This window comes from Rhea pennata, chromosome 13, assembly GCF_028389875.1.
Source record: "Rhea pennata isolate bPtePen1 chromosome 13, bPtePen1.pri, whole genome shotgun sequence".
Lineage (NCBI taxonomy): Eukaryota > Metazoa > Chordata > Aves > Rheiformes > Rheidae > Rhea > Rhea pennata.
Genome location: NC_084675.1, coordinates 14,631,645 through 15,208,360, shown reverse-complemented (window position 1 = coordinate 15,208,360; position 576,716 = coordinate 14,631,645). Strand labels below are relative to the sequence as shown.

At 38.0% G+C, this 576,716-nt stretch overlaps 1 protein-coding gene and 1 long non-coding RNA gene across 10 annotated transcripts; one reads left to right on the top strand and one right to left on the bottom strand.

Moving 5' to 3' along the window:
- Positions 1-120,463: 120,463 nt before the first annotated feature.
- On the bottom strand, positions 120,464-437,859 carry CDH11 (cadherin 11). 8 transcript variants are annotated; one of them, XM_062586727.1, is made up of 19 exons: positions 437,705-437,859; positions 407,273-407,426; positions 359,140-359,244; positions 230,552-230,620; positions 228,568-228,679; positions 226,511-226,880; positions 201,196-201,346; positions 161,550-161,680; positions 140,720-141,115; positions 139,234-139,528; positions 138,559-138,678; positions 138,210-138,377; positions 135,573-135,760; positions 133,915-134,168; positions 132,769-132,905; positions 132,437-132,558; positions 131,504-131,621; positions 124,356-124,607; positions 120,464-123,326 (listed from the first exon to the last, which is right to left on the bottom strand). In XM_062586727.1, the coding sequence occupies exons 9-19, from the start codon at positions 140,945-140,947 to the stop codon at positions 122,830-122,832; spliced, it is 2,379 nt and encodes a 792-aa protein (XP_062442711.1). In that variant the 5' UTR covers positions 140,948-141,115; positions 161,550-161,680; positions 201,196-201,346; positions 226,511-226,880; positions 228,568-228,679; positions 230,552-230,620; positions 359,140-359,244; positions 407,273-407,426; positions 437,705-437,859; the 3' UTR covers positions 120,464-122,829. The 8 variants fall into 8 exon arrangements, with proteins under 8 accessions (XP_062442711.1, XP_062442717.1, XP_062442713.1 ...); XM_062586733.1 differs by lacking the exon at positions 161,550-161,680; XM_062586729.1 differs by lacking the exons at positions 228,568-228,679; positions 230,552-230,620.
- LOC134146352 (uncharacterized) lies at positions 437,166-443,774 on the top strand. 2 transcript variants are annotated; one of them, XR_009959820.1, is made up of 3 exons: positions 437,166-437,294; positions 437,461-437,588; positions 443,498-443,774. It is a non-coding gene; the product is annotated as an uncharacterized LOC134146352 (long non-coding RNA). The 2 variants fall into 2 exon arrangements; XR_009959819.1 differs by lacking the exon at positions 443,498-443,774 and adding an exon at positions 438,450-439,656.
- The last annotated feature ends 132,942 nt before the right edge of the window (positions 443,775-576,716 follow it).

The following is a 576,716-nucleotide window of genomic DNA, read 5'->3' as shown; positions in this document are numbered from 1 at the left end:
TTCTCTAGATGTTTGAGTAAAATCAGAATACTTTATCAGAAAATTGCTTCTAGATTTAAAGCTTTGTGGCTTAAGCAGAATAGGGAGCTTTATCTAAGATTTTTCAAAGTATTTCAAGATTCTTGGAACTTCAGCTTTGAGACAGAAACTTAGAAGTGCCAAATGCCCACCCAGTAAATATCAGGTTGTATATAAAATCTCTAAATTAAGCACTTCAGAATTAAAGCATCAAAAACTTCTGAATATCTTACTTTTTGTATGTTGCTTCTACCTAATTACTCTGCAGAGTATTCAACTGCATCTACAACCTCTACTTTTTTTAATATGGTTTTCCAGCATACATGAGTAAAACACAGTGCAAGAGTTGCAGATACACTTTTAGCAAAATGTCATGTCTCATTTTTGAAAGTGATGGTCTCACTAAATGAACTAGGCCGATAATTTAAAATCCATTCCCAGAGATCAATATTAAAACTACAGTTTAATTATTCTCTTATACTCTGTTGAGAAAACAGAATTTAGTAGTAAATATTCAATCTCTTCTTTGATAATAGACAATACAAATATTTAAAAATCAGAGTAAAGCTTATTAAAATTATTTAGGATAGGATACATAAGACATTTCTAATCTTCCTATGCGTTCTCTGTACTGGCACACTGGTTAAGATGGGTAAGAGGTATCTGCAGCAGATAAACAGTTGTGGTAGGAAATAGGCTTGAGTCATTCATCCCTTTTGACCTCTGAAATGGGAGCATAATTGGATTCATTTAAACTCAGTTAACGTAAATATTGCATGTTGTTACAATTGCTAAATCAAAAAAAAAAAAAAAGAAAAAAAGAAAAAAAAGAGTCATATTGAAATTGGCCAGCGGAAGCTAGCTATAACTGATTCTCTATTTCAACAAAAGAAGGAAAGGGAGGGAAAGAGATCATTTGGATTATTGAAATCAGTACAGCATATCAGTGTATCAGTTGATACTGAAGACCAGGGTCAATAGAGCATTGCCTTAAACATCTGGATTGTTGAGAATTTTATAGATTAAAAATAAATAATATTAAGCCCTTGAGAAAATTCACAGGCAATTGCATAGATGACTTAAGGCCAGAAAAATAAGAGTTCAGCTGAGGGTGAAATGTCTCCTTTTAATTCTCCTTTTCTTTTTCCTTACTATTGTCAGGTCAAATCTTTTATTATTTAAAAATTGAAATAGGCAGAAACAATAGCTCCAGTAATATTGTCTTTGGCTAAATTTTTATTATATTCTCAAGCTATATATAGTTCTCTGGGTCAGCCTGGTTTTATGAAATCAGTAAGTCTTACAGCATGGTATAAAGTCAGGCTTTCAGTTATTATAAAATGCAAATAATACATTATTCAAAATTCCCAGAATGTATTTATATTACCAGTATATTTTTCTCCATTGTTTCTGTTTAGATTTGACCACAACTAAGCCATGGCAGTAAATTGTTGAGATCTGTTCTGCTACCTCTGCATATCAGCTCTTCGTTTCAATCTACTTAATTTCCCAAATAAACTTCCCAACTGTGACACCTCGGTCACCTTGAGTAATCTCAACCATGGGAAGAAGTATTTGGAGCCTTATCCAGGCTCATATTATTTATTCATCTGAGCTGGAAAAATGTAAGTGTACCACACACTGAAACGTTGGCCTAGACTTGCAACCAAGAGTTGAGATTCTGAGGGAACAATGCAGAGTTAGAACCAAATTGTCTTTAGCACTTGGCGGAATTTTAGTTTTATTGCAGGTGCTCAGAAACTCTGAAAGTTCATGTGCTACACCTGCTCTTAGGACATCTTCTGGTGGTGGGCCCATCCATGGACTTTGCCCGCTAAAGTTGTAGAAGTTGCTGCTTTAAGTCTTTGATTGCAGTTGCCATTGCTGATAAATCACGTCCATCCACACCGCTCTTTCAAGTAAACCTGAGTGTACAGAACCACTTCCGAAGGTAAAACAAGATGTAGACCAGGTGTGCCGGTAAACTGGGGTAGCCAGAGAAGACTGCAGTGCTGGTGTGATTCTGCAGTGGCCAAAGCTGTGAGATTTCAGGCCCCATGGATGCCAATTGCCTCCTCTCACTAACAGGGCACTTGGAAAATAAGTAATTTGGGAAGAAAGAAGAAAGTTGTTGCACCATTTTGCTTTGTAACTGAAGTAAAAGGAAAATGAGAGTAAAAAACAACCCTTTTTCCTATGAAGCAGTGAAATGTCTCAAAAATATGCAAATAGTGAGAGTTTCTCTACACATTGCATTAAGTATTTTTGTGGCAACATCTTTCGTAAAAATCAACAGCAATTCTCTCACTGCCTTTGCTTTCACTTTCTTGCCTGGAAACACAGGCCAAATCTTTCTGTGAGCTCACCATTCAGATACGGCAGGTATCCGTTAAACAGTGTGGTCAGCTGCTCAGGGTTAGGCGCATATGGTAACAGTGTGATTTCACTGAGGGAAGTCAGCTGCCCTGTCTTAGCAGCAGAATTCTTAGTTTGATGCCTGCATGGGGCTTTTCATTAAATTCATTAATCTTCAATAATGTCTCTGCAAAGGAGACAGATAATCCTTAATGAAAAGGTCTTTACTTAGGATCGCTTACTCTAAAGGTATTGAGCTTCTAGTAAAAGAAAGTATCTGTTTTGAATTACTGTTATCTCCTGAGAAAGCTGATTTGATTTCCTTTTTTTGTTTCCCAAGCTAAACCTCACCTTTGCTTTCTCTTTCCTCCAAATATATACAAGATACTAATATAGCTTCTTCTTCTCATACATACCTAATCCCTTCAGCTTGCTAGAATATTCACTTTACCAAGTAGGAATGAAACAAGTAGATAAAAAGAACCAAAATGGAAACCACCTATGCAAAAGCAGGCAAAGGATGCTGGTGTGCTTTTAAAATCAGTACTGGAATCTAAATGCAAGCATTTTAATGCACTTCACATAATTATTCTATCCCATACCTTTTCAGTTTATTCTCCTTGATCAGTAACCTGTTATTCTAAGTATTAGCATCATGTTAATAGTTGTTAATATATGAAAATTAAATACCCTGAAAATTATCAAAAACTGTATCAACAAGCATGAACAAGAGCATTAAAAAATGTTCCTAGTAAGTCAGTTGTGATAGTACTGTACATGATCAGGATGAAAACATAAACAGCAAGTTATTTAGTTAACTAAATTATCATAGCTCATATTTTCTCCTTGCAATGTTAAAAGTTGCAATTGCTTGATGAAATGATGACCAAGGCAATCAATTTCCGTCAGTAAAATTCAACTTGACGTTTACCATGAGAAATCCATTAAAACTACTCTAGATGGTTACCACTGAACATAAGGTTCACAAAATTATTCTTACATTTATTGGCTACAATCCTGTTCTCACTGTAAAGAATGTTAATGCCCTAAGGGTATCAGTAAGATAGAATTTACCCATTTCTGAACCAGATACATCTTTTGATTAGTTGTCACTCTTTCTAAGCTGCTGTTTAATGCAATTTAAGATGAAAAATAAATATATGGGGATGTGACTCCATGAGGTTGGTAGACCTCTGATTGAGTGTTAATACAGTAATTTTCCTATTTTATATTGAATCTTTATGAGTTTTTTGGCTGGATAAACAAATATTGATTCAGCAGTTGCAAAGGAATTTAAGTCCCAGACCTTAGTCACAATATCACCTTTATTTTATATCCATGGATCTATTACTGATAGATAGTGGAGAAGTCAATTCTGTATTTTAATATGGTTAGGATGAAGCTTGGGCTGGAGGGGGAATACCTACTCAGAATTATTTGGAAATTGCCTACTAAAGCAGTTTCATGAAAGGAAAGCCAGTTTGCTGAGGCTGTTTTCTTCAAAATACATTGGAAATCATGAACCTTTACCAAACCATTGCAAATACCCAAAGCAACTCTCTTAAGTTAAAATTATATTACAAAAAAAACACTGTACATATCTTAGCCAGCTGTGCATCTAAGGGTTTGTCTACTTGCTTTAATGACTCATGCCTGTTAAGTTCACTCTCAGCATCCTCTCAGACTCTTCCTCTCGGTATCTCATTGCTGTGCTCGAAGCCTATCCATACTGTTTAAGTTGCATCTCTCTAAACAGGACTAGAAAACTAAGAATTAAGGGAAATGAAGATGCGCCTTACTAAACTTTTTCCAAGTTTTAACAAGTTTCAGTGAGTTAGTTTAAACTATTTTCAGTAGTGGTTTAAATTAACTTTTTTTTTCCCCCCTCCTGAAACGAACTATGACATTTGCAGAGTCAGTAGAGGCTAAACTGGAGACCTCAGCTGCGGGGCAGTACTGATAACGAGAGCTCCCTTTCTGTTTCTGTGCCAAAACAAGCAGGTGATTTTTAACCCATTGCTGCAAGTGGGCTATGCTAACCTTAGAACTTCATCCTGAAAGAGACTGGAAGTGCTCACGTTTCAAGACAAAGTTGTGGAGTTTCACCTACCCAGCCTGAGTGGCAGTTCAAGCTCACAGCCTGGATCTTATCCTGAGACAGGCTAGAAGTGCTCACATAGACAAGTAACAGTTTCATTTGGGACATGGCAATTAGCACTTAAGGACTGTAAATGCATTTCGGCAGATCCTGATCTACTTCTACCATGCTGCTGCTCTTATGCAGGACTGACTTGAAAGTCCTGAGCGTCCATGGAGCTGTTCTCCGACTTCCACTACCTGGTGAGGGAAATTCCTGCTTGGAGGAGTTGCCAGCTTGCTTGTATGCAAAATATTTTGGGCTTGGATTCAAGGTGGATGAAACTATCAATACTTTCAGGGCATACAGATAGAAAATATGAGTGGATCAAAAGCATATTTGGTTACTATCCAAAAGATTTGTTCAACCATATGTTCATTTTAGGAATGTCTTAGCTGTCAGTGAAACTCTGAAATATAGAAATGCAGATTTTGAGAAACTACTAAACAGAGATTCCATAGAAAGACACTCACAGTCTTGCAGCACTACATTAAGTACTGCATTAATTCAGTCCTATCACTTTAATTTCACAGGTAATGCATGTTTCTATTTATTATTGCATTTCTCATCTCTCTACTGTATTTCAGTATGACCTTTAATGTTCACATTATATCCCTGTTGTAGTCGTCTATACAGAATTAAATAAAATTCTTACCATGAGGAAGTAGCCTTGTTTGCTTAGAAGACGGATCAGTTCTTGGCAAACAGCTAGTCCATGGCTAAATTCTGTCCTCAAAATCCTATTTGCTTAAAATTACTCTTTAAATGTAAATGATGGCTTGTAAGGCAGAAATGCCTTACACGTTTGTGTTTCTCTGAAAGCAAATAATATACTGCAGCCTTCTAACAGAAGTGATGTATTTTGTAATATACAAATGTTTCAAATATCGAACAACAGAACCTCCATCTAAAATGAGAAATGAATAGAAATTTTTAAATTTTAGTTACATAGAATGTTTTGTCAACTTCTGGAAGAAATTTAGCAGAAATTCTCATGATTTAAAGAAACAACTTTAAATATAGAATGATTCTAGGTATCTCTGGAAAAGATGACACAAATCATGTCCTTCTTGGTATATAGTCACATAAATCAGTCCCATCAAAAACTGGGGGCACCATAGGAATTGTCATCCTAGACGTTCAAAGTTGAGCAGTTATGAAGAAATTAAAATACAAGGTTTGGGGGATAAATGTTAAAGAATCTTAATACGAGGGTAGCAGCTCTTTGAATTGGACAGTCAGTACTCTTCCATTTCTAACCTGAGAGAGGCGCCAGGGCTGGGGCGAGAGGCTGCCTGGGAGTTCAGGCTCCGATTCAGGAGGCGTCTTTACAGCGGCTTTCCGTGCGCCTTCAGACTGATTATTCGACTGCACGTTTTGCGATGATTTCACTTGCTGGGTCTGATGCGTACCAAGACGGACTGACCTGCTCCGGTGGACAGTTGAACATAAGAAGTCGTTAAACTATAGGAGGTTTCACCTCCCGCCTGTTAATTATCACCTGTGACTATACGAATACTTTCTGGTGTTTCGGCCCATTTGTGGTTTAAACTAACAATCTGACTTTGCACTGGAACAGAGCCCTCACACAGCCAGAAATACCTGAGATGTGTTGTGAGTGTATAAAGCATTTGATTTGGAGGAGGGTTGATACCTGGTTACAAGCAGGTGACAAATTCTGCTAATTTGGGCACAGTAACAGTTAAGAAGCTTGTCAAGGACCAAGCACAGGCCAAGATGCTTTTATTCATATCTATCAAAGGGAAAAGGGAAATATATTCTACTCCTATTCCTTTAAAAGTTTAAAGAAGTTAAAGACATGACATTCTTCTCTGCTGGCTAAAATTTTAATTCTTGTGGAAGATTGTTTTTTTCCAAAAGTCTGTACTATGGATATTAAGTACTGTGGAGTAGTAAAAAAAAAAAAAAAAAAAAAAAAAAAAAAAAAAAAAGTTTTTTACACTCTTTGATTAATAACAGTTCACAGTGATTAGCCTCCTGAAAAAAGCAGTTCAGCATGTACATTTAATACATAAATGAATGTGAAGCAACAGGAGGTGAGCAAATGATTGCTATTCATAAAAAAAAGTATTTTTTTTCCAATAACTATAAAAACTCTCACAAGAATATGTTGAATATGAGCCAGTCAGTAAAAAGATATGCCTAATTTATCTATTGAAGAACATCAGAATAATGATCATGTTAATTTTTTTCTTGCAACATGCCTATTTTTAAAAAATTAAATATTTCTTATGTGAAAACCCTAGTTGATGAAGAGCAACTCTTCCTTGTATTTTCAGTCTTTTAAAATGAGAAGATGACCTGTACTTTTTTGCTGTTTTATAAGAGTAAAAACATGTGATACAAGGTTTTTTAGCATTAATATACTAAAGGGGCCTATACTTTGAGTTATTAACATTCTATTAAATGATCAACAGGGTACATAAATATCTTTACTTAATGTCTCTCTTTTCTTTCAAAACAGGCCTCTTCAGAGAGCAGGCTGTTGTCACATTTTTTTTCATCTTTGTTGAGCTGAAGATAAAATGGGATACTAGAGGTAGGTAAGAAGATACAAAATAGGATGCTGACTTCTCTGTTGCTGTTTTCATAAAGAGTCAGTGAAGTACCTGTGACATAAAAACTGGTTCTACTTCTATGTTTGTGTGTGTTTAACGTGCATATGCAAGTGGAGAAAGTATGAAAAATCTATGATTTCTAAACTTCAGGTTGAAAACTTGAGACTAAAACTCATGTGGATCAGCATGTCTCTTATCTCTAAGGAGATGTTTACCAATTTTCACAATCAAATCAGAAGATGGTGATTATTTTTAATATCATCTCTTGCAATTGTCCTTTGCTGATATTGGCTATTAAAATGTATTGTGTGAACAAGCCAGAGAGAAGAATGGAAGTGTGTGAATTAGAAGAATAGAGAGTGATCAGAGAGAAACTAAAATGAGTTCTGTGGAGCTAAATGAGAGTCATTTACAAGAAGCAGGTACTTATATCTGCAAAATGGGCTCACCATGAATAGTGCTTGTACACAACAGAAAATAGTATGACAGTTCAGACATAGATTCAAATGGAAGTGTCCTTCTTTATAGTATTTTTAACTATGATTTTTTAAGCACTTGCATGTAGCAACTATGTTCTTATGGTGTTAGTAGTGTGAGAAACCAGACAAGATATAAAAAGTGGATGCTACTGTTCAGTATTTATAAGTAGTGTTTTCCCAAGAATGGGAAGTCTGATAAAACTGGTGAGGATAGACATACCCATGTCATTAAGAAACATCTGGAGAAAAGGCATAATAATTCAGTTGCCACTTGTGAGTAAAGTCAGATGCACTCTTTGTTTCACAATCTCCTTCTATTTGCCCGTGAGACTAAGACCATATGCTGGAAAACAACCTCCATTTCAAATAAGTACCCAAGGAAGGAAAATATCTATCAAAATGTCCTGTAACAGTGAGCCGCGTAAAAGTTACGTTTAAGATGATCACATTAGGCTCACAACCATAGAGATGCAGACGTGTGGCTTCTGAATGCATTCAAATCACTTTGTACCATACACCATGCAGAAAACACCTCCCAAGCACATCCCTGAATGTGTATGAGACATTGTCATAAAAATCATTGAAAAGATGTGTTCGATGCAAAACTTTTGACCAACAGCATCTGGACTAGCTGTCAGCTGTATCCCTGTATGCTTTTAACAGCAGAAGAGGTTGCGTATTTTTAAAGCATTTTCCCTTCTCTCAGTGAAGATTAAACTCTACAAAAACTGTTTGCCTTCCATTTGAGGCATACCTCATACAATACCCTGGATGAATTAAACAGGAATTTTTTTGGCTTGCATCACTGTCTTCTGATTTTATTGCTGCTGACAACTTTTCGAATATAAAGAAGGCATGGCGTGAATGGAAGCTCTGTGCATCTAGTGCTTCTAATGCTTTTCCCAATCCGTGAACTAATTTGCTTAATCTATTCCTTGACAGACAGTAAAATAAAACCTTTCCCTTCCTATTGCTAAAGTATTTCAGTGTCTGTCTCTAACGCATCACAAAAATTAGACATCTGCTGGACTATATTCAAAATGTTTTGATTAAAAATTAAAGTTAAAAGACGCAGCTTATTATAGCAGTAAATAAAATTAGTTCTAAAATACTAATTTATTATATCACAGTTGGAGCAGCAGCAAGGAAAGCAGATCATTTTGCAAGGCGAAAAGAAAATATTCATATTTTTATCTATAAGGTGCTATGAAATCTTTGAACGTAAGAGGTTTAAAAAGCCCATAGTGCTCAGTAAGTGGGAATACTAAATCCGATAGTTTTGATTTACCATACATGAAACAAATCAACAAAAGGAAAACTGTTATCAAAAAGTGATAAGTGAACCACATTTTCAGCTAGTTCTAAAAATAGAAATTAATACAGTTGATTCAAATAACTCATTTTCTTCAAGATCATAATATTTAGTTCTGCTGTAAAGGAATGTTTGCATAGCATGATGATGCACCACAATAACAAGTCAAGTGGAGCTGGATGCACGGACAAAAAAGCAGACACATCCCAACGTTCCTTGTGTCTGTCACATTTTTATTCATTGTGCTTACACTGTGAAAAAAATCTTTGAAACTTGGACCCACTTAACAGGTACCTGGGAGGGAATGGTGAATGTGTGGATGAATTAAAATAGATCTTCGGAAAAATGAGATTCCCTAAGCAGCTTATTTTACCCAGCTTCCCTCCTCTGGGTTACCGTCTTCTGTTCTGGACACCCAAAGTTACTATTGCACAAGGGAACAGAGAGATCTGCTGGCACTGCCTGCTGCATGGGCAGGCATGTGGAGGTCCGTGATTCCTGGATTTTCCATTTAGTTTGGAGGAGGGCTGATACCTGGTCCTTGTGTCGGCAACTGCAGCAAGGAGGGTGCCCAGCCGGGCAGCACTGCTGGCAGTGGGGTCATGGGGAGGGGGCGAAGGGGATCGAGGGAGCAGCTCTTAGCGGTGGGAGATGCCTTTGTGAGAGCAGGAGAAGGAGCCTCAACCTGACTTCCCTTCCCGTCACAAGCTTGAAATAATCCCCTCGCCCGCATACCCAGCAGCTGACATGGGCAGCCTTCGCCGTTTAGGTGGTGCCTGTTTGTTGCTCTGTGACCTGAATGCTGCTTTAGGACCCGGTTCGGTAAAGTGTATGGAACCTGTCTAATTATGAACACATTGGCAGTATCACTCATGTGGTTAACATTAAACCCATTCTTAAGTGAATGACTAAATCACAGCCTTTAAAGTGAAAAGCACAAATCATTAATAAAATTTGCATAGATGTGTACTGTGAACAGCAGCATCTGGTCACTTAGTCACTATAGCTGACTTTGACTTTTCATTATCAAGCCTCTGGCTTTTCAGGAAATGAATAAAGAAGTGAGAAAATTGAAAGCTACCTTTAGGTACCTTTTCATTGTTTGCCTCAGGTGTAAATAGAATTTAATCAAGAGATTGTTAAATCACAGAAAACCAGGTTTCTGGGTATGCACACTTCTATAGATGATAATAATGAGCTTACAAATAGGATCTAGGGAGTTAATTACAGGAATGATTAGCAAGTTCAAGTAGCGTGATAAATTATTCGGAGCTAGAAGTGTTTTCACTAACCCAAAGTACAAGAGAAGAACTCCAGAGCTAGTTTTTAAAACTAGCAGGAGAGAGAAAACTCTATTCATTAAACAACGTAGAGTATAGCATCTAAATTTGCTGCATTCATTTGTAAGCATGAGTATAAAAACAGACCTATTATTACCTAAGGAAGATCATATACTGTTCATTGTTTTATGTATTTTTTCCAGCTAAAATAAAATGGTAGCCATAAGAATTTTTATATTGCAACTGTATGAAGCAAATATATGCACTTTTACATGATTTGGATTTTATCTAGTTTCTTTGAACTTTACTTCATCTTCTACCAAGGTACTAGTGATCAATAGTATTATTTGTTTTATAGTGACACCTAAATTCCAAGTCATGAATCAGGATCCTGTCTGTGCTGGATGTGGTAAAGGTAACAAATAAAGAAAGTGTTTTTACACTTTAAAATATTCATACATAAAAACAAGATCTTGTGTGTAGGACATGCTTTTTCTGAAACATTAGTTCATTTCTTTCTTTCAAAAGAACGAGAAATAACAAGACAAATAGATACCTAAAGTTCTCCTTCAAAGGTTAGCTTTTTTCGTACAGTAGTCCAAATTTTCTGGTTCGTTAGTAAGTGCCTTCTCCTGCTGAAGTTTCTTACTACATTAAGAGGCGCGATGTATGGCTTTGCTGGCCAGCTGATGCCATCTACTGGGGTCTGTCTAAAGAGTTGGAGTGACACAGCATATTTTTCCAGGGGAATTACTTGATGTTAGCTGATGTTAAAGCTAGATTTAACTGAGATTTTTTTTTGTCTGGCTCTCAATTTCAAGAATAATTAAGTCATGCATAGCAAGACAATAGTCTTTTTTGTGTTTTTTGGTTCACTGGCTTTGTTTCTTGGTGTTGCATTGCTCATTAGGCAATTTTGAAGTCCCTAAAAATTACATTAATCAACAGCAGGTTCCAAGGTCTTTGAATACAAGTTCTAGCTATTGAAGTTACTAAATACTTCAACTTAAAGAAGCATCACATAACGCATTCAGTGTTAAATATATGGTTTGTATTTGTTTCAGAAAGCACTTAATACATACACAGAAGTTGAGCATCTCCTTAGGTACAACTGACAACAGGGGAAACTCGCCACATGCTTACTTGATTTGCTGGACTTGCTCTAGTTGTTTGTTGAAAGGCTTTGCTGAGTTGAACAAAAGACAGGAGTGCTTAGAGTCTAATGGTTTGGAAGAGAAGAAACTTCATTTAGACTGAAGTGGAGAAGTTGAGGTGGACAGACCTTCTTAATGGACAAGTACAACCCGCTTGGAAACCTCATTGCCCCATGACTCCCCCAAGGACAGGAGATGCCAGAAGAAAATGAGGAGGATAGAGTGGGTCAGAGGAAGAGGCATTTTGAAAGGGAAGTTATGGGTGAGATTCCCATAATGACTGCAACAGACACCTCTTCTCTCGTATGGATATGGTAAGTCTTTTCCTTCTTTCGGTTGTGGTGGTGTCTTTTTTTAAAAGTAGTTAGGCCAATGCTGTAACACAAAAGTTATTGCTTAAGAAACAGAAAATAAGGAAGTGAGGAACGATACAAATTTTCCTTAACAAAGTTGAGCTTTGGATAAAGTAACAGAAACTGAAGAAAAGAAGAAGAGCTTTATATTTGGTAACGTTGATAGTTCTTCATAGTAACGTCTTTTATTAATCACACCACTTGATGAATTAGCACTTTGATTTACCATGTGTATAGAAGAGGAGGGAGAAGTTGTAAAGGTTTCTTTTAAATATATTCACTTATTTAATGAGGGTCTACGTCTGTCAATGAGACATGGAATTACTACAGATGGAGCTAATGTATCATAGAGGTCCAAGAGACAGCACTGCTAATAGCCCACAGTGCAGGCTGAAACAATTCAAATGATAGCTGGTGGACCCAAGGGCTAATACCCTATCCAGGAAGCATGCTGCATGTTTGGGATAGATGGAGAGACTAACAGTCCACTTAAAGAATTAACCTGTTTTTGCTGTTGTTCAAACAAAGATCTGTTCTTTTTAGAAATCTGCACACATGATTTGCCTCATATACTTGACTTAAATAAGCCTTGACTAAGTTTGATGAGGCAATTGGAAACTCGTGATCCCTATCCCAACCTTGTCCTCCTTGATAGCCTGTGCTGATTAAAATTACTTAGATTAGTGCAATTTGTTGAAACATTACCAGAGTGAAATTCCTATAATGACTCCAGCAAGAGACTCTTGCATATGCTGTATTGAAGCCCTATGATTATTATTAGTTCTGTGAAGCCCATCGTGGAAATGGTACATCTGGATTGTCTGTCTGAATTCTATGTAATAAAATAGCTATGTACATTAAATGTCTTAAGCGGAAAGAAGAAACAATCACTGTATGATTAGAACTTTTTTTCAGACATATTATAGTCTTTGTCCTACACCTCCTGGCTAGCAATTAATTCCTAGTACCATTACTATTTGCATCATTCATGGATTGCAGTGAAATGACAAATGCCTCCCATATTACTACAGAAGTACCATTTGTACAACTATGTTTCTGTCAGACTCGAGCTCTGTCATTGACTCTTACTTCAAAGTATATTTTCTTAATGTATGAAGTTTGCTGTTGAGTTTTAAAAAATTTGATTTGAAGATTGAATTGAAAACTGAAACTTAGTCTAGCTCTGATTGCTGTCGTTGCTTTGCCAGGTCTGAGAGAGCAATAGGATTGTGCACATATCTTTTCAAGTATTTCATTAAAATGTCTACTTGGCTATGCTATTTCAGTATTTCAGTAATATTTTTGATGATACTTCATTCCTGTTCTTGATTCTTACACCACTATAGATTTGTCATGCTACTATGTACAACATTATGCTAGTAGAGCATATGGGTATTCCATCTACCGAATTTAGGAAAATACATTCCTTTCATTAATGGAAAATAAGCTGGGATCAGACTTGTAAATGTTTCCGTAAAATTTATTCTCCCTGTCTCAGTTTCTCATCTGCCTTGGTGACTTTTTGAATTGAGATAAAATATAGAGCAAATAATTTTCAGTAGCATAAAAAATTCAGAGTAAATATTTAAATTCAACCATTACTTTTACTTTCAATAAAAAGACAAGCTACCCATGCACAGCCCTAAAAGGATTTCTTCCCTTCCTTCAGTTAATTTGCAGAGATAATGTATCATAGGCACATAACTTTTAGGCTTGAGCATTTCAGTTTTTTTGATGTTCTGAGTGATAATACAGATCTGACTGGGGCACTTCAGGTTTCCTGTATATAGTTAAAGCCTACTTTGGGTCAGGCATATTAAAAATAAAAGTAATGCAAAAATTGAAGTAGTCGAGTTGGAGATTCCTCTTGCAAGAATTAAATATTTTTTAGTCTTTTCTCATTGCAACTGTATAAGCTGGACTTACTAAGTCTGTTACTGTTCTTATTTGTCAGTAATAGATCTTAACTGCTCCACAGGAATATAAATGTTCCAAGAATTTACTGATAAAAGGTTAAAGGACATCATATTGTCATTTTTGCTGTATCTGAGATGCATGGTATAATGTTGTAAAGCAGGGGGATTTAGACTTAATGATAGTACAATAGTTAATTCAAGTTTGCAAGAAATCACAATTAATTAATTACACATTTCTTATAAGAGAAAAAGCATTTTTTTTATTTCTATTTTCAACTAAACAATGGCTGGTGGCATCAGAATGTGAGCACAAAGCAGCCACTAAGAATTTCATACACTAAAGAAATAAGACATTTCTGGTTGTATCTTGGTTCTTTAGGCAGCAAGAGAAGATTTACTGCTGTGCAGCAATAAAAGAAGCAGCAGCTTTGCTTCTGGCCAATAATCTAAGCTTTTTTAAAAAAAAAAGATAAAAAGGAAGCTATGTTTGGATTTATAATAAAATCCTGCTGTAGGAAGGACATAGTAGATTTCAGCATAAGGCTACCAAAAGGGTGAGAATGAACTTATCACTCAGACTTACAATCCAATGACAGATGTCTTAATTGGTAATGCACAAGATGTGCAACTTCAAAGTTTAAGGAACAAGGAAAAATAAATAGTCAAGAGGAAATCATAAATTATATAATGTGAATAAAACAGGTCTAGAATTTAATTAGAGATAAGTTAAATCACTTCATGATGTTTTACCAGCCCACTTCCTCATAGTAACTTATTTCTTTCCTACTGAACTGTGCTTATGATCTTGCTGTTAATGGTTTCACATATCATAACCATTTTATAAATAACTTCTTTTTGTGGGGAGGGGGTTGTCTATTAATGAAAATCTAACCTGTTTCTTTATCCCTGAGGGTAAACTAAAGCTTTGTCTATTACCGCCCAGTAATCAAACGGCTGTAGATGAAATGACCTCTGCTGAACTGCATGGTCAGGGAGAATTGCTAAAATGTGGCATGTATTAAGTCCTTCCTTCATTTAACTCCCTGCTTCTTGCCGTGGTTATGTTGTTGTTCTTATTTTGTGTTAGAACTGTGGTAGTACTGGGGACTCAAATCAGAGACAGAGTCCTACTGTGATAAACGCGTTGCGAACAGGAGCAGGCACGTTTATGGCTCAGGCTCCAAGCAGTGCTCTGAAAGGCGAGTGATGTGGCACAGGGCAGTATCCATCCCATGGCCAGCTTGCATCAAGAATAGGGAGGTGTCAGACTTAGACATAGATGAAAGCGAAGAGTTATTCTCCACCATGTGAGTATCCATGGAATATATCCATCATCATTTCTCCTTGGATTTCTGCGCAGAGGTGAGGTGCTCCTAGCCTACATACTTGTAGACTCTGGTTCTGACTGAAATGGTCAGCTGAATGAAGCCACTCATTGTTCTACACTTTTCACCATCTACTTCACTCTTTAGAGCAGGAGTAGATGTGTAAATAGGCCAACTTATACCTGCATGTCTGTATTTAAAGACCCAAATTAATCCATAGGCTTTTAGGTTACTACCACTGTTAAACATTGTGCTTAACTTTCTCCTTGATCAGTATTCAAAGAATTGGAGTTGGATACTCCCAGAGAGTCATTCAGCCAGAGGTAGTGGAGGAGGTTTAGCAGCTCATTTCATGGGGTAAATCTGGACCAATATTCAGATCTGTTAAATGCAATTTACATAGCTGTGTAGTTTGCTCCACAGTTCACTTGTATTTTAACCATATGCATAACTATATTAATTTCAAATCAATATTTAGAATGATAGTAATCATTTTGATCTTGTTGTAGACTTTGTTCTACAAATGCCGATCCTTTAAAGCTACCAGAAAAGTTACATGTTGCTATAACCGTGAAGCAGCTGAAGTAGAATAACTACAAAGAGCCTGTTGGTCTGGCAGAGCTAGAGCACACCACAGCAGCCCAGAAGAGACCGCACTGTCCTTCCGCACATCCCCATCTCCCAAAGTTGTGCTGCACAGCTTCCCAGGTGTGCAGCAAACCACCCGAGGCCTAAAGGAAAGAAGAAAGAGTAAATAAGAGCAGAGGGGATGGATTTCGAACAGAGCAGCTGGTTTGCATAGGTGATTAGTGAACTTGGCTGACCTTATTTCATAAAAGGACACAGGTTAATAAGATGAAAACAAGCTGTTATAGGCTATACCTAAATCTGCCTGATTTTTAATTTAAAGATTCACATGGTAAAATAAGCACTTAAAAGAGTAATATACTTTAGAATAAGTATCATGCCAAAGGGCATGTTTCTGCGTGACTTCCTTTAATAACCACAGTCTGCAGCCTAATTCCGCCTTCCAGATTTTTGCAGTGTGAGCGCTTTTGTTTTTTATATTCATACAGTATCCTATTTTATTCTTGCTGTAGCAAAAATGTGATTTTTGTTGTTGACTTTGTAAATGGTGAACATATAATTGGAAAGAGGTCAGAGGAATAACATTTAAATTTGTACATTTGAGTTGGAAAAATTCAAATACCTGAAGAACTAAAGCAATTTTAAAACAAAGGGTAGACTTCTGTTGCCTTTTGTTTAGAATACAAATCACTTTACCCTAGTATAAGCAATGAAAAGTTAATGAGATGATTGGAAAACTTTTATAATGTAACTTGAATCTAAAACATCTAATACTAAATAGAAGAATCAAGTGGAGTAAGTTTCAGTTTAAGATGTCATTTTTATTTGAAAATAGTGTTGTTTACCTTATTTACTTTGCATTTTTCTCGTTAAAATGTATTGTACCATGTATTTTTGAGAGGTAAATTTAGTTATTATCATGGAAATATACCTATGCTAAATTATTACTTTAACTTGGTAAGACGCCCTCAAAAGAATGGAAAGTAATATAGACATTGCCAGGAATCTTCAAATAACTGAACTGTGTAGAATTCACCCAGAAGCTTGCAGACTTGGCATGTTTGCATGGTAGGTCATCTGGGAAATATTTTAGGCACTGACCAATGACAAGCTGTGAAGGCTTTTTGCGCTGATGGACTGATATTCATGTATATATGTGGCATGAACCTCAGGCAGACTATTGCATCCCAAATTAATTTAACTTTAATGATTTTTCCCCTTTTTAAAAATAAGTGGCTTCTTTTGAATTCTTTACCTTCTATGAATTTTCATAAAGCTTATTTCTTCGGACAGTTTTTAGATATTTCTTTCTGATTCTGATCTTATAAAAACAACAAAAATTCTCTGTTTTAGTGTCAGCAGTGTATTTACTTCAGAAATTCTTTCATTGGGATATGATGCACTTTGGATATGATATCTGAATGTTAGTAAGCACTCTAATACCCCAGAATGTTTGCCTGAAAACCTGGACTCCAGTGCAGATGAAACAGTGTGTGGAACACTAGTCCAGGCGCTGGAGAGCATTTGCTGACAGGAGTAAACCTCTATTTGATTTTAGTTGGAATAATATGGTGCGAATGGGAACGTCTGATTAAAAGCAGCAACTCTAAACTTGAATGTCTGTCGTCCTTTAGTGCAATAGGTCAATGCTTAAGGGTAAAAAGTCTGCTGAAAAATTTGGAGAAGTCTGTGACCACTTCTGGTGTATATGTGAGGCAGCATTTCCAGTTACTGCTTTCTCAGTAGTCAAGATCTCCAGTACATCAGACTGACTCACATGTTTTGTAGTTCGTATTGGGGCAGCTTGAGTTCACATGGGTCATTTTATGGCAGTATGGAGAATGGGCAAGATTCAGTTACTTTCAACTTAATCTGGGCTGTCATCTCTAAAATATATTACACTGTTCTAGATAAAAATACAAAAATGCACAAATCTTACTGCATGCAGTTTTTACCAGGTGCACGTGAAAAGGGAGAACTCATGTCTTTCCGCCTGCTGGACTAGGTGCATTTATTAACAAAACATGCTAGTTCTGCTAACCGGAGGAGATGGGGTAGTCGAGGAAAGGTAGAAACTGAGGGGCATGGTAAAGAGTCTGTCGTTGGGATTCGGTGGGCATGGACAAGGTTACGTACCATGGAATAAAATTACTACTCTGAGGCTCTGTTCATTGAAGACATGTAAGGCAAAAAACCTGACACATCTGTGTTCAAAGATAGCTAAAAGTGTTTTGCACATGCAGCTAGGATTTAGTTCAAAATGGGACATTTTGAGACACATGGCATGACTCCTATTTACTGTTTCTGGACTTTCAGTGTATCCAAAGTCTTTCTGTGTTGGCATAGTGTCGTTCTCCGATAAGTTAGAAGTAAAACCGCCTGCACTGTATGTTCATTATGCTTCACTAGTTGTTATTCTCCTGTCAGATGTAGCACCAGAAGGGTGGCAGCTGCTGTGATCTCCATCTGAAGCAAGTGCGAGGAAACCGCGATGTGGCTTTCTGACCAAAGCTTTCGTCCTGAACTGCAACATGCCAAGTCATGACCTGAAGCTGTGGTATGCTTTCTACTTACCAGTAACACGCCACCTACTAGCAGAGGGCAGTAACATTAACAGCATTACAATAGAAATTAAATTATTATGTGTGATACATGGTTGATAGTATAAATTTCTATTATTATATACTTATTACTGTTAATACATTGTTGTTATGTAGTCTAACTGCATACTGCTGTACAAGTGAACTAAACTCACCAGAAAAAGGGTATTCTCTGTTGGCTTGGCCGTAGCTCCGTTCGATGAGCTGAGCTGTGTCGCGAGATAACGTATTTCCTCTGTGTTACTGTTCCCACTCACCGCTGGGAATAGCTTAGTGCACCATGAGGAATGTATAATAACCTTAGTTTAGAGGGAGACATCTGAACTGCTGTTTTGACATGCCAAATAAAATTCATATTTTGATTTTTCACAAGAAGGACTAACTTTTCTTTTTCTTTGATTACTTTCCTGTAAAATACCTAGTTGATTCCAAAAGTCAGAGTTCTCAAAAAGACCACTGCTACGAGGTCTACAGCTGACCCAAAATGCTTATTCCTGTTACAAATAAATACAACAAATCATCCTTAATTTTAACCTCTCTTCCTGATTAAAAAAAAAAAAAAAAGAAAAGTCAACTGCAGAATAATTAACATTACTTAAACTATATTTGCACTTCCTGTCTGAAGAATCTGAGTTTGAATTCAGATGATGTGTAAAGTCAATTAGCATGGCATAAAATATATTCGGGCCACTGTAATGATTCCTTTGATTTTTTTGTTTTTATACAGTTTTAAATAGTACCCAAGCCAGAAAAGACTAAACATATAAATGTCAAAGTAAATGGATGAAAATAATTATTAATGTGCTTTTGTTACTTGAACATCTCCATTTGAGTAATTTTTGTAAATGATACGTTTAAAATGCAATGTGTTTCATACTCCTTGTGTGGATAACATTCTGTATGAAATTATTTCTAATATGTTTGTAAGGATTCTAGTAATGATAAATAATTAGGAATTAAAAAATTATTTATTCTGTATTTGTAAGTGAAGTAAGTGTTTTACTAAAAACAGATAAGGCAGGAAAAAAGTGAAATACATGATTATTTCTCAGTTAAGAGTGTATTTCTTAAGGCTCTAGCAGGTCATAAATCAAATTCATTCATCCAGGCATTTTTGTGTGTTTTTCAGAATTAAATAATTCTCAAATCTGTGATTATTAAAGAATTTTTTAAAGTGTCACTCACATCTTCTGTCAAAGTGACAAAGAGTCATTTTCTGACAAATTGCAAGCAGTTCTAGATCTGAGAAAAGTAAAAATACCTTTTGATCTCTGAATTCAAACAGATACATGTCAGCAAAATAGTAGGCAAGTGTATACCTGCAAAACAGTTATTTCATCGGTTTGTTTATTTCCTAGCTCAGCTTCACTGTGATATAAATTCAGTTTGTTATGTGGACTCAGAGTAAGATGGGAAGTAATACTTCAGCTCTGTTTAGCTTTAGTGAGATTAAGCTCACGTAGTGTGTCCAGTTTGGGACATAGCACTTCAGGAAGGAGGTGAACTGTAGACCGTTTGAAGAAAGCCCATAAGACAGCTTTAAGAGACATCAGAACATATCTTATGAACGAAAAATAAATCGACTAAGGCTGTGTAGCCTAAGGAAAGAAAACCAAAACCAAGACAGTTCTAGTTTTTAATTATTCAAAAATTGTCACTGTAAAGGGGTGGGTAACATTATTCCATTATGTCCATCCTAATTGGAATAAGAATAATGGTATTAACAAGGAAGGTATAGGTTTGACATAATGAGGGAAAATAATGTAATGAATGGTAGGCTATCATTAGAACAGGATGCCCTGGGAGGTTACAAAGTCCCCTAATTTGGGAATACTGAAGAGCAAGGTAGACAAATAGCTACTTGGAATGACATGATTGTGGTTTCTTCTTGGGCATAGCACATCTCTTGAGGTCCTTCACAGCTTTTTAAAATTTTATTTTACTCTCTGAATTCAGCTTCTGTGCCCGGTGCTATATGTCTCTCTCGACTGCAGAACACAAAATGCCATTTAGAGGTAGGAGCGATGAAATGGGAACTTAACTATTTATTTTATGTATTTAAGTTATAGCCACCAATATTACTATAGCTTAGTTTTATATCCCTCATTTGTGCAAATAGCGTGTCTGACTTGAACACAGGTTCAGGTTTTTTTTATGCTAACAATTGCATAAATTATTATTATTCCAGAATTAAAGAAAAAAGTAATTGAACAATCCTATTGAAATGAATTTCAAAATCTCTTGGCATTTGTGGGAGCAAGTCCGTACTTAACAAATATCCAGTGTGCTCTTTCAAATACTGTGACTTTTAAAACTGTTTATTGGTTAGCCAAGTTACTTTAAATATATTTTCATTTTTATATTTCATAAATAGGTTCTCAAGAGACATGAGAAAGGCTCACACAGCATGAGGGAATGGAGAGACTGAAATAGCATTGCAGCTGGAATAATGTGGCAGTTCCTTCTTTGGGCAAGAAAGCCTCTACTAGTTCATGATGTAATGAAAAAATAACATATTCTATCATACAAAACACTAAACAAAATCCAGCTGAGAATTTCAGACATTTTTTTCTGTGGTTAAGTGGAGATGTTTTCCTATGACATCACTTTCGCAAATGTCTGCAAGGTGACTATATCACATCTAGTTTAGGCACAGTGGAATCTAGCTCTATTAATGTGTATTAAGCAATGTTTCCTAACAATGTAGCAGTAAATATATATATTAGTGTGCATATTTATATATATACCTTTCTTCATAGACTGAATAAATAGCTTATTTTTCACTATAGTGAAAAATCTTTCTTTCACAAACCTTTCAAGCAATGTAAATTGTTCTAACCATCCTTTCCATGAGACTTTTCTTTTGAGGGCAGCCACATTAATGTTAGCCTTGAACAGTACATGTCCTCAATAAAAAATACGCAAGAAGACAATATTAACATCATAACCTCCCGCCAGATATTCTGTGCAGTCAGAGCAATAAAGAGACTCCACACCCTGGCATAAAGCAGTGTAAACTGTTACATGCTGCTGTACCTGTAGCAAAATTAGAACTGATGGAAAATGCTGTGGAGTTCCTGATGATTTTAGGTTGATTGCACACTTGACAATAGAAGATGCAGATTATGGTTATTTAATGTTTTTAATGTGGTAGTGGGTCATAGACTCTAGGTTTGATTTTATTTTCTATCCTGGAACATTCAGTTGTTCAGTTCTACTGCTCATGTGGGCAGAGAAATCATATCAAATGGCTGCATAATTCACTAATATTTTTAGATTACAGTCCTGTGAGCTGGCAGATTTTTTCAGATTACCAAACTGACAGATTTTTTCATCATTTTATTGGACAAATTGGTTTACATTTAAAAATGTACAATATACTAAACAGACTTAACTATTCAGCCAGGATTCTTACAGTAATTGTGGGTATTCAGGTATTTAATTTAAAATGTCACTGTAGGTAAATCGTTGAAATGGCCATTTGTTTGTTTTTAGTTCACAGAATTGAGGGCGGGGGCTCTTGCCACTTTATATATTCATCTAATAATCTGTATTTCTAGCTGTATATGTGTTTTTATGAACGATCAGGACCTGCTGCCTTTGTAACGCAGAGAAGGAAATATTTGAAGCTTAATGTTACTCATTAAGTATTGGATTTTAATTAATAACTGTGTGGAACAGTAATTCAGATAAGAATACTACTTTTTCAAATGAAATAAATAAATGAAAGTGCATTGTTTGAATTATCACAAAGACTTCCTCCTGGACTATACTAGATAAATATTCATTAAGTAAGATCAACACTTGCAAGCAGAAGATAAGCATTATCAATATGGGAGACTCTCTGGGAGAGAGAAGGTTTGTACTGATGGCTTGATGTGACAACTTAAAGCACAGTCCTACTGAAAGGAATGACACTATAGCAGATTATTTCCCCAGGTGGATTCAGTTCTATTTGCCATCATTTGCCACGAAGCTAAACAATTGAATTTTGCTGTTGTTAATCCTACTGGACCCAGGCAGTGCTGGCAGATTGACCAGACCTTCTCTTCCGACGTATTAATGGAATTGCCACCTGCAGAACGGTTTATGCCCTCCCTTATCCGCTTATCCCTGTCATCAGGAAGGTGGCAGTGACATGACTGACAATGTTTGGGCATGAATGTGGGATTATTGGGAAATAGCTTAAGCAGAATTTGCCAGGGAAGCAGTAAGAAGTAGACCTATTTCTGAGTTATGCGTATGGGGCTAGAGGGGAAGTCTGAATGTGGGTCTGAACAGGCATTATAATTTTTCCCCCCTTCACCTTTACAAAAGGCGCAATAATTATTTATCTATTAAATAATAGGTGTAATATCTAAAAGGAGCAAATGCTTACCCTTCCAAGCTGTTGCCCAAATAATATGGTCAGGCAGCAACAGATGTGGGAGTCAGCAACTGGGACCTTTTAATTTCTCATTTCAGTTGTACACAAAGAGGCAGAATGTGACTCCTGCCTGGGGAACTATAGGAGAGAATGGGCCAGGGATGGACAAGCACTGCGTTCCCACCCTCAGGTAGGTGTCCTAACTCTGAAGAATCCAAAGTGCCCTTTTAGTCGTTAAGTCCTTTTGTGAGTATCACTCATTAGATACAAGGGGAATTAACTATAGTATGAACCATGCAATCCAAAAACTAACCACAAAGACAGTTTCACACTCTTCATTATATAAGGATACCGTGTGTATTTTAGAGAGTAAATTTAGACTTGATCAAAATAAGTTGTTGGTTAAGATATTAATGTCTTTCTACCAGTTCAACTGATATCTTTGACCTCAGCTGAAAGTGGGAAGGAAGGCAGCTGCCTCATATAATATGCAAACTTTCAGGGTTCCTTTACTAATTGCATCATTTCAGGGTAACTACATCTTCTATTATTAAGTCCATTTTTAATCTGAAATTTCTCATAATACCTCTCTAGTGAAGTTAGTCTACATGGTTCCAATTTACAATTGCTAATACATAGTGTGGAAGATGGCTTATATTTCATTTGCCTTAATTTCTTTATCGAGACTGTAAGCTGCTTTATCTCAGTTCTTTCAGTGTTTTACTGAATTATGTAAAATTGTCGTAATGAAGGCACATTATTTATTTTATTATTTGATTTGATATTAATATTTGTGTTTTCAGCCCTGGAGGGCAAGGAAGGCTATGACTTGTGTCTGAACATGCCCAGGGCAGAGAAGGTGCTGAGGAGGGAAGGTTTCGGCAAGGAAGGTGAGAGTGGGCAGCTGGAGTATGGGGCAGGCAGTGCCCTAAAGGGAATGGCGAGAACTTGCTATGGACCAGAAGGGATGAAACGAAATTGCTGCAATGCCTGAAGCTCTTCATTGCAACCAACCCAGGAATCAGTGACCTGCTGGCAGGTGGGAAGAGCTGTACACATGTCCCTCTTGCTCTCTCTTTGCTTTCTGTTTTGAGATTATGTGTTTCTTATTTAACTGAAAATTTGGATTTAAAGGCTTTCTTGTTGCTCTGGAGTGAAGCAGGTCAGGTCAGGTCTCAAATATCTTTCTCAATGCTCTGGTGACTCAGATTCCATCATGATGAGTAAGACCTATATTGTTTTTAACTGTTTGAAACATGTTAATATTGTCAAATTAAAATAGTTATGGCATTATAGTGCATTGCTGTTACTAGAGAGACTTTGATTTCCTGCAGAATGGCTGTTATGAGAGCCAAAGCTGGGGTCTCCATCAAGCACAATTTCAAAATTAGTTTTAAGTGTACTTCTAATTAGTTCACTCATGGCGGGAAGTGTTTACTTTGTGAAGTTTCACACTGCTGGAAAAAGCCAAATGAACAGGTTTTTCATTTAAGTGCCAAAAATTATGTGTATGTGAAACAGGCTTAACCTGAGGCCATGGTTGCATTTACTGTTAGTGCTGCTTCTATATCCAGGTTTATTTAAACCTTTCTTCAATACACAATTTAAGCTTTGTTTCTTGGGTTTTTACTTTGATCTTATACTAAATCATTATTTATTGGGGTTTGGTTACTATTTTTAATTATTTATTCATCTTTCTGAATTTACTCTTCCGCCAAATTCCACAGAAGTAGGAAGTTTTGCATCCCTACAAAGTTAAATTTGGAGGTAATTTCTCACCGTGCAATTAAATGCTCTCAACAGAGCAAGACGAAGAGATTTTGAAGTGACCATACTTCTTCAGAAAATCTGGTCCCATCAAAACATTAACTTTCTGTGAAATTGGGAAAAGTTCATCAGAATTTCACTTTGAACTCCCAATTCTGGCAACAGTGAACATCTTTCATTTCAGATGGTATTTCATTTTTACTACGTTTCAGTAATTCAAAAGATAAAATCAAAATAAAACATCTTCTATTCACCGAAGGCAATTTATTAAAAGCTTTGCTTTGCAGACCCTAATCTATCTCCAGATCTGGATGTACAGTAATCTTTCCAAATGGTTTCTGAAGAAGAGTACTCATGCTATCTAATCCCAGGCTTGGAATTATGGGCTTATATTTTTCATGAGTTGAGGAAACAGAATAATAGAATTATAAATGAAATGATTGATGTAATCCAAAAATTCCGGAAGAGCAAAAAGTTTGCTAAGGCCAAAACCTAAATATTTTCTTTTATTATTGGGTAATTTAATTTATTTATGACTTCGTTAACATATATATGATGAGAAAGTTTTTGTCTATTTTAAATTAACCAAATCTGTCATAACAGTTGTTACTTTTAACTAAAAACATATTTTAAAAGATGCTATATTAAAAGCAAATGAAATAAAGATGCTGGGATCAGGCACAAATAAAGAAATGAGCTTGGTTTTAGATTTTGATTTTTTTTTATTGCATAACTGTCTACATTTTATAATTATGCTTCATTGACTTTGAAAACCATTTCTTTTGAAGGGAAGTGAAGATGGAGTTTCTCAGAAAAGATTACATCTCGTGGTTTAAAAAAAAAATCAGTGCTAAAGGCTAAAAGGGTTTATTGAAATTCTGAGGATGAAATCTGCAAAAGCTTGGTGCTTCGGGCTTGTTATCAGGTACCTGCGTTTGGGCGTCCTCACACTCTATAATTGAAATTCATTGCTCGACCTTTAGTCTATAAAAATGGTATGCTGTCCTTAGCCCTGACTGCTCGCTATATTCTCTTGTCGCTCCTTAGGCCAGCTTAAACCATCTCAGATGAAATAGCCTGCTTCTTGTCAGACCCCAGAGTTTGTCACTGTTAAAGTAGAAGGTGAGCACAGTGTTTAGCAATGCACTGAAGCATAATATATAATATCCCCAGTATAATCGTTCCTCGAATTGCTGGGAAGGGAGTTGCTCTTTCATTTCCCTCCACTCCCCTTTCCTTTCTGATTTTGAAGTGGATTTCATGTTCTCCATTAGGAATCCCGTATCAATATTAAAATTGTTTAAATTAAATTTGAATTTAACCATCTAATGCACCTAGCACTTGAAGTAATTAGTTTTCTCCCCTGACTCCCTCTGCCCCAGCAATGAGAGACGGCAAGTGTGGATTATAGTGCAATCTTGACATCTCGTGTATTACAAGCAGGAGCCAAGATGTCCAATTGCCGTATTCAGGGGCAGATCAGCAGATTGGTCTGATCTGGCGTAAAGGAAATTGGCTTAAGTTTTCCTCCTAAAATTCAGACAGAACTGACACTGTCCTGAGTGCTGTCTGTTCCCCCTCCCTCTCTCACTGTCTCTCTCCTGTTTTCTTTTCCTGGAGAAAGACGACGTTTTCATGGCCCAATACCTTTTAAATGAGATTAAAAAAAAAAGAAACTAATTGTTTACGATAGAACGCATAAGCAGGAAGAGCCCCACTGCATGTAGTTGTAAACTCTTCAGACATAGTGAGATTGTACAAATTTAAAGGAGTAACACAAAAAATTAAAAAATGACTTACTAATTGCATGTATGTACATTTTCATCCTTAAATCTAACTTTCCTTGTGGGTCTGCCTGTGACCCTAAATCTAAGACTGTTTTATGGTCCACTGGCAAAAAGAGAAGTTTGCAGAAATTGGCAGAATTTCACAATACCCAACTTCCCACAAGATTTCTGCCATTCAATTTGGATGATGTATTACAAGATCAACTGCTTTCTAACTTCATTTTTCCATTATTTGCAGCAGAAATGTTATTAGATATGGATTTAAGTAATGTGATTACCAGTGAGTGGTAATTTTGAAGCATCTGTGTGAGAACTGCTTGAAGAATTATTGCACTACTGAAATCAAACTATGATTCAGATTTTAAACTTAATCTTACCCTAAGCTATCCTGAATATTATCTATACACCTTTCCATCCCTTCTCTGAAATAAATGGAGAGGAAAAATACATAAGGGATGGTATTTTTCCTATGTTGTGTCTCCTGACAAACTGAAATGAGAGAATTAAATTTGTATTATTGGAAAAGAAATGAATCAAATTCTCTGCATTTTCAAGAAATACTGTCAAAAAAGGCTAGTGACCAAGGTTCAGGAACTATTCTTGGTGTAGTGGTCAGGTTATGGCTATTATTCCAGACAAGATGTAACAACTGAGGAATGATTGTGGTGAATATATGATCAGCTTTGTGTCTCTCTGTCCAGCTTCTGAGGTGGCAGAGCATCCTATCGGCTTCTGAATGACTGCTCCTCTGAGATGATGGACCAAGTTGGTGGGTTCGGTGATTTTTTCCAAGGTAAACTTTCAAGTTCTCTTTTGATTGCTGTGCTGGTGATTTGTTCCATTTACTGTGCTTTCTAACAGTTGCTAAACAGTATTTTATTTTGAGTTAGATGAGGGATTTATCCAGAAGCTCAGAGACTATTGGTCTGTACTCTGAGAACAGTGAACCCAAAGCAAGACAAGCTCTTGCACACTCCTCAGAGCTCTTGCTGGTAGGCAGCAGAGGACAGTCTCCAAACCAACAATCACTTTGATAACTGTTTTATCTTATGTTCTTCATGTTTGGGATTTGCCTGATTTATTGCCTCTGTTGTTCCTAGAATTTCTACAGCTGCCATCCTCTTTTTGTGTTACCATTAGCATGGATTCACAGTGTTATGTCTTTGGTGAGATTTCTGCCATGTTCAGGAGAGCTGGTGTTCAATTTTCTCATCTGCTTGTGGTCTGGGGCTGTGTCTGAGTCCCTTGACTTCCTCCTTATTGAATCCCTGACCATAAGGACACAGCTGTCATTTTCTACCATGTGCCAGGACTTTGTCTCCCTACAGATCATCCCTTGGTGTGGAGCCAGCCTGGGATAATGGGACTAGGAATAGAACTACACCGTGACATTTAAATATTGATGCTGCGTTTCAGCCCCCCAAGTTAAACAAATGTTGTGTTCACCTTCATTTATCTGTGTTAGCTAATCTCCTATTAGGACAAGAAATAATTCCCAAGGGACTGGAGTTTGCCGTATCAGCAGCTCATGTTCTACAGAATTGCAAACCTCAGCCTGGCAGAAAATGGTCTCCTTTCTTCAGATCTTCCTCAGGCTGCTGTTACTCACTGTGGTCATAAGTGATTGTAAAAGGAGAGGAGGGGAGAGGGACCTTTTTCCTCCCCTTTTAGGGAAGAAGATCTATAATGTGTTTTCATTTCTATGGAAAACTTCCTTAGCTAATGTCAGATTTTTTCTGTATTTTCAAGTGCTGTAATCAGACATTTGATTGACAGTTGCAAACTTCTATAACATCTGCATCAACACAGAAGTGTCTCAAAACTAGTCTTCTTTTGACATTCAGTAGATTTTACTTAAAATATAGAACAAAATGACAGAGCCGAAATTCCTGCAGTCATTTGTTTCTCAACAAAAACTTGAAAATTTTGTGGTAGATTTTTGCAGAAATTAAAATCATATTTAACTTGTTCAGCTGGCAGGTTTTGGAAGACAATGCAGCTGTGGTAATGGTTCAGGAAATACACATATATTTTAGCAGCAGAGTGGATTGCTGGTTAGACTAGCTTCAGAATCACATCTGGACTACTTGAGCACTGCCTGGTGATAAATGTTAGATGGTAACAAAAGCAGATAACTTGGGTTTACTCAGCTGCTGTACAATGTATCTAAAGCTTTTTTAACTACTTAGCAGAATATGAATGAAATCATACATACATTTCAGTCACTTGCCTTGTTTTTTATTCTATAGCTTGAAAAATAGTTTCAAAAGAACACAAAAAAGTGTGTGTGTGTGTGTGTGTGTGTGACATGGGAATTTATTTGCTCTACCTAACAGTCCTAAGAACATTCCAACAGTTTACTTCAAAAGTTTCATCCTGACCTGCAGAGCAATGAAGGGAGAAAAAAATGATTTACACTATTTCAGAAGGATCTGTAAGTTTTTTTGTTAAATATGCCAGTTTGGTTTAAAATACTAGATTCTGATTTCCTACTTGCTGGAATCCCTTGATAAACCTTAAAGGTCCTCGGTAAATGATATTAAGCTTACTGATGAAAAATGATTTGGACTTTGTATGAGATGGGAATAGGTGTGATATTTTGCTTGTGATTCATGAGCTGAGAACACTCGAGTCTGTTCTTGGCTCTGAGATAATTTGGATGGAAGAGATTATTGTTAACTGCCAGCTGGGATGGGAAGAATTGCGGTTCAGGTGACACTCTAGAAGAATCTGCCACAGTCTGTCAAATCCTGAGATGTTCCTGGAAAAAAAATATTCTGAAGTTGGTGTAGTCCTTGCAGGGGTAGGATGAGCAATGCAGTCTTCAAATGTCTGATCCATAGTCTTTCTGTGCTTCAGTCTGATTGCCTGAGTGGGGATAACAGTACTGCCCTTGTGGGGAAGGGTTCTATATCATTTAAAATTGTGTGAAATATAAATATTCTGTTAACATAAGCCATTGAAACACCTGAGCTAGGAGTTCTGACATTACAAAAATGCAAAAATTCTAAAGGATAAGATTTCATGTTTATCCGTATAATGAGGTGAGTGTTAGTCCCAATATGTAAACTTGCATGGGAAGGATATAGTTTATAATGTTGAAGGAAGAGGGATAGGGTGAAAACCTATGGTTAAATAAATAAGTTTAATATCAAATGGCATATTTTTAAATAGTAACTTCTCCTATGTTATCTTGAGCATGCATTTACTCCTATTGGCAGTTAAAGTCCTGAGGGTGAGCTTTTAATTTAATGCTTTACATTAAAGGACTATTCTCGTATAGTGCATTTGCCTTCTAGCCTCTGCAAATAAATAACAAGTGTGCTATACATCAGAGTCAAGTGAGTTCCACTGCCAAATGGATACAACCACCTCGACCATTTTTTGTAGTACTGGAATAGGAAACATTTATTACATCCATTATAGACAGCAAAGTGATTTAAGAGCCAAAGCAGTGTCATTTATATAATGTTACAATTCTTCTTAACTCCGTGAAATAAAATAAGCAAAGATCCAAACAGGCTCCACATATCAAGTGCTTCCCCACAAAACTGAACATTGCTATAAACCCGCATGGTCATCTGGAGCTGAACTGTACAACTAGACATTTCTACACTGTATCTTGCTGCCTGATGTTGATGCCCTCAAACTTTATACTGTTTGAAATATAGCTAAAATTTATTGTCCTACACCTTCCATCCATCAGAAATTAGAAAAATTTTGGCAGTTGCAGAAAACTGTTTATGCTAACACTGCAAATCTGCTTATATCAGCAATGATAGATGCTAATAACTGGCCATGGCTACTGCCGTGAGCACTCATTTTTGTGTTAGGCATGTTGTTGCATCCATGCTCATGCTGGAGTTAGAGAACAGCTCTAATGTATAAGCAAAGGTGTATTACTAATAGCATTTGTTTTTCTGTTCTCATGTGTGATCTGTTCATTGAACTGGACTCTGTAGAGAGAAAGCTACAGATCTTTAACTTTGGAATGAAATAAGTGTTCCAAAAGGTAGAGTGTGTTCTGATAAGCGTTTGAGAGAGTAGTCTTAGTGGAAGACTGGAAAAAAAGAATACATTTAGAAGAGTGGGAAGTAATTGCTAAAGGTGTTGGGTTATTTTCTAATGCACTTGTATGTCATCAAAGTTGTATGAAAATTTTTTGATTTACACTTCTTGCAGATGTCTGGTAGAGACCACCAGGTAACTTGGGAGTATGGCATCTGTTCGTGGCTAAGGATAGCATGCAGAAGCATATTTTTACTTGGTTTCTCAAAGCCAGTTCGAGTGATACCTGCTTCTCCACAACTCATGTTAAAGTCAGAAATCTTGCCAGAAACTGCTTTATGTATTTTAATATTGTTGAGTTTTCACTTTGAATTTCACTGTAGGCTTAGAAAATTACATCCTATTCTTTATGTGCTCTATACAGGGGCCCATTAAGTCCCTGAACACCAGAAACTTGCTGAATTTCCCTGGGGCTGGTGGTCTTATTACCTGCTATTCATTGAATTAATCCTTCTGGGAATCATTTAATTTTTTTAGCCCCTAAAACTTTCAGAGCTTCTTATTATTACAAAACTTTCAACTGAGCTAAAGTTGTTAGGACAGGCCTTAATCTTGCAGATCTTATCTTCACTGCCTTATGAGGTATTTCTTCATTTGGCCCCACCTGTGTTTCCCCTCTAGTGCATAAAGTCTGAATGAGTCGGAAACGTACGCTTGCCAAGACCTCACTTTGTCAAATCGAGAGGAGAAAAAATTCGTAACAGAAGCATGTAAATTGATGTGTCAGAATTTTCCCCCATTGCATTTAACACTTCTCCCTCTTTGCATGCTGCATAACCCCTGCACAGAATGCTTCCAGAGACTGCCAGGCCCTGCAGCAGGACCTCGGCCCACTGAGATGGTTGTGTTCCCCTTCCCAGCAGCAGTCGCCCTGCTCGCTGTCCTGCATCCTGAGCATGATCTCGTTCCTCCTGCGGATGCATTACTGGTGAAGGAGGAGATATTTGTTTCCCATTGCCAGGTGGGGTCTCTCACACACAGCGTGCAGCTCTCCTACTTCATGACGCTATTGAGTCTTTATTGTAGCAGATTAATTGGGTTTAAACATCCTGGCCCTGCCAGGAGGCAGCATGGGACGTGGGGTGGGAATGGACAGTGCTCATAGGACGTTCTTCTATGGTGAGTTACAGTCACTTGAGAGGTGCTTCGCACAAAGCTGGTTTTATGCAGGGAAGAGTCTGGGCTATTTGATGGACTTCATATGTATCAGTAGTAGTGACAAGGCGTAAATGAGATTAAGACAATTGACTTCAGTGGGAGATTTGATAGCATGAGGAATGGAAGCTCAGGCCCTAAATAGAATAATGTGTGTGTGTTTGTATATTCAGATCTTTATCACAGAATGTAGCTACTCTAGCACTGAATTTTACTGCAAGATATATAATGTATCTGTTTGTCACAGCAGAAGTCCATTTCTAGTATTGATTTGGAATGTAGATTAATAGTATATTCAGTATAGATTTCTCTGCATGTATGATTTTATGCATCTCTACATTTTCATTTCTACAATAACAGAAATCTCTCCCCAAAATCCAGCTCTAGGAAGCTGACAGTACTCAGATAAGATAACCTTCTGAGTGCAGCTCTTGCAAAGGATTCCTTGCTTCCAAGAACAACAAAAATGCCAAAGGAATAACTCTTAAAATAAACCTTTCTCTGCTGTTTAAAGTTTTCTGGGATGGCATTTATCATTCAGATGTAATATCTACCAGATTCCTGTCATTACTCTCTAATTATTCAGTGAATTTGCTTGTCCTGCAAATGCTTGTAAGTAATGCTTTAACCTTTGGAAGGCTGTAAGAAATATTCCCAGTCAGGAACATAATGGATCAAATCAGTGATCAGATAGAAATTGTGTTTGATTTTCAAAATATGTAGCTGTTCTGTTAACTTGGCCCATGTGTGCAATCCTGGTTTTTGGTCATAGTTTCAAACTCAAACATCCCTCTTTCAAAAATTGGATCCATGATACCCTAAATGATAAAGTGACGATACTTGTTAGATCATCTGCCTTCCTGTGAATGTAAACTTTTCCTCTGTTGTATCTGTATTGCTGTTTCTTTGGTTTGCTTTAAAATGTGCAAACAACTCTCCTAGAATGATGGCTCATAACTAAGTACTTTGTAAGGTTTTCTCCTTTGTAAGCTTTCCTTCGTTAATACTGAAACCACTGTGTTTGATGTAGAGGCTTCTGGTTAAGGAGGCTCGAGGAAGACCTGAATCGGCCTGAGCAGCTGAAGTCGAAGTCATGGTGCTGCACTTACTTCCCTGGGACCTTTTGTGCAAGTCACACCACTGGGTGCTGTTGGCCCCCCTCATCCATCAGCAATACCTGGAGCCTTTTCAGACTTCTGTTCTCTGAAGTATGTAATATGCCGAGCTGAATTTTAGCATGTGACTACCATGGTAGAGTTAGGATTTCATAACATCATTATATATGTTTATTGCCCACAAGGCTAAATCTGTCTGCTCTTGTATGTTATCTTCAACTTAAAACTCTTTTAAAAAGAGGTTTTTGGCAGCACGGACGTCAATAGCAAATTGGTCATTTTTCATCCATGGTACACCCTTGTACTCCCTTGTGCTGAGGCAGGTAAAGGTTGATTTGGATGGTTACATTCTTGATGTGGGGAACTGGAACAGCTGCTTACTATTCACTAAAGAATGGAATTCAGCCATTCATTTGGATAAAATACTGTTCCCCTGAAATATTCTAAAACTTCTGATATTTCTTTAAATATCACATGGAAAGGTATAAACTATCTAAAATACAGCTTCTGAAGCTTGCTAATGCTCTTTGTCAGTATTTGTCATTGCAGCTGGTACCTCTCTTGAGGACTAAGGTAACCATGTCTGGTCTTTGTTTTTTTTTGATAACACCAGTAGGGAATCTTTTCTCACTTACAGTTTTTATCCTGAAAAATGATTTTTTGGAAGATGATGATTTTTTTCATATTTCTTGCTTGCAAGAACTGGAATCACTCAAGCACTCTAATGGGTTTAAAAGAGATAAAAGGAACTACCTTATCCACAGTGTGCTGTTAAGTTGCTGAATTTATTGTTTCAAGAGACTGTGGAGCCTGAAACTGTAAATGGGTTCCAAAAAGGGTTTAATTAAATCTGTTGGCTGCTGTTAAACCTGATGATCTACAAGCAGACTCCAGCTTAGGGGGCTGTTGTAATTGGAGTTGGGGAATATCATAGAATCATAGAATCAGTAAGGTTGGAAGGGACCTCTGGAGATCATCTCGTCCAACCTCCCTGCTCAGCAAGGTCACCCAGAGCATGTTAGACAGGATTGTGTCCGGCTGGGCCTTGAATATCTCCGGAGAAGGAGACTCCACAACCTCTCTGGGCAACCTCGTCCAGTGCTCTGTCACTCTCACAGTGAAGAAATCCCCCCTCACATTCGGCTGCTCCATCACCTTTCCAGAGATGGAGGTGAGGCTGACTGGTGTATAGTTGCCTGGGCCTTCCTTCTTGCCCTTTTTGAAGACTGGAGTGACATTGGCTTTCTTCCAGTCCTCAGGCACCTTTCCAGGACCTTTCAAAGATGATGGAGAGCGGCCTGGCAACAACATCCGCCAACTCGCTTGGTACCTGTGGGTGCATCGCATCAGGGACCATGAGTTTGTAGATGTCTAGCCTGCCCAGAAGGTCTCTAATCCTATTCTCCTCAACCAAAGGAAGGTCTTCCCTTCTCCAGACTTTTTCCCTCATGTCCAGGTTCTGGGATTCCTGGGGGCTGCCCTTAGCAGTGAAGACTGAAGCAAAGACGGCATTCAGCAATTCAGCCTTTTCCGTATCCCTTGTGACTAGGGCCCCCGCCCCATTCAGTAGTGGGCCCACATTTTCCCGAGTCTTCCTTTTGCTGTTGATGTATTTGAAGAAGCCCTTCCTGTTGTCCTTGACGTCCCTTGTCAGACTCAATTCCAAATGGGCCTTAGCCTTCCTCGCCGCATCTGTACATACTCTGACTGCATTCCTGTAATTCTCCCAAGCTGCCTGTCCCCTCTTCCACATTCTGTGCATTTTCTTCTTTTGTCTGAATTTGGCCAGGAGGTCCTTGCTCACCCATGCAGGTCTTCTGCCCCGTTTGCTGCACTGCTTACTCATAGGCTCTTGAGCTTGGAGGAAGTGATGTTTGAATGCTAGCCAGCTCTCCTGGACCCCCCTTCCCTCTAGGGCCTTAACCCATGAGATTCCTTCAAGTAGGTCTCTGAAGAGCCCAAAGTCCGCTCTCCTGAAGTCCAGGGTTGCAATCCTGCTTGTTGCCTTCCTTCCTTCCTGCAGGATCCCGAACTCCACCATCTCATGATCACTGCAGCCAAGGCTACCCCCAACAATATGCTATGGAAAGATTGGTTTCTGAGGGTGGTAAGTAGTAAATCTTCTTCCTTTATGCAGATACACTTTTCATAAACAGGTCCCTTACAGGAGTAGCAAGAACTGAGAAAATCTCACTATGTCATAGTAGTATGACACAGTAATAAAGCGCCATTCCAAGGTAGCTGCATGAGAAGTGAAACCATTCCATTTTTACCTAGATAGTTTTTCAAATTTTTGTTCTTTATGAGAAATGACAGTAATGCACAGGAATCGTTTCCCAGCTGCTGTTTGTGTACATCCATAACATGAGCTAAAGGTCAAAGGATAAATCCTGTTTGCTATGGCATATTTTTGCAAACTGAATCGATATCTGCCTGATTAGCAGCAATTCTATTCATTGCTGGTCAGCTGGAGAGGGGAGAGTTGTATACAGGAGACCTGAGAAAATGGTGATGTCAATGCTATCTGCTGCCAGTGAAAACCACTGTCTGCATTTAGACTACTTTGAGGGCTACAAATTCTGCCCAAACATGATTTCTGGGTAGAAAAGGTGAAGAAAACCCAGACTTTTGGTAGCCCTAAGAGAAAGGGGTTGGGTAAATCCTGTGATCCATGTTAGGAACCAAGAGAAGCTGTCTCCTGGAAGCTGACACTGTCCCATTCTTCCCATGGCAGTGAGTAAGGATTGTTTGGCCTAAAAATAGCTATGGACCTTGCAAAGGGATAAAAAGAACTCGTAACAAATTTTAATCAAATGGCAAACAGCAGTATCATATTAGCTAATAAATTCACCCAGAATTTAGGGAATTTGATCCATTAATCTTAAATTTCCTCATAGACAGGAAGTCATTGAGATAATGAATCACCTGAGGCAATAGGATTCAGTAGAAATCAAGCAGCTAACTTTTGACTGTGCCTGTGAATATTTCTTTTAGAAATCCTATCTTTCTTTCTCATGAGAGAAGTATTATTAGCACCTCCTGCACCTCCTGCACTCATTTCTTGCCAGACAGCTCAAGGACCCCTGCCTAGGTCTGAGACTGATACCGGCGATTCTGCAGTCATGTAGGCACTTTCTTTGATGGTGGGTAATTAAGGATGTTCATTTGCTAACCCAAACATATATCAAATATATATCAAACATATATCAAATAAACACTGGCCCTGAATTTGGCATTTGTTTTAAAATTTAAAATCCTCAAAGTCTGAGAACTGTTTTAAGCTATAGATCCACAATATTTTTTATTTTAAGCAATAATTTATTCAGAGGATTTTTTGCATTATGTATCCTGACTGGTTCAAGTCCTTTTTTTTTTTTTTTTTTATCTACCTCCATTAATATTTTTCCCACAGGAGTAAATGCCTGATGCTCTCTATCTTTCAATTTAGTCTTCAAAATAACTGCACCAAATCCAGCTTCTTTTCCTCATACCTTGTTTTTTGAATTTTCAGGTGTTCACACAATAGCTTAGAGTCAGATGACTAAAAGAAGGTATATCAGAGAGTGTGCACATGGGTGTGTTGTGGAGGCGTGTGGTGGAATTTGGGTATACCAAAAGGGAAAAATCAATGTTTGTCATGATCTTTTCTCAGTGTGAAATGGCTGAGAAAGGATGTTATGTAGCATGAAATCATGTAGAATGATCTTGAAAGAATTTAAATGGTAATCAGGAAGACTCCATCTGAGCTTTCAGATTTATTATAGCATGAAGATGCCATGAGGTCACCTATTTATACTACAACGCAAATAGAGGAGTCATAATAAACATCTATTTGATAAAGAGCTCAATCCCCGGAGAGTGGTGAGCACCTCACAATTTACATGTAGCAAAACCATGACTGAGATGTAGAAGGTTTTCCTCATGCTTAGAATTTCATATTAAGGGAATTTAGAATGTGTGTTGGTTGTCATGATGCAGGAAATTGTTAAAACCTTGTTAAATCCATAGGATCTTTTTAATTTTCAGCTTATGAGTGTCTGTGTCAAGTGTTTTGAAAGCTTTACATACAAAGGAGACTCAGAAAGGAGTCCTACCATTTCACACTTCCATGCAGTTATATTAGCTGTAAGCAGAGTTTCTAACACAGTATCCAAAATACAGCTTAAAAGTCCAAAAACATTAAATAATTCTTTTCTCTCTCAGATCTCTTTAGCTACTGCTAAGTGATCTAAGTGAAAGATACTGCAGGTACACATAGCTGAAGTTTGATCAGACCACAGGCCTGTACATGATGGTTATGAATTTGGTCTTTGTCCAGGCATAGATGTTCACCACTCTGTTATCCCCTATCTAATCACTTAAAATTCCTACATCTCCTTAAATTCCATCCTACCTCTTGAGAAGATAATATTTCTTAAAGATTCAATGAGAAAATAATGTTCATCATTACTAAATAAACCCAGAGTGAATATGTAGGATCCTCACATGCAGATGAAATTAATTTTGAAAAATATTCTTCTAATAATCTAACTGTGCTCTCACTGATGGTACAGAGCAGTATAGCTACCTTCTGGAATATTTTTCACACTCTTTGAAAAAATGCAAATGACAGATGTTGACTGATGATCTAAGTCATCCGAACATGCTACAGACAAAGTTCTTCCATATTTGAAAGAACTTGAAAATCTATTCCAACTCGTTTCATTATTGCTTGTCCAGGTTCACTTCCCTGTCTCTTGATTTTGTTTGTAGTATTATTAATCAGTGGCAGTCTGATGATTTTCAGCTGTTTTCATGTTCTGATTTGCTTAGGTAGGCTACTCTGCAAATCTTTATTTAATTTTTGATGTGGTTCTTAATGTTCTCTGCTTACCAAAAATCATTTGCTAACTGGACAAATCAGTGTGACAGCTGATGCATTGGTTTCCAATAGTTTGATAAGGCTCATAGAGGGTAATTAACCCACAGCTGTCTTAAGGAATGCTAATCCTTTTATTTAGCATTTTGGTCTGTATCTTCCTAATGGAAAAACTGCTGCAAAATGCATTTCTTTCTCAATATCATTTACTGTTGACTAACACGTACCACAAAATATTATATGAGTTGAAGCAGTTTTGAAGTAGATGATAGTTATTTATTTTCAGCACAACCATGTTAGAAATATTTCATGTATTTAGAAAATCTCTGGATATCTATAGAAATCTCTTTCAAGAAACAAACTTGAAGTATTAAGAAGATCTGATTGCAATGGTAATTCTTAATTGCATTCTTTGTATTTTCTCTGTAGCTGTAATGATACGTATTATACATTTGTGTTAGAGATGACAAAGTGCATTATTTTCTATTAAATTGTTTAAGTATTAGAATAGATGTCAGCATCCAGAACCCTTTCTGGAGGCAGGTGAGAACAGGTGTGATGCACTGGAGAATCTGACATTTTCTGAAATGTCTGGAGTTGTGAAAATTTAGACTTTGTCAGTATATACAATATGAACAAAAGGAGCCAAGAATGAGCTTGCAGTGCCATTGCAATCAGTGGCAAAATGCCACTTAGCTTATGGGGACTAGGGTTTCATCCATACATTATATCTGAATAGAAAAAAATATTCTTCTGAAGCCTCTTGCTTACAATATCAGCCATGGATTTAAAGTTAGTCTTACTGTAGTAAGTTTCATTCCATTCTTCCCACTTGCCAAGATCTAGGCAGCAATTAAAAGCTTAGATTCTGCAAGCTTTCATATAATATAATCTCTCTTCATTTTGACAATTTTCTTACGCACAATAGTAGTACAAAGGGCTATGGATATTTTTTAGCTTTGAACTTTTTTTTTTTACACACTAACAACATTTGAAATTAAATTTTCTTTTTTTTTTTTTTTTTTTTTTTTTTTTTTTTTTTTTTTAACTTAGTGCTTTACCTGCAAAAGCATTGCAGAACAGTGGAAGAATGAAATACCATTCCTTTCCCTTGTCACAGATGAATACCTCTTGGCTGTGCAAGGTTGCAGTAGGAGTAAAAAAAATGTGGCTCACATTTCTTTGTAGGATGACAATCATTTTGGACATTTTTTTTTTGAAGGTGCCACAGATGAGTCACCCAGACCACATGTTCACAGTCATCTACCTTGATATACTTTATCTAAAAATACTTCAGTGAGTAGCAAGAAATGGTAGGGATGAAAATTATTGGACATTTCTGAAAATTTGTGCCTAAACATCCACTCCTATGTCTAAGAAGGTTTATTCACAGCAATATCAGGGAGGAAGAGAGAGGAAGAGAGAGGGAGAGAAAAAGAGGAGGAGAGAGAAAGAAAGCAAGAAAGAGGATGTGTAAATTGCAGGTAACTTAACTGTGTATCCAGTCCAGTCAGAGGTATGAAGTTCTTATCCATAAAGAGTAGCCCCTGAACAAGAACCATGTTTTCAAACCATTGCTTTCCCTGTAACTGGATTTACTGTGGAACCATTAAATGCAAGTATCTCTTCTTTTCTTCTGTGGTGCCACACTGATCCATGCATGAGTCTGGCTCCACGTTTTCTCCTTTTCCATCTGGCTGTTCTGCCGAACAGAATTACAATATTCTCCTTATATTATCCGTCTTCCACAGCCCCATGATTTCAGTTTAAATGATTTAGTTTTATATGTCGTAGATATATAGCACTATGTAGTTTTCATGCAGATAAAATTTGCATTACCCATAAGCATCCTCTCCACTGAAAATTCCTCATGACTTACACATTCAATTAATGTTTCTGATTCCTGATCACAAGAATGTGAGATGCTTTATATTCTGAACTTGTGTAGAATAGCCAACAAGTAATTCTGCTACAGCTCCATTATATTTTTAAAAATTACCTGCCCTCTGTTGTGACACAACTCCCACAGTACAGCAGCATAACAGAAGAAAGACGTATAAATAACTATCTTCTAAACTTTCTATCGATGAATATTGTTTTCTGTCATCACAATTGCACCATGAAATATGAAAGTTCAATTTCCTCTTCATTTCCTTTTAATAAAACTTCTGTTCATTTCATTTTTGAAAAGAGATTGGATCTAAATTACTTTGACTTCTTCTGGCCTAACTTTGGTGAATGTTACAAGAGAGAATCTGAAATCCTTTTAAAATCCACCAAGGAGATTAAGGGCTGTGTTCTGGGGTGGTGGTGGGGGATGTACTTACATTCTCATATCTCTTTCAGTGCAGATCTTTTGCATTTAGAAATGACAGTATTGATTCCAGCACATTGTTACAAGAAGCATAAATATTGCGCCCGCTGCTGTGGTTGCTGTTTAAAAATTAACATTTCCAAACAGCAATTTCTTATTCTAAACAGTAGGCAAGGGAGTGAACTGCAGAAGCAAATTTGCCAAATTATTTTTCAGTAATAGCCTTTGTGCTTTATGGTACTTACGCAGCCTTTCCAAGTTTGTGCAGATAGCATCCAGAGGGATGGGAACTGTATAACCTTTACTGTTGTAGCTACCAGTGGCCTATTAATAACAATGAAGTTAATGGAATTAAACCAATGGAAAAAAGAAACTGACTCAGCGAAATGCAGATTTCACAGGATGGCTCTCAACCTGAGTGGTTTTCCTCCACTTTTCTTTGATGTAACACAGAAATTTCTTTTAAAATTAAGCAGTGATTCAGAGTACACTCAATCTGTACATTAATTGTCTGTGACAGTGGGTCATCAGCTGTGTCTGTCCACTGAAGGCAGGTGTTTCTGGGCTGATGAACGCCTTGCAACACTGCAGGCTGGAAGACCAACCAATCTCATGATGCTGAATTTTTCTTGTTTCATATTGTGTGTTCAGTTAAGTTAATGATAAAGCGCATGATGAACTCTGTGGAATTGGTGGTACTTACGCTTAAATCTCTCTGACAGAAGTACAGTATCTCTGAGTATTTCATCAAATGTATTGTGAATATTGCAGGCATAAATACTAGCAGTTACTTCAGTGTACATAACTTCATGGACATGTGAATCTGTATCAGTGAGGGAAAATATATATATTCAGAAGAGGAATTTTTTTCAGTCTTTATGTTTAAGAAACGGTGGTGCAAGCACTGAATTTCCATGCCAGTTCTAAAAGTGATCTTTCATCAGTTAGGATTATATGGTATGACTGACGATGAATCTCTATTCATAATTACTTTTGGCAATTTTTCTAATTTTTTGTCATGCATAAATCCAGGCAGGAGAAGTGGTCGTGGCTGTATGGAGGCTCAGTACGTGCATAGCCAGCTTTCACGTGTGCATCAAGGAGCACAGTGTCAGTGGAGACCGCAGATTATCTGAATTACTTCAGAACGTAAAGATTAGACTGGTAGTTTTTGCATGAATCTATCTCTGTGTGCCAATGAGACTCTGTCCGTCTGCGTTTTCTTCTTTACTGCAGTCAGTCTCTCTACGTTTACAACGGTATGCTGCATAACATGTTTAAAATTGATAGAATTTAGAATTAGAATTTAGATTGTGGAGATGCGAACACAAGATTGTGACAAATGCCATTTCCTTTTTCCTCCATTAAATTGATAATGAGTTTGAATTCCAAAGAAATCATGTAAGACAACATGTTGGCTCTACATTGATGTCATTATAGCTGTGTTAAACTATTCCAACAACTCTCTTGTGCCCATGAAATCAAACAAGTTTGGAAGAATAGTCTGTCTAATTTCTAGGGTGTAACTGAGAAATGTGCTCTTAATTTTCTTTGTTCTTTGTTGGCAAAATATTACAAAAACCCTTCATCTGACAGGCTTAGTTTGGGTTGGGGGGAGAAGAAAAGAAAAGCAGGACCTCAGACCTCAATTTCACTTATTATAATAAATCAATTTCGTACTCATTTGTGTTTAATCTCCATTGGAAATTTACATTATCCAATCAGAACTGAACAAGTCCCTCAAGGGAGATCAAGTGTCACATAAAAATTCAACAGGAAATTCATGCAATAAATCAGTAAAAGTACGACTCTTATATGGAAATTTTAAACCCATCTAAATTCTATTAAAAACCTCTAAATCCTATTTTAGACAGAACAAGAAGGAAACTTGGGAACTGTAACATCCCTGAGAGGCCCCTCAAAGTGCACAGACTAATATTTAATCATTTAACATCTTTGTATGTCCAAATTAAGTAATTTAACTGATGTGTGTATAGCACTCATACATCTTCTGACAAGGAGTAGTTTATATAGACAACATTATATCACCATAGTCTTCAGATATTTAGCTGGCTAAAAATCATTTTTGTACATTATAGGTGACCATGGAACAGTTTGTAATAATTTAAAAATCCTCACTAAAGAATGAAGAATGAACTAGTTTTTAACCCACTGAATTAAAAATTGCAGTATATATGATGGAAGAAGGGCTTATGTGACTTATATTACACCTAGACATTGTCATGAGATTTGAGCATGCGCATATGTTCTCTTTGAAAAAAAGGGGAAGCAGAAGGAAGGATTAAGAAGAAGGAAGCTGACAGCAATAACAAAGCAAAGGCCACCCCTGTTGGATGAATTAATAAATTTGAATTGATGAACTCTACATTTTCTATCTTGAAATGGGGAGAAAGGATCTGGAGTTATGGTGGATAGTTTTCTGTTCGGCAGTCAAAAAGGAAAATAGAGCATTAGAAATAATTAGAACTGGCAGATATATAAAGCAAGAATTTATGAAGAAGCTGGAAGCAGTCAGATGTTAGTAGTCCTGTCCAGTTCCCATTCATAGAAACAACTGCTCTGAAGTCGTCTACTGCCATGATAGCAGCTTTTTATCCTCTAGACTTCTAGGGAGTTTCTTGCTTGGCAAAAGAAGTCACAATGAAACCAAAGACAGTAGCTCAAAATATTTAATATAAACAAGTAATGCTGGGAAGCTGGAAGGAGAAATAGCTTTTCAGGACATTTGAAATATAGATCCTAGTGTATGATTCCCATTTACAGTCTTGGTCTGAGTTCAAGACAGCTTCCCCTCTTCCCCTCTGCAAAGATAACCAGTATCTTTGCAGTTGGTGTCTATGATAAAGCTGTTCTTTAAAATTCTAGTTACAGTGTAGGAACAAGATAGAATAAACCTGTTAATAAAACTGTTGTGTCAACATGATTGCATACACAGGATCTTGATTTAAAAAATTATTCAAAAAATCAGTTTAAGAGAGAGAGAGAGGTAAAATGTAACAGTACATTAAAAGATTTTTTTTTGTTGTTGTTTAAAACTGTATTTTATGTGAATTGAATGGATTCTGTTTGAAGGACAAGACTGCAAGTACAATTAACCTCCTGGTCTCAGTATTTATATCCTTGAGTTTTAAAAGCAATTTGTGAATGAGTTTCATTTTCACTTTGGAAGAAGTTGTTACAGAGAACACTCATTATAACTGACACATCGCTGTTGCCCGTGTTTCTCTGTTCATTCCTCAAAATGAATCACACACAATCGGAAGAGGCAAAGTATCTTTATTACCTTTAGATTGTCTTAGGGAAAGCAAGACGTGGTATTTGCGTTGTGCAGATATAAAATAAACAGGCTTGCGCCAACAGTCTGTCTTTGGATCTTTTTTTTTGCCATTTTACCAACATAATTCAAAATAATTATAAAGCTCATGCTTAAATCCAAAAGCAGATCAATAGTATGTGCTTGAAATCGATCATCTGGGTAGAGGCTTCCTGAAGTGAATGCCCATATGGATAAACCTGTGCACTTTTAACACAAGATTAAACTTTATCTACTGCATCTTTTTAAAGCCTTATGCATTTAGCACCAGATGAGGCTAACACTTTACTTAAATAAGTAAAGGAAATTTAAGCTTTTGAAAGTTCTGCCCTGAGGAAATGAGAGTTCTCTCTCTCTCATTGATACAATAAACATTTTCCTTTTTTTTTCTTTTTTAATATTCTTATTTTCTCTTGAAATTGTTACGCTTTTCACAAAGAAAACATATATGGCTCATGAATATAGGAAAAAAAGGTGTTGAATCAAAGTTTTTTTTTTTAGGATAAGCTGCTGTTCTTGGCTGATACAGGGTGCTTGTATTAAACAAATCTCTTATACAGAATGTGGGTGTAGAGATATGTAGAAATCAGATCTAAATTCTACTTTATTTTTATGTAAATGAATTGGAGCAAAACAGGAAAATTCGAAAGGAATAAAATTAATATTTCATTTGTTATCATATCATCTCTTTTAAGAAAATGAGCTGACAGACCTGAATAGGATAGTTCTGGTTTATTTAGAGTTTTCTCTCTCTCTCTCTCTTTTTTTTTTTTTTTTTTTTTTAGCGTGGCAATAGAATGGATAGACTAAAGGGAATGAGTTAGTGTAAACTGCAATTTGAAACACTTACAGCTCCTTTTTTCTTATCTCGTGCTGTGAATGAAATTCTGCCAACAGTGATAAAAAAGTTCTGTTCATCTGAATCTGTTGACACGGTGTTTTAAAAAAGTATAGCAGTGGGCATAACAGTCCAGAGAGTTTTGATTCAGTGAAGGTAGTATTTCATAGAAATAAATAATCTGTGATGAAGTTTAAGCACTAATAAAATACTCATCTCCTAATAAAAATACTTTCTAGCTTTACAAAATAAATACATACATATAAATTTGTATAAGGAGAAAATAGAAAATACATTGCTCACTAAAAAAGAATGCTGGTTTAATACCTTTTCAGTGATTGTTGACTTCACACATCCTCCAATAAATTGCAAACTAATTTAATGACACTCCATAGTTGCATACTGCACATAAGCCTCTAGATTCAGACTGTGTCACAGCATGCAGTGATGTTGTGTATCACACTGACCACTGAAACTTCATACTAGCAATAAATTAATGGCCCTAAGGCTGCCAGCCAGTAATAAATAAAGAATGGATGTTTATGACCAAGTGCACATTTTATTAGAACCTGGGAAATGTAATTTGATTCTGGCACAGAAAAGTTAAACGATGACTTTCTTCTTTGACTGGTTGAAATAAATTTGTTTTGTCTTGAAATTTTGCTTTTGTCGCAGAAATCAGCTAATTTGAGATTGACTTTTTTATTCCAGTTGATAAGAACAGTAAAACTAGATGTTCTAAGTCTTGATGCTTCAAGATAATTCTCTTGTGCTAGGAGAATACTATGGAGTGTTATGGTGTATTAGTTGTTTATATGGCTTTAATATCTCAGAGTCCTGGTCTTGTGCCAGGATACCAATGTAGAGTTTATTAACCTGATGCTGTAAGATGGCTAGAGCAAAGATCAAAACTGCTATTTGTTTATTTGCTTGTTTGAATTAGCACGATTGTAGATAAACAGTTTTGTTTTAATTTGCAACAGATGTGCTTACTCTTTAGCACATTAGCAAGCAGTCTGCTGTGAAATACTCGATCAGTCAGGTCTTTTCTATATCTGTTTGTTTTTTCCAGTGTTAACATTTCTATATGGTTTATGTCATTCCTAGAAGATTGCTTATTTTCAGTCATTGGACTGCATACATTTTGACAAATATGTTCCTAAACTTATACTGCTTTAAAAGAATGTGTGAAATGACTTAAGCCCCAAATTCAGTTACACTGTATGATTATTTTTATATATGCAAAAATAGCCACACAGCTTCAAAGTAAATTCCTATATATGGACTCCAATTTTTCTTTTTTGTAAACACAGTCCCTATTTCAGAGCATATATTTAGCATAGGGGAGATAATAAGTCATCGTGTTACATGAATGCAGACCTGTTAACATAAGTTCACTATGGTTTTACACATGTAAAAATGTTTGATCATCCTATATTCCTTTTCATTTTGAAAACTGAGTTCTTTCAGGAGACTCTGTAGATGAGAAAATCTATGAAATAATGAGCTTGCTGTCTTAAAAGCTTCTCTCAAGTAGACTACCAAATTTCTTATTAACGTTGAACTTTTACATTTCCTTAAGGCCAAGGGATATTTTGTAGACTTTGAGTTATTTTTCAAACACCTGAGCTGGGAGCTTAAAGCAAAATAACTTTCTCAGTGAGATGTTACTGTAATATTAGCAATCTTTTCATCTAAGAAAAGAAGGCATAATTCCCTCTTTCCAAGTGTTTTCAAGTTGCTTCTTTCGAAGGACATGTGCTAATTAATTTTAAAAATCTACCATATTTGCTTGGCTGTTAAATCCCAGATATTCTGAAGAGTGTTGGAAAATGCCCACTTACAACTAAAATTAGTCTGCGTTATTCTTTGTTCCATCTGCGTTCTGTTTTACTGCCAGAATGAGGAAAAAGGTTGAGGCAGAAGGTTAGCAGTGAAAGTGCTTGCAAGAAGTGCTAGCTATTACCCGTGGTGGCCTGTCAGCAGGATGTCGAGCTGCAACCAAAAAGGACCAAGTGTCTGGAAAGGACTTTGGTCCTGCTGCCATTGGGGGCTGCCTGTCTGACAGCCTCCTAGCAAAGCTGAGCTGTACCGTTCGCATGTCCGCATGGTGATGATCACTGTGTAGGCACCTCGGCAGGACGGACCCCGTATTCCTTCAAAGATTTATTTAATTGTGTTGCCCTCCAATAACTCCTTTTGTGGACATTTTGCAGGCAGCCTGTCAACTGAAGTGATTTCCGATGGGAGTGAAGGTCATGGCCTCGCTCATCGTTTGTGCTTCTCGGATGTGGCTCTGTGACCTTGAAGGTCCTGCGCGCAGCAGAACGTGCACGCTGGCTGGCACTTGGCAGGTAGCGCGCAAGGCCAGGCTGCTGGCCATGCCTCCAGAATAGCTCTTCCATCCATTCTGAAATGTGGGCTATTTTTCAAGTGTACAGATAATTTATTGGTGCTACAGTATGATTTCCTTTGACCAAAAAAAGAGGAATTAAAGAATGAATTTGTAACTGGTCTTCATCAGTATAGCCTATTGGTTTACCTAGTTGCATGTAAATTAGCATTTGTTTTCTCTTTACACTTTCAGGGCAATGTTGTGTCAGTCTCTTTAACATGTTCCCATTTAAGCTGCCGTTTGCTTTGCAATATATAGGAAAAATATTAGCAGATGGCTGTTCAGTGGTACCCTGTGATATGTTAAAGCACTATTCACGTTAGAGAAACTGAAGGCTTAGACTGCATCGGTCTTACATTGCTGATGTTCTTGCTGAACAGGCTAAGATACAAATATGTTTAGAAAATGCCTTCCAAACCATAGCAAGAGGCTCCAGCTCCCTTCTGTAACATACCTTGAATTCTTTCAAACCATGTAAATTTGGTTGTCTGTAGAGCATTTAGACAAAGCTGTTTACAGGTATACTTAATCGTACTTTTCACAACATTGCGTTCTGTTTCATTTATCAGCAGTAAGAAAAATTGGCTCCAAAACTTTTTGTAGGAGGCAAAGTATTTTAGAACATTGTTCTCCTAGAAATCTAGGTGGTAGATTTTTGTGTCTTTTTTCCCATTTTTCCGCTATTCCCAGGAACAAGTGAAAGATTGCAGGCAGACAGCCAGTGCTGGGAGGAAGTTGGGGGGCCGCCGGTTGGCACCTGCAGCGGGAGCCACGGTCCCAGGAGGTCGCAGGGGAGAAAGTTTTCCTCACACCTGAAAGGTCAGTGGAGCTGGGTTGCCACAGGGCATCTACATGGGTCATCATACATGCACTAAACAGCTGAGGGTTTTGGGGTGGCTTTGAGCTATAAAGTTGCCTAGTTTTCATGGGGTCAGAGAAGGAGAAGGGTAATCACCGTGTTAAAGCTTTTCTTCGGCTTTGTTAAATCCTATACGTACCTGATACCACCATTTATCACAGGAAGTGGCTGCATTTCAGCATTGAGTTTCCACATCTTGACAAATATGTTCGTATTTAAAGTGTTCATTGTATACAGTAGTGGAAGCATTGTTGTGGGTTTTTTATTTTATTTGGGAATAAAGCAGAAAAGCATCCTACTCTGCTTTTCTTGGCTTGGGACCACAAAAATGCTGTAAAAGCTAATTTGAGGATTGCTTATTTTTTTCAATTCACATCAACAAGTATAATTGGAGAAAACAGGTTAAAGATAAATTTAGTGTTCTCAAGGAAATGATTATGTTAAGCCTCTCTAGAAAATGTATTACTTTGCTCTCATTTTAGATGAATCTAAGAGCATATTAAACACATTATTCATATGCATTCTTAGTGCATGTGAAATTTATGTTTCTCCATTACTTTGCATTCTGCTTCATTTTCCCACCCCAGAGTCTCTGCTATAAAGGTGCAGTCAATTTCTAACGCTGGTAATTTCAGTTGGTTGGATAATCTATTACAGTATATCATAAAATCTCTGATCTCTGATGCCTATTAAATATGAACCTGCATGAATGAAGAAAGGCTCTCAGGTGATATCATTATCAAGGCATATACCAGCTGTACTAATACAAAATGTAACATACTCACTGTGGAAAACATCAGCCAAATAACTATGTGCCAGAAAACTTTTCCATGCTGTTTCTGGTATTTGTAAAGAAATCTGACCATGTGCAAGACCAGCACACACAGCTCCGTGGCAATGTTTGAAGGGTTATCGTCCTTTATCACCTTTTTCACAAGTGGTATTTATGACATCGAGCCTATATGATTCTTCCTGCAGCACATTACAACCTGCTAGTTTAAAATACCTACCAAATTACATCCCAAGTGAAATTCAAACAGTGCCATGTGTTTCTTACTTTTACATTAAATGTTCTAGTACCTGAAACTAGAGAGCTTTGCAGATTTAACCTCTTAAAAGAATTATACTCAGCCCTTAGAATATGCTAAAACTATTCATTACTAAACTCTACATTGTAAGAGTTATGTATACCTTAAGTTTATATCTTAAGTGTGCACTTACTTTTTATTTAGTTGTAGATGAAATTGAAGTACTTGGTTTCTTTTTTTCTTGGCTTTTTGTGTGATTTTTCTGCATATATAATTACTAAACTACAATGAACCATCACAATCAGATCTAGCTGATTGATAGAAAAGTAGACTATATACAAGAAAACATCAGGCAGGAACAGGAAGAGTGAATGGAATATTAGAAAGAGCAACATAAACCAAAAAAGTGGGTATATGAAATACTCTGGTATTTCAGGATTTTTTTTTAATTTTTTTTTTTTCCGGTCTGACTGTTCAATGGTCCTCCTAAGGACTGCAACTTCTACCTTGGCCTTGGTATACTATTTTGCAGTATAACAATTCTACTTATAGAAGAATATAAGTCTCCCTGTGAAGGATGAACTTTTACTTTTTTCTAGAAGGAGAAGAGTCAAAATGGAACTTTTCATATTCTAATAAATAGCTCTTCTGAAATTTGTCTTAAAAGAAGCTAGTCGCAACTGTTTTTCTGTCTATAATTATCAGAATACTACTTTAATAAGAATTAGGTATTCCTAGTTAATTCCAGAGGATATTTAAGAAAGCATTTTTAAAAACAATGAAAAAAAACCTCATTCAAAAACAGATTTTTTTTTTCCTAAGTAATACATTTGTTTCCATTTGTAATTCTTTTAGTGTTCATTATGTAAGTATAATTTGTTTCACTGCAACACAAAGAAAAATCGCTTTCATTTTGAAAATAAATCTTAGACAGTAAAAACTGCAGTGATTTTTGTGAAACAATTAAAAACCTTAATAAAATAACAAAAATTTTTTTAATCAACATTGTGATTTAAAAAATATTAAAACTACATCACAACGACATAATGTTCTTAACTAATTCAAACATATCCTAAAATAATATAAAATAATAAAAAAATAATTCCTTTGCTTTTAATCAATATTTGATGGAAAAAAATAGTATCACTGAATTTTCTCCACATTTTTTATTTCCCTGGACATTTACAGAATAGTTGTGCACATGTGAGGGGAAAATGAATTCTTCTTTCATGTGATCAAATCTTCCTACAAAAAGAAAAAATCATATATTAATCAATCTTATTCTTCAGTACTCCATTACTTGTTAATTGTCTATTATTATTGTGATAGTGCTTTTCATTTCATTCAGCATCTTCACTTTATGGGTAGGATAAGTTAGTGGTTGAGGCATTGGACAGTCACCTTAATCTACTGAACTATAATCTGTCATTGGGAAAGTCAGATAAATACAACCCTTACTCTGTAATCATCATCCCTCTTTACAGAAACTGTTGGAAATATAAATCCGTTAATGAGTGTGATGCTGTTGGCAGTATAAATATATATCTAAATAGAAATCCAGCAGTAAATACGTAGTGTACAAACAGGAGGAAATATATGGTGCTTAAACTTATAAACATTTTCATTTAGGGAGCTAGTGTAAGCTGTCAGAGAATTTTGTAAGCCTGCTGTTTGTTCAGCTCTGGGAGAAGTTTGGGACAGCACAATATAGATGAAAGTGCCTACTTTTTATGAGGAAAATACTGGTTCAAGGAATTTTTTGTATGTTAATTATAGTTTAGTAAGACATACTTCAGAATAGAAGAGGAGAACAGGAACCACAGGAATTCATTTGCTAGGCCAGAGCCTGGCCCCCAAATCCACTTCCTTAAGATTGTGCTGTAGGTTCCAGAAAAAGAAGCTGATCTGCAAAAAAACAAGCCCTCATTAAAACAGAAAGGAAGGAGTGGGGAAGAGAAAAACCCTTGAACGCCTTGTGCATGCATATTGGTTCAAATAGCTTTCTTTTGAGCTCATTTTTTTGAGACAGAGGTATGTTGTACAGCTTTTTTCTGATAGATCACATTCATGAAAAGGATGACATCAATTGGATGCCTTCTGTGAAGGTGCTACAAGAGGCCACTTATTTTGAGAACAAAAATATCCTCTCCATTCATACCATAGTTCCTCCAGGACAGCAGTCCAGTAACACTGATGGGCCCTAACTGAGATTGTGGTCTCTCCATGCTGACCAGTGTAAAACCTCACAGGTCCCTAAAGATTTGCCAAGGAGACCCTACAGGCAGGGGCAAGAAGTGCTTTTCCAGAGGTCCTCTGCAAGGGTAGGATGGCTGCAGCAGAATTTCCGTTTCCTTAACCCGGGCTGTCTGGTTGCCTGCTGCAATAAGTTGCCTCTCTAACAGGCCAGTTTTATTCTTAATGGCAATGTAAAAGTGTGTGAGAGCTGTACCCGTATATAGATAGCCAGGATGTATATGGGATTGTGAGGTAGATCTGACCAGTTTGTCTTTTTTTGACTGCAGATTATAGAAACTAAAAATGTCAGGGAGAAAAATCTCAGAGGAGGTGAGTGAAAATAGCAAGAGATCAGAAGGCGAAGCTGTTGGACACGCGAGGTATGGTGGAAGGAAATTGCCACAAGCTGAGGAAATAGCTGTATGGTCAGTCCAGTTTCCAGTGCTCATGAGAGAGTTGAGATAAAATGCCTAAAACAGAAAGGATTTTCATTTTCTGATATCGAAGACTACAGGCAGGGGCAGTCAGACCGGAACGCATCTTTTGTAAGTTAAATTCAATGGAGAGCAAAGATAACTCCAGAGTGTTGGGGGAGAGCCTGTAGAATTCTGTAAGAGTAACAGATTTTTAATAGCTCTTTTGACAGTACCTTTGATGAAGGAATAGGATTGCAACCAAAATCTTTTTAAAAGGTTCTTAGCAAGCCAGGGAAAGAGTCTTAGAAGGCTTAACTCTCCAGTACTTTAGGTGGTAGAGATGGTAAATAAAGGATGAGATCACCAAGCATCTGGCCATACCAACTATATGCTGATAAAATCTATCATGACGCTCAGCCGAATGCAGTTAGGGAGCACTAGAAAGATTACAGAAATGATAGGACAAGGCCATACCTAAGGGTGCATGTCTGCTGAGGGGTGATCTTAATGTTCAGCTGACCAGGGAGAAGGTTGACAATTGTGGTCAAAGGTTGTCCCAAAATGTTTAGACAGATAATTCTACACCCAATTCTGTAAGTCTGAAATACATACAAAATGCAAGAAGAAATGTAACAGCTTATAAAACCTAACACAGAAGGTAAAGATTTTTAAAAGACAGAAGGGAATTCTGAGTGTCTTTGTGTTTGTACCTGAGTCTCTGTGAAAAAGGCTGGATGTCAGAGCTAAAAAGTCTATCTGCTGAGGTCTTTTGAGAGGTCTCAAAATTGGACCTGTAGAAATTAGACTGTATCTTAAGCGATCATGAGTTACATGTGTCCTTATATCCTGTCTTTCTCTTTAACTATTCTTATGTTATATGATGTTGCCACTGCTTGCCAGGTACCAACACAGGGCGATGGCATTTATTTTTCTGTTGTCATAATCAGGATTTATCTGAACTCCAGTCTCCAGAGATATGACTAACAGACTTATATATGGAGTCCTCAGAGAGATTGTTCCTGGAAATTAAGGCAGGTGGTGATAAGCCAAGTATTTTGAAAATACAGGCAAGGGATGTGAGCGATTGGAGGTAAAGGTAGGTAGGCTTTTGTGTGATCAAATGTCACATCTACTATGCCCTGCCCTGAGAGCTTTTTTCTTTTCCTTAAATCATAGAATCATAGAATCAGTAAGGTTGGAAGGGACCTTTGGAGATCATCTAGTCCAACCTCCCTGCTCAAACAGGGTCGCCTAGAGCATGTTAGACAGGGTTGCGTCCAGGCGGGCCTTGAATATCTCCAGAGAAGGAGACTCCACAACCTCTCTGGGCAACCTCGTACAATGCTCCGTCACTCTCACAGGGAAGAAATTCCCCCTCACGTTCAGGCAGAACTTCCTGTGCTTCAATTTCTGCCCACTGCCTCTTGTCCTGTCACACGGGGCAACTGAAAAGAGTCTGGCCCCGTCCCCTTGACACCCTCCCTTCAGGTACTTATACACATTGACGAGATCCCCCCCCCCAAGTCTTCTCTTCCCCAGAAAGGGGGAAAGAGAAGTAAAAGGCAGAACTCAGTTCTGTGTACTGACAGCACATTTGGGTTAACATATTCACATCTTAACTTGTAGCCAGATCTACTGTTTTAAATGATTAAACGTTAAATCTGGTATTTACTCTTGGACTGTGCAAAAGTCAAAGGGAACAATTTGTCAGTTCATTCATATTTTGCTTCTGAAGCCAGTTAACTAATCAGTCTAACGGAAAAAGAAGTAAGATAAATGGAGGCCATTCTGTTATGTAGAAAAGTGTACATGAAGATAAATTTTTCACATTTTGCTTCATTTCATCTGCAGTTATCACTGTGGTAATTGGTTCTGAACACTCAAGGTGCTCTTCATATTGCTTCTATGTTATGAACTGTTCGAGCTATTTTGGTAGACCAGTGGCTTGTAGCGCTGAAATATTGTTTATTTGCTTTTTCTGTAAATATTATTCTATTTAAGTAAAAAAATCCTTTGCCATTTTACCAAATAAGCAATAAAGGATTGAGAGCTGAGTAAACTTCCAGCTTCTGCTGTGAACAGACCTGCATATAAGAAATTCTAGGTCATCTTAAACTTATTTTTTAATAAAATCTTGTTATCATTGCTAGTATGTTTTCCTTAGTCTGCATTGAAAAAGCAGTGATAATCTAGGCTCAAACAACTTGCAATAATTTCTTCCTGACACGGCTTCTATTGATTTAGGGAGTAACAGAGTTGCCCTCTTCAGTTCATCTAAGAGCTACAAGAGGGCTATCATCATTTCCAGTTGGTGGTAGTTCCATGCCTCATCATGATATCATGAATTAAATTATGATGAGAAAAATTCTCAAAACTGTAGACTACAGTAATGTATCATAAATCCATCTCCATTTTTTAAAAAAGGAATAATGAAAAGTCAGTGCAAAATAGGGTCTTGACCATTTTTAAATTGCTGTATTATAGACTATTTCTTTAAGGACTCTTTAAGGACTAAGGAAAATGTCAGGATTTAAAAAAGAATCCTTTTCTCTATTAACACGTGATAGTTTTATGACTGAATTAATTATAATGGCATATTTAGCCACATACGTAGAATTCTCATCAGAGTTTGTAATCTGATTCTTCATTGTGGGATTTTATGATGGATGAGCAACCAAACAAATAAGTAGATCTGAGGCAGCTGTATTAGAGTTGCTGTAAAGGTGTATGAGTTCCTTCTTAGCTAGATTTCTTCTATTGTAGACTTAGAGATTCTTAAATAGACACACTCACTTTGGCACCTTGTGCACTTTACAAAGAATCTCATTATAAAAAACTCAGCTCTGTGCCAAAGTACAGGAATGGAACTGGATTTCTTTCTTTTATGGTTTGTCAGAAATTTAATGTAGTTCTATTGCATTAAATTTTCAACTGCTCCAGCTGCTGTAGGAAATATATAGCTAAACAATAACCTTAGAAAGGTGAATGCATGTATGATGTTCTTAAAATACTAATGCCAAGTGGGCTTAGTTCAGAATTTCCAATCCCACATCATTTTAGATTTTTAAGGCAGTGCAGGCCTTTTTAAAAATCCCTGTGAGTTTAAATCAATGTATTTTACTGGCAGTAGAGTTCATGCTATTAGCCAAAAATGTGTGGGTCATCAAATACTTTTATAGCCACATAATGAATTTCATTAATCATTTATTATAAACTTAAGATTTTTTAAAAATAAAAAAATTTAAATCAATTATCAAGAATTTCCTTCCTCCTTTCATACGGTAACTTTGAGCTTTATCTCAAGTGTTATTTTTTTCCAAAAAGTCCAACTTTTGGAATTTTGTGATTTACTGTTCCTACTCCTGGACAAGCGCAGGTGCTCCACTGCCAGGATGTGGCTGTCTCCACTGATGACAGTCTAACAGAATGTCATAATTGGTGAAGTATTCACATATTTAGGTTTTATTTTTCTTCTGTTCTTTTTTCCACTATTTTTAGCGCAGTATTTTTTGATTGTTTCTGTTTTAAAAAAGTTGGCTATCCCTACTTGTAGTTCATTCTGTAGTGTTGGCCACCTCTTACCAGAGTGTTGCTCCTTTTCCTTGCCTTGACGGCAAACAAGAACTTAATGCTTTTCTGATATTAATTCTAAGATGAATAGCCACTTGTGTGCTTAGACTTATGGAGGCTTGACAAATAATGCATATGTGATAGCAATCAGAAGAATCCTTAGAACTAATGTGACCCTATAAATTATATCAAACTGATCTTGTCTATTTTACATATTAAATATTTATAGTGAATATATGGCATGCTTTCAAAAGCAGCTTGCTTTCTGGACTGATATCTCAGTATTGCAAAAACAAAACCTGATGTTCCTGATGCATTTGGACTCATGTTCCCTTAAGATACAGCTATTTCTGGACACAGAATTTTCAACAACTGGTCTAGTGAACTGCCATTTATTCTCTGAGTGCAATGAAAGTAATAGTTATGAAAGCACAGAAACTGGGCTAATTTTTCAGTGTTCATGCTGTTTTGTCCATGCACGGCACTGTTACAATTAATTATACTGTACACATATATAATACTTCTAAGAAAACTAAAAAAGATTTTTTTTAAGTAGAGGATTTTCCTTTTTCTTTCTTTCTTTTTTTTAAGTTGAGAGACACAGGCAAATAAGGTCTGCTTTTTGTTTCCCAAGAAATATGGTCCTTTTCAAATAAGTTACATTTTCTTTTGTGTCCTTTAGCCTCCCCCAAGTGGCTTGCAGTATTTATCAACTTTAATCAACATGACTGACAGGAAACCTGATAATAGAGAATAGCTGTCTCCACTGGTGGGGCAAAATCTTTTGAAATGTCAGTAGTGAATACACTGTATTTACATTTCTTTGGGACTTCAGCTCTTAAAAGATTTTCATCTTTTACACTGGAGGGATGAAAGTAAAGGTTATTTAACTATACATCAGAAATTGTGAATCTTATGACAGTGTGACAAAATATTCCTGCTTTCAGACGTGCAGAACGCCTGCCTCTCATCTCTGGTGCTGTTTCAATGGTACACCAAGTTCATTGCTATGATTTGTCCTCTAAGATTGGAAGCTATTCATCATCCAATTAATGCCAGTCCCGGATCTTTTTTTTTTCAAAATCCATTTTGATTTCAGCCAGCGTATAGAGATTTGTAATATTTTAAATATGAACAATTTAGATTATTAATAAATTACTCCTAGATGGAAGTGCAAGACACATCTTTTAGGAAGAGAGGTGGCTTTGGCCATAGGCAGGGCTGGATGTGAAGGAGGCAGGGATGCTGCTGGTGCTGAACCACAGGAGAAGGACTCACCCAGATGTGCATTTGAGACTAGAGTATGTTCAGACAGTGCTGATCCCCTTCAGTTTAAGCCATTTCATCTATGAGGTTTGAAAGTTTGGGGAACTTTGGCTCAAGACTATCTGTGGTACCCAGTGATTCATCAAAGCGGTCACCAGTGGAGTCATACAGTTCCCTAGTGGTTCTTGGCTTCCATGTCCTCTCCTCTCAGTGTGGGGTACTAAACTTGGGGCTGATTTGTTTGTTTAAGGGTAATGGTAATAGGAAGTTTTAAAAATGATTTTGGAAAAATTCTGTAAAAACGTTTCAGAAAGTTTCATGAAAAATTATATTTTAATGTTAAAATGCCTTAAAAAAAGAAAAAAAAACTATGAGAAAATTCCACAGTCTTTCTTATAGAGAGAGTTCTTTGGCTTTCTTCTCGCTTCCTACTTTGTCACCGTTTTAAGCAGAAAAAAATCACAATCCACTTAATAAGAGAATGATGAAGCTGCAGACATAAGGCAAACACACTTCTACAAACATGGAGCAGCTAGAGATGCTGCAGCACACCAAAGTGCACCAATAACATTTTTTTTCCTTTTGCTCTGCCCAGTGTATTCATTTTGGATGGATGCCCTGTGCCCAGTGCTGTACCCAGAAGCAAGGTGCCAGGCTGGCACATCTATCTGTGGCCAACACGGTCTTTGTCTGGAGGGCAGGCATGGGGGATGTGGCACATCCATCCTTCATTTGCTGCCGACCTTCCCGCCAACAGTGCTGGAGCAAGCCTGGACAGGCTGAGCAATGGCCATGGGGCTGGAGAGGTCCCAAAGGATGCGAAACGCACTTGCTAGCAGTGGGAAGCTGTACAGAAGAGCTCAAGCTGGAGGGGGAACCAAGGTAGGGAATATACTTTCACCCAAAGCAGATCTCTGGTTTTGCTGTGACAGATGTCTTTTTGCCTCTTAAGCATCAGGATTCTGTCTCTCACTTCCCTATATACTTTAATACCTTCACTTTCTTTATCTCAACTTCATCTAGCCAACCCATCTCAGCATTTGCAGGAAAAAAAACCCCACACATCCACCTTCTTTTCTGCCTTTTAAAATTTACATAACTGCTTCAGGAGTGAAAACAAGCCTTTGAACTGGAAGTAGTGAGAGATGATTCATGAGGGACAGAAAGGGAATGTGGCTTTAGAGCGTGGCTGGAGAAGGCTCTGCGCCCTGAGCGGCTCTGCTTGAAGCCAGTTGGGCTTTTGCAGTGGAGGGGAGTCGGTGCAGTGCTTGTGTGAGGCAGCCGGCAGAAACGTTTAGCATCTCCAGAGTTGCACAGAGTCAGCTGTGTTGCACTTAATCTTCATCAGTGCTTCTGTCTTCCACCTTATCTTCCAAGATAGTCAATAAAAAAAATCCCTGTGTGTAAGCATGTAATTTTCAAGAGGTTTTTTTCTTCTTAAGCAAGCTCTCTACTGATAGCATTTTAAACTGGAGCATTCATGTGTGCTGGGATTATTGTATTTTCATGTGTCACTCACAGCTCTGAAAGCTCCCACTGTCTAAAAGTGCTGGTACTCCCAAGTAAGTGTAGTTGACCTCCACAGAATAAAAGGTGGAAAGGGGTATAACTATAACGACGCAGATTGGAGGCAAGGAAATACTGCTGGAAACAGACCCTTGCTAGTATCTGTCTATATGCACGTGCATCCTGTACTGCTGCTGAATCACATTTAACCGATAACCCAGGGATTAGACACATGAAAATACAGTAAGTACGGAGTGCTGCCAGGTTGCTACAGTGAATTATCTAACTGTGGTCGCAAGTACTTTCTCGTTGAACGGTCAGAACTGCTCATACTTGCAGCCCTGTTTTTTTTCTTTTAATCCTGCACCCTGTATAAGCACACACAGCATGGATTTATATGTAATAGCTTTTAAGATATTCTTTATTTAATTAAAAGAGAATAAGATATCTAGGCTTATTTGCAGAACGAAGATAGCGGACATAGGGAAAACCTGTGTGGTAGGTACTAGAGGGATGAGCCATCCCAGCACATCATGCCAGCACAGGAGTGTTGGGATCATTCTGGATATTACTGGCATAAAAAAAAAAAGGCAGCAACCAGCTGATTTCCTGCTTCCCTGTTGTGCTAGAAAGAAAGTAAATGTTGGCTGTGCTTTTCAGATGCAGGCAATGTCCTTCTGCAGCGCTGCCAGCACATGGTTGGTGACACAGCTGGGTCTGCGTCTTTGTCATCCTCATGTCACACTGCTGCTCTCCAGGAATAACAAATTGGGGGCAATTGGTCTGCTCTTAAGAATGAACTTTGATGGCAAGAATTGTCCTCATGGGAGCGTTCCTTCCATCTTGCTTATCTGACGTGCAGGTGTACAGGAAAGCTCATAAATAAGCTAGTAGCTGTTGACTGATTGAAATTTTCTGTGCCGAAAAAGCTGTGTGGCCTCATATGTGATGATTCATTCTTAAAACAAGGGTGTAGAAATTACACAGAATAGCTAAGGCCTGGATGTTCCAGATTATGAATATTACAGGGATCTTGTACAAGGAGTCTGACCAAAAAAAAAAAAAAAGAAAAGAAAAAGAAAGAAAAAGAAAGGAAGAAAATTGGACTGTGAGGTAATGGAGCACATAAGGACATCAGATGAGAATGAGACAGTGGTAATTGGTGATTGTGACAATCCAGATACTCAGCAAAGTACACTGAATGGAAGGAATAAGGCTAAAAAATTGTTTGTGGAAACAGCACATCTGATCCTTTTATGGGTATCATCTGGCAGAGGAAGAAGAATTGTTGCATTTGGTATTGAGCACCCTGTTAAAAGGTAGAATTAAGAATGTCGTTATAGAGGAGAGGCTGATCTGAACTAAAAATCAAAAATTAGTACTAGTTTAAAACAAGTATTTTGATGTATCTTGAAAATACATCAAAATTCGGATTTGGAAGTGTAGTTACATAATATACTCTGGATACTTGAACATACCGGTTTTAGAAAGGAGAATTTTACAAAGACTGTTCTGAAACATGTCACAACGAGTCAAGTGGCAGCAGCTCTCTACCAGCTCACTACACGTGACCTAGGGGAGAATGTTTATTTAAGGAGCGAGCCAGGAGATGGTGATGATCGAAAAATGAAAATGAGAAAGTACCGAGTAAGCGAGAGGCAGAACAGCGTTAACAAATGCATGTGAAGGATGAAGATGACAGAGAGTGTGATCCTTCATGAATCTTAACCATGCCTACAGCACCATTCATGTGTTTAGCAAAAAATAAGCCTCAAAATGCTGAATTTCTGTCCCAAGCAGAATGTTGGGGAAGGTTAAGTGATGTGCCCAAGTCAAAATGAGACCCGTGTCAGAGTCTGGCTGCGCTCTGTGGCCGCTAGCCTTTGACTTTCTCTTGGAGATATGACAATACGTATTTAAGTGATGAAGAAGAGAGAAATCTGATGCTTATTTTAAAATGTATTTTAGGAGAAATGTTGAATTTCCAAATAAGGCGAGCATTCTCTTACAACATGCATATAAATTCTCAATGAATTATTTTTGATTGACAGAGCAGATATTCAAAAAAAAAAAAAAAAAAAAAAAAAAAAGAAAGAAAAGTCCAGGAATGAGTTAGAAGGAGTGTCAGAAAGCACAGCATTAGGACCATTTTTGTTTACTTTATAATTTACTGACCTAAATTTGCCAATGACATAAAATTGGGGAAGGAGGATAAAGTAAATACAGAGGAATAGAGCAAATAAATTCAAAATGATCTGGATAGATTCAGCTTAGAGGCTGGATAAGGAGCTTATTCAGCTCAGCTGTATAGAAGTGTGAAATAATAAGATTAAGAACTAAAAATAATCAAAGAGGATAGAGCCAAAAAGAAAAATGCAACAAATAATACAGTCCCAGAAGAAGCCTTGGCTAAGTACTTTCCCCTCTTTATGGGGAAAAGATTCAGCTCCCTTTGGGGCACAGCGGAGAGACTTTGCACGTCTCCGGTGCGGGCCCGAGGAGCGGAGCGGGAGCCAGGCCGCGGAGGCGCCGTGTTCCCGTGGGACCTGGCTCACTCCCTGGGGAGCCGCTGTGCTCGGCCAAGGATGAGACGGGCAGGTCACGCACTTAAGGCATTTAATTATTTAATGCCGGTCTGCTGGTGATACCCGTTACGCTCTGGGGCTCAGTGTGCGCAGCACGCACAGCGGTCTTGGCTCTCCTCAACAGAAGCAGCTGTTGTGTGTCGTTGGCTTTTGGTTATCATTTTAGCTCAAATCTGTGGTGCATTTTTTTCCCCTCCACTCACTACTTTGATTCCCAGTGCTCTATGACCAGGGCACCTTTAACCAAAGCTTATGAGATCTCTGTTAGGCAAATTGGTCCATTTTGCCTTAGGAGATTAAAAAAAGAGAAAACTTTCTCACTATTAAAACTGAGACTTGAGGGAGAAAGTACTAAGCAACTTTATTTTTAAGTACAAATTTTATTTTGAAGTACAGACAATGTAAATTTATCCAATGTAGTTAAACGTGAACCAATAGAAAAGTCTGCTGAGGGAGATCTGTTAAATGGTTAGTATTCAAAGGTAACATAGTCTTAGACATCTTTTTTGTAAAACATAAATGATCCTCTACCGAGTAATTAAAGAAACGATTAGCAGCCTTCTCTATTCAAAACCAGGTTCCTACTTTTTCTGTAAGATGCACTTCTAGTGTGTTAGACAAATTATACTGACTATTTTCTGCCTAAAATAGCAAAGTAACTCCATAATTGTATTTGTTCAGAGTAATGATAACAAGATTTAAAACACAGTTTCAGCAGAGGAAAACTTAGTGTAAAAGGACTATTCTGTGTCTTCAGCTGTCAACTAAAAATATATTGAATTTTGCAGAGCAAATTCAAATAAAAGTGTTGAGATTAAAAGTGATAAAGCAGGAACAGAGAGATCAAAATCCCTTCAAAAATTAGATTAAAGCCTCCTCAGGACCATAAAAACCTTATTATCTTGACATGACTAGATCAATCATTGCAAGACAATTATCTTAACAAGTTAAAGTTGCTTTGATACAGGAATTTTAGACTATATTTTTTCTTCTGCTTGGTACGAAAATAGATCATGTATGGGCCAGGCGTTCCTGAGCAGAGAGAGACAGACGCATCTCGGTTCTCATTGTGACAAATAAGCCGTAAAGTCTATCTGTAAACATCAATAAAGTCCTGTAAGCAAGAAAAGTTTACATTATATTGAATTGTGAGATGGAACAAGAGCAGTAACTCTTGTCTTTATATAGTTTATTGACTTACTAGTATGAACTTACTTAATACTGCTTTTATCTCCTTCCTTCTTTAACTCCCAAGTTTTTCTTGTGGCAAAAATACTATGTTACATTTCCACTGTAGCTATTATCCATGCCTTTTCCTGGAAATTAGTGCTCATATCATATTTCTGAAGATGACAAATACTTTTATAAGTACACAACTGAAGAATAATGTGAGAATGATCACAAAGTAAGTCTGCAAAAGCTAAAAAAAAATGGATCTCAAACTCTTTAGCATCACTAATGGGTGCAGTAGATAATACCCTGTTCCACTACAGGACATGAGTGTAGCCGTACTATAAATATTCAAAGAGGGAAATATCCACTGCTGATTGAATTGATTTTCAACCTTATTTTGAACCTATTGGTTCCCACCTTTAATTGGGAGTTTCGTATGCCTTACGTGATTTTATTATTTCTGTTGGAGCATGTGAAGTATATTTAATCCACATTTCATTAATGTCCAATAGTTTTGTGAGCATCTGTTGCCACTTTGAAGTGTCACAGACCTGACTTTGGATTGAAAATTGGCTCGCTGCCTACAGATTTAACTTCAAGGCAAACCAATATGAGCCTGTGTCAAAGAAAGTGTCAAACATGGGCTTTATTTCAGGTTGCACAAGACCCTTGTAATCGTAGAAAGCAAATGCTTAAATTCTTTTCCAAATAAAACCTGTCATTTGTATTTTGCACCTTCTGAAAGCTGTATTAAATAAAGAGTTAAAGTCTTGGGTTTTTTGGCTTAAAAAAACCCTTTTCTATTAAATGCACTTGCAGTGGTGAGATCCTTCTAAAAATTATGGTCTAGTGTGGAACCAGTATGGAAAATGGAAGCAAATTCTTAAAGGAAGAAAATAATAGCTAGTTATGATTCTAAGTGAATAAAGCAATTTCTTTGTACACTAAATCTGTTACCTACAGGTGAGCACTAAGATTAAGAAATTATTCCATTACAGTTACAGCATAATGGAAGTAAAGACCAGGTAGTTTTTAATGAAACAAACTTTTTCTGTCAAGTAAAATATAAAAGTTATACCTACTTTGGTATATTATAGTATATTTTAGGAGATTTTCATCTGAGCAGGTTCCTAATATGAAGTTATACATTCCTTAAAATTGGACTTGAACACATTTGAACTGCTCAGCAAAAGGAATAAATGGTTTCAGAGACCCATGAAGGACAGCTGGTATCAGATAGCCATACATAAACAGTAAGTTTAACATTCCGTACGAGTTTAATTCCCACACGGTTTTTCAAGTTTTATTAACCCAGACAACTCATAATAATTATGATAAACAGACATTGTCATTAAAAATCAGCAGAAATTTGATAAGATTAAGCACAATGCAATACATCTTCCTTGCTTGCAGATTCTGTATAATAAATTACTCCTTGGCTTCAGAATGAGGCATTGTACAATTGAGCAAAACAGATCAATTTTTAAGGATGCTTATTTAAATGCAAAACAGACTTTTTGAGAATGGTAAACTTGATTAAAATCCCTCTTTAAGTGCAAATCACAAACAACAATATCTAATACTCACAGGCCATAACCATCCTATTAATAATACAATTTATTGTTCAGATATAATTGTAAGGTCTTAACGAGATGGCAGCTGTAATCTACTTTAAAAATTAGAAACGATGAACTCCACAGTCTTCTGAATGTGGTTGAAATATATACAACGGCTGACTGCAGCTTGCATTTTATTACTGAGCTATGTAGCATCAGATTAAATAATCAGGCTTTGGGTGTTTGTCACACACAATTTTCCCCATCTTTGGTTGTGTGTTCCATAAGTGATACTATTTCTTTTAGGACATTAGAAGCACATCCAGAGAAGGCTGAATTGGAATTTAGTCATTTCAGACCTGAAAACTTTTAATGCTGGTTTAAACTTCACTGTCAGCAGTGCTTGATATTTGAATGTAAAATCTTTTGGATAGCTAAAGTTGTACCTTTGCACAGCAAAAGCATTGCAGACTTGAGAAGTCTGCACAGTCAACACCTATCCTATATGGTAAACAAATTTGAATGAAAATGTAGTCATTCTTCCTTAACTGTCGGGGTGACTGAATCAAATAGGAATTTTTGGCAATAATGTGCCATAGCCTCTACTTCATATTTTGCTTCCACATTCTTTATTTAAAAGCCCTGAGAGAGGTGATGGTTCCTTCTCCTCTCACTTTGCACTTTCTTCCGTTTTGTGCAGTCACGCGGGGATTAGTACTCACCTTCTAATCATGCGTTCGGGATCCCTTCCAAAGGAAGGAGATGAACCCGTTCTACACCTCCTGGGTACTCTCCCCTTTTGTAAGCATAAACATGTAAATGTGTAAAAGCATAGCGGTGGCTTGTGTTTGTAAGAAGAATAATGTCCTTGTGCTCGCAGCTGCAGCACTTTTCTAACACACACGATGGCTTGGGGAAGACAGAATTTCATGCAGTAGACAGCTGAAACTTGTGGGCACATCTCTCTCAAATTTATTTTTGGGGAGTCCGAGAATAAGGCAACAGAGAAGCAGCTCCCCAAAGAGAAAGAGAAGAAAGTTATTACCTTTTGGTTAGAGATTTGCAATCAATGCCCATTATCTGGTTTCCTTCATCACGTATCAAAAGCCATATAGCACATACTCAGCAAAGAAGCAGAACTGGCCACCAAAATCCCCTACACCCTATGCTGGGATAGGTGTATGGCACCTATATCTCCTTTATTTTTTTCTTTTTAATGCTATATTTATGAGTACTATACTGCTTCTTAGCTGTTCTACAGTTCCATAGTTGACTGCTGAAAGGAAGTGTTTTGAGGGTTTTTTAACATAGTTTACACCCCTGCAGATGTAAAATGAGATTTGCAAGTTGGTGCATTTTTCAGTCTAAATTCACTTAGTTGCTATTGAAAGTCTTGAAAACAGTCGGTTTCTCATTTATAAATAATAGTCTTTGCAGCACAAAATAAGACTCCCTCTATGTTTTAAATGTTCCTGTGGTGTTGAAGGCTTCTTCATTGCAAGTGAAAAAATTTGAAGTAAGAAATCAGACTGAGTCTAATTCAGTTTGTGTTTGACATGCACTCAGGACCAGCCTGTGAGGTCTCCAGGCTTGCTGCAGGCCAGCGGAGCGGCTCTGCGCACGCTGCTCCTCCGTGTCATGGCACAGCAGCGTTCACACAGCTTTATCTAAAACAGAAACTCTGTTGTGCTTGTTGCAAGACAAATGGACTGACAAATTCTGTTTTGTGGGATCTCTGTTAGGGGATTGCTAACCTCTGTTACAGGCTGGGCCACTGTGTGAAGAATAGGTAATGGTTTAGCAAATGTTAACATTGAGATTAGCTGGTTGTGCATTGCTGTGCTTGAGCACACAGGAGCTTTGCTTGTGTTCTGGAAGAATGGCTTTAAATCCCTGTCCTTGCCAGAGACTGTTGTCTCCCTTTGCCACGTGCACTGTTTTGCTCTGCATAGCATCTCATGGCAGTGGCAAAAATCAAAGTCATTTACTGGCTAACCTACATAGAATTAACATGAACACAAATTGTGAATCAAATACTGCTGAAGGAACAAGAGTCTAAATTTTAAAACCCAAGTCATTAAGTTCTCCGTTCATATTTTACCTCCACAGTCTGCAGATTTTCATACATTAAAGTTGATCACTACAATGAAGTACTGGTTAGCTCAGTTATTAATAGATAAACCAATTCAATTTATGTCATGATGTTGCTCCATCACCAGCAATTCTGTTGACTTAGGAATGCGCTTCCCTAAAAATACTCCAAATTGCATGCTGATTCCTATCTTGTGTAAGTGTGAATCAAAGATTGTTACTGCATAATGTCATATAGTAGCAGCATGTGGCCTATACAGTATGTATGTAGCCTGGCAAAAGAGTACCTGATTGTGCTTTTCTAAGTGCAAAATATCTGTGGGTATGCACATGCAGTATGCAATATTTTGTATATTTTTCAGCGTTCTTCCCAGCATGTTTTCATCCTGATGGAAAGGTAGTCATTTGAAAATGCTATAAAAAGTCATCTTGCTGTAAGTGTTTGCTGAATCAATGAATCATTTTGTTTTACAGTAGCACCTAAAATGTGTTTGGCAACATCCAATAAATCCTGATTTTTGCAGTCTAGAAGTAAAAGGAGAGAAGGAGAATAAAATGTCACCTATATTTCAGCATTCTTACATTAGCTGGATTCGAGAGAACCTTAAAGGAACAGCAGTTAGCCGGTTTCAAGCTGCTGACTCAGTGTACCAACAAGTTCCACAAGGGAAAAAAAATGAGGGGAGCTGAAAGTGCTAGCAGCTCTGATTTTGGCATCATCAGAGGCAGAAAATGTAAGTAGCGAGGTGCAAATTTGTGAAGAGAGTTGAGAAAAGAACTTCAATTTTGACTTTGATAAGGTAAAAAGGAGATATTAACATCCAGGGTGATAGAGTCAGATAAAGTGCAATTTAGCAGCCAAGTTTTCTCTATGAGACTAAGATGAATACAAATATGCTAGAAAACCTGGAGAAAAGGAAGTAAAGGAACTCATCATAGGAGGTCCCCACTGGAAGATTTTGGTGAAAATTTCATTATAAATAAATCTGACTTTGTGGTGCTAGGATTGCTTTCTAATTTAGGAAATTATAGCGTTGCATAGTAGAGTTCCTCATCCACTACACTGAGCTGTAAACTATTATCAACGGAACAGATCATTAAAAGAATTAGATTATTATCATACAGAGATCACAGTAGGAAACTTGAAACTAGAACTAGTTCTGTTGATAGTTAAATGAAAGTTTATGCTTCTAGTGTACCTGAGCCTGACTGCAGTTTCCAGTACGGTTGATCTCTCAAAAGTTTCTAGGTAGAAGCCAAAGTAATTAATGTTATCCCTCAATGAATTCAATATACAATAAAAATTTGCACTGGGCCATTAAACCACAAAGAAAAGCAAACCCAGAAAATTCTAAGTCATACATTTGCAGTTAATTTCTAGAGTACATATGTTTTGTGTAATGAATAATTTATACTGAATCTGACTAACTACCATTGTTGCCTGACATACTTCACCTTAATCTAAAGACTTACCAAGGCAGTTTGGCCTTGGCTGACTAAGTTATTACTGTTGGGATTTTAATTCATTTACTCTGAAATGTTCTTCAGCCACACCCTCTCTCCTTAAATGAAAACCAGCACCATTAGAATATAATGTAAGTAAGATTTTTCTTTCACTATTTTACTGAAAAATATTCAGTTGAAAAGCTTGTTCCAAAAATATTGTAAATAAATATATAAGCATTTGCACGTTCTTTCATGAGTGATATTTTAAGGAAATGCGACATCAAAAGCTACATTTAGGCAATGTTGCTCATTAGAGTAACTCTGGAGTAACTTCTTCTAAAAACAGAGACATGAAATTCAAAATTAATGCTGAAAATCCATATAAAGAAAGAATGAGGTGTCAGATTTAATTAGGATTTTTTAGGCAATTCTTTAACTTACAGTTCTAATGTAATAGCTTGCCTATGAATGTTTGGCTTGTATTTCATTCCTTTTGTAATCTTCCATTAAAGTTTGTAATTGATTAAGTTAAAAAATTAAGTTAAAAGGGTCTAAGGGTATTTAGGATTGGCTAAATGTATACTGAGTTTTCTCAGGTTTACAAATTACAACTTTAAATATATGAATTTTAATATATGAGTGATATATATTAGCTGTTATGTTATTATCTGTTGATATATAAGCATAACTCTAAACTGCAAAATATTTTCCTTGTGCATAGCATCGCAAACAGCAGGTTCTGTGAAGTAAATATTTAGATTTACTGATTGGAAGCAGTGCAGTTTCACTCCATATAGTTTTAATTTGAAGGTATTGTTAGGACTGGAAGGATTACGCAGTCTTTTATCAGTGCTTAATAGCTTGGGAATGGTAATTGAAAATAACCATTATGTAAGCAATAGTAAGGGCCCCTCTTTCAGTGATCGAGCCCCAAAACACGTTGGTCCCTGCGTTTGGGCTTTCTCGTTGGTGGCTCCCATCCTCACGTCAGCGGGCTGCCGGAGCCCTTGCCAGGGGCTCAGGAACTCTGCCACTGGATGAGCTTTCTTTAGAGGAATAAAAATGAGAGTGAAAATTGGCCTAGCAGAGAATTTCACATTCTGAAAATTCTTGCTAGGGTTCCCGTCACTGTCTGTAAGCTTTGAGGGTTTCTTGCCAGAGTGTTCACAGCTCTTGGGCCTGCTGTGGGTGACCAAATTTCTGTCACCTAATTTGTTCTTACAGGGAAAAACGTTGTGTTGCCTCGTCAAAGCGTATGGAACACACACAAGGAAGCCTGAGGAGCGCAGGGGAGGCCCCGGCGAGGGCAGGGCGATGCCCACGCACAGAGCCTGCTTACGAGCCGCGAGGCCCCGGCAGTGGCCAGGCTAAGCCACGGCCGGGGAGGGCGGGTGGCCCAGGGCTGTGCTGAAGGAGGGCCCTCGCTGGGTGGCTGTCACCATCCTCCTGCTTCTGCTAGAGCAGCTGTTTCAGTGGTTTCTACCTCATTTTTTGTTTGGAGATGAACATGGTGGGTGCCTTTTCCTTCCCGTTGGAAGGTAGGTGGCTGGGAAGCGCTGGTCCGCTCCCGAAGCCTTGGTGTCTCGGGAGGCTGTCTGCACGGGTGTTTGGAGTGTGCCACGACAGGTGACCCTTGTCTGGTAGTCGTCTGCTCTTGGCAGAAGCTCGAAACGCTGGCGAGAGGCAGCTAAATTAATAACGTAAATACAAAACAAACCGAGACATTAGTGAAGTGGCAAACTACACATTTAGGAGCTTAACTTTCGGCCACCAGGTTAGTGATCTCGGGCAAAACAGAGCAAAGGTGCAGGCTTGTGTCAGAGCTCAAACGGGGGTAAAATTGTAACTTTAGGCTAGACCCTGATTTCGTACCTGCCACATCCTCCGAAGCAGGCGTGGAGGAGAAGGGCTCTGCAGGGTGCGGGGACGCCTCGGAAGCGCTGCCCTGCTTCGCTTCAGAGGTGCGGCTGGCTGTGAGCAGCTCCGCATCGCTGTCACTGCACTTGCTTCTCATTCACTTAGCAAAATAAATGATGATTTCCCCTTGGGCCTCTCTATAGCCCCTCAGCAGAAAGATAAATCTGAATTCTTCATCAGCCTTTCCCTATTATTCAAGTTAAACTCTGCTAAAAAAAAAAATCAAATACATGTTTTTTTCAAATACTCTAAACATTTTTCTTTTACTGGTTTCATAAAAGAGACAGTGATTGATTTCCTTCAGAGTTAAATGGCATTTTAAGTCTAATAAAGCATCAGGTTGGTTTGGAGTAGATTTGTTTCTTGAATCTTGGCAAAGAAACAATTTGCAGAATTATTTAAAGCTTAAGGTTGTGAAATAAGTGTCTACCAGAGTTCCTAGTCCCTGACTGGACCTGCCGTTGACAAGACTCGTGATTCATTGCTTGCTTTCCCAGTTGTCGTGTTACTAGATTTTGCTACCATTATCCATAACTGATCTGTATCTTTTATTGCTCTCTCTCTGTCATAGCTGTTGATGATCATCTTTTTGGAATTCATCGATGGTAGGGCTATAGAAGTGTGAAAAAAAAGTCTTAATCGCAACCACTGCCTATAATTAGCAGTGTATGATCCAATACTAAGGAGATGTCGAAGGTGGAATCAAAGCAAGAAACTGTGTTTTCTATTTTTTTGCTTTCAGTTGGAGTATTACAGCTTTTCTTTCCGGACTTCCCACACATGGCATGTGTTTTATTTGGGTTATGCAAGACCAGGGAGAAGTTCTCGGCAATGTGTAGGTCAGTGGACCAGTGGTGTAGCCAGCAGACTGTAACTGCAAAGCCACAACTTTGCACTGTTTTTATCTGGTCTGCTCCTAGCTACTATTCAAGGTAGAGGCTCAGTCTGGGAAACCGTATGATGAAGTTCTAGCTACTGATAAGACAGCTTGAGATGTAACCAGTAAAAATATTGGAAAAAAAATAGACAAAAATTCTGGATGTGGAGCCATGGGATCTGAAAGTCGGAACATCCTCAGAAGGAGGCTCTCCAAGGACAGAATTTGCTTATTTGGATGTTTCCAAGTTAAAGCTCCAGTACGCCATATGAGGCAGCTGTGGCAATTCTTTATGTCTGTGACTTATCTTTTTCCCTACTTGCAGTCGGGATATACCTTCCCCTGGGGACAGAGGGGCCTGTGCCCACCAGCACTTCAGGAAGGGTCCCCTCTCAAAAGCCTTTGCAGGTTATGTCCCTCCTGCGCAAAGCAGGGAGAACGACGGCACGAGCCGGCACCAGATCGCCTCCACGGCACAGGAGGAGGCAAGGCAGTGTGCTGCCTCCCTCCAGTAGCCCTCGTTGCAGGGCATCCCCACCAGCTGAAACCATTACAGCCTCCATTCTGGCAGTCGCTTCTCACTGATGTTCGTTTTCCTGTGTAATACATGTACAAATGCCACAAAAGTTGAGGAACTATAATAAGTGGAATAAATGGAACAAATTCACTGTTGGCTGAACATGTGAACATCCTCGTTCTTTTGGAATGGATCAATAAGAGATAGTTGCATTGGCCAGCTGTAACATCCTACTGTTGGCTTTCCGTAAAACAGTATTTATTCACTGTCGTATAAAGAATACTGAAAATACCACGGTATTATCTTTATAAATCTGTCACAGTCTGTGCAGCTAGAAGAATGTTCACTCTTACAATGATTATTGTATGGTATGTACGTATGCATGCAGTGGTGAGATGAATGTTACATGTGTATAATACTTTAGGTGATTAATTAGTCTTGATTCTTGTTTTTTGTAGTAAGAGCACACTGCATAATAACAGTGGTAACATAGCACCTGATCCAGCATCTGCTTATTTCAGTATCTTCCAATTTTTGCACTTTGAAAGTGTGAAAATACAAGTTCCAATTAACAAATAGACATCTAATAGTCTTTATATTTATCAGTGTCACAATTTATGAATTCTATGTTATGTACTTTTTGCACAATAATTTTGCAAATCTTGACAGTCATTGAAAATTAAAAATAAATCTGTTAAGGTGCTTCTTTAAAGGGAGTGAGTGGGAAGATGGCTCTTCCTCCTTCATTAGTTGGAACCTACTTTAACATACTCACATGAGTATTTTAGAAACTTACTTCTGTTTCAGTAGTCCTGCATGTCCAAGAGCAAACCACAGCTGATGCCACTTTAGTGAGATCATTTTTCTTGGTTCATATTAACAAAGTTTTGCTAATTTTGGATGGATGGTGTCATAATATTCCTTTGCTTATTTTTAAGGTCAGTGTTGACGATCTTCTTGAAAACTTGTTAGTATTGACATCACAAGATGTTCACTTGCATGTCATATAATTGCTGTTAATTTATTTTGTACTTTAGCTAGTGGCAAAAATATTCTAGATGAAGGGGACTGATAAGAACGTTGGCACCATATTTATTAATTTTCATTTTAATTAGTAATTATTTACTTTTTCAGGTCAGTTTTCTCTTGTATCCTGGAAATGAAGTGGCTATTTCAAACAAGATTTCTGGGTTCATTTTGATAGTTGTAGTCCATGTTTGCCCATTAACCATGTCTTCATCACAATTTTGGAGACATGGGGCTTTAATTGGTTGGTATGATTTTCATAAAAGTCATTAAAACTCAACTTTATACGTGACTGTTTCAAACCACCTTATTTTATAAACAAGGAAGACAAGCCACCAGTAGTAAATCCTAGAATCCCTATAATATATGAGATTTGCCTTCTATTAGATACACAGATGCTCCAAGTATTGTAGAAGAAAATAAAAAGCCACTGATTAATTGTTCAAAAGATAGGACCTTCATCTTTTATGTTTTTATCTTATCTGAATACTAGTGAGTAAACCAAATCAGATTAAAGAAGGAATACTTGTCTTTTATCCCTTAGACTTGGTGAAATCTGGGCTTATCTGCAGAGAGTCAGCTATATTTGTGCTACAAAATCCAAACATCTGTTTTCAGGCAGTGTTTTCTTTTTTTTTATTAACCTCCATCTCAGCCCAGCATCTGTGCAGCAATTCTGTGTTGAATTCTAAATATTTTAATCATACAACATATGACAGGATCAATCTAATAGCAAGGTTATCTGGTCATCTCTGAATATGAAGGGGGAAAACAGGTAAAGCAAGAACAGCGTAGTATAAAACTCAGTTCCTTTCCCTTTTATTTCCCTGCAGGCTCTTTCGTTTCTAGTGGAGATGTGTCTTTCTGACATCTTCCTGAGAAACTGTGGTACCATGGATGTTCAGGTGATTGTCATTGAAAACCAGTAAGTCACAATAATTCAGGTAAACATGAAATGCTAAACAGACTCTTATACTACAGTATCCCACAGGGACGAATGCTAGCAAACTTAGTTTTTGTGATTATGTAATATTTATTTCTGAAATAGAAGACAGATGTCAAAAACATAAACTAATGTAGACAGTGTCATTTACCTGAATTAACTGTCCTTGAAATAAAACCAGCATTGAATCTGGCAGTAACACATAGCATAAATGCTTGCTTTTTTAACTCCTTATTCTTTCATTCAAAATTTTTAGCTAATCATTCTGCAGATTAAGTATCAGTAATTATCAATAATTATACTTTGATCACTTTTAAATGAATTTTTCTCCACATTTCAAGTTAGAATATAGACAGTCATTTATGAGCTCTTTGTTCTTAATTAAAAAAAAAAAGTCTGTTTAAAAGACTGGTGTTATGCAATACTAGCTGTTTTAGCTACTTGTAGAGTTCAGATCCCCTTTGCTTGTGTTTTCCACTAGCTATCCTATGATAACAATTTAATTTTAGTGTTTTGAAGCTGCAGAAATAATGTGTTGAGCAGACTTCACAATATGATACTGGTATTTTCAGAGTGGGGTTACAGTTCAGAGAAAATTTAAGTATCTGTTTATCTTTTCAAGATCTGAGATGCATCACTGAAGTTTATATTTAGTCTATATTTAGACAATTAGTGTAACTGATTCTGTACACTGGTACAGAAAAGCTTAACTTAATTGAAAGAAAACCCTTTCTAGCTGATTTTTTCTATGACTGTGTGTGCTAGGCCAAAAAATCTCAAAATGGTGTCCCTTGGTGATTCACGAACATTTAACTTACTGAATGCTATTGGTCAGTTCTCTTGTTTCAAGGTATTATTTCAAAGTAGGATTGTGGGACATTCAGTCTTTTAAATTGCACGTAAATGAACCAAAAAGACGAGAACTATTTTATACAGCATACCTGCTATTAGCTTGCAAAATTCCATCCATTGTGTTGATGCATTTTGAAATAAGGTAATAAAATAGTATCTACAGTATCTATAAAAAGCTTTATATAAAAATCATAATGTTCTATTACAGGCTAAAGTGATCTTTTTAGCCAGGTTTAGTCCCTTGATACAGTTTCACCAACAGCCTGCAGATTTAATGAAATCAATCCTGATTATCAGTCTTGGTGTTGTTTTCCTGCTGTTTCTTGCAAGCAGGATTTCAAAAGCCTTGTGGTGGGATCAAGGTGCATTTCTAATGCTAAAGTGTTACCTGTTTATTATGCCTAAATCCTTAACTGTTATAAGGATCCCCCTTAGCTCCAGCAGTGCTTGAACAATTCAAGCAGACATGGTACTGTCATCTCTACAAGTCCAGAGAACATTCTACTGCAATTTTCAAAATTACCTAAGTAGCAAATGCTTCATTTCTAATGAACATTGTGTCAGAATATACCTGAATTAAGGCAGTATTTTGGTGCAGTTTGACATGATTTGGCCAAGAGAGCAATTGTGACAAAGAATTTAAGAAACACCAAGAGCTCCAGGAATCAGTCCCTTGCCACAACAGCAGATACGCTGTTTCCACTGATTGTAGAGCTCCAGTCCAAACATGCTCTGATTGCTGCAGGGAATGCAAAGTTTCATATTGCTTTGGTTGGGAGATGGATGTGCCAGTGTTGCTGCTGCTTTTATCACTGATCCTCTTTGGAAGAGGATTTATTATGGTAGTTTTTGCCAATGGGCATGAAAACACTTCACTGTGAAGCAACTGAGGATAATCTCTCCAAAAGAGATGTAACTGCTTATCCAGCAGATACGAACGCCTCCGTGCCAGATTGCCCCAGCTGTGATCCTGGTGGAACAAGGTGCTGGTGGTTGTGCTCAGCCCACCAGAGGCCAGTGCTTTCCTTGGAGGTGAATTACAGTGAAGAACAAGAATAAAATGACATCTGCTTCTTTGGACGTGCATTTTTTCTCTATTTACTTTCATTATGTTGCTCCCATCCTACTGACCACATGTGAGACAGTAAAGTGTGTTACACCTCCCAGTGCTTTAGTACTATTTTAGTACTATTTTAGTAATATTTTTGATCATGTGCATCAGTCACAGTTATAACATGCATCAGCATGTGTGCAAGGCTTTGCTTGAATTCATTCAACCAAAAGTAGTCCACATTATAGCCTTGGCTTCTTTGGCTGGCAAAATTTCCCACAGTAAATGTCCACAAAATAATGCTTCAGTGTGGTGCATCCTGTTGTATTAGCTGAAGAACATAGCTACTGGGTAGGGTTAACTTAATATGTAATTTAAAAAAGTGATAATTTTTTTACTTTCTTTTACGCAGAAAATGCATTTATTTTGAGTGATATTAGAATACAGTTGTGCATTTTTGCTTCTCATGTGTATTTAAAAAATTCATAAAGAAAAGTCAAATATTTGAATTGACATCTGTGAGTGGAAGGTTTCTTGCAATGTTTTCACTTGTTTAGCTCCTTGATGTAATTTCAAAATTATTCCAATAATTTCTGTGGTGTTTAACTGGAGGTGCTTCTGGCAAACTAATACCCATTGCACACAGTACTTCAACCTTCAGGCAGCAGCAAATAGCAGTGTTTTATGGGTAATTTCTTACTTCTACCTGCTGTTATCAAAATGATCCATTTCTCTAAAGCTGAAGTCACATCAGATGGTATTGTATTCACACTCAGTTATTTTGTCGCACTCAGTGACAAGTAAGCCACTGGCTTATGACAGCCACATGTGAAATTTCACATCAGATGATGTCTCTGCTACTGTAGGTGAATACAGCAAGCAGCTCCTAAAAAATACAGCACATTTCCCAAGCTGAAGCAGGTGACAGAGTAATACTATTGCATAACTTTTGCTGCAGAGGAAGTGGTTTCTGACATTTTTATGCCAGATGAGACCTGAGGTCACTGGAACAACTTGCATTGTACGCTAATTCTTGTTATATAAGGTTAGAAGAGTGTTAAACTTAAAGCACGTTTTGCAATCATGACACATAGCAGCAATTGCACACTGTTCCTTGAACCAGGAGAACGTAATTGGGGGACTATATCCTGTGCTACCGGTCTAAACCAGCAGCCAGAGAGCATCACTGTCTAAAGGTGTCCAGTGAACAGGGCACGTACATGAAAGCATCTGGAAAGAGTTTGAGGGACAACATGTTTAATTACAGAGGTCCCAGCCAGAGTTACTATGGCAGCAAATGCGTGGCTGGGGAGTCCCTGGTTACCTACAGAGAGAGTATTTCTGCCGTCCTCTTACAGCAGCGTGATTGCACTGGCATCTAATCTGTATGCTCAGTAAGTGGTATGGAAAATGGTAGCTCAGATACAAGCCTCACTGCATATGTGGACAAATTTGTATTCCTTTTATTTAGGGGATTCTAGTGTTATTGAGAATGTAGATGAATGGCTTGGCTACAAACCACTTGACACCATCTCTGGCAAAGACCTCTGATTCCGTCCTCTGTCCCCTGCCCTCCAAGCAAGCACACAGATGATTGTTTTTTCAGGAACAATTACATGATTTGCAAATTTAAGTCAGATCTCCAAAAGCTTCGGTGCTAGCAAAAACTATTCTAAGGCTATTCAGCAAAAGTACAGTGAAGCGAGATCCAAAACCAGACTGCATATTGGCTAATCTATTGTTCTTTTAGGGTTTTTTTCTTCCCTCTGTCTCTTGTCAGTTCAAATTAATGACAGTATCTACAAAAAGAGAGAAAGATTTGGTCCCCAGCACCATAAAACTTTGATCCACTGCATAAAAGAAACAAAGTGGTATAGAAAATTGGAAATTTCACCAGAAATAATGAAAGGAGGAGTTTTTACATTTTAATATAAATGTCACACGACAGACATTTTCTTCTGCTGAATGTTATCTGCAGTAGCTTTCATTACTACTATTCAGCCTCCAATTTGTAATCTCTAATCAGGCATCTTTATTTTATATTTTTGCACGCTCAAGAATCTTTCAAATTACTCTCACTAGATGAAGAATTTCATGCCCTTTACGACACTTTTCTTATGTGGAGAAGAAGAAGTTCTTGAGCAAGTTTTTCAAAATTGTGAAAGCCTCCTGATAGCAGTAATTTTAAAGAATGACAGTATAGGTGGAATATTCCTGTCTTTTTTCATTTCTTTTTAGTCATGTGTTACATAATGTCTTTTCATTATATTTGAATCTTTCATATTTGAAACTAACTGCACATGAAATCCTAGCCTTCTCAAGCTACTTTTACCATTCGGACTCAAAGCGAAGCAATTTTTACTGCATCATTTCTCCTTTGTTATCTTGTCTTTCCATCAGGTTCTCCATTAGCTCAATTATAGGACTTCTACAATTTTTACTGTTACTATTATGTATGGACTATTAAATCATTTACTATTCTCCAAAACATATTTGTGCATAAAGGTCTAATTCTGAAAGGCTGAAAACTCATCTCAACATTATCGCACTGGTAATCAAAGTAGTAATAAAATAATCCAGAATAAGAGGCACAGTAATTCAGCTTTAGAGATGCAATCCATTTGCAGTTGTAAAAGCTAATATTTGTTTGTATGGTTGATTGTTTTTCTTCGTGTGATTATCTTGAGATATTTAATGTGGAGATAAACAGCACTCATGGCATACTATGAGTAAAATCCTCCTGTAAAATTCACATTACACTAGATATCAGGTAATTTAATTGATGTGTTTTAATAAATTGTGTGTTGGCCAAATGATGAGAGCTGTGCACTGATGGGTTTGATGGAATCTGTCCCTCAATCTGCAAATGATAGCTGTTGCAGAATAGCTGTTCGCCTCAACAGCGAGGACCGGACCCACGGCAGACCCAACAGCCTCGCTGCTTGCCGCAGCACTCACCATTTGCAGATGGGTATAAAGCATCAATGGAGATTCAGATTTCCTCAGCTTAACCTTTTCTCGCCCATCTGCTGCTGCAATTCAGATTATTTGTAGTCATAGTGTTTACTGCTAAGATCTGTCAGGTGTTTCATGCTCTGCAAAAAGCTCTGTGTAAACAACAGGGTATGTTATTATCCTACAAATATTAATTGCTCTGCTGTGGTACAAACAGAATGCTATTGACATTTTGGCTCTTCCAATGAAAGGCATGAAATGGGTAGAATTAACTGTTTGCAAGCAGAAAGCTCCCGATGAAGTCAAAAATTCTTAAAAAATCGAGAACCTACTAAACATGTTAAGTATGTTTGATTAAAACTGATTCAGGGAAAGGATGACTCCAATTATACTCAGTAGTGAAATATGTTAAATTTGAACCTTAGCAACCTTATGCAGCATATGAATCATTGTAAAATTTCGTATAATGTAGTTATAAATTTGCATACTTTAACCAATATTCATTGTAAATAATATGTACTGCTCTTTCATACTGGCTCTTAGTTTACTCTTTTTTAGTTCATAAGTCTTCAATAGAACAGTTACGTGATCAGCTGATGCTCAGGTTTCGTTTCATGCACTTCAGGAGAAAAGGGTTTACCCTGCATGGTCATATTCCTGTGAATTTCTGAGAGCAGCCAAGAGCAAAGGTGCTGTGCAGGAGCTAACACTCCTGTGTTGTAACACTAGGAAAATTAAGGAACAAACTTTAATAGGATGTAAACATTATCCACAATATAGAGTAAGATATAATGTATTGCTTTTTGCCGAGCGCTTAAATATAAGGGCTGTAAGAGGTTGTTTCAACATGTAATGTTGTAAAAAAATAAAACAATTCTTGTCCACCAGTGTTTGTTGGCTTACTGGCTAGTGTAAGTTCTATTAAGGTCATCTTCTGAAATAAAAGCTTAGCTATAATGGTTTTTATAAATGAGGAAGAAAACATTTATTTTTTTTATTTTATAGATTTACAGAGCAAAAAGTGCATTATGTACTCATATACACAAAGTTTCAGAAATAATTGGTCCCTAAATCTGCAAGATACTTGCATTTTTAAGTTAAGTATGTGTAGTTACCTTAAGAAATTCTTCTACATGAAGTGCAGAATTAGATGCTTTGCATTTGTGTTCTTGCATTTATAAAAGGCACAAACAATTTTTTCATATTTAAAGACTGTATTAAATATGGTCAGATTCTACTGTAAGCTATCTATGCACTTACTTTCCATTGGTGAAAATACTGTGGAAGGTGTATAATCATGTGAGTCTCTAGCAAATACACTGACATCGTTTGGGCTCTCTCTGCTCAGTGAGATTACTTGTGTCTAGTCTCACTGTTCTAGTAGAAGCAAGCCAACTATGGAAGTCCTCTCACCACGAGGGTCTGTCTAAAAAGGATGATCAGAAACAGTTATTCAGAAGTTAACGGGTTTGATGCGTGTTTGAATGCAAACATGCTTTGGAAACTTATAAACCTGTAGGTGTTGTGGCCTTGTATTGGATGCTCTTGGATGAACACTTCAGGCTGAAATTCTGTCCTTTTTGTCATTGATTTCAGTGAACTTCTAGTTTCTCCAAAGATCAATGACATTAGAACAAAACAGTGATGTTACACAGTAAAGGGTCATCATTAAGAGGGTTTGCTCTTAAAGGTGTTACAAAAGTATATCAGTTGTCATTGATTAATAGTCTGTGGTGTTCACAGATATTGATTACATTTAGGAGCCTGTGGATAAGAAGCAATTTAAATTATCTTCAAGCAACAGTGCAAGAAATAAGGTTCTCTTTAAAGTAGATGCTAACAAGTTCCATTTTTAGGAAACCACAGTTTGAGGAAGGGGAGGTTTACTCATTTTGTAGAAACTGATTGGCTGAGGAATGAGGAAGAGAACAGCTGCTTATCTGCTTTATTTTGCCTGGAGCACCAGTTACAGCAGTGTGAATACTCAGCAGTATTTTTCTGTATTACCATCTGACTTCAAATCAGAGTGTGGTCCTCAGCTTTTGAGATATGAATGAATGAATAAATACTCATGCTTCAAGTACAGTAGAGAAGAAAATATAGAAAACCCACACCACCCTGTCAGGTGCTTTTTCAAAATCTTTCAGGCAAATGTTCTTGAAGCAAAAAATACTCATTACTCATTTCTGTTTTATTTATGATAATAGATAATTTATTATTCTGCAGTTGATATACAATAATGCTCTACACTCAATAAATTTTGTGTTATTCATTTAATTGTATCAGTTTCAAATGTAAGGGTTTCTTTGTATAAGGATTGCAAATGTTTAGCAAATATTTTACAGCAAAACCGAGTAGCAAGACCGTAGATCTTTGACTGTTTACAGAAGACAAAGCCATGTTGTTAAAATGGTAGTGAAAAAAAGAATTAAAAAATCTCTGCTGGCAATTCTCTGCTAATAAGTATATAACTCGAATAAGAAGTTCTGATTCCCCAGACTTCTGTAGACTTATTTCTAACAGTTATTCCTAGCTGTAAAAAGGGTCATCTGTGTCATCTACTGTATAGTCATATCTAGCATGTCAAGCTTACAACTGTTGTGTTTACCTTGTTAATGGAGATACACATTTTTCAAATGTTTATTTCCATTAAGAATCAATTATTGTCTGTATCATGACAACTTTTGAAAGCAAATGCTAGCTTTCTTTTCTGTAACCTCATGACATTTCATAGCTGGAGTATTGCTGCATTAGTTCCTATAATTAGTAATTATAGGAACTAACTGCATCAGAATACAGTGGCAGAGGAATTGAATTAAGGTTGTGAGTGGTTGAACTGCTCCATCTTTTCTAACGTCAAGCAGTATTAAAAGTGAATTCAGGTAGTGCAACAGCAGAGTCTGAGAGTGGCTTCTGCATAATGTACTGAAAAGGACAGCAGATCTGCCACTGTGGGAGGTGTATAACCAATGCAGGGGAATCTTACATATCTTTTTAATAATAAAATATAATATTTATGCTGGTATATTTGGAGAGGGTTAAGTGCAGAGCTGACATAATTGCGTCTGAATGTTTTCGGAATGTAGATTTTGGATCAGATGCTAGATTTCCAGCTTTTACTCCTGTAAAATTAGGAATATTTATCTGAAAGTTGTAAGAGCCCAGCTCTTACAATTTCTTATTTTATAGATTACCTGTGATACTTTAGAGATATGAACACTTTTACATAGATGCCATTTGTCTGGGATATTTTAAAATATCGCATAGTATTTGGGAAAAGGAAGTCATGTCTTGCATCTTACTACAATAGTGAATTTTCTGTCTCATTTAGAGTTCCTTCATAAACAAAATTTTGCCCTGTAATTTGATATTATAGCTGTAAGTTTAGCACAAAGAGCACTGTGAAAGCTTCTCAGCACTTTGTAGTTTACTCTTCCCAGTAACAGTTGAATTCCTTTCAGATTTGTCAAGTATATCAACCAGTAAATGTCCACACACAAGAAGTCCTCTAATAAAATTCAGGCAGCATAGTTGAGTACAGTTTTGGATTTTACTTGTTTTATAAATGAAATACAAATGTGTCCACACACAAGCTAAACAAAAGCATGTGTGTGCAAGCTGGCCCCATGGAGATGAATATTATTTTTAAAAATGGACAATAGAGCATTTGTCTGAAAACTAGCAGAGAAGATTGTCAGCTTCTGGAAAAGGTTCATGCTAATTACACTGAACAAATGGAAAGTTCAGCCGCATTCTTCCGCCTTCGCAAAAAGTACGGACTCCTGAATTATTTTCTGTTACCTCTCTTACATCTTTCCTGTATCCAGGTGAGAAAGACTATGACTCACAGAGATCATATGAGAAGACATTCAGTTTCTGTTAATTGTAAGAGCTGTTTTGTGTACTTGTCTCATGAATTAAGCATTTTTATTCAGATTCTCATTAGTTGATCCACCTTTCGTGACTAAAGTACAGTCAAATCATCCTCTCTCAAAAACGCAAGTCTGACAAGCATTTAATGTATTTATTGTTTATGCATGTTTTAAACAAAGAAGTAATAAGAATACTGACAAATTTCATGTTTCATTGACAAATTGCTTTAAATTTCAGAAGCTGTGAGTATTTAAATCAACAATTTAATCCAGACTGTTGTGGCATCACAAAGCAAAATTAATCATGTGTAAATGTTAGTAATGTTTCTGATCTGTCAGTTCTACCCTATCTATAGCTCCAATGATTTAAGCTGGGACAGACTGGATTTGCTTTAATTTCTAAGTGGCAGTGGATTGAAGCAATGGATCACATCCACATGTCCTGATATGTATTCACATGCTGTGATCAAAGGTGACCCTTAACAAGTCACATAATGAAGTCTTGCAGTGTTATTTACTTAAGGACACCTTAACATAAAAGGTTTGTTGTGTGTTTTTATACACACACACACACTTATGTATATATTCACTAACAGAAAGGGCTGTAGATGCAGTTTTAATATAGGTCCTAAATCAGATTTTTTTCCCTTGCCATATTTTTGCCTGATATATTTCCTGACCAGGAGATGATGATGATGATTTTCTAATCAAATACAGTGTGTTCATGAAATACTATCCCATATTCACGCTGTGAAAATATGTGTAAATGTCAACAAAATTATGAATGCTTTGATTAATGGAAACCAGATGAATTCCACTGGGAAGGGTTGAAAATGAGGCTTTTTTTTTTTTTTTTTTTTTTTTTTTTTGCACGTAGCCATTTAAGGCAATAATTCAGACGTTTCTCACAAAAGATCACTGAACTTAAAATGCTGCCAGAGGAACCAGAATAGTATAGATTATGCTGAAGGACAATTACATATTTCATACAAGAAAAAAATAATATCGAAAAGTGTAGAATATGGCAGTAGATGGCAAGGCAATTGGAATTTGTCTGACTCACTTAGTACACATGGATAGCTGTTCTGGGATTTTTGAGGTTGCAGAGTTTTGCAATATGCCAGAAGTTATATTGTTTCACCAACAACTGCTAAAGGTTTTAAACTTGAGACATTGATTATATTCAACGTAAAATATGTGACAGTCCAGCAAATGTGATTTTTTCCCTGACAGTGAGTAGTGTTTGAGTGCCGTTGTTTTGGGTGCCATTGTCTAAATAGAGTTGTAGTGAACCTGACTTGGAAAAGCACAAGTGGGAGGGCAAGGAAATGGGAAATGACTGAATACTGAGGAGAAAATATGAATTTGGATAGCTTTGTCCAGACTGCTGATAATAAGGATGGTAGGTCAACTCAGTATTTCAGCTGTGCCTTTACATTGTGTTAGGGAAACTCATTATGAGACGCAAATAATGAGAAACAAAAAATGAGAAACATTTTGGAAAGTTCACAGGGGAAAAAAATATTTTGTTCAAAAGAATTCAACATTTTCCTTTTATTAATTACACATTTCCCCCCACCAGCCCCTGGTCAAATTTACCATAAGAAAATATCTTTTCTATCCATACAATGTTAAGCTTATGCTCCAGACTCAGCTTCTCCAAAGGAAAGAGGAGGTTATTACACAAGATTAGCAGCTACTAATGATTACTAATGAATACTGCACATGGTCATGGATGACGTTTAATGGCAGCTATGTCATGAGCCACTTTTCAGTTCAACAATTCTGATTGTAGTCCACAGATGAAGGCCCCCAACTCTCAAGAGGTGCCACAGGGCTTTTGGAGGATGCTGACAGGGAGTGAGGAGGTTGTTTTAGCTGCATCACATCAATCGTTGAGGTATGTTTTAAAAGAAATCCTTGTGAAACTAAGAAAGTAGAGTTAGCTGACCATAAAGAAATATTTTACATCTCAAAGCACAAATAAAAAAAAATCAGCTCCCAGATAACAACCTCAAACCTCTAAACCTAGTGCAAAAACTGCAGTGATGCAAAGGTGAAGGAGAGGAGATTGAACTTCAGCCTGAGAAACTGTTTTTTTTTTCCTCATGTTATTTGTCGTCTTAGCAGGATTATGAGCTCTGCCTGAAGAGAGCACTTTTGGGAGAAGAGGTCTCCCATCTGCAGATCGATGCTAAGGTATCAGTTCAATGAGTATGTGTGGAAGTGTATCTATGATGTGTTTTTGTTAAATTTAGTATGTCTTTAAACATATTATACTACCCTAATAAGCATAAACTATCATATTAGGATTGTTCAAAATCCAGGGCAATCCAGTTCCAAGTGTTCTTCCAAAACTGTTCGTTCCTTTGCTGTTTTACACTGTCTCTGTTCAGATGGTGTAAAATTTTCCTGATTTCTAGATCCTAATTTTTGTCTCCAGTATCACCTCCTGAATCAAATTCTATTTATTTTAAGCACAAGTGTAACAGTAGCTTTGATGTGCATGATCTAAGTCATGTTGTCTGAAGACAGTTTGCCAGGAATGTTTAAGGATGTCGGTGTTTCATTACATGTCCTTTGAAGCAGCAGTGGTACTACAGAATGGCTGTTATTGAAAATTTTCCTTGATTATTATTTTTACTGCCAGACTTTGAAACCATACAATATCAGCTTTCTTTAGGCTTTGCTTCTTAGTTCCTTTTATGGTAAACCTTAATACAGTGAACATATGGAGCAGCTGAAAGGCTGCCAAATGTTTAAATGACAAGGTTATAAATATAGAGACAGCATGTTATTCCCCCCCCCCTTAATGTATAGTCCTGTTGACTCGAGCCAAAGCAGACAATAAATCAGAATGTATAACTTGTTTTGCCATTAACTTTATAGATTTATAACATGTACAGGGTGCCTCAGTCTAATAAAATGGAAGAGTCATGGAGAGTTTGTGTAAGTGCAAGGGAATGCTAAGCCAGCTTTCATGAAGGAAACCTATTACACCCAAGACAAAGTCAGTGTTTGAATTTTTGTTTTACAAAACGTTCCCTCCAAAATGCACTGGATAGAGGCATCCTGTCTTCCTCCTTCTCTGGTCTTCAGCCACAGGCCACTGACTAGCCTCGCTGCCGCAAGCCCTCGGGTGGTGAGGAGCTGCTGTTGGTTTCGCCCTTTCTCCCGGGAGCATGGAAGATGCTCTGGGTGCCCGACGGCAGAGACTTAACAGAGAGAGACTCAGGGTGCCAGAAGCCAGGTAGCATGTTTGTTCGCTAGGACTTGTATTTGCTTCTCAGCACCTGATCCTTTCTTGCTCGAGTCTGGTCTAGTCTAGTCTACTCTTGCAGCTCTGTTATCTTCTTGTAGCACATGAAGAGACATGACTAACACCTATAACATTGGATGCTCAAGCATTTCATTTTGGTAGGAATTGTATTGCTGTTTGTGTGAGTGTATGCTCTCCTCTGAGCACATTAGAGAAAGCAAGGCAGCGTACTTCACATGTGCGGTGGAAAGGGTGATGTTTATGAAAGTTATTTGTTCTTTATGGGAGTAATCCCAGTATGAGATTTTTTAAACTTTCAGAAAGCAAAAGCTTCTGCCTACAAAGATCCTGCATATGCCATCTGCACCTTTTGCTCTCTTACTGTATACTATGGTATTTTTGTCATCCAGATTTTGTGGTTCTGTTAAAACAGAAACACAAACACTTGTATACTTCTAATGTATATGCAGCTTTGCCAATAAAATACAAAACTTTTACATTCGTAGGTTTATAATTAAAGTTTTGTGTTTCTGTTTTCTACTAGCAACAAATGCTTTCTCTCAGCCATCCACTACTACAAGAGAGCTATCCTACACCAGAAATATAGCTATGACAGAATCAGCACTCCTAAAAATAATAATTTGGATTATTTGCAAACAGATGGCTAGAAACACAAACACTCTATCTTACAATCATCACTTATCTGTTTGGCTGCCAGTACTCCACTGCACATGTCTTTGTTGCTGTATGCTAATAATATCAATTGAAATGACTTGGAATGTCAGCCCGTACCTGCTGCACTCAGCAAGCAAAATGCCAGCTGGACTATTCTAGGAAAAAAGAATAGCTTTTTGTGGCTAAAACATTTGGTTTGGACTCTAGAGACTTGGGTTCAAACCATGGCTCTGCCATAGATTTCCTGTGTGACTTTGAACACTCTTGTCATCTCAGCTGTCCATCTGTTAATACAGGGATGGTAATTTTTGATGGTAATGAATTTAGCTTTGTAACAGTTCTTAAGGTTCATTAGACATGTAGCTCAAACTGTAGCCTTGAAGACAGATTCCATCTGAGAACTGGTAGCGGAAGATGATTCTGTTTCTGTGGTGTGATCCTTTCATTTATACTGAGTGCTAAGTAGTAACAGGAGTATAGTAGCCTTAAGGCCAAGCTCATTTTTTAGAAGTCCCAAACTGAGCATCTCAATTCTGCCTCTTGAAAAGGCCCTTGTACTTCTGCTTCTCTCTAGGGATCCATAGGGGCTTCAGTGGGCTTGTCCCAGCTCGTGTTTTGGAATTCCATTTGCAGAGAGCTCTGTCATCTCCACTCTTTTCTCTGGACTCCACCACTGTCTGGGTGTTTCCTGTATCTACAGCTGTTTGCATCATAACATAATAAAATGCACTTTTGTTAACTATTCATTCATCTACTTTTGTGTGACGTGCAATCTTTGTTACAGCAAGAGCTGTTGTTTTATGGGATCAGGACAACCACGCAAGAGAGGGAAAGACGCTAGGAATTTTTGTTAATGCGTGTATATTCTACACAGCTATAGCAAAATACAATCTGTAAGTGGTTAATCACATTGGTAATTCACAAATCCACTTGTTAATTCACCTGAACTGAACAATCACTGGCAGGATGTCCTCTCTGGTGGGAGAGACAGGCTCTTGACTGCTGGTTCTCTCTCTTCCCAAGGGGGCATGTCTTGTACTGTTTTGATACTGTGCTGTCTCTGTGTTAACTCTCCAACTTCTACCTGCCTGTGGCAGGTGTTACTATGTATAATTGGTTAGACACTGAAACCATCCTACCTTCAATTCACCTCTTTCCAGTTTCCTATGAATGGTTTTCATTATCAAAAGCAGCTTGATGTCAGAAAGCTAATAATGAACCTTCAGTTTCTGTGTATCAGAAAACAGAATATCCAGACTTGCAACTGTCAGCAAAAAAGAGATTTAGAAGTTTATCCTGAAAAGTTGTGAATTATGAGGAAATCTGTTGATCAGCCCATGCTAGGCTGTAGGCCAGCAGGCCTTTAGTGGGGCTTTGGCAGCATTACAGCAGTTTCCACCATGCTCAGAGCTGAGGTATCGTCCTAGAAGGCATGGCTCTGGCAGCCAAGTGCAAGAGGAAGATGGTCATTATGTCCCTTGCCCAAGATGTCTTTAAAATTGAGTCATATTAGAGATTTTTAAGGAGTGGAGCTGGGTGGTGCAGGGGTTATATCATTTTCAGAGGCAGCCTGCAGATGGTACAATAGCTCATAGACACCTCCAAGAAGGTTAGGGGGGACCCTTTCCTTGGACTTACTGTATTGGGCATACATATGCTCTCATTATTCTTTAAATTTGTTTTTGTGTGGCTGGATCCTGTACTTGCATTTTATCTTCCATTTATGTATGTAAGCGAATGAAGAAATGTTCTGAGCTAAGTGTTTGCCTGCAAGATTTTAAATAGACTGGAGTTCAATTGGGTTTTGGTTCACAAGTTAGTTAGCACTTCAGGGGGAAGCTGTCTGCATGTGTTTGCATCTCCTGAGTTCTGCTTAGAGTTTCAAATTCAAACAAAATTGAAAGCTCAAAGGAGAACCCAGCTTGAACTGCCAGCACCGTCTGACTTGGGGTTGGAACTATGCAAAACCTCTATATTTAGTTTGGTTTCAAATAGCTACTATAAATCCTTTTGCAGATCCCAAGAGGTACTTTAAAGTTCACTCAGTACTTATCCCAAGTTCCTTTGAAACATTTGGTAATTTCAAAGTTTTCTATACTTTCTGCCAAGATTTTAGGCTTGTAAGAGAATCTGATATAAGAAAAATTTCCCCTTTTATTTTCTTTTTTTCTTTCCTTTCTTTTTCCTTCTTTTCTCTTTCTTTCTCTTTCTTTCTCTCTCTTTCCCTTCCCTTCTCTCACCCCTTCCCCCTCCCCTTCACCTTGCCTTCCCCTTTCCTTCTTTTATTTTCCCTCTTTCTTGTCTGTCTGTCTCTCTTCCTGTCTTCCTGTATTTGTCTTCTCTCCTCCTTCCCTCCTTCTCCAATCTCTCTCTCTCTGTGTGTTTCTTTCTCTGTCTCTGCCCCCCCTCCCCTTTTCTAGTTAAGTAATACGAAGAGAGCTAGGCTCAGCATGAGTTGCATCTTCTAAGGACAGATGTGGAGTGAAACTCATCTTCTCTCCTCCTATACCCATTCTCACTGATTTCAACAACATTTTCTTAAGCAGTAACTGGCTATGATGTTGGCACTTAGTCCTTGGGAAGCTTTTGTCTGGAGCTCTTTACAGAAAAGTATCACAAAATAGATGGTGATGTGAATAACTGTGGAATGTTTTTCTTGAGCTAGGCTTACCACATACAGAGCTATAGTAAGACACATATATTACTAAAAATAATAGCCTAAAACTATGCCAGTGTCATTTGTTCATTATTAAGTCTATTACCTCTGAAATGAGGCTGCAGTACTCGGTCCTTTCTGTTCTGTGCAGAGCAGTTTATTAATGGTGCCTTTGTTTAAGAGGGATGACGCAGGGAGCTGTGCCGAGCGCTCGAAGCTGCTCAGCAGCTATGAAGCAGCTACTAGGTACTGTTTAATACCTTAAATGACTACTTGCCTATAAATCAGCCAGTTACAAATTATATTTAATGCTGAAAAATAACCACCAACCAAATAGATCTTTAACCTGTAAATGTTAATTCTGTTTGTTAAGGCTCAGCGACTAGAGCAGTGTTCTGAGGCTATGCAAATTATTGTTCGTTTTGGCTCAACTCCAGCCCTTTTCAGGCCTGTCAGAGATCTACCTAAGAATGGAAATGACTGCAAGGTACCCACCATTGAGCAGAAGCGCGGTGGGAAAGGTGCTGTCAGAAATCCAGTTCCTACCTTCCCTGCCCACAATACTGAGCCACAGAAACACTGGACCCATGAGGGACCCATGAGGTAGTTGATATACTTGCAAGGAATATTAGAAGGAGGCTGAATTAGAGCTGATCCTCTGCCTGACATGGTTCCCCATGGGATGAATTTGCAGACATTTAGCTCATGAATACTGCAATACACCCCCTGGGTATTAGAGCTGACTCAGATAACGCTGCACTGCCCCACCATAAGCACCACAGTCCTACCCACAGCACTGCACGTGGCTGGGGTAAAGCACTCGTGGAAAGGGCTGGGAGGGCCCTGCTGCGGAAGCAGAGAGTAGGATGCAGTTTCAGAATGAAAAGAAAGAGTTTCTTCCCTCCCTTGCCGTGTGCATTTGGTCCCATCTGCAATTTAATCCCACGTAAATGTCCCTCCCCCTAGCCTTTGCACAGTATCAAACAATTTGTATCTGCCTACAAAATTTTACCTAGTGATTTTATCTCTCCACAAAAAAAAAAAAAATCTTTATTTTTTTTTCCTTGAGGGTGGTTAATTTTCTGTCACATCAGTGATGTGATTTGACTCACCTGGGGTGGTTGCAAGAGAGGACTCTGGAGTGCAGGAGAGAGATGAGGGATGGGAGGAGCAGGACGTCCTCTTCAGAGACTCCTTCGTTACTGTCAGCCATGTGCAATGTGTGGCTGTAACCTATACTGCTTCAGCCATGCACAAATTCTTCTGCAAAACAAGTCCTACCTATCTGGTGCTCATTTAAATGCTTCATTTTTATCTAAGTCAATGAAAGCTGAAGATTCCAAAACTCCAACCACATGTCATTAGGTGTCTATGAAGTTTTAAAAAACGTATATTTAAATCCTTTATTTTTATCAGTCGCAATACTTTCAACTTCCAGATCTGTCTGTTGAAAACATGTTACCAATACAGCTGTTTTTTACCATGTAAGATAAAGTGACATTGAACAAATATTGGTCTTGATTTAAATGTCTATCCCAGCAGCAAGGACAAGACTTTCTCTTTTCTAAAAATATGCTAGTTCAAAAAATAATGGAGCAGATTGAATAATACAGACACTGGGCAGACAATAAAATATAAGTGGGAAACAAATGTTAACATTCTACTTATCAACCTTTTACATGCATAAGAGAGCATGTAGAATGGTAATTAACACCCACTCATCACATTCTTCTAGAAGATTAAAGAACAGGTCCTAGCCTCACTACTTACCTTTGCAAATATAATCTCATCAATTAATCTAATTCAGAAGAGAACCAGGTTTTTCTTTTAGCTCACTTAGCTAGGTTTTTTTCTCATTAGACTGTTTTTCTCATTTACCATGCAGAAATCTATATCTCACTTAGAGGTGAAAATTCCTTGACCTTTAAATGCGCTCAGTTAAGTCTTTACAAAAATAAATGAGATATCACAGATGTAGGAATTATGAGAACAGGATATATGATGTATGATAAAGCTGAATTTTAGCTCTTGCTGAAATATGTTAGTTGCATATAAAAATCTAACTATGGAAGCAAATTTTCCATTTTGCCTAAGGATATGACAGGTTAACATTGCTAAGAGTAATAATACAGCCCAATAACTGTTTTCCTCGATGGAGATCACAATTTGATCTCTCCCACTTTAAGGAAATGTGTTTCAACATGGTTTTAAACTTGAATCACTCAAAATATGTATTTTTTTTTTTAAATGCATAAGTTAGCTAAATTGGTGTTTATTCTGAAAAATGCAACAGCACAATTGCTTGAATGCTTAACCTATGGGAAGCTACTGAATTCCCCTGCCCTGAACATCTGGCAGATCAGTATAGATAAAAGTGCTATCCATGTATATAAAATGGATGTATTTTAGAGCTTTAAGATTTTAAAAAACAATCCTAATGAATAACCCTTACTAGTTTTAATAGCTCCTTTCTTAGTTTTGTTTCCCAAGTACATTTCATTAATAGACTTCAGGCATCAGGCATGCATGATATTTGCTGTGCTCAGAGACTGTACAACCAACTGATGCGTTAGTTTGGGAATCACGTTCCTCTAATATGCGGCTCTTTTACATCTACAGCACCTATGCATGCAAGCATACTCTCAGTCATGAACCTTTTCTAGGTATTATCATGTGAATAGTTCCATGCAGTGTCTTGCTAAGGATTTAGCACATGCAGATATTGTTGTTCCTTTTTTGAATATTTTATATATGGAGCTGAAATCTGTCTTTCCGGGAAGTCTACTAGCAAAAACATCTTAGTAAATCTGCTTTGAACCAGAATTGTTAGTTCTTGGCCTGCAGGTACTAGATGAGCATTGGTAGATGCAGGTGTAATAAGGCAATGAAGGTGATCATTAATGATATTATGTATGTTTATTGTAGCAAAAAAATGAAAATTTCAATTTCCACACCATTAGGAGCCTGAAAAGCTATAAAAATGCATTTTGCAATCTTCACACAGATAAGTGATTGCTGCTATCAAACCCTTGAGTAGTTTTAACAAATGATTATTGGCTGGATTCCAGTGTTGGACCTCAACTTGAGCAAAACCGTACTTTTTAAATACATAAACACAGATTGTTACTGAAACTGTTCTCTATATCCTTTCACAATTCCTGAAACAGAATGTAGAAAACATTTAGTTGAAATGTGATTGGAAATGGACAGTCATGGAGCTCCTACCAAGGTTCTCTAATCTCTCTGTTCTGCTGAATTTATCGATGTGCTCATGTTGATTTATTATTGAAATTTCTTTTCCTAAAAGCAAGTGTATCGTGGAGCTAGAATGACACATGAAATGTAGTCCAAAGTAAATTAAAGTACTTAAACTCAGTAGTTATCATCTGATTATAACTAAGTACATTAGACAGCTCAGTATCCTTGCAAACACTTAATATATTAAGATGATCAGTCATCAGCACAATTCTGCGAGTCTCACTGCTGTTATGAATCACTTTTATAAGAAAATGAGTTCTTGATTTCAATCTAGGTAGGGAGAGGGGGAAAAAAATGGAATTGTCAGTGAGGTTATACCAAAATCCCCATTGCTTGATTTCTTCACTGAATTAGTGGTTACTGCTATAAATGTTGAATAGTGACAAGTAAATGTGACCTTTGTGAATATAAGTGTGCAATGTAGGTACCTGTAAATAGTAACAGGGAAATAGGGGGTCTCCTATTTGAAAATTAGGTAGCTGCACACACACAAAATATTTTTCTATGTCTGTCAGGCAGAGGGAAAAATATTCAAATAGTAAGATAACAGTATGTATCCTATCTTAAAAGAATAAAATCACCTGCTTTTACCTACTTCCATATCTCCACTGGCTTCACTCTTTGGCACTTGAAGAGCAGACCTTTTTCTTGGTCTACATTTATCTGAGGAACAGCAGAACTATTGTGAATATTTAAAAAGATGTTATAATGAATTGAAAAATAGTAGTGTTGAGATCTGAAGAGCTTAAAATTGAAATTGGCTTCTGAAACAAGTATTTAACATTAAAAATAGTTTAATATTGCAGATCTCTTGGAACTAAAATAAAAATGAAGAAAGTGTCATTAACTGTATAAACAGCCTTTTCAGTTGTATGGTTTGGAATGACAGAGGGATAAGATTCTCACTCCCAGCAAATATAAATTAACAGTGAAACAAGTATAGGCAGTGCCTGCCAAGGAACTGTTCATAACAAAATCCTGTTTCACACAGGTCAGTGCTGAATCATCAGTATTTTTTACCTGAAAATTAGTGCATTGGAAACCACTAACTGCAAACTGCGATGAACTCTATTTTAAAAATATATTCCTTCCTTTGAGCCAGTAGCTCCAGCCTATTCTGAACTCAGTGCTGAAAGCTGATTCATGGTTGCATCATAAAATACAGCATATGTGTGATTTAGATGACTGTGTTTTCAGACCGTGAGTATCTTTTGTCTTTTTTCAGGGCTTAGCTGCAGGCTAAGGGCAAGAGAAAAAAAGGTTTTGCTGTTCTCTATAGCCCATTTTTACAGAGTTACAGTAATTGACTGTATATATAGCTTTCAAGGTTGCTATAGCTGGATGATGATCACAACACTGAGCATGACTGGTACCCCCAAATCCACAAAAACACTTAAGTTTTTACTTAACATTGACAACATGAATAATCCCAACCACATGTGTAAAATACATAAGCATATTGCAGTAGAACCAAAACTAAACTATTGTCTACAATTGAATGTTAAGCTTTGGTGTTGGTTATCCCTTATCAGATATGAATCATCTAGCTACTTTGTCCCCGAATTAAGGTTGTGTTGTGCTGTCATGCAGCAAAAATTTTTCTTTCCTTCTCTGAAATTATGTTTGAATAGCATTCCTGTTTTGGGATGGAAATATAAGGTCCATCTGGTATATGGCATTCTAAAAATGACATATATGAAATCTAAAAATGACACATTTTTGAATTTATTGTTTGCAGATGGTATATCCATCATTACTGTTGATTAATTTAATACTTTAGGTTTAGTGGATTTGTTTTTCCTTTTCTACTTAAGTTGAACAGCAACTAATTTCTCTTTCTATTTTAATAACTATTTTAGAATATGTACAAGAATTGTTGGCGGTGAAGCAAAAAAGATTGTATAGTGTATGTGACGAACAGAATTCCAACTTTATATGCTCTTTTATTTCTTTATTGCTAGTTAATCACAGATAGTAAACCTAACCGGTCTACACATTGATATTACAGAAAAATACATTGTGGTTTTTTTCTGCTTCTGAGAAGAAAAGATTCAATAATGCAGCCATCAGAAAGCCTCAAAAGATTCCTCAGATTCACAAGACACAACAGTGTGTTTACAAGTATGTTATCAATAATTTAAAGTTCAGTTGTCAGAGTAGAAGGATATGTATTTTTTTGTGCAGTTCCTTCTGTATTGCATTTGCTAATCCCCCATCAGTCTGCCAAATAATAGCATGAATTAATATTTCCATTTCTGAAGGAAAGTTGCCTCAAACTTTCAAGGTCCAAAGATCTTTAGACACTATGAATTTGTCGTTGTTAATTTATGCTGAATAGCACACTAATACAGAGACTAAAATGTTCATTATTTTTCAAGGGCTGTGTTAGAATCCTTACAGATTGTTGTTCTACTGGCTGGAAGCCCTTGGGAATAGACAAAATGGGATCTATTGTAGCAAGTGCTCTCTGTTGTGGTGTTCAGTTTGTCCGGCTGCTAGAAAAAGTTCTCTGCAGGCAGCTTTTGAGCTCTGCATCGTTTTTGAGTGAGTTCCAACGAAAGCACTTTGTTAAGGAAATTTTAAGGGAAGTGTTTGGTTGTTCTTTTGCACATAAAAATATATTCCATGAGTCAAAGGTGGTTGATCTGTCTGTCAAATCCAAAGGTGCAGCACACACTACTGAGAAATCAGCAGTTCAGCCAGAAAGGCTGCAGAAGGAGGGAGCAGGGACACTTCAGAAGGTGTGAGTTTAGGCATTATTTGCCGGGTGTGAACAGTGAGTGAATGAAATTCTTGCCCTGTGATGTGTCTTGACATCTGATCCAAAGGGACTTGCAGACCTGGGAATTACCACAACTCTCTCTCTTTCCGCAGTTCCAGTGCTCTTCCCAGCATACCTACTTCTGGTTTTAACTCACTAAAAATTGAGTTTAGCTGCTATTTTTCCTTATGTTTTTACAGTAGAGGGAGATCATCCTGATGAAAATCTCAGTGGATGTTACCTTCTTGACTAGAGAAGATCCCAGGAAGCCACGGTGTCATGGGGACACGATGTGGTTTTGGTGCACCTCCTACTTCTGGTCACTTCTGATTAAGATTTAGTCTGAGGCAAGGAAGGGTAAGAGTATCTAGGTCAAAATTTCACTTCCACTCTGGCGTTTGATTCTGTAACGGTTTTGCAGAAGGAGCTAAGAGGGACTACTGAGCATTAGCTGCACGCGCAGCTGCACAGTCACTCTCAGCTTCTGTCTGTCTAGCTCATCTTCAGTATACCCAGTATATTTTCAGACTGTGGAAACCATTTGTTTTATTATCAATCAGACAATGCATACTGCAAACTCTCTTTAACTTTTTTCTTTATTCGAGATGAGCGGTCTGCATCTGCCTGACAAGGCCCACAAGTGATCCACAGCTGTGATATGCAGCAGTGTCTCAGAAACAGCTCACATTTATTCCCTTGTCCCAGGGGAACGAGGATAAGAAACACAAGATCAGAAAGAGGCTGCCGCCGCGCGTAGATGGCGGTGGCAAGGGCAGAGCGCGGTGCGCGCTCCGTCCCGCAGCCGCTCTTCGCTATGTCGCGGTGCGCGGCCCTGCGTCCTGGGCAGGCAGTGCTCCTGCCGTTACAGATCCCTCTGTCCTAGGGTTGACCCTCTCCTTGACTGCTTGTGAGATGAGCATTAATTGCCCAAATGACTACAAGCTAAGAACACCAGATGAATTTAAGCAGTCAGCCATCCCACAAAGAGATTTTCATCAATATTCACAGTACTTAGAGTGCAGCAGAGCAGATATGTAAAGCGATACTGATCTTACTCTGGCAGAGATGAGCGCGCGCACGCACCCCTAAGGAAGGGAGAGAGGCTGCTTTACACTAGCCGTACTTTCTGTCGCAGAGTAAGGATGCACACGCTGATACACAGCCGAATCTTTATGATGGTGCAAGTAGTTGTTAAATAGCATTTTGTACAAGAAATGGAAAGACCTTAATGCTTTTGCCTACCTTTCTGATTGGACAGAAACAATTCCAAGAAAGAAAAGATTATCTGGTTTAGGCCAGGATACTGGCATTTTCTGTTGGTTATTGTAATTTTGAAGGAATGTCTTTTACATTCCTGACTTTGCTCAGTAAATTAAAAGATCAAAAGAGATGCATAAAAAAAGACCAAAGCTTTACTGTTGCATAATATTGTCTTTATTAATGCTCAGACTATTGAATGTATGTCTTATTTCAATGATGTACTGTCATTAAGTGGAAGATGGTTAAAAAAATATTGAATAGTGATTGGCTTAGCATTGGAAATCAAATGACATGAACAAAAACTATGTATAATGAATCTTCTTATAGCTGCCAAGATCAGCACATCTCCTGTTAAATTTTTGCTGCTTAGAAAGTCAACAGAGAAACAAATCAGAAAATAATAATTGGTAGAGTTTCTTTTTTCTTTTCTTTCTTTTTTTTTTTTTTTTTTTGCCCCAAATTTTAAAATATTGAGATTTCTTTTGCATTTTAATTGTTTTACTTTTGGACCCTGCTGCAGAGATGATACCATTTCTATTAAGAAAGAGGCAAAATTTTCTAGATTGTTTAATGTTCCTTTGGTGGATTGCTCAGATGTAACATAGTTATTGGTGTTCTCAAGTGAACCTTCAGTGGATCCGAACCGTTTAAGGATTCACCCTCGTCTAGTTAAAAAATTAGTGTTTGAATATCTCTCAGCATGCAAAGTATTCATTTGCTACTAGAGTTAGAGCTCCTTATTATACCAGGAAGAATTTGAGTTTTAATTAGCATTTCCTCTGGTGGACTAAACCTACTGAGATTGCTACACTTAGTAAAATTTAATTAACTTGACAAAAGATCCTAATTGTTTTCATGCCACTAGTCCTTAGTGGGACTAAAAATAATACCCTTCAAATTAAGCGTCTGCAACCAGCCTTCCTTTTGGTTGTCCTATATATAAAAAATTGGTTGACCTACATATAATTATAGCTGATAGAAAGTCTTGACCAGCATGGAATCAGGACTGTTTGCTGAAAGATGGAGATTTTTATGGCGATGGATAATGACAGAAGCTTATTAGTCAAAGGACCTTGGCTAACATTAATTCTTCCCACTGTCTTATTATGTTGTGCAAATGGGAGGTTTATTGATTTATGTAGGTGCACAGAATAATCAGCAAGATATAATACTCCTTTAAATCAATATAGTAATATAATGTTGGAGAGAGGAAAAAAGATAAATGTGTCAGTAATGTAACTATGATAAACAGTATATATCAATATCAAGTGTAATATGTTTAAGAGAGTTTTGGTATTAAAAAAAAATTGCTGTCCACAGCTCCTCTTGCATCTTAACTTCTTTCTCAAAAAGAGAAGCTCACATAATGCCAAGGATTGGTTCACTTTGAGAGGCTCATCTCAGAAGAAGTGTGCACGTGGAAAGTGTTAGTGAACAGACAGTTTAAAAATAGTGGAGACAGAGTTCAGCCCAAGAGAATTACTGTGAAAGTTTATGTGCAGAACACAAGTACTTGAATCCAGAGACTCATGTGGCTCTGGAACTGAAAGTGGAGATTACACTGAGAAGAGAGCCAGGGAAAATTACCTAAACTACTCTGCCAAGGTTACGGTTTCATCACAAGCACCCTAGTGTTACTACTTTTCAGGTATGTTTACCTAGTCATTATCTCCAAAATTGAAGGAATGAATCAACTTGATCCTATGAAATCCAATTAATCACTCCTTATTCCAGTACTGAGCTTCCTTGGGGCTGAATGTATCTGATGTGCATAGAAATTTCCTATTCGTAATACAGATACAGTTTTGGCAACATCGTGCATTATGTGGACACCATTTTTTTTTTTTTTTTTTTTGAGAACAGGTATCTTTATTAAGGCTTAAACCCTGTCCCTTTCTGAAAATTACAGAGCTCAGACTGAAGTTTTGCAACTGAGAATGCAAGAGAATATTAACTATATGCATTGTTAAGTCCTAATAACACTGGGAGAAAACAAACCTGTAAATCTGTCTGTGTCAAGAGTCTTCAGCTTCTTTCTCTGCCCAAACATCTGGCTGCTTTATAACATTTGAATACTAAGATGATTATCTTGGCTGATGATCCATCCACACTGCTGTTAAGCACCTCTTCTCTGCTTTTCTTGCCAAGTTCCTCCTTTGTTTCCTTCCCTCTCAATTTAAACCACAAGGTGCTCTTACAAGCCTTAATCTTGCATCAAGATTTATTGATGTAAGCTCAAGGTATCTATCTATTCTAATTAAATTATAAAAATCTTCTGAATATTCATAAGCACAAAATATTTTTAGTTAACAACTCTATAATGTACACATTGCTAGATTTTGGCCTAATAAATAGAATATGTATGATAACCATTTAACTCAAAAACTGTGTGTGTGTGCGTGCGTGCTGTAGAAGCAATGAATGATTTAGACAAATATTTAAAATTAGGCTTCCACGAACGTTCTTCTGCAGGTGTAAAACAGAAAAAAACTAAAGTGTTATCAAAGATTTATTTAATTTTAGTACCTAAAATTCAAAGAAAGCCGAGTATGCAGAGGATAAAATGGAGACTACAGGAACAGTTATCCAGAAAAGCTTTGCTACAAAGGACTTTATGCAATTTGGAGAAACTACCAGATCCTTTTTATAATGCTGTTTCTCAAAAAAAAAAAAAAAAAAAAAAAAAAAAAAAATCATGTATCCTTGTTTTTGTTTGTAGGTGTTGCCGTTTGAGGGAGTTCATACAGAGCATGATTATTCCTAGTTCTGTCCCAGTCACTGTAACCACATTGACAGAATATCAGAAGTGTATTAAGCTGAGCATTACTGTCTACCCAGCATATTTGTTCTAAACATATTAGAGCGCTCTAATTTGTAGCACTGCTGAAAATGGTATCACAAAATACTGCACTGGTTAACAAAGGAAGCCAAAAGAAAAGGTTAAAGCTTTTGATGGTTTTCCAGCTGAGTTAATTTAATATTCCTTAATATTAAGTTAAGGAGTTTGCCAAATTCATTTTTTGAAAGGAAGCTGTCTTCTGATGCTTCGTGTGATGGAGAAGCTGTGCTGGGGGATGGAAGATGGTGGTTTGGGGCTGAGCACAAGGGTTTCTTCAGCTCCCCCTGGATCAGTAGAGTCAACCAGAATTTGATACCCTGAAGACAGCATAAAACCAGCATAGCTGTTTCTTGAGAGTTTGACTTCTGTTTTATGCTTCTCTAAGTTCAGCAGAGAATCAAGCCCTGGCTGAAAGTTGGTTGATGTGAGGAGGTGGTTCAAGGGGGAAAGGAGCTATCTAGTTTTCCTAGCCAAATTCATACTGAAAGGCTTTGGTAATTTTTGGAAGAACAGCTGAAGCGTACTATGTAGTTGTTTCCTAGGTGCCCATCACTAGGCATGGGACAATATTATTTCTGTTGAGAAAAACAGATGTATTTTTCCAGAAAACTTCAGGCAGTCAGCTCAAAAGTCCTTGAAGTGTCATTTGTATTAAACTTTCCTAAAATCTGCCACTGGCTAGTAGAAAGTAAAGCAGTCACAGACACTGTGATAAAGCCTGTGTAAAGCATTTGTTGTGAGCATAGTATCGCATTGTAAATAGAAAATGAGCCTATATTTGGGGTATTGTATTTTACAAATGGGCATTTATTTATTTTCTATGATTTTAAAAAGAGTTCTGTAACACCTTTTTGAACACAGGGTTTTTTACATATTTTTCCATTTTAGATTGAAATATCCTAAGAGGTGCACTTATCAAGTAGGCCTTCAATACAGGAACATAAGTAAAATATACAAGTCAAGATAAAGTCTAATTAATCATCATCGTACTAGTTAATCTGACACAAAGCAACAACAAAGTAAAGCTGTAGTAACACACCTTCTTCTGCCTTCAAATTACATGCCACAGTGTTCTAAAAAAAGTAGATGCATGCTCATATAATACAAACATAACTATTTTTAGTGCCAATGGGTCGTAAGAGTTTTGCTACTTTCAACTGATCAGTTAATTCACATTAAGAATATTGTATCTGCAGTCCTCTATTAGGTATTGAGGCTCTATACACAGTGCGTGGGAAGACTTAGTCTGTCCAAAATGGGATTTATAAAGAGAATATTGGTTACAGGAGTTGCACCTGACATTGCACAACCTGAAGCATTCTCTACAATGTTGTAGATCAAGTTATATCAAATGTAGTATTTCTTCATTAACACTTCCACATGTGAGGCATAGGGCATGGCTGCAACCTCTTTGGGTTAAGGACCGTCCATGGGGTTATGCGCTGTAGGAATTGGGGCGGGGGGGGGGGGGAGCAGTATTTTCATTCCTTCTCTGTTTAATAAACTGGATTTAATTCTTTTTCCTACCTGAAAAATTTCATAAAATCTCCACTTTATTTGGAATTTTGCATACATGTGCACACATGAGCATGCGCGCACACACACACACTGCATATATAGTTGTAATGGATGATGTTTCTCACATCTTTAAACAGGCCTTCCCAAAATGGCAGAAATGTAGTATAGTTATTCATGTTTTAGAAAAATGAAATATTGGCTATCTTTTTGTTCTTGTTGATAATATATTTAGTGCATTAAAATCTAAAGCAAACTCTTGTACCCCCCTTCCCCTTTCTGCCTTTGATTTTTCATTGTATCACTTACTGGAAACATCAGATAAAACACAGGATCTTTACCTCTCTGCTTTAACAGGCTGTGATGTTGGAATAGTCTAGTATTCTCATCATCATTTATTAGAATGCATTGGCTTATAAAAAACACTGTTTTCAGCAGTTTTTCATGACCTGACCTACTATTCACCTCAAGTATTTAGATATTTAACATCATAATGAAATGGAGGCCATTTCATAAAATAATTAATTATGATACAATTTTCTGATCTAGCATTTTCACACACCTTTGGAGTTTTATATTATACCATAACAATTTATGCATTTAGAAAATTAAAGTGTAATTGAAAATTATAATGTGTAAAAGCAGTTCTGATTAACATAATGCACAAGCATGTAATAGAAATGTTAAAGACTCAAAAAGGAGACGTTTCAAACCTCTGAAGTTTTAAGTGTTTCTATCCAGAATTCAAACCAATAATATTGGTAATGGTGGTAACAGTGATTTGTGGGATGCTGAGAGCATTGACAAAAATCTGCTCTTCATTATTTTCTATGGAGAACACAGAACATTTTATTTGGCTTCATTCCTGCTCTATTGTAATAGTCTGACTATAGTAGTAGATTATGTACATACACTTTCAAAAAATTAATGTATTTTTAATATTTTATTTTAAATTACATGTTATTCTTAGGAATTCTAAGGAAAAGTAGAACTTCAAGGTAACTACTCGTTGATTCAGAAAGTTTTTGATAAAAGAAATCATTTGAAAAGAGAACACACGCTAGATTTTAAATGAGTCTGAGTATTCTGAAGTACACTGCAGTTTTTGTTTTTCTATTGCAGATTTAAGGTTTGATTCTGTCTAAATCAAAGAGTAATTTATCATGGAGTATATATATATATGTATATATTGCTGTCAGTAGTTGATGAAGGACATGTCTACTACAAATTCAGTAAATAAATGGTGAACAGAACAGTGCTAGAAAAATCAGAGGTTTGGTTTTGGATTGTTTTTAGGGAGATCAGTTGAAATACTGGCAGGATGAATCTCTCATTTTTGGCCATGAAAGGACTTTTTCTAAGGTAGTTATAACCGGTTTTAAACTTTGGTGTCATGAATATTCATCTTCTGTTGTTTCAAACAAAATCTTTTTAAATAAAAGCCTTAGTAAGAGTTAATAACTAATCACTATTGAAATCAGGGGAGCTATCCTGATTTATATCAGCTAATAGTTAGATATAATATAAACAGATTTTCTTTCAAAAAATTATGATTTTTTGAGTTTTAGGCTTTAAATTACAATGTAATCCTACAGTGATAGCTTTTTCTGTGCATGAAGCAGGGCTGTTCCTTCCTCGCAGCACCACTGTTCTTCCAGTTTTACCAATTATAAGCCTTACCTAAAAGGCTTATCTAAAAAAAAAGGCTTAATATTTTGGTAGGAAAAATCCAAAACTGATGGAAAAATATCTGCTGTGTTTAAAAACTGATGGAAAATATCAGTGCAATAAAAAGAAATAGTGCAGTTAAAACAAAGGGAAATGTAAAAGGAATGTAATTTGTGGAAAATATTTATCAGCTTTGTAAATCTATTGAGGATTGCTTAAGCACCAATCAACCAAAATCCAAGTAAGATTGCAGTATTTGCAAACCGATTGAATGATTTTAAAAGCAGATCTACAAACTCAGCAAAGTTACCATTACCTTATAGCAGTAGTGCTACTGTACTTCCCTTCTTAGATTTTTCAGTAAGTACAACAGAGAGCCTGTATATTTAAGGGAAAAAATGTGCACGTTGTTCTTTTCCAGGAAAGTATCTCACCTTCTTTAAACCTAATAAAGTAGTATTTTGGCCTTACATAATAGCAACAACTGTGAAGGAATTCTATTTTCTGACTGAACTGGCCAAAATTACAGAATTCTTTTCCAAACGTTGTAGAATTCAGTAAGTTCTGCGTACATGCACGTTCTGGTTTTAGTAACAGTGATGTAGGATCAAAGAGCACACATTCCACTTTTGCTTATATTACTTCATATAGCTGTGACACTGTAGACAATGTAATAAAGATTAAAGAGCTTTAATATAAAAATGAATTGAAGAAAATCTGTATAGATATGATTATAAACCCCAAAGTATCTATAAGTAGGTTGGAAATCGAAGGTGGTAGCAGAGAGTTAAGGCTGTTCCAGTTCATCTCTGTCTTCTTTCCTTCCTCTTTCCTTTTCTCGTCATGTGTTCTCTGTCAAAGTTCTGGGGTCAAAGAGGAAAAACTTCCTAAGGGGGTGGAAGTCCTTCAGGCTTTGATCATTCGGTGATATCCTTAGCACAAGTTTGCTCTGCCTCCATGCTGGGTCCGAGGCACACCACTTACATCTCCAGAGCTGCCCAATTTCCGATTTTATGACAGATAGCAAGGATCAAAACTGTCAACCAAACCTTGATATATAGCTAATATGACTGAACAAGTGGACCTAAATCCAGAAAAGCTTAATTCCCGTTGGTTAAATAAAAGTGGCACTGACATATTTTATTAATTCGAGTCACCATACCTAACCAGAATCCTGGCACTGACTGATCCAAGCAGAACTTGAAAATCAGCGGTGGAGGAAAGTGAAATACCTTTCATCTAACCTTTAACTGGGCTTTATAGAAAACCTTCAGCATATAGAAGTCCAGAATGTTCCAATAAACATCATTCAGGGCATCTATCTGAATGTATGAATGCAGTGGTAAATATCTAAATATTTTGATAATGAGAATATTGTGTGAGCAGGAAGTGCTTTATTTGCATATTTCAACCTACCGGGAAAGTTTTAGATGAGGTTTTTCTAAATGAATGTGACATCAGACGTCCTATTCCAACGTTTAATTGCACTAGGTAATCATATTTATTATCAAATCTGATCCAAGAAAGTGCTTAGCTAGCAATGTATTCTTTTATTTCTGAGACTTAATTAGAGTTCAGTGTTAACGACCTACTGCCACAAATCAGAAACTCTCTTATTTGTGCTCATACATTTGTTTTAGTCTAGATTTCAGGAACTCTTCTTCACGGACAGACTGCCACTGAGATCACTTGTATTCTTCTGGGCTTTCTCTGCGAATCGCCACTGGTGAATAAGGTCTTCACTCGTTCTGTTGATATAAGGTAGTACTACAATGCCCTATTGGTGTATAGTCACAAAGCGTAATTGATGAAGAGAGAGAAAAAAATCACTGTTTATAGGAGGAAAGACCAAAAAAGCTTTTGTGCCTGGGAGGGAAATTTTAGCATTTTTCCTCATGATTTATTATGTTTATACAGTGCTTGCAGTGTAGAGACGTTCTGTCAGCATTCTCATTTCCTTGTATCACTGTCTGGTGTCAGATGTGTGCTGGAGTGCTAAGTATCTTGCTGCATTGTCATTCCACACATGAAATTGTCAGAAATTCCTGGTAAACAGCCTGGAGAATATTTTCAACATTATTTTCTTCTGCTCTGTTTTTTCTTCCTCTTTGCAGTTGCATTAAACTGCGACAATGAAACTTTAGAAAGACATCATACTCTAATATGCACCGAATGGGAGCAGGCTGACCACCTGAAGAAAACGTTAGATCAAAAATGCTTAGATAGATAGACCTCAGTGTGTAAACTAACATGATTTGATAAGCAGCAGTGTGATAGATATACACAATTTGAATTAATACTATAATGGAATTAGTGTGCAGAGCTAGAACAGTGGAGCAGGATGTAGGAGCTCAAGTCTTTTTGTCCTCTCCATGTTACTTAATGATGTGGGATATTGTGCAAGTCTCTTTGGAGCTCAGCTTTCCTAACGAAGCCGAAGACCTGCGTCTCCTCTTGTCTCCATTTTGCATTAGTCTTTCCAGCTCTGAAAATCAGTTCCTCTGTGGCTCTGATCCTTCACTAGAGCAGATGCAAGAAGGGCTGTCAGGCTCCTGTGCCTGGGTTTCACCCAGCAGTGTGTCTCCGAGTTCTCTGCTCTCCTAAGGCTCAGGCCCATCAAATGGTAAGATGTGGTAAGAAATTCCAGCATTAAACGCTTTGCTGAAAGACTAAATATGGTGATTAACTGTTAGATTCCCATGAAGACAAAGCTGTGCATGCTCTCCTTGTTATAATGTTGTTACGGTTACTAAGCTGCCTATCTGTAATAAAAACAGGCTTCTCCACTGGAATGCTGAAGTTAAAAAAGTGATCTCCCCAAAGTCAGGAAATACACAGATAATGTTCCAGTTCTCGTGGTTTAAGCTGATTCTACCATTTGCCATTCCTTAAAAGATACAGCTCTCACAAAGAGCTGTTGTTGGTGCCAGATGGGCAGATCTTTCTCCTTAGATAAGCAGGAGCTGGAATGTCTTCTGCCAAAATGCTGTCTGGAGTGCCGGAGAAGGGAAGATGCATGTTAAATGGAAATGAAATTGAGTAGGCTCTGAAACGCCTTAGGAACTGAAGAAATTGCTCAGAACTATAAAAATATTTTTTAGTTGTGCAGAAAGCTAGTTAAAAACTTCTTTTATGAACAGTTCAAACTTTTTGGAGGGAAATGTAGTTTGAATCAAATAGAAAAATTTGTGTTATGTTCAAAGTAATGATGCTCTCAGCTGAGGATGCCTCAGTTCTCAGCTTAGTTCTCTACTTCCTCATGTTCAGAGACTCTGGAAAGCACTGGGATGTCATACAGACCTCGGTGCAGACTCCAGTGTTTTGTTTCCTGGATGTCCGTTTTGAAGTTAGTAGTGGTAGACTAAGGAAGTATGGATATTACTTTTCAGTAATGGTGCCTATGGAAGCAACTAGTTTATACCCTTGATATCGCATGAGTGTCAAACAGAGTAACTTCTAAATTGGTATTGTAGGTGAAGTTAACCTTTCTGAACAGCTGCCCGAAACATTTGCATATTGCCTAGACTTTGTGCTAGCCTGCACAAAGAAAATTTTTGTATTCAGTAGCATTTCTTTGGCTTATGTAGATCATGTAGCCAAATACTTCGTATTTTTAGCTGATGTGAAAAGACCTTCTCAGGACAATGTGGGTTAGAAAAATCAATTCAGTCAGAAAAAAAGGTTGTAATAAACCATTAAGGAACTATTCTTTAAAACCCAGCAATTTAATTTAAAAATGTCATGTTTCTGCAATGTTTTAAGCCCAAACAAACCCTGGACACTTTCAAAATATGCAGCTAATCCTGAAAATTCTCAGTCATGCAAATCATTCCTTAGAATGGGTGTAGAAGATTATGCTGTCATGTTTTATTTCTAGGATATGTAAGACTTCAATTTTTAGAACAGAGGAATGTCACTACTCTTATGGGGGGGATGAAACAAATTTTAACCTTGTATAAGTATTATTTTGCTATACTTAAGGTGAATAAAATGAATAATAGTCATATTTGGCCTGTTTGGGATAGAAGGCAGTATCTATCTAGCAAAATGCAGTTTGTAAAATTGAAATTGGCTTACTTGGTTTACAGTCCTTCAACTGTGTTAGCATCTCAAATGCTATGATGAGCTCGTGGGATTTTTAAAAGGAATGAGGATAAAGCTTTCTCCAGAATGTATGACATTGATGTTAGTAAAGTATCCCTTTCGACAGCAGAGAACAGGACAGATTTGCTCATAGAAGTTTCTCCCATTTTTCTGCCTCTGGATCTATAGACCTTCCAGACACAGGCTGTCAGACCGGATGGTTACTTTCATTTCTTGTGGGAAGGGACAAAGGGAGTGAGATCATAGCCCTAGATGATATGGTTGAAGTAAATTATTCATTGTTGTGATATATATAGTGTTTCCCTTAAGTGGTGCTTCAAAAAATATGAAACATGATGGGTTGTTTCTCTGAAACAACTTAATACTTAAATAGACAAAAAAAATAGAGATATTTTCTTTCTTCTATTTGACTCTTCTTGTGTGATTTTCCTGCTGCTCTTTTTGGTTCATGAAAGTGTGCTTTATATGAAATAAACACTCCCAGGGAACGAGGACAGCATTTACAGCAGGACAGAACTCCTTTTCCAAAGTGCTATGTAAAGCATCTTGAATGCATTGACATTACTCCTCTCCTGTACATTTAAAATATGTATTTCAATCTTTCCCAGGCTTCTAAATCATAAATATTTAATTCTCAGTCTTATCATCAATCTGTTAGATGATCTATGAAAGATATTGGTGGTAAAAGCTTCTTGCGCTCTTTGCTCTAGACCTCCAGAAGCACTCAAGATTCATGGAAAGCTTCTAAGGAGCTGATGTCGGAGTGAGGCCGCTGATTAATGGGTCCCTGGAACGTGCTGACACCTCTGTACAGATCAGAGAGATAAGAGACAGCCGAGGTCTGCTGGAGCACTGTGCTTTATGGAGGTGAGGCCGAGGTGAGGAGCTTTGTGGATTTGCAGTGAGAAACACAAGATGCGTGGCTTCCTCTGGAGCAGCATAATGGTCTGCGAAGGGGAGCCAGCAAGTGAAGGATCATTTTGTAGTACTCAAGCGAAAACAAGAGACAAGACAGATGATGTGAAAGGGCTAGAATAAAAACAAGGGTAAGAATCCACAGAGAAATGAAACTTAACATATGTCAAGCTTTTTTTTTTTTTTTTTTTATAGCATAGTTTAATTTTGTCATCTGTAAGAGGGGGCTTTTGTCATGAGGGGTTTTGTTTGCTTGTTTTTTTTATAAAATAATTTACTGTGCAAAACAAAGTGCACTTTTCAGTTGTGACAGGAGTAGCACCAGTACACGTAGTAGTACTGTCCTCATTTAGTTAAAATAATGCTCATATTATAGAGCTGCAAGGAAAATTCAGATGGATTAAAGAGAGCTTTGGTCTGCAAATCCGTGTTACTGATGATAGCTGGCACAAAACACATAGTGCAGCAAGGCAGTTTTTGTGATCCAAGAATATTGTTATCATTCCTTCTGTGTAAAATAAAATGGACCACAGGAATTTGCAGTACTCAGTCACCCATTTATCCCAGTGTTGAGCCTTGAGAAGTATCCAGAATCACATGCTTCACAGGAACATTGAAAAAGTTTATTTTAGGGTACTTCATCTCTTCCCCAGTCTATGCTTAGAATTCACTGTACAAGCAAACAAATAAGTAGTCGTCTTGTAATCAGGCTTCACATATAGCCACTGGACTATTTCCCTTGAGTAAAGTGTCAGCCCGCAGGTTACAGGTCTGACCAAGCAGAGCTTTGTTATTTACTGATCTGTCTATTAATAAATGATGTGCACAGAAATAAAGGTGGCTTTTAACTTTGCAAATGTCTTTTGCAAAGAACGGCATAAGATGGCCTTAGGAGAATTCTGTAAACAGGGTTTGATCCAAATAACCTAGAAATCATTGGAGGAAAAAAAGTAATTTGGCTTTAATGAGCTTTGACTTAGTATTCAAAGTAGTCAATTTTGACACATTTGAGAGTACTTTGCAGCAGCGTGAATAAGCCAGAAGCACAAATCTTTGGGATGGGATGTATTTTAAAGTTATTCTAGACCATCATCTATAAATGGGCCTAGCAGCAGCTGAGGTAAAACATCAGTGTATGGCAATATAAATTTGTGCTTGGCATGGGTTCTGAAAAGAAGGACAGACAGCTACAGCATCATCTAGGTGAGGGTGAGCATAGTGTAGAAAGCGTTATTAGAGGCTCCTAATTCCACGGACGTTGTTAGGTAAAGCACAGTCTATAAACAGTATTCTATAATGGCCTTGGGTAGCTAAAGGTGAAGACCAAATGTCAGGTATATACTTGTTGGCACTAACGTGCATACAAGACTAAAAGTCATCTACAGAAACTTAAGAAAAAAAATGTTTCTTTGGCCCAAGAATGAGGATTAGGAAGATCTTCAAAGAACTGATTATAGTAAGAGTCACTTGGAGAGAAATTCTGGGACTACAAAGACAGTTGTAGTAACTTTCATGTAGTAACATGTAGCATCATGTAGTAACTATCATGTAGTAATGTGTAGAGTTCACGTAACTCAGTTACATGAAGTGCATTATTTATGAAGATCACATGTAACCTACATGTACTATACTCGATTTCAAAATGCAACAGGAGAACAACAAAAAATAAACTTTGAAAACAAATTACTGAAGCATGGAGTTGGTCTCAAAATATAAACTGCAGATTAGTAAATGCCATTTTTCAGAGACAAATCTATGTTGCTTGAAGCAAAAATGAAAATATTGCATTCTTCTTTTATTAATAGAAAATAAAATAATTTATTTATCTCTGTTTCCATTATTGCAAAAAAGCAGAATAAAATAAAAATACCAAACAGAATGGCCAGAGGGTCCAGTAATGGAAGCTCTGCTTCGTGCTTCAGTTATGCTGTGTTGCATAACTGAACACAATTACAGTTTGGGCACTTGCTTTCCTTGTTACAGTAACTTTGAGAGGCAACACTGTAATCAACCTTTGCTAAGAGGGCGGAAAAACCCCTTCCAAAACCACAAGATTTTTAAAACAGCCTTTAAGAATTACTTTTTTAACAGCAAATGGCTATCCAGTGAAATTTTGTTGCCTATAACTATTTCAAAAAATAATCACAGTATATGCCCTCTCATCCATGAAATATCTTAAGAAATACAGTATTTAATTCCTTATATTTTGAGCCCCCTAGATCTGCAAGGAGTTGAACGGCCTTTCTCGCAGGCCTACGTCTTTCATGGCAACCGAAGAGCAGATCTGGGCGGTGGGGGTTCGCTGAGGTTAAAGATCTCAAAAGCGCAGTCTCACGAGGGAGAGAGGTTTGGAAATAAAGGGATAAACTAATTATTTGTAATTGGGTCAGACTGGGTAGGCTGATTGGCATAATTAACGTTGCCTAATGACTGTCCCCAGGGATGGCGCCTGGCTGCACCAGGTGAAGCGTGGGGAAAGCAGTGCTGCTGGGCTGTGCCGGTGCGCGAGGGCTTGCAGCGCCCGCCGGGCGCGGGCACGGGTGCGGGCGCGGGCGCGGGCGTGGGCCCGGCGCGCGGTTAGCGTGGCGGCAGGCTGGGCGCCGCGAGCCCTCTCCGCAGGGCGGCCTGCGCGGCCGGGGGGCGCTCCCGCCCCGGCAGCGAGCGAGCTGGGTGAGGCTCCTCCGCGGTTAGAGAAAGCAAACTGCAACTCTGGCGTTCCTTAATTGAAAGATGAACCCCGGGAAAGTAGCAGAGCAGTGTTTGCGTGGCTCGGGGAGCTAGGACGGCTCCCGTGCAGCCGGAGGGGCCGGGCAAACGAACGCGTCGGGCGGCAGCAGCGGGTCGCGGACGCGTCTCTTCCCGCAGGTCCGTGTGGGCGAAGCGCAGGCGAGGCCCCGCGCGGGGCCGGTGCCCCGCTGCACGCCGCTTTCCCTGCCGCCCCGCGCGCACGTGTCCCTCGTCGGCTGGGCTGTTCTCCTGACCTCCTCCTCGCTCTGCCGTGAGAAACGGACCAGTGTACAAAATAGCCATGTGGACACCAGAAATGATGAGCAGCAAAGAGGTTAGAAACGAGCTAGAGACAGAGCTGCTTCTAGCCCAGCTAGAAAGAGCAACGGGCGCAGCTTGAACGACAGCGTGGGCGAAACAGCCCCAAGCCGCCCCTCGGGCCGCTCTCCACCGGCTGCTGCCGCAGCGGTCGGGGTGCTCGGGGCTGGGCTTAAGCCTTGGCCTTCGCAGGAGCACGCTGCTGGCAGTCCTGCCCGAGCCACACGGAGACGCCAGCTCAGCGGCGATGCAGGGCCCACGCAGCTCCCCGTCCTGGGGCAGCGAGACCCCGTGTTCGGGCTCTGTAAGACCCACAGCCAAAGGCGAGACTGTAGCGAGAACCGCGAGAAATGCAGGCGCGTGGCGTCGAAGAGCAGCTTCAAATCACGCTTTGTTTTCACTGAAATGTTCACGCTCCTCAAAAGCCCGAATACAAAACATTACAAAAAGCAGAATACGTAGTTTTGGCAGGTTTAAAACATCTTCCTGTTGTCCGTTTTCTATTTGCACTAGTTTTCATTTGGAAGTTTCTTTCAGGTTTATGCAGAGTTTCCCTCCGAGCCATGCTAATCACATCCTGAAAATTCTGAAATCCAAAATGAAGTGTTCGTTTCATATCAGTATTTACATTCCCAGTTAATCTGCTAATCTATTGCTGCCCCCCCCAAACCTTCAAAAAACATTGTTCTTGATAAACCTCCTTATTTTTTAACTTCCAAAGGAAGAGCTGACCACTTAATTTAACAGCAGCCCAGTCAGTGTCTGGGTCAAGGGCGGACGGGCTCTGACGGTGCGGTGTTACGTGGTCAGCTCAGAGAAGCTCGACTTTTCAGATGACCTTCCTATTGCAAACTTTGGTAATCAACAACCGCAGTTAGCCGCTCAGGGGGCCTTTTCTCTCTTGCCTTTCTGATGGTCGCTCTCCCCGGTTTACCGTCAGCTTCTTGCTCTTAAGTTTTTCAGAGTCATTTAGGACCTATCTCAGTTGGACCCATTTTGCATCGCACCTGTGTTAAACATTTCTATTTCTGCTGCTTTCTTACAAGAGAAGGACTTTTGGGGCCCAGAATTTTAATTACTGTGTTGGAAGTGAAGTTTCCCTTGACCCACAGAAAAACAATACAGCATTGTCTTACCGCTCTGGACCATTTTAAAGAGGACCACTGTAAATCTGTAGTTCACAGGTACAGCTGTCAGCCTAGAAACCCCACACTTATGCCAAGGGGCATGTAGCAGTCACTGGAGAAACTGTGACCTAAGTGAATGAGCTCTACTGAAGCCAGAGCTAAGAGAAAAGAATCGCGCACTCTTAACCAGCCCAAGATTGTTCATTAGAACAAAATAGCACCTCTACATTTTAAACTAATGATGACTTTCAGGCATAGGGTAATTATAGCACCAGTGGGAACCCATATGTCACCGAACTTTCAAATGTAAAGGTTGTGCCTACAAAATGAAGCCATATATTCCCATTAATTGAAGCAGTTGATTTCCAGTTACACAATATTAGTTTTAATGGTGAGACTATTAGAAAATCTATGAATTTCTTTTTACTATTGATTTGTAGTGTTAAAGTGGCACACTTTAAACTGATCAAAGCTGGTGAGAGGGTGACATTCATGCCAGCAAAGTTATAAATATAGGTGACTCTATATTTGTCATCAGCAAGTTAACATTAGAATAACCTTGGAGGAACAGTAGTTTTGTGCTGTCAGCACAGCCTGCATAGGCTGGAGGATAAAGGATTAACAAGAGAAATTTTGATGAGGGTATTTACTACTAATGACTGTCTTCAAAATTGCCTTTTATCTACAGCTTTTCAAAGTACTTTCCATTCATTAAGCCTTATAAAACCTTTATAAAATTGTTAGAAGATATAGAAATGCAGATATCTTTGTGCCAAAACATACACTAGTACTTTGACAGAGAAGGGCAGCAGTACACACTACACACTATTTCAAATAGGAATTGCACAGTTTTATAATGAGGCTATCACTGTGTTAATTCAAGTTTGACCAGGACAAGGGAACAGTTCTGCTCTTGCAAAGAAGTGGCATGGACTCATCTGTAAGTAGTGTTTAGAGCTTCTGTTTTATATTGTATCAGAAAGACAGATGTACTTTATGCAGTGCTATAAAAATAAGAATATGAATGGCACCTGGGTTTTTTTCTAATGAAATCTGCTTCACAAACTGCCAACCCCAAGACATCAAAAGCTGTGAGTCAGGCCTCCTAAATAGATGCACTGAAAACCTCAGGATGTGAAAAATAATAAATGTAGAGTCCTTTACTTGCCTTTTTGTTTCTTGAGCCTTTAGTGTCAGATTTCCTGCCACAGGGAATACAAATTAAAAAAAAAAAAAAAAAAAAGGAAAGGAAAGAAAGAAAGAAAAGCAAGCTGAAGATGTGTCCGAAGATATGTTCACTCTAGCAGCGTATGAGCAGTCAGAGCCAGAAGAGCTACAGCCACTACAGAGCACCAGTGCTGTTAATCCTTGCCAAGACCAGACTTAGGCCAATAGCTCTATTAGGGGCTTGCACTAGGTAAGGACAGGTTGCCCAGAGTGTTTGTGGAGTCTCCATCCTTGGACATATCAAAACCATCTGGACACAGCTCTGAGCAACCTGCAGTTGACCCTGCTTTGCGCAGAGGAGTTGGACTAGATGAGCTCCAGAGGTCCCTTCCAACATCAACCATTCTGTGATTCTGTGAGTCTGTTTTCTTGTTTTACCTGGCCACAAGCCTTTGTTTAGTTTGGGTGGTTCTGCATTGTGTTACATAGCATGTTTTACTGTAGCAATCTAGAAGAGGTCAGATGCATTTAAAAAAAATGCACCTTCATATTCACAAGCTATTCTACTGATGGTGCCTGTGTGGCCACCAAGAGACAGAACATTTAACTTTATTGTAATAATATACACATTACCCCGCTGTAGGAAATTAAGACTAGGAAACTTCCTGTTCCAGAGGAGATCTAAAAGATCAGGATCTTGAATTTGAGGCACTGGACCTAATCTTGTCTGATCTCTATTTCTAAAACATATTTTACTGGATGTGCATACTACCTCTGTAGAAAAGCTAATCTTTGACTGTCAAGTTTATCTCTAAATGAAATTCATTATACTATTTTATATCATTGGTCTTGTTCTCATTCATTGTCCTATGGTATATGAGGAGTCAATTATGACAGGGTCATGATCAAGGAAAACTTTGCAGGGGGTATTTTTCATTTTTACTACACCAGTTACTGCTCTTTAAATCCTAATGTTGCTGCTTAGATGTTTGGTTAGTTCAGCTGTATTGGAATTCAGCAGTTGCTATAGGAGCAATGTTTAAGGGATATCAATACAATTAGTCATTCCTACAAAAACATAAGTAATTTCATAGCATATAAATGAAGGGTGCCAAAATACACAGTAATCGGTTGGGAATCTTAAGTTATATGCACAGGTCAGCATGAGTCAATGATATGTATGTTTTTAAAAAAAGTAAAAGCACATTTTCACTTAGAAATGAATTGTGGAATGAGCCTCACAGTATTGCTGAAAGTTTTTAAAGGGAAAGATGTAAAAGTTAGTTAATATGCAGGATCACTTTCAGAGTCAGGTTGGAGGGTGTTTTTTTTTTGCATCAGGAGGTGATAGAACCTCCTAGCAGCAAGCAGAAGACTTTGTAAGAAGGAAGGGTCATAGTCACAGTGAGTACAATATTGCTTTCTGAGGAACCAGCCAATTTGGGTGGCTTCCAGGTAGTTTTGTTATTGAGTTCATTTTCTTATAGATTTGTCATTTCAGGTCATTAAACTGGATGAAAATTAACTCTACCTGAAAAGCAAGAAAAAATTTCTAGTTAAATAGCACAGAAGAAATTTGGATGAGCAGCAGGAACAGCACAATGAGCATGTGGGGAGGGAGCAGGAGGGTATAAGAAGGCTCTTAGCCGCTCCTCCCACCCAATGTTTTGTGGAAGAAACCTATGGAAATTCATCTTTTAATGTTGGATGGGTGTGGAAAACCCGCTAACCTGGTATAAAGGTCTAACTGTGTCAATAGTAGTCTGAATATGGTTGTTATTGAAAATAGATGAAATTTCTCCTAGGTAACTTCTTGGCTTGTAAGTGTTTATGAGGCAGTCAGGGTTTTTGTTTTCTACAGCTGTAAAGCTGCATAGCTGTTAATTAAAGACACACTCTTTGGGTGAGAAGTAGCACTCTGGCTCCTGGGAGGAGTGCAGTAAGCTAGATTTCACTTTGCAGTGGTCATGCTGGTTAAAATATTCCCATTCTGCAGTGTTAATCCATTCTTCAATAGCCTGGCTCTGGCCATTGAAATTCACTGTAGGATTTTTTTCCACTCAGTTTGATTCACAGCATTTTCAATTATTTAGGTAGAGAAAAACAAACAAACAAACAACTTGCTAGTTGCACAAGAAGAGAGGAGCTTTTGGAGTGGCTGATGGAGTGAGGGTCCTGTTCCAAGGAGAATCTCGGGCAACATTTTGGAAAAAGGACCACTCAAATTTGGATTTCTTTTGAAGCCCAAACTAGGCCTCAGCAGAACAATTTTGAAGTATTTTAAATGCTGCTTTTAGATATGCACAGCACAGTTAGACCACACAGCTAATTCTTACTCAGAGATAGGAGAAAGCATATAACAAGCATGTGGCTTTCTTTCATGATGCTTGTTGGCTATAGACGTACTGTTGAAAACGGTAGTTACATTACTAGGACGTAATAACTGCATGGCCATGAACCATTAGGTTCTTCATCTGATAGCTGACTAAATTCAAGGGGACATATGTTAAGAGAGTAATGTATTTCTCTAGATCCAACCTCCACCCAAAAACGTAAGAGTCTCGCAGCCATTTTCAATGCTTTGTATTTACTGCTAGCAAAATGAATGAATAAATGAAGAAGATCTAAAATATGATTCTAGCAAAACTAGGTCTTCTATTCCAATCAGTAAAGGCCAAGAAAACTTGTTTAAATGCCTAAAAAAAGAAGGAGGGATGTCATTCAGTTGAATAAAACTGAGTCCCTTGGCCCCATTCTGTTTTAGCCCTAGCTGTAGCTGGCTCGAGCGTCAAGCTCACCTGTGGGGAGGATGTGGGCAGAGCCTAGGGAGGGCATGGGAGGAAGCGGAGAATTTGCTGTCCAGGCACTTTTGAAAGTTACCTGCCAAATGCTAACAGGTCTTTACAGAGCATCTACAAACTGAGATTATTTTTTTTTTTCTGAACCGTATAAGTTTTCCACATTTGGATTTTTTTTTTTTTTAAGGGAGAGCTAAGTGTAAATTACTGACGAAATGGTTATCCTCCTGCCAGCTTTCACACCCTGCTCCAAATCGTAGCAATGCTGAAACTTCATAACAAAAACAATTGTCAGAATTCTCTTAATCTTGACTGTAACATTTTTACTGAAACTTTTTATCAATTTTGTTCCTTGAAAAAGTTTTTTTTTTTTTGAATGAATCTAGGAAAAAATCCATTCTAAATAGTTTACAGCTGACAATTTATGAGTGTGAGTGTGTGTACTGGCATGCACACGCATGCGTATATGCAAATCTCATAATGTGAAGTTATGACGTGGTCCATGGCATTATTTTGTAAGGAAGTTTTGGTCGCTGTTTTGTATCTTGTGTCAATGCAAACATTTGAAAAATAGTTGAACAGCTGAATCTGTCTCTCAAAACACCTGTTGATTATCTAAGCTTTCAATATATGGATTTAAATAGCAGTATCAAAGCAATCTATTATTTAATCTATCTTGTTACAGAAGTGTATGTAACAACTATAAGAATATAAGGGTTATATAAAATTATAACCACTATTTATGTATTATTGTATCCAACACATATGTCCTTTCCATATGGGATGTTCTGACTGTACAGAACATGGTAGATTCCAAGTATAACTCAACAGAAGCATTCAACCTTTGATTTTAAAACTGCTATCATCTCCACTTCAACAGCCCACGTTGAAAGGAAATTCCAGATTGTGGGGGGAAACGGCTGCCAATCTGAATAAGGAGGAACATAGTCAGATGGCAGGGAAGTATTTGTACTAGTTGTATTAACAGAAGCAATGACCTTTACACACTCCAAAGCAAGCCATATGGGCCCTGGATCACAGCAAGCATTTGTCAAGAAAACTCCTGATTCATTTCAAACAGTGTTCAAACACAGGCGGAAGAAGCTCGAACACATAATGCGCTTCTAAAATGCAATTCTGAAAGGGGAAATACAACAGATTTTGAGGTAACTGCTAGCTAAACCTTCAAATCCTAGAGCATTTTTTAGTGTAAGTGTTGGCCTATTGACTGCTTGGGAGGGAAACCAGATGGGCTGCAGTTTCGCCTCCCACCAAGGCTCCAAATTCAATTCATTGGCTTGTTCTAGAGAGAATTAATGAAAGTTGAATAATACGCACTGGCAGTCCCTAACACCCTCTGTTTTTTTTTTCTTCTTTTGGCAGGATGAGACTATTCTGCATTAAATTTACATATGGCCCACTTTCCCCCTAGTGTAACTCTAGTGATTCTTCTGGCCTTATTTCTGCTGCAAATGTGGACCCTAAACTTTCCAAACTTAAAATTTTACAGGCTTGCTTAGGCCTCTCCGTGCCTCACACTTTCCATCTGCAAAGAGACTCTGCAGAAGAGACTCTGCAGAAGTGAGCAATGGTTTAGCACAGAGACTGTTTATTTGCTAAACCTGTGAGAATGATATTATACTCCTCCATGACAACACTGATTTTTAACTGAAACAAATTAACTCTGTACCATAAATTTTCTCACTGGAGAGCAGTACGCTGAGTTTTGAGTGCTGGTGGCAAGGATATTAATGGAGTACTCAAGGTGTCAAGCAAAACACATTTTAAATGTAATCTCAGAGAGATCAGGAAAGAAAACAGCATCTTTCAGAAAACAAAACAAAGCAGAAACCAAATCGTGTGTGTGACCTTTCCTATGAGTAGCATGAGCTGGGTGGAAAAGCATGCTGAGCTATGCCCAGAGAATCGCAAGCAGGCGAGTAGCTTGTGTGTCAGAAACTCAGGGCTAATGAAGCAACTGCAACAAGAAAGTCTTCTGAGCTTGATGAGCTGATGAAGGGATTCAAAATAACAAACCCTGACTAATACTGAAGTTTCTGAGAAAGGCCGTGAAACCCTTTGGCAGACAAATAACTCAGAGGTTGGCCCATTAAGCTCAAGAGTCTTTGAAGCATGTCCCCATGCAATCGCAAGGGACATCTGCAGACCTGAGACTGCAGTGTGCCCGCACTCCAGAGGTCCTTTCAGCCTGTAAGAGGTGCTCAGATTGTTTTGCTCCTCTTACAGGCTTATATTTTTCTTCATATATAGAAATCAGCTACGAAGTCGTTTGTCTGCCTCTTTTATCCTCCCACTCCTCCTCGAAAGAGCTTCTGAGACAGACAGTAAAGTTGGCACGGGGACAAAAGGTGACTTTAGGGCGAGACCCTCTTCCCTCTCCTGTTACCTTTGCCGCCGCACCTCCTGTACTGGCTGTGATTGTACGGAGGCTGCCTGCCTAAAAACACTTTCCTTCTTCTTTTTTTTTTTTTTTTTTTTTTTTTTGTTAGTTGGTCAAAGTTGATACTGGCAGGTGCTGCTGTACCATGGGAGCTGCTGTCTGTACTGTCTGCGGGGTGCAAGGTGGCACTTCCCCGAGCCACGGTGCTGCCTCCTAGCACCGTGGTGAGGGCACCCTGCATCTCTCGCGTCCCTCCTTGACTATTCTGCTTAGCGACTAGCTGCAACATCTCGTGTGTTTTGCCTATAGATGCTGCAGCCTGCATGAATGGGTAGGCAAAGAGAGGCAAAGCCTGAGGCTCACTAGGAAGGTCACGAGAAAGGACATGGTTTGGTCCCTACATGGCTGGTTATTATAGTAACCGCCATAATGCTGAATAAACGGAATGGCTGAGTTCTGCTGAAATTTGACTTACCTTTGTGCATGTGGTGGTGAGGGGCTGTTTCTGCTGGGAGAGCCGGCACATTGCCTCGTGCTGGTAGGGTTAGTTAAGTTCTGGACTTTATAGGTGTAGTGGGAGGCTAATGCTCTTTTATTGCCCCAACCTCAAATGGACCTTTATGTTTTAAAAAAGCAGGAACTCATAATCCATAAAGGGCAAATAAACATTCAGAAATTCCATCTTTTCCTTTTTCTGGATTCTCCTTAAAACTGCAGCCTCTTTTATTTCCTTGCAGATATTTTGTAGTAATTATTTTTATTATGGTCAAGTACAGAGGTCCTCTTTATTTGAAACAGTGTTAACAGCAAAGACGTTATTAAAAAAAAAGGAAAAAAAAACGTTTCTAATCATTTGCTATGGCTGAGAGCAGTTTATCTGCAGTCTACCAGAGATAGACTCCTTGAGATCGTTCGGATTATGAAGTAGGTGACGCCTAAGTCATGCTCCGTAGTTGCAGACCTAGAGGTTTACTGGGTTTGCTATGCACCACTGAGAACATCAAAAAAATGTCTAGTCTTCATGTTTTAGTGAGGTGTTGGCTTCTAGTCGCCCAGCTCTGCCCTCGAAGCAAGGGAAGAGGTGGCGGGAGCAAGGCCAAAACATGTCCGCGTGGCTCTGCCTGTGAGAGCAGCTCCCCAGCACATGCTGGCCTGGCTGGTGTAGTATAGCATCCCTCAGTGCTGTGAATTCCTCCTACTTGTGTCTTGCTTTTCCAAAATGTTTTAAAGCAGGTCCTATTGCTTTATTTTCCACTTCTGTGGAGTTGGTTTTTTTTCCTTTGTACAGTTGCATATTGTTATTACACGAATGAACTGTGCAATCTCTGTGGGTGGCCATGACAAAAAAAAAAAAAAGAAAGAAAAAGAAAGAAAGAAAAAAAAAGAAAAAGAAAAGGAATCATTTGAACATTTCTTAGTGAGATTCTTAGGTGTTATTGGTGGAATTTTTCTCCGTGAAAGGAATTTACTGTGACATTGGGCACTTCACCGTAGATGCCGCAGTGCAGCAGCAGCGTGTGCAGGCACAGAAAGTGCTCAGAGTCTTTTATTTAGCGCTCGGCAAGATATTAGCTTCCAGTAGTGTGAGAGCACTTTGATTACACTAGTGTTACCTCATTATCCTTACTATTATGAGTGCTACCATTTATTCAGAGTAGTAAACATTGTGCTGAATAGTTAGTGTATACAGGATCTTGGATTTGGGAAATAATACTGCAATAATGAGTACTGAATTATCTTAAGAGGTTGTGTTTAGTGAAAAGCACTTGCTGGATCCTTGTGTAAAGCCACAGAAACAGGCAGTGCTCTGTTGTCAGAAACATTTCAATTTGAGGGTTTTTTTATTTTTAATGCAGAAAGGAATTAAATGTCTGAGATTAAATACGATTCGTTAGTGACCAAAGTGGCAGAGCCCAGGGCCACCAGCCATTCTGTGACCTCTGCTGAGGCGGTTAGCAAGGGTGATAAATAGCTGGATGATGATGGGTTTTGGATGTGTAGATTTCTGCTAAATCAATGAACAAGTTGTGTCAGATTTCTAACAGTTTTCAAGAGCTTCTGCCAGACTGTCCCAAAAGATACATTTTTCATTCACTATTGAACTATGATAGGCCCATATAAATTGACGCAAAAGAGAGAAAAAGTATGTTGTATGAGGTTTCATCAGTTACTGTATCCACCTTTCCATTTTGGAAAGCAAAGAATACAAACAACATTTGCTTATATGTATGGGAAACACAACAGCTGCTCAATCAATAATAGAAAATGTTACTGAAAGGCCCAGTAGAACGGCAAGAGATAATGTGAATCGGCCATTAACAGTAAGTCATTATAGAACTTATTAAGTGAAGCCTTGGGGCTGTCATAGAGCCTAAAGGTTGACATAAATTTTTCATACACGTTGAACTTTGCTAAATGTGCTTGCATTTGATTAATGATGACTTTCTTCAGTACACTAAGAGGAAGAGAAGTGTGAGCTCAGCCTGCAGCAGGAAGGAAGGCCATCTTCGGCAGTGGTGGGACAGCGGGGCCTTCTAGGGCTGCCCTGCCAAGCACTGAGGAGTTTATTATTCCCCAAAATGTTGCCTCACCACTCAGTGATAGGGCAATGAGCACAGCATGGAAAGCTGCTTTTGTAGCTGTAGAAGTGGAAGCATCATACCTCCAAAAATATCATGGCAAAACCCTTCAAAAACCCCACACATCTCAAAAGCAATGAAGAAATGCTTCCTATTTATAAAGCAGTGGTATGGCTGCAAGGTGATGGAGCTGACCAGAGGAAATCTGCCTGGGCAGCCGAAGTAGTGAATCGTAGAGCCATGGAATAATGGGAAAAAAAGACAACAACAAAAATTCCCCTTCATTTGCAGAGAGGTCTGGGCAGCAGCATATGGAGTTGATCAATTGAAATAAACATATTAAAAAAAAAGTCCAAAGCAATCACAAGGTCTGTTTCCCTTCACTAATGACCAAAATGCTAAGTATGGCTTAAAATTCAAGGGGTGGCTTTTAAAACTATGTCAGAGTAAGTGTTGTTTGTCTTTATAGTTTTTAAATCTGTTAAGGGTGAACTTTTAGCTTCTATTTCTTTCCAAGGAGAAAAGTACTCTGTGCTCTGCAGAAGTGAGCACTTGCCCTCAGCATATATTGCACAGCAGCTCCATACATGGGACAGGAGGTCTAGTCCCTTGTGCGGGCTGGAGAGGAGCAATGTCCATAGAGAGCAGCTACCTCGGCGAGACATTGGTGTCTGCGGGAGGTGGAGTTTGGGCACTTGCTGTGCTCCAAGAGGACAGGTGTGGCTGGAGATGCTACGGGAGGCATGTTCTTCAAATGAGGTAAAGCCTCCCTCCATATATCTCCCTGAGGGAAGCCCCAAGTTGGTGAAACTTGGTCTTTTTTTGTGACCTAGGTTTACAGAGTCAGTCCAACTCAGCAAGTCAATGATTCAAAACAGCCTTCCTCATTGAATCCTACGATCAAGGACATTAAATAGTGGAAAACCTTATCCCTTGCATGCAAAACCTGAGCTGTTCCAGCACTGCCAAAAACATTGCCCAGAGTAGGCCTGAAACCCAGCTGTGCCTCCTTTCCGACTAAGGTGCTAAGGAGCCCAATAGGTCACTCCTTTCCTTACACAAGGCATTCCTACAACCCCCTCCACATTTTTCTTCTTTTTGTATGAAAAGTGACTATGCTCCTGATTATTCAGCTTTGGCTACAGTAGCTTAGTACTGAGTTCACTCACCTGACTGGACTCCTGCATCAGAAGATTTAAATAAAACCCCACAGTTCTGAGAATTCAGCAGGGATAGGGAAGACACAAAAGAATTCCAGGTTCTGGGGTGCTGGAAAGCTAAGGTTGCCTCGCTATGAGCCTGATTTAAACTTAGGCTCACAGAGACGGTGGCTCAGACTCAGAAGATTTAAATTCTTCACTTTTTCCATAAGCTTATCAGCACCAACATAGTCAAATTCAGCATTTTATTTTGTCAGTCAACAATATGGAGCCAAGAAAACATCTCCCTGACTGTGATCATATCAGTTTCTGAGGAGATTTGCACATGCTCATGTCAGCTTTCTTGGTGAGCTTGTACCCCTTGACATGGTGTCAAAAACTGCTTCACACAGTGAAAGAACATGACAGAGGAAATCTAAGAAATTCCCAAGCGGACCCTCCCCTCTCGTATCAGCGTGAGCTCTGAGAGCTCCCTTAGCAAGCAGCCCTGGCCTCGCATACCTGATGATTGCTTCTTGGTGGTGAGATGTGTGCAAACGTGCCGTGGGTGCGTGTGAGCTGGGGAAAGGTCCCCTTGCTCAAGTGCAAGCTCTTCTGGTCATTAGCAGCTAGGCCAGGAGCTGGCTCATTTTTTGCCAACATTCGTGTACTCAGCTCACAAAATAAACACCACTCCTGGCTAATGTCACAGCATCTTTTAATTATAGAGGGATTTGAAGGTGTTCTTTCTCTTTTTTTCTCCCCCTTTTTAAATGATGTCCCAGGCAAGACTTCAGGAGGTGAAGAACAGGCCCGAATATCACCTCTGGCTGCTATACTGTGCCTCTGCTTACCTGCTGCAGCGCCAGGGCGGTCCGTCCATGAAGGGGGGGGTCTGCCACCGAACCCGCCGAAGCGGTAACGGACCCTTCTGCAGACGTCTGTGGGCGTGAGGCTCGGAGGCCTCCTCCGCGCTCGGCCGGGAGGGGAGCGGGACCGTCCCAGAGCCGCCCCGCAGGCCGCCACGCCGCAGGCCCCGCGGCCTCGGGGGCCCCGCGGCCTCGGGAGCCCCGCAGCCTCGGGGGACCCCGCGTCTGCGCCAATTCGGCTTGGGGCGAACCCGGTCCTCCTGCCCTGGGTGGATTTTTTTTATTTTTTACGCTCTCAGCTTGTAAGCCTGAGTCTCCAGTGACCGCTGCTGTGAAGCTTAACGCAAACAAACGTCCTGTTGCTGTGCCAAAACATACCGTTCATCTGGGTGCTGCAGAGGATCTGCAGTGAATACAATTCCCAGTGTTTCAGAGGTAGTGGTGGCCGAGATTAGCAAGCCTGACTTAATGAAGAGCTATGATAATTTCATATGCACTGAACAGGGGGAAATAAATAATCAAATGAAAAAGGACAAAACCAGCAGGGAAAGAAAATTTATTTCCAAGTATCTACGAGAGTGCTACAAACAATAGAGACTAAAACTCAAAGCATTTAAAACTATTAAAAAAAATGTAGTTGACAATGTCCTTCTTAAAAACTAAACATAAAAATGTAGAAAAAGCAATTGTTAATTCTAAAACTTGCTCCATAGTGAAATAAAACCAGATAGCATCAACGAGGATGGAGTCCTACAAATGTTTTTTTCTTTTTTAACTTTATTTCCATTTGTTAATTTGTAAATTGATACTCATTTTTTATATTTATTTAAATTTATGATGGAGAAATGTGCAAATCTAGCAAAAAATTCTTTGGATTATAAACAGAGAAAAATCATCAACCAAAGAAATTTGAACTGAATTAAGTAATAAACTATAGAATTATATAGAATGCATACAGTTATAATAAAGTGAAATATTACAATAAACATTGTAGAGCAAATCTGCTGATTTAGCAAACTCTGCATTATAAAAACATAGGAATATAATGGGACAAGTAATATGTTACGAATATAAAGCTGAAACATCATTCCTAATTTTAATGAGTTAAATTTTAATCTAACTACATATATGGGGGTCTTCAGAAAAGCAATACATCAACAAATCAGATTTCCTTTCAGATCAAGCAGTTTGGTACCTGACTGCAAACGAAGGACAGCATCCGTAAAATGAATGGTAGAAAAATGTATATCATTTCTATTTATTGCCTCTTCCCATATTGCAGCTGCTGATCTCTGACCCTAAACAGCAAACTATATTAAATTTAGCAGAACTACAGCTGTACACAGATGCTGAAAATGTTGATGTGTGGAACCTATTCCAATCCCTTGCTCATTCTGAACTAATATAAAAAAGTTACAGATCATTTTTTCGATTAAAAACATACATTACAAAGAACAATTCTGAAAGCACTCTGTATTTCTGTCATTACAAATTAAAATGTCTTCCTAGCAGTAGACGATGCTATTCTACTGTAGTAAATGAAAAAAGAAAAAAAAAGAATGAAAAAGAAAAAGAAAAAATGTAAGTGCCAGAATCTTAATTAATACTCAGGTAAAGTAATTGTCAGGTAGAACAGCCTTTAGGGAACTTAGAGCTAAATTGGGTCAGATTTAAGTCTTTAAAACCTGCAGAAGCTTAGCACAGATACTGAAATTCAAAAGCCTGGAGTAAATTGTAAGTAAGTACAGTGTACTCCTGTCCATTCATAAAGTCATTACTGAAGTCTCTGGAATTCCTAAGATATAAGATAAATGCATATTACATGGGAAATATTTAAAAGAATTACACTTAATTTAATCCAGAACACAATATTATTATATGAAGACTATTACTGTGTTCTGGGAGCAGCCACAAGCTGTAGATAGAGAGGGTACAAAATGTTCACCAGACATTACATTTTTTTTTTAATCTAAAAAACATTTGTAAAATGTACTTGATTTTTAAATAATCACTTAACAAGGCAACAAACCAACTACAAACACATAATAAATAAGGCTATTAAAAGGTCACAACTGTAGTAAATTAGTCAGAACTATAAATGGGACATTAGAAACACTATGTTTTTCCTTATATGCTTAATAACCAGAACAAGAATTAAAAAAGAATCAGTTTATTTCAAAGTCTGCTTCTTATATTGAAGCACATATTAAAGCAACAGTACAATGTTCATAAAATATAAGTGTGATGCTGTAACATTTCTTACATGTCAGAATACTGATATTTGTATGTATACTAAAATAAGAATTTTAAAATTGTACAAATAGATACATTAAAAATGACATAGAAATAGGGCGCCTCCCACTGCAACAAGACAGATTTTTTATATCTGGCACGTATTAGTTCAAGATGAAAGTATAAGCAAAAAGATTTACAAGAATCAGCAGTAACAAGGTTGATGCTCAAGAGACATAATAATTGTACATTGTACTGTACATACATCATATGGGTTTAAGCTGGCTGAATATTATATATTTCAAGTTTAAAAATGCACTACCATATAGAGTGTCCATAGTTTAAGGCGAAATTACAGCTCAGAACTGTTATCTTTTCTAATTTGTGGAAGCTTCTTTGACATAAAAGATTTAGATGTTCATAATACATAAAAGATTTCCTTTATTTGTAGGTTCACTTTTAGCATTTTCCTTCATTTAAATATTTTGTATTTCATAAGTGGGTTTTTCCTCTCATGAAGTTGATAGCCAACTTCTGCATTTGCCTTTTGTAGGAAAAGGTACTTCACAGTATTTACCACTTTTATATCCTTCTTTATCAATGGAATCCTCTCTGTCAAACTTTAAATGAGACTTCTCTTGATTTTTAAAAAAATACCTGCTTACATTTCTTCTGGATTCTTCAGAACATCAGACACAGTTCTTAAGGCCAAATCTGAAACTTTATTGTTAAGAATCATCATCGAAAGTGTCTTTGGAGCCATACAAGTCTGCAAGTTTCTTAAATCGAGGTCCCCAATTTTGTAGATAGTCGTAGTCCAAATCAGAATCTGTTGTTGCTGACTCTAAGGAGCTAAGTGAACCAGCCACTGAGCCTCTGCCTTCATAGCCGTAGATCTGAATAGAGTCATAGGGAGGAGCAGTTGGGTCGTTGTCGGCCTCCTGTATTCTTGTGTTGATGAAATCATCAACATCAACGCTATTGGGAGCTGGCCGAAGCCCTGGTCTTGGCATATACTGATACTCAGGCTTTATGTCTTTACGAGGAATAAATCCATTGATGCCATCAGGGTTCTGCAAAGTAGCTATGTCAAAAGCTTCGGTATCTTCCTCTCCTCCACCTTCATCATCATAAGTAATGATATTCTCTCTGACATCTTCTTCTTCAAACACGATCAGGGGTTCTTTTTTCTGCCTTTTCAGTGTTACAAACAACACGACAATGACTGCAGAAAAAATAAAGCAAGTTAGACCACACTCTAAAGCAGTATCTGTTTTATGAATTCATTAGGGCTGGGACCTAACAACTTCCTAACATTGGATGCTCAGGTTCTGCACTACAGTTCTTCTTGTATTTTTATTGACGTCTGCATTTTTAGCATATTTAACTAGCTAAAAGCATGACATTGGAATATAGATGTCAACATACAGATTCGAGGGCTTACATTTGGACTGAATACATTGCTCAAGCTAAGAGCTCATTACTGCAAGACTTCAATTCAGGAACTGCATTTGTGGGCCCTCAATGCTGCATGAGCTTTGTGGCACTGCCTTTGATAAGAGTCCAATCATATTGCATAGCTGCAGTGAAACACAGATGAATCTTTACTCTCCACTGGATGCCCAAACCTAAACCCTAATTCCATGTTCATAAAAACAGACATTTGCATGAAAATTGCATTTCTCTAATGCAAGACCTCAAAACACGTGCTTTTGTTGATTTGTTCCTTCTCACTGCAAATTTCTTTAAAATAACTTAAAATTACATTAAAAAAGTGACCATAACTTCCCATAGGCCAATTAATGTTTTATATAAGTATTTTCAAATCATCAGGAAATGTTTTATAGCAGTTTCTTAAAAGCAGCTCTTTGAGCCATTCATTTGTCTTCAACAAAAGTGGAGTTAGAGGGAAATAGCTGGTAGCAGCCATTAATCCTAGCTGACCTCAATAAGGAACCTGTCATCCAGGGAAGATCACAAAACTTAAAACTGTGTCATGACCTCCTTTAACCACTGTCCCTGATTAACTGGTATTAGGCCACAAGAGGACATTCTCTGACCATACTCAGGCAAGTTCACTGGTGTTTCCTATTGCAGTTATCACATAGTGCATTTCAGCCAAATAAATTAGTGTCACCTATAAAAATAAAAGCTGAGAAATAAGGATTGATGTATCCACCTCAGAACTAAAGACAAAATTAACATTACAATACAAACAAGCGTAGAAAAATAAGAACGAGAGAACTTTTCTTACCTAATAAAATCACAATGCAAGCAAGAATGGCAATTAAAGCTCCAGTGCTTAATCCCGCATTGAGGATGTAGGCTTCGGCATTACAGGAGAGCAAGGAACCATTGCTGTCACAGCCGCAGACTCGAATGGTGAGGGTGTTGGTGCTGCTCATGGGTGGGAGTCCACCATCACTTATTACAATAGGAAGAAGGTATAAATCTTGCTTTTGGCGACTAAATCCTTCACGTCTAACAAAAACGCTTGCTGTGTTATCTGTTTAAAGAAGGGAGATAAATTATAATCATTATTTTTTCCTCAAACTCATCCTCTTAGGAAATATTGAAAAATTATATTTTGCTACAATGGTACTGATTTTTCCGATGCTGTAGGCATGCACAATAAACAGATTACTGCCTTCTTAATGAGCCAAAGGCAATTACAGTATTGTGCTTCATTCATACAGTACCATACTCAATTTTAATTTTGTTAGGGTGATGAGGGTAATACAAGGAACACAAAAAATGGCTTTCTTTGGTTATATCTTTTTGCATAAATTGGTCTCATTTGCAAAGTATCTTAACACCATTCATATGTGAGTTCAATTAATTATATACCATAAGGGAATACAACTCACAGTAAACAAAGCATTTATTTTATAAATCATAATGTTTATGACTGATTTGAAAGTGGTATCATATAAACAGCTGAATATTAGCTCTATCAACTATGCCAACTGAATGCATTCATTATAAGTAGTAAAAAGTATATATATATATATATATCATAGAAAGTCCACTCTATAAATTATTACCATAGAAGATGACATTAGTAGTGTTTCTAGAACTCCACTAGCCTTCAAGGAAATTCATGATACTTCATCAATTAATTGAATGATCAAGTCTTGGCATTTCTGCCCGTGCTGGTTCTAAGCCCTATCTAGAATTAAAGTATTCAGTGGAGGGGAAAAAAGCAAATCCCAATAATTTATTGTTCTAGGTGTCAGACCTACAGAAACAGAAGGCAGAATTCTGCACAACAATAGCCTGTATTAATAGAACTCCCACCAAAATGAAAACAAACATAACTGTGTACTGGTAAATTTAAACCTTGATGTTCACCTATTTCAGTTAAACACACTATATTTTGCAGTTTTCATCCAAACTCCCCAAAGCCATAATTCACATATGCACTATATGTCCAGGTGAATTATGAATTATATAGATACAATGAGAAGGTCAAGTATTGCTCCAAAACTATTTACAACATCACTGAACAAGTGCCATGTTCCTTTCCATCTTACGCCTGGAAGCCAAGCTGCAGCATCAGTGCAGAGCATCATTTTAGACAGGTCTTCAGACTCTTTGGGGTGACAGCATTCAAAAGGGAAGTGTGTAACTCGAAACACTGGGATGAGACCGCCAAAGTTTCCTGCTCCCAGCCATTCCAGAAATACAGAAGGAAACACAGTATTTCTTTATAGCATTTCTTGTTTCTTAGTTCTCAGCTTGAACCAAAGTTCATAAAATCGTAAACATCCTGAAGTAAGTAAAATGAAACAATTCTATCCATGTTTTTCAGACCTTCAAAAAGATTCAGTTTCAGATATGGATTTCCTTCACTCAACCTTTTCCGTTTTGCCAATGCTCTTTATTTTTCACCGTATAACAGGAGGAAAAAAGAATGGGATGGTTCTTTTATCTGCTAAAAGGAGGGCTATTCACCTTCAATGGTTCCCATTTTACTGCTGCCTCGGGGTACTGCAGAAGATTAATCATTTTCCTCTTGAAGAGTCAGCATAAATTCCAGAATTTAATAATGCGAATCATAAAACCTCTTTTAATGATCTGACCACTGCTATTTCCATGAAAATCTGTGAATAAATTATACCAAGAGAGAAGTATTCTTGCCTTATATTAATCACCCTTGCAGACATTGCCCCTGACATGGGACAAGGTCTGTAACTGTCTCCAAGTTGAGTGGACACAGATAAATTTATCGGATAATAAGGATGCTTGTACTACTGTCCTGTTTATCTGGACTTCCCCTCTAGAAAATTCTGCAGATCATACCAGAAAAGAATGAAATTATTTAGGACTGTCCTAGATACCATCTGCTTAATACATGTGGAATTAATTCATCTCCTCGTGCCTGCACTTTGCCCCCTGCTAACCCTAACCTCAACAGATGCCCAGTTTGGTTCTCTCTATATATGACAGTGCCATAGACTGTAAGATGCTTAAGTTTCATAAAATTAACATGTAGCTGCTAAACACCTTGCAAGCTTCTCCTCTACATAACAGTCATGTTTGTTAAGGATGGAGAGTTGATAAAGATTTGATTATTTGTCACTATTGGAGGTGCTGTTTGCTTCTTTTCAGAGTCTTTTCAATCATCTCCTAAATGTTTACATGCAACATTTGTTCAACTAGGTTTTGTGGCACAATTTTTAACAATATCTTAGTGATATAAGTGTCTGAATGATAGGCTTCTTCTTTTGCAACTTTAATGGGCTTGTAACATTTGTTATAAATAGAAATGTAACATTTAACATCTACAAATCTATCAGCTAATACTTACAATAATACTTATATAATCAATAAAATCAAACTATTCCATAGGATTCTCTAAAATGCATGTAATAATTCATTTCCTCTACATGAGAACAAAGAAAGAACTGCTCTACTAAAAAAAAAGGGTTGTGAAACAACAGATTATTTTTGTGGTTAAAAAAATATGAACATTAATAGAGAGCTAAGATGCAACTACCTAGAGACTGCACAGGCAATTTGGAAGGAAATCCAGGCCCAAGAAAATCCAAGTTCATATCCCATTTTAACAGTATAGGCAATCAAGAGCTTACAGTCCATGCAAACATCTGATTGGCCAGCTATGTCTATGATTTGGTTACCTTTTGCTAAAACACTACAATTTAATAATCAAACCGATCAGACACAAATGAAGCAATTAAGCCTTGTCGTCTTCACTAAATAAATATATCATCTGATAAAATAAAAATTATTTTTAGTATGATTTGTTTAGATTGTAACTATAGTAGCAGTTATATAGCATAAGATATGCATGCACTACCCAATAATAACTTAGAGCAAGAACAATATCACACAGTAGTGTGTTTAGTCTTCTGGCCACATATTTTGTATTATATTATATTTTTCCTGAATTTTGGCAGCTTTAATAGCATTCTTAATATGAAGTTGAAAAAAGGATGGCAAATATTCTGTTATGATACAGTCAGGCCAATTCCACTGCAGTCAATTATACTATACTGCACTAAGGGTGAATTTGATGCAATGGCTGATGTGTTTAGTTTAATTTAAGGTGATTTCTGGTTTAACATATTTTTTTAAAAGTAAAAGTCAATAAGCATGCCAAGCTAAAGTTTAAAAAGGCCTCACACATATCAACCCCCAAAGGTCAGGTTTTTTTTTAACCTTTTTTTCAGTTGATGTTCACTTCTTATATTTAGAAGGAACATAATATCTATGAGAGGAAGAAAAAAGAACTCTTTAACCTAGATAAAAGATAACATATAATCCTAGCTAATATTCTCATCCTTGCTTTTTCATCATTTTCAAGTCTCAGGAGTATAAGTGTAATCCAGGCATAATGGCATTTTTTTAAGCCAAGAAACAGAAGTTAAATGTCAATACCAGCTTACAACTATTACTTAACACATATGGGAGCTACTAGACCGGCAGTCTTTTAAAGAACACAGTGTGGGTTAACAAAAGATAGAAGGACAAAAATATCCATCCCAACACCGTCCAGAAAAATATACATGCTTTCATTTTTCCTGCTATTATTGTCTGGGGAGTACCATGTCCAAAAGTGTTGTAAGTAAGTAAGTGAACAGATTACCTATACTCACCAGGAAATCTTCATAATTAGAAGTTCAAAAAGTGCATTGCTTTATGGTGATTTTCCTTATCTTTGATTTTCCTCTTTCCTTCTAGTGATCTTCTCAACGGTTTCCCAAGTTTTCCTCCCCATAAAGGCAAGCCTAGCTTGGGCTTTTTGGGGTTGTTTTAGCGTAGCTATTCTGTAAGGTGCCTTCCAGATAAAGGCGCTGACTGCAGTGTGAAAATCAGCAGCTATGTCAGAACATGAGAGCTGCCTTGACAAGAAACCTAACCAAATGCGGGGGCTGATTGCCTTGGATCAGTACCAGGCAGTGGCAACTGCTGCAGAGAATCCAGGGCAAAACCCCATCATTTCACTGACCATAGGTTTCAAAAATCTCTTGAAACAGATTGAAATTGAGAGTCAGAGGACATGTTTCTATTGAAAGAATGGATTTTAGTCATAGATTTTTGTGGCCTTACAAACTTAGTGTCAGTCTTCTGACTTGAGGTTAATGCTTTCTAAAGAAATTATGTCTTGTGTGTTTTAAAACATCATTATGCCTCACTTTTTGATAGTGAGGTGTCATTCATCCTTGGGCAGCATGCAAACACAAGGTTTTGCAGCAACGCTGGCTTTGTGCCAAGCCCCCACAGGCGCTGAATCCAAGCAAAGGTCATTACAGCTTAGGACGGAGCAGGATTTGAAGCAGGAAAGCCATTTGTTAAGAATATGTCTTTCTTCTTTTTTTTCATGAAGGGCCATGTACCTCTGCTACGCTTTTGAAGTTGACTTCAATGGAAGTAAAGCTGAACAGAGGCTGGGCAAATATAGTGCTGTTTATTTACGTGGTATAATGTAAGTAAGTGAACAGTGCAAAAGCAATTCAGTGTTTTATCACAGCATGTGATAAGCCATTATCTCATGTTTTCTATGGAAGATAGTCTCAGCTGAAAAACTTGGTAACACAGTAGGCTATTAATAGGATATAGAATGTGATTACTTTTTTTTTTTGGATTACTGCAATATGTGATTACTTTCAGTAGCTGGTAGAAAGAAACTCTATTAAATGATAATTATAGGACTATATTCACTTTAAAGTTCCGTAATAGACCCAAACACTGGAGTTTTCATTAACTGTTCTCCACAGTTAATAAAGTCATTTTTCTTTGAAACTTGCAATTCCATCTAAAAGAAGTGGCATGGTACATACATAGACTACTCAGATTTACAAATGAAAAAGAGAACTTTAAATGATCATGTAAATTATTTGACTTACAAATGGTAACACTTCCTCTGAAAAGGTTTTCTGTCTAGAAGTACATAGAATTCTAACCTTTTCCCTTTGCTCGCTACCATAACTTATTAAAAAAAACTCATACAAAAAGAAAATAGTTAAATTGACAACACAACTGCAATAAAAATTGTACAGTAATGATGGAAAGACAATATGGAAATGGATGGACTTCATTACATTCATTATATTACATTTTATTACACATTTCCTAAACACAAAATTATACAGAAAGATTAAATCCTTAAAACAACGTCTTGTTGAAATGACCTTTCACAGTATTATCAGGTCCAGTCACTGTATTCAGTGGACATCATTTCCATCATAAAACCTTATTATCTGGGTTAACATTTTCATTAAAAAAATGAATTTCATGCATATGGAACTGAAGGATTAATAGAATTAGTAGGCGTCAGGCACTATGATACCATTTGCCGGCAGCTGTCTCAGCGCACCTCGATTCTGACCTATGTTTTCGCTGTTATTTCAGATGAGAATCTTCCCTGCCAGTTTTGCCAAGTGGTGCCAAAGGATGAGTAACACTTGTGATACTATTTTCCACTAGAGACTTAGCTGGTATTTCTAAGCTCATTCCTAAGTGCGGGAGGAACCTATGTCTCTGAGGGTGAAAGACTCATAATTTTTATGCATAATCTAATCCATTTTCAGATTGATATGATGTCCATAAAATACCTTCTAAGGAGAAACTTGACCTCAGGGTCTTAAGCAAAACGTACATTTCTATTTACATCTCTTTAAAAATGCATTCACTGATTTATCAAAAAAATTGTGTTTTACTACCTTTAAGAGAATAAATATATTCAGTCCACAAGATCTTTTATGAATTGCATATATAGGTACAAGTGTTGAGCACTAGAAAATATTACTTTGGTCCTTCAAGAATAACAGAAATTGTGCTTAGGAACTCTAGTGATAATTATCCTCGCTTAAAGTGTTGAGAGATATGGTACAACATGTCACTTATGAGAAAAAAATTCTTACTGAAATCATGTATCTTGACTATGTTGCCTTTTGTATGTCTGGCAATCTGTAGTAAATCCTTTGGCTTCGTGATTTAAACCAGTTCAAATGAGTTCTGAATTTCAGGGAACAGTCAAGCTTCTCACAAACATTAAAATTTGCTAATTAAAAACAGTTTCTTGGAAGTTGAAGCATTTTTATAGGAAAACAACACATGAATAACCACCAACATATAATGTAAATATCAATTAATTATCATTAAATAAGTAGAATAAATATTTCTGATGACTGCACTGTCTTTTTTCTGTTTTTTTCCCTCTGGCTTCCTCAACCTTTGGCAAGTTATGCTCACTGAAGCTGTTGTGTTAGAAGTTTTGGCTTTCATCTATGTCCTTTTGCCTACAAGTTTCTCGCATCTTAAAATACTCAATCTGAATGCAAGGCTACCTATGTTTCATTAATTGAAGGTTGGCAAAGAGATCAGGATTCCAATCTGGGCAAGTTTCACAACAGAAATCCATACTCATGTTTCCTACAAAAGGTTAGTGTGGCATCAGTTTTATTCCATTACGACTCTAGTCCATGTCTGTCATGATCCATAATATACAAAAACTACTAAGCAGCATTAAGTGGAAAAAACCAAGCAACTTAACACTTTCTCATTCCTCAGCTAATTTTAGCATAGCAAGTAGTTTTGTGGAAATCGCAAAAATCTGCCTAATACACTTAGCAAATGTTTCTGGCAATGTTTATCCTCTTCCTGGGAAATATAATGGCAATGGATTTTTCATGTAGGGCATTATTATGTAATTTGAAATATGTATTCAAGAAAATGAAAGTGATTTAACGAGCATTACACTATTCCAAAAACATCCCTGTAGATCAGCTCTATTTTTCCTACCTTCTTCCCCTACACCTCTGAAAAACAGGTACTCTGTCAAGGTTAATGAAAATGCTGTTGCATGACATTATATTGGCCATTATTTTTCCTTTGTCATTTCTTGGAACAGTAATACAGAAGGAATCTTATACAAACCTCTGTTGTCTCTGAGTGTAAAATTTGGATTATGAATAATTTCAGGTGGTAAACTGAAGATAAATCTTGGTCCATTGGCCGAGTCATCCTTGTCATCAGCAGTAATTGTAATAAATTGCTGTGAAAGAAAAGTAGTTTAAAAACAGTTAACAGTTTAAACAGTTCCTTCTTCAGAGACACGACATACAGACAGCATTCAGAGGAGACCCTTGAAAATAAAGAATTTTGAAAGTCCAAGGAAATAGAAAAAACCTCCAAAATATCCCAAACAAACATAGGCAATTATGAAAAAGCTGCAGATACAAGACTGTGATCTTTATTTGATCTTTATTTGCTATTACATTTAACCAGCGCAGAATTATAGATGCATACACATTCTCATACACAAATTTGTGCTGATAATAACTTACTAAGCTAAAAGATCTCAACAGCTTTGAGGGAGTTGTTAGCACAATGTCCTCTTCAAACTAGTACACTAACTGCAAAAGTGCAGTTAATGTGTAGATCCATATGCTAGCTGATACCATCCCCATTCCTTACGGGCTGTTCAGGGATAAATCTGCAGGCTCCAAGCTGCAAGCGCTGCAATGTGTTTCTCACCATAGCATTCAGAGTACTTCTGCAACACCCGCAACAGGCTCACAACTGGGGATGCTGTTCCCAGTCATGGTTGGCAGATACCCACAGCCAACACCTGTCACGTTCAGTGCATGTAACACTACTCTATAGCTGCTGATAGCAATAAATAAATAAATAAACCACCCCCGCCCTCAAATCCCCAGGAAAGTGCCTGTCTGTGTGCTCTAGGGGTCTTTGCCAAACTTTGAAATAGAGGTTCAGTTACTAACGCTCACTCAATTGTCAGAAACTGGGCTGGTACCCCAAGGGAAAAAATTAATCTGCCGGGAATGCAGCGGACGAAGGCGTACGTACCTGATTGCTTCGAGCGTTCTCACACACAAACGCTTCGTAGGCTGCTGCAAATTTTGGAGCGTTGTCATTGACATCGATGACCTTAATTGCCACTGGAACTTTGGCTTCCTGATGTTGTTTGTCTAAGGGAATAAGTGAAAAAGAAAAAATGAAACAGGAAAACCCTTCAAAACAAAACTCAACAAAAAACTGTGTTAGCTGTACAAAAGTAAAAAAAAAGAATCAGGCTTAAGTTTATCTATTAGGATTTATTACAGCTCATTCAACTCAGACAATTAGAAGCCTACAGAATTTATATCAATGATTGTAAAATACCTCAGTAAAGTACTTACGGACTTCAACTGCAAAGATAGAGATATTATGCCATGCAATTTCTTCCCTATCCAAAGCTTTTACTGTCTTGATGTTGCCATCTTCTGCATTAATAGTAAAATATCTTTCAAGGTCAGTGTGACGATCAATTGAGTATCTAAAGAAGATTGAAATTCAGTAATTAGATAAAAAGATTTAGCAGTTTCATGCATCCAAATTTGTTTTATGCCATATTACTAGTTTTAAATAATTTTAAGCAGTACACTTTTAACATGATGGCCATATCAATGGAAAGATATCTGTTGTTTTTTTTTTTTTTTTTTTTTAACAAAAAGAAATGCACTTGGGTATAGAAAGAATATTATGTCAGAAACTTAGCATAAGCCTTTGAAAATTATTGTTGCTTGAAGTCTCCAGAATTAAACCTACGAATTTACTATATATTCTTATCTTACAAAAATAAAACAAAATCTACTGAGATATTTATATTTTCAGGTGTTTCATATTAATGATGATCTTTTAAATCTTCCAATTTTCAGATTATTCAGAAAATTGATTGATCATACTAGATTATTAAATATTATTCATTATCTACACATTTCCAAACTTTATGCACCTCTGTGTTTTCTATCTTTACCCTGCAATTCTTTGCAATGTTAACTAAACCTCCAAACAGAGTTTCATAATTTAATTCACACTGAAGACATGACAAACAAAAACACACAAATGGAAGAGTATGCAATGTAAGTGCTGAAAGTAAAAGTGTGTGTATATGCTTGTCACTAGAAATTAAGTGTTGGCATTGTCTCCAATCTACTGCAAATATTTCTATGTATTTAGGAAAAAAACATCCTGTCTGTGATGGGCTATTTTATAGAAAATATAATGTAGCATAGAGTCAAAGATGGATGTCCTTAAGTATATTTTAGGTGTTCAGAGCTATAATATATTACACTTTAAGCGTTCTTTAGTGACACGGTCTTTGAGGAAAGCATAGCTATTGGAAAAAGATGTACAAATACTGAAGCGTTACATTATTAATATTCTGGCTGGATTCAGAATTTTACCATTACAGGTCTATCACACTATCTTAATAAAGTTGCATAACAATTCTAAAAGCTGAAGTTTACCCGTAAAAACAAACAGCCGGTACTAACGAAGCATACCTTATAGCACTGTTTGCAGCATCAGGGTCTTTGGCATGTACTTTTCCAACGACAGTACCAGATGCTGCATTTTCTTGTACTTCAAAAATATAACTTGGTTTTAAAAATATGGGTGGCTCATCAGCATCTTCCACAGTTATCTTCACTGTCACTGTGTCCTTGAACGGTCCATTGCTGATGAACTTAGGATCAATATGTACATTGGCTGCCTCTACCTTCAGACTGTAGGACTTTTTGGTTTCAAAATCTAAGAGCTGTGAGAAACAAGATGACGGTGCATCCGTTGACCAGAGTTAGCAAAACTAGAGTGTAAAAAGCAGTAAACAGTCCCCTAGTATTCAATAACATAAAACAAATGTGAGCATATCTTTCAACAAGCTTGGACTGAAATGCATATATTTAAAAACACGAAGACTCGAGTGGAAGGAGCTACACTCTATGTATGCAGCAGCGGCAGCAGAGGAAGGTCACCCAGGGCAGCCTTCCAGGCAGCACAGAGGAGAGGTGAAGAGAAGTTACTAGAAAATGTTACGCTTGGTCTATCCCAAGCTGGCAGGCTTTCCTTTAGGGATATGGATACGGCTTGCACTGCTGGCTGCACCATTTGATAGGACAAAGGCAATTATTATTTAAGTAACAGGGGAAATGTGAAGATAGCTCATTCTTCATCTTTCACTTCTGTAGTCTTTTCTGTCCATAGAGCTCATAGCACTTTAGAAAGGGCAGGTGAAATAACACCCCATGAGACAAATCGTTTTGAGACCCTGATCCAGCTTGCAGCATATCTGCGTCATTACTGACATGAAATGGCTGCAGGGTTGCACTACTGGTAGCTTCAAAATGACTATGCCTCTAAATAACTAAGATGGTACCAACCACAATTCAAGCAGGGCTAACATTACAGACTGAATTCAGGCTCTATACCCCCACCAATCGAACAAATATAATAACTGAACTGCAGAATAATCTCTGTTGGAAGTGACCTGTGGAGGTCATCTAGTCCAGAGCTAGCAAGGCTAACACTGAAGTTAAGCTGCCCAGAGCTGTTTCTTTTTAATTTCTGATCATCCCCAAGAAAAATGAATAGCTACAAAGATATGAAGGGCAAAATAATACTATTAAAATAGAAAATAATATTTATAATTTATATTATTTAAAATATTTTAAAAAATCAAACTGATGGATTGTGTATGAAATAAGCTCAGTATTTTTGCTGCTTTTGGCATAGCCTGTGACTCCTTCAGAACAATATTGTGGATCACGCACAACTGAGGAATTCAAACTATAGGGCATGAAGCTGTTTAGACTGAACATAAAGCAACAGTCAATGTCTGCTACTTATCAGCGCTAGGCAAAACTTCATCAACAATGAAGCTGATGGCATTGTATTTTACCGTGAATTTTTATTATGAACTCATTTAGTTTTTGCATTAATCCACTGTACAGTTTTTACGTAACTCTTCTTGGTTATTTTCTTCCATTCCATTTCAGCTAATGGGGAAATGGAATATTAAGAGTTAATCACAGCTTTATAAACAAATTCAGTGAAATAACATTTATTGTTATTTTAGTTTAGGTGATAATCCATTACTACTAAATACTCTGTCAGAAACAAAGCATATTACACATTTGTAAGTTTGAAGGACAGTACTGTGTACCTTCTTAAGCTTTACAACACCTTCCTGAGTCTCATAATCTGTTGTAATTTCAAACATATCCACTCCATCTCCATCAATGATGCTGTAAGCTACTAAGCCATTTTCTCCAATGTCTGGATCTTTGGCCTTCACTCTTCCAACTTCCTCTCCTGGAACAGCTGCTTCTGACACTGACATCTGGTATACACCTGGCAAAAGAAAAAAATGCATTTACCTTAAATATGCAGTCTGCTTCTTCATTTGTATATTTACCCATGTAACTCTTAAGTTCCAAATAAATACAGTAATTTTTCACATTTTCAAAATTCCCTGAAGGAATGTTATGTAACAAAGAGCTTTGAGAGGTAAGTCATCTGGGAAATCTTAAAACATAGCACTAACCCCTATAAAATTCCCACCTCACTGATGTTTTATACAACCTTTACCTGCCATGTTCAGGAAAGAGTTAAAAGGCCAACTGATCTGTCAAAATACAGAAATGATTATGATGGTTGTAATTCATATCAGATATGTTATTATAAAAATTGAAGGAAAATTCTGTTTTGCATGACTCATGGTATGACCTTCAACTCTTTAGCGTCTAGAAGGGTAACTGCCCATTCAGTCAGGAGCCACAAATTATATAACATGAATTGGATAAGACCTAACCGCTGTGCTGCCCAAAAGAATAAATCTCCTGCTTTCTATGGCTTTAACTTGAAATATGAACTTGTACTAGGAGTGAATATTAAAATTTAGCACAAAAGAGAATACATACCAATTTGGGTGTGATTCCATGCCAAACAAAAAGTGTCTTTCTCATATCAAATGCCACTTGAAAAATAAGCCCCAATCCTCCCACAGATGTGTTGCCATACAGGTTTTTCTCCTGTGTATTCAGGGACATCAGAGCAGAGCACTAATATTCCCAAATAAATCTGTCTCCAACAGTTGTTCTTTAAGCAACATTGCTTCCTGAACCTTCCCGACTCTCTCTAGAGCTTAAGTAGCATAACCTGACCCTAAATGTACAAATCTACACCAGCATTTTCTACCATTTAATCAGCATGAATGTTTACATGAGTAAAAAAAACAGCATGAGAAAATAAAATGATCTAATTTATCCTCCCCTCCATAACTTCTCTTTGTTGCAACCACTAGCACTCTAGGAACATCAGGAGACTTAAACTAGGCAGGGACCTGGCTCATTACCCATGAAAACAATTGGCACATGTCATGGAAATAGACCATTAACTCCAATCACAAAGAAACCAAAATTTAAGCACATAACTCATTACGGATTTTAGCTAGTTATTAAAAAGAAAGAAGAAAAAAGAAAAAAAAAAAAAAGAAGAAAAAAGAAAAAAAAGGGAAAATCATGTGGATGTTACTATAAACAGGCCAAATTCTAGCTTTGAATTGAAGAGCATTCCAAATTAAGGTTTTAACCTGGGGATGAATCATTAAGCAGAGGAATTCTTAGAGAGATGTTCAAATCCAGGATGTATCACTGTTCTCCAACTACTCAGAGAAGAAAAGAGTGGGGTGGAGGGGGTGGGTGTGCATACCCTGCCTCCCAAAGAATCCTCCAGGCAGAGATGAGTACAAAATGCACTTCCAAGGCAGCTGTAAAGACTAAACCTGCTAATGTCAGCTCAGAAGCATCAACACTTAAACTGAAAAGCTGTGTGAAACAAAAAATGATGTGCATTCACTTGAAGGTCTGTCAAAGACCTGAAAGAGCATAATCAGGAGCTGTTAATAGACTGTGCAATGCTCTTTCACTAAGGGCCAAGAAAAGCAAGGCACTTGTAGCCCGAGAAATACTGCTGTAAGAATATGAAGTAGATCACCTTTCCTTTGTCCGCACTCATCAATAAACAAAGTGGATTTGCTCATTGAAAATGACTATTGAAACTCTATTCTTGCAAATAGCTACGAACTGGGAGCACTGAAAGGTTTACAGTTAGGCCACTTGGAGACTTCTTTCAAAGACTACATCTTGCAGGAGAGCTCTCTGATGCAAATTGTATCTCTCCAGCCATAGAAGAATCTGTTCATATATGAGACATGAAAGAATTTCTTTCAATCCCCTCTGTTTCCTCGTAAAGATTTCTCACTGTTCTTGTGGTCTGAGTAGAGTAGTAAACAGAGTTTGCTTTCTTAAACAGTCTTTTACATCCCCCATATAATTATGAAATGGGAAATGAAATAAGCTGTCTTAGTCCGGAACTGCTGCAGTGAAGGCAAATTTGGGGGTATTTTTGCCATAATTGCTTTAACTATCTCAAGAAATGAGGCTTCTCCATTAATAGAAAAGCCCAGATTATGTCTCCCTAGTCACATCACAGATATATTTCTAATATAACGTGGTCCAGCAGTTTCAAAAATGAATTGTAAGGTTAGGAAAACTTCTAATCTAATCTTAATCTAATCTTGACTTTAAAAAGAAATGACTTACATTGCAACACAGAGCAAACAATCCAAATATTAAAGCTCAGTACGCTATTAGTAAAATGAGGTAAATAATATTTATTTGTTCACATGTGCTGTGGTAATCCATTAGTTACTTTTTTTTTGAAGTTCTGAATATGTCAGGTAGTCTACAAATACAGGCATCAATGGTAAATGTGATTTAGTAAGGACTTTGTTACTTACTCTGTGGGAACTTTGGCGGATTGTCATTGACATCTGTAAGTGTAATTGTCACTTTGGTTGTCCCTGAGAGGCCTCCCATGTGTCCTCCCATATCTTTTGCCTGTATCACAACATGATATTCTTCCTTGGCTTCTCTGTCCATATTCGGAAGGGCAGTTCTTATAATGCCTATAAATACAGAGAAAATATGACACATGCAAGTGTTCCCACGTTCACATCATGATAACTTACCTAGCGTCAGGAAGCTTTGTTCAAACACGTCAGTAGATTATAATGCCAAATTATTTAATTCATCATCTTAATGTATGCCAGTTATGAAGTCCTACTCAAATAAATTGCTCAGTATTACCTGTTTGAGCTTCCACCGAGAAGTACGGCTGACCTTCAAGAATACTGTAAACCAACTTGGCGCTGTTCCCATAGGTAGGATCATCAGCATCTGAAGCTGTTACCTGAATAACTGATGTACCTAAACACAAAAAGCAAAGGCAGAAGGAATATACTCAGAAGCAAACATATCTGAGAGAACCATGAAGAGATACTTTCAGTTGTACGGCACAACTGTTTTTTAACTATTTATTTCCAGATTCGATAAATTAAAAAAATTACTTAACAATTTATATACAAGGAAATAGACTCATAAGATCCATAAATATGTGTCACCAACAGTGACATAGATTAATGTTCTAAACAGTGAAGACATAAAAGTCAACAGTCACAAAGTTCTATTATGTCTTTCTTCCCTAGTAGTTTAAGCATACATTGCTTTTGACATTAGACAACCAAGCAAGAGAGTTTTCTTTCCACTTTGACCATGAAAGTCAGTAGCTGCAGCAGGGTTTGATTTGATGACTGAATTAGATAAACTGACTGAGTTGTTTTGTCTGAGGATGAAGTAAGTTCTACCTCCCAAAATTCTACCTCCCAAAATTCTAAATAATAATAATTAAATCAGGCCAAGATATATTGCTAAAGTAACTTCCTCTATACAGCCAGGCACTGAAGTCTGTTTATGAGTACTTACCTACATTTGATCTCTCCGGCACATTGGCATGGTAGTTTTCATGAAGAAACTCTGGTGGGTTGTCATTTATATCTTGAACTTTAACAATGAATTCAGAGGGCGGTTCCAAAGGTCTGTTTGTGTTCCTGTCTACGGCTTGTGCCGTGAGAGTGTACTGAGCTCTCTCTTCGCGGTCCAGTGTCTTTGTTGCATGGATGTTCCCTGATTTGTCATCAATAACAAAAATGATTCCTGCTCCTTCACCTGAGAGAATGTATTTAATGTTTCCATCTCCAGAATCGATATCTGAATGAAGCTACAAAATGAGAAAGAGACATAAGGTAACAAGATGGTATCCTTCTTATGTACGTGTATATGAGACAAAGTTGTTCCTGGAATTACTATAATTTCATAGTTTTCAAAAAATCTTGTCTCTAATCAAGAGCTAATTCATGCAGGAGCTGACACTGTGAGTACCTGTTCCTTGCATTCAGAGAAGCTGGCCAGAGGAGCTTCATGCTACTACATGTAGGGAGCTACTGAGACCCAAGCTTTAAGGAAGAAAATACACAATGAGATAGTTATAACAGGCACTTTGTTCAAATGAGGATGGAAGGAAGAGTCACTTTTGCGGACAGTTTGTGCTCTTCATGCTAATCAGACTTTACTAAGTTACATTAAGGCTGCAACAAATGAGCCAATATTGGATTGTGAACTGGTTTTTAACTACAACCTCTTTATTATAAAATAAGCAACAAATGCCTACTGAACTTTCTTACCTTCATTACCAGGGCACACTTCAGTTTGATGAATGAGAGAAACATTGAGCCAAATTATAGATTTATTGATCATACATTCACAGTTACAAAGTGCACATTTCTAACCATCTTTTAGATCAGAATACCCAACTCTCTACTCTTTTGTGCTGGTGTTAAGCCAGTGCAGTTCCACTGATTTAATAGGAAGTTATAAACGGGTAATTCACAGTAAAGGAAAAGAGAATTAGCTTAGTATGTATGTACATATGCCTGTGCACACAGACATATGTCTCAATGTATACATAGCTCTCATATTTAATATTACTGACACTTTAAAAATGAAAGGATGAAGAGAGAGCTATTGAGCAGAACTCTTTTATTAAGCTGCGAAGTTAGATGTTACATTTTTGGTTACTATTTTAAAAGAAGTCCTGAGAATGATACCAGCTATTCTTAGGACATATTTTAGTTCAAATGGTCCCTGCTGTAGTGTTAAATGACAGCTTGTACATCTTCATTCAAAGACTACTGAAGTCAATGGAAAAACTTGCACTCACGTCAAGAGTCTTTGCTTAGCTTCTTAATGAAGCTACAACAACATGATTAATTCTAGGTAAATAATAAGTGGCTGCTGAATAAGCAGCTAATATAACAGAAAAGTAGTGGCAAGGAAAAAAGCAACTCACATAAAAACAAAGCAGAACACAATTAATATTCACATGAATGAAAAAACATAATTTCTTTCTTACCCTTCCCACTAGCACAGGATCTGGTCCTGTATACTCTTCTATAACAAAGAACTGATTCCACACCCAGCCTCTTTTTGAACGATGCAGAACTTGTCCTTCTTTCCCCTTTTCGTGGTGACCATGAAGTGATGGCCTTCCGTGGTTCAGTTTTTCTGTAGTGATGGCATGGCTGTAATACAGCATGCCCATGCAGATAAGCGCGGCATGTAAACAATTGTCCTCCTTCATTTTTGGTTATTCTGTAGGCACAGGAGTATCCAGGAATCTACTCCTTCCACCTTGGAAGTCAAAAAATGTGGGGCTACCGAAAAATTTCAGATAAAATGTTCTGCACATAAGATGCCACCACACATGAAATGCATCACTTTAATGCTCTGCAGCTTCCCAGCTTAATTCCTAAAAGAAAATGAAATTGAGAAAAAATGTCAGTTCTTTCATGTTTTTCAGGTGCAATAATTTCTTTACTAAAAACAATGAAACTAGTACTAACTTGGAATATTCCAAGATAAGAAGATTAAAATGTAGTAATTATTAAGTAATGAATATATTTGGTGTTTCGTTATATGTAACCCCCATCTTAAATAAAATCTCCTTACTTCATGGTTAGGGCACTCATTTGAACATTGGAAGATAGAGAATTATATTCTCTCATGATCCTGCCAAATGGATTTAGCCCAAGATGCAAGGTAGCTGTAGAAATACCTAATTTATATCTAAGCCCTCTTAGGAGCTTAGATTTAAGCCTTAGATATAAGCCTTTAAGCCATAGGCTTAGATATAAGACAGATACCAAGATACCTGCTTATCAAGAATAAAATATTTCTACACATGCCCAGAAAAAGACCTTTTTATGACCAACAGATTTTCATGCCGAAAATAAGTACGTAGGCAGGGGCAGTGATCTGATGACCTAAATTTTGGATTCAGGCACTTGAAATAGCCCTTCAAGGCCTCAGTCTCCCTTCAAGGATCACACATCAAAGGTGGGAAGCAGCACTGATTGCCAATGCTTCTCCCCTTCTTCTGGTGACTATAATTGTCATAAACCTATATATATATATATGTATTATGAGAAGGATCTATATATATATAGATATATATATATATCTATATATATATAGATCCTTCTCATAATGTAGCAATTGACAGCAGTATTTTATGCCTGCTGTCGTTGTGATTTACATTACCAGAAATATAATATTTTCTTAATTTCTAATAGTTTTTTTTAAACTCAGCAGGTCAGAATTAATATTTGAAGCAGAAACTGCATAATACAGTGAAAACTGAACTAAGGTCTATACCTCCAGCAGCTAACAATCCATCTTAAAGGCCACTTTGACATATCCCTGGGGTTTCCAATACATTCTCCTTCAAGCTTTACAGAACAGCCAATTTTTACTGGTCCCTGGGATGTTTGTTTCAGCTCTCAGTGTAATTCACTTTGTTATTCTGCAAGATACTAATAAAATACTCAAGGCTGTGTCCTTAGAGGCATATGTATAAATATATGCTACCATCTTCATTAAAAGAGAATGATTTATTTATGAGAGATTCAGAGTCTTGCACATAGCATTTGTAGCATAGAAAATGCGAATATAGGGAAAAGCTTGAACCTGCATCACATCCTACAGCTCCAGCAACAGACAAACACCTCACCACTACTGAACCCACCCATGTGGGAGTGACCTCCGTGGAGCTGCTGGAGAGAGTCCAGCGTAGGGCTACGAAGATGATCAGAGGGCTGGAGCACCTGCCCTATGAGGAACGGCTGCGAGAGCTGGGCGTCTTCAGCCTGGGGAAGAGAAGACTGAGGGGGGATCTTATCAATGTGTGTAAGTACCTGAAGGGAAGGTGTCAAGGGGACGGGGACAAACTCTTCTCAGTTGTCCCGTGCGACAGGACAAGAGGCCATGGGCAGAAATTGAAGCACAGGAAGTTCTGCCTGACTGTGAGGGGGAATTTCTTCCCTGTGAGAGTGACGGAGCACTGGACCAGGTTGCCCAGAGAGGTTGTGGAGTCTCCTTCTCTGGAGATCTTCAAGGCCCGCCTGGATGCAACCCTGTCTACCATGCTCTGGGTGACCCTGCTGAGCGGGGAGGTTGGACTAGATGATCTCCAGAGGTCCCTTCCAACCTTACTGATTCTATGATTCCATGATTCTCAAGCCGGGGGCAGGCATGTTCTCTCCCACCATCCCTATTGCACAGTTACATAAAAACACACCTCCAACATCAAGAAATGGGTGCGTTTCTAAATACGAAAGGAAACATTTGTGTTCTTCAGCTCCAAAAAGGCTGCTTTTTTGTTTTAATTGTAAAACAGAAATCACTTCAACTACCACATCACAGTGACTAATGAATTAAACATTTAATTTTTCACTATTGTTACATGTCACATTACAGATGACTCGTAACAGTATGGCAGATATGAAAAAGAAAACAATGAAAAAAATCTCGACTACTTTGGTCAGAAAAATGATTTTAAATTCAGTTATTCAGACATAAAATGTGCGTGTGAACTGTGGAGCATTAGGCCTGCATTTTCTGATCGTATTTCTTGCCTCCGTTTTGTTGAGGGGTAAAAATAAAGTAGGACTTACAGGAGCTGCAAACTAATATTTATCCTGGTTTAGAAGTGGCTTAAATAGAAGAAGCCTTCAACATGTGTTATTATAGTGGCTTTTTCTGTGATAATAGTTAATTTGAAGAGGAAATAATTGACATGGCTTTTTTTTCTAATTATGCATAGAAAAACCTGAATTGAAGCACCTACTATGCAGTATTTACTGACTAAGCATCCCTATCATTTCAGTAACTGTTTATTAAACCTCTCTCAAAGTTCAGAAAAGTCTTTTCAAACATAACCCACGAAGTCCTCCGCTCCGCCCCGCAGGTGTAAAACGCACTGCTCCGTCCTGTTCAGCGCACACCTCCGGGTCTCCCCCCGGTGACAGGCGCAAATTTAACCCCACGGCAAGGAGGCTCCGAGGCTGCCTCTCCTGGGTGCTCTGTCTACAGACACTTACTGCTGTTACCAAATTCGACGTATTACAGCCACTTCAGCCCTCTTCATAACTGCATTCAGTTAATCAAGGCTATTGTTTCGCGAGTGGCTTGCCATGGAGCGTCCTTTCAGCTGAGCAGCCTCCAAGGTCCGGCACAGTATCGCCAACTGTGCCGGACAAGTACGTTTGCTGCGAGCATCCCGCGTGGTACATGTGCAGCAGTCAGTGCCTGGGCTCCCAGGGCCTACGTGCTCCAAATCCAAATGAAACAGGAGGGCTGCCGCACCTAGATAGCAGTATATTTTTAAACCTGGAAATGGTTCCTGGAAGTGGCTAACAAGTAACCTGCTTGCCTTAATAGATTCTAAACATGTTTAAAAATTAAATTATTCTTCAGCTAATTAATACAGGATTATGGTCTCAACAATGAAAGCAAGTAAACAAATACAGCCATTATCCCCAAATTTTGCAATACTGTTATGTAAGTCAGTAAACACCTTATAAAGATGGTTAACCATAATAGAAGAGCCACGCTGACATATATGCTGCTTATTTTCAGCTGTTCAAGTATGAAACAAAACACTAACCACACATCCGCGCTTAATTAACTAATGGCGATTCAGAGCAGCAGTTGCTTGCTCCCTTTTGTTCTCTCCTCCGTGCAGACGTGGGGAGAGACGGAGCAATACGGCTGCACGTCTCCGGGACAACGAGAACGACCGCGTCTCGCCCCGCGAGCCCTGCTGGGGCAGAAGTCTCTGGAGCTGTTGGCGGTTCTTGCTTCTGCTGGGGGTTACAGAGTGAGAGGCCTCCACGCCAGCAACGGCAAGGCGGCTCCTCGGGAAGCGAGGCGCCGCGCTGTGATTACCGCCGGAGCGGGAGCCGGGCGAGGTGTGCCGTGCCTGACCCCCGCGCGCCGCTGCCGGCTGCTCCCTTCCCGTCGCCCGCACGCGCTGCTCAGAGCTTCGCAGAGCTGCCACAGCAGCAAGCCCTACGACTCCTACGTTACGAAGAAAAGTTAATATAGCTCCTTGTTAAATCTTTAGGTAGAATAAATCAACAGAGCTCCACCGAAGTCTATGAAATGACTAATTTAGAACAGCTACAGTCTGATTTTATGAACTACTTCCTTCCTAAAAGGCAAGGTGCACGAGGCGCTCTTAAGGTATAATTAAAATAAACTGCATTGCAAACCAAAGTGGCATCATTAACAAGGAAGAAATCTTGTTTCCAAGACAATCTACTCAAAGCCTTTCAAACGTTTAAGTGTAATTCAGCTGCTGAAAGCTAATGGTTTCTTATTTCTTCAAACGGCCTGTATGGAAAAACAGCTAAACAATCTATAAAGCAATTCCTTTTCTCCCACGGACATCACTGAGGGAAAAATACCTCATCGTCCTCTAAGTGTACTATAAAGATACGAGAACTGCAATTGCAACAGCTGATTGGAGCGCTGCTTGGTGTCCATACATTCTCAGTGTGGAGCAGTATTTTTCAGATGCTGTTTATTCAGAAAACATTATACATATATCGAACAGTTAGAATCATTTGCTGTGACTTTTTTTACAGTCAAAATCTGAGGGACAGCTTTAACATTCAAACAATTCTGCATGTAGATTATATTCCTAAACTATAGTAAACTGAATCTCAGGTGGGCATTTGCCCAAAATGCAACATCAGATTTTTTCATTGTTGTTTAGAATTGCACAGCCTGTAACTTTGAAATTCTAAATTTTCCTTAGAAATCTATGAAAATCTAATCCTTCAATCCCCCACATCCTTAAACTTAGTGGATACCAAGGTTTGAACTAAGATGGACTTTTTCCCAAAAGGAAGAATGCCATTAATTTATTTTAGTTTCATAATTATGGTAATTTTGGTACCACATAATAATAGCTCTATCAGAGATAGGGGAAAAACAAGAGTTAACCAGCCAGCACACAAGATCCAGTCACTCACAGAGACACATGAAAGCAATCAGTCTCTCAAATGCTACCTCTGCAAGTTGATCAGTTGAGGTGTATAGCACAGAGAAATGTTAAAACAGCATGCAGTCCACACTAGAAAACATAATGCACCATAAAGTGTATACACAAAATATTTGCATAGAAATAGCAGCTCTCCCTAAATAATTATGAGGATATGCCTTCAGGGCCTTTCTAGCTATGTGGTCTATGTTTTGCACTTCCATTTTTTACGTGTTTTTGAAAATGCAAAGCTGTAAGTCTCAATTTTATCACAAGAACAGGCTGATCTTCTACCCTTATAAAGCACAGCCCATCAATATTCCTAATGGAAATAAGCTATTCAAGTCATTAAAAACTATTATATCATAAACCTGAAAAAAAATATGACTGTGTTTTCAGATTATGTCAAAGAGTAGAGCCAGAGTTTGGATTACTCCAAAATGCATAAACTCCACTGTCCTTCCACACCCTACCACTGAGAACGCAAACCTGCAAAACTCGCAAAGTGCCGCTTGGCATAGTAGAGAGGTGGTATGAGGGTGCTACCCCAACTCTAACAGCCAAATCTAAAAAGTCCATGTGCTCTACAAAACTTCACGCAAAAATTAGAATGACTAGTTTATACATGACTGATGGACAAAAATAAAGAGCCAACAAAGAGTATTTTAATGACAAGACCAGTCACGGAAGCTAAGTCTAGCCAATTTAAATATCTTTCGTTATATTTATAGCAAAAAAATTCCAAACATCCATGCTGATTTCCTGTGTGCTATTAAATGACCATATGTCAAATTAGAATAGACTAAACAATTTTTCTGATTTGTCTAGGCTGTAACTTCTGGATGATACATTAAAATAGCAATTGTTCCCAGGAATACGCTTGGCAGAAAGCAGTCAAGAGCACAGTGCAGCATTATGATGAAGGATGATTATGTTCGGAAATGTTTTGCAAGAATATCAAGTAAATATGGCAAACTCACAATCCAAATGAGATTTTAACTGTAATTAGAATTAGCTGAAAAGATGAATGATGTCTTTTACTATAATTTTATCGACAGATGAGTAAATGAATAGTTTTCTAATGACAGAATAAATATTGGACCGCATGAGCTGTGGAGTTAAGAGCGGGTGCGGCAGGCATGCACTCGGGCCGTAAGGACGGAGCAGCCGGAGCCGGAGCGAGCGGCTGTGCCCCTCGCTGCGGGGGGACCTGTCACAGGGGACCCCCTCTCCACGTCAGCAGCATCGCGACGCGAGCAGGAACCCCGATCTTTGCTCTGGGGCCTGGGCTGTTTTGAACAGCCTCTCCCTTAGGGCTCCTACACCATGGTTTAACTCACAGGGGTAGCCGCGAGACTCTCTCTTCCTTCGAAACTGGAACGGGGGTCATGAAAAACGAGCAGCTCACTTTGAAAGAAGCTAAGAAAGAGATTTCCAGATCAAATAACCAGCCAAGTCCCACTGAGTCCATACTGCTTAATCTTCAGGGTATTCCTAAATTTAACTACTTTGGAATTTTTTAATAAAAGAGATGAATCAAGGGACGTAGAATAGTTACACCTGCAAATGTGCAATTGGTGAATGCATGCATAGCAGTATGAATGCAAGTGTCACTTGCCATATATTTTTATCCTCTCATAGTTTGCTATGTTCACATACCTGATGCCCTTTTTATTAATATTTCAAGACATTCATATAAGCAACATGAAAATATTTTGAAGGAGGATAGTTCTTGCTGCAGAAAACTATTCAACTCTACTCAGAAAGTTTCACACATCTTGATAACCTAATACTTGGTTTTAATTTAATTTTTCCCAACTTAACAAAACTTTGTTCTCCTCTTTGACTCATTTCAAGAAAACAGTGCAAAAAGGTACAGAAACAGCCTGGTCCCCTTTATTTAGGAAAACAAAGGAAAAATACTCAAGAATCACTTAATTCTCTCAATGACTTTTGGCTTTTAAAGTATGTCATGTTGTTAGACCAACCTCTTTATACCATAGAAAAATTAATTATACAGCATTCTTGTGGTAAAAAAGCCATATCTCAGTTTGTTTGCATTAAATATTGGTATGTAAAGAATCCGATCTGCTATATGGCATATCTAGTTTGCACGATACGCATAGAAAAGCCAGTTCTGAAAGCAAGTCCTTTAGTTCTAAGACATGACAAACTCTTTATTTCCCTGAATCTGGACAGGATTGGAATCAAGATTATTGTGTTTCTCCACTGGAACTAGAGTCTTTCCCACAATGCAGCTGCCTATGTGATACCCAGAATTAAGAATAGTGTAACACTGGCATATCATCATTCCCAAGGTCTACTTTAATACAATGAAATGAAGTGGAGGATAAAACAATAACAGCTTTTTATTTTTAACTCTCAGGGTGCTGCAGTAGTTGATGGCTTTGTGCATGTCTTTCCGGTCAGGAAATCATCCCATCAGGAGATGTATTTTGCTTCTTCAAATGAAGCCCTGCTCGCCGAGCCACATTTGTTCATGTACCAGCAGAGGTCCACTGCTAAGTGCCCAACCATGGCCCTTAATCATCACAGATTAAATAGGAAAATGAAAAATTAAAGGACTCCAAACCCAGTGAACTGGGTTTGAATATGACTAATCCCATGAGATGAGTCACATACATATACAGGTAACTACTTGGAATCAGGCATTAAAGACCAACATGCAGTAGTCTAATGCAAAATGTTTTGCTTAAATGACAAAAGGTCTGATCTCTGATAGAGAAAAAGATGTTCATGCTCTGCATGTAACTGGTAATTCTCATTTCTCCAAAAGTGTAATTCTGAAACAGATCACCAACAACTCCCTGTGAGCCCTTCTGAAGCAGTGAATCTTCTGGTTGAACCTCAGTTCAGTTCTCACTGGAGTGAACACCAAATCATCCTAATCTTAATGCAAATTGATATAAAGTCTTTTGTGCCAGTCACGAACCATTATTAGTCTTACGAGACAAAATATTTAGTCCAGAAAAGGAAATTTTTCATATTTATAGATATCAGGGGTGGGGGTGTGGGCGTGAGGAAAGAAGCTGTTAGGTAGTCTACTGGAAAAAGACTACCTCATACTCCTCCAGTTCCTGTTGCATTGTCTTGCATGGATGTAAACGCTCATCATCTAGGCTGCAGTTTTGCAGCTTATTGGGTATTTGTATAATTCTACATGTGGCGTGCAAATGCCTAGGGGTTTCTAGGGAGTATCTAGGGGATATCTAAGGGTTCTAGGTCATGACAAGATTTGTTTCTGCTAAATAAATTAAGTCATTGCAGAATAGAGGATTTTTCATTTTTGGCAATAAAAGTTACCTTAAAAAGTGCTAAATAAGTTTTGTAGAATCCTATTCTGAGTTCATTATGAAAGGAAATCTTAATCCTTTGCATTTTTAAACTATGTTTTATAGCACTGTATTGGATTACTGAGATGTTTAAAGCCAATAATCCCCAGCTGTTCCTAAGAATAGCTTTTGAAATGTAGCCATATTCTTCTGTAACAGCTTTGAGATTCAATATTAGGAAATCATAGACTAAAACATAAAATGATGTCTCTTTGAAAATAAAAGTCATTTTGCAGGAAAGAAGAGGAATAATAAGCATCCTGACTAATATGATGTGATACTTCCTTCAGTATCCACCTTTGAAATCATCACAAAAGGGAAGGATTTTCACCAGAATTTGGTTTAATTTGCACTTATTCTAGAAGACTGAAATTGCTGTTCGGTGCACCTCATACAAAGCAGTAGAAAGAAGGAAGACAATTTAGCACATTATGAACCAAATGATATAGAAATAGGCCTGAGAGAGTGATATTAAAAGAGTTGGGAAATGAAAAATGTCTGTAAACAGAGTTTCAGTTTACTTGCTGCCCTGGGGAGATCCACTTAAGATAAATGTGACAGAGGCTGTCTGTTTTTAAGCATAAACTCTACAGGAAAACAACAAACATAAGAAAGATAGTCTTATTAAAAAACATCGTGATTGATAGAGTCATCTGAAATAATGCTAAGCCCTTGGAAGAAATAGTCTGTTTTAAATAGTAATTGTGTTCTTGCCCATCCCAACCAAATCGGAATTCTTGTAATTTCCTATACATTCAAAACTCAGAATAGCTGCAGCCTTTGTAAACCCAGTTCCAATATAGTTTGCTGTTGCATAAGTAAGTGGTTATAGATAACACTCTGAGGAGGAAAATAAACGACAACTATAGTCAAGTTACTTCCAGCTACTAAATGCTGTGTTCACACATTAAGCCAATCCTGAATCTAGAACAACAAAACATTATTTTAAAAAATTATTTTACTTCCAAAGGGGAGCAAAAAAAAAAAAAGAGGAAATTATTTCTAGAAAATTTCTGAAAGGAGAATGCACTGCACAATAGGCTATTCTGTTAGATGTATAATCAATCAGTTTTTTCATATGGTCAAGGCCTCCCTCTATAAATTGTTTTGCCACTTGGAATATAATTCTACTAGACTTCTTGATCCCCTCGTTCCCCTTCAAGTTGGTCTCCCTCAAGTAGAAAGTTTCTGATAAAAGATCACCACTTCAGAACCACATGCAAGCCACCTTGAAAAGACAGCAGTTTGTCCAAGTCTAGCAACCATTGTGACCATCATTTAGAGAGGTTCACATAATTAGATTTTCTGTAACACTTATCTTTATAAAACTTGACAAGCTAGTGAATTACTCTCTCTCATTCTCAGATACATTTGCTAGAGAAAGAAAGGTGAGGGCTAAAAATCTGCTGAAAAAGCCTCCTCCTTTTCTCGATGATCACTGCATTTCAGAGGGAATACTTCCACTTAACTTAAAAAAAAAAAAATAAAAAAAAATCATTAGCTGCAACCTTCCCTTCAGCTTCCTGTGCATCCTGGCCAGCTCTGACCACAGATCTGAGGAGCTGTCTGTGGTTTCACTGTTCCAAGTGATTAGATTCAAAACTGCAAGGGCTAAAATGTAATTCCCAATATTATGCTACTAAAAAGAATGCAACAAGAGCATCAGGTGCTGAGCGTATAAAGAGACAGGCTGGCCAGCTTGCAATTAAAATGTGTTTTTCATGCAAGTGAGTGGTACATTTCCAGAAAAGGGCAAATATTTCAATATATTTTACACAGACATAATTCATTCCAAGTTAAATCTGTTTATTATATATTTCATACTGACCACATGAAACAATTATACATCCCAGAGATTATGGCCTGGCACCACTTCTGATCTGCAATTATGGATTTTGATAAAACATTTCTATTTTTTTCTGATAGAAACCATTAACAAGAGTTTCGAAGCATTAGCTTGCTACAGTTGGAATGATGCTCGTGTCCTAAGACATAAAGCAGAAAAGGCAAATTTTAAATACTTTGAACCTATTGCTCTTCTTGCACAGAAGCTATAATTTCAGAAAGAGCTGTCCCATAATGGCATACATGTGAAATGGTCAAAAATGGGCATTTCTTTAATTACATTAGTGTTATTCATGGTTAAAACTGTAAATCAGATATGATTAAATATATTCTGAAAGTGAATTATATGTTTTGGAGATATGAAAACCTCTAGCTTTTGCCTTAACTTCCCTGATGTCAAAGGGACCGTCACTTTAATGGTGCAACAATCAGGAACCATGGCATATATCTGCATCCTTGATCATTTATATCAACGTCTTTTTTAACCAACAGGACCGTATAAAACTATTTGACTGTGAATGAATATGTGACCACTTCAGTAAAGCTTTAGCTTTCAAATTAATAAGAGCTAGTTTTCTCTCTGATGGAGACCAGTGAAGTGTTACTTAAATACAGGCTTGTGGAAGAAGAAGAAAACAATCTGACGCTCGGCGTAACTGCTGGGTAGAGAACACTATGATTTTTGTATGGAATGATGTTAACACAAGGCAGGTACAGGGGAAAAATTTACATTTATAGAATACAAAATCGAGACCAATAATAAAATTGAAAGAACTAATTTGTATGTGTATATAAAAAGAAAACGGAAACTTCATTTAAAAGAATTAGATTAGGCAACTTTTTCATATTAAATATATTCTACTAAAGTTCAGCATATTTTCTACTAAAATGTTCTTTTCAAGAAGTTGCTGAGATGATAGTGCTATTTCAATCCATCCAATTTCCTTTTTACTAAAAAGTCTTCCATAATGGTAATTAAATAAATTGCTCTTGGAGTAATTATGTTTTTTCTTCTGGAAAAGAACTATTAGCGTGAAGAGATATGAGAGAGTCTGTCACCAAACAAAATCTTTCTAAATACATTTGTGCTTGTTACATTTATTGGAAGAAGGCTGGAGCACTTATAAAGGTTGGACCTTTTCATTTTTTTTTAAAGGAAATTTCTACCTGACAGTTGAAATAGGAAACAAACTAAAATGACTGCTGACAGTCTTGGGAATGCAGAAAGAAAGAAAATGGAAGTTGTGAGTCAATAGAAAGCTTTTAAAGACCACGTGTGGTAAGCCCTAGAGAGCTAGTGTGAACTAGAAGTCCAAATCACATGTTAGAGGCAAGTGAGTGGTGGACAAGACGAAGATGAGTGAAAGCCTAAGACTAATGGGTCTTAGTGCATTGCATAAACCAGCATTCTCCATGCACGTACTCATACATCATGTTTTGAAAGAGAACGAGACTTGTACTATAGCTCTGTTAAGGTGGTTCTGTGCACGGTAATTCATCAACCACCTCTAACCTCTATGAATTGTATCATCCTAGAGTGAAATGAGATGCTTCTACATTCTTAATACGTAACTATGTTTCATCTATACTTCTCTTGCTTACAAGTCAGGCTAAAATGGTTTGTTGCAATATGTGTGTACTATGAACTGAATTATGTCTTTTTCCTCAGATTTTTAAACTTAGTTAAAGATTCTCCTCCTACTTGTGGAAACCGACCATATATGTGCTACAAAACCTGCGGCATGCACTGAAATAGCCACCAGAATGGACACAGCCCTCCATGTCTTGTTCTCTGGGCTAGTCTAGTATCTCAGACTTCACAGGACTTTAATGCAACATTGATGCTTCTTAGTTTTGCTCACATTACAGAGAACCTGGAGTTTTTCCTCCTAGAAAAGCCAAGGTAAAACTTCAGTGGGTATCTGGTTTTCTGTGTGTATAAAGCTGAACGTTCTTATCTTCCTTTTTGCTTTAAATCCCTTTGGTAAATAGTATGAGGATAATCTCAGAGGCTACAGACTAAACAGTATAGATGAGTATTTGAATTTATTTATGGTGTCTTTACAATATCACATCCAAGGATAACGATACAGTCCCCTTATAGATGCTAACTCTGTACTTCTTTGCCACTCAGAAGATGAAGAGACTGTGAGCTCAGAAACTCACAAGAGTGAGGAAAAGGGAAGAAAGAATGATTTGGTACTCTTTGTCCTTCAACTACAATCACAAAATAGCTTCCTGGAAATTCAATGGTCAGAGAGAATAAAGCACGAGCCAGGCACCAGCTGGAGAAACTGGATCCGGGGATTCATCCAAGAACTGGAAACAGACAGCCATATCTCTTGTTTAAATGTAATGGCTGTCAGGGTAAGCATTGCCTTAAAAATGCAATGTGATTTTTTTCAAACTCTTTGTGCATATTTTGTGGACCCCTTCAGGCTTAAGCTTCTGTAAGTGAGCTTAGCATTGGGCTCAAGGAATGATAAATGTATAAGCAGTAAGAACTCATTTTGTATGTCACGTGCAGGCATTTATGTTGTACTATGCTACCTGTAAACATGACTGTAACTAAACCCAACTGTAATACACCAACACAAATGATTATATGAGACTACGAATATGAATGTTTACTAAATGCCTATCTATTAATGGAGTTTCGTTAAATAGTATAAAAGAAATTCCCATGCAAAAGCAACACAAACTCGTTAAATTTTCAGAGCCTTGTAACCCAGTAAATCTGGTGTTACTGCTTGCAACAGGCCAACTGCTTTGTGTTAAGCTAACAACAAAGGCCTCAGGACCTGTCAGGCTTTGTCTCGACTTCTTTCCACCTCCCTGGAGCTTGGTTTTATTTAGTTTGTTTGGTTGTAACAGGTTATCTAAGGACCAGATGACTATTGTCTAATTTGTTTTGACTTTTTGCTTAGCTTTGTGTGACTGTGTGATGTAATACTGGTTATTACATATATATTTGTTATGAATACATGGCAATAACAAGTAGTTATTCTGTGCAGAATGAACTATCTATGACCCTAGAATAAAATGCAGCAGTGGGTAGTACAGGCATGTGGATGACATTAGAAACTTTGAAAATCCATGTACAAGCTGACACTGGAGGCCCCATGGCCAATGGTCAGTTCCTGGCCATCAGAAGAATGCAAATTTTGAAGCTGCTCCAAATCAATTTTAGGAATAACAAAGAGAACAATGGGCAAACTATTCAATATATATAAAAACACACGTTACATAATAAAATGGGATGTAATGTGAAACTGGAGAGCAATGAAGACAGAGCAAGGTACAGAGCGTGATAGCAAACATACAGAAATGGCTCCAGGTGGATTCTAGGAGGAGGAAGAAGAAACTGTCATAGTCACCGTGCTCCTCACGGGATGCCGATAAGTTGGGTCTCCCACCGAAGCCATCACCCAGAGAGAGGCAGCAGAAGAGCATAACACCACAGAAAGGGTTAATACTAGAAAGTTTGCATTCATCAGTCTTAACCATGTAGCATATGCACCATGTAACTGGACAAACAATTCTTTGGTTAGACTGCTGAGGCTTTAACTAGACTAATACTACATTCTTGGCTTTGCATGTAAGGTTTCTTCCTTTAGCCTGAAGAAAGTGTAGTGTAATAAACTGATTCAAGCAATCTAGTCTGTAATTTGGAGGTAACAAGCTGGTAACTGCTAACAGGCAAAGCAGTTCAGTAGGACAGAGGATGATACTGCCAACCATATGTGAGCTCAGTTACGTTAATGAAAATGGAGTCTGCTCTGGCAGGAACTAACGGGGTGAGGAAGAGGAGTTTAATCTGGATAATGAGGGCCAAGAGACCACCATTCTCAGTTTAGGAGAGTTGTTTTGTGACAGTTTTTAAAAATCCATTAGCATACTATTCATTGCTGAGAAGTTTTTCCATTTAAATATTTAACTGATCTTTAGATTTGTTAACTGAAAGCACTTTTTGAGCAAATCAAATTGCTACAGATCTCTGGGGGGCGGGGGGGGGGGGGGGCAGGGAGGGCCATTCCATTTAATGCTAGGTTTCTTGAATACCCAAGTATTGTACTATTTTGTTTATCCTGCAAGAATGCAGCAAAGTAGCAGTAAGCACCGGGTCACTAGCTTTACTGTGAAGTAGCACAATACAGTCTTTGTTGAGCTCTCCTTGGAGTGACTCATTGTAATTCATTGAAAGACTCCCCTTCGCTGTGATGGTGTTGTTCTCTCCCGTGTCTCCTGTAGGGCAGAGAGGGAGAGAGGATAGAAGTGGTACCTTTTAACATGTACAGTAATGAAGTTTGCAGTTAGTATCCAAATAGTTGAAATAGAGATAGTTTCCAGTCTTGAAATGAACAGCTCATTAGTGAGTCCTACATGTTTGTACAAATCCATTCGCCTCAAAAACGAAGTATCCTTCTTGCCAACATCATACTGCAATTCACATGTGTTGCCTGCAGTGAAAGTATGAAAATAACTCAGGAGGTCTAGGGAGAGGCTTTCGGTTGGTTGGTTGTTTTTGCTTCAGTGCAGCTTCATTTCACAAAATATAGCTTATAGCATGAAACTACGCCAACATAGCTTGGAGGCCTTTCAGAGTGACCAGACTTTCAACATTACATAACCTGTTTTTCTTTTTCTTTTTCTCCTTTTTTTTTTTTGGGGGGGGGGGGGGGGGATGAGAAGGGAGGATGAAAAGCCAAATATGCAAGGTTATGTGTTAATATTAGGTACAAAACTGTAAAAAGTAGTTTTTCTGGGATCAGACCCCAGAAACATCACCCTTTGGTATCTTCGGCTGCTGTTTGTAAGAGGAAATTTTGTTCATAAACAGAACCAGAAAATACCCAAGAGGGTCAGTACTGTATTTGATTTCCAAACATTATATTGGCTCACACTTCCTATGTTCTGCTCTCTCCTGTTATCCACTGAATTCATTAGAAAGTTTTGGCTACTGGCCAAAAGAAATGGTTAATGCATTGCAGAGCCTATATTGTTTGAAACATCTTTTGAGACAAGAATTTACAGCACTGCTATAATAAAACTCAGATTTCAGCATTAAAGTACAAGTCTGTGTACTTGCCACACATACTAGTATTATACAGAAAATGAGAACCATGAAACTCTGAGGAAATTAGGAAAATATGCAGTAACATCTAGAAAGATGCCATTAGGACTTGGTTATACCTTTAAGAACAACCTTAAGCAAGAGATAAATCACATATGATGCTGCACAGGGATCTGCAATGGACCTAAGAAAAACGCTGTTGAATCACAAATCCTTTGTCCTTGCTTTGCACTGCAGGATAGTAATCTTAGACTGATCTAGAGAGCACTTACTACCTTAGTTGAGAAAAGACAGGACTGAGTATGGACTCAGCCCTCACTTAGTCCCTTCTGTGCCTCTGCCAGGCTCTCAGAAGGTTAATTTTCTCTCTGATGTAGCTCTGTTTAGTGTACTTTATTCTATTCTATTTTATATTATGCTTGTTATTATGCATTCAAAGTAAAATGAAATATGTGCTTTCCATCCCAAAGAGTACATATTAATCTTCTGTAGGAATTGCAAAGTATTGCTTTTATGAACAAGAAAGAGTACAGCTCTTTTGTGTAAAGGAGTAGAGGTATAACTTTGCCTAAAACCATGGAACAAACCTTCGTTTATGAGACAGAGGAATCATTTTTATTCTACTACATGAATTCATTGGGCTGCCACAGGCCAGTCATAATCTGTTATTGTTTCCCTGCAACCTTGTACTATTAATTTTTCTTTTTAATGAACTGTCCAGTCTAGTTTAGCTATGGGAACGATGATGGAGTTGCAATATAAATGGTTTATGTCATGCCTTTGTCAAAAGGCTTTCCCCTACAGCACCAGAATATAATTGAAAAGCCATTTTAAAATAATGTAACTGAATGATTGCAAATGCAGGTTGTCAGGAATAAAGTGGGAAAATCCTATGCATTATACTAGATTTTATCAGTCACAACTCGTGTGACTTTATTAGTGTTTATACAGATTAGTAAAGCCACATAAATCACATGTGTCTACATGGCTTTATTACTGTATACTCCTGAGAGACAGTGACTATATTTTTAAGTTGTTGTTCTTCAACTGTGACTAACCATGCAGTAATTGTTTGGTTAAATGTCTCGGATGAATTAAATCACTAAATGTTTTCTCTTATAGCATACAGAATAAGTGCATGTTTGAGAGAGCAAATTAACTTCTGAGTAGAATTAAAGACGGGGGGAGGGTTTGTGTATGAAACCTTGAAGGGCTGAGTATCCAGTAGCCTTTTTATATGTACTATATATGCAAGAAGAATACTTTTAATTTAGTTCTCTCTTACATTTTTTTTCTAGCCCTGGATGCATATGCTCATTCTTGGAGGCATTATGGTGAATGTTTTTAAATATATAATTGCATCATTATTATTATTATTATTATTACTGTTTACTATTATTACTATTACTACTATTTATTACTATTGCTATGAAAGCCCAAAGACAGTTACTAGAAAGAAAACTTACTATAGTTAAAGCTGACATCACTTTTCTCAATATACTATGCAGTAAGTTCATTACATTGGTGGTTTGAAAATTTCCATCAGAATTGCTTTTGAAAGACTTGGATTTGATTTTTGTTTCGCACTTCTCACCTTCAAAATAACTACTGAAATTTCATCAGAAACATTAGATATATGCGTTCACTAGAACATGTATTTCACAACTAAAACCAAAATTTTTAACTTTGTTCTGATTCTCAAGGTCTTGGATTTGGGATTTTTTTTAGCCAATGTACCAATCTTTCCACGCCTTTTCCCCTCTTATGGCCAGTGTGCTCATTTTGTGCTGTGCAGTCTCTGCCTTTGCTTAGCAGCTCTCACGTCTTGTGGGAAGCTCAGGAGTTTTTCACGGCACAGCCCAGCCAAGGCTTTCCAGCCCACTGGGCAGAGCGTATGGCAGCACAGGTACAGTTCCCCAAAGGCTGGGAAAAAGCAGAAATGACTGTTTGATGAACCAGTTGTTTCAGCATTTGAGCTGAAACCAACTTTGGATCAATAAGATATGAATTTCAATTCAGTTCCAAATCCGTTGTTCCGAATAACAAATTACACATTTCAACAAAATCAAGATTCTTTCAATCAGATTTTTTAAATTCACATAAATAATGTTCTACTAAAAAACTGATGGGAAAAATTAAAACATCCATATTATGAGGTACTGAGGTTATAAGATCTAGTGCAGTATGAACATATTTTTCCCACTTACTGTCTTAGAGATGTCTAGTTGATTTATAACAAAATAATGATTCTTCTTTGGTATCTGTTTAAACAGGATACATGCCTTATAACTATTCTAACAATATTTCCAAAGGTGTTTTAGCTCAAGCAATTCTTGACGAGTACCAGCACCAAAAAGACAAGGTAGCAAATTCGTACTCCAGCTTATGAAACTGAGTATCTGCCATGAGACCGACATGAGCAAATTGTTCTTCTTAATATTTCATCCTTGGATTTGATGCACTTTGCTGTGTCATTCCACTGAAGTCAAAGAGCTTGCACTCATGTACGAATCTCTTTCATTTAGAATACTAATAATGTACACAATAAACAAATGCCTGAGAAATACTTTTTATTTATGCAATTAAAGTTTCTCTTCAGTTACTGAATATAGAAAATTAAATTCTGACAGTTTATTTCCTTTTGTGTGGATCTGCAGCATAAGCTTGCATGTGTCTTTTCCCCATTTACAATATACATTGCTCAACTCTTAAAGCCTCAAAAGATTGCTACCCAGAATATCAAACCTTTTTCCACCTTACTGTGGAAAAGCTGTAGGCTGAAGTTGAGAATTCAGAAATTCAGGTCTTAAAACTTACAATATAAATGATTACTCGTACAGAAATGAAGTGAGATGCACAAAATAGGTCAAAGCAGGTAATTGGAAATTTAACTCTGTTCACATATATAGGCCTCACTAAATGTGCTAGCACTGTAATAAGACATGGTGAGTCTAACTGAAAATTAAACTTCTCTTCACATGGCATTTGTGCAGAAACAAAGCTATACAATGATTTCCTTCCATGATCTACTTCATATGCCACTAACAGCATGTTTTTCCTGTTAAGGTATAAGTTTACTATGTAAGAATTAAAAACAAATTATAAAAAGGTTGTTATACTTGAATGAGGCAATTTATACGTCATACAAGCCTGAATTTATCTATCCAGTAAGTGAAACAAAGTTTCTCAGCCTATTTAATCTTTAATTATGCCAGCATTCCCTATTTGAGGTTCCATGGGCTGACCCTTTATTCATATATAATGCTTTAAAAAGTAATATATATGAAAAGAAACTTATCAGTTGTGCCTCCTCCCTTTAGAATTTAGGTGTGTTTATATATATATGTGTGTATGTGTATATATACATATATATATATATGTATGTATATATACATACATATACTCCAATGCTCCAATAAATATAAATATTCCAACAAACATAAGGAAGAAATCTTTTGTCAGGATACAGCTACTTAATGAAATTCTGGCTACTAAGTAGCCAAGCCCATGTTATAGCTCCAAATAACCTCAGTTCTGCCCTTCCTTCTATACTGTTTTCTTTGTTCCATTAACAATAGTTAAACATGAATATTTACCTTGTCAACTGTTTGATTATGTAGATACTATAACAGGAAATTTGCATTCCTGAACAGGCACAGCTGGAAACAATTTAAGAGAAAAAAAAATCCTTCAAAAGAAGAGAAGACAAGTAAGAAGCATATGGATGCCCAGGTTTACATGATAATCAACAAAAGCAGTGCTTGTTCCTCCTCTTTGCGAGGAGGCACTTCACATCCCAACCAGAGCGAGCACCCTACAGTCACTCTGCGGGAAGCTTTCTTTTAAAAATGATTTCCTCTAACTCTGAAATGTAAAAGAGTCTACAGAAATAGACCTGACAGCTTCTCAAATAAGACATGAAAAAAAGCTTGAGTAGGGACCTGGTTTGTTAAATTCACTTATCATCTCATGTACTAGTGAGAGTGGTGGATCTTCAAGTTTTCTTTAAAGGTTATACTCTACAGTCCTTTAATTTGTTAAAATTGGAAGTGCAGCTCCGAAGTCAAGAACAAGAAGAGCAGAACTAGGCCTGAACTAAACCATGAAGTGAGATACAAAAATGAATGTAGAACAGGCAAAGTAAAACAGTCGCAACAATAGTTACGTAACTGTGCATGGAGGGGACACTCAGTCAAAGAGAAGACATAACTGATTTAATTTTTGTTACGTCTTTTTGAAACCTATATAGGAACTTGATACCCAGTCAGGAAGTCTTCCATCAGCTCAAGTTTCCTTTAACTTCATTCTCTGCTGACAAGCTGTGTCTTTACAAGAACTGAGCATTGTCTGCAAAATTTGGCCCTGGAGTTGACTGAATGACAGCCTAAGAATCTCACACGCTGTGCTAGCGCTCTTCGTGGCTAAGCAGCAAAGGAACTTGCAGATATCCCAGCTTTCTAGGTGGAGTGCTGTTGGTTTCACTGACAAATACACTATGTTGGAGCCTGCAGTATACCTTAGTAAGTCAGTTCATGCTATACACACACAACCTATATAGCTGGTGGCAAGGATGCTGTGCTATACAGCCCATTTGGCTGCCAGAAATAAGATTATCATTCAAGGACATTTCCACAGAAATGAAGCATCTGTCAAGAAGGACTCGAGCACACAGAGTGCAAAACCTGTGAATAAGTCAGCTAGACAAAGAGCTTTAATATCCTGGCTTTGTACTCTATCTTAGAAAATTCAGATGGGATCATGTATTTGACTCTGAAAAACTACAGTATTTACATATCCATTATTATCTATTGCATTTAATCTGTTTCCTTGTTAATTTTAGAAAAGCAGGAATACTTCTATAGACGGAGAGTTCTCACCTCTGAGAAATCATTGGTTTCAGTAACAGCACAAGAAAGTCACGGAGGATATGAAAAATTAAAGGCTATCATAGCAGCATATAGCCTTTTCAGCTTTAGGGTTTCCATTACTGCCCTTTTTCCACACTTTCTGCAATTTCTTCTCTGAAGCCTAACAGTCACCATTAAACTCATTTTCTAACCCCAATCTGAGCATTCTTTGAAGCTTTGTGGTTACACAAAACATTGTTGGTGAGTTAAAACAAATTTGGAATTAATCATTCATTTACATATAGGCCTAGAATAAGAAAAGTACGAAATCTTTTTGACTGATGAAATAAAGCTACAAGCCTATCTATTAGAAAGTTTCTTACATTCCTCCTCATAAATGCTACATTTCTGAGTTTTCCAGGAGTTTTCTCATGTTTTAAACAAGAAATTAAATGAATGTGATCCAAAAAATGCCACTTATCAAACCACGCTCTACAGACATAGCAGAATGGCCAGAGTCCTACAGCATCAGCTCCCCTGAGCAACAATTAAGACCAACGGATACACTCTATGAAACCAGATGAGAAAAACTGGCTTATATAGCACATCAGGCATGGGATTACTCACTGCAGAAACTTCCTTATATTGTACATTTATCAGAGACAGCACCAAAATAAGAGACTAGCTATGTGTATCTGACTTATCACTCAGAAGATCAGATCATCGGATGTACTACTCACCTTCACCCACTGGAAACTTGTTGCCAACTTAGGTAGCATATTCCACACATTTGAAACGCCACTTAATGAGACCGCGATGACAACACAGATGTAAGTTTTCTGCTGCCACTTATCCAGAATTTCAGCTCTGGCTGCAAAGAATGAAAAAGTTCGTTTGAAATTCAATGAAACTTTGCTACCATAATAAAAGAAAATTAAAGTCTAGCCTATAAACTATCCCAGTAGCCCAAAGAGAGTTTAAAGACTAGCAATTAAAACGAATGTATATGCCAAGGACAGAATTAATAAGTAGTTTTTTCCTTAACAGACTTTCAAGAATGTTCCCATAACTAAAATGCTGGAGGCCATATCAATATTCCTTCACATCTTTTTTGTTACTTCCTGAACAGAGTTCTATGGAAAAATCTGTTCTGGGAACATTATTCAATACAAGACATACTGTTGGGAAAAAAGTAGCAGCTGCAGATATCGTTAGCCAATAAGAAGTGCTTTGAACATTTCCAAGTTCTCTAAAGGCGCATTAGAAAATTAGTATTTTTACTATTATGATGGAGAAGGGAAAAGATTATTTTAGTAAGTAGACCTACCACTACAGTAGGGAAACTATATCTAGGATAAGACATTTGAAGGAAAAAAATGAGGCAAGAGGTGCCTCTACTTGTAAGTTCATTTATAGCTGTTTCATAAAATGGGGTAGTGAGTAGAGACATTCTGTATAAATGACACCAAAACAAAATGAAAAAAAAACTGAATTGCTCCTTATTAGAGGAAGAGAATCCTTTATCTTTCTTTGTATTTAAATCAAGCAATTAAGAATATTCTCCATCTGTATGTTGCCAAAATGTAACAAATATGTAGTTAATGTGATTGAAAGCAAAAGAAGTACTGTTATGTACTGATGTAAACACTATTTCTGATACTTCCTTGATACCTAGCTAGATCTTATACAGCTACTAAGTGAATGCTCCTAGGAAATCAGGCTAGATTACCTAGATCTTTCAAATTTACTAATTGAGAATTTATAAGAGAAACTACTGCAAAAAAGCATCTGTAATTTGGATTGACACTATTTAAAATAAGCTTATGTACATCCAAATCAGTAATTTCTTGCAATATTTTACTGTTAAAGCTGCCTCAGCTATACGAATCCTTCATTTTATGCTCACTTTACACTGCCATTAGAACAATCAAATTTTACTGGCAAAAAGTTGTTCAGCAACACACAGAAAAATTGAAAGTTGCTGGTAAAAGTGTTCAGGAGAAATAAATAGGCATTGCCTGAATCTCACAAGGAATATTTCATAAAGTCCCATTTCACACTAACTCCATCAAAGGAAGACACAAAACCATGTGGCTTCTACAGTGAATTCTAACTGCAAATAGACTGATTGACTCATTTTTTAAAAAAATGGTGATGTATGTTCAATAAACACATATTCCTAGAAAGTGAGTTTTGCTAAGATAAGCTCCATGAAGTACAGTACACTCTATGTAATGGCAGAGTAGCTAATATTCAAAGTAGTTGGTTTATTAAATATGCTGCATATACAAGATATTTATGCAATTTACTATGAAGTACATATGGCATTTTAAAATATGCTAATTTTCAAGCAAATTCTGTTTTTCTTTTCATAGAGGATCTTTTTGAATTAATTCACAACTCATTTGAATAAATAAGAACGATAGAAACTGAATAAACTTTCTCACTTTGATAATTAGCTTGCGATGTCAAAATCTTTACAAGTGAATTTGCAGCTCAAGTTCATTTTTGCACAAGATATTTGAAGTTGCTTAGATTCATATTTCTCAAAATATGCTCTTACATATCTCCATGATTAATTTTTTTCAAGATTTGCTTTTGATTTTGAGAGCTGTAAATATAGCTGGTCATAGATACCAGCCTTCAGCCTGACCTGCTACACTATTTAAGTTTTTTTCTGTACCTGAACCCAAGCACCAGCTAGTGAAGTGCCTACATACCTAATAATTAACTGTCAAATAAGGGCTCGATTTTCCAGTTATATAGCATTTAAACAGCCATCAGAGGTTACAAATCAATGTTTTTGATAGTACTGATCATAATTTTAAACATCAGACAAGGATAAAATCCTCCAGATACGAAAATTCATGAAAAACATTATTTAAGACTGCTGCATGAATCCATTGTTAATATAAATAGCATGGGGTATAGCTCAGTGGGTAAGTTTTGATAAATAGGTAACATATATTATCTACTTTATTGTACATTATATTGCTTATTATTTTCTGCTATAGTTGAATATATCTTGAACAGTAAAGTTATATTAACTGTATTTCAACTGTATTCAAAAGAAAAACAAGTGCTGTATTTACAGAAGACTGTTCCAAAGTCCAATTATAATTACAAGAAAACTCCAAAAAACATCCATTAAACAGTTCCAATGCACCAAATAGATTTGACACAGTGGCACTTTAAATCAAATCTCCTAACAAGATTTTTTCTTTCTTTCTTTCTTTCTTTCTCTCTCTCTCTCTTTTTTTTTTTTTTTTTTTTTTTTTTTTGCAAAATAAGCCATGTCTTTAGAGTCGATTTATACAAAGTGACAACTTGAACAATTTTTGAAATGTTGCTAGTTAGAGGGGAATAAGAAAACCCACCCAACCCCATTGTCCCTATGGTAATTATTTCACAATGCCTGATGTTAAATGGGCAGTCCTGTGGCCTAAGAAGCAGCTGAATCCTGCATTGTCCTTGCATGATAAAAAGATTTGCGAGTCTGAAAAGCAGAGGAACGGAATCTCACAGCTTCTTAGACTTTGCACTGAAAGGGCCATTGTAGCATCATCATAAATCCTGGGCTCCCCAGGCACTTGACAACTAAAGCAGTGGACAATAGAATTCTTGTGTTGAACAAAACACTCCTTGTCTGCCAAAGGGCTTATCTGCTTCATTTACAAATGTCTTTCATTGTACCAAAATAATTCCCTATTAGAAAAACTATTAGGAACAGAACTAAATAAATATTCACAGCTTTGCGGGCTGTTTGGCAAAAGGAATAAACTAATACAATCAAGGAGCATGCAAAATATGAGATTTAAATCAAGGAAACACAACACAACCCCAAACCTCTCTTCATTTTCTCTTCGCCCTACTGCAGCAAATTACACCGAAAACACATTTCTCTACATAAAAGAGACCTAGGGGATAGAACATTAACTAAAAGAGAAGAAAAATATTAGAAGCCTGGAAAGACTTCAGATTAGAGCAAAATTGTGTCCAGTGTGCTTTCAAAGTTAAAATATTTCCAGATTAGCAATTATAGAAATAATAAATTTACAGACATATCAGAAAGTTTTATGAAATGGTGATAAAATATATATAATCATAAAAAGAATTAAAAACGAAATTTATAACTAAATATATTAAACTCCTTACTAAAATATATTAAACTCCTTACTAGTAAAAGATGCAAAGGTATAAAGGAAATGAAATGAAAGGACAGAGTGGTGCCCAGCTTACTGCATCTTTTTTTCAAGAAGCCTAATGAAAATTCTAGCACCTACGACAGAGAGAAATGAGAGAGAGAATAAAAATATTCAAAAATATTTATTTACAACTTAAAAAAGCATTTCTACCACATTCAGAAATCTATAGCATCAGGTTACCACTTAAATAGTTATTTGATTACAAATTACTATAAAGATGCTTTTGGGAATAGAATTTCCAACATACACAATCAGGAAGGGGAAAAATACTACCAGTCTAAAGTATTGCTCAAGCATAATCAATACTGACCATATGCAAAGTATCAACATAATCAAAATGGTTAAATTAAAACCTAAAGAAATTGAATCTTCTTGAGTGAATTACATTATTGATTATACATTATTTACTCAAATACAGTATGAAAACCATGTTTTTACATAGTTCAGGCAAATGGGCTGAGTGGCTGAACAATTTTCTTTCTGTCTCTAATTATTACAAGCCTACAAAATCATATAAATATTTCTAATCTGCATATTAAATATGTATTCAAGGAGGTGGGAAATAAAACATTCAGATTGTACAAAAAGAACAACACTGATGTTAAAAATACAAGAAAGAGTTTAACAGCATTTAAAATAAAAATAACAAGACTATATAAGCTCACAGTCACAAAAATACCAAACACAAGATTTAGGAATATGTGAGCTTTCCATGGTTCTACCATGAATTTCCTGTGTGACCTTGCCACACACCACTTAGCCTTGGAGCCATGTCTGAAAGTGAACAAAGGCATGCTATAAAACATTTCACCTATGAAAAACGCAGTAATCAGTATAAAAATCTGAGGAAAGAGGCCTGGATTCAGGCCTCCCACACGCCAGCTGAGGATCTCTTCTGTTTGGTTGCAGACCTTTATCATTTTTTTTGTCTCTCTCTCCTCAGCGAATAATTAACTATTCTGAAGATATAGGCAAAAGTTCTGATTTAATAAAGAATTTAAACCTGAGCTCTCATACGCCATTTTTTGGTGTTTGCTATTCTGTTTGCTATCTGTCTCCAAAACTCCCCTCCCTCTTGAAGCTGTATCATCTGTATAATTTGCATAAATTTATCCTGATCATGTGGCAATTTGCAATTCAAGCATATATTTTATTTTACTTTTTAAACAAAACTGTTTCCTCCCCCCTCTCTTAGTTTTAGCCTAGTTCCTGCCACGTGATCCAAAGCCACACCACATTTTAACAAAGTTAGCAGTCTCTGTTCAGGAAGAACAAAATGGTTTGCTTCAAAGTTTCAGTCTCTTCATGTAAAACTCCACAGCATTTAATGCTGCTAGGGTATACATCTGTTGGATCATCTTGGTTAGGAGAGTAGTCTCCTTGGCTACATATAAATGGCTCCCGCAAGCAATTATCTTAGCACCTAAATAAGCTGATGCTCTGAATCACCTTCCAGGCTACCTGTGTTTTTCCATTTATTACAGGCATCTAAGTTAGCTAACGTGAATTCCCAAATGCAGCAACCAATATAAAATCATAGAATAGTTCAAGTGGGAAGAGGCGTGCAGAAGTCATCTGGTTCCACCAGGCCACTGAAAGCATGGCCAGCTTCAAAGTTACACTGGGTAACACTTTATCAATATTAATAGCTTCAAGTTGCAGCATGACAAGTCAACAAATATGAAACAAATATTGGTGTCAACATGAGAGCCCAACAGGCTCACGGTCTTATGCTGAGAGATGGAAGCATGAAAAGAAACATAAAGCAAAGGGTAAACATTGCAGCAGAAAGCATAAAAACCAAGGTTGTATAATTTGTCTTATGAATACGGACGCACACAATTACAGGGTCTACTGGCAGGGCAGGACAGCGCCAAGGACTTTGACATGGCTCATGTCTGAGGTCTGGGACCTCCGTCCGCCGCGCTCGGTGTGTCCCTGAGCCCCAGAGCCGCGGAGCTGGGGCAGGCACAGCCAGGTAGCCGCTGTCCTGGAGGAGCACGTGGTTCCCCGGGTACGGCCTCCCCCCGCCATCAGCCAGGCGCCTCCTATGGTTTGTATTACCTGCTGCTTCTGAGGTGGGGGAACGTAAAATACCTGTATTTTACAGACACAGAGCTGAGTCTCAGAGAGGCTAAGCATTCTGCCCATGATTGCACAGGAAGCCTGGAAAATGAGTCTTGAAAGTAGATTCGATATACTCATTAGCCAAACAGTTGGACCAGAAGCGAAGAAGAACCTTGCCACCAAGCAGGGATACCCCATGGAAAGGCAGCACATGAGAGAAAAGGACAAAAACTACGGAAGAGCAGGTTCCGTACAAACAAGGTTTTACTCAGAGCAGGTAAGTAGCCTGTTTCTGTTGTCAGACTGTGCCCTTTCTTACGACCTTTCTGATTTTATATTATACTCTCTCCCAAAATGTTTTCCCCTGCGAGTGACATCCCTTACAGGATGAGCCTTGGTGCGCACTGCTGACACGGGAGACGTCCAGCACGTTGCAACGCCGGGAACAGGGCAGCTTTTGGCCTGGCTGCTTCCACACATCGCGCACTGACAACCGGTTAATCAGACTAAGTTGTTGGACAGCAATGCCATAAACAACGATTGCAATTAACATACTGAAATGTCTGTGTACTGCAGCAGCATAAATACATACTTCCATGAGAGACAAAAATATGTGTTCTTGGTGTTGAGAGTACTAACAGAGTGCAGACTAAATCCCAGATCTTATTTGTTCGAGGCCAAAATAAATAGCATAAGATAACAGTTTCATGTAGGCTCACAAGTGCCAAATTACTCCCATCAGAAAACTTCACCTATCACACGTGCACAAGGCCCTGTGCTCACCCCATACAATATGACTTCATCAGTTCATCGCTTGCTTTTGGGTCACAAGTGCCTGCAGGCAAATGACAACCCCTTGAGGATAAAGTCTGTATTAATTAGCTTCATGCTGTTTCAGTCCCATCCTATCCAGGTACTAAGAATACAAGTGGATATGGAGGCCTGAAGGCAGGTATGTTCTGTCATTTTAAATATCATAAAAATCAAGCCCTCCATTTCCATAAATCCAACTTCTCTGAATTTCTTCTAAAATTAAATTTGGTAGAAGAGGATCCACAGTAAGCACATGGGTTTTTTTATACATATATGCCCATATAGCTATACATACATAAATAAATATTAATACAAGTATTTTGTATATCTTTTTCACACACAGAAAATATTTCAGTGCACCACACTATAATTGGAATTCCCTGCATTTGGAGAAAGTCTCCATTTGTGCCCTAAGAGCTAGCTTTTTTATACTTCCTGTCCACTAGATTAACTTAAACACATGTTCTTAAACCACCAGTAGTAAAGCACTCATATATATTATACCTACAAAACACTCAAAACCAATTACTATCATTGCAAAAAGCATACAGAATTGCTCTAAACCCTGCTAAATCATGCTGGACCTCAACTTCCACCAAGAACAGACGCCCGAGACTACCAGAGCAGGTTCTTGTCACCACTGACATATTTTTCTGGCAAATTTTCACTGCAGATATTTTTTTTGGCTTGTTTGTTTCCTTCCCTTGCCACTTTCTCATTCGTATTCTTCTGTGCTTTCCTTCCACTGTACACAAGTGGCCCGATCCCGCTTCTACTGCGATCAATAGCAAAGCTTCGACCGTCTTCACTACATTGGCTGCTTACTTCATCCTATCCTTCTCTGCTGCCAATTTAAGAAAACTGTTTTCTATTTCTTTCCTCTGGCTTTCTTCTGTTCCCTTTTATCAACCTCTTCTAGTGACCTGAAAAAAAATCCTAAAAAGTGAGAACCACTGAAGTATATGCTGAATGCCCCCATTAGCCAAGCTGTAGGGGACACTCAGCACAAAAAAAAAAATTCAACTAACCTTTCAAAAAATCTTTATATAAATGTTCCACAAAATCATCCTGCTGGTTGCAGGTCCACTAGAGACACCCAAGAAAGAATAATCCAGAGACATCAGAGATACTATAAAGGAGACTAGCGCAGAATTTGTCCAAGGGACTCGAGAGAGGTAGAGTTCTTTGGTTGTAAAGACATTTTTACCTATCTTCTCCCTTTTATTAATAAATAAAGAGTAGTTGTTTAAAGCCACCACAGAGATCTGATGTTTTTGAATTTCTGTGTGCTTCATTCGACTCACTGAATCTTTCTGTCATCCCAGAAAGATTCATGATTCATTCTGAAAAGCCTATTGCAAATCTGGCAATGACTTTTTCAAACATTTATAAAGTTTTTTAAAAAGTTCAATTTAGTCTTATTTCTGTACTAATCTCCTCCCCCCACCCCCTGCCCAAACTCCCACTAGTTATAGCTTGTCTAGATTTAGGAATGGTGGAATAAGGGAAAAAGCAGTACTAAACTCTTTTTAGGTCAACCTGAAGCCATTCAGTCTCTGTCTTCCCTGGTCTTTTCCTCATGGTCTTTTCCTTCCTTTTGTGTTTTCTCCAGGGATGTTACAGAGTTGACTTCTCAATAAAGAACAAAGCAATGTTAAATACAGTCCACAAACAGTCTTTTCTTATTGATATCAAACCGATTATGAACAGTTATTTTGTCTATATTTGATAACATGCCTACCTACGTATTCTTGAGAGTTAGATCACAGATGCAGATCTGTGTTTCAGCTGCATAGCATAATGAAGTGCTCATAACACTGAAGTTCACATCTAAAATTAACCAGAATATTCTACTACATTAATATTTAACATTTGTCTGCTATTCATTATCCTTCCAAATACCACCTAGACTTTAATTTTCTGTGGTATAATTATGATATAAGCTATGAGCAAGTGTGTTACGAGGTTTCTTCAAAACAATGATTGCAAAACAGAAATACGCATAACCAAATAATAACATCATGAGTGCTCCCCATATTCAGGAGAAACTGCATAATGAGGGAAGAATTCCTACTGATGCTGATGGGAATTTTGTCTGATGAAGAAAGTCCTGGTTACTATAACTGCAATTGCTTTAAATAATGATAAATGAACTCCAGAGTACTATACTACTAGCAGTTAACTAGTAAACTCATACTTATTCAACCAAGAGAAAAGATATATTTTTGAAACACTGAGGATAATACAAAGTAAGGAAAAAAAGCCCCCCTTTTTTTTTTAAAAAAAAAAAGTTTTCTAAAAGCTGAGACTGTATCTCTACTATTTCAGATGTTTCTGGAAAAGTGTCTATCCTCTCTAAGTTTCAGTTCCTTTCATTTTAGAGTGAGCAAGGGCATCCAGTGTTAACATATCCAGACAAAATGGAAGAGCACATATGGGAACAAGCTAATGGTTAATAAAAATCAAAGATAACTTCATAATAATAACAGAAGTCTCTTTGCCAACTGTCTGGTAATGTGGATCCCCAGCAAAAACATGAAAATGTCTATTTGTGAAAAGTATCTTAAAAAAGAAAAGTGGAACAACTTCCGTACAGAGGTAACTCTCTTCCTTTTCAACTGAACTAGAAGTTCAGAGACAGAAGAATATTCTTGGTCAAAACCGAGGTTTCCTGGGTGGCCTTGGGCAGATTTGCTGGGAGTGTCTGCACAGTACATTGCTGGCAGATGTGAACTTTTACCGCCCAAGCTCCAAGCTGAGCTGAAGCTGAATAAATGTGGTTAGCACAGCACTGAGCCCAGCCTCGCATGTCCTACTGAGCAGCAAGTCACATTAGCTGGTGCGCAGCCCTGCTAATTCAGCTGTGGCACTGCGATAAGCACAGCCAGGCCGTTCTGCCAACAGAAGACGTTGTAGACATGCCCTCTGTTCCTCAGCTTCATCACGAAACTGCAAATAATAATTAACGCCTGCATCTCAAAAGGATATTGTGAAGGTAAGTTAATTTAGTCTCACATGAAATGCTCAGATGCACTAAAACTAGCATTGTGTAGGTCCAGAATATTTAGGAAAATCATATAGCCACCATTAAAAAAAAAAACATATAGCAACTCTTTTCCCTATGGAATTGAGCCAAAATTAAGCCATATATATACTTTACATTCAATTTGATGAGCTCTTAGCTTAGATAATATAAACAAAGGTACTCACACCTGTGGTATTATCTTCAAGTTAATGAGATGTATGACCATATCACCAGTCTACTTATATCAACAAACTTATTATTTTCATTTCAGAAAGTATCAACTTAAGTGAGTTTTAATAAAGATAAATCACCTAATAGGCTTTACCTAAGAGTGTGGATGACTTTGCTTCAACAAGTTGCTGATTCTCCCGTCAGTATTCATAGCAATTGTGATTATAGTGCAGTCCTTTTTAACAAACAGCACTCTGTATGCTAAATTATAGCTGAACCCTTTCGAAAACTTATTTGAGAAGTTGTAAGTGACAATAATAAGCTTCCCTTCTCCCTTTTTAAGAAGAAATCTGATGATTCATTCCGTCAATCTCATGCAAATACTCAGTTTTTACATTAACATTTACTTATTACAGTAACTGCAGTGCTAAGAGAGAGGACGAAGAAAAAAACCACAGAAGCTCCACTAATGTTGGATTTTTGCTTTTGTATTTGTATGTTATTCGTGTGCTGTTTTATCCTTTTATTTTTGAGGGCACAGGAACCTCTCCAACCACATTTAAGAAAATAAACCCCAGCAATCCCCCACACCAAGACAGTGTAATTTTATGAGGGGCTACATAAATTATTTTCCAAAATACTTTGTGAAGAAATATCTCGAGGTATTCAGAAATACATAATGCTGTAGCTCAAAAGCTCAAGATTTCATGGCTTGAAACACTGCACATCTATGTATACGGTACAACAGACCAAACAAAAATGACCCAAAGTTGCTAACTTCAGAGCAAAATCCTATGCTGGGTGAAACAGATGCATCTGCCCAGCTTGCGGGCAAAACCCCCTTTCCTAACGCAACTTTAGGGTCCAGGAAAACAGGCTTGCACTGGAGCACAGCTTAACCAAGCCTGGGGTTCAGTCTTGGTATTCAGCAATCAGTGCTTTTACACAAGCTCGCATGGTGAACTCACGGCCTTCATAGTCCCTGCAAACACAAAAACCTGGAGAGCTCTTCTTCCTGCTATACAGAGATCAATAAATGCCTTAGGAATGGGAAATAAAATTGTATACTATCAAAAATATGAAACACAGACAGCTAGGAGGGAAGAAGAATGCTGAGTTATATGTTTTCCCTATAGATTTCTTTGTGCCCTGAATTTCCAATATTAAATCTACTTCACTCCTGCACAAAAATAACTCAATTAATTAAAAAGAATAACTGCAGTAAAGGTTACTTACAGGGAAGAAAAAATTTCCAAAGCATCCAAAAGACTCAGAATCATAAATTCTATTGAAAGTCACAGGGCTTAGGTCCTTATATGGTTAAATCACATTGATTTTTAAAAAAATTGTCATCTTAGGTGTTTAAAGATCTGCCCACGTAGCAGCAAATTCAAACCTCATAGTCAAATGTAATAAATCCACACGTGCAATGAAAACTAAATCCAACTGTTCAGTTATGTTTCAACAAATGTCATTTATTTTCATTTCCAAAATTGTTTGAAAAAAAGATTGTTAATGGAATTTTTGAATTGACCTGGCAAATCACTACCTAAAGATATTTCAGGGATCTGCTTGACTTAGGAGTAATCTTGAGGGACATCCTATTGCACTGGGATGGCAAACCTGCCATCTCTAGGAGTTGCCCACACCCTCATGGCAGGTCAGTGGCTACACAGGACACCACGCAGGCTAAAACCAGCTCTCCAGCAAATAGAGCAACTTGTGAAATAGGAAGACAAATTTAGTGGTCTTAATTAATTAGAAAAAAAAAACAGAAAGGGGGGAGACTTAAGAATGAAACCAGCAAGCTTTAGAGAGCCAGCAGGCTCCCATGTTCGCCATATGCCTTCATATGCCTGTTCTGGAGGAGTGTTACAGCTCCTGCTGTTCTATTCTTCACTTTTTAAAGAAAATGCTACAGGGCCACAAGGACTCACAAACATTTGTTGACATTTCTTCTGGGTCAGCCTTAGGAGTCCTGCAAGAATTTAAACATATGGCAGTATTTAGTTGCATAAGGGAATGGGCTGTTTCCGAGAGAAGCAGTATTTAGTTGCAAAATAGTTTAGCCACCATAAAGGCTTTTTGAGTTTTGGCAAAAATCCAACCTTTTCTCGTTATATTTTTCACATTATATTTTTAAAGCAACAGCATCTTATCAGATGAGCAGTTCACAATGCTTTCCCCAGCCCTCCATGCAAGAAGTCTCTTGCTGTGGGGCTCTGGACTGAACAGACTCGACAAATCTTAGTTGGCAAAGGTGAAAAAGAAGGGGCAGACTGACTACTAAAATGAAGGTTATTTCCCCAGCTTGTCCAAGAACACAGACCAGTCACTGTGTTTTGAATGAGAAGTAAAGACTCCTCGAACCCAGCTTAACAAGGCTGGGTAACAACACGTACGCATTTGCAAGACAGGAAATGGATTCACAAGGTTTTTTATTGTCATTCAGATGACATTGTTCTAAGTCAGTCGCTGGTAAATGCACAATGGCTCACTCGCTGGCATTCTTTATATCTTGCTGTTAAAAAATACATTGCATACAGAACTCTGAGCTGAGGCTTCGCCTCAAGCAGTGGGTAAAGGGCAGTACAATGTTAAACTTGCTCAGTAACACACAGGGAACACACCTGAAACAGCTGCAGCATCAGGTATATAACATAGCAACCCACCTCACAAGTAACGGTAAAAGCCCTGTGAAGACTGTTTGTCCTTCAGTGCTTACTTCCCTCCACATTACAGCATGGTAATGAAGAAGCTCCTGCTGCTCTTTTCACTTCCATGGTATTAAATAGGCCACAATCTTGACTACTCATTATATAGAACCACATTCAAAATGAGTAATTTAAGCAGCTGAGATGAGAGGTCTTACATGGAATATTCACATGCAAGAGTCAGTCTCTGTTAAAAAATATTTTTCTGAACTATATGACAAATCAGTTTTTAAAAGGAAGACTTGACTGAGAAATTATGCTGTTTCCTGAAGTGTTCTGTTAACTGGTATCTAATTTAACACATTAACTAATACGCACCAGAAACTGCCAAACATGAGCTACTGGTTGTTGCAATCAGCTGGAGGCCTTGCAAGGACCTTCCCTTCCCGGCGTGGGCTGGCACCAAGCGAGGGCCTTGGAGCGGCACGGGCCAGCGTTACCCCTGCGGGCTAGAGTTTCCTCTGCTCTGGTGAAACATCTGCCTCACCAGGTATCTCATTAAAAGCTAATATATTGATAGAGGAGACCAAGGATTTTGACAGGATTTTTGAATGAGTGAAAGCATGCTGCAGACTTTCGATTCAATGCTGCTGTTCAGTAAACCTCTCTGGGGTGCCAGGGAAGGCAAGATTACGCTAGTTAATACTGGAGGAAATAAAGAGATGCACAGACTAAGCCTCTCCAGGCTGGTTTGAGTAACGCTTTCAAGCATAGAAATGATCCCAGGATTATTTTAGTGAAAACAGTTGGAATAAATTCATATTTGAATAACTGAGATGGATAACAAAATTATCAGAAATCGCAAGGGAAAAGCAAGGTTATTTCCTTTAAATAAGTATATTGTACAAATAAATAAAACAGAGCTCAATCAGAAAGTTTAAAAGATAGATGTAAAATGCTCTTTGTACTAGCTTCCTTGGGAGTTTATTAGCTGCCAGCAGGCACTCTTCGGTGTACAACCACTGTTATTAGCTCGAAGACTGCAAGTTCTTCGCATGCGTTATTTTAACCCAATTAGAGAATGGAAAAGCATCAGACATTCTGAAATTTCAAATGAGTCAGAGGCCCAAATTTTGTCACTGCGAAATGGAGATCTACTATTTCTGTGATCAAACTCGAACTAATCACATACCTTCTGTGGCCAGACCTGGGCTGCGGACACCCCATGCATGAACACAGGAATAAGCGACACGCACAGAAAATCATGGCATCTGGGAGAAAGCTGCAGGCCCCTTGAGGTTTTAGTCAAAACTATAGTTCCATGATTAATCAGCAATAATTAGGACATCTGAATGATGTGGACAAAATTTCAAGGGCAAGTAACTTTTATCTAACTTTCACAATCTCAACAAAACTATCTTCCTAATTTGGTTAGAAGAACCACTAGTATCACAACTAGTGTCCTTGATGGAAATCAGCTGCAAATATTGTAGTCAAGCACACACTTGATGCCAATAAATCAAAGTTAGTAGTTGAAAACAAATAGTCTAACATAGCGTGCCCCACCTGGTAGCTGAATTCAAAGCTTAACGACATGGCAGCCAGACAGATAAAAAGATAAATCAACAGCCCAGGCAAAATAATTAAACAATGAATAAAAGGGACTGTATGACTCAGGGAATGGTCAGTAAGAAAATGGCATTACAGAACTGAAACCATCAGCTTGCAACAATAACTAACAGATTAAAAATAACTTTTATGTATTCCAAGAGTGGCAGGAAGATTTAACTGCAAACTTTCCATTGCCTTCAAAAGCAGGGCGGTAAACCAATTAAAGTTGGGAATTCCAATGAAATTTTTATACAGGCAGTTGGCATTAAATTCACATTGCTGCCTACATTATGATACAGAACAAGACCCACAGGTTCATTTTTGTCTTTGAGCAAGACAAAGAATGAAAATAAATTTTAAGCATCACAGCATGAGATAAAAGGGATGCAGGATTCTTGAGTCAACAAATCAATTCTTCAGGGGAAAGAATAATGGATTCTATTCTGGATTAAGACAGATAATAACAGTATGTAGAATGGAACAGCAAAGCTGTATGGGGTTAAAGGATCCAAAGGGAGTGGCAGATTCTTGTAGGATTCTGGTGGTGTTATGCTAAAGCTTATTTTGAATGTTTGGGCTCAGAGCAGCAGGCCGCACGAGGCATGGGTGGGCAGGCACGCTGCTGCGCCTGTGCAGGACGCAGCTTGTCTTCCACCACGGCACAGCTGTCTGCCCGATCGCTACGCTGCCGAATCAGCACTCCTGATCCTTAGTTGCTTGACTGCAAAAGTCTTCTTATGAAGAAGAGCAGTTATGCTTTGGACTTATTTGGATACAATCCTAGCTACCGTCTGCACTGAGGAGAACCTAAAGCCAATTATCTGAAGTCAGAGAACAGCTTGTTTACATTAAGTCTAGCTACTTACCACTATCTACTCATTCCTTTTACATGATAAGAAATAGAAGTTGTTCTGACACATCTATGAGCAATTATAAAAGATATGCAAATATTCTCATAGTACCTATAAATATTCATTACATATTAAATCTTTTTGACCAGGTTCACTAACTTTCATATTTTGTTTCTGCAAATGTTCTGTTGAGTTCAGCTTATCGTCAAGCATATTTGTGGAAACTGTGTATTTTAAGTAATTATCATGGCAGATATTGAATTTGTAACTGCTAATATTAATATCAAACATAACTTGAGGAATTGCACTTACCCATTTAGGGAACTGAAAGTAATCTCATTACTTGTACATTCCATCAACATGGGTTAAAACGCATCAAATGGCTTGCAAAAATTACCAGAATAAAATATGATCCTGCTAACAATGCACATTAATGACATTGTGCATGCAGTGTACTGAGAGGAGGAAAGATGAGGATATATTTGTTTGTTGTATATTTTGCTGAAATTAACTAGTTTTCAATGTACTGCAAACAGAAAAGTGAGATATCTCTCATTTAATGAATTCCTTGTTATAAATTTACCACCCTCCAAGAAAAAATACTTAAAAATCTTAACCATACACACAAAATGTTTCTAATTAAACACATTCATAATGCTTTATTAAAAGATACAATTTTAGGATAAACAACTGAAAATTAAGTTAAAGTTGTTTGATGTTTTCTGTAGATCCCAGCGCAGCTCCAGCTAAAATCAATGCAATTCAGTTGAATAAATGCTCTGGCAGAGCCTTAAAATATTTTCCAATACCTTGATGAAATCAAAATCTATTAATGAAATTATGTTTTCACTTTTAAAACACTATTTCTGAAACTCACTATATGCACAAACACATAGGTGAAACAAACTGAAAGATTAATTTAAGTTCATAATTAAGACTAGATCAAAATACCTTCAACTCCTACACTTTGTATTATCCTTTGGTCAATATTTATATTTCTCTGCCTGCTCAGTAAGGGAGAATACTTCAACTATTTGTAGTGACTCTTATCCAGGAAAGCTACTTTTTAGGCAGAGTTTACTCCTATTGCGTTTTTTTTTTTAACCCATTCAGTTAAACATGCTTCTACACTTCATCATTATTAACAAGACTATGATTGATCCAAAATCTCAAGAAGAGCTTTACCTCCTCATATCTTTCATGTATATGAAGAATTACGAAATACAAAGAGGCCTAAAACTAATACGAGATTGTTATCTCATCATACCATGGCTGCTACACACTGTGAGCCAAATGACACTATTGAGATATCTAGCTATGGAGAAATGCCATAATAAACTTACTTGAGCTGCAGAGCTCAAGGACATATGAGATTAGATGTTACACCCATTTGTTTAATTTTAAGTTATAATTATTAATTATGAAGAAAGAACAATACATTATCCATGTCTAGTTGAATGGCCAACACTTCTGGATGTTGTCAAATCTAAACAAACTGCAGCTCTATTTTCAGCAATAATTAGCTACAATTAGCAAACTTGACGGCTGTCTCAATCAAAAACATCACAAGAGAAGCTTAGTAACTCCCATCACTTGGGCTGAAAAACAGATTTGATGAAGAGAATTTTCCACCGATATTAAGCCTAATGAAATATATCAGCTCAAGCAACTATTATTTTTATTATCCAACAGTACAAATGATTTTGTTTCTTTGAAACAACAAATGTGATAAGAACTATTCAGAAGACATCTGCCTTCTTCCTAAAGCCTAGTCCCACTAAATTAGTAAGAAGTAGATAAGTCAAGCACAAGCACACCTCACTACCAGCATTTTTACAAAGATGAAGCCATCCTGTCCTGAAACATTACCAGTACTGCTCTGTAACCCTGGCTAGGATTTGATGACTATATTCTTATTAGGAGCATCTCTGCAATATTTCGCAAGCCCTCCATCCTACCTCATTACCATTTAGAAAAACCCCACACAAATTGTGTACAATTCAAGAGTAAATTTTCCCTGGTCCCAGGAAGGAAGACTTCCAGTTCAGTAAATTGGTAGCCTTTCTCACTATCTTGCATGAAATACTAGAACTAAATTCAGTAACGCCTTCAGTTCAGAGTGTCATCGAGTGATTTTTAGCTGGAGATACAAACCTTGTAAGTGCTGTATATTTAGCAGGATTAACCAGTTTCACCCAAAAGAAAGGAAAGATCCGGTTGATTGTGTCTGTGAGTGGAGCACAATCTCTTTCTATGTAGCTAAAGTTCCATTTCTGGGATTTCTTCAGTTCAGCCACTGTGCCAATGCCACCCTCCCTTAATCCAAAGTTAAGCTAGGGGCTGAGAATGTTGCATATTCTTTTAGTATATCATTTTTAAAATCTTAAATCTCTTTCTACAGTCTTCATTGCCCATTCTTTTCCTGTATTGGGCTAGCTCACCTTCTTATTCCTAAATACCAAATGCCAAGAACATGTTTTTCTTAGCCCACAGGATTTTATTATGTAGAAAAGGTGACAAAAACAATAAATTCAAAGCAGTCTGTAAAATACAGAGCAGTAGAAAAATATGGAATGTATATAATTCAGTCAGAACTCTCTCACATCTACTTGCAGAAGAAACAAAATCTGCATCCCATTTTCATTCAATCTAATTTTGAGGGAGAGAGGAGCAGAAGAAAATGAACAAGAATACATACTAAAGCACAATGCTACTGAAAAGAATATGTTTGGCAAACATATTTCTCAACCTGCAGACAAGGGGAAGATTCAGTATCAGCTGATTCTCCTTCCCTGTATTTCATTTTGATTTGTACAGTGCTAAATCCCCACAGTATCAACTCACAGATGCATTGCATATAAAGCAATAATGGTGAGGAGGAAATAAAATCACACAGGTTTCCATAGGAAGGAATACTCCTGATATTTGTACTTCGTATCACTTTCACATAGTTAAGAAGTGCTTGATTTTGCTAATTTAATATTGATATGTATAAATAACAATAACTTCTTCCACAGCTTCTAAATTTTAGTTAGTTATTGGCCATATTCTGTTCCACTCAGGTTATACTACATTCGCCAGCTTTGAGTTACACAAGGCTTTTATGTAACATGTAAGGAAACTCTTCAGAGACATTTTAAATTACTTACTTAGATAAGAAATTGTTCGTGGTATGACAGTAGCACCTATTGCCCTACAGGCTCTGGTTTTCTAAAGCCCTGAGCAAACATATTACAAGAGATGGGCACATCCATCTGGGGAGGTATGAAGATATGAACGACCTGACAAAGGCCATACAGCAAGTCATTAAAAGGATCCACAATAGTAGAAGAACCCACATTTTTTACAAAAAGATTCCACCAGATTAGAAAATGTGATATGAACCCATACATTCTATCTATGAATCTTTTTTTGTAATAGGCTTTAGAATCCCTCTTTTCACTGACAGCTTTTTCTGATGGAAAGGTCAATGTTTCTTTAAAAATGTGATGCTAGAAATAACTAAAAAGAATTAGCAGAAACTTTAGAGAGGTCTCAATCAGTATAGTGGCTCACTTTCTGTGGCACTCTGCAAATGTGGGTCCAGCCTACATCATCAGTCAGAGATGTACAGTTTCAGCCTCTCCTCTCCTGCAAGGGCATAAGACAAAAACTCGGGATCAGAAGCACTTCTGCTAGCAAAGAAAATTTATTTTGCTGCTAGATGAGTTTTATTCAAGAACTGATAGAGTATTCCTTTGTCAACACATGGTGCGCTTGAAAATAAGGATTGTTATCAATGTAGATGTCTTGGCATAACTATATTAGAACATAACTTTTTCTACGACAGAACAGACAACAACATATCTTCTTCACGAGGAATTATTTTTTTGCATTAATAAGTTACTGAACTATAAAAAACTTTAATTGTTTTGGTGTAGTTAAAGGAGAGAGCTAATTTCTTTAGAAGGCAAGATCTTTTACTTTTGAAGTGAATTTTGTTTTCTGCTATTGACCCAAGCTAAGACTAATTACAAATACTAACAGGAATACAAGTAATTTCAGATGCCATTCGTATAAACTGAATTTCTATATTCTGCAGCTCCTGAGTGTGAGCTGGTGGATTTTTTCCTGTTCTCAGCATGCTAAGCAGGAGCAGCTGGTGCTGATGTTATACCAAACAGAAAACTCTCCTACTAAGTATACACGCAGTTCCACGCTCTCCAGAACCACTGTGGTCTGAGGAAATCCATAATAGCACGGATAGTACTGCATTTTGCAGCCCAGAGACTGAGAAAGACGACGGAGAAAGCCTCATGGTAAAGCTTAGCACTATGTGTGATCCTCCTTGTAGGAGTAGTACCCACCATGGCATGAACACCACTGATGGAGCTCAAGGCAGACTGGGGTACACGGGAAAGGGTTACCAGGCCTCTTCATCCATGAGCTGCTACAACATCATGCTCCCTTGTGTAAGGCAGCACCAATCTCTTCAGAGCTGAGTCCTCAGAAAGTCCAACTCTGAGCAGCATCCTCAGTCAAACTTCCATCCTTGGAAGTTTTCAAGACTAGACAGAATAAAGCCCTACCCAACCCGATCTGATCTTGCACCTTGCCCTGTTTCAGTTCGAGCAGGAGGTTGAACTATATGACTTCCTGAGCTCCCTTCCAACATGAATTATTCTGTGATTTTTTTATCTATACAACACACTTACATTAATGTTGTAACGAATCATTATTTTCATTAGGATTGACTTAAGAAAAATGTAATTAAAATTGTATTATTTGCACTTAAAGTTCACATATATAAAGCACATATATGTCTATATATGGTTTGGAATCACATTCCAACTCCAGAATTTAGACAATATTGTCCTTCCCAAAAGACATCAAAAGAGAAGCTTGTTGCTTTATGATTTTTGCCTGTTTCATCATTCAGGAAACAACATCTTCAAGGGAGCAAATGCCCTTTCCTGCATGAAGAATTGCAACTATTTGATCTATCAGTGAAATAGATGCTTGGTAACATTTTTCAGAAAGTAGCTGAAGATAATAATAATGGTTGAAGAATAAGAAAAATCTATTGAAATTCTATATAATACTATATGGAGGACATACTTAAAAAAGATGAATAGACTGTATGGATTTAATGTTCTTTGTTTTGAAAACCGTTAACAGTTCTTTGGGAGACTATTATAGCCAGATTTATCTGAATTTGTTTCGTTCTATGGTACCCTTATCACCTCCCTGAGGAGCAATTTATTGCAGATGTAAAATATTTACATTTCCTCCATTTTAAATCTGAGGAAAAAAATCACAAGAACAGAACAAGTAATACTTAAATTCTTGAACAAAGAACTGGAAAAGAAAAAACAAATGAAGTGCAGGGAATACTTTGTGATCTAATGTACTGTAGAGAATTTTTACTCATTTTTTCTTTTGAATGTTAAGGACAAGACTATTGATTTCCATAGATATTAGTTAATCAAATATATGCCCATTGTTTTTTTTTTCCTCAGGTTCTGTAAAAATATAACATATACTTCACTATTTAATTTGAAAGAGCATGAGATTCATGGAGATTCATTTCATATAGGAAAAAAACCCTGAAAATAGAGATTGTCTTTTCTGAGCTGAAAGCTGTCAAATCAATCTGAAAAAGATAATTGTAACATATTTAACTTAAATTCCACTATTTTCTTATTATCAGAGTCTTTTAAGAACAGCATCAGTATGTTCTGGCTAGAAGAGCTGCATGCCTTTAGTGTTTCTTCACAACTGACTTTAGAAGCAACAATTCCCAACTGGATGTTATTGGAAGGTAAGTTATATGACTGCAGTTCGGAAGAAATGGACTGATTTAGTGCGTTCAGTCTCGGTTTAGGTAATTAACGCTTGTTACAGCTGAATGAGTTGGAAGAACTTTAGCAGCTTTATCTTGATCATTCAACTGGAGAAACTCCTCTGACAACTATTTAGGCTCAGTGCCACGTAAATATTCTGGCATAAGTAACTCAGATGCTCTTCACTTAGCTTTCTTGCAGCAATCTGTGTCCTCTAATACTGTCTGCTTCTGATAATGTTAAGGTGCACATGATCTACCTGTTTTAGTGCTTTGCAGATCATTTAATCCTCCCAAAGCTTTGAAGTACCTAATTATTCTTGAAGTAACTGGAATCACGGGGGGGGGGGGGGGGGGGGGGAAGAAGGGGGATCCCTCATTATCTGTAATAAGCATGCTGCAAATTTGAACTGCATTTGGGAATCCACTGCATGTGGCACTCTGCAAACACTTATATCTGTCCTATTAAAGTTCAACAGTAAAAATCCCACTGATTTCAAGGAGATCGATGATATTAGTATACTTAAAAACAGGAAATGAGAGAGACAATTTAAGAGAAAGGTCCAGGCACTGAAAAGATGAAAGGTCAAGCAATATTTGGGTGACAAGTTCAGAGTAAGAATCCATTTTCTCCCTGTCTTCTTTAATACAAGAGGAGTTACAAGATATTTTATTTGCAAGATTGCATATGGAGCAAAAGAAGGTCCATGCTCATCTCAGCTCTAGCACTGCTTACTCTATCTTTTATTTCATCGCTTAAGAAAATTATTTTATCACAAAACAGAAATTGTAGCTACATCTCTATGATCTTTCTTCTTTCCTCAATTTAAGCATATTAATCCAGCCTCACAATTACTGTCCTCTTCCTCATAAATAAGGAATCTTTCCTAAAGATTCTTTTAATACTCAGCTTCTTCCAGGAAAACATAAAGTTGTTTATTACTCCCTACCACAATGCTATTCCCTCCCTAAAATTCACTGATGGCACTTTAAGAGAAACCAAGAAATGGATGTTGGTAGAGCCACTGCATTAGTCACGCCTGGAGTCAAGGTTCCCTTCCTCCCCACACAGAGGCTTAGAAATCATAGCTTCACAGATAAATTATTTGGAAATTTCTCGAAAGAGCACTGATGCATGTCCTGCATCCAATGACATAAAGTAAAGCTGAGTGATAATTATCCTGTGAGCAGAGAGTCAGTGCAGTGTAAAAAAAGGTGCCAAAAATTCCAATGCTATCATTAACTGCTGCCGGCTGCTCGTCATCTGAGCGTGGAGGACAGCCCATTAACCTGTACTTGTAGATGGAGGAGGAGAAAATACCTGTACACGGGAGGATATTTATAAAATCTAATCATACTGGAAAAAATAGAGAAATGGCCTCACAAAGAGTTGTAGCACTTATTCCAGTTACATGACATTTCATTTTTCCTCTGGAGTTGGCAATGTCATATTGCTGATCTTTTCTTGCTTTAAAACTAAATTTCCAAAAACCTATTAAATACTGAAATTTGGTATACTTCCTGAATTGAAACAGGATAAAGGCAGGAAAGAATCAATGAATCAGTAGGATACTTTGTCTATTTGCAGCTGATCTATTTCCTTTGAAAGCTGTCAATGTTTATTTTTGATGGATTTTTTAAACCACTAAGTAATAAAGCACCCTTCAAATATTAGAGCTTATAACAAAGGTTTTCTGCTCTCATGTCTGTGTTACCATGCACATAAGCAAAGACACTGCCTCTATGCAAAGTGTTGTTATACTGCTAAATAAAAAAGAAAAGGCGCGTACAACCAGACCTTCTTGGTCACCAACTCCTGTCACCTCAGCAGACATGGCAGGATAGGTTTAGAAAGGTGCATCCGCTCATAAACACAACTGTAAGTATGTAATGCAGCATATAGGTTTCAATGCATGCTATAGTAAACTTAAGACATGCAGTAAAAGACCAAAATCCGTAAGTATAATGTGCCACAAGAAGGAAGATCGAAAAATCAGAAGGTTTCACCACTGGTGTAAGTCCTGGAAGAGTAAGATGTTTATTATATAAAACCTTCAGACGATACTACGAAGAGCATATTCCATGTTACGGATGAAGGAAAGAACAAACTGAAAAAACAGTTCCAGTAAGTGTGATCTGGTCCCACCTACACCTTGTCCAAAAGGCAGTATTTCAGAGCAAGGTGAAGCATTCCCTTGTCTCCATGCCTGGATGTCAAACCATCCTCCAATAGGCAAGAACAGAAGGGTCTTCTTGGTTCTGCTGGTTTTCCAATGACTTAGGTATTTCTCTAATTATAGTAGCTATAGCATTTTCAAACTATGCTAGTGACTATGATTTCAATAGCAAAATTATATTTTTGTTTGCGGAAAGAAGTGTTATTGTTTATTATTATTGCAGCATCACAGTATTTCCAAGAAATATCTTCAAGCTATTTTACTTGCTATTTTAACTGATGAATGTACATTTTATTGTATTTTACTAGTTGGCCAACTTCTCTAGCTGATTCAAGAGACAATATGCTAAACTTTTAAAACATTTTAACTTCACCTGACTTCTCTTTCATCTTTCATATTAAGTTGTAAAACACATTTTTCTTATTCATAAAACATGTCACAAACCCAGATTTCACCTGAAGTCTGATCTACATGACAGCTGCTGAAGCCATGGACAAGCAAATCTATATGTCAAATTGAATGAAATGGGAAATAAATAATAGCACCTTCAGCAGTAAGTGCATTGCTGAATACTGCATCAGCAGAACTGGTTAAGATACATTGCTTTGACTATTGTATTTTTTTCTCATAGTAGTAGTAGACTGAGTTTACTTCTGTTTATACTTCAGCAGTTCGGTTCAGTTCCTGCTCTCCTAGAAAGCTCATATCGGCAGGACTATGCACATGGAAGTACTACTGCACAAAGTGAATTTTCCAAACTGAACTCATTAATTTAATCCATCCGGGTTACACATCAACATGCGTGTATGTCTTGGTTCAGTTAACCTCCAGGTGCAATTCCCCAGACAGGGCGCCTTCTCAGCTGGCATAAGCTGTCATTGCACCTAATTCTTAATGTATTTCCACCTTTTCTTTCTCCTCTTGCACTTTCAAGAACAGCCATTCTCACTGCCGTGGAGAGGTAGGTCCCTCCAGCTAGTGGGGTGGCAGGGAATTGCTAGGCAGGAACACAGCAGAGCTTTCGTGACATTTCCAACCGGTATTTTTTCAGCTGATGTTTAATCAACAGCAAGATATGCTGATGCTTGGAAACCTCAGGTGCAGTTCAAGCGAGATTTAGATTTGACAGGAATATTCTGCAAAGCTCACGAAATCAGTTTTATGTTCATACGATTCTCATTCACCACGTGTAGAAAGTAAGTCAGTTAGTCATTTAAAAAGTGCTGCATACAACCTCTCTCCCTACTCTACAGCCCATATAACCAGAATGGGTCCACTATAACAATATGAATACTGAGCAAATATACTGTTATTTCTGTGAACATGACTGGGCAATCAGACAAGTGTTATTAAATTATTTGCCCTTGTTTCAGGCCTCTATCTGTAAAACTTCCTCTCTTGATAACTTCTTGCAGAATTTTAAACAGAAAATGCCATGGATATGGAGAAATGACAGAAAAATAGGCAAGGAAGAAAAAGATGTAAGGAAGGCAGAACAGTCATTGTCAAAGGAGCTCAACAGCAGGATGAGATGACATTTTCAAGGATTTTGCAGCACGCAGATTAACTTATGTGAAAAACAGAGAAAAAAAGTGGCTAGTGTTAACAGTTTACTAATCACTTCAATAAGCCCCTTCATTGATGAGTTCAACTGCAAAACGAGTCTCCTGCTTCCCAGGATTTTCCCCCTCCCTCAAAGGTTATCTGGCTTTACATTTGTCTTTTGCATCTCTCTAACACTAACTGAGCATTATCTGACTGTACTGTGTATCAATGTTATAACTTTATTATCAGCATATCTGAATATGAACTTATTTATAGCGTTCAGTCTCTTTCATTTTTATCTAAGGAGCTGTTCCATTTTCATTGACATAGCACTCTGCTTAGAAGTATTTTGGCACATGTTGGATGTTAGCAGTTACTATATAAAATAATGTTTCATCTGATTTCATTACAGAGATTGAAATATTCACAAACGTCAGATTTGTGTCTGTTCCTATACTTATATAACTTGAAAATACAAGTCATCATGCATGTAGTACACCCACATACACTTTTCTTAGCTTAACATGGATTAAAATTAATTCAAAAACAACACATTGCAACAGTCTCAAATTCTTAACATCAGATTAGGAATTTAATTATGTTTTAATGAAATTATTTTATGAATGTTTCTATGAAGGACCATATAGCCTCTTACTAAGAGCATGAATGTCTACGTCCAAATATATTCTGCATTTCTATTAAGACGTCCTACAGATATTTTGTTTGATCAAAAGAAGATCAACCTTGTACAATCCGAATTTCTATATACGGTAGAGTATGGAATATATTTATATACACTGTTGCTCTATAAGATAGTATGACTGAATATAAATAAATTCTTATTACTGCGTTTTAGTCTTAAATATCCTAAACCGAGCAGTAAAAGGGGAGCTGTCTGATGCATGCCATTTATATAAATCTCAGCTAGTTCAAAGATCTAAATGACAAATCTTATGCTATGGATGAATTTGTGGCACTTTTTAGAGGACCCGTGTATCTAAACCACTGAATGTATTACTTGTTCATATACATAGTGTTTTCAGCTGTCACTAACGTTAATACAATCCTCTTTTTTTTTTTACTAAAATATAATAATCTTCCATCTGAAATAGCTTGTTTACCACTTTTATCGTCATAAGCAAAGGTGAGCCTTACCAGGTAGCAATCAGTGATGGGAGAATTGATAGCTTATCTTAATTTCTCAACTGTTTTTTACTCCCTAGCTTAGTTTTGAAAATTTTCACAGAATAGGCTCAATACAGCAATCACCACTGGACAAACAAAAAGGTATCTTTCCTTTCAGTATATGAATGTTTAACTTCACTGCATAGTAAGAACTCAGACCGCAGTGGGTTTACACCAGCTTTCTCTTAGAATAAGGAAATGCAGTCCAATTTTCTCTTAGCACTTTTCATCTTTCAGTATGACATTTTATTTACATATTTATTTTTGTAAAGATACTTCTCTCTAATAAATATTCTATGGAACTCAGAGGCTCAGTAATTGAATTAACAGGTTTATAGAAAATAAGTTATAACTAAAATTACAAAGGTGGGGGTGGGGAAAGAAGGAATATTTCAGCAAGATGCAGCCTATTATGTAAATTTGTCACCACATGCCATACATAATGAATAAACCTTGTGCTCTTAACACTTTGATTATAGACTATACAGACAATGCAAATTAAAATTCCTGCTGCTCTATAAATGCAATGAGAGGAAATTATGTAAATTTTAACACATTAGATTGATTTGGTTGAAATGAAACCTGTTCCACTTGATGTTTTAGGGGAAGAGCCACAATTACAATGATTGAGAAAGTGCAGTGTTAATGAAGTGTGTTATTGCTAATCAATTCCTCCTCCTCTGGTAATGGTACAGGCATGTGCACTGTCACTACATCATTCACAGACAAATGTAACCACTCACACCACTGCACAGCTGATACAACAAAAATTAAGTATTCTATAAAATCACATATACAGTTCTATTTCATACTACTGATTTCATAGTAAAACTATAATTGACACTAAAGAAGGAGATGTGTATGGATATATATATATATATATATATATATATATATATATATATATATATATATACACACACACACACACACACAAAATACATAAATTATGTGTAAAACAGGTTTTGGCAATACTGCCAGCTGACTATACTGCTGTCTTGAATGCTACTGTAGATTTGGTGTGATATCAACCAAGTAACTTCACCTTGAGCTGAATAATCACCTTCCTGCTGGCTGATCTCTTGGAAAATATGGAATCAGACAATTAAATGCCAATAACTTAAAATATTTAGTTAATTGAAACAAAAAGCAAGGTCTTTCAAGCTTAGAAAAAGTTTTCTGTTCAAACTGAGTAACCTAAGAAAATCAGACTCGGTGGTTGCAAAAGTTTCACACAGCTAATTCACTTTTCCAGTACCAGAATTCCTTGGGAATTATGGCTGTTATCTGAAATATCTTTACCACTGAACAGAGTTGAATTTCATTCTGCAACCCTACTGTAAGGAACTACAATGCACATAGCTGATAGAGCTGTTTTTCAGTTACCCAATAAGTAAAGCAGTTTATACCATCTTTACACTAAGCTGAGAAGCACATTACTTCAAGCATCATGATATTGGTTTAAATAAAATATTTTGTAGAGCTTCTCATCAGCATGAGAATGACTTGCCGAATATTACATTAAACTATCTTGTCTTTATTGCCTACTGTGTTATGTGAAATAATTAATCAGTATTTATAATCATTTTTTTTCGTGGAAAGATAAATTTGCATTTGCAAAAGGATCTGCAGTGTTAGAAATCTGTGGCTTTACTATGTCACAGGTAAACATGAGAAGGTGAGAAGAGCCAATCCATCTGGGTTTTTTTTGTTTGTGTAACTTTGCTATCAGTCTCAGAAGCATTTGTCACTACATGTAGTGACTTCATTTGCTTCTTGTCTCCACTACTTTATTTCTGTTCCTTGCTAAAAGATATAAGGAAATACTCTGCGCAAAGAGATCTCACTGGCTTCAACAGCAGTTTGACATATAGGATCATTCTAGGTCAGCATTACACACATAAAAAATTAGGACAACACACGCAATTAGAAAGCTTTTACACATAAATGACATCATAGCAGATAAATATACAATGCAGACCAAGACTGGCACTTACCATATGAAATATCAGTATGTATGTTTGTCCATTCAAATCACTATGAACATGGAAAAAACAGAGGTTGGGCCTCAGTAGTAAAAGGAAGCCTGGCTGAGCAAAAGAAGAAAGGGTAAAAATAAAAATGAAGGTGGAAGATAGAAAAGAATCTTTCTCAGAAATAAAGTGACATTTATTTTTGCAGGCTGAGAATCCCTTCTTGTATTAGCATGAACATCACTGCCATGTTTAGGGTTTTGAAAATGCCAACCAGCTTCTGCCTCACTACCCTACAATTCTGAACCAGCATGACTGCCATCAATGGTCAGAAGAGCACAGAGAGAGCTTGGGATTAACCAATGTTCTTTTAAATAAGTTTTTTGCCGCCCCAAATTCCTTCTGTTTTTTGGTTGGGGTGCTGGAGAAATCACCTGTGAACTCTTACAGTGCACAGTTAACATCAGACAATGCTAATCAGAATATCAAAGCATGATGTCAGTAAGTCCCTTACAGCTCGGTTAATAGAAGTTTACAAAACAAAACACGAAAAATTATATAAAATTAAGAAACAGGAAAAACAACATCAACTAAGTGAGCTTACAGAAGTAGGAGCTAAGCATTTCACTTTGCAAGATTCAGTACAGATGTTTAGCTATATAAAATAAACACAAAGAATTACAATGGTAAATATCTCACCCCACAGGAATCAGCTAAATTTCCAGCTCACAGTGATCTAGAAAACCGTATCTGTCCACACTAGCAATTCCTTGCTTGAATTCATTGACTTCAGACTGCTTTGTTTATAGGAAAAAGCTCTCTTTGATGTTGGAATATTAGAAGGAGTGAAACAATAAATTTCCCATATTCTAATATCCAGACATCCTGAGCTTGTTCAAGGACCCCTTGATTCATGAAGGCAAATAATTAAATTACCTGAGCTTTGATCAAGGAGTTGCTGCAGTCCCTTTTTGATGTAGAATGTGGCTGTTTGAAGCTCCAGACAGATAACTAGCCCATATGTTTTTAACCCTTTTGCCACTAGTAGCATTTTTTGCAGATGTTCTAGCATTTGAAAATGAACACCATCGTATCTTTTGGAAATGCTGCTCCAAGAGTACATATAAAATGTAGCAAGTCCAATAGGATCATTATACCAAAGACTTGATGGAATGCATATTACTGAAGGGCTTTATTCTGTGTTTTAAAATGCCCCGTCAAACTGAAATGATTTTTCAGTTGAATTAATTTACCTTAATATTATGCTTTATAACTGCTGTTCAGATGGTCTGTCATCAGGAGACAGAAAAGTACTTGTGAGAAGCAAGGAGTTTTGCCTTTGCAATACAAGAGTTTTCATCAAATGTTCCACGCTTTCCAAATAGTTCCCCAAAGGAGACACATACACTTCTAGTCAGGTGAAAGAACTCTCTTGAAATAAGAGAAATAAATAGATGCAAATTTTTCATTCTTCCCTTTCCCTTAGCAAAAGCATCAGGACGAAGTCACCTTTTCCACTATTTTGCCTGTAAACTGAACAGAAGTGAGAAGGCAACCCAGATGCTGTCCTCTCAGTTGATTTGCAATTTTGAAGGTGACTACTGAGATAGAAAGACTTCCTCTCCAGAAATGAGGAATAATGTTCCTCTTCTTTCACTCTAGGATTCTTTTGGGATGTAGGGAGGATACTAAAAGTGCATAATGAGAAGGCACAATTAACAAACAGGGATTTCTTACTCAGCTCCCTATACAGCTTCAACATCATAGCCATACATACACTTCTAATTTTAGCAACAGTTCTATGGATTATGGAAGTGGCCTCACCAGACTCCTGAGAACTGAGAAAAAACAGTTTTGCAGTAGGACTTTTTCTTGTATCATTCATGGCAGAAAGGTGTTTGTCCTTCAAGACACAGCTGTGAAAAGGATTCATGTCATTCAAACTGACATCTGAATTCATATGGATATAGGCTTAAGAAGGCAAAATGAATATGCCTGGCTTACTAAAGATAACAGACAAATTATTTTGGGGCATGAGGATATAGATAGAAATTCATGTCTTTGCATTTAAAACACTTCATATGTCATTAAAAAATGGATATGTTTCTAATTTGTTGGAAAATAAAGCTTGGGGCCTTTTATGAAACCCAAAGGGGAAACACTTAAAATCAGCTGCTAAGAATGAGAAAGGAAGCTAATGTGTATGCAATTTTATGTTTATTCCATTAAGTCACAGGAGCTGCATATATAAATAACATGAAACAGGAAACTGTCACATCTGAATGACACAAAATATTGCTTGTATCATGCAACGATACAAAAAAGCATGAAAGTATGAAAGGAGAAGCTGCTGATTTCTGATTCCAGAAACAATTAACATTCATTAACTCGACTAATAAACTGCCTGAGGTATTTATGAGTTAAATATAGCCCACTTTTAATCTCACGGAAACAGTTAAAACACAAGATTATGTGCAGTTTATTTTGAATTATTTCATTTCTGGTACAAATGGATTTAATTTCCAGATGGGGTGTAACTCTGGAACAGAAACATTCTTCTCTCCCCTAGTATGCAAAATGGTTTAACACCAGGGGAAAAGTCTCTTATAGACATTATTAATTTTGCTTATTTAATAATGTTTGCAGTAACAATAGCCTTCTATCACTTTTTTTGGTAAAAAATAAATAAAAAGTCCCATTTTGAGTATATTCCCATTATGTACAACTTTCAAAAAATAACTTGCTGAATATTCATTTTTGAATGTGAAAATCATAAAGCCTAAATTGTTCCACAGACTGTACATGGTGATATTCGGAATCAGAATTTAACAGCTACAAGAACAAAATTTCCAGCTTTGTAGCCAGCTAGTCAGTAATCTGATAGATGTAGACAATCTGGTTCAAGTCTGCTGCTGAGGATGGCCTACACAGTCTTCTGAACAGAGTAATTACAGCTCCCATACTCCCTGACCTCTAGCTAGACAGAAGAAAACCCAAGGTCACGACAACAAGCAACTGTCAACTCTTGGGAAGTATCAGAGCTGGCATTTTCTCTATAGACTTGATTATTTCAGCCAAACTCATTTCTTGTTCAATTTGATTGGATAATTAAACTTACATTAGTGCAATTTCTCATATATGATGAGGTGTATATGGCATTCCTAATGCCAGTAAGATGAAAAACTGTCTTAGCCATGAAACACTTCCTCGTAAGCTCTGTTTGAAAACATGAGTTAATGTAAAAACAAAGACCAGTTTAAATTTCTGTATCATGTTCACTGTTCAGTAACACCTATGTCAACCAAACAACCTTGTGGATTCCAAAACAGCTTCTCTGTTTCATACCAGAGTGACAGGGCAGAATTTTACCTAGCGAAGCAGGTAACACCAGCTAAACCATTTGATCCTCTTGTCTGCTCATACAAATCATTTCAAAAATTCTACTAACAGCAATGACAAAATTCTGAGAGTGTATTACATAAAGTGGACACTTCCATAGCTTGCTAAATATATAAATAGACACAACACCACAGTAAGGTAGCATTCAATGTCAGTTCAATGCCATTCAAAACAAAGTAGACTTTTGTAATTCTACTTTTGCTTTAAGTGTACTTTGATTTTTTTTCTTTTGAAAACTAGGCCAGCAGCCACTTACTAATTTGTGATGCTGTAGAGCTGCAGCACACCACTGTAGCATGAAGAAAATCCTTGTGTTTCCTTTTCCAATGGAGTTCATCACATCTTAATAGTATATGACATCTGCATATTGTATAGACATGTTCTACTGCAGCAGTAAGGCTGGTTTCCATTTGTTTTTTATGAGATTGCGTGAGTATTTCTCAGATCACAACAATACCTTCTTACTGAAACGTGGAGCTTTGTTGGTTATGAATTAAATGTGTAGGAAGTCACTGAGTATACTGAGAATTATTTTTTATTGTATCTAACTCTTCCCAGCCATGAATCTAACTAAATACAAAGAAAGTAAAATGTATGCCTATGGTTCCAACAAACTAAGTAGTGTGTGAGGAAGGTAACTGCACTTTCCTAACTATAAGATTGCCCACCTGCCTATGGATGATTAGAGCCCAGCACCCTGTACTTGAGAGTGATTATGAAGGATTTTTATCAAGTTACAGTCCAGAAATGGGAAGTCCTTTAGAAATCGGAAGTCCTTGTTTACTTCATCACAGCTGAAGGAAAAACTTGAACAAGGCTAGTGTTGACTCAGCCTGGCCCAGCCTAGCAGAGAAGGATGCCTCCATATCTGAGGATAAGTGAAGGTGTTTGGGCAAAGGAGAAAAACAAACCAAAAAAAAAAAAAAAAAAAAAAAAGAATGCTGGAAAAGCAGACTCCAGTGTACCTGATAAAATGGAGGCAATGGGAAGGCAAGGCAGCACAAGGTTGGTATGGAAAAGTGTGAAACTTTGAAGGTGAGAAGTTCACCAAATATTAGACTTTATGCTACAGAAATGGAGAAGCACCTGAGGTACAAGAAATACCATCTAAATGTAAACAAGCTCAGTGAACTGAGGAAGTTGATGGAGGAATCTAAGAAATCAAGAACTATCATGCAGCAATAGGGAGGGTCTGAACCAGAGGCTGAGTCTTACCAAGGCTGAGGAAGGGATCATCTTAAACTAGCTTCACTACTCAGGGTCATATGAAACTATGGCTTGACATGTGGAAAAAAATGGAGAAAAAGAAGTAGAGAAAATAGGCAAAGATTGTAGCCTAGAAAACCACACACTCTCTAAGAGAAGTGTGAAATTCAGTTCTTGGAACTCAGCTACATACTCATAGTTTATGAATATAAGTTTTTCATATAAATACTGCACAATTCACAATTTTTAAGGAAAGAAAGAACCATAATGCCCATCTTAAGTCTGACCTCCAATTACTTGCCTTGCTACCTAATCAGCCCTTTTGTATGTAAATGCTAAGTTGTTTGTATGTAAATGCCAATGCCTGCTATGTTTTTCTTACTATAGAAAAAGAAATGCTATGTAAATTGCAACCGTGCTAAAAGAATTGAAATGCATACTAATCAGGCTTATTCTCTGAGCAATATTGGCTATAAATGGAACAGGAACAAATAAAAAGGCAACAATCAGTGACGGACAAAATTTCCTATCTGAATCTGAACCCTAAATAAAATCATTATTCAACTGCTTTTCAAAATTTTGGAACCTTTTATATCTAGATGAAATTAGGTTTGAAACTGTGAATAAATGGTAACTTTCACTAATTTGAAATATTAAAGATTTTCACTAGAATTTCAATTGCAAGCAAATATGCTGGAAAATAATGGTAAGGAGAAGTTATCTTTTAAAAATCTGTTCACTGTATGCATTGGATAAAACTTTGAGTGATTCATCAGTTATATCAGTTTTGTCATCCTTATAGATAAATAGTGATGATTACATGCAATTTGAAACTAGAGGTTTTGATCACTGCTCTGCATGCATTGAATTAATCTGACAGCATTCAACCATTCACTTACTATTGGTCACTCCTCAGCAAAAGCTTATAATCATTTCTGCCCCGACTATATATTACTCTCTGTAGTTAAGAAATGCATTACAATCCCTTCTTGAATGGTGATCTAAAATGAACTCATAATTTAATGGCTGCAATTTTTGCCTGTTTCCACAATTAAAATTTTCTAGTAGCACATAAAAATTAATTCTAAATATATAAATGAAAATATGCACATGTATGTATAAAATACACTTAGGTTGTAGGCACATGTGTAAGGATATGTGACTGAATAGCTCTGGAAAAGATTGGAGAATCCTTATCCAAGGACTGGTACAGTTATAGGTATTCTGCTCTGATAATGAAAATACACATATTTTTGGTTCTAAAATTCTAATATCAAATGCCAGCCAACTTTACACAAACTCTACTTCTTTTGTTTGCCTTACAATGTCTATATACAAAAAAAAAGTTAGTTGATAAAAGATGAAAGGAGTAATGCATTTATTCATTCAGTAGGCAAGATCTTTGAGATAATTACTTTAAATCAAGAAGGGACAGACCATTTAAATTTATGACTTAATGCTGACACACGCATGTATTAATAAAACAGTTAGCATTAATGGAAATGGGGTTTAGTCTCCTGATTCAAATAGAGCTATCATTTTCTGGTTTATACTGAACTAATGACTTATCTGTGGCAGAATGATATGTATGCATGTATTTAACTATTTAACTTAACCACTGAGACCAATTAATATGTTTCTGAAGTTTTACTTTATTTAAAAATATATACCAGCAGCCTCACTGGGATAAAAATTATGCTGAACCAGAGTTTCTATGACATCAGTTTAACCTTAAATATAATATTTCCACATAGAATATCTGATGATAGCACTTTATAAAATGAAGACTACTGAGACGCAGTGCAGAAGAAGCAAACCTTCAATGGTGTTCATATCAAGCTAAGAAAGCCTAACAAGTTAACATTGACTCTGTGTGACTAGGAGCTTACGCAGAAAGAAATGGTGGCTGCAAGAGGGTACACCATAAACGTAATTTCTATCTCAGGATAGAAGAAAGGAAAAAGCCTGTGCGCAACTGTCACAGCCAGGCTGTTTCCAAGCTGTTGGGCGGGACAGACACATGCCATTAGGGTTGTATAAAAAAATTTGCCCTAGTAGTACTGCACAAACGTGGAAGAAAGGGGAGATATAAACTGTTAGCACTGTTAAGCGCCCAAACATTAGAATTATGTGAATTGTATTTTAAAGGGTTATTGAATCTAATTCTTTATGCTCATCACTCTAGTCTTTGCCCACGTGGGCTGCGTCTCTATCACATTATTGGGAGTTCAGTGGCTTACTTCAGGGAAACAGTGTGAGACCTTACCTATACCATTAGAGGAAAGCTTAAGTCCGATCACTTTCCAGATAAGTATTTCCCACACCTTGTATTATTCACGTATCAAAGCTCCATTTAATTTTGTTTGCTTTATGATCCACAACTGTATTTTATGTTAGTTTGTCTATAATGTGGCTATTGTCTATCTGTTGATGTTGATAATGTTAACTATTAAATCATCATTATAATAATGAATTAGATCTGGAAACCTATTGCAGCCTGATTCACCAATCACTCTGGAAAATCCTGGCTCCTCTTTTACATTCAGTTACTTGATCCTTTTTCTTTTAATCCATTTACATTGATTTCTACTACTTCAACTCAGTCTGCCATTGCATTACAATTAAGAATTCTGATGAACTCTTGCTGATTCAGAAGGGAGAGGACTCTTACTGCCAAACTTTGGAGAAAAAAAAACACAAAACCCCCTTAGAATTTGCATCAGCCAGCACTTTAAAATTGAAGAGCTAAATTATGGCTCATGGAGCCAGCAGAGCTCAGTGAGACTGGGATGTCTGAAAGCCACTGCACCACCCAAGCAGGGATGGAAGAAGGCCTCACTCCCTTGTCAGGCAGAAGCAGGCACCATTCCTCCTTCCCCAACAGCATTGCTCCCAGCAGAGCTGGCTGCTCCATGTATTTGTCTCTGAGCTCACTGCTAACATCCCAGCCATGCCATCGTGTTCTCTGGAGGGCCTTGAACATGACTGGCAGCTCTAACTTTTCCATTCAGCTTGAACACATCTAACAGCATAAGAGATGGTCCCTGCCGTAGAGCACAGAGGACAGGCGCTCAACTCCAGCTGATCTTTGCTACTCAGTGCTCCTTAGCAAAGCAGGGCTCACCTTCCAGTACAGTAGCTATTAACTCTCACATCAAGAGTTGTTACTATAAGGTAATTCTTAATTAATACCCTAAGATAGGTGATTGATAGAAAATGATGCAACTATCACAGACATTTTTGGCATCAAAAAGTCTTAGGTAATAATTTCTGTTAGACACCTTCGTTTGTCTGGCTGTGTATCTGCCCAAGTGTATCTAATACAGTACTATAAAGTCCTGCTTCTCCTACGCAGAGATTAGGTTGGTCTGCAAGTCAAACCAGAGACATGTGCAGCCCAGCATCCTGCCCTCAACACTGTTCAGACGTGGTGTCCAGGGAAGAACGTAGGAACAGAGCAGCTAGAAATGAGATCCCTTCCATGCCTGCAACCAGTTAATACCCACACCACTGTGCATGTCCTTTCTGGTCAGTATTTGCAGTGATGGGCTGTAACAATTTCCTGTATTTCCCAAGACATTCCAGGATCCTGGGAAAGGATTTGGATCAGCTGCTGTTTTCAGCTCTCCTGTTGTAAGCTCCACAGGCTTTCATTTGTACAGGTAAAACCAGGCCAGAGTTTTGCTGAAAGTAAATGTATTTTTCCTGTCTGTAATGTCTCCATAAGATATCTCAAGTACCCATAATATTTTTGAAATAAGTATTTCCTGTGTTACCATATCATTCATTTTGTCTATCTTTAAATTCTTTCTTGTGGTTTAGCAGGGAACGATGCTGCCTTTGAAAAAAAGGAGGAAGAGATAGCAAGTCCCTGAAAAAACACTGCAGCTGAGAGGATGGATGCCGTCTATTTTACATGGAGACTCCAGCTGTGGCACTCATCAGACAATCTGAAGTTACGCGATTTCCAAACTTTGTAGTGCACGCCAACGCGGTAATACGACGCCGAAGGTAACGCGATCCGCTGACTAGAAAGATGTTAATCCTGACAAACTGCCTGAGCATTAGCCCGAACCGCAGCTAGATTGAATTCTGTCTCCCCTGAGAGGGCCGGCAATGCTGGTGGTAACAAAACGGCTTTTCATAGCGCCCTGGAAAGCAGCTGGGCCGGAGGCGGCGGCCCGGGAAGAGCGTCAGTGCCCTCTAGCGCTCGCCGCCGCCGCGCCGTCGGGCCCCGCCGCGCCCGCGCACCCGCGGCCCCGCGCCCGCGCACCCCCGCGCACCCCCGCGCACCCCCGCGGCCCGCGCACCGCCCCGCCGCCCGCGGCCTTCAGGAGCCCCGGACTCTGCCCCCGACGCCGCCTTCCCTAGCCCGGTTGATCAGATCAGAGCAGTGCTAAAAACTTGGCCCTTGCCCGAATTCCCGCAAAAAACTCCAGCTCCTTTAATAAAACCTGCCCCTCGGGGAGTATCGGTTACAAACTGGTTATCGCGCGGTAATATCTGAAGACTTTAAATGCCTTCCTTATGTAGAAAAAAGAAAATGAATGAGTTTAATAATTCTGCATACGCAGTCTTGCCTTAAATGAATCAATAATTTCACAGTCTAGTAGTATGCTAGGTCTTCAGCATGGCAATTCAAATACAAGACCATATTTTCCCCTAAAATACTATGAAAGTCTTAGAAGTATATGGCTGATACTCTATAGCATTCCTTGGACACAGCGAATGGATAATGCAAATTGAAATGCCGTTTGAGAACAAATGGGTGTAGCATAGAAAACTATGCACAGACTTTTAGCTTTAAATATAAGTAGAAAAGCTCTAACATTAAAAAAAAAGTCTAGAAAGTATGCTGCTTAACTGTTTCAAAATAATTGATTCCAGATGAGAAGCCTGCTTCTCCCACACTAAAGATACTTGGCCAAACATCCAGCTCACAAAATGGATTCAAATGGTATTAAAGAGTTCACCAAGAGAGAGGAGATACTACTTTTTGAAATTCCTTTAAATTTTTATGATACCTGATAGCATCTGAGAATATCATAGTAATCTCAGATATAAAATATTTGTTTTTTCTCAACAGCTTCTTAATCTAAATGTTTTGTTCAGTTTCAGCACTTGTGGAATACAAAAATGTCAGTCTGTTAAACTACAGGATCTCTGAACTTCACATATGTTTCCTGCACTAAATTAAATTAAATATGTCAAAAATTATCAAAATGGCATATTAATTGAGGGCGAACTTACATGATGTATTTTAAAACATTTTATCAAATAAATCATGAAAACACTGCTAATCTTTGTAGTTTCCCCGTATTGTTATGCAATCAAAATTTTGAATTTGCTGTCCTGTCTCTCGGTCAGCTGTTTCCATACACATCTTCCTTCTGAAACTACTGATGATAAATTGCAATGACTTATCTCATCTCTTGACATACTTTACTGTAGCAGCTTCTGTGGTAATGAAGTAATCTAATTCTTAGTGATTTTTTTTTGACACAAAACACTTATAATTTTAGTGAAGTTGAAGCTGATGTAGAGAAGGCTATAAATAGTATATTTTGTCCATGCTCATTCCCAGATGCTCTAATGCAAGGCCGAGGTGAAAATAAGAATTTCCTACTGCAGGGCCAAAGCACAAGAGTCAGAAGGAGAAAGATGCCTTTGAAGTAATTTTCCTAAAGAATTTCACATTTTTTTACCGAAGATGTAGTTCTTTGTTGAGTAACTTTATTTTGTTCGTCTCCTCCAAGAGGAAGAACTGTTTAAAAGTACAGTTAGAAACTTCTGTTTTCTAGAGTGTAGTAGATTGAGAAATACGCTAGAAAAATGCTTCATGCATTAAGCTCGGACCTTTTGCTCTCAGTCTCCCCCCTGTTCTTCACTGCCTATTTGCCAACAACATGAGCTGTGCTTGCTCTGCTATGGAAATGTTCTTCATAAGAAAACATCTGCAAATCTACTTCCATCTACTTCTATGTATCTCTCATATAAAATCATCCAAAGTACAATACAGAGTACAATCATTGATTTGCATTTCAGAGCTCAGTGGACAGAGCTGATCTGAGGCAGACATCAGATTAATTACTGCAGAATTTCATTACTAAAAGCAAATTGATTTATTAAGTTAGCAAATGTAGAAAAGAGAACAAAGTATTTACCTGGAGAATCACACATACTTTAGAAACATTGAAGCAAGCATAAGAGGAAGGGAAGGGGGGGAAAAGAAAGACATTCAGTCATGTCTGAGCGCTGGCTTTCCTGCTTCCAAATCACTTACTGCTTTTTTTCATTCAAGAGTTTCATTATTAAATAATCAAAAATATTTAATTTCTTAACAGAGGGTTCACAGTCTGTGAAATTCCTATTGTATCACCATCACAAATCAACAGGAAGAAAAGTCTTTCCCAGGGAGCTACTAGCCACTAGAATGTGAAAAAGAAATGAGCATTCTCCTTATAAAGGGCCAATTTCTGAATTAGTGACCTCATTTGCTAAAGAGGTTCCTTTGTCACAGATATCTTGGTAGGTAAATACTGTGTTACACAGCCACACTGTCCTTTGTAGCAATGCTACAAAGAAGATCTCCTAGCACATACCGGCTCTCTCCTCACCAAATGAATATTTAAAAGAGTAGACAATAAAGGGGGGCTTCTATAGAAGGTAAAGGCATTTATATGATGATGTCAGATTGCAATATGTGCTCCTGAAGGACTGCACGGGAAGCAGTTTTATTCTAAAAGTTAATGGTATTTATGTGGACCTCCAGCCTGATCTATTTTATCTTTCTCAGGGACGTGCTTGTGGGTATATCACCCAAGAGTCTAATGATTTTTGGACTAGCCTATATTAGAGACAGATACCATTTTGGTACCTTGTGAATAGTAATGCATTTGAAAGCCAGCAAGAAAATTTATATATATATATATATATATATGTGTGTGTATGTATATATATATAAATTAGAGTCTTTCCCCTTTTTTATTCTGAATAAATAGAATATCCTTCATTGCGTGCACTCATAATTTCTGCATATCCATTTCGTGCCTAGCAGCTACACTGCAAGCAAAAGATTTTCAGTTCGGGGCTTTCAACATCTGCCTGTCTGGAGGTGCAGATTTTAAAACGGACAAATGCTCGCACTCCCCTCCCCCTCCCTCTCCTAAGTAAGGGCTACGGGAAGGAAAAAAATAAAAAAGAAAGAAAAAAAGAAAAAAGGGACGTTTGCCACAGTGTAGCCTTTCTCCTTTCGGGAAAGACCTATTTCTTCCCTGTCTGGAGCCAGCAGGGCTCTGCACAGAGCTGCGGCACGGAAATCCGGGCGGACCCGCTCCGGAGCGCCTCGGCGGAGTTGCCAGCTGCGCCCGCCGCTCCGCTCCGCGCCGCTCCGCGCCGCCCGCTCCGGCCCCGGCCCGGGCCCCCGCCCGGGCCCCGGCCCCGGCCCCGCCGCCGCCCGCGCCTCCAGCCGCGGCTTTTTGCCGCTGTCAAGTTTCCGGAGCGCGCTCGCTCGCTGGCGCACACGCACACGCGGAGGCTGCCTGCCCGCGCGGTCCTCCCCCGCGCCGGGAAGCGCGCAGCGCAGCGCAGCGCAGCGCAGCCACGGCGCCCCGCGGCCGCCCCCGCCGCCCCCGCTGCCGACCCGCCTCCCGCTGCCCCGCCGCGGTCCCCGGCGCCGCTCACCTGGAGCCCGGCCGGGCGGGCTGCTTCCCGCGGCCGCCGCCGGAGGAGGGCGCGGAGCCGAGTCCCATTCACAAGTCGACGCCGGGCAGGCGCGGCAGCATCTTCAGCCTATTACACTCCACGGGCAGCGGCTGCTGAATGAGGCTCCGAGCTAGCGGCAGGAATTAGAAAGAGGGAGGGAGGGGAAAAGGGGAGAGGAGAGGGGAGAGGGAGGGAGAGGTGGAGTGAAGCAAGATTAGAGGAAGGGAAAAGCTGGAGGCTGTTGCTTCTTCCCTGTTTCTTCTCCCTTCCCCCCACCCCCAGGAGAAGCGCGAGCCCCCGGGAGCGGCGACTGGAGCCGGCTGTCCTGCCGGGCCCCGCGTCCGGAGTGCCCTCTGACGAGGAGCCGGGGGAGAAGTTGGGTTCGGAAGGGCAAAGCGAGGATGGGTGAGGAGCCCGGGCACTTTCTGCCTCGGTGCAGCCCGCCCCCAGGGTGCCCTGCTGCCCCACGGCTTGGCCCTGCGCCCCACGCACCCGCGCACGCCGCAACGGGGGACGGGGACGCCCACGCTGCGGGCCGCTGCGCCGGGAGGGAGCCCCGCCGGCGCTCCCCTGCGAGCAGCCCGCCACCACCCTGCTTGCCGGCGCAGGGCCGCAGCCCGCGGGTGCGCCGAGCCCCCGGCACGGCCGCGGCAGCCGGGGCTCTCCTGCCTGGGGAGCTCCCCCGCCGCCGCCTCGCGGCCCGGGCACGGCAACCGCCCGAGCGGGACGAGCAGCAGGAGCGCTCTGTGCTGAGTCCAGTCGTGTTTCCTGTCATAATTAAAACATTTCTCCAGGAAAAAGGCAAAAGTTTCCTGAGCATTTCTAGATTTGGAAAATGCTGGCCTGTTGTAGCTCACGGTTCGAGCCCCGGGCCAGGCCTCTTCCCCTGCCAGGCTCCCTCCTCCTCTCCTGGAGGCGAAAGGAGGGATCCTGCCCTCCGAACGCAGCCCACCGAGGGGCTGCTTCTCCCTCACTCTCACTGGTTTTGGTTGCCTCAGCCGATAGCCAGGGCCATGGTCCTCAGGTGGGGCCGAGAGGCTCGGCTCTGAGAACCTCTGGGGAAGCGCAGCGGGTAGATGAACCCACCCAAACCCCTTCCCGTCCTGTTCACACACGCGCCTGCATGTCCACTCTCCCATCCACCGGCCTTCATCGCAGTGGCCAGGACCTACGTGCTCCCCGAGGTTGCTGCTGGCCCAGTAAGCGCCATCTGCGAGGCGGTGGAGGGGAGCAGAGCAGGGAAGGATGCAGTACGCAGCCCCTCAAGGCGACGGATTGCATTCAGTGCTGGAAATAACGAGGTACATCTCTGCGGAGATACTCTGCCCGTCCTCAGGGTACCCGCCCCACAATTCCTCTCCCGGCCCACCGGGCAGCACTCCCGCTGTGCTGCCACCACACCACCAGGCCCCCAAGAACAAGGCTTTTGTTTTCTGTGGTTAATTAGCTCTGCCAATAACTCCAGGCAGAGAAAAAAAAATTGGCACAAAAGCTGCTGCTATACAAACAGAAGAATTTGGAAAGAGGGAAGCTGATAAACAACACGTACTGGGGAGGCCGCAGGACACCGAACGCTTTAACGCAGCGCAGTAACTCCTCCTGACCCATGCCAGTCCCTGGGAAGGAGCAGGAGCCTCCCGGGTTGGGGAACCGGGAACAAGAATTCAGCGAGCTTAAAGCTTAGAATTTGCTTCAGATCGGGAGTTCACAATCCGATTCCCAAGTACCCAAGGGAAAGGCCTGCTTTCTCCGCGAGGTGGGAGGGCACACGCAGAAGGGCCCTGAGGAAGCGCAGGGAGGGGTGGGCTGGTGTGCCCGCAGCGCACCCCAAACCTACCCCACGGGCCCAGCTGGCAGAGCACAAGGCAGGCAAGCAGAAAAACTCAGAGCTTAGGTGAGACAGGAGAAAAAACTGGACAAACCCACCTTGGCCTGAGCTGAAAGAACCAGGTAGCAAAGCAGCCAATTAATTGATATTAAAATACTGAAGGCTTTATTTCAACAGGAAGAAGCCTGTGGTGACAAGAAAACTTATTTTAGGGAAGAAGTGGTTTTGATAGGAAATTTGAGGAGTACTAAGTGATTACCAAGAAATAGAACATGAAAAAGGAACACTTCATATTTTTTTGGAGGCGTGGAAGTTCAGGAAGGAAGGTGGTGCACATTCGTTCGGGAACAACTTTTTATTATGAGATTTTTTTAGGAGAGAAAATATGAGAGGAATGGGAACTTCAGAATAGTTCAACATAGTCCCATTCCAACTCTTTGACTGACTGACTTTAATGGATACCATTAGTCTCCTGTGATAATGATAATTACCATGCGTTTTCTTTATGGATACAGTCGTGAGTACTACTTGGTGCAGTTCTGCTATTGTGGCTGCTAAAATTGCCAGTAAACTAAAACCCAGAGCTGAGCAGTTGGCTGAAGAGTTTTTTTTTTTGCTTTTCCCCTTCTCTTGCTACCTTTGGCAGCACAGTGGAGGGATGACTTTTGTAATTCCATTTTTACTGCTGAGAGCTTTTTTTATTTTGATATAAAGGAAATGTGAAAGCAATTTCAATCTAATTAAGTATATACAATAGGTACCCATAAAATTCTCTAGTCAAAGAGCATATTGATCTATAATGAAAGGTTTCATTAATTCCATTCAAAAAGGCATGTTAACAGATGAGTGTAGCAACATCTGATCATCTGATCTGATGATTGGCTTGAGTTTGCTCCCTTCCTTCTGCACTGAAATCTCAGAGTAAAACTAATCATATTCTGCTATGACTTTTCTCTCATTGTTCCTCTTCCTGTAGCATCTATGGATGGAAGGTCCTATCTGCAAACAAAATCAAAGTAAAACTCCTACTGTGATCTATACGCTTGCATCTCTGTGCAAGCACCGGCCTGATTACATTAATAATCAGTGTGGAATTCATTTCACCTAACTCGAGCCATTTTAAAGTTGAGTATTTATTAGGCTGTCTGCAGTAGTGAAGTCTCCTTCAGTATCAGTGAAAAAGATCTCTTGGATGGCCTGCTGTCTGCAGATACCTCTCTGTATCCCCGAAAGGGTTCTAAACAACTAGCTTGGACTAGAAACCTACCTTTGACCATCTAATAGTCAGAGGAGAAGAGTCCTACTTTTCTTGTGTGTGTGTTAAAAACAAACAACAAAAAAAGAAGTGGTCAAATCAAGATTAGTACAAGGTGCTGATAAATGAGGACATTTGGTACATTCTCTTCAGCCATTACAGATTATGTACAAACAGTTACAAACTACTCTGACATCATTTCTGGAAAATTATTGCACACAGTCCTTGCACAAAGAAAATAATAAAAGAGAAATGCGCAAGGAGGAAGGATAGTACCAAACATCTGCAGAGCTACTCAGCTGAATTTATGCCAGCTCAGCATTCATGTTCGCAGGACATTAGATGGGAGATACTCATAGGCTACCCAAATCATACCTTGCCATTCCTGCTACATATGGATTGATGGAAAAGAGGATACACTGTGGTATCATAGACTATTTCTGCCACTTGGTGCCTCTTCACAAATGAAGTCTTAGGCCAGCTACTGCCTTTAAGAATGGCACATTGCAGTCAATATACATTCAATGTGGACAATACTAAGTAGTAGAAAATCTTTCCAAATACAGTTGCCATCTCTCTTCACAAAAAAGCTAGACATGAAATAAAAATGCAGGCCTTAGCTAGCCTGCTGACAAGGAAGTCGTGGTTCAGCAGCAGTGAGAGCAAGGCCTCTAGTCAGCACTTCCAGCTGCTTGAAACCTGGTATTAGAATGAAATCAGATATAAATAAAGGAAGTTTATACATATTTTAAACAGTGTTTATTTATGCATATCCATATATTTAGGTTAAGAACATCTGTGATAGCAAATCTGTGAAATCTAAAAAAAGGTTACTTCATCTACTGTGGGTTTACAGAATCTGAAGTTTGTTAAAACTCTGCTCATTGCTTGGTAAGTTAACACATTTATCATTTGAAAATAAGCTAGTGGAATTGTTTTCCAAGCATCTGAAGAGGTACATGCCATTCTGCTAATTGAATCGTTGTTCTCAGAAATGTAGTACTGGGCTTGAGTTCATGAATTTTTCCTCAAATACATGAAGAGAAAGCCACACTTCCAAACAATCTTTATGACTGAGATAAACTCATAGGCAGGTGCCTCGTAAGTTTAAGCTGGACATTTGTATTAGTGTGCATAAAAAGCTTGAATTGTGAAGCTTGGAAACTGCACTCCAATAAGCCTTTCGAAATTTAAAAATTATCAATATGTTGTCTTCTCAGTAACTTGGACACACATCTACACTATCAATATGAAAGAAGAATCTTCTTTCCATGTTTGACCCTGCTTTCTGCAGGGCCTATAGGCCTATAGCCATATTTCCCATATGGCTTCCCACAGACTTTTGTCCTTCTCAACTACCTTTAACAGACATGCAATTTCCTACACTTTTCTTCTCTCTTGGAAAGTATTAGAGATTTAAAAGCCACACCAAACAGCATATTGCTAGCAGCAGGAGCTGGGAGTTTAGGAAGGAGCAAGACATACAGTAAAAGAGAAGGATGGAAGAGAGTTAATAAAGGCTACTCCTGAACAAAGTTTTCCTCTCAACCAACCTACAATTTCAGTGCAATTTTTGCTAATCAGAGAAATTAGAGTTTGTTTCTTATGTGGAAAGCAAAGAATGGGGCTGAGAGAAAAAAATCTGTTCTTAATGACCCCAAAAGAAGGATGGCTAACAAAAGCCGCAGGACCAGCACAATAAGAAGACTAGAGTGTATGAAGAGTATAACTTAACAAAGGTATGCATCTCCTGGGGAGGAAACAAGGCTTCTGTAGAATGGAGAATGGACAACTCCAAGCAGCTTGTACCTAAAACTGTTTTTTATTTTCCCTCCAATAGCAAATGTCTTCTTTGTGGAAAGATAAAAATATAACAAGTGTTTACTTAAGAAAAGCTAAAAGACAGACAAAAATATTGAGGTTAAAAAAAACCATAAAACACAACTGATATTGATGCTACCTCCACAAAGTTAGCAATGTAAAAGTTTTTCCGTGGCTATAGCAGTGTGTTACTTGAAGTCTGAAGAGAAAAAGGGAATTCTGAAGTGGGAAGAGGATTACAGTAAAGAACCGATTGTGAACTATGGAAATGCTGCAGTCTTAAGAACAGTGCTTTTCAGAGATTTTTTTTTTTCATTTTTAGATATGCACCTGCAACTTCCTATAAACACATAAGCTACACTGATAAACCTTCAACTTCCATCAAGTGGTGCCCAGGGTGGTTCTCCTGTCAAATGTAGGACTGATATGTGTGGTCTATCAAGGAGGCACCTAGATTTTGGGTTTGCTCATCTTCTCTCCCCATCCACTGCAAAAAGGTCTCATTCCTACACCAGAGCAAAGCAAAGCACTGCTCACTGATCTGCTGATGTAGTCTCATTGATGACACTCCACATTTTAACTTCAGGTCCTCAATCTTCAACCAAACCCACTGGCCACACATAGGTCACAGAATAAGAACCTGCCCATATAAAATACCACAGAACTGAGTCCGATTTCACTTAGGCTGCAATAGAAGAAAAGTTCTCTCTCTCCAGTTTGCAGACACCTTTTCAAGTTAGGTCAGTTTTATTATGACTTTAAGGATGAGAGCTACCTTGTTCTATAAAATCTACCTGGTTTGGTATGTACTGCACATAGATGATGAGATGCTTTTGCTACTCTCTGAGCTTTGAGACCATTTTGCCCTGATACACTGCTCAGGATGTTTTGGGACAATTTTATTCAGTTTTAAAAACAGCTATGATAAGTAAGGATGCAGCAGCGATCTGGCCATCATCCCATTTCCTCAGCTCTCCTGTGACAGACTGAGGACTAGACAGGGCTAGAGTACCTACTTGACTTCAGTGCAGCTCAAGTCTGGGAAATCTCTAGAGGCACCTGAGTCAAATCACCTTTTAGTAGCCTTGAGTTACAGATTTGATGTAATCAAGGACCATGTCCATTTTTTTTTGTTTGTTTTGTTTTGTTTTTTACAATACTCAAATACATTAACAGAGAATAGCATCCATAAGGACCTTAACTGAAAAATACTGTAAACAAGGAGTCCGCTGACCAATACAGATTTGCAGCTATAGACTCTTTTTATATTTCTAGTATCCAAAAAATTACAGTATGAAAGAATTCAGAAGAAAAGAAAAAAGGCCTAAATGATAAGTCAGACAGATATCATAAACTTTTTAATGTATCAATGTCTTTTGCTAATGGGTTTTTAGAAATACAGATCAGAAAAGTGATTTCTCATTTAGACAAGGTATTATTTAGTTAGGAACTTGAGACTCATGTATTCCTGACACTGTACATTAAAAAGTAATAAATGCATTTTTTTAAGTGTGTATGCACACACATTGTGTATGGCATTGTCTGCATGGGCTGGCAAACAGGATGAGGCTTCAAAATAAATTCCTCTAATCTAGTTGATTTCTGTTGTTAATGGAGAAAATATCTTCCATAATTGATTTTATCAGAAAACAAGTTTGAAAAATATCACTGAATCCTACCAGAGAGCATGTATAGATTGAGCACACATCATTAGATAGCGCTAAATACTTAGTAACAATTACACCTTTTAATTCTGTTTGAGTGTTGCACAACCACACACCTGGTTTTGTGCAAGATGTGTTGTACAATTAATGATTATGCTTCTTCCAAAACATGAGAAAAGGATACTTAAAGTCTTCATAATTTTACTTTTTTTCTGTTTTCCCATGTTCTGTTTAAAGAATACATATTTGATTTGTTAGAATATATTTCTAGTCTGCTAGCAATACTTTTTACATGTATATTGGGTATATCTAACATCAGTTTGCAAATAGTCCGAACTGTGTCCAAGAAGATTTAAGGGAGAATGATGTTCCTGTAATCTCAGCTGCTAACCCTTCTGTACTGATGAACACCAGGCAGTCATGCTTATCTAGCACAATGATCTTTCTTCATTTAATGCCCGCGGCTTGAGATAGTCAATCTTGCCCAGCATGCCCCTCAAGTATTTCAGATTTTTATTTGTGATTTTTGTGTATGTCCCCATGCTATTCTAGCTACTGTGAACCAGTAGCAACTTAACCTACCCATACAAGACCATAACCAAAACCATTTTTTATACCAGTATATGAATGACCATGTAGCACAGATCCAGGAGCTCAAACATTATCATGGCTGTAAGAGTTTGGTGAAAAATTAAAAATGGAGCTGTTGTATATAGACTAGCAAAACAATGACAAAATGATAAACCTTTAGCCATGAATTCTACTGTAAACCACATATAAAAGTGAACCAAGTGAGCTGCTATCACTGCATTAACATCCATCTGATGCTGAAAAAAAAATACAAAGTCACTTTTGTCTAATGAGCTGAAGTGAGTAAAAATGTTATAAAAAGAAATATAGATTTGCTTGACTATTTAAAGTCCATTGGGTTATAATTCTTTAATATTGCTTTTATCATAAGATAAAAATATAACTAGACTTTCCAATTTGTCAGATGAGTCATAACTAAAAATATTAGATGATTCACATAATAATCAATCACAAAACAGGAAAACAATCTCAGTTAACTTGTTGAAAAATGAAACTATGCCACTTTAGTATAAACCCACCATGTAGTTTAAAAGTTCATCGATCTCTGGGTACAATATCATTTGTTTTTTTTTTTTCTTTTTTTTTTCCGAAAATCCCATGTATTATAAGGTATCATTTTATCTGAGTCTAGATGATTCTTTAAATTAGAGTCTGGTGATATTTTTTCCTTCATCTCCTGATAACTTAAAAACCATCTGCACAGCATTTTTAGTTTGATGTACAAATAGGACAAGGTGTATAAACCATACCCCAACAGGTGAGAGGAGGCATGCCTTAAAACGTTAGGTTTCACTTGAGGAAGCTCAAATATACATGTATCTTTAATTGGTGTCTGGATAGATAAGCTAGCAGACCTCTAAGAGCAACATTTAGGCCCCTATTAGAAATTAATACCAACGTTAAGGCTGTACATTGAGGGAAGATGAGGTGGGCATTCAGACAGGGGATGGCCAGCAACGCCGGGAGCCAGGGAAGGGTTTGTGTCAACTTCAACAAGCTCTGGGGCTTTGCTGCAGCCCAAGCATGGTGCTGGCTGAGGCTGTGCACTGAACAGCAGGGAGATTTCTGCCTCCTTTGTATCTATAATGACACCAGTGAGAAACACCACTTTTCATAATGCGCTTGCTGTTTCTTGGTCATTAGTTGCTTCTGGTTATTAGTTCTGATTATTTATTTGGTGGTATTTTTGAGAAAGAACCTAAATCTTCTGTTGATTCAATAGCTGAGATGTGCTACTGTTTGCTGTCCATTTTTCAAAATCAGAAGGCAGATTAACATAGACGCTTAGAACATCAAACAACGTCAGCTTTTTCCTAGTGAAATATTGTGGGTGCCAGCAAACTGTAGGAAACATGCTCAGACTATGCTGCTACTCTGCCAAATACCACTAGAAGAAAAACATATTCCACCTTAAAATTCAACACTCCATCCCATTAATTTAAACAATGGCAGAAGAAAACACGATAATTAAAGAGAAACTAATTCAAATTTCTACTTGGACTAGGCCTCTTCAGCCTGTGTTCAGGTTACACAACACAAAAGATACTTCACGTAAGCATGTAATACAATTTAACACATCCAAGTGGCTCAGTCTTAGGAGCACCTGAGAAAATTGTAGATGTTCTGAACTTCTGTAAGTCTCTTAACCCACGGAAAAAGCTTTAATTTCCATAAGACCTATTCACAGAAAGCCTCATCTTCCTCAGTTTTCCACTGCTATAGTCTAGGAATGTGAAAGTGGTCCTCACTTAACTATTTAGCATCTAGATGAACTCATTTCTATGGAAACCAGCAGTCTGCAACCCTCTTCCATGTAGCTACCTTTAAGAGGTATTCTGTAGTTGCTTTCTTGCCTTCCCTTTATTCTGACTCTTCTCAGCTTTTCTAAGCATCTTCTTGGAAAGCAGTTGCTTTCCTGGCAATTCAGGAAGAAGCAAGTGTTCTCTCCCATTGCTAGATACTCTACATTGCACAGCAGGCCCAGAGATGTGTCCTGAACAGACCAAGATACTCGTCTAAAGTTTCAAGAGCATATGCACAAGATGGTAAAATTAGCCAATTAGTAGATTCCTCAGATTTTAAAGTTCCATGATTTCAGTGAAGTCTCATTTAGCCTCCTGTAAGCAAAGTCCTGGCCCTGCTCCCAACAACTTGATTTTTATAATGCCATATATAAAATACATGGTACTTTACACATAAGGTATCTCACACCCCCATGCACTTTTTTTTTCTTATTTTGACAGTATATTTTGGCATTGTTTTAAAGTTTTAATTAAATTTCACTGGTTGTGATAGATAATAGTATTTGCAAATTCTGATTCAAGAATACCAAAAACAGAGAATTAAAGAACAGTGTTGATAAGTGATACCCTTATGTCCCCAAGACACACATGCAAAACGACTGGACCCATGGACCATGATACCCTCTTAATTTTAATACTAAAACTGATAGTACTGATGTCTGCAAATGTCCAACAAAACAAAGATCAAAAAATATGCCCGAAGGGTCTAAGTTCCTGATCATACGGAGAAAGGAGACATATTTTTTTTTCTTTCATTACAGTGATTCAGGCTATTAAATTATTACTCCTCCTTATCCTTTTGTATAGGTTCTGTTCAAAATTTTACACACAAATAAACAACATAGGAGAATGACAGAATGACAAAAGAAGTATAGAAGCTAGAGAATGTATCCATTTAATTATTTATGTAATTACCCTTCGGATCAGGCTCAAATGAATTTAACAAACATTTTGGCCACTGAAGAAGCAGCAGCAAGACTATACAATTCAGAAGCTTTTACACTTGCTATTTCAATGAACTAAAACATAAAGATGATATGCCAGATTCTGTTCTTATGCCATAAATCCAAAATAACACCATTGGCTTGCTCAGATTTTACACTGCCTTCAGAAGAGTTACTCTGAATTTACATCGCTGTGAGATCAGGATCAAACTGCTGAGAGGATATTAAAAGGAGATTAAACATGATCTTAAACAGTGATATCCCAGGAGATCCAAGGATTTTCAATTTGCAAGATTTTACAACTGTCTGAGAGTTGGATAAATTTCAAATGCAGTTGCTGATAAGAGCATTTGCAGCTGCCAAAAGAACCTGTTTTAAGGACCTGAGAGTTGGCAGACAAGCTGAGCATCAGAGAGGAGGGTAGCAGAGCGACTGAGCCTGCAAGCAGGGAGAAGGGAACTCCAGGAGTATTTCTGAGAGCACACGTATGTGAGTAGATTCATTTGACCTCAGTTATTGGAAAGATTTATGCTATTCTTTTATGCACTCATCCAGTAAAATTTTGAGCTCAGGTTTAAAGCACAGCTGCATGTATTCTGACATCTAAGGCCCCGGTTCTTGAAAAGTGTTTAGTTACCTAATTCCTGCTTACATGAATCACTCACGTTGAAATCAACTCAGCAGATATTTCAATATCTTGACCTAAATTATTTTGCTTCTTGCTTGGACAAGACTGGTATTCAGCACTTCCACATCTGAATATTGATTCAAGGACATACAGAAGGTGCCTCGTCTTGCTTTCTTCTATTCATTAAACAATATTCCTGTAGAACTTAATGGATTTTTTTCCTGCAAGTTTGGGTTCTTGAATTATTCTAACTGCTATTTGCAGGATACTCAACAGCATCAGTTAGACGAGTTCAACTATCTAATCTGTAATTCTTGAGACAGAGGATGATTTTCATTCATTCAAATTAATTTCTCATCTGGAATAAGACGACATACAATATCCATCTTTCTGATACTCTGAAAGTCGTAGACTCAGTTGATAAATATTCCTGAATAAATGAGAATCCCAAAGAACTGATTAACAAATACTGAACTGTATTCTGGTACTGAACTACAGATAACAGATTTTGATGGAGAGAGTAAAGTTCAAAAGTTGAACGCTATATTCCCTAGCCATGTGTGAAATTTTTGCATATTGTGCATCCATTTAATTTGTCTACGTATTGATGTACTCGATGACCAGCCATGAAGCTGACTAGATACATACATGCTTTCTGAGTACAATGATGATGCTTGTGTATGCAGAAGTATTGAATAAAACCCCTACAAAATAGACATATAGATTTTTTCATCTTTAATCTTGAAAAGCAAGCCCTGTAAATCATCCACTTCAGGGATGTGCTGCAGTAACTGAAGTATTCAGTTTTTAAAGATACCAAGAGAACAATTTTAAATAATCTAAACTATATATAAATAGGTGTGCATAAGGCTAATTTGAAGATGTCTCCAGGTTCTATTGCCCTTAAATTTGGTTGAGAAAAAACCCTTAGGGTGATCATTTTGTCTATTCCAGAAGTAACACTTCAATATTTGGACTACATGATCCAACAGAGCTCTAGTCCCCATTTCCTATAATTATCTATCAGTTTTTCTGAAAGATAATGAAATATATATTTTTTAATACAAAGTAAAATAGTTTATTACTATCACCCAGAACAATTAAGGCTTGAATCAGATATAAAGGCTGCAGAGGCTGATATAAAAGACAACAGAGAGTAGTAAAATCTTAACACAACTTCATTTTCTAGATGCAAAGTTGTCACTGGGAAACATAATACTAATATTTTTTATTAATTACAGTAAAAATCCCCTAAAGTATATACCACGCACTGAAGCATCTCCCATATGATCTCCCTAAGAAATCCATTAAATAAAATTTATTTTTGCAGCAGAATATGCTTAGTTTGTGTAGCCTGAAGCTACATCCACAGCCTATAATGCATTTCACATCTCTGTCCTAAATCAAACAGCCCTCCTGTCATTCAGTCTGTGCAGATTCCCTCCTTGCACACACCTTTCAAAGGATTTAGCGCTTTAGCTTTTGTAAAACTCCAATTAAAATTCCAATTAATGAAAAGAATATTTTCTTTCAGCACTAAATATTCAGTACTTTGTCTACTTTGGATATTAATTTGTACATCTATCTTTTTTATTAGCTGTGGTTTGGGATGTTCCTTTCCAGAATAGATTTACTTGAAGTTTCATTTGAATATATATCAAAATATTAAATTTAAGGTTTAACAAAAAACTACTAGTAAATTGACATTAAATCTAGCGAGCCAGTTTAACTGAGAGGAGATGGAGAAGGAAAGCATTTTAGAAAAGTCAAAGCATTGTTTTCATATATTTTACACAAAATCCATGAAAATGCTATTTATAAATGAAAAACAGAAGGTGAAATTTAGTTAAATTGTATTTCAATTCTACAAGATTAAAATCTACTTGTAATGCCCTCTTGGGATAAAATACAGCATTTAATTCAACTGTAAAAATATTTTGAGAGTTTCATTTCAATGAGAAAAATTAAATGCTTAAATTGTTTAATGACGTACAAAAAATATTCTGCTGAACTTTCACATTATGAAGCTCACTGATTTGATAACAAAGTATTTTTATGACTTTGTTCTTCATGAACTCATGGATTGCTTCTCATGATAATGTATCCAGTAGAAATATCTTTCTTTTTATATTCCTGGAAAAAACATGGCCGATCTTTATCGATCTTCACACATATTAGGTATGTAACATGCAATGAAATGTGAAAAGGCAGCAGCTGAAATGTGTGAAAACAAACATTTATAATGATACCATCGAGTCTGAGCACAAATTTTGACTTATTCATGGTGCAGACTACATGACATTCAATGATTGATGAAGATGCTTAAGTGAAGTTCTATTAAAAGCAGTGTGATGTTCAAGATAACAAGGTTACCACACTATTATGCATTTTCTGGATGGAATAGCAGGTAAGCCTCATTGACCATCAAAATACTATATTGTAATCAAAGTCCTTGAAGGCAGATATCTGAAAACCTGTGTATCTAAATGACAGAGAGAGACAGGACTAGAGAATCCATTATCAGATATTGTTGCATAACTAGAAAATTACAGAAATGTGTAAAAATAAAAAAGGAAAATATACATATTAAGCTTTGCTCATAATTACATAATGGAGTTCTTCCACGGAAAACAAAAGCATTATATTGCTTTGTAGTCTTGATACAATGCACTCAGAAAAAAACAGAGATCCACATGTCAGAAATAAACGTTTGCCCTGAGTGAAGAAACAGACAGGCAAAACACAAGAAAGCTACTAAATACCATGGTGGCCTGTGCCAGCTCAAACCTGGGAAAAGGGAAAAAATAAAGGAGACTTTGGTGGTGACTAAAGTCTGTGAAGAAATTTCATTTCAATACATTGAATAATTAAACATGGTTACTTTGCAAAAGAAAAGGCCTCGTGTCTGAAACTGTATTTTTTGGAAATAGGCTGAAATATGCACTGCACCAAGTGGAAACAAAACAAGAACTAACACAGACCTAATCACGTTCCAATCCACACTAACCTGCAGAAGGATGATCTAGAGATCACAAAAAGGAGAGAGTAACTCATAACCTAGGTCAAAATGAAAAGCTGTCTAAAGAATCTCTAGATTTGAAGAGCTGCATCTTAAAAACTTATATACTGCTTTTTTATGCCGCTTTTTTGTGTTTGTAAAGCACTTTGAAATCCTGAGATGAAAGGTGCCCAAGAAATGCAAAGTATTATCATCATCATCAAACAAAGTGCTGGAGGAAAGGACACTTTTACACATGAATTAATTTGTGATTTTAACAGCTCACGTTCCAGTGTAAAGCTGCTCTAACTATTAGACTCAAACCCGGATCCAGCGAGTGAAACTATCGTGACTATATTTGTGCATTCCCAGCCCCCAGATGTCATTGCTAGACAGAGAATTGCATCTGAATTATAGCTCAGCAAGGCACGGTCACATTTAGTCTCTGTCTGCCAACGCAGCATCTACCAGGCAAGTGGCAGCTGCAGGAGCACCTCTCCTGCAGGACGCTCTGCATATTAATAGTCTCTTCTGACTTCATGTAAGCGTTATTCTAGAGCACAGTGTCCCAAGCAAAAATATATACAGATAAATGAAATAATAAAAGCATAATTAAAAAGTAAATGGCCCTTTGCTGCTAAACTTTGGCAGGTAAAATAGGCACTTCTCCTGCTTCTCCATCCAAATCAATCATTTTCTGTATGTAAGAGAATTTCACAAATAGCTTGAATCTCCCCAGAATTCCTTCATTATTAGCCAAAACCTGTTTTTTGTTTTTATTTTTGTTCCCCCCCGCCCAGTTCTAGCCAGAGGCAAGGCCTCGCGTTGAGGAGTGCATCCCAGCGGTGCCCTGGCGCTCCCGCCCGGAGCCCCGCTCAGCGCCGTGCCGCGCCGAGCCCCGCGCGTGGGGCGGCCACGGGCTCCTGGGCCGTGGCAACCCGAGGGCTGCCACCACCCACCAGCTGCAACTGTACCACTCTGGTAATCTGTCACCTCTATTCACTTTTAGAAAAGTAAGCAAATGAAATCCAGGTTTAAAAGGCTACATTTTTTATTGATCTTAAAAACCGGATGTGACAGGCGTTATTTTCCTAGGTGTTGGTTTTGGCAACATTCCTCAGTTGAGTAACATTGAAATTCAATTCTTGCTTTGCTTCATTAGAATATTCAGCAAGTTAATACATTTATAAATCATAATTAACTACTCCTTTTGGTTTTGTTCCACTCCTGAACTGTTTTGCATTTGTTTGTTACTGTTTAGGGGCAGAGAGTAAACGTGACCATTAAAGATTTTGCACCTAATTATTCCCTCTCCAGGATAAAAGCAACTTCCATTGATTGCAACTGAAGTCATTTGTTCCTGCCGGGGGAGATGGAGCTCCCGTTGTTTTTTCTCTAGGTAAGCCTAAATAACGTTACTAACTTCAATAGCGCTGTCCAGTCTTCACCTATCAGGCCTGTGACAACTTACACCTATGGCTATTAAATTCTGATATTAATTCACAAAACTGTATTGAATCAATGGAATTGTGCCAGTTTTCATCTGCACAATATTCTGCCCATTATTCCTGGCATCACACAACTATAGAACTAGCTCTGCCCAACTCCTTGTTTTTATCAAGAAACAGTTTATTTAAATCAAGTGTATTGTATTGTGCAACATTTTAGAAAAGGTTTAAAAAGCCAAGGGAGTATAAAGAGTAGATTACTGTATTACTTACAATATGAGGGTGGAATAGCTTCATTTTTATGTAAATTCCTCTAAGGAATGATGGGTTCCTTTTGCCTTCATAATGCTCTAGGTAACTGTAATTCTTTGTGGAAACATCGTATCAGATGTACAGAAAAGGTTTCCATTAAAATACACTGGACACTAACATGTGAGTTACTTTTAATAGCCTAATATCTAGTTTTGGAGCAGTTTCTTTGTCTTCCTTCCTTCTACTGATGGCTTGGGACATAATTATCAGCATTCTCAGCTCTTTGCACAAAATGGTTTGGGTAATTAGTTAAAGAACATACAATCCATGTACAAAGCTGAAGACCAGATACCATGCTATTCTCTCTGACCCCAACCAGGCATCAGAGCAAACCGGACATACATACTCATCATTCTAGCACAGTGCTAACCCCATTTACTAAGTGATTAGCATAGTGCTAAGGTGCACAGTGAGAAAGTCAAGGATTTTGTCCCTGGGGCAGTTCAGTATGACATCCCCATACCATAGACCTACCTACCGCAGCCTGGCCTTGACTGATGCTTTCTTGCCTAAGTCTGTCTTCACAGAACAGTATCTGCCTAATGCTTCCTAAAACATGACTTCCAAAAGACTAAATTAAAAAAAAATCTAATAAATAACAATATACTCTCTCCCTTCCTCATACCAGGACAAATTATTATCCATACTGCATAGCCATACAACCTTCATTGTAGAAGAGCAATGTGGAATACATATGAAATACTCCACAGCTCAGAGGTCAGAGGAGACCAAAGCACAGACATCTCAGGGGGCTCTGACTGGCTAGCGAACTCCACGAACACCTGCAGCTCCTGTCTGCCCTAGCAGTGGAGAAGAACCAGCAGCCCACCACTACGTCATGTCTTAGAGTCTTTAGGGGAAGGTCATGAAGTACACAAAGAAATTAATGTTGCTAAAAAGTACAGTTCTCTCTCTACAACTTCTTCTTTGGATCATTCCTCTGACTTAGAATACAATTTTTTTTTTTGATACTATTGTTCCTCAGGTCATCACCGCATCCACTTACATTTATGTCATTGGCAAAGAGTAGTTGTTTCTTTATGTTGATCTTTGTCTCTCTGTACTTCAAAATGTAATTATAAAAAATGAAGTGCTGCTTCCTCTGAGAAAACTTAAAAAGACATGAAAAACTGTCCAAGAAGCTCACTAAAACAATACAAAATGAAGGAAGTGAAAAAGTATGGAAGAAAACTATACATTACTGTTTCTGTTCAAAGCATAGACTGCCTGAAAGAATCCAGTATGAATGTGGTAACATTGAGGTGACCTACAAAAGTCATAAACACCTGATGTTTGAGCCACAAGATAGAAGAAAACTAGGCAAGACATCAAATGCAGTATAAAACAGTGAGGATAATAGCTACAAGGCAATATAGAAAGGTGAAAGAAAAGAGATATTACAAGAATCCTAAAATAAAAAGGTGTTAATTGCCATTCTGCTTAAAAGTATGCAATTTTCTAAAACATTCTAACTAGCTATATTATTCACATTAGTACAGAACAACAACATTTCAGGTAGAAGACTTCAAATATAGAGCTAAATAAAATAAAAGCCCAATAAAAAACATAGAATATTCTAAATAAATTGAACTCATCTGACCAATTTTAGAAAAACAAAGCATGAGATACTAATACACTGTCTTTAATCATCACACCATCCTTTGTAAGCAATATCTTAGTGAGTAGGCTAACATGATTATTTGTATCATTTAGCACAACCATCTGGAGACAAATAAAATGTTTTTAGGAGTCTCAGGGCTTATTCCTTTATAATGCTAGTCATAGTTTTGCTTAAACTATCACTTTAAAAATGAAAATGCTTGCTTTCTAACTAACTCTTATATTTACTGTTAAAATAAACACATAAAAATGCATTTTCTTCTCGAGTTTTAGACATCATGTTCCCTTAGTCAACAGAAAATCGCAGGAAAATATACCCTCAGCTGTTCAGGTTCCAGGCAAGGAGATACGGAGCACGTGGAATCTTTGGAGCTCTTCCCATACATTTACAGCCCTAATTTGGTGGCTGAAATCACTTCTTAGTCTCCAAAAAAGCTTATTAGAGTTTAGTAACTCCCGGAGGAATCTTTTGGGAACAAGTCAGACTTTACACTGCAGTCCTATCGCTACGGATTAGGAGTGCCTATACCCAGTATCATTTTCTGGAAGTGTTTGTACATGTTTTCTGACAGGAGCAGTACCTCTGTTTTCTGCCACTGATAGTTTAAATGTGGTAAGATGCCCTATAACTGCACGATAACTAATTTCTCCCTCTGAATTTTCTTGTATAAGAATGAATTTCTGGTATGAGACTAAATAGAACATGTCACACAGGTCATGATCCTGTATCCTCTTGAGAGCTTTAGTCATACAGGTCTTAGCATTTACACATTCTCTTGGGGAAGCTAAAAGAAACCCTCAAACTTTGACGGTGCTAAGGGGTTTATACATACTAATACATCCACCCAAATATACCAAAACACTCAGTGAAGAAATGTTTTAGACATTTTTATTAAAATCTTCTATTAATGAAGCTCCACCTGTGACCTGTTCCTATTGAATAGCTCAATGCAATAGAGCAGTACCTCCTAATCCAGTCCAAAGAGAGTCTAGAGGTTACATGTCCTACACTGCTGCTATGGCGAGCTGTGCTTCCATCAGGAAAACCCCCGTGGGGAAAACAGTAATGGAAATTTTATGAAAAAATGTAGCACTGCCTCTATTTGAAAAGCATTTTGTTATTCCTTGAATGAAGACTACTTCATAAAAATAAATTGGATGCTACATTGTAGATGCCAAACTGTCTAGCTGCTAGAACAGAGAAACAGCTATTGAGTTGGTAGGAGATAATTAGGGATGATGATAACATAGCTCATAAAATCTCCCAGGAGAAAATATAATTGATCCAGGCTATTGATAAGATAATTTCATTCTATCTTTCTATTTCTTTTTCTACTTCTTTTTTCTTCTTTCTTTCTACCTTACAACTACTCTTATTTAAACTTCAGCTACCCTGTTAAGAAACCGCTGAACAGCAGTAATAATTGTATTAAATCAATAGTGCGGTATATAATCTCCTTGCATTTGCATTAATGACAGGGTGCTTTATCCATTTTTAGCATCACATTCTTTATGGTCCTAGTGCGATAAGAATGTATTTTCTATGTTTTCAGTGCTTTCAATTGTTACTACATCTACACTTACTAATTTCCAAAATTTGAAAAATGCACCAGTGACCAAAATTAAGATCCTCGGCTTAATTTCTTCATCCTGACTTATTTCAGACCGGAACCTTTCTCTAGACTTCCCCACATCACAGCAACAGTTCAGTCCACAGCATCTTCCAAAATTCAGATCAGAATTATTTAAAATTTTTGAAAAGCCTCATTAATAAGGTGATAGGTTAGTACTAGAATACTAGTGGTGATATATCCCTGGCAATAATGGGAAGAAGTACAACCTTAAAGAAAAAAACCAGCATACCTACTTCTCAGTTTTCTTGTAATTCTGGATATCCTATTATACTACCAGAGATTTTTATGATTTCAATTATGCAGAGTATAAATGTCTTCTTAACAGAATTAATAGCTACAAGTATTATGGCTACTAAGAAAGTACTAGCAAAAGTGTTGTAAAGCATAAAAATATTAACATTAATGTTTAAAACAAACAATGTTTATATATGAAACTGTGAAATTAAAAAAAAATCTTCCTGGAGGCACTCCACTTTAAGGAAATACTTGAGCCTTACTCTCAGAAATGCTGTTAGCAAATTCATTGAGTGTTTCCTTTGTGCACCTGACTACGCACACCAAAAATGCTGCAGACTCCACAAGATGACATAATCCTTGGAAAAGAAAAGAGATGGCTTAGAAAACAGGACTTTTGCCAGCCCCCCCGCACAGAAGCGCTGAAACACCCAAGCAAGGCTAGAATTTAACAGCTCCGTTTGCCACTAGGACTGCCCTGGCATATAATTACTTTGGCTCAGTAATGTCAGCGTGAAACCTTCAGTGACAAATGGAGGGCATGCGAGAACAAATGTTACTTTTACAGAAGAACAGTATTACTTATACTCTTTGATGAATACAGTTAATAGACAGCAAACTTAGCTGGGGAAACCCTAAACATGTGTGACACACAACCTGCTGAAAAGAGACAAATTCAAACTGGCACGTACCTGTAACAGGGAACTGGGCATAGCGGTAAACACGAGCAAGGACGGAGGCTTCAGCGCTTCCTGTCCAGATGCTTTTCTTGTTCAAATGCTATTGCCACATTCACATCACGGGGTCCAGTACAGTAAAGTAAAAGGACAAGATTTACTGCACATAAAAGGTCAAACTGGTTAATTTAATGGCTCCACCCAATCCTGAATTTAAAAGCACTTTCTGAAGACTTGCTCTCTAGGCTCCCTGCAAGCGCATGTCTTTTAAGTGCCTGTGCTGCCAAAGGAGCAGTGAAAGAATTTCCTTCATCCTGCCCCTTTGCTTGCAACTGCTACTGCTCTCCACGCTCATTTTTTTATGGAGAAGAGACAGGATGGCAAAAGTCTAGTATCTTTTTAATACCGATTATATAACTAGCCCCCATATGCCTTACTTTTTCAGCACTAAAATTCCTTACCAGCAAAGAGTATAGGTGCTCGAAAGTATGTACCAGGCAGTCAAAGGCTGAAATAATAATTTTATATATTTGTGTGCCCTACAGTTTTCACTTCATATTTCAAAATTAGCATTATTTTTTCAAAGTTATATAATTCAGCTCTTCATACTGAAAATACTCTTTCATACTAAAACAATGAATGTTGCTCAAATGAAAATGTTAGTTTAGCTTTTCCATGTTTATCTAATGTTCACGTTTCACATTGACTTTGACTTTTGTAATCATAAATATTTGTCTTTTTTCTGGGCAAAATAATGTACAAGGATGCATTCAACACATGTTCGGAATGAATAAAACTAGGAAACAAGTGCTATCTACAGAAATGTCTTTGAAGAGGCTAAACAAGGTTAGCTAATATGGCACAACTGTAAATGGAGGAGCCAAATTATATAATTTTGAAAAAAACAAGGTTAATTTTGAAATATGCAGTGAAATCTGTATGGCACACAGAAACAGCAAATGATTTACAAGTTCAATTGTAATCTCAATTTCTATGACTGGAAAACCTAAAGAGAGTACTATGAAAAAAGCATTTTTTCCTGCGTAAATATACAGAGTAGCTCTCCACCAATACTATCTTCACATAACAAAAACTTGTGTTGTTACAATGCATTTCAGTCTTTTCAGAGAGGCAGATGTCTATTCAAGCACTTGTTGAAACTAAGCTTGTCAATTTGAGGGAAATTAAAATTAGTTTCAGCTTAGAATTGTACATAATGAAGACAGAATTCTAGTCAAAATAAAGCCAAAAACCACATTATTTTCCTGGGTTGAAGCATCAGATATATTGTTTCCCTTTTTTCTTAACTTATGAATTTGAAAAATGTTCCCTATTTAGAATATAATCATAAACATGCACCAGAAAGATCTAAACTGAAGATAGTCTCTCAGTAAGGAATGAAAGCAATAGATTTTCAGAGATAGGATTCTGATTTTGTAATGTATACACATAATTACAGCTACGAAGGAGAAAGCATAAATTGCCACAAACACCTGCAGCCAATCCACTTCAAAAAGTAAATAGTTCTAAAATTTCATATTTAGCCCCCAATATACTTAAGTCACAATCCAGCAGAGAAAAAATAAACCAAACTATACCTATGCAAGTGGCTAGAGATCTAAAAGCTTAAAAAAACAGGAAAAAATTCTACATCAGATCAATGATTTGACATTTGACAGAGACATTACGTAGGGATCTTAAAATACTTCAGTTTTAAATTTTAATTTGAATGTTTTTCTACAAACCATCCATTTTATTGTTTTACTTAGAAGACAGTGATGAGAAATCTCCCAGGGCACACAGACCCAGTCTTTGTGTTGGGCACAACATTCAAATAATCCCTGATATTTTGCTTGGAAAGTCTGGTTTTGTGAGTTTCCCAAAAAATCTGTATTGACTTAGCACAGATGTCACCTACAGTTAGGATAAATCATCTTCCACATAGCATCAAAATCCTGAGCGGGGCAGGGGAAATGATGCCATGCAAGCAGCATAGAGCTAACGTATCTCAACCTACTGCCATTCATAGTCGCCTACATGCACTAAGTAAGCCATATGGTATGGCTAAATCCCAGGCTTGAGAAGCCTCTGGGGGAGTCGGGGCAGAGCACGGAGATCTGCATGGGCACATGCAGTCTAACACATATATTCCTCAAAACTTTTCTCCAAGCTCGGAGCTGTAACATAAAGAAAGCCACATACTAAACAATCTTCTCTGTCCTTAATGCATTTATTAGCCACTGGAATAAATAGTTTTAGCCTCCTTTCTTCTCTTCATTCTTTCGGAGCAAATTTTCTTTTCTTTTTGCCAAGTAGAGCAGATGAAAGGAACATGTGATATCAGGAAACTTGAATTTAACTAACCACACTGAGGACATGATTTTCCACCCCTCAATTACTATTTTGGAGGAGAAACGTAAGAGATGCAGTATAAGAACACAATAGGTAGAACTTAAGAAGAAATTTGGCTATGAAGCAGTTGCTGGTAAGAGTGCTGATACTGTGTTTCTCCCTTTGGACCAACTGTTTCTGGAAATTTTCTGAACACGTATACAATTCTGTGATGGTGCAATTGGAAGTCAGTAAATCTGAGCTAGTTTGTTCCAGCAAAACACATGCCCTTGAAAAACAAACTTCAAAAATCATAAAAATGAACCCGCTATGAAGGACGTACACAATTCCAAATGGAACTTCACTGATCTAAAAACAAACAAGTCTGTTACAAACTGGCAGCATTCCCAATAATAATATTTAAACAACGAGAGACAGAATACAATATGCACAGGCATTCTCTAACTATTTTTAAATGATATATTGCTGTATACTTTATGAGAAAATTTCAAGTAGACTTGTCAAATAACTTAAAGTCCAGCTTTGTAGATGCTCACGGCACATAAAAATGTCTAGTTTTTTTTTCAAAAGTTCAGTTTCTGTATAGTTAGTAAAAATCTCCTTCGAAGCTCCTAGCTGAGAGCTACCATCTTGTGTACCAGCAAGAACAATATGCAGATTTTCCTACACAGTTTCTCGTGACAGAAACTGCTTTTAAAATGACTGACGCAATGGACTGTTATGACCTGACTTAGACTCTGAGGGGCTGTGCACAAGCTGCCTCTGGTTTGCCCATCTTCAAATATTCTGCTCTTCAGGGAGCAAATTTCGCTTTCCCTAGAATGCGCCGTCTGCTCTGTTGAACCTTCCCCACCAGTGCTCAAAGACCTTGAAGCTTCTGGGGAAGCCACAGAAGAGTCAGTACAGTTTGTTCCAGCAAAAACTCCACCAGTGCAAAATCCCTTAGATTTAACTGCTTGTCACTGTTTGAGCCCCAATTCATAGCCTAATTGGAAATTTTCACGCTGACATGTATTTATAGGCTCCGTCTCATACTTCAAGATGGACAAGAGTTATGGCTCCACACTGGGCTTTTCAAAGATTTCTTTATCATCAAATAACAAAGTGAAACCCATCAGTACAGACCCGTGGATGAGATTAGATATGTTTTTAGGTCGCAAGCTAAAAGCTTGCTAAAGCTTACAGGCATTCCTTGTGTAGGAATGTTTGTTAATTTGAACTCCCCTCCCTTGCTGTGTTTCTTTAATCTCCCAACCAGCTGTCTCCCATAAAAAGATATTTCTGTTTTTAGTTACAAATCTGTTTAGAGATAAAACTTGCTCATAAATACACAACTGCATACATGGTCTTTTTTTGCTGACAGTAGAAAACCAACTCCAGATGAAAAATACTAAACTTTGTTTAGGGAAAGGAAATGTATTTTACTTGCTCAAAGTATGGCATATGTTTTATAGATGCTCTGGGTTTTAGGTCTAGTGTGACACTGTGGAAGAACTCACTGAAACAGCCATTTTTGTCACCTTTTCAGATTTAGAGCTCATAAGAACAGGATAAATTGAAACTCTTGCAGTACAGGAAGGTATGCTTTGCGTCTCAGTTCACAGAAGTATTTTTGCTACCTACGCAGCATTTCAACATAGGAAATACTTAGTGCAAACTACAAAGAACTCCACCAAACCCCACAACTTTAGCTTTTCTAATAACATCAAAATAGCTGCTTTTTTCTAACTTTTTAATTTTTTCTAACTTTTTTATGTGTTTTTCCTTCCCCTGATTTCTCATAGATGGCATTAACCATGACTGTGTTGTAAAGCACAAAGATGAACCATCCTTCCCCTGGTCTTAAGCAAGAGCAGAATGGGAGCACATGAACTTCTTACCTAAGTATGAACTGTCTTAGCATGGACCCAGTTATATAGACCAACGCTGGGTGAGTCTGTGCAAAAGATTTACCAGTATCCTACCTGCTAAACACACACAAAAGCGTAGCATCTGACCAATACTATAATCTCATTACGGCAGTGACCTATGTGCACCCCTGACGCTGACATAAACACTGGGTCTTGTCACTGTGGCACCCCCAGGAACTTAAAGCTTAAAAAAAAGTCCACCAAAAATTGGGAACTCATGACCAGAAAAAAAAGGAACATCTAGGACCCAGAGAGGACTGATGGCTTCCCCCAGGCATCTCTGCAGCAGGGCTGTGACCAGCCTCGGTTACAACTTAGACTGCACTGAACATCAGAATGATAATCATCTTCCTCCTATTTCCATTAGGATAAAATATATCCACTGTGAGGCACTCAGCTTAGTTCCAAAAAGACTTCCTTTACTGAGGGATGACTAGTGCTTTGCTGACACTTTTGTAGCAGAATCATTGCCATGATAAAATGCCTAAGTAGGTTTTTCAAAAGACACTTTATTATTCCAGATAAGAGGAGGAGAGCAAGTCTAGGACCTGCATAGAAATATATTTCCAAAATTTTCAGGAAATTAGAATTTTAACTGAATAAATTATAGAATTTCTTCATTGTATATTCACTACAGTTAATCAATCCAGAGTTCAGCATTACTGGGAACAACAGTTTCAAGTATAATTAATGACTGCAAGCCAAGACCTCTGGTTAAAACCTACACATATTTAAGAGTGTATTTAAGCATTTTTATTAGAATATGTTGAGTTCTTTAATCTCCTTATGTCTATACCACAGGGCACCACTTTTAAAGTAACCTCTACCTTATGAATACTTCTACTTCACACTTAAATGATTTTGGGTATTTTATCTGAGATAAATTGAACTATTTCTCCCTGTAAAGTCAAACTAATGTAAAAGAGCAATAGATTTCTGATGCTGAATTTTACTTCTGCAGGAAGTATCATTTCAGTGATACTCAAGCAACATTCTGCAAAATGCTTCTGTCAAAGCCTACAGGAAAACAATATACTGCCCCAAATCTATCATCCCTCCATTTGTCAGCTGCTAATTGAAGTCCTGAAAACTCATCTCTCAGTATACTTCAAAATTTAACCAAGGATATTTTTGTATATGGTAAAACATGTAATGCTCTAGCCTTATGCAATGTATCTTCATTATTAAATGATTATTTGAAATGTATTTTCAGTAACAGTTACTTTACTCCCACCATAGTTCAACATATAAGTCTGTGGAAAATCAAGTAAAAATAAGGTTGTATAAAATATATGAAAATTAATTCTACCAGTCTCAAAATACAAAGATCTTATGGACAATGTGCCAAAACTGCATGTTATACCATAGAGTATGAATATTCACAATTGAGTTTACGGTTTTGGCATATAAACATGTTAAATGTTGTGGGCTGTATTCATTCTTCCAAGTGAATTCACATCTGAAGACCTTATACAGTCTGTCAGTTAGTTATGCCATGTAGTTATTTTATCGAAACTGCATTTCATGGGAGGCCCATACCATTTAGATTCTATAGCGATAGGTGCCTTATAAATACCTGCAGAAGATAAAGGTGACTGACAGCAGCTAAGAGGAAGCAGCAAACTTCACGATGGGAAATGTTTCCTTGTTCTTCACCTACGGAACACACAGTTCAGACACGGAAATTGCCCTTTGCTTCTGCCAGCACTTGCTTACCTTGTATATCAGATTTTTTTTTTAACAGCTGTGTTTTCCACTTGTTTGTTTCTGTGTAATGAGTATGCAGATTCAAGGTTCAGAGCCAAGAGTGAGGAACTTCAGTTCTGAAGTAGATGTAAAATTAATTGATCTTGAAAGACTTGGGGCAAACAGTAATCTTCTTGTGGTCCTTCTTCAGAAGTCTGATTCTCGCACCCTTTGAGAAGCCCTTGAAAGTACCTGGATCTCTTCAAGAATATAAGGACAAATTCAGTAAAAAAATAAAAGAAAAAATCTGCCACCTACCAGTCCATCTGGCCAAGTTCTGCTCACACTTACACCTGGGCAGAGCCATACACCTCTCAGTGGTTACTGCAAGATTATGCCAAGACTACTGAGGGCAGAATACAGCCTTCCAATTAAAAACAACAACAAAAAAAAACCAAACAAACAAACAAAAAAAAAAAAACCCAAAGCCACCCTGACAAAATGAAGACTTATCCAAAACTCACTTCAAAAGTAATGATAATAATAGTAGTAACAAAATGGAGCTCCTAGGTACCCCATCTATAAATTAATTAAAGAACATATTACAGGCAGAATAAGTATCACACACAGGCCTGTGTGGCACAGCTGAAAAACGATCTGACAAACATGATGCCTCTGGAGGAACGAACCAGCAGTTAAACGAGACAGGTTAATACCCTGCTTACATCCACAATGCTCCTTTGTAACTGCTGCGACTCAAGACTAAAAGCTTTAACCAATAAAAACTATTAAACCTAGGCAATAAAACAGTGCCAACCCCAAAAGACCATATGACTATGGATCAATAAGTGGCGTTTCCTTTAGCAATAATGACATAGGGTTTTCAGGCTGGAAATATTTTTTCCTGCTTTACAATTGCAGAGGGAAAAACAAAATTTGGTCAGGTCTAAGTTTAAAGAATTAAAAGCAGAGGGAACAAGTAGAAGAGACTCATGGGGCTATCACTCCGAACATGATAAAAATGAGACACGGACAATGCGTAACATTGGTCCGTCTCTTCAGGGTGAATACACCCACATACTCACCCGAAGTTACCATTAGTCTTTAAGAGGAAAGATATATTTTAAGTAGCAATGCTCCAGATACTCTGCAGAGCCTCTCCAGCTTCTATTGAAAACATAGTAACAAGACTAATATTAATGAGAGTAGTGTTGAGTAATTCACTTCTGGGATTCAGGTACTGCACAGAACCACTAAGCCAGTTCTGTGCTACTTGGGAAGGCAAAAGTTGCTTAAGCTTAAGCAAGATTTCCTCTAGGCTCTTAAATGTTAAAAGCACTGTCCCTCTCAGCTCAGGGGTTAGTCAGGCTGGGGAGATCTGCATGGTCACAGGATGTGGAAGTCCTCTCCCTCCAGGTATACAACTAGTTGACAGCAGATTTTTTTATCCTTTACCAGATAGATCATCATTATTGAGTGTTTGACTCACATTCAATGCATTATTTCATGCATTCGTAATATATTGCGTAAATGAATATACTTAAGCAAACAATAATATTTTTATGCAACAAAGATGGCGAGAGAGCTCAAGACAGAGGTCAAAGAATATCAATAGAAGGTAAATAAAGACACTTCCCCAGCATGTCGTGTATCAAAAAAATCTTCCCCTCCGTGCTCTTTTGCAATGTCCCTGATAAGAGCAAATAACCTTAGCTTGACCTCTACATTAGAAGAAAATTGAGGATGAACTTGCCACACAAATGTTCTCTACCAAACTTTGTAAGGAGCTCTGAGCTAGCTCCCCAGCTCTGTCAGGCTTCTTTCATGTTTTCAGCTAAAATTCACACCCTGCGTTTTTGTTCTTGTGAATCATTCTGTTGTTCACTTTTTGATGATCAAATGTAATGATCAGTAAGTATCCTGTAAAATGAGGATATCCATGCTTACCTCTGAAGGCTGCCACAAAGCTTCATTAATGAAGTCTGGCTTGAAGATAACGAAGATCCCTGTGCTCTGAACCCATGATCTTCCAGCCCGGCAATCCTTCCTCTCCACATTACTGCTAGAGGCATGGAGGTGTTTTATCTACACAGTACATTTACCCTACTCATACAAACACTGAGCCCCCCTAAGCAGTACCACATTTCATTTCTTTATGAAAAAGTACAAAAAATGATATTAAAACCATGATGAAATCTTAATTAACTGGATGACCCATTTGACAGAAATTACTCAGATATTTCAATTACTTAGGCCTTAACAGGGTAGCAGCTTTATATTCCTCAATGTTAAAGGCCTTGGGAAGTCAGACTAGCAATCAGAGTAATACAAAAAGCAATATGGAACATATATAAACCAAGCTGAATATCCTCAAACGTTTTCTCAGCGTGTTGGCTGTCACAAGATTAGGCACCTGGATAGTAAATTACTGGAGTTTGATTCGTGTAACAGGTATTTTGTGTGTGGTTAGCAAATTAGAAGAAAGAATCCAAAAATTCCCCATAGTTATTGGCATCCATGCTCCATTTTTGAAATGTCATTACAAGTTTACTTAGGAAGGAGCTTTGAAGGGCAGTTTTCCAGAAAAAAACTTGAATACATTTTCATGGGTCAATTTCTGGAGAGTATTATTGCTTCTATTCTGAATTCTGGCCTTCACGTTTTGAAAATCAAAGTCATGCAAAGCCTTTTTTTGTATAAAATTTTGAAATTAGGAAAATGCCACTTCTTACATTGGTAAGGAAGGCTCAGAAGCATGCATGTATGCACACACACACACTCTGTATTTCAGCTCTGAGATAATTTTCCATTTTCATAAATGGTGTAAAAGAGAAGATTTCTAATAAGAATAGTTTCCATTTCCTTTTCTGTGACTTGATTTTTCTCCCTGTTGTCCACATATCAAAGAGAATATGTTTAAGAATAGAAACAACAGGAAGAAAGTTTAAACTTTATCAGATGTAGGAACAAAATTTTTTGCACCCCCAAATTAATTTTTTCCTCTGTAGATACTATATATTTTTTCTGGTTATTGCAGCATTCATTTTGGACAAGCACACAAAAGTCAGGTGAGAAACTTCAGCTGCTGAGAGAAAGAAAACAAAGCATGGGTGGAACAATCCTCATCCAAGCTACCTTAGCTTCTTGTAAAATCTGGAGAGATTTTTTTCCTCTATGATTCAAAGTCAATAGATGGAAGACCATATCGACCATTTGACATTAACGAGTAATAAAAGACCTGCACTGCTTTTCCTCATCACTAACAAGTACCACAAAATCCTCATCTTTTAGCATACTTCTAGTCACTCTTCCACTTTTTTCTATAGTGCAACTAAAGTACAAGTAGCATAAAGGTTATCTTTAATAAAGACTGCTTTTGTCTTTTATTATTTTAAAATCTCAATTCAGCTAACATACATACAAAAAAATTCAGGACTACTGGTTTTCCTGGGACTACAGACATAAGTGAATCAAAATGGCACGGAAAGGGATGGTGAAAATATGAAGATTACTACCGTAGTCACTGGTGAAGGTAGGAGCTGACTTCCTAATGGCACAAATACATCACAGTGGTTATTCTCCTAGAAATACCTTAAATTCTTAAATTCTTAAGAATTCTTAAATTCTGCACCTAACATGCTCTGTTGTTATTACAAGCCAACGGATATACATGTCTGTAAATGTCAGTCCTCAGTCTTCTCCAAGACTTTTGGAATGGTTATTGATTTCTAAATATGAGATGACTCCTAACTGTCCTGAACTTGGCAAGAGCCACAAGGTAGTTGGATTCACATTTCAACATGATTATCTCCAAAAGCTATAATGAGCAGAGCATTGTAACACTGAAGTTAAATTCATTGGCAGAGTCTGTGCAATACACTTAACACATTTCTAACTTTTGATTAGTGATGGAGCACAACATTATACTTACCAGCCCAAAGCCGCACAGTGGCCAGGTGATGACCACTTGGAAGATTTAGGATGAAGAAACAAGGCATTTCTGCAGCAGAAAAGAGAAAACGGAAAGGAGAAAGGGAGGGAAGGAAGGAAGGAAGGAAGGAAGGAAGTTCCTTCTTAAAAAGTAGTTTTTATTTCAGTTGGAGAGATTAATGGATGAAGCTCAGAGGAAGGAGCTTAAAAGCACTCAAAATGCAAACACATACATGTTTCCAGGTTGCAAAACTATGAGTTGAGAAATGAAGAACATTCCCAACAACTGCTGGAAAGATTTTTGTACCCAGAACCAGCTCATGTATTCTGTCAAGTAAGTGATTATTGAAAGATTAAATGGAGTTTTAAAATATATTATTAGAACTATTTCTGTAGCCTATGCCCATAAGCCCCAGCTCCACAGCAAGTGCCAAGATTGAGGGCTCAGAAGAAGAAAAAAATCCAACTAATAAATTCAGCTTTGCTTTTGTGCATGAGGCACCCCCTCCCAACCTCATGCTGATAAAACCTTTATGCCACTCAATCACATATTCTCTCTCTCCCCCTTAATTTTAGTTCGTGTTTTCCCACGTCGTATGTAGCATATGCAGAATACATGATGGTGCTTGGTTCGAAGGTTTCATTAGCACTCATTTGGGATGCAGCATAACTCCCTCATGATTTCGCAACATGGGAGGGAGGGAGCCATTCCAAGTACCTCCTGCTGAAACATTTATAAGGCAACCAGCTCTCACCCACTTTCTTTTTCTCTCCACATCCACCCTCCGCCCACATGCTCTGCCTACCCCAGTGCAAGCTCAATTTTGTTTAGTTTCTAAGGCATGAATAAACAGACCAATGCAGTGTATGTGAGCACCAAGTTACTGTATCCATTCTTATATTAATATCACTTGAAATCCTCAATTGTGTGTGTTTTTGGTGATATTTTGCATCAAAATAGCTAGAATGACTCAAGCTAAAAACTAAATTAAAAAAAAATTCTCAGTGTCCGCTGTTTAGCTTTTTCTATAGAAATACTGCTGAAACCTGTTACAAGAATTCAGTTAACATTATTACCTTCAAGTATAATATAACTTCTGAGGAATTGATGTATTAGAAAGAGTTCCAAAAGAGCTGACAAACATAACCATTTTAGCAAGATGCAACTGTGCGTAGTTGTTTTCCTGCTCGTGGAAATTATAAAGAAATGTGTATTTATTTTAGCTAAACATTAAGTAAAAATGCCAATAACATGTCTTTGAAAGTATTTGTCATTTTAAAGTTAGGTAGTATACATAGTCTCTAATTGTACTGGGAAAAACTGTGTTGCTATGTAAAGTTCTTAGGAAGAGTAAGAGACCTTTGGGTGGAATGCAGTGTTAATGAGAGCTCATTACTTTACTGCAAATTTCGAGATACTGCATGTTTTTCTTACAATCCCAGCTCCCCAAGTGGCATAAGTTTTATTTCTCTAAAAGAGGTAAAAATATGGCTTCCATTTGTCTCCAACATGGAAAGTAGAATAAAAGGATAAATAATTTAGTTCCCCATTATTGGAAACTACCCTTAATTACTCAGAATAGGGCAATTTATGACTTGCAAATAAGTGCAGTTAGCAAAATACAGACTATTTGGTATCTTTCAAAATGGAAAATAGCAGAGGATTGCCCACGAGAGGAGGACGGAGCTGCCGCTCCTGAGAGCGGGCTGCAGCCCCGGCAGAGCTGCCCCGACCGGAGCCGCAGCGCTCACGGGGGCCGAGCCAGGCTCCCCGCTGCCGCTGCTGCAGGAAGCGTGAGGGCATTACTTCTTCTGATTTCAACACTAACAGTGATAGAAGAACTTCAAAATATTTATATACCCATAATGATATAAGACGTTTTTATTAGTTTTAGTAGATTTCTTAATGACTTGGTCATTATTCTAATTTATATTTTCAAATGTTAAAAAATGTATACAGATGTATATGCAGATGTACAGATTCTGTGTAGCTTTTTAGTTATGCGTTCTGTAAAAAGATGGGCCTTATATACATATCCAATTACAAGTTAAAGCATCTTTAATAAAGTGTGTGTGTTTTCCTTAAATTTCTTAATGCTTACAATACTAAATTGCATTGGAGTACACTAGATATTCTGTTACATTTAAATGTCTGGCCCAACTTATCATATAATGAAGTGGCAAAAGTACAAACAACATAAAAATTCCACTGATAAGAAATTTCGTCGTTTACATTTTTATCTATTGAGCCCCTAGAATAAATAAAATAAAAACAAAACAAAAACTGAGTGTCTCTTCTAGGACACATCTTTAGTTCAGGCTGCACTTAGCTTTACTTTCAAATATTCATACCATTTACGTGAGCAATGCTGTATTTCCATAAATTACAGAAAATTATGTTTGATTCTTTGTAGCAGGATACACATCCTTTCTGCATCTGCTCGACGACAAAAGGCAATGATCTCGTTGTGGCACCAGCGCGACAGTGACACCGTTGGGATCACATCCGTTTGGGAAGGCTTCTATTTTCCTTCATTTTACAGCTGGCCAAAGAAATGCCAGCAGGGCTGAATCCCCATTTACAATGATACTTCCCTGACTGTTGCATCCTTGGACATATTTTACACATTTTTTCTCAGATAAATTAAAAATGATTCAGTCCATTTCTTTTGTCTTTCAATACTTAATTTAAGGCATTCTTGTATGCACAGCTCTAGCATAAGTTTGATACTAAAAATTAAATTCAGTACTCTACATCCTCAGTTTAGCTGTTGATACCTAGTAGATGATGTATTTCACAGGAAAACTGCAGCACAGACACTCACACACCTCTCTGTTGCAAAGCAGTGAACACACCGGCAGAAACAAATACACATTACGTATGTATGGATTTCATAAAGGAGGCCCCATGTTTCCCTGCATCTCCGTGTTGCTTGGTATTGAGCCTGTCTGTGCCATGAGAGTTATTTATCTAAAGGATATACAGCTGAGAAAAAGCTGTATAATTTATTCCAGTGCATATAGGGTCTAACACAAGAGGACTAATTCTAATTGGTCTTTTTGGACACTATCTAAAACCAAACAGAGAATAGTAGTAATAGCAAACTGTACTTGTTCCCATCAGCTTTTCTTCCCATCATTTATTTCTTGTGCCCTTCAATGAAAAAGATCGAAAATGTTTTTTGTTAGGAAATCAAAGGTTTGGGTTTTATTGTTGGTCTTTAGAAAGGGAACTCTGGTTGACACTTCCTAAATTAAAATTCCCTCATTTTATGAGAGCTGGGCGATAATAAGACCCAGTTTCACCTCTGGATACAGAGGTTTTCCAATTAGATGCAGGAATTACTGATGCAACTATGAAAATGAAGCCCTCAAATCAAAACCAATGAAAGACCCCACAAAATGCTTTGAATAAATGTGATTTCAAAATGTTAAATAGGAATTGCCTCATTGAGTATTGTGCCAACTTAGAGATCCTCCTTAAAGGGATGCATCTGGGTCAGCCTGGTGGCATTTCCATGAATGGCTCCTGCAGGACTTGGGAGGCTTCACCAGTTTCACCACCTGGACTCCAAATGCAAGGCACGCTCTGCTCCAACATCAACACAGACTGATATATATATATATATATAACAACAAAACAAATGACAAAAACCCTACCAAAACAAAATGCACCACTGCACACACAATTCTCCCTCAGGGAGAGAATCAGGGAACAAAACAGACGAGACAGATGTAAGTCATGTTGCTTAATACACTCCTGGAAGGCACTCATAAAATGCCTATTTTAAAAATAGAACAATTTCCTGTTTCTGCTCCTTTTTATCTACACCGTGGCAATAACATCTTCTGCTGAATAGGAGAATCAAGTCTGGTACAATTACCTTAGGCTCAACCAATCTCAGAGAAATGGGAATACAATGTATGTCCTAAAAGGACAGAAAAAAATTCAGGTTGACCAGTCCTACGGAAAGCCACAAGAGGTAAACAAGGGCCACTGCTACCAGGAGGAAGCAACCTTAAGCCTCCAGTATCTCACACATTATATTCAATTAAAAGGAAGATAAAATAGTTTGAAGAAAGTATTTTGATTGCATTTCTGCACAAATATAGCTACATTTTTATTTGCATAGACTTAACTACATACCAGCACCCAGTTACTTAAATAAATATTAAGTGTTTTTTACAACAATTCTGTTCTTCTTTTTTTTTCCCAACTAATGAGCAGAGATGATAACAAAAATGACCATTGGCTTAAACAATAAAACACACTGATGTAGATACCAGCTATAGCTTGACCCACAACAAATCTACATTTAAAATTTCTTGTATGTACAGTGGCAACTGTGAGAGCCATTCACTACTTCTGCTTGGTATAGGAACTTTTTAGTTACCACTGTATCTGTTTTTTTGTTTTAATTTGGGGATTTGTTTGTTCCTAAATAATCAAATTTTATTTTGGAAAAAAAAACAGTTAAAGTTAAAAAATTCTTGGGCGCTTTTTAGACATATAGTTAGGTGAATAACATTACAGGTCAGCACAGCTCAGGTCTGAATCCCCATTCTGTCCATTCCCAACACGTCAGTCAAAAAGTCAGTTCTGAGGATATTTACTTGACATGAGATGAAAAACCAGGTGCGAGTTGCTGTACTGAACAAGCGCCAGTGCCTTATAGCCATACTCTGTCCTTGTTTTTAGACACAATTTACCCTGCATTTAGCTCCCAATCTCTGATTTAATAATCAAGTCTTCCATTAAGAAGCATTTTTAGAGGCACTCCTACATACTGATGCACACTGCAGATTTTTAGTCTGAAAAGGGAAAACATGAAGAGAAAGAAAACCAGAATAAAAATACATAGATTGGCGAAGTTTCCATTAATTTAACTGGTATTATATGTTACTGTATGCCAAGCTTTGAAACACTGCCTGCAAACATACGTGATTCCTGAAAATACCTTGTGGGACCTAGGCAGGGCACAGAGCCAGGAGTCATCACTCAGGGCAGCATGATCAGGGGGATCCCTTGTCCTGTACTAGCACAATTAGCATGAACTATTTCTCGAGGGGATGGGTTGCACAATCGCTGAATCTGATCCAGCAAATGGTACATTTATTCGGACTGCGTTTGTCAATACTAGCTGCAGTGAACATTAACATGCTGCGTAATATGCAAAATAAATGATGTGTTCTACTAGCAGAGTCCATATGATTGTGCTTGGTCTGTACAAAAAGCTTAAAACATAGAATTTCCTGATTTGTCTCGCATGCAGGGCTGGCATTCTGTTAAACAGTTCTTGACTTAGGAATTAAAAGTCAGCTGGACAGGAATGTGGAATGTGCTTTTCCAATACCTTCTGTATTCCTAAATACTGCTTTTATTTCCTTCGTAAGGGGCCACGGAAAATGGTGTTGAATGGTGGCATGCCTCAGAAAGCACAAATTGACTACATTTTGTAAATGCAGTTTTTAAAATGCAGATGACTGCTGCGTTGGTATTGCCCACAACTTTGTCCTAAGCTCATCTTTTAGTTTCTCCGTGACGGTCCTCTGAGCAACCTGCCTTTTGTTTTAATCTTTAAACACACAATTAGGAGGTTGCATCCCTTTCTCTCTCATATATATGTCTATTCTGTTCTCAAACTAAATATGTCAAAAGTGAACTTCTATGCCATACTGGATTCATCAAATAAATAAGATTACTCATGCTGGAACCATGAATTTGTATGCTGTTTTTTCTAGTGGAAGATGTTGGGATACAGGATGATGAGAAAAACATTTGATTCCAGAATATTTCTACGCTATCTGCTTTCTTATTACCTATATTATCTACATATACACCTTTCATTCCTGACCTGCTCAGGTGATCAATACGATCAGATTGCTTTCACCAGAATGCAGCATAGTCTTCTGGCTTGGCTGCCAGGGAGGAAAGCGTCAGCCCGTAGAAATGAAAGAAAACAAAGAACACAAACAAAAACATGCATGCAGCAGACCAAATTAAAGTTTTCCCCAGAAAATAGTCCAAAAAACCCAATTTTCAGTCTAAAAACCAGCATGAAATACAACATCTCATCTGAACATTTTCAAGAAGACTCTACTTTCACAGCTATGAGGAGAACTAGTGAAGCCAGGACTGCTTTGGAGAAGGCTGGACACCCTCAGCATTTAGCCTTTTGTAGGCTACCACAAGACCTCGCTGAAGACAGGTGTGCAACTATCTGTTACCGCTGGCACTGATCCTGTCACCAGCTGGAAGTGTTCGTTAGAGCAACATCAATAAGGCAGAGCCATCGTTAATCTAGCAATTACAATTAAAAAAAAATTTCCAGCTGCTGTTCTTAATAACTTGCCAGTCTCTGTCTTACACATGAAGTATTTTAGATTGTGGAAGATACCTACCTAATGCAGAGGCGTAAGAGTCCCAACCTCAATTACGGCAGACCCTTGCAGTTTGCATCCAGCCCCAAAAAGGACAGGCGCATCCCATGAAAAATCCAAGGAGCGAGTCCCAAGCGCAGCACACCTTGCCCAACCGGGCCGATTGCCACCCAGACGGTCGCCTACCTGAGGAGCAGCTAAATGGCATGCGACTGGGTAACGTGCATACCTTTCAAGGGCTACATTAGGCTGACAAAACTCAACCGCCTTTGCAAGCTCTGCCTCTGGGTAACTCAAACCATTTTACCAGGCTGAGGTAAATATTTTATATTGGTTTTGTACTGGTTCCATAAATGTCTTAAGGGATAGAAAAATATTCTTAACTAGCTAGATATTCTGTGAATATGCTATGATGGTATACAGTACACTTAGATGTGACTTAAACTAAAAGCGTTGTAATCAGTCTTATGTCCATATTTAAGGTAAAATAAGTGTCTAGTTTTTAAAAAGCACAGAGCTCAAATCACTCCTGCTGAATTTATAATGCGCTGAATAATTCTGAAAATGAGGACAAATCATTTTTTTTCAGCCTAAATATGAATCAGAATCTAACCTGAGGCTGCAGTTCTCTGAAAATCCTACTGCCCTATTTTCTCAAGCCGTGACTTTGCCCCTTACAATATTTGTTTTTTTACTTCCCTTCTGCTTTCACTCACTCACTCACACACACACACACACACGAGAAAGAGTATTCCTTTTCTGTTCTCTAGCCTGCTCTTCTCCAATCTCTGTATAGCAGGAATTAAATACAACTCAGCTTCCCAAAGTCATGAAGTTCAGTAAATTCATACTGCACAAACTTGGCATTTTTTCTACCTAAAATGCAAATATAACGCTCTTTCAGAAAACGATGTATTAAAAATAGAGTCCTCCTATGAAATATCCACATCCAACATCTATAGTTCAAAGTTTAATCACTTAATATTGCATTGGGAGAGTAGAGTAGAGCTTATTTCACCCTTAGCTCCCTACATCTGTCATCTGCTGCTGAAAGAAAAGATGAATATCTCCAATAAGGAATCAATAATATTACAACTATTACAATATTACTATTTTCAGTCTGTATCTAAAGCAATGCCTTCACCAATGAGTCCGACAGCTGCTCCAAGTCTTCCAATCTGGGAGCTGGACAAACTCCCCTTCTTAGCTAACAAGTTCAGCTGAACCGGCACAAGCGAGAGCTCTGCAGCTTTCTAAACTTGCCTGACTATAATTACTTCATAATTGATAGAAACAAAGATTCATCTACATGGCAGATGAATCTACAGCACTCCTGTCTTTCAGAAACTGCCAACATCTTTTATATAATCTCCCAGGGACCTTTAAATACACAGCTTGAGGGGGAAAAATGCAGCTCTGCGAGCTGTCTGTGTACACAGGAGAGTCACCTCTACTTTCAAACATGAGATACAAAGCAAACCAGAAGCTTCACTCTGTCACTTTGCAGAAAAGAAACTGCTTTGTCTTACAGTATTTACCAGAACTGCTCTTAGTTATCAATTTCTGGAATTTTTTTCCCACAAACAGGAGCAGTTATTCTGTCCTCTTAGACAGACGGACACGGAATAGCCCCATTACGCTACTGTCCCTGGTCCAGGGCGCAGAAGCGTTTGGAATAGGTGTGACCTTATCCTTCTAATACAGGTTAGACAAGGCACGCTTCCTCACACTAAATCTTGCATTTGCAATGTTATATAACCTTACTACTTTTATATTTTCTCCAGCACTTGATGTTGCCTCTTAAAAGGTCAGCTTTTTATGTTTGTTCACATAAATTTTACGTTCCCATTAATTTGAATTAAGGATGCAAGAGATTACATATGCACATTGCTTGCTAGAAATATGCAAGTTCTTCTCTCCTGACATGACTTTCCTTTCCAGCGGTGAGTAGAAGCAGAACATTAAAAGCTCCCAGGAACTCCATAGGGAGAGGAAATGACATAGCAATGAAGTGAAAGGGCAGCTTAAATGATAAAATAATTAATCTGAATTATCGCTTATCTGAAAATGCAACAACTTAACATCAAACTCATTGGAATTCAGAAGTTCTGTTCCATAGAAAGTCATCATTTTTCAGCCCCTCCCCAAACGCGATCAGAGTCCAAATGCCAAGTAATTATGAAATCCAATATCAATAATGAAATATCAAATCTATTACAGAATCAGATGTTCCAAATATCACTAGTGTACGAGGCACTCCCTTGAACTTCAGGAGTCTGGACTAGGCTCCAGTAATAGAACCCTGGATGTATTTTTCCCAGCCATGCTTATGTACCACCAAGCATCACTCCAGTAACAAAGGCAGTTAGGCAAGTCACTTGAGTGTCCTGGACAATTATAAATCTTGAAGCGTGAAGAGTTTAAAGAGAAAACACAAATGTTGAACAGCCCTTAAGCAAACTTGTAATTGCATGTTTCTTCAGTACAGCTCAAGATATGTATAATTACCTTTAAACATTTCTAAATTTATAGTGATGAGCATTGTTGAATACAGATTAGCAAGCATGAAAATCCTACCATTATAATGAATTGTCCCTAATTACAATAGCAACATTATAGATACTACGTTTGGAAAATAATTAGAACTATTCAGCTAGGTTTTCCTTGCAATGCAATCAACAAGGTTATAAAATATTTGATAACATTACTAATATTTTGAGGTCTTGTAGAAACTAAAGAATAACATAGGATTACGTTTAATGGAGTAATGGAAACATATTTTTTCCCAGTTCGGGTCTTAGTGTGAAATTAATGTTTTTAACAAATTAAGCTGATGTGTAAATCTACACTGATTTCAATGGAATGACTTCTATAAATAATATTTAACAACTAAATATTTATGGATTTAAGGTCTAGGTCCCAAATTTTACAGATAAAGACAAGATTCTCAACCAGTCTTCTGACCTGGGAGGTGACCATCTCCCAAACGCTCTCACAGGTACTGCGCAGCAACACAGAACTGACACCTTGCACATTTCACGGTCCAATATAGTTGTCAATCTCTACCAGAATCTGCAGACTACAACTCAGAAAATAGTGATGTAATCACTTTTTAATGGAAGTCAGTAAGTCAGATTTAGGTTTTAAATGCCAGGTTAGATTCTAGGGGGAGGGTGGGACAGAAGGCGGGAGGAAGGGTAACCCTGGCTAACATGCTCTAGGTGACCCTGCTGAGCAGGGGGGTTGGACTAGGTGATCCCCAGAGGTCCCTTCCAACCTTACTGATTCTGTGATTCTATGAAGGGTAAAATGGGAGGAAGGGATACAATGACAGAGGATAATGCAATATGCAAGCCAGAGACAGGGGAACTTCCTCAAGCTCAGAATTTGAATTCTGATGAGCATTCAGAAATTCAGGGGCTTATCGGGTTTTATCAGAAAGAGCCAGATCCTCTGAGTCTACAAAATCGAGCTGTAAATCTTGCAAGAGATCTAAGTTTCTGGTTGGAAACACTTCACAGACAGCTTATTTCATTGCATTTTAATTATCTCTCTGATTGCAAATCAGAAAGCATATGAAAGGGAAAAGAAACATGAGCATGACATTTTCAGAATTTCCATAAAGATTTCTCAATCTAGGTTCAATTAAAAAAAAAAAAAAAATGAATCTGAGAGGAAATGGAGGTTTTGTTTGCTTGTTTGAATTTTTTAACTCAATTTATTATCCAGTCCTAGTCAAACTAATGAACCAGGGAAAAGGATATTAATTTTAGAACTCAACTAGCATTGTTTTGGGATCTGCTGTAAATACTATCAATAATAAAAATATATTCAGCGTGAAGGCAGCTTGTCAACAGGATGACTGAGTCCTGCATTCTTAAATTGGTTATTTTAGTTCTCAGCTCATATAAGATCTTATTGACATGGATATATCTGAAACAATTCCCTCAGACATAGTCATGAGGTCTGGCAAGAACTAAAGCCAAGATAAACTATAGAGCCACATTATTTCCAAAGGTCAACAGTACTTATTTCCTTTGAGAGAAGAGACAGTGATGAGCAGAAACGCTCTGAAACTGTGGCCTGGATATATTATACAAGCTATCTAATAAGATGGCTTTTTATTTAGCACATAGATATTTCGGTCAGAATTTTCAGTTGCTATTTGCTAGTACTCCAGTAGGTCACTGAAGGGATTTTTCAAGGGTGAAGATGAAGAGGGTTTGGAAATCACATCACCGCGCTCCTTCTAATGGGATTGCCCCTGAAATCCCCCAGATACGCTGCTGAGAAGCCCCCCAGTTGACCACCTTCCCCACCTCCTCAGACTCCACAGCACAGCAGGGGAATCGACCTGCCGCTGCCTGCACTGCCTGTCGCAAGACGACTTCTTTTCTGTTAATAGACACATACTGATACTGCTGGAAGATGGAAACCCTTTCTGCTGCTATAGCTTGTTTGAAGAACAATAGTGAAGAATTCGGTTACTGTTTCCCTTCTTCTAAACTCTTTTTACTCTGCTTTAGTTCACAATGAACAAGAATACATAGCTTTTATGCATATTTTGCCTTTCCCCTCCACTGCCCTATCCCCACAATAAGAAAGTATAAACAATGTGGCTTCACAGAGAAATTTCATTTGGCAGCTACTTCGATACTCACTGAAGCCAACAAAAGTTCTTGTTGACCTCAGCAGACTTTGATTTTTTTCTTTTTTATTCTGCAACACACACAGTTTTGCATGTAATGTTAGAATATCATCTCTTTCTTTTATTACTATATCTGAAGACCCAGGAAAGACTGAGGTGTTAGTAATAATTAGTAGGTTTGGCATACCTTGTAATCTCTTTGCCAGTCTGGAATCTACAAACAGAAACACGATTGCAAACCTCTATATCTCACCCTAATTCCCCTAGCTTTAGCTAGCTTCATGCAGACATTTTCAGATGACTGAACGTGTATTATGCTAACTGACTGGATCCCAGGAATTGCAGTGCTTACCCCCAGCCTGTGATGGTAAAATTCTGGGGGACAGGGATCTGCCTTCTCATAACAGTCTTTATAATACTCTCATGCAAAAATAACTTTATTTTTACCACCATCTACCAAGCCCGTTTGGGATCACACAGATGAAAAGCAAAACTAAAAGAATTTTTGAAATACACAAGAGAAATAAACTTTGAGGTATAAACTTTGCCATGAATGTTTTGGCAGTACCGCATTGACCAAGTCCAAACTACAAAATGCAGACTTGATTTCAGACCACAAAATCCTTGCAGCACCAATTATTACATTCAGTTAGTTCTAACCCTGACACTTTCGAATACAACAGAAATTGCTGAAATCTCTCTGCATTTAGGTGCTTAAGTACTCCTTATTTCAGTATTTTTTCTGCCAATGAACCTTAGCTAGGACTCTGAGATCATTCTCGCACGTGAAAATAATTCGCATAAAATTACCATTACTCATTTGAAGGAAGACAAACGATTATACTGAACTGCACTTTTCATAAGAATCTGAAAGACACAGACTACGTGCTGGAATGGCTAACCCTGAGTTACAGCTAATTGTAGTCAATCTTCAAGACACAAAAGATAAACAGGGTAAAAACCCAAAGGGCATTGTGTGCTCTAGAATTACACAGATTTGTGAACAATATATAGGTATCATCTGTAGACCACTTTAAAAACAAAAAACAAAAGAAAGTTCTTACAACGATGTTAGAGTGATATTAGACATTTGCTTTTCTAATCATAGCCAAGCAGAATTTTCCCCTATGTGAGCCAGTGGAGTGCGTATGTGTGTATATATATTGTGAATTATAAATATATATATTTTAAATATGTGTGTGTACATATACATATGTGTATAAATACATATATAGATATGTGCACGCAGACATCTGTCTATCTATCTATCTATAAAATTTCCTTTAGGAGCACAAGCACTGAAACATGAAGTTCTCCACTGAAGAGAAGCGAGCCAGGGAGCACAGGCAGGCACAGTACGGACTCCCTTGGAGCATCCAGTAAAGGCTAACCTGCAGACATGCTTCTGTATGAGTGGGAGGTAAATCTGCTTCTATGTTAACTTAATCTTTGGCCTTTCTCAAATACACACTCTGATTGCTTCACTGTGCTGCATTTTTTTTACATTTAATGTCTTTGCAGGAAGAATACTGTTCCAGAAGGACCAGGTCTAAACCACCAAATAGATTTCACGCTGGACTGGACCACCGATTAGATGGAAACTCCAGTCTCCGGGGCACAAGTTTAGTGCTTTATTCATTCTTCTATATCTATTATTTATCAGCAAGGAGAGACTGAAGAAGAGATGGAGAGAAAGCAAGATCTTGTAGTTTAATGCAAAGTCTTAATCTTTTAGATATCAGAGTGGAGAATAAGCTGAAATGAGTGAGTGAAACGTGGTCAGTCATTTCATTACAGCCCTCTCTGGACAGCAGCCTGACATCACGCCGCCTTTCCCTCTGAGGATCACTTAACCGAAAGAACATGAAAAATGAATTAGCCCGTCTCAGTGGAACAAGAGTTACAAGGACACAGCTTGGATCCATCGAGGAAATAGTCCTGGTAAAACTGAACTCTAAAAAACTTGTTATGTAGAAAACTAATTTTGTTTTTATCCTATCTTAACAAAGGTTTTGTGAAAGAATAAGCAGAAGGAGTTTACTTTAAAAGTCTCCTTGGTTTGAAGGATAAGCAGGTCAGGTAGAAGGCAGCAGACAGCAAGAAACAAATTTGAAGCAGACAGTTTGGAGGAACCTAAAGAATACAGCCCATATACAGAACTGATGACGCTTTGCTATTATTACTATTCGTAGCTGTAAGTCCCCTATAAAAAGATCCAGGGTCCTGTCATCTGCATCTATTCCTCCCACTCTGCTACAGAAACAGATGAGTGTCCTACTAACTGCAAGCATGAAATTATATCGCTAGCTGGAGTGAAGTTTTCTGCAACTGGTCCCCTGATAACTAATCAAGTGAACTCCCATGATGGCCACAAAGTATCCCTCAGATACTTAGGATGCTCATGCTCTTTGTGAACATCCTGAATTATAAATGGAAGCAAATGAAAACACATCACAGTTCTCCAGCTGGTATAGTATATTCACATCAAACTAATACCACCAAACACACTGGCAGCCTTATTTTACATCAAGTGAACTTTGAGTGGATTTCCATGTAGAGTGCAGGAAGGTAATTGGACTTTCCCAACTAAACCATAGATCCTTATGCAGGAGCAAAGATTTAATGGAGGAAATTGTAATTACCAAGCTGCATGCAAATTATAGTACATTTCCCTCCAGGCTACTCTTGCTGGCTATCTAATCTCAGCCTCAGGGCTGATCCATAAATTCTGCACTTCCCTAGCCCTTTGAGAGGCATCTAACCTTTTTTTCACTCCCTTAGCACAGATTCTCTTCAGGTGAATCTTGCCCCACAGTTAAACTGCTAGAACTGTCACAAACTACGACTTGCAAAGTTCTTCAGATCTGAAATTAATTCCAACTTCCACCCAATGCCTCACTGCCTCCATATCCCTTCATCCCCCAAAGAGTTTATTATCCTCCCCGATTTGGCACTGATATAGAAAGCGAACTGATTCTTCTCCAAAGAAAGTTTTCAGTAATTTCTCAGCATCGTAAGAAATCCTGGGCATATTGAACTAGAAGTCCTTCTGAGCATGGATGACTGAGGAACATTAACTGGTACGCAGAAAGAGACTTGCAATATACACTGCCTAACTACCCAGGACTTGCATCCGTATGCTCATGTAATTCTGGTCGAGGTCAATGGGCATGACAGCAGAAACAAGTATTTACCATGTTTCAGTATATGTTAATTTACACATTTAACTGTAGGAGACAACTAATTCTGTTTCTATTCGTATTTTGAATATGCAGTTACTTTGCAGCTTACATTTTCCAAAAATTCCTAGGAGACTTTGCTTCTTCACATTAACAGTTGTCCCTACTTCTCAGGTTTCCATGTTCAACTTTTAGGATTCTGTCTTTGGAATAACATCTTCATGTGTAAAAGGCCTGTTCTTTAGCTGCATGGCCACATCTATTGTGTGTCGGGTCTTATCGTAAGTGATTTAATCAGAAGTACTCTAAGTTTATCATTTCTAAAAGTATAAACAATCACCACATCTTTGTCCCACCACCTCCAAACTTCTGCTGCCTCTGAGGTGAAACATTATGGCAGAACCTCACAACATGAGAAATCCCTGCAGGAAAACCTCTGCCTGCCACACAGCTCATCATCCATCACCTTTTTTGAATCTGGTGACAGCCTTTTCTATCTTTACCTATTAGGTTCATCAGGCCTCTCAGATGAAGGACTTCCAGCCTATCTGAGAGTATACTCCCTTTTGCTGTTTTTAGCCTGGGAACGTATGGCAGTCTAAATAACTACAGCTTCTGGAAAAGGAACAGACAGTTTACTTTTCTCCAAGTTTTGTAAAAGAATACAAGTTAACATCTTCATCAGAACAGATTCAGGTGATATACTCCTTGAGCTCTGTGACATCAAGTCAACTAACTAGAGCAGTTTAGCACATAAATATGTAGCTATGGAAAAATACAGTAACTGTCACATATATGGTCCCCTGGCACTCGAAAAAATTAAATCACAGTTGTTATTATGAATTGCAGCATTGTGTTTACTACGGGATATTGATCTCAATTTTCTCTCCTTCACTTTGAAATAATGCAATTGCTTACTTCACTATGGGAAATCAGGAGACTCTAAATCCTTTTGAAGCATAGCTGAGAAGCTTCAGTTTTACATAATATTAATCAGGCTTGAAGTAAAGTGTCAAAAAACCAATAGTGGTGTTTTAAAATGAGGTGGCAAAAAATGAGAGTTTTATCAGATTCTCTGTTGCACTGTTACTGGTATATTTGGCCCCAGATTCTGGACAAGAGTGAAGTATCTGGCAGAAAAGCCACTAGGAATGCACACAAACTGTAACACTTCTTCCACAGGCTCCATCTGCACTGAATACACAGGGAAGGGAAGGAAAACAGATGCTGTCCACAGCATCGCTTACACTGAAAGCTAGTTTTTCTGCATATAGTCTCGCAGGAAATAATACAAATGTATGACCATCTGCCATCTGAGATCCCACCTGAAAGCAGCAGAAGGAAATCTATCTCAAGAGACGTGTGGCTGTGTCATCCGCAAGAAAGGCAGGGTGAGAGGATCTCGCTGAATCACAGACCTGTGGGGCTTCCTAGATCCCAGACCTGGACTTCCAATGGAGGCTGTCCCCAGCCTCTGACACCCTATTTCAGAGCTGCCCAGCTTACCAGCGCTTAGTGGGCAAGTCCTACCTATAAAGCTGCAGATTTACATTCTTATCACCCACCCCAGTGAGATTTTGTTTCAGAAAGTGGTTAATGTACCAAATTTATGACTGCCCTTAGCGTTTTCCCATTGCATTAGCAAACAATACTTACAAAGAGCAGAAAAGTACACAGAATTCATTAAAACATTCTGGGTTTGGAATACTGGGAAGCAGAAATAACAAATGGATTCTGCAAAGAAGGAAGCAAGAGCTGCTACCTGAGACACATGAAAATCTGAAACAGGGGGAGCAGGAGGACTGACTTTTTTTTTTTTTTTTTAACAGACATTCAGCTCTGCTGAAGATCATGAGCAGCCTTTGACATTTTCAAAATAGCCACAAAACTCCAAGGAATCTTTCTTTATGAAATGAACCAGGTGCAGTAGAGTCTTTACACATCCCTTAACCAGTTTACTGGCGAAAAGAGTGACTATATGTGCCCTTACAGTGTGGTAGGAGAGCCACAGCACCATCAACAGCTGACACTGCAGAACAGTTTTCATCATTTATTAAAACTGGTCTGAAAGTCACCATACTGCCTCTTTTGAAAGCATATTCCACTCTCAGAGATCCAGCTGTGAAGATACTCAGCATATTCAATAAACATGCTTCTCTGGTCAGCTTCTTCCCACACATCCTTAGGCCCATTCCTGTGTATCATCAGTGTTTACAGTCTTCAGATTTTTTCAGATTGTTATCACATCTATTAAGCTATACAATACACAGACCCTCAGACAAGAAAAACACTGAGCTGACCCTTGCAGGGATCAGATATGGTCTCTTGAATGACACAAAACAACAGATAGTAACAGGAGTCAAGACGTTAAAGGAAAAAAGAGTACGGGGAGACAACAATTCAGATAACTTGGACTTTTTACTGAAAAGAGCCCTGTAAGACAGAGCAACATAAACATTAACTGCCTGGGTCTGGGGAAAGAGTAGAGAGAATCAGTCATCAAGTCAAGAAGCAAGTACTACAGTTAATGAATAAAGCATTCATTTTGATTCAAGCACAGCAGCTAAACAACACGCGTGGTGGATAATTTTGCCTTTTAGCTTTACTTGCTAACTCAGATTAGGTTTACACATCTGAAACTCTCTTAGAGTAAAAGGAAATATGATAATAAAAGAAAGAAAGAAAACTCTGCAGAGCAGAAATTTCCTACTTATTTTCATGAGAATTTTTGAGGACTTAAAGCTTTGCTGTCCTTCTGGTCCTGCAAGCATAAATGGCAGAGATCCCGCTCTGTTGGTAAAACTCCAAGCACAGCTTTCTCTCTGCAGCATAAAATCACAACCACCAAGGCCTGAAGGGAACTCAACAGTGCAGCTAGTCCATGCCCCTGCCCAAGGCAGGATCAACAACACCTACACTGCTCTTGACAGACATTTATCTAATCTTGTTTTGAAAACCTTTATGGATGAAGATCACTGGTGATGGAGTATTCCTCTCTGCCATTTGGATGTCCTGCCTAACACCTGAACTAATTCTTCCATGCTGCAAGCCATAAATACCCATTTCTTCTTACTCTAATCAAGGCCAGAGCAGCTTCCTCCTTTCTTCGCCGTGAGCACTGTTTACAAGTGTCCACTGCACAACCCAGGAGGAGAGACCGTACGGCAATACTAATCCAACCCACTCCTGAGCTGAGAGATCGTGTGTTTGGGGACAGGCAGAGGGAAGACGCTTCAGCAGATATGAAGCTGTTGTTGAATTCTGTTCTTCCCAAGCACTGGGGAATGACAGCAAATGCTGCAACACAACAGACTAACCGCTCACCAATTCCCCGGCCTCCCCAAACGCTACAAATTAAATCTAACAGAAAAGACTTAAAACTTTAAGACAGAATATATAAATAGGGGTACCAGTTATTCCTCTCGTGGATTTGGCCTGTACTGAGGAAAGAGGAAAGTGATTTTTGAAACACGAAGTAAGGGGACAGGGTTGTGTTTAGGGGAGAAGGGATTTGGGGGGGGGTATAGATACAGTGGACATTTTTCTTCACGATCTATATAACCTGTATGAACTACAAGTCTCAGTATATCAAGTCTACAGTCTTCAGGCATACTGCTGTCCTGTAACTTCTGTGCCAGGGAGCCTGTTAAGAAATCTGACAGTGATTTTAGTAAGTAGGTACCAAGCCCTTCAGTAATCTGCGTTTGTCTCATTCTTACCTTTACAGTCCCAGGGAGATGATGTGGATGTGGATCAGCCTCTAACAGGATTTTCGTTTCATTGTGTACAACCCTTTCATACAATTTGCAGCATTTCTGCCCCCCCCCCATTTAATAACCCATGTAATTAAGAAACGTTCAGAAAGAGGAGTCTCTTGGGTTTAGCATTGGCAAGAGCTGACTGCTTTATTCATCTGAAATCAAGCTAAAAGCAACTGTTGGGGAGACCTTCATATAGAAACACTCAGAGGAGCAGTGGGTATAATTCTTTAAAAACAAAACAGTAAGATCACCGAAAAAAATAATTTTCAACATGACTAAAATAATAGGTCTTCAAATTCAGTATTGTGCCTCTATGAGTAGCTAGCTGAACATGAGCATGTTAACTCCCTTGGCACATTCATTCTTTATTTTGGAATCAAATATTTTTCCAAAGAGAACACAGACTCAAGTGCACGATATTCAGTCTAACATCATAATATTACAATCCAATCAATATTTTAATAAATAAGCCTAATCTTTGAACACTGCTGAAATCATAGATGGCCAAGAGAAGCTTTCCTGTTATCAAGGAAGAGCACTTCAATAGCAGAGTCTGCTCTATTTTTTAAATCACTGTGTTCATCATAACAGTTTTATTTTTCTGCTTTATATCAAGCTGCAATATTAACTCACATTTCTATGAATGAAGGACAGAAAAGTCTTACATTATAAGGTTAATTCCCACACATCCTAATCAAGAAACTTGATGGCCCCATTTTCATATTGATCTTGTTTTAAATTGGCTATACAGTGTTTTACCAAAATGTTAACCATGATTTTCATCCCTGCTGTAAGCCACATGGTATCTTTAGGTTCAGAATAAAGACAAAACCATAAACAAATTGACTTCTTAAAATATCTATATCCTTTTGCATCTGAACATGCTGATAATTTCCAACCATTTTTCAACCTGTAAATATTGCTATAATTGCCAAACAAATCGGATACGTTAGGGTTAAGTCACATTATAGAAGGAGAAAAGAGGCCCAGCTGCACAGAGATGACTTGCTCCTCCACTGGATAAGTAAAATCAGAAAGTGAGGTGGGACAACCCTCTGTATTTTCCATTTCTCTCTCACCCCTTTGAAAAAGCTTCCAATTATTTATTGAAAAAAAATGGTAGCGTCAACTAGAAACTTTCGGATTGTCTCCTGCTTTCTCTGTGTCTTTAGTCCTGTTCTTTCCAACAAAAGATGCATGTTATCCTGTTTCCTCCCCCTTTTTTTCCTCTATTTTCACTCCCACCTTCAAACCTTGATCTCTTTCTCCTGCCTGCCAAAAAGTATCAGTCCTACTTCCTCCTGATCACCAAACCACATACAGTTGTTTGTTTTTTCTCCCAGTTCTTAGACCATCTGTGTCTCACCTAGAAATACTAAGAGTCCCTCCAGCTCACACTATTTATGCCTGCACAAGTGTATTCCGGGCTTGCTGCTCCCAACTCCCCTGATCAGGGAAATCCTCTGCCCTCCCCAGCACCATCCTGTCCTTCTGCCTCTTCCATATTTCACACGTCTTTCCAATCACAATGTAACCAGCCTCTGCCATAGCTTTTGCATCCATCTAACGTCAGAGTCAGTCCTTGTAAAAACAGTATCAGCCAAGTGCAGAAAGGAAAGGAGTGGCTCCACTGTGCAACTGAGCTGCCGCACACAGTGTAGGACCTACTCCAGCCAAGGGTGCACCTTACACTGCAAGCAATAGAAATCACCCAAGAGAAAATAAAATCATGAAGGCTGGCAGTAGGTCCATAAGGTATGTTGACAGCACTACAGGGGCAATGCAGAGAACTGCTCTGGGCATTTGTCACTATTTATTCTTGACTATAACTGCCACAAAGTAGTTTCCTTTGGATATAAGGGCCACTTTGGTTAACTGTATTAAATACCAGCTTCATGACTGGTAGTTGCATGATATAGCCGACCGCAATACATGTTCTTGACAGGAACTCAGTTCTTCCAATGGAACTGTTGTACTAGCCACAGATTATTTTTGATGGCTGATTCAGCAGCCCTCAACAACACTGATCACAATCATTTTCAACATATCTGACTATAGCTAGTCCTTAATTTCCTCTGCTTCCCAGATTCATTTGAAAAACGATTACTTCAGGGATGCTCAGGCCATTACAGCTGCCTCCAAGTGAAGTGTCCAGCCTTAGCTGTTTTATCCCTGCTGACCTGCCAAACACTGGTATCGCTTGCTGCACTGGATGAGACGGAGCAATAATGTATGCTTTGTCTCTGAGTATGATCCGTATGTTAAGGTAACTAAAGGTTTTTACATTATAGCAAGTTTGCGCAAGTTTTCAGCAGTTTCTCCAGTGAAGTTGGATTCCCACACTGTTTGTAAAGTTTCAGTTTTGCTATGAAATAAAAATTAACATTTCAGCACAACATTAAATCCCAACAATTAGGCTTAAATTGAAGTTCTACTGTATTCCCTAGAATTGAGGTTTTCAAAATATAAAGGAAAGCAATATTACGTTAAGTACCAACTTTGTCCTCTCTCAGGCAATGATCAGTTTGTAATCGTGCCATTCATTCTAATAGCTTTGCATATTTTTCTGGTTAGAATTGTCACATAAAAGGCTTACACTGGAAGCCAAGCAAGTTGGCATTCCTCTCTAATTCTAAACATACTCAGCAAAGCTGGAATTAACTGAAATGTATTTTCAGGACTTGATGACACAGTTAATTTCATTACAATTGATCAGAGAATGAAATAATATACATATAAATATAGCATATACACAGAGCTCATTATTAAGGTTACAACATCAAATGCTTCAAAGTTAGGAAATGACATTAAGATTACCATGCAACTTGAATACCCTTCCATTGTGCTTATATGCATACATATGCATAAAGATACACTTTCCAATTACAAGATCTCACCATATTTTCCCTGCAAGACCCCTGCCACAATGCAATGGGCAGCACTTACTTAATGAGCAGCTATTTGATGTTTTGTTTTCTAATCACTGCTCAATGCATGGCCTAAATCTTACTTACTACTCCCTATTCAAACCTTGCTCTGCAGACATAGGAGACTTACTCTTTCATGAGCCTTCCACTGCACATGTCAGCACCCACTATGGAAAGTCTCAGTCTGTGCAGTTAAAATTTTGCCAAAACAATTATTAATGGAAAGCATCAAATGACTTTAACAGTAGCTGTTGCTATTAGGATAGCTTGCAAAAAAAAAAAAAAAAAAAAAAAAAGACAAGCTCAAGAAAAACAAACTGTAAACACATCCAGTTTCTACTATATTTTTTTCACTGATTCAACCCCAACAAGATCAGGACAAATTAAATGCTGATCTATCCTGCAAGAACCTGTGACCATGTTATTATGTTTGAAAGAAAACCAGAAATTGCCATACAAGGATCTGTACACAACACTGAAGAATGCAATAGAGAAGAACAAAAGGCGAGAGGGGAGGCAAAGGGGACACAGAGCATCTGCACATGCTCTAAAACACACCGCATTTCCTGCAGAGCAGCTCTGCACGCCTGTGCTGGAAGTGCTAAGCATCCCAGGAATCTCCTTCGGTCTTCCTTAGTTTTGCAGGCTGACAACTACTACGTTCTTTGTAAACTTAATGAGGTAACTGAGAGAGAAGCAAGACCCAGCTAACTAGCGTACTAAGCACACTGATAGCGAACTGCAGCCATCCCACCTCCTCCGAATCAAATACCAAATCACAACAGTAATAGCCAGGTAAGATCTCAGTAATCCAGCTGCAGCACCGGTATTAACACAGTACACAGGCAAGGCATTCTAACCACTCTGAATCAAACAATAATTCTAGTGTCAAACTAGATCCTGACGGCACCAAACTTCCCTGGCTAGAAAACTTTTGTTTGTTTCCCAAGATAGGTTGGTGCACTTCTCTTTTATTCAAAGTTATGTCCAACCCCTTGCAGATCCTATATTCACTCATGGAAAATTTCTGGATTCCTAGAGAGCTTTAGAGCTTGACATGTCAAAATACTCATTGCACTTGGGCTTCTGGGAGCTAAGGCAGATTCCACAGCTGAGAACACGCACTACAGACCCACTAAAGCCTTTAGAGAGCCTTCGCAGTGCAGAATCCGCTATAGGAAACTGAAGATAGCTAATGGCAGATCTATTCCATATGCAGGAGTACATGCATGGATCGACCCATCTGTTCGTCTACATGGACAAGTGCACCACAAGAACGAAGCTGCTGACTTACACTACCACAGGGGTAAGAACCTTTCAAGAACAACAGTAAAAATCACACTGGAAATTGTTTTAGCTACCACGATCACCAATAGGAAATTGGTTGAAGAGAGTCACACAAAAGGAGTAACAAATTTGGAAGCAAAAGAAAGGCTTATGGAACTACAGATTAGTTTGTATATTCATCAAACACATAACAGATTTTTATACTTTAGCATAAAACTTGAGCCTCTAAAATACTTTAGACCCTCCTATAGCTATATAATCCCACAGGAATAATCTGATCTACTTATTGGAAAGGACATTAGCCCATCTTGGAAGCAACATCTGTAGAAGAATGTGTGGAAACGCATATGGTAAATTAATCCACATGACAGCAGGACAGGATGGAGGATGTTTATACAACAAATCTGGGGAGAATTTCCTGGGCTTCCAAGTGGAACTATTAAAACATAGTTCTATAATCAGCCATAATATTGGAAAGGTAGCGCTGGTTACAACAACACTGGATTAGCTTTGCAGAAAATTCAGAACTTTCAAAGAGCCTGAAATGGATTGCATCAAATGAACCTAGAATCGGTTACCAAGACTTGGACAGCTAGAGGCCAGTTGTGTTTTTATCTAGGCATGTGAAAACACACAGAGGAATGGCATGAAAGAGAGCACAATGTACAATGCCGCTCTGCTGTTTCTTCATATAATTCCCTTGGAGGATGCAGGGCTGTTTCATTTTTTTTTTCTTACTTTATGCCTTGGGGCAAAAGGTGACATCATATCTTTTTTGTTTACGTCCCACATTTATTCTGAGATTTTGGCTCTCTTCTGGTGACTCATGCAGTAATTGTCTGACACCCTTCTGTGCTGTCACTTAAGCAAAATGGGAAGTGACTTACTCTCCTTTGAAAAGTAAGTGAAAGCCAACCACTACTGTGGACTGACAATTCATAGCACCTTTCAAGATGTACTTTATATTGGTTAAATATAAATAAATATAACAAAACCAAATGATGTAGGAAATACGTCCTCTCTTTCATGTTAATGCACTCAACTAATTTAACATCTGCTCTATAAATACTGCTTCCTCTTTCCATAGCATCTTAATGAAAAATCAGTGTTTCCATGATCGTGATGAATACTGCTGTAGACAACTTTGCCAGAAAGGAATTTTTTACATTATAGGATATTGTGAAACAAAGGGCACTTTATGTTCAAGGGCCAGCTAAAGAACAGATCTTAAGACTTGCATTCTCCAACCAGTGGATCTAAGGAGATGACTTTGTTCAAACTTGGAAGGTTTTTTTGCATTGCAAACTTTTTTATTTTGCCTTTGGAAGGTATATGTCCCTCTGTTCCTCTTAATTTATTTCTCTATCAGTCTGACAAGTAGCAGGGACAGACGCGTTGGATGATGCACTAGTTTGCTTCCCTCTCAATTAGATTACAAGGGTGACAGAGGGGGGAATATGAAAACACTGCTGCTGGAACAAAGAGGTAAAGAAAGGGGAATATTTCCAGAATAAAGCTCAAGGGACAAATACCATAGTAATGGACAAATTAGAAAAAAAAACAAGGTAGACAAAAAGAGAACATAAAGGTCTGCTTCCACAATAAAGTTGTGATGACATAAAGCAAGATGACCAGACATGACACAAAAGAAAGCAGCAGATCCAACATGTCCAGCCCTCACCCATCAGCAAAAGGCACTCGGCTAATTTCAGCCTTCCTTTGCCCGAATCATTTTCTTTGCAAAGCACACTCATTCTTCTGAGCCTGTAAGTCCTTTTCTCTTCCTGTTGCTAGCTGCCTCTTCAAAAGAAGTCCACATTTTATTTTCACAGCAGCCTGGAAATATTTTCTTATCTACAGCAGGGTCCTTGGGCATACATGTGGCTTGCTTTCCCCAACTCCTGCGCTGAGGAAGGACCTGAAGCCATGTTCTCATTAAAGCTTTATGGCTTTTTTAAAAATAGGAAGTTACTGTTCCACCTACCACCTTAGTTATGCACCAATCAAGAGTTTAAATGAACAGCTCTGCCCGTGACAGCTAGCAGACAAATGAAAGGAAAGAGAAGGAAGCAGAGGAAAGAAATGTAAGTTGTGAATGACTGGTTAAGTTTTGTCCCTATAACACAGTCTACTCCACCTCTGTAGGCACCAGGATGCCTTAGCACAGGAAGGGCCGAAGAGCTCTTGGGGGAGAAAAGTTCCATTTTAGAATCTATTTTTTGTCGAATTTATATTCTTATTTAGAGGACATCCATGCTGTTACATTTAATGCCTCAAGTAGGTTTCACTGAGAGTGCTAAAACAAACACATAGTCATATGCCTGCAGTGAGCAGTGTTTCCTGTTAGAAAGCAGACACACAGTGGAAAGGTTCACGTGCAATTTTGGAATTGAAATTCTAAAGGAGGCACTTTTAAAAAACTAGTCTTTAATTTCAGGTGTCCATCTTGCAATACTTCAAACCTCAAACACCAGAAGTAACTGCCTTCAGTAGTAAAGCAGCCATAAAACTTTTAAACAGCTAAATTCTGCAACGTGATAGATATATGAATAGCTTTGACTTCAGTGACAGCTAGACAATGCAAAAACTAAGAGAACTTTCTAAAAATAATACCAACAGGATGATCAACATAACTTCTACATCTAGTTCTGAATTATGTTTGCATTGAGTCACTCATATAGTTTAGAAGCAACAGTGCTGCTCCTCATGAGCTCTTCTGAAGAAGCATTTGGACAAATTATTTAAGTCCCTAGAAGATAAACTGTTTCCACCACCTTTTACCACAGAAGGAGCAAACACTGCTAGTCATCCCATAGTTTCATTTTTGACATCACAGGCTGATACTTCAGGAGATGATGTTGCTTCTCCAAGGCCACAATCTACCTGACAAAGATCAGGAAAACAAAACCTCATCTAGTTTTAAATTTGGTGTGGGACTAATATAATGAGGTTAGGTTGAGATTATGTTTCTTTGTCTGAAATTTGAATGGAGGTTTGTAATAGGAAAAATTCCAGTTTTTCTTTCACAAACCACGAGGCTGCACCACAGCATGAAGGGAACCAACAAGCAGCAGCTCTAGCAGGCTCAGGGGCAACATCTGCATCTACGGCTCAGGAGCCACTGGTCCAGCACTCACTGTGGAGACTTCTGAAACAGCACTGGGGGCATTTGCGGTTGTATTTAGACCTTATAAAATTCCACCCTGGCGCATGAAACAATGATTGCCTTGGGATTAAATGCTTCACTAAGCCTCGACAATATAAAGAAGAAATTAGCATAATTATTCATTTATTTTTTCATTAAACCACTAGCATTTACAGTTTCAAATTAATATCAATTTTTGTGCATTTTTACCTACCTGAACAATGACTGGAAGCACTCTATAAAGGGTTAGCACTGAGCACAGACACTTACGGTATGTTTCTGCATAAGAAAGAAGGGAAAATGTGTCCAGCAGTCCTGGATAGGCAGCCAAGCACAGTGAGAGGAAGAACCTCTCTCCGGTTTGGCTGGTAATCCCAGACACTAGCCCTCTCTGCCTTCAGACACGCGACTCTTCCAGCAGTCAAATCAATAGATGTTTTGCATGTGTAATCCTTCTAATACCAACTGACTGCCAGAGTTGATGGACACTGGGTACATGCAAAAAAAGAACTCAAAAATATGTAAGCTCTGGCTTGAATAAACAGTATTGAATAAACATGTTAATAACAATATGGGCTTACTGTAAGATTAGCTGCTGACATAAATAATATCTATTTACACTACAGGGAGTGATTCAAAAGAAATGACATGAAAGTGCACAGACAAGCTTTTTTAAATCAAAAATGCTTTATACAAAGAAGTAAAAAATTAAAAGGTATGATGAGGAAAGTAATTGTCTTTCCTTTTTTTTTCAGCTGCATAACAAAAAAATGAACATCTGTAAGGAGCTACAGATGCAAAGTAGAAAATAGAGGGGATCAAATCAATGTTTCTTTTCAAATATGCACAAGTTACTTTTTCTACTATGAGCTTTGAACAGAGATGGTCACTGTTTTGTTATCCACAATGGCACTGTTAGTAGCTAAGATCAGGTACAATTTCCCTTTGCAGCACAGAATTCTTCAGAAATGTCACAACAGAAATAAAATACCTACCTACCTACTCTGTCTATCCAAGTCCATCATGTTTACCTCTGAACAGATGTGCTTAAACTGTTTTAAATTCATTGCCTAATATCCAACTAAATACGCTTAACTCAAAGCCAAGGCTTCAGTTACAGTTGGAAGTATCAGGCCTGATTTTTGTCCCCCTAAGAAAGAAATTATTCAAAGGGGCCCTAGTGTCTAATATCCATTACAATAACTTGTAAATCATAAAAGACTCTGAAATGTGGTCTCTATCTGAGATTTCCACTCATAGGTTGCAAAGAAAAAGAAAGAGAAAGTTACAGGCGGAGGAACAAAGAGTTGGGAAATGGTTGGTACCACATGAGCATAACACATGATATCAGGTGATGGATACAGAGATGAGACTGATAGGGCCATATGTTCTGAGGACCATTTAGTTTTTCTGCCTGAAGTGGAACAAACTGATAGATTATTTTGACTGTGGTGTTGAACATTTTACAGGTAAGTATTCAAAGATGTTAGCAACCCAAAATACACCTTGAATTCCAAAATGTGCCATGCTGCTTCATTTAGTAGAGCTCAGTGCTCCAACAGCACTGAAATAAAGCAGTTGGACATCCTTGTCTGGGAAAGGAAAGACAGGAGGGTAACAGCTGGAAGTATTTATGAAGTTCTATCATTTTTTGCACTTTCTCTTCCTAATTTTGCTTTAACCAAGCATCCACCATGTAATACATTCTTCAGAGGTAACAGAGACGTAATCCCATGCATTTAAGAGGAGTAGTGTAGACCTTCCATGTCACATCTCCAGGCAAACATTTTCAGTATTTTGATCACAGTCTGATTCTATGGATGAAACCTGAGTATTGACTCAACAGAAATGACACATAAGGTTCTTAACTGCTTTTATGGTCCTTCAGCTACATCTTTTCCCCATCTTTTTCCAAGATGGAAACCCAGTGAAACTTCCCAGATTTAACTGAATATTCCAGGCATTCAGTACAAAGCAAGGACTTTTCTCTTTAGTGGTTCCACAAGGAATTCCACAAGGAATACTGAAAATGAACTTTGGCTATTGAAGTGGTTGGATACTTCGCAAGTAGAGCACAGTAAGCTTTCTGCCAGATCTAGCCACAAGTCAATGGAAACCTCTTACTTCCCAAGAAATTGTTTTCATTGTCACAGTTGAATTTTTCGTTATGGATGACTGTGTTCTTACTGACATACGGGACTTTAAATTTGATTTTCTTTAGAAAATTCCAGCTAGTCCTACACTGGAAATGACTTCCAAGCTATTCGTAAACTCTATGTTTTTTTAAAAGGGTCAGGTACAGTGTGCTGCTGTCATTTCTTATTTGTGACATGGTAGATGTCAGGGAGTTACATAAAATTTGTGTGACCAGAGATCAGTTCTCTCTTTTGGCCATAGACATTCTCACCGAATTTGGCTGTGGCACTTACTATCTCACTATTTCAAAAATATAGCTATAAAATGAGAATAAAAATACTTTCCCACTTCGTAGAGGTACTGTAGAAAGGAGATGTACAAGAAAAGCTTATAAGACTTCTAGCTTGCAGTGGTGAAGACTACACAACTTGGAGTGAAAAAGTTCTGCTGTTTTTTGATTTGAGCTTTGTACATGTGCAGGTAATGTACATGTACAAATACATGCACCTATAAAGAAAACAGGCACATATCGTTCAGTTACTGAGAGCAGACAGTAAAATAGCTCTTATCCTACAAAACAAAACCAATCTGCTCATGAAATGGAGTGACATAATCTGCTTTTCGGTTCGACAACCAGAACTGAGTTCAGCTGTAATCCCTGTTACACACAGGGTGAATTTTTCACAAATTAACAATCTGTCAGAACAGAAGAAACACTCTAGTGCACCCAACACAGCTGGGGGGGGGGGGGAAATAGTGGACTGGATCCAGAGGGAAAAAAAAATGTTAAAATACAGTAGTAGAAAACTCCGTTGAGATACTGAGGAGTGAGAAGTAGTGAACTTCTCCTCAAGTATGAACCAGTATCGTGATATTTTTCTTATCAGAAACCAAAATGTAAGGGATTGTGACTTCCAATTCCAGCAACATAAAAAAAAATAATAAAAACAAAGCAGTCGTACTGCACTGTGTACAGTACTGTACTCATCATTTTTCCATAATATCTATTTATCCCTCCATGAGTAATGGTAAAAAAAGACAATGAGGTTTTGAGGTACTGAGTCTGTGAGACAATCTAGTGAGATATTTACAGAGAACGGAATAATCTGCCCTTATTTGTGATTAAGTTTAATTTAATAAAGAAGCAAACAGAGCACAACCCTGTTGTCCAGGGATGCCATATAGAGGGACAGAATCTGCAGAAGTGCAGATTTCTGTAATATTTGCACCTCATCAGACACATAACATACTACTAAATTACTCTTTCTATGTTCTCCAGATCCTAGCAGAAGTAGTAAAAAAGCATGTAATGAAAAAGAAACTGAACGCTTTTGTGGAAGGTCTCGGAGTTCAGATCAGCCAATGGCAAAATTCCTTTGATGTGTGGTATGTCGCCCTCCCAGTTCCTATCATCGCTGCTCCCTTCACAGCTGAATACACGGTGAAATGTGATTCAAGATCCCTAACTAGCTCCGATACGGCACTCCTTAAGATCCTTGCTTTTGTACAGTTTTTCACTAGCCTTGTACAAAGGTGCAGCAGCAAAATACAGCCTACACTAAATCTAGGATGCTTGATTAGCTTCCAGAGGCTTTTAAACACAGTTTCCATAGTGGTTTGATTTTTCCCTCTGCAACTTCATTACTAACCTTCCTTTGTCATCCAACAGGCTCATCACAATCCAAACTCTAGAAATAAGTGGAATTATAAAACATCTAAATTAGCTTAATATTTTGTATGGCTGGACTGTCAGGCACAACCTTTGTGTAAGCACCTGAAAGTAAACCTTATAATCTAATTTTTTCCTCATTTGTTAAGCAAAAACATCAACAATCTGATTGTGAAATTCTTATACGTATCAATGAGCTCCTATATAAGGCCTTATTTTAATTCAAACACAAGCCCAATCTTTCTTACCAGTCTTTCTTACTCCGATGTAGAAATAGGAAAAATTTAGTGGCAAGTGAAATAGTGACAGTGCGATTGGTAATGGCTATTGAATTGTGGTCCACTGCTTTAAACACATGACATCTTTAGAAACCACAAAGAAACATACATTATCTGCCAAAGAAAAGATAAACAAGATTGAGGTAAAAGTCCCATTCAAGGGTTTCAAAGAAATAGATTCGATGAAAAGATCTTCAGAAGACAACGCAGGAAGCCTTTGCAAACATAGGGGAAGGTCAAGCGTGGATTAATACAGATGCTGGGAAGACTTGAGACAAGAGTTTGAAAAGGCTCAGAAAAACGTCCAGTAGTGCCATAAGGATGTTCTTCCGTAAGCATAAAGGCTACTAATGCGGTTTTGCCCCATGCTTAAATAAGCCGTCAGAAGGTAAGAGCTGGATCTTCATTCCATTGACAAAAAGACAGTTTTGCCAGTGACTTTTGTGGGAAGACCTGTGGCGTCATAGATCTTCATGTATTTCAAAATGTTGGTTTCGAATCAAGTTCCAGTTTTGAACATTACTGCCAGCTTTTCGATCTCAGAAGCACTTTTCCACTGGTTTTCTAATGAACAAATTTGAACTAGTATATAAGCACTTTTTCATGGGGTTTTTTAACAAACAAAGTAGGAGAAGTCAAACAATTCTATTTTCTTTGAAGTTATAGATCCCAATACTTAAATGAGACCAAATTAACAGTACATGTATCATTTCAAGCATTTGCCTTTTTATATTTTGAGAGAGAAACAGAAGAGTTCCATTAAATTTCAATTTATTCAGTCAATCTAGCCAGCAGTCAATAGTAGTAAAGCAAGTCTAATCTCTTGATAAAGATCAATGAATGCTCACTATTATCTGTGATTTTAGCTATCTAACTATCCCACATTGCAGCTGTTAGCTTTCCCATCATTTATTTGGAAGTGCCCGTCAGTGCAAGTATCTGCAAAACTTCCCACTTATCTGAAACGCTCAATCAGGTAACAGTTGTGTTACTTCAAAAGATGAAAGCAGCACAACCACAACTTATTTATTTCACTTAACTCAACTCCCTATGTTTACAAAACCTCCTTTCTAATTGCCCCTCGGGGCAGACTTGTAACGATATCCTTCTCACAGGCAAAACTTATCGTTGGGCTCAAGGCTGTTAACTACTGCCGCATTGCCTTACGATTTGCTGAGTGTATCAATACAGATGTGATCCTCAACAAGTCTTTTATTACCGCTACACACTGATTCACGTTCCAAGTCCAGCAAGTTACTTAAATGACTGCCCAACAGTAGAGGCACAAGCACTCCCACTGACGAGTGAACAGCTATGTATTTTATTTATTTATTTTCATTTTCCTCCAAGTCCATCACAGTGTTGGTCGATCAGCTCTGATCAATGCTGAGGTGTCAGTAGAGATGTAAATCCTTTGAAAAGCTGCACTTTGGGGCTTAGCAATAATCAGGAGGTCTCCAACCAACACATTTATAGAGCTTGTCAGCATCAGCCTCAGACCAAAGCTGTTTGACTGTTCATTCACATCCTTGCATCAGAAGCTTAAAAAGTCTTTCACACTAGGAACACTGCTAAATATCACAAGTCCAGAAATGCACTCTTTAGTAATGTGGTTCTATTCATCAGCTTTCAAAGTTTCTTGCCTCTTTATGTACTGCAAATTAGGCTGCTCTGCAAACTACAGAGACTCTACAGTAACCCCTTCCTCCCCCCACAAAAACCAATCCTACAAATACCCATAAAAGGTATTTCTCAGAGAGTCCTTCAAGGCACACATACACCTTCAACACCATTTCCTTTCTTTTAATTTTCTCTAGAGACTTTAATTAATCACTTCTCAGGTCATGAGCCTGGAAAATGTTTCCAGAGGGAAAGCGCTTTCCAAGTGCAGGGGTTTTAGCTATCTTTGTGCTTTCGGTGCAAGTCTTTATTGAAACTACTTTGCCCTAGAGCTGAACACATTTGATTCTACTTAGGTGAAAAGCTGTCATTTTATAAGCAGTGTCCTAGCCTTTCTGAATATTGAATTCTGGAAAACAACTTTTCTAATTTCACTTTTCTATTTCTTTTAAGATGGAATCACAGACACTCATTCGGTATGATAAGATCTCACTGATATGAAAACATAGAAAAGAGATTGCAAGTGATTACTGGGAACCTCTGCTAGACATCTCCTTTGCATTACCCCAGTGCCTGCATTACAGAGGATTTGGCCACTGAGTGATGCAGAAATTTTATTCCAAATAAGAGCTAAGTGCATCCCAGCTTTGACAGCATGCAGAGCAAATTAGTCATCTAAAAGCTCATGTTTTGGCATGGGGAGAGGTAAAATGTTACAGTGATTTCCCAAGTGTCTAAAAAGTAGATCAAGTAACACTAAAATGAAATTGTCAAACTGGAAAATCATTTTCACTGGGATAATCTTCATACTTAGGAAATAAATACTGCAGATGATTTCTAGTACAGTCCAGCTCTGATGTGTAATGCCCCTTTACCAACACTTCCCTGTTGTCACATACTTTGTTTTAATCACTCTTTTTTAAAGCCATTTGCTTGCTATCAGCCCATAAGGTGATACTCATTCGGGTCTGGTGAGGATTTGAGATGGCAAGATTTGTGGGAAGTGGACCAATGAACAGATGCAGAACATTTTGCTCCTGGCTCTCTTTACCTTCTTGATCCTTCCCTGTACACATCATCCTGTTCTAAATCAAGATGCCACTGACGCTCATCACGAGCTCTGGGACAGCCCGCTCTGAAATGCTCATTCCTCCTATACTCTTTATGATTATTTGCTCCAAGTGGTACAAGAAGTGCAAAGTACTAGAGGGTAGTGTAAAACAAGCCTGATGACTTTATACTTAACTACAACAGAAAACCTTCTGACTTCCAGGATTGATGTGTTACAAAAAGCCAGAGGAGAGCAATTCAACTAACCCTGTCCTCGTTCACATTTTCTCTGCTTTTCGTCTATTATTCCTTTTTACTGCATTATATCTAAACTCAGGCCATGAGCCTGGTAGTTTTTTCTTTTGGATAAAGGCAGTGCTTGGACCCAACCTGCACTGTCAGACATCTCCAGCACACAGACAATATGTTGTATCACACAGAGAAAGAACTTGTCTGTAAATGAAAGCTTGCACTGTGGGGAGTTGCAGGAGGTACCTGCAGCCCACAGAGAAGTCCAGTGACACCTCATCTGTCCTTCATGCTCTGCTGGGTATTGAGGGCTCTTTTGGGGATGTAAGTATTTGCTTCACTCTACTGTAGCACTTAGGGCATTGCAAAAGATATTTTTCTCCATATCTCATGATATGGTGATACAGCATCAATGCAATATTCTGAAATTTGGCAAGGTGCAAACACAAATGTCCCACTTGTGGATTTCCCTTTCTCTGTGTCTTTCCTGGCACCTGCAAGTTGGGTGATGCAGGTCCCAGAGTGCACGAAAACAGCATTACAATTTCAGAATTAGTGACTGTAATATCTTAAGATAATATGTGACATTTGTAAAATTATAACATCTGTATAAATAAATGCTAGGATTACAATCTAAAAGTGAGTACTACTACAGTTGCAAAGCAAGCATACACTAAAAGGGAAACTCTCCCCTTAAGTCTACATCTTTCTCTGTACTCAATTGCTCATAGCATCTCACATGATAATTAGAGATGTTTCAGGTTACTGAAATGGTTCCTCATTTGCCTGTTTGCCACAAGAGGGAATGACTATCTGAATCATGGGATTAGAGAGAAGACGTAGAAGAAACAGCTCATCATTTCAACCTTCTTCCTTCCACTCCAGGATACAGGCACATGCTGATTTAGAGACTACAGTATCTTATTCTATGTAGTTACATATTATTCCAACAACATGAAAATATTTTATAGTATCACAGCCTCTCTGTAGGGAAATTTTCAATTGGACTGCTCAGTGATCTAAAAAATTTACAGGCTGACCTGTCACTTTTATCCTCTTTCAATTCCTGGCAAACTACTTGGGGCAGAGGCTATTTCATTTTTGTGTACTGTACTGCGTGAAATATCTTCCTACTGCTTAAAAGATCACCTTACTGCGAACATGTAAACACTAGCGGAGAACAGTTGCACTGGCGCATATTCTCAACACGGTGCCCACTTTGCCAAGGCCAAGCATGTCTGCGCGCTCTCCCCGCTGCTCCCGAGGAGAGCCGGCTGCAGGCACCTCACCCCTCGATCTCACGGAGATTCCTCCAGAAAATCAGCCCTTGCATTTCTGAAAACTAGAAACAACCACGATGGTCATCGCAATGTACGGATAAACCCTGCAGGCAGGGCAGCATTTTCAGTATCACATAGATATTATTATACTTTGTCTGCTGCAATTTTCCAGCTATGGTGCTCTTGAGTCACCACTGAAATAAGAGCTGCAAGGAGTCAAGGAGCCTCAGTTCCCCCAAACCAGCAGATAAAATATAGTTTCCTGTTTTTATTTTAAGCTCTCTGTTAGAAAACCCTAATAGAAGCAGCTGATGAGACCGGACAGGGCTGAAGCAGGGAAATGCTGGGGAAGGGGAGGGGGATGCTGAACGTGGACCCTGCACCAAGCTCCACGGCACTGGTTCAGAAAAGCAATTATCCACATTTCCAGCTCCGTCCCTCTCAGGAAACAACTTCAGAAGTTGTTATTCTCTTTAAAAATATATATATATATTGCACACCAGGATTTATGTTTCCTGAATTAGGGACAGAGTCTGCAGACAAGATCCATGTGAAATAATGGATCTCTGATCATAGGAAAAAAAAAAGTTATTTTGGAAAGTTTAAAAACATCAGCTGATTTTTTCTATATTTTTGGCAAAGAAACATAAGACCTGATATACAAAGACACCAAAATAGGTAGCTTGTACAAGCACTTTTCAAATGTACCTTTTAAAGCCAACAAAGGCCAAACACAAGCGCTCAGGCGTGGGCCTGAGCCTTGGTCTGCGCCAGGATGCGCGCACGGGACAAGCTGCCCCCAAGCCTTCCTTCCCCTTCCTAGCCCTCCCTCGGTGCCAGGCGATGGGCGCTTTAACGCCGCAGGCGAGCCTCTGAAGGAGGCCGTAAAACCCGCACCGAGAGCGTGGCCGCAGGGAGCCGACTCCGATCGAAGCACCAGGGCGACGTCCCCGCCAAGCTGCGCCGCTCGGAGCACGGCACAAGCCAGCCGGAGCCTCTACACAGCTTTGCACAGCTGAATTCGCTTCAGAAGGTACAGCCGGGGGCTCCGTCGACCTCGGTTCTCCTGTCACCACATCCGTTGAGGGACATGATGGCTCCTCAACATTTTCAATCAAATTCTCTTAATTGCGGATTTAGCATTAGAAATCCAAAAAGCCGCAAAGCCATCGATGCGCCGTCTTCTGGGGGCCTACTCCACATTTTCAAAGGGCATTAGGATTTTTGCCATTCCCTCAGATACCACAGTTATTTCTCTCTGGCCTGGATAAAGGCATAGCTATTCACAAAATTTCACGCAGACATTAAATGGAGGTATAAGCGGAGGTATACAGAGAGTTTCAGAGAAATGCTGACAACAACAAGGCAAAAGGACCAAGGCAAAGGGGATCCCACCAGTGGCAGGGTTTTGGGTGGAGATGCCAGCGCCATGACTTCTACTAAGCTAGTCACATCTCCACCGCCACTGGCCACCTCTAGGGAGGTGCAGGCCCACTGGGGGCACTCAGCGTGCCACCCGCTCTCTCCTTGGCTCATTTTCCCCCATTTTCGTGCAGCCAGTCCCTCTCCTTTATCCAAGGAATCTCCTGTTCCTTCCAGTACAAGTAGAAGTGCAGAAAATTCATCATGATCTAACTTGATACTTATATCAGCTATCCACAAACTCCTACCAAAAATACTGATACAAAACAGCGAAAGAGGAAACAGCACTCAGAGGGACAGACCTTTAAAGGGTCCAAAGACCTAATTCCCACCACAAGGAAATGGGAATGAGGAATCCAGTCACTTTCAAAGGGCCTCTGACCCTCATTTTCAGCTGCATAAGGGAAAATGCCTTGCCAGTGTACTGGAATGCATTTAAAAGCACCATAAATTCAGTGTCTTTTGGTAGCTGAGCATTTTGCAAAAGGCTGATCTTAGTCCCTCAAGTATAAACACCGTTCCTCTTTTTAATCTAATGTGTATACAAAACTAGCATCAGGACACACAAAAGCCACCCAGGAATGTGCAGAGGCTGCTGCCGCCTGTGCGGGTGGGGTGGCGAGCGCAGCCACGGCGCCTGCTTTGGAGTACGTGGTTACGGAAAGAGAGAAAAACCCGACAACAACTGCAGCTACAGATTCAGCTAAAAATCCCAAACTGTTTTGAAAAGACTGTTAAAGCTTCATCAGACAGGGTACATTCTCCTGAAATACAGAATAGTAAAACAGAACAAGCAAGAATAAACACACGCATTTTACTGCGTGCTTTTGCTTTTAACTGTAAAGCAGAACTTCCGATCTGTCCCCTGCTCTGACACATTTCAAGAACAAGCAAATAAAAGGAGGAAAACGGAAGTCAAAATGAGAAAGAAGGCTGACTTCAGCCGGCAAACTGCACACTACAAGAGACGGATGTGGTGCGGGCATGAAGTCAAATCGCAGCAGAGTCATGAGACAGGATTTTCTTCTGGAAATAAACACTGAAGAAAAAAGTGCAGTTTCTCAAAAACAAACAAACAAACATAAATCCCAAGATATTTTACAGAACAGCCAGACAATGGCTGAGATTTCACATTCCTGTACAAGAAACGTAAAAACTCAAACAGTCTTTTAGGCATTGATAAAGCAAGAGAAAAGCTGCCCAGGGAAGTTCGAGTGCTGTGGACGGGAACATGCCTACGGCTGTATGTTGTCCCACTGTACAGTCTTCAGGGGAATTAGCACATTTCCTATTCAGAAAGATCAAAACAAGACAGTTTTTTACCTGAAGGAGAGCACCCATCTTATCAAAGTATCTGAGTAGATCAAAGCCTCCAGATGCTACCAGTGCTAACACCAAAAATGGGGAATGTCTGAAGAAACTCTTTATTCCTATAGGCAGACTAAATGGTAAAAAAATGTCAGGGCATCACTGCCTTTAGCAATGAAATGCTGCAATCCCAACCCAGTGGCAATTAATCTGGTCCACAGAATTAGAGTGATACCATTAGAAGAAGCAAATGAGTTAAATATTCAAGCCTGAGTCTGCATGTCCTGCTCAAGCCTGTATGACATACGGTGCTAAAAAATACCTGGTACTGCTTGTCACTGTCCTTTCAATCTATTCTAAAGGATTACACCTGCTTGGAGAACTTACAGCTGAAAGAGATTCTGTAACTGTTTGTTTTCCATATACAATTCATAGAAGTTATGCACGCGCACGCACACACACATCTATATAACCAATATTTTCAAAATTGTCTGGATTTTCAAGGAGTCCTAGGAGTAACAAAGTCAATTCGCAAAATGACACCTAGGCTTGCAAGTCATGTGAACACTTGCTGAGGTATTGCTCTGTGACTTTGACATTACAACCGTAAAATTATCTAAATAAATTTAATTTTAAATAAGTAAAGGAAATGTCCATAGGCTCTTCTACACAAAATGACTAACCCAGGTTTAGTTTATCCAATTAGCTGTTTGTCTGAGAGATTGAAGCACTTATCAACATTATAAAATGCTCATAAGGAACTGCAAGCTAGGAGATTTGACTGTACTGAATATAACTGGGAAGTACACATTGACGTCTAATATTTAAATATTACTTCAGCTAAATAGGAATAGCAATAGTTAATTAACTTCTCTGATTCTTTAAAATCTGAAAACCCAGGTTTTAAACATGCAGAGTACCAAGCACCCCTGTGACATGCTGAGCATCTTTCACTGTGAGCTTAGTCACAATGGAGTCCCAGAAGACCATTAGGTAAATTTGAAGTAATCTTATATAATTAACGGAAAAATTCTGTGACTTTTGGACAGCAGGTGGGTTTATGAAAAGAATCTCATAACACCACCAGAAGCCAGTTGAGAGATTGTAAGTGCTATAATCCAATGTAACAGCCTGAAATTCTAACCAGGGAATAAGATGGGGGTATGTCTTTTAAATTGTCATTTGATTAAAAGTAAGCAGCTGCATCATCTGACACAATGCTGCGCTCATGCTGGGAAGTCACGAATGTAAACTGTGCTTTATTAAACCAGTTAGAGGCTGCTAAAATGTAGATTGCTGCTGGCACACCTTTTAGAGCAAGTACTAAAATATGCATCATGTAGGCCCCTTTAAAAGAGTCATTCTTAAAAAGGTTTATTTTTCAATCATTCTACAAACAAGAATAAATCAAAAACAGTTCAATCTTTCACCCCACTGAGATAAAGTTCGTGCAAATGCTGCTTCAAAGTTAATTGGCACCGAAATATTTAAGTCTGGGAAAATCATTTCAAATGTCAGAATTTTGCAAAACATCTATATTTATTTCCATATCTATCATATTCCTTTATATTTGTAGCTCATGAGGCATAAAAACATTTTTAATAGGTTAGCACAACTATATGCAAATACTAGGAAATTTATTACTCCCTACATGAAATCAGGTTAATGTTTGTCCTTATTCTATTGCAGAAATAAAGTGCAGAGACATGAATAAGTGTGAAATATAAATGGTATAAATGCGGCTGGTGACAAAAATTAAAGCTTTGATCTACTGCAGTTGAAATGTGTTTATCTAGGCTGTTTGGTTATGCTCTTGTGTACCGTAGGAGCTAAGTAGCAAAGTATGGGCTCCAAAGCAAACGCTGTAGTGCCGTTTTTGATCACTCCGGCGCCGGCGGAGCGCGACCCCGCCACGCTCGTGGCCGGGCAGCGCTGCCCGCGGGAGCGCCGGCCCGCCGAGAGCGCTTTGCAGGGCTGTGCCTGAAACGCTCAGCGCTCCGAAAACACAGAAAGCCGCTCGGATGCTCTCGGCGGGACCGGGCCGGCCGCGGCGCCTCCGGCAGGTCTCTGCCCTGCTGCTTGCGCATGCAACCTCGACCCACGCCCGCTCGCCCGCCCTTCTCCCTTCCGCCCCTCGTCGCGGGAGGCTTCGGGCGAAAGGCGAGAGCGCTGCAATGAAATGCCATCTCCAGCCGCAGCGAGCTCTTTTTCCAAGGCCCCTGGCTATCTCTTTCATTACATTTCTCAGGAGGGGGCATCGCTCCCTGACAATGAACACCTGGCCCAAGAGACCTCCTAATTTAAAACAACAAACTAATTATTATCACCTACTCTTTCCTGCAGCTTTTATCTTTATTTTTTCCCAAAAGAAATATGTCAGCATATTTTTCATTTGAACTGTTAATACTCTGTATTTTTCCCCCTTAAATATGCTTAACCTCCTTCTGAGAGGAAAAACCCGTATTTCATCAATCAGCTTCAATTACCTACTGTATTTCACTCCATGGTGTTCAATTATGAGGTGGAGGAAGGGGTTGATTAAAGACCCCACAAACATCTAGATACCTGAATAACTGATCTTCCTGCCGGCATGGTGCGCTACATGCAACACTGAATGGGCAGGATGTTGGATTTTGTTTATTTTGATTTGTTTCTGAAGTTGAAACTATTGGTCTCTTTGTTAGAACATTGATATAAGGAATAAGGAGCTAGAGGCATTTCTCTAAAGAAGCTTTTGTTTTCTTTTCCGGGTGCCGCAGAGAATATTAGAGGCCAGTTTAATATCTTCTCTGGCCAGGGACGATCTACCCAGGCCACATTGGACTGGAATAAACACAACATTCACGACTCAGACACAAAAAAGCTCTACTCCTTGTCTTGCTGCAAATTTTCCTTGCCTCTTTGGTAAGTCATTCGCCTAAGTTTGCTCTCCAGCTTTTCCATCTTTAAAATAAGATTTACAGTACCAAACTCACTGGATAGTTCTTCAGTACTCTGAAAACTGAAAAATTTTAGAAAAATAGAGCATTTTTAAAAATCATTGCAAACAACAAAATCCATTACTGCATCTAATAAATATTTACCATACAGCTATGTCTGAATAGATGCTACTTTTTTCTGGGTTTGGTGGGGAAAAATAATTACCAGTGTAATAAGGATTTAATAACAGAAAATGAAATTATAGCGCAACGTCAGTTAATGGAAGTTTTTTACTTGGTATCTGTAATGCCAGGATTTCATTTTTCACCGAGCATAGAGCCCCAGTCTCAGGCAATCCAATTTCTAGACTACCATGGCCACGGCAGCAATTCATGCTATTAGGTTATTGGGTGCACACTGTCTACCAAGAAAACTCCAGAACTACTTGGCAGCTTGATGGATCCATTCACATGGGACTATCCATCCAACCAAAAACCACCAGATGGACAGCAGAACAAAATACCTTAAGCAAAACCCAAACCTATTCCCTTCAGGAAAGAAAGGAAAAAGAAAAGAAAGATTTGGATCCACAAGAGATGCTCTGCCATTTAATTTAAGGATAACCACTGCCAAAAATGAGTTTTCAAAAAAAGTTAGAGAAAAATATCATTGTTCTCTATGAAAATAAAACACTGATATTGTCTGACAAAAACTGGCAGCTTGGGAGAAGAATGGGGAAAAGGAAGAAAATTAAATATTGGGATTCTAAAGCTGGTGGGAAAACACAAGCGAGGTCGATACCATCTCTCATGCTGCTGGCTGCTGTCACCAGCAGAGCTCTTGATCAGCTCCGCAGCTACCGCTTTACATAAAGCAGAGTGGGAGAAGGAGACGCCGGCAAGACCCCAGCAGTGCTCCTCAGGGCCGATTTATTTATTTATTATCCCCAAAGTTCCTGCCCTTTGATGTAGACCCAGGCGGCCTCCCCACGCAGATGTTCGGAGCTAGTCAAACCAAACAAATACCCAGCCTCAGCCTGCCTGGGCATCGTTAAGGTGGAAAGAAGCTAAAGGGCTTCTAAGGAAGCAATTGCGTTTTTACTACATGCACTAATTCTGTTGCACCAAGCAGTCTCAGTTCCCCTGTATTTTTAGAATTGAGAATACGAAGTTTTCAGTAGAACAAGGTGATGTTTTTAATCTAGTTGTTGTAAATAAAGGTAAACGAATAAAATGTCTGTTTGCCTCCATATTTCCACACCGGAAAGATAACGAAAACTCTGTGACTAAACGCTCTTTTTAACCCCCGTGCTTACTGAATGCGAGTGGGTTCCTTGCCTTGCGCTCTGCAGGAGAGCAATGAAGGGCTCATTGAGGTTTAAACTGAACGTAGGAGTCTTTAAAACTATTAATATTATTCTTCATCATGAAGAGCAATTCCAGTTTCAGGAGACGTTACCTCCGGTGATTTTACGTTCCTCCGCTAGGCTGTTTCCAGCCCCCCGGCCGGCGGCATGGGGCTGAGTTACCGAGCGCAGTCTGGCTCCTACGCCGCATTTCGACAGCCCGTGCAGAGAAGGGGCCGGGCGGAGGCGCGGGGAGGGGGCCAGCGCTGGCCAGCTCGTGCCGTCAGCCGCTCGCGGGGCTCCCAAGCGAGCGCTGCATCCCACCGGCGGGAGAAAGAAGGTTATTTTAGACCTAGGACCTTCAGATACTGCAGATTCAACAGGTGTCTGGGGCTGACCGCATGGAAGCCAGATGGGAACACTGTAGTTAGGGCTTTGGGACTCCTCCGATTTCCACTCGGCAGCTGGGTGGAATGGCAGCAAACCCAGTAACACCGGGGCTGGCAGCAGCTCGGGATTCACCGTGCCCCCGCCTTTCTGCTCACTGCAGAGAGGGGACTTCAGCTCAAGCAAACACAGGAGTTAACACGGCCTTAGTATTATTTATGGTAATACAGCAGCTAGGATCTTCACTGCTCTAAGAACCTTACAGACCTCGAAAGCCTCTGCCCCAGCCCACAGTCAAGTTATCTTCCTTTTATAATCCCCAATTATGCAGCGACAAGGGCACAACACCCCCTTGGCACCCTCACAGCTCCACAGAGCTCCCGGAGCCCACGGAGAGGCAGGCTCGCACCAGGGAGCGATCCAGCACACTACTGCAGCCTCAAACTCGTGATCCGACTGAGTATGACTTCTAAATACGCCAGGGAGTATTTAGGACAAGCGAACCAGATTTCTCTCGTGCATATTTGAAGTCTAAGTTGAACTGAAAGGCAAAGTGAAAAAAAAAAAAAAAAAAAAAGGACATAATGCAGGTTTTTAATTGAGACGTGCGAGTGCAAGAAGTTACTTGATCGTGTCCGAGGTGGTAGGTGATGCTGAATTCCCCTGAGCGCCCCGCACTGTTGCCTCGCCGTTGCTTTGTCCGATTTGGATATAAACTAGTTGTCATTTACAAAACACCCAGCTCTCTGGCGCACACCAAAACGATCCTTGCCTTTTTTTCCCCCCCTTCTTCTTACAGGGTTTGCTTTTGGCTCCTAACAGGACAACCTTGAGCAAAGTTTCAACAAATACACTGAAAATACTTAAGGGCGTAAGTTTAAATAGATCACGACTAGAGCTCTATTCTGAGAGTACAATTAAGCGGCTACTCTCGTTCCTTTTACAAGCAGAATAGTTACTTGTTGCTTTTGATCGCATGGTTCTGAGCTCTGGCACACATTTATATAATCTATATAGTTTAAACATTAAGTGACCAACAAAAGGAATGATATTTGAAAGAAGTAACAACAGAGATCTACCCCTATCAGAGCACTCGCACTCAAAACTCCAGAGGTGCCAGGAATGAAATTCAGTAGTGACTGCACTGCTGCTTAATTTTACATGAAAGGTGCGTGGACCCGGGGCCCGAGCAGCCCTGCGACGCAGGGGAAAGGCTGCGGCGCAAGCCACTGCTGAGTGTTCAGACTCCCATGTACATTTTTCCTGTCACCTCCCGGGTCAGACTCTGCCAGGCGCTCAGCAGCCACTCTTCTGGACTGCACATGCGCCTCATCGTTGAGCTCAGGCCTTTATTAAATAGCCCTAAACAGGAAACATAGCACACAGCATTACCTATTTAATGAACATGGTTGTCGGTAAATATGGCGTGAAAATATCATGAAGTGGCACCCTTAGTTTTGCCTGTGTTTCAAAAGGAGATGAGAAACACCAGCCAGCATTTGAGATTAGCATTACTTCCAGATTTATGCAGACTAGACGAGAAACAGACCACAGGGAAATGCAAGGAGGGGGCAATAGCAAGAAAACGAGAAAAAAAAATCTGTTATGTGGAACTCTTCATCACTTCCTACAGGTCCTCAATTCATGCACTCTGGGTTCACTACCATACATTACACGAGTCTATGCAATTCGTATCGCACAGTATGAGATAACTGTTTAGGAATACACTAAAAAAAAAGAAAAAATGATATTTCAGAACCACAGGGAGGAGGAGAGACAGGAAATTAAGAAATTCATTATCATGGTTTTACGCCTTTCTTTTGTGTTTTCCACAAATATTTTAGAGGCATCCATAGCAGGGCTGCATTCACCCGCTGAATGTTAGGAGACTGGAGGAAGGAGGAATTACTGCAGTATAAGAAGGCAAAGGACCCGAAAGGTGCCCCAGGGCTATTAAAGGGGGGGGGAGAGAAACGACCATCAAAGAACAAAGAGCTTTTGGTGGTTTCCCTGCAGACACGCTAGTCGAGGGACATTTTACAAGAGGGAGTGATTTCTGATTAATCACCTTGGTGCACACTCTGACCTAAGCAAAACTACCAGCACCGCGTTTCATCTCACAGTCCCTTGCTCACACGAGCGATCTTCACTCTCATGAGGGATCCTGCTGCTCTCAGGCTCAGCGTGACTCTTTGCCCAGCGGCACCCTGAGTAACACCGAAATCGCCTCCACAGTTTGGGGCCCTGCGCGCCGTTCTCCGTCCCGTCCCGCGGAGCTCGCCGGAGCAGCCCCTCCGCGGTAAGGCATCCCGCGGCCGGCCTGCGCCGCGCTGCCTCCAGGAGCAACCTCCCGCCACCGACCCGCAGGGAAATTACTCTGAACTGCTGCTCGTGTGCAAAAATCAGTGTTTGAAACTGTGTCGTTCAAGGGATTATGGTTACTTAGGTATTAGTTTTTATTGGCATAGAGGCACCTTAAAGTGACAGGTGGGAATATGACTGATAAATAACCTATGTTAGATCCTATGATACAGAACAACCCGAAAAAATGGATTATTGGAATCTCTCACTGTTTCTGAAGTTTCATTTTAATGGATTTTTGTACTTTCAAATTTCCACTCGACTGAGAATACATTGGTTGCTACCATCAGAAATTATGACTTAAAGTGGACAGTGGTGGTAGACTGTACATTATCCTCATCTGAAAATTTTTAGCAGCGTAGGCCTGAGCTCCTGTAAGTTGTCCTGACCAGCCTTGTCTTTCTTTTTTTTTCTCCCTGAATCTCCAATATTTTTTTCACCTCTTGCTTAAAATAGTGAAAGACACCTTTATTTATTTATTTATTTGACATTTCCTGTGGGACACTTTGTGACCACATGGTTCTACAATCAAAGAATCAAAGGAAAATACTCAAATTCCTGCACTACCCTTATCACTGGATAAATACCATTTTCACAACAGATCATTTAGCACAACTAGGATTTCCTCAATATTTTTTTACCTGGCACATTTACATCTCTGACTGTCTTGCTGATCCAGCCCCCATCACACCCTGACTAAATTTCTAAACATATGCTTTTTGGCTTCCTCTTATATCACCCTTTTAGATATCACATGCTTACACAACTCCCTTCTCTGACGTACAATCAGTTTTGGCAGGAGATGACGACACTGGGATCACCGTTTCTTACGCTATTGGTGTCTCTGTTTGCTCATACTCAGGATTTTGTACAGCACTTGATACTACAAGTCATGGCCCATTTCTTTAGCCAAAAAATCAGCATTCAGATTAGAAAAAAAAGAAGGAAGAAGATGAAGAAAGAAAGAAAATCGTTCTCTGTATAAGGCTTCTCAGTAATGTCTAGGCAAATTTGTAATCAAAATTAAAAAAGGTGACAAAACAAAACAATATTAGGTGCAAAACTCCTCCAATTCTCCACTGACCCAAAATGATCTAAACATCTTGTACATGACTCCGTTAGAACAAAATAAATAACAAAAAGGGTATTTTTCAGTGTAGGTTCACTCCAATGCACTTACCCATTCCCACGTTTTCAGATACAAAGTTTCTGGAAACCACAATACCCACATTTTCTGTCACTCAGTCATAGTTGCAAACAGGAAGCCAAATGCTGAGTTTCTTTCTTGCTATTTGCAATAGCAAATTGTAATTTGCAAAAGGTTTTTGATAACATTTGGTGTTAATTGGACTAAAAAATGTTAATCTCTCAAATCACTGTGATCTTAAAGACACATGTAAATTATCTCAGCATGTAAGAGTGCAAAAGCTCAGACTGCATTGAATTTTTCAGGACATAGGGTCTTTCAGTATGCTGTTAAAGGATGTCAGGGTGATTTACTATTCTTAATTTCTTGTGTGAAACTTAATAAAGCAAGCATGCACTACATTTAACATGTATTTCAGAGCATTGTTCTAGATGTTAAAAAAATAAATACACATTTTCTAACTAAAACTGTAAAAAATGGGATAGGGTTGTAAACGTGGAGCAGAATATTAACCAAGGACGCTGATTTTCCTCACTTACCTGCAGAAAGATGGATACTTCACAGTAGGGTATCTGCCCTCCTTTGTGTCACACAACTTCTGTATAGACATAACCACCAGTAAATACTTAAAACATCAGACCTTAAACATGATAGGGAGAAATCACCAATGACTTGTGCACATTTTGGATTGATATTCCCACCAGGAATATGAAATAGACTACAGAGCTCAGCTGTTTTCTTCATGGACTTCCACTCATTAGGAACTAACCAAGCCCACCTACAACCCAATTAGCACAATTTGGTTGCAGAGAAATAACACGGCATGTTTAGCTGTTTGTCCATTATAATAGTTATGAAAAACAGATCAGATTGTTTCTGCTAGAGTGAGCTGCTCTCTCCAGCTTTTTGCTGATCTCTGCACAGGCTTCCATCCTGCCAGAACCTTATCCACCTTATCTATTGCTCTCAGTCCATCCAGCTTCATTTCACTAGCTCCTAATCATCTTCCTCATTAAATACAACATATGCACCATCATTTGGGAGATTCATGTATATTTTCCCATAGTCGTCTTCACTGTTTTTCACTTGCTATTCCACCACTGTGCTCAAATGTCTACATTCATTTTCCTGTACTTTACCCCAGTCTTTTTTACCTATGTTTATCGCCAGTGCTAAATTGTATGGCCTCCTTTTTTGAAGTCAATATCAAAAAAGCACACATCTCCAATAGATCCTATTGTCTGGCTCTAAAATTGCATATGTTAGAACAACCACCTAAATCAACAACAACAGAAGAGGTTATATAAAAAAGTAAGTTGACCTTAAAAGATGTACATCAGCAGCCCAGCTTGGAACTTCCCCCTCTCTAACCGTACAACCTGCTGTTTATTCTCATTCCTCTTAGGCTTTGCCCAAATACAAATCTTGACTTTGACAAGCTCATTCATACTACTTCACTCACAATACTTCACTTTTTCTCTATAGCTCTATCAATTTCTACTTGGTGTGCCTGAGGTTATAGAATTGGTCCTTTGCTTTTAAACTTCTTGGGAAAGGTTTGCACAGTTTGGTCAACTCTGAACCACCATGTTCACTCCAGGCAGTAGGACAGTAGAAGTAATAAGGGTTTTAGATCTGCAGAAGCAGGTAAAAATACACTACTGTTTCAAAATTAGAACCATACAAGACAGAGCAATTCAGAAAACACATAGCAGTCAAGCATTTATTCCAGCAAGAAATCTTTCTTAAATAATCTGTAAAGAGAAGGCTAAAGCCTGCTTTACTTGCAGGAGTTAAGCATGTACACATGAAGAATGGAAAACAGGTATAGGATAGTTCTAACAAGCATATATAACAAGAAAATTTCAAATTAAAATTAGAAACACACAATAATTTAATGTAAGAGGTAAGTGCAGTTAACCACTGGAACAACTCATTAACAGCTCTCATGAAGAGAACCACTGGAAAGAAATTAAAGATTGGATGTGCTCAAGGAGGATTTGAGTCTTAGCTCAAAATCAGGACTTTTGCCGTACACAATGTTGTAACAGATATTCCAGTAGTCTCCCCTGTTCTCAAGTTTATTCAGCCCACTGCACACTATGCAGATACATACGTAGATATAAACTGGGATGAGGGAAAGATTTTGTTTATTTAGATTTTCTCATATCAACTTACATCAGGTTGTCAAATTAAATTTAGATTAACTATCAGTAGTTTTTTTAATAGTGAAGATCCTGGTATTTCAGGAATTTGATAAAAATAAGCCCGTAACATCAATCAGAAATTCAAAAGTACTATTGTCAACACACATTAATAATTCTGATCTAGTAAGCTGCAGCGTTGGTTCTAGGACATCATAAAATTCATATGAAGACAGTGCTATAAAATTATGCAAATTATACAACACTATCTGTAGCGGGGGAGTAAAAAAAAATTACTTAAATGTGTTGACCAAGCTGTATATGGGGCACATGGAAAAATTAAGCGTACTCTGCACAGGCAGAGATATATTTTGTAACTTTAGCCATCATCAGAAACAGCTTAAGAAAATAAAACTTGTGATTTTTTGAGACCTTTGTATCAAAGACAACATACCCACATGCAGAGAACAGGCAGGCTGCCTACTACTAAAAGCTTGAATTTTATCTATTAAGAAAAAAAAAATCCAACAGCTGTTAAAATGATGCAGTTCTTCCACTATCCTATAGGGCATACTCAGATGTAATGTGGGTACCTGACCCAATGTACTGTACAGTTATGCCAGGTTTAAATAAAGCAGCTTTCTCTCTTCATAAGATGTTGTACTGGAAGTGGTAGTCGAAGAGACCCTGCACAGAAACCAAGAGGTTGTGAGTAAGCAGACAAGAAAGGCACCCTTGATTTGTCGTATCATATGAAACACTTTAGTGTATACACGTATAACACAAAACTCTGCTACCTGTTATGTAATATGTCAAAAACCTGCTAGGGCAATACTAGGTTTTATTTGGTAGTGACAAAAATTCAGCCTAGAGGATGAATGAACATTTTAATTTACTTAAGAAGCTAGGCTTTATGGATGAATGCTGGATGTATGATGTAAACTTTCAGCCACAAATAACTATTTGAGGTACCAAACTCTGCACTAGGAAACCAGTAACATCAGAACCAGTTACATCTTGTGTATTAAATCCATGCAAAAGTACTGGATCAGGCTTTAGAAAAAAAAGTCTGAGATTTTCCTAAGTGTGTTCAACCATTACTTGTATAAACAAATCTTCCAGTTGTGTAGATCCACTTAATGTAAATGTACTTTCAAGAAACCAGCTAAATATGTAATTGGTCTTTTGTACATACAATTACTGTGATGTGTACACTGAAGAAGCACTGTAAAAGAGAGATAGTTAATTGAAATTATAGAAGCAAATACTGTGCACCAAGGTCTAAAAATGAGAATCCCATTTTAGAAATCCAGATCCCAATATGACTGTTCAGATACAAAGCAGGGCTATAACCATGATGCTCAAGTCTAAAAATTGAGCTCATAGTACTATTTAAAATAAAGCAATAAAATAGCCTTGTAGACTATCAATATTACTTGTTTTCATTTGTATTCTGCTCATTTATGCAGCTCCATTTCATGTTTTCCTTTTTTTTCCTGCAGCATAGACCATGCTAATATTTTTATAGATTTGCCTATAATAACCTTTAAATCCTTTCCTTGTCATTATGCTGCATAGCTCTTCCATTGTATATACACTCTTTACTTCGGTTCATTGCCTACACATTGATTATTTCATATTTGTCTATGTTAAGCACTAGACAGTATTTTCCACTTACTAGTCTAGCCATTTAAAAAGATCCAAATCCACCTAAATAAAGACAGATGCTTTCTTCTTCCTATTAGTTATACATTTAGTTTGACAATATCAATTAAAATTGGTCCCAGAGAATTTCATGTTTGTCATCTGTCACAAAACCAACCTCCTCCTTGAATATTACCATTTTCACTAGTAATATTCACAAAATTACTGCTGGAACTGCTGACTGATTTCACCATGGGGACCTCAGAAGAAGTCCCTCACTTGCTGTAAGAAGGCAGAGGAGGACGTGTTACTACGAAGTAACTACAAAACCACAGGACACCAGCTATGCTGCACTGGCTCTGTTGACAGCTCTTGTCTTAAGGGAGTTGAAAGCACCCAGGAGCTAGCTGTCCTCTTTCATCCAGGGGCAGGGGGAATGGGATTTGACTCTGTCGGTCATAATTAATACCTTACTAATATCAGAACTGCAGCAAAATGGAACTACAATAAAATAACAACATGCCAAAAACCCTGTTGGTCTCCAGTAACTCAGGACAGCGTCTCTGAGCATGGTGGGGCCTGGTGAATTGATTGGCGTGTGGATAAAACCTCTGATAACCTGTGTAACACTTCACATGCAAACAGAATAATACTGAAATACTGTATCTGAGATGTCTGAGCAAGACACAAAGGTCCAACTGGCTTTCTATCTCCTATAACTTTAATTTGCCTGTAAAAACAAACAGTCTCTTTCTAATCTCTCTGGGCTTTTCATAATCCTAAAAGTGATTTGAATAAAGCCTGGTCAGCTCTGTCTATTTTTTAGTAATTGTTGTTATATTTAAGCTGCAACATCTTTTGAAACCAATGACGTAGTTAGCTTGGGAATAATGTATTAATTACAATTTAAAGACCAATCTAAACATCTCCGATCTACTTTCTGCTGGTATTAAGTGGTTAAATTTCACTTTTCACTGGTAAAGCCAAGGCCACAGTAATTTTATAGTTTTCATTCTCTTTTCCCTCTTGTTATTTCAAATATGAAATGCAAAAGGAAGGACCTACGAGGGAAACCACTTAAAGCCATCATAAAATGCCCTGTGTGGGCATTTCTGCGGTTGACCAAGTCACTTGCTGCAAGTGCAAGACACTCATTAGGAGATGAAGTTCGCTACATGTGCTACCCCCATGGAGGCTATAGCATCAGCCTCCATTTGCAAATACCCAAGTTTTTGAGCAAAAATATCCACTTTGCACACATAATGCACATAAACATATTGCTGCATCTCTAAATGCTGACAGTGTCATCTCAGACCTCCCAGCAACTTGTGTCTGTTCTCAGGCTTACTTCAATATCACCCTGAATTCTGCCATTTGTACACAGCCATTTGCCATTTACAATGTTGTTCCTTCCTATTTTATCTCTGTACTATTAACCAGTAGCTCTTTCACCTCAAATAAATAACAGAAGCTTGATTTAGGCAGTTTTTCATCCCACCTCCTCTTCTCTGTTTGAAAGACAAAACTGAACAATGCAGTTGTCTTAACCAATTTTTAGAGAAAAGATTTTTCTCTTTTCTCCTTAAAAATAAAAATGTGTGAAATAACATGAAGTTAGGTAATATCGCAATTGTAATTCTAAGAGATTAAAATTTCACTTGTAAATATTGCGTTTGGAATGACAACTTCTGTATGAGACAACCCAGCACAACTTAGAGTGAGTGAAGAGGTTACAGATAAAACTTTGAAACCCGGGAGTCAGAATTGCTACTGAAACTGTCACAATTTAGTAATGACACTGCCACTACATGAGTTAATTTTTTGCAGTCTATGTCACTTAGCCTATTTCAAATGCCAAACCAGGATTTTTAGGCACTGAGGGAACAGAATAAAGTTATTTTTTAAAAAAAGAAGCTTAAAAATAAACAAAAAACCTTTAAAGACATCAATCCTCTGCTCTCAATGACTTTTTATTTTCTTCTCCTGTTCACCCAATCTTCCTCTATAAACATTCAAGTCAAATGCCCATGTAAAAGAACCACCTTGTATATGTAATACAACCATTGCAAAGTAATGTTTCTGCCTAGGAGAGAGTTAGGTGAAAAAAATGCAATAAAATTCAGGAATCACTCATACCGGAAATGGCTAACCGTCCCTCTGAACCTTAAGCAGTAAGCTATTACAAATGAAATCACTAAAACAGGAATACAGAAAAACAGAAAAGAGAGAAAATAGGAAAGCCAGAGAAGCAATGGGAGAACGCCGGCAGATCTGGCGTTTATCATTTGCCTTCTGCCGTTTTCGTTTCAGGGCTCTGGCTGCTCTTGCGCCAATCACTGCTCTCCCGTTTACCAGGCACTTTATAGCACCTGCTTTCTTGCTTTTGCTTTCTGAATGTTCCCTACTGCCACTCAGCTCTCAGGAAAAGCTTAACCAGCCACACACCATCATGCCACACTTGGCATTATTGGTTGCCTTACTTGAGGCACCCAGCATGTCTCCTCACTGGAGCCCTGAACCAACCGGCACAGGACACAAGGGAGGATTTCCAGGGACCTGATGACCAGTTCACGGCCTTATAAGAAGTAATACATATTTTTAGGGTGAGGAATACCATTATATTTTGCTTGTTTTCTGGCAGAACACAGCCCAGTGATGAACTAAACCAGAACACATATTTCAGTAATATCCAATTTTCATTTAAAGACCTCCACAGTAATCAATTCCTCGATCAGTTGTTCCAGGGGTTACTTTAACTGGCAATGTCACCGTGTTTTCTTCCCCATGTTTTTCTAGCTAAAAATCTACAGAATCTACAAAATCCTGTTGTTTGTGGTTTTTAAATGCACTTCTCCTCTTCATCACTATGAGACGGGGAAAATCCAGCTTCCCAGGGAAATTCCAGCTTCCCAGTTTAATAATCAGGAGTTGAAACTGCGCTAAGTTTGCCTGCCTCTACAGGGAAACTTTCTCAAGATGATATGGGAAGTTTTTGACAGAAAAGAGATATTCCCCTCCTTCCTCTGTGTCTGCACCTTTTCTTTGCCTTTGTTCTAACAAAAAGCCTTCTGCAGGCTTGCAGAATGCAAATCCTTGCCATTTAGGTACTTTATCTCTGGTAAGGAACTGAGCATCATCTAGAGCTTCACCCCCCCTTCTTCACGACTTACTGTGATACTGCATGAAAGGATGAAGTTCAAGTTGTCAGATCAACTCAAAGGGACAGGCGGACTAAGTTCCACTCTGGTAGCACACAACATCATTTCCAAAAGAAGAATCACTTATATTTTATTTATAGTGCCAGCCAAAATACTTACTAGGAACAGAGGTGGGAAGAAGGAATATTTTGCCAGTGACACAGGAAAACAGCAATTTACATTTTAAAGCTGATGAATATTTGCCCCCAGAGGTTACATGACAGTTGGATGAGTTTTCTTTTAGGGAAAAATAAAATCAAGAGAGTGACAATTCTGCAAATGAAAATACATTCCCACTGTGAATATATTCACCTTGTAATACCCAGGAGAAAGCATTTCATTTTTTCAATTAATCTGACCTTTATCAAGAGCTAGCACAGAAGAAACGCTCTCACAGAGCTAAGCACTTGGAGTCAGGGGAAGAAGCACTGCAGATCTGTGCACAAGATACTACACAAACTGATTGTTAAAAGGTTTCACTGTTTATACCGTGGAACTGCTGCTTGTTTACGAAGGCTACAAACAGTCCTTGACCAAGCCGTTCACCACAAGCTTTCTGCCCAGTCGCAAAGGACATGCCACAGGCAGCCCAGGAGCAGAGCTACGCAAGTCCTCCCCAGGTGAGGCTCGCCGTGGCTCCTCTGGGTCATAGCTCTCTAGGTAGGACACGCTTAAGCCTCAGCACTGATTTTTTTCTTCCCGCTAGTAGGGATCTGAATTACCCTCCAGTTTGCCCAACAGCAGAGCCTGCCCAGTCACACACTGGAGTCTTGGCTGGGGAAGAACGCCTGGAACCATCTGCTAAGAAAGTACTTTCCCCCCCAAACCGTACCTTTGACTATACGGATTAGTCAAGGCTAGTCACGGACTACATGGCCCCCCTCCCTCCCCCTGTTCTAGTTAATAATGACCAGTAACACAAAGGTAAGGGCTAAGGCCCGCCGTTACTTTCTTTCACCAGCTGGAAGCACTCTCTCCTGGGACGGGAGGGCACTGGGGTGAGAGATGTGAAAATTAAAGGGAGCTCCACATACAACAGAAGGAAGGATTACTGGACCATCACTGAATCAGAAAAGCCCCAAGCTAAAAAACAGCCTTCAGCATGTTCTGAGAACACACTGATTGCTCTGAGAATAGAGGGGCCTGTCTTGAGAAAAGGAAAAAACTAGGTTTTACTGTAAATGACCCTTCCTTGTGCCAACACAGAGTGCTCAGTTATTTTTTTTTTACTTAGTCACTTTCAAGTAAAACTTTTCTTTTTCTTCTTCCAGTATCACCACCACAGTGCATTTTTTCTGGCCTGCTGATGTGCAGCAATACAGACATCTACCCCCCAAACCAATCTGTAATCCTTTTGTTTGAAAACCCTACCCCTTTCTAAAATTGCCATATAAACCTCCAGTCTGAACTTCCCATAATCCCACCTGTGTTACACCGAGTTGATTTTAATTATGATGCTTGACTTTACAACTGTTCTCTTAAAAAGGGTGCATATGTTTCAGTTTCAGTTATTCTTTAGTGTTTTTTTATGAACACCAGCTTTCAGTAATACTCATTTTGCTCAATTCTGAGAACAAAAAGTCTACTCATATTCACTGAGGGAGCATATTCTGAAACAACATATCTTCCTTCTTCTGATGGGCTAAAATTATCAATCTGAAATTCAATTAAAAAAGTAAAATTGGAAAATAAAAAAATTCCACCACAAATTCAATTTTTTTTTCACTAATTTTCAACTGCAACCCATATAACTGATTGCAAAAAAGAGAGTACTTAATAGAAGAGCAGACACATACTGGAATCAGGTGTCTGCATTTGTGAGAAAGCTATTAAGCAACAGGTCACGCTGCATGCTTTTTGTGAGCTTATTGCCTCCCATTCAATCTTACATTAAATTTACTTTACAATAAATTGAGACTACAGGATCCTGCAGGATCAGCTCCTAACAGCAAATGTATAAAAGTATGTGAAAATGCTGTCACTACCATAGTTGCCAAGTCTTTTTGGCTAGAAAGCCCAAATTGACTCATAAGTACAGCTATTCCCAGCCAAAAGTAAGCATGTATTGCCTTACATTTTCCTTTCCACATTTCTCAGACATTTACATTTACATCAACACATAATGAGTAGAGGAAACACAAAGACATTCTAACAAAATTTTCTTTAGCTTGTCAAAAATGCCTTTTTCTTCCTTTTTTCTTATATTAACATTAATTGGAGCTGGGCAAAAATCTTCACATTAATAGCAGCAGAAGTAGCACTGGTACATTACATTTAATTAGCATCTAAACTAGAGATTCCAAATACCCCACAAGCAATTTCCACGCAGGAAACATTTTGCCTTACAGGCAAGCGCAGCCAGTTCAGAGCAGGAGCAGAGCAGCAGGACTAGGGGCAGAGGACAAATCCAACCCGAGGGGCTCCGAGCAGGGAAGCGGGTCCCACTGAGACTAACAAGGACAACAGGGCAAACAGCACTGCTCTCCTCAAGGAAGCAGCCTTCCCTATGCAAAAAATCCAAACATCCATCCAAGATGATGGAAATCATGTTTACTGCATGGATTCATAAACCCAAAATGCAGAGCTGCACAGACACCATTCAATCCTGCTGCCATCACAATAAATCAAAAGACCAGTAAGTTGAAAGTCTTCTATGCTTTCGGCCTCCTTTATTTTCCCGTCTCACAGAAAGTGTGTTGCCATCTATATTTAACAGCAAATGCAAAATACAGACAGCCTTATAGATCAGAAAGGCTAAAGTTTCTTTCTGTTCTGCTCCCTTCAGCTCACTCTCATACCTCCACCCCCTTTCTGGCTTCTTGTTTTTCTCATCTACATGCTGTTTCATTTAGCCGTGCTTCCTCCGTTCCTGCAGTTCCCCGTTGTTCCTCTTTCTGGTCTTTCAGCTCCACCTCCTCTCATTCCAGCTCCCTCGTGTTCTGATCTCCTAGTTTCAAAAATACCAGACAAGAAGGTACTAAAAAGAAAGAAAATCAAAAGCTCTTGGTAAAGCTGCTGTTTTCTGAAGTACCTACCTGGACATTCTGCTACTTTTATTTTAAGGTATTTTAGGACAAATCCAAGCAGCTATACTTTTTCTTCTAATGCAAAGATTTTTAATCTAAAAATTGTCCAAGCATTACTACTCTTTTTTATCAATATGAAAGTTTTCAGCTGACCTGGTAGAAGAAGATTGGCTAATTCAACATACCACAACTTTACCAGTGATTCACCAGCTTTCCAATTAAGCTATGCCCATCAGTCATAAAGCCCCTTCTTACATGTTACCAATCTGCTCATTTTGACTCTGGGTTAAAAATGAGTAACTGATTTTCCCAGGTTAGATTTCAAGCCAGATCTCCGGAGAATGATTCCTTAAAGTGCGGTTCAAATTCATCTATGCCTTTGCTTTGATTTAGCCTCCCATTCTGGTTCTTGATGAATGATCTCAGAATCACCTTTTTGGCTCTCTTGGTAAGAAAAGAGGATAGACAAAGTATCACATCATACAAGATCTAAAATGGGTTTAGCACATAGTCATCTATATGAAATATAAGCACATTCTTACGCCCAGTTTGGAAATGGCACATGCCAGTTAAGAGAAATGGCCACTTCTACACACAAATACCCAATTTGTGCATGCAGCCATGGTAATTGGATAGCTAACTTGCTTGAAAAACCTGGCTTAGTTTATACTTCACCTAAAAGCATATCCTTTAAAGCACATCTGAGTATAAAGTTTTAATGATTCTTTTTGAATGAGTTTTAAAGATTTTTTTAAGTGGTTGCCTCCAGGGATGCATAAACAATTCTGCTCAGTGTCACTGATTAGCATTGCAAAAGTATTAACTTCAACAGCCACACTAAATCATTGCGATCTGCCTAAAAAATCTTCACTTCCTATCAAGTTTTGAGTACCCCAAAGAGTGGATGTTGAGGTGCTCAAAATAGTGCAAAGCGGGGTGATGATGTAAGTTCTGCTTAAGCAAATTATAATATCCACAGACATGGAGGAAAATCCTAAGAGTTTGCCTCCAGCTTTTTACAGAGCTACATACCAAAATGCGTATCACATACATCATAACACGCAGAAAAAAATAAGCAGCAAAATAAGATTTTGGAGTATTCTTATAGGCACATTGAAGCTTTCTTAGATTTATGCCACAGAAGAAGTTTTTGGACTGTTTTTTCCTCATCATCCTAAAGTAAAGGTTGCTTTTTCTTGACGGAGGGGAGCAAAAGAAAGCGTGCTCAGGATCATCTACAGCTGTAGCGCTGGCACTACGTAGTGCAGCTCTGTGTGTACTGTCAGCTCACTGTGACAACTGAGATCCTAGACGAGGATGAACTGTGTTTCTTCACTGACATTGTCAGACAGCAAGGACTGGAGTTTGTGCAGACTTCTGCCACTATTTGAGAGTGATAAGATTAACACCGTGGTGGTTTTGTTTTGATGAGAGATAGGGTACGAGCGTGCTGCACTGTCTGCAGCGCAGGGCTGTGTTTCTGCAGGTGCCGGGCGAGGAGAGGCGGAAGCGTTATGATGCAGAGGAGCTATTTATCTAAGATACAAAACGGAACTCAAGAGCAGTCTAAGAGTTGAGAATAATACAAGTACAATAACTTCTGAAGTATGACATTAGAATTACTCACTGTCTGGTGAAATTTCAAAGTAAGCAGGAGAATGGCATAACCAGAGGAAGAAAAGCATGAGTAACACAAATCTAAATTAAAACACATATTTAGTTAAAAAAGTAAAGCACAGAACATGCGTGTGTAATAAGCAAGGCAAAGTCCTGTTGACTGTACGGAACAGAGATCCTCCAGCAAGTGCCAGCCTCACCCAGGAGTGGCAAATACCCCACCACCATACGAGTGTGGTTATCCTGTTTCTGGAATAATGCAGTACCAGCTTTTGCATCGTGCAGCCCATTAATCCATGGCCTAGGTATCCGAGTGTTGACACTGCATATATATCATTACAGCAAACTGCATCATACTGAGAGCACAGCCAGGGAATGGGGAAAAGCAAGCGCTAACATTATCTAAGCTCTGGTTAATCTTTTACCAACAGTTGCACTTGTCTGTTCCCAGAGAACCAGATTCAAAGTTTTGTGAAGTGAAGAGAAGGACAACTCCAGGAGTCCATAAGCCCTTGAATCAATTCATGATTATATATATCGCAAAATATAAAGAGCAAGCTTCTTGGGACAGGAAGAATTGGGCTGATTCCTTTTGCTTTAATGTTTCTCATTCCTTTAGCTACAGTGTATGATCTTTCTCTTATTTATTTTCTTCATAACAGAACTATAGGACTGGAAGGGACTTTCTGAATAACCAAGTCTAACCTCCTGCCACCTGTGGGAGTGGTAACAGAAAACCCTTTTTATTCTCACTTTCAGCTCTTCAGGACAGGGACTGCTCCTTCTTTCTCGGGAACACTGTACAACTCAAAAATACATAAGAATGCAGAAAAAGTCAGAGTTGATAAAAAGAAAAAAAAAAGGTAGGAAGGAGAGAAGGCAGGAGATAAATAATACAGATGGCCCAGACTGTCCGTTCTAAACATGTTATGATGTCTGCCACTTGCTTATGGATTACTTCAACTCTCCTGTCTTCGTCTTTAAGGCTAATGTGCTGGAATAAAACATCCTCACGTTCATGCATAAAGATAACAAGCAATCCTAGACAGAATGTTAGTAGTCATGTCTATAGCTTCTCCTCTGGACTTCCCTGTGCTGGTTCTGCAGGTTTTTCCGTTGTTACAAGTGAACCCGCTTGCAGCTGCCTCAGGAACAGCTGCTGTGATCCTGCCTAGCGTTGTAGGAGTTCCTCCCAAGCAAAGAACGATCAGAAAAGCAGTGCAATATGTCACTCTTGGCTGCTGACCTGAGAAAATAAGTCATTCTATTGAGCAACACATAAGGCTGTCTGAAGCTTCCTTTTGCACTTAAAGAGTAAATAACCGATAATTAAATCGGCAGCATGATTGCAGAACTCATATTCACTAAAACTAGGACATATGCAACAGGCTGGTTAAATGCCATCTCTCTCTAGAAGCCTATGCATAGAAAGGATAAAAACTATTACTGCTTTCAGTCATAGAAATAATCCCAGTTGCTCCAGTGGCTGTGGTGGTGATGTATGGTTTTGTTCCTACATGTCGTAGGTTCTACGGCTAATAATTTATGGCAGGGGTTTCATGCAGGCATGACCCTACTTACTGCGACAGGAGATGTTCCAGAGACTACTGCTCCAACTAAGGAGTGTTACGGTGTCAGTAACATTTCTCTGTGTAATTTACAGAAATATTTTGTCTGGTTATTTATTTATTTATTAGCTCACAGTACTACATTGGTGCCTAAGAAAACCAAATCTCCACTGAACATACATCAGTAGATTGTTACTTGACAAATGGTCTCTAGTTGTTAGAAAAGTATGTGGATTTTCACAGAATCGAGAAATTGGCTTAAGCAAGCTGCAGTAAAAAAAACAGTTTCCTTTGCGTTGATTTTTCAGTATTTAGTGTGTATTCAGAATACATCCTCAATGCCATGCTTTGCTTTATAGACTTGATATATGATTATACAGCTGTGACTAAGAAATGATGTACGAAATAAAAATCCCTGTACAATGCATTGGGAATACAGACTCTGTAAGCTACCAAATGTGTTAGTAGCTGCTGTGTTTTGCACTCAGAAAAAAGAAGACAGACAGTGCATTTTAGTAAGGATCCAAACAGTAACTATATTAAAAACCTTTCAGAATATACAAATGTCCCCCTTACTGTGCATTATGCATTGTAAGATAAGCCTGAACAAGGGAGTCATCGGGGAGTGTCACTCGCCCAGGGAAGGCAGGATGCTCAGTATCTATGCTAATCCTCTGTAAGCGACCCAGGGCAGCGGGCCCTATGCCAGCAGAGCTCCCGGCCACGCCAAGCCTGTCCCCTCCCTCTTGTAGCATCATTTTTGCCCATCTGCAGCTTCTGAAAGTAATCAAATCAGAGTAACAATGCTTTACATACATCTAATGTAAATCTAAAATACAGAGCAATAGGAAATTAATTTCACTGTGACTGCTGGCAGATTACTGCAAATTTTCCAACTTAAACTGTCTGCAAAAACAAAAGAAAACAACTCTTGGCTCTCAGCCCCCACCTTTCCTAAGACTGTAAGGAAGTGGCATTGCTCTGCCTGCTCCTTACAGCAGGTATCAAAACAGCAGCATCACCAGCCAGCATCCACGTTGTTTCCTCCAACCACAGGGAAGAAAATACTGAGCTTCTAAAATTTTTCACCACAGCTTAGCTGGAATAATCAGATACGACATAACTGAAGTTGCCTACGCAAATATTTCTTTCCTGAAACGTTCCTGAAAAGTCACCCATATGTGACTTACATTCCTTCTCCCACGTAGTCAGCCAAACGCTGCCCAGGCCTTGGGAGAGCCTTGCTAAAGTTTGCCCGCGTTTGTATGAGCTCAGTGTTCGTTAACAAGCGCCAGCAATAATGTTTATATTGGCCTTCAACCTTGATTTATGCGTTTATTTTCATTTTGGAAACTTCTACTTGCTTCTGCGTGCCTATAACCACCTGTGGAAAAGGTGGAATATTTTCAGTTACACGAAACAAGCCAAGTGCCCCTACCTTTCACTGCAGGCTCTTCAGCGGCCCCGGGGCCAGGCGCAAGCAAGGGAGCCGGTGGGGTCTGGGGGCGATCTGGGAAGCCTGGGGCCGGCGCCGCACCGCTGCAGCTGGGGTCTAGCTCGTGCCCAAATGGGACCCCGGGGCCAGGGGTCCTGGCAGAGCCAGGAAGGCTGCGCAGGACCCTAACCTCTGCGACTGCATTTATTTTCTCCACCTCAGCCAAGGAAGAGTCACATGTGAGAAAATGCTAAGAACAGGCATTTCCTAAGGAGACTAGGAGTCCTAAGACAGACTTTAATTGTGCTATCAACATTGTTTTGATGGATGTGATTCTAAAGTACAAGCAAATCTAAAAATTATTGGCTGCGATTACCTTCCAGGTAAGAAATCAATTCTTTCCACGTGGGGTCAGAGGGGGGGAGTGCGGCTGCGCAGTCACAACACAGCAGTGACTGGAAGGAGGCTGGATGTTCCACGGGGATAAAAATACTGATCGTCATTAACAGCTGCTTTTGGGAACAAAGAATTTGTACTTAATTGTTCACAGAGCAGAATAAAGGAGAGGACCCTGAAAACTAATTAAATCAGGGGCGCCAAAGGCTGTGGACATTAAACCTGATTTTCTAATAACCTGTTGCATACTGCAGAGAGTCGCCCGGGAAGCCACCACAATCCTTGACATGGTCCTGCCGGAAGACCACAGCCTTATTCTGTATACCCTCTTCCAGCGAGGGCCACCTACCAGAGATCCTGACCGGCCCAGATGGGGAGCACAGGACCTGAACTGAGATCGTATCAGAAATGCATAGTTCTGTTACTTTTTGTTTTACTTTATTTTAAATGAGAGCTCCTCAGGAGGCCATTAACAACTGAAATAACAGAAGCCAACCACAGAGCCCTGCCAGCAACTGTGCCCACGACCACTGCAGAAACGGCTGGGCTGCGTGCCGTAGAAATCGTGCTCAGTCCAAGCACAAGGACAGCCCCAAGGCGAACGGGCCCCCTCTGCTCCTCCGGTGCCCGACGCGTCCACCCAGCCATAGCACAGGAGAACGTCCACGCAGTCTTGGAGGCTTGAACAGATCCAGGCTGGAGGCCCTCCCTGCCTCCCTGCAGACCGCCTTAAAACAAAACTTGTAAAGTTGCCTTGTTGTGTTAATGGCATTCTCAGAGCTCTCCAATGACTCAGAAAACTGCCAAGATCTCAGCCGTCTGTCTACATAAAAGATTTATTAATCTAAAACCACAGCAGACAACGTACTGAGTCTGTGGTGCCGTACAAAGGATTTGGGGAGTTCGGCTCTCCCTTCTCTTCACAGGGGAACCTCTGGGCTTTTCTTATGCCTGTGCCATTGCAAGTCCAGATCCTCTCAGCTATTCTTTTTTGCATTTCTGTAAAAGGTTTACATCTTCTGTCTCTAAACTCTACCCAAATTCCTCACATCCACTTCCTCTCAGAGGAAACACAGCTCGCGCCGGAGCGGTATGTGGAATACACTTCTAATTTTGTCTTCAGACGAACACTGTAAGCTGATGAGAACATCTTAGACGCTGGCAGCTTCCACTGACGTCAGCTGGAATTGCAAGTCTGCAGTCAGTTTAGTCCACACCACCACAAGCCCCCTTGGGCCGCTGATCCCTAATTCCTCCCCCAGCGCTCTCCCTTCTCCAGCTGCAGGGCAGCGTTGCCACAGGACACCCCAACGCCGCACAGCGACACGACTCACGCTGGGTACACCAGGATTGGCAAAATCTGTTTTTAAACACCTCTTGTCCAAGTTGTGATACTCTGCGTTACAAACACTGGCAAAAGGATTGGGAGATGACCGATCTTCTTTCTTTTAGTATTTTTATATTAGAATTATGCTTCCTAATTCTCATGAGTTACAAAATAACAGGTATTAGTTACTCAATCAAGAAGCTATTACTGCATGCTGTTGTTGGATGCTAAATCCCTAAAAGCACTAATACAATGTGTGGATGTATGTAAGTAGAGCAAGGATGTGAAAGAGCAGCACAATATTCAGAAATGCTAAATTAACACACAGTGATGGGCACCTATGCTGATGGACGTTTCCAGTCAGCTTGCTAGCACAGGAGCATGTAATGTGAGAAATCGAACACTGAAACCCTTTTTTCAGTGGTATCAAGACACAGCACTATATTTAAAAGTCCTGAATGAAACAATCCATTAAAATAAAAGAAAGATAAAATCATTCGGTGCAGTAAATTTGACTATTTAATTCTCCGAGAAAATTGAGAAACAGATAGTATATATAAGAAGCATGACAACATTCACAGTCTAGAAATTATATGGTGAATATATGAGAAGGAAATGATAATTCACTAGGAGGTTTGAACAGAAATAGAATGATATATATTTTTAATGAAACTTCATGAAACTGCTTGGCACTAAGCAGTTCCACAAAATTGGCATTCAGTGAAATGATAAAAAAAATATAAAACGGAGAACTAAATCAAAATATGCATGGGGTTTGGGAACACTGCTTTGCAATGGGTAGGATGTATGAGTGTCAGCTTCAGAAAAGAAATACCAAAGTAGTAATGGGAGCCGAGGCTTAAGATTTCTCAGTACGTCCATTTTAGTTACAAAAGATTTTTATGCTTCATTTCAGACATTATTTAAACATTGTTATTTCTGCAAACATGCCACACTGAGATAAGGTTTCATGCTGTACCGCATCAAAATGCAGATTGGTGCAGAATGTCTGAAAGTGCCTTTACTGAGGTAACTGTTCATTAAGCCGTAGAGGAATTGAAATTGCAAATTCTTAAAGAAAGTGAGGTAGAGGGAAAAGAAGGAGAGAGAAGCAATGTTCTCCTTAATCATGTGATTTGCACAACATCAGTACAGTTACGATCTAAATAAAGTTTCTAGAGTCATCAGATATTATACCGTAGATGCTTCATTTAACCTAATGGTTTCCATTTAGGTAATTTTCATGCATTTTAATCTATTTAATGATCACCTTTCCTTGGCTGATTTACTGTCTCTGAAACTATACTGTACTTCATCTGCAAGATTTGGGATTCCAGACGACAATACAGAAAGAAAGACCCAGAAACTTTGGTAAAGGCGTTGTTTTCCATTTTTAACCTCGGTTAATCATGCTATTTTACTAGTGCAGAAAAGCCTGTATATAATTTAAACTTGTGGAGAAACAGTGCTCAAGAGATTTACAGAGAAGGAACTTGACCTAGATTTTGGTTATTTCACTCTGGCAAGAACTGACAAAATTTCAGACCCTGACAGCACATGAAAATGAGCAGGAACTAGAAGTCTACATTCAGTATTTGCCAAAACTGAACCTGGGTAAGCAGCAAGCCCGCTTCCACCGCAGACCAAGAGGAAAGGCATTCTCCAGATGGGCTTTGGTTCAGCTGGAGAGGGCGGCGCGTGCCAGCTCCAGCCAGCAGTCGTCCGCCCGTTACCGGGCCACTGTCAGCACACATTTTCCTCATCAGAGGATGCGGCTGACCATCAGAGACGAGGCTCAGTCAGAGGTGAGTCAACACCTTCCTCAACAGAGATCCTCCTTCCTCCCCTGGTGCTGTGTGATTCAGGCTTGTCCTGACCCGGCCAAGTGGCATCCTTTAACCACAAAGCACCAACCAGCCTCAAACTGTTGTGTCACCGAGCACTGGAAAGAGTTGTCCAAATACACCAAGCGAGGGAACAGCGCTGCACCAGACATTTGAAAACCAATTGGAATGCAAAGCTGCTACGATTGCATGTGCAAATGAAGTAATTACAAATGCAAACGACTAATTATGTTCACCTGCTCACGCAGTTGCGCAGTTCTTGTTGGGCAGCTGTAATAATTGCGTGTGCAAATTAGACACACAGCTGGATGCAGAGTTTACACTAGCAATTATCTACTGCAAGTTCGGCAGGGATTCGCAGGTATTTTGATTTATGATTTTGTTTTTGTGTTTTAAAAATACATCATGTTCACATCCAGGGTTGTATTTCCAAAGCAGAACGGTAATCTGAAGGATCCAAGAAAAAAGTAGATTCACATTTCATATATACACATTGCGCTTTAGGAAGGGGAATGTTTCGCTAAAATTATGAATGGGAAATAAGGCAAAAATAACACCTCATTTAGAATGTCTAGATGGATTTAGCTATTAGTAGATAATGAGATTGTGAAATTCACACTATAAAAATGTGCAATAACAAGACTAAGAACTAAAAATGTCTAGGTAAGTTTTATAATCCAAATAACACTATGGTAGGACTGTAGGTCTGAATGATGTAGGGTTAAGATACCTGTAGCATAAAGGTTCAGACATGGTTAGGTGGGTGATTTGGAAGTCTGTCATATAAGTAAGGTATAGCCAAAAGCGGGAGTGCTTTTTTTTATTATTATTTTTATTTTAAGTAAACGTGGGGTGTGTTTTTAGGCAGGCAAAAAGGACACTGGATCGAGCAGAAAGCTTTCCGTTTGAAGTGACAGTCTCTCTAGATGCTTGCATGGACACAGTGCAGGGGCTCCTAAAAAGGCTTCTTCTTTGTTCTTAACCTTTTAAGGTTTATAGTTCTCAAATGCTAATCTTTGGTTATTTGAAGTCCAGGTAATAACTGAAGTCCATAAATATTTCCAGTACCCTCTAAGACGAAAAAAACTTCAGGGCATGTACCAAGTTACTGGTGAGCCTTTGATTACAACTGGAAGTGGCTACACCAATCTGGATCATTTCTGGGTTATAGGTGATCAAATGGATCCCTTACTGAAACCACTAAAATGTTTCTGTTTCCTTTTAGTTCCTGCCCAAACCCAAACTGCGACAGCAATAGTAGCTACAGTACATTAACATTTTACTCTCACACATTTCAGAGAAGGAATTTAAAATAAATAAATGGAAAAACAGTGTTGTTTTTCCTTAGGTCAAACCCAGTCATCAGCACACGGATGACAACATAAGACAGAATCTCTTACATCTCCTCCAGCTGCCTCCCAGCAGGGAGGTCAGCAAAACACCCCGCATGGTGCACCCAGCCACTGCCCAGGCACGGCGCGAGCGAGGGACCCCCGTAAGACTAGGGAACCCACAGCCCATTTCTTTAGGAGAGGGCGCCTCGCAGCGCGTCCTGCACCCGCTGCTTTCGCGCTGCGGCCGGCACTGCCCCATGGGCGAAGGGCAGCGCGCGCGCGGCCACGGCTCGTCTTGGTTCCCGCTAACACCATCGCTCCCTTCGGCTCACAAACACTGACAGGAGAATTGTCCCCCGTCAGGGGCAAAAAGAACAAAATCCACAATTCAAAATGAATTTATCAGTGGTCCAATTCATTACACTCAGACATTCATCTCTTCTAAATGGATGTAATAACGTGATTAGTACAAATGCTGCCAGGCTAGTTATAGGACATTTAAGACTACAGGACAGTATTTATTTCACTCAGTGCAATGTATCTTTGTGTTTTCTTTATCCACATACAGGGCTGCTTTGGTTGCAAAGTTATCTGAAAAATGTGCTCTACAGTCTTCTCCTCCTTCACAAAAGACTACAATCTTTTTAAAAAAAAAACAAAAAAAACAAACTTTTTTTTTGGCCTATGACAGCACATTTTTCTGCAGAGAAGTATGTTTTAGAGTGAAACGAGAGATGTATGCTCATGGAATGAACCATGTTTTTAGTGTTTTTCTTTGCTCTAAGCTTTTTGAAAGGGCTGGAAAACTATTTGATCTCTGCACTTCTCTGAGTTTTGTGGTATATATTTTTCAAACACTGCAAAAGAGATGCAACTAGGAGATGTCATACTTAAGATAAATTATTTTCAAAGACAGCAGTTCATAGGCTTACAGTGATAACTCCCATTCCTGAATGACTGTTCAGGCATAATAATGGGAACATACAGTCATGGCTTTCCAAGATCAATTCTAAGATTCTTAATCTTACCTATTTCTTGATTATAACTCCTGTACACACATGCTTCTCCTTCACAGCTTGTACACACCAAAATCTATACTAATAACAATATAGTAAAAGAACTTGAGCAGCAAGTTTTGGCACTCTGGTAGTGTCAGAATAAACAGATGCAGTCAAACTATTCAGATGAAGGAGTTATTCAAGCTATATGAGAGAAAAAAAAAAAAGCTAAATGCTTAGTTTAGGTCACCAAAAAATATGTAGAGAGGGCTATTTAATACACCAGTCCTTTAAAAATGCCAATTACATCTGAAAATGGGAAAAGATCTCATCCTAACAGAAACAAAATACTTTCTATTTAACAATCTTCTAATAGAGTAGATGCACTTGAGCTTTTCACTTTTCTGAAAATTGGGCTAATCTTCAGAGCCTCCTGTTTCTCAAAACAAAAATTCTTTCAGAATGGTAAAGTGTTTTAATTTTACTCTTAAATTCACTGACAAATGCTAGAAAAGCAAGTCAAAGAAATGTATGTATGAGACTGCCTCTGTACATCTCAGAGAAAGAAAGAATTGATAGTAGTTTCTGCTGCACAATATGACTGCAAAAAGAAAAAAAACAAAGGAACAAAAGAAATGGATAAGCACCCAATTACCCACAATTAAAACTCCTAACATAAGCCTGAATCTCATTTAGCTTAATCTACAATTTAATGGCAAGAATTTGGTCATGTTTTGGAGCATATTTTGAGTTGGATATAAATTTATTTAAAAGACGGCGTGATCAGGACATTTCTTTTGTCTGAAGCCATTTTCAATAAGGAGAACAGAGGGATTATGTTCTGTTCCTTGCTCTTAGAAAATGTTAACAGGTAGGTTAGATGATTTAACAAATATTGCTTTAATGAGACATCACTTTAGTACTTGCTGCAGTGAAGGTCATACATGTTCTGTGTGTCTACAGCTCAGATTTCTTACCCAATAAGCTTCCTTATCTTTAATGAAGCAGCTACATGAAAGTTGTATTTTTCTTTCATAATTGTTCTCAACCACGGAAGACCTAAAGTACCTAATGATCTCTGCTTAGCATTTTTGGAAGCAAAGAAAAACTTGGTAGACTATGGGTCAAATTACTTCCTCAAGTACGCTAATGTAAACCAGGAAAAAAAGTAACAGGGACTGTGAGTTGTAGCAATTTAACCAGATGAAGAAATCTGGTCACATTATTCAATTTAGTAATGACCTACCTTCATCTCACTCAGAGGTGAACCAAAGCAACATCAGGAGCAGGAAGAACTCATTTCTGTTGGATTTAACCACCCAGAAATCTTGCACTGGCCATGCTTGGTAGCTACACGTGAGGGCCCTCTACTAAACAAGCACAATGAGACTTGGACTCTGGAGAACTCAGATGGAAAGTAGTGGCCTCAGAAAAAAGTATCTCCTTGACCTCAGTATAGTTTGGATCAGGTCCAGGTAGGGCAAAGAATGGCAGAGCGGATGGCACAATAAATTCAACACAAATTACTCCAGAATCTACTGTTAGAGACTGGCTAGTTCTTACTGTTATGTGAAAATAAGAAACTTTACTGTCTTTCCACCTTCCCAGCATTGAAAAGGCTTTGTAGCCTCAGAGACTCTAAAAAAGTCCCCACTACTCTAGGGTTTTCAAGTCTTGAGTAACAAATGTTATTTAGCAGGATTTGAAGTTGATCCTTCTCAGTATGATGTATAGGTATAAAGAGTCCTGTGCAGGCATACGTAGATGTGGTCTTTTGTAATTTTTCTCTTTCAAACATTATTTTTAAAAGATTGTGCACATAGCATATTTTCCATGTTCAGTGACTTTCCACACATTCTATTAAACACCTTTCTCAAAAATATTCTAAAACTCTCTTCATCGTATCAATCCACACTCAAAAGCACTCTTACTATATCCTAGACAGATAATTAAAAGCATCTCATCAGGCTTCACTTTTGAGATGGAAACTCTCCACCAAACTCTAATTTTCCCACATCTTCCCCAGGAACTGACTCTATGACAAGCAGGAATTTCCTTTTGCTGAAGATCATTTGTCAAAATATAATGATACCCTGCAAAATAGGTAATAAAATCGAAGAATTAAACCAAAAAATCTATCATCTAAGCTTAAGGAGGAGAAAATGGACCACAAATCACTTTAATATGACTAAAATAGTACTTTAGGTCAGGGGGCTGAACCACCTCCTTACCTCAAATGTTGGGTTCTCTCTTACCCTTTCCAACATCATTCCATTAACATACAGAGCCTTTAAGAGCATAAAAAAACATACAAATATTAATAAGCATCTTCAGAGACTCACAGAAACTCACAATGGCACATTTCTGCCATACCACGATGAATTCACAAGCATTCAGGCCCTCTTGCCCAAAGCCATGCATTACTATATGGACATAGCTTTGAGAGGGCTCTTTAATTCCACCTTCTTGGGAAGTAAAGGCACAGGATACCATACTTCCCTGCTAACCTGTTTTGAAAACACAGGCTGGTTTTGCCCTTGCTTCATCCAATTCCCATTTACCTTATGCTCCTACAAAGACTCAATTTAATTTTGAGTTTACCCAGATTTTACACTTATTGATTCATTTTTCATATGCTTATGGATGTCACTCTTTTTACATTCCTTCCTATTCAGCAACGAGAAGTGTACCAGAATGAATTCCTTAGCCTATATATAATGTATAGGCTATAAATAGATATGCATATAGACATATTGGAAAGCAGCCGATCCCCTTAACAAGCATAACTGCTGAGCATTTGGAATAAATATGACATAGACCTGAGTGCTCTTAGAGCTCTACAATTAAACAGTTCTTACCACGATGAAGCATATATGCTCAATAGACATCTGGCCTAAATAACCTGTTCACTGTTGAAAGGGTACTCATGTTAGAACATCAGCACAGCTATCTCCAGGCAACATGGCTTGTGTGCAAAGCCTGAAGTAGCTGGCTTTACATTCATGGGAAGTCATTTAATGTATAGCTACAAATAGATCAGCTGCAGAGTTCTCTACCCAGTTGCTTGTTTTGCATTGCATTTCACTAGAAATTTGATTTCCTGCAATGGTGCTTTTATGGTAAATAATGTATTTTTGTAGAATACTATTCGAAGATCTGTTCTTGCTACAGCCTGCATGGTCTTGCTTTTCACAGTAATCCTTGATCCATGGAAATCCTGAAACTAGGGGTCTGTGACTGTACAAGTTTAAGCAATGTCCTGGACCCTCGCTTGATAAGCTTGATGCTGCTGTGTCTGACAGGAAGAGTTGCACAGGAATCATTACTACAAATGCTGGAGCATGAGTGGGCTCACTGATTGCACCATTGCATTTCTCCTGGTTCTGCTCTTCATCAGTAAGGCAACAATTACAAAACAAATTTGTTACAATAACGTCTTAAACCATCAGAAAGTCTCTCTTGCTTTTGGGTCATTCAAGTTGCAACAGCTGATGTGGAGACATGTTAACATACAGGCTTCTGAGCTTCCATAGACCACAATAATTGAAACATCTCTCAGCTAATTAGCAAGTCAAATTACTTTTCTACAAGGTGACCTAATAACACAATCTGCCAAGGCAGCAATGTATGCCAGCCCAATATTTGGCCTGTAATCTGAAGTTGGTAAAACCACTGCCAAGTATCGTTGAACTTCCTATGTTGTTGTTCTCGCTCTTCCCTTCTTCTTTGTCTAACCTAACACGGCAACAGATATGAAAAATGTTTAAACATTGTCATAGGACAAAATTTCTAGCTAACATTTAATTAAAATTATAGTTTATCATAGCTTATCATCAAGGTGCACAGTGTCTTTAAATACTATGATTACTGTGCTGGATGAATTAATCTCAGCTTTTTAGTGTAAATGCTGTTCTATAGTATGCATGTCTCAAAGATAAAAGCTCTGTACAACCCAAAGTTACATCATCTGAATGAGAACAAGCAATACTCTAAGCTGAAAAATGTGTAATGGTGTTCCCCGGTGCAGGTTAGCATAATGTCAAAGAAGGAATGCAAAAAAAAAAAAAAAAAAAAAAAAAAAAAATCTTAACTATGAATCAAGAGCTTTTGGGTTTCTTTCCATCTTTTAAAACATATGATTCTTTTTAAATAGGATGTCTAATTTATGGTATTGAAAGCTGCCTTCAGGAACTGAGAAGAGCTAAACAGAATGATGAAGATTACCAAAAATACTCAAAGCAATCCCAAGAGCCCACTAGACATCCAATAATCTGTGGCTCTGCAAGAAGCGCCCATTAACGTAACAAAGTACATGCACACACTGATCATCTCTAATTTTCAGAGAAGTATTCTCCCTGAGCTGGAGTTCAGAATACTCTGAACTCAATATATTCTTTGCAGAATATTAACCAGGTCTATTTCTAAAAGATACCTAATCAGTTCCTCTGTATAAATCAACAGTACATTCAGCCAGTCAGTCTCAACTAAATATTCAAAATTATCACTGTCAGACATGCAGAACCAGCAATAACATAAATGATAATTCCTATTCTATTCCACACTTTTTGCTTGCTCTTCTCACGTTTATTTCTACATTTTCCTTCTGAAGAAGACACCAGAATTCGCAACCAAAGAATAGATTTATACTGCAGTAATAACACTCTTGGTATACACCTTCCAAATATATTTTAATGACTTAGTGTGACTTCTAAGAACTATATCGAATTCCCCATGAAAAAGCCATATTTATGAATCTGTTTTCAATACAGAATATAAAGGGATTTGTCAAGAAAGAGTTGCAATTTCAGTGGTGCAGAAAAACTGCGGCAGTATTTGCTGAGCTAGTTCTGTGACCATGTTACAGATAGAGCTATGATTTTTCCACTGCATTGGCTATGGCAGCCTCAAACTTTCCTTTTTCGGCTCTCCCTTTAGTATACGTATTGTGGCTTTTTTCTCCCCTTGTCTTACTGCTGCTGTTACTGCTTTCATCTGAAAAAAGTGAGAACCAGATGCATGAGCTTTGTAACCTATTTAACAAATCTTAAAGCTGCCCTATCAGGACGTAAGTGCTAAAGGGTTTTTTGAAAGTCTATGTAAAGTATAGAGCCAGATTAGACCATCTGATAGAGATTTAGATCACAGTATACAGCTAGCATCTGTGTTTCAATCTGTACAACACTAATGGAAAAAATTTGACATATTTCATTGCAGAATGTACTGAACAAACCAGAAGATCCAGCTAAATAAAGATTTAAATCCACTCAGTGCATTCACAGCATACTGATGTCATGCACATTTGAAAGGGCAGAGGCAGGAGAAAATAATATACTGAACTCTTAAAATCAAGGAATCTATTAATTCATCTTTATAACAAATCCAGGCTCCAGTTCACTGTACCCATATGTTAAGCAATATTTTGAGCATTACTGACAGGTCTTGAAACAAATCCACTATCCACAGACAAGCAAAACTGATTAGTGTTTGCAGCAGCACAAACAGCGCAGCCTTCCCTCATTAGCTGCGTGGAGCGATGTTCCTTAGAGCCTGTCTGCAACAGTCTGGCGAGGCGTCTGCACGCGCACGCAGATGGACAGACACATAGCACCACTCCCGGCACCCCCCGATGCAGACACACTCTGGCTTCATTTCATTTATCACCAAATATACCTTGACACACAAAACACCTTGACTAAAGTCTGAATTATTAGTCTATGGTATGCTGCCGTGTGAAAAGCATGCACAAGCCCTACTCAGCACCGCCCCGACAAAAGCACCGCTGCTGGTTTCCATTTCTGTTGGTTAACGCAATGGCGAGTCGCTCTGTCTCCTAACCACTTATGGCTGCTGTCACCTTCTGAAAAACATTAAAACTTTGGTCTCACTTAAGAGATGATCATATTCCATTCTGCAGGGCAGTGGAGAAATACCTAAGCAAACGCTAAAAATCCTATTTCAGGTACTGGTAGTAGTCTCTCCACGGTAGTAAGAGGAACAGTTTGATTTCTCTGCAGGGAAGCCAACTCGAGTGTCTGCACGTTTTAGCCTGAGAGAACTAAAAGGAAGGAGGTGAAAAATAACGAATAAGGAAAAATAAACAGAGAAGAACCAAAAATTAATTTCTCAGCATAGGAGAGAGAAGAACCACATGGTAGAAATTCAGAGAAATGAAACAGAGTCTGCAACAGAGATGGTAAAGGAGGCAGGATAATACTGAAGGTAATAACAGATTGTGGAATGAAGACAAATGTCTTGAGGGCTTGAGACAATAAAGTAATTCTTGAAGACATTTTATAATGCTACAAAACTTAACATAAGGAAAAATACAGAAGCTATAAAAGCAAGAGAAATTGTAACAGAGAGGATAAAGATGAGACAACATAAAGATCAAAGAACATGATGCTTCAAGCAATAGGCAGCAATGTCAAAGATTTTTACAAGCTCTGAATAAGCAAGAAAAAAGTTAAAACTTGTCTCTGAACTGACCCATGCTCCTCTGAACAGTATAAACTATTTTACTTTGAATGAGTTTAAAGCTATAGCAAACTGGATAGCAAGATAAAAACCTCTTACGTTTTCCTAGAGTTTTCAGGCATGGGCAATGGAAAGCAGCTCCAAAGCCTCCTGAAATCATGACTACAGGGGGATGTAGTAGTGCAACCTCAAAGGGGTGGCTCTCTTGAGCAAATCAGTTGCTGCTGAGTATCCGACTTGGTCGCTTAGAATTAGACGACTCCACTAGGTGAAGCAAAGCATTGCAATGGGGCCTTTCAGGAGCCTGCTTCAAAATCACACTTCTGCTCTGGGCTAAAATGTTGATTTAGGCACACCCTGCAAGGTTTGCATTCATGGCCTTAAAGACCACTAAGAAGCAAAAAAGCTGCACTTTTCCCCTCTACATGCACGGCTTTATTAAATAAAGTACAAAGATGCATGCAGTTACAAATGCATCATTTTAGCTGATCACATTAAATTCATACTATAAAACAGAGTTTGTTTAGAAAGAGCAAAACTTTTATGTTTTATGTTTTAAAAGATAAAAATGGACAGGATCCAGGCAGTAACAGCTGTAAATCTACCCATTCAATCAAAGAAAAGTTCTCCCTTAAAGATTTTCGTGTGACACCATCATTCAGAAGACAGACCTTGTGACCACTACTCCAAAAGGTTATCAGGATCTTGAATTTGTCTTCAGTTTTATGGAAGGGAGTACCTTTGTGCAGAAAGGGACAGGGCTAGATGCAGTGCCCTGGCATTAAGATAAAATCAGTTTGTATACTAACTGCCTCAGAGAGTTTGTACTTCTGAGAGAATATTTTATTGAATACTATTCCATTTCACTGTACAAACACTGCAACAGTTACAAAACAAAAGGTTAAAGAAGTGAATTAGTATATGCCCGGTAGTTCTTGAACAGTGAGGAGAATGTCTTATTATACACTTCACTGAACTTCTGTAATAAAATCCCAGTAACTATATGTTGCCATACATAAGTCAACAACAATATCTGGTAATGATCTGGCAACTGTCCAGCTGCTTTAATAGTAGTTTGGTATGGCAGACCAAGTAGGGACAGATCACATGCAACAATGTCATGGCTGTTACTAAAGGCAATTGATACACCAGAAAAAAAAAGGATCTTGAACAAGAATAATTCATCATTTTCGGATTTATTTTGAATTTCACATATTCATCAGAAAACCATCACTAGGCAACGCACCAGAGAAGAATGCCTCTTCTACAGAATTTTAAGCGACTCTGCTTTAAACCAGCATTCCTGGAAAGGGCCTTTGAAGGGGCTGGAGACTCGTCAATGTCTCAGACCTCCTTCCCTTCTCTTCCTTCACATAGCAAACGTGTCTTTGCTTAAAGATTTGTTAGCCATCTACAAGACTACACTCCTATAAAGAATACATTCTACAGGACTTAAAATTAGATTGCACTCAAAAAAAAAAAAAAAAAAAAAAAAAAAAAAAAAAAAAAAGAGGAAAAGAAAAGGAAAAAAAAAGAAAAAAAGTCCTCCTTTTCTCTCATACACGGGAAGGTTCAGCAGGGATCGTCTAATGCCCTGCAGCTCTCCTGACCCGGTATGTTACCAGGTGGGCTTCAGGGGAACCTTCTCATCAGTCTTCGAGATACCATGTGGTACTGTACATGGCCATACATGATGTCAGTGTTAGGCCGATGATTAATCACACCTGAGTTAGGCTCAATTTCCCTTAAAAGGCAAACCAAAGACTTTATCAGTTTTAATAACACTGGCAGACGCTTTGGACCAGCTTAACAAAGCTGCTCTATCTCTGGTACATGACCTGAATTTGAATCGTTTTCTCTGGAAGAAAGGAACTGAGGAAATGTTATGCTTATCAGACCTGTAGTTTAAAATATCAAAAGTAGTCAAAAATTCTTGACACAGCTTTTTGTTTTGATATTGGAGATCATGCATACAGGAACACTATGCACATGCACGCAGGGACACACATACAAGCACTGCGCCCAAACGCGGTCATTACCTTCTGATAAACAGCACTGCTGTTTCTCCAAATTTCAAATGATAAGCTGTGCTTTTTTTGGACATATACTGACTGAACTGGTTGCATCCCCAGATGCTTGTTTTTCTATTGAGTGCCCATTTTCTCCTACATTGATTACTGCATAAACCTCCTCTCCCTCCTAGTATCTGCTATCAGTCACGTTATTGTGTTACTAAATTTTAGGCAATAAAAATATCAGTGGGTTGAAATCTTTCAGATCATACATAAGCTGTGATGTCTTGATCAACTAAAATACTAAGTTTTATCTGTAAGGGTCTGTCTGGATCAGCAGTTAGGCTTTTAGCATTCTTCCCCATGCTTTTGTCAAAGTTTTGGACATTTTGCACCAGGAAGAAATCAAAAAAAGAAATATACAAAATAGTCAACTAAACTACAGGAGAGCTATATGAAATCCATACTCTTTATGCAACACTGCATGATTTTGCATATTAAAATTTGTAGTTATCATTATACTTTGATCATCAGAAGAATAGCTACCACTTCATTATAATTTAATTTTTCCTTGCCTTATCTACTGAAGATATAAGAGATAATTATTTGATTGCATATACAGAAAACCCCATGCAAAATTGTCATAGATAAAGATATCTTGTAAATTAAAAGGCAGGATAAACTACTGACATGTACTGGGCAGACTTGTTAGCATGAATAAAAAAATGGAAAACAATACTGAGCCTCAGCTACAGCTCTGAAAGTCTATTTTATAGAAAAGTACTTGGAGGCTTGGCATATGCAACTGATATCTTTGTAATGCTTCCATTTTTTGCTGCTGTAGAGAACTACATTTTTATTAATATAAAAATTATTTTTTATTAAAAATCCTCAGGACATAGAGTTCATAAGTATGTTAGTGGTATCGGGGGTGTCATTTCCAGTTCTGTAAAGGATTTCAGGCTAATCTGATATGCTTTGTCTCCTCCTTCAGCATCTCTTCCCCGAACATTTACAAAAACAACATGCTCGGGAATCAAAGCTGCGCCAGCTTCCACAGACAATGGACGGCCCCAGGTTAGTTTTCGTTGTTCTCCCCTTTGCCAAGCTATTCAGTGATTGTGCATATTTTATACTCTACAACCTCAGCTCTCTGGAATGTCTTAAAAACCACGTTAATTAAGCTGCTCTCAGCTGATCTTTTGTTTTCAAACCATATTTAGAAATATTTCTTCAAACTACAATAATTCAGAACACAAAGTACACAGGCTTTGACTACAAATGTTTGCTCCTCAGCTGCAGGCCTTCTCTCTCATTAAGGGGCAGATTCTGAGAACTTTTTTCTTCAAATATATGAAAATCAATCTTTCGTTGTAAAACTTTACACCAGTTCTTATGAAAGGCCAAACATTTTTTTTTTCAATTATTATCTATGGGTACTGGTATAAGTACTTGATGAGAAACTATCTTTTTATCAGAAGCAAAACTGCTCGCAGGATAATATAAAATTCATGGGGAAGAAGTCTATCAGAATCCGGCCTGCTAGTAGAAGCAATTGTACTACTGACATGATGCAGGGCAATGCCATCGCAGTGGCACTGATTCATTTTAAATGTCATTGCTTTAAAATGCCAGCAGTCGAGAGCCTCTGGACAGGCTCTCTGCTAGCGTAAATCAGCTTAGCTTGGTTGACTTCAGGAGAACTACAGCGATCTAAACCAGCTGAAAATCTGGGCCTTTGTGCTGAGCCTCCATCCTGAGCCACTCCATCCGGAGTGGGGGGAAAAAGTCGGCGCTGCACAGCCCAGTGTTTTTGCAGGTTCTCGCCGAGCGCAGCCCCGCTGCGGCGAGCCACGACGGCAGGGGCAGCACAGAGCAGGGCCACGACTTCCCGTGCCACGGTGAAAACCCCCCTCAGAGAGGGGTTTGATGGCACAGCAGCAAAATCCCTCTGGCTGATACGGGCTGCACCAACTGCTAACTAACACCAGTGCATCGCCAGTCCCTGCTAACAAGTAAAACCTGCTAGAGTAGACAAGGCCAAAACGGGCTTTAATCCGAACAGTTGTCAGGCCTGTGTTACTGGAGGCTCCCACGGCACCCAACTCTAAAAGATAACAGAATGAATTTTTGATGTGAACAGCACTGGAGAAGTGGAAGTAGCATTAAAAATATTCCCTCTAACTGCTGGATCCTCCCAGTATTCCACGTTTTAACTTTTATTCACCGTACAGCCAAACTATTTCAGTCTGAGACTTTTAAACCTACAGATGCTTTCAGCTCCAGGCATTTTAAATAAGCCCAGTGGAAAAGCTAGACTCATTTATAGCTCAAAATGGCATCAGTTAATTGCAACATACAAACCAAGAACAAAAACAACAACAAAAAAAGAAAACAAAATTAAAGCTGGCTCAGAAACTAACAATAGTATTTTGACTGAGAAAACACATTAGTATTTTAACTACAAAGGCATCAAAGCGCTTTGGTTCAAAACTTCACTTATCCTACGGAATTCTATTTTCAGCTACTTTATCTGTACACAGACAAATCAGAGAGACTGCTATGATATTCCAGTCAATTATGGCTCATATTTAACTGCTCAGATAGTTTCTTTACTTATCTTTGTGTAAATAACATTACAGTTATTTACTGTAAAGTACAGTAAAGCACTTCCCATATAAACAAGTAAGAAGGGATCTATTTCCTCAAAATCCCATCAGATAGTATTTCACTTTTTAAAGGTAAAAGTGACTTGTATTTGTCCTAACATCCATTTTTCTCACAATTCTGAAGTATTTTTCAGTCTATGGTCCTATATTCAGCAATGACCTAGCACGTTTAAAATGATACAAAATTGGGATTTTAAGTCCCTAATCCTGCGTGAAGATTCCTAATTTAGATAACCAAATGCTATCAATATTGAACTTAATGATGGATACAGAAATTAAAGTTCTCAAGTACATTAAGCTAAAATACCACATGCATTTCAAACAGATCTAATATACAGCTCATACCATATCACACTGAGCATAATCACAGGATTTAGCTTAGCTTTTCAGTCCTCCCAATATCACTTTACACTAAGAGAGAAGGCAAACTCATGGTGCCATCTTTCCTCTCACAAACCCAGTGACATTCCAGCCGCCTTTGCCTGTAAGGAGCTGGCTCTGTAGCATTTTAACTTTACAGAAAACTGGCTGTAACCTATAGTGAACTAAGTTGAATGTGGCATTCTTAATTCCCTTTCCAATTAACCTATTCGCATGTGTTTCAGTAATTATACAGCTTTGCATACCTAACAAGAAATGCTGCACTGTGCAAGATCAAGAGTCCATGCAGCTCAGTAATCTGCCTTCAGCAAGTGTGTAGGAGGCGGTATTTAGGGAGAACACTGTGGTCCCTTCCACTCATGCTCCCCCAGCATTCACAGCCTTTGGATGAAGATGACAGAGAGACTGGGGGAACATCACTGCCCATTCCTGATAGCACCTGTTTTGAACCTGTCGTCCATTAATTTGTCTAATCTGGTTTTGACCCTAGTGATACTCTGCTGAGGGTTGGACTAGATGGTCTCCAGAGGTCCCTTCCAACCTTACCATTCTATGATTCTATGATTCATCTCTGCAACATCCTATGGCAACAAATTCTACAAGTTCACTACTTGCTGCAGAAAAATGCACATGGAAATGGATCTCCTACTAGCTTCATCAAGTACTCCCAGATCTCTTGATGCCTAAACTGCTCTTTTTTTTTAGCTTCCACTTTCATGATTGAGGTGAATGTGACTTTGATCATATTCCCCTTTGGTGGTCTTCTCTCAAAAATTCCAGTCCTTCTAGTGTCTCTTTGCACAGCAATAGCTTTCTATCCTTGATCATTTTTGCTGCCCTTCTTTGAACCTTCTCTAACTCCACTCTATCCTTCTTGAGATGTGCAGATCAGAACAGCACATTACTCACAGTGAAGTGCACCAGTCTTAAATGCTGGAATAAAATGCCAACTTTCTTGCTCTCAATACACTCCTCTGAAGATTCTTGACATTTTTTGGCGTCTTTGGCTGCCATTGCACATTGAGCTGATGATTTAAGAAACCTGCCAACAACTCCAAGATCACTTTCCTGAACTGTAACTCTCAGCTACAAATTCACTATCACATAAGCACAGTCTGGACTAGTCTACCATCGGCTACAGTTATCTAGACCCACAGATCCTTTTTTTTCCAAATGATTTCAGTTTTATGAGGCCCTTCTGAAGTTCCTCACCATCAGCATAACATTTAACTACCTGAAGGAGTTTAATGCCTTAGAACCTGGAGATTTCACACAGAGGGCACACCTCTCTTCTGGTCATTGATGAAGGTATTGAGTAAACCTGCTCTCAACACTGCACCCTTGGGAACTGATTTTTCATTAACGATACTCCCTAAACCTGCAACAGATTACACAGTTCTTCTTTTACAACTAGGTGGAGTTTATTCTTTCCCTCAGTCTTCTATCAATCATTGTCTCTCAATCAAGAGACACCTGATCAACTGACCTAACACTGGCCAGCACACTCCTGATCGAAGTGTCCGGGTGTCAACCAGGAGACTCCATTAGGACCACACTAGTACTAAAGGCATGTTTATGTTGTGTTCTATATGCTGGCTCAGCTACTCTGATTAGCAGACACTAGGCACTTGACTGGGAAAACATAGCATTCACTGAGAACCAATTATTCCCACCGAGCTCCTCAGTAACTTACCCCAGAGCGCTGCCTGCTGCACCAGGATGGCTTGTTAGACTTGAGGTAGCTCATATACAGCACAGTTAGTCATCCAGCCAGAAGACAGTATGAAGAGCAATGACGTTCATCCACTTTTATTAGGAACAATTTACCATTCTACTTCTCCTTTCCCAGTCTGAAACACTAAATCAGAAATTTTTCTCATCTTCTCTATTGATAAGCCACATGATTTTATTTCCTATTTTAAGTATATCAACATACCAGTGCAGCTATTTCAGATGTATCTACCATACACCATGTATAGTAAGGACACACACCAAGAGTAGGGAAATCGAACATTGGGAAACATTTGAAGATACGGCTGTGGCACAGATCGGGCTTCAGAGGAATCTTTCACTCCGCCAGCACCCTTGAGCTGCAGCACTTGTCACTTCACAGCTCCATGCAAAGTGCTGTACTCCAAAGGGATTTCACCCCCTTCCACAGAGCCAAATCCTACAAAAACGGGAAGAGAAGGTGGGAGGGGAACGAGAGAAAAGCGCAGCAGCAATATGCTGCTCTGGTATAGCTCTGCTGCACTGCAGACTGACTTCAACACGCAAAGACTTGAGACAGACACCCCTTCTCTCCAACACTAGGCAGGGAAGAGACTAAAAGCCTGTTAGTTGGCAAGATCATACCCAAAGCCAGGAATGGAGACCAGATAGAGATTTCCTTATGATGATTCTTGCAGCAAATAAAAAATTGTCTTTAATCATTTTGTCTTAAATGAATTAACCTCTAGTTTAATCTCATTTTTGACATATTGTTTGCTATATTGTGTGGAATTTCTGATCAAAATTCATAAAACTGATGACTGAAATGCATGACACATGTTACAGTATTTAGCATTTATAAATGACTATTCTAATCCATCTGAAAAAATGATCTGCATGAAAGCCCTTTTCACCTGCCTTATTCTTTACACACCCAAAATTAAACAAAAATAGTAAGAAGCTTAATCTGCTCCCAATAACCATAGTGAAAACTGTCTTCTTAATTTGGGAAAGCTGCATTTTGGTATATTGAAACATAATTAACACTCTGTGGAGATAGCTCCATGTATAAGGAGTAGCCAGGCAGAACTTTGGTTTTACTCCTCATTTCTAAAAGTCTAATAATAATGAAAAAAAGAAATCCTGCTAACAAGGTGGCTCTTTGATATGGATATCCTCCCTCTGGTCTGACTGTCCGTCAATGTATTGCTTTCATGGCAAGCAAGCTATGCTTTTTAAGACTTTCAGTGATAGCCTGCCACTGCCAGTTCTCATTCTGCAAGGGAGAGTTACGAATGTATTTGAGAGCTCCTTGCAGGAGGTTACAAGGCACCGAGCTGGGGCACTCAGCGAGGCAGGACCAAAGCAAGCACCACGAAGGCAACGTTTTCCGCTCACAACCAACTCTGTATCAGTCCGGTTCACGACCCCTGACCACGAGACCTTATCCGGCAAGACAGCAGCTGTAACAGTATATTCACACCTCCACTATTAGGAATCAAAACACAAAATGGTTGAGTTAGAAGTAATTAGTGGCTAAGTCTCAATGATCTCAGGCAGAATGAAACAACGGAAAAATCAAGAGTTAAGCTGGTTAGACGAGAATAAAGACAGGGCAATTAAACACAAAGCACTCAAGGATATGACTGATTTCACAAATCCTAATTATACAACTGGAAAATATCATAAGCAAAAATATTCAGTAGATTCAGTGAACATGCTCCTAGCATACCAGTTGAACTAGCTGCACAGCAGCTCAGTCAGCTGAGATTTTGATTTTCAATTTTCAAATTTCTATGCATTTATTTTTTTGAATGCTATGTGAATAAAGGGAAATTCCTAAGCTGCTTTTTTGGTTCAAGATGAAACTGCCCTTGTATTTACTGTAGCTCTGTCCATACTGCAGAAACGAACTAAGGTTTTTAGCTAGTTATGCGAATGACTGCAAACTTGTTGACTGCATAATATGAACAATTATAATTTAATTTTACAGATAGAAATCTTTAGTATTAACATATTTTCATACAAGCCTAATGAATTGCACAAAGAATTATTGCATAACTCTTCCCATATCACCTGTTAACTCGACTTTGTTTAATCTAGAGCTAGTCAAAATAGACATCAGGCTCCTAAACAGTAACATCCAAAACAGTAGTTTAGAAAGTGTGATCTAGCCAAAGATTTGCTTTAGAACATGTGAAGTGTTTCTCCATTTTTTTATTTATGATGCTACCTCATGGCTTGTATCTCCTATTTCCCAGATACACAGGGATAGCCAGGCTTTCCGGAAGTTTTTCTCTTATATAAATCATGCACGCTGTATATGATATCCCTTCATAAATATTACTTCACACACCACATGATTAAAACACTCAGTATTCCTGGCACAAAAATCATGCTAGTGAATTATGGCGCTATGAAGTTTTGTGCCATTCAAAAATACAGAGAAACCTATCATGAAAAGATGATTCTTAAGGATCTGTTTGAGCGAAGTACAAGGCTGGGCAAACGCTGCTCCCAGCTGTGTTAACTTACTCCAAGCGTCTCGAGGGCCGACACGCTTCTTCCCAAAGACACCAATGGGACTTAGCTGTAAGCATCAAGTAGAGGCTAGACCACATGGAGAATAAAGGCAAGAAGAAATATTTCTTTATGAGTAACATTGCTGGCAATAATGTGCAATAATGTGGTTGAGGAGATATTAGCAAGCAATTAATATATCTGGTAGCATATGTCAGTGAGACATCACTGAGGAAAATAAAATTTTTTATACTAAGTAGCAATACAGATCTCTATAGCACGGTAAATTTAAAATACTTTTTATCATGTGACATCAAGCATATGGTGCATTGCTGACTGGTGAATGACACAGCCTCTGAAAGGTCATTATTACCCTAATGAGAAAACCTGAAATAAATGAATTAATTAGCTTTTAATTTATTTAGTATTAGGAAATAGAAAATAACACAGACTCCAGATGGCAGTTTGCAAAGTTAAGCAAAAGTGCGTGTGTGTGTGTGGGGGGGGAAGTCTTCTCTCATTTTTTTCTGTAGCCTGGTATTTCATTCCAAGATGGAAAAAAGGAAGAAGTTACACGATCGTTCAAATTTTCATTTTTTAATGAGAAAAAATGTGCAATAAATCTACTAGATTCAGGATTACAGTTAGGGTATTAAAATCTTAAGGACAAGGAGCTCGTTCAATAAAAATTATGCCTGGTTCCTTCCCTTTAGCATCAAGCTTATAAGACTTGAAGAAATGTTACTTCCCAAGACTTGAGCAGATTTGCGACATGCACAAACCCAGTCACATTGCTGCAAAGGATCAGCTGGCTGAATGACAGGGGCAAACTTGTTTGAGATTTCTTTATTGAATATATTCTAGGACTACACTGAAAAAATAATGACTTCTGAAACATTAAATATCTTGATCGCAAAATATTAATCATACTAATGTAGAGACAGGTAGTATTTTGAATATATTCTGTATAAACAACACGTACCCAGAGAGCACATCCGAGCGCTGGCTCTCTGAGCTCGCTCTGCAGAGCGCTCGCTCGGTACCCGAGATGCAGACTGACTTACCGACACCTTTCGCCGTGCATCTGAAAGCGAGTACGGCCAGACAGGGAAAACGGGATTAGCTTGCTGAGGAAGCTCTCCAACAAAGCACGTAGATTAATACAGATTTATCAGAAAAGACTGTAGCTCCAAAAACCTCACTGTACTTCAAAGCATGGAGTAAGCAGTCTGTTTAAACAGCGAAGAGCGACTGCTCGCCCCACAGTCCGATGGGGACAAAGTGCATATGAGGACATCCTAAACCGCCGACTAATGCAGCCACCTCAAAGCTGCTATTTCCATGGCACTAAGCTACAGAGAGGCACTCGCACAATCACAAAAGGGAAAAAAAATTAAAAGAAAACGCTAAATCTTCTCTTGCTACAAGTTTGCAGCCCTAAAATCAATTACGCTTTTAAAGCAAGCGGTAAGTAAAGCTTTGGAATTGTTTACAGCGTTTGGAGGTTGAAGGTTGGGTACACGGTATGATGCCCCCAAACTTCTTCTTGCCGTCACAACGAGCCCAGCTTTGCTTTGGTTCCTTTTCTGACTAAAATGACTCATGACAGGTTTATAGCATTAATTTCTTCTTCTACTGCACTCCTTATGTTTTCTTTATAGCATAAATCACATTCCTAGTAATAGATAAGTTAAGACCCATATAGATCACTTGCCGGGATTTTATATCACAACAGATTATTGTTCTTTACTGTGCTCTCAGGATGTGAGGCCTTAACGATCTCAGTCAGAAAGTGTTACAGTGATAAAATGTAAAGAACTTTAAATGAAATGATTTCTTAGGACCATATTACTAATAAAGCCACAAGGATTTCTATGGGATATTACTGGTTTTCAAAAGGTAGTTAAACCTGCGAGTAACATTTGTTTTCTTTTTAGAAAGAAATACATATATATATATATATATATATATATATATATATATATATATAAAAAAAAAAAAAAAAAAAAAACAGAAAGGTATAACATTTGTTTCCTTGCCCTCAGTGTCAGCACCGAAACACAGCGCCCGGCTGGGCAGCCGTGCCGAGCGCGCCGCGCGCCCCTGCCGCCGCAGCACCCGCCGGCGCAGCGCGGGCCGCGGGACGTCCGAGGCCGCGGCCGGCCAGCAGCCGGGCTCGGCCGCCCGCAGGACGCCTCCGCCTGGCGGCTTCTCAACCCCTTCTCTGGCTGCCTACGTTTTTGTTTTGTTTTGTTTTTTAACATGTTTTTCAAAAACGCAGCCTTGTTGCGTCGGTACAAACGCAAAAGTCTTTAGCACACTGAAGACCACACCGGGAATTCAAAGCATTTCTTCAGCCGAAAAATGTTATTCATAATTGTCTCTGCTGAAGGAAACGCATGTGAATTTTGGACGAAAACCGTGGGACTTGAGGAAAAAAGGTAGGTGAACAGAGACTATGGCTGTACTAACAGGGGAGGCAAATTTTGCCTTTGCACAGAGCAGACTGGCCCCCTCTGCCCGACTCTGATGGGCTACTTAGGGCCAAAAAGGAAATCAAAGTGACGTAGAAAAACATTGTTTAGCCTGTTCTCTCAGCTCCCTGAAAACACCAAGGAAAAGTCCTCAGCAAAGCGTGTCTTTTAGTGCTCTGCTTGCAGAATTCTCGTCAGTGTTCGCCCCACAAACCCCTACAGGTATTGGAGCTGCAGACCAGCCTGCAGCGGCGAGCCCCTCGGCGAGCGTCCCCGACGCGCGAGGCGCCCGCTCCGCGCTCGCTCCCCTGCCGGCAGCGCCTGCCTTGTTGCCCCCGGGCTGCTCTTCGACCAGGAATCCCACGACCCACAAGGCAAATTCCACCTCACCTGGTCCCCAGAACCCGTTCATATTTTTTAAACTGTAAAGCCTGAATCTTCCTCTAGACCCAACTTTCCCACGTGGCCAAGCAAGCTCCATTTATTCAGGCTCTCAGAGGCTAAAGCAGGCATGTCAGCCCCAGGCTACGAAATGAAAGAAAATAAAATGTTGCATTAAAAAAATAATTTCGCTATAGCTCAAAACCCAGTCCCTGTTTCAAATCAGGCCTACGATGATAATGTTTACCTTGCATACTGCTCTGCTGAACTGAAAACTTTTACTAATAATGTGTTTCTTTTTTCTAAAATTATTGTAACAGATGGATTTATAGATCTAAAATAGTAACCTAGTTCTAGTAATGAATTCAACATATACCTCAGCTTAAGGTTAAGGTTCTGACAGGCTAATATCTGCTTTGAAAGCAGCAGTCCCCGAACTAATATGTTTATATCCCAACGTAAGTTGCCCATATATACTCCCTAGCTAGCTGCACATTGTGCTGTGCTGAGAGTTAAACCTGTTTTGCAGATTTTGTTTCCTTATTCTCTTTTAGAAAAAAAAATGCTTGGATTATGAAAGAAATAAGTGATTAAGATGATCTTGGCAGCTTTGTGAAAAATAACAAAAAATAGATTTTAAAATGTCCTCTGATTCTTTGAAAAAACTGTGGAGCTCTTGAGCTTTCTGCATTCTTGAGATGCAAGTCTTCATTTACATATAAATAAGATTACACATACACACATATCTATGCATACACACACAAAATACTTATAAGATACCCTACATCTATTCTTTCAGCAGATTGATCCTTAAGAAATTAAATGTGCCTTTTAATAGCCCTTTAATCTAACTGCATATTCTCAAAAATAATACTGTTTATAATACTCTTTCCCAAAACAGTTTTTACTCATGTATTTGCCAAACACAACATCACACAGAGTCAGGAAATGGCAATATATTGGAAAATACAGCAGTTCAAAACAGACTAGCCAATCAGCTTTGCAAAGTTATTTTTCATCACGAAAATATAAGACAATCTTTGTCCGCATTTCCATAAAACTAAAAAGAACATGTATTGAAACCCAAACAGAATTAAACTGTTCAGCGCTCCAGGGCAGAGAGATAGGACCAAAGCCTGCTCCCAGGCTCCAGGTGGGAGCTCGCCCTCCTGCCCGCTGCCTGCCGCCGGGGGCTGCTCGCAGCACCATGACCTGGGGCCAGCCCAGAAGGGAAGCGTGAGGCTCACAGCATCCTCTCCATGGCCACCTAGTGCCACTGGAAAAAAACAGACAAGTTTGGAGCGCGTAAGCTGTTCCATTTTCTCCCAGGAGAGCACGTCTTGGTCCACTTTGAACCCTTGCTTTGCCAGGCACCTAAGGCCCCCGCAGCACACTTCCACCAGCATGTGACACTGCCCAACATCAGCCTGCATTTTCTGTAGTATTTTCAATTAGCCACCTGAATTACTGGCAGAGATTCATTTTAGTTTGAAGCAGAGTGCTGCATGCACCAGAACAGACAGTTATTGCCGCAGAACCTTCCCATGACACACAGATCAAGACATGGTATGTAAGAAAACCTCCCCCCAAAATCTAAAGAGGGTGATTATATCAAATTACCTGCCAACTTTGCAGGCACTTGCGGAGCTAACAAGTAATTGTGTCCAGGATGCAGTTCTGACACAGAGCAGCCAATGAACAGAAATATTTTTCAGGCAATTCAAGCAAAATGTATTTCACACTAGGTCTACAATGATTATTTTGTTTCCATCTCATGCCCATGCTCCTAATGAAAGCTTTCATTAACAAATTTAGTTCCATTTGAAAATTACTATAAATGTGTGGATTTAAAAGTTGTGTAGATGTACCTCTTTGCAAGGTCATGGGAGCACCGCTCACACACCTTATGATCCCTACCAAAGTTTAACGCCGCCGTTAGATTTGTATGGGACTTGGGGGACGGGCGCTGCGGGGCGGCCCTGGCCTCCCCCCGCCACGGCGTGCTGCGCAGCCCCTCCGCCCCGTGGCCGAGGACAACGGCCCCTCCAAACCACAACCACTTGTATTTATTTCCAGGCCTCATTTAATCGGCCCCGTCCCACCAGCGGGGTACGGCCACGCGTATCGCCACAGCTCTTCCTATTGCGGGGGACGAGCGTGCGGGAGTAAGAGTGACACGCAGGAAATTAGAAGTCTGAATCAATATACCTACGTCTGAGCTATGTTTAGCGGCATCTCAAGACTATGGGAGGTTTTACAGCATCGTGAGACTAGCAACAACCTTCAGCCTTCATAGTCACGAAATAACAGTAACTCGTTTCTCATAAAGAACAGTGACTGATGCACGCACAAAAAATGCAGAACAAGTCAAATGAATTCACAATTTCCATTCTTATGCATGTTGATATATCAATCGATAATGGTTTTATGGTTTAAAATAATTACTTTTTCTTTAAAAAGTTCCCTAGGACCTCATTTTCTGCTATCTTCCTCTAATACATTTCTGCAGCTAGGTGATTACCACACAAGACACTGTACTATTGATCTCCAATGCTTGGTTGACCTGTAGATTATCATGTACTGCAAAAAATGTCTGCTTTTGAAACATTTTGTTTTATTGTGAAAAAAATGTTTCACATGCCAAAAATATTAATTCACATTTTAATAGAAGAGAAATTAGGACTTCTGGGGTTTTCTTCCTTGAGGATACAATGTCTCCTAATAGTACATTTCAACGGAAAAATACCTTATTTAAGAACTTTAGGTGGTCTTTATCCATTTATAATACTCTTAAATTATAACAACCAAAAAAATCTAAGCAGGAATTAATTTAAGTGGAATAATATAAGAGATCAAATTTACATCATAAACTTTCAAAGGAGCTATTTTGATTCAGAAATACTACAGATCCCATTCTCCTAGTAGTCATTACATTTCTCGATTCATGAAGTCACACTTTACATCCTGATTACCACTATAGACAGTAACCTTTCCACAAATTACCTGTTCCATTCCACATTTAAATTTCAAAACTTTTCTCTTAGCTAATATTCTGCAATACGGGGAAAGTACGCATATTTCACCTTATCTCAGTATAAAGAACATATGTACTTGAAAAGTGCTAAAAAACTGCAAATTATTTCACATGAGTTGTTTCCTGGATAACAGATTCCTAAATATTAGAATACATTTTTATAAATATAAAATGGATGGATTAACTTGATTTTAGCTCATGAAGAATTCAAACATTAAAAAACACACAGCTTTCATTATACATAACAAAGTGCAGTGATGAAGAGATAATTAGGAATATATGCAAATCGCCATAAATTTGATACACATACATTAACTCAGCCATAGCTGAAGGGCTAATTCTGCTTACATGGCAAGCAAGCCTTTCTCTGTTTAAACGACTATCAAGTTATGAATATCACTGAATGAAGCAAGAGATTGCAGGGCCAGCCAAGTAAGCCTGAAATCAGACTCTTAAATCTCGTTCAGAATATAACCCTGAAGTGTCAATCACTGGTGCTCTTCATAACAAATCAATACTGAATGCAAGCTCGAGAGATATATATGGATTAAATGTTCTCCGTGTTCCTCCTTATCTACACTTAGCTCTGTTTTTTTTTTTTTTTTTTTTTTTAATACAAAACCTCTAAAGTACTTTCATGAGTGTGTTTGGTCCCCAAACCAATAATTCAACTTTCTGCTAATGTAATTCCTTTAAAAAGAGATTTGAGCTTTCAGCCTTTAAAGTATTAGTGATACAACTATAAGAAGAGAATCTGCTCTCTTCCTAAATATTTTTTAAAATATACATATATATATTTTTATAATATATGTGTCCCAGAATATTTATCTTTAACCTCTGGGAGGTTTTCATTGCGCTATCAAACCTTACAATGAAATCGCTCTGCTTTTAACCATTCATTTTAACCTTTTGTTCTGTAATTTACACTCTGCTATTCTGGCTCATCTTTTTCCGCAAATTAAACAAGGGCGCCTTACACTGCAGCTTTCAATTTCATTCAGACAGTAAAAAATAAGACAGTGCTATTGGACAAGCCTCTAGTGAAACTTCGGAACCATTCAAGCTGTGCTGAGAGGAGAAGTATCATGAATTAAGCTGTACTAGGGCAAAGAAGAGGTAGGTATACACATTCCTTTCATCTGTTAATTAGAAAAAATATGCCTGATAATGAATTAGACCAGTTGTGTACTCATTAGGAGCCAGCAGCAAACTGATGACCTAACAGAAATCAACAGCAAAATTTCAATTAGGTCATGATTTTACCTCGATCTGTGCACCCTTCACAAATTCTATGTAAACTGGATCCATATCTGGTGAAGGAAACGAATTCCCAGAGCCTACCACAAGTGAGGGGGCATAGAGCACTCACGAAACATGAATCTTGGCTCGATACTCCATCCCAGGAGAATCTGGGGCCCCCTCCTAGCAGATACAGTGGTGCGTGGCTGTAGTGCCTTGTCCGAGTACTGCAGCCCAGGCGGCCACCATGGTCCAGGTGGCCACAGCTGCCACCTCCACGCATTGCAGCCATGCACGAGGTTCTGCCTCCGGAGTGCAGCTTGTCCGTCTCCAGAGACACAGGCTGGTCTCCCAGAGCAGGCCCCCCTTTTGCAGAGACCAGGAGAAGAGCTCTGTACAGCTACGGTCTCACTCACTTCTTATCTACCTCGTGACTTCTTCACTGTCCCTGTACACAGTGGTGAATGTTATCCATGACGTAAACTTCCTACACCAATAACATAGCAGAAGTTATTTAGGAATGTTTCTCTTTCCAAATTATTTCTCATTTAATGCTATTTTAAGATACTGCATTTACACAGTAAAACAAAATAGCTTTCAGTACAGACTAAAAAAGATCTATGAAAGGTGATGAAAATGTGTTTTCTAATAGGTGAAAACAAGCAGCAAGGTGATTCTGTGCAGTGCTGCTTATGTTCTCTGCCTTTGAAACTTCACTTTTTCTCTGCCTTTGAAATTTTGTTTTCTGAGTTCCATACACACTTGTTCAGCATTTTTCAGAAAATAAAAGTGTAGGCTTTTAACAGTCACAAATGCAAGAAATAGTCTGAGAAAACTTATTTTTGTGTGTGTAAAAGCACATGCCAATTAGCCTTAATAGGTAAGTACCAACTCGAACAAATTCAAGGTCTTTCTGTATCTGGCATGGCATAATCTGCCTTGTGCTAATTCCTTTCTATTCTGTCAGAAGTATGCAGTTATTTCCCCAAATGTTCCTACTTTTCTCAAAAATGGAAAGCTTCTTTCAAGAATGTAAGCTCAGAATATATTAAAAATGTCACATTGAATCTTCCAGCAATAGATAGAGTTATCAGTGGTTTGATGTATGCTGTATATTCCTGGGAAGGACTGAAGGATGTTAGAACAGCAATCTACAGCTGGGACTGGACGTCAGAAATACTGAAGGGTTAATCTACCTGAAATGCCAGCAGATAACACCTCCAGATCGCAGTCAGCACATGGAAGCTGATTTCATAGGATTATTGTGCTTCACAAGTACTTGAAACACACCTGGAACTGTAATAATTTTGAAACTGCCTTAAATTTGGGGACAGCTGCTTACAACTCTGTTATTAACCTTATAGCACATGGCATGCAGCTATTTGATTTGAACATGCCAAGGTGTTTCATAATCATTATTAATTTTTCCCTGTCTGTACGCTTACTCAGCTCCTTACATCATACTCAAGAAGCATGATGCAAGGAGCTAGATTATCTTAGTTTATAGTGCTGGCCTCCATTTCAATTAATAATGACCAAATCATATGACATGATCTGAGGTAGAGGAAACTAGTCAACTTGTTCTTTGACAATTCCATTGCTTTAGCTAAATAAATCAAAATAGTTTAAAACATTAGAGGACTTAATTCTCTTTTTGTCTTAAGCAGTGATATTTTGGAGGACAGAAAGGCCTACCATCACCATAGTTAAGTGATGGTTATCCAAACAGCCTGACTCGTGCAGTGCTAGTGCAGAGGAAGAGGCACCAGGCCAGTGTGGCCTCCCTCTTGCCGTGACACTCCTGGCAATGCTGCAGCAGGAGGATCCTGATCCCGGCAGGCACGGGAGCAACAACCCAATGCACTAGTGAATGGAAAAATGGAACAGCACCTGATACGGCAATGCCTCTGCGAAGCATACTGTACATCTAGAAAGGGCAAGGATGAAATGGTTATACACAGACCCACCAAAAAAAAAAAAAAAAAAAAAAAAAGGCTATCAACCTCACAATTCACTATCAGCTAAAATAAAAAAGTCTTCAAAAATGTTTCTGGATACACCAGATAAACTTCTTCTAATCACACTTGCAACTTGTCATAATTCTGTGAGTGTTACGTATCTGAAATCGATGTACCTGCCATAATGCATTACGAGCTACATCCACCAAGGGAACATCACGATGCTAAGCATCGCACCACTGAATTCTTCAATGAATCTACAGCATCTGGGGAGACTGTTGTTAGGCTGATGCAAACTATGGAGAGACAAGTATCTCAGATTGGAACCTAGAGAAGCCATTCATGATCTCTGTGCAGACACAGTAAATACAGTAATACTAAATCTTAAGAAAATACATGTGTCTTAAGCCATGCTCTTTAACGACTTCAAGGTTATTTTAGGGATTCTTTCAATCAGCCTTAGCAGTAGTGATACTAATAGCATCACACAGGAATGCAGAAAAATATCTTCCCTCTATCTCCTGTGGAACCAGTCCTGTAAGCAGAATCTGAGAGCATTTTCTAGACCAAATAATCAAGGCAATGCTTATTTTGTGGTTCTGAACAGGACTTTGGCACTTATGTCTCACTTTGGAAAAGCTGGGCATGCACAGTAGCAAAGCTTTTACACCCAGGGAACCTTCTTGGCAAAAGACACACACTCCTCCAAAGCTAGGAAGCAACTGAAAAGACACTCAAGGGAAATAGTTGCTCTGGATGTGTAGTTTGCACTTAGGTTCTTAAAGGGGAAACTGTGCTGTACAACCACAAAAGCTGCAAAAAGAACTGAGCAAACTACACTGAGCTAATCTCCATGCTGGGTCAACTAGACTATGACCAATACTCAAGTTAGGCAATGTCCAGGTGACTCAGGATCTCCCCTGGAAGCCTCAGGATCTCAGAGCTGCATACACACAGTACACAGCAACTATGTTTCTAGGCAAGCTATCGCAATGGTGTACCCAGATCCTATGCTATATTCATACAATACAAATACTCAATATGATATACTCAACTTCAAATTGGTCCTTTAAAATGTCTATAGACCTTCTGAAATAGTTATCTGGATATTCAGCCAGGATAAGTAGTACTTCGAGAATCCATTGTGCATGCTGTATCAGCAGTTATCTTTGAGAACATCACGGAATACTGAATTATTGATCCAGAGTTAATTCAGCTTGGGGAAGATGTGGTACTTAGCTGGATTTTTTTAATTCACATTCAAAGATGGACTTAAAAAGTACTGAGATGCAGAAAGAAAATCATTCATGGGCTTATTTACACATTATATTTGAACAAAAATATCATGGTAGAAAATAGTTTTCACAATAATATTCTCTGAGCTAGTTACCATGTGAACTAAAGCATCTCTCCTGTTCCCAGAGGTCAAGAAGTCTGAAAGTTTTCAAACCTTTGGCCTGAACATGACAAGTATTGCAACATTTCTTGCTTCTTGTTCAAGGAAATCTCACTGGAAAATAAACAGTAGAGAAGATAAACTATTAAGCTGGGCCCCTGAAGCTGCTAGGTCTTTCATCTGGTCTTATATCTGTTAACCTTTCATAAATGTCAGTCTGGAAAGGAGGAGTTTCAACTACATCCCAATGCCAAAAGTTCCCCTAGTCTTTCTGCTAGATCACATATTACGCCTGCAAAGAACCAAGATATGCAAGAACAGTAAGTAGTATTACATTGTAGCTTCATTCCTACAATAGATTGCAAGTCACCTTTTCTTTGCAGATACAATGTCATAATTGCTGAAATTACGTGAGGAACAAAATTTTCAATTAGGGACAGAAGGAAAGCATGTCGCTGTAAGTAACAGAAATTAATTTAATCTTCAACTAAAATCACTGTTATCTTTTACCACCTCCCCAAATTTTCTTGTATTTTTTCATCTATCTTAGCTAGAAGAAACTTAACAAAACTCATATAATCTAGAAAAGAAGAAATTTTGCACATATATTGTCATGGACCTACTACAGTGACTGCCATTATTAAATTCAATGTAAGTTATAACTCAAGGAAAAATGCAAACAGTCTAGAAGTTTTATTAATGCATAAAAAGCAAACATTTTTAATGGAAATATTAGTTCCCTCCTACTGGTTATCTGCTCTCAGAAATAGAGTAGTCTGTCTCAGTAATCATCAATAAAGATTTTTCAGTGTCTATGAACCCAGGTAAAACAACCGTCATTTACAACTAAAAGCTTCTATCTGTTCAGCAAAAAAAAGACAATCTTCAGGAATATCAAAAACTGCTTACACTAAAGGCCATCCTCAATAATCAAGTACTGAAGAACTTAAATATAATTTTTAAATAATAAAAAACAAATCAAGAGAATTTCAGAACTGTAGAGATACCATGTCAACCTCTAATTAGAGATACCGAAGAGCTGTTTTCAGCTACTGACATTGGCGCTTTTTCCAAGCTACCACACGAACAGTATACGTAAAATACACAGTACTAGTATCAAAGTCAGTGGTGGTTAGCAGTCTTAACAAGAAATAGATCTGAAATCTGAATTTATGACTTGATTTTCTAGAAAGGTTAACATTTGGTGATGAATTACACTTCTACTGTGTAATACTGAATGAGTCTGTTCTGGGTTGAAGTATAACAAATGAAAGTTAACATTCAGGAAACTTAAAGGATTGAAGGAGTACGTGCCAGAGGGTCAGCAAGAACTTTTCTCATCTCCCTTGCTGCACTTTTTTTTTTTTTTTTTTTTTTTCCCTCCTTTATAAGCCTTTTCAAGGATTGGGATATTAGAAATAGTCTTTTGATTCTGGGGCTGATGCACTGATGTGTTTTTAATTAAAGTCCTTCAGGAGATGGTCAACACCAAAGTAACATATTTCTTTGTTAAGAAAAGGATGGAAACCATTTATCTATCACCATGGATTTCGAACATTGCTATTACCTCCTCCCTTGAAACACTGAAGATGTTAGGAAGACAATGTAGGGTACTACACTGATTTTAAATAGAGCTGCAATACCTAGCTGTTACCCTGGCCTACTACGGAGTTAACAGTGGGTATATATGACTCTGTGTTATTCAGTACCTTAGAGTCAAAATAAAGATGTCTTGAGATTTCCTGAGCTTCAGCTCCTCAGAACCTTACAGCTTCCATCACAATCTGAGGATTCTGTTTATTTCACATGGATATCAGCCGCTTCGAGTTGTTCTCAAAAAATAATATCCACCAGGAATCATTCCTCAGGCAGCAATTTACCTTAATAACACAGTTCTACTTTGCGCATTCTTTTCTGCTGATGGTATTTGGCTGCGTTACCCCAGTGCTGCAGTACCATGGCAGCAAAGCTCACCTTGAGCGCAGAAGGGTCGGCAATTGATTTTGTTGGTTATTACGATGGTGGCACATGCTGACCTCACGTCCCGTGCTGTGCAGAGGGTAATTCTTGCACACAGTGTCGAATTTGTCCTTGTTATGGGATTCTGCTGCTTTGTAGGAATCAATGACATTTGGAAATGACAGTCCAGCATTATTACAAGAAGGAGACAGTATTGTTTTATAACATGGATGGTAATAGTATATTACTACTGCTTACACTGCAAGATCATACCCTGCAAAATTCCTGCCTCTGCAGAGTGACTGGTGACAGTCCCAGCTCAGGGACTCTTCTATGGGGCAGCTCGTCCTGCAGAAGTCCTGCTGAAGCCACCAGAGTGGCGTCTTTAGGGAACAGGACAGGCTATGTAAGAAAACAAGGCTTCGTCAGAGAAAGAGTCAGTATCGCTCCTTCTTCCATATAGAAAAGAGGCTGAAAATTGGTCAATTGCTCAAGCAAAACAGAGTAACAACTGGGAAGGAGAAAAGTTGTTCTAAAAACTGTAAAATTAAAGACATATACCCAAAAGATAATCTCTAGCTCATCACAATGCCGCCTTCTTCACTAAAATTCATTTGAAAAGTTAATCAAGAAACAAGAACTTTTCTGCGTAACTAAAACATTCTGGGGAAAAACAGATTACTATCTAGTGCAGAGTATATACCACTGTACCCTGTTCTTTCTTGAGCAAAATATCTAGATGAAAAACATGGTTCAGAATGACTTTATCTCAGAAATAAATTATTTACAAGAAAGGATATTTTTTAATGATTTTTACTCTGTTAACTATTACTAAATACTGTAATAATAATGAGCTTGGTTTAGTGTAAGTAGCATCATGTTATGTAGTGCCACTTAATGGTAGTTAGTAACTCCATTTTAATTATTTTTTGTTTAAATATTCATTTTATTGTTTTTTGTAGAAGGAAAAAAAATAGGCACTGTTACAATATTCCAAATTTATATTCTTCCTGTGGTATGATTTTAAACACAGAAAATTTATTTTATTGATGAGTATACAACTGGCCACCAACTCTCCTGAAAAACGGAACAAAAGATATATTTTTTTTTTTCTGGAGAGGTTAATGTTGAACAGTTTTATGCTTTTGTTTCTGTACTTATATCTGACAGTGGGCAGCAGGTGCCCAGTGAGGCTCTGCTTATGCTGAACGTAGACCGCTCGAGACCCAAAGCCCGACGGCACTTCTAAAACACCCTCATGCCACGTGCTGGTTCAGACTAAAGTTGCTATCGCCTTATCAGCAAAGATCGTTTTTTCCTGGACACAACATCACACATTAATAAACGATACCTCCCTCTAAAAAGTTTACTACTGAAAACTAATTTTTGTAAAAGAAGATGAAGCAAGTAGTCTGACAAGCAGGCAAATCAGGAGAGAGGAGATAAGAATAATCTTGATAAGAACAGGTTATGATAAAAGTGAACATGGTGCTTAGCTTAGCCCTTTGGAGATGTTTGTAGATAGGCAGATACACAGCAGTCTGAAGCCAACAGTCTTTTTTCATCGGTGCGATAAAAATCCATGATTTGTTCGATATCCCAAATAAATACAAATGTCAGTGAATACAGGAAACTCATCATCTCCTCAGGAACACTAGCAGCCAGCTTCTTATATACCACATACCAGTGGTTCCTGAGGGATAGCCAAGGAGAAAGAGGATACACTGACTTTTCAGCTCCTCTAAGATTTATGCAAAGTAGATATTGGGGTGCTAATTTTATCCAATTATCCCCAGAAGATCTAGCAGTTACATTTTGAGGCTTTGTCAAGCTAGACCTTTGCAAGGCTATTCTTAGCTGCAGGTATTGCCAGAATTTTGACATGCTTAAAAACCTCCTGGCAGACACAGGCAGAAACAAAATAATTTTAAGCAATCAGAAAAATAACACTTCAAACTTGATACAGCCTTTGCATTTTAGTTCTCTCATCTACGTTTCAAATAATTTACAAACTGGTACTTAAATAGAAATTGTACTGTTGGTTTTAGATATGGGTTCCCCTCCTCTCCTCTTGCTCTACAAATACCTATGTGATGCTTCACTTTAAGTAACAAATCTGATATAAAACTATTTAATTAATAAGTTGCTAATTTCTTCCATATTAGCCATTGGGTAGGCTTCAGACTGAAATACATTTTAATCAAATGATTTGTGGAAATGGCCAAGCAGAATATTTCTGTTCAGTTCAATGAGCAAAGAAGTGAAAAGGCATGAGGAAAAAGATTAAGTTGGACTTTATATATGATAATCATTATAATAAATACATGCACCTAGCTAACTGCTGTACTTTTGAATTTGTCTTGCTACACAGCTGCCTCTTCCACATCATCCCCCATCTGTCCAGATCACCTTCAAACCACCTTTACCCTATGTACATCTTTTTAATATTACTGGCATTTTGCAATGTTGTTATTTTTGGATGTCCGTAACTATTGATGAGCATCCATTCATTGTTATAAAAAGAGAGGAAAGGAGGAAAAGCAGTGCATGAAATAGGCCTGACTGCCACTAGTTAACCCTAGACATTTATATTTATTATTACGTATCTATGTTTATTTAATAGTAGGACTTTAACCTGAGATTCAGTCTTTGATGCAAGCGATGCCGCGACTAGACGAACTGAGAGCGGTGCTTCTCCTGCTGCCTCCGAGCACCAGTTTACCTTACGAGCCTTCGGGCCAGTGTGCCCGAACAATACACGAGCCCTGTGCGACTAACCCAGTGGGAAGCAAGTATCAGCTTTAAGGGAGATCTCGTTTTTGTAAACTGCAGCTTCTACATAGCTTAGATTAACAGACTTATTTCATTCTTTTCCATTTCAAAAGCACAGAGCTGGCTTTTATTAAATATTATTATTGGCTTCTCTTATATAAACACTGTGGCAAAAAAATATGAACACTGAAGAAATTCATTCGAATTTACATGGTCCGAAAATAATGATTTTTTTTTTTTTGAATTTGCTTGCTGTCTTGTATACATTTTTTATCCTTTCTACTTGGAATCACTTTTTGCTTCCATTTTATTTTCATTTTTAAATTTGCAAGAAAAAACATTTTGCCAGCTAAATGAAAATTGATGAGAAACGTCCTCACCTAGGCTACATCAAAAAACGTCCTTGAGCGTGTGCTCAACTTGGTGAGTTCGACGATTGCAATGGGATCACTGAGATGTTTACACACAGGCACAAACATAAATGTATCGCTGAACAGGGACCATATTTCCTTTCAGACTTCTTAATTGTTCTATTTCTAAAAGTTTTACCACAGCATTGAGAATATGGTTCTTCCCCTTTGTAATAGATTACAAGGTTTTATGACTAACCATAACTCCATATTCACTGGCACCAAGACATACAGTGCATCAATTTTCTTTCATTTTTGTTGCTCAAACACTACAGCTAAACACAATGCTATAAATATATGACACAACTAAATGATGAAACAGCAGCTTCCTGCTGAAACTTTAAAGTGAGAGAGACATTGTTTTAGCTGAGGAAGCCATTTAGATACCAGCTGTTCCTGCTGAAAAGATGTGGCAGCCATCAGCAGAAATAAGAAATGCTCTCTGCGTACATATTGAAATGAGTTTTATCTTCCCTTCCATTCTGTTCTGCATTCCTCCTGGTGAAAAAGACAAAATTCATTTCACTCGTATTTCATTGCAAGCACAAATCTTAAACGAGAGCCATCTGTATCTCCAAAGCAATTCGCACACTCAGGTGAGTTGCAGCCCAAGCGCGGGGAATGACAGAATGGGTAAGGTTGGAAGGAACCTCTGGAGATCATCTAGTCCAACCTCCCTGCTCAAGCAGGGTCACCTAGAGCACGTTGCAGGATTGCTTCCTTCTCCAGAGAAGGAGATATTCAAAACAGGGCAACCTGTGCCAGTGTCCGGAGGCCTCTGCTCCGGGGCAGCCCGCTGAACGGCCGCTCAGCCGGCATGGAGCGAGAAGGGGAAACTGGGGCGCATCGCCCAAAATTGCTTTTCCACATGTGTTTGTTTCTCAAGGGCATTTACGATTTATATTCTAACTGCAAGAAAACAACATGGTACGTGTCAGATATCACTGTATGTAATCCCAGAGCAAACATGGGTATTTTAATAGTGACCACTGAAAATGATCTTTCACTTACTGGGTCTTAGAATTAAGATCAATACTTACCACTCCAGCCACACATTTTAGAAAGTAGAATACAACTACTAAAACGTTACTGTGTAGAAAATATCATAGACCGTATGTCAATAAACTGTGTACTGCCATATCTGCTCAGAACACAATTTTTTTAACAACAGTGACAAAACGTGTGCTGCATTTCGCATCTAAAGAAGAAGTTATGTAGTTGACAGAACAAACATCTCTCCTTGGGGGTGGTATGAAAATCATCAGATAATATTAAAGATTTTGCTTCTTTTGCCATAGGCCATCAATTCCAAAAATTTGATTAAAAAAACATTGCATTAGTGCTGTATTCTCAAGCTGCCTCTTATTAACATTTTATTGCAGCATACTCCAATGACAACCAGTATCAGCTCTCATTATTCTAAATAAAGAGTATAGTCATTTTCTTCTTAATGGCTGAAGTGAAATGTGTCCATGGGGACATTTTAGTTTACTCGCTCTTACAACGTAATATTGTCATTATTAATACTTCTTGAAGAGAATTTGCAGACTAAAACTATCTTTGTAGAGTCTCCAGATTTTAATTTTTAAATATGTGTAGTCTCAGTCAAATGCAGAATGTCAGGTTCTTTTGAAGACAAAAAACATCAGCCATTTATACAAAATACATTTAGTTCCTTGAAATGTTTCAATGCTACAACACAACACACTTCACACTACAATGCCTGCAACAAAAGACATTAAGAGAAAGCAACAATTTAATTTCACATACCTGTGTAGCAAGTAAGTGCCACAAGACTTGGGCAAAAGAGAGGTTTCCTGATTTTTCCCATTGCTACGCTAACCAGTACAGCATATATAAAAGAAAGACTATAGCAAAAGTTACTCAGATTGTAAAAGGCACAAGGACAGGAACATCCCTCTTTCCCTGCATTTGCACAGCACTGAAGACAACGAAATCCCAAAACACAACTACGATGCCTTTGCCATAACTCAATATAAACAAATAGGCAAATACAAATACAGTTCCCATTTTCCTGCACTTTCAAAGTGATGCAAGAAAAAGCAACCTGTGTCACGTGAGGATATTAAGCAAGGAAGCGGTTCACAGCACGGTTAAAGCAAGCCGCCGGGGCAGCCGCGCCACGTCAGCGCCCCTCTGAGCTCTTCCCCTTCGCCGCGGGGTTGGTTTCTCGCGCTGTGACCCACACGTGTCAGCTGCACCCTGATGGCTGGATTTTCAAACTGACTCAGTGGCTAGCCTTCCTTCTTCCGAGGTACTTTAGAGCCTAAGGACGCAGGAAGATGCTTGGGGGCATACGCAAGTGTTTAAATGAGATTGGCACTAAGTCCGATTGATTTCCAATCTAGACAGGTACCTTCCCAGTACCTCTACATCTAAAATAAATCCTACCAGGTAGCTATTTTTCCAGCCTGGCTATCTGACTAACACTAAAACTCTCTCCACCATAAATTCTCATGAAATCAATGGATGCCCAGGACTTTGGTAAACATCAGTTAGAAGCACTTAAAATAGAGACTGATGAGCCCGTGCTGGGCTCTGCTGGGACGTTATTACTGCGCCTGGTTCAGAGCCCCTCGCCGGCATTTGCGAGGGCAGAAGCCAGGTAGCTACCGGTGGCAGGTTACTGGTGCAGGCATTTGCTATTTATGAGGAACACATGAGCAAGGAGAAACAAATAAGCAACTACCAGCCTTTTTGATAGTCATGATTTCGCTAGCACATAAATCAAACAAACCCTTTGTATTCCTTGCGCAAAGACGCTTAAATTTGGAGAAACGCTGGGGAATCTGGCAAGAGACGCTCTCTCACGTCATGTTAGCTCACAACCGTGGGGTAAGCATCCCAGTATGCTAATTACCATTTCATTTACCAGGTTTGTTTACATTTTAAGACTTTTTTTGGGGGGTAATTATTGCTGCTCCTATTATATCACTAATTAAATTTTAAAGTCTGTATACGGTTTTATAAAGCCTGACAACGTATGAGGCACATCTACTCATAATCAAAAGGAAATGTAACTGTAGTTATGCACAAAATAAATGAAGAAGGTTGAGCTGGAGAGCAAAATCAAGAAGTTAAGGGGTCATAAACTACAAAAAAGCTGCTACAGGAAGCAGTATATTATATTGTCTCATGCTAGATTAAAAGTATTTTATTATCAAGTATTAGAGCTTTTAAGCATCTAAACCCTAACTAATCTGGGAATCTCTAGCTGGAAGAAAGCTTCTTTAAAGCCCTGAGCCTACAAGATTAATTTTGACGCCTGTCAACTAAACAAGCTCTCATCAATCAGCATATTGCAGCACTGTAAAACACAAACAAAGTTCCCTTTAGGCTTAGAGAAATGTCCATAATTTCAGGGTAGAAATCTGTTGCAATTAAAAGAACCGTAACAGTTTATATCACCAAAAATCTCAGGCTCTAGATTTATCCCAAATCAGTGAGATTTGTGCTGATTTTTATGGAAGCAGTATTAGGCATTGTGTCTTCGCAGAGCTGCAATTTAAATAGCTGTGTGTTTTATGTCAATTTTAAAACTATGTCCACTAACTGCTGAGCTGCACATACGAAAATCAGTACAAGTAGCACAAATCGTGGTTAGATTCTAAGATTTTGTGCTACTTTCACTGTCTGAAATGAGACTCTAATTTGGTTTTAATAAAAACTAATTGAAAGTAATTTAATACCAATTGATTGTTAAGGGGATACATTTTGCAGTTGTCAAGTCTATAGAAATGCTATATAATTAACTCAAAACTGCATAGGCAATAATGTAATTATAGCCTTAACAACTTTAAACTTCCAAGTAATGTTTAAACAGTTAATTAAAAATTTAAAAGATAGTGCTATATTACACGTCTATAATGTTAATTGCTAAAAAATGCTAATCAATATTTGTTGAGTAATCCAATTAATTGAGTAATCTAATTTCTAGTATATCTGAAGCTAAATAAATATAGCTTCATAAATCTGGCTTACAAGCTAATAGCCAGATATTCATTAAAGATAAATTAATAATCAATTACATATTAAATGATTGCATGTTATTTATTAGTTACAGACATTGGGCCAACTGGAAAGCAACCAGCTTAACTTTTTATTGTTCTATTGTTTTTCAATATACTGTACAAATACAAATCTTAGTTAATTGCTCTAACATCCTATATATATGTATAACCTACATACCTATTCTTTGCTTTGGTATGTAGGACATGCAGGTCCAAACCTCAGAGCACCTCTCACATGATCTTTTAAACCATGTTAAGTCTCCAGGGCGCGGAGCTGACACTCTTCAAAGCAAATGCAAATGGACCACAACGCAGACGGCAGGGCAATATGAGGGGTCCAGCAGCTCTCATTTTGCTTGTGTTTTGGCAAGACTCATCCATTTTGAAGGTCCCATTGCTATTACTCCCTGCCACCAGGGTGCTCTGAGTCACACCCAGGATCCTTCCCAGGATGACAAAGAGCTGCAGAAGCTGCTTTTGAAATTTCTACTTCTCTGCGCTGTGCTGTGAAATCTTCACTATGGAAAAGACACCATAGCTTTGTCATTTCTTAGACTGGTATAAAGGTATATTTGAGGGGGTAATTTATGAGTGTAAAAAAGCTTTATCCTAAATGACATGTCAACTTGTGTATGCTGGTAAGCTTTGGTAGCTATTGCTGACAGCTATATTTACATACTTCCAATGAACCATGATTAAATTACTGAACTCTTACTTGTTTTCCCCTTATCACTAAATTCTGACTTTGTAACACATTGAATGCAGCTAAAATAACCTCTTTATCTGTTACCCCATTAGGCATTGACTCATCAAACCTAGGCCAGCTCCAGACTGAAAACTCACCAGGACAGGGACCATCTCATCAGATACATTTGCAGTTCTCAGTGTATCATCAATACTTTCAGAGAACTCTGCTTTCTAAATGGCATTGCACAACTCAGAGTTTTAATGGTTTGACAAAGCAGTACATCAGTGCAAGACTGAGCCAGGGAGCTATTTTCTAGGATCAATTCTTAAATGAATATGCTGTAGAGGGGAAATAAAGAGCAGCATGGATAAAGAAAGTAGCACAGTAAGAGGTACCATTCTAATTCAGGATTTTGGTTTTATAGTCTAGCTATGCTCATCATCCACACACTGCTTCTGAGGTTCAATATTCAAGGATAGACACTGATGCCAGCACAGCATCTCCATGTTAACAGGAGCCTGTATGTGCAGATGAGGCTGAAGGGTCAAGGTGGATGTGACAGAAAGGCTTGCCATCCTGGTGAGCAACGTCGCAGTGTTAGGGCAGTGAGATGTTTGATTCAGAGACTGTCTTACTCTTAAATCTCCAAATAATCTCAGGGGAAGTCAAAGGCACCCCATACTTCCCATACTGACTTTAATTCTGAACTACTTCACATTTTTATATAAAAAAGAGTACAGCAAAAAATGATGTTTTTTCAAACCCTAAAGCTTGTCCCAGAGAGGTAAGATAGTAAATAGATAATTCTAACATCAGAGCTTACTGATTTTTTTTAATTGACTTCCAGTGTTCAAGACATTCCCCCTGCCTTCTCCTCCTCCCCCCAAAAAACAAGGAGGCTGGGAAATAAAAAAAATGAAATGAAAAGTGCACCAAGCTGCAGCATTTAACACCATCCACAGTATGAGACATTTCAAACTGCTTATTGTCCACACTGTATCAGAACTATGGCTCTCTCTTTGACAGGCGGTTTAAAAACTGTGTGACAGTTTTAACTGTAAGCAACACTGAAGGACAGGAACTTGATTCCATCATTTCATGGTTGTCAGCTCCACAGACAGGAAGGTCTAGTTTAGGACAACACAGTTTTCAGCAGCTGCTTTCATGAATAAGAACACACTTCCATCATTAGTCATTTAACCTATATAATGTGACAACAACATTTATTATAAAAGCTTAGAGATTTGTGACAGTACCAAGAATTCAGAATTGTCCTTTTACGTAATTTGAATCTGTTGAGTGCTTCAAAGAGACACTGTATTTGAGTATCGATAATACTTGTCCTACACCTACCCTGACTTACTAGATAAAGAAGCGCTGAGTATTTTATCTTTTGGAGTCTTGAGAACCTCTGGCTTGTAAGAAGCCATCACAGGGTCCCTTACAGTGCTTTGAATCATACAGTTCAGCAGTGACTCATGGGGTCGTCTTCTTTAAAAAGAGAAACAGAAAAGGGCATCTAATTCAGCATTCGACTGAAAAATAATAACCAACATCCATGAAAATTTAACTGATTTAATCTATGGCAGACAAACAGCTCTGAAGATAAACAACCCATCGCTCACTCCACCTTCAAAAGGTCCAGCCTGCAGCAGCCAGCCTCCCTTTCCCTGCAAGAGCCTCGTGGCAAGACCTGCCTCGCACATGCAGCAGTGCCTCTTAATGATTTCTCCTCCCCGTGCACATCTGTACAGAACAGGAATGATGCAATTCAAAGCACACTGAAACGGCTTTGCTGAAGTCTCAATTACACGACACCAAAGCACAAATGAACATGCTGTTTGGACTGAGTTGCAGAATGCTGCAGCTGAAAGAAGTTTTGATGAAGGAAGCCTTGAGAAAGAACTGAATCCTGTAGCATTACAGTAGTAATTAAAGTTTATAGACTTGTCAGTATTTACCTTGCAGCTTTGGAGCATTCATCATGAATCTATGGCAGCCTGATAAACACAGACCAAGCACTTGCAAATTCTCAGGTTTGACAGTCATCAAATAAAGTAATAGTGAAAGCAAAATTTAATCTGCTTAGATTGCTAGCGTTTTCCAGACTACTAGCCCAATAAATGGTAAGAAGATGGTTCAGCATTGCACAGACAGACTTTGAACAGATTCTCAAAACTGCTTCTCTTTTTAACATGCACAGCTCCTTCGCGCATAATGCTTGCACACAAGAAACCTCTATCTGTGACCCTATGTTGGCTGGTTAACCACCTAATTGAAATGATTATATTAAAAAAAACAATCAGATCGTTTTGAACAAGTCTAATAAATTCACGCTGAGGAAAATCCATGAGTCCACTCTGGAACCCTGATACTCTCTGTTCATACTTCCAAATATGGGTAAAGACTTTTAAGGGAATAAAGGATATGGGCTTGACAGGCTTTCTCTGGAAGCCCAACAGAACCTAAATCTCAATTTTGCCTGTGAGAATCTGCTCCAAAACAGATTATTCCTCAATAGTGGCTGTAGAATGAAAATACCTAATGCAATATAAAATTAGCCAATTACTTTCTAAACACTCTTGAAACCAGCTCTAGAGGCATTCTACCTGAAAACAGAGAAAGTTGACACACTTCAGTAAACAAACGCAAGGTGCTGGTGCAGGGGTCCTCAGTGGTTCACAGAAGTACATAGTCATAATCACTGCACCATTTGCAGCTCTAAAATCCTGTCAAGACTGCTGAGATCCAGATTATACACATCACATCCTACTGCAATGTCGAAGTCGCAGTCCTGGGTGATTTCCTTCCTCATCCAGACTGCAAAGCAGAAGGAGCAATGGCTGATAATGGCTTTTGTACCCAAATCTCAGAACTACTCCAAAGGGCATGCAAAAAATACCTACACTTTGCACATAAACTGTGAAAAGTGGTTTTTATTGAAAATTTGGGACTCTTTATATAATGTGTGGTATAAAAAGTTAAACTGACTTTCTGAATTTTTCTGATCTTTTTAATGGCTTTATGCTGTACAGTAATTCCCATCCTAAATGCTTCATAAAATATGAGGTTTCTAGCTAGAGAGCTTCATGAAATATTACACTGCCATTCAGTGACAAAGTTCAAAAGTTTATATAACAGTATATGTAACAATGTCATTTACAATTTGGATCTCACACTTTGTCACCCAAAGCAATGTACTTAAAGCTCATGACTGAAAGCACCCCAGCTGAAATGTCTCAGGAACACATCACACACACAACATCGTGCTGCTGTTCAAGAGTACATCTCCCAGTATATATATATATACATATATATATATATATATAAACCCACACAAATGCAGAAGTTATGAAAATTTAACAGTTAATATTTCTCCTGCATCTAGCCCACTTCAGAGCCACATCAGCCACTACTGCAATATAAAGATCTGAGTTAACAGTGACCAAGAAACACATTCCCGGTCAGAGCTCCAAACAGCAGTATGCCAGTTTGGGCTTCAGTCATAGAAACATGTTTGACAACTATTTCTCACTGTTTTCAGGCTTCAGCACCTGAGTGGATTTAGACCCCATGGTGGATACACTCTCTGTATCTAGGAATTCAGCTTCAGTGCCACGGTCTGAATCTGGGCCCCCAGCCCCCAAAACAGTGCATCTTCACCTTCTAGAGCAAAGTCCTTCTGATCTTAGCTGGACTACTTCCAAATGAAGGATGGCAAAACAAGGCTGCATTTCATAACATCACATGCTGTGTGATTTAAAAAATAGCTCATTGAAGGTTTTGATGCTTATGACCATCACATTAAAAAGTAATCTCAAAAAGGAACTCAAGGTTTAGTGACTTACATTCTTTTAAGATGGCATAAGAAGAAACATTATAGAAACAGCTATGTAAATATAGCTCATTCAATAAAAATGTAAATAAGATTCATAAAACAGAGGCAGAAACCTTGAAATATTTTTTTAAATGAGAGGAATTAAGTCCTTAAGATAAGATCTGTTCCTAAACTTCTAATTCCAATATTGTAGGGCTGGTTTATTATTCTTATTCTTATTATTACTTATTTTAAAGGGGAAGTTTTTCCTAAGCCAAATTACTTTTAACCTACTCTCACATGTACTTAATGATACTTTTTATTTACTTTTAAGGTCTTTTGCTTCTTGTTATCCTGGTCTGGATTCAAACCAACAACTTACAGAAGAAATGTTCAATATCTCATTATCAGTGTTTTCCAGCCTTTATCATTTCAACAAATATATTTGTCGCACTGCATTCATACTTGGCTTGGCTTGATAGCGTCTGACAATGAAAACCTGACCAAAGATGAAAAGAAAAGGTCACGTAACCATCACACAGATTTTATTTGTTGGAGGAAAAGAGTAGAGGTGCAGTTTTAACTTCTTCAATTATAAAACAGAAACCAATACTGATCATTTGGGTCCTTGCCGTAGTGATAACACATTGCAAAGTTCATATGTTAGAACACTAACAAGACTTAAATGGCACATTAACTGTACTTTCAATAATAGATCAAACAGTGGAATTGTATTTGCACACTTTTGTTTATGAAAAGAAGCTAGTGCTTTTCAGAATTACACGTTGAGTGGGTGAGGTTGTTTTTCTGAATTCATTTTTAATAACACCATTTAACAGCACCATTTGACATTGAAGTCAGCAGTGCTTCTTGCTAAAAGCTTTACCTGAAAAAATAGATTGATATTCTATATTATAATTTCAAAGATTCATTGAAGATTAAGGAAAAATAAAGGACTGAGAAAACGATTGTAAGAAATAAATCATGCAAACCCTACAAATTAGATAAATGTACTTTCTGAAGATTTCTCAACTATAACAAAATTTTACTATTTTTGCCCCTCAGAATATATTGTGGATAGATGCAAACAAGCGGTGAGATATAATTATGAGGTATGTTTGAACAAACATTCTAGATGTGTAATAATATGTAATTGATGCCAATAAATGGGTACATGTTCATTAGGATAATGATTTAATTTCTCTGTTTAGTTTATGACCATCATTTTTTAAATCTTAGCAACATCTTCAAATATGCAACCATAAAAAACTTTGTATGCAACAAAACTTTAGGACTGATATAACATTTAAAGCAAAGCCGTGGTAGCACTGCAAATACAGGAGCAATATGTTGACAAACTCAAGTTTGGAAATCACTTTTGCAGCACATCTCCACACCAGTTCAAGCCTATTTCTAATAGGAGTGAGCAAGCAAGGAAAGAGAAAATTACAATCATCAACCCCAGAAAAGAAAAAGACTTGAATCAGAACTTCAGTATCAGCAGGAGACAGAAAATGCTGCAACCTAGAAGCTATGTTTCTGGGATGGTAATGAGAGACCTGAGAGACTTTAGATATGTGAAGCTTGAAGGCTGAGACAAAAATAAGAAGCTTGCTATTAACTGCATAGTTGTAAACTGCTGGCCATCCAAATCAGTGTTTTTGGGGTGGCTTTTCAAAAAAGGTATGATACTGAGACCAAATTATCATGACCTTTGAACTGTGCTGCAAATAATTATCCTTTTTACCTGGATGCAATGCAAGCACCAAGACTGTAGTAGGGAATGCACAAAACCTTTAAAATAATTATACCAGCATTACTACGTATACATTGCATGATGGTCAAATTAATATTACATTTTTTATTAGAAATGGTGGTTTGGAGACACAGTTACTATGTTCAGGAAATTAAAAATAATTATGAACAGATAAAGACAAATTAAATAGAACTTTAAATCACAAATAAGTACCTGAAAGTCCTGAGTCCCTCTTGCTGCAGGTAAGTTTTTTCATAGCTCACCTTTCTATAATAAAAGGACACCTCAACTCTTCATATGCATTCAGTTTTTAGCTCCCTTGCTCAGAGTATCAACAAGCCTGCTGACCCATAAAAATGCTGGTAGAAATTTGTATCATGGTGAACTAAGACTACCTAGCTCAGCTACACTTCTCATTTCTTCTTGTGGCACAAGTAATTAACTTTTTCTGGCTCTGTCCAATTCAGAAAATTTTAAACATTATACAGGAAAACAACACAAAGAATTTTAAATTCGTTACCTCATATTTATCTGATAAAATGCTTGTACTTTTAAAGTTAATTTTGCACCAAACACAACAGCAGGCAGAGGGAAGAAAGGGCTGGGTTCTCACCCGGGGGAAGCTGCGCCCTGCAGCCAGCACACCGCGGGCCTAGCAGTCTGTACTGCTGAAAAGCTGGACCATGCTCCAAGAAAAGCGTAATTCAGATTTATGGGGAAGACATTTTATATCCAATATAATTGATTACCTACTGTAATGCAAACAGAATCTAATTTGTACTAATGAAACCTATGCAAAATACAGCAAAGCATTTAACAGTATGGAGACCACAAAATGCCAAGCCAGATGTCATTTATGGCGATAACAATTTTCCCAGATGGTTATGTTTCCTCTTGCTTTTTGTTGCCTTCAGGTTTGATAAGATGGCATTTAAGTTGGAAGATAGCTCTGATATTCAACGTCTATTAGTTTTGAGCCATTGCAGTCTGTGTACTATACCATACAGTATTCTATTACAGTCATTGTTATCGTATGGAAATGCTTGTCTGCTCTGGCAAATTTTGATAAATGAAACATCAGATTAAAAAGAATATAACCACACAGGGAGATTCTAATCAAGATTGAAGTTAGCACATCTCTAGGGGTTTTTTTTTGCCTTTTTTTTCCAGAGGTAAAAGACAACTCAAATTCTTTACATTTTCAGAGTTCAGTTGCGGAACTGACGTGGAAATGAAACAGCATAAATATATTGTACCGATAAAAATATGCCTTGTGGGGGGAAAAAAAAGTGTATTTTTTAAATTGTTCCATTCACTCGATTGATGCACTTTTACATACTAGGACCAGTGATAAAATTAACAAACTATGGATTCTTTCATGCAAAACAGTAATTAGCATGAGGGCTAACCATAAATTACATACATTTGTAATACGAATACTCCTTTGTATCTTATTTGTTAAAATTACAAAGCCTTATTCTAAATATCAGGAGGTACTATAATAGGACATAGAACTACTCAAATGAAAAGCTGAAATTCAGGGTTATTTGATGGAATGCAAATCTAGATTCAAGTCAGTGTGATGGTGTGCACCCTCGCCTCTGACTTTGCACCCTCCCCTACTTTGCCCCCAATCCTGCTGACTTCTCACACAGAGAGATCTTCAACAGCGCCTGGGCAGATGTTACCTGAGCAGGCACCATCTAAAATCTGACTAGTATGCAAACATGATTGAGTCAACCATCTTACCCCCCAAATAGGGAGCAGCCCAGGCCCCATTGAGCTCTCCTGCATGGCAGATGGCTGCACCGCAGAATCTCCTCTTGAGCACGGATGCCTCTCAAGGTTACTCCTCGAGGTCAAGTGATTCCTTCCCCAAAACAGATCTTCAGTAAGTAACTAACAGCATGCTAAACCTTGCAAACTTAGCTAAATTTCATCTCTGATTGATTGTGCATGTAATTCTTAGACATAAACCATTGACCAAGCCTGAGGCTAAGATTGGATCCAGCCACACCAGACTCCTCCGAAGACGAGTCTGGAAAGTCAAAGAGGTCCATTCTGAACCTTCTGACTCATGGGAGGGTCTCCTTATTAGTTGTGTGCATAATCCTTAAACGTAAACCATTGACCCAAGTCTGAGACTAGTACTGAATCTAGCTGCATCCAGACTCCTCCTCCTCTGAGGAGGAGGAGGTCCATTCTGAACTTCGTGACTCAACAGGATGGTCTTCTTCACGCTTTTATCTGACCCTGTCCTCCACGCAGTGAACAACCAAGTGAACCTTGCCATCGACCCTTGCTAAATCACTGTCTTATTTACGACTTTGTTAAATCACTATATTACCATATTAAAACATATTGCTGCTTCTCTCTTATAAGTGAAGTGCATCCCTCCACACTCCTCTGTGACAGTTAGTAAGAGCCTATAGCACAGATCAGCATGGTTATTTTGGTGGGCTCATCACAAACACATTTAACTCACAAAAATCAATTATTTTTACAGAAAACAGTCTGCACACATTCTTTTCTGTATATGCAATCACTCCTAGTGAAAATTATACAAAGTAGGTTGTAAATAGATCTTCTCCTGATCTTGCAGGCTTTGCCAAATCATAAAACTAAAATGTATAAGAACCACCATAGGACTGGGAAGCAGATGAGGCCTTGCTGTTAATGAAGAAGAGACAAGTATTTAAATTGAGAAGGCATCTTGATGCATTCTATGCAAGCTGAATAGGAAAACATAATAGGAAAATAAAACAGCTATCAGACAAGATAAATAGGAATACATCAACAGGGACTGTACAGAATTAGAATGGCACAGCAAGAGAAGCAAAGTCTTTAGAAGAATATACTAAAATTTTTACTTTGCATTATAATGTCATCTTAGAAACAGATGGCAGAATGCCACCAGAACAGGAAGATGTTGAGAAATAATAGTGTCAGCAGCTATATAAAGAGCTAAAAGATGCTCCAGACTGCCTTCTATTTGTAAGGCCATGCTCTAAAAAGTCTTAAAATAATTTTATCTATACCAGCAAAATAAGCAAAGTAACTGCAAACTCTTGCCTAGCCCACCAGTCACTTATAAAAAGAGAATCCGGGTTCAGAATCAATCCAGGTTAAGAAATAAGGAATGGTATTTTTAATATGTTATAATAAAATAGTATTGTCATAGCTCATTACAAACCATACCCAGTTCAGTATATGCTTAGGGATGTTTATTAAATTAGTCTTGACTAGTTAGGAATTGTTAGGAAGAGGTAGTAGGACTCAGTTGAGGAAACATGATTTAAATGTAAAACCTATCATGAACATTACTAATACACCCAAGGTGATCTCCACAATGAGTTGAAGATAAACTAGACTGTAGGCCTGACAGTATATATAAAAGACAATTTATACAGCACTGTAAGTCTCCAAATGCTAAGATATTTTCTATACACTCCTAGGCAAAAGTCTTGAGTGTTCAATTTGCAAGGAATAGCTCTTAACGCCATGTGCAGTGGGATTCATTTACGTTAAATGAGAGGAAAGAAGAAACAATCTGTGGCAAACAAGAAAGGAAAAATGTGAAAGCAAGCATCTATATGCAGTAAAAAAGCTGTGTTTATTTAGACTAAATTTTACTGGAGGACAGACTTATGATATGATGCCCATTAGATCATTTGGGGAATAAAATACAGATTGTTGACTGGATCAGTTATTTTAAAATGAACAGTAATCTCAGAATGTAACACACAGAGAATATACATTTCCACTTCCCAAGGGCTATAAAAGCAGCCATAAAGCAATCAAAAAGCAGGTAAAGAACAACTTTTATGGCAGGATAGATGAATGATAATTAGGCAACGAAACAGGAGGCATAAGCAGCTAGAAAGCTTTGTTTCCCTAGGCCATCAAGTCTTCAGGTTTGAAAATCCTGCGGGCAATACTGAAGAGTAAGGGGGGAGTAACAGGTTTTGGCAATATGCCATTGCCAATAATATGTTGTATTTCAGTTGTTTAAACCAATCATTACATCTAGCAATGAGTCATCAAGGCAACAAACAGAAGGCGGAAAAGAAATAAAGTTCTGTCTACCAAAACAGTTCTGATGTCCAAAAGGAAAATTCACTTTTTTCTGTATCAGAGAGAAATCAAAGCACATAGACATTGAAACCCTTTAACTACCATATATAGACATTTTTCTAGTCATCTCTATGAACCCCCAGCATGTCTGCTACCCCTTCACTTCTTTCCCTGTCCCTGAAACATTGCCTACATGAACAGAGAAGCATAGCTGTACGACACAAGAAAAAATGAGGACATTTCTGCAGCCACCCATATCCACGCTCCATTCTCCATCTCCGTAGTCTTGTACCTGGACCAGTCTCTACCCCAGCCCCTGTGTATTTGCAGAAATGCATGCTTAAGAACTAGGTACCTGTATGTCATCAACACCAATGAGCCGACATTCCTCCACCCACACTTCTACCTTCTATTTTAGTGTACTTACTACGACAAAGCAAAACCAGCTCTTTTGAGATCTTCTGGTTTAAAGCCAGGTTTCTGTAACAGGTCGGAAGTGAGAACACATGACACTGTAAACAGTTTTAAAAAATAAGAAAATAAAGTCATTCCTGTAGATATTGATAGTTTAGGCATAAAGTTGAGAGAATTCAGTTAGGTATTTAGATCCTTTGCACTAGAACTAAATCTAGAAATTGTCATATTATATCAAAGTGCTCCAGCAGTTTGCAGTCATCTCCTAATGTGTGCACTAAATATATTTGCAGAGCAGCTATTCCCATTTGCTGTTGTGCTAGCATGATCTGCTAGCATCTAGGTTTACCTAGGTCTTTTCTCCTTCCAGCAAGGAGGAGGCAGCAGCACATGCTAGTCTGACACTGACTTAAGTCTAAGAGAAAACAGCTTTCAGGAATGATGTAGTGGCCTTGCAGATGCATCTGCTCAGAGCTAGCCAACTTTTTCCATATTCTCTGGGTTTTCCATAATCCATAATTTCAGTTTGCCATTATCCCAACTACAATTAATCCAACAATATGTGTAAAGCCCACAGGCATTTTATTACATTACTTTCTTTTCTTCAAGATTTCTTCTAAATTCCTGCAAGCTACTTTAGTCAGATTAGTTTCAGAGGACAGGATTAAGCTGGATGCTACTCTTGATATTCTACTCTTTGCCAGTTACATCCTACTATACTCAACTGGAGAGTTGCACTGAAAGCCTTGTTACTGAAGCAGGCATGGAAGTAAACTCCAATTGCAGCAGCTCTTTTGGACAAATTCTTCCACTCAGCAGATTATTCCAGTTCTAGTTTCATTGCTTTTTTTCTTTTCTTTTCTTTCTTTTTTTTTTTTTTTTTAACAACACAATTAATATCATTGAAATCTAAAGGTATTTTTTAAAAAATTCATTGCAGCATTCCTCCTAATTAATTCCTTTCTAAAACACAGATAAACATAGTTTAAAAGAGTGTTTCTAGCAGTCAATGCCACAAAGGTGTAAAAAAGCAGAGATCATTCATTTTGCTATTCAGCCAAAATGTGGCACAATATACATTTAAGGTGCTGGACACACAAGGTATTCTAGGGAACAACAGCTCTGGAAAGAAATCTGCACTGTATTTAACACAACAATTTGTTTGATACTTTGAACATCACAGAATGTTTTGCACATAACTGCATCTGATCCCTGCCTTTTTTGTAAAGGGCAACAATTTCTCGTACATAGTCTGCACTGGTTTATTCTGCCTCCAGAATCTGTGAATCTGTATCAGATGAACCAAACTAGAAATCTCTGCATCCATTCAGACACTGAGCAAAACAACTTTAAAGAATATTTTCTTCACGATCAGCTCGACCTCCTCCTACTCTGCTCCACAGCCAGACATGAAGTCAGTGCGGCAGGGGAAAGCAAAGATTCGGTTTCCTCTACAGATGGAAACACAACACTCGGGCAGCACTGTCCCGTCTGCGTTACAGTGACCCTATCTTGGCTACGTGCCAGCAGCTACCGCGCGACAGACCTGGCGAGGCGCGCACGTGGAATTGTTCCGTCCTGGCGTCTCCAGCAGGCCCTGCTCGCTTACATATCGCTATTGCTGAGGACCGCACTAATACCCTACAAAACACAAACCTCACCTTTCTAGTGTGACCTCTGCATCCATCAGTTTTATGGGAGTGCTTGAATCTGAAAATTTCCCCCAGCACTGCGCAAGACTGTTTGTCACACCAGACCCTGCATGGCTTCACTGTCCCAGGTGCAGAAGAAGCCTGACTTTCGTCTGAGAATCCCCTCTGTTGCAGGGCAGTAGAGGCCACACGTTTCCTTCTCCTGCTAAGGCTCTTTAACGCTACACAAACATTTCAGCTGAGTTATGATGATTGCTGCTCTTTCAGCTCAGAAAGCTCTGCCCTACACGTACACGCGGAGATCCGTAGTTGTGCCAGGGAAGCTGCTCCCTTCCCCAGCCTCCTGTCTGTGCAGGCACCACTCGCTTCCCTTGCACGGCCACAGAAGTCAGAGGGATGGATCGCAGTTTCTCTAGCTGTGCTCCCAACTGTGTGCTGTGCCCTCATTTTGGAGAAATGCCACTTACCAGAAAAAAAAAAAGTGGAAAAAATGAACTCATATTTTGCCAGAGGTTAAATTTTTATTTTTTCTTTTAAAGACATTTGGCAGCACAAGAGAAAGAACTTGAGCAAAAGAAATAAGTCTTATCTAATAGCCATGGACAAAGGTTAAAAAAGATTTTGTGGTCCTAGGAGAGTGTTGAGTAACTCAAAGAAGAAAAACAGAGCAGACTCAGAAAAGAATCTCAAGGACAGTCAAAAAAAAAAAAAAAAACAAACAAAAACACCCAAGAGTTTGTTAAATCCATTCCATATAAAAGATGGTACCACTGAACTGCAGAGAGTTTCCGAATAGATAAAGGGATACCCCAAGGAGCAAATCCTGACACTATGGAGGTAAGAGATGGAGAAGAAATGTGTCAAGATTATCAAACTGGTATCCAGTTATTAAGGTACAAAGAGTTTTCTGCACACAGGAACGAGAACAAGAAACGCGCGGAATAAATCAAGATCAGGAGAGCAGCTCTGGTCACTGAGAAAGGCATTAGGGGAAGAAAAGAAGGATCCACGGGATAAAATCTGAGAGGAAGGGCAGAATAAGGTGGTCAGAAAGCAAAGGTAAGAGCAATACAGATGTGCGAATTTGAACAGAATGATTCTTAGAAGGAAAAGGAATAGAACAGGCAGAGGAGAATACATGGATATTTAACATTTCTCCTCTAATATTAATATGGAAATTGTAGCTAAGTTGTCCTCTCTTTTACTCTTTTAAGGAATTTATTTTTCATTACTCTGCCTTAAAAAAGTACTCTGTTCATACAGCGAAAACAAGATTGAACTGTGGAAAGGCTGTGTGCCTAACATACGTTATTTAATTGTCTTATATTTTGACATTGTAAACTTTATTGCATCACCATATAATCTCTTCTAGTGTCACTATGTGTTACAGCCTCTTCTCCTGATAAAAGAATTGTCTAATCCAATACTGTGTCAATACTCTTCATGAATTTATGATGACCCAAAGAGCTAGGGTGCTTCTTGCTCCCCTCTCAATTATCCATGACCCTACACTAACTCATCTTCACTCTAGTGATGCCTCCGACTTTTCCATGGAGCACACAGACTTTCATGTTTTCCCTACTCATTTGGTCTATCCTTTTTTGAATAATAAAAATGTTATTTTACATTTTCAAGTTTTACTGATGGAAGAGATCCTATCTTTTCAACTCAATTCATGTGACAAAAGCGAGTTCACAAGAGATTTCATATAGAAATATATTTTTGGAAAAAATTACTGCTTGATGGATAATCTTTGTCACAAAGCAAACTACCCAGTTATCATCCAGTTAACATTTACTCAACTCCAATACAATGTAACTTAACACTACAGCAGCTTCTCAGAAAATATTCGAAGCACAGACTCTTTATAGGACACCACCTACGAGAAGCAACCAGCGAGGTGGACAGCATTTCCCAAAGAGCACAAACACTCCAAACAGTGACGCACTCTCTTCAGCAACCTAGTTCTACGATCTGTGTCAGATCTGTTTCGGACAGTGAAACTACATCTAAGACATTTATTTCTTTTAAAACATTGCATCTGCTTAATCTTCTCTGGACAAAATTCTGAGCAACCTGAGCTAACTTTGAAGCTAGCCTTGTTTTGAGCTGCATACAGCAGACTACAGGACATTCAAGTGGTACTTTCCAATGTGTGTTCTGTATTATGCCAAATAAAATAAAAGTCATTGTGTTTCCACTTTTATAAATAAAAAATTCACAAATACGTTAATCCTAAGTTATAATACCAATGTTAAAAAAGACCCCACAGATCATTTTATCACTGTTGAATTTGCAACTTCAACAACGTCAAGCCATCTATTTTCATTATCATCATTGTTTTAATTGGTTTCTGAATGAAGTGTATTTTAACCTTTTTGAACTGCAAGACAAGGCTTATGGCCACCATTTTTTCCACCATGCTTATACTCTGCAGAGTATTGAAGGAATAAAAGATTTTGGAAACAAACCAAACTCTAGATATGTTTAATTTACACATAATATTTTTATGTTGTTATGCTAGACGAATTTAGCATTACAACAGGTAGGAGAAGAGAGGCAGGAGAGCACACATGCAGTAAGTCACAGGGAATTACTTTAGACTAGCTCACTACTTTCCAAGAGAAAGTAATTCCCAAGTTGAGTTTTTAATTTGCTGTCCATAACCTGTATTTTTGAAGTTTTAATATATCATAAGAAACAGTGTAAGAGATAATCACTGACCTGTAGCTCCTTCTTTATAAATCATTTCAGATAATAAGTAGTGAAAGATATTTAGCAACACGCAGATGATGGTATTGATCCTTCTCTCACACTGGCTCACAAATGTCTCTCTCTTCTACCTAGATAATCTTTTGATTTCAGATATGCTTAAATCTGTTTCTATCTATCTATTCCTTTGGTGATTTCACTGAAAGGTCATGAACAAAAACAGAGTAAAAAACATGTTATTTCAGCAATAAACCTAATACCAGATTTTAATATATTTCACAAATTTGCATTCATTGCCCATTTTACACAAAAAAAAATTACCCAACACCGGTCACCTAAATACAACAGTAATGTTCATGTTGCAGCATGTTTGCATGTGTGCAAACCCCCTGCAACACCAGCTGTCTGATCAGCAAGTGCAAATTACTGCAATTCTTTCCGTCTTTCCTCCAAACCTCTTTCTGCTTCAAAAAACCACTTCAGTTGAACTCTATCTATATTGTGATTTGAGAGAAAGGAAAGCATCTGTATTGCTCCGACGAATGACTTGCCGTAAAAATACATGTGTGTGTGCATGTCTGGTAGTACAACAGCAAGTCATTCTAAGCACGAAGCACCTGGGACAAGGCCAGATTAACAACATTCTTCAAAATCTTTTTTTCCTACAACGAAGTATTAGAGATAAACTGAATGGAAGAAATTACTAGGTCTAACTAGTATTTACCTATGAATTCTCGTATGAGACTGCTGAACTATTGACTACAACAGGAAAATTATTATTTAAGCTATTGACAATGTTACAGAAACGGCGTCAAACATAACATCAAACAAAAGGAGCCTCCAAGAACACATCGCCCTATCAAAGACCAGTAAAAGACCATCTTCCACAGTCAGCAAAACAATAATTAAGTGCCGACTACGTATAAATGGAAGTACATAAAAAAGATATATGGAAAAGTCAACATTACTTTGTAAAAAGAAACAATAAGCAGATGTTTAGGTTTTATCATGAAAGGAAGATACTGGTGAGATACCCAACAATCTGTACTGGGATCTTTGCTACTCAACATATTTCTAACTGATCAGGAGAAGAGTGTATAATCATGTAACAGCTTGAAAAGAAAGAAATACTTTTGCTTTATTAAAATTGGGGCATTATTTAAATTTTGTGTGTTAAAATTTATTACAATTAAGACTGTCACCTCATTGAAGAGCCACAAAAAGAAATGTGATTTTACAATATAATTGCACATGAAAATTAATGTAAACAAATACAAACTAATTGCCTTGTAAAGAACTAATCTCTAACTTTTTATAAAAAGTAACAGACTGACAAGTTTTGCAAAAAGGAATCAAGAGTCATCAACTCACTATTTTAGCAGCTGTCAAAATGGTGCACAATATGTTAGAAAGGTTTAGAAAAAGAGTAGAGAAAAAACACAAAGCATCATTAGGCTCTTAAACATGGTATACCCACATCTCAGATAGTGCCTATAGCTTAGGTCATCCCCACTCAAAGAGATTACAAGGAGCAAGAGCATAGTATCGAATGCAGAACAATGAATTTGATCAGAGGAATGGAATAGCTTTCATAGAAAGAAAACTACATGTAGTAATTTTGGAAAATAAGCAGCTGAGAGGAAATATGATAGAGGTCTATCAAATGATGAGTAGTATGGAGATAGTGAATAGGCAATGATTTTTTATTATTTGCCATTATTCAAGACATAAGTGGTATAAAATGGAATTTTGAACAAGCAGTTCAAAACAACCAAAAAGAAGGACTTCTTCACAACTCATAATTAAATCATACAGCTCATTACCCTAGCATGATGCTTCTGCCAAGAGTCTAAATTTGTTCAAAAGGAATTAAATAAATTCCTCGAGGGTATGTCCATCCTCAAATCTGAGGAAGAGACTATGCCATATATTGCCGGAGCTGAGAGTATATAATGAGCAAGTGTAGATATAGCTACAGCTATACATACCTGCATATACCTGCCCTCTCCCGTTGTCCACACGGGTGGACATAGCACAGGATGCTGTGCTATGCTACAGATCTTACGTTCTTTCAAGTCAGCTATTATCACACGGCAGGGCCTCATGTCTCGTAAAAAACACAATATCACCAACCCTGCTGGGACATAAAGTTTCTTCAATAGATTAATATGATTTCAAGTTTGCAAGTAATTTGAGATGATGCAACCTAACATATTTTTAAATGGAATATAATAGAATGTTTGTTTCACTTTGAATGAAACTATTATACAACCTCAAAGGGGGCTGCAACGGCAAGCAAAATCACCAAGTTCTCATTTTAAGTCAATGTACATACAAACATACATACTCATCAATTTTTCAACATGCCTAGAAAAACTGAAAAACTCTTCATTTGTACAGAGTAGCAGATACTTGAGGAAAAAAGTGCTCAAATACTTGAAAAACCTGTGACTCCATCCTTCATTAAACCATGGCGACAGCTCTCTGAAAATTATTCCCTTAGGTTGCAGCAGGACTGCTCCTGCTCTGATCAAGGCAAAAGAAACAGTCTCTCTATGTACCAGTGAGAGAAGACCCTATTAATAGGACCAGACCATAAAATAATCGGCTACAGTTAGAGACCAGAGGCCTGGGATGCAGAGCTATCAATCTCAAGTCAAAATCAGCAGAGGATGGAATTGATGGATCTATAACCAATAATATTTCCCTCACTTTTAGCTCCTGCTGCCACTGCTGCGCTGATAATCTCCTCCCAGCACCTCAGCCGCAGGAACGCCGCACGTCTAATGAGGCACTATGGAATTACAAGTGTATCAGAGACAGGAGAAGGCTGACTGGGCAGACAACTTTTGCCGTTTGAATGGCTAAAAAAGGAAAAGAAAGGTGACAGAAAGAGGAAATAAAAACAGATCTGAATTTCCTTTAATGCGGTCTCTGGGTCCAGGTAGCACTTTTCTTAAGAGGCTTTTATTCTGATGATCCATTTATTGATAGCCAATCCTGAAGCTCTAAAAAAAATGCAGATTAATTCTGGGAATTGATTGCTTCAGATTTCTTGTTCTATCTTCCTTTCCTTTCCCCGACATTTCTAGGCACAACTTTGGTGTTTCTGTCAATGACAGGAAGATTAAAGGAAACCAGAGCACTTATTTTCCAAACTCACTTTGATTCAAAACGATAGTAACTACTCCCAGAAACAGAAAACTACTGGCTTGATTAATTAATGCACTCGTTCATTAACTGACTGATTGTTCCAGCAAAGAAAAGATTTATACTGTCCTCATGTAGCGATATTCCCTGCAGTTACCCTGCTGTCGAGGGTAGTCACTAAGGTTAGGAAAACATGCATAAAATGTAGTTAACCACCACCTAGGAATAAGTCTGAGATTAAGGGAAAAAAAAGTCAAATCACTGATTCCCAATAGACCTCTTAATTCTTTAGTATCTAAGACTCAGAAAAACACCCTTTAACAGCTTTGTTGCTTCTTCTGTTAGCTCAGTACTAGTGATATATTAAATTCACATATGTTAACTGCCCTAATGGGGTATTAAGGAAGAAAGGTACATAGAAAGTCTAATTAGGCATTTAAAAAATAATTTTATACATGCTTTTACAATCAAACAATGCAGTATAAAACAAATACTTAAAACTTATCTTAAAATTTAGCTATCCTGATAAGCATAATTTGGAAATCTTTAATGAATTCACCTCAATTAGCCTTTAATTAAATAGCTCATTAAAAACTGATTTGAATACTGCTCATGAAGAAATCCTTGTTCAACTGTTATGATAGAAAAGGAAGGCAACGAAGGTAAAATTAACAGTTAAAAAACAAGTTTTGGAACAGTCTGAGTCATATTGTTGCAAGAGAAAAAAAATCATATTGTTGCAGGAGAAAAAGTTGCAGGAAAAGAAGTCATATTGTCATAGGAGGAAAAAAAACCTTCAAGGTAAGATAGACCAAACACCTGACAAATACAAGTGCTAAAAATAATTTCTTGTTCATTTAGTTTTAATTCTGTTCAGAAGGAAAACATAACTACTAATGAGCTAATCCATCTTGAATACGTGTCAGCTGTCTTCAAACCTGCTTACCACCAATCCTATTCTAGACTAGACATTCGGCACAACCATTAACTCTGATTTCTTTTGCATGGGAACATTAACTTACAGCTACCCATACATACAAATACAGACCCTTGCAGACATTCAAAAGAGCAAACACATTTGGGCTGGATGAGAAATACTGCATAAAGCTAACCATAACTTAAGGTGCAGAAGTACTCCATGTTAGTTTAGTGGAGAGGTACAATATCTTTCATTGAACTTATCAGTGAAAAAAATTCCCATAGTTGCCTAGATGTTACTTCTGTTGATATAACAAAAGATCTCACTTTTCCCTATAAATTTTACTCCAAATTCAGCTCCAGGCTTTACATCAAGCCCCAGATCAAGCAACACAGAAGAGCAGACTCAGGCTGGAGGGAGCAAAAGTAAAAACATGCCTTTATGTTGCCTTTATGTCAATAACTACACAGAATGGAAGCTATTTTTTCTCATTATGAAGGAAAATAAGGCAGAAATTAGGCTGTGTCATGTTAGTGTGGCCTTGTGTAATTTTTTTTTTTTTTTTGGTATTACCTGGAAGAGGTCACTGAACAACAGAACCTGAACTTGTCTAAATCTAAACCATATTCTGTCATTCATCTATGTTGCAAAGCATATAGAGCCAGCAAAGACATTCTCCATCCATAGAAAAATAGCTTTGGAGCAGTTTTTGACTGTAAGCTCCTGCGTAGTGGCTTTAGGTGGAGTCTTTACTTCCCACTCTGCTGTTATACTCCTACAGAAAGGTCAGAAAGAAACTAACCTCAAAACAAGAGTTGACAGCAAGTCAAATGCTTCAAGTGCTGCATGAAAAGAAAGCATTATTAGCATATAAACCCAATACACTGCAAGAGTAAACAGTAATAATATTGTTGCAAATATTAATAATTTATATCTAATAGAAGAAGCATCTCAGAAATGCATGCATATGTTATGAACGCTGCTAATTTAGTTGTCTAAAAATACATTTTGTAAATATTTTTTTTTTTTGTTTATCAATGATTAATATATACAGATAGACACTTAAAGACTTTGTCATATGAAAATAAGTGATGACATTGCAGGCCCTCTAGATGATCAATAACTTTTAACTAAGACTTGCAGTTTCTTCTCTATATAATCAGAATTCACTGGAGCTCTCACAGGCACTCAGAGACTATGGAAACAAATGTATTATAGGAACTATCAAAGACTGTTAAGCACAAACATATCACCTCTGACTTGGAAAATCCATGGATCCTTGCAGGCTCGCGGAAGGCACTGGGGAGCACCAGCACACACTGGTGTTACTCTTATGCTCCTCTCTACTGAGTTTATATGAAAAGACATCTGTACATAAGGCCACTGCCATTGCAGTTTGCCAAGAGCAAGTTAAAAAGCTTTCAGGTTTTTAGCTCCCTTTCTCCCCAAGGCCCAGACTGGCACAGACAGGGATGTGCAGAGTTCACCTGCCCTGTCCTTTCCCGGCTCGCTTCTCGCTGGCTGCAAGTGTACTGGCCACCGGCACCAGCTCACAGCACCTCGGTCCGCACTCTGCAACAATCTTGCAGCCTTCGTGTGTTCTTCCCAAGGGGTTTGCTAATTCACGATACCCTCCTATATATTTTGTATTTTCTTCTTTTAAAACCTTCAAGAAGATGGGTCACGAATTTACACTGGAAATAGGAAAGGAAGCAGACTGTTAACATTAGAAAATTACCTGTCATCTGGATAGGCTTGACACAGTAAGATGCAAGGCTCTGACAGCAATTCGCAGTGCTTGATCATGAGATTGAGCTCAATCAATCAAACATCACCACAAAATTCTTTACCTTCTGATCGTTTCACAAATCAAATTACCATAAATTACTGAAATTTCATCAAAAATGAAAAACCTTATGAAAAGTAAAACAAAGTGCAAGCCTGTCATGCTGACTTCAATGAACATTACCTTTCACAGTAATAAAACCTTTAGATTACAACATCCCTTTCACTGAGCGTACTTTGGACAGAGGAGGCAAGTGCATGTCTGAAGAACACCTCCATTTTAAACTACCTTTGGCTACAGCGAAGATCTTCCAAATTGTGTACATGTTTAACTAGTGATTTTAATCCATATTTAGTTCTACTTGCAGTTTTGAGGAACTCAAATCAGCTGCACTGATGACAAATTTACGCTGAGGAGTACTCTTTTTTTAAACAAAACAAAACAAAAAACCCAAACACTCCTCTTCCCCTCCCGTTCTAACAGGAAAACATTGATTAGATTGGGAGATATAATCACACCCTTGAAATGACTTTAAGGAGAAAAACTGAAAGGCAAAGGAATATTCTTGTCTATTATCCACCATAGGACAATATACAGCTACCTTATTTTGCAACCTTAACAGTGAACGAGCCAGATGTCAATCAAAATATCTGATAAAACAGACATAGGCACAGATCAATATACAGATACTAGGAGTGAATCTATATTAACCTTAGGACCTGAGACAACACCTCCATCTACAGCTCTCCAAACGTATATCCAAGGGGAATAACAGGCAGAAAACACAGCAAGTTTCTACCCTTAAATCTTCCAGATTTTTCCATTTCATAATTTTGTAAAATAATTACTAATTTTTAAAATATTTGGAATCCATACTTTGTCTAATTTATCATGTTCTTGTCATACAATGCACTCAAGAAAACACATCTGCTGCTCTGCTTACAGAGCACAACTATTTGGATTCTACCGCCATCCCACAAAACCATCTTTTTCTACGATCCAGAGTCATTAGTTAATGAGGATTTTGGATGTCTGAGGCTTGCATTAAGATTTTAAAATCCTGAATAGAAGCAGTGGCTCCTGCAAGGGAAGATGGGCTCATGATTACATTTCTCTGCAATGTGTTCTGTGAATAAGCCCATGCCCTGAATAGCAGCCAGTGCAGAGTGGGTGATGCTTGGGAAGGGAGAGATGGAGTTGTAAAGGTTGGAGAAAGCAGATGGAAAAGCTGGAGAAATAGTTTCTGGCCTCGAAGGCTTCTCGAGTCATCACAGCGTGCTAATGGGCTACAAAAATGAGAACAATCGCTGCTCCTCCCCGTTGCTGCTTCTTTGTAGGGTTTGAAACATGGAAGCTCTAAAAAAACTGCAGTGAATTTATTTGCTTAATGGGGCTGCGCTGATAGGTTTCTGGATTAACAAACAGCCTACTTCTGTTTAGCCGCATGATTAATACAGGTCTCAGACACTCCCTTCTTTAGGAACCAGCTCTGCTTCAACGGGAAAGTGAAGAAGAGATAGGGAGATAGAGACAGCCTAACCAGGACTACACTCATCATCAATAACAAGTAGTGAGCCTTTTAGAAGGAGACGTACAACTGCACTGGGAACTCACTAAAGGTTCGTAGTTCTCCCGCACTTCCAGCATTTACAGCTCAAAAAGCGACCGAAGTGATACAAAACATAATTTAATTGGAAGAGGGGAACACAGAAGAAATGCACTCCATGGTTTTTACTCCTTCATGGTTTTTACTCTCATGCATAATCTTCCTGTTACCATGACTTTCTCTACTAAAAAGCAAAAATACCCCATGAACAACAACAACAACAACAAAAGCAAAAACAAAAACCCAACCCAGCAGCCTTCTATTTATATATGCTAAGGACAGGATTCAAGAAGTCCAGGCTTCCTTCTTCCAACATCTTTTTTTTTTTTTAATATAATTTGAGAAATTTCCTATGAGCTTAAGTTTATGAGACTTATTTTCCAAAACACACATAAAAGCTACCTCAATTCTTCTGAATGATTATGGGGAATCACTACCCTGACTCAGGCAATTCCTTTAAATGGTTCAGAACCAAATCCAAACTGTCCCTGCCATTAATTTTCTGAGGTGACGTTGGAAAGTCCTTTCCTTATCCATTTCATCTTCCATCTCATCATTTTGGCCCTGAACGTTCATCACACTGAAAAAAAGGACTACTAATTTCAGGCAGGACTGCTTCAATGAAGTACAAATGCTGAAATTTCCAATTAATGTTCTCTTTTGTAAATACTGACAGTCCATTTTTTTGCTTGGTTTTGATCTTTCTGTGTTTTAGAAGACACATGAGCAAGCACTCCATGATAATGACTCAAGATGAGAACCCAAACTAAATTGGACCCAGTATTTTTTGCAACCACATAACTTGAAAATTGAGTTTTCTACTTGTGAGAATTAGTGAAATTTTGCTGACATTAGTGAACCTATGTCATTATACTCAAGCTCGCGATTTTTCAGAGCAGTGCTATTAAAACTGTATTTTTTTTTATGAAGCTTGCATACATGAGGTGGTTGCCGTTTTGTGAGAAAAAACACAGACTGGAACAAAGGGAGACTTGCACATTCTCTAGTTCTTGAGGTTTTATACCTCTTCTCCTTTCTACTTCTTTTGAAATTGTTTCTACTTGAACCATGATATTCTTCATGACACAAAAAAATCACATTGCTTTTCCCCAAAGTTCTGTTTAGTAGTAAACACCGCCAACAGATCTTCAGTTTTGAAGAAAATACAGTTCCTAACTGACACTTCTTGGTTAAAATATGTCATGATCAAAGATTAAGTCCTCATCATGAAATGGCAGTTCTTTGTACAATGCTTAAGAGGGTAAAACTTTTTGTGCGACAGATGTCACAATAAAACAAAGTAAGACTGTAGGATCCAGAAAAATATAATAGTCTTCTATTCTTCCAGGCAGTAATGATAAATGGGGGGGGGGGAGGAAGGAAAGGGAAATAGCTTATACGCATTTATCTTGACACATCAGTTTTGGTGCATACAGCACTTTAAGCACTCAAAAACAAACAAACAAAATCTTATCAGGCCTGTATCAAATGGATTTGTCAATGCTTACTTGAATTACATTACAAATTACTGTTGCATATTAATATGTCTCTTGAGATTTACTTGTGCATCTGCAAGCCTCAAGGAATGAAATATTTTACTCTGAAATATCATTCAACTCATGGCATAACACTGCCACTTTTGCTACACTTCACTGTCCTCAACTTTTACTGTCTAATACCGCATTGATATCATTTTTCATAACAATGCTACAGTAGTGCTACTGAGTTTAAAAACAAGGCGAAATGGTGGAGTGAAGTGAGAAAGTTTGCAAAAAAAAAAAAAGGGCCACACCTACTGGAAGCATTTCAGAACACATTTCAAAGGCAGCAGGTGATTCCCTGGGGCTTATAAACCCGAGTCCTTGCCAAATGCTCAGTAGGTACATAGAGGAACTATGAGTGCATCAAACTAGAGTGAACAGCCTGGTTTTGTTTCTCCTCTCCAGCCCTCAGCAAGGTTGAAAGCCTGCTTTCTGCGTTTGCTATAGCCCAACACATGAGCTGTCATCGCCTGCACAAAACTTGGAAGGATTCTCCATTCCTCCTCGCCATCCATTGCCAGCATTCTCGCTTTCCCTTGTTTCCTTCTCCTGCTTGCAGCCAGGCCAGGCACTGGGAAGAGTGAGGGATGCAACACTTGGCCAGAAGACCTTTTCCGTTTTCAAAATGTATTTTAGAAGACTATTTTGGAAGGGTAAATTTAAGGAGACATAAATGAAATGCGTGTCCAGCAGGCAGGCAGATTGCCATGATACGGCCATCAGCCAAACCCTGGTCAAGCAGTTTGCCAAACTTCCGGTATGCAGTTCTGCTTTGCTGACATGTAAGTAAAAGCTTTATCATTAAACATAACAATAAAGTTACCAAGTTCATTTCTAATGCACAGAGCTGTTGTTATGCAAATACTAGCGATGATCATTCAACTATAGCACCTGTATGCAAGCAGGGAAAAGTTACAACCCTCATTTCCAAAAGTATATATTTCAAACCCTGTTTTACATAGTGACTTTAAATATTAGGGAAAAAATTCCATTACTAGTAATGACAGCATATTTTTTCAATACAATACAGCAGCAATATTTGTTTCTGCCACTTGAAAGTCTAACTTCCTGTTTTGCTATCTTTCTCATTTGCAATATAAATTTTATAGCATTATTGCATCTCACTTCCTGCAACAGAACTTCTGGCTTTTCCTCTCCTTTGCACAAAGACGCAAGATGTTCTCTCATCAGGTAAGATATATTTTGAGCTTTCTCATGCACAGGTCATAGTGCAATGTGCTACCTTAAGAATATTCAACACATTTCTTACCATTCAAATCCTGAGAAGAAAATGCTCTTAATTTAAATACCAAAAAAATTACAAATACATCAAGCTTTTACCATTATAGCAGTGGCCCATGCAGAACTGCTCAAGGCAGAGGAAAGGTTACCTAATTTTGGCATAGACAGACTGAGGAAAGAAGATACATCCCAGAATACCTCAACCCTAACCCTTGCCTTAGGCATTCTCTGACCTAACATTTGCATAAATGTGTTTTTGTTTGTTTATTTTACAGACAGCCCACAAAAAAGTTTTGACTTTTTAAAATAAAAACTACCCGGCACAGATCTGCAAAGTTCCTATATTCAGTTCACAGTAAACCAGAGATACACAGAGAAGTATCTTTACTTGAGGAAACTCACAGAAAACCTCCTCATTCACAAAGAACCGTTACATTTTTGTGCCCTCTGCCTAGAACACACATAAATTGCATTACTAAATTCTTACAGCAACGGAATTTTTCCTCCAACCAGATGAACACGTTCAGGGCAACTTAAATTATAAAGGCCTACAAAGCTGCAACGAAGGAGAGAAACTAACCCTAACGCTTTAAAATTAAAGCAAGATATGGTCTATCATCACTACAGAATTAGAAATATTCCTGTTTACTGTGCATGCTTAATTTGATTATGCACTTTTGTATTCCATGACATAAACACAAGGTGACTTTTCCACACACTGAACAGTACCTTTCTGCTTTGTATTCAATAGCTATGCGTGCGTAAAGGATTTCAGTAGGATTATTTAAAGAATAGGAGGCAAGACAGAGTGACTAAGGTTGGAGGAGTTTGCCTCCCAGGCATCCCATAATGGCTGCATTTTAGACCGTTCCGATTACATCCAAAGTGTATCGGTCTACAAAGCATCTACATGTCCTCCAACAGCACGGTGAGCTTTAGCTGGAGGTCTACAATGGATCCAGGTAAGCAGGCTGAAGGCAATAGGTGACTCTCAGTTACTAGCACATCAGTTATTGGTAACCGAATGAAAAATAATGCTGAATCGAAGCTCAGGCCTCACAGCATTTGTACTTTTTTCTATTATCAAATATGTACGTTTAGGGACAGCTCTGCTAGAAATGAACATATTAAAGATAGACTTACTAGGAAGCAGTAATAGCTGAATGTACACCTTAAAACACCAGGCCTGAAAGCAGGACAGAGGGGTTCTTTGTTCATTTTCAATTCTGATGACTGAAGTGTTGTTTCAGTTCATCTTTCTATGATCAACTGTATATATTTCTTTTTTGTAGTGCCTTCTCATTCCTAGTCCAAGAAAGTTAATGGTGAATTTGCCAGCAGCAGAGGATACAGGGGAATACACAACTGAAGAGTGTGAATAGCATTGTTTTCCTGAGATATCTAAAATCGCATCATCCACAGACAGACAACATGCGAACAGATCCAAGCACACCTCAGATTTGGGGAAAACATCATTCCCTCACAAGGCTGAGAGATTCAGCTAGTCAGTTACAGTATGAATCTATACCACACCTCTAAACCATGGACAAAAATTCACCGATCACTCCTTAGATGCAGATATAGGTGTGTTAAAATACAACCTATATTTATCTACAGTTAAGGACAGGAAGAAAAAAAATCTGTCTCTCAGTCTGAAGGGCAAATTTTTAAGACATCAGGATTTAACAAGGAGAATACTTCTGTTTCTGCTAAAATTCCTGAGCATAAAAGTAAAAATGCAAGGTTGCCCGTCTTTTAAAAAAAACTTTTTATCTTCATACGCAATTCATCTATAGCTACCTTTTGAATATAAAACTAGCATTTTCCACTGTTCAACAGTTGCACGGTTTCCCCTTTTCCCCTTCCTGAAGGCTGCTTGTACCCGAAGCACCTTGGAATGCAGCTTTGGTCAAGTTCCTATTTTCTGTGCTTCACACACACTTCATTTCCTGCTGTGCACTATTCCTGGTGCTCACCTGAGGTGAGGCAAGGCACATCTACAACAGTGCCTCTCTATCTCTCTCAAATATTGCTAGTCATTAATTGAAGAATTAGATTTCTGCTTCTGTAATGGCTTTTCTAAAGTCTGTTTGAATGCTCAGACTCCATGCTCGGAGCATGGTTTTAACTTGGTAAAAAGTAGACTTGAAAAGAAAACTTTGACAACCCAAGAACTCTGCTTTCTTTATTAATATTAATGAAGGATGTGCACAGCAGCTACATTCCTTCAGTACAGCTGAGCTGTAGCTTTCAGAGAATTATATAGATCAGAAAACAAAAACAAAACACTACTTTCTGCTCCTGAAACTTCAGTCAAAGGTAGAGTGGCCTCAGAGCTCTCCGTGTTCGCCAAGCTGCTGCAGACAAGGGCTCAGTGGAATATTAAAAGCCTTGTCATTATTACCACTCTTCTGAGTTTATCTCTCGTAAATGAGGCCAAGACAGACTCAAGAATTATTCTACCAGCATGGCAATATTTCATTGTCTTGCTGTAGAAACTGTCAGTACATTCGTATTCCAACTACGCAAGTGAGGCGTAAAATGGACCACCGCTTGGCCCAGTGTGTGTCTGAGAGGTGTGGAAATTAATAGCCTTCACCAGTGCCACAAGCACACCAGAGAATTCATCCAGCGTTCAGGATTTTAGAGTGAGTCTTTCTTAAATTTGTATCTCTTTCCAAGAAGCAGACATTTTCAACTTAGCAAGGGAAAAACGGCTTCACAAATTGCATTAAAATAATAAAACACTCACTATCCAGTAACACGTTATTCAACATTCTTACCTTTAACGTCACCATTTCCCAAACTAGGCAAAGCACTTATTTCCACTCCCCTCAGCAGGCTGCTTCACCTCCTCTTGTAGGGGACAAAGAGCAAGCACGCAGCTCCTAGAAAATTTTAGGAGGAAAATATAGTTCAGAAAAATTATAGTTTATAGCACTTTTTGGTATTCCATAAAAAGAAAGGTCTCTCTCAAATCTGGAGCAATGTTACATAAATCAGGAGAGCTTCCTTGAAATCTGAGGTATGTGACCTTACATCAGCAGCAGGATCAGTGTTCTGATTTTAAGTATAACTGCTAATGACCAAAACTGGTTTTGCCATTAGTCTGAAAGCAATAGTTCTCAGGATCTAACTCAGATTTTTTTTTTTAACATATCATAACGCAAAATAAACAAGGTTTAGTAAGCAATATGCTGATTTTTGCAACAGTGCATGCTTTCCTTACTGAGGAAGACTATTACATCAGAGATGATCCTATTTACTCATTTATGGAACCTTGATGCAAATAAAGTAGCCAATGGACAGAAAAAATATACTTTTCTATATGAAATACATATAAACACACTTTGCTTTTGAGATGCAAATTACTAAAAAAATCAAAAAAAGCATCCTGGTAAATTATACACATACATACCATATATTATGTGAAATGAAAAACATGAATCAATGTTTAATAAGCCTTAGATACCTTTCCACAATACAGCTGTGATAAATCTGCTCCTCTCTTCCCCTGCCCCAAAAAGCATTATGCTTGAAGGTGAGTAAAATATTCCTGGACACTTGCTGGTTTGATCAGAATCTCCTGAAAGGTTCTCTCTTGTCTCCTCCATTTCCTGTACTTTACATCTCATCCAGCACTACAGAAATAGCTTCTGTTATTTCAGCTGGTAATAATTTAACAGCCTTGCTGTAAATTCTGTGCAAACTTTGACAAACACAAAAAGATGGCTGATGACTCTGGCATGCTAAAAGAAAGAATAGCTTCCCAAAGTCTCTATTGTTTCTAACAATAAATAACAATAATATTATCATAGTGTCACACAGCTAATGAGCAAAATAAATCTGGGGTAAATAACAATTCAGCAAACTTTTTATTATATTTAATCCCTAGCCTAGAAGTGCTAGACATTATGTTACATACAAAATACTGCAATTTTGGGCCCAATTCGATAGAAAGCATGACCAGCCTCTTTGAATGTGGAAAGGGAAAAAGGCTGCCTCAAAGCACGGTCCCTGCCATTCAGGGGAAGGCCAGAGTGGCCGAAGGCTGTGGGGCAGATTAGGTACAGAACAGGACAAAATTTACGGAAATTAAGGTCTCATTGACACTCTAGACCAGACACCAAGCAACGAGACACTGCTCCTGGTCCCCAGAGCTCCGCCACAAACAGAAAGGATTATTTTACATACTCGTGCCCGTACAGAATGCACGATCTAAAATACTTCTGGCATATTTTTATGCTCTTTTCTTTTATTCACTTTCATTTTCCCTTTAACCAACAGTCACTCAAAAATTTCAGCAACAGCCATTTAATATGTTATCATCATTATGCTAGTTCCGCATTCTCAAATCTACCAGACTCACTTTCTTTGACCACACAGCTGGTTTGAGTTACAGAAGCCAGATTAGATGAAGGCCAGTTATAGCCTTTTCTTATGTACAAGCTATCAAAAAAAAATAAAATCAAGGAAAGTAAAATATAACATCATTTTTCAGAAAGGTATTATAGCCCAATAACCTGCAGAGACAGGAGAAAATGCAATACATTCTCTGTCAGGTAATTTGAGATCTGAAAGGGGAGTACTGACATAATTCTGATGATACGCTGATCTCTGGGTTTTTAAAATGGAACATGGTAAATACAGTAAAATTGCTGTGATGTGATAGAAAGATAGACGGGCACCAGACCTCAAAACTCCCCACCCAAACAATATTCCAATTCTCTGCTTCTGTATTCCTATTTATGATCTTTAACCGGTCACCCTAGGGAGAGCCTAGAACAATACCTCCAAATAAACTTCTTGGCAACGAGTGATTAAAAAATAACAACTGGTTGGGAGATGCTATGTTTTGTAAATCCATTCTAATCTCATCAATCCATCAAATAACTATCTAATCTACCAATGATGGGAAGTCAGACATCGGGGGAAAAAAATCCTTGAAATTCTGTATGTCTTCATTTTGTTTAATGCTGTGATTTAACCCAACTGCAGCTAAAGATTTAAAGCCTTCAAGAAATTTTAAATAACCTGATTTATCTACAAGACTGAAGTCTAGGAATATATTCAAAAAAATGCATCAGATTCAAGATTTTCTCTCTCAGCATATTAACACCCAAAACATAAAATAACACATAAACATATACTCACAATGCAAGCAAAAAGAAAAAAAAGTATGCAAGATATTTGAAAGGCATTAAGAGCTGTTCCTGCTAAACTAATGTATCCTGCAATGTTTCATATAGCTTTGCCTTCATGCTTTGGATAGAAAGAAATAACTTCTATTGTAACTAATGAAAACAACGGCACAGAAAACATGGGTACAACACAAGCAACGAGCAAAAGTAAAAACTGAGGAATTACAAAGGGGTAACATAAAACACCTTTTTTAGTTTCACCTCTATATGACAATATAGGTAACTGCAGCGAGCTTTTTGATCAGAAGAGTGCTGGTCAGGGCTGGCTTCCTACGTTTATTTTGACTGCCAAAATTGTCATCATCTCAGTGTTCAAGGCAGACAGGTCTTCCAAATACAACCAAATGGTGCAATACCTTCTAAAAATTTCCAAGTACAAGAAAATCTCTTTCAGACTAAAATAAGTCAGTAATGACAAACACATGAAGCAAAACTTTGTTGAGTAATATAGTGATTAAATTTGAGTACTGTGCTTAGCTTTCCAGATATCTCTGGTGCCAGACACAGTGTGGTTGGCACCCTTACGACTGCAGGTTTTGGAAAACATGCTCTCTCAGAAAAGATTTCTGCTCTCCAGCTACCAACCGAGGCGATTCCTTCCCGATGCTTGCTCCTGGTGCAGCAGTGGCTGGCTCACCCCTACCACAGTCCCACAGATTTATAGCAACAGCTCCTAATTACACAAACACGTTACTTAGCTATAGAACAATATGTGTTTGACTTTGAAATAGCAGTTATATTTTTCAAAGCAGAGTATTAATAGGTTCCCACAAGATGGGTGCCCAAGTTATCAAGCAGAAGAGCAGCATTCAAGATGGCAAAAATGAGCTTCAAGTTCCTCTAAGGGAGAAGCACAGGGAAATGTAGCAGGTTTGGAGTTGACTTTTACTGTCATTTGGCTATCAAAATTTGTACAGAAAATATTCTCAGAATTATGAAATAGAGCTCTCCTCTTTAACTTTTGTATTTATTTCTCTGTAGTCTATATTAATACAACCCATGAATTTCAGCAGGAAATAACTCAAACAGCCTTTACCTAGGGAGAGTAATAATTGAACAGAACTTGAACTCCCCTAGTTTCTGCCAAAATGCCTAGAAGTTTGTATTACAGAACATACTGAACCACAGCAAGTGCTCTCAAAAACACTCTGACTTAAACACAAAAGGGATCTTTTCTCCTAAAAAATAAAAAAGAAACAGAAATACAGTGCAGCAAGACCTGTCTTTCAATCCAGGCATTTGCAGCGTGTAACAATCTTGAGAAACCCTGGGAAGATCATACACATCCCAACACAGAGAAAAATCACTATGAGACTCTTCAAATGGATATAGCCTACCTTTTTCTTGACAGTAGTTGACACTCATGAAGAAGACAGAAGTTATTAAGACACTCAAGAATGATACTTAACAAGGATTCAAATACTCAGCATATGCCATTACTATGCAGTGGCAGAGGAATAAATAGTATTCTAAAAAAGGCACCATATTAACAGAAGTTGTTAGAGAAATGCTACAATATTGAAGAAGAAAATACAGAAAATGAACTGACTGAATTATTTAAGTAAATGAACCGTTAATAAAAGACACACAGAGTCAATTAATTTTAGAAATATTTCAGCAATTTTATTTTTAGACTAAAGGATCGCTTCTTGTCCAAAGCAAAGACCATTACTTGGTACAAATGATACCGAACCAGCATTCCAGAGTATGCTTTGCAACCTTGAAATCCTGGGCCTGAACCTGGCTGGGTATATCTCCTCCATCGCTTTTATATTCTTTAACCATTAACTTTTCTGTACGTTTTCTCTGCGTGTGCATATATACATACATATAAAAATAAAATCAAATCATAGTAAGTGAACAGAACTCTCTGCACCTTATATACTAGTAGTATAGACAGGATGTAGACAGAATCTGGACTAAAAAAATGTTGACTTGTATCTTACATGTCCGTTAATAGAAACCTCCTTCATTACCTGTTTATTATAAAGCCAAACAAAATCTGTGCGGGTGTCAAGTGACTTCTGCTGTGAGATTCAGGATATGCAGGGATTTGAGGTTAAACAAAAAGTCTATCACCCACTATAGCAGTTATCATATATGATGCCATACTGTGTACACGCAAATTACTGAAAAGGTTGTTTACTATACATACCTGCCTGGAGAAATGCACAAATTATCTAGACCAAATGTTCTGCTTGTAAATTTGTGTAACTTCATGAAGCTCTGAAGATACCAATACAATCCTTTTCTGTTTCCTTAGTAAATTAGCCCAAAACGTACTGGCTTCAAAGGATATGGATGACTTGTACACTTCTTAGTGAGAGTGAGCAATACACGGTCCCTTGGCTATAAAAATGAATGATATAGCATCTGTGCATGCAGCACAGCTCTCCATGAAAGGGGCTCTTTGTTTTGTGATGATTACATGATTAATGGTCACAGAACTGCGATGCAGATCACTAACAGTGATTCAGGATATGTTTTAAATCAGTAAGAAAGTTGTTCACACTTTTACCACCAGAGTGTAAATCAGGGTTTTCTTTTTAAAAAAGCTCTTTTCTAAGCTAGTGTGTATTGGAACAACCTCTGCAGATGGACGTTCTAAGAACAGCATATACCAATTAAAAACGGGGTTACAATCTATTAGTAGATTTGCATATTATAAAGCAACAAATAACTACAATGGCAACAGAAATTGTGCACAATTTCCTCTGTGAGGGAGCGAAGAGACACATCCCCTTTCCACCACCTGATCAGCCCCGTACTTCTACGATGTCAGCTTTGACTGAGTTTTCTACGTTCTTACGTAGCAAGGCAAGACTTTCAGGTGATTTCTTACAGTGACCTTTGTGTAAGGCTGAATGCCAGACCAGGCTTGGCCAGACATCAGTGCCTTCCTGCCCTTCCACAGTCTCTGGTGGAACGCGCAGCAGAAGACATGAAGTTGGGACAGGTACAGGAGCAAAGGCCATCAGGGCTCCCATTTTGACAAGAAAGCAAGGAAAGCACAGAGCTCTGTTTTATCAGTACTCTTCCATGCCTGGATCTTGCACAAGAAGTGCCTAAGAGTTCTGCACAGGGCAAAATGTGTAGAAAAACACTTCTCCATCAAGGTCCTCATGCTCCACTGCAGGAGATTTATCTAGTCTATAGACTAGAGGGCAGGTCTGAAAATCAGCCTGCCCCATTTCTGGGCAACAGCACAGAACAGGGCAGGATGCAGTGGAATCTTGTGTTTTTGCCCCCACTCTCGGGCCCCTGTCTGACCCTTATATATCACTGAAATGCAGTTTTGCTTGAACAGCAAGTCGAGACCAGTCATCATCTTCACACATACCACCACACAAAGGACGCCCCCCCCAATGAAAGAATTCACAGAACAGCTATCTCAATCTCTGATTACATTAATAACCTACTAGTTGGCTTTGCTCTGAGGAGCATAACTCTTCTTTATTGCCTGCACTTCAGAAAACTCCTTGGCAGAAGTGATCGTGAAGTCAGACAACCAGGTTTCCGTCTGGCTCAGTCGTATAAAAGCTCCTACCCAGGCTGCTGGTTTTGAATTATAGCCAGTTTACTCCCCTCTCTCTATAGCCTTATGGCCAACTTCGGGAGGTTGCTTTATTAATTTAAAATATTCACTGGGTTGCAGATGGTAAAGCACTTTTCTTGCAGTACCTTTTCATGTCCTCCTATCGAGATGTTTCTGAGCTAGGAAAAATCATGAAACAAAGGACGAGTCCTGCTGTTGATTAAATAGCTGGGATTTAACTAGTAGGAAGTTTGCACATCTGTTTCTTTGTCTCTACTTTTGCTGCCTGTACTATTGGAGCGATTAAACACTGTGTGAGTCACATTATAACTTCTAATATTAACAGCCTGATTTCCCACATTTGTTGTTTTTTCTCCAGAAGTATGAATTACAAAAGACTTCTCCTTCCCCTTCACTTCTGAGAGCAATTAAAACCAAGCTATTTAACAAACCACTAACTGCCAAAAAGTGTTCAAAATAGATCTTTTATTTTCATAGCCTTCTTGCTTTTGATTTGGAACAGAACCAATCGGCTTTTGGATCTCTCCTCGAAAAGATATTTCTACTACAATTTCAATATACTGAAAACAGCAAAACAAGAGAACTTCTAATGTTTTACGGTACAGCTTTAATGAGCGGGCAGAACCTCCAAAGGTGTATTCCACCACCAAGTACTGTTCAGATTTAATTCAAACATCATGTTACTAGACTCTAAAAGATAGATGGAGGTTTGCTAATTTCATTCTTTCCTCATTATTCAAAATAAACGTTAATGCAGAGCAATGGCAGCAAAAAAGAGAATAGAAGAGAAAAAAAACAATCACTCGCTCTCTATTTCTTAATAGTCCGGGTAAGATGGATTTGTATGTTTTGGCTTTCGGTAGCAGAAATAGGATTGCTATATAAATGTCAGTTGGAGCTGAACGATCCAACAATTCGCTCCCAGCCCCCCCCAACGCACACACTTAACTCCGAAGGCTGCCAGACGGCGATGCAGCCCCTTTCCAAACCCTGCCTTCAGACCGGCTTCCTCCTCGCCAAGGCGCTCCCTGCACCACTGCAAGCGCCCTTATCTCACAACAGCTGGTTATGGTTAACTACAGCCATACTTAAAGCCTTTAAAGTCTGCTTCTTGTTTAGTCTTGTATGTATGGGAAAGCCGTTGGGGAGAGTTAACCCGTTGTTGCCTGTTTGGACAGCACAAGACTGTTGAATCGGGAGCGGAAAAAGCCTGCGGATTTGACGTGGCAGCATGCTTTAGCCAAACCCGGAATAAAAACGCCTGTTTCTGCTTGCCTGGCTCAGTAGTTATACTAATGAAAGGTTAAAATTTCTAGAGTTTCTAACTCAGCAGAAGCTTATCCAAAACCATTTCCACAAACCTAAAAAAATACACAACACAGAGCATTTTGATACCAAAACATGGGAACTGGAGCAAGAAAAAAAAAAAAAAAGACGTGAAATGTTTGGGGTCATTTTTCCTTCTTTCCCAGTAAAATAAAAGATTCCCTTTTCAGGTTTATGAAATCATTCCTTTATGATTTAAACTATTCCCTGTAGACAATAGTTATTTAGGATTCTTTCAACAAAAGAGTTTGGGGTTTGTTCTTATTTTTTACGTTTTTTTTCTTTCCAAGCAGTGCTTCTCTCCTGTTGTTTCTTAAGATTGCAAGAGGGAATAATATCACTAGTCAAATCATTCCATGCTGTTTGGCTGAATTTTAAGAACACAGAAAGCGGAGGTGAAGGCTGATTGTAACTACAGTGCGCTGCTACCAAGGGGACACAACAAAGGGAAAGCAGAAACGCTTATATGCAAACTGCTGGGTCTACAAGGAAGCTATAGTTAAACTGACAGTATGAACACTTCAATACCACCTAATTGCCACTAACAAGATGTCTGTTTTTCAGCAGGATTGAGCATAGCTAAGGCACTGGATTTTTAAATGAACCTAATTCAAAAGGCTAGAAGATCCAGTATCCTAATGGTATTTTAAACAGCACAAGCCGCACTGTTTCTTCACTCTCCAGCAGCTGAGGAAAACTTGCAGGAAGACATACGACACTTGATGACTGCGCTTCCAGCCTAACTTCTGCAATTACATACAGATGGGAAGGAACAAGAGATTCTGCATGATCTGGTCGCTCCTGAGCCATCTCATTCTACATCATTAGTTACACTCTTCAAATGATGAAATTTTATCAAGGGACCTGGGGGGGGGGGCAGATGTGCCTAGGAATTTAGGCACATTCCTGTTAATGCAATAATTTACAAATTATTGCAAGTATACAGTTAAAAACAAACAGCAAGTTACATTTGTTAAGCCTGCAGACTCTCATACAAGACAAAAACAGAAGTCCTGAAATAAGTCCTGCAGTTTTTTTTTTTTTAATTCTTTAATTAGAGTAGTCAACTAATTTATAATGTTCTAAAGTACTACCTCCCTCCTCCCCACTCCAGCTGTCAGATGAAGTGGCACAGGTCAGGTTTGACTGAAGGGATGACACTAAGTTACAGGGCTATACTTTCTTCTTTTGCTCTGCTCTCCAGAACAGTATTGCTCGACGGTTGCAGGCTTTGGGAGCCAGAGCTGCCTTTGCTTGGGGGTTCTAAATTGTCCTTCATTTTGCATTATTCATTCACCGTGGAAGTTACTTAACGTGTCAGCAAATTTTTCCAAACGCTTAGAAGTGCCCTTCGCCATTTGAAAATTTTCTTTTGTAGCCTAGAAATTTGCCAAGAAAAACATCTTTGGTTTATAAGATTTTTGAGATGGCCAACCTGCGACCAGCCTGGCTGCCTGTGCCACTCACACCACACTGGTGAGCACAGGATGTTAGCTTCTAAGGAGCAGACCACTGAGCTAAGGTGAGCCATAGCATCCTAGCCATCTGCTAGAGAAGTATGTTATATTTTGTGTTGCCAAAATAATCCTAAGTGGGATATGCCTCTAAAAGAGTCTGATGCAAAGGAGCTCTTTTGGCTCCCACTGACTGCTGAGCCGATTTTAAGCTCAACCCTAGATTTCAAGTTTCTCCCTGCTTACCCACTTAACCAACAAAAATTCTCTACAAACACCCAATGCTCAAATTTCAGCATACCTCGAGGTAGGAAAAGAAGTTCACATTTCTACTCAGAGCTGAAACAATGCACAAAGCTAGCACCAGACATACAGTGGGGGCTAGCATTAGTGTAGAAAGTCTGCATGTAGAAATGTGTGCCAACAAATGCAATTGTGTTTTGCATTCACAAGGTTTTAAAGACTGCTTGAGTTTATAGTCTGTCACTAAAATCAGGGCAGAAACAGCATTTCTGTTCAAATAGAGTTGCAATCTCTTCCATCCAAAACACAGCTATGACCAAGGAAAAACTGCCGAGGACAGCGACAGCATTATGAGCTCTGACCTATCCGAAAGGCCATCCTTTCCTCTGTTGTTTTTGGGTTGCCAATTCAGGAGTCAATTTTTGTTCTACTGTCACAGTGTTTTCTTGATCTGATATCAACTGAAATTCTTCTAGATAAAGAACTAACTTCTTCCTGTGCAACACTGAAGAGAGCAACTTCTCATCTAAGTATCAATACTAACATGCACATAGCCAAGAATAACACAAACAAGCCAAGAAGATTATGCTGGAATGGGGGCTTTTAAAGCTAACGATGAAAAGTTTGGCAGATTTTTCTGTAAAATAATGATTTAGTTAGAGATGTGACCTTTTTTTCAAGTGCAATGACAAAGATTTGAAGAAGATTTAGCCTTTAGCATGATGAAGGCCTGACATACATCACATGCCCAGAGTACAAGCAATTGAATTGTTCCCAGAAATTTCTTTCTGAAAGATAACACTAGGGCTGCAAGGCAGAAGTTTTCCTTGGTTTTACACAGTATTTAGACAGATGTCAGGCTGCCCGATCCCACTAGGTAGGCCTGACTACCAGGTCAGCTTCATAAGGTTTCACATACTACAAATACACACATCAATCAGCTACAGACCTCAACGTCCTCCAAAGTCAATGGAAAGGTACTGCTGATTTCACCAAGTTTTACAGCTGATCCTACTATTCCACTACTGTTGTGTAATGAATGCTGTTTATGATGCAGGACATATCTTTAATTTATAAAAGTTGTTCTTCTCACAATTAAATAGTTCAGTAACACTTAAAAAAAAAAAAAAAAAAGAATGAGCTAGACAAATCGCTGCAATATTTACACAGAAGGAAAAGGACAGGACAGATAAGTTACCAAATGTTCCCCTTACCTTAATTTATAATAATTGTTTCATTTCAAACATGATATTCTTTCTTAGAAAAGAGTTTGCACTGCGGTTAATGAAATTTGATTGCAACTTCTTCCCCCGTAAATATGCCAAGCAAGCATGCGCTGTTTTATTTATTTCATATACACAAATCAGTCCAACCCAATGCCATTTCTTCAACCTTTACAGAATCGTAATACTTATCAGAAAAGCTGCGGTGCTCAAAAGCATTTGATGGCAACGTCCCCAGACAGCACTGGTTACACGCTGTCATCCAGAAAACTGCTCTTCGCCATCCTGGAACATAGGCTTACAGACAGCTTGAGATCAAAATTGAAAAGACTGCCTGAGCCTAAGTCAGAAAGACTTTCACTGAAGCCAGGAGAGTTCTCCCACTGTGAAGTCAGCACAGATGAGCAGAGGATGAGAGCTATTAACTAGATGAGAAAAATCTTAGGATTTTTCTGTTTAAATAACCTAAATCACTCATTTATTTGAAGTTAACATGACAAGAGGCCAAATTTTATTCACTGTTGCATCAGTGAAAATCCAAAGCAGCTCTAGTGACATCAACATAGAATTAAAACAGATTTTTACTAACATAGCTCTAAGAAAAAAAATATTTCAGCGTGTTTGCTGATTAACTGCCTTACTACTCACTCACGCATCTTGTTTGTTTCTCTTTAATCAGGGTGATGTGGGTTGGAAAAATGAGGGTTGCATCATTCTCCACCACACACAAATTGCTTGGAGAGTCTGAAACATTTTTAAGACACATATAAAAGATTTCTGCAAAGTTTAAAGCAGATGGCACTTGAAGCTAGGGAGACAAATAATATCATTTGGAAATAATATATTGACTACTAACTAATTATATTAAAGCCAAGAGTTTTTACTATAGGCGTTAAAAAAAAAAAAAGATCAATGGTAGCATAAGATATCATTACAATCTTCCGTTCTTTCTGTATAAGAAATTAGGTGTTTGCCTGTAAAACCACTAAGCTGAAGATGGCTTTTTTCAAGTTTGGTACCAAAGGTATCTGAGCTATAGACTGCCACAAAATCAAGAGCGCAAAGCATCCCACAGTGCCTGATGTTAAACAATTCTGGGAGCTCTGAAGGAGTCTAATGCACAAAGAAACAGAGGGAGAAATTCTGAGCTAGCCTGTTACCATCCCTATATAGGTATTTTCTATTTGTGGGTAATTCATAAATTTATTAATTGAGCTCTTTTGCAATTCTTCATGAAAAGCTCTTATAACAAGGAAAACTATTTGGAACAGATTAATGAATTGTACTTAGTGAACAGGGGTACCGAAGCCTAGAAGTCCCCTTCCTTAAGGTGAAAGTGTTACGTACGGTAACTACAGCGAGCCTTGATTCTGTTTTCAGTTTGCACGTGTGCTCCCTCCCCCGTGAGGCACTGACATTTATCATGGGCTGAAACGATAAGCCTTCCTTGTTCGGGAAAAGTCACGATGCCTTAGAAAGGCTTTCCTTGCCTCTGCCCACACATCCTTCCCAGCTGTAACACCTGCACAACCACCGCATCCTCCGAGCGGGCCCAAGGGCTCCGCAGAGCCCCTGGCCCGTGCCTGCGCTGCCTTCCCACCACGCACACCACACAAAAGCCGCTCTTCCCCGCACCAACCCTGACTTCCAACAGATCTCATTTAAATCACTATGTAAAAAGTGACCGGCGTGGTAATAGGTCACTTACAGAAATATGATTTTGCTTTCAGCATCTCTTGCCATTATGCTAATTCCAAACTAAGGTCCATGACATTATTAGACCACACTTTTTTTATTTCTGTGATGCTGTGCAGTAGGGCATTAAAGAAAGCGTCCATTAATACTACAGATGTGATGAAGTTACAAAAATAAAAATGCACCTTTAATGTCATAATAATCAAAATGCTGGTCACGACTATAGACTTCTAAGCAGTAATTAGAGCAGTATCTAGCTGTTCACCAAAGCTTTTCAAAAAAGAAAGAAGGAAAAAACCTCATGAAATTGCTTTCTAAGTTTGTACTGAGCAGAGGAACTGAATTTAGCCGTAATACTCTGGGCCTCCAAAAAAGTAACATCCAAATTACTAGTAGACAAGCTTCCAGGTCACGTTCCTCATAAAAACAATTCAATTCTTCAATTTTAATATTCAACAGAAACATAGCCCATTCCCTATTAAAATACAGTATTGGCTTAAAATTCCATTCTACGTCAATTCAACACTGATACAAGAGTCTTCTGCAAGAACACAGGTCTTGTCATCCAGGGCTGCTTGCATGATTAGAGGCCTGTACTAGCAACTGCAACATCAGAGTTGCAGTTGTTCAGTCAATTATATCATCAAAAACTAGAAGATACATTGATGTAAAAAATGCATGTCTTTTGTACTAAAAAAAAGTCTATTTTCCTCATTATACACACATTTGTGTAACCTTGAAAAATATGAAAATAACTTCATGAATTATGATGTATTTATCTGAGATTTAACTATTCAGAAGCAATAAAATACCAATTAATATTTTCTAGGGCTGAAGGTATGTTCTGGCCCTCTGTTCCCCTCTGCTGGCCTGAGGCAATCTGAAGGCAAGAAGAATTTCCCAGATTAGGGAGAGGGATAGAGCATGCTAATAAAAAGGTCAATATTGGAATAGGAAGAAAATATTATATAGATAGTTTGAAAAAGAAAAATGTCATTTTTAAAAAATGTTGGTGTATAGAACAATGCTGCTGGACTGCTTAGATTAGATTACAGAATTTAATTTGTTCCATGTGATGATGAATCAAATATATTTTTAATTAAAGATTTAATTCTCTTAAAAACAATCACAAAAGGGAATATTGCAGCTCAGTTCGTGGTATCTCAAAAATTTCTCTTGGATACAGAAATATATTTGAACAGAGCAGCAGCAGCTGCTGCTTCTAAATACACATATTAAAGAAGAAATGAAATTACAAAACTTCAAATAAAGAAGTAAAGAAATACGAGATAAAGGAAATCTAAAGATTAGAAACATTGATTTAAATTGAATGAAAAAGTCTTGCATGCAAGTATTAAAAATTTTCATGGCATTACATTTTCTGAAGAACATAAGGGATTTTATAGTTTTTTTTTTTTTAATGAATTTACTGTTTATATAAATGGCCTGACAGGTTTCTGACAACAAACTTTCATCTTACTATATAGTCAATAACAATCTATTTTACCAACGAGTATTTTATTCTTCTCTTTCCATCTTTCCAGAATAACTGTCTTCAGATTTTATTACACAGTAACTTTTTGTCCTGAAAACTCTGGAATCTCTCAACAAATTAGCATTTATGTAAGTCTGTCTTGTTTCTGTATGCGATTTACAAGATGTGCTCTGATCGTTCTTTAATACCTGACGTATTACTTTCTATCCAACCGTATTTAATACATTTTAATAGGACACAAAATTATATCACAAGGAATATGACTCAGCTATCAGCTGTGTCACGCACTGTAACACTGAAATTTTTGCTCCATTCCGTATTGTTTAATTATACTTTTTTTCTAATGGATGCATTTTTGAGACTAATGAATAGAAAAGATGGATTTCTCATACAGTGTGACAGCAATTATCCTTAGATCTAAAGCAGGCATGTAACAAACGATTTTCAGCATGGGACTATTATTAAAAGTTTATAGGATACGCTTTTTTCAAACCAGTATCTGTTGCAGCCTCAAGTTTAAAAGCTTCCTCACTTCAAAAATATTACAGGCAGCCTTTGGAATTCTCATCGTTACAAATACACAAATCATTGTGGTCCTGTTTTAAGATAGCATGCAACTTCCTGGCTAACATATGTAGCAAGAGATACTTTGACAGATGTGACCCTTGGAAACAACGAAGAGCTTAAAAGAAACCATCCCCAAACCAGAGCTCATGACTGTGCACAGATGTAAAAATCACAGCCACTGTCTAACACTGATGCAAATTCATCAGAACTGGGCAAACAAAATAGTCACAAAAGCTAAAAAGACACTAATAAGATAAAAAGATCAAAGATCTTAAAATTGAATCCCTATAGACAACCCCTCTTCCAGCATCTTAAAGAAGATCGTAGTTGGTTCACATCCTTATGTACCTTGTATCTATACTCAAGCTAAAGGTCAAGTGACCCCTGCAAAGAGAACTGAAGAACAGCTTCCTGCTGGAGCCAGCAGCGGTGCTGGCGCTCTGGGACTTGAAGTCTCCTGAGAGGAAGCTTTGGTTGCCAGCATTAGTATGGACAGCTGTTCTACAAAGACTGTTGTTAGCAGGCCTAAAATCCTGCAGGAAATAGACAGTGGCCAAGTCTTCAGATTAAAAATGGCTGAGCAGAACTTCCTTAAACATTTCAGGTTGCAAAAAAATGTATGGTTTCAAATCAGATTTAATACATTGCAGAGTTATGATTACTCAAACTACATTTGCTGCAGACTTCCAGGAAGAACAGTGTTTTATAATCATTGCCTGGGTTCTTAAAACCCAAAGCAAAACCACACACCATCCTCTCCTGTTTACCAGTGAGGATATTTCAGAATTGCATCTATTTACTGAATCTGCCATCAGCATCGCATTACCTCTCCACCAAAAAAAAAAGAAGAAGAAAAAAGAAAAAAAGAAAAGAAAAAGAAACACAGTATTTCTAGATCACAAACTTGTATCATGTTTTATATAACAACACATAAATGATTAACAGGCAGACATCTAAGCTTACACATCCAGTATTAGCTCTACACCACTCCACATTTGGTCATTGGTATTTTGTAGGTCCAGATCATTTTGGAGAAAACACCTGTGCTTACCTAATTTTTGAAGCGCATTTAATATTCTGCATTTATCAAGGTATGTCCTTGATAGACTTATTTCCCTTCGACTGCAATGGAAACAAAGCATCAGTCAGCACCACTTAAATTCAACGGGTTATATTATGGTAGCAGCTCCCACAGCTCCTACGGCAGCAAGCAACCAGCTGCAACAGGCACTTTCAGTCTGGCACTGCAGGAGGCTCCGTGAGTACGGCTCCTTGAATTAGCGGGAACTGAGGAACACAACAAACCTCGACTCCTGGAATCGAAGCTACTGTATTCCCAGCGGGGAGGCAGCACAGCCCGAGTCCCGCTCCACAGGAGCGGCAGCCGCTCGGCCGAAACGGGGGTCAGCAGGAGCAGGCGCTGGCGCCCATCCTACGTCGCGTTCGGTCGTTCCACCACGCTGCCCTGCGGCACGGCTAACACACGAGTATGCCGAGGCACTACGCCAAGCAAGAGAGATCAGCTTCATCCACACCCCGGGATCTCCCAAACCGACAGATACCACAGACCACCACCAGCAGGAAAATATTAACACTGCCCTTTAACACAACAGCATACGTGTCGCTCCCTATGTTGCAACAGGTAAGCACCATCTTCTGAAGTTACACCTACAGTCCCTAATACATATTTATAAAGGAAGGTTAAGAAAATACTACATCATCAGTTTCTAAGTGTTTTTATACCAATTATTTATCCCATTAACCTCTGGTAATTTATAACAAGCTGCCATATCATTAACACAATAAGTCAATAATTGCTGTCTGAATACTGTCAGGCCTATGCTCGCAACGTTCTCAGACTTCAGTGAGAGAGATGATTAACGAAGCTTTTGCACAGACAACAATACTTACATATACTTTATCTTTCAGCAAATACTAAGTTTGGTTAATCATCACATGTTAGACTTACTTTAATTTGGGACTACCCAAGGCTGCATCCACTGCAAAAAGAACCAAGGTGTCTGTTTGTGATAAGTTATTTCACTCCGCGGCATAACGGAAAAGGCTAATAAGAATCAAATGCTTGCCAAGATCTCTTTAAATTAGCATTTTCTTCATATATCTGTTTTCTGTCAAAACAAACCTTCATTCAAAAACAAAACTAACCCTCTTCACTGCAGAAATAACCTTCACAATGCAAATCAATTCACTCTTCCAACCTTGCAAGCGCGCGCTTCGAGAAGCAACAAAACCAGCAAGGCTCCTACTGTGGGCTTTCGTGTGCCTCCAGCAAGCCGGGGGCTCCGGCTCCCACGGCTCCAGTCACAGAAACGGCCCCGCAAGGCCAGCACGGGCCTTTTGAGAGCCAAGGAGGCACCTTCCAGCTCAAACCACTTCACGCTTACCTTTAAATGGAGAGAAAGGTGAAAGGAAGAGTCAGGTCTTCTTGTCATTTTAATGTCCCATCAAGAACGGGATTCAGAGAACTTAGAAAAATATAAAATGCTAAATAAATATTTAACTTTCCTCACTACTGTACTCCTAACGCTGTTCTTTTAGTAGCTGAATTTATAACAAAGAATCAACTGAGGCAGTTTAACTGAGAAACAGACCTGTTTTTCACCAAATTGTCATTCCTTTTTTACTAGGGGGAGGGCTAAATTCTTATGAAACAGCATTTGCCAGATTCGCTGCTCCAATGGAATAATACACTATTTTTAAATTAAAATGATTAGCTATCGTGTTAAATTAATAACCTTGCCATGAACTGACTGATGTCAGTGCTTTAAGCAAAGAAACCTTCCAGAACAAGTACTTAATAGATGAATTTACATATTAGAGTAAATTCCGAATACATCATTACTCTTTGTTCCAAAGAACTTAGGTGCAGAAAAAGGAACCAAATCCATCTATGTTCTGAACTACATTGTCAAAGTGGAGAACAGGAAAAGCACGCAAATACATGCTCATCTACTACATTAAATAACTGTCCAGGTTTTTATGCTACAGTAAGTATCGGTTTGAAAAAAAATATAGTTCAATAATTTCTTTTTAGAGCCAAATTGTTAGGATCCTTCTTTAATGAGACATGTAATATTTTAAAATATTAAAATATTTTGTATATGCAATAGTTATATTAAAGGCTCTAATGTCCTAACACTCTGAGATTACTCAGAGTAAACTGCTTTTTTTATAGTCTAACAAGAGCTTTGACTACATAGGTACTGGTTACATGTATTTTCCCCTTAGATCTCTGAAGGAAAAGAACATACACCTATGTTTTGTACCTAGTTTCTTTCTTCAGAAACTTCCTATCAAGTTTTCACTCAGACCTGTAAGAAACTCTAATCTTAGCTAGTATAACTACAAAAAAGTGTAGGAAAATTACTCAGAATTATTGATTTTGATTACTCAGAATTACTGATGCCCAACTAAAAGACCAAATCATATAAAGACCAAAATCATTACATAGAGGATCCTTTCCTAAAGCATGTAGTATAGTATCTTTTATTTCAGGATTTCCTTCACAGAATTCAAAAATACATCATGTTTACATTCTAAAAGTATGTTATTAGACCATTCAAAATATCTACGACATTTCTGCAGACATACATTAATGAAATACTCCAGAGACCCTGCATTATTTAAACAGATCTCTACAAAGAGAATCTTACACTGATACATACATATTTTTCCATACAGAAGAGAGAAAAAAGCAACGCTTATTAAATGTGGAGAGTTTTATGCATTTGCTTCCAAAATCACCTTCTGAACATTTATATCAGTAATATTTTATACTCCACTGTGAATAAAATCTGTATGTTACTGCTTATGCAGAGGTAATTTTCCCAAACCTTTGCCCACTCCCCGGTGGGCTCGAGGGCAGCCCTAACAGAGCCTCCCAGAGGGCGATGACGACCCCAGGACGCGCCAGGACAGCAGAGTGGCACTGCTCCCCTGCGAGGTTCAAATCCAGCCTCAGACCTTCCTCAAAACCGAGCCTTGGCTGTGCCTCTGGACCCCGGAGGAGGGTCCGCAGCCTCCCGGACGGCCCCTGCCAGCCCAGGCTGCGACCGGCTTGGCCCCAGCAAACCAACGGCACGCGGAAATTTGGAAATCTGCTTACAGCCCCCGGTCATGTTTTCTGATCACCTCTGGAGAAAGCAGAATGAATAACGTGTCCTCTGGAGAAGGCAGAATCACCTGTGCACTTGACTAAAGAGTTTGTAGAAAACGTTTACGTATGTGCATGCATCTGTGTGTCCATATGAATCTATTTTCTCTCACTTAATCTTAGGCTAATAAAAAAAAATCCTATGATCTTTCAGGTGTCGACTATGGGTTTGTTAAAAGGAATTGAGTATGTTTTCATTGACAAAAGGAAGCTATTTTAACAACGCTATATCTTGATTACTTAGATGATTTTAATTCCCATAGCAACAGACCTCACACGTATATAATAAATGCCTATTTTCACATAGGCAAGGGAAGTAGTTCTATCAACATTACCTGCACAGGGGAGACTGCATATTGACTTTCATTTCAAAGTACATGCCGAGAACTTAGAAACAACTTTTAAAAAGAAAGCATGCATTCACGATAAAATTTTAATATAAAAAGTAGGTTTTCTAACACATATTTTCATTGTCTATGAGAAGAATAGCACATGACAAATCCAGTAGGTATGAAAAAAAAAAAATACTGATCATCTCAAACTATTCCCCTCTTTGTCAGTGCTGTTATGCTCCAACCCATCCATTTCATAAAGCACAGGCAGGAGTGAAAGAGCTAATGCGAAGGGGAGTGTGTATTAGTTGTAATTAAGTTCTAACATGAAAGAAGCAATTTAAGTAATGATGCTTCAACATTATAAAATCATTTTCCCTAAACTTTAAAACGCAAAAAAATCTGGATTTCAAAGTCACTGAAAGACATTTATTGAGCAACACACACACACACACACACACACACCAGAAATGATTTAATGCAGTCATCTCATAAATCAAAGGAATAGAAGAGTCCTTTTATTCACTAGAGCACCTATTTAACCTCCTTCCGCTCCCTACCTTCCAGCCTTCCTCTAAGCTCTACAAGATAAATGGCTTTCTGCTGCAAGACTGAAAGTTACCGAATTCAGAGTGCTTTGGATGTTTTGGACATCATTGCCCGTGGTTCTGAGGTTCTCCCAATGTATGCTTTGCTACTGTCTTCTCCCTTTCGTAGCGGGGGATATCAAAGCTGAGCCACTCTACCGACCTGCACAGTACGAAAGGAGGGTGCAGCACCGTTTCTCCAGAACACAGACAATCACTGCATTAAATGCTTATTTGAAGCTGAAGATACTGTTCATTTCAGGACACTCTTAAAAGTTGGTTCCCCTCCATTTTTTGTCATTGTTTTAAATGCCTACTTATAGAAATTCTAAGAAAATCAAAGGAATGCCCTAACAAGCTGCCAGGCACTCAGGATTACTACATCCACCTACACATTGCACCTTAAACTGGAAATGCAGCATCATGGCATGTTTGCTTTTTAGGTTTAAAAAGCAAGTTAGCATCAACCTTTGTACCTTCCAATTATTACAGTCTGATAAGGAATAATCCTCAAACATTAGCTGTCAAAAGTTTTCCTCCAAACATCCAGCACAATAATATTTTGAACCCATCTCAGGAAAAAAAGCTATGTTTGTGGGGAAGATGTTTTTATATAATAACCACAATAGCTGCACTTATACAAGAAGAAAGAATTACTCTGCCATATAGTGGTAAAATAACCGTGTCAGACGTTTGATACAGAGGAGTACCTATTTCTGGCTTTTACATAGGGCATAGCAATAACGAAACCCTACATTTTCTGTGCGAATGGAAGTTTTTCTTTAATAGAACCTAACTCTAGTCTTTAATAGGAAATTGTAATAGTTGTTAACCTCTAGGTCATCTTACATACATATAATCCATAAACGGCTTTGGAAAAGAATAAGATCATGTTTGAGCAGGATGTGTACTCAACATATGCAATACTATGATATAAAATAGCTGCTGGTTAAACAGCCTCTCCTAATTCCACCCCACTATTACCTACTTAATAATGGCAGAATATTTAGTATTTCACCTTAGGGCAACAACCCCCCAAGCCCTAAGAGGTCATTTGAGAGGGACACTGCCTTGCAATTCTTTGGGAGTAAAATCTACTGGTTGAGTGAGACAGATTTTATTTTTTTTAACGGTTTTTCTTTTTTAGCTGTCATATGTAAGAGGTTTGTAAAAAGTCACAGCATGTGAAGAAAGGTTGCCATTTTGGGTTTAGAGAAACAGAATAAATCTGAAGCTTAAACAGACCCAGAATACCAATGTCCTTTATATTCTTTCAGTGTGTCCTGAACAGCAAACACAAATCATCTGAGTGATACCTAAAAATCAAACTGAAATAAGGAGGGTACATTGTAGCCATCTTACAGTTGAGAGGCTTATACTACTCTGAAAATATGATTAACTGAGTCGAACAAGTGAGCAAAAAAGCTAGGTCAGTAAGCACAACTTTCCTTCCAAGTAATATTTGCTCACCTAGAATATTCACACTATGCACTAAAATTGCTGCTTTCATGCCCATGAGGACTGATACAACTGCAATGCAGTGGTAGCAAAGGCACCCAACCTGCAGCACGCACACAGCAAGCTCAGGCCTTGGCATCTTTTAATAAATGCCTGCTTCTGTTTAGGAAAAAACACTCCAACCAAACAACAACAACAAAAAAATAACAAGCAAAAAAGCCCTTTAGAAAGTCAATACTAAAATGAATCCAAACAGCAAGAAGTTTGTTTCACTGAGGTCAATGACAGAGCTGCACGTGGCTTCGGTGGAGTCCGAAGTGCAGCCAGCCGCCCCGTGTCACCAGCACGGGGGCTGTTGCGGGAGCGGGTGGCAGAGTCAGCCCATCTCAGAGCCAGGACCATCCCTTCAGGAGCAGCTCCAGCTCTTGAAGGCCTCCCTCTCTCCGCGGCTTGGGCGTCCCACTGCTCCTCAACAAAATTAGAAACTTCAGAAGGGGCCAACTGCTCTGTGAGCGACATCAGTACGGATCAGCGTGGCATGCTGCTTTCCTGGCAGTGACTACAGTGGTAGTCAAAACAAAAATTCATTCCATTAGGAACCAGGAAACTAAAAGGCTAATCATATTCAAAAACAGACACAAGACAACGCGGATGCCTGCCACCCTGGATGTCTCCCCAGCCCTCAGGCCCGAGCACGGCCTCCAGACGTGCACCTACCCGCAGCACTAGGCATGAAAGGGAGACGGCTCAAACTTTCCAGCCCACACCTCTTTCGTAGTCTATTAGCATGACTTTTGCTCCTCTTAAGGATGAGGTTGTTGCTTCCAGAATAAAACTAAATAACATATCTGTTGCATATATATGTGTGTGTGTGTGCGTATGTGTGTGTGTATATATATATATATATGCATGCAACATTTTATATAAATGAACAAACAGTTGCTAAATGAACCATATTCAGCATTTTGTAATCCCATATTAAAGGTCTAATGAAAAGTAAACCAAATACCCATCTCAAAGTACTGTTTGGTACCACAATATCCTTCCGATACACACATAAGTGGTAACCAGTTCCTTGGTAACTTAAAAGCTATGCCACCCTCAAGGCATCCTACAGTAATGTGATTGTACAGCACCAATTCTTAGAAATACCATCTTAAAAATATTTTCAAGTGAACACTTACTCTAAAGATTACACACCATGGAAGTGTTCTCACTCAACGATTTCCCATGCACTGAGTGAATTTGCATTGCTTGAGGTGATTTCCACTTTGAAGAACTTTTAAATCACAGAGGAGCTGTCCCTTACAAAGATTTTTTACATCTTTGGGTAACTGCTCTCCCTTTGAGAGTTCTCTAGTTATTGTGTAATTCCCCTTTTGAAGATTTGCATATTGATGAAGAAGCGCCTTTGAAGATTTTCACATTGTTGAGATGGGAGCAACCCTTTGAAAAATGCTCACATCATGGAAGATCTACCTTCCAAATCATTTGTATCAACAGGATACGCTTCTGCTGAAAAACAGTCTTATTGCTATCTTAATTTACTGAGATAGTCTGTCCTTTATTAATGCATATAAATCTCCTGCTTTATAAAGTTGTTAGAAAATACATTACAAAAACTTAGTTGTTTGCTCCTCCAGAAGCTCTAACAAGAATTATCGTTAAACAGAGAGAGATGATAAAATGTTACAAACATTCACATGCAAATATAAGTAACCTCATTCATATAGCATTGCAGCACCAGTTGAGAGGAAATCTCTCATCTGAGAGAGACACAAGGCCAACTAACTTTTGGTATAACTAGGACTACGAACAGGAGCACTTGTGCTCCGATCCTTCAGGAGATGAGCTGCACATCACTTCAGTTTTCCCTTGCAACAATCACTTTTTTTTAAGTGACTGGCATTTTACTTAGTCATAACACCTAGTTCTAAAACATCAGCTTGTATCACGGCAAATCCAACAAAATAATCTGGCAAATTGATTTAAATATCCAAATTACACCTGAAGTGCAGAGGTCACTACTGCCACATAAAAATAAGGTTATTATCAGTCCTTAATAACCTGCCAACACGTGAAAGAGCAAATCACTGAGGCTAGAAAATGCTATTGAAGAAGGAAAAGTTCCTGACTTGCCCATCGAAAGCTCTCTGTCCCCTTCCCTCTTCTGAATGTTCTCTAAAATCAACCACACAACAGGTTATACTAATTTTTAAACAACAGCAAAAACCTGCAAGTTTTAACAACCTCCAAATCCGTTATTTCACAACTGAAGAGAAACTGTGTACCTCTCCAAGGTAGTATTAGTCTTAATATGATAGTCAAATCACAAAAACTATTTGATACTATGTTTCTGAATCTTCCTGAATTTACAGTTTAATGCTGGGAAAATAGTAACATTTCAGTTTGCATTCATAGGATCATAGGATAATTCAAGGTGAAAGGGACCTCAGAAGGCAAACTTGTCCAATCTCTGCATGATGCCTTCTATTTCCAGGTAAACCAGGTGTGCACTAGCACTCTAAAAATTAAGTTCAGCCAGAAGATCAAATTTCAATACTTTAAATAATATTCTACAAACAGTAGTTAACCTCTTATTTTACAAGCAAACAAATGGTATATTTAATTATGTAAGAAATTTTTTATCACTATTCTGGAATTCTGACGTGTCCACTTAAAAAAGCACAATGAGATTCCTGAGAAATTACAAAATTCCTTCTCTCCACAATGTACATGTCACTGTATTACACATTGAAGTCAGGAATGTTTGAAATACCATAGGTCAAGGAGAGGGACAGGAGAGCCAGACAGCATCCTCACATAGCTTGACACCAGAAAAGCACAGCTGATTCGAGAGTTGTATTTTCAAAGCCTTCTAAAAAATTTGGAAGTTTTCATTTATGAAGTCTAGGTACTTCAGTCATTAGATGCTCTTCAGTAACAAGACCCTACAAGCAGCTGACCTATACTTCTGCACATCCTGAAGGACCAAGCAGCACTGCAACGTAGTAGAAGGAAAACGCATCTCATGAGATTTCCTATTGGGCTAATGCCAGGGATTCTTGCTACAAAGACTAACTGTTATATTCTTATTACGTCTGCCAGGGCAAAAGAAGAAATAAGAGATAAAATTGCAAACACTAATTTGGAATGAACAAGTTTAAAACTCTAACCCAAACACTACTTAAAGTTCTGCCACTGGCTTTGAGAGTGGGGGAAAAGGTTAGAAGAGTTAAAAACAAGGCTGACTGGAAGGATGGGGGGGCTGTGCAGAGCAGGGAGGGGGGAAAATGCATTAAGGAAAGACTGGAAAAAGTTCATCTTCATAAAGCCAGTCAGACAACAAGGACTATGATGTCAACCACAACAAATACTCTGGGCAAGTTCTTCCACAATGATTTTCCCCTAAATCATCAGCAGGTGCGAGTAAATTAATTGCTACGAAAAATAACATTAAGTTCATGCAAGTGGCTATGAGATCGCTTTGGTACTGTAAGCACAAGCTTTGCAGTCAAGAGCAATTTCCTGAGGGCCTCCAAAGGCTTCCTATTGCAGTACAAAGGAAGTCATTCTCACAGAGCACACGAGGGCAACAGGGGCGAAAGAAATGAGCATTAATGATCTCCATTCATTAGCAGGAAGCTGTTAAAAGTTCGTGGTGCTTAATCATATTAAGTAACTATTGACCAGCCACAATTAAAAAAATATTTAGTGGTCTGCTATAGAAAGCTGTAAGTAGGTACTTAATCAGTTCTCAAATAATCCATTTCACTTGTTTTTATGGAGTATATTTGAACATTAGGTCTAAAATAACGACGTTACAGTATTATCTCTTCATACGAATATAAATTTACTCAACTACCACTATTTTAAGGTTTTTCCCCCTCAGCTGCAGTCTCAAAATTCACTCTTTGAATGCTCAACTACCATTATTTTAAGGTTTTTCCCCCTCAGCTGCAGTCTCAAAATTCACTCTTTGAATGTGAATTCAAAGCCACACCTACGCGGCTTCTCCCCCCCACCAACACCCTGGATTTACCAACTCCCACAACTTCTCATCCAGATATTTAAAAATATCTCAAAACACCATTCTGTCACCAGTTTCAACCAATTTCCCACCAATGTACTGACCACTACATCATTTCTGACATAAAAATAAAAAAAAAAATAAAAAAAAAATAATAAAAAAAAAGCTTGAGTTGAGTTTGTAACACAGGAAAAAGCAAGGTAAAACACAGTAACTGCTGAAAAAGTTTCACATGACTCTGCTTTTTCTTTCTCTGAGCCTATCAACCACTTAGACAGCATTTTTTTTTTTTTAACAGCTTTCAAACTTCATGATTAAAAAACCCCTTATTTTCAAAGGTTCTGGGTAGCTCTGGCGCCAGGAGCTGCTTGCGATGGCTAAGAGCACGCTCCCTGCACCCTGCCGCCCCAGCCCCTCGCCCCAGCAGTGGCTCCGGCCGCTCAGGAGCCCGGTAACAAACCTTGCGTACAAGCAGCGTGCAGGGCACTTCTGCCTCTTGCTCCAGACCACAGCGATCCTTCCCGAAACAGCCCACGAACGCGCGCCGCGTTGTGCGTACCACGCTGGCTGCCGAGGGCAGCGAGCACACCTTGCTTCCCCCGAGACGAATAAAGCACCACTGTCATTTGCAACACGAAATACCAGGCCCTTAAAAGTTTACTCATTTGTGCTGTAAACATTAGTTTAAACATGAGGTTTCGCATCATGGCGACGGCTCTTAGCCAGCCCACGGCAGAGCGCGGCCCGCGTCGGGGCTGCGGAGCCGGCAGCGCCCGACCCTGCGCTTCCCCGCCCGGCAGGCGCCGGCAGCGCCCGACCCTGCGCTTCCCCGCCCGGCAGGCGCCGGCAGCGCCCGACCCTGCGCTTCCCCGCCCGGCAGGCGCCGGCGCCGATTCCCGTTTTCCCCCCGTAACGGTCTGCTGGTCCCGAGACAGGCACTGCGTCCCTAACGCACGCGGTCACGGCTCACAGCACCCCGCGGCTGGTGCTGCCCCTTGGATGTCACCTGAACACGTAAGAAGTTGATTCAAAATTAACAGCCAGTAAATACTGAGCCAGATTTCAACTTCTCAAATAATTGTCCTTAAAATACCCATTGTGCCTACGTTGGCAGGAGTCCCTGCTGGAGACACGTCATGCAGGCTCTCCCGACTGTCACATCCCACCGGGTCATTTTTTACTGCAGATTTCTATCTTATTTTTAAACAATACCACTTCCTGAGGCTCTCGATGCCTTCAAACATCCGGATACGCTCTTGCATGGCGAGAGATGTTACAGATATATCGGCTACATGTTTTGGCTGAAGTATTGTGGAAAAAACATTTCGAATGAATGAAATCCTGGAAACATGTTATGATTTGTTATCCTAGATACGTCTGGAAATTTGTCATAACTTTCATAGCTTTCCTCTGATACTGAGCATTGTTTTGACAGACCTAAAACTTTGTGTGTGATTTTGTTAGTTTTGAGTGAAACATTCTCCAGAATTTTTTCTCAGGGTCACAGGGAAATTTATACAAGGAGAGAGGACAGAGATTCACGACAGGGGAATCGTTCCACCACTCAAAACACATTTCTAGAAAGCAGGAAAACTGAGGTCCATCCTAGAACAAACTACTGAACTGGGAATATACAGCATCCTGTATTGTAACAGTGAATATGTGACTACTAAATGCTGACAAGTATCTCTGCTCCACATGACAAGATTTTTCATGACATTGCAACATTTTAAGTTATTTGACTAGAGAAACCCAAACAAACGTAGGAAAGGCTTCAATTCCAATGTATGTTCATCAGAACGATACTGAGGTCAAACAGGAATACTGCGAGACCTGTCCCTTGAGCTTCCTCCAAAAAAATCTCTTCATTGTACATATATTTCATATTCATTTTCATCTTGTGCCTGTGTCCTTACTCTTAAAAAAACAAAAAAGAAAACGTACCACACAACGCAAGTAATTAAGTAGTTACCTACCTACCTCCTCTCCACATAATTACACGAGCAGGATAAAGGAGATTTCTAGGTTTACTTGTATATTCTCTTTTTACAGAGCTTATGTATCAGTAAGAAATCAAAATATTTCACCTTAAATTAGATAGTGTTGTGCTGCAATTGATATAACTTATGGCACTTCAATTTGACTTTTTTTAGATGATGCAGAACAGCATCTAACCTTTCAGGTTTCCTTTTCTGAGGGAAAAAAAAATCATCCTGAAAATACAGCCAAGGCAATGAAATTGCCTCTTTCACTGGAAAGAAAGTTATTTATGTTACTTGGGACTGAGGCACAGCTTAACAAACTATTACAGAATAGTATCTTTGATTTTAAATGGAACGTCAAGCATAGTTATAAAGCGGTGAACCTCAGCTGTCCAAAAAAAGTGCAGCATATTGCATGCAAAATGAAAGACAACATGATAGAAAACTAACCAGAAAACTTCAATCGCAGAATGAATGGCCCCCGCATCGGTACAGATACGTATTGCTACTCTGGCTTACGTGGCTGTCTGGTGGTCTTCTGATCTCTGTGGTCCCTAAAAATCTGTACTAGCACAAAAAGGAGAAAGCAAAAGTTCACACAAGCGTGTACAAGAACAAAAAATGTACAAATACAATCAAGAACCTTCCAACTACATTTCTGCCACAGACAATTAGATATAAAATTTAAAAAAAATGTTAATTGGCATAAAATTCACTTGATTTATCTAAGCAGTTTCAGTAACTTAAAATACTCTGTAGGATATGTGGAGCATTCAGCAAAAGGCAGGAAAAGTTACAAGCACACTTCTCGGTCGCTCTGAGCGCCATCCTTAGAAGACAAAACAGGATCGGTGCCACTGCAGAGGTTGCAGCTGGGCTGGGAATGCTGCCACGAGGGTACACAGTCGCTCAGCGCCTGCGTTGCCCACCGGCATGCCGCCAGGCATGCACAGACATCGCAGTGGCGGGTACTTCACCTGAGATACTCAAAACAAGCAGCGGGCACCATGTCTTGCCAAACATCACAAAAGCAGCAGTTTTTCACCATAGAAAATGCAGTACTCCATAAGCCACCACGGCAGAGCGAGATTTGGCATCCTCTGAGCTTCTGCCCTTTCTTAATTTCTTTTGCATACACGCACCGATAATTCACAAGGAGCTTCAAATAATATTCAATACTATGTTCCCAAGATGGTCTAGCTCTATGACAATTTATGATATCTGAAAATGGCAGGTGAAACGTTTTACACAGAGATAGTCTTAAAGGTAAGCGATGTGAAAAGGAAGGTGAGACTCTAGTGTCATTCTCATTTCAATGGGTGAAATGGAGGATTTAATCAGCCTACCAAATAAAAATGAAAGTTGCATGCGGTCGTGACTGATCTACGCAAATTTCATAGTCTCAAGAGTCAACAGAGCAGTTTAAGTTTTGAAGTATGCGTCTTTTACAGCTTCAGTTAATTTGGGTCTTTTCACTACAAAAACATTTAAAACACCTGTCATTTTAAGTTATGAAGTTATTATTGAGTTCAGCTAACAACAGAATATTGCGTATTACTGACATAATTAGTAACCAATTTTCTCAAAAGACTGAATTTCTTAGGAATGTGACAATGAGTCCTTTAATCTTCATAAACTCTTTCAGGATGCTATACTGACAATTTCATTTCCAAAAGTCACAGATGACAACTTACTGCACTCGCACCTTTGTTTGACAAATTACTGCTAATGCCACGAGAACGCACATCCAGATGCTGATCTGTTGCTTATTCATCCACTACTGTTTGCTAATTGGAGTCAAGTACTCATGAATACGTTTTTATGCAAGCCTGATGCAGCTATCCATTTTCTGAAGGACTACTAATAATACAGCTAGTAACTCTTCGAAGTCTCCACTTACAGCAAATGGAGAAACATGAGATTACAGTGCTAAGCATGTCTGCATTCATCAGTGTTTCCTGTTCACATCAGAAGGGATTACTCTTACTTCTATGACTGTATTGTCATTTACTTTATTATAATCACTCCTCATTTACTGCATTACTTACGTTAATACAGAAACTGGACTGTTGTTGGCATTTTAGTAGAACGTTTATCTTACTCTGTTTGGCATCTCATTCTTTATATTTGTAGCCATGAATTATAAATTACACTCCATACAATTTTACTGTATAATATCCCTCTTTAATTATATAAACTGCATAAATCAGATTTTAGACTGTATTTCTGATTCTTGTAAGTTGTTATAAAATTGTTACCACAGCATTCTTGACTTTTTATGAAGTGCTCAGAAAACTGTTTTCTACAGATCTCCACTGAAAATACAAAAACCAAAGGAAACCCCTTTGACTTGCATTAGGATTTGGATGCATCATGTTGCAGCCACGTTTATGGCATGGAGATATCCCAGATTATCTCCGCAGACATCTGTATAAAATAATATGGTATTCCGTGTAAATAGAGTGGAGGAAAGTTATTTTACCCAAGACTGAAAAGAGAGCTAAAGTCAACAGCAGGTTAACTTCCTACACAACAGAAGGTTTCTCATCCTACTGCACACCAAGGCAGACAAGTCTTGGAATAGATCCCAAGGACTTTCTGGGAAGCTTTTAACTGAATAACTACTTCTGAAACATTGAGTAGGACAATATAAATGACAATACAGAAATACACAGAGGGGTTAAATATAGATATAATATTTGTACATGCCTTCTGCAACTAAAAGCATTATTCTTAACACTGCAGTCACAGTACTAAAGTCAAGCAAATACAGATGAAAGGCAACCTATTCTGAAACACCGTCCTGCAGCCTTCTGAGGTTTCGTAATGACATGGCACATTCTTCCTCCCAGCGAGGGGGGCGATCATGTCTGTAGGAGCACGGTGTATTGGGCAACAACTGGGGGTAAGAGGAAAGGGGAACATAAGACACTATAAGAACATTTCAGAATCAAAATGCACTACAATTTTTATTAAGGAAATTGGGATAAGTTAATAAAAAAATTCAGCCATCCTTAATTAGCATCCTTCATGTAGACTGTTTGAGGTTAGCTGTTTGATTCAAGGGATGGCCTTACTCATTTAAAAGAAAGCTGAACCCCAGTGCTTAGCAGGAGAGTCATATCATTGGATCTGCTTTCTTCCAGATGAAGAATAAAGTTGTTTGATATTTAAAGATGCTTCGGGGGAAAAAAAGTTATTATACAATGGTTAGATTCATTCCACCTGTGTTATTATTCTTAAACTCCTAAATTCTTCTATAGTGCTGCTCTTCAGATAATCAGCTACAGAACATCAAGAAGTTGCAGAAAATATGTCCATTTGCTCATTCGTTCACCCACAACTGGGTTAAAAGATGTAACAAACTGCTCTGAAAAATTCAAAGACTACTACATAAATTCAAAATTTTTGTTATATGTTTTCTTTTTTTAAGTCAATATAATGATTTTCTGAGAAGTGAATAAAGCCCGGACAGTTAGAAGATAAAAGCTTTAACCTTTTTAAGTCAAAACTATTCAACTACTCTCCCCCTATTAACTTCTGGCTATAGCAAAGACTTCTTGATAGCTATATACTTAATTCTACTTTATCCAACAGGTATGGCAGCTAGCATAACTTTACAGGGAAAAGCAAGGCACTTCTTAAAGATATATTGTAATAAACAAGATCAGTAACTTTTCATTTCTTACAAGACTCTGGGACAGGCACATTGCAGTTAGACAGTATTTACATGTGAAGCAACGACTGAAACCAAAATGATGCTAGATATGTTAATATCCTATCATTAAAGTACCTAGTCACCACAAAGTCCCAACGGATGCCCTACATCTGATGATTTAATCTACCACAAAACAAAACAAAACAGACTTCCCTGAAAATAAGGAATTTTAGAGAATAGCAGATAAAGCAGCAGTTGTTCAGGTCTAAAACAATAGCCTAAATGCATAGCATGCAAGGAAAATTCTTTTTTTCCTACAGATCCAGAGTGAATTAAACTTTTATTAAAACTCTCTAGGGATTAAATTTATCATTTTACAACTTTCTAACTTAAACCATATAGTTGAGATTATAGTGCACAGATCAGTCTGAAACTACATGAAAGATGTTTACAGCTTGTTACAGGAGGATATTCACAAGGCTTGTTTTCTCTTTCAAGGAATCACAAAGCCACATGCCATGCGTAAACAAGAAAATCCACAATATTTATTCTACACCAAAGATGTCTTTACCAGATAGCAATAAATAAATAAATAAATAAATAAAATTAATTAAAAAAAAAAAAAGGTCTCCTTCCTTAACAAAACTTTGAAGCATACACTTCCATTTGCTAAGGCCACGCTCAAGTGTTGCCTGTAGTAGTTGCCTATAGTATTCTGTGACGTAAAGGCACGAATAGAAGTTCCTACAGAACAAAGAAAAGATTTGACAGTGAAACTGAGCGTGGATCTAATTATTCCTGTGACATTTGTTTAATATATTTTAAGATTAGCACCATACTAGGTAGGAACTTGTTTTTAGAAGCCTTTTTTCTGAAGATAATTTACTAGAGGAACTTGAAAGCTATTTATAAACTGTGCTAAGAAGACAAAGTACATTTTTAAAGCCAGCTTGACTATACATAGCTTCTTGTATACAAAAATTGCTACCACTGCTCATGTACTTTTAAAAATATTTTAGAATAATAACAGGTCAATGAAAAACTTCACTGTGTATTTCCTGCCTGGAAACTTAAGTCACTTGGGAACCACACTATGTTCTCCTAACAGTTAGCAGCTAGCAAATTATGAAATACCTGTAACCCAGTCTTAAAAATAAATAATTGAGCAAAATAAATAAAAAGTTCTTAATTAGATGGATTTTTTTCCTCCTTCAAATTTACAGTCTGCTGGTTCAGTAAAGAGGTAGTCTTTGATAATAAGGGCCCTGTTCCTCCTACCACTGCTATTCTCCTTAAGCTACTTTAAGTATAGTTTAAGCTACTATAAAAACTGATTGCTGAAAATAGGTGTATACTACTTTCAACAAGCAGTTGGCATTTCATTATTTAGGGACGACATATCATTACAGTAGTACATTTAAAGGTTAAAACTCTAGTATGCTGCTGAAAATTTTAAGTGGTACACTGAAAAGCCACTATCATTATTTATAATGGCCTTCCCAGCTGCAAAATGTGGTGCATGGCACAAATTAAATGTTTGCTGGGAGAAAATCTTCTCTAGTAATAACAAATTAAACAACAAACTATAGGTGGTTAGCTGAAAACTAATTGAAGCGTAACCAGACATGAGTCTGGAAGGCATGTACCCCTTTACAGTCAGTCATGAGTAATTCTGCTCAGTATTAGTAAGAGCAAGTTGGAAGTTTGTCATCTTTAAACAATGCCCATAGAAGAAATATGTTGTAACATGTAACATTCTTAGTAATCTACCTGTATGCTTCCAATGGCCTATGTTACCTTTCTTAAGGGACACAAACTTAATTGTCTTTAGGTCCCAAGTCAGTCATTTGCTAACTTAACCCTTTGTAGTGAAAGCTCCTGTGCAAAGAATGCGAGCGACCGCTATTTAGAAGTTACATACAGAGTATTAACGTTGTTGGAGGAATATGCTATGATTGAATCGTGCAGGAACATTCAGCTTGCAGGAGACAATGGCAAACTGCTGACCTTGCCAAGAGAAGGCAGGCCAGAGCTTATCTTCTGGGGTGAATTAAAAAGCAAACTGTCCTTTACATACAACTAAAAAAAACCACATTCAAAATAAAAACCCCAATATATAAAGGCAATAGTAACTATACTAACATGAATTTCTAATCATACTTGCGCTGCTATGACAGAACACAATCAGTTCAAGACAAACAAGACAGATCTGCAGCATAACTGGGTAATTTGAGCAGCAAAGAACTCAGAAATGAATCCTGAACAGGTGTAGAGTAAATTGCATTCAAATACATGGCAAGTCTACACTTCTTCAGAGGAACTGGAATAAACTTCAAGGCCACTTTATGCCATGAATTTCTTAATCATCTAAGACCACCAATATCATTGCTGATCTATGGTAAAAAAAAAATTCAGTATGGTTGATGACTGTTAACTACTTATCTGTTATGGAATCTGTAGTCACCATTTTAATGTTAAATTTAATGAGCATTTTTAAAATTTAAAATTATGCTGAATGTATATAAATCACAGCATAAATATCATCATGAAATCTTTTTCTTAAGGTAATACTAAAACTTTTGTAAATATTTTGTACAACAAAATTTTTCATCAAAAATAAGAAAAAAAGTTTATGCTACTGTGGGTTTAATTGATTTTAAAAGGCTATGTAATTGTACAAGACTTTTTTTGCCTGTGAACAAACAAATTGGATGACATTAGACATGAGCAGAAGAAAATCTGCACAGAAGGATGCACATTGTGGAAAACTGCAAATAACCCACTGCGGCTTAGGTAATTATATGGGAAGAGAATACAAGGGTAGATACTGCCTATATCCACAAGGAACTCTGCCAGAAATATGGCCAATTAGACAAAAACCAATATTTAACACAATGCATTCGGACTGGCATTGTAGTTAGCTGTGCATACCACATACAATTATGAAGCTCAGGGAGATTTTTTTGCCCTGGCGATCATGGTCAAACAATTAGCTCATCTTCACTCCCAAAATATGGCCAACACAGACCCATCGGCAAATGTATTAGTTTCAAACCGACAGGTACAACATGCCATCCCCCCAATTCTTCCCCATCTTTCCCTAGTTCTCTGATTCTCTTCTTGGGATGAAAGAGATACTAATTACCTGGCACAACTTAAGACACAGAATTGCCAATACAAACGCAACTGGGATAAATATTTGCATCTATTACTTAAATAAGGAGAACAATCAATTCAAACACTTCCCCATCTCTAACAAACACGTTCTCAAGGAACAGTTTATTTGATAGATGTTCCCCTGCCCGAGAGAAGCAATTTTGGAGCAGCTAGTTACCATTGCAGATTAATAACAATAATAAAGTTTGTCTGAAGAAAGTATGGCCAAAAAAAAAAAAAGGAAAGAAAAAAGAAATCCACATTTGCCTCCCAAACATTCTGATCTATTCTCTCATTTCTTACTAATTGCTCAACATTTCAGTATGCTTTAAATACTTTAAGACTGTTCTATTTAAGCAATAGGTTTTCTAGTCACCAGAAAACTGCACCTGTTCCAGGGAAACCTGAAGTGTTTTGACACACCCAGAGCCAGACAAAAGGGCTTTGCCATGCATTCACAGAGCAAGCGACAACAGGGCTTGGAAGGTCCAGGGGAAGCTACAGAGACGCGGTGGCCCCCAGGACACGGGCGCTCTTACAGAGATGCACGTTCCGGTGCTGTGCTCCAAGCCGCGGCCAGGACTGCCCGCGCTCGAGGGAGGAGGCAGCCCCCGCACCCCAGCAGGGCCGCAGATCGGTGCGCCTCGGCTGGCAGTACGCCCACCTCGAGACCCTGCCCGTTGCCTGCAGCTCGGCTCTGCTGAATCAGCAACGTTACAGGTTTTCCGTGCTCTGCTCACGCAGCGCCAGCATGGGAGGAAGTTCATTCCTGTTCATTCAACAGGCACGCAGCGTGACCCGCAGGTTTAAACCCCAAAGATAAAGGAGCTACTGAAGCCGTTTTGCAGACGACTGCTAGCTCGTCATAACAACCCATATCGCTTGGATTTCACACTAGCACTTTGGAAGAAAAAAAAAAAAAACACACACACACACTGTAAAGAGAATCTACTAACTTCTGAGCTTTTAGATCTCTATTTATACAACTTGCTACATCAGAATTTGAAAAATCAGATGAATTACATATTTAAAAACAGTTCTATTTTAAACTACCTAAGGAAAGAGAAAAGAAAAAATAGAGGATTTCCAGTGGAGTTTCAAAGTGAGATTCAGAGTCTGCCATTCAAAAAATAAAATTACTATTATTATACTGCTGTATAGCAGAATACGTTTTCTTTCTTGTAAGAGCCCTGGATTGGTTGGTAGAGTTAGAAGGTTGATGCCTTTGATTCAAGGCATTTTTGAGAGATCAGCTGCAGTTGTAGCCCTTCATTCTACAGTGCAAATTCTAAAACAATCTACAGATCTCCATCCAGCAGATCTGTTTCACCTAGGATGAATATAAAGCACCTTGTAGAACAAGTACTTCTGTGCTCAGTTGGAAAAACATTAATTCATATTTTTGTTTAAAAAAATCTTTTTAATGTAATTACTTTAAACAAAGCCATTTTTGGCTTGTGCTGTTCATTTGAAAAGGTGGTAATTTAAAATGCAAACATTAGGGACTTCTAATTAATACAGGGTATAAAGCATATTTACACTGCTCATCTGAGAGACATGAAAAAGAGGATAGTGTTTTCACTGGAGAAAGCTCACAGGTGCACTTGACTGTGTATTTCTCATAACTTCTAAATGCAATTTTTAGAAAGGATTCTGCCCAGGCTTTCCTACATGCAAACCCACTGCCACAAGTTACAAGAATCATGACAGTACTTAACCTTTAAGTGGAAGGTCTTTTCCTCTCTAAAAGCTACAGGCAGGCTTTTAAATCACAAAATAGCCACAAATAGGACTAGATTTTCCAGAAACTGTATCAGCGAACCTACATGGAATTGGACATATTTTGAAAATGCTCAGCAATCAACAGCTCGTTTACAGTAGTGACAGTTAATGAACATGAAGGTATTTTGAAAATATTTTCAAAATTTACTAAATGCTTATGCTGGGACCATTCCTTTTCCTTTGTATCATTTTGCCTTTTTAATTTTTTAGCATATGAGCTGTTTCTTTCAGCACTGGTGTCTCCTTAGAAGCCTTTGTCATGAAACTTCTGTCAGCCTGGAGTCATCTGTGAGCCAGAGAGAAGGAATTTAGGCTCACATATTGCAATTTTGTCACATCTCTTGGTATTCTCTCAGCCTGTAGCATGTCCTTGACACTTCACAGATATTCACTGTCTTCTCCCCAGAATGATCTCCTGGACCCACCACCTAGCTAAAATCCTTGTGTCCTTCATAGATCATGTCTGGTGCCACTACCCTCCAGACAGGTAATACTCGTAAAGAATTGAGCTCTTGGGGTTGTTCTGGTTTTGTTTTATAAGGAAGTACATTTTAGCCAGGTTGGGATACTAGTTGAAGCTACACAATAGATTATGAGACACAGGACAAGATTGAGGAGAAAAGGATTTGAGGTAGTGACAACCTCTCCTTCAGCCATGACAGTTCTCCTATATGAGATGCCTAAACCCCAGGGAGGCACAGCTGTATTTACATTTTCCTCTTCCTTTTTGTTGTCCTCTTCCACTGAAACCTTATAGGGACATGGTAGTAAAAGGAAACAGAAAACTGAGTATTTGTAAATCAAACTAGTTAGGAAATGAGAGTCAAAATGGTGTGAAACTTTCAGAGATGGAAGAATGTATCCTTGTGGCTAACACTGTCAGATTTATTTCACCATACACCACCTTGGAAGTTTCCAGCCTGTGGCATGAGGTGATATGTCAAATGTTAAGGTCAAGGTGGGGAACAAGGTGAATTATGTTGGGCAGGCAGAAATAACAGACTTCTTAGCATAACTGCTAATGAGTTACTCGTACTTGAGACATATTCATCAGGTTGCACTTAAACATAAAGGGTACTCAAATGACCCTTGTCTCCACAGCATCATTTATCTGCAGCTAGCGGAAAAATATAAAATGAAGAATAGGCGCACAATCTGACTTAAAGAAAGCCATGTGTGAAAGCTGAAAAGCAGCACTTAATCATAGCTGAACAACATTCAAATGTTTGTTTTGACCATAATTCTTAAATAAGACAATACTACTTATTTTCATCACTAGTAGAGGATTTAAGTCAGTGAAAATACTTCAGATGTTTTTGCTCCCTTCCTCCTCCTTCAAAGTGATTGCGTTCTAAGGTGTTTTCAGCTTCAGAATTTCTTAACAGTTAAGAGCACAGTTCAGTAAACATAAGTTTTTAAAGCCATTTTAAGTTTTCAGACAGGAAGAAAAACTCTCCAACTGACTAAAGCTAGTTGAAGCAACATTCATTCTAAAAAACATTTTATTCCCTCTGCTTGTCTGTCATATTATAAACAACAGCGGAGAGGGAAGGGGAAGTAAAGCCAAAAAATCAAAAACATCAGTCAACACATGCAGCATTCAGATGATTATGAACGTAAGAAGTTCTAACCATTTTCTGAAACTTTTCAATTTTTTTGGTTTCTTTCATCCTTGTAAGCTAACTCCAGAACTGCTCTGAGGTTAACATAATCCTGCCAAAGCATCTTAAGCCAGCCAGTGCCTTTGACTCTAGTAAGAGCTGCACATGTATGTTCAGGCGCTAAGAGCACTGCAGCATTTATAGCATATGGTGTGACTGGAAAATAAGTTAAAACTTAAAACCCTATTGCAATGTGTGCTCTGAGTGTAGCTATTAGACATGTCAGGCTTCAAGTCACTGAAGAATCCTTTCCTGAAGATCCTTCTGAAAGTCTTCTCATTTACTAAATTACTGTGTGTCACACATTGGTCTTCCAAGTACACTTACAGTCCTAACAATAGAAGCAAGGTAAACATCACTTAATTGAATTGATGCAATTATTAATGCAAAGAAGATAATGTGTCATCCTACCTATCTTTAGCTATAAAGAAACTTTATTAGTTCTGTGAAGAAAGTAAGATGATTTGATCTCTCTACTATTCTTTAGTCATTAAGAATGCATACATCAAAGCTGGCTTATAAATCTCTTCTTTTAATCACTGCACTCCAGGGAAAACTCTACTGAAGATCCTGAGCCTTCAGAGTAGGCATTCATTACCAAACTCAGACATCTCAGAAGTGGTTCTACTCATTTTAAAATTCTCTCCTTTCTTATAAAAAAGGCTATTCTTCAGAACCATATAACCTAAACTACTAGTTTAGTTCATATTAGTTTGGTCCCTTACTTAAAATGCTTGCTGCTTTGCTCCTGACTGTTTCAGAGATCTAACTGCAGCATATACTGCTACTTTATCTACTCTCCTACCTGCTACTATGTCTGAGCTTCCATGAACATTACGTATGACAAACATTTAACCATATATTTCACATTTTCTGCATTTATTAAAGAGTTCAAATTCTCATCCAAGTGGATTGCTAACGCAAACTCCTCATTGATTTAAACTCATCAGTGATTGGACACAACCCTGTCTAACATGCTCTAGGTGACCCTGCTGAGCAGGGAGGCTGGACTAGATGATCTCCAGAGGTCTCTTCCAACCTTACTGATTCTATGATTCTATGATCTCCACTCCATTTGAAGTATCACAAGAATGGAATTCATTTTGTTAAATGGATCTGGAGAGTTTTTGGACGAAAGTTCATCACTGAAGGAAATGAACTCCGAGAGCCCTGGCCAGAGGGTGGCAGGGGCATGCATGGGAAGCCCTCTCTGCTCCGCCACCGAGCGTCACACCTGTTACAGCAAGATCACAAGCCCTGGCAACAAGCCCCATGTAAAAGCCTTTAGCAGTATGAGATAGGAAAATATTGGATGTTTTGGACCACGTTAAAGATGAAATCTTTCAGATAAAATGCTGAAAGTTACCTTTTTGATGTGTAAACAGAGAACCCAATCATACGTCAGATTTTCAGAAGAGCTCAAATCTCATTAGGCATATTTGAAGTAAGTCAGATACTTTTATCAATTTATTTTGGGGAAAAGACTCCAATATTTGACATGCTAAATTCTTCTGAAAATCTGGCTGTGCGCATGTAAAACCGGACCTTCTTCAGACTATATACGATAGCCATAAAGATTACCTAAGAAGCTGCCTTCTTTTCCTCAAGAGATTTAAGTTCCCTAGATAGTTTATTCCAAGAATGGAAAAACTCATTCTTATTTACGTGAAATAAAAGGTCAAGACAAACATTTTGCTATGTACATAGTAGACAAAATTCTCACAACAGAAAAATAAAGATCAGTTATCATTTATAAATCTTCAGTTTACATGTCCACACTCAATTTCAACAAAATTTGACAGAACTAGACTGAATATACATCTGTGCCTATTTTCCCAAAATTATCAAAATAAAATTATCTTGATGTCAAAAATACATTTTTACTTCGGTTTTGTAAAAAATGGAACATCAACAGCAACGGTTCAAGAGGGAGCTATGCGTAAAAAAAGGAGACATCCATTGTTCATGTGCTCCTATGCATAACTTTGAACTCAGTAAGTATAATGGCAGAAGAGCAAAAACAAGGAACATCTTTAATCCAGATTTAATATGGAAAATGGCTAGGACAAACACAGTTATTTTAATTTTTCCTTTTTGGCTAAACATAAGCCAGACTTCCAGATTTAACAAATACATTTTAACCTGAAATTAAACCAAAATTATATTAAAATTAAAATTGAATTATTTTTAACATAGGCACCAAAACAGCATTTAAAAAATGCTCCATTAAAAATTACATTTTCAAAAAATTCTGACAGATGTAATTTTTTTGCCATCTATTCTAGCCAAAGTAAGAATTCAACCCCCACCTCTTAAGAGATTTTCAGGATATTGATCAGCTGTAACCAAAAGGTTTCACATTGTAATTCATGAAAAAATGTATGTACATTTGATCAACTGGCTTTTCTTCCCAATAAAAGTGAGCATCATTTTAAAATAATAAAATCAAGTTCCAACAGTAGCACAACTAGCTCTGAATTTCTAGCTGGTGCTCCTAAAATAAGGACTATGGAGTGCCTAGATAAAAAAGCAACCAAGATGAAGGAGAACCTGTTTTTAGCTGATAAAGAAAGAAGACAATGAAAATTTATGGTAAGCTATTAAGTAAAACCTCATGCAGGATACTATAAAAAGTGTAATAAGGTAGTTGCTTTTCCTTCTTGTAAAAACAACCATCTAGCTTCTGTACGTGGAGAGATTTCCTCCCACCACCACCACTAACTTGCTTAAAATAGTAAAACAGGCACCAGCTTCTCAATAAGAAGTGGGTGAATAAAGAAGTTGTACATAGAAGTTGTTGTGAAATAAGTAGAAATAACAATTTAGCAGTGTCTCTGAAAAAGCAAGTATATGGTTCTGAACAGTGCAACGGAAGATCAACAGGCTTAAAAGCCGGCAATAGCTTAAGCACCTTGCAGTATGATGAAACAATTTCGCTGCTGTAACTGTCTTTGGAAAGGGGCTATTCTCCTTCATATGAGGGCACTGAGCAGGGCACAGCCTTGCACTTCTTGCACATACGGGGAACAGTAAGTGAGGATATGCTGCACTCCTTACTCTCAGCTACTAACAAACCATGTGCAGCCTGAGGGGTTTTTGCAGGGTTTACTCCTTTTCAGCTTACCCACTGCCCATCTCTTTGTAGACAACACTTTCACAGCTCTAGTCACACATTTCCAATCACACTACTGGTTCTACTTTCACATTTTTTCCCAAGGAATGCAAAAATGGAAACCTGTTCTTTCATTAGCAGTATCTCCGTTTCTAAAATTGCCTACCTCTTAACTCTAGTCCCACTTGTTCATCAACAACTCCAAGCATAAGCCTCAAATACCTTATATGCAGAAAAAATTTAGCTAACAGAGGCTAGAAATAAGTAAGTCATAGTAAGCGAAAGCTGAGAAGTTTCCCTTAAAATCCAAATTCCATAGTGGAAGGAGCACATCTGCTTATTTCCAGCCTCTGCCATCATAGCAGGCTAATTCCAAAGCAGACCTTCTCAAGGTACTCGGTTTAACTTCTGTTAATACAAAAGATGTCCTAGAGCATGGGAATCTGCAAATTCGAAGAAAAGAATAAAAAGGGGGATGAGGAAGAGCAAGAAAAAAAATATCAGTTACATATATTACATTTCTTACCTCTTATAACTTGGTTTTTATTTGCTAAAAATAGAAAGCTGAAGCTGCCTTTGAGACAGTTATAAAAATATAATGTATCAGTTTCCCTTGGCTCTCTTGTTCAAGAAAGTGTATCTTTTTTTTTTTTTCCTTCCTTTAAGAAAACTGCCCTGCTGCAAAGGGCATTAGAAATAAAGATTGTATTTCAACTGAAGACAGAGTGAGCAGAAAAGCTTTCCTAATTATGTTGCTGATTACTTTAACAGTCTTCCATTTGACAATACAATTATACTGAAAGAGAGGAGAATGTCTTTATTACACTGAAAAATGAAGAAAGTGTGGTTTTTTTCTGCTTTAAAATTTATGGACTATGAGCCAGACATATAAACTTCACTTGAACTCCAAAAGGTCAGATAAACTTTCTAAAAATATCTGTTTTTCCCCCACAGAAGTATCTAAGCTACATAATAATTCATATTTTATGTTCTTTTCAGTAGCTCCTTCACCTACCAGGAACAAGCTAACCTCAAACCTTAGCAGTAACAACAAACTATAGCCTCCGTTACTGGTCCTATTTCAATGCCTGCTCTATTGTATTTCTATTTTTATTACACAGAAGTCAGCAAAGAGTCATAATGACTCTAACACAGCTGGCAGTGCCAGAGGTGCACTACACCTCAATATCTTAGTAACACCTAATGAGCTTAAAACCAAAGGAAAAAAAAAACTATTAGAGCAAACTGTTGCTGTAAAAGGTAACCGCAAAAGGCTACTGTGCTAACAACAGAACGGCATCTACCGCAATCCTGAGCGCAATAAATCACCATCTTCCGAGGGCTAACCTTCAGCGTTCATCTTTCAGCTGGTCTTTGTAACCCTCTTTTGCAGACGGGTGACAGAGGGAGGTGAAAGTCAGTCCCTCCCTTTCCAGCCAGCAGTGCAAAACCCCAGCTGGCTTCAGTTAAACATCTCACTGGGTTCGTGTGGTTATCGAGCGCACGGAGCTTGGCAAGCCAGGGCTCGACCCCAGCCTTGAATTTATATCCCTAGACGCCGTCCAGTGTCTGGCTGGATTTGGGTATGTTCTTGGGAACTGAGCGTGAGACAAAAATAATCCTCTTCTGAGCACCAGTTGGGAAATAGTGGAGACAGAGTTTATCGAAAGGTTAGCAGGAACCCGTCGGTTCCTTGTGGCACCACGTTCAGCTGCTCTCCTGCCGAGGAACGGGTCTGAGCAGATGGGCCTACACGTTCAGCAACAGCCATCAGCTCACTTACATTTGTTTCAGATTTCTCTGGTTTGAGAGCATTACATTTATCTGCCTCTGCAGAAGACCCGTTTGCTCCACTGCGCCATGTAGGCCTACCTCACCAAAACCCAGGCTTCTTTTTTCCCCCCTCCTCTTTTCTGTGGAAATGTGTGCAGCCCCCCCAGCCGGGGCTCACGCAACCCTACAGTCGCCCTTGAAGAAACACATGGCTTTGAGACACCTCGCTCCAGCTAACCACTCTGCACGACACAAAACAAACAGGGAAAAAAAACTCAGCTCAAAGGCTCCAAATTACCCTATCTAACAAAATCTGACTTAAACTTTATTTGAGCAAGCAACAGACCTTTCTAATGCATTCAGCCACCTTCACACCACTCACATTTTTAACTACTGTGTCCTTTCCACACCAGCTTATTTGATTATTTTAAGAAGAAAACCTCAACAACTAGCTATCATTTAACATTTGGAATTAAGTTAATAGTATTTTATGAGTAGCAACAAATAGAAGTAGTGGGACTCGGATACAGCTAAACTCACTTGTTATACAACACTGCAAGCTTGTTTGCTGTAACAGCATTAAGTAATTTTTTCTACTGCTTTAAAAATAAAAAAAACCTTACCTGCACCATCCACAAGGGTTCAATTTCAACAACAGATTTCAAAGGTGAGGTTTTGAGGAAGAGAGCATGCAATGTGCCAATATTTACAGCACAAAAACATTCAACACCTGAACATTTCTCTGTACCAGAACGGGCAGGCCTGCACCATAATTGCTATCAAATGGTAAAAACACCCTCTTACCTCAGGAAAAGGGTTTTCTGATTTCTTCTTGTGTATTGGAGCTAAATTTGTTACCAAAAAATAAAAATCCACCATCTAGCCCTCTTAAGTAGCTCAGAGCAGCAAGTATCTCAGTTCTTCAGCCACACCTATATACATACATATATATATACACATACACACATATATATATAGAAAACTACAAGTTAAAAACCCATCTCCATGTCAGAGAATAAAAACAAACCTTTTAGTTCCTAAGAGGCAGCAGCTCCTGAATAGCCTCCAGGGAAGAGCCCTGTCTCCTCCCCAGCACTCATGCCCCTCGTTGTGCTCCAGCCCTCCCCAGGCCCCACCTGTGCACCCAGGTGAGACGCAACCCACAGCTGCTGGGAGAGAGGGAGGGGGGAAGAGAGGGAGCGGGGAAGGGCACAGAGCCCTGACTGTGGCAGGGTTAAACTCAAACCTAAGCTCACACCAAACATTCCTACTTGGCAGCCTTCAAAACTTCAGAAAGTTCACAACAGTCAGACTGAAAGCTCTCTGCAGTGTTGTGACCAGCCTGCACTGTGTAAGCAATTGTTTCATTCTGGTATAATACTCGCAAGAGGTTTGTCTGTAACTCTAAAACAAACGCGGAATAAACAGTTAAAAACAAATTCTGAGGTTTCAACGTATTTGTAAGGACAAATTCTCCAGCCTAGTGTAACGGAGGAATTACAGAATTGTAACACTGGACTAGAACTTGCACAAATCCAAGGTGATAAACTGGGACCTTAAATAGCATTCTCTTGCTGCATGCCAATGTATTAAAATACCTTTATTGCTCAATGTGTATAAAGAAAACATTTCAAAAATGCAAAATGTATTTCATTTTTACTTTGCAAGTTTTAGGTTGATGTACTATAATGAACATACAGAGAGTGATTTTCTAAGCAAGAACAAAACTGTTCCTCTTTTTTCTCCTGCTATTAATGCTGTATAGACTAATCTTGCAGATTCAAAGGGAAGATGAGCAATGAATAGTGTGCGATTCCTACTGTCCTACAGTATAATGCACCTTTGGTGCGCAGGTATTAAATCTCATTAACTGTAGTGACAGACACATATAGAAAATATAGTACATGCCATACTCTGTTCAGGAAAGGGCTGCCAGAAAACCTAGTAAGTCCAAAACCTCTGGACACATTTGCTATTGCCAAATAGATAACTCCAAACTCTTTAGCTCTTAATCCTGGCAGTTCTTCGCCTTTTTTTCTTGTTTGTTTTTTTATCTCCCTTCCACACTGCAGAGGGTGGACAGATTTCCACATCAAATTCTGCCCTACCATTTTACACTGGTGTTTCATTGCTTGGTACCTCACAGATTTCAATCGTGCTACAGAAGGTCCCACCCTCAAACCCCTTCCCTGCCGTTCTCTGCCCCCAGCCTGGGCTGGCGGGACTGCTCTCCCATTCCCGTCCTCTTGAGCCAAAGCCGGGCAGTGGAATTTAACAAACTCCCTGATCACAGTGTTCACTGAGCTCTTCTCAGCGGCGACAGAATGGGAGTCTGGAATGTCCATTACATTTTAGATATTTTTAAAGATGTTCTGAGATTTATCATGCTTCAGATATTTTTGTCTTATTTTTCAGTAACATTTTGCCATTTTTTACCTCTAAAACCTAATTATTTTATAATGCTCCCTCTACATTAACCTAAAATACAACAGTCCAAGTTTTAATGAAGTTACAAAAAAAGAAGTGATCTGAAGTTATTTTAAAGAATTCTAAAGTTTGTTAGTAAATACTAAATTCTCTGCCTCTGTACTTGGATTTTCAGACTTGAGGATGCTATCGGTTACACAGATCTGCTCAATTTTCAGCACTTAAAAAAAATGGCATTTCTTGTAAGAGACAACATAAGCAAATGTTTACAAGGTGAGGATCTATGGCTTCCCATTTTCAGATGAAGGATTTTTTGTTTTTAACGTTTTCAGGTATTTGAGCAGCTTTCTACTAAAGATATATAGCACACAAAATACACAGTAATGCAGTGTGCAATTAAGATTTTATTGAACCTCATTTGAATGAACCACATCGTTCAGACTGTCATATATTAAGAGCCTAATTAGACATATTTTTACTGACACAACAATAAATATTTTACTTTGTAGCAACTTGTATGCTAGCACCTTTGAGTTTAACTGTAATATTCATTTTCTGTTATTAATTGAATATATTCTAGGTATATTTATTCCTATAAACCTCTTGTTTTCCCTGAGAAATTGTATTGTTTTTAATCTACGAAATGTACTCTGAGGAAACCCAGCTCCCAGGGTCAAGCCCTGGGTACGAGCAGTCATCTTCCTGGTCTCCAAATGTACTTTCTGGAAGTATTCACTGCTGGATCACTGAGGAGAGTCAGAAACTCCACAAAAATCTCCTGCCAATCCATCATGTATGGAAAGAACTGAGAAACCACAGAGAGGCTTTAACAAAAAGCCCTAAGAGAGGAGAAAAATTGTCTCCTAAAAATGTACCAGGATTAACACAGATGAAAATACGTGTGCCAGAAAGTTAATGGAAACAAACACGAACAAATACTGGTTTTTCTCTTCCTTGAGGCGAACAAGCTGGGGCAGGCAGCCCCGCTGCCAGCCCCGCTGGGGGCAGCTCTGCGCCCGCAGCGGCTCAGGGGAGCGCGGCGCGCACGGACAGCGATCCCGCCGCCGGCATCGCCGCTCCTCCGTCCCGCCGGGGCTTCCTCCTCCTGCGGCACGAGGAGGCTGCGTGGCGGGGGCGTTTCATGGCTTGCAGGACACGAGGGTGATGTGGGAAAGGCAGGAGGAGGCGCGACGCCGCTGTTCGTGTTTTGGAGGCGCGGGGCCTCCGCTGGCGGCTCCCGCGGTGCCTTCCAGCCCCTCGCTCCCACGAAGGAGGAGGAACGGAGCGAGAGCCGCTCTGCCCAGGGCTTCCCAGCGTACTGCCACGCTGCTGGATGTAACGCAGTCGGTGCGGGTCACACTACAGCCTCTGCAAAGCCCCATCCCCCACGTTACGAGAAACGTGTTTTATGTTAAAGCAGGCCGACTAATCCCCCCGCATTCCTCAGCCAGGGAGCTGCCGCCTCCCCGGGCGCTCTCGCGGGCTGAGCTCAGGAAACTCCTTACATGGGTGTAATGGCTTCAAGCCTCCCATGGCAGCCTGACCGCTGCCGGGGGAGTCGCATTCAAACTTTTGAACCGCGGGTTTCTCACTGAAACCCGCACCTGCTATTTGTTTAGCTTTGGAAGATACTGAGTGAATTCAAATGGCAGAAAAAGCATGTCTCCTTTGAAGTCGCTGGTGTAATTATTTAGCTATTTCTGGGCAGTTCCTGAGAAAGATGATACATGTCTGAAGGATTTAAATAAGCTTGTTCCAATTTATATTATTTTCCGTTATGAAGTATAGCACACAGAGCTGGATTGCCAAAGCATTATGCTGTCTGTGCATCGGCTGGAAAAAGTCATGTCCCCGCGCGCGTATAACCAGGCAGGAGCAGCCAGTAGCAACGCTGCTGCGGTAAGGCTTATCAACTGGAACCAAAAAGAGGGGACTATTAGTATTCCCAGAATATCTCACTGAAGATATTAACTTCTATAAATTATAAATGCTCTGTCAATGACAACAAATTTAATTGAGGATCTCTATGTCGCTGTTTGTGTGGGGAAATTACAGACACTGTGGTAGTTAAGCACTTTACAAAAACACATAAACCAGTAAAATTTCATGGATCTGAGTTCCCAGGTCAGAGCCTGCTATTATTTTAAAATAATAATTTACAGTATTTTCATCATCTACACAAAACAGCTTTCTGAAACTCTTGGTTTTGTGAACTTGCAGCCTTTTAGAGAAAAATGGGGAGATAGAGGAGAATGAAGATGTTTCCAACACAAAAAAAATATATGCCTCAGCTATGTTTTTGCAAACCATTTCAAAAGGTGAATACCCTGGTGATAAAGCTAACCAGCATATGATAGATTATATATAAACTCGGCCCTCAATATTGTCAAATTCCTCTGAACTTCGAGAGCCCTACCTTCAAAAGAGAGTACCTGCTCTTCTTTAAACATGCAGGGGCATCTTTTTTAAAAAAAAAAAAAAAAAAAAAAAAAAAAAAGAATGGTTTGAGAATACACACAAACAGGCATAAATTCACAAAATGGAATTCCTTTTCTATAAAGGGAATACCAAAACTTTATTTTTAGTTTTAGGAGGAACAGGCCTCTTCAAAGACCTAACTGCCATCTTGGGTCCAGGCTTCAAGCGCTTCCCGGGGGAACTGGCACAGAGAGTCCCTGCAGTTTTGAAACATGCCCTATTTGCAAAGGTAGCACTTCAGCAGGAAAATCTCTTGTGTTTATAGGGTAAGTAGGTCACAGAGGCAAATATTTTCACCAGCTTTTCTTTGTGCACTTAAAATGGTCCTCCATTAACATTTAAGGAGGACTTGTCTTTGAAAATATTCATTTTATATGAAACATGACCTCCATGATCAGAGATATCTCTTTTATACGCTTAAGATGCTGATATACGGTTACATTTTTGTTGAAGATACTCTGATAACATCTATGGAAAAGGCTGTTTTGTGAAGCCTGCTTTCACAAATCTCACTGCTTGTTGAAATGATTGATCAGTAGCATCTTTTCTCATACATGAATGATAAAGGATACAAAGTCTAGAGCATTCAATTTGGAGTCAAATGCAGACTGCATATTTTAATTCCTTTTATTAATTGCTCTGTTATGAAATTCACCCTAAAGAAATACTTTACCAGTTGACTCCACCATTATTTGGTATCAAATCCACTCAGTATTCTATTTTTCTGTTTGTCTTTTGTCTGGACCAAGTTGTGTCTAATTTATTGCTGTATATCATTTGCAATAGGATCCGTCAAGTTTCCTCTCTTAACTCACGACACCTGGATTTTGTTATTTTTAAGACAGACAAGGACACTAGGGCATTCACTCCACACACTGTAAAAACAACACTTTAAAAGGGTGGCAGACATATGCATATAAACAGAAATCAAAAGCTGCCTCCGCTCCCAAAAACTTAAGAGCTTAAAAGAGCCAGAGTATGATTCTGATTTAACAGGGAAGGGTTTTTTTGTTTGTTTTTTTTTTTGTTAAGCTGCTTGGTGGCATGTCACAATTTAACGTGGCTAATGAGTGCATATAGAAGAAATTCCCTCCAGCCTCATTGCTGAGGTCAGCGAGGGCCGAGGAGCCTCCTGGCAAGCGCTGGGAGCTCGCTGCTCCCAAGTGCCACGTGCACCCGCACCTGGAGATTCTGGCGTTCAGCCAGACTGCTCCACGCACAGAAACTCAGCTATGATTTTCAGGTGGAAGTTTAAAAGACTTCAGGTATTTCAGACAAGGACTGGCATTGATAGTATCACTCATTTTACGTTTTTGACTTGGTTATGATAATGCCACATAATTAGTCCAAAGGATTTACTGCAACCAGCACACATAAAGCACAGTTCCCAGCTCAGAGAATGCTCATAGTTAAGATGTACAAACCACATTTTATTCCTTGTCCGCTTTTAGGCCACAGCTCTTTTCTGCATTTTAGGCCATTCTGTAATTCATACTAAGCTCCTTTTAATCTGCTGGTTTATTGAAATTACAAAAGGGGAAGTTACCTGGATGCTAATGCTCTCCGCAGTACGCCGCGGTTGGCCATTTTGTGATGCAACACAACTCCTTTTGAATTTTCAATGTAAATAACGCTGGAGGACATAACAGGAACATTATGAACGTGCGTGTTTTCTGTCTGACAACAAGAGCCGGAGAAGCCTGCCATGGACAGAGGGAACACATTTTGAGAAACTGAAGACCTCTAATTACACTGTTACAAACTTTGAAGAATTATTATAAATGTTCTGTGGCAATAAATCATATTTTCTTTGTTCACATACAGAAGAAACTCTTACTGAACCTAGACAGATAGTCTGAAATACACAAAATGCTAGTCACAGAAATGCTGTTTTCAGCTCTCTAGTTACAGCTGGTGTCATACTGTTCTCCGGTTGCACTGTGAACACCTTCCTTGGCTTTTTGCACTCCTTCACCCAAGTGTCACACTGCCTCTTTGGCTGCGTAATAACAGCAACAGAAAAGCAGGATTTCAAGATCATCTGTCTTCTTTTTAATACTTCATAAATAACTATGCTAGGACTAAATTAAACCTCTATTGCCAGAGTGTGGTTTTCATTGGGAAAAGCCTCGCAGAAGGAATAAGAACATAAATGACTCTAACGTCAGAGCATGGAGGATGTGGCACCACCGGGCCCACTACTTGAATTTTTCCTCTGCCTAACCATGGTTTTACCCATCCCTTACAATGTGCTGAGCTCCTACTAATACAGTGTACCATCATATTCTGAGAATCTTTATCTCATTTCATGAGCACTACGGCATCAACAGTATCACTTGTGTTAATCTTCTCTTCAGTAGACAGCCACGACGTAAAACATATGGCCATTGTTTTCACACCGGCTGTAATCAAAGGAGATAGAATGTGAAACGCTCATTTATGTAATTTAAGAACTTGCAACTGTGTTTAACTTCAGACTTGATTAGTAGGCCCATTGACTTCAAGAAGCAACTGAAAATCAAACGGGTTGTTTTAGGGATCAAATTTTAGGTGCCAGTTTTCAAAATCCTATTCTTCAGGGAGCAATGCATATTTATTAAAATGACAATCTGGAAAATAGCCAGAGCTTCAGCTATTCTAAGTTCCATGAAAATGTTTGGTTATACAAATTTCCAGTAGCTTCAGTGCAGGGATGCAAATTTATATTAGCAGCCAAGAAATGTTAGAGAAGACTTAAGAATTGTACTCTTTTATGTTATTCAGGATGCTTCCTTTCTAATTCTTCAGCAAGGAGTGAGACTACCTGATCCTTAATATGGACTGAACTGGTGAAGGGAAGATTTTGAGAAGCAGAGAGAGATATTTTTCATCTGCAGACCAACTAAATGCATAATAACTACTTCTTTCTGTTAAAAAAAAAAATAAAAAAAAAATAAAAAAAAGATCTGTATGATCTACTCTTCTGGAACAAGGTAAGTTAAGGGAAGTGAGAATCGTATTTCAGCAACAACTATTAGCTGAAATCCATAGCAGCAGTACCCCTAAGTTCTACCATGGACAAGTCAGGCATGTAACAATACTGGCCACACTATCCAGCAGTCTGCCAGCCATATTTAGCATAAAGTATCTACCTTCCTGAAGAGATATCCTTTGCAGATGTTAGGCTCCACAGTCTAATTACACTATTAAAGACATTTTACAAGCTCAAGCAATTTCCTAAATACGTCCTGATTTCTGCATAAGAACTATAATTGTGTATTGTGTAAAACTATGTTTAGGCCCTTTAAAACACACGCTACACACTAACAAAGGATCTGTGAGTCTGGCATTTTAAAGATGTAAGACATGCTATAAAAAGCCTAAGTGCAAAGAAGAAATTTAAAAAGCAGAAATACTACTATTTGTTTCATTTTTCCTTTAAAAAAAACAAATGTTTTAGCCAGTATTCTGTAAAATATGCTGGGATAACACAAGTAAAATTTATGATCCATAGAAAAGGCCAAAATCTTTATAAAAATCAGACATGATTTGGAGAATTCAAATTAGACTCATTTTAAAAAGCCCGATTTTCACAAAATATTCATCATCCGTGCACTGAAAATCAAGCTGCTGAAAGAGTTTTTAAAAGGCTTTTCTAAAAACGAAGGGCATTCAAACTCACAGGCAACTTTGAAGAATCTGCATATTGTGAAAATACAGTATTAATGCTGTTAGATGTTTTTCATTATTTTGCCACTAGTGAAACCAGAAAGTATTAGCTGCATTCTGCAAGTAAAAATCTAAAACAGGAAATTCATTTTTAGAACTAGGAGTAGTGAACAATTTATTCAGTGAATTTTCCCCTTTTCCCTCAAACTAGCTATTCACAAAGAGACTTTAATATCAAGATAGCTTTTATTATTCATATTGTCCAATAAATCATTTATAAAAAACTCAATTCAGCAAAGGTTTTTTTAATGGAATAGTTGCAATGTAAATGTGCATTTCATTGCAAAGGTCACATGGGCTTCCGAATTGGATGTTTGAAAGTTTTAGAAAAGGGAGGGAAGGATATGAAAGTGTTGTGAAAGTCTCACATGAACCACAAATTTTCTCAAAAATTTGCAAGATATTCGCTCACCCGATATCAAATATTTGCCAAAGGGCATATGACAACAAATCCTTCCACATAAGTTTGCAATTGCCATCTTTAAGACCAGGGAGCTGATGGCATAAGCCCTTTGTATTCAGTATTCACTGAGGCAAAGTTAGGTCTCAAAACCAGCATTCAAACCCAGAAAACAAAGTGGGAGGAGAAGGTTAAATACACAGTCAAAATGAAGAACTCTATTTCAGGTCATCTAATTATACCTATTTCTTATCACTGACATTTTTATAGTGTTTTCAAGAATGAACAGGTCCAAAAACATTCATTTTTAAGACATTTTGTTAATAGTTGCCCCAATACTTTTAGTGGATTTTTATATTTTACTTTATAACAGTTTCGATTCATTTTATCTTTAAAATAAGAACTGAAAAACTAAGAAAAATAGGTCCTAACTATAATTTGAGTTCAGTCGTGAACTTGTTTTGAAAGAGAACCTTCCTGTTTCACTTGTTTATGTAATTGTTACAAACAGGTTTTATTTTAGTATATTGATATTACCACTATAATATCAATATTGCCAGCTTGTTTTCCCTCATGATGTGATAACAATTATTTTATTAGACTAAAAGAGAAGGCTGATGAAACCATACAATCCTAAACTCCTATGTGAGGAGATCAGGAAGTAAAAGAAAAAGTTGAATAATAGAAACTGTGGCAAATTTATAAATAAAGAGAAATATTAAGAATTGTTTGACTTGACGTAATGAATTCCACAAGATAGATAACTGTCGAAGGAAAAGAGAGAACTCAGTTGGTACATTTGACATCATTTTAAATTGAATTTTCAAAACCAGAAGTTTTATATTACCTGAATAAAACAAAACCAAAATTAAATAACAGCTTTATGACAACAACCAGAATTTGACTCCTACTGAAACCCGGAATTCTCCATGCAGAACCAACATCAACTCTGTTTTCCCCACAAACAGACCCACTGCCACTGACTTAAATGAAATTATTGACATAGTAAGACAAAGACAGAAACAGCTCTATGCAGATCTCTAGTTATTCAGCTGAGCTGCAGAGAAAGCACAACAGACCTCTGAATTAAAACAGAATTAGGCAGATGAAATGCTTCCTTGCATTTCACCAAGACCAAGAGGCTGAAATAAATCAGACAAAGACATCAAGAGGCTGAAATAATTCCTTAGGATAAGGTTCGCTCCAGTGGCTGATATGCACAGTACACAGAACCCTGTTCCAACTCAGGATTATCATCTTTGAAAGTAAGAGTTTTATGACCTGCGTAAGGCTGTACGATTTTAAGGTCTAAAGATATTTTGACCTTAAAATCCAGAGTAAAATCTGGGTTCTTCTGAAATTCTCTATTGCCTTCACTAGAGAGAGGATTTCACATTCAAAGTTCTTGTTTCCCAGTTTCTGCTATAAGAAGGATTATTGCTGAAGGGGTTAAAGAACTGAGTCTGTAGGTTTTTGCCTATGTAGGATGGAAAAACAAATAATCAAACCAGAGTGGTAAAGTGCCCCAGTGCTTTACTGTTGGCATAAGGAAAAAAAAACTACATCATTTCTTCAAGGATCAGATTAAGACACGGTATGGTTCACCTTAAATAAAAGAAAACAAAACCCTCAGGCCTATGTTTAGATAGGTTTGGTATTCAACCTCTCTGCAAATTCAAGTGACTTAAAGAAATAATGAGTTTCCCTGGAATTATGCTGATTCTGTGCGACTGTGTGACTTGATGACTTATATGATATGACACATATACCTCATGATCTGGATCTAACAAAGAATGCTACAAAGAATATTTATGCATCTTTTTCCTAGAGTAGAAAGATAAAACATACTCCATTATTTTTACTAAACAAATTAACAGTAGCTGATGCACGGGTACAATATAAAACTGAGCCATGGCAGAAGTGGTACACAGTGCAGACACTCTTCTGCAGACATAAAAAAAACCTCCTGTTTGTTTTGCAGTTTTCATTTCCCAGAACCAAATATTTCAGAGATGTTTGTGTTGGTTTCTAAATAGCTTATAAAGTCCAGGCCTTGAAGGTTTTCAAATGAAAGAACAGAGTTTCTCAGTGATATTATTGTTTGGTTTAGTTTTCTTCTGAATACTTACTATTTTTTTGTCTTAAAACAACATTTTGCCAGAAAGATTACAACGCTTTTTATTATAGTGTGTGATACCAGATACTTTCAGTATTAGAATAAGAACAGAGAGAACCTAACAAAACACCCAGAGCACTCAGGGGTCAGCCAGAGCTATCAAAATAACTGCAGTCACTGGGTGACAGTTTGCCTTTGGTCAGGTACATAAAAGAAGAAATATAGGTTTTTCGTATTCAGAAATATTATTTAAACAAAAGCAGTCAAGCAGCCAGCTCAAGCCACGACAGACCTTTGTTTCTTAGGGAATCCTCGTGGCTCAGGCATCATGCCAGACTCGGAGAGAACTGCCCCGGAAACGGGTACATTTGGGTAGTGCTCAACAATCTTTTGTCTTGGTCATTTCTGATTATCATGACTACGATTCAGCAGAGAAAGTTGAAAGCAGATTAAATAGAGAAGAAAAACGAGAAACCAAAATGACTTGGTAACCGTTGCGCAGACTTGCACACACTTTCCCCAACAGAATGCAGAAAAATCTATTATAAACTATTAGGCACTTCCTACTCACGGAAATAGCAGGAAAACATTAATTTGTCAAAACAAAAACTTTCCATAGAAACATACCAGTTGCAATAAAAATTTCATAGGAAAAGAATTTCCAGTTTGTAACTGAATGCCAAAATAAGAGTCAGTTTGCTCTCTCTCCAGCAGTTAAAAATCTTTTTTTTTTTTTTTTTTTGAGTAATTCATTGAATCTTCCACTGTTGTAACTATTAACTTGTTTTTTCTTCTGCAACTGCATATGGAGGCATTCATTTATCTACAATTATTTTCTATTGTGTTACCTAAACCCCAAAATATTCCTTTATATTTTAAAACTACATTTCTTTAAAAAGTTTGGTACCTTTTCCTTGTGGGTCTCCGGTGTAGAAGCAAGACAGCTCTCAGTTCAGAGAGAATGCCTCCAGCTGGAACAAACGTAACGCACTAAAAGGGGAGATGCCTTGACTATTCTCTATGATGCCATACCAAGTAAATCTCTTGACTCCATTTTTTCTAAACATATTTTGTACAGTTAGAAGTACCTTTCTGACAATGTCATACTACTTTATCAATATTCAGAAAAGGGAAAACAAAGCCTTTTCACTTGTTGACCACAAACTCCAACATCAGTTTGCTGATCAGATCTACAAAGCCAACAGCAATAGCTACATACAAGGGTATAAATGCTTTTAGCACACAAATTCTCAGTAAAAACATTTTTAATAGCTCAACCTCCTTTAAGTTACTCCTAGTGTAGAAGCTGAATTGAGAAGTTCACAGGACCACACCAAAAGTTCCTCTAGCCCAGCAAGAACAGACACCTACAGCAGTGTATATGAGCAGGGAAAAAAACACTGTGATACTCTTCTGACTACCATTCTAGTATCCCACAATTTATGTTTCAGAGACAGAAAAGAGGTTTTCTTTGTGTTTAGTAACCCACAGTGGATCTGTCTACTATGAACCTGTCTTGAACTGAGGTAAGCTTTTAGCATCCAGAACATCCTGTGGCAAGAAGCTCTGCACACCTGAACTACGCATGCTGTGAACAAGTTTTTCTAACTTTTTCAGTCTTCTACTTCCTGTTCATAATAAAAATCTCTAAACAATCAATCTCTGCATCACATGGGTCACAATCTTATTTGATTCCCAAGCTCCCAGACATCTCTTCTATAAGCTGGAGAACCCTTGCTCACAGCCCTGAAGCTGGCTAATGCTTTTGATCATCCTTGTTGCCTTTTCCTGACCCTTTTCCACTTCTGTGATATCCTTTTTGATGTGGCAGAACCACACACAGTATTTAAGATGTAGATGTATCACAGATTTGTGCAGTGGTATCATGAGTCTCTGTTGTTTTGTTCTCTATTCCCTCCTTAATACTTTCTAATATCTGATCTGCTATAATGAACAAAATGCTTACATTACCCTGAATTGAGCTAACACTTCCCTAGAACTTAAATTTTCGAGCTTCAGTTTTCTTAGAGCTCTCTTGCTCCTAAGTGGTATTAGTCAATATTATCAACTGATAACTTATATATAAAGTAACATTTGGTTTTATTGTCTTTGTTTTAATTTTATTATTTTATTTTTATTCTTGTTAATCATTTTAATTATCTACATTTATCTATTTTGCATGTTATTTGAAAGCTAAGTCATTCAAGAATTCATAAGATCTTCCTGCAACTCTTCAATGTCAAGCCTTGGAAAGTAGTATAGAAAAAGGGCTTTTAACGAAGACAGTTAAAATGGTAGTAGTTACAGCTAATTTAAACACTGAAATGGTAGAGAAAAGAATAAAGATATTCTAAGGATGTTTACCAGGCAAAAAGTTTAAAGTACATGAAAATATAGAAAGCAATATTTCATTTTACTTCTATTTTTTAAACATTATTTTTTACATTCATTAAAACTGAATTCATTAAAAAAAATTTATTTTTCACAGTGAACTAACGCACTGTTACTAAACCACTTGATTCTAGGTTTCGATGAGCACCCATTTTCAGTTCCTATCTTTGTTATGACTATTGCTAGAGGTCCTATACCTTTTTTTTTTTTGTTTATCATAATAAAATTGCTTTAAAAAAAAAAAGAAAAAAGAAAAAATCCATAAGAGTCAGCAGAAAATCTGGCAAAAGAAGTAAACATCATTCATACAGAAGATTACTGCAAATTTTCTTCTACAATCATTGTAAATTTAAAATGAATAAGCAGGGAATATAGTGAATATGCAATTGACTACAATTATTGTCATAGCAGCAGTATTTCAGAAACAGGAATCTAAGCATGTTTTGAAGCACCCCCCCCCCCATCTGTCTTCCCCAGAGAACTTGGCTTTTAACCTTAGTATTCCACCAACGCCAAAACAGCTTTCTTTGGTTCATATAGGAGACATTTCAACAGCTAATGAGAGTCCACTTGAAGCCCAGTCTAGCAGAAACATCTGGCACAACAAACATTTAATTTGAGCTTTCATAGGAGGTACGTTATCAAATACCATGTCACAATAAAATTAAAATATACACCTGGTTACTGATGTAACTTGAGGGGACACAGCTTTGCTTTCGGTAAACAGAAATTAGAAGTGCTTCCAGCTAGAACTGAGCTAATTGCCTCACATAGCATACCTTCTCGCTGCTGTTTTCAGAGAGGTGACAACATGGTCAGATTCATCTTCAAGAAAAATCAAGTAATCAAGGGGGGTGAGCACCTATGTAAATCTAAAAAAATATAAAACAGCAGAAAAGTGGATGCTGCCATATAATAAATTTTATACTTGTTAAGAAAAAAATGTACCTTCTGGACAAATTTGCTTCCTTACAGAGTGACAAAGAAAAAAATCATGGTAATTGTGTTACCTTACATTGGTATCAAATTCAAGTTCATTTTCACTGAGCTTATTTTGTGGGGTTTTATGCCTTTAGGAAGCATGTTTTCTCCACAATCTACCTTCAGAAAAAATAATCTTGCCACTGGCAAATATATCACTGCAAGTATTCGAAGCAACTCACCTTAACATCTTTGTGAACATCTACTGATGAGTAAACTGATTAAAGTCTTTACATCATCCAAACTGTTTTTAATAGGTTCCTGCCTAGTATCAAAAGGTTGCCTGAATATTAGTCATGCATAAAGTTTTGGGGGTTTAATTAGGCTGATCATTAGCTATTCTACATAATCTGTAGACACCGATTTCCTTCTCAGACACAGCTGCTTCAGCAGGTACCAAATATGTGTTCAGAATGTTAAGGCATCTAGACAAGAGCTACAATTAACGTGGCACATTTGTACTGCAACACTTCACTGGTACCTACTCTGCGATCTATCATCTAGATCAACTCACAGTAACACAGGCAAATTATAACTGTATGAATTCTTTTTGTGTAGCATTTGGTGAACAATCTTAGTTCTTTATTGTTTCATCATATGCACTACTGATAAATCTGTCTAATAATTACATAATTCCATATTTTTCTTGGTTGCTTACACTCAGTGATGTAGCTAATGCATAATAAAGTGTTCTCCACTGGTGGCTTCAACAGTAGGCTAACAGACAACTAGGCAGATCTCCTCCCCTAGCTGGAAACTGTGTCCTACCAGAATCTGAGGACTTTAACCATTTGCCTGGGATTCTCAAAAGAAAAATCTTTCACAGGAACTCTCCAGAGAAAGCATAGTTATGAGTGACATATGCAGAAAGTGTATTTTTACAGAGGAGGTGTAACTCCAAAATACATCAGTCTTATGTGGTATACACAGGCTTTCTGGCAATCCTAGACAGACTATGGGAGCCCCACCCAATGCATAGTAAGTTATGTGAAATCTGTATTTCAGGTCATGTAGCATGTCTTACATGCGTGATTGCTGACACATCAGCATGTCAATCCCTTCAAACATGCCAACATTTTTAACCTTAATTGAGAGCTGATGAAAGTCTCTGACTTGACAGTGTAGAAGATAATGCCTCTATTTATCAGTGTGCAGGGACACTGGGAGTGCAGCATCCCCAGGCAGCCCTGTGGGGTTCAGTTCTCCTATGGAAAGAAAATTTCTGATAGTCCATATCCATACAATCAATGGACCACTCTGCTACCAACTTAACTAGCAATACTTAAGCTGTTAGTTTTCCAGTAACATTTAGAAGGAAGAAAAACTCCGTGTTATTACCAAATGAGCAAGAGACGGTAACTTACGAGTTTCTTGCGAAAACAAGAGACTAAAGATAATTAGTCACACTGGGCAACTGTCTGGTTATTTTCTAAAGGAGTATTTTACACCTATGCCAAAATAAAACAGTTTCAGACATAATCTAAACAGCTGCTCCTTCACTATTTATATGAAGGAGGAACTCCCCAACCAATTCTTTGCCCTTTTTTGGAGATGAATTTGCAGTAAACTTACAACAGCTGAATATACCATACCTATATTACATATGTATACTTGCTGGAACTGTAATATAAAAGGCAGAATTATTCTTAGCAGTATCTTTGACCAAAAAAGAGGTAGAAACCTATTCTTTTCCAGACCTCCAATTTTCTCACAAAGATCTTCGCTCCTCTTAGCTGCTATATGCTCCCCTTCATAACTCTGAGTTTAAGACCACATGGATTTTTAGAGTGGGTTACCAGCACGTCTCACAATATCAAGCTTTACTCTCCAAGACTGCTCAAGTCAGTCGTCCTATTTTGACTCACTTCCTCCAAACCCTCTCCTTCATTCTCACTCTAAACCTTGAGGACCTTATCCTGACAATTAATTCCAGTTCTCCCGTCACAACCTTCTAAGTTATTCTCAAGAGTTCAAGCTTTACTGAGAACAAATACCAATCTTCTAAGAACTAACGGGAGGGAGACAGAGTAATTAGAAAAACAGTGCTAACACTGACTATTGCAATTCCTATGAATTCAGATCCTTAGCTCTCTGGATCCACAATGAGAGCCAATTATATGTTTGCATATCTGATTCTGTCATGAAACTATGATTTTCAACATACATTACAGAAGAGATTCATTAGCACAAATGGCTTAGCTCAGTTGCTTAGAGCATGGTGCTGCTAATGCCAACGTCGCGGGTTCAATCCCTGTATGGGCTACGCTGAGGGTTGAACTAGATGATCTCCTGAGGTCCTTTCCAACCTTATGATTCTATGATTCACAACCAGAACTATTTGGATTTGTTCTGCTTTACTGCTAACAAGCTGAGAGTATTTTAAAATGTCAAAGAAGAAACAAGAGAAGAAGCTTGTGTGTTCCATAGCGGGTTCATAGATTCAACATCTCTTTCTCCCTCAAGTGCAATTGGAAAGTGATTAAGTTCTTGCTGCAACCATAAAGTCTCTCTTAAAACTTTAAATAAAATGGTTCACTTCAATAGTCTGTTAGAAACTAGCAATTTCCTACAGAACAAAACCATAAATATGACAGCTTTCTCTAAATTTCAAGTTTATCAAAATAAGGTGGTGAGAATTATTTTTTGTGATCTCTAATAAGACACCTCTTGCTAAATGTACAAGCTGTATTTACAGAAAATCACTTAATTCTCTCTCTCTCTCTCAGAAACAGATTAATTTAAGGACTGAAATACCATTCATTGTCCTTATAAATAGCATGATAGAGTTTTAAGAAGCAGAATGTGTGTTTAACACTAAATAATTCTCAGAAATTATCAAAAATGTATTTTTAACAAGCTGTAATCAAGGCATCCTCTTATATGATGGAATACATTTAAAATTACAATCAGATTTAGTCTGAAAATTACAATCAGATTTAGATCCACTTTGGCTCAAGATACCAATACACTTAGTTCACAAGAAGGAATGATGAAACATGCAGTCAAGTTCTTCAGTTGGACAACCTCCAAAAATAAATCAGGTTGAGGCTTTTACAGATGGCTACAAAGTTGTTTTCTTGACTGCCGGAATATGTGATTTTACAGTCAAGTGAGACAGTTAAGATCAGACCTATATGCAAACATTTTTCAATGTATCAGGAAACTTGATTCTGCTTATACCACCCCAAAAGATTTTCTTAGCAATCATTTTGCTATTTGCAGTGTGGATAAAATGGGTAAATAGAAGCTGCCAAGTGGAATGTAGACTGTCCACACACCATCCATGCTTGAAGCTTTCGGTCAAGGCTTGTGACTTGACTTCAGCAGAAAAACAGTTATTAGACACAAGATTAATCAGTGGGTTAAATTCCTGTATCCTCCTGTATCTTGTGATACACAGGAAACCATAACAGATGTTCTAGTTTACTTTCAGACTTAAATTCTATAAATAGTATCTTAAGAGATGTCTGATAGAGGACCTTGGTCTTCACTACCTGCAGTATTTGGCTATTGGGCTCATGTCATCTTGTAATCTTATAAAACATCCTGCAAATAGGCCTATCATATGCCAGTAAAAGTTTACTGGTCATTGTTGCACTGATCTGCACCATTATATCTATCCTGATAACAAAACATCTGGTCACAAGCTCATTGAAATTCTCTCATTTGAATTAACAAAACTAAAGGAAAAATTACAGGAAACACGTTTTTCCCTTTCATGGATATTATGATTGCTGTGCACATACACACAGACACACACACACAGACTCTGTTCAGTTGTATAACTGCTAAAGTATTTCCAGTATTACAGTTTCCACATTACACAAAAGGAATATTAGGAAAGAATGAGTTTGTCTAGTCCTACTCCTTCAAATGTACATGTTACCCATAAGAAGAATTTGTCTCCAAAAAGTCCAAAATTTATTTAGAGATTTCCACAAGGTCTGAGCACTTTCTTTTTCTTTTTCCTCCCTCCATTTTCTACCCTATCATTTTTGTAAAGTTTGGCAACAAGGTAAACAACCAAAATACAGTGCATTTTTGGTTGGAAAATAAGAATATAAGCATAACCAACAATGAGCCTTATTTGGAAAGTTCAGCCTACAAGAGAAAAATGCAAAACAATCCAGCAATACCTTTATTCATGTGGTTTTCTCTAGGTCATCCTGGTCTGTGGTTTGAGTTGCTGAGACCTATTTCAAAAACAAAGAAAATCTTCAGCTACACATCTTATCCCCTTTTCCTTCCCCTTCATTTTCGTGCAGTTTCATGCCTTCACTATTTCCTATGACTTCCACAGTGTGCTGCTGCATCCTCTGTTCTTCTGTTGTGCTGATATCCACAGTACTATTTCTTACTCTCGCACCATGACTCCAACTTCTCCTCATATTCACTCCTTAAAGGAAACTGAAGCTTTAAACTCAAGTCTTATATAAAACACTTCAAAGAAGCAATTTTGCACAACTGACAGGGTCCACTGACTTTAAACACGTATTTTCTTCTTAACTGCCATTTGTGACTTCCAAATGTTCTCCATTTTAATTTTGTCTCCTGATGTCCCCTTCTTTGGGCACTTCCGGAGAGCATCACATGCTAAGTATTAGTAGTAAAAGGAGACCTGCATCCAATCTTAGAGACGAATCTGAGATGTTGCAGTATTTCTTTCTACTTCATATATAAAGGAATCTTTCTACCCAAAATACTACAAAATGGTAATTTTACATAAACGTTAACTTTACTACAAAAGGCATGTTCCCATAAGCTAGTCATCTGAAACAAAACCCCTTAGAAGTGTTTTCATTCAAACCATACATACATATAAGCTAAATGCAAGTTTAAAAAACAAAACAAAGTCTAATCTCTAACTTCAGAAAATACAAATGGTAGCACTGGATGTTAACAGATTCTGTTAAAGGGAAACTGAGGTACCTCTGGTAGGCAGGTGCAGAGATCTGTGATTCTCCTGATAGTTCTAGACTTCCCTATCTTCTTGCCTGACCTGAATCATTGCAAGACCAGAAAAAATATCCAATTTTTGCGTTGTTTCTGTACAGAACTATGCCCTACTGTAACATCACTACTCATTCCACATAAATCAACCAAAGGCTTTGCTTAACAGAAACTCAGATCACCTGGCCTTCCACAATAATTTTTATTAGTACCACCTGTACCTGTGGGCAAGTGACAGAATATGACTGTACTCAGATGCCCTGTTTATTGCTTATTGTAGTTTGCCTAAAGAACATGAGCTTGCTGCTCTTCTCTTTAGTGTGTAAAGGGATGAACTTTCTTTATTTGACACATGCATGTTCTGCCAAAATGAAAAATCTGCAGTGGCAGGCCAGATACCTTTGCCAAGGGTAACTAGAAGAGTTGGTTACGCTCCCGCCACATCTAAGAATTGCTGGAAAAGACATTACTTCCACCTTTTTCACACCTGTTAGTTAAATCTCTGTAGCTTCCCCTACTACCCTCTCTCACCTCTGAAATATTTGCTGCTGCAAGTTAAATGGTCATTCTTTGGGTTTTTCCTGATGTTTTTGATTGCTTCAGCAGTGAACAGTCAGCACAGCAAGTCTTTAGAAAGTTGCAGTTCTGTCTCACACGTAACAGAGGCTGACATTCATCTCGGCTCTACTTTTTGGTGCACAGGTTATATTTCTGCTTTAAAGCTATATGAATTTGAAAGAAAAAAATACAGCTCTTCCATCATATCTAAAGTTGGCAGGATTTTCTGCAAGAGCCAAGTTTACTGTTACTGATAACCAGGGTAGTTACTTGGAGTCAAATTGTGTATTATTTACCTGCTTTGGACAGTACTCTTTATAGACTGAGCAGTTCTATTCCTTCTAATATGAGCAATGCTTTTTTTTTTTTTTTTTTTTTTATTATTTAAAATATTGTATTTGTATTTCATGAGCCATTATTGGTAGTTATGGAAGTGTCTGGGGACTCCAAGACACTTTACAGCCTCATTACTGTTCATACCAAACAGCTGCATAGGCAAAACTAGTTCTAGATTTAAACAGCTTAAGTATTCTCCTTAGCCAAACAGTGATCAAAAGGTTGGATGGGATTTAACTCAAAATACTTGTCTCACTATACAGCAGATATAAACACATGCTGTTTGTCTGCAACTAATTTATACTTTCACTTCTGTAATGTTCTTAGTTCCCACTAGGTAAGAAGCAGCAGAGGGAAAGTTAAATCATAATCACGTGAGTAAATTATCAGTGACACCTAAAAGCAGTAACAAACTGCCTTATCATTTCAATTAAACTGAGAGCTCTTCTGGTTTATGTCTGCATTAGTCAAACACTACCACTCAGTAAATTATTATAGAGGCAAACACCATAAATCTTCACTGACTAACAATGACGAGGAATTTCCTGCAACTTCCTCTAGCTGATCCTTACCCTGGACTTTTTATACCTTCTTGACAGGCAGCAGCATTGCAATGTCTCAGACAGGCATTCTGCAGTTGCATATTTCCTGTTCCTTGGAAATCAATCATCCTTTCAGTATCTCTGTTAATGTTTACACACAGATAGGACACAATCTATGCACAAACGATTAACAGTAATTCTGTCCAAGAAATGCCTAATACCTGTACAGTGCAGATCAATACAGGTTTAAAAAGCTTATATTCAGAAACTGAAACGCTATGTCCCAGTGTGTTGCAGTAAGACAGCCAAAACACAGTAAAATACTGTTAATCCTAGTTCAGCTGCCTGCGATTTGAAAAACGTCATGTATCATCAAGAACAACTAACCATATTTAGCATAGCTTAACACTAGATCACATCACATCCTAGCAATATTTGGTATGCTCACTGATAGGAATTTGTTCAGATTTCTCAGAATAGTTTTGGATAGCAGGAAATTACAGATCATACTAGGAAGATATAAACTGATTTACTGCATATTTTTGTATCAGAAGATTTATCACAATATATATTGCTAAAGAATGTTGTACATAGCAACATAGCAACTGATAATAAACTATTTTAAAATATACATACTACTCAGAGGCTTTGGTTTGTTTACCAACTAGGCATTTTCAAAGGCCCTTTTCTAGGGACAAGTAACTCCCAACACTCCTACTATCGCCTGATACATAATGTATAAGGTTATAGAAAATGTGTATTCATGAGAGTTGTTTGGCTTTTGTCAAAAAAGAACTGTGAAAAATTATGATGGAACAATTTTCATCTCTGACACATTGTTTTTATAGTTCATTCATGACTGGGAATTGAGGGGTTTAGAATTTCGCCTGCTGCAGATGTCGCGGTGAGGAGCAGAGCTGCAGAGCTTCTTACTTGCTGCTTTGCTGCTGACAGTGACAGGAGACCTAAAGGAAATACTTCTCTTGACATTAAACATGATGAGTAAATCCCTAAGCTAGTCTCCCACCTTATCGCATTAGAAAAGCCATGACACAAGGCATTTAGGAGCATACAAAAACAAATATGTTTTATAACTAGAACTGGCCTACAGCAAGAGAATTTGAGTTTCAGTATAGGACCCTGAAATTGTTTATAATTAAAATGAACATTTAAAAATCTAGGTAAAATATCATAAAGATTAGTAAGCCTGGCAGACAAGTATTCCAAAAGAAATATTTTCTTTTTGGATACATTTTCTGTTTAATTGCTTTCAATGCACACATTGACTCTTTTGCACTATATTTCACAGATTTCTTCATCTAAACACCTTTTCTGAGGTTTTAACTGCCACTGGGATAAATTCATTGCCAATTAGGAAACTCAGAATCTTTAAAACCAACCAATTCCTCCATTACAAGGAAAGGAAAAAAAATCAAATAAAAGAACACATTTAAATTCACCGCAGCAGCAAGTTGTCAGGTAGATCAATTAACTTAGATCTCTTTGAGGGAAAAAAGTTCTAGAGAATGGCAATGGTAGGAAACATTTTAGCTTTGGTCCCTGCCTGATCCAAATATGCATATGGTGGTGGTTGTGAACTTATCTCCTCATGCAATTATTTGCAGAGATTGCAGTAACCATACAAACTATATATGCCTAGAAGATGGAAACATCCCTGCCTTCACCTCTGAATATCTGCCATGACTCCAATATTTAGTACCATAGTTATTTTATGTACTCCACCTATTTATTTTGATTTCAGCATGTAAAAAGTATTCATACTAGGCTCTAATGTCATAGGCGAAGTCCTCAAAGTACGGACAAGCCCCCTTCATTTACACAGAACATCCAGCTCAATAAGCAGAAATTTCCCCTCTACAGAACTTTAACTAACAGAAACTCAAATTCACCTAGGAACTCCCTAAATCTTAGCTTTCCTCAAAGAACTCAAAGTTCAGCTGAAATCACAGCTGGCTCTGATATGTGATCTAAAGGCCAACAAATTGACTGGCAACAGTAAAGAACTTCAGCAGACTGGCAAACTGCAAACCTGACTAGCCACTAGTGGACACATCTACTATCGGAAGTATTTTGTCATGTTCTGGTAAAACAACCTTTCTGACTTCAGGTTTTACGTAGAATGACCCAAGTAACTTTAGAAGCAGATGAGACGTGTATACCAAAAATCCAGTGCCTCCTGCATACACACAGAGCAGGAACTGTGCGCAGTCATTTCCCCACTGACATGCAGATCGAATGGTGATTCCCCAAAGCGCTGCCTGTATTGGCACGCAGTGTACAAATGATCTGCTCAGGCACTGTGTGTAGATCCAGCTCTTACTGAACTACTGGCACTGTACACTGATCACGTTGCCTAGTCAGAGCTACTGTGCAGGAGCTCAATGAACACTGGATTTACAGACAGCAACTATGTTCTTTTTTTAAAGCAATTCTTTGTCTAAGCTAAAGAAGTTGCCTAGCTCAAATTCCTTTTGAAAACAGGAATGCTTTTTCCTATAGTATCTTGGTGGACTTTCTGTAAATAGCTTTCGAATACAGAACATAATATTTTATATCATATTCCAAATATCATCTCACAGTGTGTTTTACAATAGTACCAAATCTCTTTCCTAGAAATACCACCCCATACAACGGAGGACCCAACGCTCCCTTCTTCCCAGCCGCAGCTCAGTGGCCGCAGCCACCCTGTGACTGACAAACGCACCCCTTCCAAAGCAGAAATTCCTCTGTTATTCCACAGATGCCCAGCTCTACACTTCATCTCATTAGTCGATCCCATTAAGTTGATTACGCTCCTGGCAGCCAGTTCCTCCTGCACAACACTGATTCTCCTCTCTGTTGATGATTCCAACTTCATTATCAGCAATTTTTTTTGCCACATTCCCACCTTGGCATTGACAAAAGCAAATCTTTGTGTGATCCCCAAACCTTTTTTTCAAGAACTCTGCCACTACTCTCCCTTTACACAGGTAGTTTTCACTGGATCTTCCCTCTTAACTACCCCCTTACAAGTTTGCTATTACTATAATTCAGTAATAGCAATTTCAGTATTTATCAGCTTTATTTTTCCATAGGACACACCAAATTAGCTCCTCAGACCTAAACAGATCTGAATTTTACCACAACTAGAAAACAGCTACCAGCCACCTTATCTAAGAGATCTAATTTATGTAGCTGAAACATTTTTCATTGCTTTACATCCCATTTTTATTTACCTTGTTTTCCCCAAATTATAGTTTCTCTAGAATTTGTCTTTCAACATCGTGTATTAGGCCACTCCCTCTGATATAACATAATAAATTCTCTAACTTTGCTTTTACATCATATATGACATCAGATCTTTATACTTATTACTAATAAACGTTTCATTTTGGTGTCCAGGTTGTTATCCATTATCCTCCTTACTGAAGCACCAGAAAAACACTCAATTTGTTTTCGTCTGACCATAGTTAGACATTATTTCCACACAAAGCTGAATAACTACCTCTTTCTTTCATACAACTGAAACTATTATATAAAACTGGGTATTGAAATACTAAAAATGCAGAAGTTGCAAAAGCTGGAATTTAAAAAATAAGATATTTTCAAAATAGATGAATATCCTAACTAGCCATTTTATTTTGTTTCTATTTCTCACTATTATATAATTTGACTGGTAATGAGAAATGCAGTCCCCAGTTTCTTTCTCCCTCTCTTTACCCAAAGCAAATCCATGCCTGATTAGAGTTAGGAGGAAATAATTTACGATTCAGTTTCTTTTATTGATGAGGAGATATCTTATAAATATCTGTCTAGAACCAAAGGGCTATACCTGCTACTATAGCCTCTGTTAAAATATGGATCTGTAAGAACAATAGACATTCGTTTCTTTATCCTTCCTAGAACGCTATCTTTCATTTAAAGCTGAGAGGTTAATATAGAAGGACAGGTTTTCCTCATATTTCTCATGGCTGAGGGGGTCTTTCTTATCTCTGAATTTTTAAAATGTGAGACATAGTAATGCAAGAACTTTGAGACAGATTACTGTGCCATTTTTCCCCATCTGCTGCTTCAGGCACAGAGATATTTACAAAGCAAGAAACAAAACTGAAAATAATAAGTTTCAAGAGAGCAATGGCAAAGTGTAAGAACTATTTCCATAACAGGCATGGTTCACAAGGCGTAAAGCTATTGATTCTTAATTAAATTGAAATCTAAAGAATCAAAGACACCTTAATTAAAATTCAGTGTAAATATTGCAATTATTAACCTTTACAAGAAGTAGGCATTAAACAAACTAAGGTATTATATTTCCACATGCTAAATTGCTAAATTCATTTTTCTTCATAGGGCCAAGTTCAGCAGCTCACAGAAAATTACATGGAAACATTTTGATCTGCATCATTGGGACTTTCTTTAATCTTTTAGGAGGAATTTTTAGATGGAAAACTACAGAAGATTTTTAAAGCTTTGCTTCATTAGAGACAGAGAGCAAAAGTAATCACTATTCTATTGCCATCCTCCATGTTCCAAGCTCGTATTTTCAATTTATGTGGATAATTAATATATGATCTTTTTATTCCTTGAAATTTTAATTCGTGTTTAAAATGAGTCCTCCTCAATGACCATTTCACTTAATACCCTCCAACTTCTGTTGCTTTACTTTCTGCTGCCACTCTGAATCTCTTATCGATTCTCTTGCTACCATTTTCACATTCAGTAGCTTTTATTTTTACAATCAGACGTTATAAAATTTAATTATTCCTTTTTGTATCTTTTTAAAAAGTGTATAGGCATACATCACTCTCTTAAGTAAACCATAATTCAGAGTTACACCAATGTGGAAATCCAGTGACCTCCAAATTACTGTGCTAATCCAAAAATAACTTTTTATTTATCATATCAATTGTTTCCAGTTAAAATCCGTGTAGATTTTAGGTGAGTACTTCTTTCCATTGACAAATTTTAGCAGGGTGATTGTATAGATAATCTCAAAGTTCAAAACTGTAAAACACTAACTACTGTTCGTTGGCTGTAACGGAGCAACAGGAATTGACAACAGTGCACAATCTGGCCAATTAGACTTAGACTTTATTTCAAAAATTAAAAATAGATCTGAACTGCTTCTGAAATGCTTATGTTATTACATATAAAAAATATAATATTTTAAACTGCTTTTTATAAGATCTTAGATTCTGCCTCTTGCCAGAGGAATCCACTTGATTACTAGAGTAGCATTTGTATTGACGGACGCAAGTATCACTTTAAACCCCGGCCAATTTTGCTCTAGAATAGAAAGTAAGTGCATTAGGGACCTGGGAGCTGCATAAAAGCAACAGAAAGCTATTACTATGCTTTCTATCATCACTCTCAGCTGTCTCTGATAGTCTGTGACATCTGCGACATCTGTGATGTAGCCTAGAAAAATTCCCTATGTCCCTTTTTAACTTGATGCTTTTTTCAGTGAACATTATTAAGTAGGAAAAAAATCCAGAAACAAACCTGACACAACATTAATTGCAGCCGTGTGATTTATGTTTGTTTTCTTTTCACCGAGACCAATTCAATACCTTTCTGAATCTTTTATGATGCTTGTTATAGCCTTTACACCTGATTTATTTCCCATACCATCCTCTGAACTGTCCCAAATGCAGATGTATTTGTTTTAAAAGATTTTGCTGACTTGGAATTATTTCCTTTTTCTGTAAAAGCTACAAAAGAATCTTCTTTAATTATCTTTTTTTAAGAAGTGTAAGTGACAACCTCTGCTACCACAGGGTTCACACAGGTTAATTTCCATCTGACCACATTGACAGAGAAGCTACAAAGCATCTTCCCTCCTCCCCTCCTTTCTCCTGCATGGGAGACACAGAAGTTACTTCTGTTGTCCAGCAGAACAAGGCTAGGAATGTTACCTGGAGAGAAGACCATAGACAGAAAGGTCTCTGTAGATGTGATCACAGGCATAATCCTGCATTTGAACTGGAGGAATGTTACATATTTTTAGCAAGATCTGTTTGTAATATACTTTTCCCAAACATCTCTCTTAGAGCACAGCCGAGTGGACTTTTATGGATAACTGATTTCTCTTGTTCAGGAGCAATTCTGAAAGAATTAGAGAGGCCTTTTTTCAATGGGAGACAGAAAAAATGCACCAAAACTTTCATTAATTTCAAAATCAAACTTCTGTCTTTGACAAAGGCTTCTTTTTAAAGTTCTATGTGGTGGTTTAAATAAAGATAGGATTTTAAAAAACAGAAAGAATTATCTTATGCATATTTTCAAAGTAAGCTTTCCCCAGCATTGAGTGTCTTGTCAGCTTTATGATTTGGAAGTACTTCTTGTGTTAGCTTCATCTTTCAAAGGTGACAGGTTGTCTTCTTTAGAGACACTTGCTCCAGAATCAAGATTTTGTTGTTGTGGCTTTTCATATTTCTACCATTTCATAAGAATGTTACAATATATACTTAAAGCACAGCTTACAATACAAACACTAACAGCAGAGGAAAATACAGAATATTTAATTATTTTTCTGGTGCATCTGCTATCAGACCTAAAATAATCTAGAAATACACCTTTTGGCGAAACAAGGGTGATACATGTAAGTGAAACCTCTAAGGCATATGATCATCTAACATTGCTCTTGGTCAAGACTTGCAAGATCTCAGCTGGAATACCATGATCGCACTTGGGCACGACTAAACACGTAATACGAGTAAAGGGGGACAATCGTAGGTCTATAAAATTTATGAGAGACACATCTATTTATTACTATTCTAATCATAAATTGTTTTAAAGACTATTTCCTACAGTAGACTGAACTGTTGCTAAGAAAAGTAGAGAATGCCCATTACGGCCATGTTTCAGAACACAGAAATTTTTGAAATGATAGGTTTTTCATAACATACTTGGCATTCAGACATTTAATGTAGTAGACAAGTAGAAAAGTCAAATAGTGTAACAGAATGTCCAGTATTTTGCAAAATTTCTGAAAATTTCAGTCATTTCATAAAATTGTGCTTCACAATAGGACTAATGTATGTGAACACACAGGTAGTAGTACACTGTGACACCAAGTTTCACTGAAACCCTCTGTTCTAAAGAAAAATGTATTCCTCTTTTAGAAAAAGATTATAATCAGAAGATAATCAGAAAATGAAAAAGCAGATTCTTATGTTAGTAAGACTTGCAAAGATGGTTCTCACATGTATAATGAGGAAACACAGCTGGAGAGAAAAGACAGAGAACAGTACTCCTAAAACATCCAGAGCTCCTTTTGTTTCTTTCTCTAAACTCTTTAGGTTCTTTCAAGACATTTTTGTCTACATTAGTTCAAATAATTTATTTATATGTACATGAGCATTCTGCATTCTAAAATGCTGATGTTTTTAGTACTACATGCCCTGCTATCATAAAATGCAGTCAAAAAGGCACGGTTAGGATGGTTCAAATGTTCAATATCCTCTGAATTTTCTTTCAGAGATACATAGTTCAACTAATTTAAAATTTTTTGTTGCTTTTATTTTCATGCCTACATTTTGCTTCTGCAATCCCTTACATCACACAAAAGAAAAGCATAGTCCAGCAGTTAGTTAGTCTCTGAACTTTCAAATAGTTTTTATTAGCTAAGTTGAGCAGGTATTTCCATAGCAATCAAAAATTTGAAGCGGTAAAAGCTCTTGGGGCTGCAATTAAGATGAATGACCTGCACTCCCAACTTGCATGTGAGGTGTGGGTATTTATTTACACAACTCTTCATGTTTTCACATGAAACTACTAGCAAGCAGACTAAGAGGGTATGAGTATAAATTATATTATTTACATAAACAAATGCAGACCAGGCTAGAATACAGAAAGAACCTCCCTTTTGTTTTTCTCATCAAAATAATACATTTCCACATTATTCCTCCAAACTATACACAGTTGGTGTGTAAAATATATTGGATATATCTCTGGAACATTTAGATAGCGATAAAAACCATCTTAGGTGTAAATTAGCTCAATATTTATCTCATCTAATATGCAAATTAAGACAATGCATTCTCATTAGCATCAGCTGCATTTCCTTTAAGCTAAACTAAATCTCCAACCAGTGCAGGAAAATATATATATATCTGTAGTTGTCTTTGAAGCTAATGAGGGCGTGATTAGCCTCCTGCTTTGTTATGAAGTGGCATGCTCAAGAGAACTTACCCTGGGTAGATAAAGCACAGCATCAACTCATGCAACTGAAAAAACAAAATTACGCTTAATATCGTACCATAACATGTGCTAACAAAACACAATCCAAGAAAGGGTAAACTCAGATAGCTTCTGAAATTTAAATGTGCAATAAAATGGAGAAGTATTTTCTCCAGGCATACACTTAACAGAAACAGACATGACATAGACCTTGCTGACAATCTGGAAAGCAGCAAGAGAATTTCTTAGAAGATAGTACATCTTAAAAGCTCTGAAACATATCACTTACTGCAAACAGTGCATCTGCTCTGTAGAATCTGTGTTAGTATCAACCTGATTTAGAAGCATTCAGTTTTCTGTTTAGGCTTTTTTTCTTTTTTTTTCTTTTTTTTTTTTTTTTTTTTTTTTTTTTTAAAAAAAAGCATTTCTAATGGATGGTGCTGCCCCCCCGGCTCCCAAAGATTAATGTGATGACTTGGTGGCTCTGCTAAAGAGGACAACATAATGTTATTTATTAAACCAGTTTTAATCCATCATTGTCCATAATGGCTGTTTTTGATTAGCAATTTGAATTCTAACGCTTGCACAGCCTACCTGCATTCAACTAAAGTGGTGATCTATATGGTTTCCAGCAGCCTTAGGGGATGGAAAGGTAGAAAATGTTGCAATTCAGGATTGTCCTTAATCTCCATATGTTGCTAAGCACTTCAAGTGTCACCAGCATAGTGAATTGAGAGCTCCCAAGTACAAACGTGCAGGGAAAGCAGAGGTCACACTAAAGAAGAAGGAGAATAAAGTTTTTCATTGGAGTGAAGGACAACAAAAGCTAAGATCAGATCCACCTCTGAACCAGTCCCTCCACAGGCAATTGACTGTATCAGATCTGATAGCAGATGGGTCTATAAGAGCATTAAGTGCTATAGACACAGGCAAGGGCTATCTAAATAGAGAGGCTGAGGCTTCTGCAGCTGATCTGTGCGAGGGAAAGCAATTCTGCCTGGAAAGCCCCATAGGGGCTGGAGGTCATGTCCCCCCCACAGCCGCCTGCGCTCCCATTAGACAAGAAGCTGCACGACTGTCAACCAGGCTGTCCTAAAGCCAGGGAACAAGAGAGGGAAGCAGCTTGGTTTTAGGAAACATACAAATATTTGTATTTTAGAAACCTACAAAACAGCTTCACGTGCTGTTCATGACACAGGATTGGCTTGCTCTGGAACACAGTGAAGTCAGCACAGTTTGGCAAAGGCTGGTCCCATTGCCTGTACTGCAATGGCACTAGCTGATCCAATAAATTCTTAATTCCTATCACCAGGAATGAGTATAGTCTAGAGGTGACAGCACCACTGACTACAGCAAGCTGTGCTTCCTCCATAGCTAGAGAGCACCAGGAAACTGGTGGGAGCTCAGCACAGACGGATCTTTCTGCCAGGAAGGCACCATACGTCCTCCTGCTGCTCATGCTCTTCACCTCTGCTTCACATCACGAGACTATGGGAAAAGGGCAAATCATCTCAGCGACTAGGCTCTTCATTCTTCTGAAGTTACATTACTAACTTCCCCGCTACGAGGAAGTCGAGTGGGGTTTTTGTTTGTCTGTTTGGTTTTTTAGACAAAGGTATGCAGTTCAGTTCCTGACCTCATTCAGCCCTTACGTCTTTCACGAATTGAGAAGTTAAGAAAATCTGTCTGAAAAAATTATTCTATGTTTTCCACTCAATAACAGTAACTCCTATATCCTTTGCGAGATTTAATTGGCAATAGATTTTATGAGTCTCTTTTAAGAACAAGACAAGTAAAGTTCTCCTGGACAAACATGTTCAAGTTGCTCCAATATATACCTAAAAAAGGGCACAAAGCTCTCTATAGACGCGTGGCACTGGGCACAAGCACTGCTGTTGTAAGACTTATTGTCAGGAACACAAAGAGTACCAGAAACAGGAGGGACTAAGAAAAAGCCACGTACAGCTTTAAAGCCAGCAGAGGGTACTAACATTTTAAAAGCCTGACAATGCTTTTATGGTTTATAAATCCATTTTGTTTTATTTTCCTTCATCCTATTTGTGGCAGACTCATGTACTCCTACTAAAAATTCTTTTCAACTCCAATGTTTCTCCTTTGCAGTATAATCTTGGAAAAAAAATCACTTTTCACATTACTGAAAAGACATCTAACGTGTTTTATAGTCTCCAGCACCTGGGAAGAAAACATAACAATTGAGTGATATGACATTTTGGGGAGAACATGAAGGCAATCTCTAAATGAGTTTCGAGCTCTTAGGCAGCTTTATCATGCTCTGATACTAATCTGGATCAGATCTCACTTCCAGGAGTGATGTGAATTCAAAGCTTGGGCCATTTTCCAATTAAAACAAGGTAACAGGCTCCTTTTCCAGGTAACTGGAGGATACGCACACGTTTGACCTTCCTCGTTCAGCTTTTAACTGGAAACTTCCATTTAGATCTACGTTTGAATTCACTTACTGCAAGCGCTACGTTGCCTCCCACCCCCCAGTAATCCTCAAGGTGCTCCAAACAGCAGCACTCCCCAGCCAGCATCACCCCTTCCCTATGGGCCTCGCAGATCGGCAGCTTCTTCCCGATGCCTCACTGCAAGCTCTGCCACCATCACCACTGCCGCAGCCCTTTGCCTAGCAACCTTCTGAGATTTCGGACACGGGCTAGTAATGTCTGTTGTTTTACCATCCCCAGGTATTATGGAAATTATTTTATTGAACCTGTTTTAGTGTTTCCTCAGAATTCCTCCCAGTCAGTATTTTGCAGTACTGTATTAGAAGCCCTGAGCTGTGGAAAATCAGGTAAGTTGGACATAAAAAACAGATCATGCTTATATTCTGAAGGACAAAATCCAGCCATGCTAACATCAGTGCACAAAGTTGCTAAAATACAAGTAGTTGTCTAAACAACACATCACATTAGTTTGAAAGCACTAGTGCTATGGAAGCAAAAGACCAATGCAAAAGGTATTTTGGTCTCCTGTGGAAAGTAGGCAGCTTGGGAGAAAAGAATTACCAAAATCTTCAATTCAGTTCTGTTCAAATAAGAATTGAATTTCATGAGGTATCTGGAAATTTGAAAAATGTTCTCATTCTGATGTCCCCGTCCCCGTCCCCGTCCCCCCCCCCAAAAAATGGAAACCTGTATTTTTCATAAAGCAACAAATCTGGAACAGTTTCTTTTCTTGTATTTTCACAATAACCAGTCATATTTCATCCTGGAACTTCACAGGAGCTAACATCCCAGCATAAACAGCACTTACATTTGAAAAACAGGATCCCATGGTAGAAATGGACTAGAGGCACATGCACGAACAACACAGGCTGCTCCGCTCTCTGCCTGAACCCACACCCTGCACAACTGCAGTGCTCTTAGAAATGCTGGTGCTGCACAAGACTGTACAAGGTTTGGCACTGCCGTCACTGGGTGGGATTTTTAATGCATCTTTTCAAAGGGTGAATTTACAGAAGCACAACTTCTAATTCACTTTGGAGGTGATTCTTCTTTCTCCAGTCACTGCAGAGAACAACAGGCCAACAGAAAGATTATCTTTATAAAAAAATAGATTATTTTTTGAAACATGATAGAAATCAACAGTTGATATGAAAACAATATTATATATTCTGGCACTAGAGAAGTCCAAATCAATGTTAAAGTAACAATACACAATCACATTTATTGGCTTAGAATTATGAGGGCTAATTTGCTAGTAAATAACCGACAGCTCCCTTTACCTGCCCTTATAAAAATCACAGAGATCTCAGAAGACCAGCTCTCCCTTAAATTATTTTATTGAAATTTTGACTATAATAACAGCTTACAAGAAACAGACTGATACAGCTATTTGCCTTTAAACAGGACTTTCCTGTATAATTGATTAACAGAAGTCTCCTTTTCCCAGACATAAACCTATTAAATACAACATGAAATGTAACTAATAAATATTTAAACCTCTGATTAGTTATAAATAAAAGATCAACAATGCAAGATTTTGAGAGTTATATTGAATCAATTATCAATATTACCTAGTAATTACTCCAAGTTTAGCATATTAAGTAATTAAACTAAAAGTGAAAACAGAAAAAAAATGTATTTGGAAAGGATATAATTAAGTAAGTTCTTGTATCTTGTACAACATATGTCTTGTATCCCACATAGTTCATTCCTACATAAGCATGTGTTGCTCAGCTAAAATGATTACACACTGCATGTTAAGAATGACATGATGTAAGCGTCAGGTTATTAACATCTCTAAAATCCTCCCCCAAAGAACGCACTTTAGAGCAGTCAACATTTCAGTATGTAAAAATATTTTTCAATAAGGCAAACAGTTCATTTCTTATTAATTGTCCCTGTCACAATAGCATCAACAGCACTGATACGTTTTCCTGAGTAAATACTGTCTGATAGACAAGCTAGAGACATTTTAAATATCCCTTACCACAGTAAGGGTCACAAAGACATTTCTAGTAGAAGAGCTGTAAGCTACTGTTTATTATACATTCCTAGGCATTCGGCCTAGCAAGGATCAGTGTCCAGCATTATAAGCCAGAGCACCCAGAGAAATCTCCGCTGCTGCATGCACACATGATAATTAATGCATTGTATCACACAGAATCAAACAGCCACCTTGTATCCGGCTGCTAAGGAAAAGAGAGTTTCAGTACCTATTATCTCCAAGGATATAAACATCCACAAGGCACCGAGTGGAAAAGGAATACAGCAAAATATGCGCTCTCTACCACAAGAAATCTAATGAAACAACAAATTGAGTAATTTAATAATGGACTTCCTCAAACTTATCTAATTACAAGATACAACCAAAAAAAGGACTTTAACCTTCCACAGTTAGATATCCTATATTAAGAGACTTTGAACCTTAAACCAATCAAAGCTGCTAAGGTCTGCTTATGATATATTGATAGAAAATTTCTACCTCTCTATAATTACTACTCGCTATCCTTCTATACTTATGCAACCTAAAGTTAAAAAAAAAAAAAAGCCACCCAATAACATCACTAACAAGCCAGACTTTAGAGTTATTAAGAGATGCAAAAAACATGATATATAGTGTGTACAGTTGGTGGCCTGCCCTGTTCTACATCAAAATTGATGGCAAGGGAGCACCAGCCACAAAACAGGAGAGCCAGTCTACCTGAACGAGACTCGAATACTATTTGTGTTATTTCTGTATAAACCCCTGTAGATAGTTTTAGAAATACAGGGATGTTGTTCTTTCAAAAGCTGAAGTAAACGTAGGAGAGCAACAACTTCAATTATACATGCACATTACTGGATACTAGGTATTCATAAACTTCAGTGTAACCAAAGTGATTTCAGCTGTTTGCTGTAATTGCTGCAATACATAACTATCTAAATCACAGTATCACAATCAACAAAGGAGGAATAGAAACTTCTAGGCAAAATAAATACCCCCCACACATAAACACACAAGTGTGGCTTATCATTCTTTCACTGGAGGAAATAACCTAATTAACTCCATCTAATAACAGAAAATATCAGAAAATACTTCTTTGCCTAATCAGATATTGCTAGGATTTGTATTTCCTCTAGCTGACACAAAAATGACCCACGAAGGCAGCTGTAGTTTCAATGGTGCCATGAATAGTCAACATCCACCCTGTTGACTAAATGTAGTCAACTATTTTAACTTTTTTATTGATCTGAGTATCCAAAGGTTATGATGCTATGAATAGCCTATGTAAAATATTGTCATCCTTAGCACTATTTCTGTACACAACTGTGAAGCAGAACTAATACATTTAACTGATAAATACATCAAAGGGAGCATGTCTAAAGCAATAAACATCTCCTGTGGTGGGGATGTTTCTGCACTACAGGAGACATTCTGCTGAGTACGCATGTCCCTTTGATGCAGTTATCATTATTATAATGCAAGTATTATTTGATTTTATTGCTTTTTAAACACCACTGTTGTCCACCATAGCTCCATTAAATGTAGTTGTGTTGGTTAATAAAGTGAATAGAGAGACTTCCATTTAAGTCTGAATCAGTTCATTGGTAGATTGTCTATGAGAGCATAAATCCAGCTCTTCTTTTTCATCCTTGCTTTCATCCTTGCTTTAAGGTTGCCATTGGGAACCAACAGATTTGTGTTTACAGAAATTCATATATAATTTACATGAGGAGAATATCTTGAAAGCTCCTGTTTTCACACTGAAACAGTCACAGAACTAGATTAAATATCTCATTCAGAGAAGCTCATTCTGGATTCAAATGTTTGTATCTTCCTGAAAAAATTTCCCATAAAGTTTCCATTCCATTTGTTTGTTAAAGCTCACCAAAAATACAAGCCTAGTAATAGGTTTATGATTAACCACAAAATAAACACTGAATGTTGTAAAGTCTTACCACAATAACACATGCATTAAGTGTGCATCCCCAAAAATGTATGCTCATAAGTAACATTTTGTGATCAAGTATTTATGTTGCAGACTTCTAAAATTCCAGTACTATGTTCAGAGTCAGGACTTCAGTAGCTATACCTTCACCTCAAAGGGAGAAAATTCAGACCTAGGACGATATGCTTTTTTTCAGCAACTGCTGCCCAAGTTTTTTCTTAGTGCAAAAATCGTGAGCAGTAGCATGAGCAACCTTTTCATTCTGGAAATCCGTTTTACTGTTTTATGCAACTAGAAGTCACTGGCAGCCTCCTAAACATTTACTGTCATATTACCAATTTAAGATATTGATAGACTTAAAAATTCAGATCAAGTCACAGCATGAACAGGGTTTACACAATACGGTAAGTCAGTGGTACTGAACTTGAGGAGATGCTCAACTTGAAGGACCCTGACGAACAGCAGTGCTGGAACAGGTTTATTAGAGGCTGAGAAACCTCCGTTCCAGGATGTTTTGGAGAAAGTGAAGTAAAACAAATTCATGTCTGAGAGGTCCACTTCAAGTGGGAGGTTACATCAGAGAACTCCAGAGGTCCCTGCTATGATTCTGAGAGAGACACAACTGCTCCTGCGCTACCTTCCTTCATGAAAAACAGGAAAAAGATTTTCATATGTACAATAATGTAAACTGGCTTCAGGTGATGCTATAGAAGTGTCTCAATTCCTTCGGGGCATATTTTCCAACACATATGCGAAACAGTACAAAAGGTTAGAAGTGCTGAACCAGTGAAAGGAAACTAGTAAAGAATTCAGGAAGTCCACCTGAACCGATTCCCTGCATGTGTTCCAGAAAAATCACACACAGCCATTCCTGGGGAGGTCAACTTTGCAGGAAGGACTGTAATTCCAGTACATCGCTATAGGGATAAATGCAGTAGTGATAGCACAAGACATATCTGGCAAAAACAATGCTATCCATCACAGAAGTTTAGAAATTACTTCTATGAGGTAAGATACAAGCTAGATTTATAATTAATATTTAATATTGGAAATTGTTATCTTAAAAATTTAGAAATTCTCTGTGGTACTGAATTAAGTTCATGCTGGAGTAGATTACCAAAGTGGGGAATCCAGAAATATTTAAGGTGCTTCTCATTTTTTTTTTCTTTTTAAGAGAGAGAAAAGAAATAATGCGACAGACAACATAAACATTCTGATCTACAGGTGAAAGTGAATTCACAACCATGTTTGCAAAATAAATTCATCATCTGGGATAGCACCACAAGCAACTTTATATTTACAGTAAGTTAATAGGAGGAGGTAAAAAACCCAAAATTCTAAGTGTTATATATAGTATCTAAACTAAAAAAAAGAACTGTGAAGAAGGGTTAATGAGTTCTGTGTTTATCACAACCCACCTCATAGTCTTCAAGACATATTTTAGAGTATACTCCTTTTGTGTGTCTCTGAAAAATTAATCATGGTCTTCTTATTAGAGTCAATTCTAGAAGTGCTGCTACAGATGGGTGGTTTTCATGTAAACTTCAACAGGAATTCTTTAGGCAGCTCCTAACTGTTCTGCAAATGGAAGTGTGCTAGAAATGCACTGAGTGCCAGTATCACATGCTTCTTTGATGTGTGCTTTAAACACACGTCACCACCTGATATTTGCCAGAAAATCTTAGGTCAGTTGTGGCACATCAATCCAGTGCCTAAAAACGTCTCAGCTTTCCATTAGGCTTTTTCGTGGTGAACATGAAAAATGTCTCATGACAACATATGGGAACTGGAAAAGTCTGTTTTATTTAGAAAAGCAACTAAATAGTAACTTAGTTATTGAGTCTTCTTAAGGTGGGAGTGGGGGGAATCCAGTTATTTGCATTTGCCTGTGATTTGTGTCCTACAGCTGAAGAACGTGTTAGAGGAAACTACACTAATACATGGATCCAGCAAAATGCTGCCAAAATGTAGTGGTCATTCAGTGAATGAAAATACATTGCTGTAAAAGGAAAATGTCAAAGGTGAATTAAGCTGCAAATCAGAGTCAAAACAGGGCAAGGTTAGCAATGCAGCAGCAAGCTGTTCAGTACATGCAAGATATATGAGTTAAAAAAAAAAAGAAAGCAAGAAAGAAAAAAATGCATTGCTTTGCTTGGGTTCCAGGATTGTCCAAATTTTGCAAATAGGTCACAGCCAGCCCTCAGGTTTCATGAGACACAGGAGTGAGATGAATAGGTAGAAGAGAAGCGTGTGGTCCTGATGATCCCCAAAAGGAAAAACACCGCAGCGGCACCCGTCAGGCTCGGGCTGCTGAGTCGCCGCCGCGCCAGGAATTCATCCCGACGCCAGGGCAGGACCTCGACCACTGCTCAGTGCCAACCTCTGCTAAGGGCTCAGGCACCGTGCCAGCAGCAGCGAGCGGCAGAGCACGGGGGAAAATATACAACCACTGGGTATACTTTGAGTCACGATGGCATCTCTCGCACTTCAATCTGGGACTTAATCCAAGTTATTCAAAAACTTGACAGAAGAATGGGGCATTTCAGCTTGTGTGCGATACGCTGTGTATCTCCTTGCATTGCTCAGTGTCATGAACAAAACTATGTAAGAGAAGGAATGTGAATTTTTTTTCTTTACTATTTCAGCTGTTTTGTGGGTGTTGCATATGACCTAGAGAACACTGAGGATAAAGCCAGCTGAAAATTATCGAGAAAAGGAATTGTATCAATAAGAAAACGCCTATCTGCCTCAGGCAGAATGTTTCAGAAGAACATAATACCAGTTTTGAATACGTTTCTATCAGAAACAGGCTCCACACTGGATTTTTTTCAGGGGGGGGAAAGAAATCATACCAGTACTAAGAGCATTAAGTTAGTGGTCAGGAGGAGAGACCTCCCTCGCGGCTGGCCGTCTGCCGCAGGCTGCCTGCGTCGGGAGCCGCGAGCCCCGTCGTGCGCCGCAGCGATTGCTGCTGGGGGCCGGGGGCCTCGTGCAAGGCTGCGCTCAGCCGCCCCTGGCAGGACGCGGTTGCACAACCCAGGGATGCTTGCTGCAGCCTTTGTTGTGGTGCTTGTTTTAATACGTTAATCTTCTCCAGCCAACTGTGTTGCATTATCAATCTTTCATTAACATATTCCCTTCTTTCTGATTTTTTTTTTAATTGAAGGATTAGTGCAGCTGTGTCTCATCAGACCTCTTGTGTCTTTTTCTGGGACTCTGTAAGGGACCCTGATTAAAGACTGTCTCAGCTGCTGTTCTCTTCTGCATTTTTCCTTCCATGTTGCCACTGAATGTTAAAAATCTTATTGTTCTCTTTAGTAATTATGTTAGTGCTTGGGCACATTAAAAAACAAGATTTTTTTTTAATGAATGCTTTCTTCTCTCCCCTTCACTGCTACTTTTTAACTGAAAACTCTTTGAAAATACAATAGCATGTTTTTAGAAGCCTCAGCAGAAGATGTGGTTATACAATAGCATGTTTTTAGAAGCCTCAGCAGAAGATGTGGTTCTGGGTTCTCCTCTACTAACATCTGCTGATCTCATCGTTACTCATCTTCACTTTAACAGAGCTTTCACTCAGAAAGAAAACCTGCACACCTTTTGCTATGGTGTCTGTTATGCCTGTAGGTGCAGGAGAAGACAAGATTTCAACTGTGAACAATTTGTAAAACAAAAAATAGTTAAACACTATGATTTTACTCATCATTGGAAACTATTGGCAAGGTAGATAAAATACAACTTGAATAGCAGCCATGTAAAAAGATTTGAAAATTTTCCTAGTCTAATGCATTTTATTTTTAACTTAAATGTTGACTTACAGCCCTCATCTGCTAACTATAATTATCTAACAAGAGGAAGTCATTGAAAACATTAGACTCTGTAAAACCTCAACTTTTCTGAACGCAGGTATTTTTCTTAATTGGCACTTTCAGAATGAAATGCCCCTCACAACAGGGCAGTTTTATGCAGCGATGTTTATAAAAGCCTCAGAAGCACTGCAGTTTAGGGATCTTTTCCATCAATGTCTACAGACTATCTGAACATCGCTGAAGAACTACATAACAAAACTTCCCTTTTTTTGTGAGTAACTATTAGTAGAAGGCAGATATTTTAGTTCAATGTCATTGCAGAATGCTTTACAATTATAGCAAGAAAATTAGAAGATATATTTGTAATATGAACGGCTAACTACTGTCAGCTGGCAACACTATGTCCTTGCATAAAAATTATGCCATTATATTCTATGACTGTGCACAAAATGTAAAGATCATGCCTCATGCAAGAGACAGAAGGTGTGTTGGGGGGGGGAAAAATCACACAAAAATTATTTGGGATGCCACAAAAAATAAGACTAACATTTGCTTTCTTTGATCTTTTTGTTCCTCTCTCTACAAGGTAGAATACAAAAAAAAAAAAAAAAAAAAAAAAAAAACCACACAAAGGCTAAATATAATTTATTTGTCCAGCTTCCCTCAGAAATAACAGATGATTCCTAAAAAGGCATTTTAATGTGATAAACCTTAGAATGAGAGATCATTTAAAGAAGGCTAACAACAGGGCTCATTTTCATGTGAGATATGAGAACATGTTAATGTCAACGAGCATTTAACAGTGCATCTGGTCCTAAACAGAATACCAGTTCCCACAGTATTTGATCCAGGAATTTCAACAATTAAATAGGATCAGATTTTGAATGGAAGGCAATAAACAGATTCTCAACTGCTGTAATGTGTTCACGGCATAATGTTTTACTCGCTACTTTCTTCTATCACTCTGGTCAGATTACATCCTCAGCTGCGTAATAAATATCTAAATTAACTGTAAACTAAGATATATACAACCTTAAGAGTAACATTTGGCTCCTCTGTATGGAAATCATTTGCTCCTTTGGTATATACCAAAAAGAGCTCTAAAAGAAATTGTTAATTATTTTGAGCAAGATGATGATTTCACTTGTTCTTATCTGATAAAACCTTTAACATATAGCATTTGCTTTTGATATCTCTTTAAAAGGAGTGTCTGATTTTCAAAAAAATTGTGATATCTCACATATTATTTGAGCCTTCATTTCTTTGCACACACCAAACAAGTAATTTTAGTTGCAAATGAACAGCAATGCACCATTACTATGAAATATATAACTAAGAGAAACCATTAACAGAACAACAGGCCATATTAACTCGCGGAGAATTTGGCAGCTGTGATTTTCTGTGCTATTCTTTCCTGTAAATAATGAGCTGAGAGCAACTGCCACTGGAAAATAATTTTATTCACTTTCCTCCCTTCCAACTCTCAGCCTCCATTAGTATACCCTTCTTTATATTTTCTTCCATTTTCCACTAAATTACTTCAAGGGCCACGTATTGCCCTTGATGTCAGAGGGAGTTGTGTGCACAAACTGAAGACAATGTATGACTCTTCATACCTACAGTTATTTTTTTCCAACTGCACAGAAAGCTATTTTCTAGACTTTACTATAAATTCAGGGAAAAAACTGAAATTTACTATCCTGCCCTGAGATACCTATGAAATGTATGATAGTTTTTACAATTCATAAAGTAAAATAAGGATGATTTACAGCATTCTGCAATGGTGATGACAACCAAGGACATTCACAGCACACTGTTCTTGTACAATAGGCCATAAAAAATGCTGCAAGTCATCAGTTACTAGCCAGCCTTGCAAGTCCTCCCAGGAAAGGAATTAAGCCACCCCCAGCATCCCTGTGACTGTGGGAGCTGTTCCTAGGAGGAGTGAAGAGAGGTTTGATCTCTGTGGCTATTAGTTTTCCTGCATCTCCACTCAACAGAACCAGCAAACTTCTCACAAGAAAAACATTTACCTCTAGTTCTCTCTATTCTTCTAAATACTACCACAACTTGGCTGAAGTTGCAACTTCAGCTGCAGTTTAAGGGTTTTCCTGAGACCCATGAAATGATTCAGAAACTAAGTATCATCACTCTAACCGGTAAATTCTATTCACTGCTAGGTTTAAGAGCAGGGATCCTATTAGAAGGGGAAGGAACTGCCACAACAGTCCAGTATAGTCCCATACATGCTGCAGGGGTCTCAAGTTTTGAAATTATTACATCTACTGCCTTCCCAAAGCATTCTTCCTTGGCACTAGAATGAAGTGTCTAATTGCAGAAATAATGTGTATGAGGGTGCACAGGCCAACGGTTAGCAGTTATTTTGGTTTTAAACTATCATTTAAACTATCATATTAGGGCACGGTCACATTATTTAGTTGATTAGGGGAACAAATTCTCTTTCTGTCTTTCCAAGATGCTAGCTGCAGAGCTATGTAAACCATAGCTACAACTTTTGGGAGATTTCTCCCAGATACTAGGAATAAGTCAGAGACTGACCAGAACAGAGACTGAGTTGTGAGTGTCCTCTTGTTCCTGTACAGTATAGCTGTGCAAAGACACAGCAAAGGCATCTTTTTCAAGGGCTTTTGGAACTTGGCTTCCCATGATGGCAAAAGAGGGCAGCTGCTTCCACTTGAGCAGGGCTGCTCCTTAGGGCAAAATGCAAAAGAGCAATTAGTTCTAGATTAGCTAACTGACACATCATTATCTGTTCACAGATACACTTACCTACTTATCATACAATGTTATCAGTTGGGCCCTGCAGTGCCACCTGACATCTATAACACCACCATTTCCAAAATATAAGTATGTATCTTTTAATGACTTAAATACCTCACTCTTTTTGCCATGTAGCTATTTCCAATCTTGTAAGACGACTATATGTTTCAGTTCCTTAAACCCTTTTACAAACTTTTCTTAGATTTTGGACATACTACAAAATCTTTACAAATAACTGATTTATAAAGCAAACAGCAAACCTGTGCCTTGAGAACCTAATTTATTACACAATCTCAATATGGTTGAGTTCACGGCAAACAAAAAAGTCAAGAGAAACACAACCCTCGCTCGGCTGGGAAACACGCTCTGCTGGGAGTCTCCATCAGATGGGACAGTGACAGGCACAGCAGCAGAGAAGACCAGAATTGCCATATTTCAGTCTTAGCTCTACTTTAGACAAAGTGAGTTATCCATCTTCTCCTCCATTTTGATATTCGTAAAAACAGACAAGAGTCTTCATTTAAAACACTCGTAAATTAAGTTAGTTAAGGGTTAAGCAGCTAATATTTACTGAGCTTTGAAAACAATGTCTGACAATCTAATGCTCTCTTTCCTTGACAGATGGCTTAAAAAAAAAAAAGAACTGGGAAGCTTTACCCATGGAAAGAATTACTAGCCTTAAGAACAATTCATATAACAGATAGCTCAACACATGGCTGCCTTTCAACACTTAGACTTAAACTGGAAATAGGATTCAAAAGCCAACATCCTCTACAAACTCTTCTCTTTACACAGATCCTACGTTGCATCTTTGCCTCTCCCTCTCCTCAAATGCAATCTTGCTAACTATTTTCTAAGCTGTTATTTTTAAGTGACTACAATAAAACCAACATCTATATTATTACAAAATTACTCAGCAGTATTTTAATATTCTACAAAGATAAAAGCTTACTAATATAAATGAAGATAACGGTCTCAAAGTATTAGGATTGTTAGTAAAGTCGACCTTTTTTCAACTAGAACTACTTTGGCAAAAACATAAGAAAATGTCTCCACTCATTCTCAGAAAAGTCAAACTGTTACAATTCCTTAAAAAATATTTAATTCAAAACAAAATACAAGTATTTTTTTATATAAATTATTTTAATACAACAGTAAAAAAAAAGTACAAGAAAGATATTTCCACTTCAAGTCAAATAATCTGCTTGGTTTAATGCTAAATAAAATCTTTTTTCGATTTCTCAAAACTATAAAGACTACCACAGGCATGGCAGTGTGCCCACTGAAAAGCACCTGAGCAGGTCATTTCAGTGATCCAAGACCTATCCTCTTGCCATCTTGCTCTCAACACGGTCCCGGTCGTTCAGGTCAGTGCCCAGTCTGCAGGCATGGCGTGCCCCTCCCGTCCCCTCGCCGTCCCCCTCCCGTCCCCTCACCGTCCCACACGCCTCGCCGGCGGGAACCCGGCCGCGCGCTAAGCGCCGCGGCGCGGACGCCCAGCCCAGGCCACCGCGGGGCCCTGCCAGGCTCGGCGGGAGGTACCAGGCTGCCGGGTTGGCCGTCACACGTCCCTACCGGTGCTCCATCCCACGCTAGTGGTAGCGTGCTTCAGGGACAGAGGAAGCTCCCGAGCTTACCTCAGTTTTTGGTAACACTTCATTAGAAATGACTGGCCGCGTTCTGGGCCCAAAGCACATTGACAGCTGACAGACTGGCAGAATCAGCCACTTACTTATTTACTAAATGATAGCCATGTGGTCAACTTAACATTTTGCCATTCTCTTCCTCCTTCACTCTGACTTAGACCCAGTCCTGCTCCTCACATCTTCCTCTAAACTCTTTCCAGACTCTGATCTATTATAATTAGGATAATCTTAGTGTGCTTGATTTCCAATATTAACCTCCCTCTCTCTTCTTTCGTATTTTTGTTTCAGCTAGAATATTGCTATTATTTGGAGACTCACACCAAATCTTGACTGCTTGGTCTTTAAGTTAAAAAGACCTATAGCTCTGCACATCACGATGACTTGAAAGGCAGAGTATTTTGGGGAGTGCATCACTTGCACTGTCTATTGAGTCTTGTCAGTTAAATGCTTACAAGGAAGATGAAAATCTTCAGTTTCCTTCAGGAAAAGGCATATTAAGGCACAGGATATAAGACCTCCATAAGTGCTTGTTTATGTGTCTGCTGGCAAATGAATGAAATGATGATGAAAAACCTTTAGTGGCTGCTTTACTCCCCCTGGAGTGCTTCTGATGTGCCAGAAAAATAGAAGATTCCTTTTCAAAACTATGCTGTTCCCTAGCAAGGATAATAATAAACTCTGTAGCAGGTGCTGATTATAATAATAAATGACATGAAATGATGCATATAGTATACAGGAGACCTGTCAGTACAACTGCTATTGGAAATACTGTTCCTTCCTCCCATGTTCTAAAGAAAAAGTAATTCCCATTGCCTGCGAGTAAGTAAACCTAGCTCTTCCTGCATTAGCTTCCTTTTCTCTGTGCATATTCCCTTCCTCTTCTCTCTCCATCCCCAGCACATCCACATAGACTGCTGCCTTCTTCTTTTCCACATTCTAAATTCCCCCAAAGTCTGGCCTTAACATAATTTATTTTAATTTCCTAGCATCACCCTTAGCAAGCAGGTAATAAGCCAAGGGAGTTACTGCACAGAAGGTGAAGGCAAAGAAATGCTCTATCAAGCCACACTGTATACACACCACTGAAGGACAGCCTCAGTTAAGTATGCACTGTAAAGAGACTTCTTTCCTTCTATATTACTCTTGCACAGTAAGATAAAATTATTATCCATGGAATGGGGAGATTAGAAATAGAGTTAACTATACTCTGGAACATCTCTATTACTAAACGCTATCCAAGGCAACCTATTTTTCCACAACAATCAGTAGCGCATGGGTTTGGCCACCGTATCATACTGTCCTAGCCAAAGCCAAAGTTCCCATTTCCTTCTTCTTAGCTCTTCAATATTTGATATGCAGAGTTTCTGAGTAACTTCAAAACACAAAACAACTTTTATGACAGAAATACTGCAATAACTGGGAGACTAAACACTGCTGGCATCTGCTTTGTCAAAACGTGCCAACAAACACAGAGCAGTCAGTATATAAGATGCCAAGTTCAAGTGATCTGCAAATGCCATCTGTGTTAGCCCACCTGTAATTCTGCCTGTACGTTCAATCTACCTCAATGAGCAGATAAGACCTAAACACAGCAAAAAGATCTGTATGTGGGGCGATAGAGGGGTAGGGTAGGTGGGGATCTCTAGCTCTTCTCTCTCCATAAATTTCCTACGTGGAGCATTTACCCAACAACTCAACACACCACATCTTAGGCTTTTAAAGGAAAAGCAACTCAAGGGCTGCTTACTTTTACTACCAACATGATACACCTCAGGACCTACACTGGCTTACCCCTATCAGCTTGTAGGCCAGGTACCAACAGGAAGGTTTCAGAAGATCCTTCTTCCAGTTGGGTGAAAAAGAATAAAAGGCCAACATCATAAGATAACAACAACATCATGAAAGGACCAGCCAGCATTACAATTGGATCACTGTTTTAATTACATGTGATACCTATCAAAATGAATTATCACTTCTTCCTAACATTGCTATTTAAGATAATCAAGAATAAAAACAAGAGAAAACAATCTGGTGTGCCAGATTCATATGTCCAAGAAACAGGAAACAGTTCTGTAGGGACTCCAACAATACATACCTTATACCAGAGGAAAAAAAAGAAAAGGGACAAGTGTTAATTCAAAGAAAAAACAATCCACTGCCCTTAGGTTATTCCCTTAACTGCTCCATATTCAGGAAAATATCTCAACTCTCTGACATGTGGATTAAATCAGTAGGACTCCCTGAAGTGTAAAACAGGGTATTCACTACCAATCTCACTGAGATGGACATACAACATGACATCACTAATCAGTAGTAGAAACAAAGAAGCTACTATATTAAGCAACTGAGGGAATGCAGAAATCATTAATTTAGCAGACACAGCCTCCTAATAAATGTTACGCAAAACTGTACTTAATGTGTTTAGTGTGGCCTTTATAACACAAAATTGCCTAAAAATCTATTGCACAGATTTCCCTGTAATTAAAAAATAGTAAACCACTGGGAATGTGAAAAATATAATTGTTATTTAGCATAAAGGTATCAAATTCTCTTGTACTACAAATCATATTATATTCTACATTTATGTGATATATTTCATTTCTTAGTCTTATCAGTAGCTTATGAAAATCTTTTCATTAAATGAAAGCTGTATGTCTTCCTTTACCATGACGCACCTGATTAAAATGCCACTATATATATATATATTTTTTTTCCTTTTCTTAAAGGCCTAATCCGATAATACCTTAAAGATCTTATTATGTAGAGATTGAGCTCTTCTTACAAAACCTTTCATCTTATTCAGTTTGATCAGGGTCATGGGTCCAGGCTCATCCGTAGCATAATTCCACTGTTGTCAAAAGAGCTGCACAACTGATCACACCGGACCAACATAAGCAAACATTTGGTGCCCTACATTTGGCAGTACAAAAGGATGATGTCCTATTTATTTTGTTTTCAGTCTGAACCATACTTTGGTCTACCATTCAAGATGCTAGTGAGTCAAACAACCATTTACAGGAGTAAATACTCTCTATATAATACAGAATCAACAGTATATATAACGTACATCTAGAGTAAATATTCTGAATATAATAAAGTCAAATCAACTCTCTATTCTACTCTGTCCAAATATTCCAACCATTTCAGTAAATAATTTGGCTATGATGTGCTGCTTAACCTCTTAGGATGGAAAATATCTCCTGCCACCTATTTTCACCAAACCATCTGAACTTAAGTGGCTGGAACCTCTGTGTCTGCTTAAGGACCTGCAATTACCAGTATCACCTTAAAAATCCTTGTCCTCCTGCCACCCATGCAGCAATCTGACAGTAAACTACAACAAACTAGAAACATCTAGTTCTGTATTTAGTGATTTCTATCGAATGTCATTTAAAGCAATGTAATTTAAGGACAAAAGATATTGAACTATGAAAGACTGACTTTTTTTTTTTTTTTTTAAATCTTCCTGCCCAAGAAATTCCCTCAGTGCCATAAGTTCTGCCTTATTCAACAAATATGCATTGTACACAGGAACAGCACTGAATAACCCACAACTCTGTTCATTTTCATTCCAAATGGATGAAAGAGAAGCGTAAAGAAGGGATAAGAAAACTGCTGAAGTCCTTGGAGTCACAGTGTTTCTGAACTGCAAATATTTATAATTTTTATCTCATCATATAAAACTTGGACTTATAGATCCATTGTATTTAATAACCACTTTTAGGAGGTCAATAGTCCCCATTCACTTCACATTCTCCACGTTTACTGCTTTTTCATTCTGTTAATAATAAAAAGGTGCCACAGATAATTAAAAACAAACTCAGTCCCAACATTCATTAAAGTAGAAAATATGATCTTCTGAAACGCTGTCACATACAATAAAGCAGTGTTATCTGCCTAGAATTACAATGATTTCAAATGGATAAATCTAGAGGAAGAAATCCACTGAAATGCAGTTAAATTATTTGCTGTTTTACAAGGGGGAACTTAAAATGCAGTAATTAATTGACCTACTGTTTGAGACAATTTCCCTATAGTTAACAATCACTCTTGCAAGAGATAGAAAAGACAGCTCTCTTTCATTTGAAAAAAGGCTAATGAAATCAGTGTGAAGTACGTTACCAATCTTTCCACTGTATGTGAAGCACATAGCAGAAAAATAAAAAATGTCCACGGAATGGGATAAATTCTGAACTCATTTTATCTATGCTACTTCACTGCTGCTAAAGCATTATTTCACATTAGGACTTGGGTTCTCCCAATATCCTAACATTTTGCATACTTAGCTCTAGGCCCATTATGACCTGGAGGAACAACAATGTAATTTGAAATTAACTGAAAGAGTCATTTTAGATTCAGAAAAACATGAGTTTATTTACTATATGAACATTTTACTTCTTCACTTGTTCATAACTCTGAAACAGGTTGTGCAAAATATCTTGAAGCACAATTTATAAGCCTATCTATTTGCCTAATTTATTATGGAGTTCCTAATAATTTCAATTTCAATTATTTCTTTTAAAAATTTGTATGCATATTCTGAAGATCTCTAAAGCCTACAGGAACATACAGGCATAATGTACAAATGCAGCTGCTACTGCTAGTACTAAGTTCAGAGGCACAAGTTGAACACAGTATTCGCAGGTTTGGAGCCGAGGAATTCAAAGGCAGAAGTGTGCTGCAGGCCCCAGTGGAGGGACCTTTCTCTCACAGCAACAGAGTAGGGTCAAGATATGCAAAGCATATGCATAGGAATTAACACTACATTCCTCAATTTCATGATTTCAACAAAAAGGTTTCTGGAAAACTGGATGTACACACAGTACACAAGATATGAGTGCACTAATGTTTCATGATATGGCAAAATGATGCCCTCTTATTCCCCTGTCTTTATGAAGCCTGACATTTTGTCAGCACTCGTGGCTGTCACTGTGTATTGACACACTGATTTCAGAAAACTGTCTCTAAGACATCTCTTTCTGAGTTGTAACTGTTCGGCATCAAGTAAGCACAATTTTGACTATTTTCCTCTAGATGCATTACCCTGACTCATGTACAGTGAAGGTCTTTTTGTCCACCCATTTTTTTTTTAATCAACACATTAACTAATGACTCAAGAGTTTAAAATTTGGAAATTTCAGTGTAAATATGTTGCATGAAAGTAGCCCAATACCTGGGAGCATCTAATTCTGAGCCTTCTTGAACTGAAAAGTGATCAGTAAGCCCAACTCCCCATCTCCTCTAACTCAAAGAGGACTGACATTTTAAGCCTTCGGTATGCAACATTCTCAAAAGCTTTTTGAAAACCCAAATATATTATACCCACAGGATCCCTTTTATCTGCATACTTTATTGATACCATCATGCAACTCCAACAGACTGTGGTAGAGGATTTGCCCCAAGAGAAACCACGCTGAACTTTTCCTAACAGACCAATGTGCTTAGCGGTTTCATTCTTTGGACGAACTCTACCATCTCACCAGGGACAGAAGGTATGCTCACCAGTCCATAGCTCCCAGTGCTCCACCTAGAGCCTATCCTGTATCTTTGATGTACACTTCAAAATATTAGAACTAGAATAACATGGATGAAAATTCTGATTTGGAACCAGCTTTGACTGAAAACTTGAGGTACAGGTACTACAAAACTTCTGTGGTTGTGAAAGAAAGTATAAGACTAATATTTCTTTACTGTAATTTTCCTGATGGCTTATAACTGTCTCAAGAGTTCAGATCAAATGTAGATCCGAATGCAGAATACAAATTTCACAGCAGTCCCTTGATCATGGTACTAGTATCAGGCATGAACAGCTTATAAATCTTGGGGAACTTCCCCCAAAACTATGGTCATATCCTTTAAATATGGTCCTGCCTCTGTGCATAACTAGATATGCACTTGAAAAAGCTACCACATTTTATATGAGATAGTCTTTGTTGGAGTTATTTTACAAATTTTTATAATAACCTGATTCAATGGCCAAGAAAGATCAATGTATATTATTTTGCAATTTAATCCCATAGATATACATGTTATTGACCAACATCGAAGATTATAAATGCTTTCAAAATAAATGTGATTTTTTCAAAGTCTACATAAAACAGAAGTTAAGGCAAATACCAGACAGACTAGGTTTACATTTTCATGTCTAAAATATTCTATTATTCGTCCTCCCCTTTGACATATAAGGCATATATTTAAAAAATTAAGTCAATAGATTTTACCTCAACATGTTTATTAAAATATGTAGATAACAGTTAACATCTTTTCAGTGAAAAATTACTGTGATATATGCACTACTAGACTAAATACTTTAATCAAAAAAAAAGATTGTTCCAGCTAAGGATTAATTTCCCTAACTTAAGTCAAAGAAAATATATTTTGGCATTGCTTCTGACAGATTAAAATAAAACAAACATTAGGGATCAGCTTGCAGCTAACAATATGCAAAATTAAAGAATATAAAAATTTTAAACTTTTATGGGAGTGCTGATTAGCTTTTGTTCTGAAAGCTGCAAAGAACAGACGTTACTGTTAATCTTGTTATGCATCCACTTACTAAACAGAAACAAGGAGCCTTAAAAACCCTGCTACTCAAACAAGATAACAGACATTGAATGAATACTATGTATTAGTGGTCTACGCAAAAATGGCACTTTTTCACTGAACAGAAATAAAATAGTAAAAAGCTTAAATTATCTCTAAAGTCATGTATGACTGTATAAGCTGATTATAATAAAGTCTAAGGGCTATGCATTTTTCATTTGAAGGTTAAATTCTCAATTAATTTTTCAGCATGTTGCCATCTCTGCTAAGCATGGTTGCTAATTGCAGTGAAACAATAGCTTTCGCTGTTTGAATTCATGTGTTGAAGTCAAGACACCATCAGAGATCTAATAGGCTCAAGAGTACTGAAGCACAAATCAGAATTATTGCAAAAAAAAAAAAAAAAAAAAATCCAAACATCAATCTGAGTTTTCAGATTTTCTAAATTCTCTTATGGGAAAACAGCTTGTTATTCTTTGTTATTTTTATTCCACATTTTCAGACTGTTTCATGTAAGTGAAAGATTTCAATAATTGACATCTGAAGTGCTCTACAGGAATGTGCATCGAGAATAAACAAAACATAAGCGGAAATATTTTGAAGTTTAAAGCCTGAATGAGCTTTCTATAAAAATAATATGCTTTAAAATACCATTTACTGTATAACTAGAATGAACTAGCATCCTACTGATGAAGAATATTTCAGAATATTTTGCTTAGTTAACAATCATTTCTTGGAATATTGAAGATCAAAGCTCTTAATGACTAAACAAAAACAGTAATATCAGACTGAATTATATGCAAAATCTGCCTTGGAAATCTGTGCATTAGTGCCTCAGAAGAATGCTGACACTTTAGGTACATATTGCATCTTTCATAAAGTGTTTAGCAATTTTTCTCGCTCTTCTCCTACCCCACCAAAAATACAGAAAATTATTTGAATTTGGTAATAAAATTAAGAATCTACGTAAGTTCCACTTATGTTAATAGAAGAAGAACTGAGCTCATGTTCAGTTGAAGGTTGACACTGAGAAAGTTTTACACATATACATCTATAAATTACAAATACACACACACTGTCTAAACTTAAAACTGTCCCATAACCATATTTTTAAAAATTATGCCAACAGGCCACAGGAAGAGTTCCTTTTTTTCCATTCTCCTTAAACTTAAAAAGGTCTAAGTCTACGCTGGGTAATACTCTGTCATGAACAGCAATAGTTTTCAAGTATGATATTTTATGTTCTTCCTTCATAGAAATGCTGTGTTCATATCATTTGAAAGGGGAGAGAGTTTCAAGCTGCAAGACACTGAAATAGCAGACTTCATTGGGTGAAACATCACTCCAATTCACTTATAGTTTTATTTTTGGTCATATTTTTAGGAGCCCCTCCCCTGCCCCCCTTTTTATTCCTGGAATGCTGCAACCAGGGTCACTACAGCTCCAGTCTTTTCAGAAGAAAATATACCAAAGCACAGTCCTAATTCATTTCTACTGTACTCTACTGTGAAGCTTGTGGTACCTACAGAATCCACAAAACTATGATTTAATGTTTTCTTGACACTCATGTCAGAATGACTTGAAAAACTCATGGCTACATCATTCATAACTAACACAGCTACCAACTCACACGAAAAAACGCTCTGAACTTCTCTACCCCATTGTGCACTGGAGCCGACCAGTTCAGCTTTTTTTTTTTTTTTTTTTTTTTTTTTTTTTTTTTTTTTTTGACAAGCAAGTAAAATGTCATTACTATTCTATTCTCATTAGTGTCATCATTCATGATGGTAAAGACTGGGTGAATGGGCATATCTTGTCTGAGCTGCTACATTTTTATGGCAATTTGTGATATTACATGCATCTGAAGAATTGTTATTTATAAAAATCCCACATACCTTTAAAAATCTAGGTTCTCTCCTAGAGATTATCGCTCTCCTTTTCACCTACATTTTGTCTAGGGACAGAAGAAGCTCTTGAACATGAAAACATTAGTATATCATATATTTCTCCTAGTATTTTTGTTCAACTATTCTAAAAGCATTCTCTCCTTTATAACAATGCTGACATGCAAGAATCTTTGGAATAGCTATGGATTCTAAGAAGAAAGATTACGTTCTGAAAAACCACCAATTCTCATGGAAGCCTGCTGCTTGAGATTTCAGCCCAGAAGAAAGAAAAGCTTCTAAACTAAGCTAAATATTTTACAAAAGCAATAAATAGCATTTTATGCTAGCACGTGTGGTAGCATAAGTGAATTCTTTCATGGACTACAGTTAGATGTATATGTGTGTGTGTATGTGTGTGCATATAACATAAAAGCTTCAGGCATAAGGTATCATAGCAACAACCACATCACAGAGGAGCAAGCTTCCTCTTAGTCTTAAGATCCCTGATGATCTTTCTGGAGAATCCAAGTCCCATACGCAGAATGATGCTCACTGATTTGGGGGGAGGGAAGGGAAGAGAACAACAACAAAAAAAACCCGAGCCCACAAACTCCTACTTTCAGAGTATAATGGCATTTTCCGAGTACAGTTTATTAAATGGACTATTTGTCCTATTTTAAGTAAAGTTATGGATGAATATATTACTCAGCCTGAACAACCGTATGACTGCAAAATACAAAGTGCACCACGTTTTTATACACCTAACTTTACAATACTTAAACTTACACCAAATCACCAGAGTATGAGAGATCAATTGTTATTTATGTCACAGAGATATTGTGTGAGTGAACAAAATAAAATTAGGTACAGAATGAAGCAAATGATTTATGGCTGCTCAAAATGGAAATCTCTGCCTGAGCGAGGATGCACCTACAGTTCTCTCCAGTTCCAGCCCTCAGAGATCCCCGAAGGAGATGTCTGCCCAGCTGTGAACCCAGTCAGACACCTAAATCTCTTCACAGATTAATCTCAACTTCTACACTTCAGACACCAATGGACACAAAGAATTTACAACAAAAAAAAAGGAACAACTGAAGTGTGTACTGTGCTGTTAATTACAGTAGACTCCCTTTATTTCAGCTATGTCTTCCTTACAACTCTACCTCTGTAAGTCCAACTACGTAATTCCTTGCATTTAGACTATGTGGGTCAAATTCTACTGCTAACTCCCCAGTGTAAATGAGGAAAGCCATTCAGCCGTTGAAGAAGCCGACATGCTCATTATCCCCTTATACTCGGTTCACTCACAAACACCGTGATGGGAGGAAAAATCACAAATAAAGAACATAGAAGAATTTAGAGTGGAAAAAAATCTAGGAGGTGAAAAAAATGCTGAGAAGACTGCAAGGCAGTAACTGGGGGCAGAAAAAAAATAGTATCATATGAGATAGATTTTTATATCCAAAGCTGGACTATTACTTTGGATTTTACACTACTTAAAGATAGAGCTTCCTTTTAGGACATACCTGGCTCACCATAGAGCTATGGAAAGGGTCCTCTATATCAGACCATTAACACTATGACCCTTAAAGCATTTCTTTGTTTAAAACTATGAAGACCGACCTTAGCTCAAGTACAGTCGCAATCAATGAAGAAAACATTAATCACTTGAGAAGCAGTGTTTTTGAGACTCATGAATTTGAAATGATTCACAATATGAAAAATGTAATTATCATAAGGGCTTTGTTTTGTTAACATTTAGTCACTCAATCCATTGTCTTTGCTTATGTGTTCTTTTGGGGGGAAAAAGCATTTAACTGTTGTTTCGCTGCTCAGTGCATGTTCTCTCCATTCCTGGTCGTGCCTCGCTTGGTGTCACACCACAGGCTGCCTCAGGCAAACCTTACATAAACTGACACCAAAAAAATTGCAGTCTTAACAACATCATGACAGCGATCTTGTTTTAACTGTTATCTTTCAAGCCAGCACCTCAGTTCAATCCTGCACTCAAATAAGTCTGAAGTTCTCTGTGGCATGACAGTATGATTACCTGCCCATCAGAGGCCTTCTAACACATTCATTCAATTTTGAAATAGATAATGATTTACTTGGTGACTATCTATTGACCTATTAGCTTTGAAATACCTGTTTATCTAATAGGCCTGATCCTGCAAGGAACTTAAGTTGGTGTTTGGAGTAACAACTCAGTGAATCTGTTCACTAGCATAATTTGGGACGAAATACATAAAACCCAGAAGATTTCAGCAAGTATTCCTCACTGGGAAAGGGGGCTTGGACTAGATGGGTGGGTGGAGGAAGACAGGTGTAATGACTTCCTAATTACCTCACTGTCTATCAGAGATATCAGTCAAATGTCTTAGAGAATCTACTTGGATAAAAGGTAAGTTATCAGACCTGACACACATACACATTCAAAAAAGAGTTTCATAACTGATCACATTTTTACCCTTTTCACTTATAGTAAATTATAGAGTAAGTTTTATGCAAAATGAGAAATCAATTCTTCTCAATTGCTTTATGTTCTGGTTGGCAAAGTGGGCCAAGAAATGTGGGGTGTTTTTTTTTGTTTTGTTTTGTTTTTTGTTTTGTTTTGTCCCCCCCCCCCCTTACAGCAGAAACATCAGGTTCTAGTCATAAAGGAGAACTTTAATCTTCTATCATGACAGCGATTTTGCCTGCAATAAAAAATTACTAATTGACTTGCTTTATTTATGGAAGATAAGATCATATGCATTTCCTGCCAGAGTCTCACTTTCATTTTAAACAGCAACAATGTTCTGGGTTCTTTTCTAAATGGCAGGAGATAGCCGAGACCTAAGAGTCTTTTTTATCACAAGGGATTTTGAGGGCCAGAACCCATTCCCACTGCATTCAATAGCAGTTCTGCTGCGAAGCAAGGAACAAATACTTTGCTCCAAGTATGCATAGACAAATCCTACAACACAGGCACACCTGAACAGCTCTTTCTAAACAGCCCCATGAATTTCTCTGACACCTGTGTGAACAATAAGCTCTGCTTGTATTAAAGGATTATGTTCCACATCCTAGCAAAGAAAAACAACCCTATCAGAAGAAATACATAGATTGCATGTGTAGATTGAGTAAATGATGTCCGCAGCTGGACATGCTAAAGCATTCTTTATAGCACAGCAGTAATGAATTAAACAATACAATTTTAGCTACAGGTAGCTAAATGCAGGCGTCTCTCATGAGAGACCTTAAATTTCAAAGGATGCTAATCCATCAGAGAGCTGTAATAATAGTCTATTAAAAAGAATGCAGCCTCAAAATAACAAATTTTAGCCTTCATGAATCACATAAGGAAAGGAATGGGGAGTAGTGTGGTACCACTCCAGCTGCCCACTTCAGCTTGCCCTTTTGCACTCAGTTTGAATACATCATTAAGGACACAGCCAAAATTCCATGGCTTTGTACATTTTGGTTCTCACAGCCATGAAGACAACAACTAGTTTCAATGGTTTTTGATTCTACATTTCAATGGAAATGTAAAACAATATGTATTCTTATTAGCTCTGTCCACAGCAAGTCCTTCAACCAGACAGTGCCTACATTTGTCCCTTGCTAAAAAATTATTCATGGAAAATTAAGTTGAATTTTGCAGTCCTATCTCATACTGATCTTATCTGTAGAACTTGCCTAATAATTCAAATTCCAGTGTACTGCTCTGAAACTTGTATCTCTAAGCATGATTTAATAGTATAGAAATTTGATAGCAAATTCCAAATATAGAGCACTTTGTTCTACTGTGGCAATTTTAAACCGATGTTTTCATATTCCATTAATTTCAATAGACTCAGACTTTATTTCTCCAGAAGAGATGGCAAATTCATGTACACACACACGTATATATACGTGCACACATATAGTGAATATGTACTTTTACCTAATAGGCAGATACACAGATCTCACCAAGAGATTTTCACACTTTCATAATCAGTGTTTATAATCAAATTACAAAATAACGTTACAGTGCTACAAACCTGCATTTCCTAATTTCATATACACATCAAAGAGTCCAACATGCTAAAGAGCATCGCAGCTATCTAGAGACTAAATATGGTCAGAGAACTAAGTTTACATTTTGTTAATTATTTTCAATGACATTTAATGGAAATAATTTATCTGTTTGTCTATACATCTAGCAACATGTAATTTCAATTAGGTTAGTTAGGTATGTCCTACCAACCAGACAACCTCAATTACATATGCTTCGCAAATTTTCCTTCCTCTTGTTTGACAGTTCAGACAAAGCTTTTGTTTGGATCTTGTTCGTTGGTTGTGGGGAGAGTATGGATGCTATTTTTTTATTATTTTATTATTAACCACTGTTTTGAGAAAGCCTGGTGATGTCAATTTAGTGTACCAGTCATCAAATAAGAAATGCAATTGAGAAGAAGGAAAATGAAAAAGTTGTCATAAGGTGTAAATAGAAAAAATCCACAGGGGAAGAAATGATGCAAGGGGATCACCAATGAGAGAAAATTTGATCACGGTGTGCATCACTGTGTGAAGGATGCTGTTTCTTAGATAAGCTGCAAACAAAAGTTTAGCAAGACATTTTGTTTTACAAGTAGATTGAGGGCAGTGTGGAACTTTGAGCATAAATAATGTTTCAGCTCTGACTTAAAATATTTTTGCTTCATTTTTTCTATGCATAATAAATAGTACCTAGCATGTAGCTGTTTTGTCCTTTGGGTTTGATAATCAAAGTCTCATTTTTTAAGAACTGCTTAATGTACATGCACCAAAAACCAGGTCTGAAGAAAAGCAATGGGCTTCTTTTGTCTGCAAGCTTTTAACCTCAATTAAAAACCAGAAGTAAGTATCTCTCACTGCTTTCTATACAGTTGTGTGAAGCTCAGTATTACTTTGATATGCACTATTAATCTATACATACATAATAAGAAACACATACACAGAAAACAGTAATAATAGCTGTTGAGTAAACATGTATTCAGAAGGGTTTTTTTATTTTTTTTTCCAACTAATACCTAATATATTCAAGGATTTGCTATACATTTTATTCAAAACTACATTCAAGTAGAGATTTAGACAGAAAAGTATATTTTTCTTCTTTTTGATAATGACTAGACAACAGCAACTTACATATTTTAAAGTCACACTTTTATACTTGAAAACCTATGACAGAGCTGAGAGAATCACATGATTAAAGCAGCATAATAGTTTAAGTAATAATAGCCTATTCACTATTCTGAGTGAGTGCATAAAACTTAGGCTAAGACACAGGCACTGAATACAGAAGTAGCTCACTAAATAGAAGCTATGACTGAAGAAGACATTAGAGAATTAATGTATATTTCAAGAAACGTTCATAGAATTGGTTCCACAATATATTCATTTCTGTATTTCTGTACAACTCTGCAAACAGTTTTACTCAAATACATCTAAACTAAAGTTTTTTGACAGAAGATTTTAAAACAAAAAGGCATTTGTTTCTTTGGTCTTTTTTCTTTCTCTCCTAAAAATGTATTTACTCAACACATTCAACTGACCTCTAATTTTAATAAGCATTTACACAGGGGCAAATTAGTACAATCAGGAGTCTTCAGAAAGCTCTTGGAACAGATGGTAGCTTTGTGCCTACTTGAACATTGCTAACTACTGTTCTTGAGTCTAGTTGCCATTTTCATGCTAACCAGGTAAATCTATGTAACACTCATATTAATTATATTTGTTAATGACAAACTAACAGGCCAGCATTCTGGGTGTTTTTTCCTGCAGTTTTTGTTAATCTCTAACTTGAATAGCCTCCACTGAAGACTATGTTTATCTAAGAAGCCAACAACAGTAAGCAATACTTTACCTTAGAAAGTCCTGAATTTTTTCTAGATATTACTGAGAAGATAGTTTAGTTTTAATGACCTAATCTTGAAGTGCAACAACATCATAGCTGCAATGAATGCACTGTAATTTGAAGAAGAAAGAGGAGTTAGGGGGCTGTGCGCATGCCTGAAAATACAAATTAAAGAATGTTTTGGATGGTTCAGATATTCAACAATGTAGAACTCAAAATTATGAGGAAATATAACTTTAAAAACTTCCCTTTGGTGAAGAGGGTTTTATTTTGGAGACAGGCAATCCTCTACAGGTATCAGTCCTCTACAAGTATTTCTGTCATTCTGTATGCATCTTAACAGAAAACGATATTAGTGGATAATCCTTTGTGTGGGATCTATTCCAAATTTACAGTATCAAATAACTCACGTTGGTGTAAAAGTGTAGTCTTGAGGATTATCTTAAGAGATTTGCCCAAAATTTACTTTCCTAGAGAAAGTTGGCACAACAGACTGATAATCAGATATAAGCTAGCCATATTATTAACATCTCTCACCTTGACTTTTTTCGTGCTCCTAGATGTCTTGCATTAAATGGTCTACAAAGTAGGACTGGTAACCTTTATACATGGTCTTGTGCACAGGACATAAAAGTGATTAAAAGACTGGAGCATCTCCATATGAGGACATGCTGAGATAACTGTTTGACCTGGAAAGGAGAGTCATGGGGGAATCTTACCAATGTTTGTAAATACCTGATGGGAAGGTCTAAAGAAAACTGACCCAGAATCTTCTTGGTGGTGCCCAGTGAGAGGATGAGTGGCAATGGGCACAAACTGAAACAAGTTCCACTTGAGCATTAGGAAACATTTCTTTACTGTGGGGGTGCCTGAGCATTTGAGCAGGTTGCCCAGAGAAGTTGTGCAGTCTTGATCTGTGGAGACATTCAAACCCCAACTGGACACGTTCCTTGATACCCTGTTCTAGCTGGCCCTGCTTGAGCAGGGCGATTGGACAAAATCATCTCCAGAGGTCCCTTCCTTCTCCAGAGGACCCCAACTACACTCTGAATCTGCTTTTAATTACACTGATGATCTGTTACTGCCTTATCTGATACCATTGTGATGTTGCTGAGCTTTCTCAAGCATTGTGTATCACAGTATACACTGGAGTTCCAACACATTTGTTAAAATGACGCAGTAAATTCATGGATTTTTCCACTGTTTTGTTGAAAACAGTATTCTGATATGCAGGTGCTTTTCTTTTTCCTTGTTTCAGTGCATCGAAATCTCACTATGCAAATGCAGCAACTATGAACATGTTAAAAGAAGTGACAGTGTCTCTCCAGCAAGCGAACAAAGAGTACAGAATCAAAACAATGAGATTTCTATTTACCTGACAATGCCAAAGCAGTGTGATAGTTTGAAGTTATAATAAACCCTTTAATTTTAATTAATAAGCAAGTAATTATTACTTGCTATTTTCCTCTATTACTTCTATTACTAATGAATTATAAATATATACAACAATACTGACAACAAAGTATGAAAACAACATCTGCTTAGAATATTACTCTCTTCTGAAAAGGCATCCAAAATTGAATCATATCTTTCTTCTGAAGTCTTCCTAACTTAGGCTATAAATGTTTGCATTTTAAGCATAATGGGTCTTTTATTTCTTAAACTGATATTGACTAGTTTAACAGAATCTGAAATCTGCTAAGCTTCTCATCGAAAGAAGAGTTAGATCCTATAAAGCTTGTATCCACTAATGTGCATGCAGATGAACAGAAAGAGAAATACACAAACACAAGCATGCAAATACTTATCCTCAACTGAAAATTCCTACAACTATTTTAATATCTTCTGGCGTTACAAATTCTGTACGAGATTCTCTGTTTTTCTTAATTCTTTCTGCTACTTCTATTCAGGCTTTCCTAGCTTCTTCACTTCAAAGTATTCCTATAGGCCCAGTAAAAGATACTACTGCTACCATCCTTTTCCTAACTCCTGGTATCAAGAAAAGACTTGCTCATTTGACCTTGCAGATTTCCCTGCTGATCTCTGAAATAGCCATATGAAAATAAATTGAGTGACCTTTGTCAAGTGGGTTGAAATCTACATACGAAAAGAGCTTAAACAATATCTTTCCCAAATCCATGTCACTAAGCACTAATCCATTTGTTCTTTATCACAGAATGAAAATTATTGACATAACAAATACCAAAGCAGAGTTACTCTTTTAAATGCCTTGGGTTTTTTGATTCATTCAGTAGTCCTTTCAATGAGAAATCCTTTAGCAGAACTCTTCATATGATAGGAGTTTTAATTATTCTAATTATGGATTTTATTTCAATTGAATGTCAGCCAAGGTGGGTTTGAGTTTTAGTTCTATGCATCGGTTATTAAAGGTTTAATTCTTATGTCAGTAAGGTTCAGAACTTCCTCATTATTCCTGCTCTAAATTTTTGAGAAATGTTAGGTGTTTGTAACAATGTCAAATAAATGCATCCTCACAAATAAATAAATAAAAAACACACACACACACACATAAACAGTAATTTTCAATGCCATTATTATGCAGAAACACAACAACACTCATCAACACTTCTTTAAGAGCTCACTGAAATAATAAAGCGGCTACAGTTATTTCCATTACAAGGTTTATATATAATATCTGTTCGGTACATTAAGAAGGAACACAACTGTGTAATAATTGAAATGTCAATACATCTTCCTTGTGAAAGTTTCTACTTCTAAAAGCAGAAATCTATCTTACTGTAGGAAGAAAATACAATTTTCATCTTCTTCTGCCTAAGCAGTATACTTCGATTTGTACTGCAGACCAAAATACTCCTTACCATTCCTGCTTAATTGTCCCACCCCCTATTAAATAAAACCATATGCAAGAAATGAAATACATTTCACTAAATTATTTGTGCAAGTACAGTCTTTAAAAAACAACTTACATCCCTCATGTCTTCTTTTTGTTAACTTTTTCCTTTTTGAATGAACTGCAACCTAAAAAGGGGGGAAACAAAGCAAAATATAACTTAGAAAACTGTCAAAGTTTGATAAAATAAAGTTGCTCCAACAGCCTAAGAGATCATTAAGTATCCAGTTCATCACTTCTACTGCTATAAAAGTGGCTCTTTTTTATGATGAAACGCTTACTTTTGAAGGAGTTTAGTCAAATAGTCTGATTATTGTGAACAATTTAAAAGTTGACATTCTGGACAAAATTAAGTTTTTCCAATATTAGTTTAACTATTTTGTTGATACATCTTATCATTGTAATACTTGTAGATACTCCTTTAGCACTGCTGGGATAAAATATAAAATATAACTGTTTACGTAACTTAAACAGTAAGTGTTTTCTGTCAAAGACCTAAAACTTCAGTTCAGACTACAAAGCAGAATACTGTGTTGAAGTCTGCCACTGCAAATCTGAGACACTAGGAAAGAAAAACATGTAAACGCATGAAACAAGCCCATAAAAGAGGCTTGCATTGCAATCCCAGGCCTTCAGTAGGCTCCAGTATCCTTCTGCATCCAGATTGCTCATGGAGATTTTAACTGCAAAATACCTTCTTGCTCCTCAGGACTCCTACTTTCCCCAAAGGACACAAGGCACTGGGTAATACAGTTCATTGCTAATGAGTTCATGGGTTCCCATTATTTCCACCTTTTTTTTTTTTTCCCCAAGCAGCAAAGCCTCTCAGATTCTAGTTAGTCAGAGAACATGTCGAAGGAAAAGCAGTTGGATTTTTTTCCTGTGAAAAACAGATCTGAATTGTACTCTGCTTTGCTCTCAGATAAGTAGGCAGCTAAGGGCATTTTATTCACTGAAAGCTTTTTTTTCTTCTTCTTCTTTTTGTTGCAAAATGAAATACTTTATATTTCTGCAATCACGAATCTGAGATCCATGCATTGTAAAGGAGAGGAATACACAAGAAGGGGAAAGAAATATAATTGGGTCATTGTTTAATAGAGTGCTCCATCATGGCATGAAGTCTCTTAGGTGGTTTTGCACACCCAGAATTTGCCTCATAGTTTTAAGCAGCAGAGTGTACGTTGCAGATGTCTATTTCCTTCGTCAAAAGTTTAGGACAGCATTTAGAAATGAGAATCTACAACAGTATAATATGAAGATCACACAGGTATATGTATTTTTTGCTTTCTCACTTACAGGCCCACTCTGAACATCACGGCAGAAGAATTTATCATAACCCAACATACTGCTGCAAGTCCACTCTTTGGTTCCACTAAATCAGCTGTATGCCAAATACTTGAAAACTTACTTTAAAGCAAGTTGCAACTTTTCTTTGTACAGAATTTTCAAGTTAATGTAAATTTGTCGTTGTTATCACAGCAACTGGTCAGAAATAAATCCTTCCCTGCTAGAAGATAGATTTTTATGGACAATTCCCTGATTGCTCTTCTCTAATTTGGGGGCTGTGTATGTGAAAGGTTTGAAAAACTGTATGCTGAAAGGCACTCTTTCTGGGAATACGATTTGCCGTGCTTCTCTGCTGAGTGACTCTATAGGCAGGTGAGCGTCCCTAGTCCAACTCCCCAGGACAAGAAGTAACGCGTGTGCCTGGACGTGCTGTTTTATGACAGGCATACCAAGAAAGTAAAGTCTAAGCAGGAATTCTGAGGAGAGAGGGACATCAGACAGGGAGGCTATACTTCACAGGGGCACTATAGTGGCAAAGATAAATTTAGAAGTTAAGATTTTGGCAGAAGTTTGGTGATTCAATGACAGACTGAAATCATTACAGATTCACAGAATGATGGGACCTCTGGCAATGATCTGGTTCAACGGCCCTGCTCAAGCAGGGTCAGCTAGAGCAAGGACTAGGTCCAGTCGGGATTTCAATATCTCTAAGGATGGAGACAACTTCTGTGGGTAACCTGCTCCAATGCTCAGGCACCCTCACATAAAGAAGTATTCCCTAATGCTTAAGTGTAACTTCTTGTGTTTCAATTTGTGCCCATTACCTCTCCTTCTCTCACCAGACATCACCAAGAAGAGCCTGACCCTGTCCTCTTAACCCCCTCCAATAAGATATTTTTAGTAAATGGAAAGATGCCTGAGCTTGCTGGTTGATGATATGCCATAGGGAAACATTAAGTTTATGGTGGGTCATAAACACAGAACTGAGAATAAACAAGACTGGCTTACAGATATTTGTGTATACATCTTTGCACAAATCTCCAGGTGCGCCAGCTTTCACCTGTGCTTCAAGGCCTTTACCAGGACTGCAAAGAATCACTATGCTAGTGCCCACACACAGGAATAACCTCAGACTGCAACAGACCCTGGGCTGTATAGGAAGTCTAATATTTGCAAAAATCCCTTTAAAGATAGGTACCAAGTTTTGTATCACTTGGCACACCTGCTCAAATATATTCAAAGTAGTGCTACTTCCTGATTCGCACTGACACTTTCTAAAACAGGTGTTCACATAACCATGCCCCTGCAAACAGAAAAGACTTACAGAGGGATCTATATACTGAGCTGACCAAATTTTAATTAGTCTGATAATCCTAACATATTCATATAGCACTATCAATGAAAATCCACCTTTAAAAAAAAATATGTATATACATACACACATAGTACTGTTTCATCCTCCAAACTAATTAGGCTGATGGTTAGCACTGTGAATTGCAGCTGTCTCCTTGACACCTTCAAGTTCAGCTAACACTGCACTCTCCTTCGTTGAACCTTTTTTCCGTGTTTGTTTCAATGACAACAGACTGCAAACACAGAAAAATACCCACTTTAATTAACTTATACTCCTTTCCAGGGAGTGTTAAAAGAAAGCCAAGAGCTATTACAGAGAGAAAGTGAATGAGCCTTCCAGATAGCGAAGGCTATTACATTCAATCATTTGGCAACAATTCTATTCAACACTAACAATTTCAAAGACTTATGTTCTTAATAGAGAAGACTAAAACTCTTTGATGAACAATTTTCCATCAGAAAATGCTGATTTGCTGGAGCAGAACATTCTTCAGGAGTGTTTATTCACTGAAACTTTTGATGGAAAGCAGGCAGGCTAGCCAGAGGGCTGGCAAATCTGCTTGGATGCATGCCTACCAGCCAGCCAGGCTGGCAGGAGAAGAGGCAGGCTGGATGCCCAGCATGTCCGCTGCCCGGTTGGCTAGTTCCTCTCCTCTCAGAGGTCAGGCAGATTATGTATTGTAATGATATTTATTATAAAAATAGTCAACATTTATAAGAATAATACAGAAATACAGTGTTTCAACCATATGAAAAAGAAATATTCCAATAAGCTTGACATGAAAAGGCATTTAATCTTTTCAAAAGAAAAATTAACAATTTTGCTGGAGGTATTCATATTTTTGTTTTTGTTCCAATTCAAAACAGTAAAAAAAAAAAAAAAAAAGAGAAAAGAAAAGAAAAGAAAAAAAGGAAAAGCCAGCCAAACACTGGAATTTCCAACAGAATGGGAGCTCAAGGTATGAACCATGTGGAGCTACATGTCCAAAAAGAAGCCACAGAAAGCATTTCTACTATAACATGGAGAGTTTGAGGACAGTTACTGCACAACTGCACAATATTAGAATATTTTTAATAATGTAATCATCACTAATATAATGAATATTAGTCTGATAATACTTAAGGCCTTATAACAAGAGTTTTTTCTTATGTGTTCTGAAGTGACATATTTTTAAAGAAAACGAATAAAGGGTACCCATGGGGTACACTGACCGGACCTGAAAAGCACAGGTTTGGATCATGAAGTTAACACACCCTTGTTTCTAACGGCCCTGTGAGTCTCTGCGTTGCTTATTCCCCCAACTGCAGGTGCATTTCACACAGCCAAACACAACCATCAGTTGTCGCAACAGACACACGTACACACCCCGCCACCCGCCAGGAAGGATTGCTTTACTTGACAGGAGTCACATTTATAATGTCCCACTATGTGGCAGAATAAACCAGCACAAGTGGAAAAATGAGTATTCTGGCCACGGTGCATCCACGCCCAGAATGGGCGGACACTAGATCACTGCAAAAGACACCTATATGGTCTGCCAAATGACTAGTTATCACTGCACTTAATAATATTCAGGTGATTATACTGGCAGGAACAAACTTCTGTACACAAATATTCTGATCAGACTTAAAACCACAATAATTATAAATTAAAGCTCTGAAAACATTGTAGGAAACATTGCTAAAATAACTGCTTTTAAAAAAAATCCAGTGATTGGTTAAAAAAAAAAAAGTCACTCATTATTGCTTATTTCTTTGTAAATGTTCAGGAAATGTCTGCATTTTTAAAATTTATTTTTATGTCACTGAGCCATACTATCGTGCAGGTTTCAGACACACTCTTGTGCAAGTTTTATTAAGCTGTGAAGGCAAGAGCCATGAATAAGTGAACAGAACCAAGAGGTTTCGTAGATATGCTACCCAGGATACTTTGCCCCACTGGTAAGACTTTTTCTGCCAGAAATATCCATCTTTTACTAGTTTGATACCTCCATTACGATCATTCCTACAAACATTAAGCACCAGCAGCAGAAGCTTGCACTTAAAGAACCTAAAGACATCTAGGAGGCAAAATATATTTGTTAGAAGTAGAGAAGTTGAATGCTTCTCTGTCTCCAGTTTACTGCTGAAAAACCCTTGTTTTTATAATCTTTAGAAGCCAATGCTATGTCTACACCATTTAAAAATAACTTTTTACATATTGCATATAATATTTTTACTCCTTACAGTGCAAACACTATATATAGCATACATGAACTTACACTGGAAAGTAAAGGTGACACAAGCACAATGACACAAACAGGACATATAGATTAGAGAGTATTTATAGACTGCAGGAAAAAAATGTTGCCAATAGTTTGGCCTGTGATGCAAGGACAAAACTGCTATTTCTTTTCCTATAGATTACATATACAGATTGACTGAAATATATTCTACCCCTACAGTATCAAAATACCCTTAAAAAAAATGACTGCTAATGCAGTGGTTGTCACATGTCATACACTAAGTAAAGAATATCTGGAGCAGAGAAGGAAGAAAAAATACTTACTTGAAAGTACTAATATTGCAAGAAGTAGTGTTAGTGACTCACAAAGGAAACAGTCACAGCATTCAATTTTGGGCTCTTTAATTTGCAACAGAAGAAACTAAATGAGGTATTTAAACCCTGCAAGTAACAAAATAAATATTTCCATGAAGTGGCACCTTCCTCTGAGTCATTATTGAATTAAGCTTCTTACCATTACTTTAGAATGTCCTGTATTATTTTTATACAATAAAGCTAAGTCTAGAGTTAATCACATTGTCTTTTGAAATCTCAAGAATAAGTGCCATGAACATTTCAAATAGTAAGAGAGTCCATAAAATAGTTTCTACTGATTTTACTTTGCTTAGTTAACCTTTATTTCCCAATAAAGATTGATGTGTAACATTACTGTGTGCTGCTCATCAGCTTCTGCTACATTCAAATATTAAAGCTGTGGTCACTGCTTTGAGTTGGTAGGACAGGGCAGGAGGAGGATCCAGGTCTCCTTGCAGCAGGTGTAACACCCAGCACAGGAGGGCTGATGGGGTCATGGGCATTCACCACAGCAGATAACTCCAGGTGTGCTTCCTAACCTCCCCCCCTCCCATCACAGCTGCTGGGATAGACTGAATAATTTTCTCTTCAGGAACCCACAAACCAGCCAAGTACCTATGAAAAGCTTCAAGTGAAACATCTGCCATACTGCTAACATGTACATTAGAAATAAGTTGAATCAAAGATACAGGGTAAATTCTCAGTCATTTCTGAGTGGCAGCTTTATAGTTTTGGAGGGTTTTTGGTTGGGGGGGGTGTTGTTGTTGTTGTTTTTTAAACTTTACCAAACAGAGAGAAAGCATAATAGGTAAGACTGTTCACCTGCTCATTTGTGAGGTCTTCAGGTAAGGCAGATACACATAGTGTGTACCTTCCAGGGTCACACAGGGCCAACACATCCTTTCTTCATCCAGGTGAGCACAGTTATGTCATTTGGTCATATCTTTGTGACTATGGGAAGCAGAGTTTACTTACTTCAAAAGTACATACTTCAAGAGCTGTATAGCTATTAAACACATTTCCTCCCCCCTCCCCCCCCCCCCCCCCCCCCCCCATTTTGCTTGGTATTTTTAAGGTAGGTTTCTTTACATAGGATCTTAGTCACCTGGAGCAAGGATCCTCATTTGATGCAAGTTGCTACACTCCATGGAAATTAATGGGCACTTTGATAACTTGAATCAACTGAAGAGCTACCATAAAATGCACTTTAGCTTTAAAGCTTGCACCATCAAACCCCAGAAATTATTTTAAGAAGATCTGTAAGACCAAGGTCTGCAACAGAGCTCCCTAAGTTTCATGGTCCATGCTTTTCTAGCAACTGCCCAAGCATAAGTAGACTTTGATGGTTTATTTTGGTAAAAACTGATAATAACAACTGTCAAATAAATCGGTTGAGTTACCTGGGGAATACATACACTTTTAAAACAGCAAGTAATGTATATTTCTACTCCGGTACATCATTAGTTAAAGTGCTACAGAGTATAAAACTGTTGGGAGTGACATGAAGGAAGCAAAATCAATCAGATTTACTACCCAAGGCAGTTTGGGAGGCAGTGCCAGTTATCCGAACTGAAACAATGAAGTTTTGTGACCAGAATTTTATGGATTAAGCTGTACAGGGAGCTCTTGTGGGTTTCTGTCTTTTCTTAAACCAATATAAGTTTTACTGGCTCATTACTGCCAATTAGGAAAGACTTTACTTTAAAAATTCATTATACTGATAAAAAGCAATGCTAACTCTTACGAAGTGTAGTATTAATTAGATGTCAGACTCTGCATAAACTCAGATATTGCATAAACAAGAGCAAATATTCAAGTTTTCCATAAAACTTGAACTGCTAACTCCATAACTGCTCGTTACAGCACCACAGTTGCAGCACTACGTTTATCGTTGGAAGCTTTTTTAACACACTGTTTGAGGACTCTTGGCATTCCCCCAACGCTTCAGTACAAAGCCAGAAACAGACGGGCAACTTGCAGGCCTCTGAAGCCACCCGATTTTTTTTTTTTTTTTTTTTTTAAAAAGAAGTGGCTGCTAATCAAACCCTCATTGTGAGTGACAAACAGCACTTTCTGACTGCTGCTGTGGCCTACGTGACCTCGCTAGGTATGTCCAGTCCAAGGACTCACAGCCTATTACCAATCACCGCTGGCGCAGAGGACAATGCTCTCAAGAGTGGGGACAATACCGGGCACGGAGACAACCCCAGCTCCCACCGCCTCGGGCAGTGGGAGACTCACCTTGCTGCAGCTCCTGCTGCACAGCTGATCTATGGAGCAGAAGACACTATCAATCCTCCAGATTCAGAAATAGACACTTTCAGAGTCATAAATTATTTTAAAGTTTTCCATCTGAGCTGAACTATCCTATATAGATGTATTTCCTCATGCATGAAAGGTGAATTTTGGCAGCTTCGGACAACATTATTCTTGGACTTGACTGAGTTAGTATCCCTCAGGCTAGTCTGGCACAGTATTCTGATTTTACGTGGCTTGCTTACACTGTCATAATTCAAAACGCATTACTGAAAAACAAAACAAAAATACTATCTCCTTAAAATGACTTAAGAGCATTTTTTATTTCCTTATATTCACCTGAGCAGGCTTTACTGGGAGTAATGCCTTATTTTCTAATGCGCTTGTTTCCTTGGGTTTTATGTTTGTTTATTTTTTTAAGGATCTGAACACAAAAAAATGATGATGACAATAAATATAAATACACAAACTCACAAATTTGGTAGCAGAAACAGTAAGATCTGTAAGCTGGTCTTGCACCCCGCAAATAAGGTACGTAGGTTAATAAAAACTATGGGAGATATTGAAGTTCATTACATTTGGAGAAGGACATCCAATGTCAATACTTCCGCTTTTAACACATACAATGTCTCAACCCTTATACAGAATTATATTCATCCACTAAAAAACATCTTCAGCGTATTAGGCTGGATTCTATTAGTCTGCAATATACAGTAAAAAAAAAAAAAAAAAAAAGTCAATGAATCAGGTAACTCCTGCTAACTAGAGAAAAACATACATATATATATTTTTTCATCCAAATACCTATTAATCCTCCCCTAGGCCATGACCTATGAGAAGCCCCATTTAACAGAATTACTCAGGATCTTTCTGATAAAATATTTTCCATTGAAAAAATCAATTTTGGAAAAAATAAAAAAGTTATCATAGTAATGTATTTATGGGCACCACTTTTACCTGTAAAATTCCTCAGGCTCAAAGGGGATTTCTAGTCAAAAGTCAAAGCCCAAATTAAGCATCAACCCAGCAGTTAGGTTATGATATTACCAGGTTTTCTGGAAGGAATTAGAATCAGCATGTCTAACATTTGAAGTGTATGTCTCAATCAGTGGGTTTATTGACTTTTTGGGCTTTCAATGTCTGCCTTTTCACTGACAGATAAATAAAATTAAAGAGTTGTTTTTATCTTGATGCAGAATAAAAAAGATTTAGAAGTCATCAGAAATCTAGTTATTCAGCCACCTAGTATTCTCTGAATTAGATGCTGATAGGGTGGTGTGAGTATTACTCATTATCCATTTTTTAATTGCTAATTCTTTTCAGGTAAATATTGAGCAGTAAGTAAATTCTTCACCTCTCTAGTCAAGAATGACTAGTTTGAAAGAGTATTAAGAAGACTGCCTGAAAAATAGATCTCATTATTTTCCTTAGAGAATACACAATAATATAACCAAAAAATGTTTTTATATATATATTTATATATATATATATAAAAATATATAGCATATTCGGTATATTTTTATATATATATAATCCCCTCACAAACATATACACACATTCCCAAATCTTTATTAGACTGATTTTCTGAATTAGTTCATGAGCAATGACTACATATGCGTACAAGGGCCATTTGCAAGATGAAATCCTTAAACTACTTTGCGGTAAGAAGCTTCTTGCCTTTTGACAATGTCATCCTCTCAATATTAGTGAGGAGTAGGATAAAGTTTTCTAGCTATGTTAATGGCTTTCTTGAAGGCAGACCACAATTTATAATAACATTAAGCATAGTTTTGGAGTGCATATGGAGTGTAAATGCAAACGGGGATCTTTCTAATGTCACATATTTCAGTTTGTAGCACCATCTTGTGAATTTGCCGTACGATACAAACACTGTGCACTAATGAAAATGAGACAGTGGAAGCTCGTAAGTCTCCTATTTGCATTGTATCATGATACTCGCTATCAGCACTTGCAAAAGCCCCAGAAGCACAGCTAAGATGTATTTATTATCAGGCAGTGTTATCAGTTCTATAATTTAATGCTGAAACTAGTTCTCTAATGGTAAACCCAATTTTCAGTGGTTGCCTCCCCCACCATAACTTTCTCTAAAATGAAATCTAATTCTCTGAAGTATAACCTGTCACAACACAATCAGCACACAAATTTTCTTGACATGCTGGGTGGGACGGGGGAGAGGGTAAAAGGGACTTCTACATCCTACTTACATATTCCTCTTCTATATAAGATGAGCCAGACTACCTACAACACAACGTTTTGTTATACATATGTACACACACAAACCCTTAGAAACAACTGGATTCTTCCTGATAGGTGCACCAGACTTTTAAATATTGGCACATTAGAGAACATCATGGGCTGACCAAGACTGGCTGTGAAGAGTAGAGGTTACCCTGACCTCAAAACGATACACTGGGCAAAGAAATGTATGACAGAGGGGAAAGGCTGTTTATTTTAGTGATGATTTCTAGGTTTTTACACCCCCTCACCCTTAAAGAAGTGATTTTTTTCAGCTGTTCTAGTAGCTGCAAATTGAAAAGGTACATCAGAAACATTCACTTAACATTGTCTATAGGAACATCCAAGTTCCAGTTTGCAGAGGCAGTTGTCCCCAGTGCATCCCTCCCTTTCATGGTGCTTGTCTGTACAGGCTCTAGAAGGCTAAAGTAATACTGTCCTTCAAATTCATTTTGGCTCCGAAGTCTTCCACACCTCCCTGGCTACTTTCTGCCCTGGTCTGCACCCTGTGTCAAACCAGTAAACCAATTTATAATGTTTCAGGTATGCAAAAAGGTCTTGTTGTGAAATCAGTGATGGCTATGTATCTCTAAGAAGCTTTTATATTAAAGAAGAAAATGCTGTATTCCTTTAAGCTTTGATCAATTTATTGTCCAAACACTTTTAGTAAATTCATCTGACCTTCCTAATTTTCTCAAACAATAGTTTTGTATGACAATGGCTTTGCTCTTCTTATTAGTTCATTCTCTGGAGTCTAAATATGAGAGCTGCATGCAGACAAGTCTCATACGGGATTCTGAGAACGCTTGTCCGTGCAAGGATTCCAGAATTCTATCCAGAATAACAAAACAGTATCACAAACATTACCATAGAAGCTAAACTATCACAGACAGCTTTTAAAGGAGAATGAAAAGGAAAAGCTCATTTATAAAGAAAATTCAGTCTTGAGTCTTTTTAGTAAACATAGTACTAAAGGAACAGAAACAGATTTTATCAGCATCATATAACCAAAACAGTATCATGGTGCCCTTTCTTTAAATGGGCAACTATAACTGGTATGAAGAACAAAGAGCTTGATTCTGCACTCTCACAGACCTACCTTAACATCCTCTTGCTTAAGTTCATTGCATAGTTTTGTATTTCATAATGCCCCAAATACAAATTTCAGCCTCTAATTTTCTTTTGCCTGATTGTCTTAAAATTTTCTCCATGTTATCCTATCTACATACTGAAGGTGAAAACGTGATCTAACGTAAGTCACTAGGACTAGCAGCAACAGTCTTATCTCAAATGCATCTTTCAACAATACCACAGTATGCTCTCTTGCTCTCTTCATTTTAATCTCCTTTATATATACATACATTATATCCATATATAAAATACTACTTTCTTCCACAAAAAGAAACAACTTTTATGACATAATCATCTCAGATATAGACATGTGTATATTAAGGACACAGTAATACTGATGGAAGTTCATCCTTCCCTCTTGTGACTTGCTATTCCTATGTGCAGCTTCATAGACACAATGAAACTTTAAGTAGGAGCTACAGGGAAGGAATCCAGACTGAACTCCATTTTTAAGATATTAAGACATTTAAGACATTGCATTGCCTCTAACTTTTGTGATTCCATAAATTCATACTAATAATCAACTTGCCAGTGAGCCCTTCTTCAAATTCTACACACCATGTTACTCTGCATGCTCTAATTTGCTTGCTCTCTCTCTAACTTGGGAATAAATATTAGCAAGTCTTTATCTGGTCATGGATTATATTTCTGTGACAGAATATGATTGGATTTACTATGTTTTAGATTTTAATTTACTTCAAGTATTGGGCAAAAACATTCAACCTCTCAAAAACAGCAAAACTAGAAACACAGATCTCACTGATTTAGCAACAAAATCCCTCTGTCCTCCTTATAAAAGGATATCTGAATCCAGGCCTAAAATTATCCTTTTACCTGAATGATCTACAACTGACCTGGTCAATTCTGATCGCAAAATTTACATTAGAAGAACAATCCAGGAAAAAAAATATGATCCTATAAGTGAAAGCTATTAGTCATGGCATTCTTTGTGGAGCAGAACTCTGTCCACTCTTAGAGCATTTTTCCTCTTCCTCTTTTCTCTTTTTTCTTAATTTAGGATAGGTTTTGTCTAATCTTCCACCCATTAAATAATTTACTTAGATAAACTCTGGTTACTTTCCTCCTTACATACACACTATTGCACATCTATATGTATTATCTAAGTGTTACCAACAGGCAAAGGAAAAATAAATGAAGAAGCTAGAGTGGTGGGGGCTGGGGAGAAATCAGTGTGCACTATTCTCTACTTTCTGAAATATTCCATTAAATCTTGATAGGCAAGTCTTGTTTCTAAATAAGGCAGTGTTTATATTCAAGAGTTAGCAATAGATTTTGTGGAATCATAACAAAAAATTGTATATTCTGAAACATGCATACTTTGTTTGCATGTTGGCATTTTTTAAATTCATGACAGCATATATTTTTTGTTTGAGATTTTGTATCCTTCCCTTAATATTTGTATTTGTCTTATCAAAGACTATTTTCCAAAAAAATATATTTATTTGGTGTATATATATATATTTTGGCAACTTACAAAATCAGAGCAAAATAAAGAGCTGTTCACAGTGGTTTAATCCTGGAAAGAATCCTTGAAACACCCAATTCCTAAAATACTAATTTCAATATACTCATAATTATTAACTGGGAGAATTACAAGCCACTTCAGTCCATAGACCTTTTTGGCATATCCAAAAATGAACAAAGCTACAGGGGGACATTTTGACAGGCAGGGTGATGAGGATGATGGGTACATATTCACCCTCCCCATCACCCTCCTTCCAAGCCTTTCACACCACTGCCATCATCTGCAGCCTCCTCTCCCTAGGCAGCAGCAATATTGACCAAGCCCAGACTGACTTGTCTCAGTTTGGAAGAAAAGACTTCATGCCATGTTGCTACAGCCCTAGAAAGTATAAATCTTCTCTCAGTGGTCTTGGCTATGGTTGTATTGAAAGACAACAGCTGATGTAGCATGTTTCCCCTTCAGTGGGCTGGAAGTTCAAGTCTTCCTACCAAATAAATAAATAAAATAAAATAAATAAAAAAAAATACCCACTAACCTTAAAGTTATTCTTCAGTGTCTTTAAAGATAACTAAGGCCTTGATAGTTCACACAGCTTTCTTCAGACTCTTTTAATACATTGCTATCTGTGTTTAAAAAAAAAAAAAAAAAAAAAAAAAACAGATAATAGTTCCCCAGGCCCTTTACTGTAACAAAATCTCCATAATGATTAAAAAAATAAAAATGAAACTCAGATGTGAGATATCCAAATAACTGTATGGCCTTAAAGTGTCCGGAAATGGAGTTTTAATTACTCTTCATAAAATTTTGTATGATGTTGCAAGTTTCTACAAAGGACCTGATGAGCTCTCTTCTCCACTCATGCTGGCAGAAAAGGACAACAGAAATCATAAGGGCTGAAACAGGTAACTGCTGTGCCTAAAGCTTGTTTTGATTTGTACAGAATTTCTACCTTACCATCAAATCTGACACTGAAAACATACACAGAAAAATTACACTTATATAAAATGAGAATGTGATAAAGTTGATGACATTTTTCTGATAAAACATGAGATATGGTACTGAATAATGATTTTTTGCTTTGTGCTTAGCTTATGCATATTCATATATTTAATAATCTTTAAAAAACCTAAGAAAATAGACGAACAACTAGAGAATTAAAAGGGATCAGTACAATAAATACTGCACAATAAAGGCTCTAAGACCTTCAGATATGCCTGAATTGCAGCAAACAGACCACAATGTAGACAGGTCATCTGATATAGGAAACTGCTCATTGACATGGTAATTATTTAGATAATTATAGCATGAGTTACCAAGATCTTACATATGCTGTGTTAAATAAATCCCTGTCTTGACAGATGGGCTGTAGTCTGCTCTCTTTTTGAGGCTGAAACGGTGATTTCTGAACACCTAGCTGGCAGTAGCTTTGCCCTAGTCGAAAACTGCAATATGCCAATCCTGCACAAAGCACCGCACTCGGCAGTGCCAGCTCGTGTTACGAGCTCCCACGTGAAGAGGGCAAACAGAACAGGGTGGGGGGGAAGTGTGGAGACATATCTGAAACCAAAAAATAAACCAGCTATAAAGACTAGGTAAAAACATAAGCATCAAATTAAAGGCCTGTTCTCCATAACTAGAGGGTCTTCTGATCCAACTCCGTTGGTACAACTCCCACTGAAGTCAATAGTTAAAACAGTGCTGTTTTCTGTGTTTCAAACATTTTCTACTGAAAAAAGTGGGGAAAATAAATGTAAAAGCAGCAGTTTACTGATATCTCAAGATACAGCTGATGTATTTTTTTATGAATACATTTCAAGTCTTTCTATACAGTAGGGCTCTCTCCACACTCACCTTGCTTTATACAAGAAAACAGAATGATACCACTTCCTAAGTAATATATCTTCCTAACGTTTGGAATTTTAGAAGAAAACCTCCTCACTTTAAAGTTTAAGAAATCCATATTATATTTCGAACACACGCCTCAGACTTGATACCATCCTTTCACATTTATGTTGTCAGATGCACTGTGGCATTAGGCTTAAAAGCTAGACAACAGCACTGCTCCAAAGGTAGCATACCAAACCAGAAAAACAATTAAATTCCATATGCTTACAAGTGAAAGTCTGCTGTAAATAACCATGTCAAGTAGATCTTGCTGTGGGAAGGTGGGATCAGAATATCGATAAGACTGACTGTGAAAAGAAAGGAATACAGATCAGCAACAGACTACAAAAGGCAGAACTGAGACAAGACAGAAAACTTGATTTAGGCAAGGTGTGGAATACAGAAAGATAAAGGGCATACATGCTAGTGAACTTGGGGGCAAAAAAAGATAAGGAGGTAAAAGGGTAGTCACGTGGATGTTATTTTTTTCTGCTGCTCTGCATTTCCTCTACAACTTTTGATTCATCAGTCACCGCATGCTCCGATTCCCCATTTGGAGCAGCCTGCCTCAGGCTGTGAGCACCGGATCCGGGTTACCCAGGCTGCTGGAAGAACCTCCAGTTCTGTCAAGGCCTTATAATTTTCTGTGGGACAAAACCTGCACGTATTACTGGCTGTAAGACGTAAGAAGCATAACAAGAATAGAGCAAAGAAAGACTGTCTACTCTGTACTGAATAATTTTCATAGGACTATAGGTATTTCCTCTTTACACTCCTTACCAAATGTATTCCTTTCCCTGACCACCTTGCCCATCACTGGAAGGCATGCTGGCCTGCCAGCACCCTCTGCCCAAGAAATGAGACGACATCATAAGTAGTCTTTTGAGGTCCTCTGGAGAGCATCCCCAATATAGTTTACCCCACCTTTCTGAGGCTCTCATTTTTCTCTCTCTGAACTGTCCCCTCTTCTGAGGGAGGGAAAGTATCTAAGCAATGATGAGCAAGTCCTCAGTAGAATTAAGGAAATCATAGAAAAAATAGGAAATAAACCATATTAATGAGGAGTCAGACTTTCAGGTTCCCATGTTGCTAACCAAGGCTGGCACATAGAGATAATGCAATAATACAAATTCATAATTGTTTTGTCAGTTGAGTCATTTTAAATATTCACATTTTACTCTTCCTCTACATTTCTAAGCATTTTCATGGTGAAAAAAAAAAAAAAAAAAAAAAAAAGTCCTGCTCAAATCTTAGGCAGATAAATAAAAAGCTCTCCACCATGAGAAAGAACTGGCCATAACTCATCCTCTAATCATTGTCTGGCATTAAGAGTTATGAGAAATCAATTATAATCACTATTAAATATGGGGGTCATCTTCAAAGTGCCAGTAGCATTGACAGAAAAGTGAGTTTAAAGTGCAATCACTAAATATAAATGTTCATAGGCACTTTTCTTCTGTGATCTGTATAAATGTGGGAAACTGAAGGAGGAAGGGAAAAGATCACTACATGAAAGACTACAACAATGAATAAAAGTTATTCAGATTATTTAGCAATGCCTAACAAAACAGCATCACTACAGAGAAGATACTCCGTAAGTAAAGTGGAAAGATCTTGATAAGTTTGTAAGTCTACATGTAAGGAAACCTAGCAATTTCGATGTCCAGCATTAAACATCGGTGTCCAAAACGTACAATTCTGGCTGGTTGGACTTCTTTGAAAAGTTTCAGTTGCCACTCAAACTTGTATTTTTTAAAAAAAAAAAAAAATCTTTGCTTTAATGGAGTATCAAATATGACTCTTACTTGACTGCTACTGAACAAACATGGTGATTGAAAAACAAAACACAACTGCAGCTTCCCCTGGTTCACTGTCTCGTATCACATTTGTTGGTTAAGTTTCTTCACAGAACCCCAGGCATTAATCTGCTACTCTCTGGAACACATTCGCCATGAAAATCCCCGTCATTTCACTGGCAAATTCAGTTTATTTGTCCGAGTGTTCACAACTTTAAGAAACAACCTTCAGATAATAGTCTCAAAGCATAGAAGTACAGCATGTGCCAACAGCAGCATCATTAGTAGAACCAATTAGTTTATTTCAGTAACAGTATCAGACTGTCACTGACATCCTACTAAAAGTTCGTAGTAACAGATTTAAACCTCTTTCCCCCAGGAATGCATGAAAAAGAAAACATAATGAACAAACAAGGAAGTCTTAAGAAATAAATGTCATGAGCTTTGTTCCATTTAAACTTTTATTTCCATTATACTGTTCTGCTTGGACATACTGTTTGAAACCAACTTTTTCTTTTCTTTCTTCTTTTAAAGATCTAATCCACTTTTACAGATAATAACTGAACAATCAGGAAAAAAAAGTCATTTTTTAAAGAATATTCAGTATCTCTGTTGGTCAGCTAACACATATACAGATCCTATGAGAAAACCTAGATATTAATCTTGTAATCTGTTATGATCCTGTGAGCAGGCCACAACAGTCACTGTTTTTCTTCAACGTGTCCAATGCAATCACAGCAAAGATTCACTCCCCCCTTTTGCTTTTATTTTGATAGGATAGCTAAGACACGCACGTTTCTTCTTATACTTACATCCACTGCTTTTCAAAACTGATGGAATTAACTTAAAATTCATGAAAAGCAAATGATATTTTCTCATACTGATAAACAACAGGAATAATTTCTCCATTTCTACCACTAGATTCTTTTATATATATATATATATATATATATATATAAGATGTTATCTTCTTGAGAGACAGCCTGATTTGTAACAGAAACCACACTCAAAAGACAGCAATTTAATTGCAAATAACAGCACCTGTAGCGTGCTGAACATCATCTAAGAAAAGCAGGATTGAACCAATATACTTTGTTTTTTTAATTCTGCTTCTTGAACAGTTCAAATCTTAAGACTAGCTCCTCCAAGCTCCCCCTGCACAAAGAAACATCAAAATATTTATGTGCTTATTTGAATCTCAAAATAGAAGCATGTTTATGTTCTGCAAATGAACGCTACACCCCGTCCTTAGTATTTGACAACCACAGTAGCAGATGAAATGGTCTGTGCAACAAGATGTACCTGCATGCAAAGTCAGCAGCAGGAAGGATACAGGAAAGATAGCCGCAGGATGCAATGCTGGCAGACTTAACACGCTTTGTTTATTTGAATTTCTTTCCAGACATCTGCATCGTGCCTTCACAGAGTAGATGTATTGTCTCTTTTGCCCTTGACAAGATATAAAATAAGCAGCACCGCTAACACATTATTTTGAACAATTACATAGATCGTCACTTCAAAGGACATTTCAGAACCACTCTCCCTTAGAAAACATCAGTATATGCTTCTTAAGTACTCCTGAAATAAGCTTTGTATCACTACAGTCACATGGCAATATTCCATCTACAACAGCCAGTATCATCTGCCTTATTTTTAAGGCTTGACTCAGAATTCCCTCGCTGCAAGTATTTTCTCTCTGGGGTATGTAATTTTGCCTCTTAATCCTCCTTAAAGTTAGAAGGAAATCTAAAAACTTCCTGCACTCTGTTCCTCATGCAAGCATCTCTTTTTTACTCAGTCTTCCTCACAGAAGCAAAAACAGCATTATTTAAATAGATGAAAACAGAAGTCCTGTTTTCTTTTCAGTAAGCACAGAAAGTTTGGTTTTTATTAGGCCTTAAAAGCTTTAATACTTCCAATGTGTTTAATGGAATGAGTCAGCAAAACAAAAATTAAGGCATTATGTGAGCATTTTTATTATAATTCTTACAAGCTTCGTTTAATAATAGTTAATCTTTTGATGTTATTTCATCTCAACATGCACAACTTGTGATCTTGAATCATGCAATGTCTATCCCAGCCTCAGTGTTAGAAGTACAATTTCTGCAAGCACTAACAACTTGTGTTTAACTGAGTCAACAGATCAGTGCTGTGTTCAATCATTTCATTTTTAAAATTGCAGGAGTGTTTTGTGTGTCCAGTGTACAATCAGACTAATTAAAGGTATTCATAATGCTTTATAAGGCAGAGATAAAACCCAGACATTTACATATTTTTAGATGAACCTCTTAAATTGGAATTCCTATAATGGCTCATGTTGGCTTGAATTAAACTATTTCCTCTTAAGTTCTGCTTAGGAGGGATTTTATTTTCATGTTGCAGAATCATGTACCTAGAATTGCTTTAAAGTCTTCCATAAATAGGCTTAATTTCAGAGAGCCAAAAGAAAACAAGGGCTTATTATTACCACACAGTTCAGCAATAATTCGAGATAAGCAGACTCTGCTAATACTAATTTAGGATTCTGATAATTCTATAAAATACGTTTCTCATTTAAAATGGGCAATTTCTCTCATTTTTTTTCCTGCCAGGGATCAGTAAGGAGTGGGCCTGTTACAATAAGGGCAATGCTGAACTGAGATTTTTTTCTTTTTTTTCCCCCCACACTCCAAAGAGAATTTAGGTTTAATCATACTTGACTGATAGAAAAAGAGCAGCTATGCTATTTAAAGGAAGTAAGAGAGAGAGAAAAAAAAAATCAGCTGGTAAGAGCAACTACCAGAAGGACAGTTAAGACAGTTTATCCGCTCAGGAATGTAAAAATTTTATTTCTTTACAAAGGAAATGATTTGTGCTGTAGATTTCACTTAGATGGTGGAGTTACGCAAGACTGAAATATTCTTAAGAAACAACAGTATTTTACTGTGAGGAAAAGATATGAGGTCTTAAAGGCACAGGACATGTGAACTGTGTCCCCATTACTTGTCATATATATCATGTATGTCCTTATGTGTCACATAAAGCAAGAGCCTGCATTTCCTGAACTATCCCATCTCTAAACATAATGATTAGTGTTAAAACTTTCCAAGGTCAGCTAACACAATTCAGTGATGCAAATGTAAATCAAATCAGCAAGACTACTTCCGGACCTGATCCAGCAGAAAGAATCCTATTCAGCCCATTTGGGAACTAATAAGGCTTCAGGTGAACAAGGTTTCACTACCTGAATTTCATGTTCATGTAAAATATAAACATACCAAAGTCCTTCAGTAACCATGGCATGTCTGTTCCATCAGAGCTTGCATATATTTTCAAAACTCAAATTTAGAATATTGCCTTTCTTCTCATTGCTTTTCCAAAGTAGCCTACACTACAAACACCATAAGCTGGTTAACAAATGTCTGAAATATGTAAATATCATCACACTGATCAGAAAACTCTCTAGAATACTAAGGGTTAATTCCAATACATTGACACTGTGACAGGTGAAGAAAGTCTACCCAGAACTTGATTCATGAACATGGCATGTTTTAGTGCACATTAAGAATGGTAGAATAAAAATATCAAACATCCAAGTCTATTCAAATCATAAATTGAAAGTTAAAAAAACTTCCCGATTCCCCAGATAAGCACACGCACACAAGCACAGGATTCCACCACACTTTGTATGAGCCCACTGACATACACCAAACACACTTTTCTGTAATGACATTGATCTCAATTCTGCATTTTACAGTTATTCCACAAAAATTAAGCCAGACATCATACAGAACAAACAACTGGCCATCCTGTTAGAAACTTAAATGAATAAATCTTTGCTTTTTCTTATCTAGTTTCATTTATTATGTTGCTGTTGGAAAACTCAGTTTTCATCTTTACAATTCTAGTCCAGATGGATTGCAGGCTCGGGTTACAACATAAAATTGGTTAATCAACTTTCATATCGTATTTATGCTACAACAGGGAGATTTTACTGTTGTCTGTAGTTTAGCAGTGCATACTGTGGAATCCAGCCAGTGTTTTATGTACCCTTAAAATTGCAAGCTGCAGCCCACTTTGCCATCAGTGACGCTAAGCCTGTTAATAACAAGTCTCTTGCCTTTTCTGAACAGTGATTCAGTTAAATTTAAAGCAAAAAACGTAATACTCACTCTGCAAGTAGAATATTTTCCTCATGAAACGTATGACTTCTCTGTCCCCCTGGCTATCTTGCGTCACAGAGTCCAGTTAAAAGTTAAGAAACATGTATTTGCTAATTAATTTTTTATGGCATCACTGTTCCCATTCTTAATGCAAGCTTTTGGCTATATAAAGAAATTCCTCTTACAGTAAGTACAGTCTAACTGTAGCTCCCATCATGATGTTTTGACAACAGTGCTGCTTTGATTTTACTAGGATTATTTTCCCCAGTATACCGAAGAACTTGCATAGAAAAACACATCAAAAGCAAGTGTGGTTTTCTGGGTTTTGTAAATCACTTGTGAACGTTTTTGGCAGCAACTAACTTAGTAATTAAAATCAAATTCTGTGACTGTTCAGAAGAGTCAAGGCTCTTTACAGTGGACACCAATTAACAGGGGAAATTCGAGCCATGCTAACCATATATAATCTGCAACTGCCTTGTAGATTTTAATGTAGAATCCATTTTGCCTGAGCTCATGACTAATAAGCAGAAGAACAGAAAATCACTCATATTTTTGCAAGTACTTTACTGCATCATCATCACTTTAGTACTAGAACTAACATAGTTTACCTACACTACAAAAGGTAGTATCAGTGAACCTCAACCAATGCAGTTGATTAAAATCCACCCTACACGGCTCAATGCACCTACATGTGAAATCTGGACAATATTAACCTATCTCACCTACACTGGTGCTACGCTACATTTTTAGAAAGCAATCAAATTCTTAAGATTAAGTGGTATAGCTTGCATGATACTTAAATAAAAGCAAAGCATTTAAAGGTTTAATGTAATAAAAAAAATTTGCTGTTTTTAACACTGAGCAAAGATGGACCAAACTGACCGAACAGTAAAACTGCCAGTACATGTAACTATGTACTACCAAAACAATGAGTCTCAAAACAGCTTTGCATTTACAACATAAATACTAAAATGCTTTATAAATTAAAGGAAATTCTGTAGAGCATGTTTTTCTTTCCCCTTTTAAAATCAGTGACTAGTTTATAAGTTCCCTGGCAACAGAAGACAAATGGAACTAATTTCAAAGGTAGTGTGTTTCACCGTCTTAAAATGCCAAGACAACTGATACCTGTCTCAACACACACAGCTTTTTTTTGCCTCCCAGTAAAAGTTAACATTCTGCCATAACCAATGATTAAAACAACAACAACAAAAAAAAAAAAACCCCACACTATTAGTTTAAGGAGTAGTTATAACATGAGAGGCTATAAAATCATCAATAAAGCAGGTCTAAGTATTATATGTGGAAACTCTAGATTAATTAAAGAAGAATGGGAAGGCATAAAAAAACAACTGCCATGCAAAAGAGAACAAGAGCAAGAGAACAAGTCTGTGTGTGTACGTGTGCATGTGTTTGTATGATAATTTGAATCAGGTCAAAATTTGAAAACACTATAGTGAGTCCCAGCAGAGATGGAATAGCAGTGAACAAATGCTATGATTAGAAGGATTATCTTAAAAACTTATAAACTACTATTTATCACATGTATTTTAAACTTGACAGGAGTACATCACTATCTTCAAATTACTTAATACCCTTCCGACAATTTTTAAGTCCTGGAAATTCCATTTTCCAGCCTTTTTTTCTTCCTCCTCAAATCTCTACAATGCACTCCTTAAAGCCAAATCAGACCAGGTGACAGTCTCTCACCAGCTAATTAGAAGTTTACAACACTTCACCTTCTCAACTAAATTAGCCCTCTAAGCTTTCCTAGAAGCTGCATCTGTTTCTATTGAAATAATTATTTTCATAAACTCACTGCTTTTATTAGAGTAGTTTCAATTTAGTATTTTAAAGTGAAAATAAATTAATTTTCAATAATCCATTCTTAAAAATTGGTATTAATTGAAAAATTTAGTTATTATGGAATATATTTTAATAAACTAAAATAAATAACACTAAGTCGTCTACATAAAAAGCTACTTTAAATTTAATATATTATCACATGCCAGCCACTATAAGGAACATTAACACAGTTCTCAAAAACGATAAAACTATGCTGACCTCTGAAACCCATTCCATAGTCTGTTTTCACTCTTTCTATAACAACGCACAGCAGCAACGTTTACAAAAGGATCTGGTATTTAGCAGCACCAAGAGCCCTATCACCTTCATGAGAGGATAGGCCTACAGTGCAATCACAGGAGAGCCTCTAATAAAATGCAAGTTGGCTGGTACCAGTAATGTGAAGGATTTTTGAGTTATCTACCTCCCCTGTAAGGTAAATTAGCATGAGAAATCAGCTGCTCGCTGGAAAAGAAAAGTCACAGGTGAGACCCCTGCTTCACTGCCAAGCAATGAAACTTTCCAAAGAGGTTCAAGCCCAGAGCCCGGTGAGGCTGTTTCATTACTGCTCAGGGTATTATCCTCATTCCTTTTTGTACTACTCCCCTACCAAGTTCATAGGTTCAGATTCAAGAAGTCTTAAGAGCAGTCTCTGGTCTTTCAACCAGACCAAGAATAGAGATTGAGGCAATTGCAGAAGTTTATTAATGTCAACTAAGGAATCTGGGCATTTCTAGATCTGGTAGCTACAAAGAGATGCATGTTAGAAGAGTTAAATTTTAAAACTGCTCATAGGACCTCAGTGGACCTCCAGCAACTCTTGTCCCAAAAGCCAGATTCACAATATAAACACTAAACTAAGAATGACTCCAAACATGAGCAGAAAGGGAAACAAAGAAAAAAAGAAAAAGAACTTGAGACATTTTTGGACATTTTTGTCTAACCAGTTACCTTCTGCTTTCCACTCACCCACTCTAACCTCCTCTGAAACATCCAAGAAGATGCAAAGACCAACTTTCTTACAAGGTGTCACTTATAAAAAACCCACACTAGTCCTATATGAATCTCTGTATGCTCTGTATCCTTAGCCTGACATATACACCTTGCAAAATGCTGAGCTGATTGCAAAACCTTTTCCTGTTTACAATTTAGCACACTTTGCTATGCATATCGCTCATAGGATTCCTGCCAAAGTGGCATCTCTCATGGTCACCTAGCATATTTCTTATGACAGACTTGTCAGGAATATGTTTTGGGGAAAATCATGGGTAAGTTCACAAAAAAAAAAAACATGCCTTTCAACTTTTTTTTTTTTCCTGCCACCAGTCTCAGGAAGATTAAGATCTTGATGCAATCAACTTACTTTTTGTAGTTTAATCTGTGTTCCCACAGTTAAAGGAAATTTTCTTCCTTCTTCTGTATTAAGATAATTCTTCTAATATTCTTTACATTATCACGTTATATTCTTCACAGTTCTTGGTGGAACAGTTCATCAACAGTTACCTATGGATTACAAAACTCTGTTTGAAATTCTTTAAGGACTTCCCAGTATTGTAACTATGTAATTATTCACAGCGATACAAAGATTCTGCTATCCTCCTGTTTCTTACACTACCTTCTTTACCAGTTTGCTAAACACTCTCCCGCTGCCCTCCAATTCCTCACTAGCATTCTCCTTACCATGGTGCCAAAACAAACCAACCTTTGTTCAAGTTAGCTGTGCCAGTCATTAGTCTCCAGCACTGAGGCTTTAAAACAAATAGAAGGGATTCCTGATGCCCCCTACTCATGGCAGGTAGTATCAGAATTAATAACAGAGTCCCAGAATCACAAGGTCTCAGGTCACTCACGTTCATCTTTGAGTCTGGAAGACAGCATTCACAAAAAGAAAACAACGCTTACTGTTCTCCCATTGGCAATGCCAAAAGCAAATCCTTCTCTGGGACATTCGCCTCTTCCTGCAAGACAGCTGCTTCGCTGCAGCACTTCTGCTGTTGTTGCCTCTGCACCTGCCCAGCCACCAGCCTAACCCGAGGCGTGAAGCATCCCCCCTGCCATGCCAGACCTGGAACCACAGGACCTTCTCCATGTTTGAACTTCCCACCAGACTTTTTGACAATTCCTAAGATAACATCTTCCACACTTCTGAGCAGCTTCATTTTCAAGTCACCATCACCACCAGGGTGATGTTTACCATTCTCTACCTTTTTCTCTTCCACTGTAGGCACGGTCACCTTTCAGAACACCTTCTCTTAAAAGCTTTTCATTCTCAATATAAGCTATTTTTATTCAAAACAAATTCAAAACAAAACAAATTAACACTGTTCATATCTTTCTTTTTTTTTTAAAAAAAAAAAAAAAGCATCTCTGTACAGAAGATACTAAACTCAGCAAGATTCACAGTATGCTAAGGAAGATCCTCTACCTTAGTGTTTTGATTCTCTATTTCTACCGCCTAGGCTTATTTATATCTCTGCAAAGTCAGCAATATCTCCAATAACATGCAAATACAATGAAATTTCACACCCTCTGCTAGAGGTGTAAAAGCCAACCACAAGGTGAAACTGCAGAATGGCAAACACTTTGGCTCACAGAGAGGTTCAAAGTAAGTGAAAGAAAATCTTCATGCTCAGTAATAATTATCTGTGGTATCTGCAAGCTTTTTGTTGTTGTTGTTTTTAAATGAAATAAAAAAACAGTATTCTGAGATACTGTTCTCCTTTGCCAATGTATCTATATACTGTATGTATATTTCCATCAATGTATTTTTATACAAAAATTCACTAAACGAGTAAGACTTGACTTTAACACCTCTTAACTAATGAGGATAGAAAAAATAATATTGAGAAGGAAGGTAAAATGTAATGTTTCAGGATTTAAGCCACTATTAAGAAACAGAAATGAGGAGAGAATCTTCCCTTAAAAGGCCACATTACTTATTCTTACAGGAAGACTTCTGAACATAGAGCACAGCTTATCCTAGCCAGTGTCAGAGACACCTGATTAGGAGTTGGAAGACTCTTCTGGTAAGCCCTAGAAAACATCAGAATTTTTACAGCCCATCTCTCCTCAACATAAAATGCATAAAAGAAAGATAAGAGGTTTAAGACATACAGTGCGAAAGAAAACGAGGTGGCCAAATCTAACACCAGGCAAGACTTAGTTAATTTAGACAGGAAGAAGGACGAACCTTTGAGAACTTAGAACCAGAGAGCACATCTTTCATCTAGTTGCCAGAAGGTAATGATCTTCGGGTCTTTTAGGATCCCAGTGTTATTAAATACTTAACAGCTGTAGTGTCATGTAGTGACACTACTTCTGTTCATGTTTGTGAGAAATTTTTCATCGCTCTATCAGAAACAGACTCAATCAACTCCAGTGCAGATCATAACACTATGCTCAACCACACTTACACCTCAATACAGTCTTTGTTCCAGTTTCACGTGAAAATTGTAACATTGCTCTGATCAGACAATGGAAGATTAATTCTCTCAGCAAACTATATAAAGAGGTCACAATAAAGCTAGGAAAGCACCCTCATATCCTTTAAAGAAATTAAGGAATTCGTGTTGTTTTCCAGCAAGTCAAGCAAAATAATATTTTCATCTGATTGGGCATTTTTATGTGGCATGCTTCTAGAGACAATTTCATAAAACGTTAAGAGGGGAATATAAGACATATATATACTTAAATTGCACACTCCTTTTAAAGAAACCAAAAAAAATTTATATTACCCATAACAGTAGTTTCTTCTTACACTGATACCACCATTTAAGACCTCTAAACACCAAGTAAAGCATAATCCATACACTTTCCCCTACCTGCATCTCGTGTACCTTTACAAATTAGTCTCAAACAGAAAGATATTGTGTGCTTGCACAATGCATTACCTCTCAGAGAGGAGCTCTGCAAAGCAGATGCAGTGCCTGCGTTTTCAGCAGCATACCATCACAGACTCCTTCCTCTCCCTGCGGGGAGTGATTTCCAATCTGCCGTAGGCATGAGAATACAGCCTCTCTGACCATTCTGTATGTTATTTTTCCAGTATGCTCAGGCTATGAATGATTGCTTAATATTTCTCCTTTTAACTCACTGTTTAGGAGATGTGACAGAGGGGGGAAGGTAGAGCAATTCTACCTTCACTGGAAGAAAGCCATTTCTAAGTGGCATCACAATCATTACACCCACTTTCATTTTAATTTGAATTTAGACAGTGTACTGTGCTGACTCCTGTTCTCAACTCTGTTAATGAAAATACAAAAGGGGCAAAAGAGCTTCAAATTGTAAGCTTCACTGTGGCAGGGCATCAATTCTTTTGGTAATGAAGCTTCAAAATATGAGGTGTCATATTCTTGTTTCTCAACTGAAGAGTTTTCATAATCAAGTAACAATAAAATAATTATTTTAAGGAAGACTCATCTTGGTGCATATTTGTAGTTCCATAATCAAGTTCAGATTTTCCTTTCTCCTGACTATTAATGATTATGGCAGTGCTGATGGCACTAAATGCACATCAGTTCTTAGGAGGCAGGACTGCTTGGAAGCTAGCATCTACTATTAAGTACATTCAGAATTTCTATATAAAGAGAAAGAGCATCATGAAAAGGAGGTTCTAAGGCCCTAAATCAGAAAAATACAGAATTTATTTAATCCATTTCAAAGGAATTAGCCATATGAATAAAGTCTGAAATACCTAAGTTCTCAGATCATCTAAAATCCCTGACCAGTAAATAATGTGCATAACTAAACCTCTTCTCAATCTTTTCTTATTTTGCTTACATCTAAAAGATTTGATGGAGTTCAACCCAGAAGATCAGTCAGCATCTTATGAAAGAATTTCAGAAATGAGCCTAGAGAAAAACAATTTAGTATGAAATCAAAGGTATTTTCAGAAGTAGTCATTCTGTTTATATCAGCTATGAAGTGAACACACAAGGATTTTCTTAATGTTCTTACCAAACATATGCATGAAATGCATATGTTCATTCATATGAATGAAAAAAATCATGCCCTATTTCCACATGTATCCAAACACATTAGTATTAGCAAATACATTTGCTCATTTAGATATCTGAAAACAGAAAGAGGACATAAGTTATCTGCAAACTGTTTTAGGGGCATCTAATCACCCAGTTTTTTGTGCTTTGTAATAATAGTTGTATTTATTACAGAAACACCTGACAATATCATATTGTTCATATGGTACTCATGATAATTCTGTAATAGATATCAGCTGCTATGATTTCCTGTAGAAAGCATGATTCATTCTGGATCAAAACCAACTTAAATACTTTCTGCTTTCAGTTAAAAGATAAGAGATTTCTGGCACAAGATGTTAAAATTGATTATAGATTGTTTTACTGCACTTTTAACCCTTTTCCAGAAACCAAAGCTTTGAAAATTCAAGATGCTGTCTAAAACCTTGGTTAAATCTAATAAAATACATTAAGACTATAGGCAATAGAATTTTAGTGGCTAAGTTTATATTTCATTTAAAGGTGCAACTATAAGGCTTGTAGACTTCTATAGAAGGCCCAACATACACTACACAATTTAACAAGTGCTCAAATATGAAAACATTACTTTGGCCAAAAGCAGAAAGATCAAACTTATTTATTTGGCAAGGAATATGCTTCATTTTTACCTTAGGGACTGGACTTTATTTAATAATGTTTTAACATCATATTCTCTCTCTTTTTTTTTTTTTTTTTTTTTTTTTTGAGAGAGAGAACACATAAAACCTTTAAGTTTTTCATGTGTAAGAAATATTTTGTTCACTCAGTAACAATACTGCAGTCCTATTTAGCATAGTAACAATATTGCAATCCTATTTAGCATTCAATTCAAGGACCTCTCCGATGCATGCCTTTAAACTAGATTTTCAAAACTCTTCACTAGATGATCTCCAGAGGTCCCTTCCAAGCTTACTGATTCTGTGATTCTTCACTCAAAATCCCATCTCAGAGCTTGGAACCTCCTCAATTCAACTTGCAGAGGAACCCTGGAGACGAAGGTGCTCAGATCTCTTGAAAATCTGGCCCTATCATTTCAGTGTCAACTGAGCTCTTCTGCAAGTGGGTCCTCTAAAATATTATTCCCATATTGCAAACAAGAGAATAAAGGCAGTGAATGGACTTGCGGAAGATGAAAGTCCATAAAAGAAAAACATCAAAATATTCCCCCCCCCCCAAAAAAAACAAAAACAAAAACAAAAACAAAAACAAAAACAAAACAAAAAAACAGAAAATGTAGACCTACTAACAAGCCCATCCTTTTTAATTGTGGATTTCTCTGATTCTTGTTTTTATTCATCACTGTCTAAACTTCCTTTGTAACAAATAAACACATTCTATTGCTCCAGGTTTGCACAGAAATACGCATATGTAGTCCAAAGTTTTCACCTACTAAGGACTTTTATTCTAAAACTAAAATAGCTACTGAATGAATTGAAAGAATGATTTATTTTTTCATGAATACTACTTTGTTTTCAGTTTCTATGTCCCCCTTCGTTATGTAAAAATACAGTTTATCTTTATAAACTTTTACACTGCTTTTCAGTACCAAAGAAAGCGGAAATCTAGGCATTTGTAGGAGAGGATTTCTGTTCTTGCTAGCATCAGTACAGCCACAGGTTTCAGTTATAGCCCTGCTGTTTTTATTTTTCACATTTGATTAAGAAATAAATACAATATTCTCTTTTGTATTCAGCAAATCTCTTTCGAAATCTGGAGCCATACTGAAGCAAAAGGAAGCAAAAGCACTTTAAGTTTACTGTAGGCAGACTCTGATTTCAGATTTATGAAAGTCCACAAGTATTAACAGCATCATTTAAACCACTGGACCCAATAAACTTTGAATAAGAATACGCTACAATGAAACAGCAAAAATACATATGGTTGACCTGTATATTTCAACAATCTTTAGTCTCCATCTCCATATTTATTCTATGTATTACTTTAAATATTGCACTTTACTACAATATCCAAATTCCACTATTATTAATATATAATATGATAGCAATATTTACTTATATAAGCATAATATGTGCTTGGAATTTCTTAAAAAGAGCAAATATGTACAAAAGATATGTCTTTTTACACGCAATAAGTGCAAGGAACTAGCTACGTGCATCTTCTCTGCTTTAGGTATGCCTTGGATCCTTCTGGATCTAACCAGATATAAAAAAAAGTGCAACAATACGTTTGGATTTGGCCTCATTTAAGCTTCACAAAATTTAACTTCCACATTTAGAATCTGTCAATTCCACTCAAGGTAATACTTAAAAAGCAAGTAAGAAACTTTGCAAATGAGTCCAGTACCATGTGAGCTACATGGAGAATCAGTATGTTCTGGCTGTACGTGTCATCATCAAAATCCGGAATTCCAGGACAGTACCTATAATCTACAAGAGTTTCCCAATAAAACAAACTTCCGGAACTCATCACAACCGTCTTCCTATTTTAACCACCAAAAACATAACATTACTAAAATGGTCAGGAACTAGGAAAATTGGTTTTGAAAGTAAGCATCAAAGTACCTCAGACCAAAATGCAGCACTGCTTTGCATTTGTGAAAGTATTTTATAAAGGGCAGTAAATTAGTACAGGACTTCAGTCCACAAGAAAAATTTCTTTGCAAAAAAACACTTTTTGTAGCCAGAAGAGGGAGCCAAGTATCTGGCCTAGATTCTCCAAAAACCCAGAAGAGGCATTGGATATAAGATGGAAAATATGTGATAAGAGTCCTTTTATGCTAGCCATAGGCTGAAAATCATTAATAAGCTTTAAATGGGCTAATACTTGGCTTGATTTATAAAAATGGTATTTCCAGGGCAAATATTAATATCTACCTAGCTGCATGCAATAACAAATTATTATTGACTCTCCTCTATCTAAATGAAACACAACACCTAGAGTGCATGGTAGCCATGGTAGTAGAACATCACATTATCGAGAAGCTGCTGTTTTGTTGGTAATGGTAGGCAGTCCTAAAAGATCTGATAGGAAAATTGTCTGGGACCAGTGTCAACAAATAGACTAAAAGTATTCTGGTGTAGTGTATCTGGTGATTTTATTGGTAAAAGAATTGCATGACTCCAGCTCTGTGAATTCAGATTAATTTCACAGCCCCATTGAAAACATCCACCTAGGCAAAAGAGTAAGCAGACAGAGGAACAAACAGTCCAAGGAACATCTAGTTTTGACCTGTACTTGAAAACCAAATAAAGAAAATATAGTTAATGTACTTAAATCAAATTAAGAGCTATCACTGTTTTCCTAAAGACATATGTTTATTTAGTCTATACAGTCAACATGTTGACTTCCTACATACATGTCCTAATATCTAGACAGTCCAGGATATTGTATATATCCTAGCATAACTGAAATTAAACTTCTCCTCTTTCTCAAAAAAGACCCTTTTATGGCACTAACATCATAATTATCTGTAAGCTATATTACCTATATTAAAGGTGTGGCCCAGAAATAACTCTTCAGTAAGAAATGAGTATATATTTATATAGAAAAGCTTCCAGAAGCTTTATCTTAACATTTCCTCTCATGATTTGATATGCTTGGCCGGACCTCTTGAGTAAAAATAAATTATCATTTCAGGTTTGAAGGTGTACTTTCATAGTGGATTAAAACTCATGCATCTTTTCATTTGATGACTGCTTCAGGCTTTCTTTTTAGATATCTTCAAAAGGGGAAATGTGTGTGTGTGTGTGTGTGTGTGTGTGTGTGTGTGTGTGTGTGTGTGTGTGTGTGTAAATATATATATTTTAAATCCTGAGCTGCCTTTTTAAGCAGAACAAATACGAGTTACAATGTGCTCCAAGGGAAACAAAAGGACTGCATTAAAAACTGTCACTTGTATGAAGAAAATATCTCCAGAAATAGACATCACCACATTTCCAGGACAAACTCTTGCTATCACAAGCAGACCTTTAAGCAGTCTTATTAGGTTGCTGGAAAAGTAAGCCACATAGAGCAAAAATCCTACCTACTTTCAAGTTCAAATACCACTCTGTTAAATATCTGACTCATTATTAGGATTTAATGAACTATAAAGCCTTCGTAGTTTTCGACTTTATCAACAGAAAGATGATTATTTCATTATGATTCAGGAGAAATCCTGATATATTTAATTTGAAAATGCCTGGTTATAACCTTCAACTTTTTTCAGGTGCAGATCTGCAAACTACATAGTGGCTAGTCATCTGTCCCTAAAGAAAGAAATTTGGTCAAGGTAAATATCATCTAGTTTATGTAACTTCTGAGATTATCATTTATTTGTTAGCAGTGTGATTTTTCACTGCAGTAGTTACATTAGTAGAGCTCATCCTCTGGTTCTGTTATAAATACTTAATACAAGAACACAGTTTAGTCCTCCGAATTTCTGAGGATATAATATTCCATCACAAAAGCATTTGTAGGTAGATGATTGTACCCATGAATAGAAAAAGATGCTACTTTAATCAGACTACTATATAAAAGGTATACAGAATATAATTTCTCAAGGACTTTTGAGATCCTTGTCTCTCATCTGATTTTATAAAGTTTTTCATTCACTTTGCGCAGAGGTACAGAAAACTCTGTAAAATACCTGAAAATAGCGGTCAACATCCAAGTTCCATTGTAACAAAAATGAAATCCCACTCACAATTAGTTTCAAACAGGTTTGGAGTGCTGCACAGGTTTCATTTACTTGGGATTCATGTACATTCTGCATTCCCTAAAAAGTAAAAATGAAAGGAAAAATCTCAAAGTTTGGACAAGTGATAAGTAGATTAATAAGCTAAATTGCCATAATGATTTCTAAGAAAAGGATAAAGCTCTTCAAAAATTCTTTCATTTGATATTACTTTTATCAGCAAATAAAAGAAATATTTTGCTTTTTCAGCAGAACAAATTTATCATTAAACTATTTTACAGCATTTTCAGAAGCAGACTTTAGAATTTTACACCAACCAGGAGTTTCCATTTCATATCAGCAAGAAAAGCTTTTTTTCTCTCAGTCACCTGGAAAAAATTGTTAACTTGTACCACCAATCGAGACTGTAAGCATTACTCAAACAGAAAGAGCATATGATTGTCCTGGTTTTACAGAACTCAAAGTTTACAGCTCTTCAGAGAAATCAGCAGTAGATAGGACAGATAAGGTACCTCACAGCTGCAGCAAGGTGACTGAACTATACCACGATCCAAACAGAGCATGTTTTCTAACTGTTGGGGTGAATGGTACATTTTATTGCTTGCTGGCAGGATGTTTTGAGGGGAGAATATTTAGTAAGATACAGGGACAGAGGCTCTCAGATACTCTTCCCAGTGTACACATGTACTCTGCTGAAAGGAGCAGCAGCCACCCAGGGACACAGACCCGTGCAGAATTCCTATCCCCTATCTACTATATCCATCCTACACATCCAATAGCAGTCACAAACCCCACATTTAAAATGGAAAAAAAAAATAAAAAAGAAAAAAAAAGAAAGAAAGAAGATTTCCAGCTGCATCATTTCCACTCCAGGAAAATAAGCTAGCTCCAGCAAAATCACCTGACAGACACTGCAATGTACAAATTCTAATGAATTCTTTTTTTTATTTCCACAGTCAAGATGCCTGACCCTTTTCTATCTCAGCTGTCAATATCAGACCAAGAGCTGATATAATTAACCTGAGACAAATTCCTTGATCTAGCAGGAAATCTCCATACTACTTTCTGAGCACTTTAACAGATTATGTGTCACCTTGCTTGTCTAATAACAGCTTATTAAACAGTACAACAAAAATACATAAATGTAACCTAAAATAGGTAAACACATACAACAACTACAAGCCTGGCCAATTGAAGTTTCCAGTCTGAAACCTCAGATCTGGAATCAATTTTACATGCAGGGCTGTGCAAATAAGTTCAGAACAAACAAAATGCTCCGAAATTGAGAGAACCGAAGTAAATAAGGCTTTCAGATAACACTATAGTAGTTTAATGTTTTGATTTTAAAAATGTTGAATAGCAGTGTATGGAGGATTTGCTCCTGACTAATACCATGAAACAGAACTAACTGAAGTGAAAGAAATTCATTCTGATATTTTCCAGGGAGATACTGCTTTTTTCTTGATAAAAAGAAAAGGAAAAAAAAAAAGAAAAAGAAAGTACGAACAAACTCACAAGCCTTCTACAGAAAAGCCAGTTACATATGGATACATTTTTGCAAGGCTCATCCAGGACAAAATAATGGTAAGGAGAGAAAAAAAAAAAGATCCGAAGAATGCCAAGTCAGGTGTCTGAAACGCATAAATTAATTTTACTAGGCACAATAAAATTCACTGCTTTATACTCCAGACATTCATTTAGGGTCTACTCCACTGAAGTTCATTAAAAATTCCTATTGACTTCTGTGATCTTTGGTATAGAATCTCAGATTTTTGTAGCTATAAAAAGAAATCATTCCATTAGGGCAAGTTTTCACATTCAGTTTTCACAGGTACAAATTATAGTATCAGGTAGAAAATAATGAAAATTAAGACCCTAACATATCCTTTTATGGCATAAATAAAAATTTAAAAGGTTAATCTAGTATCACCTGACAGACGACTGTCAACTGAGACCTTCTTCTCTGGGTTTCTGGAGATGAGTGCAGCAGATGTGACAGAGGTAAGGAGGAGATAGCAGTGTCACATTACAGGACAAATTTCGTTTCACTCGCTCAAAAAACACTGAACTGGTATATTACCTTGATAATGGTATCTTTACAACAAGCTATCTTAACATCCCTGTCATTTCAATTTTTTATACATTCTGTATGTACATAGACCTAAGTTAACTCATTTTCTATGCCTGCTGCAAGAGCTGGTTACAAATTTCTGTTAAAAAATGTTGACTGTATAATGATGCCCATATTTTGTATCGTGTACTGTGGTGTTCTACAATAACGGATCTTGCATCGTGAGGTCTAGGTTAGAACTTCACCACAAATCAATCAAAATCACCTAGGCTGGAAAAGACCTCTGGAGGTCACCTAGTCCAATCTCTTGCTCAAAGTATGCCCAGTCAAGCAGTTCTAAACATTCCCAAGACACCCACCACAATCCCCAAAAGCCCCTGTTCCAGTGGTGAACTACCCTCAGTGTGGGAAAAGAAAAAAAAATAAATAAACAAACTTCCCAACATAAAGTTGGAATTTGCTCTGTTTCAAATTATGTCTATTGTCACTTGCCTTATCCCTATACGGGATAGATCACCTTCTCTACACCCCCTCTTTAGGTAGTTTAAGACAGCAGTAAGATCTCCCCCTTCACCTTGTCTTTTTAAGGCTGAACCAACCCAGTTTTCTCAGCTTCTCTTCATACATCCTGTGCTCCAGTCCCCAATCACATTGGTGGCCCTCCACTGGACTCATTCTAGTATGTCAGAGGGTTTTTTTGTGCATGAGGGAGCCAAAAAGTGGACACAGTACACTAGATGCAATCTCACAAATGCTCGAGAGGGGAAGAATCATTTTCCTCAACCTGCTGTTTATGTTCGAGCTAATACAGCCTAGGACAAGTCATCTTTGTGCCAAGGCACACTTCTGAGCCTGTTCAACCTATTAACCATTCTAATCCCCAAGCCCTCTTTGGAAAAATTGTTTACTAACCAGTTGGCCACTAGCCCATACTGTGACATGCAGGACTTTGCATTTGCCTTTGTGCATTTTCCTTTGCTGAACTTCGTAAGGTTCCCGTCAGCTCATTTTTCTATTGTGCTTATATCTTTCCAAATAAGTCCTGCCCTATAGCACTATCAACCTCTCCCCTTGTTCAGCACTGTCTGCAAACCTGCTTTGAGTGCACTCTCTCCCATCATCCAGATTGTTAATAAACTCATTAAACAGTACTAGTATCAGTACTGATCCCTGAGATGTCACTAATAATCACCCTCCAGTTGGACTTTTTACCGCTGTATCACCTACCAGGTCTGGCAGGCTAGGCATTTTTCTATCCATTTGCTGTTCACTTATCCATTCCTCTTCTCCCCAGTTTGGCTACCCAGATTCCATGGGAAACTGTCAAAGGCTTTGCTAAAGTCAAAATATTCACTGCTTTCCCATTGCCCACAAAAACAGTCATCTCATCAGGTTGCTCAGGCACAATTGCCCTGCTAAATCCAATTTGGCTGTTCCCAATCACCTTCTTGTCCTTCATATGCTTATGAAAGACTTCCAGAAGGATTTACTCCAGAACCTTTCCAGAGACTGAGATTAGGCTCACTAACCTGTAGCTCTCTGGATCCTCTTTCTTGCCCCTCTTGAAGATAGGTGTGATATTTTGGCTTTTTCCAGTCATCACAAACTTCCCCCAATCACCATGACTTTTCAAAGTGGCATCACATTAACAGCAGCCTACACTCTCTAATACACTCCATTCAGTTCTATGAAGCTGCATATGTCCAATTGCCACAAATGCTCCTTAACCATAACCTCCTTTACTACAGATAATACTTCACTCCCACAGGCTCCGCTAGTGAGTATGCAGAACTGGATAAGCCAGAGTGCAGACCTTTCCAGTGAAGGCTGAGGCAAAAAACAACCAAAAATATGGCAAAAAAAAAGCATCAGTCACCTCAAGCTTTTCCATATCCTTGGTCCTTAGACCCCTTGCCCCACCAAGCAGCTGACCAACATTTTTCCTAGCCTCTCTTTTGCTGACAGAGTACTTTTAGGAGGCATTATTGCTGTCTTTCAGACCCCTATTTGTCTCAGCTCCAGATAAGCTTTGAATTTCCTAACTCCATGCCTGCATGCTTGATAATCTCTGTATTCTTCCTAAGCAGCCCATCCCTGCTTCCACTTTGTGTGTACCTCCTTCTTACATTTGAGCTCAAGAGTTCATTGCTTTTCCATGCTGGCCTTCCACCATGCATGCTTGACTTTTGCAACATTGGAATACACTGTTCATGTGCTTTGAGGATGTTGTCCTTGAATATCTACCAGCTGTCCTGTGTCCCTTTCTCCTCCAGAGCAGCTTTCATTTGAGCTTGCCAAGAAGATACCAAGTAAGCCAAAATATGCTTCTCTAAAATCTAGAGTTATGAGTTATTTGTCTTCTCAAAGGATTTTAAACATCACAATCTTACAGTTGCTGCAGGCCCAGATGTTTTTGCTGTTCCTGGTTTTTGAGGAACAGATTCAACAAAACACCTCCTCCTAACCACAGTTATCATTCATTAGCATCAAAAAATTGCCTTCAACACACTAAAAACCTCCTGCTTGCATCTAACCCTAGTGCTTCTAATAGGCATCAAGACAGAGGATATCCTCCATGAGGAACAACTTTGTTTCCCGTTACACGTGAACACAGTAATTTTTTTCACTTTAACTGAGCCTCTCAGTATTTCCTGGCAATAGCACCACTATATTCACTTTCAAAAGCAGCAGTGCTACCACCTTGTCCTTTTTTGTCCTTGCCTGGTTACTCAGTAAAGGAGATACTACGTACACCGTCTCATGAGGGCTAGAGAGATATGGTCTTACTAGCAAGCATGACTTGAACGTACAGTATAGTACAGTGAAGAAAGAGTCGTGCGTTTTTATTTTCTATTGATATTCAGTGCTTATCTTCTGCTCTGGCTGTTAGAGTGTAACTATGCTCTAAGATGCTGTGACTAATAGACTGATTAAAGTACCTTCTCATCAGCTTGACCCTCTAACTCACATCCACATAGAGTTATCCCATTACACTGTAGTCAGAGTTTGACAACAACAGTTTAGGAAAATAAACACCGTAGAAAATACTACCTTCACTGTTAGAAGCGAACTGTAAGTGTCATTTGAGTGCAAAATTTCTGGAGAGTATAAATAAGACCTGCAAACCACATGTTCCTTCTCTTTCTTTTCTGCTCAAATAAGGAACATTTTTCTCATCTCACACCTTCGTGTTACAGTGACTTTTCCTCCTTCATGCTTAGACAGTGGAACTGAATGCTGGTAAGACAAAGTGAGATACAATACTTGGCAGTCATTTTAGTCTGATTCCCTAAGTTACTAAGCACTCAACTTATGCTATTTGAAGTACGCCAGATTACCAAACTGCAATAAGCTTTATTTACATTAGCCAGGTTGATGAGGTCATTCTATCAGTTTTAACCTGTGATACAAATATAAACATGACTGCTTCAAAAGGACTGGAAACATTATATAAAAATTTCTTATTGATTTTGTCAAATTTTTCATCGCTAAAAAAAAAAAAAAAAGCTAATAGTAGTTACACAGCTAAATCGTGCTGAAATTTCCTGTATATGAGCAAAAGACATTTTTACCTTTAACATCAAGATGTTTTCAACTACCTTTACCTGAAAGCTTAACAAAAAGCTAATACAACTACTTTAGAGCCCCTTATACAATGATACAGAAAGCACTGCTGGCAAATTATCAGCTTTCCAACAAGCAGCAGACCATCTTCATACCAAGCTAACGGTGCACCTCATAATTTATGGATGAAGATTCAACAACTATAAACATTAGAACTTAGGGTTAGATCCAGCCTTCTCTGAAGAAAGAAAACAAAAAATAATCCATTCTACTCATTTGCAAAATTGCTAGACTCCATATTATAAAGCTGGTAGAGATTTGTAGCCACATTCTAAGCTCGAAGTAAACAAACTTGAAATCTTTGGTATTAGATTACAAAGATGAAGCAGCATTTTGATCCAAGCATCCAATCAGTAAAACGTATCTCATTATGTTAAACAGAGGGTATGAAAGCCTCTTGTCATTTTTCCAGTCATATACATTCATATTTGGACACTGGAACAAAAATTCCATGATGAGCCTCCAAAATGCAGGAATTCTCTTTTTGTAGCCATTTTAGTTGTGAGAGCTGACAGACCTAAACTGCACAGACTTACCGGATTAAAATGGCTAAGTCTCTGAAATTGCATTTTCTAACAAAATGAGGTATAAAGACATTGAAAATACTAAGTGTTTTACTTACATTTCAGAAGGGATGGTAAGGGAAAGAACAACACTAAATATAACCTCTGCCATGAAGCTGGGAATCTGTTTTAGTCAAACAGATTGTTGTTTTACCTTTCCATTCTGCCAATAAAGTTAAATGTATTTTCATGCATTTCAGAGAGATTAAGAAACCAGTCCAAGCTCTTATAGCAAGTTAAGACCTGGGAGCAATACGCAGGCCCTTCCAATTCTTTGGTGGTATTTCAGGTCATTTCCACACTTTTTACTCTTAACTATAGAACTGCAACAATCTTATTCTTATACACTCACAGTGTGCAAGAATCTCATTCTTACAGACAAAATAAACCTAGTTCTGATGGTGATGGATGGACAGAGAGGAGGAGGGAGAAAGCAACACAAGGTGAGCACAAGCCTCACTCTTTAATAAGGTTCTGCAACTCCTGCTTGCACAGTGCTAACACTCGAAATCGTGGTATTTGCTTGGACTTTCAAGTCTAGCTTTCCATGACTGTGCAACAGTCTAAAAAAGAACATGCAATTTTGCTTTCTGAAAAAGAGCAAACTCCTAAAAAATCGTATTTTGCTACAAGAAAAGATGAGGGAGGGAAAAAAAGCAGATGTGACCAGCTTTCTAGATCTTTGCAGAAGAAAGGAAGTTGTTAGGTAAAGTGTGCAGACAACAAACTCTTTCCACCCTACAGAGGGGAAAAGATGAGGAAAAATCTCAAGTGATCCATGGGAAATTTCCTTTCTGATCCCAAACCTCACTCTTATTTTTATCTTATAACAAAGATGTAATAACTATCCCAGAAACTTTCAGTGTGACCAGGAATATCAGAATACTTTGCTCATTATTCCATCTCCATATGAGGAAAAATCTTCAATGTCTCAGAAGATGAATTTAAAACTGAAAAAAAACAACAACAAAAATTACTAGCTTCAGAAACAAGGCAAGAAACAAATCCCTGAAGCATGGGATTAATGAAACAACATATTGTTGAACTACAAAAAACATCAGTAAATAGTACATTTTCTTTTCTCTTTTAGTCTGTTTGCTATGGACATCAACAACTCAAAAATCTAGGATCACTCTTTTTTCTCATGTGGTAAGTTTATCAAACACTATCTCAAATATTCTTTTTATATACATAAAAACTATAGTCTGTTTGGAAGTTTATTCCAGAATATCATTCCTCTAACTGTATTGGAAAAGTTTTAATTTCCAGTATAAATGTATTCATGTCCAATTTATATCACTTGGATCTTGTAAAACTATTATTCTTTTATTTAAATAATCCTTCTCCAGCATTTACTGCCTTCATGTTTCCAGAAAGAGTAGTCACTTCCCTTTGCTATGCTAAACAAGCCATGATCTTTTTATCTCCTCTGATAAGAATTCTTCATTGCCCTCATAATCATAATGGCATTTTTCTACAACAGCTTTAGTTTCACATCACTTTCCTAAATGGACAGACAACTACTATAGATAAACCAAATATACTATTTTCTTATAAAAGTTAATAAGATGTTTAAGTAACAATACTTCAAAAAAATCAATAGTTCTGTACAAAGCTCATGCATCATATTTGGAAACCAAATTCAAGCATTTAGGTTTTGGTATTAAGTTAAACTAACTTAATTTGAAATTCAATTCTAGAACAGCAGCCAGTTCCACCAAATTAAGCAAAACAAAATCAGCAACAGTAGGAGGAAAAAGATGAAATTAAGCGGAAAAAAAACTACAGAAATAAAATTCTGTAGCAAAGTTTTTTCTCCGCTTATTTTTGATGTATATAGTAAGTAACAGAAACTGAACTACATCACTTCCAAGCTCTCTTATGCAGTTTTCTTTTGAAAGTCAATTTTGCTCAGACTGAAATAAAAGGGTTTAATCTCTGCACCCACCTGGGCAATTACTTTGGAACTTTATGTATATATATGTATGTATATATATATATTTTGCCTCAAAAAATTCTCCGACCATGCCAATGTACTACAATCCCCCTTTAGCCATAGCAACTGATGTGATCTATTATTCACACGCCAGAGATCATGACTGTAATTTTTACTTATGACTTCAGATTATGATAATGTTCAAGGAACTCAAAGTTTTCTTGAAAAAGAGCAATGCACAGTGCATAGACAAATATTTTAGAGTTTTAAAAAAATAGGGAAAGGAACAGGAAAGAAAAACAAGGGAAGCCAAACATTGTGTATTGTATGTTTTTAATACTCCTTGAGAAAGTGGGTTTTTTTAATCACAACCAAAATAGATCATATGATGCATACAGTTTCAAGAGATGAGAAGCAACAATTGAGGCAACAATTTTAATACTAAAATCATCTAGCTTGACTATAAAAACAGGGAACAAGGTATTAAAAATTGTTTCTTTTGGCTAGCAACACAGGTATCTTTTCATGATGGCAAGGACAGGACAAAAATAGCCATTTTATACAACGTGAACTCAACCAAGTGAGTGCACAAAAGGAGACAATTGGCTTATCTTATATGAGTCCAGGCTAAGTGTGGAATGGTCTCAGACTTGACCCAGCTGGAGAAGAATAGAGAAATAATGTTAGCCTTCTACTACATAAAAGTGATTTAGAAATTACAGTCTGCACTGTATGAAGTTCTGCCAGATAGTTCCCTCCAAATCAAATTTAAAAGCTGTGCCTCAATTATACCACATCCCTTCCATGTTGGCCTTCTTCCCGTAAGTCTCAGACAAAGTATTATGGAGAGGTTTTGTTTGCCTCTGTTTTGAATCTTGAACCAAGACCTGAAGAAGTTCAAGATTCTTAAAGTACACCACATCTCTCTCCAGTGTTTACTGGCATGTATCAGAAGAGACACAAACACTTTAATCTCCATTTTCAGAAACATCATACGGCTCCTAAAAATATCTTTGGAAGGGACTTCTTATTGTTTAACAGCTTGCTTTGAGTATTAGCGAGTTAAGATTAAGAAAAGGAGCTTGAAGAAACTGTACTTTAATTAACACTGATTAAAGTTTAAGATGTGAAGCAAGAGCATGAATATGAATTATAATTCATATGCAGCAGAATTGTCCTTTGCCAGGTGCACATAAAAAACTATGAGAGAAACACATACTGCACCTTAGCTATTACACAAAGTTAAGGACATGGAAGTAACCTTTCTGGTTTGTTATGTGTTCCTAATTTAATTAAATGAGAACAAAACAAAGATGAGGATTACATTTGCGAAGTCTTTTAGCATTCTTAATGGTATCTGCCAAAGAGCATTGTTGTTGGGTTTTTTTTTTTTCCTCTCTTTTTAAAAAAAGAGAAAATAGGGCACGGCCTTTCAAACTTCCTGTTTTTGTAACAGAAAGGATAAATCTTAATAAATGAAAATCTATATAACAAAATTTTAAACCACAAACATTTGGATTTCACTGACAAGGAATACATCTGACATGACATCAACTTCTTCCACAATGGCCTTAACGCACATTGCCAGAAGAAAACGAAGCAGTACAAAGATTTTTTTAATGTAATCTTCTACAAATGTCAGAATTTCTTATTGCTCTTCCCCTTCTAAAAAAAAAGGGGGGGGGGGAAGAAACAAACAAACAAACAAACAAAAAAAACCAAACCTGCTCTATAAATGGTATGTCCTTGAAAGAACTGCAGGAAGAAGCCAAGAATTACACCGATTTAGGGCAAATTTCACCTTTTTACAGATACAACATGCAAAGTCCTTAAAACAGCAAGACCTCATTTGTACACGGCAATGAGCGCACAATAAGCTGCTACACACAGCAAGCTGCCCTGCTACTCCACTGCACTGGCACTTCTTCAGGCAGCACACTTCAATTTGAGCACCAAGGTGAGGCATGTAAATCATCCCTTCCCAGGAAAAAGCAGTATGTGCAAGGAGCAGGATCACCACCAAGCACGCTCAAAACAAAGCCTGAAATCAGAGCTGTGGAATAGAGCTGTATATGGTATCTGTATGCAAGGAACAGTATTTCTGTGCCAGTTTCTGAACAAGACTTCTACAAGCATCTAAAGCCAGTTGTGCAAACAACAAAAGTTTCTATGAAACTAGTGTAAACAGAAACTAGGGAAAAAGAAAAAAAAAAGAAAAAAAGCCATGCACAACATTTTCACAGCCAGTCATCACTGAAATAAACAATGCAATTTTACTACAGAATAAAGAGTGGATAAAGGTTCCAGTCAACCAAAAAATAGCTCGCTCTTTCCATAATAACTAAACTAATTACAAGTCTGAAATGAAAAGTGATATATCTTTATTTAGATGATTTTCCCTCTTAATGGCTTATCATAGATTCTATGGAAGATCATTTATGCGTATAGTCTTGTTAGCAGTGCCCAGTGCACCGACTATAGAAACCTTTCCTGACTGTCAACATCTGCACACGCAGAAGACACTGGCTCTCCATTTCATTTTATCATACTAAACAGCTAAATTTCTATGGTGTTTATGCTATTCATTGAAGGTTCCTGTAGAAACCACATTTATAATCCAGATACTTCAAATTAAGTGATATTTACATTCCCATTCTTAGAGAACAGAAGCAAACAAATAAGAAGTAAAGATTTTCCTTTTACTTTATTTGCTGTTGTGTCTCAATTTTTCTTCTAATATTCTGATGCTCAATTACTACAGAGTAGGCTGCGTTATGTAATAGCGACATACTAAGTATTTGATAATGCCAAAAACAAGCAGCAGAAACACCCACAAAATCGGGTCAGGCAAACCGATTCTTCTGAAGGTTTGGGATTAGGCTGGTGACACTCACCTGCCACCAACTGAAAATTTAAAAATATCTAATGACTGCTTAACCCTATCTTGCAACACTTACAAGGTAAGAAATATTTTCTATTTCCTGTGAATACAGGAAACATCATAAACAAAACCATTCTGCTTTATGATTCTCTTTGGAAGTTTCAACAGACTGAAATGTCTATTTTCAGACTATAGCGGGTATTCCTCATTCTAGCAAACGCTGCTACAGTTTCATTTACACTGATAATGAAAATTTGTTATAAACCTTGTATTCTAGCTGGTATTGCCTGCAGTGCACAAAGAAATGCCCAAGCTAAACGTAAAATATGTCACCTAGGCTCAGGCAAGGTGATGTTGCCGGCTGCCTGAGGCCCGCTGCTCTGCGCAGTCCCGCCTCTCCCCCTCGCCGGTCGCTGTCCTTTACTCCTCGTTCGCTGTAGGCATTTGTCTGCCGAGAAAAGAGAGGCTGACAGGGAAGGTCATCGTGACCAACCGTAAGTCTCAGCATACAAATGTGCCTTTTAAGCTACTGGCTCCACAAACAGCGACCGTGTCGTATTATTGATAAATCCTTGGAAAGACTCTAATGTATCTTCATTTCAGAAAACAACTGCCTTCAAGGTTGCTCTGAGAAAATAAGCAGCCAGAATGCTGAAGAATTCTGAAAGTTGGCATTCTCCTGAAGATTAAAAGATAATAACACTTCTATTAGAATCACTCTGCTACGCTGTATTGATCTCATCAGGGAGGCCACTGCAGGTCTAATATGAACAGAGCAGTTTTAGAATTAATCACAGGGGTTTTTATTACGGTTCATAGGGCTCCTCATTCAAATGGCATCGTTTGCAGTATTTATGGCCGAGATTGGTTGCCATTATTAAGTGCAAGTGTGCCACATGGTGCCTGGCCTGCTGCGTTAAAACACAAAGTCATTCCTCAAAAGTAAATCTTATCTAAACTATGCACAAAAAGCCAATTACTTTTTGATTTACATTTTAATTTTACATTCAGCTTTCCCCTTATATACAAAAACCTTACTTAATCCTTGCTTTGGATTAACTAGCAGAGGCACACAAGGCACATGTCGTAGTTTTAAAGCAGACTGCTTCAGCGTATTAATGCACTCTGCCCAGAAAGATATATCTTTGGTCAACGGCAAGCTACAATTTCTCTGCGGGAGAAGCAAATGAAGAGAAGGAAGAAACAGAGCATCCTGGAAAGGGAACTGACTGTCCACTGCTCTTTGCGACAGAACCGACCCATTAAGGCTCCCAGCCCCGACCGCGCGCTGCGAAGTGAGCAAGCCCTGGCTAGCGTCCCGGCAAGCCCTCGCGGATCACGCCAGCCCCACTGAAGGCTCTGCTGCTTAATTTCTGTGCCTCCTCCCCACTTTTTTTTTTTCTTTTAATTCAGTCTTCTTCACCACTTCACCTACGCTCAGTTTTATTTTTCCTACCTGCCAAGTCTAAGCCGTATTTCCCTGCCATGGCAGGGACAGGAGTTTGGTCTGAACAGCAGGTGAATGGCTACGGGCACTCCTGGTGCCGAGTCCAGTTAACGAGCTATTTAAGGTCCCGCAGAACCATGGCTTTTCTTTAAAGCAGCAGGCGCTTTCTGGAACGTTCTTCCATCCCTCCCTCCTCCCCCCCCGACAGACGGCACAGCCCGGCGCGCTCCGGGCACCCGCCAAACCACCCGCCGAACGCGCTGGTTCTACGTTCCTACCCCTGGGACAGGGTTAAGCGAACTTGCTTCCACATCCACAAAATCGCGGCTCTAAAAGCGATAGCGGGGCAGTGCTGCGGACGGCCGCCACAGGGAGCCGCCTGGGGGTGCCTCGCTGCCTCGGGGCAGGACGAGGACGACGAGGAGGACGAGGACAAGGATTACCGCTTGTGTCGCCAACCCGAGGCCCTTCCCGGCACGTATAACCTCCCCAGGGCAGAGCTACCCGCGAAAGCAGCACTGCCCCTTCTCCTAAAGCTGAGCGCTTCAAAGCGCCTCTCCTGTCGCAGCGGCTTCTGGCGGATGAGGAACTCCGGCAGTTCGGCAGCTCACGGGCCAGGTACCCCACGGTGCGCGGCCGCCCTGGCCCCGGCCCGCCTGCGCCTCCGCGGGCCGCCGCTCCCCGTGACCGCCAGCCTTCGGGGTCCTGCGCTTCTGAGGGAAACCTTCAGCGCATAAAAACAAAGTTTTGTCTTGATGTTTTCGTCACATTCTGATCGCTAGCGACCGTGCGGTGAACGACAGGCGTGGAGGACGCGGGCAGACGTTGAACCCTTCCCTGCACAGTGCACAGCGCTTCACCGACGATCGCTGCCTGCACGAGAGGAGCCCCCGCGCGCTTTTCATCCATCAGTCGTGCCACTGAGAAATGCAGCCTTCCCCCAAATCACTTACCCAACTAATTTTACCTGTTCAAAAGGATCAGCATCGCCTGATAAAGCATGCTGTTAATTTCTGTCCTGAAGTCTAATCCAGAGTCTAACAAATTTGCAGTAGATTTCAGGCAAGGCAACTGCACTGACCCCTCCAAGGCCATATACGGAATCTGCAAACTAATTTCCCATTAAAACTAATCGTTAACCTATAATAGAATAAATGAGAATTGCTTGCCTAACTATCTCTGTTGACTTTAAAATCTGTAATATTTTCTTAACTCTATTTGCAATAAAGCCTTTATTATGACATTCATTTAATTTGAAGGACTAATTATGTGTGTTAAGAACACTTCTAAATGCTTTGAGGGATGGAAACCTATTTATGGAATTTGGAGAATAATTATATTTGCGTAGCCCACGTAAAAGAACTAGTATGCTATGTGCACCCTTCCCCAAACAACAGTACAAAGCAACATCAGGGATAAATTCATTCATAAATACATTAATTGCTTGTGGAAACACAGCACAGCTGGGATGATCTGAAAAGCAAAACAACCTCCACAACTTTTATAACGCTATCATAAACATGAATATGCACACAGCTATGTTCATCTTTCACCTGTGCTGACCCCCTCCTACCTTTGATAAACAACCTGCGCTGGAAACAGTTCTCTTGGTGGCTACCAATGTATTTGTTACTCAAACACCAGCCAATCTGAATTTCAGTGTGATGGCCAGAGAAAATATATTGCAACACACAACTAAATCTGTTTGTTTCTGCTTTCTGTGTATTTTCTACATGTACTGGATCATTCATGTCTTTGCTGATCACTACACCTAAAACCCAACTGTACATAGAGTACATGTTTTCTCCATAGCACACACTTACTCATTCATTCCTCCTCTTTTTTCCTATTACTGCAAGATCTGTTGCCACTGACTGTATAGGAAAACAAAAAAAATTAATTGATGATAAACCTAAATATGAACAATATAAAACTAGAATTGGAACAAAAGTTCTGAATTTCTCTTCGATGTCCTAAGACATCCACTTGTACTCTCATTTTAGTGGTTAGTGGGGGAAAAAAAGAGTAAGAACAACAACTTATTTTCCCCAATACTTTTTTTTATCCTTTAAAGAGGAAAATCCGCAACCTAAAATATTTCCTGTGTAACAGAACTTCTGAAAATAAGTATTTTGATCAAAGCCCCATTTTATTTACCCATTCTAGCCAGCTGGGCTCTTGAAATAACATATTGACTGTCATTTTCACCTATGACAGATTCAAACATAGGTCTCCTGGAGTGAAAGATGAGGAAGCTAATCCATTTTGAAACCTTGCTCCAAGATATTAATGCTTTAAAAAACAAAAGTGATAGATGAATATTATCCAGCCAAATAAAATCAGACTGCTAAGAACAACAAGCCAGTTTTCAGTTCCAACCAACAGTTGGAAAACAAAACTCAAAATAGTGCAAATTTGAATCACAATGTAAATTCAAACATTCACATTGCTAGCTGGTGTCCAGTTTAAGGAGATAGTATACTATTAAAGCAGTTAAAAAGTTGCAAAACATACTTACAAACTTATTTTCTACTTAAGTAGAAAATCTACTAAATTTCTACTAATTAAATCTACTAAAGTATGTTTTTGAAGATACTGCTTTGATAGCGGTATTTTCAATGTCTTTCCATTAATGGCACTTTCAGTAACTTTCAGCCTGTTTTGCATGTGTATACACATTCCTATAAATACAGTATGCATATCTTAACACCTATATATGTATACATATATTTACATACACACTTTGCTTTACATATATACACCACACAAACACAATGTTATTTCCACCATTACATCCAGCTTTCATATGCAGACATGTATGAAAATATAGGTTTTGAAAACCTGCAAGTGCAGTCCAAAATCAAAATATGAATTTGATTTTACAGGTTCTATAAGATTTATGCATTTTTAGTGAAGCTGCCTAAGCAGTACTGTTAGAGGAGTTGTCATTAATTATATGGTTGTATTTATGTCATAGTTTAACATACACTTGAGAACTTTAATTCAGGCTTACTCATTTCCTTCAGCTACGCAATTAAATCTAGGTAACAGATGCATGAGAAGGGTGATACTTTGACTAGGTAAAACACAAACTTCCAAAGGAGATGTATCCATAGCACGTCTCCACAGGTCGTAAGGAAGGGGCAAGTATTTTAGGTTGAACACAAGGAAGCTGTCCAGAGAATGTTAAGACTGGGCAGCACACCTTATTGGGTCCTCCCAAGCTTCGAGTAAATATTCCTTGTACAGTTACAAATATATAAGATATCCATTACAATGATACCTAGAAGCTACTGCTACATTTTCTATAGAAATAGGGCTTCCTGAAGAAATAGTACCTTTCTAAAAGAATAAGAAAAACAGTGAACTAAGCAAGAGTTCTTGAAGAGCAGACAAAAGCAATTCAAGACAAAGTTGCTTCTCAGACTAGGTTTTAAATAATGCTGCCTTGGGACTGAATGAACTTTTACAGGACCTTATAAAAAAATAAAGTCTGCAACAAAAAAAGCCCAGCTTCAAAGTTTAACTCTCAAAAGAGCCATCTGAAGTGAATCTTGTGAATGAAGAAGGTGTGATAGGATGCAGACTCTTTCTGTAAACCAAATTCCTAGTGGCCATGTGCACCCAGTTACTTAAACGATATTCAGCTTTTTGCAGCTAGTGACCAGCGCCCCTGTTTTTACCTTTTAACTCACAACACAAAGTAAGCACCAACAGCCTCCTAATGCATACCATCTGTGACACCATAAGAAATAAGCCTAAATTGCAGTCTCTTACATTAACAAGAACTAATGTCTGTTACATATTTGCTTATGAGTCCTTATTAGCATTAAAAAATTAACAATAAGCTGCAGGAGTGTTTTATTAAAGCTGTTTAGTAAATACAGATATCTTTTCTATAAGTAGGAAGGAATACGCTTGGTAGCTTGACCCATGTATTATAATGATATGCTTCAAGTGAAACATGCATTGATTCTATAAGTCAGGAACTTAAAAATCTGACCTTTTAACTGCATATTTCATGTATGTGAGAGAAGGTTTTACAAAGCAACTCAAATAAGGAAGCCCCTTTTATCCTATGCAAATATTACTTTGGTCTCTGAACTGTAAAAGTTTTAGAAAATAAAAATTGGTTGTTAGGTTGCAAAAAAAAGGTGTGAAATCGTTATTTATATTTTACAACAGCTTTCCCTTCTTCCAGGGCCTAAAAAACAAACCTACCCATTTTTTTCAGAACCTAAAAGGAAAGAAAACACTATAGCAGACTGAACACTAAAATAAGGAGAAAAGGGAGTGGGGGGGAAAGGGGGGGAGAAGAGAGGGAAAAAAGGAAATGAAAGAGAACAACAGCTCTTTCATCTACAGAACAGATGTGGCACTATTTTATCTGGTTATGGCAACAATAAACAGGTTATTTTATAAATAAAGAGTAAGAAAAATTACAGAATAATTGGAAGGGCACTCCTTCAAAATCATTCTCTTCATTTTATTAGCGTTTTTATCATACATACTGTCTTAGAAACTGTAAGCCACTTCCTCAGCTTGAGTAAATCCATGTATCTCTATCCTCTATGATTTTCAAATCACCAGTCAAAAATTACTTTCAGTCAAGAGCTGACAGGCAAAGCCAACTCTCAGGGACAAGTTTTTAATACTTCTTCCAGTGACAAGAAAATAAACAGTAGTAAATGTTTAAATGACTGTTCTACATAAGTTCTCCAGCATCAAGACACCCCAAAACAGAGCAGCTTGCTGAACATCCAACCTAGCCAAGACTAAAGTTAGTAAGTCCACAGGTAATAGCATCAACCTATGAGGAATTACTAACAGTATTGTCATGTTTAATCAGGAATGCATTCAAGATACAAGTCTAACTCTCAGCAGAGCTCGTTAGGTCTGCTTTTTGGCAGACAGACAGAATCCAGATCCAAGCTACCTCACAAAAAGTCAGAACGGGTATCTTCCCAGGCCTTCTGGTTTTGCAGCTACTGCGGGTGAGCCTGCATTTGCTCACCCTCAACCAAACCCGTCTCCTTCGTTCCGACAGCGTAACTGGGAAACTATTTGAGATCTGCAAGTAGCAGGACGTTTCAATGTATTACAGTTCTCTGATCTAGGCACTATACAAACACATGATGAAAAGGCAGGGATAAGCAGATCTCTTTAACATGCTTAAACATGCACACATATGCCAGTGCAAAGATAAGAATCTTACCCAAGACTGTGTTACCTACATCTGTACACCAGATAGCTAAGTTTTTTCTCCTCTTGTGTGATGATTATGCTCATGCCATCTCTGAAAGCTCTGTAACATTCAATAGTTCAGGCTACCTGAGTAAGTCAGGCATAGCACCTATTAGTATGATCTGCAGCTGCCCCTCCGATCATGACCTATGCACAAATACAGTCAAGGCCCAATTGTCCCTGCTTATCTTTAAGGAGCTGTGAACCAAAGAGAGAGCACCAAAGCCCTGGTACCATCATCTTCTACCACTACTTTGTCTAGACTGGCTGTCTGCCCATTCCATCACCCGCCTCTCTTGGGAGTATTTCAGAATTCTATTACTGAAACATCATTTGGCAAAACAAAACAAAACAAAACCCACACATGAAAATTCCAGTAATGTAATCTCAAGGAAAATATAAAATACTGAAATAAAGAGAGTTGGATGCATATGTCATTTTTCTATGAGTTATTTTCGGTGCAAAAATAGAATTGTAGACTTCAAAGCCAATGACCACTTTAGATGGGCCTCAAAAGGGGAAGAAATCCCCAGAATAGATCATTTCCATTCAGCTGACAACACATCATTTATGAAAAAATAGCTGTGTATTTGTCAAGGATCTATGCTTGACTAATTCTTTGAATAGAAAAAAGCCATACATGACTATATAACAGATATGAGACAGAAATACTGACTTCCTTTTGGTGACACGCAACTGCCAGTTTCTGAAAATATGAAGTCTATTTGAATGATAAAGGCAAAGACAAAGTGTGATTTAGCCTCTTAGTTTATTTGAAAATTCAGATATTTCTATAGTGCAAAAAAGCTCAACCTGTGCCTTAGAAGGAATGATGGACTCAGTTCCCTATAGTGTAAATCTAGTTTTGTATTTCTCTGTCTTTAACTCATATTCTGGGATTGGATTTGGCAAAATTTCACCAAGAATAGACAGACTAAGATTGAATTTCATTTTCCTGCTGGGAGATGTTTCCAAAAGGTGAGCTTTACTGCAATATTGTACATTCTCCTTAATTATTTCTGATTTCCCTTGCCTTAGTCAAGCCACTGTGGATCTTCACCTAGGGACTACATCTAAAAGCCCAGCCTTCTTAATCTTTTAGAACAAAGCGTGGACTGAGTATGCTCAAAGCCAAGTTATCAGATATATCATTTTAAAAGTTGAATTCATAAGTAATAGGCAGGAAGTGTATGGCAGAAGGAGATTAAATAGCACCTATCACCTGAGAACACAAGACTTTTACACTATTCTTTACTCCTTGTTAACAGAGCTGGCACTGAAATATAAACACATCACCTGATTTAGTCCATATGTAACAAATTAGCTTTAGAAGGTGGTAAACAAACTTAGAGGTGGGCAGGAGTTAAATTAGACTTAAAAAAAAAACTTTGCCAAGCCACATAAGAACTCATGTGAGATTTCTTTACAGAAAAGAGTCCACCACATTGGGTTAAAAACTAGATGCGCTTTTATTTATGTTGATAACTCCCTGCCCACCTTCCAAAGAAGAAACATGTGGACTAAGCTACTTTAATGCTTATAAACCTCTTTCTACAGTTTCCCTCATGCCCAGATTCATCTAAGAAAACTCAGGTTACTGCAGCACCACAACCCTACAGCACCTTCCCCGTGGCCCATGACATGCATCAGTGCGTCAGGGGGACCTAACGCATCGTTACACAAAGAGCACAAACGCTTTCCACGCAAGCTTCTTCGACTGACCAGCGGGAGCACAGTAGAGCAGCTGCCCCTCCCAGTGACCCATCAGCCAGGCACAGATAAGCCTGGGCTGAGGTACACTGAATGTTCTTACTAGCTTGAACTTCCAGCAGCTTGGAAATCTCTCACCAACAAGCTCCACTAGACCATGTATGTGTGTCCAGAGTAACTCAAGTTCAGCTTATCTGAGGCCACTAAAATGATGGTGCTTATTACTTTAGTGCTCATCACCCAAGCCAAACGTTAAGATGTCTCTACAACCTCAGATCAAACCTCCAAGTCAAGTGCAACTGATAAAATCCCCACTGACTTTAGCAAAGTTACACTATTTCCCCCAGGTGGAGGTTTCGTGCTGCAGCTGTAATTATCAGACATCCTTTTTATGCTCTCCAATTTGCTCTAAAGCTAACCCTATTTCAGAAGTCAGTTACCATACCCTAACATAAATCTAGTTACTAGAGTTGAGGAAATTGTCATACTCCATCTACTGCTCTGTGACAACAGTACCACACCTACTTCATTTCAACTACCCATATTTATCTGGCATAATGAAAAAATTCACACTTGAGAAATCCTGTGCCTAATCTGTACCTAGTTGCATATGTCAGATTATCAACTGCCAATTCATACTCGTTGAATTCCTTTCATCAATGATAATGAATCACTTTTCCTAGCATATGGGTACACACCATGTGTCTGACTATACTTTTGCCCTCTGATAAATTATCTGAAGAGCTATTTACTGAAATGCTGGATATGGAGAAATTCAACATTAAAAAAATTATTGATGCCCACTATTATCTGTTTGTATACACAATCTGCATGCTGGGTATGGAATGTTCACATAGCAGTGATGGATTATTATTTTTAAAGTTATTTTTGTTATTGATTCAACCACTTGAAGCTGCTGGAAGCAGCGTTTGTCACAGCTGTTAATGCCTTTTGCATTAGGGAAAATCCCTACTGTGAAGGTGTGCAAAAGTATTCACATATAAAATGGCGAGATTACACTTTTCATCAGCATCATGTACAACTGAAAATCCGTATTTTCATTCAGTTCAGCAAGGTAAAAAACATGAAAGGGAAAAAGACATCCATTTTTTCCTCATTTACTCTAGTCCTGTCTGAAGACCAGATCCTGCAATTTACATACACTGAGTAGCACAAGGTATTTTTTCCCCTCAAGTTGTTAGATTAAATAAAGTGACTAGCAGAGTAGGGCTATTAAAAGAGAGGAAGGGTATCAGTGTAGCCACACATGGTCACAGAGCCATTAACACAATATTATAGATAAATAAAGGAGCTTTGTCAGAAGATGGAAGGGACCAAGCTCTGCACATTTTTAGATCAGCTGTTGGCCAACACAGAGGGCAAATTAGCTAATTTAAAAATTAAGGAGCAAATAACTGAGTAAGATAATTTGATTCAAGGAAGAAAATTTTTTAAATACTGTGTTGTCTGCAACTTAATATTCATTTGATTGAGGCTGGATGTGGACTCATAGCATAAAAACTATTCTCCAATAGTTCCATGCTTGGTCTATCTTATTCTGAATGCTCCCTCTCTTGATTAGCTGTTCTAAAACAACTCCTGCATAGACAAGCTTTTACAAGGTTGTCTTGTAAGTGAAAGAAACACTTCCGAAAACATACTGATTTTCAGCTTCACTGATGGGCATTACACCCTTAACTCATTTTTCATGTCAGTTCATCTATATTCTTTATTATTTCACTGACGCAAACAAAAATTAACATGTTACTGCTATGAACCAATTTCTTTCATTGTCTTGACAACACTGCAATTCAATTCTGTAAACACTTAAGAACTAAAAAGTAAAAAAACTTCAGAATTTTGGAAAAAAGTTCCAGCAATAAGCAATAGGCCTAAGTATTAAAGGTAGAAAGAAAAGAATAAAAAGAAAAAAAAAATCTCTGCAGCACACAAATCCAGACATACTTCACTTGTGCAAACTAAGAAAACAAGGAAATTGTTCTGCAGTTACAAAGACCTGCCCTAGAACTCTTTTGAAATAGCTCCGCATACAGAATATTCATATGCATGCACTGTGCTTAACCATCGACAAATCTGCTAAAGTATTTCAACCAGTTCACCAACATCCGAGCCTCTGCAGCACTGCTGACTTCAGATGACATTCAAGGCATCAGTAATCACACTGACATGAAAGGCATTTCATTACCTACAGATTTTAACAATAATTCTGTGAAAAGCATGGGGGAATCACTGAAACAAGCTGTGTTTTTAAACACTGTGATTCTACTCTGGTCATATATATGTCAAATTTCTACAATAATCTTGGATCTCTGCTAAGCTACTAGTGTTCTGTGTGTGTGCGCACATGTGTATGCACGTGAGTGCAGGAGGGGGCTGCTTGCTTGTTTTTTTAAAATCTGGTTGGGCATCCTACAGGTCCTACTGGAGTGTGTCCACTGCTGCTTTCAAATACATATCTGGAAGGACAGTGGACCTGATGACAGTCATCATCTATTCAAACCAGAAACAGACAAATGACAAGAAAAAAATAAAATTATCTAAAGTATAATTGAGATAATTGCACAAATTCGGTGACTAATCAGGGGTTTTTTTTATATACAATTTTGGCCTGTTGAGATTAAAAAAAAAAAAACTAGAGATGCAGCACAAAGTAGTCACAAAATTGTGTGTTTGCATGCAATATTTCAATGGTACTGATCAGAAAATTCTCCTGCACTATAACTCTCAGGCATACTGCCTTGCAGAAGCAGTGAGATGATAACACCACACTCGCTGAACCTATGGCTCTATAGGTACGCCACTGTTTGACAGTACCATTGCTGATTATACTCATTTTCTACTTCAGCAAGCAGCAAAATTTTATGAGATCCACCCCCATAGATGTTTGTTCCCTGATACAATCTGGTCCACAGTTACAAAATTTGCTAAATATGACTATTGCAAAAGAAGGAGAAAACGGAAATATGATAACCAAACAGGCTAAACTTAGTGATTCCTGCCCTTTTTGTTGGACAACAATGACAATATGAGATACTATCATTCAAAGCCCTCAGACACTACCAAAACCAGCAACCAGTAAATTAAGTTAATGAGCAGAAATACTATTTACTTAGTTATACTTGAGGCTAGCACAGGAAAGAATGTTTTATATTCTCCTCAAATAGCAGTGAGCTTTTTGCTTACTTTAAGTAAAGGTAAAAACTGTTCTCAATTTATCTAGTTGCCAAATGGTTGCACTGGCATAAAGAGAGACAGAACTATTCATTCCAGTTGGGACTCGAAGCTTGAAATCTGTAATAACATATCTGTTAACGTACAGAATACAAAACAACTAGTTTTAGTGGAATTCTTTCATTCAGTATTTGTATATAGTGTTTCTGAACAGTCTGCTTCTATCCTGTAAACAAAATTATTCTCTTCCTTTGCTGCTTTGTCCCTCAGAGTAATTCAACTACAAGCACAGTATTTCCCCCCCTCCCCCAACCAGTTGTTTTTGATATATTTGAGGCATTTAATGCCCTGCATACAGCAGGGGTGTTTGTCAGTGATCATTCTCCCTACAGCATTAAACGGCATCCTTTCATTAGCAAATGTTGCCAAACATAGCAGCACTCTGACAACTTCTCATTCCCAAGCATATTAAAGGGTTACGTCTTAGATCAATTTTACTGTTACAGATTTAGATTGAATCTGCCTCAACAGCACTGTCCCATCCTGGGCTGATGACGAAACCTGAGCTATCCATATGCTTAATTGCGCTCATAAATGGAGCTCTGAGCAGTTTGTGGTGGCGATAGCATTACAGTTGCTGTTTATGGAATTGTTCCCTTATTCCCTTTTTCGTAAACTGAAATATCTTTTTCCTAGTACTTGCACACATTCTGATAGAGAATGGCATTTTTCATGAAATGTACTTGGCCTGCAAGCAGCAGCAGAAGGGAGAGAGAAAGCAAATAAGAAATAATAGAACGAGATAAAGAAAAGGTAGCTGCGTACTCAGTCGAAGAGGAAATCATCTTACATGCGATCTCAGACGTGCCCAAGCTCCCTGCAAGGGGCAGCAAGTTATCAGAGTCCCCAAGGAAGCAGCCGGAGGCCGCAGGTCCCCCAGGCTCCCGAGAGGCACGAGCCCAGGCAGCACCGCAAGGCGCTCGGGGACAGCGGCACAAGCCCCCAGACGAAAATTCACACTACCTGTTGCTCTCAGTATCGCATCAGCAGGAGAAGGATCCATTTTTATGATTTTTCTGAACAAACATGAAAAAGCAGACAGAATGGTCTTTGTTCACAAAACTATTCTTTTAAGATTAATTATTGACATCTGAGATGATTCTGTGGGGAAATACACAAATCCATGTAGGTACTGAAACTTTCACACCATATAATTTATTGCTTTTCTAGTGTTCAATGAAATGGAAAGCCCTCCTGACTTGCTGTTTGTTTTTTTAATTTCTTCCCCAGTGTGTACACAGACTGTACTGTTGCATGCAAAATTTCTTAAATCAACATTTTGACTACTGTTTTGAAATTAGATTCCCATTTCCAATGTAACTTGAGCCATTTTGAAGTGCAAAAAAGGTTCACCAAAAAAATGAAATAAAATGTTTCACTTAAGCTAAATCAAGATGGTTTCAGGTCAACAGAAAATGCCACCACCAACTGGAAAGCTCAGACCAGCTTAGAAGATGTTATATGGTAACTAGGTAGATAGTACTAGGAGCTTGACGGTTTCTTTTCACATTCAACTAGCCGAAGTGAGCATGGCTGTATGTCACTTAAAACACAATATTATTTTACACAAACTCATGTGTCTGGACAAATAACTCCAACTTTTGAAGGGCAGTTTTAAACTGAAAATCTTTACTGAATTTTCTCATCTCTTACTGAAATGCCTTTAAAATCAGCAAATATTGAAATCTGGAAAAAAAAAAAGCAAAGTAGGTGATTATCTTAGCAACTGAGATTATAGGATGAAGCTTTAATACTTGCAGGTTTGTGATCATTCTTTGTCACAAAAGCATTAAAATAGTCCTCATTTCCCTCAGCTGTGCACACCAGTCTCCTTCTCTTCACTATACTAGTACAGGGTGTCAGGACATAAACACCTTCCTTTCAGATGATGAATCTATACAGCATTAATTATTTTTGGAAGAAAGATCTCTGACACCGTGTCCTATGAAATATCTGATTCAGTTACACCTCACAGTACTTACACAGAGGTGATCAGCCAGTATGCTAAATTAGCAACATCCTACTCTTCATTATATTGCAGCACAAGGGACAGGAAGGACATTTGGTATTTACAAACTGGTTAAAGCCTCTCACCCTGTCATTGCAACTGTGAACTGTCAAAAGGATATAATGAAAGATGGACCTTCTGTATGCTGCAGGGAAAGTATTTTAATCATTTATAAGCTGGTCAATGGGGTTTAAAAGCACTCAGACATGCATTAAAACATGTCTGAGACAGGAGTTTGAAGTCAATTTTCAATTGATTCTGTCTAGGAAATGCTGCTTAAGTAAGAACCTCAGAGAGGTGGGTTGTTTTTTTTCCCCCCTCCAGAAGGCAAAAATTTAATTAGGAAAATATCATTCTGTTTTACATTCTTCCAAGTATGTAACTACTGCATTTCAGTAATCAGTTTAACATGTGTACCATACTTAAGTTACTTAAGGAATTTAGTTCTCTCAAAAGAGTTGAGAATTATATAATACACTGTAGAAGCTGGGACATAAAAACCACAAAATATCATTTCACTTAAGTCTATTTTACCTCTCAGATTTAATACTTTTCAATTCAGAAAGAACAGGTTAGGGAGAATCAATTTCACAATTTTTATATATAATGAAAAAATCTGCCTACGGGCTGAAAGGCTGGAATCTTATTGATTTTGATGTTTTTCACAAGAGTATAATATCAATTCTGTCTGCAATTATTTTGCATTACTAATCAGCTCATTACAAGTCAGTAAGACAATGTTAGTTTATGGTACAATACACTTGTGGTTCATTTGCCAATACTAATAAAATTTCACAATGTATCAGGTACAATTTTTTGGTCATTTACTGTTACTGTTGTAGCTCATCCTCATATTTACTTTATTTAATATAGCTACCAGAGATAGTAAAATCATACTGTACGTGAAGAAATTTAACATTTACAAAGAGGAAATATCTTTTGATCTGTAAACTAAGAATCCATAAAGCAAAAAGAAATAGCCAGTTTAATGCACTTAATTTGTAGTAGTTTTGCAAATAGCGGCTTGGTTTTACTAGAAGTATCATATATCCTACTACTGAGTCTATAGCATGAAAAACACTGATGGTTATTTGACTTTTTACCTTTGATAAGAATACCAAGATTGTCAGCAATAAAAATATGACCTAGGACACTGCAAAAATCACATGGCTGGACCCTACAAGATCTAGAAGACTTCCAGAGCATAAGTGACAAAAATATCAGCTGTATCTTAAGAAGCTGGACAAATTTAAGTTTTTTGTGAGAGTAGAGTTTAAGTAGAGTTTCTGGGTTCTGAAAATTTCAGCATATTTGAAGTATACCCAAAGGCTCTATTTAATTTCCTCGGATACTATTTTCTCCAGAATATAGTCTCATTTAGAGTACAAAGGGGAGAGAAAAAAAATTGGAATATTGGATTCCTATTTTTATAAACCATAAAACAACTGATTGAACAAAATACTTTAAGAATGTCTGAAATACCTTAAAACTATTTGTACTCAGATAAAAAAGCCTCTTGAAATTCATTTCAACTAACGGCACAGAACATGACGCGTAGTAAGAACAAGTAGTCCACTGCACAAATCTTACTAAAAAACAAAAGGATCATATTTTTATAATCTACCTCCCCCAAAATATCACCAATAATTGGAGAATTTTTTTAGCATAAAGTTAATACAGAGAATTTCCACAAGAAAGTACACTTAAGTATTAGAATTGGCAGTAAAACTTAAGCTCAGTTCCCTTCATGTATTTAAATACTTCAGGATATATTATTTTTTCTTCAGCATTTCCTATTTGGTTCACAGTATAGCTAAGTATCAGTTGACAAGTAGCTATTCTGTATTGTTCCCATTGCCTACACAGGCTTTATTTATTCCATAATACTCAGATTTACTTGGCAAATGGACCTCATCACAATAATAGTCTGAGGCTTTCCAAGTTAGTTATCTTCATAACACTGAGTCAAGAATGCAGTAATATAGTTAATCCCTTCATAAAAGTCAGAGGCAGATAAAGGTTAAAGTAAAAAGCATATACCAAGCTATCCCATCTGAGACATCAGGTAGGACTGCTATATGTACCTCATTTTATAGACCTCCATATATACCAAGCCCAGTTACAGTCCAGAACATTCAGAATTCTCATTAAGAATGCCCAAAGCGTTTTGAGCCAGCTATGGCCAAAAACATATCATGCAAATCTGAAGAGTCCGTGTGAGTAGTAGAGCTCCTCTTCATTTCCTCCAACCTAACCCAGCCATTCTGCAGTGCTGCAGCCTTTCTGCTCAAACAGTCCCACTTCCCACCCATTCCCCAGCACTTCCCCCACTCAGGCCCAGCCTCCACCCCCAAACTTCGTCAAAAGTCCCTATCACAGGTTCTTTCCACATTCCTTGCTCAGACAGTTCTTATCTCATTTGTACATCATGGGTCCTCTATCACTGGTTCTTACTTCCAGTCTCTTTGTCTGACCCACCCAAACGCCTCTGAATTTTCTTAACTACTTCATCTCCATCTGCCACTTCATTTCTTTCCAGAGTTCACATAACTAACAACTTTGCACAATTTGTATAAACAACTTGCCCACCTCCAGTCCGTGTTCCTTGTCCCAATCCTTCAGACTTTCTATTCTGCATGCGAAAAGCATTTTGTATTAAATTTGATCCTATTTCAGAACCTAAGCAGATAGTAATAGAAGTTACAAAAGGTGGATCCTGGCAAATTTTAAGTCTCTGCTGCAGAGAACGAAGACGTGAAAAGCATTCAAGAAAAGCCCAACAGCATTTACGTTTAAAACGATCTGTTTTCCTAGCTTTGTCTTCAAAATACGTCTGCAGCCATTCAGATGAAATTTTCTAAAATAATTCAGTCTAAAGCCAATTCCCAAACAGATAAAGGCAGAAATTTATCATAGGAATTACATGCAGTCTTGTAAAGGGCATTTTTTAAAACTCTTGTTTATAAATACAGGCTGCCTATTAGGCTGTGTTCAAACAGATGATGTCAATAGTTCTGAACATTTTCGTAATAACTTAAGGTTTTATATTAAAACGGTATTATCAGTTTCATTCCTTCCTACAGCTCTTATTATCTTTACAAGTACTCACTTTCCTAATTTCATCTTCCTTGAAAAAGAGATGTGCAGGGAAGAAGAGCATCTTTAAATTTTTCATTATAATTAGCATGTCTAAACCATTCACCCAAGTTCAGACAAGCACCTCAAGCCTTAAAATATGAGGCAAACCTTTTCAGTTACTATTAAGATCTTCAGAAGTTACTAAATGCAAAAGCTAAAGAATAGCATTTGTCACCGGGCAGTTCTGAGGAATTTCTGATTGTACTTTAGATATGCTATTCTTGTGGCATGTAAGACTACAGCTTCATATTTTATACTTATGTGTTTTTAATATTGTGAGATTAACAGTTAGATAACATTATTAGATCGTAAACAATCTATTTATCATACTTAAATGTCTTACTGCTGCCGTCCCTGAGTGCATTCTTATCAATATGTAAGTGATAAGAAATACAAAGTACAGCAGAAATTCAATTGAGAATCAACACTACCATCCATTTCAGACTTTCTAATATTTGTATCTGTTGTGAAAGGTGATTTGCCTTGAAATGAAATGTTTATCTTGGAGAGAGTACCTCACAGCAGTAGCCCTCCTAACCACTGCTTGAAAACACTTCCAGATACTATCCCACACTTGCTCCTCCTTCTCCCATCTTTCCTTCTGCTATTAGATTCTAGTCAGCAATATTTGCTCTTCCTTTTCTATGCTTGGTATGGATAGACTGCTGATGCGAAGAAATGTCTGTTCTTTATATTATACCATGCAAGAGGCACCCTGATGTTTTCTAACACTGAACTCCATTCAGCACAGCAGTACCTGATAGACTAGCTGAAAAAACACTGTTTAACCAAGAAAAGAAAGTAGGACTATGGTAACAGTTATATTTAAACTTGTTTATGCTCAATATTCAATGACAGAGATATCCAACAAACAATACGGGAGCGCCTCGTGCAACATTATCTCGTTAGCTTCCTTTTAGACAGCAGACATCACTTTCATCTTTGCACAGAACTTAAACATTAAAAAGCCTGCTGCATAAAATAATGCCTTTTGAGGACTATTTGCATTATTGTGAAGGACTGAAATATTACATTTACAGTGCAAACAGAGCTATTCACTGAACACATCACCAGTAACACCCACACTTACCAACTATGCCAAAAAGATCTTTTTTTTTTCCCTGTGTGAAAGTCTTCTCACACAGATTTTCACAGTAAACAACATGTTTGTAATTTTCACGTTTTACAGGCTCTCTCGGACTTGCTTTATTCCACTGCCTCCTTCCCACTGTAAATCCTGAACTGCACAGCTATAATTTAGAAAGGACATGGCAGGTGAGTGATGCACGGGAGGATTATCCTCGCTCGTCTCGCCACTTGAAGTACATTCACCAAGACCCCTTCTGCATCATCTGTGCCATGTCTTTCTACAACACTGTGGCAATACAACAGCAAAAGAAAGACTACACCAGTGAGTTCACTCCCCACCTATGTGAACAGCCATTTTCACTTGACTATGGTATCTCACCTGGCAACTCAAAGTCCGTCAGATGCAATGCTAACCAGGCTGCTCTCACTGACCTGGGTGCACTAGCACAGGAGATGGGCACTAACACCTTATGTTGGTCTTTGATCACATTACAAGGTTAGACATAATGAGTTTTTTCCCCCATAGACAAAATAAAGATTACAGTCTAAATTCAACAGCCAGTAGTACCTTTGCCATGTAAGCACAGAGCAGCCTTTCCTTTGAAGAGGAGAAAAAAAATTGTGCTTGTTTTTGCTACATGCCAATTCAGTTTTAAATGAATTATAATGTCACAGTAACCGTGGCAATCCAATTCATCAGTAATAAGGGTGGCTGCTTAGCTTAAGTCAAAAGAATAGGCCTTACCTACGATCCCACAGCAAGTTAGTATCATCGAACGCTTTTGCCAGAGTCAAATGTAGACAAGGAAGATCCAACTGACACTCCCAAAACATTCAGCAAGTCCATCCATAAAGCTTGTTTTCTTTAAAAAGTTGTCATGGGATAGGAAGGTGTTTCTCACAGAACAGGAATAAAGACACGTGTTTTCACAGTAGGAGGAAGACAGTTACAGCAATTTGTGCTATTCAACAACCTTCCCAATGAAGCAGAAAAAAGAACAAGCAGTGAGGAACATAGGTCACTGTCAAATAAGTCACTGAGAACAGTAGAAAAATAATTATGGACCAGCTGATACAATGGCAGATGAAATACAAAATGTAAACAAACAAGGGGAAAAAAAAACTTAGTTTTACATTTAAAATGTGGGATAACTCTGAATACTGAGAAAGAGGAGCATGAGAGTGAAATAAACCCTTTCAGTGTTCCACACTGGTGACAAAAAGATAAATCAAAATCTTAAGAATTAGTAGGGGGGAAAACAAAGTTACTAAATATCCCTGTGTAGTCATATCCTGGCTACTGTGTGCAGGTGTGTTCCATCATCCCTCGAGGACCGTAGACATAACACACACATGAAAAGGTACAGAGAAGAGCAGCGACACTGACAGCGTGGAACAATTTCAGTGTGAGCTGCCACCTGCGGGGCGGGGAAGTTTCTGACTAGAATTCAGGCAACTGAAGGATACGACACAGATTTGGAAAACTCTCTAGTCTGAAGAACCTACCGACTGCCACAGGGTGCTGAGAATGCTAAAATCTGTGTGTTCAAAAATCCATGAAATTAGCAGGAAAGAAATCCAAGGCTGTTAAACACAGAGACACTAAATCTGGTGCAAAAACTCTCAAGGCCACAAGGCACTGGAGACTAGTAGGGCATTTTGGGGAGGTATCACAACATACTTGCCTTACTCTTACACAAGCATCCAGTATATCAGAGGGCACCAGAGCCTGTAGCATAACACAGTATGGTTATTTTTCCTTATATCTGCTAGATATCTGCTAGAAATTTAAGCAGTTTCCCAAGTTCAAATCCAGACTGCCATTATTGCTCCTCCTTAAACACAACATTTTGTGATAATTCAGGAAAGCCGTTTCACATGATTAAACATGCCTTCGTGTCCTACGTTCTGTTTTTATTTACAATTCATATATCTGTGCGGGTAGTGCTGCCCACTTCTTACCCAAATAAAGTAGCAAAATGGAAGGTCTAAAGCAATTAGTCAAGCTACACCGCCAGCACTTAAATGGACCATCTGTTCAAAGGTATATAAGATCAGAGTGTTTTTGAGCCATAAGGCAAATCTCTCATTTTTGCAATACCCATCCTTGATTTGTAAAGGTTACATGTGTTGCTGCTCTGAAATTAGACATAAAAAGGGCACTAACGTCATCATCTTATGTCACATAGAGACTTAACTCTGTCATGGGTTTCCTTCAGTTTGGGAGGGAGGGAGGAGGATATTGGTTTTCGCAGAGTGAGAACATTCACGAACACTTCAAATCAGCACAGAAAAATCCACTCAAGGAAAAAATTCCAAAATACTTTTGTGTAAACTATCATGTAAAAAACAAAGGCAAGACAATGTCCTTAACAATATTTCACCACAGCGCAATGCAGTTCTTCATGAATGAAGGTATTTGGCCCCATCTTACAGGCTCAAGTACAGCTTTTATTCTCAGTGGAGAGCAGAAGCAAAGGGTAGGAGATTTTTTGACTCCTCAAAAACAGATTTAAAACATAACTATATCCAGCCTCCAATTCTAGAAATATTTTCATGGTACATCACTGACATTTATATATGCCAAGATTGAACATGCTCATTATGACTGTTTATTAGACAAAAGGCTACTAGTGGAATGATAATTAATCAGTTGGCATTGATTGAAATTCTTGATGAAATGAAGCATGAGCTGTTGAAAAAATAATTGAATGTAATCATAAAATCCATGAATCATCCATAGAATGCACATTTATTAAACCAGAATTCATAACTAAGACATTTTATCTAGTTGCTTTCCCCAAATCTTTGGATTCTTTAAATGTTCAATGAAAAAGCCAGATGTTCCTACAGCAAACCTGAAAAGAACAGGCATCAATTATATATCCCATGCAGCTGTACGAGAGTTTTGTATGTGGCTTATTAATAAATGCAAAGGGACATCAAAAAGCACAAAACTAATACCTGGTATTTCTCACAATAGTGCAGAAAAAGCAGAAAAAAAAAAGCACTATTAGGTTTAAAAAGTTCATGCTTCAGACATACAAAAAACCCTTTAATCTCTTTTTCTAATACTAACTAAACACTGATATAGCCAAGGTAACTACAGCTCTTGGTATTAAAAATTACCAACCATATCATCATGTAAAATGTTTTTGAGAATTGAGATCAAATTCATCAACAGCAACCTCATTTTCTGAAGATGAAAAACAATTTTATACAAATTCAACTTTTAGAAGTCTTGAGAAATTATTAGTGCAACCATTTATGAATGTAACACGAAGATGAATGTTATGAAGTTAACAGTTAGATTGTTAACTCCACCTCCCCTTACACTGATCAGTGTTTAGCTAAACATCAACTTCCTTCTGATAGAATCTAAAACATCTGTATTTCTGGAAAGATTATAACCAGGTAATTCTAAGTATTGAATCAGACAAAAAGACATCTTTATTCACATAACTTTATATTAAACAAACTAAACTGTTCAACATTTGAAGAGAATTTCAATAACAATTTTACATTCTGCTTACCATCTAAAATTAAAATCTTTACAAAAACAAATATCTGGTTTAAATATGTGCAATTAATACTGTGACGATATGAACAAATATATTTATCTGTCAAATCACAGAAACATGTATCTGTTTTAATGGATCATGTAGATCAGAAAATCTTATTTATATCATTCTTCTCACATCCACAGGGAGCACAGAGCAATTTAGCAAGTCATAAGAACAAATTTTCCCTCTAACAGCACTAATCACAATGTGACATTGCATATTGGACTACCAGGTAAGCAATGATGAAAAACACCTTTCTGTTCCTATATGACATTTTGTCTCTATGACCACATACACTTATGCAGCACAAGCATCCACATTCACAATGGCAAGTGCTACAAATTCTTTAATTGATCTCACTTATTTATGGCTAGCCCAAACAAGAACACAAAATTATACAGCGTAACCTCTGAATGCAGCAAGCATTGTTGTAGCAGCTAGCGTAGCTGGGAATGCAATCAATGTCTTGACCCAGATCTGCTGCTGAAATTTCTTTGTAAATATCCCTATTTTTGTTTGCAAGAGAACCAGCGTGGACAGTCTACATTCTGTAACCAGATTCCTGAATTTCCAAATGCTATTTGGGTAGAGTGGGATGGGGTGGGAGAAGACAGCTTACAAAAATATCCGCAGCAAGTGAGCCCACCTTCCTCCAGGACATCAGCATTGCTCTGAAGATGTTTAAGGGTGCATCAGAGAACATGACAAAGATAAGCTGGTTGCACTGTTCAGCTTTCAGCCTCCCTTTTTTCCTAGTACTTTTTTACCTTCTATCAGAAGTATGTACTACAAAAGTACTGAGCTTGTATGTAGTAAAGGAAGCCAATTAAAGGGTATAGGACAGGTTAATTATTAAATTAAAGAATAACAACATAGCAAATTCATTTAGTTCATGTTGAACTCTAGTACGGTAAAATAAAACAAAGAATTAAAGTATCACTAAATCACCTAAAAATAAAAAGGCTAAGGCAGTATTTTCCTGCCTTTTTTACATTATGTTTATGTTGCTCAGGTAGTATGCTCAGCTGCATACCCCCCTTGTAGCTGAGTAAATTCCCATCTTTACAGACTAGAGCACAAAGATGCACAAGAATGAGAAGGGAGCATGGCTGCACCATGCAGTGCTCACAGCTCACTTGTGGCAAATATTCTGTATATATGTATTAGAATAGCATTTTAAATGAGGTAAAAAAAACTAGACAGCCAATGTTTCCTTCCAGTCTGTTTCACACTATTGATCATTTGGTACAAGAGACCAGTTACGACCTTACAACTGGCCTAAGACAAAAGTCTTTTTAGGGTATGGGCTAAGGAAAATGTATAGCATGAAACACATAGTAATAGTCTCCATAATATTTTCACAAAATTCAAATGATTAAATCAGAGGTGAAACAAAAAGGTGTTGATGGGATTTGTTTTCACTATTGCCATTACTGATAGAGCATCTCTAGGAAGAAGATAGTGTAGAATGAGCATAGACACAGCTGCCTGCTCCAGATAAAGACAACACAAATGCAAGCGCTAATGACACCCACCTGTGGAATTTTTATCAAATAGGCAGTGTTTGTATGCATTATTTATCTGCATCTACATTTCAGCAAAAAAGAGCTTCACTAATTAACTGGAAGTTTCCTATGGTATATTTGTAAAAGACCAGTATTAATAAATGCACTGCTATATGTTTTGTTCCAGCGTTTTACAATCACAGGCATCCAATATTACCAACTGAGGTATTTAAAGTAAATAAACAGCAATTAAAGACTTCAATTATTTGTTTAAATATTTCAAACAAAACATATTTATTTGATAAGTCCGAGTAACAGATGCACAGCTTTCTTTTTTTAGTTCTTTCCCTGATACTGCTTCTGCATCAGTGCATTTAAGATGGACTGTTCTGCAATGTTAAAAACCACAATGATATAGTTCAGAAATTAAAAATTTAACATTTGGAAGATGCTGCTATAACTAGAAGTCATAACAATTTAATGAAAATTCCTCATAAAGTTCTTCTCAAAATGTATTTAAAAATTGGTCCAGTCCTGTAAGCAGGTAGAAAAAAAGCCCCTACAGCCAATCTCATCAGGTCTAATGGTCTGTGTGAAACTCTCTTGCTTAGCCTCTCTCTTCCTGCCCCACCACAGACAAAACAGTTTCATCGCTTTTCCCCACGCTTTGAGTTTATTCAGGTCAAACACAAATGATGAATTTGCCAAGTGATTTATTCTGATTTCTGACCAGCTACATCTGATGCCCATCTGATGTCTCAGCATGCCCAACAGCCAAGGAGTTTGCTATTCAGAAGTGGAAGTAAACCCCAACCATCACAGCAACCTACTGCATCTTCACGGGACTGAAGCGACACAGAGGGAGAGGAGGCTCAATGTGCAAATACACCTCATCTCATACGAATGGCAGAAATGACTCAAAACAAACAGATGACAAAGATATCTGTAAAAGCACAGAGCTAGCACCTTAGCTCTATCATCAGAACAGCTCAAGTGTTCATATTCAAAATGCAAGCGTGAGCTAAGAGGCCTGCTGGATGACCATGCCTACCTGTAAGCACTCAGAGCCAGTCACTGGTTTTATGCTACTAAACAAAGTCTTTGAGCCTTATAGCTGCAAGTTGCACTGAGCTCCAGGAAAAGGTGTCTCTCTGCATAAGCAGCATTAAATCTGACTTCTGTTCTTGCAGCAGTGACCTAATTTCAATGTGATGGAATTTCAAGAGGACCTTCAGTAACTTGGGCCCCACAAAAATGCCCAGCCTCTATTCAGGACAGCAAATTTGTCTCCGGCTGCATAGCAGGCGAGCAGGAAACAACTCTGACAGAACTGGAAGAACTCTTGTGAAATTAGAGCTCCTAAAATCAAATCAAGACAAGACACAAATCAATTCATATCCATAGGTTTTGCAGAATCCATACTAAACATACTAATAAAAGTACTAAATTGTATGTGACTTATTTTCATGAATGCTTTCTGACTTCATATAGTACCCCTGTGCACTGCTTTAGATACTACAGTTGCCTTATGCTTCACAAGAAAAGAGTGAGGAAATCGCTGTGGATCCTGCTGCTTAGCCTACCCCGTACGGTATGGCAGCGTGGGATGAAAGCAGGGAGTGAGCACATCTGCAGATATGGCACAGAGCAAGGACAGATGATTACGAGAAAACAAAAGCTGGCATAGAAAGAACAGAAGAGCTGCGCTGTGAGCTCAGCAGAGCAACGAGAGGTGAAACTCAAAACAGATGGAAGAAGAGATTTTATTTGCTGCAAGCTATGTTAGTAGCATGTATACAACCTTGAACTGTAAGCCACAAATGCTAGAAGAGAGTGTGTGTGTGTGCGTACACGTGCACACAGGCAGTTTCACAATAGCATAATTGGGTTAATTTAAGGGAAAACAGATCGCAGAGTTTTAAAGATTTAAAAACACATTGGTAGGAGATAACTACAATACATTAAGTCTTCATAATGCCGGCACGTGTGGAAATATTTGGCATTTATTCCAAGTGTCCCCATCCCTGCACTACATGTTCTCTTTAATCACTCTTGTTGCTTTTTCCACTCTTTGTGCTCAACTCTTCTATACCCTCCACAACTGGCCTCTCAGTATACACCATCATTTTTTTTTCAAGTTCTCTTAAGGTTGCTGTAAAATGATGTAACATACACATTGCAGGAAGCAGTGCTGCTCTCATTACATTTTTTCTACCCTAATGATGATAATATTGAACTGAATGGATCTGCTGCAACATCATACAAAACTTTCTGGTTCCAGTACCAGGAAGTCTCACATATTTCTCTAGGGTGCTGCTGCCTCCTAATTAAGGGTAGGCCCTCAAGATGAAGTGGAAGAATTTTGCCTCCTACCAGTATAGGTTTTGTTGATGAAATAAAGGAATCCTGACCATTGCTGAAGATATTAGATTATCTGGCTTCTACTTACCTCAAGTAAAGATTTAGCACTATCATTACAGGCTTTGTACATACCGGGAAAGAACAGAGTTTTACAGAACTAATTCTGATCATATTAAAACAAAAACAAGTAGCCCCTGCAGTGACTGTACAGAACACCAAACTACCACCTTTTGACCTTGTTTAAGTAAAAAGAGTATAATGCTAACAGTAGCAATATTGATGTCGTTTTTTCTGTTCTTTTTTCTTATTATTATTTTAAGAGGCCAGAAAGGGAAAACAGTTTTCCTGCAGCCAGTGACACGCATTGTGTCAATGTGTGCCCTAAACCACAAAATAAGAATCACAAGGTCAGTACTATTCATTCAGATCTACACTTGTCTTAAAGCGCAGAATTTATTTTCAACAATGGCAAATCAGATGGTGAAAATAAAAGGCCCAATTTTGATCTTATTCTCTTTATAAATACCTTACAAGAATATGACTTTCTCACAACTTTCAGTGGCAGCAGTATTGCTCCCAGCAATGCAATGAAAGCTGCAATATTAATCATGGCTTGCTGCTTACTCATCAATTTTCATGCCAGAGTCATTGGCAAGTCACCCAGTTAGGAGACACTGTTATAATTAATACATTTATAATACTTCATCAGTTGATGTTTTGGGTAAAGTACTTCCTTCTAACTAGTTATTTTCAACTAGAGGGCCTGATATAACTGAAAGAACTCTTTCTGCACAAGTTTGCTCAACAAATCAAAGTTGCTCACTATCAGTAACTTCAGTTCCAGCATTTTAAGGCAGCTGTACCCTTAAATATATATTCAACTTTCCATTGTCAAAAAGAAGCTGATCTGAAGCTCTGAGCTTGCTTATTGGGGATAAGTATGTAAGTTGAAGTCCAGCACTTAGTTCCCAAATTCAGTCATATTTTCCTTTCACATTGATTTTTTCATTCCCCAGTTAAGTGAAGCAAACATGACCGAGAGTATTCATGAACATCTGAAAAACTAGTTCTGCTCTTGAAAATAAGTATTTATTTTTGCCTGACAATCCCGCGTGTTTTGGTGATTGCAGGAGAAAAGAATACTTTTATGCTTCCCACAAATTCAACTTTTAAAAATAGTAGTCATCCGTCACAGTAAAACAGGTGAAAGAGGTTCAGCAAATGAAGCTGTTCTGATGCAAATAATTCGGCCAACTGGCTACTGCTTTACTTCACAAGGAAATACATCATTTCAGCAGACTGCACTCTTATCATAGTACCTCACCTATTCTAATATTAATCTAGAAGTGGCTCAAGTGATTCCCCATTTCGGCTTTCTTGGCAATGAGAAGTGCCATCCACTAACAGCTTCTGAATCATTCAGGATTTTTTTTTGGCAACAGCTAACCAAGGTCTGAAGAACGCAGCATTTTAACCATCATTACTCAGCTCTACTGCAACAACTAGAATATGAAGTAAAAGCTTTAGATACTCCTATTGGCACATATATTGTACCTACTAAACTTGCAGAGGACTTCAACTTATCTAAAATTGTCAACTTCTGCTTTCTGTATCCCAGTGTACTCTACTGTGCAAGACTACGTACAGTTAGGCAGTGCCAGACGCACAACACCAATTCTAAACAAACAGGAGGCCACAAAGCTCACACTCTCAAAGCTGTTATAGGAAACAGCAGGCTTCATCCAATGCCAAATCCCAATGTTCACTTAAAAGCTCTAACCATATAATTAAATGTACATCAGCTTAAAAAGTGGACAGTTCTTTCCAGGTTGTATACAAAACTCTTTAGTAAAGCCTTCAGCAATCGTGTTTTTATCCTGGAAGGCTGACTGATCACTGTCAAAACTAGGATCTTCCTAGTAAAAAGTTCAGCATAGAGGAAAAGGTAAACAACAGTATAGGAGGTTATACTTGAAAGAGAATAAACCTCTGGTCTCCTGAAAATTTTCCCTCGTCAGAGCCATAGCAAGGACAAGTTAAACCAGGGTAACTCTTCTGCAATCCAGTGGCCTTACACCGATTTTTTGATTGGTGTTGGTTTTGATCCAAAACGTCTGAGACATTCCTGGGAAGACAGCGTCCTATTTCCCTCACAGTCCTGCTACTCAGATGGGAAATCTTTCTTGTCACTCCCTCTAGCTCTCACATCTTAAGTTTCATCTAGAAATTTTCCCCTGGCTTTCTTCACCCCCTACTAGCCATTCTTCATAATAGCAGACCAAATTAGATTGTCCTTTATTCTAGCACATTTTATTTAGATATACACTACTACAAGTGTTAGAAGAACCTGGTCTTGGTTTTTAGAATCTAATTACAGCTTAATTTATGCATTCTTGATATAAATACTGTTTTATATCATACAACTTAACATACAAAACTTTTTTTTAAAAAAAAACTTATAATTTCCACATTTCTCTTCAGAACTTCCCAGAAAGGGCATGCACACACACATGCATAAGGTATGCATGCAGCATGCACCCCATTCTCACACAACAGCCTGACAATCTGGGTACAGCCACACTTTGACATGTAAAGCTGAGCTGATTTGTGTGTGCACAGCAGGTACTCCTCTCCCCAGCATTCCTAGGCACCAAGCTTTATGATACAACACAAAATACAGATAGTTAAAATCCATGAGTGCAGTATATGACTAGTAGTAATAGCAGTATAAATGCAGTTTACTGCCAAGATCAAGTATGAATTTTCAGTAAGGGAGGGGTAAGAGTTTTATCCCTCCATTGTGGCAAATTTCAACAATTCCTTTTGTTGTTTTAGAACTCAGAACCTCCATCCTAGCAGAACCTTATTTTTCATATAAATATCACAATAAAACATGGAGCTTTCAGTCATTACGAACAGCCGGCTCTTCAGGCACAGCAAGCTGTACTACCCAACCTGCACCATGGGCAGGATACTCAAAGTGGCACATCATGTCTTTGGTCAGTGACATAAGCTGACATATTTGATACAGATCATCAGTAATGCCTTCTACTTGCTTCAGAGGAAAAGGGATAAATAGGTGGCTTTTCACAAAAGTTAAAGCCTCTCCAGTATACCAGAGACACAGCTAACTCTGGGCCCATTTTCCACATATGCCTTTCCACTCTTGCTTTCCTCAATCACGTGTTGAAATGAAAGGATTAAACTCTCATTGCTGTGTACTTACCTCAGACCCAGAATGAAGAAAAGTTTCTGGCTTCCTCCTCTTAGACACCTGGAATTCTACATAATTCAAGTCATAATCCTGCTCTGTCCTTTTTGGTCAAAAAGGTGCACGAACATTGCTATGAAATCTCATATGTTGACCTGCTCCAGTTCACCTGCTAGAATACATGAGTACATGTATTTAAGTGTACATGAGAACAACTCTGCCAAACAGGAGCTGAAACTGTCAGTCCAAAATGAATATATGCAATTATTTTTGCTAATACACAACAAATAGTTAAATACCTAGAAGTACACAACAGAGAAAAACACTAATGCTAAACTAATGCGTTCTGTTTATTCTTCTGTCACAAATTATTAATATCACTTTATTAACAGATATATTACCTATGTTTCAAACATACCTATGCACAGCAAATATTTATTAGCAAGTCCTCCTTTAATAAAGCTATGAAACAACTTAAAACTATCACCTATTTCTTCCAAGTTATTATCACCACTGAAAACAAATTATAAAAAACTTCTCCATACTGTCTGTAAATACTGAGCTTGATTTTCAAAGTTAGGCACTAATCCAAAGAAACAAATCAACGTGGAACAAAAATACTTGCGACACATCCAAACATCACATAAGTAACATATGTTTTCTAAAATGATGTTATGCGATTCAGACTTACATGGCAGAGTCACCTCATACAATGAATATGGGTAACAACTGAAAATATCTGCACTATTACTACTCACATCCTTTCAGTCATACATGTAAAGAGGCTGTATGTACATGTGAAAAAGCTCTGAATACTGAATATTTGTGAATCCAAGTCAGCTCATAGTTGAGTCACTAGCAAGACCAAAGTAACTATCTGTGGATATTAATCTTTCCTTTTATCCCCAGAGAATTACAACAAACAGATGTATGTTACTAGAAATTGCTAATTCAGCAACTTTTCATCCACACCTTTTAATAAAGGCATTCTTTATGCTTGAATTTGAAATCTTTATTTCAGCACAGAACTGGAATTACCACATGTGAGGTAAGTCAAAGACAATCCAGACCAAAGAAAAACAAGTAGATTACCAAAGCAGAACACCTGAATGTTTGGTAGTGAGGTGCACATTAATACTTATTCCTGTTTTTACTTAAGGTTGGACAGAACAATCTGCCACAGCCTTTCACGCTTCACTCCTATTTATAGACTATCCTTACAATTATTCATTTGGCAATGTCCTTGGAAAACACTGCACCCTGAACAACACAACAGAAATTTCATTAGTAAAAGTTTGTGAAAGGGGGGGAAAAGTCACATGCATGGCAACATAGACACGAGCTACACCTCTGGGCACTGCAGCAAGCAGGTACAGCAAAAGCTTTAGCTGTAACATTTTTGCCTCAAGGAAATCTCTGATCTAGAACAACAATGGTAAGTTAAAATTAGAAACAATCTAGTAATATTTTTTAAATGAACTTTGAGATTCTATTCAAAGTCAAGCTTTTATTATTATTATTATTATTCTTTTTAAACCTATTAAAATCTGTTCTGTTCTGGTAACAACTCTGTTACCAATTCCAGCCTTCCTGATTAAAGATAATTATGTTTCCCCCGCCTCGATTGTTGCTATTTTTTGCTGTCTTGAATCACCTTAAAAGTGTCAGGAATTTGATGATATTAGCAGACTGGCTTAGTGTTAAGTCTGAACAGTAGAAAAATTACATCATGATTACATAAATATCAACAAATCATAAACTCAGCTCCAGTTTTAACTGATGTGTCTGCCTGCCTGCCAATTTGCAATCAAATTTTTAAGTACTCTCTTTGGGCCTTTCGCAAGGCACTACAGTTTTCTAATACACACACCATGTAGGCTGTATGCCTGAGCCTGCTAGACAGCTTCTAGCTAGAAGCTTCTCTAGCTAGACACTTAAGTGGTTCGGAATTTTCTGTTGCAAATATTCATATGAAAGTGAACTGTCACTCCATTCCCAGAACCCACTGTATCTGCACCAGGCTGTACAAAGCTAGCAACAAATGAATATAAATGGATTATTGTACAGTCTCTTCACAAAAGGAAATTATGCAATCTCTCCCTATGGGCTCAATTTCAGTAGAACATGAGGTGCATTAAAAATGCCAGATTTCACCTCAAAACCACAAAAAACAAGGAACACAATTTTGATAGTGTATAAACTAATTAGTATTTATATAATATATACTCCAGTGGGTGCCTGCATTATTCATCTGTACTCTTCTTCCTTTTTCAATTCTCTTGTCTTAAAAGCTAGCAATTGGGCAGCAAAGCAGAGATGTCTTTTTTACATAGCCCTGCCTGCCATGCATTTGATTAGCTTGAATTTTCTAAAGGGAATACAGATTGCTCTTTCTGAGGACAGCTGAACACTATCAGCAGGATAGGGAAATGAGAAAGCAGCAAAGATGCAACAAGTGGGGAGCCTGTAGCATAAATGGAAACTGCCACTCATGGAAGTCAACCAGGAAAAGCAAAAGTCACTGAAATTTAGTGGACCAAAAAATCTGGAAGAAAGAATCCATTCTAAAAAAGGGCACAAAGGCTGAACAGATAATTTACTTATGAAACTGGTTTAAATCTCTTGAAAAACAGTTCCTTAAAAAAAAAAAAAAAAATCTGTTTTATACTTCAATTTCTTTTGCTTAGATACTGAGTCTTCTCAGTGTTTTTTGTTTATCCCCTTCAAGGATAATATTCTGAAGTTCTGCCTTAAGATTCTGGCCAATTTAAGGTTCAATCATTATAAGGAAGAACTAAATTCAATCCCAAGAGTTTTTATAAATATGAAGCTAAACTGAGCCTCGGATGCACTTAAAAGACAGACTTCAATAAAACAGGTTTCACATTCAGTTCTACAGGAGTCTATTGATCATTACTGATAATCACCATTAATAGAATCTCAAATCAATTCTTCTGTCCAGAGAAAGTAAATATTCATGCCACTCCAACTGAAGAATTTCTCTGTATTGTTGTTTGAAGAGCAAAGCACAGACTAGCTACAAATTGTCACACAGCATTTGAAAGAGAAAAATGAAGATACGTCATCTCCCACTGAGAGGAATTTCTATTTTTATTTAAAAAGAGACTCACCAGATAGAGTCTGCTGTAAGTATTAACAAATCTCAGTATGTCCGGTAGTAAATTCACAGTTACATAGCAGAGAATCAACAAAGCCTTTTGAAATATTCAACTATATATAATCACAAATTATCAGAAATTACATGAAGGTTTTTTTTTCATTCTATTGTAAAGATGTTTTTTAAAAATGATATACAGACACTGTGTTCAGGGGTCCTCAATATTACTGACTTCTGCTTAAATAATGCGTAGGTTAGGAGTATGGATACCACCCTTAGAGTTTTTAAAAAGTTCACTGGATAATACTGCATAATACTCTCACACTTAACATTATTCCAGATTTATATTACTGTAGCCTACTGAATTCTGTTCCGTATTTATGAAGAGTCAGTCAGTTCTACTAATCAAAAATTTTTTAACAATTACTACTATCCAGTGGAGCCTACTCAGGCCAAAACAAAATACAAATGTTTAATATAAATGGTCAAACTAAAAAACTACTACTTCTGAAAAGCATTGCACACGCTAAATCATTTGTCTTGAACCTATACAGTCACCTTACATAATCCTCTCTAATCTATGTCATTGTCATATAAAGATGACAACTACTCAACAATTATCTTATTTTTGATTTTAATGAATAAATGTAATTGAATATTCAGGATAAAATAAACACTAAAAATGAAACAAGCTGTAGAACTTGGTCTTAAGTACTGGGTTTGTCATTTTATATTACTTATCATTCTGGTTTCCAGGTCTAATACAAGCACAACTGACATTTTCTCCATTTCTTCAACATCGAGTTGGTAATATTTCGGATACTCTGTGAAATACAATACTCAGCATTTTCAATTTCTAAGTTAACAGTATAAGATGAAAATGAAGTCTGTGTCACAGGTAACCCTGTCTGTCATACAAGGGTAAAGAATTCAATGTTCTTGCTCATATCCATCTGTTTGCTAAGTTAAAATTGTAGGCTTTCCAAAAGAATTCAACTGTCTCATATCTATCAGTCAGCTCGACCTTTCAGTGTATCACCTGGGAAGCTGCAACCTCATACTCACCCGCCAGAGTCTTGACTCCAGCAACCAGTCCCAACAGCAGAGACTATACAGACCAGTCATCCTGCCATCAATCCAGCATTTAGTCTTTGAATTCCTAACGTCAGGAAATTGCTCCCTTTTCTAAGAGGGTCCCAAATACTTGAGGCTTTCTGGTTTATACTTTAACTCTTCAAGTGAATATAATGAGATACAGCATATTATATGCAAAAGACTGAAGAGCATCATTCATTTTTTCCATAGGATAATGAAAAAGGTTCCTTTGGAAACCAAGAAACATCTTCACCTACTTTTACTTGGAGACTCTGGAGCAGGAAGGCCATCTGTGTTGAAGATCATTTCCTGTACCTCATCAGCCTCCTGTAAGCTGTTTATGGTCCATTTTTCCCTCCTGCTAATTTATCTCAAGCAATCCTTATCTGAAGTAAGGATCTGGCTGGAGGATGCAAACTGCAGGGATAAGAGAGAAAAAAAGAAAAAATACATATAAAATACATATATAGAAAGAAGGAACATACAGGAAAAGGGGAAAAAAAATCCTTCAAAGATGCACAAGCTATTCATGGTTTCAAAACTTTTTGTTTTGTTCTGCTTTTTAAATAAGGCAGGTTAGCAAGACACATTAATGAATTGTCTGAGCCTTCATATCTCAAGCCACTCAGGAAATTTTTAATAATTCATTTTTGTGGAGATTTGTGAAGATTTTGCAAGTCCAAGATGAAATTTCCAGAAAAAACAAAGCCAAGACAAAGACAGGAAAAAGCAGACATGGGTATTAATCAGGAGTAACAAAAAATATAATCCCATCTACAAATTTAATAGACTGTTTTAGACTGGAGTAGAAAAAGGTTCATAACTTCTCCATAGGGCACAAATCATTTTAAAAATGGAGTACTTAATATACAAGAAAACATATCTTAAACATACCTTAAACAGTTGTACCCATCATGGCAAAGTAAACTGTTAAGCTGGAAATCCAGCTAACCCAGGAAATGGAAATAATAGCTTCCTGTTCTTGTATTTACCTTTGCAAGACATTTCCCCCACAACACACACCTTGCTTTTTTTCTTTTTTTAATTAAACGAACAAATGTTTTTCAGTTCCTCACAAATAATTCTCACTTAACCTTCATGCAGAAGGAAAAGCTTATTGAGGGCTACTGCAGCAAAGCCTTCCACAATATCCAGCAGCTTATCTTCTAGGACAGCAATGAGTCTGCCGACTTTGCAAGTTTGGTCTCCCTCTTGCATGCAAATAGGATCTGGTTTAGAGCAGGGCTAAACACTTCATTAGGAAGAGATGAAAACGATAGTCTTTTCATGCTTTTTAAGATCTGTTTTCTTGCTAACACATTTTCATATACACTGCTTTTCTCTGAATTATTATTTGTCACTCAGCATCAAATAAGCTGTCTGATCATCTGATAAGAGACAACTGCTTCTTAACACATTTAAAAGCTAGGGGCTTTGAGCCTTAGTAAAGTAATAGTAACTTAATGTGGCTCATGAAGTACCTGAAAGGTTATTCTGAACAAAACTTGTTCAGAAAAATTTTCGTCAACAAAAACGGAGAGAACTGAGTTCTGAGAGCATCACAATTATGATTTTACTTAAAGGAAGAACTAGAATTCTTCTTCACTTATGGAAATAACAGAAAAGACCTCTTAAGCCACATAATGCCCAATTGATTTCTTTACTTTCTGGGAATAACAGCTGGATAGAGCTACTGGAGATTGTCCAGCGTAGGGCTACGAAGATGATCAGAGGCCTGGAGCATCTGCCCTATGAGGAACGGCTGCGAGAGCTGGGCCTGTTCAGCCTGCGGCAGAGAAGACTGAGGGGGGATCTTATATCAATGTGTACAAGTACCTGAAGGGAGGGTGTCAAGGGGACGGGGACAAACTCTTTTCAGTTGTCCCGTGCGACAGGACAAGAGGCCATGGGCAGAAACTGAAGCACAGGAAGTTCTGCCTGAACGTGAGGGGGAATTTCTTCCCTGTGAGGGTGACAGAGCACTGGAACAGGTTGACCAGAGAGGTTGTGGAGTCTCCTTCTCTAGAGATCTGGATGCGACCCTGTCTAACGTGCTCTGGGTGACCCTGCTGAGCAGGGAGGTTGGACTAGATGATCTCCAGAGGTCCCTTCCAACCTTACTGATGCTATGATTCAAATAAAAAGCTCTGTGAACTTAGAATCTCCATACTGAAGCAGTTTTATTGCCTTCCTAAAGTCATTCATTACAAAGAGAGTCAATCATATCACAACTATTATGTTGAAAATAAATGGCACAACTTCACTATTGTTTTATGAGAATATCTAACTGCCACATACACAAACACCAATAGCCTCCATAACTATTAGACATGTACCACAACTATCACACCGCCTATTTCCTACTCACCAGCTTATAATTCTGCTTTCTTACAATAAATATTTGATTTTTTTCCACTCTGAAAGCTTTTTTCTTCCTCATTTTCTCAGCTTTGTGTACAGCTACACATCCTTTTGCCTAATGCAAAGCCACACAGCATAAGAAACATTTTTAAAAATTGCAAACTTCCACACTGTTTCTTCCTTTCTTCTGGATTCTATCACTGTTGATAGAGAAACCTGGGAGAGAGCATATTTTACCTTTATTTAAATAAATGTTTAAAGATACTCTCTCATATTAGCCTGCAAATAATTTGGGAGAAAGATTGGGAAAGCACTTAGAAACCAAAACACCTAATAACAGTCTCTTTCTTTGATCCTACAATCACCTGTGAATGCCCTCCACCTCTACTCCTCCCCGTGCATCTCCAAATGTGCCATCTGCCTCAGAGTGAAAAAGTACATACAGGAGGGAAGTCTCATGCAGCTTGAAACATGACAGATATGATTCCTTTTTCTCCTCATCCCTGTTCCACCAACTGAGTAGAGCTGGGTGAACGTTTTAAATCTGCAAATATATCAGGGAAAATAATTAGCAAATGCTGTTCACACATGTTGAATACAAGTACTTTCACATCAAAGTTTCTTTTCTGTCTAACAAAGACCTTGAGGAAACATCCCTAGCAAAAGCATCTTCAGTCTGCCTCTGAATACCTGAACGGTGTATTATAAAATCTTTACTGCACAGTGATCTTACAGTGACATCAGTGACTAATTGCCACTGAGATGAAAGAATATGATTTGACACTGTTCATTTCAGCATACAGAAAAATGCATTTTAGGATGAAATATAATGCTAGAAATGAAGTACTCTTTTCCTAACAGCACTGGGTAAACAGCAATGAAAACTGAATGTCAGCACAACTTAATAGGAAGGTGAATATTAATTGCAAAGTAGCTACGGTTACCAAATAGAAGGTTATGATGTCTATTTTAAAGGTTCAGATGTTCAGTAATCTTTCTCTACTTAAGTTAAACAACTTAAATTTATGTTTGGTTATCAGCTAACACAGCTTTAACACTTGTAGAGCATTGAAAAAAAATCGTGATACATGAAGAAAGGCCATTCCATGTTGTTATGCAGACTCCACATCAACACTAGATAGCACGTTCAGATTAACAGGTTAATTAACCCAGAACAAACCTTTGCCTGAGTTTTTTTTTTTTTTTTTTTTTTTAACCACTTAACTGGAAATCTGTTAAGGTTTATGAATGTATGCTAAATTCTTACTATGCAAAAATAAAGAACATCTGCATCTGGAAATTCTCCAACTTTCATATCTGGTTCCTTTCACAGTTCACTTCCCCAGTAATGCTCTTTTATATTCATATACATAATTTCACAACATACATATCAGATACAAGCTTATTAATAAAGACTTCCCACAGATATCTATGAACACACACCTGATTTGCTTGTTTACTTCCAATCTAGCTTGAGAGAGATTTTAAGATGACCTCAAGAGGAAAGAAGGTACCAGACTGCCAATGGAAGCCAAAGATGATAATCTTTTTCAAGAATGCCTTTGAAAAAGATCTCTCAAGAGTCAAAAGATTAGAAGACGTTAACCTCTATAACAGATTTATCATGAAAATCTGTTTAGCAAACAGGAAAACCAACAAACTAACGAGAGAGAAAAAACAAAGGCTGTCCCATAACTAAAAATTCAGGCTTATTCTTCCAACATTGAATTATGAAGCAGCAGAAGTCAAACAACATATTAATACGAAGGCCTAACTTAAAGCTTTTGGCTAGAGCGATTAAAAAAGTGACTGGAGGTGTTGGAGAAGGCAGTATAATGACACTCAGGACGGATGTAGATAGCAGCTCCACTCTAGCATGTGCAGAGCAGAGGATTTTTGAGAGCGTGCTGTGCAGCCACTAAGAAGTGGGAAAATGAGCAAAATCTTGAGCAGCCCACACTGCTACTGAGCCCCAAAAGCTCATGAAAGCTTCTGTGGCCCAGCAGCTGTGGAGGCCATTTATCTTACTGAAAGGAGCCTCATGGGAGTGCATTTAAATTAATACCCTGAAGTTAACACCATTAGAAGACATATTTCCTTGATGATTAAACATTAAGTATGTAAGTATTTCAAAGCCTTTGAAATAACTTAGAACTAATAAGGACTAATTGCTTCACTACATGTCTTCATATAATGATGTATAAAAACATTGTGTCAATTGTCTAATGTCAACTTTTGCATCAATTAATTACATGTTTTCCAACAGTTATCCAGTCACAATTAAAACATATGAAAATATTCTTATAATTAGTTTTCTGCTTCAGAAAAGCTGAAGTAAGTGTGAAAACTTAGTTGACTTTTTTTTAAACTCATTAAAGCTGACAATAATTACAGTCAACAGCCATGTTAGAAATTAACTCTATAGCTAGTTATAGCTAGTTACATCTGAGGCTTGGTTCACTGTTGCAATACTCTGGTGTTGATCAAATGTAAATCCACTAATTTTAATTAATTTTCTTATTTTTCAAATGTCACAGGCAAGATTTAGTCATTTTTCAAAATAATAAATATTGAAATTTCTTCTGAAAAGAGGTCTCTATATGAAATTACTAGGCAATCACCATCTCAGGTTTAATGAACATAAGGAATAAGCAGGACTGAAGAGAAGGTACCTTAACCATGTCTCCCCCTCTCTTTAAGCACATTCCTTGCTGATAAGCAAAATCTGTGTGCGATAATATAAAGTTGCAATGCAGCAACTGCCCAAATACTGTTTGACACACAGTAAATTCCTGTAAACTGCTGCATTGAACTATCTCAGTTTCTTAGACAAATAATTAGCTAAATTTTAAAGTAAATTTAGAAAAAAAACAAGCACAAAGGCAATGCAACAGTACATCAGAAGCCTTCCAAATACAAGAAAACAGCAATTACAGAAAAAGCCTAGTTTCTTAGTACTAACAAGTTGTTACTTTCAGGTTCCAAACCGAAGTTACACAGATGCTTTGCTAAGGCTAGAAAGTCAAATCATGGGGACATTCAAAAGAAACTAAGAGTGAATTTAACCACATTCTCCCCAAACACCCCAAGGTATCTACATATGTGGAAATACAGGACATATATCTAGCTATGGCCTCAAATGTATTGTTCTCTGGAATACCTTATTCTACAGTTTTAATTCATCTCTCCAATAAGAAAGTGAGTACACAAGACTGAAGTTAGTGAAATCTACCTCAAACCATCTGAAATGCTCAGGAATTCCTAAGTCCAGACAAAGGTCTCATCCTGGCGTTAGTGTCCTCTGATTTAAGAGAGAATAGCATGGCACTCCAAAACAAACCGCAGATACATTTAAAACCTTAGATGTTAGAAGTCCAAGAAGTTTGAGAAACTAACTTTATCGCTTAAGAAAATATTAATAATTGGACCCAGCTATTCTTTCGGCTGCTGAGGGGGCTTTGTTTATATACACACGTGTGCCCACACACACTATATATAAGTTTTATATATGTATATATGTGTGTGTACGTACACACAAAGAAGCTAAGCCCCTGGGGATTACTACAGTCACATTTCTGGTCAACTACTAGCAGAGCCCAGGCAAATGCCACGCTAACCGACGGCGCAACCAGCCACTCCATCCGCACAGGGACGGTTAGAAAGCTCTGAAGTACAACTGCAGGAGGCTGCAGGAACATTTAAGGTGAGTCTGTGTGGCAGAAGATGTATTTAAGACAAACAGAGAGAAGAATCTGTATCTCTATAAAGTCTGATCCTCCCCCTCCCCTCTTTTTTTTTTTATTAAAAGATCAGGTTTTATTTCCAGTTCACCAGAAGAAAGGATTAAAATTTAACTAAAAGCTTGATTCCACATGGCAAATGCATTTCAGTGGCAAAGCCAGTTCAAGAGATTTTCACATCTCTAGCACAAAGCATTCTTGCCTTCACTAGATGGAAGGCTAGCACACCTCTCAGATCTCAGTTCAGATGTAGCTATGAACTATCTATGAAACTATCTGTCTTAAAAGAAAAAGGCAAACAAAAACACTCACCAAGCAATGCCCTACCCCCCAAAAAATGCATAACACTACCTGAAGATTAAAATAGCAAAGAAAGGCAAATTTGTTTAAAGTGGTTTGGGAGGCAAGTAGGACTTGAACCATCAGTCCTGGCACTAAGATTGCAGAGCCTCAGGCTTCCCCATACAAGCAGGAATTTGGAGGGAACAAGAGCAGCAGGAAGTGGCGCTCGTGCATTCCCACACGCAAGCAAGCAGAAGGGCCAGAGCTCGAACCCACCTATTGCTAAGCCTTAGCCCTCAGCAGGAGGGCACAGTGCCGTGGACAAGTGCAGCCTCTGCCACGGGCAAGGAGGACTCCTTCCACCTGAGCCACAAGACCCTCCTCGCTCAGGAGCTACGCCTGTCACTGGCCATACACAGTAGCAGGTAAGTCAAGGGCAGCTCCATTTTCAGTGCAAACAGTTCTATAGGAAACTTAAAAAAGTTGACTCCATCCTGAGCTTCTGTGAGCTAAGCCAAATGCTATGGTGCCTCTAACATCATCTTATCTGAAAGTCACAGGGGCACCTCTCACTCCAGAACATCTCCTTTCCAAGCTTTTACAGATTGCTGCCCAGAGTTCTTCAGAGCTGATCCTTTTCAGCTGCAGTTTAATTCTGCTGACTGAACTTAAACAGGATAGACACAAAAAGGAATAAATTGAATAGAGTGCAACTGCCAACAGGAACGTGCGCTGACAGAATCCTGCAGTGTACGCGCTCCTCTTGCGCATCTGATCCTGAACCAACGACTGCTCTAGACGGGACATACTCCATAAAACGGCCCACCCCACTCAGCAACTCTCTGCACTACAGAGTATCTGAATATACTGAAGTATATTTCTGTAATGAGACTACTTTCTTAACTAGATCCGAAAATGGAAATCTCTCCACATTGCAACCACGTGCTTCCAACCATGACTCATTGATAAGGCAATAAATATTAGCAAGCAGTTATCCTTTAACACACGCTCCTTAAGTGCCCAATGCTTCTGGGGTCAGAACTAGCTCTGGAAGAGGGCTAAGACACAGCGCTAAAATGACAAGCAACAGACTCCTGGCTGCCCGCCGGCAGCAAGCACCTCCTGCTACCGCCACCCAGAGCGCTGCGCCCGGCTTGCGAGACGAGCGGGATAAGCAGCGCCAACGGCGCTTGGACGGCCCCGTCTCTGCAACTTCAGTCACGACATGAGCAGACAGCGACTTGACCTCTCCAGCAAAGTAACAGATGACACCACTTAAAGAATATCCACATTTCAATTAACGGCATTTCTAAATTGTAGTCAGTAGCTGTTATCGCTAATGGATAAATAGTCACGCTGCTCAAATTCAAAGAGCATCATTAAAATATGAGCATGTTTACAAATTTATTTCAACAAATTTCCTCAGTGCTGTTAAGAAGTTCTACACTTACAAAAAAAACCAAATTATTCAAGCTAATGTATCGTTATTTTAAGTATGACAAAACTCTCAGAATTATTGTAGTATTTTAACTCTGTGCTTACAGCCAGTTGATCTGTCTTCTGTGTTGTCCAGTCCTTCAATAAAAATGAACATATTTCCAATGGTCACACAAACCATCAGACAACTTTAACTCTGCCTTTTTATTGCATATGGACAAAGAAGTCTTGACATACACTGCTGTTTCCTTGGCCTTTACAAAAGCCCTCTAGACCACTTTAAAGCAAGTAAGTAGTCCCATTGATTTCAGAAGATTATAAAACATGCCAACAGTTATGCATAAGTTTAAGTGCTGAGTTTATGAACTCTTCTGAAATATAAATGAACATAAAACGATAACCAGCAACACAAGAGAGGAGATGGTAGCAAAAGCATTCTAGAAGGAGGGGAGAAAGGAGGGGTGAATTTTTCAGTTTATTTCTTCCCATTTGACATACATTTCTACAGTTTTAACAGTCTCGCTACCAAAAACATGCAGTGACATCAACTTAAATTTACAGAAAAAAATGTCAGTGCTGTTTGATATTGTCAGACCTAACTGAGACTCATTTATGCCAACATTTGAAAAAGTTTCCCAGCCTATTCGCATACAGCCTACGGATCCATCCATTTTCATACAATGGAACTTTACAACATTACTACTTCCCCGAAGCCGAACACGTAGGCACTTCATTTTACCACTGAACTACCTCCCTTTTGAAGGCTTCATTCCTGCTTCTCTAATATGAAATGTTTCTGGAACTTGAGAAGTGACTGTCAAATGGTAACTACTTACTAATTGTTATTTATGTTTTAATCAATATCTAACATGGATGAAACAGCTGTTAGAGCTTTCATGAATCATGAGCTACTAAATAAGACATATAGTCTAGGGTTCCCCTATCATTCAATTTTGTTACATAGACGTTAACTATAATATCACACTTTCTGTGCAGTTCTATACAATATTTTTTTTTTATAGAAAAGATACCAGTAAAAGAATGTTTTAAATTAAAAGTTATGAACAGATTGGTTCCATTATCTTATAGGCTGCATAGTTAATTCCATCATTACAGTGTGGGGGATGAGGGAAAAGTTTACCTCGATGAACCAGGAGTGTTGCATCCACATCTCACAAGGTGTCACAAAACAAAGTTCAAAAGAGAAACTTCCTAAGCGTGTATACAGAGAATGAGATTTTTTAAACACATCTGTGTGAATAAAAGTTGGTTTAGACAAAAAAGTGTTTCATACTTTAATCCATTCGCATTTTATATCAACAGAAAACAATTTTATTAATAGACATACAGAAACAAATTTCTGGGCATTAGTTTCTTTGGACTGTAAGACTTAACCTATACGCAGAACATGCTAACCAAGCATCTCATTCCCCTGCTACCTGACATCTACAAGCTGCTCAGTTAGCATTTTCCAAGGATGCTGAAAATGAAACCATTTTCAAAAGGCTGAAGACTATGCGCAAAAAGAAAGAAAAAATCCCTGATGTAGGTGAGCTGAAAACTGAGAGCAAGATGAAGAACCTGCATTCTTCAGTCTACTCACAATTGCCTAACATATGTTTATGCTGAAATAAGACATGGAATTTTAAAGAAGTTAGAAACAATTAGAAAGGTGTTTTAGTTGCCCTATCATCCTTTGTTCTTTTATTGAATCAGCTTCCATGAAAAAGGTATATTAAAAACACTAAAAAGCTTTTAAACATTCTAAATTCAATTTTGCTTCTGTTTATAACTACAAATAGCATGTAAATTCACTGTGAAGGTGCAGTACATAAATCACTAAGAAATACTCTCTCACTTTGCAGTGAAGTCATTTGAATTGCTTTTAGAAAAATAAACCATTTTTTGTTAATATGTTCCCAAAGGAAATGCCATTTCAAAATCTGCACACAAAACAGTGATTCTAATTTATTAAGCTGAGGAACTGAAATAATTTTTTGTTCTGTTTTTGTTCATGTCTAGTTTCTCACAACATGTTATCAAGCAACCATGGCCAGGAGCAGCCTGTAGTGACTATCCCGTGACCCAGCAGGACAGGTAACAGACTTGTACTATGAACTCTTTGGAGAAAGCTTCATAGATCTTCATACAGCCGGCAAAGCAGCCAGCTATCAGGGTAGTTCAGTTCTTCCAAAAGTCATTTAAAAATCCTTTGAAGTACAATCTGACAGCTGCATAAAGCCACTTCTTGAAAACAAGAACGAACTGTAGCTTAGACACATACAAGAGACAGAGCAGCAGACCCAGCCCTGTCTGCTTTCACTTGTCCCGGGGGTGGGGGCTATAAGCACATACATACATACACACGCGGCGGGGGGGGAGGAGAGGGGGGTAATCCCCAAGGGAGAGCAAGCATTCTCCTCCTGTTTGTTCTATTGAGAACAGGAGAATAGCATTGCAGTTAAAAACTCACTAGTGACAGCTTTTTGTTGAAAGAAAATATCTAACTCCATCAGAAATGTCCAGATACAACATCTGATATTGCAATACTGAAGTCAATGAGAATTTTGACATTAACATTCATGAGCCCAAAGTTGGCCTTTATCTTTTAGCATGGGAGTTGCATAATTCCTGCCAACAAAAGCTGCCAAAGTAGCATGCTGAACCAGGACTGGGTCTATAGAGAGAATCCTGGAAATTGTACATAGAGTAATCAGTTGTTTTCATAAACTAAAAACGTAAAACTGGGGGTGGGGTGAGACACACACAAATAATGTATTTGCTTACTGCCTGAAGAGTTAATAACCTCCTGACGTTACGGCCAAAACGTCCAAGATGATCAATCTTCGTAAGGAAGCCAAGAACAATCAGGCTTTTGCTGCATTTATAAAACCATAGAGACATTAATAGTTTATGCTGTTAAGATGAAACATCAAATCCAACATATTTTTAAAACACCCCTTGTGGCTACCATTGCCCCACCTCAGCAGCAGGTAGGATGGAAGTACCACATCTCCCAGGGCTCCAGATGGCCAAATAGCATTTTAAATTCCATATCACCTAATTCTGCTCAGAGCTTAGGCTGTGTGTCTTGGTGCTTAGAATATGAATGGTTTTGTAATGCCAGTGCTTCCACAATTGCTGCTCATCAGAAAAAGCAGCTATCAAGAGATTTAAACCAGAAAAGCATTCATTATTTAGCCTGTGCAATAAACAATATTAAATTGGCATATAGTATTTCTGCTACCAAAATTTGCTTTCTTGTAATGAGGTGACTCCAGTTACTGTTATTCAGTAAGTCAGATTTTATCACTAACCATGAATGAAGTAAGAAACAAACCAAGGCATTTAATAAAGCAGCAAACACATCCCAAGAAATAATGCAGGTCATAAATGTGGACATAGAAAAAAATTAGGACGATATATTGGTCTTTTAATGCCATATATAAAATAGTATTAATAAGATGGGCTGTATAAAAAGAGATTCATGAGACAGATCATTGAACTAGCCTGATAGAAATCATAATAGCCAACACAAGACTTGTCCCAACTTGTTTGGTTTTTAAATGATGAGTCCTTTCAAGCATATGATATAATAGGTAGTATTATTTTAGCTGTATTTGCTTACAGTGAAGAGTTTCAAGAGACATACACTTTAAAGGTCTATTAATTGTTAATTTGATGACATAACATCAAAATACACAACAAAATGAAAAATTAAAGTTTTCCATTACAGTTAGATAATTCACACAAATATACATACAAATTCAGAACAGAAATAAAACAAAACCTGTAGTATTTTTTGTTTTCATTTATATACCTGACTGCATCAGCTGTCATTCCCCCTCCCCCCAAGAAAACATCTGTTCACCAATGCCTGGGATTATAATCTACAAGTATAAATACACACTGTGGAAAGGGATATAATTCAAAAAATTTGCCAGTATCTTTTAGATGTTCATCTCCAGTATTAATTGATTTTTTTTGTTATCTTGCTACCAAAAGTAAGAGACTATCAGTAAATATATTATTTGGATTCTACCAATCCACTCTTAGAGAGGAGAAATTACTTGGTCCTACTAAATTCGTTAAGGACTTCAGAGGTCGACTTCATTGGGAACAAAAGGCCATACTCTATTTACTCCAGTTTCAGCAACAGTCCCTGAATATACATAGTAAGCAAGATTTAACCTACATTCAGAATCACCGTATTTCCTATTGCCCACTGAAGTTTAATTCTAATCTTTATACTTCTCAGGCAAATGAAGAGAGTATTATACCATTTACTGAACATATTTCTGAGGATTAATTGAAAAAGACCTAAGATGTGAAACCTCCTTATGGATATGACACACCCATTGCACTTTTCATAAGAACACTGCCACTACTCTCCACTCTTTCTGATATGCACTAACAGCCATCCAGATCAACGTAGCAGGATTGTAAACAAAAATCTACATTTTCAGCTGACATAACTTGCATTCTTACTTTGAATGCACACAATAAAATGTATGCAAGATTTGTGCCTGCAAGTCTGCTTACGTAAAAGCTTCTAATTTTGGGCTTCTAATAACGGGCTTCTAATTTTGTCCTCTGTTTCTGCAACCAGGAGAGCTCAGGTACATACCTACTGATACATGTAGCTTCTTTCTGTTTTCTCAAGAAGATGCTACACTTGCACAGGGAGCACAGCTCAAATTAATTATCAACACAAGTAAAAGAACACGGCAACTTTTGTGCCAGAACAGTTGAGAACTACAGGGCTGCCTGTAATTGGCAATATTGGGATGCACATTCATCTGTGTGCCCATAGTAGTGTTCTGCGCTTCCTTGAAAAGAAAATTAGCCCTGAGGACAATGCGCAAGGATACCCTGAAACTCTGCATTCTTCCTTAGTCTAGTAATTAAGCTTTGACCTTCCCTTAAAAAAAAAAGTCATTATGAACTTCATAAAACTTTACTATGAAATTGAAAATCAAATGAACACAACCTTAAGGGACATTTCATCATATATATTTAAGTTTCCTGCAAGACCAAACATTAACAGCACTAGGAGGACAATTTCAAGTTATTTGACTAATAAATTATCCTTTTAACAGGAAAGTACATCTCCTTCCAGCATAGCCACACTTGTGATCTAACTGTGCACCCTCAGGTGCAGTTTTTAGCCTTTCTGAAATATAAAAATTTAAGTATAAACATATAAGCACAAGGAAGGGTAACTGAAGTTTTTTTTTTTTTTAACATTTTCTTAACATTTAAAATCTAATTTAAAAGACATCTGTAAGGCAGTAAAACAGCTTTTTGAATTTGCTATTACAGAGACTTAAATTTGGCTTCTTTTTCCTAACATGTATTTAACAAATACCTATATTCAAGTGATCTTATGCAACACTGATGAGGACAACACTTTGCATTATCTTAATGCTACTGCATGCTGCAGATGAACCTGGGAAAAGCAGACAGATAGTATAGCTCTAAGTATTAATTCATTCTTGAGATGAGTGCTGCAGAGTGAAATCCCTAGAAGAAGCTGGAACGTACCACGTTGGCAACTGACACACATACTGATCCAGTACACTGGTTCCGAGCCTTGCAAGTCAAAGGCTGACTGCTCACCTAGCTGCTACCGTGGAGAGGACAGAACTCTCATTTAAAAGATACTTTATTATATATATTTCAGAAGTTTTGTTTCCAGAACTTCTGCATCTTAGAAGCATTTGAAACCTTCTGCAAAGACTAAAAAGGAGATGCTTTGAGCTTGGCAAGAGACAACAAAAATAGGGACAAACTGTAATTCTTGTTTGCTGAGCTCTTGTCGGGACATATGGATAGTTACATAGGGAGCTTCTTTACTCTTCTGAATACCCTTTCACAGATGACAGTATGGGGCTCAGCAAGGGAGCTGCTACTCCCACTTTTACACAGATGGATGGGAGAAGGATGCAGCCAACATCCTGTACAGCCAGCAAGTTGAATTAGGTGTTAAACAGAGCCAAGAAGAGGGTTTATGTTGTTTACTCCCTCCTGGTAAGGGAAAATAGCTGAATTGTAATTCTCAGGCTGAAAACATCTGAATGTAATTGAACATTCAATAGCAGTACTAAATGGCTGCTAAGGCTCATCCTACCCTCTCCTGCTTCCCACACTGCCCCGAGGCTGGGCTGGCATAAGCACAGCACAGCCATGCAGAGAGCCGGGTTAGGCAAATAAAACAGCAGAAAAATAGCTGTGAAATATCCTCAGTTAGGCAGTTCCCTGATTTGCCTTAAAACAGTACAAACTCTACTGCCAATTGCATAAGGATTGGGCTGGACTGAAAGTGACAGCAAGAAAGAGAGGGAGAATGGGAGCATCCCTGCTTAAACCAGAACTTCTATCAAGAGTTATTTGTCCAACTATCCTTCAAACTGCGTTTGGCCCCTGCTTGCTTCTGAGGCAGGGAACTTAATGCTTCTTAATCAGTCAGCTTGCAGCGCACCACCCCTGCTCCTCACAGAGTAAAGCAAAACACCCTCAGCCATGGCAGAGCGTACCCCGTTCACCGGCTCCCCTGCGGGAGGGAACAGAAGGCTCGCCAGCAGGACGCCTCGGTACCACCGCCCATTCTCCTTTTTAGTTAAAAAGGATGGGACAGCATTGCTCTTGCAGGGTATATTTAATGATGAGGTAAGATTCCATTTTACCAGGGACAAATGGAAAACAAAGAGACAGAACTATAACCTCCAGATCAAATGACAAATATGCTGACAAAAGCCACAGAGGTACAGCTCTGCTGTAATCGTGCCCTTCCCCATAGACTTGGGGTTACTTCTTTCCAGATGTTCTCCTAGAGATCAAGTAATCACATCTAGAATCTTGAATAATGTCAATAATATTTCTTGAAGAATGAAACACTGATGGGTGTGTTTATCAAGATGACCAGGTTCAAACTCCCGGATGAAGCTTGGCTTTCGTGTGTACTTTCAGACTTCATGGAGCCATATTCAAAGCAAAACATGCCACAACATTGAGAAAGCAAACACATCTCGGACAAAAACGTTTTGTGTTTAGATGATCTTTCCATCTATCTACTCAGCATCCAAAAAATCTGCTCGTTTTCTTTGTGCTTTGAGATACCATTTGCATAACAGCTACATAAATCATACAGCAGTTTTCTAAGATTTTTATATGATCATCATACACAGGCAAAAATTAAAGCAATTACTTAATTCACCTCTCTCCAACATAGCTTCTTTAAATTTTGAGAATATCTTCTGTTTTGGCAGTTCTATTCTTGATTTGGTTTTCTGCTGGCAGACTTTGTACAGATCAGCCTAGTGTTAAAATTCTATGTTTACGCCAGTGCAAACAAACAGCAAAACAGGACCAAGCAGCTGCTTTCTCTTTAGTTCCTACGCAAACGAAATAAGAGCTTTTCCACGTTAGGCTTCTCGTTCAATCGCACAACTGAGTCAGTCTTTTCAAGGTAAAACTGCTTTGAGCTGGCACAAGTCCCAGTGCCTTATTCTGGCTTTATGGGCTTTTCACTGCTACAGCTGTCAAATTAGTGACAGTTCAGTATGGCTTGTTGACGTGCACTCTTGAAAAAGTATGAACAAGGCTGAGACCATCTGATCTCATTTTTACCTCTTAGACTGCTCTGAACTGTCATACTGGATGTGTTTCTTTCCAACACGGCAGGGTAGTGAGAACTCCACAGTAGGTCTAGGAGGTTCAAGATAAGTTCATTAAGTCAATTTGTTAATCATCTTCATGAATTGTGCTCCCATTTCTTACAAGGCTTTGTTTAATAGGTTTTCTAAAACCTTAATGAAAATCTAATTAGAGCCAAAGGTCTTTGCAAGAATTTTCTTTCCTCTTTTTTTTTTTTTTTTTTAATTATGAAATGGTGGGAGGGGAACAAAAAAGCCTACAGCTTCTAGTGCAAAATTCATACTCTCAGCATCTATCTCTACTGAGAGACCTTATTAACCATTTCTCTAATATAACTACATCAGTGATGGTTACAATTAACATTTTAGCGTAAACTACAAACTGTCAGCACTTTTTATATTCCTGTGTATTCATAACACAACATGATAAAGTTCTTGATGTTTCTGAATATTGGTATTTCACTACAGGAACTACCATAATGGGAAATACTATGACAATAGTCACAGTATTAGACTTGCATAGCAGTTCTTTAAATAGGTCAGTCTTCTAAACCTTTGTTTTTAATCCCACTGTTTGGTGTAACCCTCTATTCTCTTTAACCAATTACATCAAACAGATTCCCAGATCTTCCTAATTATATATAATTTTTGAGTTAACCAGGCAACACCCACTGAGATAGAAAAAAAAGACCTTTCAGAGACCATAGTCTTTTTTTTTTTTTTTTTTTAATGTTTTTGGTAGCTTGAATGTGTATATATTCAATGCTTATAGTACTTTCAAAAATAGAAAAAGCACAATGAGTACAATGAATAAAAGCATTACTATCAAGATGCATTGCAAGATGTCACTACATAGTTCTTGCATCCAGCAGTTGATATAACAGCTAAGGATCAAGTCCAATTTTAAAGCCATCTCAGTCATTGACCCTTCTCTCCAGCCCTAAATCTGCACCTAGCTTTAGAGTGGGTAATTAGCATGCAGTTCCCAAAGACTCAGTGACTTGAGATACACATTAGAAGGAATCATAGTTTTTAGGGAGATAGTAAAACACTAGTCAGGTCGCTAGAGGATCTGCGTTTGTTATGAGTACATATGGCCAAAATATGGAAGATACTCTTACATGACTTTCTCAGGTTTTCCTCCAACCACCTATTTAGGCATATTTGAAAGGGAAAAGCTTGCTGATAAAACTGTATTTGCAAATCCTCAAGAGATACCTTCACCTCGACCCCTCCAAATTTATAAAAAATAGTAACAACAAGTTGTATCATCAAGAGGTAAAATTACTTGAGTTAATTCCTAAGCAAGAACCCTGTATTCCAAAGCTAATTTTGCAGAGATTCCCTAAATTATTCTGCAGTCAATTTAAGTATCAGCCCCTCAAAACATTCAAGAAACACACATATGCATGCCATGGAATACAACTATTTAAAATATTTGTAATTTCACATAAATAAGGTGGGGAAGAGAGGACTACGTATCATCTAACACCAACATAGAAGCATAGTAGTATTTTTTTAAAAAAACTCTCATCTCTTGCTTAAGAAATTTAGTTTTAAAAATGCAAATAAAGTCTAGCTACCAGGTAGATTCTTTAATATCTGAATTCGCATTGAAAATACAAGCATAGTTATTACTATAAATATGAAGAAATATGGAGCAAAAAGAGAGTGAGCACTGCAAGCCATTACACCTCACTTAGAAAGTATGCAAGATGTCAGAAACCTTCAGGGACTAAAATAATTAAATCAATTTGTACTAAGATTCAATAGAAACAAATGACAAATAGCTTCAGTTGAAAAGAACAAACAAATGTACCAACAGGGAACCAAATCAGGAGATCTTTGTTCAGTCCTCATCGGGCAATTCCCACTAAGATCATCCGACTTTGCTGGAGGCTGAGACAATTGGACAAGGCCGTTAGGATTTTCCCCACAAATAGACTCTACAGGCGCAGAGATGGAGTTGGATGTCATTCTGAATAGTGACAATGTAACTGAACACAAGTTAACAAGAAAACACTGTCACTGTCAAAACTGAATGCTATTTAGGGCAGAGCACTAAGTATGTAAAATAAGCACGATTATCCAATCCCATTAGATCTCAGTCAGACTATGTGCATTTTGGAGCAGCAAACTTAAAAGATGGACAGATCAGAGAGAGTTCAGAGAAAAACATCTGAGATGATAAAAGGTTTGGAAAATAAAAACCATATTCCGAGAAAACACTACACGTTAAGAAAACTTTATAAAGACACTGAGTAAACGGAAAAAGTAAGGAAGTTATTGTAATAAAGTCAAAGTTGTCAAGGTTCAACTACATAAATTTATTTCCAAAATAATTTCTAACATGCAGTAAAAATGCACAATAATCCAGATCCTAAACTTCAAGTGGTTAACCTTTAACTTAAAAGGCTCAGTGTTCCTCTCACCCATCCCATCCCATCCCACCCACGAATAATACAGATCAAGTAATGCAACAAATATTTGGAAATAATGCTAGAGAATCCTAAGGATAGTAGACTGGAGTCTACTAGCTCTGCCTCACTTTCTTCCATATTACCTAGGTTTTAAAGATTTATAAAATCTAGGATTTGTAAAACCTACTTTGAGCACGTTTTTGAAAGTCCAGAATGAACAGATCCATTATGGTATAATGTTATTTGAGTGCTGGAAAAAACAGTCTGACATTTAGGCTTCAGAAGCTCAATCTGTTTAGCTCATCAAAAAAAGCGATTGGTGCACTTCATTATGCCAGCGTAGTGCCACATCTGAGTTAAAAATTAAAGGAGGGTGAACGAGGGGGACAGGAGCCAGTCTAATTAGGTCAGGTGTATCATCCAGCTAAGATGTTAACACCACTTCCTGGACACTCGCTAATCTTTCTGCAGAGAGGCACTGCACAGTAAGCCAGTAGATAGGTTTCATCTCCCAGAATAAAATGGTGGGTACTATAAAAAAGAAAGAAAAGAAAAAACACTAAAAAAACACTTTCTAATGATGCAAGAAAAGGATATTGAATCCAGACAAAGCTTTAAAAAGTCCTCATAGATTCGCTGCACCCTCCTAGCCTTAATATTTACTAATCCAAACTAAAAAGGTATTTGATATTATACTACACATCTGGAAAATATACATTCTTTGCTGTGCTGATGGCAACCACAGGTAAAGTAACAATACTGCTTTCTAAGTGCACTTTCAACTGAATACAAGAATGCAACTTTGTGTGGGAGGAAAATTAAGAACACTGCAATATGCAAGATAGGAATAAATGGCAGCTGTCTACACGTACACAAGAGCTCATCATCGAATTATAGCAGAAGATACTGGGCTGCCCCTTTTCCTTGCGGTAGTTTGCTTTCCACACGTGGTAGTATGAAATGAGGAGCTTCTAGAAGACAGTGTTGGTAGTGCACAAGCAAAACAGCTATTTCCTAGGTGTGGATGAAAAATATTATTTATCCGGAAGTGATGACACAGAGAGCGTTGTGGTAATAAGAAATTATTTTAAGAGATGTGCAACCTCAAATAGAACTGCCCTAAGGCAGTTATTTCATCCTTATTTCATCCTTCACTTATTGTTATACTTATTTCACTTATTTCAGTTATTTCACTCCTTATTTCATCCTCTCTTTGCTACCTTAGTGGAACCTAAATGGTTGGAATTTGTTACACTTTTCTTAGCATCTGAGAGTATTCTGTGTTTTTCTGTAGACTTATACTGGCACCTCCAATGGGATTTTAATTTGCTGTGCCAGATTGGTCTGCCTGTCAAGTAGCTTTTCATTCACTAAGTCTGGCAAGCGAAAGGCAGAGGGAACTAAGCACCTAGCTCTCCAACACACATTTTAAAATCCTGCCTTTCTGCTTACGTTAAACCAGGACTGTTGCAGTAAGGGCACCTGCCATAAACGCAGCATGCCAAAGCAGTAACCTATGCCCTCTCTTTACACATAAGGTAGAGAAATTAAGTTCTTCCAAATTCTTGACTTGTTTCAAGCAGATGGTTGTTCTATGAAAAGAGCAGAACAAATGGTTTTGTTTCAAGTAAGTAGCATTTTCTTTAACCCACATTCTTAAGTAAAAAAGTCATGAAAGAGCATTCAACACTCCCCAAGGCTGAATCACTTCCCCCATATTAATCATTCATGTTATTCCCCATTTCTATTCCTAGGTTCCATATTTAGATGAAATATGCTCTTCTTCCAATTCGACTTCTGGACTAATTTGGGGGAAAAAATCCAAATACTTTTGTAGCAGTATTTTGTATCCACAAAGGTACAATTCAGAGTATCTGCATCTTTATTTGCATCTACAGAGTGATAGGCATAAAAATACGTAGTTCATGTTCCCAGCTGAGTGACAAAATAAGTCCAAGTGTTAAACCAGAAAAGTAAACTCATAAAAGGAAATCCATATTAAAACAGTTTTCCATCTTCATGTTTATACAGTGGATTAACTCCATTTTCATACTGAATGGCAGTTAGGTCTCCTGGCTGTGACCAGACCTCTAGTACACACATCCTGTGAAACTACTACTTCTCAATATCCTTGAAGGGCAAAATATCTTTTACCACAAAGATGGGTTTTTATTTCCTTGGGAAGCAAGGAAATTTAGTATAGCTCCTTTAACATTTTAACTGCAAAACAGAAAGGCTTGGATCCACAGAGAGTCTATTTCACTGTTGTATTCCTACCAAGTTTGAGTATTTCTAATTATTAGCTATATGTGTCTTTCCTATAAACAAACATAAGTCTAATAAACCAAGTCCTCTGACACATCTTGCAAGAGCAACCACAAATCTGATTTAAACTATTTTAGACAAATGTATGGTATGTACCAGATTTGCTGCATATATATTAAACAACATGCAATCAGTTTAGCAGAACATGAAATGGGAAGTTTCATTTCTCTCTACGCAAACAGCCTGATGCTAGGAAATAAGCTTTAGACTAGTATTAAACCTAATAGTCAAAATACAAAAATTAATAATTCTTTTCAGTAGGAATTACTCAATTTAGGAATATAAATAGTAATTAGCTACATCATTTAGATACAGACATCTTACTTCTAAGATCCATGGTTTTACCATGACTGTCTCCATCCCAGAAAATCTACCAGATTCCAAATGGCATGTTTAGGCTAAACTAATATGAATATTGTGGACTCTAGGAGAAGTTCATATAGCTTATGTTTTTTCGTGCTATTGGAGTTGTATAACTCACAAACAAGCCTCTTACCTGCTGTAGCTTATTACCTGCTGTACAATATGCCCGTAGTCTGAAAAAAACCCTTTGCTTCTGACAATACTAGTTCCACATCATTTGTGATCCACATCCTGTGATACAGTTTAAAGAGAAAACCTGTGATAGTTTAAAAACACACACACACACACAATTTCCCTTATAGCTAATCTTGCAGATCAAGATCTGTAACAGCTGGTATTCCTGAGTTTGTTAAAGTTTATAAAGCAAAATATTAATGGGAGGTTAAAATGTGTAATTTAAAAAAAAAATCAATAATAAAATAGTTTTAACAGTTAAGGAAGAGGAATTTGCCTTTGAATTTAGAATGATTACTCTCTCACCCTCAAAAAGAAAATAAAAAAGGCAAAATTTGGTTTCTTTTTTTTCTGATTTACGCCAAGAACTGTAAGACAAGACTTAGAATCCATACCCAAATTTTCCACATAGTCAGATAAACAGTTGAGGTTTGTGCTCTTTTCTGTCAGAAGCCTATCTTTTAATGAATATCCGATCTATGTATATTCACATATCATGGACAGATTGCTCTACTTTGATTTTATACATTTTAGTTTTCTGTAATTTAGCAATCTGTGTGTGTGTGTAAATATCATTATATATATATATGTTTATATACATAAAAACACACACACACGCACAGAGGACCTATGTAAAACAAGTGGTCTCTTCCATAAACAAATGAGGCTAAAATCCTAGGGAAGAAGTAGGACAGATTTTGCTTACATTTTATTCAAACATAAGAGCTGATGATTCTCACATTTTCATTCTTAACTACTACGTGTAGCTATGCAGCAATTTCACCATGATTTTAGTAAATCAGCAACAGAAAAGCATAGGGCCAGCTAATCAGCATTTCTATCGTTTACATCTCTTCCCAGAAGAAACATAACACAATGTTATCACTTGCTGCTTTATTAAGTTATTTTAAAGGATACCTGCTGGTACTTTATCTATCCATTATTTATCAGATATCTCAAGTAATACATTATGAATATTTCAGCAGCTTTTTTGTGCATCACCAGTTTCCTAGAAAGTTCTCTTGAAGAATATTACATACTTTGTACTACACCTTGTATACATTAAGTATACTTAAAGAAAAGGCTTATATATAAACCCCACTTTGAAAAAAAAAAAAAAAAAAAAAAAAAAAAAAAAAAAAACACTTAACCAATTCCCTCCCCCACCCCTCTAAAAAAAATAATCTTTTCCGTGACTCAATAAAGTGCCTGCCATGATCTCCATGGGTCAGACAGGACATTGTAACAGTTTGAAGTGAGTTTCTAAAACCTGATGTGCCATCAAGCTGGAAATTAATTTGTTAAGAACAAGGAAACAAACCAAAAGTAAGCAACTCAGAAGAAAAAGCTAATCACAAGCTGAATGAAACCATATAATGCTGTTTGCAAAGTTACTAATACTGTGTTAAAGAAGTGGATAAATATTAAAGCAGTACAAAGAAGAACAGTTGAAAGTTAGATGAACCACAATGGGAAAAAAAAAAAAAAAAAAAAAAAGCTAGGTGCTAGGTTTAGCAACAATTTCTACAATTTTTAAATTGCAGTGGACTACAGTCATACAGTTATAGCCCTTGCCTATGACCATTTGGAAGGTGAGTAACCCCTACACACAAAGAATCAAGAAGATCCCGAGTTCACGGTATTTATTACCTTTTCAATTTCTGTCTACTGAAAGTATGTGATCTCATACCCTCTGGATTTCAAAAAGCCATTACATTAAATCAAAACCTAAAGAAAACCAATTTAATATAAATGACAAAGTATTACAACAGAACTTTGAAGGAAGGCAAGAGTCTTGAAATTTGTTATTTTCAGTTGTTTAACGTGTTCAAAGCTCTGAAAACAAATACAAAACTTACATGAGGAGGGTACTGCAAGTACAGTGACCCAGCAGATACTTAGGTCTTGGTAGAAGCCTTGATAGGTAAAGGGAAATAGAACACTTTTTAACTGTAAAATGCTATGGAAACATTTAAATCACTTCCAGAAAGTCATGAAGACAATTTGCAAGTTATTATACTGTTCTCTGGGAGTTTTGCCTTGCATAAGAAGGAAAGATGGAAAAGATACAGTGGAAGGGAAGAAAATTAGCAGATTATAGGCATTTTGATTTAGATCAAAAAAAACAGGCATTTGATTTGGATAGCTCATGTATTGCTGTAATTCTGTAATTCAGCTAGTACTGCACAGCAGTTTTAACTAGAGTTCTGAATAATACACTACATTAAGCCACTCAGTTCTCTGCCCTTTTTACTTTTTCTCTCACTTACCAAAATAAAAGGAATAAAAGTAGAAAAAAAATAAAAGGCTCATCTACCATTTTGAAAATAGGAATAGTGCCGTAACGCACCAAGAAAGCTGCATCAGCCTGAGGAAGGCTATTGCATCTGTTACAGAACACCACACTGCCTCAGGAAAGCATGTCTGTATGCCTGTCTGTCTGTCTGTATGTTCAGATTGTTTTCAGCTCTCATCAGGCATTAGATGAGCATGTTTCTGAAACACCCCCTCCCATCATGGGGAGGTGGGTAGTAGCTATGCACACACTTCTTGATATCTTTTGTCCTGTTTTTCATAGGATATGAAAGTCTGAAATAGCTTCTAGAAAAGTAGTTACACATATTTTGACTTAAAAGAATATAAAGGAACTTAAGAAATAGCAACTGAAGGCCCAATCTGAAATCTGCCTCAGACTCCAAGTTTGAAGACAAGTGTTTACACAGAAATTAATTCAAGTTTTACATCATTACCAATAACAATAATAATAAACTGCATTCACAGTGCATGGATTTGTTTCAAAAAGCTGTATCTGTTTCTGGAAAACTGCTGTTTAAGTGGTGTCATATTTTGTCTATGATACATTTTTGCCTATCTTTTAATTAAATTTTCTCCAGCTGTTTTTTCCTCTTCTCCTAAAAAGTTTTTTTTAGAGCTCAAAACTCTCCAAAATTCTACAGCAAACTGGAAGAAACAACAAGAAAGCAAGTCCAAAATTGTTGGCCAGGTCTCCAGTTAGCAAGGGCATCAGTGACTAACACACTTTTTTTAAATGGTATTTGCTTTGTTATTTAATGGGTTGAGCAAGTTTGGATGCAGTAAGAGCCTGTTATTCCTCCATAACATAATTATGACCTCATTTTATCTAATTTATCTATTTCTTAATCTTCAGTCCAGCTGCAGCAATTTCATAACAGATAATTCATTGTTCTGTTTCCATTCTCTTAAAAAAAAAAAAAAAAAAAAAAAAAAAAAAAAAAAAAAGAGCCCAAAGGCCCAAAGTCAGCCTCAGACATTAAGACATTATTCAACAATTTCAGCAACACTGCTCTTGGTTTAACAGAGTGGTGAAACACCTCTTGCATCAATATAGAATAACCAGCTAAAGGGGAGAATACTGGCTAATGTCTCTCCTCCACTTTGATCCATATAGAGAATGATCAACGTGTGTCTGGATTCCTCTGTGGGATGCTTTGAAGCACATCTACTGTTTTAAACATATTCTCTTAATTAGGTGAAATTCTACTCTTTTTGAGAAATTTTTCAGAAACCAAGAGCAACTCCTCCTCCTCGTTCTCAGTCCCAGGGACCATGCCAGGCTGGCATCCTACTGTAATCTCTGCAATGTTTGTTTCATTTTTTTCTCACTAAATCACTGATTAGACTCTGCATCTGAAGTTCTAATCCGTGGGGATCGAGGGAAGGTGAAATAGCTGGAAAAAATAAAGAAAGTAAAAAAAGTTGAGAGAACAAGGACTACAGAAAAGTGAAGGTGCTGCATACTCTATGTACAACTTAAAAGCTATGTGGAGCTCTAAATTATTTTCACCAGCACTGATCCCCGAACAATCTTACGACTGAGCACACATCAAACACAGTAACACAAGCATAAAATAATTTTTGACAGAATTTTTTCTAAAAGAGACATTTCAAAAGGCTTTTTGGCAATTCCATTATCAAGCCTTACACAAGAGATAAGGCAGTACGTATTATACGCTATATTACAAATTGCCAAATATTCTTTTATTTTTAATTGGGACACCACCTTTTCTGATGAAGCAAGCCTGAAGGAAGGAGAGATGCTAGACTGCTATTTCAGACCAGTCAGAACTTCTCTTGGGATTAGGCCTGAGAAGAACATCAGAGAATTAATCCGTAGTATCGCAAGACATTTAGGATGCAGCACTGCATGGATGGAGGAGGTGCAGTAACACGAATCCGAAGGGAGAACATCTCTTCGCTGGGCTCCTGAACAAGCGAGCCCGCAGCAGCGAGCAGCTAGCTAAGGAGCCTCCGGCCCCGCGGGGGCGGCCGGACCTCAGCCCCAGCCTCGTCTGCGGGCTCGTACCCACCCTGCAGCCCCCGAGGGAGGACCGACCCCCCTACAACCTGAGCCCTCAACGGCAAAAGGAAAACAAAAACCATTTCATTTACAGACAAGCTTGCGGAGAGCTTGACAGGGGAGCTGACAAACCCACCGCCCGCGTTCCCGAACCCACGTGGCACTGGGCAGCTGCTCTGCTCCCGCTTGCGGGCCGCGGGGCAGGTAACACGCAGCGGCAGCGCTCCGGCCGCACCGCACTCAGCCGGGGTGCCCGGGCATTTCCGGAGATTTACGCTTGAGAAAGACTGAGATTCTCCTGATTGGCTCTGGGTGCTTGGCAGGCACGGCAACTTCTTCCGTGATTAACTTTGGGATCCTCTAAGATTTTGGGATCCTCTAAGATAAAATTCTTGGCTGCTGCAATACTGAGTAAGAGATAAATCCAAGGAAATGAATCTGTTACTACCCTTTTTGATATCATCTTCATAACATTGCTAGATTAAGATCTCAGTTTAGAAAGAACATCTGGAAACGTCACCATTTTTGTCAAGACATAGTCAAAGAATTCTGTGCTTTTGACAACCACTTCTGGATAACTGCATACTGTATTTTCAGACTAAAATTCTCCAGGTATCCCATGTTCAGGCCAAAGTTTCACGGTTGCTTCAGAATTTAAGCAAAAATCCAGAAGGGAATGAGCTCTAGCCATCATCACTGCTTGTGATCCTTTTCTGCTTGTGGCCTTCTCAGATAACAATTCCAGGAGAAAATTTAATTTGAAAATTCAAAGCTAACCATATAACTTTATACCTTCCAAAGAAACTTACTGCTCAATCCATAGCAAACTATAGCTTCAATTAATTCAATGCAAATTATGCTACTGGCATCAATGGAACCAGAATTTCAGCTTTGTGACAAAAATAAATAAATAAATAAATAAATCTTTCTACATCTCTACTAGAATTTTTCTCTAGATACATTGTCTTTATAACCACCCAATGTAACAACATCCTTCCTCCCTTAACATGCTGCCTTCTGCAACTGAACTTTCAAATTCAAAAAGGTGATCAGCAGCTGGGGAAATAATACCCCATATCGAAGACACAGAGGTAAAATTTATGACTGGAAGCATTATAAATGAAGAGCAAATAGTACAAGTCAGCATTATGGGAGGCAAAATTAAACATAGGTGTTTAGGGCAAATTCTAGGTCACATGAACACACCAGCAGAGTTTAACAAGCAGTGAAATATCCACGAGTTTTGACTGGCATTCTCCACCTGAAGAAGTTCAGAACATTACTAATTCTAGACGCCTATTTCTAGTGTCATCTAAATATAACTTAATACAACACTATGAAAACTGGGAAAGCTGAAGTACTCACTTGTCTTCTGACAAACACAGAAGATGAAGTGCAGCAGAGGATCCTCCACTGCTGTCTTTAACATACCTATGGGCATGAATTACCAAAGCGGGTGCCCACCTTGCAAACAGTGCAACAAGTGAAAGGAAAAACAAGCTACACTTCAGCAATAGTTTTGTTTCCTCTCCCAATGTCAACTTTATATAATCTAATAATAGAAATTGTTATGATAAAAACCTGAATATTATAACATTTTAAAGATAAACATCTATCTGAATGACTATTTGTTGCCCTGTAAAGAGAGAGAGAGAGAAATGTATAATTAATACCTCAAAGCAATTCCTCATTCAGAGATCATAAGTGTAGAAGAAGGTTCATTAGGAGAAATTACTGAGGCAGAAAAACCCAAATAACTGAGGAAATTCTTGGTAATGTCCCATAGTTTGAAGAGAACAAGAAATGAAATAAGCAAGATTTTTTCTTAGAAAGATTTGCATATATATGTTCCTACCTACTTCCCTTACTCAAAAATAAAGTGCTGTTCAACTTTAAAGTTTGTATTTCTGAGCATGTACTACACATGATATAAGTTGATTTATTAAAGTATTTGTCCATATTTCAAGAAAAATCAAGCTCCTTCATGCACACCTAATAAGAGGTAAGTATGAACTATTGTCAAACACATGTTGTTCAAAACATACTATCTTTTAATAGTCCTTGCTTTTAAATACAGGCTTCAAAAGATCTGGACATTCAAAGTACATATTATCATTACTGCAGTTTGTCTAAAGGGTAAAAGAGCATGATCAAGTTATTGTTGCTTTGATTTCTAAGTCTTCTTTCCCTTCCTCCTCCCCAACTTTAATCTCTCATTTCAGATTTACAGAAAGAAAGCATATTAGGTGAATTTCTGTACAACCATTAAACCAGGATATTTCTATTGATATATTCTGAGAAAGGATGAAAAAAAAAGGCCTTTTTTGAAAGCAGCATTAGATAGCAATTGTTAACTTACTGCTTTCTCCTTCTCATCCCCCAAAGGTTTAGGATTCCTGCATTGCATGTTCGGGCTTGCCTGTGCTGACTCCTAGGGTGCCACAAGCGATGATAATGCCAGCTGTAGAAAGAAAAACATCACTGGAGGTAATCACAAAGACTTCAAGAAAAGACAGAACAATAACTATATCCTAGAACCTATATAAAAATGTAGGATCATTACAGCAAGCTATTATCTAGGCATTTAAGTCTTCTACTGTATGTGAGCATGGATGGAATAGGTCTTTCTCAGAAAGATCAGATATTTAAAATCAAATAACATTCAACTTCGTAATAATCTAATCCCTTTGCCTCCCTCTCCAGAGCAAGAAACAAAAACACAGAACTCCTCAGACAAATGAGTAAAATTGGGGTGACAATGGAGGATCATAGCTGAGGAGAGCCAACTAAAGGAGGAGATGACATGACAGGGCCAGAGCAAGACTCTAGGAAACTACTAACAACACATGATCATTCTACTCATGGAAGTTTGTCTCGCTTGTGAGGCCATCAGCTGAAAGCCATCCTAAGTTTTGAAAACTCCTTCAGCCAGTGCTTGTCTACAATACTGAAATGAGTAAATGGCAAGACTCAAGATTCGATGTTACACTGCTCTGAGTTTTTCCTAAAAAACATGGGTGTGATCAGCCAATAGGAGAACACACAATTAACATCGAGATTTCTTCTCTAGTACATTAAATCCTTCTCTGAGATACTAAGCATTAAGATAAACTGTGAAGCTGCACTTTCAATGTCTATAATTGTATAAATTACAGAAAGAAAAGACACAAAAGATAGTAAGGAATTTTCAGTGACCACTTTACACCCTTGTACCTAAGAAACTCAAACAAGAGCTCTATGTTCACTGTTCTACGGCAAACGCACATCATTGCAAGCTGACCAGAAGTTTACAAAGGTGAGGTGCTCCAATTATTCTAAAATGGTCTATAAGGCTTTTTAGACCAAAAGAAACTTCACTACTTCATTTCATTTTGCTAATAAAATACAGTTCTTTTTAAATTTAAATACACATGCTTATACTCATCACTGAATAACGCACTGATTTTGTTACTAATAAGCAGGCAGTAACATTGAGCTCTTAAAACATTTTCATAAGTAGAGTTGAAAACTCCTTGCAAAGAAAGCTAATGTCAATATTCTCTTACTGTAAATAGAAAAACTACACAAAGGTGGCTTGCCAAAAATATCACTCTGGTGGCCAACACATTTTTACAGATTTTTCACAACTGCCATTGTGTTTTATTCACTACACTAAACTGTCTTCCAGCTCTGTGCTGCTTTCTATTTGAGTACAGTCCTCAGTGTTAGGGCAATTAGAGAGATGCAAAGAAACTCCAAGGGGATTCCAACACTGCCTTATGCCGAGCCAAGATACCATTCATGGACACAAAGCAGATTGCTCAGACTTCATAGCTCAGCTATACTTGTTCCAAGTGGAACAGTTTTGAACTCTAAATTAAGATAATCCCTCCACAGTAGGGCTTCTTCAGGCACCTGTGTGGACCCGTCTCCACTCCTGAATTACTGGATAATACATTTGGCCAGCCAATTATCAAGAACTGTGCTCTCTCCTTTTGATTGAGAAGCTTGAACATCCATGGTTTTCTTATTTCTTGGCAAAACTCTGCATTATTTCTGGCCAACAGTAAGAGTCTCACATGGACAGCAGTTCCATAGCAGGAAGAACACTGCTTTCATGAGAAGTATGTAATTAAGAGCACGCTACATCAACACTGTACGTGCTAATGCTCATCGACCAAGTACAAAACCAAAATCCTGGACTTTCTCAAGAAGTTCAAAACTGTCTGCTTCTAGTTGCTTGAAGCACAGAGACAGAAATTTCAGTGAGAAGTGAGATGACAGACGTAAGCATGGGCTTCAGGTATCTACTGACATGTTTTTTTCTTTTTGATAGACGAACTCTGTTAAAAGGACCTCTTTCACAAGAGATCAGATTCATCAACATTCCACAATGTTTGGAGCAGGCGCTGGACTGTTTTTCCTCACTCTGCTTATACACTAATGTCAAATGATCACAGAGACTGACAGCAAGTTATGGTCTGACAGTGAGAAAGCAACTAATTACCACTCCAGAGACACAGTCTGCTGACTCAGTAACAACTCAATTACACAGTTGAAAATACACTGATGGCTTCTTTAAGAATGTATACATCCATGTTAATATACACAAATAACATATGAAACTGAATTTTTATTTGTATAAAGCCCCAGTTATTTTCCCAATAGTAGATTATGACCTTATATGCAAAGTAAGTTATGTTCATCTGTTTTTAATGAAGCACAGTGGTCCTCATACAAGGAAAGGCTGAGAGCACTGGATCTGTTTAGCCTGGAGAGGAGAAGCCTCAGAGGGATCTTACTAATATTCATAAATATGCAATGACAGGGTGTAAAGACGAAGCCAAACTCCTCTCAGTGATGCCCAGCGACAGGACAAATTGAAAGAGAGGAAATTCTATAAGAAACAACTTCACTGTGAGGATGACTGAATACAGGTTTCTGAGAGAGGTTGTGGAGTCTCCTTCCTTGGAGATATTCAAAACTGAACTGAACGCAGTCCTGAGGAACCTGCTCTGGTTGATGCTGCTTGAGCAGGGATGTTTGATCAGATGTTCTCCAGAGGTGCCAGTCTCCACTACTCTGTAACTCAGTGCTATCATCTTCCCCTAGTTCCCATATCCTCCATCTTCTCCAAAACCTCTGCTTAGATATGCCAATAAACCAATCAGTCAACTGTGCTTCTACCTACTGCTCAAAGCACAACAGACATGAGACACTCAGTGTTCTAAGAAAATTCTTCTCACAAAAGTCTCTCAAATAGGGAAAATGTTGCTCCAAAGACAGCTAAATTTATCTACTTTATTAACAAAGTACCTAACTAAGAGTATTCTGTTCACGTAACTTAATTTTCAAGGACAAAACAAAACATATATCTTGGTGTTAACTTTCAGGCAGGGACTTTATGATGTATACAAACGCGTCCATATTTCCCTTGAAGCTATTCTAAGTTACGATTTAATATCGACCAGCTCCGCTAATATCAGATGTAGGGGTCAGAAGGAGGCAAGAATACTCTTCTTCATACTGACCCATCCCTCTTCAGCACGATGCATACTATATTCTCCTTATCTCAGCTGCAATGTTTTCTCTCCACCATGCCTCACAGAGCTTTATAAATCTAGTATACTGCTTTTGGTAAATTCTACATGTGATGACACCATCATCTGTATATAAAAACAGTCATCAAAAATTCTGCCTGATCATTTTCATAGAGAGCCAGTCCATCCACCCTTGTTACACCTTGTATTTCTAAACATTTTCCAAACCTAGAATGCAGAGGAGTATGTCAGAAAGTCCCTGGATAAAACAAAAGCCAACTGTTTAAACACTTGAAGCAATTTGGAAACAGAGTCTTGTTAATAATAATTAAAAAAAAAAAAAAAAGTATTTCCAGCCAAAAGTTGCTTCTAACATCATCTCACCCTTCCCTGAACCTCACAAAATCCTGATATTAATAGCACTGTGCTTTAATCTATTATTGTGTGTGTGTATTTACACACACACTTTCCTTACTTCTTTTATTTTAGATGGACAGCCAACCCTCAGTTACTGAAACAGCAGAATGCACTAGGTAGGCCAAACAAAGCAACCGAAGTGTCTAATCACAGCCTAGACATGTTGTCTGGCATGTTACCAAGCTCAAGGTGTTTCTAAAGCAATCGCAACTGGATGCCTTAAACACAAGTCAACTACATGCTTTTGAACTGTCACCTGATTAAAATACAACTGCTGAAAATTTAATATTGTAGGCAAGCTATATCACAAAGTGGTTTGACATTGCTGGTCCCAAATTAGTTGAAGCAGAGAGTTAATATTAGAGAAGGCTTCTGTGTGGCTACAGCAGTTCAGCAAAGATCAAATGCCTATAAGTGTGTCTCAGTTTGCTCAAACACTGGGCATTTCCTATCTGCCTGCTGGTAGGGATTGACTAAAAGAAAAAAAAAATTCTTTACTTCAGAAGTCGTTTCTGCAGTTACTTGTTTTTACCTTTGCCATATTAAAACTGCAGAAAAAATTAGAAATCATTATTAGCACTACCTGTTTACGCAGAACAATAAAGAAAAAAATACACCGAAATATCAGGTTGCTACATGGGGGCTTGAACTTGCAATTAACAGTGAGTTTCTATTCCTCTCCATATAGTATACTGTCATACTAAAGAACATTTACATATATACACTATATATACTGAAGTACTAAAGAAGTATCATATTCAGTGCACTGCCCAAGAACAACAGCCTACTGACATCTTACCAAGCAAAACTGGCATACAGAGGGACACCCAAGCCAACTTTTTTGCTGACAAATCTTAAGTATTAACAGGCTTAACAGTTCAAGTATTTAGATTTTTTGAAGCCTGACAAATGTTTGAAAGAATTATGGTGCTAACTCTTCCTACCCGTTTACATCACAGACATCTGTTTAGTTGGAGACTCACGGCTTGATGAGTTGGATTATTATTTCTGACGCATTCAAAAATAGGATAATTGACATTTTACATTGTAACAATTCACCAGTCTGTCATTATTATGAATTTCAATTAACATGAGTATCTAAAGCTTGAGATTGGAGAGATAACTCACATTAAAGTTAATAATTGTCAGGTTTCAGATCTAATTCAGACATGGAAAAAATCTAGACATGTCCATCAAAGTTAACATTCCATGTTAGTTAACTGAGTACAGTACCAATTCAGCATCTTTAAAAATACTTGCACTAAATTAAAGAGCAGTATTCAATGCTCCTTAGAAAGGTCTTTGGTCATGTGCCACACTGCTACATGATATCTAAATATTATTAAACTTCACTTCAACAATAGAGTCAACAAGTAATCAGTTTTAGCTATTTCTAGTTAATCACTGCTGAAGCCCGACAAGGATAGTAGTCTGGCCAAAGCAGCACTCTCTACCCCTCTACAGGGGGGTTCCCTTCTCCTGTGGAAGTGAGGTCAACTCTGAGGCCTCCAGATTTATGTTCAAAAAATCCTAGAATTCCAGAAGTGAATGAAATGCCCACAGGAAGAAATGCCCACTAAATCCTCTAGGAACAGTATGCTTACATCTCCATATTAAGTTAGTTTTAGTCAGTCTTCCCTTATTTGATGATATTCAGGTATGTTCTTTAGGGAGTCCTTCAGAGTCCATTTGTGGATAGCAGGATTCCAAACTGAATAAAGGCCCCAAATAAATCTTAATTTTAAGAGGAAAAGGTAAGAAAATATATTATCCAGTGATATAATCTTAATGCTTAATTCCATAGTCCTGACCCTTTAATGTTCATTACTTTCTTCTGTAAACTCCAGGTTTGCTATCCCTGAGCCCAATTTGTTACCTTCAACACCACAGAGCAGCTTCAGTCTTGTTATCACCCACTCTGCTACCAACTTTCTTCATTAAGGATGCAAATAACTTGTGGGCAGAAAGAGTGGCCAAGAGCAAGATAAAACATGTTCTCTGAGGCTAACTGATTACAGTTTGAAGATATTGTTAATGAGTATCTGATTTTTAGCCATTGGGTGTATTTCAAACACATTTTAAGGAAGAAGTAGAAGCAAACAACTAAGTTATCTTACTGTCAGTTAGATACTTAGACACTGCAGTGATGGGTGCTGGAAAAAAATTGCACATGCACACATATGTTTCTATATAGAGAGATCTGGATATTAAAATGTAGATTTTTATATAGCAGCTATACAATTCCAAAATACGAATTTTATATAGCAACTTGCTACACAATTGCTACATTGTGCATTTCCCAACTACAGGAAAAGTTTGACAACAGCACCAAAATACTCTAAAAGAAAAATTATGCAACCTGAATGTTAAATAATTTACAAAGCAATAATGGAAAGCAGACCCCATCCCTTGAAAACAGGGTGGGTGGCCGGGTGGGTGTTGGGGGGGGGGGTTCTAGTCAAACAATGACAAATAACCCACACTCGCACAGATTCGTTACCAGGTTACCTGGTAATAGCTGTGTATGTAATTTAGATTGCTGCAAATGGAGCTACTCCACCAAATTCTTCCATCCGTCAGTTTAAATCTAAAAATACCTCATGAAGTCCAGATGGAAACCTCACCACCAAGTGACAGCAAAATCTGGTAGTAAATAGGTTGTTGTCATTGCTGCTTACATTCAGGCCAGGCATAAGGCTAGCACTTCATTCACTTCCCAAACAATTAACTTATTTATAGACGCACTCTATTAGAAGGTCTTCACTTCTTTTCCCCTGAGGGCTTTTGTCACTCTCCCTCACAGCAATAATTCTTTGTCAGCTCTCGCAACCAAGGTACATACCAGTCACAGACACAGCAAAGCTGCAAGGCCTGTCAATCTTCTCAGTTTATCAGAGGCTAAACAGTTTTTATCCCAAATCACTACTTATTTTCCCACTTTGCCCCAGCTTTTAAAAGTATTTGCTCATTAGGGTTATCCGGGCTTACTAGGCACATAGTCACCAGCTGAATTAAGTACCAGGTGATGGCAGGGCATCTTCTCAGCCACTGGTATTCCAATAAATGGTTCACACTGAGGCCAAAATTAAGTTGTTTGACACGCAAAATGGGATAAGATTGTATCAGTCATACTGAGACGTTCTGACACTTAAAGCAGAAGTCAGTCCACTGCTTTGAGCCATGCCTCTTGTTTAGGTGTGTGTTACAACACAGGCTTACAGCGCTTCGAACAAAGCCGTAAACTAGCTCCCTGCTGTTGATATTCACCGTGATTTTATTCTTCTCTTCAGAAGAGACTTTTCGTTAAAATCCCAGGCATTACGAGTGAAAGGTAATCCTAAATCACCAATGGAAATCAAATGCTGAGTTTTTATCTAATGATCTAGTTTTCATGTATTTATACCTTTGAGCTATACGTACAATAGAACATTGCCTTCTAATTATTCACTTGAAATATCAAGTCTTGCATCTTAAGACAGAACCTAAAAACGCCATCCATTCAAAAATAAGAATCTTTCAGCACCGTAAGATGCAGAAATTTTGTCATGCTCTTTTTCCTGGTTTGTTTGCATCATTGTATAATGTAACTGTGGGGAGAGTTGGCTAAATTAACCGTCGCAGCACTATAGATAACTTGCAGAAAGGCAACATATTGCGTTCTTTTAAATTAGAATGTTATTTAAAAATTAATTGGATTATAATAGTGACACTGTGCACTGAGTAATTGAGTGAAAATTACTATTATACAGCAACTGCCATCACTACGCAATTAGCACTCCAGCAGCCCCCGCTCCGGGCACGAGCCGCCTGCCCGCGCAGCTGCCGGGTCGGGCGGCTCCGGCGGCCTCGGAGGCCGGGGGCAGCGCTCCTGCGCTCGAGGGAGCGCGGCGCAACCAGAAGCGGCGGCGCGCGTGCGCGTGGGGAGATAGAGCAACGAAGGGGAAGCGACCACGGCTGTCCGGCGGCCTCGGAGGCCGGGGGCAGCGCTCCTGCGCTCGAGGGAGCGCGGCGCAACCAGAAGCGGCGGCGCGCGTGCGCGTGGGGAGATAGAGCAACGAAGGGGAAGCGACCACGGCTGTCCGGCGGCCTCGGAGGCGCTTCAGCAGAACAAAACAACTTTCGTTCCAAAGTTTGAAGCCTGAAGTGAAGATGAAGCTACATGATTTAACCTCAGCCCTTTTTGGGGGAGTTTCACAAAGCGTGTTAATTCTAACAGCCTGCAAGGGATTTTCAATGCACCCAACTCAAAGTTACCCAGCAATGTTTATTTCAGGGTAGAATATATCCCCAAGACACTTAGATATTTCAGCACAGCTGGTATTTGCTAGCCCTGCTCAAACTTATTTTTGAGATGCCTGAACTCCTAGATCTACATACTTGTGCACGAAGCCTTAAACCTTCTTCCATCCCACCCAAATCCCTCCATCTTCTCCTCACATTTTTTTCCCCTCCCGTTCAACTCCCGTCAAACCCGGTTTGAAGTGACCTGCTGCCGCCTCCGCTCCCCCGAACGCACGGGTAGGTATCACAGCCCCACACAGACCAGACTGCTTGAATAACACACTACCACTGCTAGCTTCTGTATTTTCAAAGAGCAGCTTGGATGATACTTTCTGTCCTTTCCTGTGCCAAACCAAAATTCTGCCTGTCTCAAATACAGCCACAAACTAATTTCATTATCTTGAAGCCAGAAAAAAAAAAAAATGAATTTCACAGGAAAAGTTAATACATTTTGGAACACACAGCACTTCTCTTAGGGCCAAAAACACAATACCTCAGATCAGTGACCCATTTACTATGAGCAGTATCAAATTAAATAGAAATACCAAAAAAAATCCCCACTCTCCTCATTCCCAGAGCATTTTTTAAGGTTGATATAGCAGATTAAGCACACACTTACTCACTCCATGGTTCTATCAATACAGGGATTTAGTCACTCTCGCGACACTCGGTCTGCTCGGGCTCCTGGGTGGGGACGGCACCGGGGCTGCGTGCGGACGAGGCCAGGCGCCCAGGGCTCCCCCGACGCCGCGGCGCGACAGCCATTTCCCGCACGGCTCCGCGGACGCCCGCGGCCCGGCCCGCGCGAGCGCCCGCGGGACGGACGGCGGGTCGCAGCCGAGCGCGTCTCGCAGCGAGACGGGCGAGGGGAGGCAGGAGGGGACGGCTCTCCGCCCGCGGCCGGGACGGCTCTTCGCCCGCGGCGCGGCCCCTCCTCGCGCCGAGCCGGACGGCGAGCCAGGCCTGCCGCCACCCCGCGCCGTGGCACGCGCTTCCCGAGCGAGGGCCGCCGCACTTCAGCGTTTGCGGACTAGCCTGGTTCTAAACCGAGTAAAAGCCTGATCCGAGCTAAATAAGATCAGCAACAGGCTTCCCATCATCTCTTACGGGTTTCCAAACTGCTTTAAAAAGTACATGAACTCATTTAGATCTCTGTGCACTTCGTTATTTCAACATTCAATTTTTCCCCATGGAAGTTAAAAAAAACAAAACACACCCTCTGAAGATGCAACTTTTGTATACCACATTTCAACCACAGAAGAACTTTAACTGCAGTGGTGCCTTTATTCATGGCAAACTTTGTTTCACAGATCTTTAAAATGGTTAAAGCGGCTACCTTTACTCCAATATCACGCAAGAAAATGTAAAATGAATCCCAAGTCAAAGACACGATACAGTTACATTCAGTTCTTGCATTCATTTTTCCACACTAAAAGATTTTGTTTTATGTCCCCATATGAACCAGCAAAAAGAAAAAATATAGTGTGGAAGAAGAGGGGGAAAGCCATCTATTGAGCAAACCCACTTATAACTGCAATATGCCAGAATATAATGCAAGTTATATAAATAAGTTATATATATAAAATCTTAAATAGTCAAATACTTAGTTTTCTAATTGCATTCCTAGTTTTCACAATAGATTTGCTTTTGAAATTCGCAGTTGAGACCACTGGATACCATTCTTCAACAAACAGACAGACTCAGAAAAAAATCTGAGATTTTTAATGGAGAAAACTAAAGATTACTGCCCATTAAAACTAGCGAATGTCTTATGTGATAAACTGTATGCAAGTGTGTCTTAGCTTCATTTTTTTCCAAGAGGTCTCCAAGTAGACTACCAGAACAGTTTCAGCATTTATAATAAATTATTTCCTATACAGTCAGAAACAGAGATAAAAACATTAAAAAGTATCCCAGAGAATGGAAGATGAACTTCCAACAAGTGAAAACCTTCATTACATGAAAATAAATTGTATCATGGCAATGGCAAGCAAGATAATTGATCTTAAGCATTTGCCTATATTAAACAGTCATTTGTTTAATCACACACTTAAAAGAAAAAGAAAGAAAAAGATTAACAGTTCCATAACTACAGACTATGCAAACTTAACCCAGAACTGTACAGCACAAGTCTTTCCTACAGGAAAACAGATAAGTAAAACCTCACTTTTTTTCCCAAATACAAAAACTAGAGATTTTGCTGGTGTAAATTACTGAAAGCCAAGTGAAGTGTTTCAACAGCTGTATAGTAGGTTCAGTACGATGGAATTCTGCCAAATGAGATCCACTGAAATGCTAGCCAATAAATGTAAATTTGTCAAATCACAGCTGAAGAATTATGATTATCAGGATACCATCAACAGTGAGAACGCTGATGTTTGATCCTGAAGTAAACATCTGGGATAATTATATGACATTACCGCTTTTATTTTCTTCTCTTACTGAATATTATTTTCCCTCTATGTATGTCTTTTGTTTTCAGATTTGCACTACATTATTCTTATTTGAGCACAGACCTTAGACTCTGGTAGCCCTGAAACATTGATCTGCTTGGTTTGCTATAATAATGTAAGCAGCTCTCATTTTATTTACTTGGAAGCTTACCACAGCACATTTAATTTCTCCCATAAATCTCAGGCTTTTCATTTTTCTTTTTGATCATACAAGTATGATCAAAATAGTGAAACAGTAGTACATGAAGTGCTACAGCAACTAGCAAAAGGCATACTGTCTGCAAAACAACAGTGCAAAGTGCACAGTAAAGGCAGCAAAAGTTCTGTAGCAGCTTGCTATGCTTTCAAACATGCCATTAATTAAAACAATGTATTAAAGCTGCTCTGGAGAATCAGCTAATTGATTATAGATACACTTTCAGAATCAGCTCTAGAGGCTGTAATATGTTTCATAATGAAGACTGGAAAAAATAAGGGTCCTATCTGGCAAGAATATGCATATATAAAATATATGTACAGATATGTATATACACACACACGTATTTCCATACAAAAAAAGTTGAAGAGTGATTATAGTTACTGTTTCATAAAAGGGGCTATGTGAATTGTAATAAAAGGAAAAAAAAAAAGAAAATTCATGTGCAAATCAAGGTTTATTTCTCTTTATGTATTTCCAAAAGGTACATCATTAGTGTATCAACTCTCAAAAGCAATCATCTATCCATAAACACTTAAAAATACATACTCATAATCTGTAATGATTTGTGGAAATGTGTACCCTCCTGAGTACATCTTTCTTCTCTAACTATGCCTTGGGGCCATGATAATCAGCATAAGAGGCAGAAAATAGACTTAAGAGCTTTCATCTTGAAGTTGATTTGTCTTCTTCCTCTTACACACAGTTCCTACATAGGTCAATATCATCCTACGCTAGAATGGTACTGTAATATATTTCTCCAGAATTCAAGCAGAAAAAAAACCCAACATATCTGAGCAAGACCAGCAAACCTTCTGTAAAGGTATTCAAGAGCAGAGGAGGTACTCTATTGGTTTGTTGACTTACTTTATTCTCCTTGTTTCCCCCATGACTGCTCTGAGACCACTCATAAACCTTCTCATTATACAGGGAGCATTGCTGGAAAATAAAATACTGCATAGCAATTTACAATAAATCACTCATGAACCCATCAACTTAATCTTCATTACAATCCATTAGTACAAAGATTTCTATAGTATGACAGAAGATTTACTGGGTATAAAGATTCGCCTGAGGGCTGAATGTAATCAGAGATGGGACAGAATGAAAACACAACTAGCTTGTTAGTACTGCTCTACAGAAACACGTGAAGAACTCTTAATAATGGTGAAACTCACAGGAAAAGATGCATTTTTCTCACTAACTCTTCTTAGGAAGTCAAGATCTTGCCACATTCAATTCATATTTCAGTGTTACTCCCACCGATTTGTAAAAGACATCTGGCCTAGCCTGCAGACAGTTTTCATTCCCTAACATCTAAATTTTGCAAAAATCAATTGAGCAGTTTTTCAGGGAGAAAGAGGGACAGGGAAAAAAAATGGAGCAAGTTGGCTGAAACTGCAAGAGTAAATTTTGTACCCTTTCAGTAAAAATACCAAATTTAAAGAAAAACAGAAATAAAGTGGAACAAATACATGAATGATCAAAGCAGTTAATGCAGTACTGAAGCCAAGAGCGTTTCTCTTGCCTTTTGCAAGTTATGGTCCCACAGTTATAATTGACCAAACCAGGTAAGTAGTGAAGAATCTC

Bases quoted from the DNA above. Each gene is read 5' to 3' on its own strand.
- CDH11 (XM_062586727.1), bottom strand. From the start codon at position 140,947: ATGAAGGAGGACAATTGTTTACATGCCGCGCTTATCTGCATGGGCATG. The intron at 135,761-138,209 runs GTAAGTAACAAA...TTCTTTTGCCAG, and splicing joins TCCGCCAAAGTTCCCACAGA to GTGTATACCAGATGTCAGTG. The intron at 134,169-135,572 runs GTACACAGTACT...TGTTTCTCACAG, and splicing joins GTGTTGTAAAGCTTAAGAAG to CTCTTAGATTTTGAAACCAA.